This window comes from Perognathus longimembris, chromosome 9 (assembly GCF_023159225.1).
Source record: "Perognathus longimembris pacificus isolate PPM17 chromosome 9, ASM2315922v1, whole genome shotgun sequence".
NCBI classification, from domain to species: domain Eukaryota; kingdom Metazoa; phylum Chordata; class Mammalia; order Rodentia; family Heteromyidae; genus Perognathus; species Perognathus longimembris.
The window spans coordinates 61,775,424-62,270,433 of record NC_063169.1 but is presented as its reverse complement, the minus strand read 5'-3'; the positions used below and the strand labels follow the sequence as shown (position 1 = coordinate 62,270,433).

The following is a 495,010-nucleotide window of genomic DNA, read 5'->3' as shown; positions in this document are numbered from 1 at the left end:
TTCCTACTTCCAATACCAGTAAACACGGTTTCCAATATACTCAGATAAGATTACAGAGATAGTGTAGGTACAACCACAGGAAGGTGATACAAGAACATCATCAATAATAGAAACTACACATACACATAGGACGTTGAAAGTAGTTACAACTGTGATATAACAATTGTTTCCATAACATGGAGTTCATTTCACTTAGCATCATCTTATGTGTTCCTAAGGGTATAGCTATTGGGCCTTGTGATGCTCTGCTATGGCTTGCCTAAACCTGTACTAATTATTCCCAATAAGGGAGGCCATAGAGTCCATGTTTCTTTGGGTCTGGCTCACTTCACTTAGTATAACTTTTCCCAAGTCCTTTCATTTCCTTACAAATGGAACAATGTCATTCTTTCTGATAGAGGCATAAAATTCCATTGTGTATATGTACCACATTTTCCTGATCCATTCGTCTACTGAGGGGCATCTGGGTTGGTTCCAGATTCTTGCTATGACAAATTGTGCTGCGATGAACATTGTTGTGCTGGTGGCATTACTGTGATTTTGTTTGTGGGCTTTTGGATAGATACCCAAAAGTGGGGCTGCTGGGTCATAGGGGAGTTCTATATTGAGCCTTCTGAGGAATCTCCATACTGCTTGCCAGAGTGGCTGAACCAGTTTACATTCTCACCAACAATGAAGTAGGGTTCCCTTTTGGCCACATCCCCTCCAACAATTGTTATTATTAGTTTTCTTGATATATGACATTCTTGCTGGGGTGAGATGGAATCTCAATGTTGTTTTGATTTGCATTTCCTTTATGGCCAGTGATGTAGAGCATTTTTTCATATGTCTCTTGGCCATTCTCATTTCCTCATCAGAGAAGTTTCTTTGTAAGTCTTTAGCCCACTTGATGAGGGGGCTATTGGTTCTTTGCGGTTTTGTTTTGGAAGAAGGTAATTTTTTTAGTTCTGCATATATTTTAGAGATGAGGCCTTTGTCTGTTGAATGTCCGGTAAAGATCTTCTCCCAGTCTGTGGGCTTTCTGTTTATCTTGCGAGCTATGTCCTTTGCCGTGCAGAAGCTCTGCAGTTTGATGCAGTCCCATTTGTCCAACCTTTCTTTGATTTGTAGCCTTTCAGGGTCTTTGTTAAGGAAGTTCTGTCCTGTGCCAAGGAGCCCAAGTGTTTCTCCTACTCCTTCCTTTAGTGTTTTCAGGGTGCCTGTTTTGATTTCAAGGTCTTTAATCCATTTGGAATTGATTTTGGTGCAGGGTGATATATAAGGACCTAGTTTTAGTTTGTTGCATGTGTTGAGCCAGTTTTGCCAGCACCACTTGTTACCACACTAGTAGGCAGGCTAGAATAGTTTACCTTAATTTTTACCGCACCATTAGCCTTATTAACTTTCTGTTGTGAATTCTATTAGCTGGAAGGATCAGCTAATCAATAGACACTAACACAATTACTGGTCTCTTGACCAAAGTTGATATTTCAAACCAGCATTATACTCATAGATAAAAATTTTCTATTAAAATCGTATTCTTAATAAACTTTTCTCTCCCACTATAAGGTTTTCCACTTTCTTTTACATATGAAATTCATAAAACAATAGTTGTACAGACAAGGAATAAAAATAAACCCTATATCCCATTTAGCCCCATAAAGGTTTTTTAATCAAATCCCCAGTGAAAAGGAATGATTGATAGTAATAAGAGTGAGAGACTGCATAGGCAGGAGGAATGCACTTAGCCAGTAATGAAACTAATCCTTCTAGCTGAGATTATCCTCAAAATTCTTAAACAGGTTCTGTCAGGTGAGAAAATATGATAACATAGTATTTTCATGTCATATAAGAGAAATTAACATTTCTCTATGTGTTTTGTGCATCCTTGACTTCATAAAAGCTGCTCATTATTTAAATTCTTTTTTAGAATATCTTTAAGGATTAAATATAGCTCCAATTCTTAAATGAGAAAACTGAAGTTCAAAGAATATCTGTTACTAGTTGAAGGTTATACATGTAGTTAGCAAACAATTTTTATTTGAGATTATCTTTTATTATATATGGTACATATATACATAGTATACAGTATATAAATGTATATGCTTTGTATATAATATATACATCTGTACACAAATGTATATGTGTACACAAATGTAAATGTATACATAGATATATATATATAAAGAATATACATATACACAATCATATACATATAAAAAGCATGTTTACATATGCTAGGCAAGTGATCTACCACTGAGCTTCACCCTCAAGCCATGTCTTCTGATTTTAAATGTCTATGTTTTACCCTAAAGATAATTTGTAAGGTATAGTGACATATACCTTTATATATGTATATATATATTTGCAATAGCTACATTATTGAAAAACATTATGTTAACAAAAATGTAGCCCTTGTTATAGTTTGGAGGTGGTTTCTCTCCCAGGGTTTACATGTTAGGAGTTTTGGTCCTTGTGTCAGTGTTGAGGTTCCATAGCACTTTCAGAGGTGTGACCTAGCAGGAAATGCTTAGGTCATTGAGGAGATTAATACAGTTTTCGTGGAACTCAGTTGGTTCCCACAGTAGTGAGTTGTTATTAAAGATTAAAACTGGCTTCTCTATACTCTCTGGCTTATTTTCTTGTCATGTGACCCCTCTCACATGTGCTTCTGTTATGATACCATCTATCATAAGGCCCTCATTGAAGGCTAAACAAGGAGGCCATCCAACTTTGATTTTCCATCTCCTAACCTATGAGCTAATAAAAACCTCTATTTAAAATAAGTACTCAGCTTCAGCTGTTTTGTTGTGGCAATGGAAAATGGATTGGTAGGTAGTCTTCTAATATCCCCTAACATTGCTTAGTTTTTTCTTCTATTAATTTTTTTTGTAGCAATGGCTCCTGTGGGTGTTTTAAATTTTGGTCCTACATTTTAGGTGTAACAGAGTAAACTGACAATCATTATGAAATATAAAGTGGTTATTTTCACAAGTCAGTGTATTGTCACATAAAACTAATTTCTTCCTTCTGCTACTGGGCTTTGAGGTCAGGGCCTTGTGCTTATTAGGCAAATGCTCTACTATTTGAACTACAGCTCTAGCAAAACCAAATATTTTTAAAAAATAGAAAGCTAGTGGTATAGTAAGAAAAATATTAGTAGTTCTTGAACAACATAATTATCTTAAAATATAGCCCCTAAACAAAAATATATTAGTTTTAAACTTACATAATTTCGCACATGCTCACTGAAAAAGTATTTTAAAGCAATGTAGCCCAGCATAAATTAAAAAATTTAAGATTCTCGTCTCCCCAAAAACATTATTTGTGTGTGTGTGTGTGTGTGTGTGTGTGTGTGTGTGTGTGTGTTTCTTCTCAAATAATCTTTTAATTTTCCCTTTTCTAATCACTCATTTTGGAAATAGTGAGTCAGGGCTGAGGAGGTAGCTCAGTGGTCGAGTTTTACCTAGCATATTTGAAGCTCTGGAATGAATCCCCAGCACAGCAACAACAAGCAAGTAAATTTATAAATAATTCATGGCCATGAAAACTGGTAAAATATATAATTTTTAAAATCTTGATAAGAGTAAATATAGCAGTTAGGAAGTTAAAATTTGATAATGGCATTAAAACAATTTTTAGGAGATGTGATAGACTGTTAGGTTCTGCATGTAACAAGTAATTGTTAAATGGTAAGGGAAGAGAAAGAAAAATAGAGCAAAGGGAAGAGGGAGAAGGAAAAAGGGGAAAGGGAGAGAGACAGAAAATAAGAGAGAACAGAGGAGGAAAAACTGAGCAGACGCAAATGGGGAAATTACATGAATTGATGAATCTGAAGCTAAGTGAAGGAATGGAGATGTTTACTGTATTATCCTTGTAACTTCTCTGACAGTTTGTGACTTTTCAAAGTAAGAGAATCCAAGAGTGAAAACAGAAGATATAATAACATACTATAAACGACAATAGCCATTTGGTATCAGAAATATTTGTGCTCAAAGTCAGTTGACTTTGACCTGGTGATACAACCTTTTAGAGATTCAAATGTATCCTCTTCAAAAAAGACACTGTCTACCTTGAATACTTCTTGGAGGAATTATGTAAGAGAAAGGCCATCTAAATTACCATTGTCTCCTTTAATAATAATGTATGTGAGAACTTTCTACATACAGTAATGATAAATTATTCAAATCAGCCTCCCTCCACAGCTGAAAATAATTTTGAAAAGGATAGCTGTAACATTTTTTTGAATCTTGAAACACTGAAAAGACAAGAAGGCAATAAAAAAATGTCAGGCCAAATATAAATGAAAAATTAAATCCCAGAGGAAAAAGTGAGAAAGAAATCACTTTCGCTTTGAATTTATTTTGTGAACTTGGGCAATTTGAATCTTCATTTTGGTGGGTTTGAAGTTCTCAATGACAAAACCCCAAATTCAGAACTTGCTTGAGTTGTAGCATCAAACTGATGATACCTTTCACAATAAGCTGAGTTTTCACAAGGTCATAACCTAAGTGCAAACCATAAGCAGGACATCAACTCTGTTCAAATTCTCCAGCAAACCAGGTACAGTGGCACACTTCTGTGCTGCTTCAATATTATTGGATGATACATAAAATCAAGTTGTCTGAAATGATCTGACAACATTTGAAAGATCTCACAAATTTCTCTTCAACACATTATGCTTATACATAGGCAGTGGTGATTTTGAAGAATTGACACGAATGCTCATTCATTAAGTATTTGAAAGGGCATTAGAGCCATGTAGTGAGGGCTCTACTCAGGCTGAATGTACCTGGAACATCTGGTCTTTCATTCATTAAATTGAACATTCCAGTGGAAAATGCTATTGGAATGTGCAAAGATCCAAGCTACAAGCCAGGACAGCTGCATCTGAAACCAGTTTTATTTTGAAACCAGAGAGCCCATGGAAGTAAACAACAGCAACACACATAAGAAGTTGAGTTAATGACAGCTTACTGGAGATGAGTCAAAAAGAAAGAAAACACTCAACTGCAGTTTCCAGACTTCTATTTAGGATTAAAAGAGATGGATTACTAATCATCCTGACTGAGATGATAGATAGATTCATATAAAACCATTTATATTACAAAGAAGGAAAATTTCAACATTTTCAGTATAGAATGACAGGATTTCTTCTATTTTAAATGATTGAATAGGGATGAATGTGGCTTAGTGGTAGAGTGCTTGTCTAGCATGCATGAAGCCCTGGGTTCGATTCCTCAGTACTACATACACAGAAAAAGCCAGAAGTGGCGCTGTGGCTCAGGTGGCAGAGTGCTAGCTTTGAGCAAAAAGGAGCCAGCGACAGTGCTCAGGCACTTAGTTCAAGCCCCAGGACTGTAAAAAAAAAATTGAATAGAATTTTTTATATTACGAAAAGGTACACCACCTATACTTCAGATTCCAGAGTATATTATCTTTCGTCATTTTATATTTAGACCAAATTTCCTTTAAAAATTGAAAAATTTTCTCTCCAAATGAACTTCAGAAAATGGAAACAAGAGGATTCTTCTTTGTTCTTATTTTTCTTTTATTTATTTACTTTTGTATGTTCTTTTTCTGTATTTCGGGGCATAAGGGGGAGCACAGAAATGAAAGGACAAAAGGTGAACAAATACAGCAGTGGTACTCACTAGACACTACTGGAAATAAATTATACAACTTATGGGTGGAGATGGGAGGAAAAAATTAGGAGAGAGTGAAGGAAGGGATGGCATTGACCCAAAAGAAATGTACTCATTACTTGACTTAATGAAACTGTAATCCCTCTGTATATCACCTTTATAATAAAAATAAAAACACACAAAAAGCATTGAAGATTTTCCTATTTTTCGTCAACATATAAAAATTGTCCACATTTATGGAATGCAGTGCGATGCTTTGATGCATGTATTGTATACTGTGTAGCACATTTTCTTTTTTTGCTTTGTTTTGTTTTTTGCCAGTCCTGGGGCTTGAACTCAGAGCTTGAGCACTGTCCCTGGCTTCGTTTTTTGCTCAAGGCTAGCACTCTACCACTTGAGCCACAGCACCACTTCTGGCGTTTTCTATATATGTGTTGCTGAGGAATTGAACCCAGGGCTTCATGTATATGAGGCGAGCACTTCACCACTAGGCCATATTCCCAGCCCAGCACATTTTCTTTATCCAATCTTTTACTGATAGATCCTTAGGGATCTCCCTGTTTGGGTTACCTTTAACAATACGGAAATAAATGAAAATACAGATGTTTCTTCCACATTGTGATTAATTTTGCCTTTGGGCATATACCTGATAGTGGGATTGCACAGGATGCCACTCATATGTAGAATCTAAAGACGTTTATATCGAAGCTTAGAGCAGATGAGTGGTTACTTTAGTGGGGAGGGAGAAGAGAGACATTGATCGATGATTAGATAGTGGTATGAGTGCTGGTGTTATGTTGCACAATAAGGTGACTATAGGTAACAATTTACCAGGTATTTCAAAATAGCTAGAAGAGAGGATTTTGGATTTCTTTCCTATAAAGAAATGAGAATGTTTGAGGTGATAAGTATGCTAATTCCTCTGCATTGAACATGCACAAGGCATACATCTATCAGCACATTACATTGTATTTATAAATATATACAATTATTACATTTCAATGAAAAAGCTTAGAGAGGAAAGGGTATTTGTGTGCAGTCTAACAAAGTGCTAATGATAGCTCAAGTTTCTCTTACTAGAATGTTATCATAAGACATCCTCTATATTCTACTATCAATTATTGTTTAGTTCCAATGAAGTATTTTTCAAGTTCTTCCATGCACAATATAATTGCATTGTTTAAAGAATACTCAAGAATTCAAATTTTCCCTAACTTAGTTATCTTTTTTTGTAGTTTGGGTCGCTGAGATTTTGGGAGGAACACAGAAAAGGCCTTTTCCTTCTTCTCAGCACCACAACACTCTCTTTCATTTGAAACTCATGGCAATGACAAGGGACCAGGGTAATTAGCAGGAGTGGAGGAAACGTTGTTGGTATGTAGGATGGGTGATGCAGGAGACTTGCATTGATAACCAGGCCTGGCCCCAGCCTTGAGGTGTATGGTGCCTGGGCTGGGCCGGAATCTCAGTATGTTTGTAACTTTACTCTCTGCTCCTTTGCCTTGAGGTGAGTAAAAAGGAAAAGGAAACCATAAAAACATCTCTACAAAGCAATGTAAAACACAAATGACACAAGGACCACTTCAGATATTTGTGTCATGGCTTTTCATCTAGGCCTAACAGTACCACCTTATAAAGTGATTAGAAAGTTAATGAGGGGCTGGGGATATAGCCTAGTGGCAAGAGTGCCTGCCTCGGATACACGAGGCCCTAGGTTCGATTCCCCAGCACCACATATACAGAAAACGGCCAGAAGGGGCGCTGTGGCTCAAGTGGCAGAGTGCTAGCCTTGAGCGGGAAGAAGCCAGGGACAGTGCTCAGGCCCTGAGTCCAAGGCCCAGCACTGGCAAAAAAAAAAAAAAAAAAAAAAAAAAAAAAAAGAAAGTTAATGAGATATTCTATGTAAAGTAGTTTGCACACTACCAAGCATGTAGTAAATACTTAAAAGTATTTGTTATTCTATTTTTTTCTGTGTATATTTTTAAAACTTTAATCATAGCCATACTTTATAATTTGATTAATGATTATTTTATGATTGAATTTAAACCTATCACACATTTTTAAGAGAGTAAGAAAGCTGTCTTTCAAATACTATTTAGTGGAGTTACTCCATCTTGAGGTGAATGCTTGAGACCTCTTTATAAATAGCCAATGCGCAGGTACTCAGGACTTTTATTTTATAAACCCTCTTTAGAAAAGTTAGATATTAACCTGTGTTTTCCTAAGTTTCTCTCTACAGGGACTAGTATTACATGGAAGTCTAAGTGTTCACAATGTCTTTATTTTAAACACATATAAAAAATAAAGCTAGACACAGCACCACATTGAAAATGAGTCCAATAGCATGCTGATTGTGAGTGGCCTTGTATTTTGTTTGCTGGCTAGGAACTTAATATATACATCAGGAATCTGTGTTGAAAGAAATGCCTTCAAGACTTAAAAAGCACAACCCACTGACAATTTAGAAAAGTCAGAATTTCCTACAATTTTTTTCTTAGAAAGTTAGAAAACAAAGTTTGCTTGTTAGATTTTCTTGCAAGTTGCTTTGTAAGGGAAAGCTATTATTTCTGTCCATTTAATGTTTGGGGGAGTATTCTAGTTTGGGTATGCATTTACTCATTTTAGGACTTTCTTTAGTTTCAATTATTTGTTTCTAAAACAGTGCTTTTTCTGTTATAAAGGTAATGCATGGTCAGTGGGGGAAAACATAAAGAAGAAAATAAAATTTACCTACAATCTGTCGATAACTCTTGAAGGTGTGATGTGTGTTTGTTTCCAATATTTTAAGTGTATTTGTTTCCAGTATTTTAAAAGTACATACTTTTTATAATTACACAGTTTGAGTTAAGCAATATCTAAAAAAAAAGAGGTCAGTTATGATGGTGCATGCCTAAACATCAGCTACTTCAGGAGGCAGAGGCAGAGAAGTCTTGAAACAAGACTTTACTATGTGACCCAGACTAGCCACAGACACAAGATCGTCCTGTTTTAACCTAGAGAGTACCGGGATTACAAGTGTGAGTCAGCACACCTGTCCTGAAATACTTTTATACTGTTCAAATTACAATCAGACTTTGTAAGTGTCTCCTGTATGCCTGAAAAGAATGTCTATTCTGTTGTTATGGAAAGAGAATGATTTTTAAATGTCAAGCATACCATATGCTAAATATAATTGTATCTTACAAATATATACTATATTAATTTTATCTGAGTCTTCTAAATTCTTAATGATTTTCTGCTTATTCTATCAATTATTGAGGATTTTACTATATTAGGATGCTATATTTTCCTCCATCCTTTTACTTTTAATGTTTTTGTGCCTTCACATATAAAGTGCATAACCTGCAGAAAATGTATAGTTGAATCCTGCATATCTTCTTTGTCTTTATCTTTTTAAAAATTGTTATTAGTTGGTTAGTTAAGTTACAGTCCAACAGTCTTTTTTATTTTTACATCTGCTATGCCATGTATTCACAGGGATAGGTTCGTGGAGCTCAGGCTTCTTTCTATTGGTTCACACAAATTGTGCTTCTCTAGGTGGAGCAGGCTGGTCCTTGCTTCAGTGGACCCAGTTTCTTTTCTCTTTGGCTTCCTTCTTTTTGTGATCATTTTCCTTCATGAGTTTCAGGAAGCTATCTCAACGCTTAGAGTGCTTTAATATGCTCAATTGACACATTTATCCTCCTGGCAAGATCCTTGTCCTTAACTTGTGCATGCACAATAGTGCCAACAGCATGTTGGGTAACATTGTACACTCTTCCAGTGTTGCATGGTAACATTTGTGGCTGTTCCCTTTTGGACAGTAGTCATTCCCTTCATGTCTACAATATTGCCTTTGTTATAATATGCATGTATGTGGCCAAAGGAACAACTGTTTGTTTTCTAAAAGGCCTAGAGAAAATTTATTGGATACTTCTTCTCTTTCCCTTTTGGTTTGTCATTTTCCTGAATTACTGGAAGATAGTAGTTCTGGCCTAACAAATTTTTGTCTTTCAATTGGGATATTGGATCCCCCTTGTAAAATGGGGTTTAAATCAATCACTTTACAATTTGTTTTCTAGTTATCTCTTCTGTTCTTTGATCCCATTTAAAAATTTTAAGCTTTCTCTTACTTATGTATTTTTTGGATTTCACTTTATTTTTTTGGTAGTACTGGGGATTGAACCCAGAGCCTTCCACTTGATAATCAAGTTCACTTGAGCCACTCCACCAGGACTTTTTGGGTTGGTTGTTGTTGAGATAGGGTGTTGTTTTATGCCTGGGATAGCCTGGAGTGTTATCCTTTTGTTTATGCTTTCCTTTAACCCTGGAATGACAGGCATGTGCCACTGCACCCAGCAGCTGTGCTGCCTCTGTAGCTTGGGATTACAGATTTGGGCTACTGTGTCCACTGGTTTAGATGGAGTCTATTGAATTTTAATATTCACTCTGGCTTGGAATGATGGTCCCCCAGCCTCTTCCTCCCAAGTAGCTACAATTATAGGCTTGAACTGCCGAATCCTGCTATGATTTCATTTTTATGTCCTTTAATGACTTATAATTTATAAGTTATAGCTTATAAGCTTGCCCATAAGCATATAAGCTTGCTTTAGTGTATACTATATACATTAAATATGTGTGTGTGTGTATGTGTGTGTGTGTATGTTTCACTTATCACAATGTACCTTGAAGTGTATTTAACTACTTCTCATATGGTAGTAAGTCCTGTGGAAATGCAGGGATTCCTAACAAGAGGAATTTTAGGAAAGTCACCTACCATTTTCATGTGGATTGAAGATGTGAGATAATGGCAATTATATTTATTAAGCACACTCCCACTTTGTACAAGATTTATATGTACTAAATCATTTAATCTTCACAAACAACTCATTAAGTAGATACTGATAAAATCAAAGAAGAGTAACTGCAGTTTAGAGTATAGGAAGCTTGCCCAAGAAAGAAGCAAGAAATATATGCAAACCAAAGGAGACATTCCAATTCAGGTTGAATCCAGACCCATGCTCTGACTCCTACAGTGAACTGACAGATAATTAGAAGCAGATTTTAACTTAGAAAGTATGGCAGCAGATTTGGTGAGACACACAAGATGAAGAAATAGGTTTGAAAGGTCTTTAAGAGAAAGAATTGATGATAGGATGTGCAGCAATAAACAAAGGAAAAGTAGGCCGGAAGCCAATTATTATTTCTATATTTCCATCCTGGACAACTTAAATGGCTGGCTGTATTGTCAGTTGAGATAAGGGAAAATAGGTGATTATTTTTTATTGTTGATTTGTTTTGTCAGTCATGGGACTTGAACTCAGGGCCTGGGCAGTGTCTCTCAGCTTTGTCCACTCAAGGCTAGTGCTTTATCACTTTGAGCCATAGCACCACTTCTGGTTTTTTTGGTGGTTAAGTGTAGATAAGAGTTTCATGGCATTTCCTGCCCAGGCTGGCTTTGAACTGTGATACTCAGACCTCAGCCTCCAGAGTGGCTAGGATTATAGGCATGAACCACTGGCACCTGATGGAAAATAGGTTTTAATGAGAAAGACAAGTTTAGTTTTTGATAAACAGATTAAAGTATTTGGGAAGCATAAGAAATATAAGTCTAGGCTGGGAATGTGGCCTAGTGGTAGAGTGCTTGCCTAGCATACCTCAGCACCACATTTACAGAAAAAGCCGACGTGGCTTAAGTGGTAGACTACTAGCCTTGAGCAAAGAGAAGCTCAGGGACAGTGCTCAAGCCTTTAGTTCAAGCCACAGAACTGGCAAAAAAAAAGAAAGAAAGAAATGTAAGTCTAGACTTCAGAAGTTTGAAGATAGATATATTAATTTGAGACATATTAGCAAATATTAGGGAGTTTTAGCTCACTTTCTCTTGTTCTAACAAATGCCAGAGACGGGATGCTTTATGGCTCAAATACAAGATTAGATGCTAAGATGACTCCACTGTTGAGTTCTGGTGAGATTGGCTGAATTACAGTATGGCAGGGAGTTAATTAAACCATTGCAGACATTGGTTGGAGTGCTTCTTGGGAAAGCTGGACACAGAATCTGAGATGGCCTTGGGCAATGAGCCTGTGGAGAGTGACAAGGGACATTTTCAATCCTTGAAGGCCTTTGGCCCTGTGATGGGAGAGGAATCACTGAAGATTTTTGCAATGCTCTCAGGGCCTCTTTCTCACCTCCTGATGTTAAGTTAGCACATGGATATCTTTTGTCCATGTTGATCTCTTTAGCAAATAGCCACCTGGTATACTCACCTGGTCTCCTGAACACGGTTTTCTTTTATGTCAACTGTAAATGTTCCAAATATTTCTGCTCAGTTGCTCATGCTAAGCACATATTCTATCACTGAGCTAAGCCCCAGAACTTGCTTCCCTTCTTAACTGCTGTTTGCCTTTAACTCCTGCTATTGTTCTGATTCCTACTCTACGCAGTGAAAGCGACCAAGCAGCAGCCTGAATGCTTTGCTGTTCAGAAATTTCTTCTGCCAATTTTTAATAATTCTTAGATTCAGCCTTCCATAAAGCCCTAGGGCATGGGCACAGTTCAGCCAAGTTCTTTGCTACTTTGTAAGAAGCATAGCCTTTGCTCTAGTTTCCAATAGGATCCTCTTCCATAGACAGTGGTTTTCAATTTTCTTTGTCTTCTGAGTCCTCTCACGGATTGCCCAGAGTTTATTGTTTATAGCATTTCTGGTCTTTCTCTAATCTGCTTTTCCACATTTGTCCAGCCTTTTCTACTACCCAGTCAAAGCCATTTCCATGTTTTCAGGGATTGTTATGGCAACAATCTCACTACTAGTTTCTAATTTTCCAAGTTTAGTCCATTTCTATCACTGTAACAAAATCCTCAATCCTAAGAACTTTATAGAGAAGATAGATTTATTTAGCTCATGTGTTTTTGAGGTTGGAAGGCCAAGGGTGATCTCCTATGTTCATCCTCTGATTGGGGACGCCCTTGACTGTACACACTTGCTTTATAACCACCTACTCTCAAGATAATTGTCCTAGTGCTTCTAATAGCAGTACCCCCTATGACCTAACCACCTTCCACTGGGCCCCACTTCTACAAGTTTACATTCTAGGGGCCAAACTTTCAATACATGAACCATTGGGACATACATTCAAACCAAGATCAAACCATAGCACAGCATTTCCTAACTTTGGAACAATTGAAATTTTGATCCAGGTTATTTTGGGGGGTGGGGTAAGTGGTTGTTCTGGAAATTTTAAGGATGTGTGGTACCATCCAAGGGTTCTCCTCACAAGATCCACTACTACCGCCTCCATGTCTCATTGAGACAACTCAAACTATGTCTGACCTTAGCATGTGCAATTAGGAGGAGATTGTCTAGTTGGAAACTATTAGCAACATTTCATGTTATGAGAGAGGATACAAGTTGAATAACACAAAATGGTCAGGTAAGATAAAAGCATCCAGTAGATTTCACAATTAGGATGTTGGTGACTTTAAGTGAAGAGATAAGGATAGCATGCAGATTGTATTACTTGGAGGACTTAACAAAAAATGAGACATATAAAACAAGAAATAGCTCTTTATTTGTTTTGAATTTGACTTGGAATGGAATGATTGATGTTCACTGTAGGAGGAAAGAGTTTGAGAGCCCAGGAGAGATTGATTTCTTTTCTCATTTGTTCTTTCTTTCCTTTTATCATTCATCCATTACTTTCTTCTCCAATTCTTCAAAGCTTCCTTCCTCCATATTTCCCTTCCATTAATCAATTAATTAGTGCAAGAACTGAGGCTTGAACTCGGGGTCTCACACGCTTGCTTGACATTTTTACTCACATTTTAGCACTCTACTACTTGAGCCACCCCTCCAGTTTTTTACTAGTTAATTGAAAGTAAAAGTCTCAGGGGTTTTTCTGCCTAGGCTTGCTTCAAACCACTATTCTCAGATTCAGTTTCCTGAAGTACTTGGGATTATAGGCATGAGTCACTTGTGTCTAACCCTCCCTTTCTTTTCTCCTTTCCTGTTAAGACTGAGTTTCTGAAGTTAGAGGGAATGGTATGTTATTTCCTAAATACATCTTCATTTGTTTTAAGTGTTCCTTTGACCTTGATGCTCCTCTGTTTAGTGTAACAGTCCTAGCGATTCTTCAAGCAGTATTTCAGTTGTTGCCTTTATTGTCTATGTTTTCCTTGATCTCTCCCAACTGTATGAGATTTCTTCATCCTCTGAATTCTTACGATAAAATGGCCTACTTATATGTATAGTCATATTTTTGGCACGCGGGGATGGCATATTATACATATTTGTATTTTTCATCTTAAAATTCTTAGCTTATGGTAGGTGATTTGACACTTTCTTTAAAATTTTGAATTACATTTAAGCAATGTTGTTGGAGAACAATGACTGTACTCCTTTGCACTACCATAGTTTGGGAAACTGCATGGAAGAAGAATTTACTTTTTCTCTTACAAAATATGTGTGTTATTGTAATAGGTATAATAGTATGTTGAATGGGATGGTAATTATAATAACCTAGCTGTGGAAATATAAATAAAAGAACTTAGCTATAGAATTATAAACGAGATTTTATACATTAGGAAGAAAAACATAATTGTTAGACAGAAATACTCAGACTTAACACTCAAAAATTTTCTTTTTGGCATGTCTCTACAAGATACACATTAGCTTTTGCTGGTGGGAAATGACTTCCAAACTTTTAAGTTCTAATATTGTATATTATTAAGATGGTTTTGAAAAGCATTGTGACTAAGACTAAATACATAAAAAATAATGTCTTTAAAACATTAATGTTATCATTGTTGGCATCAGAATTTGATAAAACTAAAATATTCGATAATATACCTTTAATTCTGATATTTCTATTTTGACTCATTTAAAGGAAAGAGGCAATATAATAACCTGAATACTATATGTTAATATGTTCATACTCTGTTATCTGAATAAGAATTTTACCTTTGTTTTATACAAGATAGTGCACATAAACAACTGATTTCTTGAATAAATGTTGTATTGATATTGTTCTAATATCAAAAGTTATAAAAATGTGTTCAGTGAAAATCTCCTTCTGTATCTCTCATTTATTATGTTCATATGCCCCACTTATATCTGTCATCCCCAATTAATTGGTAGTCAGTTATTAATATTAGTTTATCTTTCCAAGAACATCCAAGTATATTTATAAGCTGATTCTACCTCCTTTTTATTCTATGTAATTTACTTACTACCCAGTAACTTATTTTTATTCCTTAAAAAATACTTGGAAGATTATTACATGAATATAAAAGAGCTTGTTTATTCTCAAAAATGATAGCTACAAAATAGCCCACTGTAGGAAGTCCATCTTACTTCATTTAGCCAGACTCTTTATTTATAGGCATTTCTAATCTTTTGTTATTACACAAAAACTGCAATGAATAAATCATATCCATGGTGCTTGCATTTGTGTGAGCACATCTGTAGTATATATTCCCAGGAATGGAATTGCTGGGCCAAAAATGTAATCATTTGTAATTCTGATATTTCTAGGTATCTTCTGTTGTGATTTTTACCAGTTTACATTCTCACTAGCAATATGTGAAAGTGTCTATACTTTCTGAATCTGATAAAATTGGAATTTTACTTTTAGTTTATATATTTCTTATTAGGAAGAAGGTTGGACAGCTTTTCCAGTGTTTAAATACTGAGGGTAAGTTTTATAAAAACTATTTTCAGTTAGAGTTATGAGAGAAAGGAAACATTTTTTAACTTAAGGTTATAGAACCTATGATTCGACCAGTGGGGGCAAATGCTTGGGTCATTTTGATGTAATTTAGCACTATATCAGCCCTTAACAGCTCACTAACTCCGGAGTACACTGGGTGTGTGAAGACAAGTACACAGCCAAAGCAATAGTACTACATTGCTACTTATGTTCCATGGAAGATTGTTGGTTTTGGGCCATAGGTTACAAGATTCCACCACATTTTTAAGTTTTGGATTCTCCCCTTTCAAATTTCCAAAGATATTAGCCAGTGGAAATATTATACTTTGAAGGCTGCATTTGAGAGGTGTAAGAATAGAATTTTATTTTTTGAATCACTTTCCAGCTACTGTTAACTCCTCTTGGTCTCCTAGTGAGCACCATATTTTTAAGACATTTTGTGTTGATCTTCTTACTTTCTAGTCACTTCCAACGTCTTAAAACTAAACACCTTTAATCTTACAGCTTATTCAAAATGTTTCCTCACCCCTATTACAAGCTAGACTTCTGGCTGAAGGACACTGACCACAGAAGGTGTATACTTTGCTTTTCTGCTCATTTTGTTTCATTCTGAGGAATAGAAGATAAAGAAAAAGGCTAGAGACACGATTACAATCTTGTGCTGATTGCTGCTGTTTTTCTTTGTGAAAAGTGATGGCTGAGGATGCTCTTGCAGTGGCAGGCTGATCATCTCATGGGATATGTGGATAATTTCTTAGGCCATATGAGGCCTTCCACTGCCTGATTCCCTTTTTGGAATGTTTGGCTCAGGCACAACCTCTTCCAACCTCCTCAGCACTGCCCCTGGCAGTCTGCCTTTGCCCATGGAGTTTACCACTTGGTGGGCAGATCTTCAGAGTGTGATACTGGCAGGGCAGCTTCCTCCTTGCACCCGTCCCCTAGGGCCACTCAATTCACTGGAAACACAAGTGTCTATTCCATGCCAGGAATAGAAACTCCTGCTTCTCATGTTACTTCTTAAGATATACTATTTCCTTTCATGTCTTTCCCCCTCCTCAGGTAAACAGAGAGAAAAGCATCCATTACTACCTAAAAGTACTATTGATTTTTGTAAGTGCTTCTAATACTCAAGTTTCTCAGCCTTGGCTCTATTGATGTTTTGAGCTAATTTGGTGTGTGTGTGTGTGTGTGTGTGTGTGTGTGTGTGTGTGTGTGTGTGTGTGTGTGTGTGTAAAGTACCTCTGGTGCATGATAGAATTTTTAGCAGCATCTCTGCCCTCTACCCACTAGATGAAAATTATGACTACCAAGAACACTTCAGATATTGCCAAGGACCTCCTGGTGATAGATAGGGTCACCACCTTTTTAGTGTTGGGTTTCAAGGGTTACAGTGGTATTCAGAGAAATAGCTCACTAAAGTTGTTCACATACAAATTACCCCAAACCTGTGGATACTACCTTATGTGGAAAAGAGGACTTTTTAGAGATGAGTAAGGACTTGGAGATAGGACAATCATCCTGGATGATTTGTGCAGGCCTACTGTAATTAGAAGGGTTCTTAGAAGGAAGAGGTAAGAGGGTCAGAGCCAGAGAAGGAGATGTAAAAGCAAGAGTGAGGTTGGAGTATGTAATTGCTGGCATTGAAGATGGAAGGGGAGGCAGCCTGCCCAAAAGGCAAGAAATGGATTCTTCCCTGGAGCTTCCAGAAGGAATATAATCCTATCACACCTTGATTTTAATTTAATGAAACTTTTGACCTCTAGAATGGTAGGTAACATAATAAGTTTACATTGCTTAAGAAGCAAGTTTCTGCTAATTCATGGTAGGGGCAATAGAAAATAAAAGACATCTGGGAAACTCTTCATCTCCAGCAAAACCAGACTTGTTGGTCTTACTACCTGGTGGGGGGATGATGGTATTGTTTCTTTATAGAAACACTGTTTTAATGTTTAGAGTGATTTTCTGATCTTTATTCATTAGGCTCTGGGAAAGGACATACCCTTTCTCCTTCTCCTCTTACCACCCAAAGTTATATTCCTCACAAGGGTAGTTATTTAGCTCAACTTCCTCAGTCTTTGAGAGATTAGGGGTGAGCTAGAGGTTGGGTAGCATTGGTCCTGTGAGGGTATCTGACACAATTAATGTTCAGCTATCTTTACAGTTGGATCCATGTAACACCTTTTCTCTCTGTTTTTGCCAATTTCCTTTGTCAATTCCAAGGCAAAGGAAAATCTCATTCAACTCTCTTAACCTCAGAAATAGTTATGGGGAAGCTTTTAGTGCGCAAAAAGCAACTTCTTTCTGGTTGTCTATAACTAGGAAGATCTGATTTTAGTTGTGACTGCTCCTTTTCCCATCTATCTATCGTGAACTGCTACTTGTCTACTAATGTATGCAATTATATAATATGCAATATACAGTATGAAATACACAGTAATAAGGGTTTAAGCCAAGTACATAATGGGCCAAATAAAGAGTACATTTTCAAGCCCTTCTGTTTGCTAGCTGCCTGAGGATATATGACTAACCTTTGGCCAAAAAGATATCAGTAACTTCTGGATTATATTCTAGAAGAGGAAGTGGCTTATGCTTTATTTCTTTTTCCCCTGGATAAGAATACAGATAAAGTAAGAGTGGATTAGCTTTAATCAATCAGAGGTTGTGAATGTGCCAGAGGATAATATAGCTGTAAGATAGGAAGGACCTGCATCTCTGGATAATTTAGTGGAGGAGAGAGAGTTACTTCCTCACTCGTACCCTACCCTTAAGGAAAGTTAGTAATACATATACATTGTGTTGTTTTCATGTATTTCAAAATTATTCATCATTATTTTTCTTTTTGCCTAATACCTTTCTGTGTATTTAGTGTTTTTTATTACAATGTTTCTGGGGTTGTTTCTTCCTGATCTTGCCTGTTTGAAGTTTTATATGCCTCTGTCACTTGGATGGCTTTTTTCTTGGGTCAAGACTGGGAAGGTTTTCTGCCATTATTTTACTGACTATGTTCTCAGTGACTTTTAGTTTTTATTTCTTCTTCTTCAGCTATCCTCACAATTCATATGTTTGATCTTTTCACAGAGTTTAAGAGATATAAGTCCTCTTGATATATTCTAAACGTTTCTTTCAATGTTTTTGACTGATCTAATTCTTCTACTTTGTCTTCAGCCTCTAATAATCTGCTTTTAAATTATTATGTTCTATTACCCAGGCTTTCAATTAAGCTTTTCTTTTTTTTTTTTTTTTCGGGCAATTGAGCTCTCTTTATTCCCAACATTTTAGTTTAAGATTTCTCCTCAGGGTTTCCATCTCCTTACTGAATTCATATTTCATATTCTGCATTGATTACTTGAGTTCTTTCAACTTTTTTGTTGTCGGTATTGGGGCTTGAACTCAGGGCCGAGGCACTGTCCCAGGGCTTTTTTTAACTAAAAGCTAACACTCTACCACCTTGAGCCACAGCACCACTTCTGGTTTTCTGGTGGTTAATTTGGAGATAGGAGTCTCAAGGACTTTCCTGTGCGGGCTGGTTTTGAACCACAGTCCTCACGTCTCAGCCTCCTGACTAGCTAGGATGGCAGGTGTGAGCTACCACCACCTGGCCAGCTATTTGTTTATATTTCCCTGCTGTTTATTTAGTTTCTTTTGTTTGTTCATATCATTCTGGCAGTGTGTTCCAAAACTTTTCCAGGTCTTCGGGGAACTACATCGCTTTCTGAGGTGGGAGCTCCAGAGAAGAGGCAATGCCTGCGTGCTTCCGCTCTCTGACTCAGCAGGAATTCTCAATCTTTCATCTCCTGGCATTGCCCTTCACTGGCTTCCTGGCTTCAGTGTGGCTTCCTGTAGCTTAAACTTTTTTGTTGTTTTCTGGTAGCCACTCTGCTCTCCCTTCACCTGTCTCTTACAACTGATTTATACCTAAGTTCTATGGCATAGCATCCTGAGTTGTTGAGCTGTTATTGGATCTTGACTCTGGGCTCCAGAGAATGCTTCTCAAGATGATGACTGTCACTCTCAGGGATAGGAGAGGAAACAGAATGTCTTTGTTTCCACAGTGCAGCCTCATACAGAAGATTGGTTCCTGCCTCCCCAGTCCCTATGCTGGAGATAAGTGTTGTGGTTTGTGTGTTTTCCATGCAACTTAATCTGGCAACCCTTTGGTGGGACAGTTGGATTTTGCCTGGTGTTGCTATCTTTAGTTTCTCTGCCCTTTGTCAGGACAGCCATGCATTGGCTCCAAACCCCTTGTCACTTTTCTTCTGCTGTGATTTGCTACTCTGTAATTTCCTGGGTCTCATCTAGCTCCTTGTAGTTTCTCTTTTCTCCTCCTTTTTTGTTCTTTTTACTTAGAATCTAGTCACTTTTTTTTGCATGTGATTTTTTTTTTGCCAGTATATCTCACTTTAATTGACATTTGTTTTTAAAGAAATACCGTGACATATACACTTCAATCATACATGCTATTAATACTGTTCCAAAGCAAACAAAACAGTAAAAAAAATATGAATTCTACACTTGGAACAGAACAAAAATAACAATACATATGTATAATCACCCCTGAGTTATCCACACACACTGAAAAACATTGGTTCCACTCTCAACTCAAACAGGCATATGTCTTTCAAGGTATGTTAAAAGAAGGATACCATTAGCACATTAATGCCTCCAGGGATGCCCCCAGATATGCCCACAGGCACACCCCAAGGCACGCCCACAGGCACGCCCCCAGGGATGCCCTCTGGCATGCCCCAGGGATGTCCTTGGGCACGCCCCGGGCACACCCCCAGGCATGGCCCCAGGGATGCCCTTAGGCACACCCTCAGGAACACCCCAGGGGTGCCCCTAGGCAAGACACCCAGACATGCCCCCGGGCACGCCCCATGGGATCCCCTAAGGCAAGCCCCCAGGCACGCCCGCAGTGTGCCCCTAGGGATGCCCATAGGCACACCCCAGGCACGCCCCCAGGGATGCCCTTAGGCAAAGTCCCAGACATGCCCCAGGCACGCCACCTGGGATGCCCTCTGGTACGCCCCCAGGGATGCCCTTAGGCATGCCCAAGCATGCCCCCAGGGATGCCCCTGGACATACCCCCAGGCACACCCCCAGGCATGGCCCCAGGGATGCCTTTGGGCAAGCCCCCAAGACATGCCCCCAGGCATGCCACCTGGGATGCCCTCTGGCACGCCCCCAGGGATGTCCCCAACTTAGGCACACCCCTAGGCAGTCCTCTAGTATGCCCCCAGGCAATCCTACAGGCTCACCCCCTGTCACGACCCCGGGCAGGCACGCAGGCAGGCAGGCATGAAAGGAAGCAGGCAAGCAGGCAGGAAAGCAGGCAGGAAGGGTGCCAAGGCTGGCACTCAGGCAGGCCTGCAGCCAGGCAGGTCAGCCCCCAAGCAGGCAAGCAGGCAGGCAGGTAGGCAGGCCCCAAGTCTGGCACCCAGGCAGGCTGGCAGCCAGGCAAGCAGCTAGGCAGGCAGGACAGAATCTGGTCACTTTTGCACCACCAGATTCTTCTTATTCACAGAGTTAAAATGGTAGACGCTGTCAGTCCACTTTTATCTTGTCTTCCTTCTCCATTTCTTGAACTAAAGAAAAAGAGAATAATGTAGTAATTAAGAAAATGAAAAGAAAATCCGTAGACTGGGAAACAGCATAAGTAGAGAGCATATCTGATAAAGGATGTGTATATGGAATATATAAAACTGAAAACTCAATAATAGGAAAACCAAATGACCCAATTAAACATATGCAAAAGAATGACGCTGACATTTTTCATAAAGGTAGGCAGATGGCAAATAAGCTCATAAAAGATGTTTAACATAATATCTACAGAAGTGAATATTAAAACCATAAATACCATCAAACACTTTTTAGAATATCTAAAATAAACAAAAATGACATTGCCAAATATTAAATACAATATGGAACAGTCAAAATTCTCATCTACTACTGATGTGAGTGAAAAATGGCATAATCTCTTGGAAAACAGTTTGACAGCTTCATGTAAATTTAAATACAAATACACAACCCAGTCATTCCTCTCCTAGATATTTACTCAAGAGAACTGGAAATCTATATTCTCACAGAAACCTGTGCCTGAGTGCCTATAGAGGCGCTATTCATAATCACTCCAAATTGGAAGTAATCCAAGTGTCTTTTGACTAAATAATGGGTAAACAAAATGTGATACATTTATGTATTATAATCCTACTCAGCAATAAAAGGGATGTGTTACTGATATTTGAAACAACAAAGCCAAAATCTCAAACACATTATACTGAGGGATTCAGAGTTTATGTACTGTGTGATTTCATTTTTTGAATAAATGATGTGTTATAATCTTCTGAAGACTAAACTACAGGGACAAAAACTGATTAGTAGTTGCCAGGGGCTGAAGGTAGGAAGAAAAGTAAATTGCAAAGATATACCCTTTTTTAGTGATATAACTACTTTATTTAACGTAATTTATTTACTCCATTGTGGTGATGGTTTCACAACTGTTCTTGTCAGGACTTGAAGAACTGCATAATAAAGAAGGCAAAACCTACTATATATAAACTGTACCTTAATGTAAAAATGAAAAAAGGGTAATGTGGTGGTGTTTTTTTAATAAAACTATTAAGTTAACATTTTACAAACACTATAATTTGTGGCATTATGTTGATTATAAGATAGTATAATAGTGTATCTTCTTTCTCAATCAATTCCAAGATTATGGCCTATGAAATTGAATATGCTTAAAGATTGTATGTCATTGTTTTTCAGAGTACAGATTAATGAAAATAGATTTTATTTAAGTACTATGTCTGTAACTCAAGTGGACCAGATTACTGTGTTCACCTTTGTGAATGCCCTCCATCATCCACACAAGGGAAGACGCAATCTGGGGCTTGCTGGGTTCCTTTCCTAGATTCCATGCCTTACTGTTTACTTCCTCCTCCTCCTCCTCCTCCTCCTCCTCCTCCTCCTCCTCCTCCTCCTCCTCCTCCTCCTCCTCCTCCTCCTCCTCCTCCTCCTCCTCCTCTTCCTCTTCCTCTTCTTTCTCCTTCTCCTCTTCCTCCTCCTCCTCTTCTTCTTCCTCCTCCTCCTCTTCTTCCTCCTTCTCTTCTTCCTCCTCCTCTTCCTCCTTCTCTTCTTCCTCCTCCTCTTCCTCTTTCTCCTTCTCCTCTTCCTCCTCCTCCTCTTCTTCCTCCTCCTCCTCTTCTTCCTCCTCCTCTTCCTCCCCCTCCTCTTCCTCCTCCTCTTCTTCCTCCTCCTCTTCCTCTTCCTCCTCCTCCTTTCTCCTCCTCCTCCTCCTCTTTCTTATCCTTCGTCCTCTTCTTTTATTAAGCTCTTGGGTTTGAACTCAGGGTCTTGGGCTTGCACTCTACTATGTAAGTCATGCCTCCAGCCCAAGTCTTTGGACAAAGATTTGACTGCTATGTTTTACATTCAATGAATAACAGATGCTGTTTTTCTTGTTGTTTCTTTTATTCTTTTGACTTTTGCTGAAAGCAATTATCACTTAATATGTACCACTTTTATGTGTGTGTTTCTGTTTTGAGAAGGGTCTTGCTATGTACCCTAGCCTAGCCTTGAACACACAATCCTCCAGTCTCTGCCTCCTGAGTGCTGAGATTACAGGCATGAACTACCACATTGAACTCTCCCTTTTAACTGAGGTTGTAACTTTATAACCTTATTTTTTATACTCATCGAAATGCCTGGGAACTGGAGTCAGTAGGACTTTGGAGGAAAGGGTATGGACCCGCACTATAGTGGAGTGGGACACAGAGGTGGAGAGCAGAATGAGCATGCCTTGCTCAAGGCCACCCCCCAGTTGGCTGGAGAAGTGAACTTATGTGGGGCCTGTGGTGGGTGACTGATGCAGGTCAGGGGCAGACTGTGGAAAAGTCGAATTCCAGCTAAAGAGTTTGTCCCTTATATAGACATTGGGGAACTATAGCAGACTTTCGTGTGTGGCTGGGGCGGGGAGGGGCGAGGAAATGACATTGAATCTTGGCCTTATCATCCTACATTCTGTAGAAAAAGCTCTGTAGAAAACCAGCCTCTAGTATATTCTCTTTATTCTATTATAATAAACGTTTGCTTTCAGTAAGGATGCTGGGCGGAACAGTGTTTGAAAGAGTGCCTGGTTGGGGAGTAGGTGGGGGTAGAAATGGAGGAAGCTTAAAGAAGCAGAGCAAAAACACAAACATAGACCACAGAAGAGGAAAGTGAGCTATTGGTTATTATTTCCATTCCTGTGGATACGAAATACTATCCCAATTGTGGGAAGCTGAGAAAGGCCACAGCAAAATAAAAGAGAAACAGTCACATTAACAGGGATGTTCAGATGCTGGAAAAGAACTAAGGTGTAGACTTACGTTATGGAAATATCCTTAACCTCAACCAAATTCCAAGAACATTCTAAGAGAGCGCTGGCAGAGCTGGGTTTTCTTTGTAGGGTCTTTGCCATTAGAGACCCACAAAATTGTAAACCTTGGAAACTGCTGTGCTTTAAAAAAAAGGTTTCTGAACCCTTGTCATTTAAAATGCATTTTTACAGCATAATTTCAAATGAGTCAACAGTGTTTCCCTTTTCTTTAAAGGACACCAACTCACTATATTTGTCTAAATCAGATTTAGAAGTGATATAATTCTAAAGATGAACATGTCCAAAATGTTGGGTAAACACAACAAAATGGAACCAATTGGGCTTTTGCTAACTCTCCCTACTTCTTGGCCATTACTAGAGTTGTGGTTGTACTGTCTTTCCTGGTATGGTTCACACCTTCTTTGTTAGGAACAATCTTCTCTGAAGATACCTAATCTGCTCCCCTAGACCTCTTGCTTTCTGTGACTCTCCATAGTGGTCCATAAGGACTGTGGTTCCATTGGAATGCTGTTCTTTTCACTATCTCTTCAGGGGCATGGGTGCCTCTTGGCTTCCTTGCATTGGGAAGGTGGGGTATAATAACAAGTCCTCTGATGGATGCCTTGCTCCAGCTATTAGTCACAAGTATCAGTCACTTGATCTTCATGGCTTGTTTTCAAACCATCACTCTGCACACCTCTTGTTTGGGAAAGGAAGCTGTTGCCTTCTACAGTAGAGCCTGGTTCTAAGCATGGGCAATAGGAAATTTTGTCTCACAGTGAGGCCAACGTGACTTCCTAGATGTCCAGGCCCTCACAAAGTGGCCAAAGTATGGCCTCAGTCCTTTCTTCTGAAGACCCAGACCAGGTGTCACCTGCCTGTTTTGCTGAGACCTAGGGCTCACACATTCACAATGCCTTTGCATTTCTGAATTCCTCTGAAGAGTGTGACGGTAGGCATGACTTAAATATGCCCTTAGAAAATGTTCTTCCAGAGCCCCTTAAAGCTGGCAGGCAGTAGCTACCCTAGGAAGAAGATGTGACTAGGAGGATGCCCTTCAAAGATGAGAGCAACTCTGCCAGACTCTTCAGTTTCCAAAGTCAAGAAAAGATTTGGTGCCCCAGTAGGTTTCCCTGCTAACAGCCTGCAGAAAGGGCTCCTCGTGGGAGGTGGGCCCACTGCAGAATGCTTGGGAGATCTCCTGGGTGCCAGATCTGGCACCGTAACACCATTCAGTGATTCCTTTTAGGGAAATTGAAGGAGCCTGTTAAGTTACTCTATTTACAGGGTGGAGTAGGGACTGGTTTTTTACTTTTTAACCATTTGGGGACACTTGGTCCATGCCATTTATTTAGAATATTCTGTCCATCTCATATGTTGACATCCTACAAGTTCTTTATGGTTTGCTTAACACGGCATTTCTTCTTCAAAGCCTTTGCCAGTTCTCCCCAGCTTCCGTCTTCTGCGCATCTTTTCATGTTGAAAATTCCTGCAGAGTGGTGACTGGTCAAGCTTGGCTTCCACTCAGCATCAACATAACATTTTGTGCATAGTAGGCTGCCAAATTAAATTGAGGTTTGTGTGTCTGGAGAGCAATAGGAATTTGTTAAATTTAGGTAAAAAATTGTTTTGATATGGATAACTACTGATTTATTTCTAATGAAAAATATCTGGTTTTCTGTAACAACTATAAAATGACTCATTGTTCCTAATAAGTAACATTATTTTAACAGCTCTGAAAATAAGATGTCATTAAAAAAAACCTCAATATTCATGCTTTGTCAACATCCTAGAGGAAAAAAAAATGCACTTTCAAGCTGTGATTGTCCAAATAATTTTTACAAAAGAAGAAAAGCGTGAAGAAATCAAATATTAATTTTTAAATTTTAAGCTAATTTTTTTCTCCTGGAAATAATTTTTCCATTGAGGATAAGCTTGTGATAGGCTTGTTGTTGAAGCTAATAAGCAAAAATATGGTTAGATTTTGTGATTTTTCTGTTTCAGGATCTTGAGCTTGCTCTTGCTCAGCTTTCTTGCATGGCTGGTGCTCAGCCACTTGAACCATGCTTCTGGTATAGCATTTTGCTGGTTATTTAGAGATGGAATCTTGAAAACTTGTCTATCTGGACTGGCTTTGAATTGCAACTCTACTTTCAGCTTCCTGTGTAGCTAGGATTACAGGTGTGAGCTACTTCCTGGAAGATTCACAACTTCTTGGTGTCTGCCATTTAAGAATGGCAAGGAGTTTTATTCAGCCAAGGTACACAGCCTTCTTAAGGTTCTCTCCATTAGCCTTTGAGTTTATTTTTCCAGGTTACAACTCAAATATCTAGAATTTTGTAGAAAAGCAAGTCTTGTTCTTGTTGACTTTGATGTTTGCAGTACAAGTAGGACACATTTGAAAGTCTAATAATCTTTGCTTACAATTTAGGAAACTTCTCTGCCCAAAGTTCAGATTCTGAGAAACAGCCTCATGCTTGCAATTTCCCAATAAGAATGGCACTTCTTCAAGGAACAGGAATATTGCCAAGGTTCAACCACTGCTACATTTAATAACTGTTGACAGGTAAAGGTCCACCTGCTTAGACACCAGAGTCCTGGCCTGAACTGAGGTTTCTGGAACGTGGATCCAGAGCTATTTTCAGGGTGCTAAATTTATTGTTGCAAACAGGTAAAGCAGCTTGGTTATACATGCAAGGGAGGGTTGGTCTTGGTTCATGTAGTTCACTAAAATGAAGCTACTTTCCTCAGGAAGCTGCTGTGGCTCAGCTGGATCAGTTTAGCTTAGCTGTTCTCTAGGAGACACAATCCCTCATTTCTCTTTCTTCCTTTTTCGTCAGCAGTCAGACATCCATGGGCTCTCATACTCCCAGACATTAGTTAGCTATCATTAAATATAATTTGGAACTTTAACGATGCTGTCAATGCATCCTGGTATTTTATCATCACTTTGCCATTGGTTGAAATCCCTTTCACTTTAGGAGGCTTTTCCCCCCTTTCATCTTTGTGGTTGCCAGACTTGTAATTTGTTTTTCTGTTTAATAGAAACCTTAGAATCATTGGTATAAAGTAAAGCATGCTATGAAAAACACATGCTTTTTAAAATAGCTCTTTTCGTCTTTAAAAATGAAAAAAATATTGTGCTTTCATCTGTCTCAATACCAGTAAATGCATATTTTATAGTGTATCCTCTAAACTCTCCAACAAGATGATTAAAACATTTCTGTGTGCCACAGACAACTCCTGCACTACTTTTATATGCCCCTTTGTACAGAGAACCTACACTACATGCAGTCTAGCAGCAGAGAAGAGACTGAAAAATTCTAGATGCTGGTAAAGATTTTAAATTTTGATAGATAAAGATGTGGAAGGAGCAAATGTGGTAACTTTGTCAAAGCATCTTATTCTTCTTTGCTGACCTTTCCTCAAGCTAAAAAAGGACCCCTTTTGAGGGCCTTGATATAGGGCCTTTCCATTGAGCTTTCTAATTAGAAAAAAATTGAAGTTCGGAACTGTTGAAACTAGTTAAATACATCTTTTTAAAACCTAATTGCGACCAAATAGAACTTCTGAATTTCTTTATTATTTCAAAACTCTTAAAATAGAAACATCATCATTGGCAGAGCTATTTGGGAAATTTGCATTTTGTTTGGGAAACTGTGTTTGTATGTGCGTGTGGGTACACTGCTCCTAGAACTTATACACAGGACCTAGGCACTATCCCTTAGCTTTTCCATTCAAGACTGTACTATTTGAGGTCCAGTTTCACTTATGGATTTTTGCTGGTTAGTTGGAGATAAGAGTCTCACAGACTTTCCTGCCTGGGCTGTTTTCAGACCATGATTCTAAGAGCTAGGATTACAGGTATGAGCCACAAGATCCCAGCAAAAGTATTTTAAGTGAGCAATCGGACACATACAGGAAGTTCGCAACTCTTAACTATCGATAAATAAGTGTCTTCCATCAGTATACACCTGTACAGCCACCACACAGATCTGAATAGAGCACATATCCCTCCTCAGAGCGTTCCCTGTGCTTCTTCTTAGTCAGTATTACTTTACTGCTCTTTTCAAAGGTATCCATTGTTCTGACATCGATCACCATGTACCCATTTTGTCTGTTCATGGTCTTTAATTCTTTTTTTTTTTTTTTTTTTTTTGCCAATCCTGGGCCTTGGACTCAGGGCCTGAGCACTGTCCCTGGCTTCTTGTTGCTCAAGGCTAGCACTCTGCCACTTGAGTCACAGCGCCACTTCTGGCCATTTTCTGTATATGTGGTGCTGGGGAATCGAACCCAAGGCTTCATGTATATGAGGCAAGCGCTCTTGCCACTAGGCCATATCCCCAGCCCCTGTTCATGGTCTTTATATACATGAGAATGTATTGCATGTGCTCTTTTGTGTTTGGGGTTTTCAATCAACATAGTGTTTATAGAAAAATTTGCCTATGGTGTGCGGGAATTGCTCATCTTTTTTCCCCTCTGGGTTTCAAAAAGATGGATTTGTGCCACACATCACCTCTTAACAGGTGAAGGGAACAAGTCATATAAAGAGAAATAACAAAATCAACTTTACTTTTTATGAACTGAGTATCCGGTGACACACCTTATCTCTTAGTCCTACTCAAAGCAGAGCTACTGAGAAGTCTGAGCTGGAGCACATGGCCAGTCAGACTTCTGTTTTGCCTCTTTCTCCCATTCTAAACCCTTGTCCTGGAATTCATATCACCTCTTTTGCTACATAGTACTATGACTGGAATGCTTGGGTGAAGCAGAGTGACACTTAGGCCTTTCCTGAAGAGGTAATGTCCAGTTTCCTCCCTTCGTGATATGAAAGCACCCTACAGGGGTACTTAGTTTAATGTCTGAAAATCCAATGATCCTTTCTAGGACACATGCTAAATATTTGCATTTGAACAGCATCTTAACATTTCCTCTTGGAGAAGACTGCAAAGAGGAGGGTGACTTATAATTTTGTCTGTTGTCATCCAAAATACTGCTAAGTACAGGTTTATTTAACTCATGGTTCTAGAGGCTGAGAAGTCCAAGAGCATAGTGCCCACATGTGCTGAGGACCATCTTTCTGCAGCGCTACAGAGTAGGCATGTCCAATGGTATGGTGGAACCAGCTGTCCAGAGAGAGCTCCTCTTCTAACAGGGCTACTCTGCAGCTACCTTCTCATCCATCCATAACCCATGAGTCTATGAATGGATAACTTTCTTCACCTCCCGAAGCTCCCATTTCTCCATGTGGCTACATTGAGCGAACTTTTGGGGGACACACTCAAACCACAGAAGGAAGTAAGAATCTTATTTTTTTCAAAACTTATTTTTGAAACAGTATATTCTTTGATTCTTTGTTTAGTTTTTATTTTGGCCAGTCCTGGGGCTTGGACTCAGGGCCTGAGCACTGTCCCTGGCTTCTTTTTGCTCAAGGCTAGCACTCTACCACTTGAGCCACAGTGCCACTTCTGGCTTTTTTTTTTTCTATATATGTGGCGCTGAGGAATCAAACCCCGGGCTTCCTGTATATGAGATGAGCACTTTACCACTAGGCCATATTCCCAGCCCTATTCTTTGATTCTTGACTATAGAATTGAGCCTTTTTTCTTTCACAGAATTAAAATCAGGGGCTGTATGTAGTTGGGAAAGCAGGGGCTGAGTATAGGGAATGGGCTGTAGTCTCAGTTTTGTCACCAGTGAATAGAAGGGGTTACTTGACCACTCATTTCCTCTCCTAGTCTTCATTTATAAAACGAAGACATTTGACTAATGGGCCTTCAGGCAACATGGAGAAGTTTTAAAGGCAGGAAATTACAGACTGTACAAGACAGTATATTTTATATCTCAAGGCTTTCCCTACCCTTTTATTAATAAGCATCTGTAAGATAGGCTTTCTAATTCTTCTGCAGATTGCCTAATATCCTATCTTTGCTCAGATGAGGCAGGTTGGTATTACCTTCACATTACGCATCTTGTTTTAAGTTACCCAAATGAGGTAATATACAACTGAAATGTTGAGAGAGGAGTTAAGAAAAAAATGGCAGGTTTAAGCCTCCTAACATCTTGTATATTCTTTGGAGAGTCAGAGTACTTTCTTAGGTTTAACAGAGCCCCAACCATCGTGTGTGTGTGTGTGTGTGTGTGTGTGTGTGTGTGTGTGTGTGTGTGTGTGTAGCACTGTGGACAGACTTTCCCTGTCTGTACTATGGGAAAATGGTATGATAGAGAGCTCCTCTTACAATGAAGGCATTCCTACAGCTATCTATCCACGAATCCATCTATCATGAATGGATAACTCCATTCAATTCTTGAAGACCCTACTTCTAAATGCTACTGCATTGGAGACTAAGTTTTCAACACAGGAACTTTCCAACACAGCACTTCTAGGGCCATTTATGGTTTTCTAGTTATATATTTTCTTATTTTGTTTTCCTACTTTCCTGAAAAACAGGCTGTATCAGTTTCCTGTTGCTGTTGTCAAGAATTACCACAAACTTAGTGGCTTAAACTACAGGGCCTACTGATTATCCTGGAGTTCCGGAAGTCAGAAGTGGATTTTATTGGGCTAAAATCAATGTGTCCATAGTGGTATGTTCTTTGCTGGGAGCCCTAGGGGAGGGAGAATCGGTTTTCTTGTCCTTTCCTGCTTCCCGTGGTTGCCTGCATTCTTTGGCCTTGGCTCTTCCTCTGTCCTCGCGTTGGCACGGGTCTTATAGCACATCAATCTTGCACAGCTTTTCTACCTCCCTCTTTTACATTTAAGCGCTTTGCGAGTGATCACTTTGGACCTGCCCACGTAATCCAAGATAATCTCCCTCTTATGAAGCTCGATGATAAGCAGCCTTGCTTTCATCTGAAACTTTAATCCTCCCTTTTCATATCACATAATATATTCACATGTTCTGGGGATTAGGATGTAGACATCTATCAGGTGTGGGGGGAGAGCAATTAATCTGAACACATGCTACCTAAGCATATAGTAATTTCTTTATCAGATGAAGGAGATAAGATAGCCTGATTTACATTTCCTGGTGGAAACCTATTTATTTATTTGTTAGTTCATTTTGCTGCTAGGGAGGTTTAGATGCAGGCTTCTCACTTGTTTGGCTTGCTTGCTTAGCTGGCTCTCTACCATTCCCTTCTTGCTGGTTATTTTGGAGTTGGAACCTCATAATAGACTTTTCTACCTAGGCTGGCTTTGAAGCACAGTCCTCTGAATCTCAGCCTCCTGAGTAGCTAGCATTAGAAATGTGATCAAGAAGCTGACTTTTAAATTTTATTAGGGAATGTACCTTTTGTATGAAATAGACATCTCTGAAATAATGAGTGATTAGTAAAGAGCTTAATTAGAGTACATTTTTTTTTTTTTTTTTGGCCAGTCCTGGGCCTTGGACTCAGGGCCTGAGCACTGTCCCTGGCTTCTTCCCGCTCAAGGCTAGCACTCTGCCACTTGAGCCACAGCGCCGCTTCTGGCCGTTTTCTGTATATGTGGTGCTGGGGAATCGAACCTAGGGCCTCGTGTATCCGAGGCAGGCACTCTTGCCACTAGGCTATATCCCCAGCCCTAGAGTACATGTTTAATTATAGTACAGGAGAGACAGTCTCTAGATGTGGGCATATAAGGACAAAAATAATATCATGTATATTATTGTAAGAAGTTGTGTGTGTGTGTGTGTGTGAGTGTGAGTGTGTGTGTGTTGTTTAAGTAGCTGTATGTTGGATCTGGCCCCTGAGCTTATGAGAGCCATTGTGTGCCTCTAATGGTCTATGTCTATATTCAGTAATATTATGTTTGATTAAAATAGCATAATGACAGTATTTATACCACAGATATTAGTAACCCAAAGTTTTATTTTCCCTGGAAAGCCTGTTGTTTAACGTAAAGTAACCCAGCAGCACTGTGTGACATTAATGCACGGGAGAAAGTAGCAGCTCTTATAGCTGGGGAAGTAGCAAATCTTAGGACTCTGTAGGACCAGCTGTCTACCACAAGCATGGCTATCTTGGGGCCCCCAGTGCTACCAAGACTGCCACAATTGCTGCAAGAGTATAGACCGGATGGAAAACTTGAACTCTCTCATGTGGACAAAAGAGTGCTTCTTTGTTCTCATCACTGTTGACCCTCTCTGTGTCTTTGGTTTCCTGTGACTTGTCACTGTACCTATCATGGCTTCATCTGTTGGTCCTCACCTATCTCCTCTAGCATTACCTTGGTTTTTCTTGGGCTCATTTTTTAAACAAATCTTGCTGCTTCAATATCTGTGAGATTAGTGCTACAAAAACTTCAGTCATTTGGTAGCTGTTAAAATACAGACTCCAGGCTGTATTTGGGCTGAGAAGGCCTGGCGTGAGTCCTGGAATCTGTACTATTGACAAGTGTACTATTAGTGGCTTTAGTGACAAATTTGCTGCATGGTTTATGACTGCAATGTCCTTTAAAACTCAGGTGGTAAAGGCTAGGTTTCCAAGGAAGCTGTATTCAGAGGTGGGACCTTTAGAAGGTAGTTGAATCTCAAGTTGTTATTGTTGTCGTTGTCTGTTGTAGGACCATAACTCAGCTATTTTGCTCAAGACTAGTGCTCTACTACTTGAGCCAGAGCCCCACTTCTGGTATTTTGGTGGTTAATTGGAGATAAAAGTCTCATAAAATTTCCCACCTGGGTGTTTTGGGGTTTTTTTTTGGCCAGTCTTGGGCTTGAACTCAGGGCCTGAGCACTGTCCCTGGCAACCTGGGTGGTTTTGAAATGCAGATCTCAGATCTCAGCCTCCTGAGTAGCTAGGATTACAGGCATGAAGCACTGGCACCTGGCAAAGATCACAAAGATTATTTTTATATAATGAATGGATCAATCCCTTGTTGGATTCATGGCTTTAATTGGCTGTTGGGAGGTAATGGAAACCTGAGAAGGTGGGGTGTAGTTGGAGGAAGTTGTACATCATTGGAGTTGGGCCTTAAAGGGTATTTTGTCCTTGCCTTCTTCTCTATGTCTCTTTCTGCTACATGGTTACCATGAGGTAGGCAGCTGATAATGAACTGGAACCTCTGAAATCATGAGGTACAATACTTTTTCTCCTTCAAGTTGATTTCACTAGGGAATTTTGTCACAGTAATGGAAAGCTGACCGACACAATTATTATTATTAACATTGGAGACCCAGCATTGTCAACAGATTCTGAGGAGATTCTAAGGTTCAGGGAGCACACTAATGGGCCCATTCGAGAAGCTTCTTGAAGGCCCAGCAGGCCTTCATCCTGTCTGTATTCTGTGGGTTCTCACTGGAGAAAAGAGAAAAAGCAGAGCCATGTAAAGAAATATGAATCCTAGTCTCTAGGAGGAATTGATTTCCCATCTGGTAGAGAAACTTGGTAATGTTTACACACCAGTGGGTGCTTGTTCCCAGCTTCCTAGAGAGGACACTTTCTGAAAACATCGTCAGGTGGAAATGTGAAAACTATCATGCGATCGTCAAGACAGCAGATCCACATGGCCCAAATATCCTGTGTTTGATACCATCTGAATGACTTCTTGAACTTTCTGCTCACCAGAGTCAGGCTTCCTGGCTGTTATACAGACTGAAACCTCACAGCCACAGACAATATCTGCTGAGAGGAGGATTCGGTCTTTACAAACCCAACCCAACTTGTTTTTCAGCAGCAAACCGCTTGAACTGTGGCAATTTTCTAAGCAAGAAAATGTTTAGATGGTCGTGTGGTTTCTACTTTTACTCTGTTTTCATTTTACACGTGAAATGTTTGGGATCAGATTGGTTTTCCTTAAAACTATGGTCCAAATTAATTTATATTGACTTGATTAAAAAGAGAGAAATTGCTACCTTTAAAAGAATTTGACCTCAAATCCTCTGATATTTGAGAAGATTTTTTTTTATCCCCCAGGATGCATCCCTTCAGTAGCATGTAGGCAAGTTTCAAGTAAAGGGAAGAGTAATGAAAAATCTAATATAAAGCCTATAATTTTCTAAAGATGTCTGTTCCCTATTAAGATCAAGTGCATGTCAGTCATCTTATATTTTTGGAACACCCACTGATTGTGGGAAGTATACTGAGTCCTTATGCATATGTAGAAAATTTTATCCAGTATTAAAAAATTATATTTTCTTTCTAGTTCAATGAATATATATGGGAAAGGAGATATTTTCGGTGTCTCATTAACATAATTAATATATGAGTTATTTAGTAAGAAAAGACCTGTTTCTAAGGGTCTTTTCTTTATATAAACAGTGAGGAGAGTATTGGTCTCATATTATTTGTAAGAGGACATTATGGGAATCAAACATAATTATAGATGTTAGCGTTTTATCAAACAGTAAGAACAAAATTAATAGTTTTAAAAATAGTACATATGTGGAACACAATTTATAAATGTTACATTTCCATGTAGGTAGAGAATTCCAATACATTCCTTATTCTACTTTCACTTAGTAATGTAGTACAATAATTGTTTTATCCTTTTGAGCTCTAACTAGTGTATTATATTTGGAGATAAATTACAGTATGATCATTTTGAAATGAAAACGAAATGTTACCCCTCCCTTTCCACTTCACTTAAAAGCTTTCTTCTTAGTGTGCCTGGAAGTGTCTCAGCACAGTGTGGGTTTTCACAGATGGGATGGTCGGAGAGTTAGGGGTATAGTCAGCTCCCAGCTCCCTGGGGTGGAAGGTGTTCGTCACACTCACTCTTTTTTTTTTTTTTGCCAGTCCTGGGCCTTGGACTCAGGGCCTGAGCGCTGTCCCTGGCTTCTTTTTGCTCAAGGCTAGCACTCTGCCACTTGAGCCACAGTGCCCCTTCTGATACATAAAACAACTTTGCGTAAATATAGTAAAACTTAAGGTCCATTGAAAGAAGTTATATAATTATATGATTATATGAATCTAGAATATAAACACTTCAGATTTACCAATGATATTATGTAGTTTTCTTCCTTGAGTATTTTTCCTGTTTAAAGAAGTAATAAAAATTATGTGCAAAATACAATCATTCCATCTCAACAGATGATAAAATCTAGACTCATTCCAGCATCAGTTTTAAAGTCTGAAGTCCAAAGTTCATCTAAATGCTATTATCTACATTAGATATCACAATGATGTTTTAGAGAAGGTTTCTTGTAAAGCCTCCATTCTACAGTATAGTGTCTGGTACAGAGTATGTGTTGAATAAATGTTTATGGATTAGTAAATTATGTTTATGGGTATATAATTTTCTATAATGTACTGGGCCTGGTGGTCTACGACTGTAATCAAGGGGCTAAGGCAGGAGAATTGTGATTTAGAGGCCAGCCTGGGCAAAGTTGGCAAGACCTTATCTCAAAAACAGAAGAATTATAGGCATAGTTCAGAAGTAGAGCACTTAACTCACCAGTACAAGGTTCTGGGTTCAATTCCCAGTATTGAAAAAAACAACAACCAACAACTGTAATTGAATTCAGCAGTTCCTTTTAATTCATTTTAAGGTAAGAATACATTGGGGGAAAGTGAGAAGTCATTTATGTTAACTATGGCCACGTTAAAGAAGAATGAAGACCAGATGTCATGGGCCAGAAACCATGAGGAAAGAGAAGAGAGAGAGCAAGGGAAAGGCATATGGAACTTTCAATAGTGGTTGCATTACTCACACACTCACCCATTAAACTTAAATAATGTTAAGAGAAGGTCCTAAAGTGAGTTCGCACGTGTTTTTATGTTCTGAGTCAACTTGTGAGAATGCTTTCAACTGCAAGAAACAGAGTCCAACTCAAACTGGACTTAGCAGTAAAGATATGTAGGAATCTCACAAATGAAAGTCTAGAGTTTGGTTAGTCAGGAATGTTTTGATGAAGGCTTTGACTTATTTTCCTGTGACTGTATAAGAGTTCTGCATGCTGTTCTCAGGTTAGTTTGGTCATAAGAACTACATGCCTGATGCCTTTTTGTTCACAAAGAGGCAAGAAACAGAATGAGGAAGGCCTTGGCATTCTTCAAAAACAAGAAAAGAATAATTTCTACTAAAGACTTCTATATCTATCTGCCCCTAATGGGACTAAATATCTTTATTCCTCAGCTAATTACTGACAGACAAGGTGGGATTACCATGGTTAATATGAACCAACTAGCTAGGAAGAATTCATTGTTGGTATATGTAATAAGTTTTAACAAACAAACCAAATTCCAACAATAAGCATGTATTCAGCTTGTATGCCTGGGTTTTGGCTGGGTTGCCTCTGCCCTATGCACCTCTCCTTCCCTGCTCCACATAGCTTCTCCTCCTAGCTCTTTGCCTAGTCACTGTGGCAATCAGAGGCCAACTAGAAGTCTACACTATCTCTTAAGGCTTAAGCTTAATAATATCGACAGAGTTTTACAATGCTTATAGATTTTAAATACACCAGGCCTTCTTATGTTATTGGTCCAAGCAAGTTGGTACAAGTCATATGGCTAGTCTTGTAGTCAAGAAGAAGAGAAATACATTTTGTCTATTTAGGAGGGAACCTTCAAAAACATATGTCAAAGGTGTAGCTAGTGAAAAAGCAAGGCTGAGGTGAGCAAACCTTTGGCTTCACTGAAAAGTTCCAAGAGTGGAAAGAAGTACGATAAAGAAAAATGCTATTTCTATGTAATGGTTTGTAAAACTCAAATTTAATGAAAAAACAGTTATGAAGAACAAAATATCAAAATTTTAAATCAAGACAGAATTGTTGTAAGGAGGAATAAAAAATAGAGCTTATAACTCAGTCTACCCTACAGAACCGACCGTAGGGCCCGCCTTTTTGATGTGCCCTGCTCTACCTTAAGAAATACACAAGTAACGCTGTCCTCTTCAGTTTGCTCTTTGTTTCCTCTTAGATCTGCACCTCAAGTATTTGGTTGTTCTGGAAGTCTCTATGAAATTTAATAGGAAAAATCTGAAGTAACTTCTCCTAAGAATAAAAGTTTTCTTAAGATGTTTTCGGTTAAAACAAAAATAACAGACAAAAAAACACCCCCAAACAAACAAGAGAAGAAAGAAGAAAGGAAAGTAAAACAAAACAAGAAAATTGAGTTCCATTCAATGATTTTTGTATGCTAATCCATTCCTTGTTTGCTAGTTCCAGAATTGGTATAATTTCCAGGAAAATGGTAATTTGTAATGTTGTACAATAATTCTTATAACATGGAGAGACCAGGTTTCATAATGCTTGTAGGTTTTAAATACAGTTCTTGTTTTGACAAAGTACAGTGGAAGTCTTTTTGGATCCATCACAAGTTACGGCATGGGTGCTTAACTTTTTATAAATGAGATCAGCTTAGGAATTCAAGAGCACACGTTCATGTGGGGAGACCATTCTCTGGTCTTATTTGGTGAGTGATATGCTAATCTCAGCACTGAGAATGTTGGCAGAAAGCAAGACTTCGAAGTTCACAGGGCTCAATGTGTGTACAACTCCCATGGCTGCCACAGAACTATGCAGGAAATAATTCTCAAGGAAACAAAGGAGGAAAGCATTTTGGGGTCCAAAGTTCTGTCATTGTTTTATTTTAAGAGTAGATGTCTTTTCTAGATTGAAATGCTAGAGTTACAACCTACTTTTTAAGTTTATTCTACTGGGAATCATGGTCTGGCTTGGGTGAAGTGACAATCGCCTTCTACCTCAGCTGACACTTCACCCCAACCACGGCCCCCTAAGGTTTATGTGATAGGGGGACTGGGGAGCTGACATTAAACCAAGAAAAAGAACAGAGTGACTGATATCTACCAATATGCCCACTGAACTGTTAGCCTCCTAATTGTTCCTGTGGTCCTCTGACACCGAGTCTCCAGTGTCCCCACTTACTGCTATAATATACGGTGTCTCCATTCACCTCCCTCCCCCCAGCCCCACTAAAAGGCCGGTGCACCAGCTGAAAGACTTAGCTCAAGAGGGGGCCGACTTACAGTGACTGGGCTGTGGGACTTAGAGTAGGAACTGAGAAGAGGGACCACAAGCCCCAGAAAAGCTGTTGACAGCTGGGTAGTGTGGAGACAAAAGTGTGAGACTGAGGGAACTTTGGGGAGAACATTGTTAGGAGAGGTAGAAGTGAAACCAAAGGCTTTAGAGGCCTGTATAGAGATAGACTCTACATTACCATCAGTGCCAAGTGATGGTTAAATGCATGTGGGAAGGGAGAGGGCAAATATAACAGGCTAATTAAGATTAGGTACAAGTACAGCAAAAAGATATGCTGGACCAAAATCCAACATATACAATAAAAATAGTTAATAGGATGCTCAATTTCCTTCTAAATTTCTCATTTGAAATCTATTGCATTCACTCTTGAAAGTCATTCCTTCTCTAACCCAAGTGTAATTGTAATTAGGCCATTTCCTTGATTTAAAAAAGTTTGATGAATTCTCACTGCCTGCAGACTAAAGTTTAGACTTCCCAGCAAGGCATAAAATTCTCTTTAAAACCTGACTTTAGGCCCTAGTGTGTGGTTCTGTTGTAGCACACCTGCAGAGCATGGAGGAAACCTTGGGGTCAGTCCAGATACTGAAAAAACCCAAACACACAAGCAAGCAAGCAAACGGATATGTCTAGCTGTAGGTTACTCCACTCAATGCTCTTTCCAGGTCTGAATATACTGGTGAACCAAAGCTACTTCAGCCCTGGCTCTCATACCACCACCACACAGGCCTCTTGAGGTTCCCATGCCACCCTTTCCCACTGTGCTGCAGTTGTGCGGTCTTTTCTGCCCTTCTGGTCCTTCACCAGAGAACTCTTACCCCTTCAAGACCCAGCTCATATGTTAGCTCTTCTTCATAGCCTTCTCTCCCTGGCCAAATTGAATGAATTCCTCCTTTCTGTTTTCAGATCACATTTTGCATTCCAGTGGACAGGACATAGAATTTTATTGTTGTTCTTAGTTATTCACCTGTCTGGAATTGATTTGTAAGACCAGTGAAGGAATGAGGGTCCACAAGAGTAGGCAGATACTAACTCTAAGTAAATGAAGGAAGAAATGAGTGAAACAGATGCAAATCTGCATAGGAAGCACAGGCACCAGGTAAATGTGGGGGCAAGGGGCAAATGATGATAGAGAGTGAGAGAGAGTCAGAGAGTCAGGGCCAGAGCGACAGTTTCCTTTGGTTAGATGCACAAAGGCAGCTCCCAGACTGTAGGACCCACTGGCCTGGTTTGGAGAGCCCCATGTTGAAGGCAGGCATATGGGGAATAGGGCTAATACTGAAGTGTTGAGAGCAGAGTTCTGGTTGCTACTGTAGTCAAACCCTAGGCTTCGTTTTTGGCTCTGGGAGATGTGATCTAAAATTGCTTCTAGGAGGATAAGTCTCTACATTTGTGAGAGCATGTGAGTGTGTGTGTGTGTGTGTGTGTGTGTGTGTGTGTGTGTGTGAAGAGGCACAAAGAGCAGAGAGAAGAGATGGCAGTATAGCAATGTTTGAAACGAGGTGTGCAGAGAACAATGCAGATATAGGAAGGAGTCTTCCAAATGTTAATCTGTTCACAGAATATTCCTCTGTAGCGTGTGTGTGTGTGTGTGTGTGTGTGTGTGTGTGTGTGTAAGACAGAGAAATAAGAGATGAGTGTTGCCACATGCTTTAAAAAGGGCAGAACCATGATAGCAGATGCGCAGAAACGGTAGGAGCTGAGGGTGGCAACAGTGGCGGAGGCATTGCTATTTCTGCCATAAGTCAAGAAGATGATAGGTGCCCCCAGCAACATCACAACACAGGTACAGGGCCAAGTTATTGTTCCTGCTGAACCTCTCTTGAACACCTTATTCCTTTTACAGAAGATTAAAAAAAAAATAAAAATGGACTGAGCTTGCTAACAGTTTCATCGCTCAGGGGACATAGGAAGAATGAGGAGGTAAGTGCTACCTGTGATAGTCTCTAATGACAAGCCACCATGCTCCTCGTGGGCACCTTGACAGGAAGTGTGGTGTGCACAGGAGACTTAGGCATACATTAATGAACTCCACATGGATAGCATGCCAGGTGATAAGTAAACATGGTAACACAGCCAGGATTTGGGAAGAAGCTGCCCCCAGAATGCCTGGGGCACTTATAAATTACAACAGATCTGACTGGACATGAGAGACACTTCCTTCCTCCCTCTCCCCGTCCTCTCAACAGCCGAGTGGCCCTGACGCTCTCTAATGAGCTCCACATCTGAAGGGCAGCTATAAAACGGCTAGGAAGAGTATATGACCAAGATTAAGGCAAGTGAGGCATAAGAATGGTGTCAGAGAGGCCCACCCTACAACAAGCTGAAGCTGTAAATGTAGCTAACAGCCAAGAGAAGACTTTTACAGTCACATTAAACCAGAAGATCAAGGGCCCAGATGGGTGATGAGGGCCCGGTGGTTAAAAGTATGGATTCTTGCCTCTCAGGTTCTATAAAACGAACTTTGGTAGTCTCTATTTCACACAGTTGTTCAGAGAAGTCAACAAAAACAATGTATGTGTTCTGCTTGGAACAGCACCTGGGGTTACATGTGAAAAGGTACTTCTTAGGCTCCAGGGCACTGGATAGTGATGCAGTCAATGATGTACCATGGTGAAGAGCTCACGCCTGAGAGTAAAGGGCATTGTGAGAGAGCCATCTGGTGGGTGTAGGGGAGGAGGGCTTACTTGGGCAAAAGACACTTAAGACATAGGGTGTGTGGGGACAGATGGAGTGACACCGTAGGCTGGAGGAGCTGAAAGTTGCTAGTGACTGCTGCTCCAGGAGAGCTATAACAGGCAGTGGAGAGAACACAGAACTCTCATGCTTTCTCTTTGTCATTTCCTCTGCCCATCAGAATCAGTTTGTGGCTGTCCAAAAGAGAAAGGAACTTAAAAGAGCACCTTGTTCTTCCAAATCAGAGCTGGTCCCTCACCCTGGGCCATGTCATCTGCCACCACTTACAGGCCCAGTCCAGGAGCCCTTGCTCTGAACTCGATATTTCTTTGAGTTTACATTTCATTCTAAAAAGTCATGGTCAAGGTTAGGTATAGTAGTTCATGCCTGTAGTCTCAACTACTCTGCAGGTAGAATTCCAGAGGATTGTGTTTGGAAGCTAAGACAAAAAGTTAAAATGATCCCTTTACCACCAATATCTGGGTGTAGTGGTACATGCTGGTCATCCCAGCTTAAACAGGAAGGTTTCCAACAGAGTTGGAAAATGAAAGCATAAAGGGCTGGGCAATGTGACTCAAGTGGCACAGCTCCTGCTTAACAAGTGGGGGGACAATGTCAAACAGAAGACAATGGGAGACCTTCAAATCAGTGCTTTTAGGAAACACTTTTGATCCAGTGGTAGCAAGTCCTTAGTCACTACTATGTGCCCACTGGTGCTAGTAGCCCAGTTTGAGAAGCCAACAGCCAGCTCCATCTTAACTATCCTCCACTGCCTCAAACTTGGATCTTCAGACCTTTCTGAAAGCAGTTCTCTCTGTCCCTTCTATTAGACATGTCATTTTAAAGCCAGTTCTATTAGACATGTCATTTTAAAGCCGGTTGTGATGGGATGTGCCTGTAATTCCAGCACTCAGGAGATGGAGCCCAACTGGAGGAATGAAGTCTCCATTTTTGACTTGCTGGCACCTACCCCTTAATATGTACAGGAAGATAAATGGATGCCAGAGGGAAAAAGAAGGCTGGGTGGATGGGTAAATCCTTCCCTGCTATCCTTTATTTAGACTACTTTAAAATATACTGGAGGGCTGGGAATATGGCCTAGTGGTAAAGTGCTCGCTTCGTATACATGAAGCCCTGGGTTCGATTCCTCAGCACCACATATATAGAAAAAAGCTGGAAGTGGCTCTGTGGCTCAACAGGTAGAGTGCTAGACTTGAGCAAAAAGAAGCCAGGGACAGTGCTCAGGCCCTGAGTCCACGCCCCAGGACTGGCAACAAAAACAAAACAAATAAACAAAATATAAAATATACTGGAAAGCTGCAGTATCTGTATTCCAGGATATGTGTTAGCATTGATAGCTTACTGGTATGTGGTATCTAATTTTTCCTTATATTGGTCTTATGGGCTTCATTAATGCATGGGCTGTATTTACTTTCTTTGTTGTCTTTTTCTTTTGTTCCCCCAAGAAGTCTGAGCCTGACTAGGGGGAGAATGCTCTTTCTTTTTTTTTTTTCCAGATTGGTTAAATGTGGCAGAGAAGATGTTCGGAAGTGGTGTCAAGAATTTCAAGAGATATTTGCAGATTGTACAATCAAGTCAGAGAAAAGGAAAGAAACCTTCAATAAATAACTTGTACTACTCATACCCACATCTGTGGTTTAATTTCATTTCTTGAACTCCCTTTTTAATAGTGTATTGCAGCAAAAATACTAGCAAGGTATAGTATTTACAAGGTATTGTGTATTTACAGGATATGGTGTTTACAAGCTTTCTATTCTAATGGAATAATTCTGTCAGTGAGCAAAAGTGTAAAGATAAATCAATAAGGCAAAAGTCTAGCCCATTAACATCTTACTTGAAACTAAAGCATTATATGAGGAAAGGGCTCAGATGAAGTGTTTCCTGTTTCTTAGGTTATAGAACAAAGAAAGGGCTTGGACACACTTATTTTCCATTCTTAGCACTCCAACTAGATACAATATAAATCTGACATAGCTTGTCTCCAACATTTGTCATCACTTTTGACTAGTTACTTGATCAGTGAAAATGAGATTACTTGAAGACCTGTCATAGATTTTTCCAAGCTAAATAAGATATATTGATAATACAAATATTTTGGGGTCACTATATATCTTAATAAAATAACATTTATGTCTGGAGAGTGTGTCTGTCTGGAAAGCCTGCCCAGAGCCAGATCTATTTACTTAAACCAGGAAAGGAAACTGGCTATGCCGCCAGCCCCTCAGCTCTTCCTGCTCCCAGGGCTGAAGGCAGATAATTTTGGGTGCACCCAGGCAGATTTATAGAAGAGTATTAGCTCCCACGTTGACACTAAGGGTCAGCAGAAAACTATTTCAAATGCTGAACACCATTATCAGGCACAGCCAACTTCTCCTCTCTGTTTAGATCTCAAACCTATGTAGAGATTGTAACAGAATTTCAGAGTCACGTTGCAATTTCTGGGAACTCCGGTTTATAGCAAAGTGAGGAAAGGGCTGTGTTTCCAATGCCAACATTTTGAAGTACTTTCTGGCACAATACTCTTGGTGATTCCCTGATGAGATAGGGTGCATGTCATTTTCATGCAAAGATGGCTTGTCTAGGGGTAGAGACTGGGCACTGTGTGGATTTGATGGCCTCCTTGAGTCCGAGCAATCTAGCTGCTCTAAGGACAGACGATGAGCCATACTTACCTCATACCCTTTCCTGTACTGCAAATCGTAAGGTATCTTAGTAGTTCATGGCCTCGTGGTTGTCAAGAATGAATTGTTTTGTTTGTCTCACATTGGAATTCTATTAAACCATATATTCTGGAATATCTCAATTCCCAGGGGAATGCTTCCAGTTGGGCATTGAGGACTCTTTATTCAATTGCTTCTTATTGCCTGCTTTACTCAACGACAATTTCATGTGCCTGTGATACCATACAGCAAGAAATAAATAAAATAAGTTTTAGATTTCAAAGTGCTCACAGATTTTAATTTATAATTAAAAATCACTTTTTTGTTGACATTAGCAGGTATTAATATGACCCAGGGTAATGATCTGTGTTCTCTTGAGCCTTAAGGGAAACTTGTGCTAATATATTTCTGTGAAGAAAAAAAAAAATCAAACCAAATGGTACAGATGCATTCTGGGAATGAAGTCAGTAGAGCTAGAGACCAAAGACTGCCATCCACACCATCAAAATGACGGTTTAAGCATGAACTTTACAAGGGTATGATCTAATTACAAATGTGTTGAGTGGGCAGAAAGGAAAGAGTGACAAACTGATCAACCATATCCCACTTTATAAAGACCAGTGTATCAGTTTCATAACAAAAATCTGGACCGTGATGACCAAGCAGATAAAGTTTAATGGGGAGAGTGAGAATGAGGAAAGGCCAGGAGCCCAGAGAGGCAGTGGCAAGTACAGTTACTCAAGGATGATCCTCAAGAAGCAGCTCTTTTGGATGGTAGAGAGAGGAAACACTGGCCAGAAGGCCAAGAGCAGGCCCCAGGTCAAGTCTTTATCCACTTCCAATCTTCCTGATGCTCATTTGGGAGAATGCACTCAGAGACTGCCTTGAGGTCTGATTTGGTGGCCATGGATATACACAGTTAGACTCATTCTTTGGCTTGAACTCTAAGTCAGATCACCATTTGGTCTGTAAATCACTCCAGAGAGTATAATGTGGAATTAATTTCTGGTTATTTTTGCTTGGGAGTTTCATATATATGTACTCTTGAAGATTTACAGACAACCCAGACTTCTTTGTGATTTAATCTTATTTTCAACATATTTCTTCCCGTGGTGTTGAAACATGGCAGGCAAATGGAATTAATTTGCAAGCATATTATAAAGAACTGCATATTTAAATTCAAATACCTTTCTGGATATTTAACCTTTTCAAATATTTATTGGATTGGTGTGTGACAGAAAGAAAGAAATATAACAACGCAAAACAATACTTTAAAAATATTATATAAAGCTGAGTGCCAGTAGCTCATGCCTGTAATTGTAGCTGTTCAGGAGGCTGAGATCTGAGGATCACAGTTCAGTGCTAAACTGGGTAAGAAAGACTGTGAGACTATGATCTCCAATTAACCACCAGAAAACCAGAAGTGGTGCTGAGGTTCCAAGTGGTAGAGTGCTAGGCCTGAGTGAAAAAACTCAGGGACAGAGCCCAGGCACTGAGTTCAAGCCCCATGACACTCCCCCCCCCAAAAAAAAAGACAAAAACTTATATCATTACTAACAGTATGAAAGAGAAACATTTATTGATTAGAAGAATTTAGGTAAACTGTCTTTTGTAAACCAAAAAACCCACAATTAAAAAAATGAAAATGGTTTGCTCATGTTATTATCAAGTAGAAGTATTGAATTTAGTGAAACATGTATTGCCTTAGTCTGATTAAGCTAAGTACCATAGTCTGAGTGGCTCAAGAAATTTATTTGTCAGTGCTGGAAGCTGAAAAGTTCAAGCTCATGGTGCTGGCTAGGTAGGTTTCATTGTGAAACCTTTTTTCTTGGCTTGTAGGTCGGTATTCCTTCAAATGACCTTTGTGTTCTTATGCAGACAAACACACAATGGAGTGAGGTTCCACTCTGAAGTCTCTTTTCAATAGAAGTGCACCAACTCCATCCAGTTAGGACTCCATCCTTACGACCTCATTTAACCTTAAGTATTTTAGTGAAAGCCTTATGTCAAATGTAGTCACCTGGAGTTGGGATTTCAGTGCATGAGTTTGGAGTGGGGTACAAATATTTAATCCATAACATATATGCTAATTAAATGTGTAGTTCTAAATATTTCTATCAGTGAAGATATAACTATTTGGCATAGTCAAAAAGTAATGAATAAGACTTAATGAATATCACGCTTAAGTCTGTTATATGGCTTGTAAATTATACCACAATAGAGAAATAAAAGCTAATAGAAAAGTAGAAAAAGGTGATAGTTCTTGCTTTGAAGTCAGCAAGGCTATCGTGTTGCCACTATCCTTTTATAATAATAATGATGCCTTTTAGTTTGAAATTCTTCTCCCTAATTTTATTTACGCTGTAATTCCAGAAGCTTTCCTAGAAAGTCTATTGAACGGCAATGGGTGCTAGCAAGATGGGCTAACATGGTAATATCCCTGTGAAGATACAGAAGGCCCCACTGCTGCTTTCTTTCAAGCTTTCTGCTTATCTAGCAAGCTATATAACTTCTGTGTCACAAGAAGTCATCTTGTGAGACTGAACTTTGAGATTCCTCTTTCCATCCTCCAGAACTAGACAGGAAGATCCAAGCAATACAGGCAAGGAGGAGCCTTGTCACATTTATAAAGCCTTATCAGCAGGCTTATTTTCTAGAGCGTCTTTAATAAAATGAATGAACAATCATAAAGATGATGGGAATAGCATAAGGGAGTTTGGTACATGCACAGATGGGGTCAGGAGGAACATTCTGGTCAGAATTTCTGGCTCCTTTCTGTCTCTTTGAGTCTCAGAATGTGTATAGCTGAGCTGTCCTCTTTGATCTGGCCCCCTTTCCCCCTTCAGCAATGCATCTACCTTTATGGCTGAGGGTTTGAATAGAATGGTCTTGCCTTGGGCAGCCAGGCCTGGTTGATAGGCTACTGTCTACTGGAGGTACTGTGCACTAGGCTCTGAGCACCATAAGGACAGGAGCTACCTCTGCTGTGCTCAGCATTGTATCCCCAGACAGCAGCTCAGTGACTGCCACACCACAGATCCTCAAAAAAATTCAAGTTGCTCAATGAGGACCCACATTTTATAACACTGAATCTTGGGGAAGTAACTGTCAAGTTCAGGAAACAATCTACTCCTTGTTAGGACTACTAAAAATGAACAAGGGAACAAAATAAAACCATTTGAAGAAGCAGCTTGAAAAAATTATAGTGTGATTTTTTTGTTGTTACTAGTATCTAAGTTTACTAAATTAAAGTGAAAGACCTTAACCATGTCAAAACATTTTACAGTTGTTTTCCTAACTGAGAGCCTGGAGTTGTGGCAGGGCTGTAGCTCAGAGCACCATAAATTCTAGGCTTGTCCATGTCATTGTTTTGATGGTGATGTTATGGCTAGGGCAATGGCTTGCTTATTAAAGGGTTTAGCCTCTGCTTCCTGACTGAGTTCCTGGGTCAGGTGACCTTACCCCATAATCCCAGTAAGCTCTGTCCATTGGAACTCTGGGTGAGGATGAAAGTAGTGGTGACCAAGAGACTAGGCCCAGCATTAGTGTGTGTTTGTCTTTCAAGTGATCATATGACAGTTGTGTTGGTAACAGTCAGACAAGCCAGCCTCACTGGAAACACAAATACTGAGCATGTGTGATATCTGCAATGACCCCTTTCTGAGAGCTACTTGAGTTGGACACAGAGGAGTGGTTCCTAGCTGGGTATCAGTTGGTGAGGCACCGAAATTCCACAGCTAGTTGAGCTAATCCCTTATGGAGGTCCTGGAGATATTTCCATTGCTGCTGTCTTCTCTTCTGAATATGATAAATGTGAGTTTTACTGCTAAGATTAGATATTCCCTCTGCCCTAGTTCTGTCTAGTGGGGGTAATTTTCAATATAAACATGAAAGAAGTTAAAAGAAAGTAAGTTTTGACTGGGTCATCTAAGATGCCGTGGTCTCCATGGGCAAAGGAAATATGAAACCAGGATGTGCTTGTATAACCCATAGAAGGTAGCGAAGAGAATTCTGAGTGTAAGAGGAAGTGATATTGTGATTGTTCAGGAGAGCAGGTGTTGTCTTTCAGGTCTTCTCACCGTGAGAGTTATTGTGGGTCGGAGTTGCTTGGTATTGGGGTGCATGATGTCCTTAGAGGGGATGGAAACCATCCCGTGGTGTGCCACTCTGAGAGGATAGAACCCGGTGTGTCTGGCATTTGACTGGCCTGTGGGCCAGTTTGAGTCCAGCTGAGCTGTTTTTGCTCAGCTCTGGGTCATAACTGTATGAGTTGCGATGAGTCTTAACTGCATTGTTTGAGGTTAGTTCAGGCTGACTTCTGCAGATCCCAGAGAGAAACTAAGCACGCCATGTGACTTCCCTCTGGGAAGAAGTAAAGGTGCAGAAAGACACCAGAGAGGAGGAGTCAGGTGCCTTGTAGGAAAGAGAAAAGAAACATAGACTTTTAGAGACATAAGTGATGTTGAACATTTTGAGGTTTCAATGTGGAGTTTCATGGTTACTCCATTAATCCTTGTTAGCTCAGTGGGCCATAGTGTATGCCAGGCACAAGGACTGATAAGAGTTCCCTGGGTAGGAGCACAATTGCTCATCCCTTAGGCTTCTAGGGGCCGGCACATTACAGGTGCTTTCCCAGTAGAAAGGATTGGTTTTCAGGTGAGGCCCCGGTAGGTGTGGACCACTTGAACCTCTGAGGCAGGCCTCCGGGCCTGAATGAGAAAAAAATGGAGGCATTCTGGGTTTGGTACCCATGGAAATCTGAGCTTGGATTACTGATAGATTTCAAAATTTTATATAAATTTACTCCATGTGAAGCAAAAGCACAATTCCATGGTTTTGTGTCTGACTCTTTCCATTACTTCAAGAACATTTCCCCATGCCCTTAAACAACTTATTATTCCTTGCTAAATTCTGAGGAAATTCTTTTAGGCTCAGACATCACGCTTCCTAACACCCAACAAAATCCACAAAAGAGATCTCCCCACAAATAAATTAAAACATTTAACTTAGGTCAATTTAAAAAACAAAGGGAGTTGGGAAGATAAATGATTTGGCTCTGTCGTGGCATGTCGGATCAAGTACAATATAGCAAAATATCAGTCTTATGAAAAAAGTCAAAGGAAAAGATTATGCTCAAAATTGCTCCTGGCTGACTGGCCTTGGGGTTATTAATTCAAATGTCCCTCCTATTGGTGTTGTTAATGGCTTCAAACAGCTCTTGTCTCCTCTTATGCAAGGGGAAAATTGGATGTGTTCCAAAAAAAATAGCAGTAGCAGAAGGAAGCCAACGTTTGCAGCATTGTTAGATAACTCCAACTATTAATTTTCTTCAACCAAGTCCCTTTTCATTTTCCACAGATATTTCTTACATTGCCTAAATCTACAAATTAGACATTCCTAATACATAAAAATATTTCTAAATAAAAAAGAACTTTCTTACTTAATTAACATCATGTCTCTCTCTTTTTTTTTTTTTTCTGGCCTAGTTCACCAACTTAAGACACCGAGAAAATAGTAGAAACCTCAGATGTGGTTATTTTCAGTTGGAGGTGGGAGATGAGGAATGACAAAAGGCATTAGAATCTTTGGGAACAGGGGAAGGAGGTAGATAGAAATGATTTGGAAAGAAAAACCTAACCTTGTTCACATGATCCTGACTTGTCCCCAAGTTGAAAACTACTTAGTGATAGAGAATCTTAGAACTTAAAGGACTTCCAAGTTTACTCAACTGTAGGCTGGAATCTCCTTGATTGAATCTCATGATCTATGCTTGCATATATGCTTTAAAAATCTGTTTATTCATAAATTTTATTTATTAAGTGGTTGTACAAAGGGGTTTCAATGATCAATATCATCTCTTTCATTATTTTCCTTCATTTTCCCAACCCCATCCATACCCTCAAGTTATATAGTTCAGCTTTATTATTTTTTGTATTGTCAGTAGATTTGATATATATTGATAAACATGTAAAATTATCAACTATAGTTGTTAGATGTTTATGCAAGAAAATATCATCATCATCATCACTACCACCACTATCACCAATTTACCAATTTGTCAACTGGAGTTTTTTTTTTTTTTAAATCTAAGTGAGAAATTACAAATCTGAAGTGAACTATGCAACTAAAAGCCAATGAGATTGCAAATCCTATAATGCACTCAACACTTTAATAAAATGGACACATACTTATTTGAACAGTATTTATGGTCTTAAGTAAATTTAAATCTTCCATTGCAGACTTGAAAGAAAAAAATGGAGGCATTCTGGGTTTGGTATCCATGGAAATCTGTGCTTGGATTACTGATAGATTTCAAATGTATTATTTTGAGTTCCATAGGGATGTTTGGAGGGGGAAAAAATCCCATAGAGTAGGAGGAGATGATTGCAAAACCATAAGAAATATCTCATCTAATACTATTTTTTCCAGATATCATAGCCATGAGAAAAACCAGGAGACATTCTAACGTAATTTCTAGCTTTATTCAGTAGCTGGTTACCAAGTGCCTTCTAGGTGCCACCAACTGTCCCAGAGCTGTTAACGTGAGCAAAAGAGACAATTTTTTTTTTTTTACTATGCTATGCTTGAATATCTTGAATGAGGATAGTCTTAGTAGACACTTCTTTCCTGAACCATGTTAATGTTCAAGAAACATTTCTTCATTTGAAGTTCTGAGTAGTGGTTGTTTTCCATCTTAGGAGCACCTTAAACCTTCCTGAGAGAACCAGAATTTTCCTCCAGACAATAACCTGCTTTCCATTGATCAGCCCAGGGTGGTCAACTTAATTATTGATGTGGGATGACAGAAGGATCTCCAGAAGTTCCTCTGTCAGACTCTTCTCACTTCCCTCAGACAGTCCAGGGACAGGCATGTGCCTACTTAATGTTGAATAAAACGGATGCTTCTGGGATTGAATCTTGAGCCAAGTAATAACAAGGATCAATGGTATGGTTGGAATTATTTTATTTTAGAGGTAATGACAAGTAAGAAGGTACAGAAGTTCCTGATACTAAAGCTTTCTGGAGCTAAGTCTTCCCTATGGGAGAGGGGATAAGAAGTCTGACTATCTTTTTCAAGGGCAGGCCTGCAATGACTTAACTCCCTTATAATAGGCCCCACTTCCTAAATGTTTCACCACCTCCAGATAGAGCTACAGGCTGGGAACCAAACCTACAGCTCACAGGCCTTTGGGGGAATTAAAGATGCAAACTGTAGTGTGCCTTGAGAATTTTTTTTTTCTAATAAATGAGTGTATCATCGTAGTACAAAGGAAAGCAAGGCTAAGAAACTGTAGAAAGTTCTCCTTAGTGGGAGTTTCATTTGGATGATGTCCCATATGCAAGTTGTGAACTATCATATAGTACTTGTATTAGACTGTGGTTTCATATTGCTCAGTCATTCAAGGATAAAAGCACTTTTGGTCTTTTAAGTGCATCAGTATAATGGAAGAGACAGACCTATGGCGCTAAAATGACATTTATGTGTGACAGGTTAGACATAGAGGCAAGAGCAAGTTGCTGAACCCTGGATGGTTCTAGGCCAAGGCAAGAAGCAGGGCTGGTTTGCCATGTCTTGGGAGTAGAACTTTACCTTGCTTTCTTGGAACCCAGAGGGTCTCTGTATGTAGAGGCAGAGCAGGGATTGTGAGAGGAATCAACTTAAACTGGACACGGGGACACTGATAGTCATTATAGGAATAGGTCCAATTGGAACTTAGGTGTCGAAAATCTCATCCCCCATCTCTTACCAGGCACTCCATGTAACATTCACTATCTTATTGCGTACTTTCTCTTGTCATTTATCCTTACTCACCTCCCCGCTATCTGTGCCTTCAGTTAGTGGATCACCATAAAGACTTGTGTCTCTAGGGGTAGGGTTAAGCATATCCACTGCGGCTCAGCTATGCAATGAGCAGGCACCGGAGGGAGCAGCATTTGCTGGCATGGCAGCTGTGTTTCCTTTAGGGCTTTGACTTCTGCCTGGTTTCTAGTGGGAAGAAATACAGCAGCAGCCCTCAGTGGAGGACAGGAGCTAGGACAGGCATTCCCGAGCTTGCTATGCTCTGAAGTCCTTCCTGGGGAGGCAGTTTAGTGCAAAGGTTGAAAGCAAGGGCTTTGGTCCTGCAACTCTGTTTCTCCAAGCCTCCATTTCCTCATCTGAAAAAAAAAATACAATTCTATGTCCTTGGGCTAAGGAAATAACTAGACCAGGACGGAATGGAGTGGAGTGAAGTGAAGTGGAATGGAATAAAATGGAACAGAACAAAACAAAATAGAAGAAACACATGCCATGCTTGGTATTTGGTGAGAGCTAAAGATATTATTATTAATTACAACGATCTCCTCTTAGTACTTCTTGTTTGAACAAGACGTCTCTATGACTCTTGGGAAACCATAATTCCTTCTGGCCTTACAATGTTTCCAAGTCTGTGGGGAGACTAATGGTCCTCTGAGGTCAGCCTGTGCTTCTCCTTTTATCTTGTCATTTTCCACTTATTAATGGACAGCTTGTCCACCATTCCCCGCCCCGCCCCCCCAGCACACTTGTTTGAATCCTGCAATGTCACAGAGGTACTGCATAGTTTTCTGCCTCTCCTTCCATTTCTGTAAATGGTCCTCCAAATTGGCTTAGCATCTCAATATACTCTCTCCAGCTATTGTGGTTGCTCTTTCCATCTTGTCCTGTAGCTCATTGTTCTGAGTGATGAGGCCTGGTTTGGAAAGCCCACCCTGGTCTTTATTCCCGCCTCCATTCTTCCTTTTCTTTCCCAAAGTTGTGAAGTTTAATCTGGAAGAAGAGACATGAAGACTCCTCTCTCCGACCAACTGAGCTTCTGCTAGAGGACCAAACATACCATTTTGATATCGTCTCAATTATTTGAACTTCCAAAAGAATTTCCAAATCATTTTCAAAATTCTTTGATTTGATTTTACTTGTTTTGATATAGGAGATCTAACTTAGTTAATTAACATTTTTTTCTTTCAAGATAAATTAAAAACTCATTTGTATATTATGTTTCTTGTACTTTTTTGGTCTGCCAGTCTTATATAGAAAAGATATAAACTGACTCTTGAGTATTATCACAAATCAAATTTGAAATTTAGTTTGTTTGAAAATTGGAAGAAAACTTGTTGAATGATTAGTACCTTCATATAAGCAATTTACAGAATACAGTTAAGCATGCCTATTTTCTTACTTCTTTTTCCAGCACTTTTAGTGGATTAGAAATAAAATCGTTAGCATTAAAGTGGTCACTGTTCAAGTTCACAAAGCCTGTGGTAGTTAATCATTGGCTCCATTGCCCTATTCATATGCAATAAAAGAGGACCATTGTCTATATTGCATCTCCCCTTTTTACTGTTCCACCAAATACTGATGTAAAAGTTCAGAAACACAAGAACTGAATTGTTAAGGCTTCAAGGTTAGTGAGGAAGCCTAGTATTAGAATGTAAGTATCCTGAAGGTCAAGAGACTTGCCTTCTGGCTCACACAGAAGGCTCTCCTCTGAGTCTTCAGTTGGAAGTGGGCTGACATGCCGGGTGAGTGAACTAGACTGATTTCTACCCAAAGCGCTTCAGTCTTGCAGTAAAACCGAACACAGTGAATGTCCAGAAGTTCCAGAGAGTTATGTGGCTGGTTTCCAGTTCCCCTGAGCTGCCTGACCATCAACAAAATATTTAACGTAATCTCTCAACTTTCCTTGTGAATGGCAGTATATCAGCAGCGAGGCAGGACAAAAATAGACCTTCTACTTCACTACAGCTCTTCCTTATGGCCTTATAGGTGGAAGAGGCTTCCATTAAAGTCATTCGCTTCTCACATTTCCTGGTGCTGTATGGATTGTGGTTGGTTAGAACCATCAATTAGCTTATTATCAAGGAGATGGAGCCAACCAGAACATGGGTCAGGGAGCTTTGCTCCAATTCCCATCTAGAGACTTTAATACATTTATTTTTTCAACTCCATATTCTTTGCCCCAGGCCCTTGACCTAGAAAATATCTATTAGTAATCTAAGTTCAGAGAACAGTTGATTAGTTCTTTTAAGATAGAATAATTCAAGTCCTGACAGCTGGGGGAACAGGGGAATAAGATTTCCACTGTGCTATTTAGCACAGCTCTTAGCCATGTCCAGCATGTCCAGCATCAGGGGTTCCTATAGCCAATACTCCTATAGTTGGAGCAGAAGGAAATTGAGTTCTTTATTTTTACTCTCTGGGTCGTGATGAGTACAGGAGTAGATGGATGGAGGACAGACTATGTCGATCCAGGATGGAATTGCAGAGATATCTGTTGCTTCTTATCAACAGATAATTACTGCCAATAAAGCAGATTAAATCCCTTTGCTTTGTTTAATCAGTTCCATCCAGAATGTCTTTGGCCTGGAAGGGAAGTTGGGATTTCGTTATCCAAAGTCCATTTGGCCAAGTGTGAGCCTTGGTCATTCAACTACATTCAGAGCCAAGCTTTTCAGTATTCTAACTTCTTACCCACTTCTGAGAGAGGCATTTCCAGAATGTAGAGCTAGTCAATTCCTTGAGCAACTGCAATTAGAATAAGGGAAATTAAACACTTGGATCTAGATAGTAACAAATAATCTCAATAACAAGCAAGCTTACCTAGCCATAGTCTGCTTGCTAGTTTGAAAAACTTGCAAAGTGCTATTGAAAAGTCAAGGGTCACATTTTAGGCCCCCCCAGTGTTACAGACATGAAACTTAAGGTGAGAAGTGACAGAGGTTGATACCAGAGTCTTACTGAGCAGAGAAAGTCCAGGGGAGGGTTCTTTGTGACAAGCCCAGTTGTCTACACTGTCCACCAAGCTTTTAATTCCCTGATTTTTCTGAGCTACCCTCCACCAAGCCTCCTTGTCTGGTCCTGCTGACACTGCAGCCTCCAGATTTCTCTCATGGAACCAAGCCCTCAATGTGGCTCATGGAGTCCCCAGCAACAAAACCTCTGTGCGTGTGTGATTGCCTCATTCACACAGGGTGGATCTGTGGCTATCGGGGGAACAATGATCTTCTGTGATTGATGGTAGTAGAAGGTACACATTGTTTGGTAGCAAACATTGCTTTCCCCTAAATGCAAACACACACACACACACACACACACACACACACACGTGTGCATGTACACACACATCAACTCGCAAGTCTTTCTTTAAAGGTTTGCTGGGCACTGTCTTCATGAAGCATGTATTTTCTTTGTTAGCAAAAGCACAGATCAGAGCAGAGCTTTGCACAGTGACAGTCTCATCCTTATTTTTGTGTTGGGTTTCTGACACCTGGCAGTTTTTCTTCTCTCCTGCCCCACCCTTAGTTTTGGCATCTCAGGGGTTTTCTTCTATTTATCCATCGTCCAACTTCCCGCCCATCATTTACACAGTCTACCCTTAGGACTCAGACAGCTGGCTTGCTGGTTTTCCTTGTGGATTATACTAAGAATACAAGTTCCATTCTTTGAAAGGTCCCCTATGTAAGTGTCACCCTTTACTTGATCTTTTTAAGTGTTCTTAGAAAAGAACAATTCTGTTTGGGAATCACGGTGTCCACTACCCAGCGGGCTGCTTCAGCATCTGCATTGATTCTCTGAACACAACTACCCTCCCCACATCACCACACACACACAGACACACACAGACACATGCACACACATGCTGCTATACCTCTTACTCGACTAATTGGCCATGTCTACACTGGGAGTTTTGATGGTTGTCAGAGGCCAGTGCAATTGAATTGGCACTTGGGGACTCTTAAACTGAGCATATTTAAAAGGCTGATTTAGAGAGAGCTTCAACAAAGGCTCTTTCAATTATATTTTTCCCCTGCTTTGCCAGTGCTCACTTCTGGGGCTGGTTAGAGGCTGGTCTCTGAGTCATTAGGAGGCCAAACCATTAGGTGTGCCTGCTTACTCTGCAAATATAACAGGCTTATCACGTAGAACTCTGTCTCCAGCTGGTTTAAAATGAAGGTGATGCCAGTGGGAAGCAGCTGTTCCAGGCGGGGGAGCCAGGAGACATGGGGACATTTCGCCGTGCAAAGAGGTCAGAGCAGAGCACCCTGTACAGTACTCCAAACCCTGCCATCCTTTTATGACAGTGGCTAAGGGTTCTGAAGGGCAACTTGTCTCTCCAGGGTCCTCAGATGCCACCCTCTCCTTGCCAACCGGATCTTGGGCAAGCTCAGCACTGGCTTTCAACACATGGAGCCAAAACACTTAGTCACATAGCAAATTATGAATAATTCATACATTTGTAATTCAAATAGTCACAGTGATGCATAATTCAAATGAAAAGTTGTTATTGAGAATGAGGAGGAAATGGATTCATTTCAGAGACTTTGTTTTTAAATTTTCAAATTATTCTCTTCCTTGGGTTTCAGGGCTGGGGCAGCTTCTATTTGTGTAGCTCTTTTAACTGCACTGGGGCTGGGCTTAGTGACTGTAGCATTGCTCAGATAGAGTATGGCTAAGCCTGGGACATTCTACTCCTTGATAGATACTGATTTGCTTTTTCATCTTCAGGTTACCATATAAGACCTTCTGTTTGTTTTCCTTCAGAGGTTAGGCTGGCTTCCTGGCCTAATTATGCTAGTAGGTTTAAAACTAAATATTATAGGGATATTTAAACATCTGCCTAAAACAGAGACATAAGTATTTAAAAAATTGTATGTACTCATACCCAGTCATTAACCGTTTTTGAGACATCCCTTGCCATTTCATAATTACTTTACATTCTCCATGAAAACAAATCATTTCATTTGTAAGTACTTTCAGCATGCTGGCAACTCTTCCTGACTTTTCGATAGCATGGCTATGTCTTCCTCAGTGTTCTGAAGAGGCTCCTCACTGGGGCTGTGTGGGGGTGGTAGTTACTGTTTCATGGGAAGGGAGGGCAAGTTGCAAAGTGGCCTCACCCCCAGTGACATCACATAGGAAACCAATCCCTTGAAGGAATGCCCTGAAATGCCTCCGCTCCCCTCTGGCCCTTGTCAGTGGCCTGGCATCATGGGAATGTGCCATGTCTGCGCGTTGGTGGTAAGACGATGCTCGTTCTCTCAGAGCTGGTATCAAGTCCTATCAAGTGTTTCGGTCTCAACACTTGCTTGCTCTGGGGTATCACGGAGCTAGCTTTTTACAAGCAAGCTTCTTCTCTCTTCCTGTTTTCAAAACATGGTAAACTCTAAAGGTTGCTGTTAAAGTGATCAAAGTTTGCTGAAACAACAATGGAAGAAAGAACAAAAGGGAAAAAATAATGTAATTTGAAATAGTGAATCTGGACTAAATATATACTTGACATCCATAGTCCTCTTGGACCTATAGGAAAAGGCTGAGGGATTTGTTTATATTTCTGCCTGTCCTAATTCAGATATCATGACAAGAAAAATTTCTAGTTCCAATATTAACTTTGTTTGTAAGAAGTAACCGTTACTTTCCATAATATCTATGTTTCTGACAAACTTGGTTTTTTTTGAAGTTAAGTATAAATTCTACCTAATCTGTAATCCTCCAAAGGAATTTTGAAGTAAATTTGCTTGAAAAGAACCCTTTTAAAAAAGAGAATAAATACCCCATCCATTCATTTATCAAACACTTTCAGCTTTAAACCTTTTGTTACTTAGTACATTAACTTAGGCTTGGGTGCATTTCAGTGTTGTCTCATTGGCATTTTAGTTTTCTGAACAATGGCCTCCTGGAACTAAGAAATTCAAACTACTGATATTAGGAAAATACAAGTGTCTTATATTTGTTTTTACATTTAATGTCCTATGGCTTGAACTCAGGGCCTAGGTGCTGTCCCTTAGCCTCTTTTGGCTCAAGGGTAGTGCTCTACCACTTGAACCACCATGCCACTTTTAGATTTTTCTCAGTAGTTGGTGATAAGAGTTTTGTGACATTTCTACCCAGGCTGGTTTGAAACTGTGATCCTTAGATCTCAGTAGCTAGGATTATAGGTAGGAGCCCCTGACACCCAGCTTAATGTCTTAAAAAATGTGTTAAGTGGACAGACATTACTCTCTGGTGAGCTCAGAAGGGTCCAAAGATCTGCCTGTCTTTGTTGCTTTCTGACTTGTTGAAGAGGAGGCTCAATTAGGACAAAGCAATGTTTACCTAGGAATGGCAGCAAATATGAGTGTAGATTCTTGAGAACAAATCACCAGAAGTTCGTTCATGAGGTTGTATGCACATCATTCATCAGACATCTGATGAAATGGAGGATGACCATTGAATAGAAGTTCAAGAGAATTACGGATTCATGGACAGCCTCTCACCCCAGTACACACACACACACACACACACACACACACACACACACACACACACACACAATGGAGCAGAGATTACTCTCCCCTGACCCTGCATTTTGATTGGCTCTTAGCTCACAGCCATGCCTAAGCTGAAGCTATTTCTTATGCCCTAGAAAGGGCTGGCCCAGCTCCAAGTCCAGGTCTCCATGCTATCCAAAGCAATAGAACCCATGGTGGATGGCTAGAAACAGGATCCTCTCATCCGTCTTGTTACATCTAAGCCTGATTTAATGAGAACCCCAGTACATTCCTGCTTTGCAGTTTTGTACTTTCACCAACTGCTTTTGTACAATTTGGCAGCTTGAGCCCCCATTTCAGCATTGAGGCTGTGGAGAGGAGAAGAAGGCCTCAACAGGACTCAAGTCCCTTTTCACTTAAGCAGTGCCTGGGCCTGGTGCCTGCTTATTTCCCTGTTTATCCTTCTTGAACTTTTAATACTTTGATCTTGGATTCTTAGCTGTTAATATTCTCTTCTCGAGTTTTGCTTGTTTTTTTGAATATTTGTGATATTATGGTCTATTTCCCTTAGTTCTACTTAGGAGCAGATCATATTTTTTTTTGTTCACAGGTTTCAACAGGAAGAATGCCCTGCTTTCTGCTGACTTCCTTGTAACTTTAATATGAGTTAGAATTTATTTGGAACTCATCCAGTTTAAAATAAAATAAAATGATATCCCTTCTTGCGGGCTATGGGACAAATATGGTATCTGTTAGTATTCTAGCAAGGTGATGGAGACACAAGAGGCCTCAAGAAAGACCCCAAAATATCTTGTCACCCTGTCTGAGTCTACCTGCAAACTTCAGAAAGACATTTACTTTGTCTCCTGTTCTGCCTGTTATCCCATGGGTCATGTCAAAGAATTCCAGACTACAGTTGGGATCTAACAATCACTGAATGTTTTTCTTTTAGATATTGAATACCATGCTTTCTTTTTTATTAACAGATCAATATTTTCCCCCTTCCAGTATTCTGATGTGTAAAGTGAATTTAGTTATGGTTAAGCTTTAAAAACCAGATGGATTTTGATGGCCTAGAAGCAAGTTCTTGAGTTGGTATTTCTGATTTTCCCCAAGATTTATTTCCCTATTGCCTACTTTTGGAATAATTACAAATTCTCCATTTTTATTGTTCTAAAACGCAATGACAGTGTTTTCCTCTTGCTATTGTTCTTCTACTTGGCTCCAATATACATGATGAATTACAGTTCTAAATTTATATTAGCCTCAAATGTCAGCTTTTTAAAAAATTAAAAGAAATTATAAGCACTTGACCAAAACACAAATTCCAGAAAGAGACCAATTAACCCCAAACATCCTTTCAATACACAGAATTGAAAAATAGCCAGACAGCATCATACGTTATCAATTACACTGACACATTCTTTAAAAATATGTATGTAGGAGAAAATGCCTTAATTCCTTTGTCAGTTCTCCTTCTTATTTTTCAAGAGTCTGCTTAACTCCCTCATAAAAGTATGCAGGGCAGCATTAATCTATGTATCAACCTGTCTGTGATTTAAAAGGCAAAGCCAAGGACCGTCTTCCCTTGCCACTTTAGGACTGGTTTCTTCCTGTTGCTTTTTTGTTCTTGAAGACGTTTGTGTTCTCTCTTACCCCTTGTGGCACTGTGGGCTGGCATGCTTCCCTGGATAGGCACCAGACTATGGTAGGGTGAAGATTTCCTTTGTGTAATCTGAGTGAGAATCACAGCAAGTGGTGCTCTAAGTTACTCTAAACCAGGGATTACCCAGAGCAAAAAGGAAAACAAGACCCATCATCATTCAGACTTCAGCCCAGCAAGTGCTGATACATACGTCGGGGTTGATTGTACCGATGGGAGAATTGATGGGAAAAATCCGTGCAATTTTACTTAACCCGGGAAAATGGTTTTTGAAGTTTCAGAGAGCAAAACAAATTCATTTGGGCTAAAAATAAGGTGTCTGTAAGGGAGACTTTGGCTACCTTCCAAAATAATTGGGTCACCATATTGTAATGTAATACTTAAATGCAATTAGCTCCTTGTACTATCTGAAGCGTGTGCCAGAAATGCATGATTACATCTCATTCATTATCACCTTTCCCAGTTCAGGGGCTGCCATCAGTATCTTTTCTTCCAAGGTCAGCTGTAGCTATGGCACTGAGAACTGTTTATGTATATTTAACTTTGGGGATGGGTCCAATATGCCACTTTAAAAGATGGTCGTATTGTTTTTCCTCTTTTCCATTTCTGAAAAGGCAATGCTTTGGCCAGTGGGTACTCTATGTATCTGGCTGCAAATAGGTTCCCACAAGCCAAGTAATGTGGTGCCTAATTTCAGCATTCACTTAAGTAAAATTATTTATGAGAGACTCTACAGGTTGGTTGGTTTGTTGTTTCTTCCCCCTGCCCCAACTTTTCCTAAAAGGGGAGATGTGTAGTCTGAAATAGGCTGGAGGGATAGTTACATTCTACTTCAGCTACAAATACATCAAAAGTATGGCTTTGATGGTGTAGTTAGGTGTGGTACATGGAAAATTGAATTACATGTCCAGAAAATGGAAAACAGTCTTTGAAAACATCATTAAATCAATTCTCAAATAATAGGTCAATGAATCTGTATTAGACCTTGAACCACCCATGCCACAGAAAACCTGGGTAATGGGATCTGAGGTGAGGGAGTTGCTATTTCTCTCCACCTCGGTTTGTCTTGCAAATTGAAAGTGTTTTCCAGTGGACTAGGATGGGGTAGGGAACCTTCATGAAATGGAAAGATAATAAACGGATAATGAAAATCCCACGCTCCACTTTGGAGACCTATGGGTGTTGTACATCACTGCCTGTCAGGGCCTGATGGGTCTTCAGGCTAGTTTAGATTTCTCTTTAACTGTACAGACTCTACAAACTAAAACAAGCAAAAGGAGAGAAGGAGAGAGGAGGTGCAGGAAAATGCTATCTGAGAAGATGTCCTCATTAATAGTCAGAAAGCTCCGAGGACCACATTCCCCAGCAGAAACTCAAACAGGCTCTGTTGTTTGGGAGAAAACAAGGATGATGATTTCTCATCCCCAGAGGCTTTCTGTGAGGAAATAGTATTCCTTTTGATAGTTGTAAGACAGTCTTTGGAGTTTATATTAATGTTAGATGCTTGCTCTTGCTCAACACAAAAGAATCATTTTTATTAGGCTTGATCTCAGCTGAGAACATGAGTTTGATGTAGGAAATAATGAATAGAAAGGGGCAGGGGTTCTACCAGACAGATGGATTTATAATGTCCTCTATCTTTTTATTAATTTTGTTTGTTAACTAGTAATTCCTAACAGATGTGATACTGGATGACTTGGAAAAATGATTCTAGCAGAAGTTTTTCTAACTGCACAGAAATCTGAGATTCTATAGATAAATTATATATGTGTGTGGATATGATCTCTCATAAATGAAATCCGAGGTTATATATGTCTGTGGAGGGGGGCAATATTGCACTGCTATTTGTGTCTAGGTTTTAGCAAGGAAAGATAATGGGGGACAGGAGTAAGTGACACTGTATTCTTCTGGAGAAACAGAACGAGTTAGAGACCTATGTAGAAATTTATGAGGGATTGACTTAGGTGATAGAAACGGAAGAGCTCCAGTTTTCTGTCCTTAAGTTGGAGGACCCAGAGAGCTGATGGGGGTAGTTCCAGTTCAAACCTGAAGGCTTGGTTGAGTTCAGGAGTGTGGGTGTCAAAGGACAGAAGAAGATGGATGTTCTAGTTCAAGTAGAGACAGCAAAATCATTTTTTCTCTCCCTGTTTGTTCTGTTTGGGCTCTCAATGGAATGACTGACAGTTAACCCATTGTGAAAAATGACATTTACTTTTAATCTGCTGATTCACATGTTTATCTCTTCCAGAAATGTACACACACACACACACACACACACACACACACACACACACATACACACACACGGGGGGACTTTTACTAGCTATCTGGACCTCTCTTAGCCAGTCAAGTTGACAAATAGAATTAACCACCATACATACATTCATGTAGTCAAGAGGAGGTGAGTAGCTTTTCCCTAGTTGGGTAATAAGAATGGTAACTAGGAATGGAATATTGGCATTTCCAAATGTCAGACTTGGGCTCAGGTAACTAAGAACTAACTTCTTTACTCCTTTTACTCCAAGATTGATTACTCAGAATCTGTCTATTCTACAGAGACTTTATTTTTTTTTAGTGCCCCCGACCCTTGAATAAGTGGAGACATTTTGCCTAGTAAATTAAACACTATGGTTAGAGACACTATCACTTTTTCTGCCGTGGGAGGGACAAGAAAGAAGAGCCTGGCTTTTGAGGGTTCTCCCTAGGTTGGCTGGAGTGGTAGCTTTCTGGGGGTACCCAAGGCCCTGGAAAGGGCAGTTGTGAGGTCAAGACAATTTTATAAAAGCACAGAGACGCTATTTGCCTTTTCCACAGGGTTGCCTTTGAGATCAATGATGCAGTGATCGTGGTCCTTAGGATGTCAAGAGAGTGACACAGTGCTAAGAGTTTGTGTCCTCCGCTGCCACCACTTGCACAGAAGAAATGTAGATGTCACTTAACAATGTTCTTGTAAAGCAGTCAAAACGATTTATAGTAATATTAACCTTCATTTACAGGTCTTCTGGGTATTTTGCAAAATAGGAAGCTTTACCCTGAAACAAACAACAAACAAATGAGCTTTTTCATTTGGAGGAATGACTGGTATGCACGCTGTGGTTATTCAGCCCTGGATATATGGCAGATATCTTCTTGAAGCTGAGCTAAGTGAGCTTGGAGATTCAAGGAAAACAGCTGGCATTATTGGTTGCCAATGATACAGTCATGGTTTCGAGTAAAAAAACTTAAAAACCTGATTCTTCTGTGGTGGGCTTGACTGTATGCTTCCCTAAACTCTAGAACACTTCTGATAAGTTTGTAATGATATTAGCAAACACAATTTTGGAAGGATGCTAGACAGTGAAATATGCTATCATTTGAAAGATTAGAATATTAGAATACCTCAATGGGTTTCCAAATGACCAGTGCTTGCAGTTATTGAATAGTGGGTATGACACAATGAACTATAGTTGCCATGGGCTAAATGTGTCCCCTAGCGTTCATGTATTGGCAACAGTCCCTGGTATAATAGTACTGGGATGTGGGTACTAGGTAAGAGGTGATTAGAGCATAGAAAGAGGCAGAGCCCTCATGAATGGTTAACTTGAGAGTAGGCTGTTTTAAAAGCAAGTTTGGTTCTCTCTCTCTCTCTCTCTCTCTCTCTCTCTCTTTCTCTCTCTCTTTCTCTCCCTTCTACTTTCTGTTGTAGGACGACATGGCATGAAGGCCTTTACATGATGCCAGCACTTTGATACCTGGCTTCACACCCTCTAGTACTCTGAGCTGAATAAACTATTGTTTATAAATTACCCATCTCTGGAATTCTGTTACAGTGCTACAAAATGGACTAAGACAATCGCCTCATGGAGTTTAAAGTAAGTGATAGTAAAAGTTCGTTGATAAGGACTCATGTCCATCTTGTAGTTCATCTTGTTAAGAAGAAACTTCCATTTGTTAAGTTTGGACATGGTATTACTAATATCTGAAAAAGTCATGAAAACATTCCTTTTCTTTCTAACTACATATCCATGTACAACCAGATTTTCTTTACATATTTCAACCAAACTAACATGTTGCAACAGACTGAATACAGAAGAATATATAAAAACTTAGCTGTTCTGTTAAGCCAACCATGAAAGAAATTTGTGTATGTGTGCATCCCTCACCAATGAAAAACACCCATGGCTTAGTCTTCGTGAAAATATTAGTTTTGTAAACTAATGAAGTTATTATTAAGAATGAGAGTTTTGGGCTGGGGATATGGCCTAGTGGCAAGAGTGCTCGCCTCGTATACAAGAAGCCCTGGGTTCGATTCCCCAGCACCACATATATGGAAAACAGCCGGAAGGGGCGCTGTGGCTCAGGTGGCAGAGTGCTAGCCTTGAGCAGGAAGAAGCCAGGGACAGTGCTCAGGCCCTGAGTCCAAGGCCCAGGACTGGCCAAAAAAAAAAAAGAATGAGAGTCTTGAGACCTTAAAAAAATGGAGAACTTCTAATCTATATGTTATAGTAAGGATCTCTTGGGAATCCAACAAAAGTAATGGAAGAATTTGGGGAATGTGGAGATGGGGTAGAGTTATCCTTGTTGTAAACAGTTTATAAGATGCCAGAGCAATGCATAAGCTGTAGGGGGTGAATCAGAGCCACTGGCTGAAAAGAAAGGCAACATAAAATAGTGGGTAACTTTGGAAACCAAAGAACACTTTGTACCAGCTCTTTTCCCCTTAATTAATCTCAAATACATTTTCCAGCTCTCCAGTCTTAAAAAAAGAGTAGGGATTTAAAGAATAGCTTTTAAATGAACAAACTCACTTGTCAGCAAAGGCTACTTCATTAGCTGTTTAATTTGAGTAAATAATTTATCTCTTAATGGTCACATCAGTGTCCTTCCTTGTAGAATAAGATAATAACATATAGAATTGTTAGATGTGAGCTGTGGCATTGTGTACCTATGTACTTGATTCAGTGCCTGGGGCATAGTAAGTTGTCAATGTGATTGGGCAGATTAATCAAACGTACATGCTTGTGTGTAGATGCGTCACTAACAACACCAAAATATAAAACACTTAGGAAAACAAAAGTTAATTTAGAAAACAGGCTTAACTATAGTGAATGGTAGCCCCGCCTTACTTGAATAGAGGTTTCCTATTGGCGAAGCTTCTGTATTTGGGTAATTTAGATCCTGGAAAAGGATCGGTGTGGCCCCTTTGAATTTCTGGTTATCACTGATTTCCCCTCCTCCATCCTTTCCAGAGACAATTGTAGTTAGAAACTGAGTAAGTGATAATGAAATGGGGTTCATAAAGGAAAGGTATGGGAACCAAAGAGAAAGTCCACAAATTTCCTGGACACAATCTTTCTTTTCGAAATCTGGTTTTTGCTGGCAGGATGCTAGTGGTCTCTTTCCTTTGCAGTCAGGGATTTTACTGACTTTCTAAAAAGGCCTAGGTTTCCATTCTCTACCAGGTCTCTCTACTGATGCTCAGCAAACAGACTCAAAACACACAGTCATAGAATCCTTTTTTTGCAGAAACACTGGCTATTTCCTGCCTTCTGTGCATTCTCTGTGGGTTTGTTCTGGAGAAACGAACTGTCTTCATCCAGGAGAAGAGCACGCCTTTGTGTGCTGGATCAGACAGGCCTTAGAGCTGCTCTGCTGTGTGACCTGGACCCAGTTAACTTCTCTGAGACCCAGTCTCATCCGCCCATTCCCGTACCAGCTCTCTCAGCTTTAGGTTTATGTGGAGCATAACCATTAACGTGGAGCATGGACCATGAACTCAGCTAGAATTAGTGTCAGTTCAAGGCTTGAATGATCTTTTGAGCTTAATGCCACTTTTCCTTTATGCATTCTTTCATTTCCTTTTCATCCTTAACACAAATCAATCTTTTTTTCTGACATAAGCATTTTAATAATTTTTTTCCTAAATGAATATTGGTCCTTTCTCCAGAATAAATATAAAACATGTGCAGTATTCTTTTGGCCTTCTTGAAGAATAAATGGTTCTGTGATTCCAAGAACCAATTTATCCAAGGACCAAATTCACCACAAAGAGTTTTTTTTTTTTAAGAGGTAGCATTAAACAGAAGCCACTGAGAGCTATGTAAAGATTTTTATATTTCTAAATGGATTTATCTAGAATGTCTGTTAAGACTAGTTTAATTACTGATTATAAAAAAGCCCACATAAGCATCTTAAAAAGATAAATATCAGGCTCCTTTGCAGTTCCTTAGCTCAGGAACAAAGATGCTTTGGTCTTTTAGCTCTGTGTAAATGGCCTCCATTTCCAAGGTCCAGTCATGTTCTGAGGTGTTGCTCCAGCCTCTACACTTAGCTTGTAGGCTTCAAGAAGAAGGGCAGAGAAGTCCTAAAAGGATCCCTCCCCCCCACCCCCCGCAAGATATGTAAACCCTCCAAATGATATCCCCTTGTCCAGGACTCAGTCACCTGGCTATGTCCTATGGCAAGGTAGTCTGGGAAGCTATGTGCAAGCTAACAGGTGGAGATGATTAGGTTATGATAGAAGGGAAAACCAGGTATTGGGAGGCCACTAGCAGCTTCTGCCCCCAGAAGCTTACCTTGTTGGGGAGGAGAAGTGTAATAGACTAAACCAAAGGTGGTTAAGCTTTCCCTGTAAAGACAAAGGAAATATTTTAGACACTGTGGCCATCTTTATTAGCAGCTGTGGTAAAAACAGTATAATATGTAAATCAGCGTGTACATCTGAATTTGGTACTTGGACCTTAGTTTGGCTACACAGTGATATGGACACTAAAGTGAACAGATGTTCTGTACTTCTGGTGTGTGGGCTAGGTAGGCTTTATGTTGAGCCGAACTGAACTGTTCTTTATAAAGGCTTCATCGTCTTCTGTCTTGTGTATGAGACAACTTTGACTTGGAGAGTTTAAGTGACTTTGTCAAGGTTCCAGAGCTTGTAAGCATAAATGGGTTTCGAATGAGTTTTACCCTGTTCCCCAAGAAGTTTGAAAAGGCAGAGTCCATGATAAGAGATTTGCTCTGGGGCCATGAATTCAGAAGGCACAAAAGACTTAGAGAGTTGAAAAGTTTTGTACCCAGTTGGCAAGCACACCTGGTTAAAATGGAGGAAGCCATTTAGCAGAAAACAAGTAAGAGAAGTGGTGGCAAGCCACATCAAGAACTACATGAATGCTTATCCTGATGGCCAGATAGGGGTCTCCTTCTTTCCTTGTGAAGCTCCATGCGTCACAACCTTCTGTGGAGGACAACACCCTTTTGGAGGAGAGGAGGACTGTTCTCTGGTGAAGATCGTGTGAGTAGCAGTGCTCCCCTGACAGAACCTCTAACCCAAGCTCTTACAAACTTAAAAGTGGACTGAGAAGCGCTTTTCATGTTCTGAGCATGTGAAAATTGATTACAGCTGGTGGGGTTCCTGAAGGGAGGGCACAACTATAAGCAGGTGCCAGCGGGCCAGGTCACAGTGTATGTGTGATGGGAGCCTGTTACTCCAGAGGACTTTTGTGGGACACGATCTGCACCTCCTTGTGAGATGGGCCTGTGCTGGGCAAAGGCAGGAGGTGACAGACTGTCATGAACGGGGAAAGGTCTGGCTGAGTTGGAGAGATGGAGACAGACAAAGTCAGTGGAGGCCCGAGCTCATATGAGTTTCGTTCTCAAGTAAATGGAGAGATGTTTGTGGCAAGAGATTAAGGAGAAAGTGATCCAGCTTAGCTGTCAGGGCAATTGTGAACCGGGTAGAAATCCGACTTGCTCATAGGTAACTGTCAGGTCTACATTTTAGCTTCTTAATGTCTTGTATGGCACCTAAACAGATGTCTCTGAACTGTTGCTGTCTCTAGGGAAAACTATTCAACAAAGCAAAGCAAAGTACATACTTCCATGGCTAGGGCACAGTTGTCTTAGGGCCTACCGTGTCTTTCCAGCCCTCTCTGACTCCTGGCAAGCCAGCTGCATTATAAATGAGGGTAGCTCATCATTAATGTAATAATAATCTGAACAAGGCACTGGATTTACAGAGCAGTTGCATATATACTATCTTGCTCACTCCTCATAGAGGCCTAGGAGGTAAGGGCTAAATCAGATGCTTAGTTGAGACTTGCTGAGGCTCTGCCTACATTATTATCTGCAATATTCTTCAGGCAATCCCAGGAGGCAAGTTTGTACAACATGCTATTTACAGAAGAAGAAGCAGACTCAGAGAAATTAATTTGCTCAGGACCTGACAACTCAGCAATTGGTATGATACTCTTGGAACATGAGTGCAGTCTTTGAAAGTCAATTTCAGTACCCTTCTCACCTAGACCACATGACAAAGTCGATGTTGAGGACTTTAGAGAAAAACAGATTGAACCCAAATTCCAGAATATGAGCCAAATGAAAGTTAAAAGAACAACTGGATCGAAGCAGATCTAACCTGTGAAAGAAATCCAGTGCAATAAGGGCTCAAAACAGGACCAGGACCCAGTGTAGGGGCCTAATGAACTTTTCGTTGTTCAAGACAGACCAATGAAATTAAGCAAGACACACTTGTTCTACATTCCTCTGTGCATTCTTCTGATTTGTTGAGAGCCGTGTTCTGCTGAGATGCTAGGTATAGAAATCTCCCATCCAGTGACCACTTCTAAGTAGAGCTACACAAATGAGTCCATGCCAAACTTGCTGCTAAATCATTTGAGCATCACCCCCACAGGATACAGTAATAAACAAGTTTCTGTCATAATGAATCTTATGTTTTCATGAGAGGAGAGAATCAATTTGAAAATCCAACTAACAAATCAGATAGTGACAAGCCATCACACAAATAATATACATACGGGGCATAGTTCAGGCATGATCATCTAGGGAGGCCTTTTTGAGGAGGTAATAGCTGAGCTGGGACCTAAGGTCAGGAAGGGGACAGACAGTCTATCACAAACGCCATGTCTCCACTCTGGACTTTTGTTCTTTTTGGCTTTTTGAGACAAAATATTAAGGGTTTTTTTGTTTGTTTGTTTTTTGGTCAAGCTGGCTTTGAACTACAATGCTCAGATTCAGCCTCCTGAGTGGCTGTGATCATATGGGTGAGCCCCTGATGAAGGAGCCACGTGGCATTACATGAAGAGGGACAGCCACTTCGAAGGATCTGAGGTCAGAAGAAGGATCTGCAGTTGAATCTGTGTTTGGGACATGGAAAGAAGTCCAGCGTGGTGAGGGAGAGACAAGTACACCCAGAAGACTGAAGAAGAGAGAGCACACGAACGATTCACATCGGTCTCTGCAAGCATTTGAAGTTTCCTATCAGTTTCAAGGAAGCCACTGGAATGTGAAACAGAGGCTGACATGAACTGACTTCTGTTTTTCAAAGAATGCTTGCAGTGAGGAGCATAGATTCTCCCGGGGTAGGACTCAGTTTGGGAAGCTAGGGCTTGTGTGGTTGAACAGTAAGATACAGAGAGGACAGGCAGGCGAGAGCTGGCTAATGCAAGGCCTTGTAGGTAGGAGGTGGACTACTGAAGGGTGCAAGTGGGAAATGAAGTGACTGTACTGGGCAAAAGCAAGATACAAGAGAAAGTGTTGTGGGGGGGCAAGGCTGGAAGCAGGGTGAACAACGGAGACTAGTTACCAATAATGCAGATGAGGGATAGTGAAAGCCGGAATTTAACTGGTGACAGTTGGGAAGAAGAAGAAAGAACAGACTCAGAATATCTTCCAAAAACAGATTTGACTGTATGTGGTAAACTCTGGCTGTGAGCACCAGAAAGGAATCCTTATGAACTTAGATTTCAACCTGGGTAGATGCTGGGCCCTTAGAATGACAGGCAGAGCCTAGGGCCTTGAGAACAGGAGCAATTTCATTTATTCTTATTTTTCCTGGGCCCATTTTCATTCTCATGGGGCTTTAACATTACCTCTAAGGGATTCTTCTTTTAAGAAACACTCATTCAGTGAATTAGCTCTGTGTGTGTGTGTGTGTGTGTGTGTGTGTGTGTGTGTGTGTGTGTGTGTGTAGCATTTAGTTGGCAGGAGAACAGAGATCAGGAGAAAGGAGAAACTTGCAGAGCGGAAAGCAAGGGAATGGTGGTTAGCAGGGTTACCCAAACCCAAAAGGAGATCATTGAGATGAGAGCAGACAAGGCTTTGGGTGGGGATACTGGCAGTAGCAGGGACCAGAGCCCTTTCAGTGGCTTTGGGAAGGTTGGAATCAGGCAGTGATGGGTGGAGGGACAAACAGGATAGGTGCACTCACCTGACATACTTGGGGTCATTACAGGTAGAACTGTAAGATTTCTCACTCCTTTCTGTTTTCTCCAAGAGAGAGGAATCAAATCACTGCCTGAAACTGGAGCAAACCACGGGAAAGATTTAAAACCTGTGGTGAATTTAAAGGATAGTTTTAGAAAACTTAACGTTGAGAAAATGACTGCTATCTTCATTTCTAGCGCATCCTGACTTCCAGAATTGTACTTCAAAGAAAAACATCTCTCTGTCCAAGGGGCTTTCGTTTGAGCATGGGTTCACAGAATTTCAGGAGTGAGTCTTTCTATGAGAGACCACAGCGTGACTGGACTCAGGACTCCTCCTGCATCTCCGCTCTGGCTCTTGAGCTCAGTGCCATCAGACTCTAGTTTCCTTCAGTTTCCACATCAGGCCAGTTGGGTGTTTTCAGTTTCTGGGATTGAATCACACATCCTTGAAATACTAAAGAGCTCAGATTTGGACCTCCGTCCATTGTTGACACCATTAGAGGCTTGCAGGCCTGTTTGGCATTCTAAGTGCTGCCCTTCAGAGAGAGAGAGATGTGAAACCCTTGTTTCTTCTGATAGATGTTGGTAGCTTTCCAGAGAAAAGTTAAAGTTCCCATTGCTCTTTCCAGAAAGAGTAATGGGGAGCCCTGGTGTTTCAGCCAACAATCGCTCTTCTCAATAAAACAAATAGGTTCTCATGTTGGCAGCTTTCGAAGCTGTGGCCGAGTACATAAAGACGGCTCTGTCTTTGTCCGTGGTAAATATACAGCAAGCATTTAACTCCTTGTCAGATAAATCATACTGACATGCCTCAGAAAGAGATGCATCTGGGACTGGGCTGTAATGCCTTTGTTTTTAATTCTCGTTAATACATTTCTCTGCTTAGTGAATTCAGTCACAAATGTACCCATGTAACAACAGCAATTTAAATGAAGCAAATGGAGAAACAAGTCGTCTTAAGAAAAGATGTGGCAGCGGTATCCCACTGGCCCGGTACTCCTCTGACCTCAGCCTCCATGCCTCAGAGGATGATGGCTTTATTCCAGCCAATGTGAACGGGGCAGAAATGACAAAGCCATCATAGGCCTGACCCTTAAAACCATCTCAGGGACTCCCTAGCTTTCTTTTCCTTTCCCAGTGGCCATGGTGGCTATGCGTTGGCATATATTAGTCAAATCTTTGAAATTGATGCTTTAAAAATTCAAAGAAGTAATAGAAACTTTAGACTTATAAAATCTAAATAGCACCAAGGAGATAAAGTAAATCAAAGAAGCTTATTCCTACCCATACCCAAAGTCTACGTCGCAAGAGATAACTGCTTATCCATAAAGAGTTTATTGACATTTATTTTTACTTTTTATTGTCATTGTAAAGGTGATGCACAGCGGGGTTATAGTTGCATAAGTCAGATAATGAGTCATTATCTGAGTAAGTCAGGTAACCAGTTTCTTTTTGAACAGTGTTCTCTCTTTCCTCCTTTCTCCCAGCTTATCCCTCCCCCACAAGTTGTATAGTTCATTTTCAACAGAGTGTCTAGAGAGTTGTATTTGTTCACCTTTGTCCCACCATTTCTGTGCTCCCTTTTTTTTTGGCCAGTCCTGGGGCTTGGACTCAGGGCCTGAGCACTGTCCCTGGCTTCTTTTTGCTCAAGTGGCATTCTGCCACTTGAGCCACAGCGCCACTTCTGGCCATTTTCTGTATATGTGGTGCTGGGGAATTGAACCCAGGGCTTCATGTGTATAAGGCAAGCACTCTTGCCACTAGGCCATATCCCCAGCCCCTCTGTGCTCCCTCTTACCCTCTCCAGAAAACAGAGAAACTTACATACAAGACAAAAGGTACCGGAATTAAAAAAAAAAATAGTGACAAGGGAGAAAAAGAAAACTAAGCCCCAAACCAAAACCTCTTGTTTCCATTTCTTCGCATTCATTTCTATCAACATTATTTTATTTGATCATATGCACATAGCTATTGAGCCTTTGTGATCCTCTCCTAAGAATATCCTCCTTTGGTCTTGCCATGTGAATGTGTAGAGTCCTGTATAACTTGCCATGTCCAAATGTATTTTTTTTTGTCTTTTACTGTCCAGTGTGTTTACTTGTAGACTTTTAGGTGCTTTCTAGTTACAACAAATGAGGGACACCATATGCCCTATGTTTCTTTGGGTCTGGCTTACTTCACTTAATACATACATACATATATATATATATATATATATATATATATATATATATATATACATATTTTTTCCCCCAAGTCTTTTCATTTCCTTACAAATGATATGGTATCATTCTTTTTGTTGAAAACATAGAATTCCATTGTATATATGTACCACATTTTCTTGATCCATTTGTGTGCTGAGGGGCATCTGGGTTGATTCTGTATCTTGGCTATGGTAAACAATGCTGCAATGAACATGGCTGTGCTGGTGGCTTTTGTGTGGCCTTGTTTATGGTCTATTGGATAAATGCCCAGGAGTGGAATTTCTGAGTCATCGGGAATCTCTATGCTTAGTCTTTTCAGGAGCCTCCATACTGCTTTCGAGAGTGGTTAAACAAGTTTATGTTCCCACCAACAGTGTAGTGTTCTTCCCTTTTGGCCACAACCCTGCCAGCATCTGTTACTTTTAGTTTTCTTGAATTGCCATTCTAACTGGGGTAAAGTTTTCATTTGCATTTCTTTTATGGCCAGAGATGTTGGACATTTCTTTATGTGTGTATTGGCCATTCTTCTTGAGAAGTTTCTCTTTAAGCTCTTAACCCATTTATTAATTGGGTTGTTGTTTCTTTGAGGGTTTATTTTGTGGGGTGTGTGTGTTAATTTTTGAGCTCGAAGTATATTTTAGATATGAGGACTTTGTAAAATTTTCTCATTCTTTGGGCTTTCTATTTATTTTGCTAGCTATGTCCTTTGCCATGCAGAAACTTTTCAGTTTGATGCAAACCCATTTATCTAGTTTTTCTTTGATTTGGTATGATTCTGGATCTTTACTTAGGAAGTTTTGACCCATACCTAGGAGCCCTGGTGTTTCCCCTACCCCTTACTGTAATATTTCATGGTATCTGGCCCTACATTGAGGTCTTTGATCCATTTAGAATTGATTCTGGTGCAGGGGAATGTAAAAGGGTCTAGCTTCAGTTTTCTGTATGTTAGCCAACTTAATCCTTTTGTTGGCAATTGGCATTACCCTGGAAATAGACTTTAACCATTTCTATTAATTTGCCAACGTTGGGTGACATCTCTTGGGCTTTTGCACATTTACAACTATAGTTTTTTATGTGCCCCACTTCTGCCAGTTGAGCTAAGTTTTGGGGAGGAGTGGGTATTGGTGGCTGTGCTCCTCCTGTCCATTGGTGATCCATTCAATAGCTGCCCTGATGTCTGTCCTGGCCCATTTCTGTTCTCCATTGGTTATCTCAGACGTTGGTATATCTTTAAACTTGTGTCAGTCAGGAGTCCTGTCAGGAAGTGAGAACTTGTGCCAAGTAGATCAATAGAGAGAATTTAATTAGGGGAGTTAATTATAAAGGCCTCGGAGAGTGGAGAAGCTGACAGAGCAAATAAGATGATGAAGTAACCTGAGTTTTAGAAGCAGCAGTGTTAGGAGACTGTGTTTCCAGAGTGCAGCAGTTTTGACTTCTGGAAGCTGGGTGCTGGTCTCCAGAGGAAGGCCTCTTTGCTGGAGCAAGTCCTCGGTAGTAGCTGGGCTTGGAGTCAGATAGTTAGTAATTGATTTAAGACAATCTTGTCTGATGGGGACAAAAGAATATCGAATACATGAGCTTCCCAAGTGACTAATCCCAAAGACTTAGAGAATATTAAATCCTTATTTGGAATATCACTGATATAGTAATCTAGTATATAGCTTGTAAAAATCTTAAAGAAGAAAAAGGAAGAGTTAATGAGATTCCTACTTTTAAAATGTTTTAAATTTTTTTTTCTATTTTCTCAATAGTAAATGGTTTCCAGTGGAAACTCAGCTTGCAAAGGGTCATTCTTCTTCTCCTGACTCCAGGTGGGAGAGGGAGAAAGCTGTCAGTTACTTTAAAGATCATCCATATTGTGATCCAAGATGGTATAAACACACTCATTCATTTTCTTTGCCATGCACCATGTATTTGTTTTGGTGAGATAATCCTGATTTTTTCTAAGGTTTAAGCTGGCAAAATTTGCTTGATTTTTATTTGAAGTTGTAATCTTTATAGTCTGTATGTTTCACAGGAATGGGAATCATTATCTGGCTTCTAAAGTACCTTAAAGCTTGTAATACTTTGCAAATGAGAACTCTGAGAAAGCCTGGCTCAAGAAACTCCCAAACAGAGGACTGGGTCTGTTCTGCTGAGGCTTCTAGAAAAGCAGTGGCTTTCAGGGTGTTCCCTGGGTGTGGTTACATCTGTCTTCCACTTTCACTTCCTACTTCCTGCTAGAGTGAGGACTTTTAGCTCACTAGAAAACCAGTGTTCTAGCAGGGCACAGGTGGCTCACGCCTGAAATCCTAGCTACTCAGGAGGCTGAGATCTGAGGATTGTGGTTTGAAGCCAGCCTAAGCAGGCAAGCCTATGAGACCCTTATTTCCAATTAAGCACGCACGCGCACACACACACACACACACACACACACACACACACACACACACAGAGCCAGCAGTGGAGCCGTGGTTTAAGAGGTAGAGCCTTAACCTTGAACAAGAAAGCCAAGAGACAGCACCCAGACCCTAAGTTCAAGCTCAAGAACTGGGACAAAAACAAAAGCAGTGTTCCACCTGCAGGGCTCCAGATCCACCTTAAGCCCAGTGCTGATGTCAGACTTTCCCTAGTTGAGCTTCAGATTCAGTTTGTCTGTGATACTTCTTAAGGGTCTTCCTTAACAAGTTGATCAAGTAGCCACATCTAATGCTTTCTTAATCATTCAATTCAGAATAACTTAGAGTGCAAATTTCATGTGTTCTCCTTTGCTAAAGCTAATGGAGAATTATCAAGAAACATATGTCAAGGTTTCTCTGGGAGAAGGAGAACACTTATTTGGGTAATTCAGTATCCAGTCCTATTGCTTTTCTCCTATCTCCAACATGGATATTGGAAAAGCCAAATATTTGTTTCTCTACCCTCTTTTATGGCTTGCATTGGTCACATGACCCACTTTAATAGAGACAGAATTATATTAGAGTAAGCAACACTGATTTCTTTCTGGTCAGAGAAAAACTACCTCATGAATTTAATGTTTACATGATATTTCATAGTGCACTCATACCTTTATCTAATCTAGTCATTTCCCAAGGGATTGATTTCTGGTATTTCCTCCTTTCTACAATGCTACAATAAATACTTCATTTCAATAAATATTCTCCATCCAATGATGTATAACTGGTCCAAGTATATATATATATATATAAAATATATATAATATATATTAATTTTTTTTTTTTTTGCCAATCCTGGGGCTTCGACTCAGGACCCGAGCCCCTGGCTTCTTTTCGCTCAAGGCTAATATTCTACCACTTGAGCCACAGTGCCACTTCTGGCTCTTTCTGTTTATGTGGTGCTGAGAAATCAAATTCAGGGCTTCATGCATACAAGACAAGCACTCTACCACTAAGCCACATTCCCAGTCCCAAAAGATATTTTTTGAAAAGATGCAGATACTTTTTCAGTTGGGTCCCTGCTTTACCAAACAGGGATGAATATGGGTCCAGAAGCCACGTGGCCAAACCGACAAGGTTCTCAGGAGAGTTATAGACAGGAAATTACAGATTTCAAGTGTAGTTCGTATTCATGAAATCTCACTTTTATTCTCTTCACAGAAAATTGCTTTGCCTCCTAAAATGCTTTTCTCCTTGTTTGGGGATAATATTGAGAGACAATACAAAAACAATAGCAGTATTTTATATGAGAATAGAGCCCACATCCACAGCCTGCCCAGATCAGCCCCTTACCTACAGCAAAACAACTCTGGAAGTCAATTCGTTATGTCAGACCCGCAGGAATTTGTTTTGTTATCTTGTGACACCTACTCTGGAAGATAAACCATAGTCCTATAACATCAGCTCCAGATGGCCGGGACTTGATTCCTAACTAACAACTTCTCAGAAATCATTTCTGCATCGACTTTAGGACCAATCAAATGAAGCCAAATATATTCACTCAGCCAATCACATAGGATGCCTGGATTCTATTGGTCCAACTCTAGCTTCCCCAGGTCAACTGCCTCCAATCTATCAGAGCATACGAGGGGCCTTCCTCCATTCTTCATAAAGCTTTTCTATTCTTCTGCCTGCCCTCGAGTCACTGTCAGAATTCAAATGAGAATAGTTGGCTCCATTGCCATAAGTAAGCTCTGAATAAACAGCCTTTGTATTTTTCCCGTTGCTTGGTCCTCATGCATTTCCACACTGTCTTTTAAAAAACAAACAAACCTATTCTGTAGATGATTTGTACAGAGTCTATTCAAGCCACACTTAATTATGTTCTGAAATATTTTCTTCTATGCTTATGATAGAATTTTTATCCATACTTTTTTTTTTTTTTTTTTGCCAGTCCTGGGCCTTGGACTCATGGCCTGAGCACTGTCCCTGGCTTCTTTTTGCTCAAGGCTAGCACTCTGGCACTTGAGCCTCAGCGCCACTTCTGGCCGTTTTCTGTATATGTGGTGCTAGAGAATTGAACCCAGGGCCTCATGTATACGAGGCAAGCACTCTTGCCACTAGGCCATATCCCCAGCCCCTTATCCATACTTTTAAATTATTAAAAGGTATGTAATACTATGTAAGAAAAAGGTCATTCTTGAGTATTGTCAAGATACAATTTTTAGCATGTAGGGGAGATACATTCAATCCTCAAAAAAATTATTTCTTTCTTTTGACAAATGTGTGCTTTGAATGGAGCTCATGGGATCCAGATCCTCTCAGGGATTGTTCTATGCCAAGGATGTACGTGCAGGGCCCGTGACCACCTGTTCCTCTTCTCGCCCACACTATGTCACTTTTTGAAAGTATTTATAGTGACTTAACCCAGTGTTTCTGAGTTGTTGGGTCTGACCGTTGGCTGCCCGCAGCTCCCTGTTTTCACGGCGCCATGGTGCATTTGGCTGCCCTGGTTGCCTGGCCTGGGGTGTCCCCTCAGGGACTGGGCACACAGGCTAGGTGCTTGTTTTGCTGAAACCAGTGAAAGAGGCACAAGGAACACTTCAAAGGAAGCTTTCAAACTGCTGATCTTGGCAGTTCTGCTGTTTTGAAAGACAACAGCACAGTGGGAAGCAGGAGGTTTTCATTCCCTTGAAGCTTCTTTGTGCAGCTCTGGAAACGATAGAGTAACAAAGGGCATTTGGGGGAAAGCATTTGAACCAGGCCCTTATCTGTCTTGCTAGTGAGTTAAGGTTTCATAAAACAAGAAAACATCAACTGAAAACCCCTCCATTTCATTCAGACTGACTCAAAACTCACTTTACTCTTGTCTCTTTTTCATCAATATACATAAATAATTTACTAGCTGAAATGAGATATTGCTAGCGAATAAAAACCCACTTCAATGAAGTTAGAAGGTGGGTTTTTTTTAATTTACCACCATGACATATACTTATGACATATACTTTGGCAAACTTCAAATCATTTAATGGAAGACGAAGGCCTTCACCTGCAGTTTGTTGTTTGACAGCTTGTTGTTTTTGTTTTTGTTATTGGCAGTGGTGGTAGGGAGGGAAATAGACTTCTCAGAGTTTACTGTGGTTTCACCTGTGTGGGTAACAACACCCACCCCAACAACAAGCATTGCAATTTGGTTTGTCAGCAGTTTTCTAGGAGGATGTTGCTGATGGTTAAGCAACTTTCAAGTAACAGAGTTAGGAAGAGAGGAGTCAATTCAGCTGTAAGCCTTCATTGTGTCCAGTCTATCTTTAGGGATACTACTATAATCTGAAGACTGTGTGTAGCTCTGTGTGATGCTGTCTGTGACTCAGGAATGCGGCTGAAGACTATCTTGCTATCAGTTATAAACAGACTTGTCAGGAGGAGGATCTGGAGAGAGGTCAAGCGCACTTACTGGAAGAAATAAAAGCAGTAGCCATTCAGAGTAATACCGCAGCACTATATCCAGAGGGTGAGAGTGTCTAAATGGCCCATGATCAGCCACTCAAGCATACCCAAGGTGTAGGGAAACATATATCTTCATTGTGAATTTGAATCATACATTCAACTCTCCGCCCAGCTCCAAGTATTTCTCTATCCTATTCCAGGTACCTTCTCTGTTCTCACTGAAAATCCTGGCAATGATTCTCTGAGTGTCCAGTGGCTACTCGCTTACAACCTGTCAATCTCTGACTTTTTACCTTGTATTCCCCTCATTTTCCTGTGAACCTTTGGTTTGAGATCTCTTCTACTTCTGACAAGAACTCTTTTCTTGACCAAACTTTTGTCTGGTTCTCTGGTCCTTTTGCAAACTAGGCCTGGCCCTTCGCCCTGATCTTGGCTTGCTAAGCTCAATTTTAGGGAAGAATTCTGCCACAGCAGTTTATCTAGAATCTTCCCACTCTTGATATCAGGTCAAATGCTCCTTCTCCCACACAGCCTTGACATGTAACCAAGTTCCTCTGAGTAAATTTTCATCCACTTACAGCCAATAAATTCCCACTTCTGTCTGTGGTGTCCAGAGTTGAGTTCAATCTCTCTTTCCTGTTGCAATCGTTTTGAAAAAAGTTTTCTGTGCCATTTTGTGTGGCCTCACTGTGTAGGCCCAGGTGGCCTTAATTTATGATCCTTCTTCATCAGCCTCCTTAATGGTGAGACTGTAGGCTACTATCATCATACGCTACCTTGGAATTTTAACAAGTTTTATTTTTTTCCATAGGTACTTTCTAAACTACCAAATGTTTACACACAGAATTATCTTTTCCCTTAAGCTCTCCCATGTTCTTCTTCAGATTAACACTCCTCATTATTGTGTCTGGGGTTGCCGAGTCCTGAGAGACAGAAGAGAGAAAAGGAGATTTCTTGGTAGTCTTTCTTTTCCTTGAACTTAAGGGAAGGGTATTTAAAACTTTTTGTTGTTGTTGGTTCTGAGGCTTGAACTCAGGGCCTGGATGCTGTCCTTGAGCTTTGTCACTCAAGATTAGCATTTTACCACTTTATGCCACAGTGCCACTTCTGATTTTCTGGTGGTTAATTGATGATATTGAAGAGCCAGGCTAAAGCCATTTTGAAGTCAGGCCCCACTTTACCACGTGAATCTGAGATAAGCAGGCCCCGTGAGCAAACCCAGGACAAGCTTATTAGGGCCCAGCCGGTCAAGAACTCTAACCGCTGGGAATGCTTAACTCTAACCGCCCCCAGAATGCCTCGAGCCCTGAGCCAATCAGATTTGTACCCGTGCCCTAATCTTGCTTGAACACCTGATTGCTGTAACTTTGTTTTTTGCCTTTATAAGCTCTGTGAAATCGCAGCTCGGGGCTTCCTCCTAACCTCTGCTGCGTCAGAATGTAGGATGAGGCCCGAGCCGCGGCCCGCTTGAATAAAGCCTTGCTTTTGCATTTCAGAATGTCTGGGTCTCGGTGGTCTTCTTGGTGGTCTTCTCGCAACTTAGGCATACAGTGTGTTTGGATTTCTTTCTTTCTTTTTCTGGTCCTGGAGTTTGATTCAGGGCCTTGAGCTTCTTTTGCTCAAGATTAGCACTGTAACATTTGAGCCAGAGCACCACTTAAGGGTTTTTCTGAGTGGTTTATTGGAGATAAGGATCTCACAGAAGTTCTTGCCTGGGCTGGCTTCAAAGTGTGATCCTTAGATCTCAGCCTACTGAGTAGCAAGGATTACAGACATGAGCTACTAGCACCTGGCTGTATTGGTTATTTTTTGAGAGAGAATCTCATTTTATGCCCAGGCTGACCTGGAATGCAAATCCTGTTTGTGTTTCCCCCTTCTCTTAGGATAAATAATGAGTGTCATTATGCCCAGACATTGATTAAGATCAAGTCTCAACCTGAGCTGGCCTTGAACTATGACCTCTGATCTGTGCCTCGTAGGTATTTACAGGCCTGGGCCACTATAGCTCACTGGCATTGCCATTTTTAAAGACTTCTTATCTTCTAACCCTTGTTCTGTTTAAAGACTACAGACTTTCTGGAACACATTTTAGAGAATAGAAAAATGTATGGTCCTAAAAGTGTTTCATTTAAAACATTTTCTGCTTTTATTTTGTGATTTGTCTGAGGGTCACATTGTATTTTAAGCATGCATAATGTTCTTGTATGTTTACTGATACTGGATGAGGCAACTATATTCTTTAAGTGTAAATTATAAGAATATTTGAAAGCATAGATTTATTCTAGACAAAATGAAAGTATAATTTCATAGTGAGTCAGAAGGTAATGAGGAAAGCAGGCAGTTAGGATGTTAACAATAAAGTAAATGTTTACATTGAAGCTCTATAATTTTCATAAAAATTTGAACATATGCATAAGTAGAGAGAATAGTATAATGAATGGCCATGTATCTCTACCCAGCTTTTAGAATGATCATATTTTGCCAGTTTTCTACACACCATATGCCTATTCTTGCCATTTCTCTCCATTGGAATACTTTCAAGCAAATTATAGACATCACATTTCAGTATGTGTTTCTGAAAGATAAAAGCTCTTCTTACTTGGTACATTATATTACTACTAGCATAACGTAAAATTTCTTATTTCTTCATAGTCCTTATATACACTTAGTGTTAATTCAGTGTTGAAATCATCTGATTGTCTCAAAAACCATATTTTTTGTTTTTACAGTTGACTTGCTCAGATTAGGATCCAAATAGAATATACACATTATTTTTGTATGTTTATTAAAGTTCTTTTAATTTACAGTATTCCACCATCTTTCCCCATTGCAATCATGCCATTTATTTGTTGAGGAAACCAAGACATTTGTCTTAGAGAATTTACCACAGTCTGAATTTGGCCAGTTACATCATTGTGGTGTCACTTAAAATGATCCCTGTCCCCTGTATTTCCTATAAGTGGTGGTTAGATCTAAAATGCTTGATATGACTCAAGTTCAAATCTTTTCAGAAGGAAAACAAAGTTGCTGGTACTTGCTACAGCTCACACCCAGAGTCATATAATATCTTTCTTACAGTGACTTTACAGGTGATCAGCGATGAGAAGAGATATGTTTGTTTCAATCTAGGATAATGTAACAGAAAGGACATTGGAGTTAGACTTACAATAAGATAATGATCTGTGTGTGATCATGGATGAGACATTGTAGGATTTTTACCTTGTTGGGGCCTGTATAATTTCATTTCTATAGTATTATCAAGCCCTTAAAAACAAACAACTTACACAGATCAAGATGCATTGTATTTGTTAAATAACACCTTCCTTGGACAACTACTTCAAGATAATTAAAGAAGATTCTACCTCCCCACCCCCCCACCAGAAAAAAAGCAACTTAATTCAAAACAAAATCTTCCATGGAACTGGGAGCCAGTGGTTCATGTTTGTAATCCTGGCTCCTCAAGAGCTTGAGAGCTGAGGATTGCAGTTCAAAGCCAGCCCAGGTAGGAAAGTCTATGAGACTGTTATCTCCAATTAACCACCAGACAACTGGAAATGGTGCTACGGGTCAAAGTGGTAAAGCACTAGTCTTGAGTGAAAAAGTTCAGGGACAGTGCCCAGGCCTTGAGTTCAAGCCCCCTGACCAACAATAACAACAAAATATCTTATGGGGAACACAAATACATTAAACAGATCAAGTAAAATCTTTGGGATGAGGATGTGGTGGTAGCTGGCATAGAAGGAGGTGTTTCACAGCTCTCTAACTAGTCTATAATAAGACATTTTGAACTTGTTCTGAAATCACTGGTTAAATTATCATGTGTAAATCTCTTGCTTGAGGTCTCCAGTTTTACTCTATAGTTTGTTTTTCTTTGTATTTTCAGTGGCCAATATTTGCTTAAAAATTATATACCACTTCTGCTATTTCTTCTCTAGAGGATATTTGGCTATATCCTAATTTTAATTACTTACTTTGAGTACCAAATTCATCCTTAAGGAATTCTGCATCTTCAGAATGGTTTTGGCACTTATTACTAAGGCTTTGGTATTTAGACATATCTACTGTGATACCATCCATACTCCTGGTTTGGCGATTGTCTTGCCTCTGTAACTGGACCTCTTCTTTTCCAGAAGGAGACTCTGTTGGAACCTTTCATATATTTCATTTGGGACTGGGAGAAATAGACAAGTTATGAATATTTGCTATGGTGGTCACTCTGAAAGTGTAAATAAAAACTGTCATTTGGGGCTGGGGATATAGCCTAGTGGCAAGAGTGCCTGCCTCATATACACGAGGCCCTAGGTTCGATTCCCCAGCACCACATATACAGAAAACGGCCAGAAGCGGCGCTGTGGCTCAAGTGGCAGAGTGCTAGCCTTGAGCGGGAAGAAGCCAGGGATAGTGCTCAGGCCCTGAGTCCAAGGCCCAGGACTGGCCAAAAACAACAACAACAAAAAAAAACAACAAAAAAAACTGTCATTTGGTTGATGACTGTATGTTAGCTATAATTAACCTGTCTTCATGATTTAATGTATTTGTCTTGAAGCCCACCAGCTTTCTACTTAAAATGAGCCTTTTTCAGATTGTTGCCGGCCCTTATGAATTTGTCTGACTTATTTCTATAGCTATGTCATTGAAAGCCGGTTTCATTGTCTTTTTAGTATTAGTGATGCCTGAAAACTCACCAAATAGATATTTTAACTGCCCTGATTTCTCTGTTCCTCTTCCCCTGAGCTGGCCTAGCCAGCTCAGTCATGCAAACCTGTGTTCCAAGCCTTGCCTCAGTGGGATAGACTGGCTTTGTTCCAGAGCTACACTTCAGTTGGATTAATATGGCTAAAATAGGCGCCAAGTGAGAGAGTGCCTTTTCCTTGAGGCACCAAGCTGTCAGCGACACAACTGGCCTATTGCAAGGTAGCACCCAGAATTATCTAAGCAGTCTCTCAACACATAATTGTGAGGATTTAGAATCTGTGGGTTGCTCTTGATTCAGCCTGATTACTTTCCCCAGAAATAGCTATTTCTAGGTATCTCAAACTCAAAGAGATTTCTGGGAAATGTGATGTCCTTCCCCAGACACATTGGGGATGGTTTTGTTTTTCTTCTCTAGTACAACTTAGCCATCCTTTCTCACCAAGTATTTTCTTTTTGACTTTTGGAGTTGTTATGGTGACAATAACACTTCTCATATGTTTACTTCTTAGATGACTTTAAAAAGGTACTACCCTTAAGTTTCTTTTGTGTTCTTCAATAGGCATGTTTTTAATGTTTAAAAAATGCATCTTATGAGCTAGGCACTGGTGGCTCACACCTATAATTCTAGCTACTCAGGAGACAGAGATCTGAGAATCACAGTTTGAAGCCAGCCTGGGCAAGGAAGTCCTGGAGACTCATCACCACTAAATTATCAAAAAAGCCCAAAATAGAGATGTAGCTCAAGGGGTAGAGTGCTAGCCTTGAGCAAAAGAAGCACAGAGACAGTGCCCAGGCCCAGAGTTCATGCCCCTGGACTGGTGCATGTGTGTGCATGTGCATGTGTGCACACACATGTGTATTAGATTACTACACTTCATTTATATTCTTTATGCCCTTTCATGAAGTCAAGGTTGGTGAGAAAAGCAACGAAGAAATAGCTAAGCAAACATCCACAAGTCTGCTTATTTAGAAGATCTAGGGGGCTGGGAATATGGCCTAGTGGCAAGAGTGCTTGCTTCCTATACATGAAGCCCTGGGTTCGATTCCTCAGCACCACATTTATAGAAAAGGCCAGAGTGGTGCTGTGGCCCAAGTTGGCAGAGTGCTAGCCAGGGACAGTACTCAGGCCTTGAGTTCAAACCCCAGGACTGGCAAAAAAAAATATCTATAATTTGGGTGTCCAACTCTAAAACAACAGATAGAACTTTCATTCCAGATCAGATCTGTGTCCTGTCTGGCACATCTGGGGTGGGGCATGCTGACCCTGAACTTGCAAGGGTGGGAAAGTTTACTGTCAACAGACCCAACTATAGGAGACGTTTTCTTCTGATTTTCAGGAACACTCTAAAGTTTCCTTATACTGCAATTTTTATTATCAGCTTGACATCTTCTTTAAAAATTTTAAACTGTTATTATAAAGGTGACATACACAGGGGTTACAGTTATATTGTTTGACATATCCTCTTTGGAAAACAAATCTGTCTCACATGTTTTGTACTGTTCTTATGCTGCCTTTGTAAGACCACCTGCACAGTTGACATTAAGATCTACCCAGCAAGCACTGGACGCTGTATTCTGTGACACAAATGAAATGTGTTTGGGAGGGGAAGGGTTGTGTACCTTATAAGCTCATTAGCCATCCTCTGGTAATGGGTGTGGACATAGGGAGTCAAAATGTTATATTTCCAGGGACTTTATAATAGGACTCTCCCTTGCTTGGGAAAGAGAGTTATTGTGAAAATCCCTGGGTACTTGAAGTGAACCATCTGAGTACTTTATCATCTTAGTTCTGAAATGAAACCTCTTGGGGAGCAAAGAACTGAACCTTGGCAGACTGTAGTGTGGAGCAAACTGGCTCTCTTCTCTGGCCCATGGTTAAGGGGATTTGTTGCTTGTATAGATAAGATTTGATGTAGTTAGACACTTGTCAACATGTCCGGGTGGAAATGCAATGCCCTTCACAACTTCCCCAAAATAAAAGAATATTCACGACACTGACTTTCATAAAGGGTGCTGAGACATTTTTTTTTTTTAAGGTCCCAATCGCAGGGCCGACTTAGGAAGAAGGTAAGACACGTTTGTTAAACCACTTATAGGTCGACAGGCTTACAAGTGCGTGTGTTAACTTAAACTGAAATTTACACACGAGGAAAGTGAGGCATGTCTGAAGGAAATAGTCATTCTGCAATGAACATGAGAGCGCACGTGCCTTTGTTGTAGCTTGTCTTGCAGTCTTTCAGATAGATGTCCAACAGTGGCATCATTGGATTATAGGATTGTTCTGTTTACTTTTTTGGGGGAAAACTCCATACTCCCTTCCATAGTGGTTGCACCAATTTACGTTCCTGCCAACAGTGTATTAGAGTTCCTTTCTCCTACATCCTCATCAGTGTTTGCTGTTGTTCATATTCTTATCTAGGGTAGTTAGTGTTTTTCTTCTCTTTCCTGTAGTAGTTTCAAGGTTTCATGTCTTGCATTAAGGACTTTGGTCTACCATGAGCTGATATTAGTACAAGATGTGAGGCAGGGATCCAGTTTTAGTCTTCTGCATGGACAGATTCAGTTTTCCTAACACTGTTTATTAAAGAAGCTATCCTTTTCCCAACATATATTTTTGGCTCCTTTGGAAAAAAAAATAAATGGTTGTAGATGTGTGAGTTCATTTCTGGGTCTTCTAGTTTGTTACATTGGTGTTCAAGTCTATTTTTGTGCCAGTACTGTGCTGTTTTTGTTATTATGGCTCTGGGAGGATTGGAAAGCTGAAATTGTGAAACCTCCACCATTTCTTTTTTTCCCCTTCTTTTAGGATTTCATTGACTATTTATGAGGTTTGGTTCTTCTATAGGAATTTAGGATTGATTTACCTATCTCTGTGAAAAATGACAAAGGGATTTTTATGGCTATTGCATTTAATTTGTGTATTGCTTTTGGCACTATGGCCATTTTCATGTTATTAATTGTGCTAACTTCTTTCCACTTCCCGTGTTCTTCAATTTTTTTTTCCCTTAAGAGTTTTATAGTTTTTGCTGGACACCAGTGGCTCATGCCTGTAATCCTAGGTACTTAGAAGGCTGAGATCTAGGATCACAGTTTGAAGCCAGCCAGGGTGGGAAAGTCTGTATGACTTATCTCTAATTAATCACCAGAAAACCACAAGTGGCACTATGACTCAAAGTAGTAAAGTACAAGCTTTGAACAAAACATCTCAGGGATAGCACCTCGGCCCTGAGGTCAAGCCCCCTGACTGAAAAGTTTTATAATTGGCCTTAATAGAGGCCTTTGACCTCCTTGGTTGTTTATTCATAGGTACCTTATTATTTGTTGGACTCTTATGAATAGAACTGTTCTCCTAATTTCCCTCTCCACCTGCTCATTCTTGATACACAGAAAAGATACTGTGAGCTGATTTTATATCCTGCTACATTGCTAAGGGTGTTTGTCAGTTCTAGAAGTTTTGAAATAGAGTCTGTAGGATCTTTTAGATATAGGATCTTATCATCTCAAATAGGGATAGTCTAACTTCTTTCTCTATTTGAATGCTCTTTATCCTTATTGCTCTGGGGTATTAAAGTCTCCAATTTTCATTGTGTTCAGGGTTTCTGTATGTTTTCATGTCCTCAAGTATTTGTTTAACCAAGTTGGGTACCCCCATTTGGTACATGGATTTTGAGAATCGCTCTGCCTTCTTGATGAATAGTTCCCTTTATCAAAAGGAAGACTTTTGTCTTTTCTAATTTGATTAGAAATTTACTTTGTCAAATGTATTAAATATAGCTACTTCTGCATGTTTTCAGGATTTATTTGCTTGGAAGGCTACTTTTTTTTTTTTTCCAAATTTCCATTCTATGTCTGTGCTTATTTTTGTCAGGTATATGTGTTTCTGGGAGATAACAGATTGTTAGGTCTTCCTTTTGATCCAACTTGACATTTCATGTCTTTTGATTGGAGAATTAAATCTGTTGACACTGATCATTAAAATGAAAAAGTATATAGTAGTTCCTGTCATTTTCCTCCCAAATTTCTTTCTGTTTTTCCTATATTTATTAAGTGTTCTGGTGCGATCTGTTGTCTGCACTTTCCATGCTTACATTGATCTTTTGCTATGTGCTTTGAATGTCTTTTGAGTATCTTTAGTGTGGTGGAGTAGTGATAAATTGTTTTAGTGTTTATCATGGAATGTTTTTATTTGCTCTTCTGTTGTGAATGAAATCTTCACAGAGTAGAGTATTCTAGATTGGCAGTTGTTAACTTGAAGTGTTTGAAATACATTATTCCAAGCCTTCCTAGCTTTTAAGGTTTCTGTGAGAAATATGCTATTATTCTTATATGTTTCCTCTTGTATGTGATATGTATTTTCTCTTAGAGCTTTTAGTATTCTTGTTTTCAGTGCTTGTTGTTTCAAATGTAATATTTCATTGGGGGTAGTCTTTTCTGGTCTGGTCTGTTGAGTGTTATAAAAGCCTGGATAGGCTTCTATTTGTCAAGATTTGGGAGACTTTCTATTACCCTATTGAATATATTCCCACACTTTGGCTATCTTCTTTTCTCTCTCCTCAAGGCCCAGACATGTAAATTTGGTCTTTTAATTGAATCCTGACATTCTACCAAATTCTTTTTATGCACTTTTGATCCTGTCCCCTGTATTTTTGTCTAACTCTTTTTGCTATATCTAATCTGCCTATACGCAGAAAATCTGTTTTCCATATTATCTATTTTGCTGGAGAGTGTTTCCATTTTAGTTTTCATCTCTTGGCTTTACTATTTTCTAGAATTTGTATAACTCTATTGAGATCCTTTTTTTTGCATCTTGCATTGTCTTCCTTATTTCATTATTATTACTTTTTTCAATTTGTCCTTTTAAATCTCTTTATCTAAGAGATATTTAGTTGTATTCTCTTTGAGCTCATTTAACTCTCTATTTTTATCCACTTGGGATTCATTTAACTTTTTTTTTTTCCTGTCCTGGGGCTTGAACTCAAGGCCTGGGCTCTGTCCCTGAGCTTCTTTGTACTCAAGGCTAGAGCTCTACTACTTGAGCCACAGTGCCACTTCTGGCCTTTTCTGTTTGTGTGGTACTGAGGAATCGAACCCAGGGCTTCATGCATGCTAGGCAAGCATTCTACCACTAAGCCACATTCCCAGCCTCATTTCATTTTTGGTCTGTGTTCTCCTTGAATTTTTTCTAGCTGGATGGGAGGTCTGGATCCTCCCACTGCATACATTACAGTAACATCAGGTTTATAAGTTGTGATGAAAGTTTGTTATTAAGATAAGAATTTGATTTTCATAAACAGGATTTCAAAAACACAGAACAGAAATAAATCATTGGCCTTTGTGGTTTAAAACATAACCATAAGAGTTGTAGCTCAATGGTTGCCAGTATCCTCAGACACACTACACATTGTTTCAGCATTAACATGGTAAAACCATTTTGCCTGACATTCCAACAACAAACACAAAGCTCATAGAATATAAATCAAGACAGGTTTGAGTATAATTAGAAATACAGTGGAACTCTAACCCTTTTGTATAACTACTTACTAATAGCAACAAAAACACCCAAAAATAGAAATAAAGTTACACATATATTAGAAACGGATTAAGGAAGTTTGTATTTCTGGTTGTGTTTTATCTTTTCTGCTTTTGCACACTTGGTTTACTTGCTTCAAATGACTTACCTGTGTGAATATGCTCTAGCAAAGGATCATGGTGGAGTATGTCCCAACCATGAATAATTGCCCACATACCTAAATAGAAACCATGTTGTAGCTAAAGAAATCAGGCAGAGAGACTAAATAGAGATAAATATTCAAGTAGCCCCTTCTGAGCAGGAAGTTGCTCGGATTCCTACTAATGCCTGGAATGATTTACTGAGAGAGGGGTCTTCAGATGATGTAGAGAGCCACCTTACCCTGAATTTTTAGGGCTGGAGAGATTTTATGATATGTATTCTCATTTACTCACTGCACAGTTAATGGTCTCTCGGTGCCTGGGTGGCTGCTGCTACAGCTGTTGCTTTCTAGTTGAAAGGGAAGATAATGTTCCTGGTGCCCTCAACCAAGACACATTTTCCATAAAAATCACTCACAAATGAGGATGAAGTACAGTTGCAAGCAAATTACCCTATTCTTGTCTGTGTATATTAGAGGGTAACTTAGCTTCTGGGTAGATGAGGAACTTGGTTTCTAAGGCAATATGAGTTTCCAAGTTAAGAGGTCCTTGTTATCCCCAAATTCATTAAAGAGTCCCTATGGTTATGAGGTTACAGAATGCACAGACAAGCCAACATCAGAGGCAAGCAAAACCCAACAACGTCTGAAAATATTCACTAATGATCGGACCACTTGGGAAATTAGTCCTCAGACGAAAACACTCTCAGCTTAATCCTGGAGTTTTCTCAGCTCATCCTGTCAGGACCTTTTGTGGCTGGTCTCTTGCTGGTGGTCAGATGTCGTTAACATTTAACAATAAAATACCAAACAGTCAGGAGCTCATAAAACTGAAGAAAGTTTTGTTGAAATCACATGAAGTTCTTACAACTGAGTGTAGCAGAGAGGCTGTTAGAGAACAGTCTAGTAAAGGTAAGGCCAGATATATACCTACACAGAAAATGACTAAGAATTAAGAGTTGCACTAGGAAATTTAGTGATGTATTAGAATTCTTTCTCTAATTATTTCTCTATGACCATATTGCAAAAGCTAAGTATAAATGTTAAGAGAAATCATGTCTTATTAAGCTATTATGCAGCTTATACGAAAGTAATGGTTCTCTCTCAAAACCACTCAAGCCATTTATCTTTTAAGGCATAATTGCAATGTAACCTAGATTTTATTAAAATGAAATATAATTTTATCTTTTTAAACATCAGTTTTGCTATTTAAAATAATGCTCGTATCAAACTATTTTTACCTTTAGTGTGAAATTTTGCACTCTAGTTTAAGAAGATTTCTTCTTAACTGACATCTTTTACTGACAAGTAAAATGTTTTTATACATATAGTGTAAAACATGATGTTTTTGATACTTGAGTGCCTGGTAGAATGACTATTAAGCTATTTAACATATACATTGTCTCACATTACTACTTTCTGGTGGCAGAAACACAATCTATTCTAAGCTTTTTTTTTTCAAGTGTGCATATATTGTTAGTATATTTCAAGTATATTTCCAGCGTGTGTATATTGTTAAACTACTTTGATTAGGAGCCAATTGTGTTACTTTGTCTTTTCACCAAAGAAATTCACTATTACCGTTTATTTAGTTAAAAAAAAAAAAGCCCAAGGGGTCTGTCCTGGGGTGACTTTTATTGTGATGAAGTTTAATGGTATCCTTTGTTCAGATTTTGTTTATAAAGTTATGCTCACATGCTCAACCATATGATTTCAGAATCACCTTTGTGCAGGGAGAGCTATGGCTAGAGGGAGTTTGCAGCCTTTGGCCACTGGGCTGGTACCATCCTGTTGCTTCCACCTTTGACTTTTACCCCTTGTGTGTCGGACTGGAAGTTGGATTGTCAGCCCAAACTTTAATGGTGGCTCTTCAATGGTAGTTCCACTTTGGCATTATTGGGAGGCTCCTTTCCTCCCAACAGACTTTAGCTAAGATCTTCCAGACTGTTAGATAACTTCTCCATAAAATGGAGCCTCAGAAGGAAAAGGAACCTGGGATGCTATTGCACACTTGACCTTTGTATCTCCGTCCACAGATTCGCTTCCCCAAGAATTTCAGAGAGCCTAGAATTTCACAACCATGGTCAGATTGAATACTGCTTTCCACAGATCCACTGACCCTTCTTCCTACCCTCCCCTGGCTAACATCAGGCCACTCAATGCCTGCTGCTGAACTCCCTGCCACATTGCCAACGTGTGGACTCACCCACACGGTTGGGAGACTGTTTAGCTTCTCTTATGAAAACCTGCTAAGTTGGCCTCACTGTACACCACTATATATTTTGCCTTTGGATCCAGTTCAGTGCCTGTCACATAATAGGCATTCAGTGAATATTTGTTGAATTGAAAAAAACAAAACAAAACAAAAACAACTTTCCCTGACCCGATTGGATGGAGAACTCTGCCCAGGGCAAAAGAGAAAACAGGAAGTGGAGATGGGGGTGGGGAATGGTCAAGGTTGGCATGCCATAGGTAAACATGAGTGTTGGGACTGGTAAATGTTGATTTCATAGATGAATTAAAGCATTTGATAACCCTGTAAATAGACTACTGTCCATATGTATAAATGGCACACTTAGCTTGTAGTTATAAGGAGCTGAAATAACTACATGAAAAATGAAAGAGTCCATCAGTCAAATGCTTGTTTTGCCTACGTGAAAGTCAAACAACCAATGGGACTGATTTTTTTTCCCTCCTCTGAATCAGCCCTTTGTTTTATGACCCAACACAGCAGTGCAAACTGTGGCCTTCAGGCTCTGTGGATGTTGTATACGCTGCAGTGTTCCCTGGGCTCCTGGAACAAAGTGTAGCAAAGTGTTTTTGTTAATGTTACTGGCTCAAACAAGATCTGTTGAAGTGACTGATTAGGGTTGCTTGATTAATGGAATTATCAGATTATTGTATCTTCCAGGGCATTATAAAGGCTAGTAAAGAGAAATATGGAAAGTAGATTCTATACTATGGGATCGCTGACTTAAAGGTAATTCTGTTTTCTCCAATTGAGAATAACATATTTATAGATCTGTGTAAATATGTGCTACGTCAACTTTGTGGATGGCTAAATAATGGTTCCCCAATGTTGTGCATGGCACCTGTGAATATACACATGGCAAGGGGAACTCTGCTGATTAGGTTAAAGATGTGGCAAACCCAAGAGTATCCTGGATTGTCTATGGCCCAGTCTTCTCACAGAGTCCTTATCAGAGGAGGCCAAGACGGCTAGAATCAGAGGAGAAGTGACAGCCAACAGAAGAACAGAGGATAGATGATACTGTATTTCAAGATGGACCAGAAGGTCAATGTCAAGGAATGTAGATAGATTCCAGATGCTAGAAGTGGCAAGGAAATAGGTTTTTTTCTTAAGGTTTCCACAAGGAACACAACCTTGCAATACTGATACCAATGAAATAAATTTGTGTCGTTGTTTTGAGCTAAGTTTGTATATGTTGTTTTGAGTACTAAGTTTAGTATTTTATTACAGGAGCAGTAGGAAACTGGTACAGACTTTTTTTTTTTTTTTTTTTGCCAGTCCTGGGCCTTGGACTCGGCCTGAGCACTGTCCCTGGCTTCTTTTTGCTCAAGGCTAGCATTCTGCCACTTGAGCCACAGCGCCACTTCTGGCCATTTTCTATATATGTGGTGCTGGGGAATCGAACCCAGGGCCTCATGTATATGAGTGCTTGCACTCATAAGCACTCATAAGCACTATAAGAGTGCTTGCACTCTTGCCACTAGGCCATATTCCCAGCCCCTGGTACAGACTTTTAACTGCTTGCAGAGAATTCTCTGAATTTGCTTAATCATTATGTTCAAGAAAGAATAGGGTCCATTTTACTGTTAAGATATTGTGAGGGCTGGGGATATGGCCTAGTGGCAAGAGAGCTTGCCTCATATACATGAGGCCCTGGGTTCGATTCCCCAGCACCACATATACAGAAAACGGCCAGAAGTGGCGCTGTGGCTCAAGTGTCAGAGTGCTAGCCTTGAGCAAAAGGAAGCCAGGGATAGTGCTCAGGCCCTGAGTCCAAGGCCCAGGACTGGCCAAAAAAAAAAAAAAAAAAAGATATTGTGAAAAGCCAGGCACCAGTGGCTCACACCTGTAATCCTAGCTACTCAGGAGGCTGAGATCTGAGGATTCCGGTTCAAAGCCAGGAAAGTCCATGACACTCTCGTCTCCAATTAACTACCAGAAAACAAAGTGGTGCTGTGGCTCAAGTGGTAGAGTGCTAGCCTTGAGCTGAAGAGCTCAGGGACAGGGCCCAGGTACAGGGTTCAAGCCCCATAACTGACTGACCAAAAAAATAAAAGTGAAAAACAGTCCACCCAACTTCCTTCAATTGTAGTCTTCCCAGGAAAATATAATGTTTATCCCTCCTTCCGACTGTGGATTTTAGTTGATGGGAGGGTTCAAATTATAGGTGGTAAGGATCGTCTGTCCTCCGTTTGGTGCTGACCTTGCTTTGTGTGATTTGCTGTCTTTCATCTTTTCAAGATGGTCTATTTTGAAATGATGTGTTCAGTTGAACTAAAATTCATGAATGTGCTTCACTGGATACCAGTAAAGTGCAAATTGCTGGGTATTTTGCAAACGAGAACAGAGGCCACTCTCAGGCCTTTCCTTGGGGTCTCTGCTGGTTATGGCCCTGTGTTGAACAGCAGGATGGAGATTCAGAGGCATGGAGGGATACAAATGTGTCTCTTGTGCTTGGGGAAAAGGCACTTTCACATTTAAAAAATCTCAGGTAGCCTATAGAAACCCAGAAAATAGGCCTATGGTATAGTTGAATTTGCAAATTAGGCACAATAAGAAATTAGCAATACCTAATAATTATAGTAAGGGTTATCACAATTACAGTAATAAAAGTTATATGAATGATGTCTCGCTCAATATTTTATTGTATGTAGCTATCTTCTGCCTGTCTTCTTATGATGGTATGACATGATACAATGACTCTGTGAGGAGATGCAGTGAGGTAAATGACAGATATTCTGATGTAGCTTTAGGCTACAAGCACTGTGATACTTCATTAGTTGATCTGATAAAAATGGCTACTAAGTGGGCTACTAATGGGCAGATAGAGTGTGCAGTGTAGGTATGCTAGACAAAGGGATTCTCCTGTCCTGAGCAGGAAGGAGTGGGACCATGGATTTTATCATGCTACTCAGAATACACTACAACTTCAACCTGGGATTCTCCATTGAGTATGTCCAGTCTGCCAATGACCATTGGAATATGAAGCCTTGGAAAGTAAAACAGGATGGAGGAGGGGTATAGAAAGTAGCTTTAAAGCATTTACGTAACATTTGAAGGGAGAAATGTTTTATGGCGATTCTGGGCTAATTGCCAAAGGTATCTATCATCAGTAACTTCTCTGTATTGAGAGAGAGAAGCGGTTACTTCAGGCTGGGATGGTCAGAGAAATAGGTCTTGACCAAGTGCACAGGTATGAAGTTAAAAGGGGGAAAAAAGAGGGGTCTTTCCAGATAAAGAGGAAAGAGGGTAAATGGCTATATCCAATGCAGAAAAATCAGAGGCTGTGTGGAGATTAATGTATGCATACTCTGAGTGAAACAGAGAGAAAAGATGTCTGTTCTCCATAGCTTCAGTTTTGTAACAACTGCTGACAGTCTGCGCTCACAGCAGAAGGGCTTAAATACATGTATTGTGAAACATCAAATAGAACACAGTATACAGTTATACTGAGATAAAAGCTAGAAAAACACCAGCATTTCAAAGGCCAGTTCTTACATAATTTTTCTGACAGGGCTTTTTATATCAGACTTTTTTTTCTTTCTTATAGATGGAAATGTTGGCTTATCCCAAATAACTCTCAAATGGGAATTTCTCCATCAGAAAACAGCTATGTAATTATACTTGTCTCAGCTTCACTTCTGTGCACTTTGGTTTACTGGAAGGAGAAAGCTTCTAGTTGACGGAATGTCCCCCAAGCCTCTCCAACCCTAGGACAGAACTTCAGAATGTATCTCAGGAAAGTAGACAGTTGGATGCCAGTGGTATTACATTACACGGGGTTAGTGAGTGAAATGTGGCTGCATTTTACTTGTCTTTGGATAACTGGCTCCCAGTACACAGACATCATATAGCACCCAAAGTCCAAAGTACTTGCTCTTCTGTCTTTCTCCCTACAAATTGGGTTGGTTATATCTACTCTCAATGTTTCTAGAAATTTCAGCTCATGCTAGTAGAGAACAGAGATGACTCAGTGGGGTGCTACTATACCCAGAGGCACTTCCCCCAAAGTTGAGTTGGTCAGCTTCAGAGCTCTTCTTGGCCTTGCCCTGTTAGGAGGGCACAGATCAGTATTTTCCAAAGCCCACTGGAATGCAAGCCCATACCCAGAAGTTCTGCTTAAACTACTGAATACGTCCATTGTGAGTCTGTCTGTATATGTCTTTGCTGCCTGTGGGTGTTCTGTGAAAGGCCTGCTTGTATATACTGATTGAAAGGATTTGAATGCCCTGTGGCAGAGTTGTTGGTTCTGGGGAAGCAGGGATTAGAAGCAAGGTTTTCCAGAGTCTGACCCCAGTAGCTTAGAGACTTGCACCCAGGTGTTTGTGGGAAAAGATGGGAAGAGGTGAACAGGAGTAGCAAGAGAAGGAAAGTCTTGGAGGATGGGTGGGCACAAGCATGCAGGATGCCGTGGAAATAAGGGTGAAGAGGCAGGGGAGGACTAAGGCAGCTAGACCTGAGTAGCCATCTCGGTGGAGCTGGGTTTGTCCAGATTCTTCCCCTCCTCTCCCCCAGAGGCTTTGTGCTCCAATGCTTCAGGCTAGTGACTGTATCTTTCATTTCTTGTATTCTGATACTTCTTCTCTTAGGACCTAGGAGCCTGTGAGACATGGCTAATCTTTCAATGGTAATCATGTCATCGTCCATTGGCCTCATAATAGCTAAAGAACCACAGACTATTAAATTATTCAAGTCCAGGAAAAGTAGTCTCATGGGCTGGTGTCACTACTCAAGTCAGGTTGCCATATTCCTAATCACCTCTGCCACCAAATCTCTCCTTTCACTTTTTATTAGAGACTTCTTCCAGCTAGTAAGACAATTAAATGAAATTAAACAGAAAATTCAACTCAGTGTGACCGAGTTAATGGTAGCAAAAGTACTTGCTTTTGTTTCTGAAATCACATATTTAAAACTCAGGTGAACTCCGGGAAATCTATTTTCTTAGATTTAATGTTTGGGGCTGGGAGTAGAAAGTAGGCAAAATTAGTAAGTAGATTTGAGATCCACTGGCTTAGAAAGCTACAGACTACACATGAGCTGGATTTAAATGAAGTGAAAAGAACCTCTGAAATTTTCTTGATTGTTACTACATGGTAGGTCAGTTCCAAGGACTTTATGACTCTTTAATCCTCTACCAAAATTCTGAGGAAAATGCTACTGTTTCCATCTGAAAGATAGACTTAGGCACTCAGCTGGTGAGGAACTCTCTGGCCTCACAACTAGCTGGATGTCACATGAAGGCAACGTAGCTTCAGAACCTCTGCTCAACCACTGTGCTGCCTAGAGCCCCTGTTGTGGGAACTCAGACAGACTCATTCATTAACCTTGGCTCTACCAATTATTAGTTGTGTGACTTTGGGCATAGGAATCCATCTGTTTTAACAGGAGGGTGATAACACTTAGCTACTTCATGCATCTCTGATAGAAGAGTAACATTTATCACTAGGGTTGTTTGGGAAGTAAGAAGGCTCACTTCTGAGGAGAGGTGCAGACCAGCCAGGGATGACATTCAGCTGATGTCAGTTCATTGTATGTTGCTATAACACCATTCACGAGAGTGGTTCCATTTTGAAGAAAAGAGGTTGGTTCACCTCAATATTCTAGAGGCTAACAGTCCAAGATTGGGCAGTAACAGATGGCATCAGAGAGGAGGAAGAGTGACAGTGGCAGAGTGTGGAAGAGATGAAGAAGAGATGCCAGGTTTGATAATAACCTGTGGTGCCAGCCACTCATCCAGTCCCACGACCCTAACTGACTCTCGAGGGGTGGACATTAATTCCTTCTGAAGGCAGTGCCTTTAGGACCCAATCCCCTTCCGCAGTCCCTCCCCAGGCTCTGCCTATTAAAGATCATATTGCCTCTGTATACCCTCTGCTGGGAGACCAAGCTTCCTGAGAAGACGCAAACCCCTGCAGCCAGTATGCTATGGCACACTTGAATCCATGGTTAAAATACAGAGATACGTTCATAAGGCTGGCAGTTGGATGTGCTCAGCCTCCTCCAGTGAGTGGCCCCTATTGTGACAGGTACCCACTTCTCTCCGTGGGGACACCTGACCCAGGACAGGCCTCGGGGATGCTGCTCAAGGACTGAGACTGGTGAACATATGGTCACTCTGTCTCTATTTTGTTCAGGTTGTTAAACTACCACAATGTCACCGTCACAGGCAGAAGCACAAGGGCTGCCCTGTGGCTTTCAGCCAAGGACCCCAGTTGTTGGGTGATGGCCAGCCAAAGCAGGAAGCATGTGCCGGGCGTTTTGCCATCCTTTATGTGACAAGGGATCAAAGGGAGAGAGAGAGCAGACTAGAGGTTTCCCTCATTTTGCCCCCTCTCCTCTCTCTTTAGTCTCAGCCTTTGAGAACTGACTTGCTAAGAGACAGGCTAACATTTCTAGGCCCTTAGAAAGCTGGAAAGTATCTACAGTTATGAAAATATTATTCCAAAATGGATCCATGTCATATTATCTGAGAGAGAAGATCACCTTTCTCTAGGCATAAGTCAAATTACCTTGGGTCTCTGAACTCATTGTTTGCCCCTTCTTGAAAAACACCCCACCACAAATTCCATCGACCTGGGACTACCCAGCCACATTTACACTTGCTCTCAGTCTGCAGATGACTGGCTTTGATCTGACCTTTTGGAAATCTAGCTCCAGTTTCTCATGAGCTTGGTTATGAAGCCAGGAGATCTCTTAACAATCACCTCAGAGCTGCCTCTGGGAACCACAGTTGCGGCTACACTGAGTTTCAATCAAAGCCTCTTTATGGCCATTTGGGAGAAGACTTACAGACCTGGCAATTCAGCTACTGATTATTCAGGAACCATATTTACTATACCATTTTTGGAGAGCAATACCCAAATCCTTTTTTTCCTTTTCCATGGAAACACTGTACAACAAGTCCAGTAATCCCTCGTTATCCTCCACACCATCTTCTTCTGCATTCTCAAAAGTCCTATGATATAGCCCATTTTACTAAGGGAGAAGATGAAAGTTGGAGGCATTGATTTCTTTATTTATTGATGACATGTAAATAGGCTTTCTATCAAATAGTAGGCCTGTAACTAAATTGCTTGGAACTAGGAAGTAGAGCTCACTTTGAAATAATAACTTTGTTACCAAACAGAAGGTGGGTTAACCTTATCAAATCCCCAATAAATTGGAACTCTAAAAAAAAATTAGAGATGGGCAAATTTCTATGTTAAGGTTCTACATACATTGGGAAAACCAGTTCCATGTCTCAATTGATGTTAATCATGAAAAGAATATCCTGATTAAATCAACTAAAATTCAGAATAGTGATTCAGACAGCTACGTTCTGTCTATAGTTCTCAAACGAGAAAGCATCTTCTGAGTTCTGTAAATAATCTCATGATGGCCAGCTGCCTTCATCGCATCAAGGATGATGATGAAGAGCGTCAGAGGCCTAGTGACACTCTTGTTACACAGAGCTTCCACAACAGATACGACAGAAACCGAAGGACAATCGCAGTCAGCTTGTCCGTCACTGTAACAACGTCAAGGGAATAATCAGCTTTAAAAGAGAAAAGGTTTCTTTTCTCTCAGGGTTTTGGAAGCGTCCGTCCAGGGCCACTTGTTTCTCTTCTCTTTTGGGCCTGTGGTGAGGCAATCTCATCATGGCAGGAGCTTGTGGTTGAGGAAGGAATGATGGAGAAAGAAGAGAGCAGATTTCTATGCTTCTCATAGAAGGGGCATGTCTTCAATGACCTGAAGACTCCCTTCAGGCTCCACCTCTTAAACATTCTTCCACTTGCCAAGAGCACCATGCTGAGGACAAAGCCTTTAACCACACGGGGCTTGGGGAGATATTATGTGTAGAGCTGGGAGCAGTGAATTCTACTGTAATCCCAGCTATGTAGGAGTTGAAGGGAGGAAGATTGAGGTCTCAGGCTGACCCTAGGCAAAAAGAAAGACCCTATCTGAAAAGCAACAAAGACAAAAAGGGTTCCGGTGAGGTGCAAGTAATAGGGTCCTTGTGGATCAAGGCACTGAATTCACATTCCAGTATTATCCTCCTTCCCCCAAAGAAGCAAAATATAGTAACTTAATTAGAAAGTATGGGTTTCAGAAATTATTTATCTTTAGTTTTAGTTAAAGTTATTTAATATGAGTTTATATAATTTAAAATTTTAATTATGACTATGCTTAATAATTAGCTCACAAAAATTCTTAAATTTAGCAACTCACTTTCCAAACTGGAATGAGGCCAAGCCAGAACACTACTGCTATAGTCCCTGAAGGGTTGAATAGGGTGGAGATCATATTAAGGGGTAATTTCTGAAACTGTTTAAGCTAGGGCCCTTTCTTCAGGGAGTATTTTATAGCATTTGTGCTCTATAGAGAACACCTCTAAAACTGTTGATCTGGGCCAGCTTGAGCATTTCCTTTCTCTCATATTCCTTTCTTTCTAAAGCTTCTATGGTTTCCTTGACTACTTATTGGGAAGTTAGCACATGGCACTTCCACTAACTTCAACTCAGTAAATATTCATTGGGTTCCTGTTATGTACAAAACTCTGTGCTTATAGTACAGAGAATTCTAGATGATTGAGCCTGAGGTCCTGCTAAGTCTTGGGGGAACCAGCTGTAGGAGAAATAGAGAAGTAACTCCATTGGAAGGCGGCATATGGTGAAGACCATTGGAGAGGTACAGGTAATAGCTTTTCACATTCAGTTGTCCTTATTACAATGGGACAATGGGAGACACTCAAGTCCAAAGAGAGCCAGAGACTCAGCCTCTTTCCTGGGACCAAAAGAAATCTAGACGGGGGTGGGGGGGGGTGCGGGGTGGTAGTGTGGGTCTCCCCACCTATGGCTAGGTATGGTGGCTTGAACCTGTTTCCTGGGTATGGAGAAAGCACAATGGCTGGTGCCACTCAGTGACACAGGAATGCACAAGTAGGAAGACTCTAGCCTAAGGCAGCCTGGGCCCAAAGTGAGAACCTACCTTGAAAATCACCAAGGCAAAAAGTAGCTCAGCAGAAAGAGTGCCTACTTAGCAAGTACAAGCTCCTGAATTCAAGCCCTAGTATAGCCCCAAATATATGTGTGTGTGTGTGTGTGTGTGTGTGTGTTACATACACTTGGAAGAAAATGTACAGATATCACGTAGCCAAATATAGAGCTTCTAGAAGCTGAAGTTTGGGAATCTCTGATTTTTTTTTTCAATGAGGTACAAATGGAATTTTCTTTATTCACATCATGCCATCAAAAACTGTATATAGAATTCCTAATTCATCTTCATAGATGGGTTGGTCAACTGAGGTCTCACAGTGAGTTAATGTAGCTACAAATAGAGCCTTGAGTCCCAGTTGATGTCTGTCACCCCTGGAAGGTTCATCTACTCTTTGAGACACAGCATGGAAGTAACAGTCTCATGTCTCAGTCATTATTGAGGTCTTTTACATGACTCCTGACAGGAACAATCCCTACCAACAACTATAATGGGCCCACTGTGGACTCATTCCTTTTACTTGTACTTTTATGGACTGTCTTAGTCCATTCCAGCTGCTACAACAAAATGTCCAACCCTGTGTAATTTATAACGAACAGGATCTGAGAATTGGGAATACATGCTGTGACCCTACATGAAGAAGGGACAAAAGGGCAAGAGAGGATTCCCTCTAACCTTAGTCAATAGAGTGCTAATCTCATTCATGACTTAATGATCTCTCACAGGTCATACTTCTTAATATCCATGTGGAGATTAAGTTTCAATATGAATTGTGGGGAGACAAACATTAGCACGATGGAATAGGAATTGTGACCATCGGCCAGTCATCTACATGACCTGACAACCCTTGAAATCTGACAATTCTAGTGACCTTCTATTTAGAATTGCATAATGCCTCATGAAGTTAAAATTCAGCATCACATTCTTGAAAGAGGCCTGGAAACCACAGGATGAAGGAATAGAAAGATGGGTTTGGAATCCTCAGACCCACGGAAGCTGTGCTCCTGATGTCTGGAAGCAAGGACGGGGCAATGGAATTCACAGAACTTCCGAAAAGGGAGCCTATGGCAGCACCCCCCCCCCCCCCGCCATTTCCAGGTCTGATTTATATTCTGTTCAAACAAAATAGCTTGCTTCCCAAGAGCCACTTTGGCTTAATTTTACCAGAGATGCAATTCCTGATCCAAAGCAAAGAGTTTGCTCAGTGTTCAAAAGTCTTCTGTGGCACAGTGTTTTCTAGCAGCCTAAGATATCTAGAGAACCCTGAGATGTCTTCAGGAAAGAAGAAACCCCAAAAATATTCCCAGTGGGGCCAAGGGCAGCACAATCCATCAACTTCACCAAATCATGATGAAATCCAAACTTGGCAGATAGAAGTTTGGTTAATTTTCAATTTTTTTTTAAGAATGAATTTTTGATTATCCATGCTTTTGAAGCACTTTATTCTTGTTTTCATTAATGTAATAATCCCATTCTGGAGAGTTGATCTTTTATCCATCTATCTGTGCAGAGACTTCAGTTTTCTTGAGGAGAGAGAAATTGCCTCATTTTATTTTGAAAGCCAAGTGCAATGCCTGTATAAATTAGGCACTATGTCTAAAGACTAAAGGCATAGATCAATGACTAATATTCTGGTTATGTACTTACAAGATACCTTGTAAGAATGAATATACCATTCATCAGTGTGAAGATTCAGAGGTGTGTAATGTGAAGTGCCCTGTTAGAAGGCAAAATATGTATCAGTGTATTTAGATTTGAACAAATCAAGAGCAATTTTCTGTTCTAATGATTTATTATCTATACTCCTGGTCTCTAAGGCAACTGGGATGTAGGAAAAATATGTGTTTACAATTTTATTCCGAAAGCTCTTAGGAAAATTAGCTGTCACAGAAAAAGGTCAGATTAAAATATTTTGTTGTTGTTGTTGTTGCTCACAAGACTTTTCTACAAGTCAGGAGATCACCTGAACTCTTACCCATCTTAAACCATGGAGTCCAGTAACCTTTTACTGACGTTATATTTTTTTATTTCAAAATAACTTAATGAACAAAGTTGACAGTACCAATTATATCTCCCATTTGATTATTCCCACTACTGGTTTCTGTAGTGATAACTTAAAAGGATAATTTATGCACTAATGGCATGTTTGCAGAACTGTGTGCCCAAAGAGATTTATATTTCAGTTAAGAGATAAAACAGTATTTTTAAGCCTAAGGAGAGAAATGGAATCTTTTTGCTTTTTTAGATAATTTTTTTTGTTTTATATTGGTGCTAATAAGTTATGGCTTTGTGAAAGTAAATATATATGTATATATATATGCATTATTAGAGTATAGTCATTGGATGAATAGATTTCTTAGTGCTATTTCCATACAGGTATATAATATTCTTTAATAAGATTCACCCATCTATTATTTTTTTCTTAATTCTACCACATCCTCACAGAAATGCTTGTGAATTGATGAGTTTTTTTAGGAATAGATTTTCAGAGAATTGTTATAATTTTTAGAGAGTTGGAAATAAGGGTTAGTTATTTCTAGCAGAGAAAGAATGCCTGGTGTAAATGAGCAGTTTCCCCTACTCTGAATATCTACATATGCACTGCTTACTTCTCAAGGAAATTTGGGGATAAGAATACAGGCATGCGCAGCAATAGATACTTGTCACACAGCACCAAAGCAATGCTATTAGGACTCCCAACATCAGACAAAATCAAGATCACAGTCAACAGGGGCAGATGCTTTTATTTCTTAGCTCTGTGATGACAGCACTTAGGAAAAGACTATGCAAGGTTCAGTCTCTGAGGATTTAAAAAATCAGGTTTTGAGGATTTAAAGCCGAGAAGGTTGTGGCTTAGAAAACAATAGGGAGAAGAAAGACCTTCTTCAAGGAATTCAACTAGCTGACCTTCACTCTCAAGTCTTGGGGTGCCTTGAAAAATGAGTGAACACTCTGAGTAGTAGCCCTTGAATTCCAGGAGAGGCCATAGCTCCACCTAATAGGAGATGATGACCTTGGGTATGACGGGCACATGAATGTGATGAAATTCTGTTTTGCTAAGAGTCTGGTCTTCTCCTTCACTGGAAAACCATACTTCCAGATTGCCAAAACGATAACCATTTCACAATCAGGATTATTTCCCAGAGCCCGAGACACTATTAAGTTAATAATAATAAGCTGGAGGTAGAGGGAAGAGCTTCCAGAGCTGTGTCTAGCTGAGAACTGGGAAAACATGCCTCCCTATTACAGTCACAGAAAGTCACCAACAATAGTGGGAACATGAGTGGGTTTCTTATAAGTGAAGAGGTCTAGCCAGACTACCCATTACTTGTATGGGGTATTATGCCGGTGGCCAAACTGTCAACATTGCTGGAAATGGAATTAACTGTTATTGACCTGCCTGAGCTATTTTTCCTTTTTTGGTGAATATGAAATCTACAAGAGAGTGTTAGTGGTGTTATTGATGATAGCAAAAGCACTTTGGCTAACAATATTTTAAGGATTTAGTTATTTATTTTCTAACAACTACTGGTGTAGAGATTTAGGCAAGAACTTAGGTTAGCACTTTAGTTTAGCTGAATGCAAGTGTGCTTCCCTTCTTTAAAGTCCTGCACATGGAGAAAAAAAGAAGAGAAAGCTTTCAATTTTTTTGCAGGCTCCAAGTATGGGACAAGTGGTAGAGAATCTGCACAACAAGTTTAAGGCCCTAAGTTCAATTCCCAGAACTGTAAAAACAAGTTCCCCTTTTCTAACTACTGAAGCATCCTATTACCCATATTTTTTGGTGATTGGAATAGATCAAATTAGCATAATTCTAACATAGAATTTTATTAGTATACATGAGTAGTACAAGGGGATTTCATTGTGGCAATTCTACAAATGCACACAGTGTACTTTGAATAGATTTACACCATCTATTACATTCCCTTGTCCCTTTTCCCCTTTCCCTTCTCAAACAGTATTTAGTGCATTTTATAACATTATCACCATTTATCTTTTTTTTTTTTTTTTTTTTTGCCAGTCCTGGGCCTTGGACTCAGGGCCTGAGCACTGTCCCTGGCTTCTTCCCGCTCAAGGCTAGCACTCTACCACTTGAGCCACAGAGCCACTACTGGCCGTTTTCTGTATATATGGTGCTGGGCAATTGAACCGAGGGCTTCATGTATAAGAGGCAAGCACTCTTGCCACTAGGCCATATCCCCAGCCCATCATTTATCTTTATTTCTACCATATATCTATCTCTCTGTAATGTATTAACTTTGGTATTGACCTACAGAAGTCTAAACCTAAAATATGTTTGCCACTATAGCCTCTCAAACACGGCTGGTACCTGCTCAAGCTTTGTTGAAGAAAATAATTTAGATTTTGGATTCTACAAATGCAAGTGTCTAGTTCAAAGTTGTTAGGTTGGAAAGCTATTCAGTTATTCCAGTGGTTCAACCCTTATTCAAATCCCTTTTGGAATTCTCTTATTGGAATTCTTGTCTTAGACTAAGGCATGTGGTTTAGAAGGATTTATTGGAGGCAAACTCTGGTTTTGTGAGAAGAATCTGCTATTTAGAAAATGCAAAAGGCATCTGGAGCCTAGTCTGGTAAATAAGTTGAGTAATCTAATTTTTTAATCTCATTCATATGTGATTAGAAACCAAGGAGACTAATTTTCTGATGTATTTTGTAAACTGTATGTGAGGGCAATTCCAAAATAGAAATTCCACAGATGTTTTGGAGAAGGTTAGAATCACTGGAATAAATGCATAATCTAGATGAGCAGCCACCTTAATGGAAGTCTACTTCTTTCTAAAACCAATCTTGTTCCGTTTTGTTTCTAAAAGAATCTGAAAGTCCAAGTTGTCCTAATTTCATATTTGTCAACAGGTTGCTTGGAGCCTAGCATCAATAGACTGGAGTCTCTTTCTTTGGTCACCTGGGCCACTGACCCTGGCTGCTAGGCTGAATTTGAGTTTGTGTCATCCTTGTCAGTCCCTCCGGAGAGTGGAGAGCTTACTTTACTGTTAGTACCTTAACTTCTCTCACCAATCACCTTTCTGCTGGAATTTAGTAATGAGCTTCTGCATTACCTAATAACTTCCTACATGCTGTGCTGAGAATAGGTTGAAGCTGGGCAAAAAATGCTGATATACTTAAAAATAAAGAACCCAAATAACCATATAAACAAACCTCAGGGAATTTTAACCAAGACATTGCTGCCAAATACATCTCCAGCCAGTCAAAATGCTGAATCTTTTATTTTGAAAAGCAACTCTATTTTATTCCCTGTAATGCTTGTCAATACACCACTATCATAATGAGTTTAACCCTTCATTAAAAAAGAAGATAGAAGAGACCATTTTCACAAGACCTATTAGCATGCACAGAGACAGAGATTCTCAACTGATCACAAATGTTAGGTCAGGGGCAATTGTAGTTCATGAGTAGGAATAAAAATTACCTAGATTGTGGTTCCGCAAAAACTGCTGGTTTCCATTAAGTTCTTTCCCAGAAAAGCAAAAGATGAGCTGAAAAATAAAGAAAAACTAACTCTGGTTGTTTGATTGTAGCCCAGCCAATTTTTCTTCTTTCTTCTTTCCTTTAATGATCATTTTATTGGGCATACTTTCCTTAGATGGAAGGCAGAGTCAAGGAACCCAACAATTCAGGCAAGAGGGTCATTACAATCTGTATTTTAAACATATTTTATAAAAATGGTATGTATATGCCATCTTTGACCATTCTTGAAAATCAAAACCAGAAGAAAGCAAAAAGTACCATATCTTCCTCATTCTTAAGCACTGTTAAAATGTTCATGGGGGCTGGGGTTATGGCCTAGTGGCAAGAATGCCTGCCTCATATACTTGAGGCCCTGGGTTCGATTCCCCAGCACCACATATACAGAAAATGGCCAGAAGTGGCGCTGTGGCTCAAGTGGCAGAGTGCTAGCCTTGAGCAAAAAGAAGCCAGGGACAGTGCTCAGGCCCTGAGTCCAAGCCCCAGGACTGGCAAAACAAACAAACAAACAAACCCCCCCCCCCACAAAATGTTCATGTATTTCCTTCTCAGTTTCTTGAACTACATTATCTGCATTATATATTTTAAGATGAAATTAGGAGTTACATATGTATATTTTGACTTTGTTACTTTTGCATATCATGAACAGTTTCTCATGTTAATAGTCTTTAAAAAGGATACTATTTTTGGAAAAAATTAAATTATGTTTAAGTGGTTCTACAAAGGGGTTTCAATTCAACATATCACTTTATGAGTATACTTTTTTTTTTTTTTGCCAGTCCTGGGGCTTGAACTCAAGGCCTGGGTGCTGTCACCAGAGTCTCTTTGTGCACTCTATCTCTTGAGCCACAGCTCCACTTCTGGCTTTTTCTGAATAGTTTGTTGGAGGTTAAGAATTTCATGGACTTTCTTGCTCAGGCTGGCTTTGAACTGCAATCCTCAGATCTCAGCTTCTTTTTTTTTTTTTTTGGCCAGTCCTGGGCCTCGGACTCAGGGCCTGAGCACTGTCCCTGGCTTCTTCTTGCTCAAGGCTAGCACTCTGCCACTTGAGCCACAGCGCCACTTCTGGCCGTTTTCTGTATATGTGGTGCTGGGGAATCGAACCCAGGGCCTCATGTATACAAGGCAAGCACTCTTGCCACTAGGCCATATCCCCAGCCCAAATCTCAGCTTCTTGAGAGCTAGGATTATAGGTAGTATAATCCTGGCAGTATAATGCATCTTGATTAGTGAAAAACATTATTTTTAAAGACTGCATGATAGCCAACTAGAGGCATGGGACATAACTTTGTTGCTGAAATTCCTATTGATCGCCACTCATCTCCATTGTAGATAGTCATCTACAATGAATATCTTCCTTGATAATGTTTTATGTACTGTTACAACTATTTACTTGCTGTACATTTTGAGAAGTAGAATTCCCAGGGCAAGTAGACTATTTTCATGTCCTTAATTTATATAGGTTTGATTAAAAATAAGTAATGCCTCTACTACTCTAGTGATAAATACAGTAATAGTTATCTCTCTCCCACTGACTTTAAAACAAATGATACACTTAAATTTTAGTATCATCTCTGTTGAACACCTCCTCATAAAACTCAATATGAGTACAGGTTCACAGCGATGAATTTTATCTCTGACTTCATTTTTTGCCGGAGAAGCATGTAGAATTTGTTAATAAGACAATATATAGCTTGTGTATATGTACATGTATGTACGTACATATTATTATATATATAATGTGCACATATATTATCTATCTATCTAAATATGTTTGAAGAGACTGACAAAGCTGGCTTTCGTTCTTTCAGGTATCTTCATAGGTTATTTCAATTACACATTATCAACCAGAAAAGTTGGACAATTTGTTTTTGTTTTTGCAGGTAGTCTGGGACAACAGACTCAACCTGCAATACTCAGGTAGAGGTCACAAAATTTGAACTCAAGATGCATTAACATTATGTTATTCCATGGTGGTACGTTAGCAAGAAGACTGGGCTGCAGCAGCCTTTCTGCGCCATGAGGGCTGCAATAAAGAAGAGACTTCAAAGCAAAGGCAGAGGTGGGAGTAAAGGTATGGAGGAAAGCAGAGACGACAGACCATGAGGTAGCCAGGGGAAGGTAGAGAAAATGAGACAGAGGAGCAGATTGTAGTTTTTCAGAGTTTGGATTTCCTCTGTATACATTGCACATTTTATGACCTTCTCCTTTCAGAAAGTTCTTTTCATTGCAGCTAAGATGAGCTTCTCTTAACAGCAACTCAATCATTTAAGGAAACACCTTAATTTACTTGAAAGAGAACAACGAGCCAAACCCCAAGTCAATAGACGGAAGCAAATAATTAAAATCAAATCAGAATTAAATCAATTAGAGACTAAAAAAAAAAAAAAACCCATCGAAAGAATCAACAAAACAAAGATTTGGTTCTTTGAAAAAAATCAACAAGATAGACAGACCCCTAGCAAACCTGACCAAAAAACGAAGGCAGCACACTCAAATAAACAAGATAAGAGATGAATCAGGTAAAATCACCACAGAAACAACCAAAATTCAGACTATAATAAGGGACTATTTTGCAAACCTTTATGCCAACAAATTCAAGAACTTGGAAGAAATGGATGATTTTCTAGAAAAAATTCATATCCCCAAACTCAACCATGAAGATTTAAACCTTCTAACAGTCCCATATCCAGTATTGAAATAGAAACGGCTATAAGTGCTCTCCCATCCAAGAAAAGCCCAGGTCCAGACGGATTCACTGCAGAATTCTACAAGGCCTTCAAAGCAGAACTCACACCAATATTTCTCAGACTCTTCAATGAAATTGAAAGAGAGTGTTCACTACCAGACACTTTCTATGAAGCCAGTATAACCTTCATCCCTAAACCAGGCAGGGACTCATCACGGAAAGAAGACTATAGACCGATTTCCCTAATGAACATAGACGCAAAAATTCTCAACAAAATTCTGGCCAATAGACTTCAACAGGTCATCAAAAATATCATACACCACGATCAAACTGGATTCATCCCAGGGATGCACAGTTGGTTCAATATACACAAGTCAATTAATGCAATCCACCACATCAACTGGAGCAAGGTAAAGAACCACATGGGTATATCACTCGATGCGGAGAAAGCGTTTGATAAAATCCAGCACCCATTTATGCTAAAAGCTCTGGAAAAATTGGGATTCCAGGGAACATTCCTGAATATAATCAAGGCAGTTTATGACAAACCAACAGCAAGCATAACTCTAAATGGTGAAAAACTAAAGCCATTCCCTTTAAAATCAGGAACAAGACAGGGATGTCCACTCTCTCCCCTTCTCTTCAACATAGTACTAGAATTCCTAGCCAGAGCAATTAGGCAAGAAGAAAATATAAAGGGGATCCAAATAGGAAATGATGTAGTTAAACTTTCTCTCCTTGCAGATGACATGATCCTATACCTAAAGAACCCCATAGACTCTACCCCCAAGCTACTAGAGCTCATCCAAAACTTTGGCAAAGTTGCAGGATATAAAATAAACCCTCAAAAATCAACGGCCTTTCTCTATGCTAACGACCCAAAGACCGAGGCTGAAATCAGGAAAACAACTCCTTTTGCAATAGCCTCAAAAAACATAAAGTACCTAGGAATAACCTTAACCAAAGAAGTGAAAGACCTCTACGATGAGAACTTTAAAACATGAAAAATGAAATTAAGGCAGAACTAAGGAAATGGAAAAACCTCCCAGGCTCCTGGATTGGGAGGATTAATATAATCAAAATGGCAATATTGCCAAAGGCTATCTATAAATTCAATGCAATACCCATTAATATACCAACACCATTCTTTAATGAAATAGAGGAAGCAATCCAGAAATTCATATGGAACAATAAAAGACCTAGAATAGCAAAAACAATCCTAAGCAGAAAGAACGGTGCTGGAGGAATTACAATACCCAACTTCAAGCTGTATTATAAAGCTATAGTAATAAAAACAGCTTGGTATTGGCACCGGAACAGGCCTGAAGACCAATGGAACAGAACTGAAGACCCAGAAATGAACCCACAGAACTACGCCTACTTAATCTTTGATAAAGGAGCTAAAACAATAGTCTGGAAGAAAGATAGCCTCTTTAACAAATGGTGCTGGCAAAGCTGGTTCAACACATGCAACAAACTAAAACTAGATCCTTATATATCACCCTGCACCAAAATCAACTCCAAATGGATCAAAGACCTAGAAATCAAAACAGACACCATGAAAACACTAATCGAAGGAGTAGGAGAAACACTTGGGCTCCTTGGCACAGGACGCAACTTTCTTAACAAAGACCCAGAAAGGCTACAAATCAAAGAAAGGTTAGACAAATGGGATTGCATCAAACTGCAGAGTTTCTGCACGGCAAAGGACATAGCTCGCAAGATAAACATAAAGCCCACAGACTGGGAGAAGATCTTTACTGGCCATTCAACGGACAAAGGCCTCATATCTAAAATATATGCAGAACTAAAAAAATTACCTTCCTCCAAAACAAAACCGCAGAGAACCAATAGCCCCCTCATCAAGTGGGCTAGAGACTTACAAAGAGACTTCTCTGATGAGGAAATGAGAATGGCCAAGAGACATATGAAAAAGTGCTCTACATCACTGGCCATAAAAGAAATGCAAATTGGGCTGGGGATATGGCCTAGTGGCAAGAGTGCTTGCCTCGTATACATGAGGCCCTGGGTTCAATTACCCAGCACCATATATACAGAAAATGGCCAGAAGTGGCGCTGTGGCTCAAGTGGCAGAGTGCTAGCCTTGAGCAAAAGGAAGCCAGGGACAGTGCTCAGGCCCTGAGTTCAAGCCCCAGGACTGGCAAAAAAAGAAAAAAGAAAAAAAGAAAAGAAAAGAAATGCAAATCAAAACAACATTGAGATTCCATCTCACCCCAGTAAGAATGTCCTATATCAAGAAAACTAACAATAACAACTGTTGGAGGGGATGTGGCCAAAAGGGAACCCTACTTCATTGTTGGTGGGAATGTAAACTGGTTCAGCCACTCTGGCAAGCAGTATGGAGATTCCTCAGAAGGCTAAACATAGAACTCCCCTATGACCCAGCAGCCCCACTTTTGGGTATCTATCCAAAGGACCACAAACATAATCACACTAAACCCACCAGCACAACAATGTTCATCACAGCACAATTTGTCATAACTAGAATCTGGAACCAACCCAGATGCCCCTCAGTAGATGAATGGATCAGGAAAATGTGGTACATATACACAATGGAATTTTATGCCTCTATCAGAAAGAATGACATTGCCCCATTTGTAAGGAAATGGAAGGACCTGGAAAAAGTTATACTAAGTGAAGTGAGCCAGACCCAAAGAAACATGGACTCTTTGGTCTCCCTTATAGGGAATAATTAGCACAGGTTTAGGCAAGTCACAGCAGAAGATCACAAGAGCCCAATAGCTATACCCTTATGATCACATATGATAATACTAAGTGAAATGAACTCCATGTTATGGAAACGATTGCTGTAACTACTTTCAATGTGCCATATGTAACTGTAGCCTCTATTATTGATGATCTTCTTGTATCACCTTCCTGTGGTTGTACCTACACTTTCTCTGTATCTTATCTGAGTATATTGGAAACCGGGTATACTGGTATTAGAACTAGGAAATTGAAAGGGAATACCAAAATCGAGAGACACAGGGTAAAAAAAGAAACAACTACAAAAGCAATACTTGCAAAACTGTTTGGTGTAAATGAACTGAACAACTCATGGGGGGGGGAGGGAAAGGGGGAGGGGGTAGGGGGTGGATGAGGGACGAGGTAACAAACAGTACAAGAAATGTATCCAATGCCTAATGTCTGAAACTGTAACCTCTCTGTAATTCAGTTTGATAATAATATATATAATAAAAACACACTATACATAAATGCTATTTAAAATAGCTTTGTTGAAATAATATAAAATTGGAAACAAATCAAGTGCCCAACTTACTAAAGGACTAATAACCTATAGTAAATTAATAAACTATGCAGCCAAAAAAGTTAAAAAAAATGAGCTTCTCTTTCTTATGACTAAGTTGCACAACTGAAACAGCCGGTGGATGGCAATCCATCTTCCTAGCACAGCAATTACAACAAGCACGTGCTATTTGCTTATATAGCTGAGGGCTTGGTCAATATATTTTTTAAATAAAGAAACATTAAAATAAGAATATGTAACTACTGAATTACCCGCTTTGAAAGGCCATGGTTCCTCCTCCCTCTTATGGGTAAATCATATTGGTCAAACCACATGCTGACTTGGGAACTTGTTCCCACGGAATGACTCAGTTGAGATACAAAAATGAAAAATCCCCCTCAAAAAAAAACAAAAAACCCAAATGCCTCTCCATTGTTCTGGAGAATAGAAAAAGGATCTATTTACGCTTCTCAGATTGTACAAACAAAAAGAAGTCTCTTCCCCCAGACCTGGCTTCAATATATTTAAAACAATGTAACTATTTGTATCTCCCATTCTCCCCTCCCTCCTGCCCTGGGAAGTGAGTTGTGATAAACTACACACTGGATCCAGCATGATTTTTAGCCTGATGGTGGGTGGGAATAAAATAAATGCTTATTATGTATTCCAAGGTTAGAGGGTAGGGACAGAGTTCTCCGTGGTTTCCCGAGGAAAGTCTCAGTACATGGAAGAGTATGGCTTGGGACTGGGCAGCTGAGACCCACTCTTGAAGGATGTCAGCCTCTGCTCATTACTACCTAGATGGTGATTGTACAGAGCAAAGGCAAGACAGTAGAACTTGGAATGCCTTGTTTATAGGCTAGTCCCCTCTTATCTGTATTTTTTACTGCCCCCTATTTCAGTGATATATTATCAACCAGAAATCAACAACATTTAAGTTAAGTTGTAAGTTGCGAAGCTTGAAATAGGCGTATGAAATCGAGCATATTCATGTCCAGCCCAGGACATGAATTGTCTCTTTGTTCAATATGTCGGCACTGTGTGTACTGTCCTCCTGTTAATCATTTAGTAGCTATCTTGGTTGTCAGATTAATTGCCGTGGTAGACACATACGCACATACATACATGTCCATATATACTTATAAACACACATACACATCACTGTGGATAGTAGCAATGTCTGTCTACCTACCTACCTACCAACCTCTATTCCTCCTTGGGTACTATCCACGGTTTTTAGGCACCACTCAATGTCTTAGAACATATTCTCTATGAGTATGGGTGATAACCCTGTTTAGGAATGTAGCGGAGAAGACATAAGGAACCGACCAAGGTTATACACAGAATCCGTTGTTTCTCTTTTATCTTTTTCCCAGCTGAAGTGCTGGACCACTCCCATCCTGTGATACAGTGCCAATGCCATGTAGCTCACTAACTTACGTGATCAGATAAGGCTGGGCCACTCAGACCCCTGTCTACCGGGCCTGCCATCTTGACAGCTGCTTTTAAGATGGTGTATAATTATGTGGCTGGCATGGCTGTGGCATTTTAAGGGGACTACATTGTAAGTGTCCTGTCAGATCTTTCCATAAACTCCACACAGTATCTCTTCTAACTTTCTAGACCTTCAGTACCGTAAGCTGCTAGATCAAGGCTGCCTGAACTACAGTCTGGAAATGTTATAGTATCCTTTTCTTCTTTGGGACTCCTTCAAATCTGACAACTATCCATATCTTCTAGGAAATGAGTGGAGCAGTATTGGAAAGGAGAGAACACATTACTTACGGAATCCAAAGGTAAGAGCTGTGTGTTGTGTTTCCTTCATATTGGGGGGGGGGGGGAGGTACAGCTTTGGAGTTTAATTACTATACAGCATGGAAAAAATTAGAATTTGATTGTTTGACTATATAAGAGCGACAGAGTTTTCTCTAAGTAAGTAACTAAAGTAAGAAAAAAGGTATTAAAGCCATAAATAATTTCTCAGCATGTGGATGTGAGGTTTATGGGAAGGCATACCAAAGTACTTGAAGAGAGAAATCCTTATTTTTATTTTCCTGGGAGGGATCTATCCTCCTCCTTCTCCTTTATTTACTGTCTTGGCAATGTTGAGAGTCTCTAATTTACCTTTGACTTTTTGTCTTAATCCCATTACCACCCTCTACTGTATAAGCAGCTAGAGAAGGGTGTGAAGTCTAGGTCTTATCGCCTCATTTTTTTCCTTCCCAGTTGCTGCCCTTTTAAGTTCTCATCTTGGCTGAATCTCTCAAAAGCTAAAAGAAAGAAAAAAGGCGAAAGGAATAATTTCTCTAAGCTCTATAGGTTGGGGGTGGGCAGGGTGAAGCAGGGGTAGAGTGGGGTGTGGCCGTTTCATACTTGAGCCCTTCTTGCTGAGTGTCACTCACACCATGTAGGGTCTTCTAGGAGCTATTGGACGGTCTCTTCACCATGCTCAAACCAACCATGGCCTCTGCCGCACAGGTGAATTTGTTTATGAAAGCCTGAGAGGTATTTGTGGCTCTCCTCTAACTATCAAGGTGGAACTTACTCAACTTCTTGCCTTAGGAGAGAAGAGAATATATCCAGAAAAGTTGGTATATTCAGATGATTGCTGTCATTGTAAGACCACTATGTTGTCTCTTCTTTACCTCCTCCTCCTTTAGGACTACATTATACAGAAACAAAAGTAGTGATTGTTCTTGGTTTGTTTTTACATAGTCTAAGCTAGCAATAGAGGGCCTTGAAGTACTTTTTATTTACCAACCCCTGCTTGTCTTGTCAGAAACAATTGAAACTCCTTCACTCATAGTTTCAAGATGTTTATAAAGTCTTTTTTTAATTTTAGATTTTTAAAAATATTCCAAGAATAATCTCCATCTCTCTCACATCTTCCAGCCAAGTTGTCCAATGCCTTTTCTGAATTTATGATTCCGTGCATTAATTCCCCCCCTCTGGGTTAGCCTTGTGTGCATAAATGATTTTAGATATGATAAAACAGATGACAAAGAGTACAGAACTTTATGACTGAAAAGTCATAAAAATGTTGCAATCTGGGTGGAGCAGGGAACTGGAGAGAGTGTGGGTATGCAGAAAAATGTTCTGAAAGTATTTCAGTGCGTGATTGGGTAAGCAGACAGAGCTCAAGGTTAAGCCAGGGCTCTGCTTGTTAGCCTGTGGCTCACGTAGTGGCTGCTTGGGGGGCAGTAGCCAGTGCAATGGCAAGGTCTGTAAGGTGTTCTACTAGGTTGCTGTGGACAGCCAGAAAATCCAGCATTGAAAAGCTGAAGGCAATATTGGTATTGCTATATAAGGTATGTATTGGTAAGAGTCATATGGATACATTAAGTTTTATCATTGTGTGAGTTTGAGTAAGCTTACGTTGATTTTAAGATATACATGACATTAAAAGAATCAGATTTACTCTAGTTTAAAGTTTTTAGAGCTGTATTATTTGACTCAATCCTGGGAAAGGATGTAATTCTTAAATCTGTTGAGTATACTTGTCAGTCACTGGAAGTGGGAAATCCTGATGTGTTCAAGGCATAAGGATAGTATGAAAAGCGTAAGGAAGCTTTATTCATTATTTAACAGAGAAGAATTTAGTTTTTTTATGATTTAACTTACATATTCATTAGGGAACATGGAAATGATTCTATATCTGGATGGTTGCTAAATTTCTAAATACAAAAAGTCCATTTGCAAACGAAATGGCAGCATTTATGAAAACAGAGATTCCTAGTGTACAGCTTTATAGGTTGTAACAGCCTTTGTTTTTGGATGCAGAAACTCTGAGACTTGAAAAACCTCAACTGGTGATTCCCATCATACACTGACACATGGGGCAGCTTCAATACTTGAGAGGGAAAAGGCTCAGGAAACTCGGAATTCACGTGTTAACTTTGAACATCCCGCCCAACGTCCAGTTGAGCATCCTCTTCTGTCTATGCGATCTTACTTTGCTCCTTTCCCAGGGGGACATCGCTGGGCAGCGGGTGTCAGCCTTGAGTTTTCTTTCCCACTTGGCTTCCTAGAGAGGAATTTGTTGTAAACATCTCTAGTTTCTTTCTAACTGCTTTACCTCGTTTGTTGGCATTTTAACTTCGCTTTCTCTTACAACTATTCCCAGCATAAAGTTAAGTTGTCCCGAGTTGCTTAGGGTTCATCAAAAGGTGTCCAGAAGTCAATTTACACATTAGGAAACAACACAAGAAGAGGAGTTATTTTTTTTCCATAAATGGGTCACACTGCCTTTTGTCTCTATGGCTTTTTCTTCCTTGTCTGACTCCTTGTTTTGTTTCTCAAAATCTCTTTTCTGAGACTGCTTTAAGGGATTTCTTTTTTAGGACCTCATTTCTCTCCTTTCCAACAGGATTGAGGCTTGTTCATATAACTGGTGTCCCTGTCTGCTATTCCATTCTATGATGTGACAGCTGTTACTCATTCATTTCACTGTGGATGGAACTGTTAGAATATTTTCAGTCTTTTAATTTCTTATGGACAATCGGTATTATAAATAATGTTACGCTTGTCTCCTGGGTACATGGACAACATTTTTGCAATGTTTATATCTAGGAGAAGAATTGATGGGTCAACTCTAATAAGTCATTTAAATTTGTATTTCTCTAATTACAAGTGAGTTGGATATCTCTTAATGTTATTAATATTTGGTTTTCTTTTTTGTGAAATATTCATTCATTGTCCATTTTCCATTGAGTTTTTACTTTTAGTAGATTTTTGTCTTGGCATACAGATTATTAATTCATAATTCTTTTTCTCTTTTCCTTTTTACATTTAATAGTCATTCTTTATAATTTGTCTTCCTAAGCCTTTGTCAGTTTCATTTGGAACAAGTAACTTCTCCCAGTTGATGGCATGTGCTTTTCATTCTTTAAATGAACAGAAATCACCTGAATGTAATTTATTTTGTTATTACTTTCACTTTTTATATTGTGTTTAATGGCTCTGTGTCTTAGTGTTAAATGTGCTGTTCTCTATTAATCTGAAATAGCTTTAATATTATAGATAAGATGAATGATAAAAATATTCTGGAGACCTCTAGTACACCCTACATTCACGTTCATGTACTCTTTACGTTTTGCTCTCATTTGCTTTTTGCATTCTTGTTCTTTCCTTCTTTGCCCTTCCCTTTCTCTCTTGAAGCATTTAGACGTAAGATATAAATTGTGGCCTTTTACCATCAAATATGTAAGAGTATATAATCCTAAAATCAGGGATATTCTCCTAAAAGTACAAACAATTTTCTTTCCCCATTAAACTCTTGATCCATCAGGAATTAATTCTGAGTACATTATTGGTAGATATTCAATATGCTTTTTGTAGAGATAACAAAGTCTGACTCTACTTGTGAACAACCTTTTCTCTACAGTGTTACTTTCTATCAAATAAGAAGTTTCCATAAGCTTCCATTTCTGAGGCTGAACTCTTCAGTTTACCCCACTGGTTTTTGTCTGTTCGTCCTTCCTATTAAAACAATGCTACAGTACTGTGGTAAACCTTACAGGGGAAGCTCCGAACTCTTTGTCTTCTTCAGTAATGCTTTAACTATCACATGCACTTTGCCTTTCTATATAAGTAAATTCACTTTAATTTTTTTTGTAAACTTCCAAAATTATTTGGAAATTTTGACTGGAAATTTAATAAATCTATACATCATTTGCATGGGAACTTTGTGAAATTGAACCTTCTGACTTATGAAATTAGCATGTTCTTCCATTTATGTATTTTTAAATCTTTTAAAACACATTTATAGACTTCTTTGCAGAATTTCATTGCACATCCTGTTTGGATATATTCCTAAGCATTTTCTCTGTTTCTTGTTTCTATAAGTGGTACTTTCTTAAAATTTGAAAAGCTTGTTAAGTAATATTATGGCTATATGAATTTCCTTCTCCGTGTGGCTTTTTCCCCTCTGTAAACTTCACTTCAATTTTTTTAGTGTTTGATTAGAAATTTTATCCTATATATCTAATTAAAAATATGATACTAATCAAGATTACATACTATATATTTGTATATTTAAATAACCCTACTAATCCAATATTTAATCATTAGGTATGATACTAATCAGTATTATATATTTGAATACTTTCAAGTAATCCAAATATATTTCTATGTTTTACCTTCAGTCACCTCTCAATTGACTTATGGGTTATGATCCCAGGTATTTATTTCTATATTTATTTTCTGTCTTTCAAGTCCTAAGATTGTTCATTGATTCACTTTGAATTTCATAGTCCTGAAGTCTATGGGCTTTTAGTAGTCTTGACTTGAAGGATATAAAAACCATTTTAAAAGTCAAATTTGTGAAACTACTGCTCTTTCTCAGAACTCTTTGCCTCAGATAAACTTCCCCTTGATGGGTACTGATCACACAACACCTCCTCTTTTACCCTTTCCTGTTTTCATACCCTGATGCATAGTGTTGTTTTTCTAATGAAGCAACTCTGGGGGAATTTTCTGGAACCCCCAAAAACTTGCTTTAAAAAACAAAAGTTCATGAAATATTTCCCTTCTTACTGGGATTCCACGAATTTCTCTGGTTCCCTTTTCCCGTCCCTGTGGCTGAAGCCTTGAGACGTTACTGGCAAATAAAGTACTTGGGTAAGGCATGCGTTATCTGATACGTAAAAACAAAAAAGGCTGGGTAGAGAGTGAAACGTGGGCTTTACTTGTCAGAGTGCATTCTGTGTGCTTCCTGAGTAAACATGTCAGAAAAATCCCTTAATCAGGCCAGCTCAGCACAAAAAGGGCCAAGTCAAAGCTTAAGATAAGACAGAATTATGAGTACTCTTTCAAAAAAGAAAGCTCTGTTTCTGAAACAAATTTCTGCAAGGTTAGAGGGACTGAATTCTTTGTCATGGCAGCCCTCCTGGAAGTGGAGAATTATTTGGTTTCTGACCAGGGACAAGGAGAAGGGACTTGACTTCTAGCTGAGAAAACCTCCAACCTCAAGGAGGAGTTAAGACTTTTCTCTGCCCCATTCCAAAGGATGCTTCATTAGAGAATATTGATTTGGGGGCTAACTTAAAGTTTATAGCATGCTAAATTCCTAACAGAAGTTAGTGGAGGTCACCGATGCATGTGCTCAGGTGAGGAGATAACACCCAGGCTTGAAGGCTTAGACAGCATGGTTTTCCTTTAGAAGTCCCAGGGGCCAGGTCGACATTTTAGTATGAGATCAAGTCATAATGTGGCTGATGGAGGAAGAAGACTGGCAAGATGAAGTTAATATGTGCACAAGGAATTTTGTTTGCAAAATCTGCACTCAGAATGATCTTTCAGAATCAATAAAATGGACTTTACAAAGATAAGCAACCATCTCTGTATGTTTGATGGTAGGGAATTTCTTCTCTCTCTCTCTATGCAACAGTTTTTTTTTCCCCTTTGAAAACTCATTGCGTGTTAAATACCTTCAATTCTCAACCTCTGAGCATGGGATATTCTGTTTCATCACCGAGTGTTTTGAGTGGTTTTTTTTCCCCATTTTTTCCTTTATTGTCAAAGTGTGGTACAGAGGGGTTACAGATTCATATGAGAGGCAGTGAGTACATTTCTTGTTCTACTTGTTACCTCCTCCCTCATTTCCCCCCTCCCCCATTTGTATTCCCCTGTCCTCCCAAGAGTTGTGCAGTTGGTTTACACCAAATGGTTTTGTAAGTGTTGCTTTTTGAATGGTTTGTCTTTTTGTTCTTTGTCTCTCGATTTTGGTATTCCCTCTCCCTTCCCCAGTTCTCTTACCTGTATAAACAGTATTCTCAAATATTGGCAGTAGTTGCAATATTAATGTGGAATATATCAAATGGATGTTTAGACCACATCTTTTGTGATTCTTCGTTGTCTCCACTAGCCAGCAATCTCTGATGTTCCTAAAAGTAACCCCCCACACAAAGCACCACAGCGCTACAGGTCTGTTAGGCATTTAGCAACATTTGTGGAATGAAAAAATGTGTTACATAACTTACCCAAGGTCAGAGTGCTCATAAGTGACAGGTGGAAGAACAGGATCTCAACAAAATCCTATCAAATAGCTCTTCCTTGTTCCTTATGCTTTAAAAAAATGATATATGTACACAATTGTGCACATGTGTATGTGCATATATACATTTAAAAATAGGGTGCTAGAAGAGAAAAAGAAACTCTGCATTTCCCCCAGGGAGGAAGCGCCCAGGAAAAGGGCATCTTGCTATGATGGCAGATGTTGGAGAAGGTCAATGCCAGAAGCCTGGCTTCTGGCCAAGTATCAGAGGCCTCCACGTAGCAGCTCTTCCTCCCTGGGTTGGACTATGCCAGAGTTAGGTCAAACTTCTGTCTAATGTCAGAATCCATTAAGTGACTCTGGATTCTGTGATGGACACTTTTCCATTCAAACTCTCCTGCAGGAATGTATATACCCACAAACACACACACACACACACAGCCACGCAACACACAGACCACACACATACCCCAACACACATTCGCCAGTCTGTACAGATGCCCTCATCTCCACACAGATCCACACCCCACACCCATAGAGACACACACTCATATACACTCACACCTAGGCACACATGCATCACGGGTACGCACACATACACAGTTGCACACTCTTGAACTTGTCAGTCTGGAAAGGTTCTGTCTGTACTCTCTGAGGCTCCTGCTGCCCTGAGATTGAGTGCAAACATCTTTGCTTGGCATTTGGGGCCTGCCCATGGAAGCCTGTCATGTTGTCTAAGGCTTTCCTGCTCCCCTTATCGTAGGAAGCAACTGGTTTCCAGCCTGGTTTGTTCTTCTGGACAGTGAGCCCTCCTTCCTCGTGTACCCCATTCAAGGCTTTCCATCACCACATGTCCCTGGTGCTCTCAGGAAACCAGTCTTCTGCTAACATTTCTCACAGTTGCTCCAGCTTTCTTACCCACCCAAGACCTCTCTAACATGCCTACTAAACCCTAAGACAAATACGACTGTGTCTGGCTCCATTCCTTTCCCTACGTGAAACACGTCCAGACTCCAAGCCTCTGGTTGTCACCTGCACGCCACATATCCATCCTGCATTAAAGTCATTTGACTTACTTTCTTCATTAAGTCTTAAATCTGTGGAGACAGACTGATTCAATGCAATCCTTACATAGTTTCCAGGAGTTCGGCAGGATACCCTGCTGCATCAAGTGCTCCTAAAATCATTTCTTCCTCTGTGAAAAAGACTCATAGTTTTTCTGTCTATGGACAGAATTCTTCCATAATGTTTTGGTTCCACTGATAACATTATGCATTAAAATATACCTAGGGTAATGATTTAAGAGTAAGGGTTATCTAAAAGTGATAAAATGCCAAGTCAGTGCCTAGGCTGGTTTTATGGGGACAGGGTACTAGGAGACCAGATGAGCAAAAGGTATCAGGGAAGGGCCCATTTTTGAGATTTCGTTCTTGGTTGGAGGCAGGAAGAGGCAGCTAGGTCACAAGCCAAATGTGAGAAAGTTCTAGAAAAAGAAACACAGAGCTGGGCACCAGGGGCTCATGCCTGTTTCCCTAGCTACTCAGGAGGCTGAGATCATCTCGGTTCAAAACCACCCCCAGACAGGAAGTCTGTGAGACTCTTATCTCCAGTTAACTATCAGAAAACCAGAAATGGTGCTGTGGCTCCAAGTGGTAGAGTGCTAGCCTTGAGCAAAAAGAGCTCAGGGATAATGCCCAGGCCTTAAGTTCAAGCCCCACAACCAACAGGTTCCCACCCCTCCCACCCCAAAGAAAGAAAGAAACAGAACAGAGAAGAGACAGAAATAAATATGTAAGAGTTGAAGAGATCCATTTCTCTTAGTTCCTGATTTTTTTCTTTTGGGCCAATATATTACGCAAAGGATCAAAATCAATTGAAGTTGTGCGAAAGTATTCTCATTATACCTTCTAAACCTTTGTTAAAATACACATTTTCTCTTTAGTGATTTCCTTCCTTCCTTTTGACTCTGTTATTTTTAAAATGAAGCTCCCCTATGAATAGCCTACCAGTTTTTCTATAAGCTACATGGATTATGGACTTTTAAAACAGAAATGTCTATTCAAGTGAAAAAAATAGTATTATTATTATTATTTTATTGTTTTTGAATTCCGCGGAAGCTTCCTGTTGGGGCCGTTGAGACATCTTACACGCATTGCTTTGATGTGTCCATTATTTATTTCTGTATCAGCAGGAGCTTTTCCTGGGGCTTCTCTAGTTTCTGGCTCAGGGATTCTTGGCAGTACAGGCACTGTGTCAAACTGAGTGGGTTCTGAGCTTTGCCGTTTCAGTTCAACATGTAGATTTACCTTTGAAGGCTTAGAAACATATAAAGGGGTGTGGGGAGGGAAGAAAAGAATCATTTTTTCCCCCTCCTACCTCCTAGTCCAATTACCTAGTAAAGATTCATCATGCCTTTGTCTGAGGAGCTCTGTGACCTGATTTTGCTCCTTGCTGCTGGTATCACAACCCATTTTAATGCATTCTGCTTCCCTAATGAAGTCCACATGTCTTAAATCAATAAAGCCATTGTTTAGCTTTTCTCCCCTCTCTCTCTCTCTCTTTCTCTCTCTCTCTCTGCAGTGCCTGATCTATTTTGTATGCATACTTGTTTGTAGGAAATATAGCTCTTTATCTAGAATCTTCTTCCCTTTGCCTCCTCCCCATACTTTGGCGTTTCTCCTTATCATTCTCTTTAATGGTTATGTTTGTTGGTGTATAGTTATTAATACCCTTTAATGGACTAGTCTAAAGAAGTTTTGTTTACACAAGTTTTTTCTCTTTAATTGCTTTACATATGAAATTAAAAGTGGAAAACTCAGTGTCTTTGTTCAATATCTATCTAACTATATCTATCTATTTTGGATATAAAGAGTCCCCTGTGTAAATTTTAGAAATTCAGCTTTTATTATCTATCTTGAAACTCCCCACTCTAAACCACCACTAAGCAGTACTACTACATCTTTTTACATTCCAGAGACCCTCAGATCATGGCAAGACCCCTTTAATGGCTTTGTGCATGGAATGAACCAAAACCCATGAATTGTAAGACACACAATCAGCCTATTTTTTGCAAGATGTGCTTTACTTATTTTAAAGTCCAGGGCTGTTCAAAACAGAAACCTGCCCAAAGCCCTAGGGCTAGGACCAAAGTGTGTTTTCATTTCGATTGCAACTCCATAAATATTCTCACACCGCGCACGCATGGTACTTGTGACTTGAATTCAGGGTCTTACACTCTCATTTGCCTTTTTTGCTCAGTACTGGTGCTCTACCATTTCAACTACAGCTCCACTTCCAGTTTTCTGCTTTTTGCTGGATAGTTGGAGGTAAGAATTGCATGCACTTTTCTGCACAGGCTGGCTTTGAACTACAGTCCTCAGATCTCAGTCTCCTGAGTAGCCAGGATTACAGGCATGAGCCACCAGCACCCATTTCACCATAAATTCTAAATTGTTCTTATTCTTTCACTGCCTTTCCAGAGTGCCTGGCCTAGCAACATCTTCTCTGATTCCACCACAAATCTTCCCTTTTGTTTCTGATTTAACATAGTGGAATTTGGGAGAGATCAAAAGAGCTCCATGAATATGGATGCTGATGAGCTAGCAGGTTGCATTTATTAGCCAAAATGTTAGTGCCTGACCATTTCATCCACCAAATTCTCTTGGACTCAGCCTGGCAGATTGGGAGACACAGACGAAGGAACAAAGATGGCAGGTCCCAAGGTTCAGACATCCTTCACGGTGCTAGTCTTCTTCTTCAATTGTCTCCCTCAACCTGTACAGGTCTTCTGCCTTTCTCAGCTTAATCATCTTGTCAGAGTCATAGCAACTGTTGCCTTCCACATCATCCTTTTCTGCAGTGTCATTTAAATCACATCTGCATGGTGAAAAAAAAAAAAGTCTTGTCTTCAAAAGCTCTAGAGTTACCATTCTGCTCATTGTCATTGTAAGACAAAGTCATTGTAAGACAAAGGAGGGAGCCCACATGTCCAGCTTTGGCCACCTGAGAAACTTCCTGAGCTCCCAGGGCATACCACTTTCTCCAAGGTCAGCAATGGAGAATCCTCCAGTATTTGTTATAGCCAAGAGTCCTGTCAATCTCATCTTCCTTCTTCCATGTTATTGCTCTTCCTGGACTCTCATCTGGTGAAACATTTGCCGTCTCACTGTCCAGAATTACTTCTCTCCTACTTCTGCAAATAATTTCAAGACATTTTTATATACACATTTTTCCTGGGACTGGGTTTCCTTGACCCTCACATCTTTTCTTTCCTTAAGTTGAGGAGCTAAAGAAGAGAGCAGAAGATTAAGCTGGAAAGGCAAGTGTGGTTTCATGGGGTCTAAAAAGGGGAACACCATGTTTCTTGATGTGGGGGCCCAGTTTATTTCTCTTTGGTGACAAGGTCTTCAAACCTTGTGGAACTGAGGTAAGACTGGTAAAACTCCCCCAGGGGCTGTGCCCTACCTTATCCTCAGATGGAGAACAAAATTCAATAGCAGCCAAAGGCCAAGATTTCTGCACCTGCCTCCATTCTGGAAAAACCTTCTGAACATCCATCATTAACTGATCCAGACAGAAAAATGTGGTTTTCTTAGCTCTGTCAGGAGTTGCATGGGGGATTGAAGTGGAGCAGGGTGTGGGATCAGTTGGTCACATCTTTGTTGTCATCATGATTTCTGATAGGGCAGCTCTGCTTGAATGATGTATGTTATTTATGGTTGAGTTATGAGTCTCAGGTAGCTTCAGAGAAAACAGGTTATGTGTAAGGATGGGAGTAGAAAAAAACGGTTTCATTCTGATGGCCACTTCCAATAGTGGTTACTTAGAGCACTGTGTTAACAAAGATTTTGAGACTTTGTAGTGAATCCTCAAGAGGAGGGTGGTCTGTGGTGGGTATGGAAGAGAGAGTAACCATAAAATTTGAACGCCTTTGAGCCTTATGGCTTCCAGCAGCAGAGGAAGAAATAGCTGAGAAGCAAAGGAAATAGCTTTCATCCCCTTCCTCTGCTACAACTCAATGTCCTAAACTGGGCTGGTCCAACCATGTCACTCCTGTCTGCCTATCCTGGTGCTCCATTGGTACTGTCCAATTTCATTCCAAAAACCTACTGGAAAAGAGCGATAAGGAGACCAACAAAGAAGGGGCTTAAGAAAGAGGAGAGAGAAGAGGAGAGAGAAGTTGCATTGCAACTGGCAGACTTGGAACAACTCCCCACCTCTGGATGATAGTTTCTCAACTCTACAACTGAATCAACAAAAGGCTGTTGTGAGGACTGAATGAGATAGCATCTAAAAAGCAGTTGGGATATTTTCTTGGCTCATAACTGTCAGCGGTGGTCATTAAATAATGTGCGCCCTCTTTGTTTCCCCCCTCAAAGCCCTTTCCTTTCTATGGTGGCTGAACACTGTGTGTCCACGGTGATTCTGTGTTGTCTTTATCCATGTTAGGATTCCTCTGCTTTAGGACCCTCTGAACTTTTGGGGGAAAAGTATGTAACTTCCTGGGAAATAGAGGAATTGCAGGGTCTGAGCACAATAAATCTAGAAGGAATCTTTGCCATCTTCTAATTCCCACTTCATGAATTCCTAGTCACAGAGTCAGAGATGGGTAGGTGGGGTGGGTCATCTGGGTTCTGCAGACATTGATGTCCGTTGTTGGAAACTTGATAAGACCATAGGTGATGAGTGATTTGGGAGCTCCCTGCTTCCTTTTGTTGTCCTCCGACTATTGATCCAGCTTTTGTGTCTTGACTCTGAGTGGGCTGCCAGCTCCTCTCCCATTACTCTAAGCTGAAAGCAATGCTCCCATCCTGAAAGAGTGAACTCGAGGGCCTCATCTGTCTTCCAACAAATAAGGCCGAAATCAAAAGGTGAGCTCCTACCATTTACGATCACGGGTAGACACAACGTGTGACTGCGTCTTTTCTCCTCTTGATATGTGTCCTTCTCTCTTCCTCCTTTCTGGGAGTTAGGAAGACAGGGCGCTGGAAATCAGGGCCCTTTATCGGCTCTTCTTTCATTGTCCTTCACAGAGGCCAACACACAGCTAGATAGCCTCTTGTTTGCTTTGTATTTTTTGCCAGTCCTGGGGCTTGAACTCAGGGCCTGAGCACTGTCCCTGGCTTCTTTTTTTGCTCAAGGCTAGCACTCTACCACTTGAGCCTCAGCGCCACTTCTGGCTTTTTCTATATATGTGGTGCTTAGGAATCGAACCTAGGGCTTCATGTATATGAGGTGACCACTTTACCACTAGGCCATGCTCCCAGCCCCTAGATGGCCTCTTGTGGTGGGCTTTGAAGACCACCCGGAGCCACTGTCCTTCCCTTGCTGGAGAGTCTCCTGCTAGTGAGTGTAAGTTCATTTTAGCAAAACAAAGTGTCTTTGCTGGCATTGGCGCATTTCCTTTTCTTCCACATTGGATTAGTATGGATAAAACCCTAATAAGGATTGTTCATAAAAATGCATCTGGATCACAAAGGTATGCTGAATCAGAGCCTATTTGGGGAATTCGGTCTTTGTATTATTTACATGACTTAAAAAATAACTTTTTCATTTTGGTTTGACTGTGTTCTCCAAAATACATTCAATGGAGATTTAATGCTCCCTGCAACAGTGTTGAAGGATAAGATCTCCCCAGCTCCTCTCCCCTCCACCCCATCCCACACTCCCCTCCCTTCCTCTCCCCTCCCCTCCCCTCCCCTCCCCTCCCCTCCCCTCCTCTCCCCTCCTCTCCTCTCCTCTCTTCTCCTCTCCTCTCCTTTCTCATCCCCTCCCCTCCTCTCTTTTCTTCTCCTCTCCTCTCCTCTCTCATTCTCTCCCCTCCTCTCTTTTCTTGTTTTATGGCACTGGCTAATCCAACACGAGGTGAATTAGAGTAATTGGTTTAGATATCCATCTCCTGTTCCAAATATTGAACAAAGATCATTTAGTATTTGTAAATGCTCTAAATGCACCAAGTAAAAGTCAAGGATTAGCAGAGTAGATTTAAAATATGACCACCATATATTATCTATTAGAAACACACTTTAGATATAATGATATGGATGGACTGGAAATATGAATAGAACAAGATATATCATGAAAACAAGAGTAGCTATGTAACAAAAATTAGACTTCTAAGCAAAGAAGATGACAGAACTAGAGACATGCAAGAACAGTATCACAGTGATCAAAGAGCCAAAGAAAAGGTAATAATCTACTGTTGTTTAATTTCAAGTGTGTAGAGATTTTTCTTCCTATTAATGGTTTCTAGTTTAATATTACTATAGCCAGAGAATATACTCTTCATGATTTCAATCTGTTATATTGGTTGAGTTTCATTTTGGGGGTATGTGTGTGTGGCCCAGGATATAATCTCTCTTGATATATGTTGAGTGAGAATTTGTAAATAATGTACATTCCACGGTTGTGGGGTGGCATTGCTACTACCTAGAAAGTTCTGGCTCCCTACTCAGTTTGGCCTGATGTTATCTCTGGGGAGCAGAGAGTAGTGTTGGGGTACCTCAGTGCAGTTTGTGAAGATGGAAGACTAAGCCTTTTCTGGTGTGGACGGGGCCACAGTTACTTGCTGTGGAGCAGAGGGATTGTTGCTAAGCTGTCCCTTTCCTGGCTCTCTGACCTAGAGAGCTCAGGCTTTAATTGGGAATTTCTTTTGTTCTGTACCCATTGGCATTTCCCAGTTGCTTGTTACATAGATTTCAAGTTTGGGCTACTGGAGGCAAAGGAAACCCAGGGAACTTTGGCTTGCTTAGTTCTCTGTCTTATTTGCCCTTCGGCTTCTAACTTTCACAAATTCCTTACATTGGTTTACACATGATGTCCAAGGATCCTTATACTTAAGAGAAAGAACAGAGAAAATACAAACACCCCATCTTCTGGAAGTATAAGCCAATCCCGCATGGTTTTAACCAGCATGTAATAAAAGATACTTGGTGTTCCAGACTTCATCTGCTCAGTGGCCCACTTCTTTTTTTACTCTACAGATCAGGAAGAATAATGACTCCCTTTGCCAAACTCTACCCCTCTTATTTTCTACTCTCAGGACGTGGGGTTTAGGCACCGTATGTTTATCTAACCTAGTTTTCTTCTGGAGTGTCCAGAAAGCTAAATAAATATCTTTGGAACTGACTTCTGAACACAGATCAAGGATAATGTTCAGATTTCTTAGGTGAAACCAGGAAGCAAGAGTTGGGATATGAGTGGTTTCGACCAGGAGAAAAACTTTTATCACTAGGGCTGCCAAAACACATTGCTACACACTGGGTGGCTTTTTAAGTAAATGTATTTTATTACAGTTCTGGAGGCTACAGCCCTAAATCAGGATGTTGGAAGGTTTTTCTTCTGAAGTATGATGATACCTGATTTCCTCCGGGGTCTTCACGTGGTCTTGCTACCAGTATTTGTATTTTCATTGCCTCTTACAAGGATGCTAAGGCTTCAACATAAGAACTTTAAGGAGACAATTCTGTCTCCTTAAATCTGTAAAATGGAAGGTAGGGGCAGAGACAAAAAGACTGAGTCTGTGTTGGCCCTTCGGGACCCCTCCTGAAGGGGTCAGCAGTTCACAGGTTCTGTGAGTTTCACTCCGTGGTCTTTCCAGATCATTGTGATATGATGTTTAATTTCAGCTTTTATCCTGGAGAGTTCTGGCCCAATCTTTTATTTAAGAAAAAATTTTTAACTTGCAAGATAGATCACAAGTGAGACTTTTGGAGACACTAAAAGTATGTCAATTCTATTTTCCTTTGTCTTTTTTATTGGAATATAATATACATATGGTACATAAAATAGAACAATGTAAAATGTACTGCTACCACACAGATCCAAACACTGCCTGTCCAGCCCCCCAGAAAGTTCCTGTGCCCTTTCTAATCAATCCCTGGCTCACCACTTGGAAGTAACTATGCCAGATATCTGTTCTTGACAGTCACATAAGTGTAATCACACCACAAGTTCTCTTATGTCTGGCTTCTATTGCTCTACATAGCTATGACGTTCATCTGCGGTACTGAGAGTATTGGCACTTTATTCCTTTATTGTGAGAATGGATCCCAATGTGTGAATACAGTGCGAGGTATTTATCCATTCTCTTATTGACAGGCAAATTGGAGCTATTACGAGTGGAATTGCTATGAACATCCTTGTATGTGTCTTTTGAGAGACTCAGTACAAATTGCTCTAAAGCATATTAACCTAGGAATAGGAATGCTGGGTTACACCAAAACCACCAAATAAATTAAATTTGCTAAACAGAGATAAGCAAGTTTAGGTCGCTTCTGTCTTTTCTTGGGTTATTTTTAGCATTGGTTCTGTGGTCTTGAGTCATAGCTATTGCATATCTTTGCAGTATCTAATATCCTGAAGTTAATGGAACATGCAATTAATTATGAAAAATATGCTTGCATGTGAATGTAGTTGATATTTTACATTAGATGTGAGATGTGATATGAAGGGAGATATTAAAAGTATAATGGAAGATGTGACTTGAGACATTGTGATAGTTGGAATCGTGTGATGGTAGCTTCGTTCACAGTGTGGTTTGTGGGAGGAACCTTTAGGAAGCAGGATGTGGAAGGAGATAATTAGGCCTCTGAAGAAATGGCCCTCAGAAGAGATTGGGGGTAGTTCACTAGGGACCCCACTTTGTTCTTATGAAAATGAATTGTTACAAAAGTACAAGTCTGGCCCCCTGCCTCCCTCTTGCTTCCTGTCTTACTGGGGGTCTTTTCTATACGTATGCTTGCCATTTTGCTGCCATCTACATGAGGTCCTCTTCAAAGGCCTCTAAAACTGTGAACTAAATATGACTCTTCTTTTCTTTTCTTCTTTTTTTTGTCTGTTGTGGGGCTTGAACTCAAGGCCTGGGCGCTGGGAGCTTTTTGTGCTCAAGGTTAGCATTCTACCGCTTTGAGCCAAAGTTCCACTTCTGTTTTGCTGGTAATTAATTGAAGATAGGTGTCTCACGGACTTTTTTTGCCCAGGCTGGCTTTGAACTGCAATCCTTGGATCTCAGCTTCCTCCATAGATAGGATTACAGGTGTGAGCCACTGGTGCTCAGTGACACTTTTCTTTATAAAGTACCCAGCCTCAGTAAGTAGACTGAAGGATGGTATAACAAATCAAAATAAAGCATGATTTTGCCCCAAGTACAAAATATCCAGCAATGACTTGAACACAATTCTCCTCTTCCATGTGGTTTTGCTGTAGCATACTGTTGACACCCTGGCCAGTTGAGTGAAGCAGGATTGATGGCATCATAGAATTCTTTGTGTTTTCATCAGACTCTTGTATTCCCAATGGTGTGTCCAGCTCTCCAATGCTGTGCTGAGTTAGGTCCCTAGATCTCAGGTGTTTGAGTAGGGTCTGGGATTTCTTTGCCTATTGCTTCTGTGAACAGCCATAGCTCATTTTTCTGTACCCTGCTGTGTGATATAATGGGATTGTATACTCTGTGTAACTGGACAGCAGGGGATGGATTCAGTTGGACCAGAAATCCAGCTGCTTGAAACTCTTCCAGAAGCACTGATATTTAATTGATTCCCCTTTCTCAAAGTTCATTATCTCTTTCTCTACAGCTTCCGACAAAAAAATAATTTCATAAACAGGCATGACTTATCTAGCCATCTTCCTATTTTCCTTTTGGGCCAAACACTGCCAAGAGAATGGTGACCTAGGGTAGACATGGCAAAATGGCAGCCTTGGTAGCCACAGAAAAAACTGAGCACTGGTAGCCATTGGCGGAGAGCACTGTAGACAGGCAGTCCTGCTCTATGGACCCATGACGTTGCCCTAAGCCATAGAACGAAGGCTTGGGAGCCCCTCAGATGTGCTGATGGACAAGGAGGACCAACTGATTCCGACCTCCCCCTTTCTCAGAGCAGAACAGAAAGGTACACGGTGGGAATCAGTGCTGGCGGAGGATCGGCTGTGAACTTGCTGAGACCCCTCTGCCTCAGCACCATTTGCAAAGATCATGGATTTGTCACCTTCTCTGCCCCAAATGCTCACTCATTTCTCCAGTCTGTGTTTTGAGTTCTTCTTTTTTATTGTTGTGATAAAGTTGATGTACAGAGCGGTTACAGCTACATAAGCCAGGTAATGCCTATATTTCCTTTCCTACAGCATATTCCCTTCTCTCACTCTCGCCTAGTCTCTCCCCCATCTCTACTCATGAATTATATAGTTCACTTTCATCACAGTGTCCAGTGGGCTCCATTGATGCACGTTTTCACCCTTTTTCCTTTGAGTTCTATGCCTTCCTCCAACCCTCCTAAAGATACACATATGAGTAAACCATATCTAAAGAAAAGAAAACACCTGGGTGCTAGTGGCTCATGCCTGTCATCCTAGCTACTCAGAAGGCTGAGATCTGAGGATCATGGTTTGAAATCAGCCTGGGTAGAAAAATCCCTGTGAGACCCTTACTTCCAATTAAACACTCAAAAACCAGAAGTGGAGCTGTGGCTCACGTGGTAGAGCACTGGCCTTGAGCACAAAGAGGCTCAGGGACAGTGCCCAGGCCCTGCGTTCAAGCCCCACAACTTACAAAAAAGAAAAAAAAAGAACAAAAGAAAAGGAAACAGAACCATCAACAAAAAAAAAAGAAAAGAAAAGAAAAAGAAAAAGAAGAAGAAGGGCTTAGCGGTAGAGTGTTTGCCTAATGTGCATGAAGCCCTGGGTTTGATTCCTCAGCACCACATAAACAGAAAAAGCCGGAAGTGGCTCAAATGGTAGAGGTGCTAGCCTTGGGCAAAAGGAAGCCAGTGTAAGTGCTCAGGCCCTGAGTTCAAGCCCAGGACTGGGGGGGAAAAAAAAAGAAGAGATCTCTTGTTTCTATATCTTGGAATTTGTTTCGATGTATATATTATTTTACATAAATATAAAGAGGCACATAAGCATTGTGCCTTTTGTATTTCTCCCCTAAACGTTTCCCCTTCGGGTCTCACTGTGAGTATCTAGAATCCTGTATAGTTGACCATATCCCCGTGTATTTTAGATCTAACTTCCACATGTCAGAGGAAACACGCACCCGTTTGTCTCTCTGAGCTTGGCTTACCTCACTTAATATGATTTTTCTTTTTAAAGAAAGAAATGTAAGTGCTGATTATAGTTTTTGATAAACACAAGATAACTGTAGCAGCCACCTGGAGCTGCCAGGAGCAAAATAACTCAACGTTCTTTTTTTACCTTACCTGCCTAACTTTGGTGTGGACCTGTGTGTGATTTCCACCAGGCAGTTTCAAACATCTCTCTGGCTAAGGAGCCCCTGTTACCTGCCTTGCAGACATTTGAGCTCTGGGCAGTGTTAAATGCTTCATGCACCGATGCTCCCCATCTGGGTCACTGACAGGCTTGGGGCTGGGGGGAGGGGGATTCCTTTCAGTAGCACCCATCTTCAGGTGTCCCCGCCTGATCCCAGGTGCTGTGAGATCTGGAGTCTGTTCTGTTCTGTCCTCTCCACCCTGCCCCACCGTTAGCTAGGACAATTTGGATCTTTCTGGAATCGGCAGAGGGTGACTAGGAAGACCATAGAGTTAGGACCAGTCAGCCCTGTACTTGGCCTAGACAGTCTTATCCTTGGTCCCATGGTCATCTCCAATCATCTGTGGCTTCACTTTCTTTAAATTCAGTTATATGCAGTCAATCAAAGTCTCCAAATAATGGATGGAAAAATCCCAGAAGTAAACAATATACCTGTTTTAAGTTGTGCGGTGTTATAAGTGGTGTGATGGAATTCTGAGCTGCCATGTTCCATCCTGGGAAGTGAATCCCTTTGTCCAGAGTATCCATGCTGTATTAGCTACCCTCCCATTAGTCACTGAGTATCTACTTCTGTTTTTGAATAGCACAGTGCTTGTATTCAATTACTCTTTTTAAGTTAATAATGGCCTCAGAATGCAAGTGTAGTGATACTGGTCATTTTACTGCAGTATACTTTTAAAATCTTTTTGTTTTATTATTGCTATCAATCTCTTGCTGTGTCTAACTTATAAATTAAACTTTTCAAAGAGATGTATGTATAGGAGACAATAGAGTGTATACAAGGTTCAGTACTATACCAAGGTTTCAAGAATCCATTGGAGATCTTATAATGTACAACCAAGGAATAAAGTGGGGACTGTTGCCTAACCCTGTCACTTACGTTTCCTAAACTGTTGTCCTTCTCTAACTACTCTAAAATGATAGACTCTCCTAAATTCTTCAGTAATGGCTGAATTTTCCTTAATTATCACTGAAGCTAAATCACACCTAGAGAAAGACAGTATCACTTTCATTTTAAACATGCTACAATCACACCAAGTGGAATGATATGCTTTTGATTTCTTCTGCAATATCTTGGGTAGGCTCCATTAACCTTCCTGGAATTGTACCCCAGTAGGGCAATGGAAAAACCACACCTACGGGTTTAACTCACTTCCAGAGACCTTGACTAGCCACTGAATCACTCAGGACTTTGGGTTCTTTACCCGTTAAAAGACAGAAGGAAGCCTGACTTCATTAGATTGTCACAGAACATGTGGTCAAGAGCTCAGCATAGTGTGGCACATAGTGTAAGCAAAGAGCCAGAGCAGGGCACCCAAACACATCTTTCTTCCCTTAACTGTTCAACTAATCTGACTTTGAGCTGCACTTGTTTTCCAGTATCTGACATCAAATCAAGAACTAAGCCCTTTGGAATTTGTTTTTGTGTGTGTCAATACTGGGGCTTGAACTCAGGGTTTGAGTACTGTTTCTTAGGTTTTTTTGTTCAAGGCTAATGGTCTACAACCCAACCCATAGCTCCACTGTCAACTTTTTTTGGTAATTAATTGGAGAGTAGTGTCTTGTAGACTTCCCTGCCTGGGCTGGCTTTGATCCATGACCCTCAGCTCTCAGCTTCCCGAGTAGGTAGTTAGGATTACAGGCGTGAGCCACCAGTACCCTGCTGAAATGTTTTTGTATATAGCCTTTGCCCATGCCAACAGCAGAGATTATTTTCTCCTGCATCTAGCCACTGAGGCTGGTGCCCTTTCTCTGACTTCCTGACTTCCCTGAGCCTTTGCTGGGCTAGCTCTCAGCTCACTGTTTAGTATCAGCATCCCTGTAACCCCATCGCTCAGACCCTGCTGCATTTGCCACTCTGTGTTTAGCTCTTACAACAGTTCTTGGTCTGTAATAAACTCACACAAATTGGTGGCATAAATGAATGAATGAATGAATGAATGAATGAACTTCCTGGGCATCCTATACATTTTTTTTCAAAAATAAAAAAGATTTTTGTTGACAAAGGCACAGGCAACTTTTATGGAATGAAAACAATCCAGTTCAACCTGTGTGGTAGCTCTTTCTAATTGTTATCAATTCTTATCACTTCTCTCTTCTCAGTGTTTTGTAACTAAGGCAGCCTGGAAGATCCCTAGAGCTACACAACCATGTAGGTATGTTCCATATAGCTCTGTTCTTTCAAAAACTTTCCCTTCCCACCCTACTCAAGGAAGGGAAACTGGGATCTTTATCATATTATCACTGGTTTATCTCTAGGAGGGAAGAAAAGAAAGTAATTTCCTCTGGCTCATCGAATTGAGCATAGCTAAGTCCACTGGAGAAATACAATGGAACCTTGCAGTAACAGCTTTTATTAGTGACATTAATGAGCGCCGGGACCTGCTGGGTCCTATCCAAAGCATTATATCTATCAACTCTTCTCAACAGACTGGGAAACAGGCAACAACATTATCCCTAATTACAGATGAGGAAACTGAGATGTAAAGACGTTAAGAAACTTGCATCAAGTTACAAAATAACTTGTTAGGCTGGGATTTTGGGTCAAAGCCACGTGATACAGATTAGAACTCTCAGCCACTGAGCGATACACTCAAATTCACTATTATGATTTACATCATTGAGAGAATCGGGTAGCATTGATCTAATCTAAAAGCCTCTACCTTTTTGGCTTACTGAACGAAACTCCTGAATGTGCAACAAGTACATACATGCCACTCCTTTCCCCCTACTAAGCATCCCAAAGATAACATCAAAGGCAAGCTCCACATGGCCCGCCTAACCCTACTACAGCCTAATTGACATTTTTCTGCTTTACTTAGAAGCTACAATTCGTTTCCTGTCCTTTCTTCCTGTGCATATTTCCCAGAACGCATCTCTTTTGCAGCAAAAGGAAGCCACACCAGTCTCTTGTGGCGCTCACGGGGCCGTGTGCACAGGACTGCAGTTGGCTAGGAATGAAAACAAGTACACTCGAGTAATAATCCGTCATTCTGTCCATCTGCTGCCCAAGAGAGATCTGAAAATAGTTTCAGTTCACCTTTAAAAGCCATTCCTCTATGAAGGGCTTGTAATACTTGGCAGCCCTGGATGGCTGCCTGAGAAACAGGACTGCTATTCGGACTACCGGAGTCCAGCTGTAAGCCTCCTCCCGGGGAAACAAGCCATCCATTGATGGGGGTGTTGTGAAATTTTCCTTCCCACCAGCCCTCCCAGCCAAGGAGGACATACCTGGGGAATGGCAATCTGGGGTTTTGTTCTTCTTAATGTGGAGCTTGATTCTTTATTTTAAAACATTTCTCATTCTTCCTGTCTAACTTTCACTGCTCTCTGGGAAGTCGAAGTGGGGAAAAAAAATTATGGAATGATGGTAGAATAGAGGTTGTTAGGCTGAGGCCCCAGGAATGCACCCCAATAGACCCTCAACCCCTTGAAACTCTTGTTGCTGTCACCCAAGACAACGTTGCAACACGGGTGTGACATTGCCCTTCCTCATCTACAATGATCATATTTCCACTCTAGACATCATCGTTTCACGCTTCAGCTTTATGTGTGCCCATATACTTTTCTCCTCTCCTTTTCTTCATTTTTAGTATAGTATTCGATGAATGGCATAACATATTCAACACTTTATTATACAATAAGCTTAAAAATATAAACAAACATACATTGGGTTTTGTTACATAGTTTTGTTCAATTGTAGGCTAGTATAAATGTTTTACACATTTTTCAAGGTAAGCTACGATGTTGCGTACATTACTTGTATCAAATGCATTTTCTTTTCTTTTTTTTTTCTTTTTTTTTAAGGGTTAACTTAACAAGGATTTATTCACAGGAGTACAAGTAGAGCAAAATAACAGAAAAGCTAAACAAATGAAATGAAATTGACTTGTACCCTGTGTGCATATATCTAGAGGACAGAGGGCCACCGGCATGCGCCAATACAGCGTAGGAACCCTGCATTACATCCATTACCTTAAACATATCTTTAAGATCATGCTTTGAACAAAAAAAGGGGGAAAGCTTAAAAGGCATTATGTTGAGTGGGAATAAACATTGAAATATAGCAATCATTTTTCAACTTCTACAATTGTCTTTATATGCCAACTAACATTTATGCAGCCTTTTACAGATCTTTTACCATGTAATTTCAACTTTAGAAGTTTTGATAAAATCACTAGTAGTATATAACCATGCAGAAGGCACATCACACTGACAGCACAGAGGCAAAGATTTTGCACAGGTATATCAGCTTTCCACATTGTGCAGGTTACACACAATACAATATCAATCTTATTCTTAACAGATCCTAAAGAGATACTTCAAGGCCTAGTTGTAAACTACAGTACTTTATATATCTATATTCTTAATAAAAATAAAATCCACAAATCTTAAAAAGGAATTTTAAATGCAGGGCTATATTGAATTGGTAAACTGCAACACAAACTGGCGCAACATAGGTAAATGAATACCAGTCTCACGCTATGTGATGCAGGCATGCTACTTCCCCACTAATTTAAATTACTTTCAATCACTATGAGCCAGAATGCATGCCTGAATCTTAAACTGCACTCTAAAGTAACGCGTTGGCCTAGAAATTAAATCTAATGAAGTACAACCATCAAATTATATCCACTAATGTTTTAATGTAAAATTAAGATATCATCTTTAGTTATGATATGCTCAATCCCATTCATTTATTCCTCCCTCCCTGCCCAGCCCACAAAGGTAAAAGGAGTGACTCATTTGGCATTTCACAGGGTGCTTCCTTGTCCTCTTTTTTTTTTCTTTTTCTTTGGCCAGTCCTGGGCCTTGGACTCAGGGCCTGATCACTGTCCCTGGCTTCTTTCTGCTCAAGGCTAGCACTCTGCCACTTGAGCCACAGCGCCACTTCTGGCCGCTTTCTATATACGTGGTGCTGAGGAATCGAACCTAGGGCTTCATGAATACGAGGCAAGTGCTCTTACCACTAGGCCCTATCCCCAGCCCTCAAATGTTTTTTCAACTTATGATATTTTAAAATTATGACAGGTTTATTGGGATGTAACTACATCATAAGGCAAGGAGAATCTGTGTGTGTGTGTGTGTGTGTGTGTACACGCATGTGTGTGCTGTGTGGACACTCACACACTTGCTTTCTTCTAGGTAGGTGGTGTCGATCAAATCATATTCTCAGATTATGTAGCAGACAGGCCTGACCGGTAAGGAAGTAGCTACCTGATGCACTTGCTCTCTGCTCCAGCGATCTCGTTCATTCAGGGACGGCTGGTCCTAAATTCCACCAGTAGAGCTTTGTTCCGTATAGATGGATAGATAATATGGCTTTCCAGTAATTCTCAGGCAGTGTCTCCTGAGCATTGCCTACATATGAGGCCCTGAACTAAGGCCTAGGGGTCCAGGAGGAAGAACAAAACTTCCTATCAGGGTGTATATGGATAGGGAGAGATAGAAGAGAACTGGGTGTCCGGGATCATTCAGCATCACAGAGGGGTATTCCGACCTGCTCCAGGACAGAGGAGGTGACGAGCCATCTTGGATGGCACTGATGGGGTTCTCCTGGGGGAAGAGAGTCCTGGTGAATGAAGACATGGCCTCGGGCCTGCCCTAGGTAAGGTGGGCTGCCACCATGCTGTGTTGGAAAGCCTCGAACAGCATCAGGTGTCAGCTGCCTCTCCTTTTGCTGGGTCAGCCCCTGGGTGAACAGGCAAGGGTTGCAAGAAGGCCCTGCTAGCATGACTTGCAATTTGGTGCATACTAAAAATTCCAGTTTATGGATGAGCTACCACTATTTGTTGCAAGACTGCATTTGGAAAGCAGATTGTGGACTCTTCTGGGATGGAGAAAGAGATGGGGGTGGGGAGGGTGGTTTATAATTGGGAAACTATGTGCTGAGTATAACCATGTTGAAAAGCACTGTGGTTTCTATGGGCTTCGTTCTGGAACTAGCACATTTCAGTTTCCCCCTGGAACACCGCCTTTGCAGAAGAAAGAAAACATGCCTTGGCCATGAAAATGCAAAATTCTCCTCTCTCTATAGCTTTAAGCATCTACACTTACTGAGAGCTAGCTTGTCCTGAGGCCATCTTGTCTTTGGAAACCCCAAAGATCCTTTTCTGCCTCCCCCTCCTTGACACAGATGTTTATGGAAAAGAAGCAGGAGTAATTGCCAATTCAGTAGGCTTCTTGCTCTTTTGTGCATTTTAAAAGCATTTGCTGTTTGGGATTTGGAAGAAAATCATGAGAAATGAGAATCTCTTGCTGTCTTGGCTGGAGGCTGGCTCATTGTTTGCAGAGAGAGTTGGTTTCCATGGTTTTGGACTGCAGACAGCTGCGTTTTCTTTCTTAGAGGAGTTTCTACTTGCAGTTGGATCTAAAAAATAGCCAAGGTAGCCAGTTCCCAACAGCAAAAAGGTTATTTGAAGTTATTTGAAAACACCCCAGAATATTATCATTCATGACCAAGTGTATGTGCTTTTTTTTTTATGTTTCCAAATTCTCTCACGATAGGCTCAGTTTGGTTCTAATTCTGCTTTCGATATGGCAGCAATTCAGGTTTCAGGCTCACAGTCTGAGTCTTAAAAGTGAACTTAGCCCTTTCCTTTAAAATGCAGAAGATACGGGGGTGATCTGGGAAAGGAGAGCAGGATGAAACATTAGAACCCAACGGGTTCTACACCAATGGGTGTTAGAGAGGCCCATATACTAAAATTAGATTGGTATTGACACAGTGGAGTTTGGGAAGTTAAGAAAAGAACTAACCAACAGTATAACAGGGTTGGGGGGGTGGGAATTGAGGAGGAGGGAAGGTGGGAGAAAAATGAGGGAGGAGGTAATAAGTTTGATAAGAAATGCACTCACTGCCTTACGTATGAAACTGTAAGCCCTCTGTACATCACTTTGACAAAAAAATAATTTTTTAAAAAAAGAAAAGAACTATGCTGCGATGTAAGCATTGTGACATCTTGTTTTATGAAGCAGTGGCCTGAACCGTTGACACCCACAAGATCTCTCTCCTATGTAGCTTAAATATTCTGATACTCAGTAGGAGTGTCACTATTTGCTGTTCTTGGGGACCAATTTGAAAATGTTATTACCAATAACCAAAAAATTTTTTTCTTTTCATGTAATAAAACACCCAGCCTTTCGGAGCCAGATAGATATATTCAGAAAACATTGATGGTCACTCCAAAGAAATTCCTAGGTGAAGGAAAAACTCAAAGTCGTGGCGGCAGACTCCAGACCCACGCCTATCCTCATCTCCCCCCAGTTTCCACTGGACTTGGCTAGCAAGTGTGGACCAACCTCAGGAACAGTATTCTTAATGGATTTCATCCTATAAAATTATATAAGAGTTGCTTTCTCAAGTGAACCAGTAAAGAATTGACTTTTTAAAAAGTGACTGCAAATCCAGGATAATGTTTTTAAGAGTGTGTTTGCATGTTGCTTTTGTAATGGATATCGTGATATGTGGCTGCAGTTTCAGTTGCTCAGGAGGCTGAGATTGGATAATTATAAGTTCAAGGTTGGCCTGGTAACATGACAAGACCTCATTTCAAAAGGTTTTTTTTTTTTTTAAATTAATTTCTTTATTGTCAAAGGGATGTACAGTGGGGTTACAGTTTCATATGTAATGCAGTGAGTACATTTCTTATCAAATGTATTACGTCTTCCCTCATTTTTCTCCCAGCTTCCCCCCTCAATTCCCTCCCCTCCAGTTGTACAGTTGGTTTACAACATACAGTTTTGTAAGTATTGCTGTTGCATTGGTTTGCCTTTTACCCTTTGTCTCGCCATTTTCAAAAGTTTTTTTAAAGTCATTTTTACAAGGAAACTTCCACCTACCCAGAATCTGAATAATTGCTATGATGAGATTAAAATTTCTCCTGCTATAGTCTATTGATATACGTAAGAGAAGACACACATGGGAAGGAAGAAGACAGAGAGGAGAGAGGATGACAGAAGAGAAAACGGAACAGCAAAGGAAAGTGAGAGTATTAGCCCATCAACAGAGACTGTTGGCAGAAGGTAATTTCCACTGTGTATAGATATGAGAACTGGTTTTAGTCAACTTCCTTATTCTAAGATGCAATGCCTTCTGTACTTAAGGATAGCTAGTTAGAATGAGTTATGGTTAATGGGACTTAAAGTCAGACGACCTGGATTTGAATGTTAATGCTGTTTCTTTCTAAGCAAAGCTGAGTTGAAGTAACCCCATGCTACAACCAGAGAAATGCTACTTCTCAACCCAACTAGTCACAAAGCTTTCCAAAGAATCCTGCTTTGCTTTGTAAGAAAACACACACACACACACACAAACACACACACACAGGCAATATGTGTGTGAGAAACCAAGATAATGAGAAACCCCCATCTCTTGAAATAGCTGGAATTAAGCAAGTAAAGATGAAATACTTGGAGAACTTTTACTATGAACTTTATTTCAATAGCTTTTTGCCTAGACATTTTTTTTGGGGGGGGGGGGGGGCCAGTCCTGGGCCTTGGACTCAGGGCCTGAGCACTGTCCCTGGCTTCTTTCCGCTCAAGGCTAGCACTCTGCCACTTGAGCCACAGCGCCGCTTCTGGCCGTTTTCTGTATATGTGGTGCTGGGGAATCGAACCTAGGGCCTCATGTATCCGAGGCAGGCACTCTTGCCACTAGGCTATATCCCCAGCCCTGCCTAGACATTTTTTAATGTGGTCATTTAACCAAAATTTTGAACGTCCTGTCACTGAATAAGCATCAGGGAACTCAAGGAGGAAAAGAGGCCTGTGGGAAATATTAGAGTAGGTGGGAGAGCCAGAGACGAAGACAAACTCTTCATCCATAACCCCTAATCCTGTCACACGAAAGGCATCAAAGACGTCGGGTAACAGATGAGAGTCAAACAGCACGCGGTTGAGTACACAGATCAGACCTCGTAAGATCTCACTCAGACATCTACTGTAATGTGCTTAGCCCTTACCATCTCAATGGGTGGTGTTTCTTGGGCAACAGTGAGGCTAGTGTAGAGACCTTTTTATTTTCCATGTCTTCCTCTACCCATTGTAGTAGAGGGAAGGATAAGAGAAGCGATGTCCTCCAAGAATCCTTGGCCTGGTCCTATCCATATACTGAAATGATTGCTGAATGTGCCCTGGGTACTTCTCTTTTCTCAAGGGGCAAGATGCCTGTTTTGAGCATGGATGGACATCCACACACACCTCCACCAGCTGGTGTTGATTCCCCCCAGCCCTGGAAACCCTATTTCTATTCAGGCACCAGCCAGTCTGATTTGGAGTTTTATAGTTACACATCCACGGACAGCTGGCATTTACCACCAACCACACCAGGCCTCTCTCTGGAGCAATATGAATCCTTTATTGGTCCTTGCTGCATTTCCAATCATGCGGGCATTGACCCTTGCTCCAAGCTGGCATAGAGCATTTTCACAACAAATTCTTTTTTTGCTATCTTGGATCAAACCCCAAATAATTTCTGCTGGAGTGTGATTTAAACCTAAAGCATAGTGGCTTTCCTGTGTGACCTCCTGGTCTTTATCTGTTGACTGTGCAACATTTGGGTTTATTGGACTTCTTTGATGCCAATTCATTCCACTAATGGGGAGGTACTCAACCTGGTATTTGTAGAGTTTATGCTTAACTTCCTTTAAAAATCTCCTAGCAACCAGCTTTGATAGATGAAGTCCAACCAAACATGTAAGTTCTTGCTTGAAAAGAATGATCTACTATAGTACTTAAAAATAAAAATACAAAGGGTGTCTTTTATACTTATATACACAGTTCTTGGTCATGGAGTACCTGGGTTAGCTGTTATTCAAATGGGAGACTTAGCTTCTGGTCAGTTTTTACAGCTGAGAATTAGGCATCCTAGGTTCCAGGTAGTGCTAGGGTTTGTTTCAGATTGTTTGAATGGGGGCGGGGCATCACAATTATATCCTGGGATGTTGATCTCTTCCCCAGAATCACTGACAAAGTACCTGAAAAGGCTGAGCAAGCTGGCCTTAACAGAATTAGATCATAGAAATAGTGTTGCAACTACAGTATGTTGCTGCCCACTTAGCAAGCATATCTAGGTCGCCAGTCATTGGCTGCTCAGTGACCTTCAGTAGTGTTTCCCCTCCCCACCAAGGGGCTGGGCTAGTAACACTACTTGCTGAGTGCACAGACAGTCACTGGCCACTGGACCAGTGTAATTGCTTGGGCTTGTTCATTGCATAACATGGAGATTTTGTGTGTGTTCATTAGCTCTGCTATTTAGTTCCTGATTGTGTTTCATTCACTGCTCCTACCTTCTACCTATCACTTTCTTTTGGAGGTAAATCCTTCTCCCTCTCCCTCTACCTTGGTTGTATTAAGAGTTGAACTCAGGTTCTTGAGCATGTTGGGGAAATGCTCTGACACTTGAGCCATACTCGTACCTCTTTAGCTTGAGTTGTTTTTCAGATAAGGCCTTGCTGGTCTGTATGAGGAACATCCTATTTCTGCTTCCCATTTCATCCAGTTTCTTGTTGATTAAGATGGAATCTCACTAACTTTTTGCCTAAGCTGGCCTTGAACCATGATCCTCTTGGTCTAAGCCTCCTGAGTAGCTAAGAACCCAGCTAACTCTGTGATAATTTTAATAAAGAAGGCTCAAAAATTTGAGATGATTTACAGTCCTTCCAACTTTACTTAACCTTTTCTTTTGCAGTCTGGTACAAGTTATCACCTCAGTCACGGAAAATTCTGTATTTACCTTTAGTTTAACAAAACCTCTAGTAAGAACACTCTGGGGGCCCCAGCGCTTACCAAACTCTAATGCTATTGAAAGAGAACTTTGAACTCATGCAAGCATGGATCTGTCACACTTCCGAATCTTAAACACAACAACAACTCTATAGCTCCTTTCTTTCCCTATCTTCCTTCCATATTTAATTAAAGCAAATAGTGTATAAGCTTTGCTGCTGAAGGTCTTATGGTAAATGTCACTTGTAAACTCTAGTCTACTTGCTTTGAAGGGAAATTGCCACGGTTTCACTTGGTTTTTCTACACCTCCCCCTCTCCTTCGTTCACACTTGAGTCCAAGGCCATGGCCTTGTAAAGGTCCTTTACCTGACAGTGATGTAGAATTGTGGGGGGAGGCATCTCATATAAGCAGACAGATCCCAGGCCACTACTGCTAACTGACTGAGTACGGAGGTGTGGCCAAGAGAAGAGAAGCAGACATACCCAAGTTGAGAGTGACCAAACAAACAAGCAAGCCAGGAGCAGCAGCAAAGGGAAATGTGAACTTGAGGAGCAGGCCGGGGGCAGAGAAGACCAGGCGCCATTCCCGGCTGCCTACACCGCGGGAATGAGATCTTAGATGCAATTTTCCATGAAGTCTGGATTGCCACTATATACCTTGTCTGGGTTGCTTGGCTCTGGCAAGCTTCTTTGAGCAAATCCATCCTGTGGCCACTAAGTGAAAACGTGCTGTGTGTTTCTCTCTCCCAGCTTTGCAATTTTACCAAAACTGGTAAAGAAAAAAATATAACCTCCACTCATCTAGATTTTCCTTGTTCTGAAAAGGATCCCAGCATGAGCTCTCCAACTCCTTCAACCCGCACCCAGTTTTCCCTGTTGTCCCCACAGAGTCAAGGCCCAAACTATGACTTAGCTATTCATGCTTCCCACCTGGGAGGGGGCTTGGGCTTGGAAATCCCACAGAACCTGGAGGCCTGAAAACAGGGCCAGCCCTGCTCCCTGGCACCTTGGTTGGGTGGTGTAGTCTCAGTTTCCTTATTATCATCTTATAAATGCAGGCTGAAAAATCCAGGTAAGTTTTCCTGCGACTTCAAGTTCCCTATGTGTTGTTTTCTCCTTTGTCATGTGTTTCATGTCACGTGAGCAGAAATTGTGTCATAACATAACTTGCTCCCCATCTTCACAAGGCACCAGTAGTTTGTCCATCCTTCATTTATCAGGCGTTTATTGAACCTTTGCTATTCACTAATAGCTACACTGGGTGCTATGTAACAGGTAGCCCGGTGCCCATGTTGTTGCTCCTTAGATAATCCAGGGATTCTGAGATTTCAGAATCTCCAGGAGGCTTTGTCTGAAACACAGATCACTGGGCTGTGTCTCCACAGTGTCCGGTTTAGGGGGTCTGTATTTCTAACAAGTTGCCACTGCTGTGGGGGTGGGCACATATTTTGAGAGCCACTGGTTTACTCACATGACAGTTGGTGACAGCACTCTTCTATGCAGGTGCTGTTCTCATCACATCTGCCATTCAAGCCCTCCTGGGGGAAGTATCTGCTTTTGTTTGGAAAAAAAAAAAAAAAAGAAAAACAACCTGGAAGAGCCTGATAGGATAGGGTGAGGGCTTGGATATCAGGCATCAGCAAAAGACCAGGAAGGAAAAGAGGCTTCTCAGGAGATAGGGAAGGAAGAGACTGGGTTGAAGAGGAGGAGGGAGGTGAATGAAGATGGTAAGAGGGCAGGAGCAGAGAAAGGACCAGGAAAGATGAGGTGCCAACCATCCATCTGAAGACTGTTTGCTGTTGTGCTATAGAGCCAGTCTTTGCTCCCTCTCTACTTGTCCCCTACCTTCCCAGAAAGATCAATATGGAGCAAGAGGAATGCAGGGAAGGAACGGCAATGAGAAGGATAAGGCTCTCTAGAAAACATCAGGATCCTAAGAAGGGCCTGGAGGGTCCACCAGCTATAGAACTAGGTCTATTGTGGTACTGGATCTTGGTTTCCCTAGTAATGGAGACCCTCTGGGGCTCCCAGGGGCACCAAGGCTGAGAGCTAAGTCCTCAGTGAGGTATTGAAGACCTGGATAAGCACTTGCTTTGTTTAGTGTGCCTCTAATGCAAGCAGAAAGCTGTAATTCCAACTAAAATTATTATAATCAGAATTATACAATGTTGTATTAGTACTACGAACTATAAAGATTTCTTTGCTCTTTCCCCGAATCTTGTCAAAGTGAAAGGATGAGAATTATTCCTCTAGCCCTATTGGGAAACAGAGGCAAAGGTATGAAAAATAAAGCCACAGTTCAGAGACTAGGTCTTGAGAAGTGGGAGTCCATCCAGACAGCTTTTTCAAAAAGATCTTGGAAAAGACTATGCGTTTTGAGGGCGTTTCATTTTTTTCCCTTCAAATGAGGTTCCAGTCTAATTGTGAGCAAATTGACATTTGGAATCCTATTTCAGCATATCCGGGAGAGGAGGTTAAATTGTTTTGCTCCTTACTGTATTTCTGATTCTCAAGTACAGAGCAGTTTTCCTTTAAGACCTGTGAGTCATTGCCTGCAGGTGAAAAGCAGGCAGGAGTGTGATCAAACCTGGCTCTCTTCGCATTTTACAGCCACATGTTACACTCTGATATAAATCTTGTAGCTAAAAAACATCGATATAAAATAAGAGCCAGTCATAGCCAAGTCTTCTATTTTTTTGGCAACGCACACTCCATCTGCCTTCTTGGTCGACAAACAAATCAATTTCATCCTAAATCAAAATGATGGTTTTTCTCACAGCTTCAAGGGGCTTTGTAGCACTGGTGCAGAAGAAATGAGAGGTGAGGAGTGGGAACCCAGACAGACCCTGTCTCTCTTCTAGTATCTTCCGTAGGGGGAGGAGGCCAAGATCCCACACCAGGATGAGGGAAGCTTGGGTTCAGAAGAGGGAGACGGGAGTGGCAGCGACCTCTCTACCACCCTACACAAACAGATATGGACACGTGGACCTGGACCTAAAGGAGAGCCAAAGTACACTTCCGTGTACAGAGCAGCTCCCATTCATCAAGCCCCAATGGACCTGGCTCCTTTTCTTTTCACACCTCGTTCCCCAGGTGTGAGAGCTCAGCCTCAGGGACTTGAAGGAACCTGCCCTGGTTACTTAGTAGAGGTTGGTGTTGGTATTAGAACCTGAGTTTCCACAAAGCCCATATTTCTTCTTTTACTGAGCCATCCACTGGCTCCTTGAAGCCTGCATAGGAAACAGTAAAAATGAGTGGACTTTGTCCATAAATATAAATATGTCTTTTTAATTTGAGGATTATGTTCCTGTGTTGTTTGAATGGTTAAACGATCCATTCTTTTCTCTAAATCATAATGATGAGAGTTAGTAGTCTTCCTCTCTTCTCCCATCTCCTTCCTCTTCCTCTTCCTCCTTCATACTTTTGACTTAAAGGCAGAAAAGTAGACAGTTCATTCGACTTTGGTTTTCTATTTCCCTTAAGATTGTTTTTCTTGGTCCATACATCCCAGAGTTTGGGATCTTTGCATTCCACAAAGTAATTCATTGTGATTGAAGGACAGGTCTGGAATCTATATCCATATCCATATCCATGGGTAGCATGCTGATAATATGATTTCAAATTCGATATCCACAGCCCGGTGCCAGTGGCTCTTACCTGTAATCCTAGCTACTCAGGAGGCCAAGATTTGAGGACTGAGGGTCAAAGCCAACCAGGGCAAGAGTGTCTGTGAGACTCTCCTCTCCAATTAAGAAAGCCAGAAATCCAGAAGTGGAAGTGTAACTCTGTGGCAGAATATTAGTCTTGAGCAAAAAAGCTCAGAGACAGTGCCCAGGTCCTGAGTTCAAGCTCCAGGACCGGCATCAAACAAACAACAACAAAAAGAATTCTCTATCCAACTTCTCAGTCAAGGTGTCTCTTCTCTAGGCTGAAGACTCTTAGTCTTTCAAATTCCCTTCCCCTTCCTGGTTGTGCTGTGTGTGGGGGTTCTGGCTTCTTGAATCCACCAGTTGGTACTCTTCAGAAAGCACTTTTGTCCAGTTCCACCTATAGCGATTGTCTTTGCAAAGCCCACACATGCGCTCTAGCTTAAGTGTTCTCGGGACTTTTAACAATGAGCGCAGCACCGTTATGGAAGTACTGCAGCCCCCTTATCCCATGTGAAGAACGTGGACAAAAGAGGCTGCTGGGTCAATGACCTCCCTTGCTGACCACAAGTCATGGTGATGGCCAACTACGTAGCCCCTCAGTTCCTGGGGTCACTGTCACCCATTATCTGGGGCTCAAGGCAATCATGAGCCCTGCACTGCTCTGAGCCATATCCCCAACCCCAGCTTTGTGTCTGCGCCATCCCCGCTTCAGGGCCTCTACTGTGTCCCTCAGTGTGAGTCCTCTAATTTCCTTTATGGATACAGTAAATCATTCCGCACACCACGGAGCAGGGGAAAGTGTGATTTATGAAACCTACTGGCTAGGTTCTTCCCAAGGAAGATCCCCACAGAGAATGATTTCCCCTCCTCATAATTTTTTTGTTTGTTTTTGGATTTTTTTTTTAAGATGTTGAAATAAAATGCCCGTGGTGTTACTTACAAGCTGACCAGTGGAATTCCAGTTCTCACAGCGATGATTGCCCGAGGGGGGCCAGTGACCCTCACTGTTTTCATCTCTCAGGTTTCCTTTGACTTCCTTGTCCTCTGTGCATTCTCCCCACCTCCCTTTGCTCAGTGAAAAAAGGGATTGTTTAGTAATTCTCTTGGCAGCCATTGGCTTCCTTTTTCACTCAGAGTGCTGCTGAGTGGCAGACACAGCAGCGAACAAGACAGACGTGGGAGCTGTCCTTGTAGGGGGTTAAGACAAGGGTCAAATGGGTCTTTCTAGTCCATTGTAGCAAGGGAGGCACTAGCCAGGAACATCTAGATGGCCCTTGCATAGCTGAAGGCCGAGTCCTGGACACCAGGTTTTGAGAGCCATGCAATTAGTCCAATGCTAGTAGCATAAGTGCCCTTTGGAATGGCACGGCTTGGTGTGGGGCTTGTCACTTTTACATTTGTCATCTTTAAATTGGTTATCTGACTCTAGTAGAAAGCCTGGTAGAGATGTACAGGAAGGAAAATAATTGTCAGAGTGCATTGAACTCATTCACATGGGAACATGTTTTATTTTTTCTTATTTACTGTCAAAGTGATGTACAGAGAGGTTACACTCACATGGGAACATGTTGAATCGAACCCCCTTTGTACAACTTTTTAGGAATAATAAAAAGAATTTTAAAAAGAGAATTGCAAGAGCAGAACTAGGAGTTCTGCATGGCTTCTTGCCAGGTTTTAATATAGTCCAACAAGACAAATTACAAATGGCTCAATGAAGGTATGTTTCATATTGTGCGTTCTCACAGTCGTGTGTGTGTGTGTGTGTCTGTGTGTGTGTGTGCACGTGTTGATCATTTCTTATAAGGTCAGTTTTTATCCAAACAAACAAACACATTGGGAAATTATAAACATCATCTGACTAGATTTCCTCCAAAGCCAAAAGAAAGTGTTGACTTTGGAATTTAAGAATTCAGGATTCTTTGGTTTCCAAATCACGACTGCTAACACCTCTTGTCATCTTAATATTTTTCTGGGAGAGGGCAAAGGAAGGAACGTTCTTTTTATTTATTTTTGCCACTCAAGTGTTGAAAACTATGTAGAAGTCACCACTTTCCTTAAAGCATCAATTCTGATCGGTTTTGCTTTGTTTCCCCTCCTTCTTTGATGCCTCGTGTCCATTTTCACACTCAAGAAATGTATAGACTCGTACATTCAGAGTCTCTGAACTCAGACACTTCAGAGTGAGCTGACTGAGTTGAGTGAGTTGCATCATCTTGGAGCTCTCTCTTTATATGATACCAATTATTTTATTTATTTATTTATTTATTTATTTATTTATTTATTTATTTATTTATTTATTTATTTATTTATTTGGTCAGTCCTGGGCCTTGGACTCAGGGCCTGAGCACTGTCCCTGGCCTCTTCTTGCTCAAGTCTAGCACTCTGCCACTTGAGCCACAGCGCCCCCTCTGGCCGTTTTCCATATATGTGGTGCTGGGGAATCACTGAGACCTTCATGTGTAGGAGGCAAGCACTCTTGCCACTAGGCCATACTCCCAGCCCCGATACCAATTATTTTTAATAATTGAAAGATACTTTCATGCAGTATGGTACTTAGAACGTTGTCCTCCTGACTTCTGAGTCAAAAGGGATCCACATATCATTCAGTAGCTACTCTGTTAATACAGAAGTCCTAAAAATTCTGTCAAGGGTCTTTGGTTTTCTCAGTCTCCAAACGAGAGGAGACAATAAGAGTCGTTTCCTCCAGTTAAATCATGAAGAGCCATATAAACAGCTGTTATCGTGTTATATTTTTCAATTAATACTTTCTGAAAAGAACTGATTGCTAAAAATCTACATAAAAACTTAAAAAACTTATTAAAACATTCTTTTCTTCTGGAATTGTTTGACTAAAAGTTATCCTGAAATTATAAGAATTATTTAAATAAATGAATTGGTTGACCTCCTAAAGCTCATTCTAACCCACTAATTATTTACCATATCATTCTGTTTTATTTCCTCATGGACTTATCACTATCATCCATCTCGCTTATTTATTTGGTTACTCATTTAGTGCCATTTACTCCTAGAACCTTAGCTTCTTGAGATTAGAGATGTTAGTCAGGTTATAAATCTCTAGTCAGGTTAGTTAGATCACGGGAACCTTCCTCTTGGCTTTCTGATTGGTTCAGAGAAAGGGGCTTGAACCCAGCTAAACCAATCAGTGTCTTCCCAAGATTTCTGTGAACTATAACTACCAAAGAGCCCGTTTTTCTTTGGAACAGAAGTTGTGGAAATGAGCATCTGGAACATTTGGTGGGAGGCACATTTTCTGGTTGTCTATAAGAGAGAAGGGGTGGGGAGAAGGAAAGAGGGAAGGAGAGGAGGGGGGAGGAGGGGAGAGAAAGGAGAGACACAGAGATAGCTTTTGAATCCCTGGCTCCAAAGTTATGCCCTCATCCCTTTCTGTATTTTGCTTCTGCAGCTTCTTCTTCTGATTTTATAGATACCCTCTGCGTTTCCAAACAAATTTCCTTTTCATCTGAACTAGTTAGAGTTGGATTTCTGCCACCTGGACCCAGGAAGTACACAATTAACAAAAAGTTTATTGGTAAGAACATAATAAGTCATGAAATACATGAAATCTTGTGTTTCTTGACATACAAGAAATGGCTGACTTTGGGTATCTTGTCTTGTTCAGGACAAAGAAAGAATATAAAATCCTTCTGCTCATTAAGGAGGTAGAACTATTCTTGGTTCCAAAAGACAATAATAGGATTGTTTAAACTTAGGTTATGACCATAAGCATTACAAATCTCATTCCTCATTTATGGATGTGATGTTTAGGATAACAAATTTACAAGGATATGAAAGATACATATATTTTCTAATGAAATGAACTATAAAACCATCCCTGTATTTATTGGGCAACTTGAAAATACATGAGCTCTGTTAAAAGCTCATCAAGTTGATGAGATATTCTACAGGAATAATGTATGTGTGAATTTGTACTCTTCAGAGTCAAATCCATTTCAACAAGTTCTTTACTTGTGAAAAAATTAGTGAGAAGCATTGTAACACATCTTAATTTTTGTAGGAATATTTGACATCTAAAAATTGCAGAATGACCTCCTTAATTACAATATAACTCACTTAAGACAAGTGGAAAGCTCCAACTGAAGTTAGAAATTTGAAAATCCATCCTATCAGACTCACACTGGAAGTGGGGAGATTAATCTACATTTGGAAAATGTGGCTTTATTGAGATGAAAATGGCTGGCCAAGAAACCATGGTAAGCAAAGCCACTTCCATTCTGGGGGGAGCTGGTTAGGGTAGCACAAAGGGTGGGTAAGAGTGTTGAGGTTTATATATTTTTTTAAAGCAACATACTCTAGACTACATAATTCTAAATCAACTTATTCCTATGATCACATTTCTTGGATGCTGCAAGCTGTTGTTAATTAATTAGTGCTGGAGCTTGAACTCAGGGATTTGACATTGTGAGCTTTTTGTTGTTGTTCAAGACTGGTGCTTTACTACTTGAACCTCAGCACCACTTCTGGGTTTTTGGTGATTAATTGGAGGTTAACCCTGCCTGGGCTGGTTTCAAACCATTATCCTCAGATCTTAGCCTTCTGAGAAGGGAGGATTATAGACATGAGCAACCGGTGTCTGGCTGTCACTTGGAGGGTCAATGTAGTCAAATGTACCTGTTATCTTTAATCTAGATGTCTAGATTTGACAATATGGGTCTGTAATCAACATTTTTCAGAAGCACTTTCAAGCTTGTTATAATCTCAGTGTTTCGATATAAATCCCCAAATTCCTTTCCAGAACTGCATGAATGTTTCTCATCAACAGGGTGAGACTATCTCACTAGACAGTCTTTTTTCCAGGCATTAGTCCTTAAATGCCTTTGCCCAAAGTATCAACAGGCTGGCCTTATTCCTTCAATCTGAATTTCTTGCATTGTTAATGAGGAGAAACTTTTTTTCTTGTTTCCTAGGTGGTTTTTTTTTTTTTAACTTAGTGAGGTTACACTATCTAGTATCATTGCACATATTACTTTTTATTGATTTATGTAAATACTTTACAGACTAGTAATATTAATCTTTACTCTGCCATGTAGGACACAAATATTCTTTCTTAGTTGTTGTTTGGTGTCTGTTGTTTTTTGAGCCTCAGAATCTCTGCTGTCTTTTGTGTGTGTGTGTGTGTGTGTGTGTGTGTGTGTGTGTGTGTGTGATCATTCTCTTTGTGCTTTTGTTTAAAGCCCTTCTTTACTCTCAAATCAAGTTCACCTAAGTTGTGTTCAATTGTGTGATATAAATAAATTCTATACGTTTATTGGAGCACAGGGATGGACTTTGAGGTGATAAAAATAATTTGAGTTTTGGATTGTATTTTAGTATATGCTATTTTTTTAAAGCAAGAGAAGAAGGAATAATAAGAAGAAATAGCTACTCTCCCTGAAAGCCAAGAGTGTTCACTGGATGTGAGATTCTGTGTGAAGCAAGAGGCCCACATGACTTACCTCTGCCCTTGTGGTTCTTCTGGGTTTCAGGGTAGTATTTGGACCAGGCAAGAAAATAGCTGGAGGCCTTGGTTTGCCAACAGCCCCAGTACAAATTACAAAGAAACCTCAACTCTTTCACATCTCACCTGACCATCTCCAGGGTGAAGTTTCTGGGAAGGCATGTAATGCAAGTCTCTGAGGGAAGGAGGTAATGGGGTAGAGGTAAGTGGGGTAGAGGCTGACTTCGGATCTGCTTTTCCTTCTTCCCACTCAACACCTGCCTCCAGGTCTTGGTCACTGATTTGCAAGAAGTGGAAGAAGGGAAAACCCTTATGTATGCTCAACCAAGCCAATGTCTTAATCTAGCTATAATTTTCTCTTAACTTCCTCTGAAACTGAGACTTGTGTTACAGTGACAGAATGGAGTAAAGATCACACCAGGGAAAATGGGGGCTTTAGTACAGGAGGATCTTTTCATATTAGATTGGTACTTGGAATTATAGCCTCCAGAAAATGCTCCAGGAGACTCTTCCTTTCCTCCCTTCCCTTCCCTCCCTCCCTCCCTCCCTCCCTCCCTCCCTCCCTCCCTCCATCCCTCCCTTTCTATTCCTTCCTTCAATGCTGGGGATTGAACACAGGGCCCGTTCATGCTCGCTTATTATGTTTAACTGAACTCTGTGGCTAAGAGTTCAAATGACATATTGCTATCTCTCTGCTCATTGACTGGGAAACTTGAAAGTTATGTGTAGAAATAAAAATTCAATAAATGAAGAAACATGAAAACAACTCCTGTACATTAGCTATGGAAAACTAATTCAGACAAAAGAATGCTAGAAAGTCTAGAATTAACTCTGCTACCAACTGTGTAACCTCATGTAAATCGGTTTGACTTTTTTTTTTTTTTTGGCCAGTCCTGGGGCTTGGACTCAGGGCCTGAGCACTGTCCCTGGCTTCTTTTTGCTCAAGGCTAGCACTCTGCCACTTGAGCCACAGTGCCACTTCTGGCCATTTTCTGTATATGTGGTGCTGGGGAATTGAACCCAGGGCCTCATGTATACGAGGCAAGCGCTCTTGCCACTAGGCCATATCCCCAGCCCCGGTTTGACTTTTTGAACTTTAGTTTCCTAACCAATTGTCTGCAAGTTTAATAAAACTTATATGACAGCAAAAATGCTGTCACACTTTAAAAAAAGTGTGATATGGAATTACATAGATGTGTGGCATAGTCACATTCAGCTGAAATAAAACTTTACCTCTAATTTCCTAAGCTCTCTAATTAAATAAACTACCCCTTGTGTTTCTTCTTTTTTTGCCAGTCCTGGAGCTTGAACTCAAGGCCTGCGTGCTGTCTCTGAACTTCTTTGATATCAAGGCTAGCGTTCTACCACTTTGAGCCACTGCACCACTTCCCCTTGTATTTTTTAACTTATAAATTCCCATCCATTAATTTAACAAAATTTTAAGTGTAGTAGAGGTGTAAGTGTCCCGTATTACATAGAAAACCCTTAAACACCAAGACCAGAAGATTGACTTTAAATAAAGAACACTAATTTAAAAATAATAGTAACATGTTTTTGTCTCATGAGGAATTAAACTGTGTAAGTGTCTATATCTTTAATATGTAAATATGGGACTGTTTTGGATAGAACTGAGAAGGGAGTGGAGGCCATTAAGTTTTAAAGGTATGTATGAAACAGCATATTAGAAGCCGCTATAAACTGTAGAGTGGAAGGGGAGATGGGAGATAAGAAAGAGTAGTATAAGGGGTGAACTTCCATATACACATGCAGGGAAATACTTCCACGAACACTTTTATATAATTGATATATGTAGAAAATAGCATAAAAGAGCAACAAAATAAAATCAGGTCATTCTGCATGGGAAAGATGAAAATCGATCAGTTGATGGTGTGTACACGGTGCTTTACGTTTCTTAACCATGAGTTCCTCTGGATGACAGTGCTCTAAAGCAATGAAGGATGGTTAGCTTTGGAAAGACAGTGGAATTCCGGAGTAAATTGTTGTGAATACGGCTCCCCCTAGTGTACTGAACAACACAAGCCCCTGAGCACGGTGGCTGAACCTTCCCATCCCCTGGTCAACTTACTGGAACCCTTGAGATCTCTGTTCTGCAGACACCTTCCTCCCAGTGGCGTGACCAACCCCAGGTCAGGGAGGAAAGGAGACAGATTGCCTAATTCCCCTGGATCTGCACACTGGTGGCCACGGGAGAAACAACAGCCTTGAAGTGCTCAAACAATATTAAAACGTACTAAAAAAATCTTAGTTATAAAATGCCTTTTTCTTAAGACAGAAGAATGTAGTGAGGGAGTTAGGGAGTTCCTAGATAGAACCACAGCAGAAGGAAAGAGCTCTTTTGGCGGAAGCATCTGACAATGAACCGTGGTTTCCCGCCTCATCTCTAGAACATTAATTAGTTCTACGTGCTATCAGTGGGCCTTCCTCCTATCAGGGTTCTGGGTTAAGTAATTTTGAAGTCTTTGGGATTTGGCAAAGATAAAGTGTCTTTTAAACTACTGTATGCCTGAAAGTCCTTGGGATACTCAAAAGATACCACCATGCAGTTGCATATCTACCACACAAACAATGGCATTTCCCGAATTATTTAACATGCATGATTTCTTTTTGATGCATAGTTCACACATTTGGTTCATTAATTATCCTTTGGGAATATGCATTAGAGTCCAATTTAGGCATTTTCCACTCAATCTCAGAGAACAAAAAGAAGATGTGTGGAGAGATAAAAAGAAATAGGTGATTTGATATAAATAAGAGGGACTTGAAAGAAGCTTGGGCTCGTTATCATAACTGCGGGAAATCGGTATATGAAAAATTAACACAGCAGCCCATGGCAGTCTTGAGGTGAGACCAGAGTGGTCAATCATGCCCAAAATACCGCCAGCTGACAAAATCACTACTGCATTATTCCTCCATTTTTGTCACAGAAGAAGAGATAAGATTTTAAAAGGACAGCATGCATCCTGTCAGATTTTCCATTTTTATCCAAACCTTTCTTGTGACAGCCAGGACTAATCACATGGATGTTTGGTTTCACTGTTATTAACAATAACAATAACAATAACTGTTGTTATATTATTATTATCATTATCATCATAATTACACAAAGTTCATTGTATGTCAGTCCTGGGCTTTGAACTCAGGGCTTGGGCACTTGGGCTCAAGGTTATTGCTTTACCATTTGAACTACTGCACCATTTCTGTCTTCTTTTAGGTAGTTAAGTGGAGAGAAGAAACCAAGAAAGAACAAAGGAAGGGATACATGTACTCATTATCAGATTTATGAAACTGCATGTCACCTTTATAATAAAATTTTTTTAAACTACAAAAATAAAAAAAAAACCAAGAGTTTCACAGACTTTTCTGTCCTGGCTGGCTTCCTACTGTGATCCTCAGATCTCAGCCTCCTGAGTAGCTAGGAGTACAGGTGTGAGCCAGGGGCACCCAGCTTGCAAAAGATCCTTTAAAGAGGTTAGAGAAGTCTGTACCTGGGCAAAGTTGCAAACTAGTGATGAATCCTGTAACTTACAGTGGAACAAACTTCTTCCTAAAAAACGTTGGCAAAAAATGGACAAGGCATGGTTAAACAGAAGAGCAGATGCCAACCCAGGAAGTGGGAACTCTGCCGTTCTTCAGGGCAGGACTTTGCTGTATCTCATGTGTAGTGGGATGCGCCTGTCTCTTTGAGCTCAGTTCACATTTCACAAGTGTTGATTTCTGCTGGACTTGTGGGGCAACTTGAAGATATGATGGAGGGGGCATCCGTAGACCTAGAACTCCGTGTAATCTATGCTCCCCAGCTACGGGCAGATGCAGATTCTGTGGTTGGAACAGATCCCTCATTGGCATGCATGGTGAAAGGTGAGACAGACCCACCCCAGAGCAATCATAGGGCCTCAGCGAACTTCCTGTTTTACTCCAGTGTGTCCCAGCTGCATTGACTCCAGGCATGGGAAGTCAAGAGATTTAGCCCAACACTGGATGCAATAGACCAGCTGGTATTGGAACTCACGACTCTTCCCTGATCTACAGCCCTTATTAGTCAATTGTTGTGACTCTTGGTTTGAGCCTCCTCTTCAGGCTCTGCTGTACAGCCAGCCGACATGCTGGCTTTGGCAGGACCCATCCCCTCGGCTGTCTCTTCTCATGACTGGAATAAAAGGCGTGTTACAGGTCAAGTCTGAATGTTCTGGTAGCACAGCCAAGGGCAGATGGCTCCAGGCCTGCTCGAAGTATACAGTGTCTGGTGAAAGCCAGATTGAAGATAGCTAACCTCACCCGCCAAGATTCCAAGAGGAAAAACTTAGGTCACATTTTTCCTTTGCATGGTGATTTTTCTTTTCTCCACCCTGCCCCCAACTTAAAAACAAAAGGGAATCCCCATGTTTATACATTGAAATCCAAAGTGCACAGTGGTCAGTTCACAGTTCTGTGACCCATGAACATCTGTGGGGCTGGGTGTTCCTTGGGAACTGGCGGAGATGGAGGGGTGAGCCAAGCCTGCCCTAGGCAGAAAGGAATTCTCCAGTGAGGGAAATAGTGATCAGGGCCTGGGAAGGCTCGCGGCCGGTTCATCTCCAGTTCCAGAGGCATGTCTGCACTGGACTTTGACTAGTTTTATGAGCTGCATTTTCACTGTTAATTTTTGAGATGAGTTCATCTGTAACTCCATACAGAAAGCAGGGCTGGAATCTTCATTTTGCCTTTAGGAGAAGTAGGTTTACAACCTGAGATGAGCAAATAGAAGTGAAATATATTTCCTAGGACTCAGGAACCTCTCTGTGTCCTATAAGTACTGAGAAAATTCCAGAAGAAAAATGTTCATTGTTGCCTGTCTTGGAGGATTTAAATGATTGAGAACCAATAGGGCTTCCGTTCAGGAAAGGAGGTGGCCAGCTGGGTACTGGTGGCTCAAGCCTGTAATCTTAACTCAGGAGGCTGATATCTAAGGATCAAGGTTTGAAGCCAGTCTAAGCAGACAAATCCCAGAGATTCTTATCGCCAATTAACCAGCAAGTAGATGTATGGCTCAGTTGGTAGAGCTTGAAGGGAAAAAGCTAAGGAAGAAAAAAGAAACAGGAAAAAAGAGAAGGGAAAAAAGAAAGAAAAGAGAAAGAAAGAGAAAACTAGGTAACTAAGCTTGTCTCCCAGAAGAGCCCACAAAACCTCAGTTTGGACCTGGGTGTGGCTGGCTGTGCTATGTCATTTCTAATTCATGTTCTAGATCAGTCAGTAGATAAACTGTGGCTGTGTCATTGTTTTAAAAATCTAGTTCATTAGATGCTCAAAAGTTCCATGAAAAACATTGGCTTATGATGTATTTGTCTTTCCTCTTAACCTTGGCTTTCTGTCTGTAGAATGAAGCAATGGCCCCAACCACTACACTCAACTTCCTTGCAGCTCTGGAGTCAGATTCTAGGTTCATTCTGCCCCAACTGGAGCTCAGTTCCTTTGCTAGGACTTTTCTGCTGCAATCTAGGTATCATGAGATGAACTGTATCCCTTCAAAACTCACTTGTTGAAATCATAACCAGCAATGTAGGATGTGATCATTGGAAAAAGGGTCTTTAAAAAGATTAAAATGTGATATCTAGGGTAGGTCCTAATACTATATTATTGAGAAGAGGAAACTTGGTCACAGGCATGTAATTTCACAGAGAAGACCACATGAAGACACAGGTAGAAGACAGATATCAGCCAGCTGAGGAGGGACACCTCAGAAGAAACCAAAGTGTAGGAGCACATTTTTTTTTTTTTTAACCTCAAACTTCAGCTTCCATCCCGAGCTGTGAGAAAATAAATTCCTGTTGTGGGAAACTGTGCTACTATGAAGGAAGTTCATTGTGACATTTTTTTTGGCCCATTGGGGGGCTGAAACTCAGGGCCTGGGTGCTGTCCTGAGCTTTTTTGCTCGAGGCTAGCATTCTACCACTTGCAGTTTTCCGGTGGTTAATCGGAGATGAGAGTCTCACTGTATGTTCCTGCCAGGGCTAGCTTTACATAGCAATCTCAGATCTCAGCCTTCTGAGTAGCTAGGATTACAGACGGGAGCCACTAGGGCCGGGCTTCTATGTGAATTTTTTTCTCTTTTAACAGAACTTTAATACTGATCCTAACTTAGAATATTTTACAGATTTCTTTACTATCAGATGCAAAGTAAATGGTTATAGTAAAGAAAATCCTCTATTTTCTTGAAAGGAATTTCACATTTGACCCACAGAATGATTTTGTTAATGGCTATGGATTATTATTATTCCAGAATCACCTCTTGAAGAGGAAAATCTTTGAAGACATATTGCCATTATCTACAACATTGACTTAAAGGCAAATAGCTCACTGCATAAAACTGTGGTTACTGACACATTTATTAAACAACAACAACAACTTTAGGCCAATCAAGCAACATCAGATGGGGGCTTAACCCAGCCCTTTTTTTTTTTTTTAACTCCTTTTGCTTTAAATTTCATTCAGTCACTTGACTGGGATATAGAAGAATATATTGAATGATAAAAAGCAGTCACCAGTGACTACCTACAGCAGTTAGATTATTCCTCAAATTAAATCATGCTACTACCCAAAGGGGGTTTTCTTTCACTTAATACCAAGATCTAAATTCTTCTATTTTACAAAAAGTCACAAGTCGCAGGAACATGGTCGGTAACATTCAGAAAGTATGGGGATCGACTTTCTCTCCTTCCTCTAAGTGCTTGCCAGGGATCAACACTTGAAAATTAGAAGTACCAGCTTTTGAAGCTCTGTGTGTTTGTGAACTAGAATTGTTTCTATTATATGCTTAGAGATATGAAGTACTATTTCTTGCTTACACTACTGTGGATTCTCAGTGAAGCATCTGACACCAACCCAACCAGTGGAAATACCAATAAAGCCAGTTTAGTATTTTATATTTTTAATGTTTTATATTTTATAAACTAGATGAACAATTAACTAGCTCTTTTTTCCAGTAAGTTTTTTTTTAGTGTCATGTAATTTATAAGGATGAAAGTTGATAAATTTTCAAAAAAAAAAATCATCTTTCCAGAATCACTTCTTGAAGAGAAAAGCTTTTCCAATTAAGGAAACGGTGAGGAACTCTAGGTACTATTATTTTCAGCTATTAACAGAGTGGAAAAAAGTATTGCCTTGTTTATATTCATTTATTTGTGTGGGTAATGAATAAATTAGGGAGCATTTCATCTGAAACACAGATTGCTTTTATTTTAGCTAAGCTAATGCTTCAGTTCCATATATATATATTTGGATTTCCATCAATGTCGAACATCATTTTTTTCATTCTTTAAAAAAAAGATTTACAAGCACTTTTATAGCACTCAAGAAAAGTCAGCTGAGGGTTCATAATAATTTTCCTTTTAAAAAACATCCATCAGACCAAAATAAAATCATTTTAATTAACTCCTTCCTGAGTAACTAAAACCTTGGAATGTGCTGAAAGGTTATAATAAATAAGGCAGTCAAAGATCAACTAGCTTAAAATGCATTTTTAAATTAAACTATGTAAAATGTACAATATATTTCATGAAGTACCAATGGTGTCAGGCTCATGTCCCAAGAATGACACGTGTGCCAAAATGAGCTGATGAAAAGTGCCTTGACTTTCAGGACTTCCTTGGGACAGAAGAACAGGAATGCTCCGTAGGTGAACTGGTTGGCATCTGCCTCTGGGAACTGCCACTGGGCAATGGGAATGCCAACTGGGAAATGCTCACTGCTGAAATAAATGTCGCTGAGCCCACAGGAAGAAGTGCCCCTGTGACCTTGCAGAAAGACAATGAATTTTCCGAGGAACCAGTTATTCCAATGTTCTGACAGCAGAAGAAAACTTGGCCAATGCAACTTTATTTTCTGGTCCTGAGATTGAACAGTGTGTAAACCAACCAGTTGTTTATATGCAGTGTCAGAAATGACTCCCAGCGAAGCAGGCAGCTGTGCTTGGACTGGTTTGGAATATGATAGATGTTTCCTGGGTTGCCTTTTAAAGTACACCTAATGGAGTGGCCCTCATGTCTCTGCATGGGACAAAGGATTTTTTTTTCCTCTATGCGTATTTTTCCTATTCACTCCTCTGCCCCAAGATAGGCTTACAAGTAGCCCAGTGCTGGTCTATTTTGTGGTGGTCTTTTACCGCAGAGGCTTATGGGTGGAAGCCTCAATACATCTCATGATAAAGGAACTTCAGCTCCCACTTGGCAGGTTCCAAAGAACTTGCTCTGTATCTTGGCTACTGTCCAGTTTTAGTGAAAGAAGCAAAAAAAAAAAAATCTAGAGACTTATTAGTTTCTGAGAAGTAGGAAATGTGTACCTTGTGTAAAGTCAATCTTAATGACCAAATACTCCGAAGTCTGTTAGAGCAGACACATTTGTTGTATCCTTTTTGCGGCCCCCACTATTCCCTGCCTTCTCAGATGGCTGGACATTATCTTATCCACCCAGGAGAATGTGTATTTTTAAGATTTTTTTTTTTAAAAAGTGAAGACATATCAGAATTTAAGGGAACATATTTCTGATGACTGAACGAAGGCATCCTTGCTAGGGAGAAACTGGTAGGGAGTGGCAGAGATGTCTTCAGGTAATGGAACTGCCCAACATCTCTTCAGACCACACGGGAGCTACCATCTGCTCACAGAGCTGGGCAAGCAGCGTTTTACCCACAATCCTGATGTCCTGGGTAAGAGTTCTCAGGAGCAATGGGTTCCAGAAGAAAGAGACTGAACTCTGCTGCCTCTGCCCAGGACTCAGGACCCTTTTTAAAGTAAAACTTGTACTTTTAGGGGGCATAGAAGATGAAAGACACCAGTATCTGTTCAGACCAACTTGACCGTGGGTGGACATGAGAGGTTATGCGCTATCCGTGTGGTCACGGTTGACTGACTGCTATAGCAATCACTATAAGAGCTAGATTAGTTCCTGGGGCTTCCACTTGAAGCAGTACTGTGGCGGGAGATGCTTCTGATGCAAAGAATATAGACTAGGCCCTTTCTCTGCTGGCATGGGTCCCCTAGATTTGATCAGTTCTGCCCATAGTCCCCCTTACAACTAATGAATCCTTTGCTTCACTATGCTATTTTGGAGGCCATCAGAACCTTGTTTGAAAGTGGGACCTCTCACTGGGATTTCCCTAGCACTCTGACCTTGAAAGATACTCCAGGCTCTGATTGGTTGGAAATGTGAGTGCCATAGACAACTTGTCCTTTCACCGGTAAGTATTCTACTTGGAGTGTCAGGGTCCCCTGAGAGGGACCAGAACAGGAATTCTGCCCAGGTGGGTAGCCAAGGCCATCCTCCCTTTAATGTTCTGTTTCCCCCTTCTCTTAGATCCTCCTACAGCAGATTCCCTGGGCACTAAAACATACAAATGTGGATGTCTTCTACCATGGAGGCAATAGTTTTACAAGTCATTTTACAAATGGTGTACTATTGGGCTGTGAGATGGATTTCTTTCTCTTGTATTATCAGAGAGGGTGGATGGGGGCCAGGAAAGACTATTTTATGAACAGGTGCTTTGTGATGGGCCCATCTATTGTATCTGGAAAAGCCTCAAGGAATCAAGAAGAAGAAAACACACACAGAATACAGTTAAACCAACGAAACCCGCAAAACCGGGCATCTCCCAATGACCCCCAACATGTGGGAATGTCTTCTCTTCTCTAATGCACCGAGCATTAATTTAAGTCCCTTCAGGATTTTCTTTTTTCTTCCCCAAAGAATTTTCTGGAAAAGGGAGATAAAGCCATGGAGGCAACACGGGGCTGGTATCACCTCTTATAAATATCTTCTAGCCACTTTTCGTCATCTTGCTCCTCATCTTCGATTGGCTCTTCGGTCTCCAGGGGCGAGGGGATGAAGAACTGTGGTCTCGGAGGGGCCCTGTTCGCTTGAGACTTCAGTCCAAACTTGCGCTTCAGTAGGTGGAACTGCTCTTTGACATAGTGGTAGAACTCGTACTCGTACCTCATTCTCTGGTAGAGAACCTGCACAGCCTCGGGAGAGGGGACAGTCTTCTTCACGGTCACAGTCATGTTTCCAAGTTTCCTATGCTCTGCAAAAGAACCAGGGTGCACATAAGCAATGCGGCAGCCTAGAAGGAATGAAGGCGACCGCTTGCAGGTAGAAAGAAAGGACATCCAAGCCCAAGAAACGGGGGTGGGGTGGGGGCTGGGGGGTGCTGTTAGGGTCAACATCAAACACAAATATCGAATTTCCTCTCATGGCTTGCGAACAACGTGATTGGACCACAATTCAGTCGCAGTAGTTATTAACAACTTAGGTTTAACGCTAAGGTGTTAACTCATAATTGAGCTACACATCCTTTGGAACAGCAAAATCTCCCTGTTTCTTCTCTTTCCTGAAACATGGATACAGGCCTTGGTCTTCTGAAAGAGGTACCTGTCACCCCTGTATAACAACAATCTTAGCACACACACACACAAAATCAAAATGTGGATATATAAAGTCTAATCTAATACAGGATCTAGAAGGACAATTAGAATTTTAACGTGTCATTTTAACTGATGGTTTGATTTCTTTTAAAAGCCTGTTTCATTTTGTACTAATGCTTAAGAACAAAATGTTATACTATGTTGGAAATGTGGGGGAAGTGGTATTGGGAGGAGAAAACTGGGAGAAAATGAGGGAGGGGGTGACACTGTTTCAAAAGGAATGTATTCATTATCTGACTTATGCAATTGCAATCCCTCTTTACATCACATTTACAGTAAAATTCAAAGAAGAATAACAAAGAACCAAATGTTTTTATACTTAAGTCTGTAATACAAAAATCTTACATACAACATGATCTTAACTAGTTTAAAAAAATATATATATATGATTTTTTTTTTTTTGGTCCTAGGGCTTGAACTGTCTCTGAGCTCTTTTGCCCAAAGCCAGTGCTCTACTGTTTTAAGCCACAGTGCCACTTCTGGTTTTCTGGCAATTGGCTGGAGACAAGAGTCTCATGGGCTTTCCTGCCCAGGCTGGCTTTGAACCTCAATCTCAGATCTCTCAGCCTCCTGAGTAGCTAGAATGACAGGCGTGAGCCACCAGCCCCTGGCCTAAAATGTATAATTGAGTGTCATTAATTACACTCACAGCATTGTACAACCATCAACCAATATTCCCCAAATCTTTTCATTAGTCTAAACAAAAACTTTACTCATTACACCATGCCTCCCAACCAGCTCCTCTCTTTATTCCATCCTAGGTCATCTCTAATCTACTTTCTATCTCTATGAATTTGCCTCTTCTAGGTACTTTAGCATCACACAATATTTGTCCTTTAGTGTCTGGCTTATTTCACTTGGCACGATCTTTTTATAGGTGGTGCAGTATTTCATTCCTTTTTTTCTTTTTTATCATTGTATGGATGTACTGCTGTTTGATCCACTCACCCACTGAAAAACACCATTTATTTTCATTCTTTGGCTATTATAATGGACATCTGCCTATACACATCTCTTTGAGGCCTTGTTTCCAAGGCCATGGGTAAGCACAACTAGGAACAGAATTTTCAGCTTTCAGTTCCCGAATTGCTGCTCAATTCTACATTCCTTCAAGCACAGTGTGAAGCTTCCCTGAGTCTTCAAAATCTCTCATAGTTGCTATTTTCCTTTTCCTTCCTTCTTTTTTTTCTTTTTAAATTTATACTCATCTTAGTAAGTGTGAAATGGTGCCTTGTGGTTTTGGTTTGCATTCCTCTAATGAATAATGATATGGTGCTAATGTTTTCTTTAGTGATTAATGATTTTTTTTCCATGGGTTTCATTGGTCTTTGTGTTTTCTGTGGAAGAAGATGTATTTAAATCCTTGGTTCCTTTTTGAATTGGGTTGCTCTCGCTGAACTGCAAGAATTCCTTATATAGTTTGGATATTACACACACACACACACACACACACACACACACACACACACACACACGTATGCATCGGGCATATGATTTGCAAATACCTTCCCCTATTTGGGAGGGTGTCTTTTCACTCTATTATTGGTGTTCTTTGGTATGCTAAAGTTCTTCATTTTAATGAGGACCAATTTATCTTTCTGTTGTTGCTGTTGTTGTTGTTGCCTGTGCTTTTGGTGTTGCAGTTAAGAGACCAGTGTCTGGTCAAAGATCATGAAGATTTTCCCCCTATATTGCCTTTTGCCATTCTCATTCTAAAACTTTGCCACCAAATTCAGTAGGTACGTGATTTACTACATACAGTTCCAAATAACTGCTCCCCAAATTCACCTGAACAGACATTTTTCAGGGCACCTGGATGCTTCCTAAAATCTCCAATAGCTATTCTAAAAAGGAATTAAGGAAACTCATTGAGTGATGATGCTCCCATTAAAACAAAAGTATTGTCCTTTCAAATTGACTCTCTTGAAGAGCATAATGAACATCTGGATATACCCGTTTTAGGACTTGGCACAGACTCTTCTAAAATGGGTTCATGATGGATGATTTAAAAAAAAAATACTTATCTTGTCTGCAGAGGTAAGCTCTAGCTAATCACCAGTAGGTTCTGTTCAGAGTCATAGCAGAGGTCTTCCTTTTTAGTTTTAAAACAATAACAACATCTCTTGGATGGTAGACCCAGCAAAAAAAGTTTTAAGCAAGCCATTGAGAGGCAGGAGAAAAATATTCCATGCATCTCCAATTTCCCACAGTCCCTTTCTCTCAGAACTCTAAACTGGCTGCTGAGGTGAGAGAATCGCTTAAACCTAGGAATTGGAAGCAGGCCTGGACAGCATACCGAGACTTTGTCTCAAAGGAGAATAATTGGGTTGGGATTTGTTATCTCACAAATGATTTAAAAATTATAAAATTTCTTGGGTCAAACTGTTCCAACTTTTCTTTCTCTCTTTTTTTTTAAACAAAACCCACATATTGCCATTGAATAGTTGGGGGAACTAGGTAAAGAGAAAATTAGGGTACAAAAGAAAAAAGGAGCTGGACAGTGGAGGCTCAGGCCTGTGATCCTAGCTACTTAGAGGCTCAGATCAGAGGATCCAAGTTTGAAGCCAGTCTGGGCAGAAAAATTAGTAAGACTCATCTCCAATTAACCTGCAAAAAGAGGTAGAGGTATGGCTCAGGTGGTAGAGTACCACTCTTGAGTGAAAAACCAAGCAAAAGCATGAGGTCCTGAGTTTAAATCCCAGTATGGACACACATACACACACACACACACACACACACACACACACACACACACACACACACACACCAGCAAATACAATAAAGAAATAAAGATAGTGTTGGGGGTGATTGTTTCCTTCTCTCCACCGAAAGATCCTCTATTCCGGGTCTCTTGCCCCTTCTCCTCTTTCAGAGAGGAAGGCCAAGTGTATTGTGCGCAGGGTGGTGTGTTTGTGCATATGAAAGAAGGGGCTAGGAAGTCCCTCCCCCTCTCCAGGGCACGTGCACCTGTCTGCAGATCTCACGTCTTCACACTACCCTGGGCCATGCCAAGCTCCATTCTCCCACCGAGCTTCAGTTACAAAAGCTCACGCTTATCCTTCTGTCTGCCTGTGTCCGGTGTCTTTCTTAGTTTAGAACTTGGGCAGGGACAAATGGGCATTATTTGTTAGCCCCTCAAACCCTAAAGACAAGTAATGCTAAATACAACATGCTGTAATGTCCTCATTACTTGTGTAGGAAGAAGGTCCGTAGTTTGGCTCTAAACTTTCTGAGCAGCCAACAAAGAATGAAACATATTTCCTTGCCTTTTAAAAAAAGCGATTCACAACTATTCCTAGAAGTGAAATTATTGAGAAATGTTTCCTATCAATTTTCATAACAAAAAAGCACTATGGGAATTAGCATTTCATCATTTAAATAACATCCCCAAATCCAGTATATTTAGTTCGTTCTTAGTAGCACAGCCTCTGGGGGTTCTACTTAGATTTCATTCATTCTGCTTATTTTACCCATATTTTCAGGCAATGAGAGATACTTGTATCTATCACCTCACCATCCTGACCACAGTGCTATGGCTAGTTGATGGCACAGAGGGGAACAAACAATGAGAAGTCGAATTCTGTGTTTGCTGATAACAAGTCTACAGACCAGATAAAGAAGACTTTTAAAATAAAGGGGAAAGTTATGAGAGTTTTTAAAGAATCCTGCAAGTGTTTTTAAAGAATAACCAGTGAAAAGCTGAAGCAGAGACTCAGATTCAACTAAGAGTGACAGCAGCTATTAGAGGTTTGGGTTATGCCATTATTATTATTACGATTATTATTATTTTGGTGCCTGTCCAGGGGCTTGAACTCAGGGCCTGGGTGCTATCCCTGAGCTTCTTCTGCTCAAGTGGTAGAGATGAGTCTCATGAATTTTCCTGCCTAGGCTGGCTTTGAACCATGATCCTCAAGATCTCAGCATTCATAATAGCTAGGTTTATAGGTATGAGCCACCAGCACTCAGCCATATATATATATATGTATATATATACATATATATATATATACACACACACACATATATATCATGACCCTTATTTTGCAGATGGAGAGATAGAAGCTCTGTGAGAGGAAATGACCTACTCAGGGGTCACACAGCTGGTATGTAAGTGACAAGGCGAATTTGAATTGATGTCCTCCTTTGTGTGGAGGTTTTCCCGTACTGTAAGCATTGGTCCATCATCAGTGAAGCTCCCATGAGCTTGTGGAGATGATCACCATCACATGGAAAGACCAGGAGACATTTCCCTTGTGTAGAAAGGAAAGAATCAAAAAACAAAAACAACTCACAATCTGAAGACGTATGGCTTTGTGTCTGCTGTACAGCCATCAGAGCTATGGAAAAATCATTCCAAGCTCAGTGTTCCACAATTTTGGAAAACGCCAGACTTCTTTTCCTCCAAACAAAACAAAGCGACGAGCACTGGGGCCCAGCCTCTCTCCAGATTGCTGCCATGGCCGTTCTAGAGGAAGTGATTGGGTGTTTTTGTAGTATCCTCATTTCAGCCTCGAAGCAATTAGGCTGTTAAGAATGACCACTTACTATCAACTTGTTTTGGAAAATGAAGGAGCCCCGCGAGGTAGGCACACGTGGCAGAAAGGGGAGCATGAAGAAGGAAACACCTCACCCCGGCCATCCTTTGAACCTGGCAGAAAGAGAGACGGGGGGTGGGGGGGCATGTCTCTCGTGTTCACTGAGGAATGTTTCTCGAGGAGAGACAAATACGGAACACTCTCCAATCGGGCAGGGGTGGCAAGCGGGCAGCTTCCGGTCACACTGGCAATGTGTTATTTGGCTCATGGAGTATTTTTTTTTTTAAAGAAACCAACTTAGTTATTATAAGATGGTCTATTTCACATGCAAATCTGGATTTCTGACTGCAGAGCTTTGGATGATTTGCTCCCTTGAAAGAGGCTGGTGCTTTCTAAGCAGCCTCAAACTCCAAATGCCAGTCTATGGCTGGCACGGTGTGCACACCTGTAATCGCAGCTGTGTGGGAGGTGGTGGGGCTCAGTCTGAAGCCAACCGCCTGCAAAAGTATGAGAACTTGTCTGAGACCCCAACAGCTCCAGCGTTAGAGCACTTGCTTAGCAAGTGCGATGCCCCGAGTTCAATCCTCATTACTGCCAAAAGGAAAGAAAAAAAAAAGGGAAGAGAAGAAAGAAAAGGAACATACAAAGAAAGAGATCTGAGTTTTATGCTTCTGTTTTAAAGGCGCTGAAAAATCTGTGTGGCAGAAACCTAGGAAACAAAATGCTTCCTGTCCAATTGAAGGCTCAACGAGGCCTTCTTGCTTTATTCGCTCTCATCTTCCTCCCTTCTTTCTGCAAATGATTATTGAGTAAGCAGTGTCTCTGGCTTATCGGGAGTTCGAGTAGTGAATGGGACCCCACTGCCCCCGCCGCCATCGTCTGGCTGGCCGGCCGGGTCCTCTGGGACACACGCATCCTGAGAGGTGCACGCATGCGTTTCACCCCTGAGGACCTTGCAGCGTGGCAGAGTCTCTCACCAACACTTCCCACGGACACCACGCGGGCCTCTCGGAAGCTTGCTCACAGACACAGCCGGGAAGTGTGCCACCCGGTGCTGGCACTGGGGGAATCTGAACAAGTCAGGTTCTTCACGCTCCCACGCACTAAGGTGGAAGGACACTTGGTCTACGTGGAGATTCCGCCACGCAGGAAGGGTTGTCATGGCAACGAAGCGAGCATCCGTACCAGTTGCTGTACCAGTTACCGTGTCACTTCTCTTCACTGGTCAAGAGGCACTGGGCCTGATGGACTTGGCTTAAATAAATACTCTGCATGCTAATGGGCCTTTCATACATTGAGCATAAAGATTTTTCTGTGTGTGTACAGTGTGAGGACACTGTGTAGGGCTGGGTGTGTGTGTGTGTGTGTGTGTGTGTGTGTGTATGTGTGTTTCAGCACTTCTGAAACAATCAACCTTGTCCCTGGATTTTGCTCTTAACCTCCCCACAGGGTTTCATTTAGTGACTCCCCCTGAGGGAGTTCTGAATCCTCAGGATGAATAGGAAGGGGTGACACCTCATTTATCTTTGGGTTTCCACCCTCCCCCCCCAGGGGGGTGCCTCCTCCTGGGAGGTTAGGGTGTTCTAGGCCTTGAGGCGGTGACAAAGCCAGGTGGGGAAGAAGGCCGTGTGTGATTGTGCTTCATAGTCATTCCTGGCTGTGGGAATGTGGGGTGCAGAGCCAAGCAGGAGCCACGTCCCCTCACATCTCTGTGCTCCAGCTCCCACCGGCGTCTGCAAAGTCTAGAATTGAGTTTTGTGGTTCAGTTGCCTTTGGGGAGCACTAGCGCGCGCTGCCCAGTGATACCACTGTGTTCCTGTCCATTCGTTAAGAAGTGCTCACTGGCCAAGAGAAGGGGTGTTTAGGGATGCTTCGGATGCTTTGTCCTTTCCTATTTCTCTTCTCTTTTTCTGTTTGGTAACAGTAGGGCTAGGACTCAAGGCCTTGTGCTTGCTATGTAAGTGCTGGAGCATTTGAGCCGAGACAGTCTCACAGTTTTACTAGGCAATCTTGGACCTAATCTTTCTACCTCTTTCTGGTAGCTGGGAGTTGAGGCATAAAACCTCACCTGGCTTATTTCACTTTTCTTATTGGCCTTTAGGGACCAGTTAAACAACACCCTTGGCTATGTTCATGATGATTGCAGGACATTTCTTCGAAACAAGCACTGATTTTGAACTGTGAAATGCCCAGAAAGCAGGCGTAAGGGAGAAACTGACCTTGAAATTTTTTATTTGAATAGCAAAGTAAAGGTTCTGGTTTTTTCTCTGTAGACATGTCCACGTAGCCGCAGTCAGGTATGTGTGGGGGTAGATCCTCCCAGGTTCTGTGTCCTTCCAGAGGAAGGGGTGGCAGAGACCTAGAGAGTTGTGATCGTCATAAACATTCATCCCTTTTCACCTATCTGCTCCAAGTGACATGTTACCTAGTGTTGGCAGTGGAAAAAAAAGGTTAAACAAGAATCTGGGTGCTGATGGTTCATGCTTGTAATCCTAGCTACTCAGGAGGCTGAGATCTAGAGCCAACTGTAGTAAGGAAAGTCTGTGAGACATTTATCTCCAATTAACCATCACCAAGCCAGAAGCGGAGACGTGGCGAAAGCGGTAGGGCATTTGCCTTGAGCAAAAAATGTTCCAGGACAGTGCCCAGGCCCTGAGTTCAAACCCCAGGACTGATACACACCGCACACACACACACACACACACACACACACACACACACACACACACGAGCTTGTCTGTATTGTTAAAAGTTTTACAAATAGTGGCTTAAATAGCTTACCCATCCCCATCACAACCTGGCCCCCAATGAGACAGCAACCCTCCCCGCCCCGCCTCCCCAGCCCCCCATGCTCTCTTGGATGGCTATACTTTTGCCAAGCCCCGCCTACTTCACAAGGTCCTCGCAGCACCCCATTTCAACTATGGGGACCAAGGGAGGGTACTCGTCTGGCTCCAGGTGGTAAGGCCAGTAAGTACAAGACTAGAAAGCAGGCTTTCTGACTCTAGGCCTGCTAGCCCCATGTTGCTATATCACAGGCTGTTAATTTCCCAATTGAGTGGAAATGTGTAACCACCTACTTCTCCTGGGCCAGATGTGTATTCTGGCATCAAGGAGATTGGTCAGAAAGAAGGGCTTGAGTGTTCTAACTTGAGGGGAATGCTGTGGTGACCTGCTGAAAAACTGGCCAGACAGCAAAAACGTTTTCGGAATGAAAGAAACGGTGTCTGTTTCAGTTTTAGTTCCCCGGTTGGTGTTCAGCTCCATGCCTGGTATGTAATGACCCTCCATAAGCTTTTGTTGATTTGAAGCCTGTATTTTAAATCCATCTGTGTAAGACTGAATTAACTCAAAGGGCAACTTGGGGTGTTGACTCTATATGTCTTTTTTTTTTTCCCCCTCCTAAATTCTTTCCTTGGTTGAGGGTCTTCCTTGAGCAAACTTTCCATTTCTGGAAATGTCCTCAGGCTAGGAAGATAGGGAATGTTTGGCTCTCAAGCTGTTCTGGACAGGTAGTAGTGTTTGCTTTAGCTGAAGAACACTGTTATAGTGACAGATCGCATTCACACACATGGCGAAGCTTAAGAAATACCACGATAAGAAATGGCTGGCTATAAATAAGCACCTAGACAGACACACAGGTCGCTGCCACCTTGTAGCTAATGAATCTGCACCGAGGTGTGTTATTTACTGCGGTCCATAGCTTGAGAAACCCATGCACTTTGGGTTGAAAAGGGGTCAGTGTGATCTAATTTGGTGACGTTGCTGCAGTCCAGTGGACTGGGCTTGCCAGTGTTGTTGGTATTTTCAAATGTTTCTCCATCAGTGAAAGAAACATGCTCTGTTCAGAAGTAAGCCCTTCATCGGGGTGCCCCACCTGCCTCACGGCCCAAGGGCTTTGCCAGGGTTAGAATGTGGACAGTTTTGCTGACTTTTGGGGCAACCCTGACAACTTCCTGGCAGATGATCTTGGAGCAAACCGCAGGAAGCATGGTGAGTAAGCTGCTGTCTTAGGGATGAGGGCTACGCATGGCAAATTCTCCCACGACCCTGGAGAACACAACCCTGCTCAGGCCCACACCACCCTGCTCGGAATGCACACACACAGGCTTGGCTTTGCCAATGCCCGGGCTCTTCCTCCCAAGCACGGTGAGGCTAAGTGTCAGTCTAGTTGGTATTCGAGACTATGCGGTGACACGTATGTATGCCTGATTAATGCAAGGCAAGGCCACGACTGGATTCTTTCTGCTCTACTGTCCAATCGCGGGGGCATTTTGCACAAGCTCCTGCCTCTGTGGCCTGGACATTAGGCTTGGGCTGGTTCATAACCTTCAGTCTTCATAAGAAAGTCTCTTTAATATAAACAAAAAGGAAATCACTGACCTGCCTCTTCCAGCCTCCCCTCCCACCTCTCTTCATCTGTCAAACATACATAATGGAAAAACGATGTTGCCCTGGGTCTGGGCCAGAACAAACAATCTGGAAACACTGTGTAAACCCAGCTGCTGCCACGGAGACACAGGCCTTGCTTTACGACCTTCGAGACGGTTACCCACATGCAAAAGAACGGCCCTCAGCCCTGCCTCGCTCCGCGTTTGCAGGCATGCCTTTCCTCCGTCGATGTGAATGCACACGCCGCACTGACCAAGGTCCTTCTTCCTGTCTACCCTGATTTGTGTTAACCTGGTCCAGCACAGATCATGCATGTGCTAGAAGAAATAGATGTGAGGGGCTGGGGATATGGCCTAGTGGCAAGAGTGCTTGCCTCGTATACATGAGGCCCTGGGTTCAATTCCTCAGCACCACATAAACAGAAAATGGCCAGAAGTGGCGCTGTGGCTCAAGTGGCCTTGAGCAAAAAGAAGCCAGGGACAGTTCTCAGGCCCTGAGTGCAAGCCCCAGGACTGGCCAAAAAAAATTTAAAAAATGAAATAGATGTGAGTTTCATAACGAGCTGCGGCGTGGCCACCAATGAATGAATGAACAAACAAGCATCATGTTTTAGCTTCATGTTACCAATGGAGAAGCTTGAATGTTTTTATGAAGTTCTCTGGGTAAGAATCCGTGACTTACTAGCGCCAGGTTAGACCCCATCAGGACACAGGGAGAGGCCCACCTTCGCAGGTGACAGCGTGATGCAAGCCATGGTCAGGGGTGGCGGGACCAGAGCATGGGGCCAGCAGGAGAGAAAGCAGCAGGGTCAGCAAGTGCTTGCAGCTCTTGCAGCGCCCGGTACCTCACTGGCTGTGCCTGCAACCGTGTGAACACGATGCTTGTCACAGATAGAGTAAACTCATTTCCTGAATTATGCAGGGAGGCCACACAGTTCAAACGCATGAAATACAGCGGCGGGCAGGCCGGCCCGCTTGCAGCTGCCTGCGGCGGAAATGAATGTGTGTCACTTGGGCTCGAAATGATGTGCGGGGCTGACAGGGGCAGCTTTGATGTGCACATGGTGATCGATGGCATGTTAAGATCAGCTTCTTGGAGGTATGGCAATTAAGGGAGAAAGAAAAAAGAACAAAAAGCACTTCATGGCTGCCTCCCAACTTAGGGTTGGTAAAGTAAACACAGGGAAGCTTTTCTGTGTTTTTTTTTTCAGGCTTCTTTGCAGATCTGGGAAAGAGAAATAGCTAAAAAAAAATAATAATAATTTGAGATCACTTTGAATTTCAAGGGAACCTTTGCTGTCTGTAGCCAAGTGCAAGTACTAGACTTTTCTTTTTTGAAATGCCTGACACTGCTAGGTTCCTTTGATGAGGAGAAAGGAGGTTTTCTAACACTCCCACGTTGCTTTGATTTTCCCCAAGCAGGAACACAGTAATGAGGAGCAGGACCAGAAGCCCTGGGCAGCGTGAGGTAGGTCCGGGGCCCTCTGGGAGGGAAGCCACCAGCCTTCGAGGGCCACAGTGCACTTCAGAAACATCGCATGGCACCCGGGCTGAGGCGTCCTGAGTGATGGCCTGGGTGAGTCACCCGCACACACGATCACGTTGGCATCTGCCAGCGTTACCAAGGGGTAGCCGGGGAAGTCATTAGTTCATGAATCATTTTCTTGCCTGGACGCCTTTTGCTCATTTACCCACGCACGCTGAGGTACTGAGCATTTACGAAGCCTAAAGAGCGCCACCAGTAAATATGAACGGGAACCTCTGAAAGCTGCACACATCTTGAGAAGGGGACGTGAATAATGAGAGGCGTGTGGGTCATCCAGGAATCCCTGCCTCACTGGGGACAAGACCCCCTCTCTCCCCTCTAGCAGAACAGCAGAGGAGGGGTAGGAAGGGGCTGGTGGGTGCACATGCCTTTCTTCTGTTGGGCTGTCTGGACACCTTGCTGGACAAGCTTCCTGCACTAGGAATCACCGTGGAGCCTGACATGGAGAGAGACTGTGCAAGGGGACTGTGGTTTGCTGGTGACGGTGATAGCATTCAGGAGAGGGGCTGCATGAGCCCTCTACCCACTCTGAGGTCCTATTGCTTCCACCCACGTTCCCTGTCATCTAGAACATTTATAAGCTTTACGCCTTAACCATGAGAGAGTAACTGAAAACTTGAAAAAATGATCTACATGTATCAAAAATATATAGGTAAATGTTTGTATATATTTCTATATGTGTATATACATCCATAGGTAGCCAGTTTTTTTGGAAAGCTCAGGAAAAAGACTAAGAAAATGACTTTCAATCAAACCATGGTTATTAGTGTATAGTATATTTCTTTGAAATCTTTTCTTAATATATATGTGAGTTACAAAGATACCTATTAGATTGTTATTTAGTTTTATAGTCATTTAACCTGATGGTAAGCAGTTTTGGATGCCACTAATTATTCTAAGTCATATTTCACAGTAAAATTTTTTTTTTTTGGCTAAGTTTGAATTCAGGGCTTTAGGCTCGCCTGGTTTCCTTGCTTTGCTGGTACTCTACCACTTGAGCCATGGCTCCAGCTTGAGTTTCATGCTCATTAATTGGAGATGGAGTCTCGCAGACTCTCCTGCCCCTGCTGGCTTCAAACCTCAATCCTTCAAGATCAGCCTCTTGAGTAGCTAGGATTATAAGCATGAGCTACCAGCACTTGGCTACCGTGTGCTCCACTTTATTGATGTCTAATATTGTATACCCGAACTGCTACTGTTAATCACTGGGCTCAGTTTCTATCACTCTGAACAGGATGAAGCCGCATTCTTTAGTATAAGGGATCACGTATGTCTTTTTGCTTATTTCTCTAAGATAAATGCAAACTTAGATGCTGAGTGGTGAGTTTTGTTTTTTTATTCTTTTTGTTGTTAAGGTCTTTGATTCTGACCTCTCCCTGTTCACTTTCTTCTGCCAGAGATCTAGATATTCATCTAATGCAATTTTCCTCAATTTTAAGATACTCACTTAATGCCTTAATGTCGCATGAAGCTATCACTTAGCTCCTTAATGTTTCAAAATGCACAGAGACTTTTGAAAATCTTTATGTCTAATCAGCTATGAAAATAGAAAGAACAATAGCAACAAAGTACAGTAGAGTGGATTATAGCTGTTCATAAACATTTTATGCACCAGAAATTCTTAACAAACAACACCACAAATCAACTACAAGCATAGGGATGAGATATTTGCTCTTTTGTGCAAACTATGACCTGCCTAATAATAATCATATAGTGCTAACACAAAATGTAATTTTTCTTCTTTCTTTTTCTAGGTAACACTAACTGTATTTTCTTTAACCAAATATAGTCTGCCGCACTTTTTCTTTGTTTTAGTATTATCTGATCACAATCACCAGTCTGGACAAGGGGCCCAATATTAAGTTCCAAATGCCAGCAACCTAGATGTTCTCTTTGGAACACTAACCATGGTGACATTTTGATAAGCCCTTCAAGGGCTGTGACTGTAAGTCGCTGTTCATGGAAGGCAAACATATAGATAAGTAGGATATTTAACCTCCTGCCCAGGCCTTAAGAAGTTAGGTTAATGAGAGGTGCTACTTAAAACTAACCATTCCCCAAGTCAGCAAGGCTTAAAGTGAAATTGCAACAATGCTGTCAATTCACCCAGGAGAGCTTGCAACCTTGCTTTCAAGTTAAACTTACTTCATCTGGGCTAAATGTATCCCTGTAGGTAGCAGATCTCCGAGTATGTAAAGAGTATGTAAAGGGACAGCCCTATCTCCTCTTTCTCCTGCTGTTAGCTAACAGATTTACAACTGCTTGCTCTATATGGCAGTGTATATATTTGCAGCCCATCCACGTTGTGCTTCAAGAGAATCATTCAGGAAGGAAGTACAATCTTTCTGTTTGGGAGGCCCATTTGATTACTAAGCTAAGTCTGAATGCCAATTGAATGTCAGAAATGCCAGGTTTTTCTGAGCAGAAAGGCCTTTGTGCTGTAGCTATGTCTTTAAATACAATGGCCAATGTTTGACATTAACATTTATCTACTGTGAAAATGTTACAGAGACAGTATGCTTGCAAATGTTATCTAGAAAGAAAATAATTTAAAAAATTTTACCAAATATATGTATGTATATGTACATATATTCATATATATACACATACATACGTATACACACATATGCTTTTCTTGGGTTGGGGATCTGTGTAGTCCAGGGCCTTGTACATGCTAGGTAAATGCTCTACTATTGAGGTATAGGCTCAGCTCTCTCACCATATATTTTGGAATGGTTTTGTTGTAGTAGAAAGTTGTTTTGGTGGTACTAGGGTTCGGATTCACAGTCAGGTGATTGCTAGGCAGTCACTACCACTGGACCACGCCTCCAGCTCTGCTGAGGTAGGAACTTGTGTCTGTATTGGATTGGGACCTATAACTTTGTTCTAATGAGAAAACAATAAGCTTTTTCATTCTCCTGAGATGCAAAAAAGAAGGAGAAAAGCAGTAGGTGGACAGCCAGCTATCTACGAAAGCAGTTGGGAGGATTTCTGTACTTTGAGTTTTTATGGCCAACGGGAAGAGACGTTGCAAAAGTCTATGATGTTCATGGAAGGGAGAGAACCAGTTGCCAGGTTCGATTCTGATGCAACACAGCCTGAGGTTGTAGTAACACATGTCAGTCTTCCCTCCCCTCCCACCTGCCCAGGGCTGGAGGTGAAACCTGGGGCCATGTACGTCAGGCAAGCATCTACCACTGAGCTGCACCTGATCCTAGCCTTCTTAGATAAAACAGAGGCCAAAGGTGGGTTGAAAGGAACAACCTACTTCTGCTGGGGGAGACTATGCTGCAGACTGCAAGAAGCCAAGAAAAAAGATGTTCATGTTCTTTAAATAATGCTCACAGACATCATTAGGTTCCGGGATGAGTTTATCTTTTGTGTAAGCATGTGTGCTAAGACTGGGACTTAAACTCAGGGCATGGGTGCTGCCCCTTAGTGTTTTGGCTCAAAGGCTGGTACTCTGTCACTTGAGCCACAAAACTACTTCTGGTGTTTGGGTGGTTATTTGGAGCTAAGAGTCATGGACTTTCCTGCCTGGGCTGGTTTTGAACCAGGATCCTCAGTTCTCATCCTCCTGAGTAGGTAGGTGCCCGGCTTGGGTTCACTTTTGAAATGACTTTAAACACAGTGGAGAAAGCAGGAATAAGAAGGACAAATTGAATGACATTCAAGGAATTCTTTAAAAAATCCACCCAAAGGATGAAAAAGCAAAGATATTTGAGGGAGAAAATTCAACAAAAAGATAAGCTGTAACCCATTACAGTTTGGCTTTATTGAGGCATGAAATGGAATTTCATGATGTTCTAAAGACAACTCAACTGCACAAAACAGAGTAAATCAACTGGCTTTAAGTCTGTACTGTCCTTTTATCTCATTTTGGTACAATACTGGAACATGATTCATAACATTGCAGCCTACTTTTACAAATCACACATGGTTAAAGAAACAATTTTTTTAAAAAATAAAATTGCTCCTACATTCCATCAAGAACAGAGACATGTCGGTTGATTTATGACTTTCTAGTAACCTTTCCTGTCAAATGGCTTTTCCTTAGTGATTTATTTACTTGGTCTCTTTGAGGTGACTTCCTGGTTGGGCTGTCTGAAATCCTTGTAGCCTAAAAAGACAAGAGGTTGAAGTCTTTTACTAACAGGAGAGATTTTGTGAGAGCTGTGAATTTTCTTGCCGATACATTGGGAGCACTCGATTCAATAATAAAGCATTTTTCTTGCTGATCATTTTTCTTTGGAGTAGAGGAAAAAGAAGGTTGACAATTTCTGATTCACCGAGACATGTAACGGTGCAGAGCCTTTGCCAGCCTCACAGTGCGACCTCACCTGTCTGTCAGTTCTCTCTAGTTAAAAATCGAATCTACTACATGTTACCTTTGAAAACAGCAGAGTTCTTTATCAGACTTGTGTGACGCCATTAGCTTTTCCATTAGCTATTAGTGTTCACTGTGGTCCTGCATGTAAGATGCATGGTACTTTGATTTCAGGACAAGGACAAGTGTGTGTGCAACCTCCTTTAGCAAGGACCTCAGAGTATCGATTGGACCATGCTATCAGGAGTGGGTGTGGCCTCACCACCTGACACACCCCCCCCCCCCCGCCCCATGCCTAACTAAATCCCATGTAATGTCATTTCAACAACCACCTCTTGGGTTTTCTGTGTGATGATGAGAATGAAGCTGGACTTCTTGGATAGAATTAAGGCAGAATGAGAGTTCTCTCTGGATTTTCTCTGGATAGGTTTAATCTCACTCTCCCTTTAGCCCAAGACATTTTGACTTTCTTCTTTCCTTTCTGTGCCTACAAAGTCCAAAGGATCAGAGAAGGAATTGATTGCTGGGCCTAGTGGGGACAGAGCGAGAACAGGAATCACTCTTGCTCTCAAATTTTGCTGATGGCCATTTCTGCAACTGCCATGTAAAAAGCAGCTGATGTAAGAGGTTGGGCTACAAACACAAAGATGAGCATGGGGGAAAATAAGAATTCTAGAATTTTCTGGGTGTCAGTGGGAATAGCAGAGGGCTTTGTAAAAATATCTGAAAGCCAATAATTCCTTTTAATGAGCTTAACAAGACCAAATCACTACTCATTTGATTTTACTAGTTGGCCAGTGTGTTTATTCCTGGCAGTCTATATATTTCAAAGCATAATTTAAAAAATAGTAATTACTGACTATAAATATTCACTATACATTGAACAGTGGGTATCCATAAGGGTTTTTCTATCTCAGCAGTTAGAATGATACTAATAAGACACTTCAAAGTGTTCATTAAGCACGAACTATGTAAGTTGCATGGTCTAAGAATTTTGAGGACTCCAACAGACATTTGAAGTGATGAAGCTGGAAAAGGGTTTTCCATTTTTGCTTGCTATTTTAGAAAAAATAAGCAGGTTCCCTTGGATTGCTTATTTTCTTGAATTCCATTCCTCAATTCATTGCAAACCCTCATGAAAGCCAACGTTGTTGACACAACAGATACAAATGTCTTTACTGTTGACCAGACTGAGTCTCTGCAAATACTTACGAAAGCAGTCAATTTTAGTAATCCCAACTATGAAAGTCTCCCCTCCACAAGGAAATGAACAAAACAACAAATTGAGAGTATCGGTGAATCGTGTCAAAAACAGAACCACTATGCTTTCTAGAACCATGGGGCTCTGAAGAAGGAGGTGGAATAGAATTTCCTAGAATCCAACTTTTCAGTTAATCACCCCATCTCCCTCTGGTTTTCATGCTTTCCACTCTTTCTCCTTCCGTGGAGGAGGAGCAGAGTGGTGAAGAGCAGAGCTGTCAGTTCTTGGTTCAAGGACTGCCACTGCTAGTTAACTACCAGCCATCATCCAGAGGGGTTATGAATCCTGTCTTGACACTTAATAGATTTCCTTGAATAGAAATTCCTGATGAGGGTGAAAGTTGTCATAATCAAAATGGATTTGCTGTGTCAACTGTGATGATGATGATGGAGGAGGTGGAGGAAGAGGAGGAGGAGGAGGAGGAGGAGGAGGAGGAGGAGGAGGAGGAGGAGGAGGAGGAGGAGGAGGAGGAGGAGAATGGTGATTAGGAGCTTAAGAAAGATGTGTTCTCATGCATAATTTCCTGGCAGTTACTATCACAAAGGATTCTAGCAAACTACAGCTGTACACAAGGTCACCGAAACCTTATATAACATATACAGCTGCCAGGTTATCTGCCCAGCACTGTGTGTTCAGCCCTTATTCTGTAGCTAAGGATTATTGTTTCAAAAATCCATCACGGGGCCTTGACAACCTTTCTTTTGCCTTCATCCCTTTGAATCTGCTCATAGGTAACTACAGGGCACATTATCCCCAAATAAATGTCATTATTCTTGGAAGAATCTTTCCGAATATGATTTTTAAATTGATGCTTTAATAAGTATTATCCTTTTAAAAAAGGTTCCCTTTAAATATCAGTATTCTGCTGCTAATCTTCCTAACTGAAAGAGAAGAATTTCAGCCTCTACTCCCTGGAAACTTAGTGGATGTTGTTATTGTCATGAGAGAACCACAACATCAAAATTTCTAGATGTTTTGCTTCTTCAAACATTTAAGAACTGGAAGTCCAGTGAAAATAAAGATTCATGGTCTGTACTATGTTCGTGAACACTTATAAAGAAACTTACATATTCATTAGTTTTGTAAAAGTATCAACCTATAATTGATTGTAACACTATCAAACATGTTAATAACAGGGCTGGACGCATGGATCAGGTGGTAGACCACCTGTATAGCAAGTGTGAAACTATGAATTCAAATCCCAGTACTACCAAAAGAATGTCAATAATATAGTTAGGATGTTTCATCTAATTTCCTCCCCACTAGTGTCCCATTTGGGAAGGCCTCTCTCTCTCTCTCTCTCTCTCTCTCTCTCTCTCTCTCTCTCTCTCTCTCTCTGTCTTGTCTGTGCTAGGCAAGTTTTCAAGAAACAATTCATGACTCCAATCATCTGAAACATTTACGTACAAAGGAAAAAGAAAGTTAAGTATTGCAAGTCACATCCCCTGTCTTTCTGTCATCCTTACAACAGCTGGTGTATCAGGACTTAGAGAAATAAATGGCAGACACATGGATGGGGGTATTATTAATGGCCCTGTGCCATTACATCCTCTGCCCTGCACGTGATTTGGTCCAAACCCACTCATTCCTGCTTTTATTTTGGACTGGCATTTTATAAGTAAGGAGAACCACAGAGGATCAACTTAAGATTGACTGTGAGTCAAAAAACAAACAAGCCAAAAAAAAAAAAAAAAAGGCAAGTCTATTCATAGGGCCTTCACATTCCATGTTGGCTTTACTTTCTTTTCTAGAATGTTTACTATTGGTTATGGAAGAGCTCCACAAAAGGTATCAGCCATTAGGTCGTTTGGCTTTCTAGGTCTTTCCTGTTGGGTTGCATGTCTTGTAGACTGCTTTGTGGTTCTCTACTCTTTGTTTTGTTTTGTTTGCCAGTCCTGGGGCTTGAACTCAGGGCCTGGCCTGAGCACTGTCCCTGGGCTTCTTTCTGCTCAAGGCTAGCACTCTACCACTTGAGCCACAGCAACATTTCTTGCTTTTTCTATATATGTGGTGCTGAGGAATCGAACCCAGGGCTGACTGTATATGAGGCGAGCACTTTACCACTAGGCCATATTCCCAGCAGTTCTCTCCTCTTGAATGTGAGCAAGCTGCTCTCTAGGCTGTGCAAGGCCCTGGGAAACAAGGACTTCGCTGACAATCACATGAGGAGTTTGCTGGCTGCCGAGTCCTAGAGCATGGGGTCCGTATTCCACCGCGGAAGTTTCTAGTTTACGCTGGCCCGGGGCCTTCACTCTTCCCATCAACTCTAAAGCTCCTCACCTTCCCCAGGGCTGTCTGAACCTTCTGATCCAGTTCACATCCCAACCTGGCGAAAGCCGCTGCCCAGCTGTTACCCTGGCTTTAGATCCTTAACTTGTGTTAGCCAGTAGGCCTTGACAGACATTTTAGACCGAGTGGAAAGGCACTAGGAAGAGCTGTGGAAATCTCCGGTCACATCCCGGCACCCAGCTCCCCACAGCACCCCCCACTGACTTCTATTTCTCCACTTTTAACCTCTTTATAAAGTAAATCATTTATCTGGTAAAAAAAAAAACTCAGAACTGACATTTATATTTACTGGGGGTGTCTAATGGTTAGGGCTATGATATATCCAAAGAAGAGTCTGTAGTGTCTAGTGTAGTGTAGTGTAGTGTCTAGTGTAGTGTCTGTAGTGTCTAGTTCTTTGTCACTTAATGTTGGAGGCATTTTTGAAAATGTATTTTACTGAAAAATGTCAACAAAGCCTAGACTTCACTCCCGATCCCAGGATTCTCATTGACCACCAGGAAAGGTAAACAGGCAAACGCCATTCCAACATTCCTGTGGGGTTGTGCTACGGAATGCCAGGGAGGTAGAGCGTAAGCTGGACTGTCCACACCTTCCGACCTAATAAATCACTGACCTCTAGATAGCACAGCGTGAAGACTTTATTAGGTGCCATCTGTAATCACCCAATTAAACACAAATACAGGATGCATATTAAAGCCACAGTCCCTGACATGAAAATAGCTGCAGTGTTCACATCTGGTTTGGCTGAGCCACGACTGTGGTCTTTAATCTCACCACTACAGTGACTTGTGGGAAGGTGAGCATGTCAGCTGCTGCAGAGGTAACGCAATGTGTTCTCAGGCTAAGGACAGCTACATGCCAGTGGAAAAGACCAGAGAGCTCCCCTTGTGAAATGAAACCATGGGGTCTATCTGTCTAGTCACTCAAGATGGCCAAACATTCAGACTCGGGAAAGCAAATCCCACCTTCACGCTAGACTTGGGGGGCGGGGGGGAGGTAATGAAGTGAAGTAAGCCAGACCCAGAGAAACATGGGTTGCATGGTTTCCCTCTTTTGTGGTAGCTAGAATGTGCCTATAACTCAATCTACAAGGAAATACACTGGGTGGTAACAAGGGGTTACGAACGAATTAATGAAGTGCAATAGATTTTATGGAAAGCATACATAGTATACTTCTTTAAAAAGACTAAGTAAAAGCCCAACAAAATAAGTACCAGGAAATGGGTACGTGGAAGAGAGGAGGGTGGGGTAAGGGGCAGGATACAAGAATGAAGGGGAAATGAGTAGAATGCAGGCGAGAAGTCATTGCATATACCACAGAACTGAGAAATATAAGGGAAAGGATGGGTCAAAGGGAGAATGAGGATGTAGAAGTGATGACCCAGATCAAGATGCATTGGACAGAAAAGCTGCTTTGTTTGGTGGCAAGAAATTAATATGTAACCTAAAATTAAGGTAAGTAAGGGAAGGAGTGGGTTGGGAGGGGGGTGAGAATTCAGAAAGGGGTAACATGGATCACTGTATCCATAAACTGCTTTGACGAATGGCAACTCTTTTGTACAACTATTTAGAGATAATACAAATAGATTGAGAAAATGTCAAGACTATTAAAAAAGTGAAACACAGTCATAGCATTTTAGCATTTCAGTTCCAGAAATCTACATTTTGGAGCTCCTTTAGGGACCTAGAAAGGGCTGTGTGTATCACAGTAGGTATTTTAAGAGCCATGGTCTTAAAACTTGGCAGCCATGTTGACGACATCCAAAGGAAAGTTGGTGAATAGAGATTAGAATCTTTCACCGGGAAATGGCAAAGGGACCAAGAGGTTGAACCAGGGATTGCACACATAGGCTCTGTACTGCCCCCTAGAGAATGGTGATGTGTATTGACTCTTCTTGCTCCACATTGTTGCCCACCCAGGGACTTAAAGGGAAGAGAGGGGCCAGAAGTGCCGTGTGGAGACTGGAGGTGTGGTTTAAGTGGTGCAACAAAACCAAGCTGTGAGCAGAACACCAAGCCAAACCATAGTGCAAGGCCCCGAGTTCAAGCCCTGCTGCCATCACAGAAAAAAGGAGGCCATCTAGAAATAGCTATACACGCATCCATACAACTGTGGAACATTACGTAGCTGTTAAAATTATGAATGCAATCAAACATGATCATGAATTTAAAAATAGTGTCTAGCGATGCCCAAGTATTCCAAAAAGCTCTCCTCCTTCGGTTTAATTCTAATCTGACTGCTCATTTACTTTTGTAAACTTAGTGCTTTCAAAAACTAAAAATCCTACCTGCTTAATATATAATCACTAGGAAAATTTAAAAAATCGCTGGTAATCTCATCATCCAACTAGTACTATGAATGTGTTGAGGTACTAAACTTAATCATTTCCCCGTGCATACACAGTTTTCAAATAAAATTGATACCACATTGCAAACAGTTCATGTCACATACTATTTTATGTGGTCACCACCATCATTAAATGTTTGAAAGCAAAGGCTACTAGTTTATCTGCGTGATGTTCATCGCGGTTGATATGTCAAAATCTATTGGATACACTCCCATTTTTAAACAGTTCAATTTGCTACGTGTAGTGGTGTCCGCCTGCATTTGTGAGGCTGAAGAAAAGGAAGATGAAAAGTTGGCAATCGGCGTGGGCTACCTGGCAAGTCTCAGCCTTTGCCTCTCTCCCTCTTCTTTTCCTCCTCCATCTGTGTGTGTGTGTGTGTGTGTGTGTGTGTCTCACACACACACACACACACACACACACACAATCCAAAACAAAGCAAAACAAAAAATAGTTTGGGGTGTTTTTTTTCTTTTCTTTTTTTTTTTTTTTGGCCAGTCCTGGGCCTTGGACTCAGGGCCTGAGCACTGTCCCTGGCTTCTTCCCGCTCAAGGCTAGCACTCCGCCACTTGAGCCACAGCGCCGCTTCTGGCCGTTTTCTGTATATGTGGTGCTGGGGAATCGAACCTAGGGCCTCGTGTATCCGAGGCAGGCACTCTTGCCACTAGGCTATATCCCCAGCCCCTGTTTTTTTTTCTTGCTTTGCAATTGTAAGCTACCATAGAGAGAGCGCATCATTTACAGTAGTTTTATGCACTTGTAGGAATTTTTATTTTAGCATTGGAATGGGTTAAGGCCTATAGATAACTTCCTCTTCAAGAAATCGGGCTAGAGTTTACACTGAATAAGCACATCCATTCCAATGTAGTTTGATGAGATTTGACAGCTACCCGTACATGGCAACCACTGTCACAAACAAGACAGTGGATAATGTTTTCCTATTACTCTCCCGGCTGCTGGCATGTTGCAGGCTCTGACGATGTGGTAGTGAATTACTCTTTCTAGACGTCACTGAGGTGCTCTGTAACCATGTCCTTCCACCAGCATCCTCCCCTTCAGGGCCTGTCACACTGCTAGTGGCTGCTATACAGTGGACAATGATAGCTCAGTAGAAAATGTGGTCTCATTTTAATGTACTTTTCTGCTATGGCTTGGGTTTTGAGTGCCTCTCCAAAGTCCCATGTGTCTGTCAGAAGTTTGGTCCCCAGCGTGGTACAAACTTTAAGAGGTAAATCCTAATAGGAGGTTTCTGAGCTTCCAGGGCGGTCCCTTCAAAGAGGGTTGTGGGACCCTGGACTCTTCCATCCTCTTACTTTCTGGCTATGAGGTAGGCTGGTTTTGAACTGCTTGAGCTCTCATCAAAATGCGCTGTTCCCCCGCCCTTGTGCCCCGCTCCAGGCCTAAAAGCAGTGGATCTGCTTCAACCTCTAAACTGTGAGCGCAGATAAACCTTTTCTCTTTATAAACCGATTATCTCAAGTATTTGTTATAGTAATATAAACCCAACTAACACAATCTCCTAGATTATTACCGAGGTTCAGCTTATTTTAAAATACATTTATTGGCTACTTGTAGTTATGTCTCTCATTTACTTTTCATTAGTGCTTTTCTAATAAGCTTAGGAAAAACTCTTCATATGGTAATAATTCAATATGGACTATATGCTATCTGTTCATATTGCCGAGTTAGGCATGATTAATGTTTTCAGTCAAGTAGCTCTATATTTTATACTTCATATAGAGACGTGTTTTATTGCTTTCATGCCTAGCAATGTCTCATCCTCACAAAAGTAGTCACTTATACTGTTGTGCATTTCTTTTATACTTCCATTAAAAGCAGCTCTCTAGACAATATTGACTTTATTAAGGCCATGGCATAAGAGAAGATTATTTTGCTCTCACATTTAGCCAACTATTTTTCTCTTTTAAAAAATACATTTCTTCTTAACAGTCTTCAACATGTGACATATCACTTGGCACAGCAATGCTTCTGTTCTATTTACTACTTGGCCTTGTGCCGTTTTACCATCGTTTATTTATTCACTCATTCCATCCCTCCATTTGTTTGTGCTTGAACTCAGGACTTTGTGTTCTTGCTTGACTTTTTTCACTCGCAGTTCATGCTCTACCACTTTTGGACAACCTTTACTTCTGTGGGTTTTTTCTTCTAGTTTATTGAAGATAAAGAGTTTTAGGGGGGGCTGAGGATATGGCCTAGTGGCAAGAGTGCCTGCTTCATATACATGAGGCCCTGGGTTCGATTCCCCAGCACCACATACACAGAAAATGGCCAGAAGTGGCGCTGTGGCTCAAGTGGCGGAGTGCTGGCCTTGAGCAAAAAGGAAGCCAGGGGCAGTGCTCAGGCCCTGAGTTCAAGCCCCAGAACTGGCAAAAAAAAAAAAAAAGAGTTTTAGGGATTTGCCTACAAAGCGTGGCTCTGAAATGTGAGGAGAGCTCAGCCTCCTAAGCAGTTAGGATGACAACCATGAACCACTGATGCCCAGCTCTTATTTACTTATTTTAGATTATAATAGGAATTAAACTCAGAGCCTGGTGTCTGCCAGGCCTGGTGTCTGCTCCAGCCTTTACACCATTATTTGAAAACAGGAACTTTCTAACATTTAGAATTTTCTAGGGTAAAATTCTTCTCATTAAAAAAAAAAAAAGAGATCACTGGCCCTATCACATGTTTATTTTTCTAGATAAGCTTGAGAATCACTCTAAGTTTTTTTTGTTTTTGTTTTTTGCCAGTCCTGGGGCTTAGACTCAGGGCTTGAGCACTGTGCCTGGCTTCTTTCTGCTCAAGGCTAGCACTCGGCCACTTGAGCCACTTCTGGCCTATTCTGTGGTGCTGAGGAATTGAACCCAGGGCTTCATGTATACGAGGCAAGGACTCTTGCCACTAGGCCATATTCCCAGCCCCTCACTCTAAGTTTTAAAAACTTGGAATTATCTGTTAATTTGAGAAAGTGGCAATATTTTCCCCACATATTCCTGCACGAGTATATATGGCTCTTTTGGTTTGTATTTCTGTAGTGGTTAGTGTTTTCCAAGCAAAGTTTGGTGCCTATATTTCAAGCAGAAATCTTAGACTGGAATTTCTTTTAAGGACTAGTAATGTTAATGTGAAAAATTTTGAACTCATTTAAACTATGCTCCCCCCAAATGACTTTGGGATGGGAGGGCACAAAATATTACATTTCTGAAAACCAAGACGATTTACACATTTTGAAATGCTTCATCAGTGATAATGAAAACATGTTTCCCTCACTCTATTGAGATTCAGTCTGCAAAATCCCAGCACTAGAACATTAAACAAATAAAGACTATAATTACAGCCCCATTCTGTATATATCCTATGAGTCAATATTAAGTTGGCATTAGCATCAACTAGTAAACTATGCCTGTCCACTAGGCATTGATTTTCCCTCCATTGGCTTACTTGCACCATTTCTCCAATGTGTGGGAAGAAAACCTGACTTCAATTTGCATCTAAGATGAGGTGTGTATTTATTTTTGCTCTTGGTTTGAATTAGAAATAAACTAGAGCAAGTGGGAATGTACCACAGGATGTGGTCCCTCGAGTTCCTGTGACCTCAACATTTGCAACAGAAAACAACTCCAAATACTGGTTTCAAAGGTTGATTTTTCACAATAATATAGAAGGAAAATATATTCCTTTTACATGCAAACGGACACACATCTAAGCAGTCAAGCTGCTTATCTATCAGTGGGGACCACGTGGGAAAATCCATCGCCACCAGACAAGCTGAAGGCAGCCGAGAACTCATGACACAGCACAGTAAATCCTGCCAGGGATCCTGCAGCTCACACTATGACAAGTAGAACTGGGAGCAGTTATGATGTTCATCTATTCCTTGAACTCAAATACTGGACTAACTTGAGCACGCCTGAAGCCTTGTCTTATCAGAGACAGAAAAATGAAAAACCAGAAAGGATGCCTCGAAAGTGTTTGAGCAAGTGTATGCTTATGCACAAAACCATCATGTCCCTTGGTCCTTAGGACAGCTCTGTGAGGTTTCCATCCTTTGCTTTCAGACAAGGCAACAGGCACTCAGAAAGGTTCAGAAATTAGTCTGAGGTGAAGCAGCTGGTGAGACTGAGAGCTGAGACCAAATGCATCTACTTTCTCTGAAACCCAAGACTGACCTTGGTGTCGCAGAATTTTCTTGTCTGAGGACAGAAGAGGAAAATAACAGTAGTAGAAGATACACTTAATGAAAAAGAAGCTTCTAGCATCCTACTAGACTGCTGAAGACAAAATTAACCAAAGTCCCAAGGGATTGGCTAATATCCTTGGCCTTGACCTCTAATCAGTGGACTTGAGGGTTAACTGTTGATTGTCAAGTGGATCAGAGTGAAGCACACCTAGGACATTGGTATAGCCAACTTCCGGGTGTGTCTTCAAGGGCAATTCCAGAGAGGATGAACTAAGCGGGAAGAGGACTCACCTCCTGAATGGGGGGAACACCATTCAACAGACAGGAGGAGTCGATGGAATAAAAGGGGAAGGAGAAGGAAGCGCACACGCCCTCCTCTCCTCTTCCTGGCCACCATGAAATGAGAGTATTCTCCTCCGCTTCTAGCTCTTGCCTCCATGTCCAGTTTATGATCAACAGAGCCTTCCCCACACAGACTTCAACCTCTGAAACCACAGGCTAAAAGAAGCCCTTCTTCTCCTAAGTTGTGTGCATGGGGATTTTGTCACAGTGAGAATAAACTATCAGAAACAGCCCCTGGAACAACCTATGCTACTAACCCCATGTGACCTGCACATTCGCTACTAAAGGAGGCCGCTGAGCCTATTTTTGTTAAACTTCCAGCCTAGAGCTAGAGCTATTCTTGTTCATGGTAGATTTTTATCCCCTAAATAAGACTCCAGGCTCTATAAACAGGGTTGCAATAATGTACTCCAGAGTGTATATATTATAAATGCGTGAAGAGAAGAACATATTTTCCGATTCTTGGTGGTATATTTCTATAGCATAGCCTGCAGGAAACAAGTTATTGACACACACATGTCTGGCACCCAACAATCTGGTATCTGTACTATGCGGAGCTGGGAATCTTTCCAGAAATGTTTCCAAGAAGATTTTTCTGGGAGGTGGTTTCTTTTAGGTGTAATTGAAAGGACTTTAAGCTTCCTAATGTGAGTAACTGGTAGAAAGGTAGGGCTGTAAAGGAATCTGCATCCCTCCAAATAATTCCCCATGAGGGAAATTAAAGAAAAGAGAACTAAGCAGGATTAGATAGGGTTCCTCGTTCCTGTGACCCCAACACTTTCTCTTAGAGGTCAGAGTTGGGACGCAGAGGAGACTTTCTCAGTCTGTGAGATGGGGGGTACTCCCTTAGACCCAGATGGGGCTTCCTGGAACCCATGGTCACCAAGGGGGTACTGCACAGATCCTCCCAACCCCACCAGCACTTCTGGGTGAGTGTTTTCTTGTCACTTTGTCCTTCCTGTGCCCAGCAGGGTGGACTACATCAACAGTGCTCTAAAACAAATTATTACACTGAATTGAGTTTGTAGGCCAAATAGTCCTTTCCCCTATCTCTGTAACATCACATCATGAGTAAGAAAAGGAAAACAAACAAAGGAACATACTCAAAGGTTTATGGGAAAACAAGAGGCACAGGGGGTACCTCTTAAAACAAATCACGTAGGACATGATAGACTTCCATACGTAGATTTCTGAACCTCAAGTGGTTAGTGATCGTCAATGTGGACATATTCACACTTGGTCTAAAGACCCAGTCCTGGGACACCACCTCAGAATTCCTAAACCTCTCACAATCTGAAAACAGTACTCGAGCGTGAGTCAGTGCCAGGACAGTTACACTCCCAATAAAAGCCAATACTTATCGGCTTAGAGATTTTGGCATAGAGTTGACACACTGATCATTTCAGCAATGTGTACTCATTACAGAGGAAGATGCTTTTCCATCTGGAAAACAAAACAAAACAAAACATGAAGCCTTTGAAACTGGCACATTGGCCTCTTTCATTCTAGGTAGCTTCCTTCTTTTGCAAGTGTTTTCTGCCCCATATTAACCTGATATCCAAAGTGTGTGTTATTATGAGAGGTTTTGGCTGTTTGTGTCTAAAACATTAGCCTACTGAGTACATTATTAAGCAAACTTGAAGACGACTTGGATCTTTGTAAGGAACTCTCTGGATGCATTATTCCTTTTCAGTGGGGCCCAGCATTCTTGTCTCTAGTGGTATTAAGCTGGAGCCACAGGCATGGAGCAGACACCATTTCGCCAATAAATCCCATGGTTGAAAGAGACGTGGACGGTACTGGTCATATTTAATATTAAGCAAGGCCTATGGATATGGATGTCTGAGAAACAGGCCTACTGACCTTCATCACTTTTGACAAGCAAAATGGAAAGTTGTAGGAAACCGAAGATGTGACATCCATCTATACAATCCAGTGGTTCTGAGCATTTAGCTGCTGTTCCTGCATGATGCTAGAGGGAGGAAGGAAGGGAAGGAGGGAAGGATGAAAGGAGAGACTGACTGACCATCAGTCAGGACACAAACAAGCTACTGTATGTCAACAGAAGTCAGATACTGAAGAGTATTTTTTTTTGAGATGGAAAACATCCACATATTAAAAGAATATGCTAATAGTTCTTGAGGATTAGGAACTGGTGGAAGTCTCAGGCTGAACAGAGGGAACTGCTTAGCAGAACCTTCATGAAAATGACTTAAGTTTTATGAGGAATTAAGTTACAAGTTTTTGACTCTAGACCATAAAAAAACCAACCATTCCACCAAAAATGTATTTGGGATTTAAGATTTTCTTTTGGAAAAACATCTTATAAGTGACGTACTCTAGTCCTGTAAAGGCTGTGAAACTCTATTTTAACAATATGATGGGGCTTGCTTTCAACCCAAGCGAAGTTAATAATAATATGGTTTATGATCAAGAGTAACAACACATGTGGTTCAGTATCTACTTATAGACAATCTGGGAGTTGTGTGGTCTTTTGTGATAGCTATTGGGGCTGGTTTTAAGTTGGTGAAAGTAAGCTAATCTTCCGTGGTACGTGCCAGGAACCAGCTCATATGCCCTATTATACTTAGGCAAACAATGTCCTATGCTATAATGTGGAAATCTCCCAGTGTAGCACAGCCAAAAGTTGCCCTGCACAAACACAAGACTTCATCGCCACTTGGAGCGTCAGCACTATGTTTTGGCTCGAAGAAGGTGGTTGGCCTCAAATCCATTGAGGCAGTTCTCTTGATTGAGAGGCAGCCTTAGATTCTCCCTGGTCATTCTGTCTGATCAGGCCTGGCCATGTGAAGGTTCACAGCCAAGGAGCCTCCATTTCCTAGGTGAGGGTTCCCGACATAGCTTGATGAACACGTTGTCAGTGCTCAGCCTCCTCCTCTCACGAGGCCAGTGGGAAACGCTAAGCCACAGCACGAGGCCCTGAATTCATACCCCTCTACTGGCACAAAACAAAGAAGCAAACAAAGAGCTACGGCATAAAATAAGATCCCAGAGAAGTGGTTCACACACCTGCCACACACCTAAGAGGAGACACAATTGAAAGCTTTTCACTGACTGAACCACTGACTAGGATTCTTTTCACAAAGCTTCTCTACTGGTACTGGAGACAGTATGTGAGGAAAATGTAAATGATACCCACAAAAAGCACATGACAATAATGGAAACTGTGTTCCACAGGCTATTTCTCTAGAATAAGACTAGTCCCAATGCCTGATTTGAAAAGGTACCAAGGCCTGCGTGATTTGAGGTAGGGGGTTAAATATGACATGCGGGTGGGATCTGGGGCTTGCTCCACTCATCCCAGTGAGGAACTGTGCTTCACACGGTGTGTTCAAAACCTCACCAGGCAGAGAAGTGGGAAAGGAGAGGCAGAAGAAGAGCCAGCCCTGGCCTTCTACATATAGTGGTCTACAATGGGTGCCGTGGGGTAGCAGAAAGGTCCCGCATCTTCCAGAAGCTTCTGTGGAGTTGCTAGAAAAGATGTCTTCCTCGAGATACACTGTGTTCATAAACGGATATGTTGAATTGAAACCCCTGTGTATCATTACTTAACTTTCTCTCACATGCCCACACAGAGGAGAGACGACTTTCCTATTTCACGCAAACAAGTCCGAGGGGCGAGGGCCAGCTCCTTCTTAGTTCCTCCCTATGTAAGGGTTACCCTTCCCAACTGTCCTTTCTGATCACAAAAATAGCAAATCCCACAGAGCATGGGAGGAAACACAGTGGGCTTGGAGCCAGAGAGGCTCTGCCTCACAGCTGTGAGACTCGGGTGTCGTCCTCAGACTGCTCGGTGGTGGGTTCCCTCCTTTGCTCATGCCTCGTTGGCGGTGCTATCAGGAATAGCCACGTATTTGTATTTCACAGAGCACAGGGCCTGGGCATGGCCGGCTGTCTGGAACCCATGCTATTCACAGTAAAGGCAGACAATATTGAAAAGGCTATGCGAGGACCAAAAGAAACCTATCACAATTCATAATCACAATGAACAACCGCTGCTCATTGGGTGTCTTTCCTTCCAGTTTGTTCTCCTACACAGGTTCTGTGTGCACATCTAGAACAAACAGGTATACAAGTTTTACACCATAAATGCGATCAATATTTTATCTGATGTAGATGATGTGTCTTAGTGCTTTCTAGCATGAGAGACAGTTTCACAATAAGACACTGGTGGCTTCACTAAATGGCACGATAGTAGTATAAAATCATGTACTGCGCTTTCTCAAATGTGAGACCACTTCTTCCAGTGGCCGCCTCCAACCAAGAGGGGCAATCTGATAGAGAGGATAACGTTTATCTCTGAAGCCTAAGGTTCTTGGTTCAAATCCAGCTGTGCTGAGTCAGCTGCTAAGAACATGGGTTGTTGATCTTATTTCCTCTGTATGTCTGGGTCACAACCTGGAAGTAGGGTGAAGAGGATTGGTCCTGCACTTTGTGTTCTAGGGGTCTAAGATGCCATCTTGCCAGGTGGCTGGAACAAAACATCAGTACATGGGCAGGGCCACCTCCCCTCTAGGGAGGAGCCCTTCCTTCCTGTTTCTTTTAGCTTCTAGCAGTTTCTAACCTTCCTTGGTATTCCTGGGCTTAGGGCAGGCAACACCTGCCCTAGTACCTGCTTCCATTTTCATGAGGCCTTTTCTCTCTCTATATCCTTCAAGTTCTGTGTCCCTTTAGAATGACCAACTATTAGGCCCTCCAAAGTGACTTCATCTTCATTTTATGACCCTTGTAAGGGTCTCATTTCCAAAATGAGATCAGGTTCATCACTACAGGAGATGGAGATCATGATACTACCTTTGCGGGGGGGGGGGGGTTGAGGGGACACAATGGAAGCTCCAAAGCTACCTGATAGTTGTGCAGTGGGCCAGGGTTAGTCAGCGATATCTTGCGTAGTGCCCAGGGGCAGTCCCCACTTCTGAGGGTCTGGGATCCCCACAGGAAGCAAGGTGAAGCAGTCTTCTCTTCCTGTGTTTCTGGGCCCGGTCCTTGCTGTGTATGTGGGGGGGGGGGCGGGGCAGCACGTGTGTGAGCCCCAAAGTTTTGAAGGAGGCTAACCTAGGGAAGAGTCGTGGGGCCTCCTGGGCCCCGCAGGCCTGGGGAGTGGTCTTGCCTGCTGGATGGGCTCCGCACCTCGCCCAGCCAGGCAACCGAGGCTGGTGGGAAAAGCGACAGCCAACGAGCTCTGTGTTCTCCCACAAGCCTATCTCAGTTTGCTAGGTTTGCAAACTACAGTAAGACCAGATTGTTAGGAAAATGATCGTGGCCACGTCCGATGACTCTAAATGGTTCCAAATGCTTATTCTAGATTTCTGCGGCCCCCCCTCCACTTTTTTTCCCATGGATTGGTAACAAGCAACTTTCAGACTGACGCTGATCGGAAGACCCCACTTTGAGTGGGGGTGCTCAGTGGTAGCCAGGGCCACCAAAGACACCACCAGAAGTCCTCTGGCACTGCTCCTACACAAGAAGGCCATTCCTCTGTGCCGCCTATGAGGGGTGACAGAATGTGGGCCTCCAGCTTCATCCCAGGGGTACCCCTAGCTAGGGAAAAGGCCCCTTCCCCTCCCCCAACCCGCGCCTGGGGGTTTTCTTTCAGCTCTTTTTCTTTTTAGTCTGGGCTCTTTAAAAACAGCTCTGTTAGCAAACGCAGGAGTTCCCAGCCGCCCAACACCATGGCTCATATGGAATGTATTTAGACAGGGGAAAAAACCCTCCAATGGAGTGGTTATACGATTTTGCACTGGCTTGGACACAGCGTGGCTGGAATTTCAGCGCTAGCTTTTGTTTGCATTCGTCATGACACATTTGTTATATGAGCTGCTGCTACTGCTACTCGAGCAGCTGCGGCCCAGACCCTTCCACGGTTTCTTTTCTCCAGTGTGTCAGCTGACAGGCGGCGTTCCCAGGCAAGGGACTTGCTGCTCCTCACCAACCCACAGGAACCCTGGACAGCACAGGAAACGGAGACCCACGTCCTGCCACATTCCACGGGACCGGTGGTGTCTCTAATGGTCCCGCCCTGGGTCTCCAGGCTTTGGTGTCACTGAACTTGCTGATCAGTTCTTGTCGCTGAAATCCTCTCCCAGGAGAGAATGCTAACTCGGCACCGATAAGGCTTCCGTGAGATTCGAAAAAACAAAACAAAACAAAAATAACAACCAGGAGTTGGAGCCTGGCATCAGAGGCTCATGCCTATAATTCTAGCTACTCAGGGACTGAGATACAGGATCAAGGTTCAAAGCCAGCCCAGGAAGAATAAAACCAGGAATAAACCAAGAATAAAACCTTATCTCCAATTAACCAGCAAAAACGCTGGAAGTAGAGGTGTGGCTCAAGCGGTAGCATGCCAGCCTTAGAGCAGAAAGCCCAGCAAAAGCATAAGGCCTTGAGTTTAAACCCCAGTCTTGGAGTGTGTGCACATGCACGCACACACGCAGACACACACACACACACAGTAGTTTGGAGACCCAACACAGAAGAGCATTCCATAAACACCCAAAGGAATTTATTTAATGGATTACTATGAGAGGCTTTTGTTTTTGTTTTGCTTTTGAAATGTTGCTAGTGTCTCAAGACACGGATGTGGAAGGCAACTCTGGGTGGCTTGAGTCATAGCATGGCCAGGCAGATATGCATGAAAGAAATGCGCATCCTGATTGTCTTAGGGGCTGCGGGCACAAAACCGGCTGCAGGTAGTTAGGAACTTCATCAATGTGTATACATATACATATATATATATATACACACACATTTATGTGTGTGTATACAATGATTGTCCTTTGGAAAAGTCACTGAAATGAAAGACATTCTGGTTCTATAAAAGATGGCATAATCACAAGGCCAGAGACCCGGAGAGGCGTTCATGGAAGACCCACCTCCACCAACTTCCGGATGCTGTAAAGCAGTGGCTGTTGTTATGCACCCAACTCGGAAGAGCAGAGGCAGAGCTTTCCAAGCATTGGCAGAAGGGACATTGATCGGGGTGTAGGGCCCACCCTGACATGACCTTCTTTTTTCTCCTCCCCTCCTCTTCAAGTAGTGTTGGGTGGATTTCTTCATGCTGCTGGATATATAATAAGGTCTTCTGGCCCTTGCTCGGGGCAGGCAATTGTGGGATGCCTCCAGAGAATTGCAGTAGTGGCTCTGGAGAGATGTGCTACCTCACAGGAGAGAAAAGTAAAGATGAGGAGAGGCCCAAGCTAAAACGAGAGCAAGCCAGGGATGGGTGCGTGCGTGTTGCTCTGTGTCCAGAACAACAGCCAGATGTGGGGTTCCCTGCCCCTCCTCTCCCATCCCCAGTGCCCATGACTAGAGGAGTTTTCTGTGGGAAAGCTGACAACACGCCAGAGGAAAAAGCCCAAGGACTACCAGGCAATGTTTTCCCAGCATGCATCCCTACTGCTGCTGCATCTGCCTTCGGCGAAGTCCGCTAGTGAGAAAGATCTCTGAGCGCACAGCACAGCCCCGTCCTCCACACCGGAGGCTCGCCACGGTCTCCAGGGAAAGAGCCCAACGGAACCCGCAACCAAGAGCATGCAGGACTCCATGCGTGCGTGCAAAGCCATCGTCCCACTTTCCAGAGCTTTAAGGGACGGTCACACCCAATGCGCAAGAACAACACGCCACGGAAAAGGAAGCAAAGATGTCATTTTTAGAAAAAGAGAAAAGCTCAGTACAATGATTGGAATAGGAAAAGAAGGGATGAAAGTAGAGGTTCAAATAGCTCACCACTAACAGGATGCCAGAAATGACACAGAGAAGACGGTGGTGATTTTTTTTTTTATCACAAGCGTAGGCTCTGAGTTCAAGTCCCAGGACCGGCACAATAAATAACCATTGAACACATAAAACAAGACAAATGCCCAGTCATGACAGGTGGGCGTGGAGGGAGAGGAGAAAGGGAAGCCAAAAGTGCCGTGCGCCCGTGGAGAAATCCTCAGCCCAAACTGGCCAGCCAGTGAGGTGGCTTCTAGAATGGAAAGGTGTGCACACATGGCTCATTCCACATGACCACCTCCGGCGTGAGTGTGAATATCTCCTCCAGAGGTTGAGATCCGAGGATCACAGTTCCAGGCCACCCAGGCAGAGACATCCATGAGACCCTTATCCCTAATTAACACCCCAAAGTGGAGGTGTAGTTTAAGTGGTAGAATGCCAGCCTTGAACCAAAAAAAGCCAAGTGACAGAGGGAGGCCTGAGTTCAAGCCCCAGGACCGACATGAAATGGAGCAAAATAAAACTCGTGTTGAAATGTAATTACCATTGTAACAGTATTGTGTGGGGGGGGGGCGGTGAGGCTTAGGAGATGAAGAGCTAATAGCGAAATGGCTAATAGCTAAAGAGGTGTCTGCTAATAGTAGACTGAGGTCATTAAGCTGGGACTGAGTATGTTATCTTGACAGAAGGTTGCTAGGGCTAAACAGGGAGACATCAGTCTGCAGTCTCCTTTTCTCAGATCCCAGCCTCCTGAGTAGCTAGGATGACAGGCATGACCCACCACGAGTTTGTACTTGACCTTTTCCTGTGGTATTCTGTTATAGCAGCAACCAACTGAGTAAAACACCTCTTGTGTCTCTTAGGAAGAACCTGGGAACATCTTGAAGTAAAGTGAGCCACTCAACCGGAAACTCCACCCATGGGACTTGGGAAGTCAGAGCCAGCAGGCACTAATATGGAGAAGGGAAGTTTCAGTAGAACTGTGTGCAAGCTTGGTGAGACCAGACCCAAGGGGGTTAGAAAGCTCAGGGCGGGGAGGAAAGGAGGAGCCTGGAGGGCAGGCGTGTAATTCACTTCTGGTGATAATGAAATCCTATTGGCACTGATACAGTACAACAGAGCTTAAGGGTGCTGGTAAATAATTTGCTGGATGCAGGCAAATTGGAGCAGATATTTTAGAAGGCACTAATTAATTCCAAGGAAAAGTGTTTTCCGTTTTGCTGCTTGGAAGGCAAAGAGGGCTGTGCACCTCCAGAGGGGGCAGGCAGCCATCTTAGGAGGACTGGGAGGAAGAAGAGGGAGGGGGATGGGTAAGGAGACTTACCTAACCTTGCAAACAGATCACGGGAGTATTACCGAGTATCCTAGTAATGAACTGTGCGGGGCAGGAGGCCCGCTGTGAGAGTAGCAGACTGTGGAGGGAGGAGAGTAAGAAACACGGACTTGTGTCACACATCTTTCGGTACCCTTCGATTTTCACTGTATACATGCATGCATTCCTTGAACAAATACAGTCCAAAACAGGAGATGAAGTCCTAGGGAAACACGGCTCGAAACACAATTTCAGAATTCTCTGGCTGTGAATATCAAAGAAGTTTCTAGAAGCAGGTAGCGAATCCTGGAAAGGTGAGACCCGTGCCTGCAGACTTCTTAACTCCCATCACACAAGCAAACCTCTGCTGTCATTGTCAGCAGGGAGCCCTGCAGGATTTCTGTGTGAGTGTGCGGGCAGTGGATGATGTGTGCAGTCCGTGCCATAGGAAAATGGCTCACGGGAAGCACCAGTATGCTAGCCACAGCAGTTTCCAGCTTGCTTGCCCTTCCTTCCTTCCTTCCTTCCTTCCTTCCTTCCTTCCTTCCTTCCTTCCTTCCTTCCTTCCTCCTCCCTTCCTCCCTTCCTCCCTCCCTCCCTCCCTCCCTCCCTCCCTCCCTCCCTCCCTCCCTCCTTCCCTCCCTTCCTTCCTTTTTTTTTTGCCAGTCCTGGGGCTTGAACTCAGGGCCTGAGCACGGTCCCTAAGCTTCTTTTACTCAAGGCTAGTACTCTACCACTTGAGCCACAGTGCCACTTCTGATTTTGTCTATATATGTGGTACTGAGGAATCGAACCCAGGGCTTCATGCATGCTAGGCGAGCACTCTTGCCACTAGGCCACATTCCCAGCCCTGTTTCCAGTTTTTCATGGTCCAGCACTGTCTGCAGTATTGCAAAAGCCTGTGTATTGTAGGTTGATAACAATGAGACATTGACTAGGAACACACACACACACACACACACACACACACGCACGCACGCACGACAATGAAATGATATTCCTACTTGAAAAAGCCTGAGTTGGATAAAAATAGAAGCTCCCATTACAAAGTGTTGAGTCATACAAATGGTGAGACTGCTTCCTTGATTTCATCACGGAACATGGCAGGGGGTGGGGCCCCAGCCAAGGCGCAGAGAGCTCCCCCATCCCTTGTCTCCAGCGCTCCCCACATGGCCGTCCGTACCTGGGTGGACAGGGCACCCACTGTTGTAGCATTGCTACAGATCAACTACCGGCTTCCGAGGGCAAGTCTTAGAAGTAGTCTAAAAACCGAAATCTGTGATGACTAATTCCACCCCCCTAGTCATACTCTTCCCAGACCAAAGCACGCTGCTGTCGGTGCAAATAAAAACTGCGCCAAGTAGGAGTTCTGGAGTAGGGGAGACCACCTCCCAGCCCGCGCTGCCCCCCCCCCCACCCGCCCGCCCGCCATGCCACTGGGGGAAATGAACCAGGAGAGGGAAAGCCACATGGCTCCCCAACGGTGGTCTGCAGATCTAGAGACAGAACTGGGCTGGGGGTGCAGAGGGAGGATGAGCCCCAGGGGAGATCCAGGGGTGCGGCTGTGTGATCCCCAGGACTTCTGAGGACTGGGGGGCAGAGGCGGCTCAGGCAATATCAGGGAACGAGGGTGGACTCCACCATGGCGGCAGGCGAGGCAGCGGTGGGCATTTGGGAAAGGGAGCGGGGACTCTGGGTGTCAGTGCCAAGCACCCCGGGCTAGCACAAGGAGGGGAAAGCCGGGAAGAGGAAGTGCTGTGGGCCAGGCGAGCGCCTGTTGGCGGTGGACAGGGTGGGGAGCAGGCAGGGAGCTGACACCCGGGGCTCTGGCAGCTTTGGCTCAGCCAGTGGCTCTGGGGTTGGGATGAGTGACTCAGTTACAAAACACAGAGCTGCTGCTGCTGCTGCTGCTGAACAGCATTTTGACCGAGCCCACAATTCAGAGGCCAGCAGAGACAGGCAGGGGGAAGGCATGGACCCGAGCTGTCCTCACGCCGCCACTTCTGGTAGCCATGTCCTCATGTGAGTCTTTCCACCCCCACCTGACAAACTCCTAGGCACGCCCGAAGGCACCACACAAACGTCTCCACTCAGTAGAACGCACCGGGCCGGCCCTGTGGACGACCACCCTCTGCTTAGATCCTGTCCCAACTCTGCCCCGAGTGGGCAGACTGTACACACTCAAACACATAGTTACTCTTGCTAAGTGTATTAAATATCAAGTCTCATGGAAGAAAAATAGGTTTTCCAGTTACTACTAGAAAAATCCATGTCTATACATTCACTCCTTTCTTCCTATTCATCTCACGTAATACATTTGGGATGGTTTCCTACAGGAGGAACCATTTCAAGGTGAGTGAAAAAGTAAAAATAATACACTGAAGGTATGACGTCTAGTAATCACAAGCAATAACAGAGGGAACATATCTGAATATCTGTCTGTCTTGTCTATTTTCATTCTCTCTCTCTCTCTACACACACACACACACACGCACACACACACTTTTTTTTTGTTTGGTGGTAGTGGGGTTTTAATTTAGAAACTTCAGCACTCTACCACTGAAACTACCACTAGAAACCACTAGAAACAGGCACTCTACCACTGGAGCCATGTTTCCAGCCCTTTTTGCTTTAGTCATTTTTCAGATCAGATCTTGCGTTTTTGCTTGAGGTTGTCCTCCGATTGTGATCCTCCGACCTGGGCTGGGATTATAGGCATGAGCCACTACAACTGGACCCTCTCAGGCATGCTTCTTATGGTGTGATTTAACCTTTCACAAAGTTAAACACATCTAGGGGCTATATCCTTCCAGAAGGTTCTGTAAGCTGAATAAATCTGTCAGCCTGTGGTTATAGTTTCCTTCAGGAACTCTTGAGCGTTAATATAAAGAGGTGATTACGTTATGTGCTATGCTTAACTACTGTCCAACAGCTTTAGTTGAAGTTATATGCCATCAGCTTAAATGGTTAGATGTTATTTTAAGGTTCTAGCTCTGCTGTTTTCTCCCTCCCTACCCCTGCCAGACAAAGAGACAAAATTCTCTAAATTAGGTTCTTCTGTGGGGATTCTCACACACTGGCTTAGTATAATATGCTAGAAAACTATGCTGACTTCCTTTCTTTTTTCCCAGTGCTGGAGATTGTACCCACCCATGCCAGGCAAGTTTGCTACCACTGAGGTACTCTTCCAGTCTCAGACTGTGTCTGAATGGCATTTCTTACCGCACAGGTCTTATGTCAAACAGAGACCATTTATGGATTTTTCTCTTTAAGATTTCATCTTCAACTGCAATACACAGTATGCGTGCTTCATCCTACACACCTCTGACTTAGTGCTTAAGCCTGACGAGTAGCTTAGAGTCCCAGGTTTACAGTGTTTTGTGTGATGCTGGGAGTAAGGCTTGGAATAGCTTTTGTCACTTAGGACAATGGCAGTGTCACATGGGGCTTGTTAAGTTCTGGCAAGTTGTTCTGCCTCTTTGAAGCCTGGTTTCCTTGTTTACAAAATGAGAAGACTATTTGCTTCCTCAACCTCAGAGGTTTCAGTTAAGAATCAAACAAGGCCATCTCTACCATGCCCCATAAATGACCAATTACTATGTAATTATTACTTTCTGGCGTAATTAATCCAGGACTGTTGACTCAGATGTGATTGTTGTAAAGATCCTGTCTGTTTGATCATGGAGTGCTATCCATGTACCCCTCCCCCCACCCCCCCCCACAGTCTGTATTTAACTCATATAAACTTATTTGATTGCTAAACCCTGCTCTGACCTTTCCAATGGCCAAAGGCTCTTAAAATTCAATAGACTCATGTAATCGATTGAACTTGAGCTCCTCTTGAAACTCAAGTTATTATTTTGCAGTCTCTTAATTGAGTACATCTGTGTTCAAATGTTAATTTCTGCTTCCCTCTGCTGAGTTGGTATCAGGAAACCATAGGTATTTCCTTGGGAAAATGGAGAGCTGCTGCCACCTGCTGGACAAAGGTTAATACTTCATTAGCTAAATATTCTGTAATTTCATGTAATGGAAAGCAAACTGGTTTTCAAAAATGGAACCTTATGGGTCTCACTTAAGTTTAAATCTTAATTCTGCCTGTCCCCTAGGGAGAGATATTCTTCATCACTGGACGTAGGCACGGGTGAGTTTCCAGGTTTATTTTGGGAGGAGGGAGGCAAATATGCCACAATTGTGCCCATTAACAAACAGCGGAACAGGCAATATCATAACAAAACATTAACATCATAATGACACAGACCCTGAAGATAATCTGCTGGAAACTACAGTTGCCTCAACCACATGGGCAGAGCCATGGGAAAAAAAAAACAATTTAGAAGATCCTCTTGACTCACCTTACTGCTGTTTTTGTAAAGAATTTCTATCTTTAGTATAAGAAAGGCCAAGTATCCACTACTGTTTAACAGTCTGATTTTTTTTATTGGAATACCAATGAACTTTTTTCCCTGCAGCATACTGTTTAAACTTTTCTTCTACGTATTTGCTATTATTTCCTAGCAAATGTCCTCAGATATGAATGCTGCAAGACAAATGAACTCACAATGTCATGATAGTAAATAAACTAGCTGACCACAACCATTCCCAATATTTGATTGGCACTCTATCATGGTGGCCTATAAAATATTTAGGTAAAAACAATTAAAAAATACAGTTACTTAATAAATAATTTAAGTATGTGAACTAAGTCTCTTATTTGCAATTTGTTACACAATTTTCCTTTGTCATAATTGGCAGTAATATTCTCAAGGTAGCCTATAAATGTCTAGTGAACACGCTTTTATGGTGTCAGTGTTCAAAATGGAATGAAACACTGATAGCGAACACTAGTGCAATAATAATAACTGCATATATTCAAAATACAAGGAGAAAAGGTTGGACACAAGGAACTTAGTTCCATTTCTGGGTGCTAGGTGTCACTATTGAACAAAACAGCTTGGTTATTGGCCAGGTCTTAAGCATTTCTAAGAGGGCTGTTCGTATCTCCGCTCCAATCACAAATACTCACACATTCCTGCCCTTAGTTAATTTGCTTGTTTATTTTGGCATATACCACCACTGAAATTTTATCTTCTAAAGGTTATGACTTAGGGCTTAGCACTCAAATAAGCAAATGCAATGGAGTACAATGGAGTACAAATTACACCAATGAGGTGGTTCTTCCCCATTCAAGTCTGCTTGGGCCTTGGGTCTCTCTAATTCCAACAGTATTCTCTAGTCACTGGCTGAGAAACAGCCAGTGGGCAGTCTGCATATTAATTCAGGTTTTCAGATGGTCACTGATTAAGGGGCACTGGCTCCCTCAGTTTCTAATAGTTCAGTTTTTCTTCTTTGTCTTATCTACATCTACTTGGTTACCATATTTTTTCCCCCAGTGCTGGGTGTGAAACCCAGGGCCTTCTACAAACTAGACAAGCACTCTACCACTGAGCTCCATCCCTACTTGGAACATCCTTTAGTCTTGGCAAGGGCCAGGGTTTTGGTGTGCTGTACTGTGTGAAGTTAGCCTGGACAGATAAGGTGGCTCTGGTGTGAAATGGTGTCAGCTCCCATCCTGCCCTCTGCCTTAGGGGACATAGAAACTTCAGGAAAGAGGAACTGGGGCCTTAGTCTTATCACAGGGGAAAAAAAAAATCACAAGACACGGCTAAGAGGTCACAGAGCAGGGTAGAAGTTGCTGAGGGAGGGCTGTGGTCCAAGGGTCACACAGGTGATCTGTGAGAGTAACATTGGGGAAGAGTCCAGGTGTACAGACTCAGCCTCCATCCGGGGACTGAATTCTGGACAGTGGGCGGGGCCCAGTGCTAGGCTTCTTCACTGTTGGCAAGTGGAGGGCACTGGGGCAGCTGGGCTGTGTGGGCCTGGCCACAGGTAGGCCCGGGGCTTCCTCTAGAAGCCGCTTCCCCCCAAACCCTAGAACACTGGGTGTCCCCGATTCCCTCAGAGGTGTTACGTATACTGCCATGCCAAACCCAAAGGGAAACCACGCTTTCACTTACAAGCAGGAAGATGGTGGCTCAATGTCAAAGAGCGAATAGCAATCCAATTTTCAAAGATGTTTTCTACTTTAATTCAAGCGCTCGCAGATCACAGAATGAAGACCCACAGCTTCTAGGAGGTCACTTTTTTGTTGTTTGTTGGTTGGTTGGTACCAGTACTGGGGCTTGAACTCAGGGCCCTGAGCTCTCACTTAGCTTTTCTGCTCAAGTCTGCTGTTCTACCACAGAAGCCACAGCCCTACTTCTATCTTCTTGCTGGTTCATTGGAGGTAAGAGTCTCATGGACTTTGCTGCCCTGGTTAGCTTTGAACCTAGATTCTCAGATCTCAGCCTCCTGGGTAGCTAGGATTACAGACATGAGCCACCTGCACTTGGCATGCATTATCATGTATTGAGATGGAGAAAACAATCTATAGGAAATACCCAGGCAAAGTTTGCTTGAGCCTCGGCACCTGCCCAGGAAGCAGGTGTGGGCCAGGTCCTTGTCTGTCTGCTGCTTTGGGGACCTTTCCTCCACTCTTTTCCTACAAGGCAAAATACCATCTCTCCTCTCAGGACAGCAAACAAAAGCACAAACCAGTCAACAAGTTAGCAGTATGCGAGGCTGTGTGATCAAGGAGAGCAGGAAAGATAACATGAGGTAATACCAGGCAAATCTCTTCCGAGCTAAAATACTAATGAGAAAAAAACGATCAATTTCTGAAGGTAATTAGATTTACACCCACACTGTGGGCTGCCCGTGTCATTGTCTTGCCATTTTCTACTTCTTCTTGCTGCTGCTGTTTGGAAACCCCTTAGAATAAAATCTTAGGTGTATTTTCAATTTGTGACTCTATCTCATTTTCCATGCTAGCGTGCTTGGGTTAAATGACAGCGGTACCAGAGTGACTTCATCACACACACACACACACACATGCACACACTCACAGGGGCGTGGACTCCATGCAGGTGTGCACCTGCTTAGGAGACATTAATGGAGAATGTGGCGGGTTTTCCCTGGGGATGGGGGCAAATGGAACCATCAAGACTCCAAACATGGCAAGCTCGAGGCTTCGGAATCCACCTTTCATGGCCCTTGCCTTCCTTCGCCAGGCAGGAAAGCTACATTTAGTGAGCACGAGGGGCCGCATCCCTCCTTCCTTTCCGGAGTCCTTGTGGAGGGGAGTAAGCGGGGGGGGGGGGGTGAGGGGGAGGGTTACCTGGGTCTTTGTAGATGCCGAGCACACCCTTGAAGTAGTGAGGTAAAAATCTCTCCAGTAACAGCAGCACCTCCTCCAGCTCCTCCAGAATCCCCACGAGCAGGAAGTTTTCATTCGCGTTCAGCTTGGCGCGCTCAAGGGCCCACTCTCCAGGCTCCCTTTGTGGGTAGAAAAAAAAAATCATTTCACACCGTGGGACGCGCAGCAATCACCACAAGGCCCACTCGTGTCTCGTGGGCGTCATGCTCTTCCTGAAGAGTCGTGGAGACATGGCGCAGGGAGGCGGCTAGCTCCTTTTTGGAGCTAGCTTTGTGTAAACGAGAACAGCGCAGGTGTGGGGCTCTGGGGCTGGGCTGACAGAATTGGGGGGAACTTAGACAAGCTTGGGTTCCCTTTGAAAAGTGGTTCTAATCACCTTCACCTACCCCAGAGGTGAGGGAAAAGCACTGGGCTCAGACCACAAGCAACCTCTTGTGTCACAGGGAGCTAGGGATCCCTGCACCCCCAACAACCTAATATTTAAATAGAAATGACAGCATGGCAAAACAAAAAGGGCCAGGAATGCACCAGCCTTTCCCCTCGGCCTCCTCAGGAACACGAAGCCTCCCTCATCTCCATGTTGTATGGGGGGGGGGCGGGATGCCACTTCTGATTAGCCACCTTTGCGTTCCACCAAGCCAAGATGGCCATTCGTTGTCACTACCACTTACTCCCTAAGCTACAGACAGGATTTTCAATGTAGCTGTGCCTGATCATGTCCAGCTCTGGGGGTGGTGATTAGCTGGGGGTTTCTACCCCACCCCCATGCTGCGGATCCCCCCCCCCCCCAAGGGTGAGCTAAGTCACTGTGGACAGAACACTCTGGTATTTACTCTAGGTGTTCTCAGCATCTGAACCACTAAGGAATCACACCAGGGCCTTCCTGCCTTGCAGACCCAATGAATGGAGAGTGCAGGGTGGGGATGGGTGCATTGTGGGAAATCTCCAGTTGGGGGTGGGGGAGGGTAGGGGGGCGCTGGCTGCCAGCTGCTCCCCCTCCACTGTTGCTACCACCCCCAGGGGTTGCCAGAAGCTGAGTGGTGAATAGGAAGGAGGGCCCTGCCAGATGCTGGCTTTTTAACTGCATTCCTTATGGCACCCGGGAACAGGACATGGTAGCTTGTTAAGGGACGGGACGTATACATGGAATTGCACAGGGTCAGGAAGGTTGCCGTGGGGCAGGTTCACCGGCACGCCGGGAGGCTGGGGAAGGCTTTACCTGCATCGGGGGTGCTGTCCACAGAAGTAGGGGATGATGTAGAACAACCTGGGGTTGGAACACTCAGGGTAGTTTTCAAGAATGCACTCGTTGATGTCCTAGAAGAGATCACACAGCCGTGAGGCCCCTGCTGGTCTCCCCAACACCGCACCAGGGAAACGCACACTTCAACGGATGTGTTCCGTCTGTACTCTTCCCGACAGAACCTTCTCTCTGCCTCCCGGTACCTGGCTTCCCTGGCTAGGTGCATGGATGGCGGCACAAGTTCTGCGTTCCGAGGGAACCTGCCGGCTCCCTCACCCTCCTCTCCTGCGGGCTCGAAGGTTCTCGCAGGCTCACAGGCATGGGGAGAACAGCCCTGCTCCTGTGGTTACCAGTCAGCCCCCAGGAATAGAGTTGGGCATGCATTCTGCAGGGCTCGACTCTTCATCGACTGTGACCTGTACGGGCAGTCCTGTAGAAGTGAATTTCCCCAGGAATCCACACATCCAACAATGTTTGACGTATGGACGAGCGTGTTATAAAGGGTTTGCACAGCCCAGAGGGGCTGAGCAGTGGCTTCTAGTGACAGGACCTGCGTCACTTCTCACTTGTGAAGGCAGCCGTGTGCTCTCTAGAGATCGCCACATTGTAGGTGGTGAGCTACTGACACCTTTTCTGTTCAAGTTGGAAATTAGAAAAAGGCATCATTGTTTAGGCGGTACTGGGACTTGAATTCAGGGCATGCTTGCTAGACAGGCGCTCTACTGTTTGAGCCATTGCATCTATCTCCTTTTGGCTGTATATGGGTGCCCGTGTTGGGGTATGAACTCAAGGTCTGGGCACTGTCCCTGAGCTTCTTTGGCTCAAGGCTGGTGCTGTATATCCTTTTGCTCAGATTATTTTGAGATGGGGGTCTCACTATTTTCTCTGGCTGTCCTGAACCATGACCCTCCTTCCTTCCCAAACAGACATAACAGGTGTGGGCCACCGAACCCAGCCTTTTCTGTGAGATGGTGGAGTTTCAGGAACTTTATTGCTTGGGCTGGTCTAGAACACAGATCCTTCTGATTTTAGTCTCTGATATAGCTAGGATGACAGAAGTGAGACACTGTGCCTGGTTAAACTATTATTATTATTATTCCATTAGAAAAACATTTTCTATTCTCTCTCATTCCTCTTCCATTCATACACCAGTTAAACTCACACAATGACCATAATGAAGTCAGTGAGAATAGCAATAAACACCCATGAGTACACTTCAACATTTCAGTTCACCACAGGAAGTGGGGTCCCAATAAGAAATGAATGAAAAAATGAATGAATAAGCAAATGAAAGGCAGAGAAGGAAAGAGCCAGGAGCTCCAAGAGAGGAAGCGGCCACACTTGTGCTTGCTAAGCCTATCTTGCCCTGGTCCTGACTCTTGCAATGGCGGGCAGGGGAGGAGGCCATGTCCTTATAGGAACCCATAAATAATTCCACAAGGTTGATTTATGGGAAGACAAACATTCTTCATCCCCCCCCAAAAGGATTTCAGAGCCTGGTTCGGGTCATGAGCCAGATGAATGGGGTTGACCATGAGCATACTTTGGGAACACTGCAGGAAGGTGGAGACAGTGATACCTTAGGTGGAGGGGCAGGCGGAGGCAGGCGTGAGCTTCAGTCCCACCGCTTAGCCATCGACACAGGCCACAGGATGGATGGATCGACAGGGTCATTTCATTTTCCTCACAAGTCTCAGTGCAGCTGTCTTTCCAGTGTCTTGTTCTGCGGGTGCCTCTCAGTATCTCGGGACCATTCAGGACCATAAGGTTCCCCCCTAGTGCTAATGATTTTTGTGTTTGCAAGAAGGCTTTATTACCATCACCCTTCTGACTTGCAGCACTGGGAACTGACTCCTTTGTTTGTTTGTTTGTTTGTTTTTTTGCCAGTCCTGGGCCTTGAACTCAGGGCCTGAGCACTGTCCCTGTCTTCTTTTTGCTCAAGGCTAGCACTCTACCTCTTGAGCCACAGCGCCACTTCTGGCTGTTTTCTGTGTATGTGGTGCTGGGGAATTGAACCCAGGGCCTCATGTATAGGAGACAAGCACTCTTTGCCACTAGGCCATATTCAGGACTGGGAACTGGAGCCAGGACTTCCGTGATTGCCAGGCAAACACTCCGCCCCTTGAGCCACGCCCCAGTCATACCGCAGGCCTTGTGCTGTTATTTTGCTATTGAGAAAGGGCCTTGCTGCTGCCTTTGCCGGGACTGCCTGCAAACTCACGGTCCTCTCGCCTGCACCTCTTCATACCAAACTTCAGAGACACCGTGAAATGATTATGCAATTTCATTTTTTTTCTTTAAGCTTCTAGGGTAAGACTGCTTTAAGAAAACAAAACGCGTAATACTTACTTTAAACCTTTCTCTAACATTGCTGTTATTGTGGTGACTTAAACCAGCCAGTCTGCCTTGCTCCTCTGGCCCCGGAACCTTGCCATATACCATGTTCACCCCCTCCCTGACCTCCTCCGCCCTGGGTAAGACCTGCTCCACGCAGAGCCCCACATCACGTGGGAAAGGAGAAGCGAGTCCCTCTAAGGGAAACCCGGACGATCCTTTTAATTACCCCAAACTATGAAACGTCACATTACCTTTGTTGGAATTCATTGTAAGTTTTACAAGTGTAAAAACCATATAGTTTAGGATAAATTCCAATAAAAAAAATAGTCCTTTTAACGTTGAGTGCCGGTGGCTCACGCCTGTAATCCTAGCTCCTCAGAAGGCTGGGATCTCAGGATCATAGTTCAAAGCCAGCCAGGCAGAAAAGTCCCTGAGACTCTTATCTCCAATGAACTATCAAAAAGCCGGGAAGTGGAGTTGTGGCTCCAGTGGGTAGAGTGCTCAGGCCTTGAGTTCAAGCCTCAAAACAGGTGCGCGCGCACACACACACACACACACACACACACACACACACACACACACACAAATAAGTCCCTTTAAAATATGTTTTGTCAATTAAAAGGAAATTTTGATTCTGGTCCAGGTCTAGAACTAATTAACGGAGTGCCTTTACGTAAACCATGCATGTCCAATCCTCAGTTTCCCTATCTGTACGAATGGGTCTGAACCACACAACGTCAGTCTATAAACCTGTGGATAGAAGGGCCGTCCTCTAACAGAACTAATTTGTAAGAACAGTTTTGTAGACTAGATATCTAGAAGAGGTGGTCATTTCTTTGGCTCCCTAACTTACGAACTAACAAAAGGTTTGCACTCAGCATTTGCCATTTAAACCCTTTCTCTTTTCAAGGGAGAAGCATGTGGGAAAGTATCACGATTATTATCAGACAGACCTCACTTCCAATCTTGGCTGTACTGCCTATTGGTTTTAGGTAACTATCTACTTTCCAGGGGCTCCATTTCCTCATTTATTAAGTGGAGATGACAGTAGATGTCAAGTTGACCCTTCACTAAGACTAGACGTTGCCAGGGACTGGTAGATCACACCTGTGGTCCTAGCTACTCAGGACGCTGAGATCTGAGGATCGTGGTTCAAAGCCAGGCTGGGCAGAAGAGTCTTGAAACCCTTATCTTCCATCAACCAGACAAAACTGCCAGTTGAGCTGTGGCTCAGGTGGTTGAGTGTCAGCCTTGAGTGAGAAATCCAAGCAAGAGTAGGAGGTCTTAAGTTCAAGCCCCATTGGCACACACACAGACATAAAAGATTATAAGCCAAGTATGGCAATTATTTTACCTGTTACTCGACTCTTGAGCTTATGTTCTCTTTATTACACCACTGACATTTAAATTCTTTTTTCCTTTAGCTTGTATTTAAAAGTACCACTCGTGGAAATTGCTATTGTTTTTTAAGACTGCGATTTTTGTTATTGCACATAGAAAAGAGAGGAGGAAAAATATGAGGAGATGAAATGTGCTCTTTGTTATTAAGAAAAACCCAATCTGTTGGAAAAAATAACGACTAACATTTTAAAGCAAAATTCACTCCAGTGGAACTTCTGATAGTATATTCCATCCTAGCCTCAATCAACCTCAAACCAGAAAACACTATGCTGTGTCAGAAGCTCTTTTCCAGCGCGGATTGAACGTGAGCTTGGGAGCTGATCTTCACAGTACGAGGAGCACAAACATGTGAGCAAAGTTAAACGATGGAAGGACACAATGAAGGGCAATTTCCTGCGCTGGCTGACAGCTATATTAGAAATAAAAGAGTGAAAGATTACGGAGGGTCGTTTACCGCCGGGGCAACATGGAATTTTTGACCTGTAGGTAGGTTACGAGAAGAGACTACTATAAATTTGATGGGTAAGTCAATTTAGATAAAAGGAATGGATGCGGTCTAAGCTAACTTTTAGGGCATCACACTCTGCCTTGTAAGCCTTTTTTCAACCTAGTTAAAAAAACAAAAACACAACACATCAGAGCCAGAACCGGAAGAGTCAGACAAGACGTTTTCATGAGGCTTAATGGACATTAAGTGGCAGCTGCTGAGATACCCCCTCCTTGCATCCCCCTCTGTCAGTCCACATCTTTCTGGTAGCCATGGGAAGCACCTTCCAGAACCCTTCTCCATATAGCAGCCAGGGTGAGATGGTATACGGCGGACACCTGTGACATCTATTTTGTGATTATGTGGTCCTTCACTTCTGATTCTAAGTTTCTGGCTGTGTGTCTGACTGTAGGAACACAAACAAAGAATCACTGGCTAACAAGAAAGGCCCAGTTCTGTATCCACTGGACCCAATAGCCTTTATACCCCAGAAGCTCAACTCCAGGGAAGCTCTGCTTCTGACATGGAAATACAAACTCAGGAGGCCAAATATTTTCTGAAGCCCTCCATTCATGCTCCAAGATTTGGAATTTAAAGTTTCCAGTGCATTACACTTAAAGAAAAAGAGAGAGAGAGAGAAAAATAGCTACTGTTTTGACCTGAAATGTTACATGAGAAGGTTCAATGTGGTGCTCAGCTATTATCATTGGAGTACAGTAGCTCCTCTTCCACTAATGACAGTCAACTTTATTGAGCATGTAATATGACGAAGGGCAGGATTCTGTGCAAGATGGAAATGCAGTTTTTCTTTATTTTAGTTGTTGTTTCTTTGGTCAATCATGGGGCCTGAACTCAGGGCCTGGGAGCCGTCTCCGAGCTCTTTTTGCTCAAGGCTAGTGCTCTATCGCTTTGAGCCACAGCTCCACTTCTTGTTTTTGAGTGGTTAATTGGAAATAAGAGTCTCATGGGGACTTTTCTGCACGAGGTTGGCCTTGAACCCCGATCCTCAGATCTCAGCCTCCTGAGTGGCTAGGATTACAAGCATGAGCCACTGGCACCTGACACTCCTTCTTCTTAAATAGCATTTAGACAAGGTCCTTCTGTGAAGGGGTTGATGCATTTCAAAGATTGTGGTGATGTCAGCTACAATGATTTCATAGACAGCAAAATGAATGTAACAGAATGCAGACTGAGTCAGGCTGACTCGTAGATAGATTTACTTCCGTTCTGGTAGAAAAACAGCTAAATACCAAATACTAAATATCAGTTAAAATACCAAAAAAATTGTAAGTAACTCAATTATTGGGATTAGGTATACTGCTATGTATCTGAGTTAAATCACTCATACAAACTATAACTCACACAAAATATAAAGAATAAGTAATTATAAGCAAAAGGCATACATGAGAAATTAAGACTACATATACAACACAACCAATTTAATAGCTTTTGTTAAAACATTTCAGTCCTTTAAAAATGGAGCCTTAAGTCTTTCAGGCTTGAAATACTATTTTATCGATGTGTGTTTAACTCTTTTTTTTTGTTATCTATGTTTTTTAATTCTAATTTTTCTTGTAGCTAGATTTTAGAGCTTGATTGGTCTTTTATGATATTTACTCTCTTGTTATTTCACTCACATGATCTTCCATGTTGATTTGAATTTTTTTCTCATGACAATTAGAATGTGAGACATTACATGAGAATGTAAGAATCTCTCTCTCTCTCTCTCTCTCTCTCTCGCTCGCTCACTCTCCTATCTCTGAGACTATTCTGTTTCTTTGGGAAAGAAATAATTTATCACCAGAAACAACTACCAATGACTGATGGTTGGAATTTGCCAGAGAGCATTGTGGTAATCACTTTAGTCCATGACAGTAAGCCTAGTGTAGGGAACACAGTGAGGTCTTGCCTCACAAACGGGAGGAGGGAAGAGAGAGGAAGGGAAGAGGGAGAGGGGAAGAAGCGGAGGAGAGGGCGAGAGAGAGGGAGGGAGGGGAAAGGAGAAAGAGAGGAAAACAGAATTCAACAGGAAATACCAAAGACCTCAGAAACACTGGTTTAAAATTCCTTTTACTTCTAGATCGCATCTTACGTTTTGAGTCAAATCTGAATGCAACAGTTTGGAATGTTAACGCGTCTATAAATATTCAACACGGCTTTTCTTTTCAAAACACGAGTCCTTGCCTTTGACTAGATGTCAGCTCACGGGGCACCCCGCGAGGCACCTCGCCAGCGGGAACCGGCGACATCCACAGCCCATCTCTCAGCGCATTTCCACGGGAGTTCAGAGTGACGGCAACACACAAGGCACAGACAGATGGTTTGGGGCTCTCTTGTCTTGCGGCAAGACAACGCAAAAATGCAGGGGGAAAGAGAGGGAGCGCCTGGCCCTGGGGGCTGTCCACTCTTCTCTCTTGAGGGCTGGGGACAGATGACAGCTCTTTCTCACAGGCAAGATAAACCTTCCTGCCTCCCATGTAAATGGAACCTAGAATCCCATGGGGATGACGTTCTGAAATGTCTAGGACAGCCATGCCACACACGTAGGTGGACATCATTCTGGAGTAGGCATCCAGGTAGGCAAAATCCTTCTCTCTACTGAGCTCTTCACAATCACTCAGAAAATGCTGTAGGTCAGTGTGATGGAGATGAATCCTTCTTCTAATAAGCCCTCTCACTGGGTTAGTATGAAACTCGTCCTTATCCCCCCCCCCCCCCCTTGAATGTCTTTTACTTGCCCTGTGGCATTCAAAGCCCCCTGCTCTGGCTGGCTTCCTTCCATGGTTCCACCAACCTGGATGGAAGTGGCAGGTAGAAATGTCTCATAAATTAATGCACACAGAGGCTCTCCAAACCAACAGCTACCCTTGGGCCTAGCAAGCAGCGCCCTGAGGAATTCTAGCACAGAGGAAGTCAAGGTAGGCACGGGGCCCTTGGCACAAGGGACGACACCGAGGTAGAGGGCCCGCACCCCCTGCCTTCACAAAGCAAAAGAGCCCTATCTTGACTAATGAGTGGCTCCATGGAAAGGTTCTAGATTGGAAAAATCCTGGCTCTTGGCTAACAAGCTGTGTTCTAGCTTACTCAGGCAGCTCAGATCGACCAATTCCTGGCCCCGCCTTTGCCCTGTTTCTGAGGAGCAGGTCCACGTGGCTCCCCATTTCTGGCAACTGAGACCATGTTTTATTGCCTGTGCCTAAGCATCTAAGAAGCTTCCTTAGTTCCTCTAGCTCCTCCAGATTCTAGAAGGTCCTTCGATTTGCCTGTTAGCTTCCCTCCACAGAAACAGAATCCGTTCCCTGCATGTCACATCGGCTCACGGCAGCGGCATAACCAAGCTGTGTTACGAGCATGGCATCGCTGCTGCCATTTCCGGGGCCGCTCCTGGCTCTTCCTCCTGTGTGCTTCCATCTGCGCATTGACATGTGTCTGTCTGCTACGCCCTGGCCGGCTGGCTCTAGTGCTGAAGCCTAACACAGCTGCCCCCCTCCCCCACAGCAGCAGGTGGTTCTGGTGGAAGGCCATCTAGGTGGTGTCTTCTTGCTCCTGGGTGAAAAAGCACCTTTCAATGCATACGCTATGAACTGAAGAAAAGTGAGGGAAGGGGAGGGTGGGGCGGGGCGGGGGGGGGAAGGGTGAGAATGTTGAAAGGGTTGACATTGATCAACTCATTGTATTCATAAACAGAATGGCAACTGCTTTGCACAACTACTTAAAGATAACACCATCATCATCGCCATCATCTTTTGAGGAGGCAGTGGTGGCTCACACCTGTCACCTTAGCTATGCAGGAGAGCTGAGGTCTGAGGATCACAGTTAGAAGCTAGCCCAGGCAGAAAAATCCAAAAGCCCTTCAATTCACCAGCAAGAAGTCAGAAGTGGAGGGGTGGCTCAAGTAGTAGAGTACCAGCCTTGGGCAGGAATACAGCAGCATGAAACACTGCCTAGGATCTATATCCTTAGTACCTTTTAAACACATGGCATTGTTTACGGAGAAGACACGTGTTAACTTTGGTCTATAGAGTCACTCACCAGTGATATTCCCAGTGAAATGCCAATTCATGGCTAATTTTGGCAGTTATTATTTATCATGAACCAACAGAGGCTCGTTGATGGATTAAAAACAGGGGGCCACTAGCCTGGCCTTTAGGAAAGCTCATTGCACACTGTCTCCCTTTATTCAATTCTCCAAACTTCCTAGAAGTTACACCTACTGCTGCAGTTCTCTTTCAGGGGCTCTGAAAAGAGATGCCAGGTATGAAGAATCCTGCCAGAATATGTGTGTGTGTGTGTGTGTGTGTGTGTGTGTGTGTGTGTGTGTGTGTTTAAATGAGGCAAATTCTACAGATCCTACTCTAAAACTACCAAGTCCAACCCAGTTTGGGATAAGCATTTTCAAAGGTAAAAGTGGAAATACATTAGCCATCACTAGTTCTCATAATGATAGTGCTGTCGTTTTCTTTGAATGAAGTATCTGGAACATTAGCACAGGGAATGCCTGTGAGCAGAGATCAGCACCAGTGGGAGTCCAGGATGGGCTCTTCAGGCTGCTGTGCTACAGGGAGTCTGTCTGAGGAAATCCTAGAGCCCAGAGCCCTGCATGGCCCGACACCCCGTTAGAGGAAGGAAGCTTGGTCCAATGTGATCCATGGAGAAGCTGCAGAGTGTGTTAGTGCTTCGTGTCACAGAGCCCAGGGAGCTGTACAGATGAAGCCTGATAGCAAGTGTGATTCTGGAATGCTTCTGTGAGGCCTTACGAGACCCTGTCACATCCTATCTGTGACTTTGTCATACGGTATTGTTTCCTCTTTAAATTCCACTCATTTGAAGTATGTCACAAGGACAACAATGCCATAATTTCTGTTCGACCTAGCTTTTCTTAATAGCATGCCCTACATTTCTGGAAGATTTTTCTCTGTAATACGGTACTTACTCACCCAGTGCCAAACAGATGCCCTGTAAAAGTAGCCTTGGAAGATGATGAAATTTTTATTTGACGTGTGCTATGCTTAGCAAGTCACTCTGGGAATCTTGGGTGTGTGGTAAAAGCTTTCAGATGATGATACTGATTTTCAGTAGACAACTTCATAAAAAATTCACCAGCAGAGGAAAGTCCAAAATACATTTTAAACAAAAGAGTGCTTGCAGGATAGTGAAAGGCAAGATATGTGGCCTTGTGGATGCTTGTTTCAGGCGTCGTTTTGCGAGACATTGAAAAGCCATTAGCTGACCTATCACCCGTCCCTCACTGGAGAAGGCAAATTCCAGATGTGGGCTCCATTTGAAGGAATAAATGACTGGGGCTTTGCATCCTGGTTGTCTCTGACCTCTGCCACCAGCAGTCTGCTGTGATTTTCTCTACGTGTTACCTTGGTTACCAGGCATGCACCTGGTCCCTGGGCATTTGCAGCTCAGGGCATTGCCTGCAGGGGGCAGCACTGATCACACTTGGGAGCATAGAGTCCGGGGTTGGGGGGGGGCTTATTTATCTTTTATCACTGATAAATATTGAGATGCTGGTGAAAGCCTTAAAACAATCAGTGGATGACAGAAAAAATAGATCCTGTAGAATCTACGCTTTTAACTCTTTTGTGAGGGAGGTTGGGTCGTGGGGTTTGAACTCCTTTAGCTTTTCCGCTCCAAGTTAGAGCTCTACCACTTTGAGCCACAGCTCTGTTTCTGGTTTTCTGAGGGTTTATGGAGATAAGAGTCTCACAGACTTTCCTGCCCAGGCTGGCTTTGAACCATGATCCTCAGATGTCAGCCTCCTGAGTAGCTATGGTTACAAGGGTGAGGCCTGGCTTTGATTGTTCTCTGTGTAATTCCAGAAGGGAAAGGTATGTGGAAAATTTAAGTCAGAGACCGGAGGACCACTGCAGGCTTTAACTGCAAGAGAAGCAAATCATTCACCTCAAATCTGTTCGTTTCACCTGTTCAAGCAGCCCTGGCCAATTCTCATCAAGTTTTCTTAGAAGCTGTGCTGACAGGAAAATGAAGCTCACCCAGAGCTTCCAGCCCACAGGAACTTGTGAGCGGAAGCACGGCAGGAATTCTTGGGAAACCATACATGTTCTTTAAGCGTTTCATACAGTAAAAGTTATTTATGACTCCTTTGGGCCACACAAGTTTCTAAAAGCAACTGTCTTAGCCTTGTAGAACTTTGATGATTTTTGCTTTCCCAGCAGAAGAGGTTCTGAATTCCCTTTTCTTTCTTTCATATCCAATGGTCTGATAGTTTTGGCCTATGAATTCAAAACAAACCACAAAAATCACACTTTCAGCTTCTGGTTATCCAGGGTATAAACAACATGTTTGTGGATTGGTTTTTAGGCCATAGTCTCTCTCTCTCTCTCTCTCTCTCTCTGAAAACACTTACTAGGACTATAAAGACCACAATGAGACTATTGACTAGTGAAATAGTGAATATCCACTGGTTGATTATTTGTGGCAAATTTAAAATCACAGGTTGACTTCCTGCTCTTGGAATAGTTTCAAACCACTAACTTATCCCTCCACCCTTGAGTCAAGAATAAGAATTCATTTCAATATAGTCCAAGAAAAACACAGTCACAGATCATAATGCAAGAATAACTTTTGCTAATTCAAGACTTAATATGATTTTTTTCACTATTGATCTTTTTCCATGATGAAAGCAATACTCTCTTTTGTGAAAGTGGATAAGCTGGTTTGGAATAATTTCTAAACCTTTCATTGGGAGGGTAGAAAAGTTTACTTAGGATGGAGTCGTTATTAGTTTTTTACTTTAGGAAGCCATACAGCTCTATAAATTCATAACTTCTTAGTTTAGCACAAAGGATTTGATCATTTTTCAATGCATAATGCTGGTTTGATTTAAGAAACAGAAAAATAAAGGAGGTGTTGGTATAAATCTTTTTTTCTAAAGAGCAACCAAAGTTTTATAGCATTCCAGTGGAGAATTCGCAACAGTTGTAGACCACTAGGCAGATGGCGTCCAAGATCTTCCTAACATTTGGTTCAGAGCCATTTCCTTTAGCATGAGTCTATATTTAGCAGTACACCTAAGCCACTTGGTCTTAGAGAAGACAGAAGAAAAACTTATTCTACTTTCTTGGTCAGAGCCTTGTTGGATCTAGAAATCTGTCTTATGAACACTCAGAATTTGGAGATTTAATATAGTGATTGGCCTAGAAGCAAATAGATCAAAAGAGAACCTCTCAACTCCCTCAGCGTTTCCCTGGGCCAGTGGGGAGTCTCCCCAGGATAGAACTGTACTTCAATATAATGCGTTCCTTTGTAATTCTAAATATCTTCAAGTGCATTTACAAGGATTCTGGAAAGAAGTTTGTAGGCAGTGCTAAATGTTGAGGTTAAGGTGTTCATGACATAAAAGAGATGAAAATCCCTTGGGAAACTGGGCACCCGTAGCTCATGCCTGTAATCCTAGCTACATAGGAGGCCACGATCTGAGAATCTGGGCTCACAGCCAGCCCAGACAGACAAACACATAAGATTCTTATCTCCAATTAATTACAAAAAAAAACCAAACAAAAAACAAACCAAAAACAACAGAAAAAGCTGAAGGAGAGTGAGAGGCCCTGTTTAAGTCCCAGGACAATTTTAAAAAGAAAAGAGACCTCCTGGGTGTTTGGAACTTCTGTTCTTGAGCAAGAGGTCAAGATTGTTCTCCATTGTACTATATATATATATATATATATATGTATGTATGTATATGTATATGTATATATATGCGCTAGTGCTGGGCATTATTTAGACCATCCAAAAATGTCACCTGAAATGTCAATGTCTGACTGAGATTTGAAAAGTTCTCCTTAAAAAGCACAGGTAGCCAGATGCCAGTGGCTTACACCTATAACCCTAGCTACTCAGGAGGCTGAGATCTGAGGATCATAGTTTGAAGCCAACCCTGACAGAAAAGTCTGTGAGACTCTCATCTCCAATAAACTACTTAGAAAAGGCCAGAGGTGGTCCTGTGGCTCAAGTGGTAGAGTGCTAGCCTTGAGCACAAAGAGGCTCAGTGCCTAGGCCCTGAGTTCAAGCACCAGGACCAGCAAACAACAACAACAACAAAGGCATGGGTAAAAATCCCCTTTTAAAGAGCTAGACAGTAGTCTACAATAATGACCACTATTTTTTTTAATGTAAAGAGAATCCATTAGGTGGTTTAAGTGTCCAAAGGAATTTCTATATTTTCCCCTTATACCAACACAGTGGTCCTTAGAAAGTAGGGTCTACCAATCCCTAGCAGGTCCTGAGAACCTTTCAGGGGTTCACAACATCAGGACCATTTTTATAAGAATACTGAGTGGGATTTGCCTTATGATGGTGGTGACTGAACAAGGCTTATAGCAACAGCAATACAACAACCAGCTCATCAGTGCAACTCAAGGAAGGCAGCCATCTTGTACTAGAGATGAAGATGTTCACCTTATGCTTGCGACAGGACAAGAAAGGCTCCTTTGTCTTAAGGAAGCTGTAGATGAGATGGTAAAGATGATTGATTGTATAAAATCTCAATCCTTGAGCACATGTCTTCTTACTCTAAGGTGAAAGGGTGTGGGAAGTTTATAAAGAGCATTGCCTTTTCTTTCTGGTGCTCAGGTGAGGTCTAAGGCCTTACTTCCCAGAGCAACAAGTCTAACCATTAAGAAATAAAATACATAGAGTGACCAAGGAAACCAAACTTGATGAATTACTTGTTAAAATTTAAAAAATAGGGGGCTGGGGATATGGCCTAGTGGCAAGAGCGCCTGCCTTATATGCATGAGGCCCTGGGTTCAATTCCCTAGCACCACATATACAGAAAATGGCCAGAAGGGGCGCTGTGGCTCAAGTGGCAGAGTGCTAGCCCTGAGCAAAAAAAAAAAAAAAAAAATTTAAAAAATAGTTTTCATAGTAATACATGTACTAGCTTAATATATTGAAGAATTAAGATTTCTCAGTGGTTCTAATATCTACTATAAAATCAACTGGAATGTTACCAGTATGAGTAACTCAAGGATAATGCTCATAACACTAGCAGGTAGAAAATATCTATGCTCTGTGTGTGTGTGTATGCATGTGTGCGTATTTGTGCACATGTACTGGTACTGGGGCTTGAACAAAGGACCTTGTGCTTGTGTTTGGCTTTTCTGTAAGGCCGGCACATCACTACTTGAGCCCTGTCTCCACTACATCTGCTTAATTAGAGTCTCTTGGATTTGTCTGTCTGGGCTGGCTTCAAGCTGGGCCCTTTAGATCTCAGCCTCTTGAGCAGCTAGGATTACAAGCATGAGCCACTGGCACCTGGCATAAAAGATCTATATTCTATTGGTGATATTAACAGCATAGTGAATGGTGCTGTAGTCTGTTGTTTGCATTCAAAATGACAAAAAAAAACTAAGTTAGTGGGACTATTTGGATGCATACTTCTTTTGGAATTTGTAGCTGGCTGGAGTTGACCCATTAGCTTTTCAGAGTGATCTGAGGACCCATTTGAAGAACACTTGACTGAGAATGGTCTTGATTTAAATAGCATCCAGTTACTCCTTGTCCCCTTACCTTGATTACACAGTACATCTTGTCTATTTACTGTTTCTGTCCACTGGATGCCAGCTCCATGAAAGGCAGGACTTAGTCTCTCTTGCTCACTACTGTGTCAGAGCTGGGAGTCCATAACAGAAGCTCAACAACTATTTCTTAAGTGAACTACTATAGAGTTGACATGGAGACTTCTCTTGTCTTACTCCTTCTAGTTCATGTTTGGAATATTCTGTTGCCCTCTTTTTCAATATTTACATCTCCTAGATGTACTTTGAAGTTAGGCTCATAATTGAACCTGAGGAGTTGCTGCTCGAAAAGAATGTCTCAATCAGTTAACATGGAGCTTCTAAGCCCTGTTCTGAGCAGGTCTGGTGGTTGCTGGTAGGTACTATTGTCTCTTACTGCCTTCCACAGGGGAAAAGGCAAATCACTGAAGCACAAGCCAAAATTTTCTGTAAAATCCCTAAAGTAAAGCTTTTGTGGGATGAGATGGAAAATATGAATCTGAAAGTCTGAAAATCTGGGATTGTAATTTATCCATGAAAACACCCTGGTATCACATGGAAGAGATTAAACAGCCAAATGGAAGCTTTACCATCCAGTTAGCCTATCACTATATGTTTTCTTTGGCAGCTCAATCTTAATAACATTAGTTTGCCTAATGATTTTAATTGAAAAGCAAGAAAAACTTCACTGGCATCAAATCTTAGTCCTCTTTCTCCTTAAGTCACTGCATTACAAGGTCAGTTTGTTTGTTACAGAAAATACAGTTAAACAAGAGGAAAATAAAAAGCAACTGCCAAACTGACATCACACAAAATACTTTACAATATAAGATATAGAGGATATAAAAATATAACCGGTAGATAATAATATAGTATACTGGGATATAGCCCCTTTCTGTGTTTTTTGGTAAAAAGGCTTATATTTCTCACTGTGGGTTGTCTTTACTGTAATGTCAAACTTTCACAATGTCACCTTTCACAAAGGTGAAAAAGTCTTGGAACTTTCTTTCTTTATATACTTAATTTTTTTTGTATCTAAATGTGAGGTATCATCACAAACAGTTCAGTGTTCTTTTTTTCAAGTTGGATTTTCCTTGACTTAGACCTTCTTCTGTCTAAATTAGAAATAAGAAGGATGAAATTTAAAAATCCAAACTACTGACTTTCCAGAGAACTCAGAGGAGCTTGTTCTTTATCCTAGGACCTGCAATCCTCTCATTTGTTTGAAGAAGAGGGGTGAAGATTAGGAAGGACCAGATGAGACAAGTGCTCAGTCTCTGAGATTAGAATGAGCTATTATTGTGGCTTGGCTTTGGTTGTTGAGTTCTATAGGACGCCATCTTGGGAGAATGGTTGTGGTTGCCTTAAACGAACAAGGCCTTTGCTGGCCTGGAAAGGCACCTGGAAGAGTTGGGGATAATGTCTTCCCTCGCTCACCTGCTGTCATACTCTGGCATGCACATCTGCCATCTATATAGTATAGAGGCCTCTGTTTTGCATCCCAGGTTGTTCCTCCTTTTTGTGAACATGGGTCAAGGCCTATCAATGGTTTCTCCTGAATTTTAGTAACAGGCTCATGCACCATATTTTTTCTTCAACTCTCTAGCCTTCACTTTTGTTCTTCTTCTTCAATGTAATACTCTAGCTTTCTATAAAGTCAGCCGCTAAGTGTTGGCCACTTGCATTAGCAGTGTGTACAAAGCAATAGAGATGCAGGACATGTATTTCTATGGTTCGGACATAGCCTTCAACAAGAAGGCTCTAATGTTTCCAACTGGTTCACAATTCATGATCAGTTTTTTATTTCTAGTTCCTTTTGAACCATTTCAACTTTTCCACCAGAGTTTGTTTTTTTTTTTTTTTAAATTGGGGATACATGTTGAAGTTGGCGAAGTCCTCCTCCACAGAATACCCACAGGGGTTAGAAATTGCTTCTTCAGAGGTTCAGAGCCCTCAGCTTCATGTCCATGAAAGCCTTTGAAAGCTAGCATCCCATTTTTACTGGGGCGGGGGGGGGGTGCTGATGAGGTTCCCACATGTAGGAAAGGCCATTCCAGGAGGAGCAGATGCAACTGTGAAGCTTGTCGCTGGGAGGTGGGCGGAACCACTGGCTCTGAGCGGCTGCCCTCAGGCATCTGGCTAACTGCTCGAGGCAGAGGAGAGGACGAGGGGTGGGGTGGGGGGTTAGAGGGACCACATCTTTAACAGCAAGAGGAGGTAAGCTGGAGGCCATGTGGAAATGGCGAAGTAGAATGGGGTGAAGTTGGTTCAAGGAAAGGAAGGAGTATAGAAGAGTAAGACATGCAGTGGGGCTTGCAGTGTGTAGGTTTCTACAGCTCCGGGTTAGAGGTCAGGGAAACTTCTGCTTCCTGTCCACCCTTCAGAGAACACCAGAAGCAAGATGGCGGTGGGTGTTGTGATTGGTTTTTAAATAAATGGAATAGAGCAGTGAATTGCCACGTGATTCAGGCTCTGCCTGTCTGTTCCATCTCAGTTTTTGGTTTGTCCTATTTCCCACCTCACGCTTACCACCCCAGCAACCCTCTCTGCCTTTCATTCCCCTTGCTGTGCCAAGCTAAGGGGCCTTCCTTCGAGTGATTTCCTCGCACTCATCCCCCAGGGCACAGCTCAGCTCCTACCAGGCCGTCTCAGGGATGCAGTGTCCCCACGCCTCCAAAGAAACACCTTCCAATGAAAATTCTGGCTCGGTCAGACTCTCCCTTTAAACTGAGCTCCTCGAGAGCAGGCCGATGTCCTCTTTCTGCAGTCCTAAACCACACAGGCCACACGTGGCATGGAGTCAATGGCCAACGCATGCTGCTGGATGGAGACAAGGCTGATGAGTGGACACACAAGGAAGACCATCAAGATGTTTGAAACAAGAGACCAAACTAGAGTGCAAGCTCCCCAGCAACAGTCCCTTTTGTGTTCATGACTGACATTTTCCAACTCCTGGGAGAAGTGCCTATGACGGACTTAGCACTCCACAAATTTAAAATAAGTCAACCCAGGAGATATTTTGGGAAGGAATAGTGCACAGATTCCTTGCTCTTCTGGAGGTAAGGGCTCTTCTCATGAGCCTTGTATTTCCTTCAGAGGGTCTCATTGATTTGCTCAGGCTAGTATCAAGGTTGCGATCCTCTTACTTCCAACTTTCTGAGTGCTGAGATTATAGGAGTACACTACCACACCTGGTTCAGAAGCTTACTTTTTTGCCTGGAAGCAGCATGCTTCCTTCCACAGCTTCTTGGGTACATTCAAAATAATGATGACATAAATTATTATAATGTTTGATGAGAACCCTAAGAACCCAGCGCCTTTTGATGTCTCAAGGCTGTTTGGGACACGGCCCTTTGTACAGTAGCCATAGGCTTCTTGGGTAGTGTTTGTTCATTCTCCTCCCTGCATGGCTTTGCAGAACCCAGCTCTCAGGCACTGGAGTGCATGAGAACAATCTGGGCTCTGGAAGCTTCCAGGCAGTGTGAGTGATTCACTAGCAGGCTGGTGAGTGTTGGGAAGATGAACAACTTCCCAGCAAACAGTGAATGGCCACAAGAGCAAGTAATAGATGTCTCTGTCTCCTAGTTTGTGGGTGGAAGTCAGCAGGAAGCAGAGGCACATGGCGGGCTGTAATGGATGGTGCAATGACCTCTTCCAAGGTCATTGTGTGCTAGAAACACATTTCCCAATGGTGACTGGCAGGAACAGATACAACTGTTCCAAGCCCCGCCTTTTCTTGTATCTCAGATTCCACAGCTGTTCCCATCTGTTTGTCATCATTAGGGGAAGGATGTCTGTCTGTCAATATTGCCTACTACAGCACATATTTATGAGCCATGCAGGAACACAGGAAGTGTAATACGACCACTCTCTCCATCTCTGAGCAACCCTGTGACATGATGAAGATGGCAAGAGAGAGGTTGACTGCCTTGTGTCACCTGAGTCTCTGCAAGCAAAGCGGAAAGAAGGGTTTGGGTTTGCTGACCGCGCAGAGCTAGGGGTGAGCATGGCAGAGGTGGAGTATTGTGTGAAGCTTTGCCATGGGCTTCTCCCAAGAGAAATCTCATGCAAACAGGGTTAACAGGGGTCTTGAAGATCTTGACTCCTCTGCTTTCATCTACGCAGTCATATGGGTGGACTGAAAACGGCTCCCAGTCCAGGGTCCTAGCCAGAGGTTCCTCATTTTCTTAATGTCAGGTAGTTCAGGGTAACTTCTCAGACCTTCCCTCAGAATGTCACAGAAGGGTTGGGTGTAGTGGTGCAAGCTTGCAATCCTGCAGATGGGAGACTGAGGCAGGAGGATCATGGGTTTGAGGACAGCATTGAGACTCTATCTCAAAAACCTACCCTTCCATCTACCCACCAATCCACCGATCCATCCATCCATCCATCCATCCATCCATCCATCCATCCATCCACCCACCCACCCATCCAACCAACCATTAAACAATCCAGTTAACTAACCAACCAACCAAATAAACAAAGCTTCCCAAAACCAAAAACCTAACAACAACAAGAAACCAAAAAGCAAAGAAAGCCAAAGATGTTTTCAAAGTAGAGAGGGTGAATGAGGACTCCATGTCAGAAATGGGCCAGCCCAGCCCCAAACCACCTTATCACCGACCAATACATGTTTGCCTTTGTTCTCCTACTTGAAACAGTGAAATTGTATCTCACTTGAGCTGTGGCTGGCAGCTTGTTGTTCATCTTTCTTTGGTATTGCAAAATTGTGAATGATGAGTTGTTCTGCATTTATTATAATTTATCAACTTGTAGCACAAGGAAGAACTGACTGCTAGGAAAAACCACACCCATGGAAAAAGAACCAAGATTACAGGGAAACCCAGAGATCTCAGGAAAGGACAGCAACCCTGAATTCACTCTGGCAGCAGAATGATGAGAGCATAGCCATTCTGGAGTCTGTGGGTCACCAAACAAGACAGCCACGTCATAGGCGTGTGTGTGTGTGTGTGTGTGTGTGTGTGTGTGTGTGTGTGTGTGTGTAGGGGGTATGGGAGGAAGTAATGGAATATTCTTTATCTTTTTCCTTTGAATTTTCTGTCATTAGGCCTTGGGATTTGTGCTGTTTATCTTATTATTACATTATGTAATATTATGTTATTATACTATCCTTGAAATGACATTCCAAAACATCTGGATCTTAAATATTATACTCTAATAGAAAAACATGTGGGGATGAGCACTAATTGATAGCTAGCGATATAATTTTTACTCTGACACCTAGAAGAATTCAATTCCTATCGATTTTTATTCTTATGGTTTACATTTCTACAGATACTAACAAAAACAACTGGAAAAATAATAAAATCATTCTTAGCTAGAGATAGACTTTTACCTAGTAATAAGGAATCTACTAAAATATCTACTGACAAATACTAAGATAATTCAGTAAGTTGGCTGAGTTAAAAATAATACACAGAGATGTGTGCTGGCAGCTCACACCTGTAATGCTAGCTAGTGAGGAGGCTGAGATATGAGTTCAAAGCCAGCCTAGGCTGGAAAGACTGTGAAACTCTTTATCCAATTAATCACCCAAAAAGAGCTAGAAGTAGAACCATGGCTCAAGTGGTAAAGTGCTAGCTTTGAGCAAAAAAGCTCAGGGACAGCACCCAGACCTCGAGTTCAAGCCCCAGGATCAGAACAAAAAAAGTACATGTAAATTAGTAATGCTAAAAAATAATACACAGCCATTAAATTAAGAATGAAATACTTTGGAATCAAGAGAAGAACTGTGCAAAATCGAATGTGTGAACATACAACAGAAGAGCTATAGAAATTGCTGGAAGGAAGAGAAGTGGGGTAAGGAGAGGCACTGGGAGGCGTGGATGAGCTGTGAGCAGGTGATGGGTTACCTTAGCAGCCAAGGCACATGAACTGAGGTGGGCCACGACAGCAGGCCTGGCGGGCTTCTGCGTTTCTTGTTTGGATTTGTGAACCCATGGGGATAGCCTCCCTCCTTGACAAGGGAGCGCAGAAAGAGATGGTATCTGGACATGGTAGAGGTAGGACATAGGAACGCGTGCCTATCGTGTTATAGATTTTCACATGGCAGAGCCTGGTACTTAGGACACATTGCAGTTGCATGTGGAAGAGAATAAAGAAAAGATGTCCCCCAATACTGAATGGCAGTTACCCAGAGAAAAAAGAGAATAATCATACTAAAGATGGTGGAAGCTACCCTTTAAGCTTGTTTCTGGCCTCATTTCTTCTTTCTAACAGGCTTATCATTAATTAATAGTGACCGGTTATGGAGTGTTATTGATTCTATATGAGATTTCTTGACCTCAAAGTTGCCCACTTTCAGTTGAACTTGATAACTCTCTTTTATCCACTTGATCTCTCTCTTTCTCTCTTTCTTTCTCTTTCTCTTTCTGTGTGTGTGTGTGTGTGTGTGTGTGTGTGTGTGTGTGTGCACGATGGTCCTGGGACTTGAACTCAGGGCCTGGGTGCTGTCCCTGAGCAGGCTAGCATTCTACCACTTGAGCCACAGCTCTACTTTTGGCTTTTAGTCTTGAATCAGAGCTAAAGTCTCATAGACTTCCTTGCTTGGTCTGGCTTCTAACTGTGATCATCACATCTCAGCCCTTTTGAGTAGCAAGGATTATAGGCCTCTTCCACTGGCATACAGTCTGATGACTTTTTTTTTTTTTTAACAAGCTCAACCAGAGGTATATTAATTTAAAAACATTGGAGTGAGTGATTTACACCATGAGGGTAGTGACAGGACCCTACAAGCCATGCCAGAGTTACTTTATTTTTTTTCCAGCAAGAGGAGGGAAGTCTAGCTACAAGTGGTTGGATCTTGAGAGACAATTCCATTGTGTTTCAACTTTGTAAGGTGAAATGCAGACCAGAGTTTATCCACTAGGCTTCTAGAGCTTCTTGCACACTGTTTCCTTTCTTTTATAGCTATGCTGGTGTGAAAGCGAGTAGGCTCTGATTGAGTTCTTGTATTCAGCAGTGAGTGCCTGGGCGGAGGGTCAGAGCAGCAGCATGTGTTGAGATGCGCTCCACGAGCCCTCCCCTGCTCTACACGGGCTCAGCTGCTTCTCTCAAAGATGAAGGGAAATGAAACACAGGATAAAAATCAAATTTCCTACGGAGTTCCCACCAAACCACATTTACAGGTGCCAGCCCCACTCTATCGGTGCCCAATCATGAAAGAGAACAGACACAGTTTGCTAAATTATGCTCTGGGAGTCGCGCTGAGTTTGAATGGGGACCGTCACAATTTCCAACTGTGATTGCTTACTCTCTAACTTCTCCAAACATTTACTTTTCTTCTTTTTCTTCTTTCTATTTTTTTTGTTCTGGTTGTTGTTGCCAGTATAGGAGTTGGAACCCGGAGTTTCACACTTGCTCAGCTGGTGTTGTACCAATTGACCCATACCTCCAGTTTAGCTTTTTGCTGGACTTTTCTGTCCATGCTGGCCTTGAACCACAATCCTCTGGACCCTAGCCTCCTGAGTGGCAAGGATTTACAGGCGTACACCACGAGTGCCTGGCACATTTACTATTCTCTACGCTGAAAGCAAGCTTGATTTTCAATTGCATTTCAGGAGATCAGGCATGAAGACCACACCCAAACTCAAGGACACCTGGGTGTTGTGGGCTTTCTATCCTTCCACCCGCACCTGACCACCTGCTTTCACAACACATTCATGTTAACATCAACATTGTGCCCTCTGCTATGACGCACACATAGCGACAGTGCCCATCTCCTCTTCTTAGTTTCTATGTTCCTTGGTCTTGTCCTACACGTTCCAGCCATTACATCAAAGCTGCTTCAGCTAACCGGCTCACAGACCTGCTTTGGCAGACCTTGAGCAAAGCAAGTATTTTTCCAATTATGCACTATCTAATTCAATTTACATTTATTAGAGAAACTGCCAGCTATTTCATGTTAATATTGACATTTTCATAAGTACTCACAATTAGAATTCAAGCTGAGAATCCAATAAATCTCTTAGATGTCTTATACTTACTTTGCCTGCCTTTCAGACTTTGAAAAATTATTTTTAAGACCATGTTTGGAGATCATTTACCCTTTGGGGGAATTTATACTATGTACATAATCAGTTGGGCAGAGAAAAATATAATAGATGGCAAAGAAAATTGGGGACAACTGTAGTGGGGTACCTCTATAAAATAAGGTGAGGAGATGAAATATAAAATTTTAAGACTGATCAATAGAGGCATTCATTCTCCACTATAGGTAGAATTATATTCCACTGCTCCTTCCAATAGTTTAATTCTGCTAGCCATGCCTTTTTATTTAGCATTTCTGTCTTGCTATGAATTGGCCATGGTGACTGTCACGTGTCCCCTGGAAGAGCCCGCAATGGATTCCAAGGGCCTGTCACCCCAAACAAAAGGACATCCACATGCTAAAATACTTGCTTCGCCAAAGAGCTGGCTCTCTGTTTTATTGCTGAGGCTTTCTGAAGTGAGATCATCAGTGGACCACGTGACATGCTCTTTGGCTTCTGAGTAAAAGATATTATCCACTTCAATGTCAGAAATATGCCTGACTGAAAATACATAAGATATTCGGAAATACCACAGATATGGATACTATACTACATGCTCTCATTTTTCCCTCCCTCCCTCCCTCCCTCCCTCCCTCCCTCCCTCCCTCCCTCCCTCCCTCCCTCCCTCCCTCCACCTCCCTCCCTTCCTTTCTTTCTTCCTCTCTCTCCCCCCTCCCCCTCCCTCCCTTCCTTTCTTCCTTCCCCTCCCTCCCTCCCTCCCCCCCCTCCCTCCCTCCCTCCCTCCCTCCCTCTCTCCCCTCTTTCCCTCCTTCCTTTTGTACCAGTACTGGGGCTTGAACACAGAGCTTGAGCCTGTTTGCTCAAGGCTAGCACTCTACCACTTGAGCCACAGCTCCACCTTCCAGCTTTATATAGTAGTTAACTGGAAATAAGAGTCTCATAGACTTTCCTCCCCAGGCTGGCTTCAAACTGTGATCATCAGATGATACTCATAAGACACCGGTGCCTGACTTTGTTTTTTTCATTCAACATTTGAGATAGAGTCTCTCTAAATTTTCCTGGGCTGGCCTTGAACTTGAAAGCCTCCTCAAACTTCTTGAATGACATTTGCATGGGCCAATGAGAAGCCTGGCACATGGAAAATATTCTAAGGGGAAGGGAATGGCAGCTTTTTCCAAATGGGAAGAGGATAAGAAGGTAAGTTTCCATAAAATATGAGTGTATGTGTGTGTGTGTGTGTGTGTGTTTCTCTCATTGGAACCAGCTCCTATAGTAATTCAACAACAAATGGACATGTGATTTATTTCCCAGTAGTTCACAGCCTTTGCTGCAAGTCACCATAGCTTCAAGGGCTTTTGGGGGGGGGAAAAAATCCCAAAGCCCAGGCTGTGCCCTAGACCAATTACAAAAGAATCTTCTGGAGTGACATTTGGGGCTTCAGTGGTTTTCCAAGTAGCCATACAGATCCCGTGTCCTGGTCAACTGCCAGCCACCTGCCTCGGCCAGCCGGGGTGCAGGGGCCGAGCGGAGCCGGCGGCAGGAGGCCGCTGACTCACAGAGCGGGTGGAGGGCGGGGAGCCCGGCACACGAGCTGACAGGTGGCCAGCAGGATGCACCTGGCCCGGCCCTAGCCGCAATCACGGCTGGCTGATGGCCCCAAAGGGACCTTACGCACAGAAAGGTCAGACAAACATGCCTGGGCGGCCAGCAGAGGGAGCGGCGTCTGTCCCCTAAGGGGACATCTAGAGAATGAGTCCCCCTCACCTCCCCCTACAGCCAAATGAGCAGCTCATGCTAGCGTAAGCCTGCGGGCGTGCCGTGTCAAAGGCAATGCCTCCGCGGGTCCCGAAGCCTCACCCCTGCTTGGACAGCTGCAGCAGCCACTGGCTCTCCTTACTCCTTAAGCTTCGGAGCTCTGCATCGCCCATCGCTAACCAGGCAACAGCAACAGTGAGTGGACAACACTCGATTGGCCATCGCTTGCCCTCCCCTTGTGCACGGCTGATGCTCTCACACGTGGACGGCAGTGGTCACTCATGAGCTGCTTTTCCCACATCTGCTTGGAGCTCTTCTTTATGTTGAAGCAAAAGAGATTTTTCCCCCCACCCTCCAAACAAAAAAGTTTCAGGATCCCATGGAAATACATTTTTCTTGCTTTAAATTCTTTACTAATTCCATCTTTAAAAAAAACAAAAAACAACTGAGTCTGAAAACCTCTTAGCTTGCCAACATTACTCAGTAGCAGGTTCTTTCCCCATGTCCATCCTACCTCAGGACCTTTGCATATGCTTTCCCTTAGGTCTAGATGTACTTTGTTCTCTTGTTTCTCTACAGTTTCATCTTCACTTCTCTCAATTCTAGACTTGCCGACTCTCCCATTCCATGCTTGGAAAGTGCCATGTGTCTGCAATGTAGGACATGCTTCAGTTGCTACTTGATGTACATTTGCGTGGTTTGAGGTCTCTGAGAGGCCTGTGAGTTTCATGAACACAGAAGCATCCTGCCTGTATTTGCTCAACATCTCGTCTCCATTTCCTAGTCCAGTGACTATCACACACAAAGTACTAAGTTAAAAGCTGAGTACTGGTGGCTCATGTCTATAATACTAGCTACTCAGAGGCTGAGATCTGAGGATTCTGATTCGAAGCCAGTCTAAGCAGACAAATTCACAAGACTCGCTTCTCCAATTAACTAGCAAAAAGCCAACATTGGAGGCATCGCTCAATTGGTAGAATGCTAGCCATGAGAAAAAATGCTAAGTGAGAGCACAGGGCCTTGAGTTCAAGTCCCCAGTACCAACACACACACACACACACACACACACACACACACACACACACACACAGAGTGCCAAGGTAATATTGATTGAATGAATGAAATCTAGATAAATGGAAGAATGGATGGACAGATGGATGGATGAAGGAGCAGCAGCAGGGAATTGCATGATAAATGCTATGGTTTGCTGCTTGGTTTTGCAGACAGGCAGCAGAGCCCTGGTTTGGTGGCGCTGCATGGCAGCCGGCACAGTGGAAAGCAGACAATGGACTCCCACCTGGGGGTCAGTAGGCTGACACACTCAGAATCTCAGTTTCCCAGGGATGCCCACACTAGAACCCCCAGGACTTGGTGACTGTTGCCCTAGATGGCAAAGGAGACTTCAAAGGTATGAACTGGACCGTGGGCTTGAGATTAGAACTGACCCTGGGTTTGTGGGTGGGCCTCCTTTAAGCACATCTTTAAACCCTTCCCATATGGGCTAGAGAATGAGATGGGAGAAGCCTGAGAGATCTGAAGCCTGAAGACTGAGGAAGGGGGCCTCTTGGGAACAGACCCCAGGCAGGGGCCAGTAGAAAGGGGTCCTCAGTCCTGCAACTGCAGAGCATAGGTTCTGTCAGCCCCTGAGTGAGCAAAGAGACGGAGCTTCCTATGAGGGGTCACAGACCTGCCAAGGCCTCGATTTTAACTCAAGAAGACAGAGCCAGAGGTGTGACACCGGGCTATATAAGAGAAGCCTCTGGGAATAAGAGGCATCTGTGTGGAATAATCATGGCCACAGCCAGAATGGAACCAACACTGGCGCTTTACACATTGCTGGCAGCACACAGCTGCCAACAGCTGGGAAGAGGCTCCTCCCGCAGCAGCCAAATGGGCCCTGGGAGGAGCTTGGCAGAGAGACGAGGCGGACTTGAATGTGAGCTACAGAGAGACACACGGGGCAGTTGTCAGCGAGTGGCTGCAAGTAGGTGGACACTGGGCAGCCCAAAGCATAACTGGGTCATCAGGTTAGCTCCGCATCTAGGCAACTTCTAGTTCTCCAGTGCCAGTCCTGGCTAAGTTGTGACCAAGGCTTGTCCCCTATGGCCTGGCTCTGCCTGGTACTTCCTATGTCTCCGTTGGCCGCTGTGCTTCTTTTGTCTGTGCCGCCATCTACATCCTCCTACTGACACCCCGATTTCTCCCTCTTCTGATCTCTGTTTCCTAAGGCAGCCTGAGTGACTACATCATCTGATGAAATGTCCCTTACTTACAGTTTGGGCCTCGTTCCCATTCAGCTCCTTTGAGCCTGCCTGGGTGGCTCATGCATAAGGAGAAATGGAGGGCAGTGCCCACAACCTGCACAGGGATGTGGGTGGATGTCAGGACGGCACGCTAACGTGCAAGCCCCGCACACAGCCATGGCGCTCACGGGCGGCTGGTGGGGGTCTACCCTTCTCGCTTGGAGCCTGCCTCTCTCCCACCACCCCTCCTTTCCTCCACACTCCCTCAGTGCTTCTCTGCCTTTGCTCATCTCTCCCCTGGGCCTGGTATTTTCCTTCCTTCCTTCCTTCCTTCCTTCCTTCCTTCCTTCCTTCCTTCCTTCCTTCCTTCCTTCCTTCCTCCCTCCCTCCCCCCCTCCCTGCCTCCCTCCCTCCCTCCCTCCCTCCCTCCCTCCCTCCCTCCCTCATGCCACACCTCTTGCCCAGTATTTTGCTGGTTAGTTGAAAATGGAATCTCCAGGGTTTTTTTGCCCTGGCTTCGAACCCCATTTCTCCAAGTCACAGCCTCCTGAATAGCCAGGATTACAGGCATGAGCCACCTGTGCCCAGCTTTTCCTTTCTGTTTGACTACAGCCGCGCCACCCCCCCCCCCCCCCACGCCATGGGGACACTGGCCAGCTGCTAGCCTCCAGAAATGGACTTTAGTCTTCAAAACACCTGCGGTGAGCAGACGTGAAAGAACTAGGGTTCCTTTGTCCTCTGTACTGGTGGTCACGCCCATCCCCATGGCCGGGCCTCTAGGCCTCTGCAGGGGGAGGGCTTGTATGACTTTACAACCCAGTGCCTACGAGCAATCAAACAGATAAACAAGCCACAGATGTCAGCCAACAGCTGGAGTGAAAAGGGAGGGGAACGATGGAAGGGTTGACATGGACCAAGAGGCTTTGTACCTACCTATAACCTGACTTCTGAAACGGAAACATCTTAGCACAACTACTTACTACTAATAAAGAATGTTTGAACAGCCATCTCCACCTAATGGGAAACTAAAGCGAAACATGCTCCCCTGGGCTGGGGTCTTCTGAGGTCACCTGAGACCTCAGTGGGGGCAGGGCGCAGCCCCTTGGGTCTTGAACTGCAGCTAGACTGCAGCGACCTCCACCCCACGAGCTCCTGGAACAGGGAAGCGTCATCTCCCCCGCAGCCATTCATGAGCATGGGACTATTTTCAGGCCACGGCAGACCAATCACAGAGCCCAGGGGCGGAAACCAATATTTAAATGGATTTGGGGGCGCATAGTTGCTAAAGCATGTCTGCATGGCCTATTCATTGGGCCCCCCTTCCCCCCCTAACTACAGTGGCCCAGGCAAGGTGGGCAGATGAGAAAGGGAGGCTCGCAGGAACTAAGTCACCCACTGAATCGCCAGCTGGGCCATCAGTGAAGTGAGGGGGCGTGTACCCCGAGTCCGGCCCTGCACAGCCCCTCACCCCGCCTGCAGTCAGAAGCCACAGCTGAGCTAGAGCCCAAGCCCTTCCTCGATTTCTGCAAACATATATTTGCTGAAACACTTTAAAAGCAGACAGTCAAAATCCCATGTTTGTTTCCTTTGCTTAGGAAAAGGGACGCGTTAGTGATGAAGACGGTGGAAATTTCCACACAGCGGTATTTCACAGGGCTACTTCCAGAACGAAGGGACATCCAGGGTCCAAAGTGTTCAGGCAGATTCAAAGATTCTCTGGAAACGTCTGCGGCCTCTGGCTCATTGTCAGGCTTCTCTAGGATCGAGCGGAGCCAACATGATTCACTGGATTCTTTATGAATTGAGAAGCTGTAAATTACATACCTTTCCTTTGGAACATGCATGACTTTCCATGCTTCTTGTTTTCTAGCCCCACTTTGGCAGCTTGGAGGTTGAACATGCAAAGTGGTGTCTGCGTAGGATATTTCCTGGGAACGTTCTGGAGCCCAGGCTTTTTGGCCTTGCACAAGTCACGCGTGTGCAAGGGGAGGAGTGAGAGAAACAATGTGAGAAATTGTTTTCATGGGAGCTCACAGGTTGTGGGGGAGTGGTGGGGAGGAGGCTTGGACAGGAATGGGGGGCTCGTCCTCTCCTGGAAATTCTAGCAGATGCTTCTCCTTCTGGACCGTTGACTGTCATGACGGACGTCCTGTGTTGCCAGACAGCCTCTGCTCTGGACGTGAAGCAGTCTGCATCCAGCTGGACAAGGGGCCCACGTATGGAGAGGGGCTTGGGTGTGCCTGGCTCTCAGGAAGACTCTCAGACCCAAAGAGGAGGCAGCCCCCCCACCCCGCCTTTGCCCCACAGAGCAGATACACTTGCACGGGACACACAGGAGCCTGCGACCCGAGCCTTTCCCGGGGTGGCTGCTGCCAGCCCTCTGTGTTCCTGGGTTCCCACTGACTGAGTTAAAAATCTAGGCTCTGGTTAAATAACCCATGAAGAATGGCTTGGAAGGAAATGGCAAGCGTGAGAGAACCCAGCTGTTTGCAGGAAAAAATGGAAGACAGCACTAAGATGCTTCACTATCTGGAAACAAATGGCTTTCCTAGAGCCGCGGAGGCGACGGAACCACCCTGGGGAAAAGCCCAGAACTCAGCCCGGCCCCAGCCGGCACCGAGTGTCCTGGGTTCTACTTCTGCTGGGACTTGGGCCGTCCCCACCCAGACTCGGCTTGTCCCTGGTGGGGATCGGGGTGTCCTCCTCACCCCCACCCCCCACCCCTGTGGAAGCCTGGCCTCCTCTTCCCCTGCCCATCCTTCCCAAACCGCCAGGCAGTGCGGTACAGGATGGCGGCCCTGCCCGCCCACCCTGGGCGCCGGGCACCGGGCGCTGGCTCAGCTGTATGCTAAGCAGCTCCGCAGGGACCCCAGCCAAGCTCTGACTTGGATTTCTGGCAACTGGATAAAGCCACAGGCTGGGGTGGGGGGGCTGAGATGATGGCCTTGCACCCCAACTTCTGGCCAGCGCTGTGTCTGGGTGCAGGAGACGTGCAGAGGAGAGCCTGGTACACCGGCCGAGGGGGGTGGGTGGGTGCACAGTCCAGCGAGGTCAGCGCCCTGTCAGCCCTGGCCCCAGGACGCTGGCTCCCCACAGCTGTCTGTAGCCCAGGGAGACGCTAACAACACCCTCTTTTGAGAGTCACACGACCAGTCCTCCAGGCTTGCCAAAATGAGGGCGGGCTGTGACAGGGGCAATTTTATGTCATGGGACTGAGGAGATGGAAGCCAATGTCTCAGCTATAGACACAAAGAAGACAGTAGGCTGTCTTCGAAATCAACAAACTCTCCTGTGAACAAGAATATAGTCTTCTATCCATGCAGCGGGACCATGAAGGGCTTGAGTCACACTCGCTCGGGTCCCCCACTTTCCCCTCTGCCGTGCTGCGGAGTTCTGCGCTTCGCCGTTGGAACCTGACCAAGAAGCCATCTGGTGGGTTCCTCTGGCAGCCCAGGGCTTCCAGCAGGAACATCTCCCAGCAATCTCGCTGGTCTCATAATCTCTGCAGTGGCCAGCGCTTCAAAAATCTAAGACTGGTCCCCATTACCAACTTTCAACGCTTTGTTTCATTTGTGTGTTTTGAGATACCATCTTGCTTTGTATCCTAAGCTGTCCTCAAAGTCAAGATCCTCCCAGTTCAGCCTCCCCAGTGCTGGGATTAAAGGCATGTGCGTCATGCCTAGCTCTGGAATGACTTAAGAAAAAAATAAGCTGGATACAATTGCTCAAGTCTCTCATCCTAGCTGCTTGGGAGGTGAAGATGAGCAGGTGGTGATACGAAGCCAGTCCGGGCATAAAAGATAGAGATTGTATCTCATCCAGTGAGTGGGCACAGTGACACACACTCACTCTCTCAGATATAGGAAAGCACAATAGCCAGGTGCAGTCATATATACCTCTCATCCCAACAGCAGGAGGGGAAGACAAGTAGGAGGCCTAAAGCTCAAGCCAGCCTGTGTATAAACTTAAGAGCCTACCTCAAAAATAATGTTGGCCAGGCTAGTGGCTCACACCTGTAATCCTGCCTACTCCAGAGACTGTGATGTGAGGGTTGCAATTTGAAGCCAGCCCAGGGAAGGAAGGTCTGTGAGGCTCTTATCTCCAATTAACTAGAAGAAACTGGAAGTAAAGCTGTGGCTCAAAGAAGCAGAGCGCTAGCCTTCAGCAAAAGAGCCCAGAGACAGCGCCCAGGCCCTGAATTCAAGCCCCACAAATGACTGGGGGGAAAAAAAGTAAACCAAGGAAGTTGGAAACAGGGCTGAAGTGGTAGAGCACTTGCCTTGCAATGATGAGGCTCTGAATTTAACCCCTACTGCTATCAAAATGATGATGACGAGGACGTAGTTGAGTGGCACAACACTTGCCTAGCATGCCTGAGGTCCTGGTTTTGAGCAAAGCACAAGCAAAGCAAAAAGAACAAGAAGGAAAGAAAAAAAAATCAAAGCCACTTTCTTTTTTCTTTCGTAGTTGGTAATTCCTCTGTCCGATGACTACGGGTTATTGTTTGTAGGAAGACTGTGACATAGGATGATGTATAGAATGGCCAAAAGAAGCTTAACAAAACTTATAACCCCCCCCCCCCCCCCACCACCACCACTGCAGTACTTTTTAAAGAGAATTCCTAAAATTCATTTCCCTATCTGGTTTCTCAGTATTTTCTGATCTCAGTTAGTTTCTTTATATCAGGATGGAATTAGGACCTTGAAATACAATTCTGACAAGACAGATTGTACTCTATGCTTTTGAAAGCACACACACATATATTAACCGAAACACAACACAACAAAGAAGGTCATTTTAGACAAAACTGTTCCTCTAGTAAATGAGTCTCTAATCTGGAGACCCACTAGTCACCAAATGAAAAACATAACCGCATTCATAACCCGCAAGTTAAAGACAAAGATGAGGCCTTTTCACATCAAATCTTTAAAAACCCAAAATGGTAAAAAGAAAAAAAAAAGCCACTTATAAGCTACCGTCAACATGGGTCACTGAAGGTAGCTGAACACATACAGTTTGCATTTCCTTTCTCTAAAAAAAACCATGCCTGAAATGAGACTCATTCTGGAATTTAGATGCTTTCAGCTCCAGGAATATTTGCATGCAGAGAAATGAGATATCAGGAGAGATGTAGCTCCAGTCTGAGAATGGCACTCCCTTCGGTTTCATCTGCGCATGGCTCATATCACAGAGCGTTTTCAGTAGGCCTGCGCTGTGACTGAGGCTTGGCCCAGGAGATCAGGCGCGGTACCGCATCAGCGCCACTTTCCGGCTTGGGGCGGCGTAGCAGGGTTTCACGTGAGGGATGCTCACTGTGTTGATCAGGGAAGCCGGAGTTGGCCATCTGATCTTAACCCCTTGCTACCCAGGTGCCCAGAGCTGAAGGGAATGTTCAGCTTTCTCAACTCGAAATCACAGATCTTAAGACAGGAAAGGGACACTGCGGTGACAGGAAAGTGTTCCCAGCCAGGACCTAACACGTACTTCCAGTACATTTTTTAAGGAATGACGAGCACATAGTGCTTTGGGCATGGTGACTGAAACAACTTCTCTCCAGAGACGAGGCTGGTGGATGGGGCCGGCAGCAGTGATGCAGGCCTTGGTGGAGAAATCCCTCCGCTCTTTCTTCCTGTCCAGCTGTGTCCCACAGCTCAGGAAGGTTCAGAGAACCCTCCAGGTGCTCTCAGATCTTCTCTTCCTAAACACAGAGCTCCTGGCTACTGGGAAAGGTTTTGTCCACGTAGTACCCAAAGACACGAGAAACGGAAATGACTAGGGTGGAGATGGAAAGATCTTATGGCTCTGAGGGTCCCCAAACAAGATTCAGAGGAGCAATCAATCACTGCCAAGATGGAAAGAAGCCCGAATTTGAGGTCAGAGGACCAAAAACAATGGGCTTATGGAAGTAGAGATGCTTATGGTAGGATCTCAGGCACCAGGACTGTCGCGTGATATCCCAGAGTAAGTCCTGAATCCTTCTCAAATCTAAAGGTCCTCATCTCAAAGCCAATTCTCTTATGAGTTAGTTGTCAGATGCTTGGATTGATTACAAGCGTGTGCTACCACCTCCCACCTTAATCCTGAAGTTCTTAAACCATGAGCACGCCGATCACAACTCCCAGGGAATGATCATTTCTTCTCTGGAGCCTGAGAACCTAGCACTAAAGACAAACCGAGCAAAGCAAATCAGGAAATCACTTGAGAAAGTGTTCTGGGTGATCTAACACAAGCTTTTCTGTAGGTGGGAGAGGGCTCCTTGGACTCGATTTCCTCGTGAGCTATGCGATAGGACTTACCAGGTAGCGTTCTTCCTGCCTCATGCTCGGGGTCCGGATCATGTGATTCTGTTCCCCTCTCCAGTCTCCAAAGCGACGGAAAAAGTAGTTAGAGAGGAAGCGGCTGACAGGGTCTCTGATGATATTGATGTAGACCGGCTGGTCTCCTCCAAACCTAATGCACAGGCACACACAGAGACAAGGAATTTCATTATGGTGTACTGCTTCTAGAGGAAAAGGTCTACTGGACAAGACTTCCCTCTAGATTCGAGCCTTACACTGCCTGCAGCAGTGCCCACGAGCACTTCAATGAGTGAAAAACCAGGTTTCCCAATGGGAATTTTGTTATCATGGCCATGCAGGAAGAGGAAATGGTGACCCTTGACCCAGGCACCCACTGAGAGGCCGTGAGGACAGTCTCACGGTCTGGCACTATTTGTCAGCATTAAGGTACAGAGGTTGTCTGGTTTTCTTAGGCTTAGGCTTGTTAAGAGCAGGGCTGCACTGCTGGACCTTGTGGGTGACCCTCGGTGAATGTGTCACCTGGTCCTCTGGTGACATGGTCCTCCGTGCTGAGTCACACAGTCCCAGCTGAGGTACTGCGAGTGGTTTGGCAACAGCCAGCCCTGCTGAACACTCACCTCACCGTACTCTTAGTATTTCACACGGTCAAGGCAGGTGTAGAAACCCTAAGTGTCCCCATGTATACCTAGGAACATGAAGGCAGGGGGAGGCTGCATCTCTGCAGCTTTACCGGAACATAAACTCATGTGAGTTGTCTCCAGAGTCAGGGCTCTGAACCATAGAAAGAGAATTCCAGAACTGAGGAAAGTAATGACGTGAGGGATACCAAGAATGAAAAGTCATTATGCTGGTCCCCAGGGATGGAAAGTAGGGGTGGAAGGAAGCATGGTTAGGTGTTCCATTTTCATCCCTTAGGAAGGCCAGATGTTTCCAAAACACACCCAGCAGGCTGCCCGAGCTCCTCCGTGGGCTCCACTCCTTCCTGAAAGCAACAAGGAGTCTCGGGAGGGAGGGCAGCGGTCATGAGGATCTCCTCCACCCCCCCTCATCCCAGTGCACTCTAGGATCCTCTGCCTATCTGATGTGGGTACTCTGACTTTTGTCCTGGGGTCAGAATATGTTCAGAATAAAAAAGACGGGTGAGACCCAACACCCATCTCTCTACGTGGCAGACTGTTCACCTCTCTAAATCCAGCCCCGAGTTGCAGTCACCTCTTCAACAATCAACTCTGGCATTCTGCCTGTCCTTCCTCCTCCGTGCCCTGAGCCCTTCTCCCTCCCAGAGTGTGTGGACAAGTCTCACTGCATCCTTCTCAGGGGCCAGGAAGTGTGTTCTCCAGTACAGTGTGTGCGGCCCATGGTAGGTGCGTGATCAGTGGGTGCAGAAATGAAGGCCCAGGGGAACGCACCCAGTTGTCACGGTTTTGCCTGGATCGGGGGCTGTGCTATCAGAGCAAAGTCAACATGCCAAGCCACCGATGCTTTTTCGCATGCTCATTTGCATAATGTGGTACCCTGTTTGTCGCATTTATAAAAGAGGGTCTTGAGAACAGATTCTGCAGGGATGGGTTCGATATGGATTTCAGGCACCGGGCCACGTGCATGGTTTTCTGCACCGGGAAGACACTTCGTTTGTGAGTCGTGGAAGCCTTACCACTGGGAATCTTGTCAGTCCCCAGATGTGTGCAAAGTGACACTCAGGCTAGGAGATGAATAACTGCCGCCTTCCAAGTTGGCAGTACCAACTACCCTCTAACCACCACGTGCATCCTAGAGTCAGCATCCTCTTTTAATTAAATTGTGTTTCACAGCTACAATAAACATCAACCCAAGTAACGCTGGGCCTAGGAAAACAAAGCACACATGCCAAATATGAGTTCCAGTTCTATCCTCAAAAGTCGCATTGTACTTTGACAGACCTCAACTGTACTTCTATGTGTAAAGAAGCATCACCAACAATGATCGGCAGGACTTCCCAGTCCTGGGAACCCCACCTGACCCCCCACTAGGAGACGGGTCTTGGCTTATGTTTTGCCATGACACTCTAGACATGAAGGATGGCAGGCTTCTTGAAGACATGACTTGTGCCAGAGGTCCCAGAAAAATTTTCCAAAACAATAAGTTTTAGATGACTTGTAAACTCATTGTGAAGATCAGACAAGGTTTAACTGCCTCTCTCCAGAAACTTCTAACCACAAAGTGCCTTATCCTTCCCCTTTCCGGAAGGCTAATCCTTCTGTAAGTGGCTAGCCTCATTCCCTTTTCAGACTGCATTCAGGCATTGTTCTTTTAGGTATACAGAGCGTCCTTGTGAACTGGCAATGTCCAGGTGTCACCTAAGATGCCAGGATACCACTGGACACCACAGAGCACATTGTGCAAGCATCCTCATCCCTACCCCCCTCCACATTTCCCTTACTCTGCCCTCATCAGACAATGAATCCTTCTCTCTTCTCCCTCCAGGAAGCAGAGATTTCCCTTGTGCAGCTAGCCTAAGTTACAGGATAAAAAGTGCAACCAGCTGGAGGCCTAAAGCTTTGCTCATTGTCAGCTAGGGAGGAAGATACTCTGAAGTGAGAGAGGGGCCATCTTAGAGGAGGGTGTGGTAGTTAGGGGACAGGCGAGGAGCTAGCTGAAGGAGAAGGCTTGGGGCAGTTCATGAATGGTCTTTTGCTAGAAGCCAATTATAGTAACTGGAACTTTGCAAGTATTGGGCTCCAGCGGGAGCCAGACACTTGGTGGAAGCCATCCTCCATCCTCCGATCCTGAGCAGTGAGACAGGACCAGAATGGTTCACAAGGCAGGAGCACAGGAGACAGAACCAAATTCAGGTCTCTGGTAAGTCCCAAGGAGAGGTAGCAGCATTTGAGGGGAGAAAATGAAGCAAATGAGGCAAAAGGAATGGTGGGCTGGCCCAATGCAGTTATGGTACCTGCTCAGAGAGGAAGGTGGAGGTACAGCAAGAAGCAAGTGGCTGGCAATGAGCAGCAGGAAAGAAACAATACAGTATCTGTTTAAAGAGAGCTCGCTTCTTCTCCTTTCCAATGGGATGGGCCAACCACATGGCTGGGCTCTTGTGGTTACAGAGACCCCAGGAAGGGAACACTGCTATGGGAAGTGTAGTGCAGTAGCAATCAAAGGGTAAACTGAGAAAAAAAAGCTCTCATCTTGAAAACAAACTTCTCAGCTCTGTTGAAGAAGGTGAAAGTGTTACATAGGAATTCGATTGCAAGATGCAGAGAAGCCACATTTTGAGAGGTGGAATCAAGTTTCTTGATTAGAGAACTGGTGACTTTGAGCAGATCCACATTTCCCTCCAACCTTGGAGCACGCAGTGCACTTAATACTGTTAAGAAACTGAGCCACAAGGGTAGTAAAGAAAGCAGAAAAATGATCTCAATAAGCCAGGCCAACCCTAATGGACCTGAGGAGAGTCAGGAGACACGAGGTGTAGGTGCAAGGGTGGTGGAGGTGGAAGGGCCTAACTAGGGTTATGTCTAAAGAGTTTTCAGAAAGTCTCCATTATCCACCAACATGCCAAGATGGCGTCAGTGAGACCCAGTATCCATCTTTCAAAAGCTGCATTAAGTAACCACTAGTCTCAGTTGTTATTGTGGCATCCGCTTCCCAGTGGGAGACATCTGTCTCCGTTCTGAAGAATTCAAGGGCATAGAATCAAAAGGCACCATGTTGCTAATGAGACTCCCAAAGCAAGCCCACACCGTCTGAAATAAGATGTGGACACCAAATTGAATTATGCAAATGACGAGATCTGATTTGTTTGCTTAACTAACCCCAGCAGAGGGCAACTTTGTTCAGGTCGGGAACGAGGGCGTCACTTGAAAGGAGAGAAGGTATCAAAACACCTCTCCGTAGACATGGCGCCCCAGAGGCTTCCCGGAGAGTGACTTCTCATGTTTTTGTTTCAACAAGTTAGTCTTGGCATTGGGGTTTCTCATCTGAGGTGAGCAAACAGAAGGAGAAGCAGGGAAGGGAGAGGGAGCCTGAGTGAACAGGAAGGGAGACAGGAGAAAAGGCAAGAGGAGTTTGAAGCTGTTCAGTGTAGGGAGAACGGCACACCTGTGGTTCACTTGGACTGCTTTCGCAGCATCAGGCTCCAGTGCAAGGCTTCATAAGACTTTCCCAGCAAGGGCCCAGTTAAGCAGTGAAAAGAATCATCTTAATCCCTCCCCGCCAAAGAAGCAAAGCAAATAACCCATGGTGGCAGAGGACAGAGGTGCACGGCACCTGCCAGATACTCTTGCAGAGATGCTGTTGATGTTGGAAAGTTAAGTTTTTCAAAAATGATATCATAGTCTGGGCACGGTTGGTTCACGTCTAGAATCTTAACTCCATAGGAGGCGGAGAACTGAGGATGGTAGTTCAAAGCTAGCCTGGGCAGGAAAGTCTACGGAGATCTTATCTTCAGTTAGCCACCACAAAAGCTGGAAGTGGAGCTGTGGCTCAAGTGGTCGAGCACTAGCCTTGAGTACAAAAGCTCAAAGACAACACCCAGACCCTAAATCCAAGCCTCAGGACTTGCACGAATGCACACACACACACACACACACACACACACACACACACACACACGCTTATATCCTAAATTTTCAACAGCCAGAAAACAACACATGAAACCACAGCACACAAAAATAGAAGACTAATCTTGAACGTCCCATCACAGAGCAGTGGTTCTAGGCCCAGGTAGCTTAGACACAATTCTCTAGCTGTCTAAGGAAGAAGTGTACAACATTCTGGCCCCAATTATGACAGCGTTCAGGAATGGCATGGAGGACCAGCTGGGTAGACTCTCTGGGAACCTAGACTGAAGCCTGGGGTGGGCGGGGGTGGAAGAATGATTCTCTGACCTGTGGTGGACTCAGCCTCAACGCTAACTTTCTGAAGCCTTATTAGCAAACACATAGGCCAATGGGGGCACACCTCCAGTAAGGAATTTCCTGTGTTTGATGGCCGAAAGAAACCATTTGATCATGAGACATTCCTCCCCTGATAAGAGAGTTCCTTGGAAGATTTATTTACACAGTTACATGGGGAGGGGGTTTTACTGTGTGGGGGGAGTTTTATGGCTAAGATAGTTAACTTAGTGCAAACAAGTAGTTAGGGGATAAATGTAGCCTTGCCTTGACCAGTCTAATCTTATAATGTATTGACAGATGTAGCCATGCTTAGATAAGTCTTATGATGTATATCTTTCTGTTTGAACTTTACTCTTGAAGTTGTAAACTGATGTCTTATGACCCTATTCCTAAAACAGTATATAAGCCTAGGCCCTCCTAAAACAAAGCGTGCATTGGTTCATTCGCCTTTGCATCCCCCGTGTCCTGATTTTCGTCATTCCAGTTCTGGGGTCCAGCCCCCTCTAGAGGGGCACCCCGACATTTGGCGCCCGAACAGGGAACCGATATTTGATCCACAGGAGATTGCAGAATTGTGTTGTGAGCTCTCAAGTAGAGATAAGATATAACGGGGTTATGGGACAAGCTAAATCTACTCCTTTTTCTAATCTTATTCATCATGTGCTAAAATGTAACAGAGCTAAGGTCTCTTATTCACAAACAGAAGAATGTATACAGGTGGTAGTGGAATGTGGTTCCTGGAGGAAGGTACTCTAGACTTAGAAGTCTGGGAACGAGTAAAGAATAATGTGGAAAACGCATATCGGTGTGGTGACAAGGTTCCAGTTCCGTTTTGGTCTATTTGGGCATGAACACGTGCAGCTCTGAGTATGATGTCTCCCAATGCTATTATAACATCAGCTGCCGAGCTAGAGGCTGATGTGGAGAAAGCCATGAAGGCCTATAACCTGCCCCAGGAGGCAAAAACTCGAATTGGGCAGGAGCTAAAAGTTAAGGCTACACCTGAGCAATCTCCTGTCTGTTCTGTTAAAGAAAAACTAATGTCAAATAAGCCTTCGGCCTCTACATATGCTCCTTCAGAGAATGACACTAATTTAGGCAGTTCAGCAGCGCAGTCGGAGTGTTACAGATGCTCTTGCGATCTGCCAGGGGCCATCAGGAAGGTGAAAGTAAAAAAACAAAAGATTACCACTGGGGCTGAGGATATGGCCTAGTAGCAAGAGTGCTTGCCTCATATACATGAAGCCCTGGGTTCGATTCCCCAGCACCACACATACAGAAAAGGGCCAGAAGTGGCGCTGTGGCTCAAGTGGCAGAGTGCTAGCCTTGAGCAAAAAGAAGCCAGGGACTGTGCTTAGGCCCTGAGTTCAAGCCTCAGGACTGGCCAAAATAAATAAATAAATAAATAGATAAATAGATAAATAGATAAATAAATAAATAAATAAATAAATAAATAAATACATAAAATTGCTGCTGCAGGGCCCGCCTGTACTTTTCTTATTCTGATTCCTAAGGTTCTGATTCTCTCAGAGCTTTTCCTTTCATTCAACCCCCTCCAGTCAGAGGTGTAGCTCAGCCCCCTCGTTATAAAAGTATTGACCTGATTCACTTAACTTTGGAAAGTTAGTGTTGAGGCTGAGTCCACCACAGGTCAGAGAATCATTCTCCCACAGGCGGGGCAGGAGGTGTTTCTGCTAAGCTAGAAGCTTCCTCCAAGGCAGCCAGAAAAATACCCGATGGACCCAATAGGATGGCGTCCTACGCTGGCATTAGTGGAACTGCTTGTGACCAAATGGCTCCTTGGAACTCAGGAGAAAAGGAGAGGAGCTGATTTTGGTGCAGGGTGATATATAAGGATCTAGTTTTAGTTTGTTGTATGTCTTGAACCAGTTTTGCCAGCACCATTTGTTAAAGAGGCTATCTTTCTTCCAGACTACTTTTTTTAGCTCCTTTATCAAAGATTAAGTAGGCATAGTTCTGTGGGTTCATTTCTGGGTCTTCAATTCTGTTCCATTGGTCTTCAGGCCTGTTCCGGTGCTAATACCAAGCTGTTTTTATTACTATAGCTTTATAATACAGCTTGAAGTTGGGTATTGTAATTCCTCCAGCACTGTTTTTTCTGCTTAGGATTGTTTTTGCTATTCTGGGTCTTTTATAGATCAAAGACCTCAAAATCAAAACAGACACCCTGAAAACACTAAAGGAAGGAGTAGGAGAAACACTTGGGCTCCTTTGCACAGGATGGAACTTCCTGAACAAAGACCCAGAAAGGCTACAAAGAAAGGTTGGACAAATGGGACTGCATCAAACTGCAGAGCTTCTTCTGGGCAAAGAACATAGCTCGCAAGATAAACAGAAACATCTTTACCAGCCACACAACGGACAAAGGCCTCATATCTAAAATATATGCAGAACTAAAAAAATTACCTTCCTCCAAAACAAAACCGCAGAGAACCAATAGCCTCCTCATCAAGTGGGTTAAAGACTTAAAAAGAGACTTCTCTGATGAGGATATGAGAATGGCCAAGAGACATATGAAAAAGTGCTCTACATCACTGGCCATAAAAGAAATGCAAATCAAAACAACATTGAGATTCCATCTCACCCCAGTAAGAATGTCCTATATCAAGAAAACTAACAACAACAACTGTTGGAGGGGATGTGGCCAAAAGGGAACCCTACTTCATTGTTGGTGGGAATGTAAACTGGTTCAGCCACTCTGGCAAGTGGTATGGAGATTCCTCAGAAGGCTAAACATAGAGCTCCCCTATGACCCAGCAGCCCCACTTTTGGGTATCTATCCAAAGGACCACAAACAAAATCACACTAAAGCCACCAGCACAACAATGTTCATCACAGCACAATTTGTCATAGCTAGAATCTGGAACCAACCCAGATGCCCCTCAGTAGACGAATGGATCAGGAAAATGTGGTACATATACACAATGGAATTTTATGCCTCTATCAGAAAGAATGACATTGCCCCATTTGTAAGGAAATGGAAGGACTTGGAAAAAGTTATACTAAGTGAAGAGAGCCAGACCCAAAGAAACATGGACTCTATGGTCTCCCTTATAGGGAATAATTATCACAGGTTTAGGCAAGTCACAGCAGAGAATCATAAGAGCCCAATAGCTATGCCCTTATGAATGCATAAGATGATGCTAAGTGAAATGAACTCCATGTTATGGAAACGATTGTTATATCACAGTTGTAACTACTTTCAACGTGCCATGTGTAACTGTAGCTTCTATTATTGATGATCTTCTTGTATCACCTTCCTGTGGTTGTACCTACACTATCTCTGTATCTTATCTGAGTACACTGGAAACTGTGTATACTGGTATTAGAACTAGGAAATTGAAAGGGAATTCCAAAATCAAGAGACACAGGGTAAAAAAAGACAAACAACTACAAAAGCAATACTTGCAAAACTGTTTGGTGTAAATGAACTGAACAATTCATGGGGGGGGGGGAAAGAGAAAGGGGACGGGAGGAGGGGGGAATGAGGGACGAGGTAACAAACAGTACAAGAAATGTATCCAGTGCCTAACGTATGAAACTGTAACCTCTCTGACTGATAATAAAAATTAAAAAAAAAAAAAGAGAGGAGAGGAGCACCAGGCACCAAGATGATGAGGAAATGGACTAAGTGAGCAAGTGACAGGCGAGCGCTTCGCATCACTAGGAAGCTCTGCATTTCAAGCAAGAATGCCATAGTTAATGGAGGAAAAGCGACAGCAGGTTGTCTTCCTTATTATAACACTATATCCTTCCGAAGTTTAGAACATGTACAGGGCAAGGAAAGTATGGGGAGAGAGATTACACTGATCCTTCCAGTCTGCTCAGTAGTAAGATCTTGCTGCATGGGAAGATTGGAAATATCCAGAAAGAACAGTTACAGGGCTACAGTGTCATTCTTGTCACTGTACCCTATATACAGCTATTAGCAGAGCAAATCCATCCATCCCTCCACCCGTCCCTCCCTCCCTCCCTCTGTTCCTTCCTCCCTCTCTCCTTCCTTCTTTTCCTTTCTTCCTAGCAAGCACCCTGCCACATTAGTCATGCCCTCCAGCCTCCTCTGGTTTAGTAATTTTTCAGACAGGGTCTCCAGCTTTGCTAAAGATCAACCTTAGATCAAGCGCCTCCTACCTCCGTCTCCCACATAGCTGGGATTACAGACATGCGCTATACTCTTGCCCAAAGGCAGGTTTCTTAAGAGCCGCTTAATTCTCTCTGTGCCTTAGAATTCAAAATACAGAACTCTCTTTTCAAAAGCATGTTTAGAGCCCTCTTAACAAGCTCCAATCTAGTTATCTTTTTTTCCCTGCCAGTTTGCTTGGAGACTTCCTGTGTATGGTTACAGCTTTCCATGGAGGCCTAAGGAAGATTTTTTTTTTTAAGTACGAATATGCCCTTGAAAAAGGGGGAAAGGCTGGTTTTTGGTTCCCCAGCTCCTTAACAGTGGTCTGCATGTGGATTCAGGTTTGGCTCATCATGCACTCTTTTTTTTTTTTGCCAGTTCTGCCCTGTCCCTGAGTTTCGTTTTCTCAAGGCTAGCACTCTACCACTTGAGCCACAGCGCCACTTCCGGCTTTTCCTGTGCATGTGGTGCTGAGGAATCGAACCCAGGGCTTCATGCATGCTAGGCGAGCACTCTACCACTGAGCCACACTCCCAGACCCATCATGCACTTATTTTTATGCAGTCTTAGAGCCAGGCCCCAGCCCCGGGCTGTGGAATGGAAAGAGGAGAAGGAGAGAGAGTTCTCACACAGACCACATTGAGCCAGGCTGGCTGGGTCCTGCAACAGGACAGTGAGGCCCTCTGCCCCTGCGGAGTCCACACTTAAAGCTGTGGAAGGCATTCCTGCCGCTCCTCTTGGTCAGGTGTTGCTCTTGTTTGTTCATGGGTCTAGAGCTGAGCCAGCCCTGTACTCAGCGCATGGCCTTCCACGTGTCGGGGGAAGCCCTATGACCCTGCTCCTCGCGTGCCTCTCATTTGACTGTACATCCGCCAGAGGGGATGAACTCAAGGACTCTAAAGGCAAAGGGAGCTTGCCAGTTCCCTGCCAGAACCCCAAGTGCTCCTGTGACATACAGAACTAGCCGAGGGCATTCCACCACGGGGCCTTGAGCTGCACTATGGAGAGGACGGAGGGGACACAGGGCCTGCCCGGCTCCCAGGGAACTGCTGGGAGCTAACCCGTGGCGGCCTGAGATCTCTGCAGAAATGCAAGTTCCACTTGGAATGAAGCGGCTGATTGACCTGCCCCAGTCCTGAGCAGCGGGAAGGCAAGGGCTGCTCCTAGAGCCCCCCCACCCCCCGGACCCCCTCTCCACTGCTTTCTGCATGTGGGCTAACTTTGATGAGGCTTTCAAAGTTCAGGCCATCAAGATTACTTTCTTGTGTGTCTATTTGATGGCAGAGGCCATGATAAAAGATGGCCGCCGGGCTGTGGGATGCTGATTCCATTAAGATAGTGAGTGTGGCTTCTCATTAGATGTTTGTACTATCCTGAAATAACCATAACCATTTGTGATATTGTAGTTGGTGTGCAAAGCAAGTGGGGGGGTAAAGCAAAGGAAAGCTCACAGGAATTGCAGGGAGTGTGTGTGTGTGTGTGTGTGTGTGTGTATGTGTGTGTGTGTGTTTGTCCTGTCCCAAGTCATACAACACAGGGCCTAAAGGACCTAGCAGGTCCCTAGCATATCATCTGTGCAAGACACACTGGCCTGGGTTTCTGTAGGAAAGGCGGGGTGTGGGGTACACACCCACGGGCCAACCCAGTCCTGAGTCGTTTTATACAAATGGCTGCAACTCAGTCCAAGCTGCACAGGGCCTGGCATGGGGCCACTGCGGACAATGGGCAAGGGTCCTGTTCACCCTCCCAGGGAAGCCACATTATAGGGAACATGGAAAACTTCAGGCCTAGGAGACTCCCTTGTAAAGCTGAAGAGCCACTCCTCTTCTCTGCTTCATAATGTGCTTCGCTTAATCTCTTTCCCTTGGCTTTTAATTGGCCCACGGCCTTGTGGCCCAGTGGGAAGCTCCTTTGAAAGCTAAAACCTGCCCTCACCACCCTGACCTTGGCTGGACAGCCCTCTGAGCCTCTGGCTCCTTACAGCAAGCCTCCTGGGGTGGCCAGCCCACAGGGGCAACAAGTCAGCATCAACTTACAGGTCGTACCCACTAGGTCAGGGCAGCGTGCCCCGGCCCTCTGCATCTGTGAGACACTGTTGTTCCCCAAGTTAAAATGAGGGAAGTGCTGACAGACTGAGGGCCAGGAAGACCAAGAGGTCCAAAGCGGCTCAACAGACCTGCTGTGGTCTCTTAGCTGCCAGTACCCATGAACACAGGCCAGGGCTGGGGCAGAGCAGGACTTGAAGGGCTACCTGTGCAGGCATGGGTCACTGTGACAGTAACCAAGGTTAATAATGGGCTGCTGGAATGTGAAGTTAGCATTTTAATCAACAGAGGGTCAAGACAGCTGAGTCCATAGAGCTATGTTAGTATTAGAAAGCTTCAGATGCTGAAGAGAATACTGAATTCTGAATGCCTGTCCAATGGTAAATGTTCAAGGCTCCAAAAAAATCAAATGGAATATGGAAAAGCTAGACAGAGGGCTGTGGGTATGGCTCAAGGGTAGGACACTTGCCTAGCAGGCACAAAGCTCAGGGTTCAATCCCCAGCACCGAGACAAAGGGAAATGGGAGGGGAGGGGAGGGAAAAGGCGGGGAGATGGGAAGGGAGGAGAGGAGAGGGAGAAAGGTTGGCATAACCCCCCCCCATCTATACCCAGGTTTAAATTGTTCAGAATGGTGCAATACAATATTTATATTAAAACACTACTATCTTGCCTTCTTGTTGGTTTCCATACAAAATCCTGACTCTCTTTGGTTAAGGAACGGTCATCAAGCTATCTTCTCATTAAAAATAATTCCACATTTTTATACTGTTTGAGATGGCATTCTAAGAAGAAATGATACTGTTATCCAAACACTTCAAATTTTGATTCTGCAGCAAAGGCAACTAGATTAAAAATGTCTTTTACAAGGGCAATTGCGCTTCCTTGCAAATAACGGTAGATTTGTAGGGTAATTATTCATTAGAAATGAAGCATTAAACCAGAAAGTGGCTTACCTTGAGAAGTTGAGGAAATGAACGTGCCGAGTGAATAAATAGGGCTGTTCGGCAGTGCTTATATTTTTAATCAGTTCCATCTATTAAAAAAAGTACAAAATTAGCATATATAGGGTCTAATTTACCAAGCCATATTAAGCTAAAGGTTATCTATCTAACTCCTTTCATACCTCCTTATTTCTTGTAGATCAGAGCCCAAGAGTTGGGTTTCGGGTAACATTTATGAACTTTTATATAAGGTTTCTCAGTGAATAAAATAGAACTTCCCAAATTCATAGTCCTGTATCTCATTTAGTTAATCGAGACCATGCAAACGACATGATAGATTAAATAATTTCACCTAGGGAAATGGGAGTGTGCTTATACTGGAAATGTAAGTAAAAGAATGATGTTAATCTCATTTAAAGTCAAACCAGGAAAAGGGTAAATCATTTTCTGTTTTTATAAAGACATTATCAGGATTTACAGAAACACTTGCAATTAGTACTTTAGACTTGAAAAGTGGGAATAAAATGAGACACTGCCTCATTATTTTTCTCTTTGATTATAACAATTTATAGGGGAAACATTTCATGGGAAATACACGGAGCCCTCGCCAGACATCTTGGGTTTTTGGTGGGTGGTCATCTGAATTATTTATGTACCATTATCAGTAAGGCAAGAAGTAGTTTATATTCACATAAACTAACCTTTATGTTCTTCTGGAACTTGTCATGATACAGAAAATGTTTAATAAAATCTGTTAGAAATTCCAAGCATTCTTAGGACTCCCTTGCTTCCGGAATTCTACTTTCCCTAGAATTTCTTATTGACTCCACCAAAATGGATGTGGGAAACCGGTAAAAAGCACATGGAAGATTGCAAGCTTGGGTGAACATCAGGCGTGTGCTGTTTTCATATTCAACTACTTCAAGTCGAAAACTGGAAACAAAACTTGTCGTCTAGCACCGCAGCAAATGGAAACTCTAATGGGAGAGACTTGCTCTCCCTGTTTGTCTTCCCCTTTTGCCTAATGCCTAATGCCAGGGCTGACACTCGCAGACATGGTCAGTGAATATTTGCTCAGTGAGTTAACCCCAATTAGTGCATGCGTTATAGTCACTGACCCTACCCCCATGTCTAAACCCTCAAATTACTTATTCATACTTATTAATGATTGAAGAAGTGAAATTCAATTTTGAAAGTAAATGACTCTGAGCTCCTGAGTCTAGGCTTTCTGTTAATTAAGGGCAGCACCGAGTGAATAATGGTTTGCCCTTCTTCAGATGTAAGCTCAAAGGAAATTGGAGGCTGCCTGGTCAGTTCCTGCTCACCCTCAGGTCTGTGGAGCTCCTTTCTGGTCATAAAACTTCCTATTTGGACCCATTCTGAGTGTTGAGGGGTTGACCAATAGAACTGTTGATTGAGAAGCATAACCATAGGCAATTTATCTTCTAGGATGCTTGCTTAGGAAAAGAATGCTTGTCTATGCATGTGTTTGGCATAAAGACTATTCATGCATCTATCTTCAGATTATTTGCATTCAAATAGTTCTCTGTACACATTAAAATCATAAAGAAAGCCCCTATAATTGCACAAGAATACTGGAAAAACAGGTCAGAAAAAATACTTTCGTTCACACATTCAACATAATATTACATTCTCTAAATGCAAGTCAATGTGTTAAATTTAATAAAAGAACAGTAACAGTCTTTTGAGAAGTGTCATAACAGTCATAAAGCTGTCTGTATCTCAAGGAAAAATGGATTAGCAGTGACAAGGGAGGACTCTTTCTAGATGTATCTTTAAACATAGAAGGAAGGTGCTAGTGCTCATGTTTATGCATGATGAGTGCACAGAGATCCCTCCCCCCCACCCCAAAGATTTAATTATTTATGGTGCACCACAGGCACTGGTTTAAGGCTTCATGTGGAAGGCATTCAAAGAAATGTATAGCTAACTGGCCTATCACTCATGCAATTCATTCAAGGCATGAATTCAGCCCTTTCTGGTCTTGGAATATTCTTTATTGTGGTGTCGTGTGGCGCACACAGCATTCTCATTACAATAGCTAAGACAGCACAATGCTAGACTGGAGGCATGGCCCAGGTGGTAGTGCACCAGACACGAGCAAGGAAGTCAAGTGAGAGCATGAGGCTGTCTATGTTCAAGCCTTGGTATCGGCATCAAAAAGAAAAGACAATCACAATGCCAAGCAAACTCTCACTTTCTGAAGGCTTCACTATATACCAAGACACTTTCTATACCTGCTGTCACTTAATCCTTCTAAAGATTAAAGGATTAATTAACCCCTTAGCTTAAATATTATTATCCATGCTTTGCAGATTAAGGCACTGAGGCACAGAACAGCTTGAAGCTTTACTGACACATGAAGGTAGGGCTAGATTTCAAAACCAAGTCTGTTAAATCCCCAAACCTTGGTGCAATGGCTTTCAAATATGAATTTCACCCTGGTTTGTATCCCTGAGTTGGTGTGTAAACCATGAATAATTTCCACAATGATTGGATCTGTCTGCCTTTTAAGACAGGAGCACAGCTCTGGAGAATGAAGTCGGTTCTTGGGATAGGAACAAAGGTTCTATCTTGCATGAGATGTGTTGAAAAAGTCAAAGAATAAAACCATTGGGAAATCTAAGTTTGAAGGGTTCCCCAGTAGTAGAGTGCTTGCCTAGCATAAATGAGGCCCTGGGTTCTGGCCAAAGCACCGTACACATACATAAAGAAATACACGTATTAAATACCAGAGCGACTACCTTCTACAAGTTCTAGTGAGGGAAAAATCAAGTGCATTCTAACAAGCTGATGTAAACTTTAAATGCTTTTTAAAAGGTTAGTTATGTGACACTATGTATCTATAGGAATAAGTTAGATCACAGTATACATAATGTTGAAAAAAGAAAGGGGGAAAATGCAAGAATCCAACAGGCTTATGCTCTCGGGAGGTAGCGGGAAGTAGATTCCAACTGCCTGCTTTTTAATTGATGAGGGTGGAAGACTGGCAAACTTTTCACTTGAAAAGACAGAGAAAGACTTTGCTCTTGATTTCTTTAGGAAATGCTTGTCAGCAGCAAGGTATCCAGCCTCACTTTGCTGTGAATTCTTGTGTCACTCACGAGCAACTAGATACCCTATAATTTGGCAAAGCATCTGAAGAGAAAGAAAGAATGTGTGCTTATTAACACACCAAGGAGAGCATAACTCAGAGGAGAACTGCGGCACCTTCAACTTCAAAGGCTGGAAGGATGGCTGGAGGCTTACGTTACCTGCCCTCTTCCTGGGGGCGGGGGGGGGGGGTGGGGGGTGGGGGGGCAGGTAAGGCCTTCTAGCAGAAGGGTGGAGGAATTCTCCCTACCTTTTTAGCTCAGGACCTTGCACAAAGCAGAATGCACGCCTGCAATGCAGAAGAAGCCCACCAGGGGGAGCAATGGCATGACCAAGGCAAAGAGTCTGTCTGAATTATAGAGAAAATCAATCTGACATATATAATTGGAAGAAGAACAAAACTATTTTTCTCAGGCCTGGTTGCTTCTACCTCTGTCCTACCACCTTTTTTCTTTCTAAATTTCCACGAAGAGGACTCTGTCCCTGTGTACAGAAACCCAAGACAAGAAGACCCTGTTTGCAGAACAGGATGAGCACAAGGCTCAGAGATCACGTAGGCTCCTCGTTTGGGTTGACCTCCAGGTCTGATGGCAGAACCTCCCTCTTTCCTTTGGGAACTCTGAGTTTGAACTCAGAGTGCTTACTTACACATGCTCCACAAAGCACAGCCAGTTAAGCCACAACTCCGGCCCTTTTTGTTCTAGTTTGTTTTTCAGATGAGGTCTTGTGCTTTGGGCCTGGCCAGTCTCAGACCTTGACCTCCGACCTCTACTGCTCTTGTAGCTGGGATGGCAGCTGCGTACCACTCTGCCTGGGTTGTTTTAAAATAGGTAAAATGTGGTAACACTGGGGCTGTCCTCAACCCATGATTCTCCTATGTCCATCTCTAAAGCAGCTTGGCTTACAGGTGTGTGCCACCACACTCAATCCTAAGTGAACCTTCTTGATTCAACCACCTAGAAAGCCTTGGAGGAATCTCTGTAGCCTTTGGACTTTTCCAAACGCGACAAGATTTATTGTGATAACATTTTTTTTTCTGTTTTGTTTCTTTATAGCCATAGTTCAAATTTGGACCTTGCAGTAGGCAAGGGTGTGTGTGGAGGGAGTTTCACACTTTGCACAGGAATACCGTGCTGTACTGTTCGTGAGCTGGAGGCGGACACGCTCTGGAGCCCCTGGGCACAGTGTGGCTGTCTCTCCCACCTTCGTGAACACTGTGCGAGGCTTAGATCATCTGAAGGGCTGCTGTGTGGACTTAGCGCGGATGGGAGATGTATAGTCAAACAGTTGCTTTTTGTGGCATGGCCGTGGAAGGAAGGAAACTAGTACAGATTTCCCAAGAATGAATTACAAAGTCTGTGGGGTTCAGAGGAGACTTCCAAACACTCAGGAAGAGTCCTGTGACTAAGGCCAGGCTGGTAAGACTAGGTGAGTGTGTGTGTGTGTGTGTGTGTGTGTGTGTGTGTGTGTGTGTGTGTGTGTGTGTCTCAAAATCTTTCCAAAAGATCCTTAGGAATCTCCTAAGGAAAGAGAAGTGATACATTTCCTGAATCTATTGAACCATGGCCTTTCCCAATTTTCATTGTCTAAGGGGACTAAGGTTTGCAGGAACATCTGTAGAGAAACACTGACATGAGGATTTTGAGCAGGTTCCTTAATCCTGGATGCCCATAGAGTGCCCTGTGGCCTTTCAATAAGAAAAAAAAATAATAAAAAGCTTTCTGGACAGCCCCGGACCTTCAGTAGAAGAGTCATTAGAAGTCTAGTTTTTAAAAAGCTTTGCTGGAACTAGGGGACAGTGACTCACACCTCCTCTTAGCTACCCAGGAGATGAGATCTGGAAGAGGACAGCCGGAAGACAATCCAAGCAGAAAAGACCATGAGAATCCTTCTCCAAGAGAGCAAGCAAAACGCCAGATGGGAGACGTGGCTGAAGCCATAGAGGGCCAATGGAGCAAGTAAGCTGAACAAACAGGAGGCCCTCAGTTCAAACCTCAGTACTAGGGGAAAAAAACCAAACCATTCAAACAACAACAAAAAAATCCATAAGACTGTGCTGGAGATTTACTGTACAGTCATCACACTATGAGGATGGCCTTGGGACTCCAGAGCCCTGGTTCTAGTTCTCCTATCATACATAGTCACTCTGCCTCACATTATTTCTCCATAGTGAGTTAGTTAGGCGGCCTTAGGTTTGGTCTGTTTCTTTTTGTACTGGGGATTGAACCCAGGGTGTCGCCCTTGCTAGGCGAGTGCTCTGCCACTGAGTTACAACCCAGCCTCTCAGTCCACTCACTGATAAACTGCAGAATCAGACCTACTTACTGGCAAATTTTCTTTTCTGGTCCAAAAGAGTTAAATGATACGATACAGTAAGACAATGAGCGTGCTGTAGGTACTGTTTCCAATTTGTAATGCTCAGAAACCTCGGTAGAAGCACAAATGCTAATTTTCTTTACCAAATCCGTCATATTCCTCTGCTGACCATCTTTGCATCTCTACCATGAATCAAAGAATCAAGGGTCCTTAGGTCTGTGGTGTGTGGTGATGGTTTGATCTCTACTGTGCTCAGTCGGGAAGGATAGGGGCCCACCACCACAGATGGGTAGGTAGGTCCTTGATGATCACATTCTATGTCTTTTAGAAACAAGGTTCCTTTCTTTCAAATGGCACACAATCTCCACTTTCTAAGGGATCACAGCAAGCTGGGTTAGGGTGTCTGTGAAGTGGCGTCATTGTGAACGTGTACCAAATACGCTGCAGAGGTCTAGCCTTGGCCAGCACCAGCTTCACGCCCCTCCGTGGAGGAGGTGGTCCAAATGCAAACACCAAAGGTATTTCTATTCCTAGGAGAGCAGATGTACAGGATTTTTTATAGCCATGCTAACATTTGGTGTCTCCATGTTCCCTTTCCCCTTAATAATCCCTTCTGTATCTTATTTCACTAAATAGAATTTTAACATTTAATTGTGTGCATGTGTGTGTGTGTACAAAAAGGAATGTATATATGAATTTAACCCTGGCCTTTGTGTATGATTGGAATGGAGTAGCTTTTATTTGTGAGTAGTTTCAATGGTGAAGAGAGTCCGGCTTTACCAGAGGCAGAAACGCTATATATATATATATATATTTTTTATAAACAATATTTTCAGGGGAACCAATTCTCCCAGTTTTAAAGTTTAAGGGTGAGACCTATTAGAAAATTTTAACTAGCGGCCTAAGTCATTCCCCCTTCATTCTTTCATAAATTAGCAAGAAGAGGGGCTATTCATACTATAAACTATTTCCTGAATAGATTAAGCTAAAATAATATTTCTTTCTCTGCTTCTTTTATTCACTTTGAAACTTCAGTGAAAGGAATGTGTGGGATGTAGGACCAGTCTTCTCAACGTTATTGAACGATGTCAGACTTGGTTGCTTCTCCGTCCATTTCCTGGCTGCTCTCCTCACAAGCCAGAGTCAGATTAGGTAGCTCCAGAAAGGTCACTTTCACTCTCCGTACGTTTTCTTCTTTAATTGCAAAATTGTGTATTTGTTTTTGCTACCTGATCGCTACCTTCACTTTAGGTTGTGAAAACTCGCTTTCTGATTTAATAGGGATTTACATTAAGGAATGAAACATATTCTAGGTCGCACTGACCACAGGAATCAGAAATGTCTCCACTACATAATGCACAGATTATGCTAGAAGTAGTAAAAATATATCACAGAATCACAGGGTTGGAAAGAACCTAAAAAGATTGTCTAGTCCATTCCCTGGCTTCCAGACAAGCCAACCATTCCAAGCAGATGAGAGCTAACCTATATTTTAGAGCAGAAAGATGACTTTGTCTTTAACCCGTTCTGGCCCTAGCAATCTCTATACACTGTTAGGAAATTATTAACTTTTCATAGAAATGATTCCATTCGAGTTACAATTGTATTCTGTTTTCTCATGTTTAACATAGAGAACAAGGTAGTTTTACCTGTATAAAATCCCACCGCATAATTAGCTTTGCTGGTACTATGACTTGAACTCCCAGCTTCCTGCTTGCTCAGCTTGCTTGGTCAGGAATGGTACTCTACCACTTGAACCACATCTACTGCCTGAATTTTTGCTGATTAATTAGAGATGGCATCTCACAGATTTTGCTGTGTGGGCTGGCCTCAAACCTTCCTCCAGGCCTCAGCCTCATGAATAGTCCAGGCCTGAGCCACTGGTACCTAGAATATGTATATACTGTATTTTGTGTTCTAGGTGGTAGTACATTCCCAAACATCCTCATGTCTAAGCCTTTTGTGACCTTTGTCTTGTACATTCTGGGTTATCTGTATCCTCCTCAGCAGTGACAACTAAAATCTAGCAAGTGTGCTTTATGTCACCTGAGAACTGAGCAGCTTTCCACACACAGAAATATTTAAATGCAGTGGGAAGTCCTTAAGACTTAGAACCAAAGGAAAAGCAAATTGAAGCATTGTAATAAAGTTACAAGAACATAGGCTATTAATTTCTAATTTCAGGGAGTTAAAGGACCTAACCATATTTACTCACTAATCAAGCAAGGGAATCAAAGAGAATCTATCCCTATTCGATGAAGTTGCGTAACTAAAAATGTGATATGTTTAAATGCCATAAAATATAATTTTTAATGGAATCTATTTTGAGGGAGTCACCTCAAAATCTCTTTAGTTCATTGGCAACACTTACCTATTTCTTGTGTTAATAATGACTATTTAAACGTAATACTTAGACCCTATTTTATGGTGCCAGTCCTGGGGCTTCGACTTAGGGCCTGGGTGCTGTTCCTGAACTTTTGCGCTTAAAGCTAATGCTCTACTACTTGAGCCACAGCTCGACTTCCAGCTTTTTTTTTCTTTCTTTCTTTCTTTTTTGTGTATGTGCTTAATTGGAGATACGAGTCTATTTTCCTGCCCAGGATGGCCTCGAACCATGATCCTCAGATCTCAGCCTCCTGAATACCTAGGATTTCAGGAATGAGCCATCAGCGCCCTGCTTAGACCCTGTCTTATGAGAACTTTCAAAAGAGTGAGCATTTTGATCTTTATTTTGTGCATGACACTAAACGTACCAGTGTTAGAGAAAATACAGCTGGCTGTGATCGCCTTACAGCAGTCCCGCTTTTACCACGGATAAAAAGGTAAAAATAGGATCAGGTAAGTCCTAAGTGAGATCTAAGGTGAGGACTATCGTTATGAAATAGAATCAGGTAGAAATTCCACACTTGTGAACCCAACCTAGCAGTAAAACATGTGGCATTTATTCCACATTGGAGGTGGGGGTGGGGGACGAGGGGGTGGAGTGGGGGGGTTGGGCATCCTAAGTTTCTAAGAGGACAGAAACAACTTCTGGAAACCAGGCTGACTAACTTGACCCTGAAAAATGATCATTGAGTATACTGTGCCCAGTGTTTCTTCCTTTCGCCGGCATCTCCGCGGAGTCTGCAGTTTACAGACGAGGCTTTGCAGGGTCCTGGCATAAGATGGCACTACTCCCCTAATACTAGCAAGTGCCCGGTCTGGGTCAGTTCTACTTGGGCGAGATGAATCCCGCCCAGTTGGGGAATTGTTTCGTCACTTTTGAACAACCCAAAGCATGCTCTAAAGTCCAGATTTCCCATCAACCAAGCAGACCACTGGCCATAATGCAGACAGAAAACGCCGAGGAAGAAATGCTAGAAGAAAATGTTCTCAGTTGGCCTCTGAGGGTGTCAGATGATGTATATACTTCGGGGGCTTTCACTGTTCTGAGATTACGTGTTACTTACTTTAGTTGAATAGACTGACTAATGTGTACTGTCCATCAGCCCTAATGAAAGTATCCATTTAGGTAGATTTCCCAGATTTTGGAGTTCCTGCACAAACCTTAAACTCCCTTCTACTATCCGGCAAAAATACAACAAGCATTTGAAACCCTGGTGCTTGCTCGGAGGAGTTAGATGAATGGGGTCCCGTAAGGCATCCAATAATTACACGAATGAGTGGAAACAAAATACAACCGAACAACAGGAAAAGTCCGCTTACTTGTTCGTTTTTTGTGAGTCTGGTTTTGTTGTGAATGTCGGATGTGACCAGATTAAATCCGTGCTTCTCTGACAGGATTCTCAGAAGCAAGACCACCGTGCGACTGCCACACTTGCCGACCCGGTTGTACACCACCTGGCTGGGGAAAGGGAGGACCTATGAGAAGAGAAGACAGCAAGCGTGAGACGTCTGGGATGCGCCCCTCAATCCTGGGCAGGGAGCGCTGGGTGAATGGCAGTGAGCTGCAGAGAGAGCCAGAGCCAGGAAGTCGCGTGTGCAGTGCGCATCCTCACAGGTCACGGTGAGAGCGCTGCTTATTCACACCAGCACACACCTGGTCTGGCCACAGTGCATGTGGTCTACGGGCTGACTGTGAGCGCCACACTCTAGATAAATGTGTGCTTTCCTGGAAATAATTTTTTTTTTTTTGCAAGTTGTATTTTATCAGGACAACTGAGAGCTATCAAGGAAAAGTACTGTAAGGTTAAAAGTGGAAATACAGCCTGGTGCGGGTGGCTCAACCCTATACTCCTAGCTACTCAGACAGCTGAGATTCACAGGATCGAGGTTTGAAGCCAGCCTAGGCAGAAAAATCCACAAAACCGCCATCTCCAATTAACCAGCAACATGCCAGGACTCGGGGAGTGGATAGAGAGAGAGCTAGCCCTGATAAAAAATACTGAGAGAGAAGTGAGTTCAAGGCATGGGAGCAGCATTCAAACATACACAAGGCTGACATATAATTCATATGCCATGAAATTCATCTTTGTAAAGTGTACCATTTAGGAGGGTGGGGGTTAGTATATTCAATAGGCAATATAAATGTCACCACCATTAAATTCCAGAACATTCTCATCATCACCAAAAGAACTTCAGTACCTGTTAGTAATAATTTTCCTTCCTCTTTCTACGCCAGACCCCTGGAAACCATTTATCCACTTCCTGCCTCGGGGTTTTCTTACAGCATTCTCTACCACCATAGAGATGAAACCAGCACGCATGGGGCCTTTTGTGTTTGGCTTTCACACAGTAGAATATTTTCTAGGTTCCCTGTGTTGGGAGATGACTCAATGCTTCATGCTTTCAGCTGGTCGAGTAACATTGCATTGTATGAACGCACCACGTTTTGTTTATGCATCCTTCAGATAATGGATGTGGCAATGAGTTCCGCTTTGTGACCACTGTGACTAATGCCACTATGTGTGCTTGTGTACAAGTGTTTGCACAGACATATGTTTTTGATTCTCTTGTGTATATACCTAGGGAACTGCTGGGTCTATGGTAACCCAATGTTTAATTTTTTTTGAGGAGCTGCCAAACTTTTCAATACAGCTGCATCATTTTATATTCTCATCAGGAGTATGTGAGCGTTCCAATTTCTCCACATCCTTGCCAACACTTGTTACTGCCTTAAAAAAAAATCTTTATTCCACCCATCCTAGTGGATGTGTGATGGCACGTCACTGTGGTTTTCGTGTGGATTTCCCCAATCACTAATAATGTTAAACATCTCTTCATGTGGTTTGGGGTCATTGTACAGTTTCTTTGATGAAATGTGTATATAAAATTGAATTGTCTTCTTGTTGCTATGTTTTAAAATATACATACACATATGAGATGGTAGTCTAACTTCATTCTTTTGCATGTGGAAATCTAATTATCCCAGTACCATTTGTTTGTCAGAAGCATTCTTTTTTCCTCAGTTAATGGCTTGGCACCCTTGTCCACAATCCACTCACCATACTGGCAAACACTTATCTCTTGATTCTTAATTCTATCCCATTGATCTATGTTTATCCTTAGGCTGGGCCCACACATTTTTTAAAAAAAAATTAGAATAACCTTGGTTAGATTTTGAATTTAAGAAGGATGAGCCCCTCCAACTTTGTTCTTCTTTATTGTTCAAGATAGTATTGACCATCCTGAGTCTCTTGCAGTCCCCAAAGAATTTTAGGATCAACTTGTCATCACATCTGCCTCCAAGTGGCAGCTGAAGTTTTGACAGGAATTGTATTTGAGGCGTAGCTCAAGTCAGGGAGTCCCGCCACTTCAATAATGGGGAGTCTTCCAATCCATGGACATGAAGATGCTTTCTACTCATTTAGTGTTTATGCCTTTGCATACTTTATATTCCTTTTGCTGAAGTCATTATTTTTGGTGTTGTAAATGAAATTGCTCCTTTATATTTGGGTTGGTTGTTCATTAATAGGAATACAACTGACTTTTGTATATTGGTCTTATATTCTGCTACCTTGTTAAACTCATTTGTGAGCCCTAACAGCATTTGTGTGTATGTAAGGGGGGGGGGGAGATTCTTTAGAATCTTCATGTCTTTAGGTTCATCATGTCATCTGTAAATAGAGATAGTTCTACATTCATCCTTCCTATATGCATTCCTTTATTTATTTTTCTTTCCCAGTTGCTCCGGACAGTGGTTTTGATCAGGTACAGGAGCCATTATAAAAAAACTACCTATGATTAAATATTTACATTCTTAATAAAGATACTATTTCCATCTTGAATGCTTGGAGTAATACGTGGTAAATGATAACCAAAGGATTTTCTCATGCAGCAAATCCTAACAAGAGGTTATAAGAGGTAAACAACATAATAAAGACTAAAAATTCATACGTAAATGTACACAACACTTGCCTGTGGTATGCCATTAAATCTGTGCCTTCGTAACTCTGGTTTAACTCACTTTGCTGAAATATGCAGTGCAGCATTTCTTGGAAATGGTCATTGGAGTAAAATGTAATGCCTATATCACTTGCTTAGGAACCAGTCTTTGCTATTTTGGTACTATTCTTCTACTTCATGCTTTTTCTTAAAAAAAAACTATTTGTATTAATTAATATATATTAACTATACTAAATGGGGGGGTTATTGTGACATTTCTGTGCATATACATACTGTACCTCGATCATATTCTATTGTTCTTCCTTCTCCTTCAGGTTTCCCCCTATAATAAATACTTCCTTTCTTCAGAGTCAGCATCTCCATGCAAAAAGTCTCAACACACCCTGATCAGACTGTGACTGCTCTGGGGAATTTAATGGGACACTGAATACTAACAATGATTCTGCTGAAATTTAAAACTAAGAGAATCTTCAAGCACAGCTGAGGTTTCTAAGCAAACACTGGCAGAAATCATCTGCGTAAAAGAATGCCATTGTAACAGGGCACTTTCACTCATCATGTTATCAGTTTGAATTATTGGCAACTAGCCCAACTCAGACATTGAGAAAAACCAGTCACGTTTTCACAGTTAGGAACAAGACTCAGGGAGGGCGAACCAGGCCTCATGCTTAGCCATGTGTGGCCAGGCTCGGGACCTGTAATCCTAGCTACTTGAGCAGTAGAGATCGGGAACATTGCAATTCGGGGTCAGCCCAGGCCAAAAGGTAAGTGAGACCTCCATCTCAACAAATGCACTGGGAAGGGTGGAGGAGCCCTCTAATACTAGTTATGCTAGCGCCATAGGTAGGGGGATTGTGGAGAGAAATCACCTCAGTAAAAATAGGAAAATCTATTTGAAAGCTAGAGCACAAAAGAGCTTGGGGCATGGCTTAAGTGACGGAGAACTTGCTCAGCAAGGAAAGGCCTCTAGCTTCAAATCGTGATCCTCAGATCTCAGCCTCACGAGTAGCTAGGATTACAGGCGTGAACTACTGGGGCCTGGCCATTTGATACTTTTAAGGTCACCCAAGTAAAACATGGCACTTGACAACTGAAGGCCAACTTTCTGCTCTCCTGACCCCTAAGATGATGTTCTCTTTAACATACAATAAAAGCAAAAGATGCAAAAGGTTTTGAGTAGACTTCTGGGATAGAGATACTATTTGCTTTCTGTGGCTTACATGGTAGCCAACCTCATGAACTGTTCTACTTTTCAATAGTCAGTGATTACTACCAGTATGGGTCAGCTATTACCCAAGTCCCCGGAAGCCAAAGTGGAGCTGACAAGAGCTGATTAGCCGCTCCCTCCATCCCAAGGACTTGTCCTAGCAAGCTAATGGAAGCTCAGCATATTGATTGCACTAATGAGAGACGAAGGTGGTAGAAAGGGTGGCCCCCTCTGCTCCTCCGCCTCAGATATTCTGGGCAGTGGCAGGGCACAGCTGCTTTGGGGACAGTGAACCACTGTGACCACGAAAGGGGAAAATAGGAAGCAGCCAGTTACAGGGAAATGCGTACGAAACCCTAAATCTATTTGGCGCAAACGAATGCCCTCAATGAGAAACTCAGTGACTGTGGAATGGCCTAAAAGCTGCACTTGCTTTTAAAAATTTTCCTTTTCTGTTTTTTTTTTCTTCATGCATTTTAATTGTTATTATAAAGGGGTTGCAGTTAATATAAGTCAGGTAAAAGGTACATTTCTCTTTGGACAATGCCACCCCTCCCTTATTCTCTCCCAGTTTTTCCCTGCCGTCCCCACCCACAAGTTGTGGAGTTCATTTTCAACACAATGTCTAGAGAATAACGGCTATATTTGTTCACCCTCCACCCCTCATTTCTGTGTTTCCTTTACTGTCCCAGACAAATGAACCAACAAGACAGAAGGAAAAGAAAACAAAAACAGCAACCAAGAAGACACCTCTCCTTTCCATCTCCTGGAGTTCATTTCAGTAGATATCATTTTATGTGATCAGATGCACACAGGCGTTGTGCCTTTGTATTCTTCTCCTAAGACTATCCTCCTTTGGTCTCATAGACACAGTTAAACACAAACAGAAACCCTACAGGATAGGAGATTTTTTTTTTTAATCAGCTATGCATCAGGCAAGAGCCTCAAGTCTAAAATATACTTGGTGAGCTTTCTTTGAGAGGTATTTGCCGATTGGTAATAGGGAACTTTGTTCCCTTCCCCCATCGCAAGATCCTTACTGTCTGTGGGTGCCCTACAGAAAATCAAACACCCAGAGTCTTCATGCACCCCACCTCTTATGCTTCTTCATTCTTGCCAACGAGGGTTATATGAATGTTATGTCTGTGGTTTCTATTTTATGGCCAATTTGTAAAAATGAAGGGGGGGCTCCAAAATATTTCACTCTATGAATTATAGAATTTTATGTTGTCTGCCTGGTAAGTTCTGCAAATGCCACAAATCCCCAGAGCCTGACAGGCCTGTAAAGAGCGTGCCAAATAAACAAAAGTCTCTCCAAAACACAGCAGAAACCACCACCAGATGACAGACCCAAGTTCAATGGCTTACCCCTGTTTGAGAAGGAGAGGGGCAAAAGAAGACTTCTTAGGTTAAAAAAAAAAAATGAAACCAAAACAAATCAAGAAAAAAAAATGAGAGTGTTCTGGACACGACTCTCACGGGCATGTCTATACAACACTCTGCTGGGGTAGCAGAATCCTCGCTGCTGCTTTGTTAAGTCTTGAGGCACGAGCTGTGGTTTTCTTCATTTCTTTTTCGGTTTTCGTTTTTGTTTGTGCTGGTGCTAGGGCTTGAACTCAGGGCCTCTGTACTGTTGCTAAGCTCTTTTGTTCAAGTCTGGTGCTTCCTGTCCAGCTTTTTTAGAAGTTAATTAGACATAAGATTCTCATGGAGTTTTGATGCCCGGGCTGCCTTAGAATTTGGATCCTCAGATCTCGGGAGTAACTAGGATCCTCAGACCTCGCCAGTAACCAGGATTACAACAGGTGTGAGCCACTGGTGCCTGGTTAGGTTGAGATTTTCAAATGGTTATGTATTTCAATTCCTTGGAGAAATTTTAAACATGCAGCGTTTTGGGGTCTCATTCTGACACTAATTGCATCAGATAGTGAGTCAAGAATCCACCTCTAAAGCTCCCGGGGGCCTTGCCTAACAGGAAATACTTGTGCAGGGACCCCGGGCTTTCTGTATCCACTGTGACTTTCTGAGGGATGCTGGGGTGATCTGGAGAGCCTGGAGATCCGAGTCTCTGATGTCGACTCCGACAACCCCCATGACTACAGACACCACAGTGAGTGCCTACTCACCTAGACTGGCTAGAGGACAGGTGTGCTGCTTCATCAAATGTGTAGGTTAATAGACATTCACACCAAATACAGCCAAAGCATTAGCCGAATATTATACTGACTAGGAACTGATTTTCTTTCAGGAATAGGATTCTACTTGGTGATTTCCCAGCCTTTCCTAGATAATCACAGAAAGAACGGTCCCAGCTAAGGCTCCGCACGGCCTGTTTTCAGTGCTGTGACTCACTGTCTACACAACTCTCTGAGAAGTTTAAATCCCCCCAGCTCATTGTCACGCTAATGTTTCCCAGGGAACTCTGGTACAAGGAGCCAGGGACTTCACACCTTCAAGGCTCAGTTCCATCTGGAACAGGCGAAAGAAGAGTTATAACTGAATAAATGATGTTCGCTTTTAAGTGCCATTTTTATCTGCATCTCCACCAAGGAATGTTTCTAGTCTGCACTAGAAACTCCTTGATAATTAAAGCTCAATATTTGCCATATTTTCTTGTGGAATATAGACATAAAAGAAATAGAAGAAAACTAAATGTTGCAGTAATTTGTGCTGAGAGTTTGAGGCCCTGCCTCACAGATGTGCACTATTATAGTTAGGAGACTTTGGAATTCCTTTTCTTTTTTGGGGGGGGGAGGGGCAGTCTTGGGCTTGAACTCAAGACCTGGGTACTGTTCCCAACCCTCTTTGGGCTCAAGGCTAGCACTCAACCACTGGAGCCACAGTACCACTCCAGCTTTCTTGAGTAGTTTATTGGAGATAAGCGTCTCACCACAGGGACTTTTCTGCCTGGGCTGGCTTTGAACCACAATGCTCAGATCTTCGCCTCCTGAGTAGTTAGGATTACAGGCATGAGCCATTGGCACCCGTACTTAGGGATTTCTGTAGCGGTGATATTCTTGTTTGGGCATGTAGTAAAATAAATCTACCTCTTCTCTCTCTTTCTTTTCATAATTTTAACCATTTTCGGCTCCCTGGGTTTGTGTGTATGCGTGTGTGTGTGTGTGTGTGTGTGTGTATGCGTGTGTGTGTGTGTGTGTATGTACATATCACATGCTGGTACTGTGGCTTGATCTCAGAGCTTTGCACTGACTCAGTTTGCTTGCTCAAGTTTGGCAGTTTGACATTTAAACCATGCCTCCAGCCCTGCCTTTTGCTGATTATTTTTGAATGAAATCTCACAGACTTTTCTGCCCAGGCTGGCTTTATGCCTGGGTCCTCCAGCTCTCAGCCTCCTGAGTAGCTAAAATTATAGGTCTGAACTACCACAGCCTGGCAAGTTCCTTGTTTTCTTTTCCCTTTTCTTTCCTTCCTTCCTTCCTTCCTTCTTTCCTTCCTTCCTTCCTTTCTTTCTTTCTCCAGTCCTAGGGCTTGAATTCAGGGCCTGAGCACTGTCCCTGGCTTCTTCTTCTTCTTCTTCTTTTTTTTTTTTAGCCAGTCCTGGGCCTTGGACTCAGGGCCTGAGCAGTGTCCCTGGCTTCTTTTTGCTCAAGGCTAGCACTCTGCCACTTGAGCCACAGCACCACTTCTGGCCGTTTTCTGTATATGTGGTGCTGGGGAACCGAACCCAGGGCCTCATGTATACAAGGCATATCCCCAGCCCCTGGCTTCTTTTAAGCCAAGGCTAGCACTTTGTCACTTGGGCCACAGCGCCACTTCTGGCTTTTTCTGTGTATGTGGTGCTGAGCAGTCGAACCCAAGGCTTCATGAATGTTAGGCAAGCACTCTACCACTAAGCTACATTCCCAGCCCAGCTCCTTGTTTTAAGTTCATTTCTGATGCCTCCCAGAATTCAAGACTGAGACTCACCTACTGGGTTTTTGCCTATCAAACCATCTGTGTCTTCTGCCTTATATACATCTATTTTCTGATCACCCACATTACTCCTGCTCCTTAGGTTCCTTTCTTCTACTCTAAGGGAGAAACAAACAGGACTCTTCCAAGAATCCTATTCTCCCTCATTGCTATGCCTCTGAAGAGAACACTCTTCGAATCCTCAACTCTCAAATGATGTCCTTGTATTCTCCTAATTATTCAGAGCCCATTCTCCCATGGCAATTCTCCCATGCCAAATATGAGCCTTATGCTTCTTCTTTTTCCCTGACTCTGATTGAAGCACTTCCATGTCCAATGCTATTTATAGAAGGATAATATAGCTATAAATCCTTCACAAGTTCATCTTAGATCTGTTATGTATAGCAGATAATAGGTAGACTATCTGATTATCAATAAACTATTGGGATGGAAATACTAGTATAAAGTACGCTTTTCTAGTTGTCTCAAAACTCAATATATATTGAATTATACACACACATATATTAAACAACGCTGTGGAAAATGTATGGTGCTTTAGAAAGTTCTGCAGATGACTAAAAGTCATGACATTCTGGTATCCCCTTGGCTCTAGCCCACTGAGGAATTGTGTGACTTAGGACAACTTCTTTGGACCAAAGTTTCCTCAAGTATAAAATGATGGTAATGAACTTGATTCTAAAGGTCCCATCCTGTCCACCTTCTTTGATGTTAATAGCAGACTACACAATACTTGGATAATTTAGGGGGTTGACTGAATGCCATCTTACTCTTCTAAATATTCCTTGAATTCTGATCTGAGGCCCTTATCTCATTACACTATTTTTAGGACCATAATAGCCTGTTATATAGCCTGTTATGGAATATTCAAACAAAGAGGCAATTTTAACAAGGAGTCAGAAGTAATTTTTTGGATATGATGATTAAACTGCCATCATTAAAGTTCTGAAGCATTTTTCAAGGGGGGAAAAAGCATTAATTTGATGGAAAACATATGTCTCAGGAGACACTGGGTAAATGCTGACAATTCCCCAAGACAAGAAGATGGATATTTCCAAACTACAAATGAACAAACATGAATAATACATATTACTAGATCCACTTTTAATTGTACATCACTCTTCAGGCATCCTTCCTTGGTCAGCACACATCATAAACAAAATGTCTGTAACCTGTATTATCTCATTGCCGAAGAATATTGTAGGTTCTAAAGTTCAAATCCCAGTGCAGTCATAGGAAACTGTGTCCACGGTGTAGTCAGAGGAATGAAGACCACACCTGTGGAACTCAGGGACCTGAGGGGTAGCGCAAACTTCAGAGGTTAAACAAACCATTCTTTTTCTTTTCATTTTTTTTTTTTGCCAGTCCTGGGGCTTGAACTCAGGACCTTAGCACTGTCCCTGGCTTCTTTTTGCTCAAGGCTAGCACTCTGCCACTTGAGCCACAGTGCCACTTCTGGCCTTTTTTGTATATATGTGGTGCTGAGGAATCGAACCCAGGGCTTCATGTATACGAGGCAAGCACTCTTGTCACTAGGACATATTCCCAGCCCACTAAATAAGCCATTCTAAGGGAGGATTTCCAAGGATTTCCATGGGACTCAGTCTTGCATTTGCATTCCTATGGTAGCCTTATTGCACTTGTGCTTGGTAGTCTCTGTTCACTCTTCTCAGAGCCCACAAACTCTTCACAAGACTCTTAGGATTAACATTAAATGTAGAAAGCCATCTGGCTTGGGTAATCATGTTGAAGCTTACCTTCCTGCATATATGTCTGTGTACTTGCCTTATGTGTGTTCAGATGTGCTCAAAGTCATCTCAAGCAGTACTCTTACAATAAGTACAGACTCTAGCCATTTCTTGCACTTTCTTCTATGTTGTGTATTCAGTCATCTAGAAGTCCTTGTTAAATACAATTCGGGAGATAGAGCTATAGATTTCCTGGTGGCAGTAGAGAAACAGGGTCCTCATATTAGTTTTAGATTTGGGATTGTTCCACTTATAGTATTCAACTGTCTTTGTACACTGACTTTTGGACCAGGATAAGGAATTATGAAAATGAGTGTAGACAGCAAATCTTTCCATTAGAGCCACATGTTGAGTTTGACTCTTCATTCAGATCTCTACCATCTTCTCTTAATCACGCACATCTGCAAATAAAAACTCTTCTAAAAAGCATGCTGTATATAGACTTTGTGATTGAAGGGTCTGCTCTTAACATTAAGATTTATTTCTTTCAACATCTTTTAATTACAAATTTATACTCTGAGCCCCATCTAGAAGCTCATTTACTGTAATGGAACAGAGAAGTGTTGATTATTGATCGGAGGTTTCATTAATTTATAGCAGGTAGTGTTGGCATGAGCTAATCATTTAGTCTAGAACAGCCTCTGGATGTTAGTGGAGTCCATTATTCGCATTACAAACTTCACAAGAGAAGACTGCTCTCACTACAAGTGACCCAGAGTTAGGGGAACAGCCCCGGTGGCTGCCAATTCTCCACTCCTGTCAAAGCTGTGTAAAGATTTTAAAAGATGACCAGGTTCTTTATGAACCATGGGATTATATTCTACTTGAAAAGCCTGAATCAAATTTTAGCTTCTTGAATGTGAATTTGCACCAGAAACATGCTCTTGGATTCAACTCATCATTATTTAAATTCCTTAAGTTTTTTAAAAAAAATTTATAGCTTAACCCACAATTTAAAACAGTGTGGCAGACTGGTTCTCACCAACCGCACCTCTCTACATTCATGTACAATATAACCTCCACCTACAGGGCCTGCCAATCAGGTCGCATGACTTGTTTTGACTAATGAAGCAATTAGTAAGTCAAGGCTGAGTCTTGACTTGTCATGCCTCTAAAAGCCTTTCTATACCATATGGATGTAGGCTAACCTGCAACAAGATTGAGACCAAATTCAAGGGAAAAGGACTGAGCTCTTACTGAATGCCAGTCTTTGGTTAGTGGCAACTAACCAGCTCCCCTCTAAGTTCCATGACTCCAAATTCCATGACTCCAAATTCCACGATGTGTGGTCAAATTGTGGTCTAGTTGATCACAATCTGGGCTTGCTATATCCCCAACTACATTCTGAATTCCATGTCTGTAGGGGCTAGATATGCTTTTCTTTCCTATTATAGCTCCAGTGCCTAGCTTAATACCTAGCATGTAAAAGACACTCAGTAGACAGTGAATGCATGAACACAGTCAAGATGACAAGGAGCCTCTTACCCTGTATGAAGTCACAATGCAACCACAGATCCAGAGCACTGACACCCCAGGCTCTGAGCCCCTGTGCTGAGCACCCCACTCCAGTTATGAATACAGAATGCCAAGTCGGGAGTGTTGAACTTGGCCTTGGGAACCCAGAGAGGATGAGCATTCACAGAGAAAATGGCATTGAACTACGCCTTGGTATCCTGACAGGGCCTTGGAGGTTGCTGTACTAAATGCACAGATTCTTCACTTGGGCCTGCAGATGTCAGATGGATAACTAAGACCAGGACAAGATTCGACACTTGTGCCTGCATGTTGAATCTGTCTCCTTTTGCTACTTTTGGATCAGATTCTTGCTCAACTCTGCATGCACACATGCTGCTAATCACTGAAGGAGTATTCATCTCAAAACTGGAAAGGCAACCCCATCTCCCCCCTATTTCTCTTTCAAGGCTAAAGATACCAAAATAAGGGCAAAGAAGATATTTTCAAGGTTTTCAGGGACATTTTTCTGGATTGCCAACTGTCAGCTTTTGCAACATCCTGTCCCAGACTACCAGGGTGGCACCTAAAGGTTATCAGTCATTGTCCTAAACCTTCAGGGGAAGCCAATCATTGCCCCAGTGAACCCCGTGCTACTCCTCTGGCCTGTTCTTTCTCTGAGTGAGTCACTTCTCCTCTTCAGCTTATCTCATCCCTGAAACAACAGGCCTAGCAGGCAACCATCTCCTCTGGTGTAGCAGGGCCCCACCGAACTGGATCTGAGCAACCAGACACAGGCTTCTTGCCTCCACTTTTATTCTTTCCATGTTTAATCCTGTGGCTCCTGTGAACCTTGAAGACAGCACTTCGGTATCTTCCTAGCACGACCACACTAAATAAACTTGCTTGTTTCTCTGCCGCTTTCTTTTTTCCTTCCCTCCATTTGTTTTGTAGGGGGGAAAGTAGCTGGATTTGGTCTTTTGGAATCCCTAGAGCCAGGACTCTGGTAGCAGTAACTCTAAAACGTGTACAGCCTCAAAAGGGAAATGGAGTTTCCTTTGCCAAAATACAATTACTACCTGATTCTCATTGACTTGAATGCAGGTAATTCCTAGGCCTCCATATTTGGTCTAGCTATGTAGAACTGGCTTCTCAAAAAATGTGTGCGGTGTGTGTGTGTGTGTGTGTGTGTGTGTGTGTGTGTGTGTGTGTGTGTTACAGATGTGAGATATAAGGAAAATGCAGAATTCAAAATTAATAAACTTTCTGAGCTAGGGTCACCCCCTCATACCCACTGGGCATAGAAAGACAGAGAAGGAAAATGGGGAATCTGCAGCTATAAGCTTTCAGGATTGCTTTATACTTGATCTTCATAGATCAACTAGACGATGCTTTGGTCTGTAGACACAGAAAACGCAACCCAATTCAAAGAATAAACTGTTCTCCTACACGTAAGTAAATAAAAGGAAAACACTGTCTTACAAATCAGCATTTAGGAGTTAGCAATCATTCCCTATTTTTTTGTTGTTTTTGTTTTACATCTTGCTCTGCCATCCTAGAATGTCAAGATTCTCAAATCCGCCTTTTTTTGTGTTTCGTGATGGCTGCTGGAACTCCAGCCATCGTGAGTAGAACAAGAAAAGTCAGGGAAAGAAAATATGGTCTTTTCTGCGTGCTGCCTTTAAGACCTGAAAATCTTACCTAGAAGGCTCTGTGGGAAGTCCTCCCCTTCGGTTCCCTTGGCCTATTCTACTCCCTCGCCTCTCCATCTCCGCTAACCTTGGACAAAGGAAACAAGACAACCAGGACAGGCTTAGCTTAATCAGAACTCACCCTGGAGCTGTAGATGGAGTTGCCTTTTCCTTGGGACAAAACTCCAGCAAAGATTTCCCTACAAAGGAGGAGGCTGTGGCAAGAATGGATACAGGTTAAGAGCGCAATGGGGTCTGCTCTAGCCCAGCCCTTAAAGGCCTATTGTCATTAATTGTTGATTCTGTTGTGGAAACCATCTTCCCCGGTGAAGGGGGAATGCAGGGTACTGAGACCTGTAAACCCAGGACAAGAGTTTAATCCCCACAACTTCCCCTGCCTTACCATGAGGATAGCTATATGATAATAGAGCTACATGATAGCTATTTGATAAATAAGATAGCTCGAGACAGGCAGAGGTGAAATATAAAACACCTGTACATGAAGAGATGAAATGTGGGGCTGGGAATGTGGCTTAGTGGTAGAGTGCTTGCTTACCATGCATGAAGCCGTGGGTTCGATTCCTCAGCACCACGTACACAGAAAAAAACCAGAAGTGGTGCTGTGGCTCAAGAGGTAGAGTGCTAGCCTTGAGCAAAAAGAAGCCAGGGACAGTGCTCAGGCCCTAAGTCCAAGAGCCAGGACTGGCAAAAAAAAAAAAAAAAGAGAGAGAGAGAGAGAGAGATGAAATGCATTCCCCTTTTGTAGAAAATGACATCCCCTCATGCACTGAAATGAGATGGAGAGTCAGTAACAAGGTGAACTTGAGCTGGAAAATTAACTTCACATCAGAATCCAGAATTCATAAGATATTTTTAGGTAGACATGGTAATAAGATATTTAAATTGCTCTCTGATGGAAAAATGTCATACTGCCTACTGCTGCCTACATGCTGTGGGCTTTTAAGAAGTACACCTTTTCCACAAGTGAATTAATTTTGAACAAATGTGGAGTGGAATCTAGACTCAATCCACAAGCAGGGATCTGACCATGGACAGTCTTTTTCACAATACCCAGAGGTGCTGGGTTTGTATTAGTCTTCCTTGTCATTTGGTGCCAAGTAAACATTTTTTTTTTCTTCAGAAACCTCCAGTAAGATAAACAAAGGATTCCAGTTCTTATAGAGAACGGTCATCACATTTGGGCTACCAAACCATGCTTAATACATCATTAAAAATATACATATAAAACCACATCTTGAAGATTTGCCATCCCCGGAGATTTTGCCACCTAACAGAAGGAGGAAAAAACGATGACAATTTCAAGAGTAGGATTTTTACAGCCAAAGAGCTCTTCCTCAACCGTGCTCATTAGATGAAGGAAATGCTTCTTTTGCCCTGTAACTCTTGAGGATTTGGACCTGACTAGGCAATAAGAAACACAGTGCTTGTTAGGAAAGTTTACAATAAAACAAATCAAAGTAAAACACAGGAAACTGAAGTTGAAAAATGAGGAGAAGAGCCAGAGGTTTGAAGAGGTGATGGCAGATCTCACATTGAACTCACCCCGCACACTCAGATTTTTCTGTTGCTTTTAACCCAAAGCATTTCTGATGCAAAGCTTTCCAGGTAGAGAGATAGATACTTCTCAATACATGTGTACACTCACATATGTGGGGTGTGTGTGTGTGTGTGTGTGTGTGTAGTGTAGTGTAAGTATTGGGGCTTGAACTCAAGATCTGGGCCATGTCCCTTAGCTTTTTTTTGCTCATGGCTGGTGCTTACCATTTGAGGAACATACTTCCAACTTTTTAGTAGTTAACTGCAGATAAGAGTTTCACAAAATTTCCTGTACTGGCTGGCTTTGAACCACAATCCTCAGATCTCAGCCACTTGAGTAGCTAGGACTACAGGCATGAGGCACCAACACGTAGCTCCTCTTATAATTTTTTTTTTGATGATTGTATCTTTAGAAATGCTCACGGATGTCATGAGCTTCAGAGAAAAACAAAGGACCCAGAGTGGAAAGAATTCAAGGTCTCAAGTCATTTTTTTGGGGGGGACTTTTAGCTTACAATCTTCTATCAGTGATCAAAGCCTGTCACTGGCTAAGTTCTCAGAACCCATGCCTACTCTGTTTGTTCAAGTACTTTCAAAGTCTATCACTGGACAATTCAGAGGTGGTTTATATCATTAACATTTAGTACTAGAGGTTAAAGATTGTTGCTATACATAAACATCAGCCTCGGGCAACCTGTCAAAACTCACTGCCATGTTTGTAATAAGGTAAAGACTCCCTCTCCTTTCTGAGGATGTATATGATTCTAATTTTGTGTGTATGTGCCCATCTTGGGGCTTGGACTCGGACTGGGCACTGTCCCTGAGCTTCTTTGCTCAGATCTACTTGCTCTGCCACTTGAACCACAGCTCCGTTAGTGGCTTTTGGGTGCTTCATTGGCAAGAAGAGTTTCATGGACTTTCCTGCCCAGGCTGGTTTTGAATTGTGATTCTCAGCTCTCATCTACCTGAGTAGCTAGGGTTAGAGGCATGAGTCCCTGGAGCCTGGCTATGATTCTAATTTAAAAAAATAAAACAACAATACTACTTGCTCAAACTACAATGGAATAATCCTTCATCCAGCCATCTGTTTCTCCCTGTCAATTTCAGTACAAGAACTTCACATATGAACTCTATGTACATCATTCATGGGAATTACGTAGTCAAGAAACAATTTTTATCCTACTTTTGTGTGTTGTTCTCCAAGCTAAATTATGTTGTTCATCCATCATGGATGGACAGTGACTTTATCCAGAGGGTCACTTATGTCCAAAAGAGAGAGTCTATCTTTATTTTCAGAAATGGATCCACTCCTAAAAGCCCAAGAGTGGCATAAGGCCAGTGAAATCACTTGGTGCCTGAGAAGAGAGACACGGGTATTTCTTGTATATTACTCATTGGTTACTCAGTATAGATGCTTACAGTGATCATTTTGTATGGCCCACAAATGATGTTATAAATATCCAAATGGCCCTTGGCAGAAAAAAAAAAAGGCTCCCAACCCCTGCTAAGCTTTCGAGGAATAACATCCAGTGAGCTCTGATATCAACTGTTGACACTCTTAACACCTTCTGCTCACTGCCAGTATTTGCCAATGGCCTACATGTTGTAAATCTTTAGAGAAAAATCTCCTATGGGATGTAATAATATTTTTCTGTTATGTCTTTTTTTGTACAAAGTTTAGAAATCATTATTAATTGAAAATCTTTCATTTGCTTTCCTTCCTCCTTCCTTCCTTCCTTTTTTGTTTTGCCGGTTCTAGGACTTGAACTCAGGGCCTACGCATGTTTTTTTTTTTTTTTATCCTTTAGCTGTTTTACTCAAGGCTGGTGCTCAACCACTTGAGCCACAGCTCTACTCCTGGCTTTTTGCTGGTTACTTAGTGATAAGTCTCATAGACATTTGTGCCCAGGCTGGCTTCAAACCAGAATTCTCAGACTTCAACTTCCTGAGTAGCTTGTATGACCAGTGTGACCCACAGGAGCATACAATTTGTCATTTTCATATTAAAATAATGTCCTTGTATGTTGGAAAACATCTGCTTCTTTTTTTTTTTTTTTTTTTTGCCCACGAATCATAAACTGTTTGACTGAACTTGTGGGATGTACGTGAAACATGGCTGCCCCTGGCCTCCCGGCCTCTGTGGGCTGTCCTGGCTTTGTTCAGGCGCCAGGTAGTCAGGATGCAAATCAATCTATTTTTCTTTCTCATCCCACACTGCTCAAGGTCATAGAAACAGAATTGAAATACATGGTTTGTAGGTGGGGGAAAGAAAATATGAGAGAGACAGAGTGTCAACATAGTTCCCCTAGCTAATTCCCGCCTCCACCGAAAGCGCGGGGCTAGGGCACAGCACCTGTTGTTGCATGTGAAATTATAAATAAACATGAATGTTTGGGGGGAAAAACCCAACAGGAAGACTCGCGGAATTCTTCGATAATGCCCCAAAGTAATAACACTGCACAGGTATGGTCATGCCGGCTTCTCTCATGGAGATGCTCAAAAGCAGCCCTGGTGCCTTTCTGTCAGCGCGCAGACCCAGAGCCAGGCAGCGAGGCTGAGCGGCCGTCCTGCTGGGCCAGGCGTGGGCTCCGGGTGATCCCGAAGGTGACGATCGCTGAGAATGTGCTCTGTCCCTTTCCCTGGGGGCAAGTGCAGGATGTCCCGCCCATCACCACGTGTAGACTTCCTGGGAAGTCGGAGCACAGATGCTGCTGAGCTCCAGGGGATGCACGAGGCCCGTGGTCAAATCTAAGTGGGGGTCTCGGGGCCTGTCAGTCCTCGTTCCCCCCTGAGCTGCCATCTGTAACGCGCTCCTGAGTGCCGGGGGCTCTGTGGGACGCAGGACGTTGAAGGTGCTGACCTATCCTGTGGAATTCTCTGTAGAAAGAGCCATGACAGAGATGGGAGGACATGTGGCCTTGAAGTTCATAAGCGAGCTTTACGAGGGTGATTTCATTGAATCATCACATCACGGTTACAGGGCGCTTTGATGTTGAATGACATTAAGTTCTGATGAAGAAACTGAAGCACAGGGTCGTGTCTGAAGTCAGAGATTTGGGCTCAGCTGAGTCTGGAGCCGGGTGTCCCGGCCTCAAGGGGCCGAGGGCATGCTAGGTGCAGGTCCACAGGGCGTGCCTCGGGCGAAGGTGTCTACAGAGGAGATGGACGGGCAGAAGGACCGAGCAGTCCACAGTGGCCACCGCCAGACTGCAGGGGAGGGACCACAGTAGGCTGCGTATCCTCTCTAGCTCTTGGAAATTTCCCTATGTATTGGACTTAGAGTCATTAGTGCAGAGCTGGACGTTATGTTATTTTCAATTTGTTCTTTATGCATTTAATTTCCTCAAATCTCCTGGGGCAATAGCTCTGTGTTTCTAGATCTTTCTCTGTCAGGGCAAAGGGCAATGTTCCAGTCTGCAAGGGGGAGGGAGGGCTCTCATTCCATTTGCCTGGCTGCCACTAGCAATTGGCCATTAACTGATGCTATTTAATCATTCCTTGTTAGAAATAATTAATGGACTTGTCTTATGTACTATCAAGAAATGCCTCTGAGAACACTGCAAGCCACTGCACCTAATCAGCTCTCTGGCTATCTGTGTGAGGTGCCTGAAATGCCTAATGAGGAAAGTGTACAGAATGAGGAAAGCCACGGGCTAGTGTGGCCTCACTCAGCCCCTGCTCGTCCATTTGGCATATCTGATAGGAACCGAGTCAAGGTGGTAATAGAGACGAATGGAAATCACCTAGACGCAGTTCCCATCACCATCTCTTAAGAAAGAAAAAGAAAAAAACCTTGCTTTCAAAGGAGCAGGCAAGAAATTACCACACAAGCATGCCTGTCGTCCATGCCTAGTCCGTGCCTGTAACCATGGCTACAACCCCAGCTACTCAGGAGGTAGAGATACAATGATCATGGTCTCAAGTGTAAGAATAAAAGTATAAGACTTTACCTTTATCTGAAAAATAAACTAAAAGCAAAAGGAAGGGGAGTGTGGTTCAGGAAGTAGACTGCTTGGCTTCTAAACACAGGGCCCTGAGTTCTGTCCTCTCTCTCTCTGTCTCTGTCTCTCTGTCTCTGTCTCTCTGTCTGTCTGTCTGTCTGTCTGTCTGTCTCTCTCTCTCTCTCTCTCTCACACACACACACACACAATCACAAGTTATTAAAAGCAGAGAATGCTCACCAGGTTCGGGAGGTGGCAGTGTGTGCCGCAGGGGATTCTATAGCTCCTCTCTCTTCATTTTGGGGCCAAAGACAGGGGTGCCAAGGACACAATGGTGCCCAGAGAAAAACCAGACTCGTGAGAGTATGGAGGAAAGATCAGGGGAGAGAAACTGGGACCCAGGAAGAAGCCCTCGCTCTCTCAAACTGTCACAACACTTAAGATGAAGAGGCTCAGGATACAAAGGAAACAGAATCTCCTTCCTTTTGAGTATGTGATTATCTCCCTACAAATGGAATTTTCCTAAGGCATTCCAGAGGGACAAGGAAAAAGTGGGGTGGGAGGGGCCTTGCTTGGCTCTTAAGGGGCCAGCTTGAGAGGTTGGCCTCTCCTGAGCACCTGCACAGGATGGGATCCACTCCTCACACCAGCCCTATGATTTGTGGGTAGGGAAACTTTCGAGAGGTTTCTTAATCTTGAAGACTCCAAGTTCATGTTCTAAAGCCAGATGGCCTTTGGCTAGAGGCTCTCTCAATCCTCTGAGACCCTTCATAAAGAACAGCAACCTACCTTGGTAAGTAAAGGAGCTAAAACCTAACCTAGGGTCTATTCCAACAGGGAACTGGGCCTCAGCCAATCACAAGTCACTCTGAACTTCGGCTAATCACGGTCTGCCAACTGATCAGACTACATACACACAAGGCAGCGTCCTAGCTATTTCTGCACTTCACTTCTGCATTCTGCCTATAAATACATTGCCCGTGTTCCATAGTGGAACTCTGGGAACCTCTTGTACTTCTGAATACAGTCCAATTCATGAATCATTTTTTTTCTCAAATAAATTCTGTTAAAATTTAATTTGTCAAAACTTCTTAAACAACATTATGCTCATAACATAGGTCTTTAAATCTCTATCTACTTGACTCTATTCCTTCAACTAAGATATTGTAATTCATGAGAATAGCTTGAAATGGCCCCCAATTACCTACAAACACCTTGGAAAACCTAAAAGGCTTAATTGACACCAAAGCCATAAAAATTAAAACGTATTAAAAATTCTAATGATCACCAGGCACAGGTGGCTCACGACCTGTAATCCTAGCTACTCAGGAGGCTGAGAGCTAAGGATGGCCATTGGATGCCAGCCGGGGGAAGGAAAGTCCATAAGACTCTTATCTCCAATTAACTACAAAAACGTTGTGGGTAGAGCTTTGGCTAAAGTAGTAGAAAACTAACCTTGAGCACAAAAGGCTCAGGGACAGCACCTAGGCCCTGAGTTCAAGACCCAGAACTAGCTAACAAAAAGCAAGCAGGCAAACATCAAAAATGTCTTAATGATCATCATCATTTGTTTCATCAAAGAAATTAAAATTCATCAAAACAGCTAGGTGCCCTTGGCTCACGCCTGTAACCCTAGCTACTCAGGAGGCTGAGATCTGAGGATGGCAGTTTGAAACCAGCTTAGGCAGGAAACTCCGTGAGACTCTTATCTCCAATAAGTTACTCAAAAAAGCCCAATGCAGAGCTGTGGCTCAAGTGGTAGAGAGCTTGTTTTGAGCAAACGAAGCTCAGGGACAGCGTGTAGGCCCAGAGTTCAAGCCCCAGGACCAGACCAAAAAAAAAAAAAAAAAAAAAAGCATGAAAATAAACACTTAGAAAGATATTGTACCGAGTGACTGTCTTTAGAAGACAAATCAGTTTAGAACTCTATGGGCCCTTGCAATGGCCATTAGAGGGACTGTATAATAGTCCTATAATCCAAAGGGATGGTTCCACAACCCCAGTGGAGGCTGGAAACTGCGTACAGTACCGCAGTCTCTATGGATAGTGCCTTTCCCGTTATACATACCCATGACAAAATGAACTTGTAAATGAGGCACAGTACGAGCACAGCAACCAATAACAGTGAAATGGAGCAACCTTAACAACATTTTGTAATAAAAGCAATCTCCCCAATCACCATACTAAGCAACCCTTGCTGGTAGGATAACTGATGTGAGAAGGTATGATGTCCATATGATGACAGGACGTGAGGTGACAGTAGGTGTAGCTGTAGCATTACCTACTAGGTAACACAATAGGACCTGTGTGAAACGCAAGCATTGGGATAGAACTACGGCCAATCTGATATCCAAGACAGCTATGAAGTGATTAAAGAGCAGGTAGCCTGGACCGAGGGATGCACTGGACAAAGGGGCACTTCATAGCTCACAAAATCGCACAAAATCACATCTCAGTCTGGGTGCTAGTGACTCACGCCTGTCATCCTAGCTACTCAGGAGGCTGAGATCGGAAGATTGAGGTTCAAAGCCAGCCTGGGCAGAAAAGTCCATAAGATTCTTATCTTCAATTAGCCAGCAGAAGGCCAAAAGTGGAGCTGCGGCTCAAGTGGTAGAGTGTGAGCCAGTGAAAAAACTGAGAAGAGTACAAGGCCCTGAGTTCAAGCCCCAATCTCAGTCCCTACTCCAGCTTACGAAAAACAAAAAAAAGCAGCAACTCATTACTCAGAATTGGTGTAAGATTTAAAACTTATGAACTATTTATTTCTGGATTTTTCCATTTAATATTCTTGGATCATGGTCGACTATGAGTAACTGAAACCAAAGAAAGCAAAACATCGGATGGGGTAGAGGGAGAATACTGTAATAGTCTGATTCTTTTTGAGGTATAGAAAATCTTACGTATACCTTCTTTGATGTTGGCCTATGAACTCAGTATGGCATAAAAGCAGATACTCATTTTTGTTTACTGAAAGCCCTAGGCAGCAGAAATACCCTTACACACACACACACACACACACACACACACACACACACACACACACACACTGAACAAGCAATTTGTGAAGAGGAGAAAGGGTTCTTGCTGTTCCAAGCTGACTCTAGTATTTTCTTTGGCTAAGCAGGAGCAGGCTTTGGGGAGTAGGAGCTGTTGCACTGGTGAGCCATCAAGGCCTTGGTAGGCAGAAGCCATGCTGGAGGATGACCAACGGCCATGAGGAGGCAGAGGGCCACAGTGTGGCATTTCTGGGGAAGAGCGCAGATGGTACGCACGCCTCCGAATGGGGATGTCTACAGGGGGAAAGACCCTATGGGGATGAGGGGAGGCGCTGCTATGTGGGAGTGTTTGTGAGTTGGACACTAGGAAGGAAAGGGGCTTGGTTTCATTATTCTAGGAGAAAATGAAGTCCCACAGTGGGAAGATGACACGCCTATAACAATATCGATGCAAGAAATAATGATGTAGACAAATGGAGAGAGACAGTGGCTGAACACAGTCATAACCCGCAAGGTACCTATGTAAAAAAGGAGCCAGGAAACTGAGGATGGGGTGGGGATGGGACAGACAGGGAGCAAATGGTGGATGGAGTGACACTGCTCAAGATGCACTGGACATACAAACAGGCACACTGAACTGAAGCCCCTTTGTACAACTATTTAAAGATAACAAGAAAGTAAAAAGCAAACACCGGTATAACTCACGAACCAACTGCTGGATGAATATACATGAATATCTTGGTTTTCTTATCATGTGCATTCATTATATTGATGTATACAAACTCTAGTTTTTTTCCAGAAAGGATACAAGTTCACTTACAAAAAATATGAAAAGCACAAAGTATACAGGACTAAATACTTTAAGTTAATTTTTAAAAGACAAGGAAAAGAAAGTAAGGGAAAAAAATGACTTGGCTTGAGCCCTAAAGTGACACTAAGCATTAAAGCTAAAATTCATACCATAAAAGGTCATTGATTTATTTCTGGTATTATGTTAGGGATGGCAGGAACCATCCGTCTACTAATCATAAAATATTGTTAGGAAATATGGACTCAATCAAACACATTTCCTGTGATACTTTAATCATCATATGAAAGCTAGTAAGAATAATAAAAAGGAGAGTATTTTGCTTGACAAAGGAAAATTTAAAAATGATGGCCTCATAAATTTCTATCAAAGGCTCCAAGCAGGCAATTTTTTTTTTAAAGCACCTTGACTGCAGACAAATGCAGGTGGTGGCTGATTAAGAATCGCTGAAGAATGAGGGAGTCATTAGGTGCTATATTAAACCAAATGGCTATTTAATAGCTGAGAATCCCAGAGAAAGGTTTGGGTGTGGGGAAAGCTATTCATTTTGATACCATATGTAAAACAGGATAGCTGTGTTTCTTTTGCAGGTGCACCCTCAAAGCAAACAAACCTTTATTAGCTTTTTTTTTTAAACATGGAAATGGTATCTTAAGACTCATTTAAGGACATTAAAAGAAGAATCTGAGTTGGAGAGGAAAGCCTAATTGATTTTATCTGGAATGATTTCCCGTTTCTAGTCCATGCACCACCTTAACAGATTCTTTTGTGGCTAAGGCGGAGACTCGTCAGGGACACACAGCTATCCATCCGTGAGTCCTGGGTGCCAAGCTTAGCAGCCATTCTTTTTTTGCAACCTAACTAAACACTTACTCTCCAGAGAGATTTTTGTTCTTAAGTGCTCTCTCCCATGTTTATCAGAGAGTGATTCATCACAGGATTAAAAAAAAATAAAGAAAACACAAACTTTCGAGAGTAATCCACCACACCTGATAACTCAGGGACCGGCTCTGACCAGCCAGGAGGGCTTCTGGCTGCTCTTCCTCCTAGTGTGTAAGTGATGGAAGCCATTGCTGGCAAGGCAATGCAGATAATGGTTGCTTCTCCTTGATCCTGCGCTCTCTTTCATTATACACGACAGGGATAGTTATTGATCAACACCACCAATGCCTGAAACTCTCCCCAAAGTGGGCTGTAACGGACTCGACGCTAACAGCTTGCTCTTTGTCTTTCCTTCTGTCATGGGTAAGTGTTTATCATCTGATAAGCAGCCCTGACATAAAAAGAAGCAATCCATAAGTTGCAACTTTCACTGAGATATTTTTCAGTGAATAACACGAATCCAGGCCCTGCACACAAAGTGACACCTGGGAGCATTCGAATCAATATTAAGTTAGAATTGCTGTCCTGTTTTCTTCACCCTCTCTCCTCAAAAGCACAGAATCCGTAAAATCGACCTCAAAGACAATAGGAAGGAGGCTGCATTGGAAGAGACAATAACTTGAGTTTTGTGCCTGATTTTTTTTTCAAAAAATTTCTTTTTATTTTGTTTCACTTTTAAGCTTCTCTTTTTGATTGTGCCTTTCAGAAAAAAAAAAAAAAACCAAACCATTCATCTTGAAAGCCCAAATTTTCCCAAGGCCAAGTGATTGAGAAAAGAGTGATTTGAAGTCCTAGGAAACAAAGCCTGAAGGAGAAAGGAAACAAGTATGTCAATGAAACCAAACATTGGTACAAGGATAAATGCGCCTCCCAAAAGGAGACGTGGTTCTGATGGGCAGCGGACAAAGCTGAAGAGAGCCAGAGAACAGGATCTTAGAAGCTGTCTAGGTCATTAGGAAAAGGTCTAGTGTTCTACTACCCTGAGCCAAAGGTCTGGAGTATGAAGGGGACGCCAGTAGACAGAGTCACAAGACACTCTGAGACTCCAAGCCTTAAAAAGGGGTCTGGCTTCTGATATATGGTCCAGTGGTTCACTATGCGGACACTTACGGAATTTTCCTGAAGGTGTTATCCAGGGTCAGGGAGTCTGGAATCAGGCCAAGGAGGAGTCAGGCACGGTGGGCTTACTGACCAGGGGCTCTGCAGGGGGCAGATTAACCAACTCAGACATAGAAGCAACGGGCTTGAAATTCTAACCAGGCTTAGTGAACTGGAGTGAACTAGAACAGACATCAGTGCTCACTTTGGGTGCCCCATGACAAGCCACTAAGGAACATGAATCTGCCCTCAAAGAGGGGGGAAGAAAAACAAAGGGATATCATAAGCCCTAGGAGGGGGTTCAGAAAAACTGGAAGAAACAAAGGTACTTTTCTATCATGTACAGAAATGGTTGATTCTTGTATTAAGCTTATTTATAGTAGAGAAAAAGCTATAATGCTACATTTTTGCAGTCCCAACCTCACACCATTATTTATAAGCATACATATATAAATAGAAACAAATTATCTATGATTAATGGTGTGATCAAGATAAAGGAGCCCATTTACTGATTCTGGGTTGATGTTTTCCAACTTTCTTTGTAAGTATGAGCTTGTGTGTGTGACCTAAGGAACAGGTGGACTACAGTATGCAAATAAAAGAGAGACAGCTTAAATTGTCCTGTGCACATGGAAAAGAGCTGTGGAGTAAAGAAATAAAGATCAAGTAACGCGGGTATCTGTGAGGCATTCAGGGTTACCTTAGGAAGGAGATTGATAGTATTCAATTGTCAAAGTTACCTGAATTTCCCTAATGTAACCGTTTAACTCTAGGTTCTGCAAACAGGGAACAAAGTAATCACTCATTAAGTCAATCAACAAATACCTTCCCCACCCAGAGTAGACCCTGTCTTCACTTTTCTCAATAAGCTATTACTAGCTTTTTCTATATTTGCCTAATTAAAACAATCATCCTCAAAATGATATATCCTATTTATCCTGTGAAAACTGGTACTTGCCTATTTAGTTATTTGAACACATCAATTTTGCTGGGATAAGAGTTCTTGAATAGTTACTAACCAAGAAAAGATCTTATCTGCTTCTTGAGTACTTTGATCACAGCAAAGTAATCACTTAGAAGGCTGGCAATTTTCTAAGTGAAAATGGATGTGCCCAGCCAGCACAGGTCTCTCAGAGTTCCAAAAAAGACACTGTTCTATGACCCTGTGTGAATAATGTAGGTTCTGAGAAGGGCGGGTCCCTGGGGGCCGCGTGAGCTCCAATGCACAAAGAAAGCAAGCATCACCTGTACTAAGCACCTGTAGACACCTGAATTGGGGTAGTAGTAGAGCCCTTTTTGACTGATAGGGACGTTTTCAGTCTTATACATATGTATTAGAATGGTAAATCATACGTTAAGAAAATCAAGCATGTATTTTTTTTTTTTTAGCAGCCATTACCACCATCACTGGTGACTAATGGCATGTCTGCAAAACAAGAAACTCTGTCCTGGCCTGCTAATGAGACATTTGGGACAATGGTGACACTATTCAGGATCAGAAGCAAATGTTACTGCCCAGTGACCTACGTTAGTATTCATTACTATTATTGCTGTTAAAAAAAAAAAAAAGGGCAACAGGGCTGGGGATATGGCCTAGTGGCAAGAGTGCTTGCCTCGTATACATGAGGCCCTGGGTTCAATTCCCCAGCACCACATATACAGAAAATGGCCAGAAGTGGCGCTTTGGCTTAAGTGGCAGAATGCTAGCCTTGAGCAAAAAGAAGCCAGGGACAGTGCTCAGGCCCTGAGTCCAAGCCCCAGGACTGACCAAAAAAATAAAAGGGCAACAAAATACTGCTTTTGGAATATGAAAAACATGAATTACTTTCCATTACATTTGAACTCCTGACAAAATAAAATTGAGAAAAAAATTAACTGCAGTGAACTTATTTTCAAGGAGAAAGAACATTATAAGATGAATATAATTTCCAGTAAAAAATATTAGAAACATATTAATACAGCATTTACAGTAAGTTTTATAAAACCTATTTTTTAAAAACTTCATAAAAACATTTTAAGGTTTTAAATGGTAAAATACAGTGTGCACACATGATGAGTCTGAAACTATACTTACAGTCCTTAATTTTAACTGAACTATAACTTCCAGTGTTCAATGGCCATATGACCAAGACATCAACAGAAAACAATTAGAAGAATAAGGGTAAACTATTTCAAATATTTCATCCTAACGTATAACAAAGAAAATGGAACCTTAAATAGAAGCATGTAAGGTTTAGATCTCTAAAAAGCAAGGGATAATTCCCCCATGACTTTAAAAAACAAAGAAACAAACCATAGCCTCTTATTATACAGTAAACATATCTTCTTCCTTTTAAGCTAATTTTTTTTTATTCTTTATTTTTTTTCCTCAAATTTTTATTATCAAACTGATGTACAGAGAGGTTACAATATCATACGTTGGGCATTGGATACATTTCCTTTTAAGCTAATTTTAATTACAAAAAACTGATGATTAAAATGAGAGAAATTTCATCTCTCCTTGGCACTTTTGAAATAATATATATATGGCCATATACTCACTTAGAAATCTGAATTATGCCTATGCAAGTAACACCAAAATGTTACTTGCATAACTATAATTCAGATTACTCATGTCCAAATAGTTAAGAAGGAAATTTGATATTTATAATTGAAATATAAAATTAAGAATCTGAATTTATTTTAGATCTGCTCAAAATCCTTATAGGTAATCAAATGGCATGAGAAAATTAAACACTGTAAGTAAAATGGCTGCTATTTGAGATAACAATGTCTGACTTCTCATGCACCAAAATAAAATGTGTAACACTAGATACCCAGACTGTAAAGTGCAGGTGTGACTCAAGTGGTAGAGAGGCTGGCCTTTGGTGAAAAAGCTAAGGGACAGTGCCCAGGACCCCAGTTCAAGCCTCAGGACCAGCACACACAACAGCAACAACAGTAATAAACCAAATGTCTAGACTGTGAAATGCAAATTCTTGGAAATGTTACGAATATTCTTACCAAGTCATTCTTTAGGCTTCTGAGTAGATGAAACATTAATCTAAAAAGGTACCTAGCAAAATTTGGTATGTGCCTGTCCTGAGGCTTGAACTCGGGGCCTGGGCTCTGTCCCTGAGCTTATTTTTGCTCAAGGCTTAAGGTTAGTGCTCTACCAACTGAGCCACAGCTTCACTTCTGGCTCTTCCCAGAGTTTAATAGAGATAACAGTCTCATGGGTTTTCCTGACCAGGCTGGCTTTGAACCACGATCCTCAGATTTCAGCCTCACTGGTGTCCAGTGCCTAGCCCGCTTACTTGACATTTTTCTTAAACTCTTACTTAGCTTTTATGCTCATGGCAGAAGATGCTCTACCGCTGAGTCCCATCTCCATTTCAGGCTTTTGCAAGCTAACTTGAGATAAGAGTTTCTCAGACGTGTGTGCTGGTTTCAATCCACGATGCTCATATTTCAGATCTGTCCCCTGAGTATCTAGGATTACAGGGTAAGCCACTAGTGCCCAGTATGAAGTTCTTAGCATATTTCCATTCTAGGGGCTCTGTGCTTGCTGGAAAATTGCAGCGTATTCTAATTCAGAATTTCTATACCTTGCAAGAGACACTAAAGGAAAGACAAGGGCTAATTTAAAGACAAGGCTCAGGTTGTAAAGAATTGCTCACTTTAAAAAAAAATAAAAACTTTACCTTTAAAAAGTCCTTGAGATGAAATGGTTTTCTTTTATCATTTAATTGCTCCTAGAACTTTACACAGTATTGATCATGTTAGAGAAAAAGGCCTACATCAGTCAGTCTCCTCTCTGATGGTCCCCAAAGAAGAATTTATTTAAAGGTCATTTTCCTCCTTGAACTGTGGTATCTTCACAACTATTTTTCCTGAGACTTTGATTATATTTTGTATACACATACCTAAATAAACTCTCTAGAATGATAGGACCTCCTGGATGAAAATCATAGAGTATTCTTCAAACTGTGATTTTTGACATATATTATTTCCCACCTTACTGTCAGGATTTTTCAATGAACAATTGTTTCCAATGAACAATTACTTGAATAACTGGGATTCAAAAACATTTTTTAAATGGTATCAAGTACAGACTGAATACAAATGAAATATGAAGCCTACCAGGTACTGGGAATTTTTTTTTAATCGCATTCTTACAATTCCCACATTAAAGAAGTTCTTTGCTGTGTGACATTTCCTGTATTTATCTATGCTATAAATCACAAACCATGTTTAGCCGTGATGGAGGGTCTACTCAAATATAACCGAGTATCCCATTTCTTTCAAAGCCTGCAGTGGCATGAGTATGTCTCTCAGACAAGCGGTTTGTGATTTGGTGTTCTGAAGATTTCAAAATAGAATGGATTATATGACCAAAACCCGAAGTCAACTTCACCGTGTAAGGCAGAAGTTTCTTTTGTTTCACTACAATAAGATATCCTCAGGACTCTTATTCTAATGCCAATCATTTCCAATGACACCGCTGAAGGCCTGTGCTATGGACTGAGCGTGCCTCTAACAGTAAGATGTTGAAACTTAATGGCCAAGAAAACCTATTAAGAGATGGGGCCTCCGGAGGAGGCTAGGCTGAGAGGCCCCTCCCCTTATGCGTGGGAGAACTCAAGGCCCTTACAAAACAGCCTTCAGAGTTTGGCCTCTTGCCCATCCACCTTCCACGGTGTGAGCTCACCGTTCTCCTCTTCAGAAAAATCAGCTAGCTCTCACCCAGTGATTGAACCTGCAACATCTCGATCCTAAACTTCCCAGCCCCTAGAATTATGAGAAATAAACCTCTATTCTTTAGCTATGTCCTGGCCTGTAGTGTTTTCTTATGAGTAGCACAAAACAGATGAAGCCAGCCCATGAAACTGAAAACCCTGCTTATTATTCCAACTCAAAAGCTCTCTTTCTATTTGCAAACACATCGCATACATGCCAGGCCCACTTGCCCATCCCACAACAACAGCCCACCCAATATTCATTAACTCTGAATAGACGACAGCAAACATTGCAGATAGTTTCTTTCAATGAATCCTCTCAACAACCCTATCATGTAGAATCTTTTGTCTCTATTATACCCAGAAGGAAACTGAGAATAATGGGGATTCAGAAATTGGTGCCAACTCACCCAGCAAGAGGCAGAAGCTTAAACCAAAGGTCCCTTAACCACAGAAGCTGAGCTGTCACTATTATACGACCATTGAAATCTTGCAAAAAAAAAAAAAATCTGTCCTGGGATACTATTGTGTCATTCTAAGAAAATCTGTCCTAGGTGACCGTTGTGTTTCTCAGTGCACACTGAAATCAAATGAACATCTACTAGCTAGCCCATATGCCCTGTCTAGAAAGTAGATAAATGGCAAGTCTAGATCAGTTTTATTTCTGTCTAGTCTGATAGCTTTATTCAAGATGTAGTTAAACTGTTCTGCAGAATCATATTCTAAATCAAAGAACCTGGAATTCTCATAAATTCAAGCCTGTACATTGCATTCAATGCTTTGAGCCATCAGTTCAGTGGCAAGTTATTTGGAGCCAAGAGATAATAGGCACTGGGTTTTGAAGAGAAAGGAAGAGAAGAGGCATGAGGATAAAGGTCAGGGAGAGAGGCCGGGCACTAGTTAGTGGCTCACGTCTGTAATCCTAGCTACTCAGGAAGCTGAGATCTGAGAATCTTGGTTCAAAGCCAGCTCAGGAAAGTCTGTGAGGTTCATATCTCCAACTGACCACCAGAAAACCAGAAGTAGCGTTGTGGCTCCAAGTGGTAGAGCACTATCTTTGAGCAAAAGAACTTAAGAACAGCACCCAGGCACTGAGTTCAAGACCCACAACTGACCAAAAAAAAGAAAAAATCAACAAAAGAATAAATGCAAGTACAAGGTTACAAGAGGTTGGAAAAGACTTGTCAGGGAAGCCACTCAATGTGCCTTTCACTAGGTTTTAGACTTTGGGGGCTATTCTGTAGCTCTGAGCACCAGAGTCAGAGCAGTGGCCTCATTGAGGTTTGTTTTCAGGGACTTAAAAGCAAAAGAGGATTCAGAGGTCTGGAAAAGAGGTATTTCCACCTTCACCCATCTAGTGACAGAGCCAGCACCTTATAGCTCCCCAAACATATCCACAAACATTGCTTGTTTTCTTCCTTTTCATAAAAAAAAAAGTGTATGGGGGGGATGAATACAGGGAAATAATTACTTCCCATTTTATAAATAAGGAGAACTCAGAAAGTGTAGTTGGCTTTGCTAGGTAACTAGTAAGGAGCTGGGGATGTAGCACGATGGTAAGACATTGGATTAGCACGCTGGTGTCCTTGGGCTCAATTCCCAGCAGCACAAAATTCACCAGTTAATTAACTGGACTTGTTGATTAAGTAACAACAATTATTGGTGGGAGACAGGCTGCACCAGAATCTCCACACTCCTGGATCACAGGATTCAGCTTCCAGCTCTGAAGTGCAGGATTTAAGCAAAGCCCTGCAGAACAGGCAGTTAGAAGCAGTAATGATTACTAAACTGTAAGCAAGAGTCAATAATGATATAATTACGAAATTATATTGACAACTACTAAATGTACTGAGAAAACAGAACTGTCATATTTTCCATTATGGGTATATTTAAAATGATCCTATGTTTGTTGGTTTTGGTTGGTTTTTGTTGTTTTGTTTTTTTTTTGATGGTCAGTAGTGGGGCTTGAACTCAGGGCCTGGGCACTGTCTCTGAGCTCTTTTGCTCAAGGCTAGCACTCTAGCAATTGAGCCACAGCACTATTCGTAGTTTTCTGGTGGTTAGTTGTAGAGAAGAGTCTCACGGGGCTGGGAATGTGGCCTAGTGGTAAAGTGCTCGCCTCGTATACATGAAGCCCTGGGTTCGATTCCCCAGCACCACATATACAGAAAAAGCCGGAAGTGGCGCTGTGGCTCAAGTGGCAGAGTGCTAACCTTGAGCAAAAAGAAGCCAGGGACAGTGCTTAGGCCCTGAGTTTAAGCCCCAGGACTGGAAGAAAAAAAAAAAGAAAGAAAGAAAAACAACGAGTCCCACAGACTACCCTTCCTGTGATGGCTTTGAACTGCTATCCTCAGATCTCAGCCTCTTGAGTAGCGAGGATGACAGCACCCAGCCCTGATCCTACTGTATTTAAGAGCAGTAACTCTTAGACATTAGACTGTCCCTCCAAATACCCGTGTTCTCTACCTAATCCATCGTGGATTTGTCATCCATGACTCTACAGTCACTTTTATGGGCACTGATTTATAGATTCTGGCCTGCACTGTCATTTGCACAAATGAAGTCCAGCTATTTATTATCCCATAAGAAGTAGAACAGCTTTGTCATTGGCATCCTTAAGATTTGAGGGGCATTGAGTCTATTTAATTTCAGAACTGCGATGTGTTCAAGGACTTGTTGAAGAGTGCTGTGTTTACCTCAAACATACTCATTCTCATTTTATTTTCTCTCATCATTTTCCCCCAGGCCAATCCATGTCTTTACAGATAAAAATGGTAATCAATTTAGTCTTCTCTCCTGGTTCATTTCTGTGTATTCTCCACCTCAATGATGCCTCTGTTGGTCTTTGTTGACTAAAACTGTGTATGGTATGTCAGATGGAGAAAAATCACAGTTTGCAAAGGACACAGTTATGTGAGTGAGAAAGAAACTGGCCCAGAAGGGAGGAGATGAGAAAGTCCCCTGAGAGACTAGGCCCCTAATGCACACAAAGCACTGAGGAGATGCTACAATTGTAGCAGGTAAACTGGAGACCATAGAAAAGTACGTAAATGCATGTACAAGCAAGACAATTGCTTGTTATAAAGAAAAGAAAGAGCTGAGCAGAAAAGGAAATATATTCACAGTGTTCCAGTCACAGATGCCTCTGTGACTGACATACACTGTGATTGTGACTTAGACGCAACAATAAAAGCACTGGATTCCAGTTTATCCCAATAATGTGCACACAGCGTAGCGGGGCTGGGACCTGAGCAGGGTGCCTGAGTTCAATGGAGGTGGATGGGCTGCCGAGAAAGAGCTGCATCTTTCTATTCTATTCTATTTCTATTTCTATTCTGCAGAAGGACATCAACAAACCTCGCCTAAAGCTGTGTAAAATCAGGAACTGGCAACACTGGCAAGGATATCCAGGGCTGTGAGGGTGTATTCTAAGGAAATGGTTTAAAAGAGTGGAAGTGATAACTTGACAAGAGTGGGAAGTGACGAGCAGGGTGTGGGAAGGCCACTGTTTTCCAGAAAAGTCCACGTGTCATTTCATTCCTTAACATCTGGGCATTACGTTCATGCATAATTTTCATCAAGCGTAAAGAGATGGGAAAAGTATTCGAAACAAATGATACCCCAAACTCCAATATTCTTAATATGCTAGAAATAGGCTAAAATTTGTTCTGCTTGGTTGCTCCTGCCAGGTGAATATTGGTTATTATTTTTTTGTTTTGCTCTAACTCTATAATATTCCACACATCCCAAATTAAAAAGAATTGATCTTAAAGTCAAGGAAGAAAGAAATAAAGCCAACAAGAAAAAAAAATTAAGTAGTCGTAGTGGGAGCTACAAAGATGATTAAATGGCTACAACTTTGAAAATTCTCAGGCAACTGTCACTCTGCCCCGGAATGGTGGCGTGGCTTTCTCTTAATTTACTGAACAATTTCTTAATTAAATATACTTTTCAACAACAGTGTGCAGTCTTAACCTGTCACGCTTCATTTACAGCTCCATGTTTTTGTGCCTTCTGTGTTTTTGTTCAAGTCAGCCCAACTCTGACAACCAGTTTAAGCCCCTGATCACGACTGGGGCTGGTTTGGGAAGATTTGGAGAACATTTCAATGGCAAGAGTCCCTTTGGGAACGGGGCAGGGAAGATAATAAAAGAATGATTACATAAACCACATATTTGAAAACTTGTGGCTTCACAGAATTTTTTAAATGCAAAAAAAAAGTGCTAATGTAGGAGATGTGTTTAATAGCACTTAACATTTGTTGAGGAAGAAATGGATTTATTATGTCTTCCCCTGGAAAGAGTGGACACATTACGTGCTCATAAATTTGCTAAATTTAGAAAAAGTACTGTGCCTGCCCTTGGATGCGGATCTCCATTGAAAGCTGAAATCTCAGGGGGCAGCTTAGTGGGGCAAAGCACTTCCATGTTCACGCTGGAAGAGCCAGGAGGAGTGGGAAGGAAGGGACGGGAACACCATGACCTTGGAAAAGACAGGAACTCTGGCTTGTAGGCAATCTGTTCCCCTTTGTACAGATCACTCTCCTTTCTCAGCTATCATATACACTATACCCCAAACACCAAGGTTCTAACAGCATGCTCTAATCATTAGCTCTAATCATTGTTGTTGTTTTTTTTAATGAGATACATTGAATACTCACAAACTGACGCGTGGAATGGAAACCGCTTTGTACAATTGCTTTGAAATTTTTAGTTTTCAACTTGAGGCCTGGGCAGCGTCTCTGAGCTCGTTTACTCGTTTGCTCAAAGCTAGCACTCTACCACTTGGAGCTACCCCAGCTCCACCTCCAGTTTTCTGGTGGTTAATTGGAGATGAGAGCCTGTCCTTAGATCTCAGCCTCTTGAGTAGCTAGGATTATAGGTGTTTGCCACCAGCAGCGCCTGGCGACTTTGAATTTTTTTTTAAAGAAAAGAAGAATAAAATATTCGAGTCATTCATTTTCCTACTATTTACAATGATCAAAAGGGTGAATGAGCAGAAGGGACTCAGCGGAGGTCATTTCAGCTCGTCAGGACTCCTTCAAGGTCATGCTCATCAGACCAAAACGGATTCCTAACTCCAGCCTCATCCTGTCTTGCTAGTTCACTTTTCCTCCAAGCCTCATATATTTATCATGAATCATGAAGTACAAACCTGTTACCGGGTACAATCGATTCTTTCATAAAACGAAAAGCGGCTACACTTTGATAGGGTTGTTTTGTTTTGTGTTTTGGCAAGACTTTAGATAAAATCAAGTTTAGACCCAGGGGATAATGTATGACTAAGGGAAAACAAAATGACAAGGGACTGTAGGCTATATTTGTGTGCTGCACTAGCTGGAGTGAAGGGGGAAAAAAGGTACAAATAGCCATGGGACTCAAAGTTAGAAGACTGGCAGCTATATGCCAACTAGTATGCCACTTGCTTAAAAGCCAAAGAAAATGGGGTGGCGCAAAGAAAAACAAAGAAAATGGAGGGCTAGAAGGGAGATTCACTCAGAATCTGGAAAGGGATTTACAAAGGGGCCCCCAACAATACTAAGGATAATGGCTGCTGCTATATGGTATCTCATTTAAAGGGGGTTATTACTAGCCTCACTTAGGAACAGAAAATGGAAGCTCAAAGAGATAATATTTATTGTACAGCAACTAGCAAGTAGAGTCACATAACCATGATTTGAGCTGAAACCCACCTCCAATCTTCAAGCCCTTCACCTCCCTAGGCACCAAGAACAAATCTCCAAGTCCGGGTGGCACATCTAGAGCGTTAACATAGTAACCGCTTGCAACTATGTGGTTGGTGCATTAAGCACATCTGGTGGGCATTTTGTTAGTCATGCAAATAACTCGTTTGTCAGGTTTTGTAATTTAAAAAATAATTATAAGGAATTTTCATTGTTTGGCCTTAGGTAAAGATAAGAAGGTATCATAATTTCTTGAGAATGCCAGTTGTTGTTTTGTTTTTTGCTTTTTGTTTTTTTTTTTTTTACCAGTCCTGGGTCTTGGACTCAGCGCCTGAGCACTGTCCCTGGCTTCTTTTTGATCAAGGCTAGCACTCTGCCACTTGAGCCACAGCACCACTTCTGGCCGTTTTCTATATATGTGGTGCTTGGGAATCAAACCCAGGGCTTCATGTATACGAGGCAAGCACTCTTGCCACTAGGCCATATTCCCAGCCCCCAGTTGTTTGATTTTAAAGACACTTACACCACAAGAGGCTCTTCCCCTGCCAGTAGATGTTCTTTATGGAAGACTGAAAAGCTGTAAGACCTAAGGCCATGGCCTACTAGTCAGGGAGGGTCCTAGGCATCCCAATTCTGGGTCAGCGGTTTATTTTGTTTATCGATTTATTTTTTCAGGTACTCACAGACAAGATGGATGGCTACATCAATATCTCGGCAAAAATAATACATTTGAAGATTTGGAGGACGAGAAATAAGAAAATCATTCTTCTCTTGGGTCTGAGCCCTACTCTTCCAAGGAGCAAATGGTTCTGATCAAAGCAACTGTGTGAGTATAAACTCCAGTAATGCTGCCCTCGTGGAAAGGGGATGGCTGCCGGAGAATCCTCCAGCTGACTGATATTTGGCCCAGCAGCCTGAAAGTTACTGTCTCTCGGTGCCTTTCATAAGCAATTGACCTAGTCTGATAAAGAGATACCTGGGTTTTCCTCTTTGGCTGCAAACAAGAATTGGAAACCCTTGTTTCTTTCCTAAGGAATATTTAAAAAAAAATCTTTTAATGAGGTCATCAAACCTAAAAGCAGTCATTGAGAGGGAAATTAACAAAACTGGAGCAAAATGCAGTAGTAGTTCTTGGTGATCTGGGGTTACGTTTGTTAAATGTTAGTCCGACAACTCTTCTTTTAGAAATCGAGCATTAGTTGGCAAAAGGCAATGGACTTAGTTACTATGTTAATTGTGTTTCTGTTCCCTGTATAGGCCCTCATTCGGTGGCAGTAACTTTCTCTTAAACGAATTGTCACTGAGGTCCTTTCCAGACAGAAATATGATGCAATGATTTCTCTGTATATAAAATAACTATTTGAAAAGTAGAAATGAATTTCAAATAGAAGAAATTGGAGAGAATGCTATTGACCTAAAAAGAATGAGGAAAAGTAAAAAAAAAAAAAAAAAAAAAACAAAAAACAAAAAACGGTGGGGGGGAGAAGCTGGAAAAGATCTTAGCATTGAATGTTGAAAAAAAACAAACAAAAGAAAAAGCACTAACATTATCCCAGTGAAAGGCTTCTAAGGATGGGCTCATTGTTTTTATTAAATCAAACCAAATATGCCTAGTGGACTTGACAATAAATGCTGTCATGACAACTGAAGACAATAAACAACATCACTTGTACTACTTCCCAGGGATGCTGTAACAAACTACCACAAACTGATGGCTTCAACCAATAGAAACGTATGCTCTTCCATTGTACAAAACACCAGAAGTCTGAGTCAAGATCTGGATGGGCTTAGCTATTCTTGGAGACGCACAGAGAACACCTACTCTATCCTTCAATCTAGGCTCCAATGGTGGCTAGCAAGCCTGAAGAATCTTGGCTTATGGCAGCATAAGAGCATTCTCTTTCTGTGTTTAAGTCCTTGTGCCCAATGTCGTAATTTGTTTCCTTTGGTGATATTGCATTTAGGGTCCACCCCACTGTAATATGGCCCCCTCTTAACTTTACTATATTAGCAAACAGCCTCTTTCCAAAGCAGATTGTGTTCATGGGTGCTGAGGGTAGAACTCAACACAATTTTGTGGAAGGAGGACATAATTTTAGTGTGCAAAAATATTCAAATCTGCACTTGTGAATAACCATTTCTCTCTATTCTCTGGACTCTTACTTGCTCAGCAATCATCACGTGGACATGGTCCTCATCTCCTAATATCTCCTTTTCTCTTTTCTGGTGAATTTAAGCTTCTTAAAAATAGTTCTGATCTCTATTTCCCATTTACATCACTAACTCCAGTAGTAAGGATTCTCCATCCCTGGCTCCTCCCTTCTAGACTCTGGCCTTGTTAGTTCCTCCTGCTTGGCCTTCAGGGCCCTCCAAGTAGACATCGGGTGGATTTCTGGGGTTTGCCTGCGTTCATCCTTACGTCAGCACCTGGCAGCTTACCGAGGCATTGGAGGGGCCTGTTTCCCAGCCTGTTCCCTGCCCTTGACTTTAGATTCCCTCACGGAAAGATCGTGTCTTCTACAGCCTTACTGCCTCAGCACCTAGTAAAGTCCAACACAGCCTAGTGCAAAGCAAATGTTTTTAACAGAATGAACAGTTATCTGCATGGAGCCATTTAGACTAAGGAAGGAACCCAGGAAACAAACCATGTACTCCAAGTCTAGCTTCCAGCCAACCTTATGAAGCAAGTAGGCAATCAATTCTATCATATAAAGGAGGTTATCTTCAATTTTCTGTGCCTTCCTGACCCCTTGGACAAAGTAGGCACCCAACCATCAATTGCTAAAGGGAAATTAACTCCTAGGGGATTGGTAGGAAGGACCGAGAATCACCAAGTAACCGTGCACTGCCACACATGGTTAGGTGCCATAGAAATATTACCTTAATTAATGTTATCACTTTTCATTCATTTACAGAATGATTGCTCAGCAATGAATTATAAGCCTTCTAATGAGCCCTATTTTCTTATTGTTTGTTTTTTCCCTTCCTTTCTTTTCTTTTTCTTTTTTTTTCATTTATTTATTTATCTGTTTGTTTATTTATTGCCAGTATCGATGTTTTAACTCAGGGCCTCATGTTTGCTAGGCAGCTGCTCTACTAATAGAGCCACTTACTGAGTCCTGTTCAGTTTACTTATTTTTCAAACGAGGTGTTATATTCTTTCCCTGGGACAACTTCGGACCCCAATCCTTCTCCATATGGTGTCCTGAATAGCTGGAACTCTATAGGTACGCACCACCACCACTCAATTTATTGATTGAGATGAGGGTCTCACTAAAGTTTTTACCTGGGGTTGGCCTTGAATCTTGATCCGCCTTGATCCTCCTGCATAGTTGGGATGACAGACGACAGCCTTCTAACAAACTCATTTCAAGATAAACTTTAAATATAATACTACCTAGCACATTACTTTATATTCAGAGATAGTAGGTATCACTTTATATCTTATAAAAATGTTTTTGTATGTAAAGGTAAACATCAGTAATACATCTTAGCCTTCAATGTACAGTCAGGAGCTACCAGGCCTCATTTTATCATTTTAGATGTTTTTGAGCAGCTCTAACTAGTTTATGGACTCATATTTCATAACTCTACTTTCCCTGAGAGCTATTCTAAACAGCAAGGGAAAATACACTTTTTTTGAAATGAGCAGAATAAAATTCCTACTTCCTAATACCACATTAGCCCCTATGGAAAAAAAAATCTAAGAGCCATTATAAGAGCTTAATGGTTTTATTTTTCCTATTTTTACCACAGTACTATTTCATTACCCAGGGAATAATTACACATCCACCATGTGCCAGTTATTCTCAAATGTTTTTAAAAGACTGAAATAGTAGGAAAATGGAAGAATGATAGGACATTAGGACATAGCCATCCCGTAGGCTGGTCACTGATGATCAAAATCTTCTGTCGCCTGATACAGTAGAACCTAGCCAAATAGGACATCAAACAACTTGATGGATTATTAGTGCAGCTAAGAATTAGATTTTATTTTTAATTTCAACTAATTTAGGTCTAAATAACTGCATGAGCCTTTTATGGTGCCAAATAACAAGCCTATGAAAATGATTCACTACTGAAATAAACTGACACCCTTGAAACAATCTCTGTAACTACTCAAATGACTACACCAGTTATCTTTTTAGAAGATAAAAATCGAGGCTGGAAATGCTCTCTTTGGTTTATGGGTCTCCTTTCTGCTGCCTTCCCTGCCCTCATCACCACCCCTGTGCTGGGAATCAAACCCAGGGCCTCATGCACACCAGGCAAGCGCTCTTCCAATGAACTACGACCACAGCCCTTTTGTAGTTTGTTCTGCCTTACATCGAATAGAGAATCTACTTTCTTGTCATTCTTACTTCAAATGACAAAGAGAAGAAAACTTACTCGATGGGCAAGAACAGAGAGAGGAGGAGAGGGAAGAGGGGAGGGAGAGAGAGGAGAGGGAGAGGATGAACTTGATCATGGATATGAAACCTTGACGTGTGAATCTTCACATGAAGACGATCTAGACCATTTGTCACGTGAAGGCTTCACCTTAGGAACTGACATTTTGTGGAGAGAACTTGTCTACCCTGCTTTGCTAAAAGAACACATCTTTTGAGATGTGTGGACACCAGATTTTCTTTCCATGTGGTTTTTGAACAGAAAAACGGCTAAAATTAGATGTCTACAAAGGTGACTGGAAAACAACAACAACAACAGAACATGGAGGTAACTCATTGGACCCAAATGGTAAAGGGTGGGGGCTGGGGATATGGCCTAGTGGCGAGAGAGCTTGCCTCATATACATGAGGCCCTGGGTTCGATTCCCCAGCACCACATATATAGAAAACGGCCAGAAGTGGCGCTGTGGCTCAAGTGGCAGAGTGCTAGCCTTGAGCAAAAAGGAAGCTAGGGACAGTGCTCAGGCCCTGAGTCCAAGGCCCAGGACTGGCCAAAAAACAAAAAACAAATGGTAAAGGGTTGATGAGTGTGTTTTTCTGGATAACTGAGGCCAAATATGTGTGTGTGTGTGTGTGTGTGTGTGTGTGTGTGTTCACCAATCTATCAGGTTCTTATTTAAAAGAATGAAACTTCATAAGTAAGGTAATTATTATTTTTTATATTTCTGCCTAAGTGTGTTATCTTGAAATGGTTCAAAGCACGGTCCCAGAAGCCAAAACATCATCGGGCTAGAATCCCCAGTTCAACACTCAGTGTGTGACCTTTAGCAAATGACTCAGCCTCCCCAAGATCCAGTTCCCACTGCTGGAAAAGAAGGATTTAAAAATCACTTGCTCTTTCACAGGGATGGATAGAGAGTAAAATTTCCATGCACAGTGCTTGGTACAGTTGCTTGGCACATGGGAAAAGCTATCTATCAGCCATGGGTAGTGATTTCATTATCCTTGAGTGGCTTAGAACAGCTCTCCTTATTTATCAGATTTAGGAATCCAACACAGGGGAAATGATAGCTGTATCCATTTATTATCCCCAGAACGGCTGCTCCTACCAGGTACCTGCATTCCAAGTGCAGCAAAACGTAGGCAGGAAAGCAAGCAGGCTGCTCAGAAGACTGTAGATATTACTGCCTTTAAAAACTCACTTTTATCTTCTCTTATACCAGGAAATTGCTTATTTTTAGTTCTAATATTCCGATTAAGCAGGCATTACTTTCACGAATTCAAATTATACTGAGAAGGATAAAAATCTTCTGATATCCCGCAACTCCAAAAAAATACTTACTTTCCCTTCCAGAATTTCTCTTTAGACATGTACACGTATGCATATCCTTTTACAAAAAGCGCTGTTACATTGGATTTGTTATCTCACATCTTATTTTGCATTAAAAATATCTTTCCATGGCATTCACCAGAGGCCTACATGTTAATTCCCAGTAGGGCTCCAACCTTTAAGCACATAGTGGGAGTAAAAACAATGTTTTAAGAAAGGATCCACGGAAGAAAGCAGCCCCGGCTTTCACTAATGGCTTCACTCAAAAACCTAGGCAGCCTATGAGGTTGAAATCAACTGCAAAAGCACGTGAGAAATCAGAGGAGAAGGAGGACTCGGGCCTAGGGCGTGCGGGGTGACACACCCCATTCCCCACGAGGCTATTACTGGAGGAATGTGAAACTTGTAGAACTTAACTTTTAATGAAACGAGAACTCGCTGTAACTTCGGTATATTTCCAGGGTTTAGAACGCTTACTTTATCTAGATCACAACTCCTTGGCATCAGAAAGTTATTTCTGAGTACTAAACAAATATGAATCCTATGGGTCTGGCCTTGAGCTTGCTTTCCCCTGCCAGACTGGGTTATCTCCAGGGGCTCGCCTTGTGAGTCTTTAGCCTCTGAATGCCACCATGGCTGGGATAAGCCAGTGATCTGTAGACTTCAATGCCCAGGGCACACTCCAGGGACCTTTATCTGGAAGTCTGAGTGTATCACTTCTGGGATTCAATTCTCCCCTGCCAGGAGTCAGAGGCAAGGATGAAATTAGATTTCATCCACCCATGTTTGCTTTTACCCCCATTTTATATTCTTCTTACTATGGTTTTGGCTTCAAAACTTGAGTTGTTTTTCCACTCCTAGATAATGAACAGACGGCTATAGGGAAAGAATCTGTATTTGACAAAACTTCTGCTGGTTTAAAGAGATGATATGCACTACTGAAACTTGAACAAGGGTTTATAAAGGCTCGATTTGCCCTGAAAGTGACCCAAGATAATGGGCCTGAGACCCACAGGGATTATCAGCCCGGGACGGGACTAGAAGAACTGCAGAGTAGACCACACAGGGGCCGTAGAAGATGCACAGCTAGGGAGGAAGACCTTTGGGAGCACAGGCCATCACACCTCAGGTCCAGACACCAAGCCCCTTGGCAGAAAGTAAGGCAAGATGGCTTTGGCAGGCTGGTAGCCCAGGACAGCTTCAAAAGGGAAATTTCATATCCAGCTGGCCTTTGCTTTCTTACCAGGTAAAACCCTTGCGAGTAAACCTGGAACCTAAAGTAATATCCCGGCATGCCAAGCTGATGGGACACCCAGACAGAGTGGACCTTCCTCCATATCACGGTGGGACAGAGTGTGGGGAAGACTTCCCTGACTCCTATGTGGCAGAAGAGGACAGCTAGTGGTGAGAAAACCTAGGGGGGCATCCACAACCACTCCACATCCACACCGTTATTTCTCTTTCTCCCACCCCTTATTTTCCATGGTAGGCAAGTTATTGACCAAAGGAAATAGTTTTGCACTGCAAGAAAACTTAATGAGGGTGAGTCAACCTTATATTAATAAGTAACCTTTAAGTACTGAGCCATGTCACTCTCGCTAGGGAAAATGACACAGAAAGAGTTTGGGGAAATGGTTTTCTTTCCCTTTCAGGGCAGCTGTTCTCCAATGTGCCCTGCAGACCTACAATGCCAGCATCACCCTAGAGCTTGTCAGAAATTCAGATTCTTAGGTCCCATCCAGATGCTCTGAAGTGGGTGTTCAATATGATTCCAAGAAACAGAGATTGGGAGGATCGTGGTTCAAGGTTAGTCCAGGCCAAACAAACAAACAAATAAATACGAAATTCCATGAAGGCTGGGTATGGCAGTATATACCTGTCATCTTAGCTGCTATAAACTATAGGTACTATAAATAAGAAAACCAAAGTCTAGGCCAGCCCAGCTGTAAACCTAAGATCCTATTTAAAAAATAAGAAGCACTAAGGGTTGGGGGATGACTCGAGTGGTCGAGTGCCTGACTAGAAGGCAGACTTTGATCAACACTACAATACAATTCACCACTAACTCTAATGCCACCCAGCCAAGTACACACACAGGTCACTGTTAATTTATAACTCAACTCTGTCAGTGTGGAGTGTCCTTCATACACCAACACATCTCATCCTTCCACACACCCTGAGCCACAGGTGGTATTTTTAGTTCTGCTCTGTGCAGGAAAAAGTGAGGCCCAAAACATGAAAGTGAATTCATAGAAGGTCATATAGCTAAAAAGTAGCAGCAGTGCCAGTGTCTGACTCAGAAATATCTCCTTCCAAAGTGTAATGCGGGGACATAATTGGCCCCAAAGCTTCTCATGTTGGTAGTTGATTATCTACTTGCCATTCTCACCAGGCTTATCTTACAGGTGCAGTTAATAGACCTCATTTCCAATGGTCACACACCAAGATAACCAACTACTAGAGGATCTAGGCTTTCATGAGCCAGAAAGAAAATTCTTAAAGTAGATCTGAAACTTAGAGGGTTGCCAGCTTGCGATTTTGCCAAGTGCGTACCCCTCTCCCAAGGATTAGGTATCAACATCATTTCCAACAAGGAAAAAAATACTATGCCCAAACAAAGTACAAAGGACCTAGTTTTATAATAAGAGGGAGTCAATCCACTGCATTATGTATTTCTCATACACAATGATCATTGGGTCCCGTCTTTCTTATTTTTCATAGATTGGCATTTTGATTTTCAGGGAGCTCAAGAAAGTAGAGTGGTAGGGAAAGAACACTAATGGACTATTCTTCTCTTACTGTCAGATGAAAGTGCCCATAGGAAGGTGAAAGTGAGCACACAGGCCAAGCCAGCGAAGCTTTGTAGGGCAGTGATGGACACACATGGAAACATGCACCATTATATCCAATACCTGGGGAACTGACCATAGACCACTGGATCTTAAACTTCAGTGTGCATCAGAGTGGGCTGCAGGGTTGTTATCTGGGTGGAGCATCCAATCCAGGCAGGCCAGGAAGATGGCCTCCCCACCCAATGGCATGGCTGCAGGGCTGCAAACCCCACATTCTGCACCAGCATTGAAGCCAAGGTGGAAGAGGCAGCAATGCAGGTGGGCTGACGTAGGTCTGAAGTGAGTGTGGTATGTGGCAGCTGCCGCCACCAATTAAGTCATGGCTCTCCCTCCGTGGTCACTTTGGCTATGTCATGGTCTTTGCCTTCCTCCCCATTAGAAGCCTAAGAGTCCTTGACATCTGTCATCCATTATTATCTTGTGAACACTTCAGGGCCAGGAAAGTTGATGGTTGTGTGCATGGGCAGGGGGTGGGGGGAGTGTTATTGGAGGCTCAAGAGCTGCTAGAGTCAGAGACTGCGAGTACTGAGAAAGGAAAGGGAGATTTATGCCATAAGCAAGGACCTTACCTTTCTAGGAGGTGGCCCATGATCGTCCAAGTAAGTGGAATTCCCTAGGGGGAGAAAACAAAGGAGAAAAGTTGACGGGTGAATTGCTCAAGCCCCAAGTGAACTTAGTACAAAATAAGAAATTCACGTACATTTGCATTTAGACAAGTGTACCAAAGAAAACTAGGTCCTTTATCACCAGTTTGACCAGCTTTTGCTGACATTCCATGCTTACTTAATGGTTTCAGTAGTTATAAATGTTCTGTACGTATGCATGCATGCGTGCGTGTGCATGTACACACACACACACACACACACACACACACATACAGAGAACCAGGCACTATTATTCCACATCCAATACCTGCAGAGTTGACCTTGGAGCACAGGGTCTTAAACTTTAGTGTTCATTAAAATTAGCTATAGGGCTTGTTAAAACACCCATTCCTTGGCTCTGCTCCCGGAGTCCTGATTTAGTAGCTCTGAAAATGTGCATTTCTAACCAGCTCCAGCACAGTTTGAGAAGTCTGTGCTCTTTCTCCAGTCTGCCTCGATGTTGGCAATTTCTCTTCCTTCCTCCAGTCTAACTTGATTAGCTTCATCAATAGCTCCCTGCTGCTGTAGTGGTCAGATGACAAAGCTATTGTTTCCTGACTCTGGAGAGTTTGTATTATTTGTTCTTTTAAAAGCACTAAGGTACCTTGCTAAGTGTTTTAAAGCTGTTCCTTTATCTGATTCAGATACCAGCGGTGGGTTATAACAGTCTCCATTTTCCAGAGGAGGAAACAGAGGTCCAGAGAAATCCAGTAGCTTCCCCAGGGTCCTGTGCTGCTCAACTCCATAAAGGAGAGAAGACTGGTTTTGCCGGGGTGTGTCTGGATATCTGCCTATCTGAAAAGCCTACCCTGCATCTCGCCATCTCATCTTTCACAGGGCCCAGGCATGCCGGTGTACCATCTGGAGACACGGCCACTTGGGGAAGCCATTAACGCAGTCGGGGGACTCTACCCAAGACAAGGGAAGTCTTCTGAGTCTGAAGAAGTCATTTGTACCAGAAAAGTAAAGAAGACAAGAATTGCTAATGGACCAAAATGTAGACAATATTGGAAACCCAGAGGTACTTTTATAGAGATGAACAGATTAGGGAATATAACAAATGTCTCGGTTTGAATAGATAAAACGTGCTTTTAAAGTCAAAGTAACTTAGGAAACTAGAATTTAAAAAAAAGGATCAGAGTTTAAGACAGGGACAGTTCAACTAGGGAAGTGTATCCAAGTGTAATAAATACGTAGGGTTTCGCTCATAGGTTTTTCCACAGAGTTGTCCATCCTTTTCTTGTTGCAGCCTTCTGATTTATAATGTACCTGTTGTCCATGGGGACTGTGCTCTAATTGGTCATTTACCCATGATAAATGGATAGCAAGGGTCCAATTTTAATGTAGGAGACACACCATTAATACCTGTCATGCCTGTGATTGGGCTGGATGACGGAATCTTTTAAATGTGGATGTGATAATGTGTCAGATCCGAATGACTGTGATGAACTCTGCTGGGAACACGCATAAACAGGACTGTAGGTCAAACTTCATAAAAAGGATACACATGAACATAACTATGGTTACCTATACCTGGAGAACTACTTAGGAATATTCTACAGTAATGCACCCAGTGAGTTGTCATCTGCCCACCAAAGGCTAGGCCTTCCCCAAGGACAACGTGAAAGACTCCAACGCATTCCAGCATGGTGTCCAGATGGCAGCTCAAGGACCAACGAGAGCTCCAACAACACATTTCTAAAATACTAAAAGTCTCCACAAGAACCCCAATTCCTTTTTAAAGACTGAACCTCCTAATAGGAAAAGCCCTTCCCCACCTACTCCATTCAGGCTTAACTCAACTGTCACTTCCTTTTAGAGGCCCTCTCTGAATATCCCATCTAGAGTGGCACATTTGTTTATCTACTGGCTTCCTTTCTAAGCTCTCCGAGAATAGGACTATTCTGCGTTGGTCATTCTAGAGTTCCTAGGACAGAATAAGATACTTTGTATAATGATTGAACTATTTAGTTCACATCACAAGTCTTTAAAATGATTTTTTAAAGCAATCAAATATTACTTGCATATTAGCCTTACTTACTCTTTAATTTGCAACGTTTTTTACAAATGAACAGAAATCACGGAATACCAGCTTAGAAAAGAAAAATTGTGTAGTAGTCTGCTTCATCATTCCCCACCCCCATAATTCAATAACACCTTAGCAACCAGCATGACATGGAGTAATTTTATTATCTTCTCAGCATCTCTTTTTTTGTGTAAATGAAGGTAATGGTAGTATGTGCTCACAGATGTGTGTGGGAGTAAATAATGCAATACACAGATAGCACTTAGATCAGAGACTACTTTTATTAATGAAGGAAACTAACACAGCTTATATAGATCTGAGTCTTTTTAGTATCCCTTTGGCTCAATCTATAAATACATTTAGAGTTTTACATGTGAGAAATATTGAAACTAAGAAAAGAGAACAATGATCACAGCAAAACGGATATAATTTTTTCATACATTTCATGTATATTCACAATGTATACATAAATACAAATACACACACATATGCTGGAGATTGAACTCAGGATATCATGCATAACCCCAGCCCTTTTTTCTTTAGTTTAATTTTCAGATACAGGTTTGTACTTTTGCCTGATGCTGGCTCCACACTGTGATCTTCCTATCTTTCCTTCCTAACAACTAGAATAACAGGCATACATCACAATGAATGGCTCTCAATACCCAAGACATTTGTTCGAGGCACCTATTCATGGTTGTGCTTGCATTATTTCTTTCCATTCCTGAACAATGCAAATCAGGAGGAGAGTAACTCACAGATGACATTGTATCTGACAGAGGTAAAGACACCTTAAAATCAGAAAGTGCTGTGCTGTCATGTACTAGTTATTTAAACTTTCTACGTATTTAATCTATATATTTAATCACCACTCACAGAGTACTTACTATTCTATAGAAAGATCTAGAAATGGGATTCCTATTTTCACCACCGAACAACATATTAACCTTTATTGAGTGTGTACCATTTCTTTGCCAGGCACTTAGAAAGTTTGCTTTACCTACTCCTCACCAGGAACACTCAAGGTAACATAAGTTAAGCATGTCTCTCTCAGGCCACACAACCAGAAAATAACCCCAGAACTCAAACCCTTGAAGTCTAATTACTGTTGATACCTCCTTGATCCATAAAGTGCGAACATTATTTTATGATAATGAACTATTTCCTTATCTTTCCCTTTCTTCCCTCCTTCCTTTCATTATGAAAGGCTTGCATAAATCAGATGTCATCTATAAAGCTAGGAAAATTGAAGGGGGAGTTGGGAGAGAATGATGAAAGGGGTGATATCAATCAAGACGCATTGTACTTATAAACGGACATGTTAAATGGTAACGCCTTTGTACAACTACTAAAGATAATAAAAATATTACTTAAAAAAAAAACAACAAAGAGCGTTCCCAAGCTTTCCTACCAAAAAAGGAAACAAATGTCCTGACCAAGAAGTGAGTCAGCCATGCTTACCTATCTTTCTGCACACAGGGCTCCGAGTGTCAGCACTTGAACCCGGGGCCCACGTTAGGCCTCTGTGGTTCATCAGAACCCAGAAGCTGCAAACACCTCACACTGGGAACAGGGACTCAGAAGAGGAAAGAAAGGCTATAAAGAGGAGACAATTGTTCCTGAGAAAGAAGACAGCAATCTAGCCTTCTCCGGAGGTGTAATTATATGATTCCTTGGTGCTTAGGTACAGCTTTTCATCCTAAGATCTTACGCTTTCAGGGAGTAAAGCCAACTGAACTGCTGGAAGTTTTGAGAGTGTAGTGGGTAACTTGCTCGCTGGGGAGATCAAAGGAGGTACTGTTATCAACAAGCAGCTGCCCTGAATAGGTTCTCAGGCATCAAAGCGGCCCTAGCAGGTCTGACCTGCCAGGCAGAGGATTCAGTGTAGGGTATTAACTTGAGGGACAAAGCACACATAAGCCCTTAGGGCCTTTGAATGTGAACTGGGGGGGGGGGCGCTAAGGAGGGCTGACAAGGGGCAGGGACAGGACAAGCCCTCCTCTGACACGCCCTGTACCCCCACACACCTGCATGCCTCCACCCTCAACAGCCCGTTCTCAGAGCTAGAACCTAGGCCTGTTCTTACTTTCAGAGCTCGCAGCAGCACCTTGTTTCATTTCTTTCTGGGTTCTGATGCCACTCTCCTCCTGTTCATGTCAAGGCCTTGCTTTGATAATATATATCTCAGTATGTTGTCAAGTTGCAGAAAAAAAGGGCATAGACTCCATATTTCTACTACTATGGGTTGAATCTGAGCGTTCAACCTGTCTCCTATCTACCAAGAAACTGAGAGAGAGAGAGAGAGAGAGAGAGAGAGAGAGAGAGAGAGAGAGAAAGAAAAAGAGAGAGAGAGAGAGTTGGCATGGAGCTCTACCTCTTCCAGGAACTTGAGGTGATGCTGCTGCTCAAGTCGGGGGCGGGGAGGTTTCTGATCGGAAGCCACACGCTGGTCCTGGGGCTGCTGCTACTGCTCTGTCCTTGACGATCATGCCCTATATATAATTCCGTCAGTGTGTTAACACTTACAGAACTACACATCCACACCAGCAGTACCTTTATGTCGTTCTGCGATTACATTTTGCAACAGCTGAATTACAACACAATACGAATCCAGCCTTATCCATATAGCTCTTCATGACAGAGATGTCTGCGGAAGTGAGGGAGAGATGTGGGACCTCAGTTAGGGGTAGAAGATGAAGGGGACAAAGGCCCGTATGGAGGGAAGCAAAGAAAGCATATAAATCACCTTTCTTGTTCCTGCCTGGGATGGCTGATTCTGGGCCTGGCACACATGTTCAAACCGGATACAAAGGCAGAAGGCAAGCCCTCCTACCTTCACCTAGGACTGGAGAAGTCCTTCAGAGAGAAACTTACATCCAATCAAAAGGGCCTTCAGCAGTGAGTGACAATCACTTAACAAATCAAACCAAAAAATACATCCTCTAAGAGGAAGGGGATGAGGGATGCCCTTCTCACAGGCTGATAGGGAGATCCCCTCCCCACTTGGGGAACCTGCTAATCCTTTCTACTTTCTTTACGGTTGTCCTTTTACCTTCAAATAAACTGACTCTGTTTATCAGAAATACTTTCCTGGCTTTTATTCTTTAAAGGGCAGAGAAAAAGAACTCGCAAAGATCCTAGACCATTTTGGAAGGTTGTACATGGAACGTGAGAAGCCATGCGCACATGTGGAAGACGTGAAGACCAAGCTCACGGGGGTTACAATTTGTGCACAGTAGAACATATATACACCACCAATCTTTCCACACCCTTGTGGTACCCAAGTCTCCCTACTTCGGTCATCTTGCAAACTACTGTTAGTTAGGATGTACTTAAAAAACAACAACAACAACAAAAAAAAAAAACCCTCCTGTGAGGTCTGATGCTAGAGAAGACTAGGATTAGTGCCTTCAAATCTTAAGATTGTCTGTTTACTACATTAAACCTATGTCTCTGTTGGCAGAACCAAGACAGGATATTCATCTAAAACTTAGGTAACAGAAGAGTGAATAGGAAAACCCAGACACATACCCAAAGCATGTTTGTGTAGCAGAGATTGCTCCAAGAAATGTCATACCACTCTGGTTACCTCATTCAACATCCTCGGAATTTTCTGTAAACACATCTTTACAAGCTAAAGAAGCTCACAGCTTCTTCTAAGGATCACCTGAGGTTCCCATTTCTATGAAAAAGTCCTCAGAATGGTATGTGCACACAATAGGCATCTACCTAACACATGCTCACAGGTAGCACTGACTACATTCCTAGTAATGGCAACAGTGGGTTGAGCGTGGCCCTTTTGGCCTCTCCATCTTCTTGCTTAGGTCAACATCCCTGGCTGCACATCCTACTTTGCTGAAATGCTTTTAAGAAATGTCAACGCCAGGTTCCATCCTTAGCTGTTCTGATGTAATTGTTCTGGGACATGTCCCTGGCATTGTGTATTTCCTTAAGTTCCTTGGGTGATTCTCACGTCTATGCAAGGTGACAAACCACCAGCTACAACACAAAGGTATGTACTTTGAAACACAGGTCAAATAAAATTTTTCAGATGTTTTAAAAAAAAGTCTTGTTCAGATTCATCTTAATCAGGGGTCACCTCTATCATCTGTGACAGGAGATTTCTGCACAAGTGTCACATCAAAGGACAATTCTGATGGAGTGCACTTGACCACAGAGATGCCTGAGACTGTGAAGGCTGATTCAGTTGTTCTGGTTAGTTCCTGGGGAAAAGGAAAGTGGAGAAGGTTGGGCTGGCTACAGGATCCCTGGAAGGCCCTGGAAATGGGCCATTCAGAGTTTGGAGCAAACCTCTAAAACCACATAGGCCACCGATACTTTTCTGGGACTCTAAAGATCCATTCAAAAATCGTTTTCAGAGCTTCTAGCTTCACAGCATAGATATTTTAAATGGTATTTTGTTCTTCTAAACCTCTTACATGTGGGCGAACTGAAAAGGTAAGTACGAACTATCAATCTGTCTGAGTTTTCACAGATCCCATGCCACTTAATCAGCTTGGTTAGTCCATGGGTCCTGAAGACCCTCATATATGGTACACACACACACACACACACACACACACACACACACACACACACACACACTTACTTTATGGGCCCCCAGTATCTGAAAGGAAGAGACTCTTGGAAACTCTACAGCAAAGACACCCTCTTGTCCCTTTCCCAAGAGACATCCCCTCTTTCCATATAGTGCACCTGGCATGCAGAGAAGGCAAAGGAACCTGGCCAACATAGGTAAGCTCCCTGCCATACCTATGTGAATCCTGAAGAGACCAGGGCACTCATATATAGAAGTAGCTGCTAGAATGGCTGACACACATAGAGAAAAAACTGCTAGAATGGCTGACCCAAAGAAGGTACTGTGGAGATCAAATACTGTCTTCATTTTGTGAGAGAGAAAGTAGAAGGAGCCCCAGGAATCTTACTTACTGGCTTTGGTAAGAATGCACTAACAGAGCTTATTGGGGCCAAACAACAGTATCCTGGAGTCAGAGGGAACAAAGCTGTGTCATCCAGAATCAAAGGACCTGGTTTAAATCCCAGATCTGTCCTTGACTTGAGTGAACTTGTAACTATCAGTTAATTTCCCTAAGGCTTAATGCTTCTATTTGTAACATGGGAATTTTAAGTCATAGAGGGGCTATAAAAATGAAATACAATTAATGTAAATGCACATTTCAAATTAAATCTATTAGGTATATAAAGTACTTGGCACAGTGCCTGCCTGGCACCTGGAAATGCTCAACAGATGCTATTTCTTCCTCTTTCCACAGGGAGAAATTGGTACTTATCATTTATTTAGGAAACCAAAGGGAATCTTAAAGTCAGGGAGTTAGTTTATTACCTAAGAATATTAATATAAAATAATTATTTGATGTTTTCTGTGACTTTCCAATTCCCAGTATCCAATATAGATATCTCCTCTGGAATGCACCATTTTTTTTTCTAGTTACTTCAACTAGCTTTCACAATGTGCAAATGGACTTGCCAACATTGGTGGATAGAATTTATTCTTGACCCTTCAGTCTTGCATGAGCAGAACTATTTTTGTCTATATTACTCCCGAAAGAGTGAAACTATTTTAATTCTTACTCTCCTTAGAGAAACCATAATATGCATTGGTACTGATTTCAAAAACAAAACAAAGCAAGCTGGCTTTAGATTGTGTTGATTTTGATGAAACACAAGCTATTCCTTCCAAGGTCTTCTACTGGTCATTTTTTAAAGTTGTAATCATGAGGGAACAAAATCTTCTCTCTTTCTTCATTCATGGCAAGTCATTCACACAGCATTCTGCTTGCCTGTCTGCAGTATCATGTAGCCTTATCTCCCCCAAGGTATCTGGCCTTCTGATAAGATAGCCCTCATGAAGAGCTGCTGTAGAAGGCAACATTGCAGCCCAACTGTGTCCTTGCCAAAAAAATATGCTAACTTCACACTTTTCACCACTCGCCACGGGATGCATTTCTCTAAGTGGTTTCTGTAAGCACACACCAGCCCTTATTCACAATGAAGGGCTTGTGTTCTGAATCTCTCCTGTAGCTCCATTTCTTATAACTAACACAGCCCCAAAGCATGGTAATAGAGGGAAGTGACTTGCACTAGCTTTTTTGTAAGGCTTATATAAAACCATTTTCCACTGATTTAAAACAAATGGCTTTATTAACTACAAACATTTAAAAATATCTACAAAAACATCTTTAAAAACAAATCTCACATGCTCATTCTAAGCAAACAAATGATATCCAGAAAACACATTCTTGATCTAAAATGTAAAAAATGTTCATTCTATACACTGAATGATAATATCCAAATCAAACAGCTATGAATTAATGGCTTAGAAAATGATTTTCATTCCTTGTTACATGTAAAAGCAAACTGATGCTCTCCCCTTCCACTCCCAACTCAAAAATCATGGTGTTGTCTTTTAATGTAGCTCTTCATGAAATCTAATTATACATTTTGAGGTCTCAAGAGTAACTTTATATAAGAAAGTTATTTTTTAAATCAAATAATCAATGCCCTGTTATTATGACAACCTAAGCAAAAATGTGTATTTCCAAATAGCTCAGGAATTCATAGTAATATTATATGAGTGAATATTATAGGAGTGGTGGATCAAAGAGAGCTGAAATCACTTGGGTTACTGTTTCCTTATATTAGATGCTTTTATTTTTCTTTTTTGGTCAGTCATGGGGATTGAACTTGGGGCCTAGGCTCTGTCTCTGAGCTTTTTCACTCAAGGCTAGCACTCTATCACTCTGAGCCACAGTGCCACTTCCAGTTTTCTAGTGGTTAATTGGAGATAAGAGTTTCATGGACTTTCCTGCCCAGCCGGGCTTCAAACTGCAGTCCTCAGATGTTAGCATCCTGAGTAACTACGATTGCAGGTGTGAGCCACTGGTACTTGGCTGAGATTCTTTTATATAATTATTTGTTTATTAATTGTGTGCTGTTACTGGCACTTGAATTTAGGGCTGGACACGAATCTTGAATTTCTTTTGCTCAAGGCTATAGTGCTCTACCACTTGAGCTACAGCTCCTCTTTTGGCTTTTTGGTGGATATATGCAGGTAAGTCTCATGGTCTTTCCTGCCTGTGCTGACTTAGAACTGTCATCCTCAGATCTCAGCCTTCTTTATCACTAAAATTATAGCCACGAGCTTGGCTCCTTCCATGGGGTTCTTACCCTAAAGGCATTCCTACTGTCAACCAGTATAGCTGGTGGAACTCTAACACACCTGTTACCCTGGCAGCCCCAGGCCTGCACACCAGCCAGGTGAGTCCTCTTCTTTTAACAGACCCTAGACTCCATGTGTCCATCATGAAGATCAACACTTTTTAGCATGTTACTGCAATCACATATCCCTAATTGGCATAAGGAAATACAGACAGGACAAACACCGTTCAACATTCAGGATCTCCCATAACAGAAATGAAGAAAGATGGGTGAAGCCAATCATCTAGCTCAATGTCATCACCTATGAAAAGCCAGATGCTGTTCTAAGCAGAGCACTGTACAGGCCTCACACCATTCGGTTCCTATGAAACACTAGGAGGCAGAAACTCCATTGTACAATAGAGAATTGAGGCCCAGAAAGGGAACAGACCTGCATATGTTGTACAGGTGCACCTGGATTTGACCCCATACCGATTTGCTCACACCCCAGCGCCCTGCCTTGCTCAGATATTCTAGTCTGGGGGCCATGGTGTGCTAACAGAAATTGTTTCCTCTGAGGCAGGGCCAGTCTAATAAGAGTGACACTGAGCTCTGTGTAAGACCCTGAGAACTCAACAGCTAGACACATTCCTAGGGCAGTGTCAACACCCATTGTCTGTCCATTGAGAACAAAGGTCTGTTTATCCATATCATATGATTTCACAAAAGGAAAAAGAGAAGCAGAGAGGTTAAGTAATTAGACTAACACATGTGGTTAGTTAGTACTAAGGTGAATAATAGGCTATTTCTCACAGCAGAAAAATGCACGCCAATTTTGACCGTAAGTGATCAAAATCATCAAGCTCGATCACCTAGTTACTCTGTAAACATGAATTAGAATGGCTGTGATTCTCTTACATAGTCAAGCTCTTTCTCTAGGAGAAAAAAAACACCTCATTGAGAGATTTTATTTTTAAATAAAAGGAGTTTTCAGCATTTGCTTAGACGTTCACGTTTTACCATGTTTGCTGAAAAGAAGGAACACCTGTGAATGTCAACTTCTGTAGATGAATCAAACACATATGTGACGGACCTTTTACAGAAATGTACACATGCTGAGTATCTGGAAAAGTGCAGGAGAGATTAGAGGTAGGACAGTGGCAATCTCACCCATGATGTACTTATCAAGTTCCAGTCTGCTGGAAAACACACAGACTTCTCGTAGTTCTGCAGGCTGCAAGTTCACCAGCATGTGCCATCATGGTCTAGTTCCAGTAAACACTGTCCTCCTGCCTTGCAGATGGCCACCTTTTTGTGTGTCTCGTCATGTCAGATAGATAGATGGATGGATAGATAGATAGATAGATAGATAGATAGATAGATAGATAGATAGATGGACAGACAGATAGCACTCTAATCACTCCCATCATGGCCCCTCTGAGGATTTCATCAAAACCTAACCATTTCCCAAACACTCCACTTCCAAATACCATCACAGTGAAAAGTGGGGCTTTACCATATGGATCTAGGATGGCACACATACAGGACAGTCCATAACACGGTCCCTTTGAAATCCGAAGCGGAAAGTGGCAACAGACGCCAAAATAATTGACCACAAAATAAGACATTATGACTGTGCACAGTCTGAGAAGGATGAGTCCAGGGAGCTATTGAAAGGAACAGCAGAGGCCACAGGCTGAAGAGAAGAAGATAAGATGGGAGGGGAAGAAAACCTCGAGTCTGTTGACATTGCAGGCCAGGAAAAAAACCAAGCAAGGTGAAGAACCCTAAGGAGGCTGGACAAAAGGCTCTCTTGAAATGGAGTTGGGCAAAGCTCCATGGTGGTGAGCTCCTGAGCTGTGAGAAGAAAGGGCTGAAGAAAGGAGGTGCAATGAATGCAAGAAAAGGGCAGGGGCACCTGACTAGAGTATGGGCACCTGCAGAAGATGTGGCTAAGGGATGTCTAAGAATATTTATATCATCATGACCTTGAACTCAACATCAGAAGACTAGTTTCATTTAAGAGGCACACAAAAATCTCAAGAGGTTCCAGGCATATCTAATGTGAGCTTAATCTAATGTGTGCCTGGTGCGTCATCTTTGTAGCAGATCCTCGGGGTGAACAGGGCAGAGCAACTGTGCTCCTTCACAAGCAAGGAAGCCGGGCTCAAAGTCATTGGTAGGTTGGGTTCTATGAGGGCTCTTTATGTGTAAACCACTACTTCTGTAAAGCAAGAGGAAAGTGAACCCCAGGATTGGGGTAGGGTGTAAGGACTACGCAGGGAAGAATCGGTGGGCTCTGATGGCTTTCTATGAGTCACAACTTAAAGGCTGGTGTGAAAGCATACCAAATTTGAAATGGATGCAAAAAGCTTTTATGTTTCCAGTTTTGTTTTCTGCTTAGTGGGTGTTTGGGTAATGGCCTGGGGCCACTAGTAATGAGATCTGTGTCTTTATATCCTAAATGAATCTGTTATCTGTTTGACAGAGAAATGGCTTTATCATTCGCCAGTTAGATGTTTTAGAAAAATGGAATAGGCAGGACTATTTCTACTTGGTGTTTCAAATAAACTGCACTAACAAGATACACACATACATAATCCACTTGAAGAGTTGCTCATGAGAGCTGATGTCATTTAGAAAGCGTGTGGCTGAAAGGGGGTTGATGGCCAAGCGACTCTTACACAGATGTCGTGGTGCAGACAGAACTAGCCCATCTGGGATTAGCTTTCGCATAAACTTTCAAGTAACATCAGAAAGAGATCATGGTTCCTCTTTATGAGGTCTTCAAATGTAAGAGAGGACTCTTAACAGAGCAGCAGAAATTAAGAAACCATTCGAAGCAGTAATCCTCACAAAATTAACTAGGGGATGTAACATCTGAGCTTGATGCTCTGTATTAAAAGAGAGTGAGTTTCAATAACTTCATTATCTCTCTTTTCCTCTCATTGCTCTCATTCTGTTTGGTGACAGATTTAATAGGATTTAGATGAGGTTTATGATTCCTAGAACTATAATACGGTTAGATTAAGGCAGAATCAGTTAAGTTCACGAGACTCTACATATGTGCATGTGCACAGCAGGAAAGAAATAAAAAGCAAAGACCAAAAGAAAAGACAAAGGGCAAACAAATAAGTGCTTAAAATTCAGAAAGTGAACTTGTCAAAAGTGAACTGAAAGTACAAGAGAAAGGATATAGGAGAAAGAATGTGGGTCTTGATATCCAATGGTCGAAGGTAGCAATCTGCTTAATGGATTTGATCTTGAGAAAAGTGGTTGAGACTTAGTTTCTCCATACATAAAAAAGAAAGAATAAAAATTACTTCTCGGGGCTAATGGACTAAAATCGTCATTGATAAATTGCCTAGTCTATTCACAAAGTGTAGATCTTACCATTATATTTAAAATAGAGCCAGTTATAAAACACAGTGCAGTAAAGAAAACCTCTGTGAAATAATCATATACAAACAAACATTAACTCCCTGACCCCAGATATATCTAGATTATACCCAAGAATGGTCTTCCTCCATTTTTTTAAGGTTTTATGATGGGGAAGTTATACCTGGACATACAGATAGTGTAGTTCTTTAAATCCTGACAGAACTCATGAGTATTCCACCATTTGTATTATTATTCTATAAGATAAAGTGAACCGTGGGTCATAAATACTCTTTAGCACTTAATGGATTAGTTTCTTTTCTAGCAAAGTCTTAATCCTGCCTTTCAACAAAATGAACTGGGAAAGCATACTTTCTTCTACCCAGCAAGAGGAGCCCTTTCTAAAAGCCCAGCTACCTCAAATTCATCATTGTTCTGGAAATATTAATGGATTTCAAAGTCTTGGTGAGTTATTCACTTTTGAAACAATAAAGACCTGAGGTCTGAGGGTGGAAGCAGATCTAGGATTTGAAGGAAAGGCCAGTACAAACTTGGCTGGAAAAAAATCAGAGTTCATGTATCAAAACACAGAGCATTTCCTGGTTAGCAGGGGAGGGATGGTAAAACCATACCTGTAAATCCTCAGTGTGTTCAGGCTGCCATCATATCAACTGCTTGTTAGAAAATGCATATATTTCCTCCAATAGCAAACGAATAAAACTAATCCTACCAAAAATCACAACCGCTCACCAGGAGACAAAGTGAAGAGTGGCCTTACTGAGCCGAGTCTCTGCGCACAGTGCCATCTCAGTAGAACGGAGGAGCCAGGACCAAGTGGCCTTCCGCCCAGACATCAGGGAGAAGACTTGCAGCTGAGTGGACCCAGGTTGGGGATGACGTCCCAGTCTTCCATCCAAAGCTCTGATCAGATCCAGGACTTCCTGAAGACCCTTTATGGCAACAAGCGAACATAATGTCCCCTTTCCAAAACTGCCCTTCTTGCCACAAAGATGACAGTCACACAAGTAAGTGTGGATAATATAAAGAACGGGAGCGGTGCTGACATCAAGATGATATTTTAGTTGGGTGGGACACTTTTTAGCATAGAATCTGACACATGAAGTAGCTTTCGACAGACAAATGACAGACAGACAGAGATAGATACACAGAAATAGATAGATAGACAGACAGACAGACAGACAGATAGATAGATAGATAGATAGATAGATAGATAGATAGATAGATAGATAGATAGACAGACAGATATTGTTTTAGCAATGCCCTAGAAGAGGTAAGAATGGAAAGGAAAGTCTGATTAAAGCAAAAACAAGATTTTTCTTTTAACTTTCTGCCAGGCAAATGATGTAAGTATCACGAACTTTTTTTTTCTTTTGTGAAGAGCAGGCAAATGTGAAAATAAGCTGGCTGCAGTGGGAGGATTTGGGGCTGTATGGAGATGGTATTGCAACCAGTTGGAGATCATAAGGATTGGCGTTAGAGTTGCCATAGGAGACTTGAAAGATTCTTGCTAAGGATGTCATAGCCAAGATCTTATCATTGAAACCGCAGACCAAGCAGCTGAACTGGAAGCCTTGAACATTTTGAAATCAAGCAAAGCCATTACATCTCTAACAACAAAATAGAACAAAAAGAAAGATCCTATTTTGAGAAGGTCATAAAAAAGATAAGTTATAGGAGGGCATACAAGTGCTTTTATATGTAACAGAGAATAATTGAAGAAACTACTCAACAATGGAAATATATTTCATGAAAGTGCAAAGAAGCACTGGAGCAAAAATAACTGGTACGGATTATAAAAATAATAATGCAGGGCCATAAATAATATGAGAAATTGAATATGCTAATGAAACCACGATGATGAAAGCTGGAAATAAGAGAATTAAATTATTCTAGCTAATAGAAATTGGGAGCAGTGGAAAATGGATTTGTAGGTAAGGAGCCCTGGATCTTGTTCTGAGCTACAGGAAAATTGAGGAAGGAACTTGTCTTGATGAGGTGCCTGCCATGAATCATGCATTGGGCAACTCATGAATTCGCGCTCTCTCACTCAGTCTTAGGTGGAGAAGGGTTCCTCGTCTTAGAGATGAGGAAACCAATCCACAGGGAGCTCGTAATACTTTCCCAGGATGAGCAAAGTGGAGGATGTCAGGGGCAGGGCAGATCCCAAACGGTTCCCCCGGCCACACCTACCCTCTCTCTCCATCTCTCACGCAGTTGAAGGAAGGCACAGATTCCGAAGAAGACTTTCAAGTCAATGGCAGAAGTAAGGCTTGGGCTATCATAGCTTCTATAAAGTATCTTTAGGCAATGATTTTTAAAACTAACACATATACACTCTCTCTCCTACGTAGGTATATACACCCAGTTATACATATATCCATATGTACATTGTAAAGTTATATAAATAACAAATACTGTCACATGTGGATATGCAAGAGAAATTTGTCTGCAAGAAAGTGAATTCTCAATTTGAAAGACTCGTTCTATTTTTAAGTAAATGCAGTGCTTATTCCCTAAAGCATTTCAATCAAATTGTAAGAAATTTGATTCCTTATCTAAAGAAATTTTCATCCCCTGATTTTACCCACCCTAATTTTAGCTATACCTGCCTCTCTTCTTTCATTAAATCTATTTTCCAAAGGTCTAAACCACACTAACTTGCTTCTCCTTTGAATTCCCACTCCTAAAGAGAGACTGTGTCTGTACACAAAAATATCTCATGCACGCACACATATACCTACATATTGAAATATATATAATCAACATATTTCAGGATGGACAAAATGGGTCTATGCAAACCCTAGATAAAAATTCAAAGGGATGCTGCATGCTGCATTCACTTTGGCATGGACAAAGCTACTTAGCCACCAAGCATGTTTTCTTCTTTGCATTCATTATGCTAAAATTAAAAAGTAGATAGAGGACTTTAAAGAACAAAGAGCTGGAGAAAACACTGGGCTTTTCCCTGCAGAATGCAACACTGTAGTGAACATTTCATTTTTCCTGCAGAGTCCGTTCCCAGGAGAAGCCTCCCTTACACTGGAATCAAGGGACATTGGAAGGACTATTTCAAAAGTGAGTCCTTTATCGAAATGAATTCCAGGAAATGGAAGGGGGGTAAAAAAAAAAAAAGTAAGTCCTTCTGTGATTCTTCCCCAAGATCGTTTTGAGCATCAATTCAGATCCCTAATGTTACAACAATGCCCTCCATGCCAGGAGAGAGCTGTACATTCAGCTTAAATTCCTCCCCCAGCATCAGCCTCGAAGGCGGCACACCTAACAGCGTCACAGAAGCACTGTGTGCCATTCCCCTTTGTCAAGAGGTCCACAGGATGCACTAAGTCAACATCATGTGCACAGGGCTGGCAGTTCCTAGTCTAAACATTACAGAATCGAAACCAGGACTTTTCATTTGGGAAACCTCAATTTTACCTCTTTTAGGAAAAAACCAACTAACTGTGTTCATAATAGAAACCAAATGTATGCACATTATAGAGGGTACATACACCAGCCTTTCTGGCCTCTGCTGGCTTGGCATGGAGAACACAACACAAGAAGAAGCAGAGCAAGGACACTGGACACACGTCGCTGTCCCACACTAGACCCGCGGACATGCTCCTTTCTCAAGGGACAGTTCTGTCCTTTGCTGTGACTACGGCCATAACATTTCCAGAAGCGAGCCAAGGATAACTAGTAATTATTCCATCACCGCATAGTTTTCCTATCCATTCTGACAGAGTGCTCTCCTGGTCTAAGAAAAGGGTTGCTTGTTTTATATATTATCATTCCATCATATTGTAGTCAATCTACCCTCAGACTTTTCCATTTTGACCCAGGTTCGGAACGTTGGTCTGGTGATTATCTCCATCAACTGACAGAAGACTCCATGATCTGTAATTTCCCTGCTAATGGCCACACAGGCCTGGACCAGACCGGGCCGGGGGAGGGAGGGGGGAGACCACAAGCAGAGAAGCATCTGTGATGCTTCTTCCCTTTAAAACACCTGGAAGCTTCTGTAAGGGAAAGAGTACTTCAAGAGTAGCTGGAATCCGAGCCCTAGCATCCTCATCACCATTCCTTCTAATGAAAATAACATATGTACATGTAATACACATGCAATATATGTGTCTCTCTGCATAAATACATCACGAGGTTCTCAATATGCATCTCTGGTGACTCAGTGATAAGAAACTGCGATTAAAAAAGAAGGAAAGCTGCTGGTTCCATGGAGATGCAGTTTAGGTCCCAATCCTCAAGGATCTTTGTGTAAAGACTAATCTGAAAGGTAGCTAGGGCAAGTTTATACTTGCAATTTTTCTCTTCTATTCAGCGGAAAGGCATGTGGTTCCTCAGCACATTGAACAGCTCATGGATAAAGACATTTTTACTTAGATGACCTTGATATTAGAGAAGAGATTACAGGAGGAACCCTGAGAACCCGGTCTCATCTCCCGAGGAGGAAGCCGTTGGCATTCACGGAGCTAACGGATAAACAGTTTTAAGGACATTTTGGGTAAACGGCGCCTTTGCAAGCCCATTCTTGTCAGTAGCTGCTTTCTGTGAACAGGGCTTCAGTACCTCAAGATACCATCTGACACGGCACAAGGCCATGCTGATGTGCTCGGTGCTACTTGCTTAGCTTGTAGGATGCTGGAATCGTTTGCGGAAGTACCGAGGATGAAATGCTTTCTATCAGGTCGCAGGTACTGGCAGGTCAGGCGGGCACTACTGACACACAGGCACAGCCTCGCATCTATGGCCATACCTGCAGCCACACCCCCAGGTGTGCATGCACGTGTGTGAGCGCACACATGGCACACACATACTCTCTTTCTCTCTCTATTCAGCTCATCTCGTCCCTAAGATACTGCCCTTTTTCCTGGAGTATGAATATCGTCCTTGGTTCCTGAGGCTTCAAACAAGCCTCCCTCCGGGTGTGCAGACACCTTCATTCTTCCCACCTGTCTGTCCCTTCCCCTCCCCCCCACCCGGCCTCGCCTTCTTCCTTTGGTCTGCCTTCATCAGTGATGCGCTTCTCTTGACCTCTCTTGATACTCACTGTGGCTTTATGAGACTAAGGAGAATTGCACTGAGAATAAAGGAAAATTTGAGGGGGGGGCCACCATGAAAGGAGATTATAAACCAATCACTGGCAAGATGGACAAGCTGCAAAGGAATGACTCTACTACCCCCAAACACACTATGGAACGTCTCCAAAGACCACCCATGGGGAATGGCATGCCAATTATAATAGCTAATGATGGGGACTTGTGAAATCCTTAATTCTGCCTTCCAGGCTTGTGCTGCCTGTTGCCCTACCCTCTAATCCCCTGCCACCTACATACATATTCATCTCAAGTAACCAGGAAACAAGAGTCCCCGGTCTTCTCCTATACTCAATCCTCCACTCTCTATCCATTACTTGATTCGAGTTGGCTTTGAGAAGGCAAGTGATGTGAAACAGTGTGGCAGACACTGACTCAGTATTGGGGATTACACCACAGACAAGAGAGTGTGGTTCTCACCTTCACGGGGCAGATATGACCTGCACATTTGGAGACAGCTAGGCAGGCGAGCAAAACCTTGTGTTAAAAGTGGGAAGCTGAGGAAGCCGGAGGAAGAACCATGACCAACTGAGTCTTGGAGAGGCAGCAAAGACTACTCAGAGAAGCTGCTGTCTGCACACCAATGAAAAAGAGAAACAGAAAGGACACGGTCAAGACAAGAGAAGCACAATATAAGAAAGGGGACAGGCATGGAGCTTCTACCTTACAAACCCTCACAGTATGTTTATTTGTTTTGGTTTTTGCTGGTACTGGGGCTTGAACTCAGGGACTCTTGGCTCTCACTTAGCCTTTTGCCTTCAAGGCTGGAGCTTTAGCCCTTAAGCCATATTTCCATTTCTGGCTTTTTGCTGGTTATTTGGAGATGAGAATCTCTTTGCTTTATCTGCCGTGGGCTGGCTTCAAACCTTGATTGTCAGATCTCAGCCCCCTGAATCGCCACAATTATAGGCCTCAGCCACCAGCACTCGGCTTCTCACAGCTGTTTTTAGGCTCCAAAACTCAGAGCCCTGTATTTTCTCATATAAAGGATGAACAACCACCGCAAGAACAAAACCCAAAACAAAACGGATTTGCTTTCTAGCTTGATGCACACAAATACAGTATCCATTTTTGTAAAATATTTTCCGGTGGAAAATGAATGGGTTTGAGAAGAGGAGCCTCCATGTAACCTAAACAAGGCTAAGCTTGCTTCCTGTGTGGCGAGAGTTTAAACCCAGCCACAGCTAGGACGCACACACGGGCCTCGGCAGCAGGACAGCAAATACGAAATTAGCGTTTCACCCAAGTCCACATGTGTTTTCGATAGATTCAGGGTAATTTATCTATTTACGTGGGCTGCCACTTCTTTCCAAAGGAAAGACCCGTGCCCTCTGTCCCTGTTTGTTTCTAAAACGTCTTAAACGTCGCTGTCTTTAATGACCACGTGGGCATTTTCTTCACAGATTCATAACCATCCTCTGTGCAAAGAGAATCTGCTTACTGGTTTGCCAGATTTCCTGGGCTACTAATGAAATCAGCACCGTCCATTCTAGGAGATTCTTCACTTGTTCCATGCACCAAGGTTTAACACGTCATCTTTCCAAACCAGACACAATGTGTGTGGGCCTTACTGGTCCTTATCAGAGGCAGCCTCTGGGGCAGCGCACACAACAAACATTCAGGCTGACCAGACACTCCAACTTTATCATGGCTGGCCTTAAGCAGCCAGCCCGTGCCTGAGAAATGCCCTCCATGTCCCTGGCTTTACCCTGCACAACTCTTCTCCTCTCCATGAACACAGAGTCTTCACAGACTCAGGGAAAAAGAAATGGCACAAACACTTTCTATTCCAAGCCTTCTCTGGAGGAAAAAGCCCAGGAAAAAGCCCTTCACCTGGCAAAAGCCCAGGCCCAGAGACTGTTCCACCAAGTTAACTGATGACATGGGTTAACATAGATGAACCATGAGTGTGAGTTCCATATTCACACTATTATATAGGTGCCCCATATGTATATATGCACAGAGATTTGCATGAGGGAGTATTAAAAGGTTGATTGTTTCCTTTTTAGTCAATTAAGGCGTATCTGTAAATGACTGGATTAGGGAGGATTTTTGTATCAGTATTAGGACTTGAACTCAGGGCTCCGTGCTCCTGCTTGGATTTTTCCACTCAAGACTGGTGCTGTGCCATTGGAACCGCACCTCTACTTTCAGCTTTTTACTAGTTAATTGCCAATAAGGGTCTCACAAAAGACTTCGAATAGCAATCTTCAGATTGCAGCCTCCTGAGCAAGCTACTGGTACCCATCTTTAAGAGAACTTTTATGGTTTTACTTGATAATTTTTTGGTAATGTGTAATTGTTTTTTACAGTGGGAATAATGTGTTTTGAGTTAAAAGCTTCCACTAATATATGTATGTATATTTGTGTATGTAACTGTATTCTAAGTACAAACATACACAATTTTGTTTGGCTAGTCTTGAGCCTTGAACTCAGGGCCTAGGCACTGTCCCTAAGCTTCTTTTGCTCAAGGCTAGTATTCTACCACTTGAGCCACAGTGCCCCTTCCAGCGTTTTCTGAGTTGTTTATTGGAGATAAGAGTCTCACAGCCTTTTCTGCCTGGGCTGGCTTCAAACAGTAATCCTCAAATCTTAGCTTCCTGAGCAGCTAGGATTCCAGGCGTGAGCCACCAAGCCTGCTTTTATAAACTAAAGCAAACTGGGGTAGTGCAAAGAAGCAGCTGGCTAGACTGCCCCAGGCTAAGTATCTGTGACAGTTTCTTTTGTTCAAGACGTCCAGGAGAAGAGTGAGCCTGGCCAACAGGGTAAACACAAAGGCTGATTCTTCAGTCTTCCCCCTACCAAGTCATCTAAATGATGCCAAGGAGTCCTGGGCCCCTCACTTCACAAGAACAAGTTGTGAAAGAGCACCCTCACTGTTCAAGGGTCATCCTCAAATGGTGAGTTTTAAAGGAAGAAGCCTGAAGTTCTCAGACTGCTCAAATCCAACCCAGTACCCCAGTACACAGACTGCCAAGAAAGAGGCTGAGAATGGATCCGGTGGGAGGGTCTTACTAGCTTGTTGCAGCAATACTGATGATGACTTCTTCCTCATGGGCCAATGGGAAGGAAGGTGGGGACAGGTGTTCGTGCCAAGTCACCATCTAGACCACAATTACCCTTCAGAAACTATGCATCTCTGCTTGTTCTCTCTTTCTTGGCTCCTCTAATCCCATTTGTCAATCTAGATACTACACTTTAAGATCTCCCTGAGACATTTCCCAGAGTTCCATCTGTCCTGCAACTTTCATGGCTGGTTTCTATCCATGAGGAAGCATTGGTGTTAGAATTCTAACGAGGCCATTTCGGCTGGGTGTTTCTTTTCTTTGGCACAGTGAAGTGTGGGCTGTCCTACCCTAGAAGCTTGGCTTGGCCAGGCTGGAAAGAAGGTTACTTTTGTGGTTCGTTTGTTTCCCTTAAGCTAGAATGCACTGGTTTGTCTTGGGCTCTGGTTGGTCATGTTTCTTAGTGTCTGAAGAGTGGCTATGGCCTAAGTAAAGAAAACAAATTCCTCTGGATCAGACATAGCATGACAGCTAAGAGCATGACAGCTGGCTTCACCATGGATAAGCTACGAAGTCCAAGGCCAGCAGCCATTCCACTTCCCATGCATTATCTGCCACCTCTATTCAAATGGAGTGATGATAATACCTACATCAACAGGATTTATGAAAGCATCATTTTCAAACCCTGATAGCACTGCTCTCCTATAAAGACAAAGAGAACATGAATCAAATATTCATTTTGCTCACTACCAGGGGAGGAGAACATATCAAGCACTGGTTCAAAGGAAAATGCATGGGGTTGGTGTATACATATTTCCAAATCTGGGGATATTTTTCCTCAGCAGATGGCTATATAGACTAAATTAGCATATATGTATAGAGCACAACCAGATACATAACAAACGTGACATAGCCAGCACCCATAGTATATTGCAATGAAGATAAGATTGCTTTCAATCTGTACCTATCAAAAGAGGTGAGTCAGAGTCACAATTGTTTCCAGCAAATGGTCTAGAATGAATTGAAATACCACAAGGGAAGTTTCACAGTATCTGTTACTTAATATTGGTTTGTATTTCTTATTAACTAGTGGTGGTAAATGTGCTGTTTTCCATTTATTTGAGTTGATCATTTAAAAAAAAAATGGTGCCGAGAAACAGATCCAGAACCTTGGGGCTGTGAAGGATGCACTATACTGCTAAGTTGCTTTCCTAGCCCAGGAGATGAATTTTTAAAGAAATAGGTATCTTAAAAAAATAAATCCAGCTATGTAAACTTTAGATTCTGAAATTTTTCTTAACTATTAAAGGATTATAATAAGTTTCCCCCAGTCTGTAAATGAATGTTTATGTTTGGTTCAAATTTAAGAACACATAAGGTGCTCAAAAATCCTTAGTGACCAAGGATAGGCAGAATAAACATAGCATGGTTGTAGGGAGAAGGCTCAGTTACCCTGAATGGTTTCCAGGTCTCCTAACAAGTAAAATATTTAGCTTGCTCTTTTTTTTTCTATGCCTGTGACTTGCTTTTTTTCTTAATTAAAAAGACCACCCAAAGGGTATGGACAATTTGATTTCATAAGGCCCTTAGGGATGTGTGTGTGTGTGTGTGTGTGTGTGTGTGTGTGTGTGTGTGTGTGTGTGTGTTTGGTCTGGACTAATCATGCCATTTCAGATAAAGAAATTTATTGCCAGCAACAGTATTTCCCACACTTGGGTTATAGGGGTCACTCTGCCAATGTCTACTTCTTCGGTCCATGGCAAATTTCAGAGCAATGACTCTGTCCAGCAGCAGATTATAGAAAAGACTCAATTCATCGACACTGAAAGAGCCCACTGAGAAGTGTTTATCCGCAATCGCTTCACGCTTTCCTATCAATCTTCCTTAGCAGGGACATTAACTGCAGATAATTTACCCAGAACAGCGTCCCTGTGTTGGGGGAACTTCTAAACACCATTCATTAGAACAGTAAAAACCTTAATATGCAATTTGGGTCAAAACAACTACGTTCTTCATAATATCTGTATTTTGCACTTTTTAAAAAAGAATTTTCATAAACCATCTATGGCACCCAGGGGACAAGATAACCTCCTAGTTCTTATCACCCATTGGTATTCATGTCCTTGGATAAAGAACAAATGGGCTAGAATTGAAATATCGATACATTTCAACAAGGCCAAAGAAGACTGTTCAACTCGATTTCACACAATGCATGTCAGGCTTAAAAATGGACGCCAGGGCAGCCAGTGTATCACACTCATTTACGACAACAAGGAACTGTAGGTGGCCAATGGCCAACAACCAGCAAGAAACTGAGGCCTTCAGTCCAACAACCCATCTGGACTTCAATTCTGCCAACAACCACTTGAGCTTGGAAGAGGCCCTGTCTCGGGGTAAGCCTCAGCGCTGTAGCAAACCAAGGCAGCCACGTGAAAGAGATCCACGGGGACTGCAAACCAATATATAGGTGTGGCTTTAAGCTGTTAAGTGTGTGGTCAGACTGTTAGGTGATAGAAGATAAAGTGAACATCTTAAGAGAGTAGGTCAGGGTGGACCAGATGACACTTTCATGTCCACGGGTGTCCGTGCTGTCTGGTCAGACTGCTCAAGCACAGCTTCCCAACTAACAGTGAGACTGGACAGCCCTGTTCACATAGAAGAGCCAATGCCTGGCTGGGCCCTTGCTTCCCCTTGGGAAGCACCAATCCACCACCCCACTTTTGAAAGGCTGTGACCAACTCCGTGAATTGAAAACTACCCGCATGCCACCATGGTACCCAGGTAGAGTTCTAGATTGTCATTGCTAGAAAAAAATCCATGTATTTGACCAAAAGGAGGAGAATAAATGAACATATTTTTATGAAATAGAATATTAAGCAATTAAAAGGAATCTGTGTGTGAACCAGCCACCTGGTAGAAATCATGGCATATCAAAAGGAATACACTGAGTGAAAGAAATGAGGGATGTACATACTGAAGGAAGGGTTTGATCTATGAAGTTCACGAGCTGCCAGCTCTAATCCTGAGTAGCTGGATTGATAGAGGGAGGAGTAAGAGGAAACTTGCTTGAAAATATTCTACATCTTGACTGAGTCTGAGGATAACTGGACATGCTTCTTTATAAAAACTCATCAACCTAGACATGTGTGCACTTCACCAAATCTAAGTCTTGTCTTATTTCTAATAATCAGCTTTAGGAATCTGTTAAACATGGATTCCTCGTATACCTCTGAAAGCCCCTGTATGACCTGCAGTAAGTGACTGCTGGCCACTGACTCTCACTATCCTCTCTTAAAAGTACCATTCCTTAAGATGCTGCTAGAGTTGAAAAAAGAGCAGTATGTATATCATCTTTTGCTTAGTGACAGGCACAATATACAACAAATGAAAGTTAATATTCTTGTTAATTAAAGGAAGTCCAACCTGAAAGCATCTATAATATCCTAAGTCATACATAGATGCAGAAGTAATTCTACTTCACTGACTGACAAAGTGAGTTTGACAAAGCTCCAAAAGGAGAGGAGGGTCCAAACCAGCCCTTAAAACGGGGTATTTACCAGATGGATGGAAGGGTGAAGATTATTAATCCCATATCTTTTAAAAGCAAATTTAAAAAAAAAAGCAAATTTACTCTCTGAGCCCTGCAAGTTAGACAGATTTCATGGGGCTTGAGGTATCTGAAACAGATTAAGTTTGCAAACATGCACTGATTATGTGTGGTACACAGAATTTTATGCTGGGTACTATAAATGGGAGAAACAACAAATCACAAAAATCAACCATAAATAGCTAAGTGATCGTGAATTAACTTCAGCAAACTTGGAAAACCTAACCTATTTACAAATGTATTTGCACTTGCTGGGTAGTGAGACACGTTTGGGAGATGATAGCTGTTTACATAGACACAGCTGGGTTTGGAACATGTAATTTGCCACTTACTTGCCACATGGCCTGAAAATGATCTTACCTCAAAATGCCTAGGAAAGTTATCTTCAGGATTAACCTATGTAAGCATACCTAGGATGGAACAAAAAACAGTAAAGTCAATAGCAGAGGTTTGGACACTTCTTATCTAAGTGGCTATGGAAAAATCCAGAGATGTGAGTTAGATTATCACCCAGGAAAGAAGGGAGCCCTTACCCTCAAGTCAGAATGGTATAACTGGATGGCTGACATTAAAATGAATTGGTCCTTTAAAAAAGAACAAAATTAGTCTCAGGGATTAAAGAATCAACATATATATATATATATGTATATACATATATATATATATATATATTTTTTTTTCCTTTTGGTCGGTTGTGGGGCTTGAACTCTGAGCCTGGGTGCTGTCCCTAAGCAACTCAGCTCAAGGCTAGAGCTCTGCCACTTGAGCCACAGCACAGCTTTCCAGTTTTCTGGTGGTTAATTGGAGATAAATGTCTCACTGACTTTCCTGCCCGGGCTGGTTTTGAACCTCAATCCTCAGATCTTAGCCTCCAGAGCAGCTAGGATTACAGGTGTGTGTGAGCCATCAGCACCTGGTGGATCAATATTTTTAAATCACCAAATAATTCCACAGGGAAGACCATTATGTTCTGTAAGTGTCAAAAGTCCCTGAGGGGAAAATGGTTGCTGTTGGAATGGGCCCTGCTGGCTTTTCAGCCGGCCCAGATGACACATGGTATCACTCAGGTAGGGGAGGAGGCTTCTCCAATGCTCAGTCAAGACGCTTTCCAAGTATTTACCATAAGTCTAAATAAAACACTAGATAGACGATGCTTTCCTGACATTGTAATCTGGGAGGTCATGCTTGTTTGTCTGCAGGAATCTTGAGGTGCCTTAGCCACACTGCAATTTAGGGTTTTCAGAAATGTATCATTCCTGGCAATAATTACATAGGTGTGCTCTTCATTTTATTTAATATCTCTTTCCTGCGTTTTATTTAGCTTCCAAACCCACCATGAGGATGTCATTGCCTTGGCAGAGTGGTTTGCAAACCCGCTAAGTGCTATTCACTGGGAGCGCCACGGACCAGTCCTGTTACGAGAAGCCTCTTAAAATACACAGACGAGCACTGAGCTGCATCTGTTGCCTGTGAGGGTATGAATTAAGGCTAAGTGGAAGCGGTGCCTAACGAGGAAATGACCTTACACTCTTTAAACGTATCAGATACTCCAACGACATAAAGAACTTCACGGTTGAAAGAATATTCTCCCATTGCCAGGGTAACCACGGATGAAGAGATGCGTGGTTGGAATCCCCCTTCGCCACCCTGCCCACTAGCATGGTCCTTTCACCTCGTCTTCCTTCAACTCTCCCAGAATACTGCACCCCATTGTCACCAGCACAGACAGGGCGCACCCCGCCCCTAGCTGATAATCCTAGTGTGTGTCTCCGTCACGTCTTCCAGACTGGAAACACAGGAAGCCAGAAGTACAGTCTGTGCAATGATATTCTCTCAAAGACCTAGATCTTGTTCATAAAAATCACAGCTGTCCCAAGACAGTTTGTGTGTGTGTGTGTGTGTGTGTGTGTGTGAGAGAGAGAGAGAGAGAGAGAGAGAGAGAGAGAGAGTCTGACAGATTGTTTTTCTGCAAACACAGACAAGAAAAGAACAACAAATGAACTGAGGTTTACTTTTTATTTCCTTGAAAGCAATGCAAACAAAGCTGCCCTGTTTCGCTGACATTTTCTCCACCCTGATGTCCACACTGTGTTCTTGACAACTCCTGTACATGTGTGTGGTAGTGGGGGGGGGGCACTTGAAGCTTATCTACTCCTCTCACAAAGGGAGCAAGCTGTTATCCTCTCAGAATGTTATTTGCCTTGGATGAGCCAAATAAATAATTCACAAATGGCTCAGATTCATAAACAACATGGCAGAGGTCTGCAAGAAATGCTACCTACAATCTTCTTTCTATCCAAACACAGGATGGAGCAAAACTGGGCGTTCTGGGGAAAATGAAATCACAGCTAGGAAATGCCATAATGAAACTCATTATTTTGTATAATGAATGTACACTAGTTAAAAAAAAAACAACCAACCCGAATAGTTAAAAGATAGAGATCAGGAAGAAAGCTATTCAAGGTTAGCCTGGGAAAAAAATTACCAAGACCTCCCCCATCTCAATAAACAAGCTTGATGGTGCATGTTTGTAATCCCAGCTATACAAGAGGTATAAGTACCTGCAGCGATGTTCCAGGAGAGCCCGGGTAAAAAGTGACACCGTATTTGAAAAAGAACTAAGTTAAGGGCATGGTTCAAGTGTCAGAACATCTGCCTAGAAAGTACAAGGCCCTGGGTTCAAATCGAAAAAAGAAAGACAAAAGGAATAACAAAGCACAGATAGGAAGAAATCAAAAAGTATTTTAAAGCATTTATGAGATCGTAGTTAAGTGGAAATAGAACCCAGGAGCACCGGAATCAATCAGCCTAGCAGGATTTTCTCTCACCTTAGTTCCAAGAAATAGAATTTCTCCAGGCAGGAAATAAGACATGGCAAGTGCTGGCAGAAAAAAAAAATTCAGAAACTTCTCTTCATATGTCTTGATGACAAGAAACAGATTTTATGTAAATATATGAAGATACGGGGATTTGTTTTGTGAATCTGGATTCCTGATGCCATAACTTCTAGCATCATTTTTTTAATTTACCTACCCAATACAGGCACTCTTCTCTACCTTTTATTTTACTTATTTTTTTGTTTGTAGGTACTGAGGCTTGAATTCGGGGCCTCTTACTCTTGCTTAGATTCTCACTCAAGGCTGGTACTCTACTACTTAAGCCACATTTCAGCTTCTGGGCTTTTGCTAGTTAATTACAGATATGAGTTTGATTTTCCTGTCCAAGCTAGATTCCAAGTGCAATCCTCAGATCTCAGGCTCCTGAGTAGCTCTGATTACAGGTATGAGCCATTGGTGCCTAGATCTGCTCTGCTTTTTTTTCCTTTACAACTTATGAGAAACATTTTATTCTGTCTTAAGTTTTACTAGTCTTTTCTTCAATGTTTATTAAAAGATCACGAAGTGTCATTATAATTTTAGTTGGTTTTTTTTAATGTTCTTTGTCACTGAAAACATGGACTGAAGTTTGCTAAGGCAGGGAGGCCAGGCACAGAGTGAAGTGTCCATGAATAAACTTTGGAGGCCACAGACCCCACTGTGGGGGACACACGCTGCTGACCTGTAGGGTCGGTCCATCCCCTAGAAGGACGACCACCCAGGAGGGTTGATCAGTGGTAGAGGATGGAGGCCAAGGAACCAGGGGTTCAGCAGACGGGACTCCACGGAAGACAGTGGAATAGTGAGGTCACACATGGGTGCTGAGAAACAAAACTGGCTCCCTCCCTCCCTCCCTCCCTCCGTCCCTCCCTCCCTCCCTTCTTCTTTGGTTTTGCTTTTTATTTAGGGAGAAGGGGTTGGTGCTTGCACAGGCTCCACTACCTAACCATGGCATCATCAACCCCAGAGCTAAACCTACGTCCTTCTGATGTAACCACTAGAACAAACCTAGCAGCTTAAGCACAAATCAGGGTTCACAGCATCTTCCAGACTTGCAAAGGAATGAAGATGGTGACATAATGATGGGGATTATTCTGAGCTCCCTCTGACCAAACAAAAGAAAAGGACCTCTAGCATGGAACTGCACTTCAAGAGAGCATAACAAACTAAACATCAGAGTTTAAAGATTCAAGACTTAAACGTCTACAAGAGAGGCGAAAAAAAAAAAACACAAGAGGAGCTCAAGCAGGCACTTCTTGCATCGTGGGTGCACTGTAGGCACAGGCTTGCGTCTGAGAGCTTTCCAATTACTTTCTCCCATTTTTTTCCCTCATCCTTCACAACCCTCCAGCAGCTCAGCCTCACCAGCAGACAGCAACAACATCCCTGTGAGCCAGAACATTCCCCAGCATTCTTGCTCACCCTAGTAAGAATAGTCTTCAAAGTGAGTATCTAAGTTCGGCCCCCATCTTTCCTGAGAACAAGTGAAGCTCCAGTGCTCCCAGAGTGCACTGGGAGCAGGATCCCTAGCAGAGTGGTCCCAGATGTGAGCTCCTAATCCCCAGCCCAGGGTACTGCGGTGTTCCGACTGGAGTACATCTTCAGCTTGATTCCCTCTGAATTATCCCTTCCTTCTGTCCCTCTAGCTCTCTGGCCACTGCTGTAGGCAGCCTCCCTACTACACATCCTCTGTGGATGTACCTCTCCTGATGGGATTCAGACTCAAAGTTCCCCTCAGTGCCCAGGACACACACTGACAAACACACTAAATTGGAAGTTAGAATTCAGTGGAAATCTTCATTCTACCACTTCCTGACCAAAGGACTTCTGGAACATTTTTTTTGCCTTCTCTGTGCAATGGGAACAACAGAACTAGCCACTAGCCAGTGACATTGGGTAAAGCAAAAGGTTCCAGTGGTACAGTGTTCACTAACAAGTGTGAAGCCCTTTGTTCTATCCCTAGTAATACCAAGAAAACAAAACAGCACCCAAAACACCATGTCTAAAGACAAAATCACAGTGAATGTAGTAGATAATCACCATTGTTCAATTGGGCAACTCCTCATTCTGTAAAATACAAGTGTTCTAATAGCTTAGCAGAGGAGGTTGGCTTTGTAGGCAGAAAAGGGAAAACAAAGTAGAAATAAATTGGGTGAATTACTTCCCTTTGAAACAGGATGAAAGGAGAGGGAACTTCTTTCTTAGGCTGATTCAAGTTCACTGAAATCTCCTAAATTGTGTTCTAACCTGGCTCAATGGAAGTTCAGTCTGATTTCATGGCATTTAGCACAAGTGACTCCATTCTGGTTTGGGCTAGTTGGCCCAGACTCAATGCAGAAGTCTATTCCAAAACAATGCCCGCTCATGAAATTTAACAATTACACATATTGTGATTTCTCTATAGATAAAGTGTGAGGAACCAGCTGAATACTAGGAACAATTCAAGATGACCCATCTTCACTATGAATTTCATAAAGAAATTGTGTAATGGCCAGGTGCTGCTGGCTCTTGTAATCCCAGCTACTCGGGAGGCTGGGACCTGGAGAATCATGGTTTAATGCCAGCCCGGGTAGAGAAGTTCATGAGACTCTCTCCAAAGCAACCAACAAAAATCAGGGCTAGAGGCATGTCTCAAATGGCAGGACACCAGCCAAGCAAGCCAAGCCTGAGTTCTAATCCTTGTATTGTCAAAAAAAAAGGAAAGGAAGGAAGGAGGGAGGGAGGGAGGGAGGGAGGGAGGGAGGGAGGGAGGGAGGGAGGGAGGGAGGGAGTTACACCAGACATATACATAGCTATGACCTACTACAGGATGACAAGTGGATCTTACGAAACTTCTGTTTGGGTTTTTGTGAGATGGAGTATACACAGGCTAACATGAGCCAGACAAAGGGGGGAAATAATGAATGGCTGCCAAGTCATCACAGTACCAATAACAACGATAGCTAAGAAAAGTAACTCATGACTCAGAATACATAATTCGCATACCCATGACATTGTTGGCAAGCCCTTGAGCTCTGAATCTGCAGAGATAGAGTACTGTCTGGCCCCTGTTAGCCCGCCCACCCCATGTACCTGGAACAACTCCTTGCATGCCACCTCAGGAGCTCTGACAGTCGAAATGAAAGGTGGGAAAAAAGAAAAAAAAAGAAAACTCCCCAAAGTTCTGCTTTCATTCAGTACCTCAGCGTGGCTCATTTTAGTTCAGGTATTGGCCAGGCAACACAAAAGTTGGTTTCTTTTCATTTTTAACCATCATGATGGGAAAACACTGACCTATCTTTAAACCAACCAAAGTTCCTAATATCCCTGTATAAAAATAGCCACCAAATTGAAAAGGAAAAATATTTTTCAAGGACAGTTGATTGCTCTGAACTTCCTACCCCAACACACTCCCAAATGTTCAGACAAATGTCAGTGCTTCCGTCTCAAATGAGTTAACCAGAGGTCATCCTGGAAAACACTAAAGCCGCCTCCCCCGCCCCCCCCCCCCCCGCCCAGCCCCCAGCAGGTTGCCTGTGAAAGGCCTGGCTCAGAGCATACAGGGTGCCCATTTTACAGAGCAGAAAATGACAGGTTGGAGACTTCGAAAATAGTGTACTTGAGCCCCATTCATGACAAGATCACTGGTCTAAATCAGTGAAACCTGAATAACTCATGACAAAGCTGAATGACCAGAGACTGGCTTCCAATTCCAGGAGCCCAAAGCTCGAGAAACCACTGCCTTTTTCTGAACTAGTAAACAGATTTCCTTCTGTGCATTTCATAGGGGATCCAAACATATGCTGTATGAATATAAAGTCTTTGAACTTTCATGGGATGAAATTTAAAATTGGTAGCCACACACTGCCACCTTGAAGATTTATTTGCATATGTGGGGTTACGGCATCTTAATAAGTCATATTAAATGTTATTTTCTCCCAGCAAATTCGGCGTGAAATTTTTCTTCAAGGGAGTGTGGAATACAGGATTGCAAGACTTGCAACTCCCTCATTTGAGAATCCTTGCTCATGGCAAGGTGCCTGGCTCACAGTGCACCTTCAATAAGTGCTTAATAGACCAATGGCTAAGTGAATGCACACGCTTCTCCTTGGAAATAGTGCTCCTTGAAAATGGTTGACATTCATCTAGGAAATCCAAGGATTATCCATTGGTATTTTCCTACAAGAAATGACTAAATGGTTTTTATTTTGTGAGATGGTCAAGAAATGAAGATTATCTCAACATTGGATATTTTCTTTTTAATCAAATGTAGTCTAGGTTAAAAGGAAAGAAATCTTACAACTGTATGTGATTTTTTTTCCCTCCAGAACTGGGTGTATTAGAGCTATTCTTTGGGTTCTGTTTTAAGCTGAGAAATAATATAAAACCACAAAGGCCATACATAGGTAGAAAAAAATACATGTTTAAGACCGATATTTACCTTTACCGTTTCAATTTATAGACCACAAACAAGATGCGGGAGGGGGAAGGGGTGGCAACATAGAAACTGCCTCTCTGAAAATCAGCCATTTCCCAAAATGCTCATATTGATAAGCAGAAGACATAGCTCTCAAACCACGAGGACTTAACGCAAACCAGAAGACTATGCTGAGATATTTTTCCCTTTTGCTTTTTTGAAATGGCAAGGCCGGTTGTAAAAGATAGAGGCGAAAGCAAATCATATTGAGATTTGTGGAGACTGAATTTCAACCACTGCGCTTCTCTGACTGGCCATACACCGTTATGAAGTGGGTAGCAGGGAGGCTGGAGAGGTGACAACATTTCCAGTGAGACTAGATCATCTACAGCCTGTTTGTGCTCCACCTAAATTTCCATGACCACAGGCATCCTTTTCATCTTGGATATATGCTATTTTTCCTCTCTGGAACTTTCTAACTTTTCTCTTTTAAGTTCATGAGTAAGTTTTCTTTGTCTTCTCCACATTTTTTTTTTTTTTTTGCCGATCTTGGGACTTGAACTCAGGGCCTAGATGCTGTCCCCTGAGCCTCTTCTGCTCAAGGCCAGCTCTCTACCACTTGAGCCATGGCACCACTTCCAGCTTTGTCCAGACTTTCCTGCCCAGTCTGGCTTCGAACCACAATCATCAGATCTCTGAGCCCCTGTCACCCAGCTTGGGTTCCATATTTAAACAACAACAACAACAACAAAATGTATTTGTCATGTTTTCCAACCACTGCAAGTACCTAGGGGTGCTATGTCATGGTCTTAAATGGAAAGGTGCGAAGGAGGTTGCCAATGAGCTGACGGTGGCTCCCAGAGGCCAAGGGTTCAAGGTGGCTGGGCACTAGAGGCTCATGCCTGTAACTCTAGCTAAGACACAGGAGGTTGAGGACCTAGTCCCAAGCCAACCTGGGCATAAAAGTCCAGCAGGCTATCACCTCCAATTAACCAGAAAAAAGTAAGATGTGGAGATGTGGCACAAATGGTAGAGTGCCAGCCTTGAGAAAAAAAAAAAAAAAAAAGAAGTCAGGTGAGAGCATGAGGACCTGAGTTCAAGCACCAGTACCTCAAAAACGGGGGTAGGGGAGGAGAGGAAAAAGAATGGATCCATCAAGTGCTATTGGCTAAGGCAACTCCCATACCCACTTGTTTTCAAAGGCACAGGGGAACCAGGTTCTTTCCTCCCTGTGATTTAATCTGTGGTGGGATACAGAAAGACAGAGAAATACAATGCTGATTTGTCCTGCTGGCTAGTTTTAAGGCATAAGTTGAAAAAGATCAAAGAATTTAATCATTCAGAAGATTGAATTTTTTGTCCGAATATGAATATCAAATGAAACTCATCTGACTTCCTAACCTATATGGACTCCGTTTCCCCATGCATATCCCAACCCTCAGGACATATTGTACAATGTGGCTGATTCCATGGGGTCTGGGTTTTCTAATTCACTTTCCAGAACTTTCCTCCGGAAAAGGTTCTCAGTACCCACTAAATCATCAGGAAACTTCCTGTCAATTCACAGAGAGGCCGTCCTGGCTCATCTCCCTGTGTCGCCTACCTGCCGGTGTGAACCCAGGGAGCTTCTGCGCATGCTCATTTCACCTGTGGAGGTGATTAGCATCCAGGTCTCTCTCCGCTATACTTTTGTGTGATACTAGATTTTGAACTCAGTGCTAGATAACATCCCTGGATCACAAATCCTCCTATTCAGGGTCTCCCATGTAGCTAGAGTGACAGACATGAACCAACACACCCAGCTTCCTGGTTGAGATGCTGTCCTGCTAAACTACCTGGACTAGCCTCTTATTACAATCCTCTTGATCCCTGCACCCTGTGATTGGTTGGGGGGATGAGCTACTTCACACAGCCTCTCAGCTACAACCTTAACTCTTCAGGTACTGAGATCCTAAGGGCGTGGTACTTTGTGCTTAAACTGAACATGTTGCTTATTATGCATAAGAAATATTTTCAGGGTGAAGAAAATGAATATGCACACCCAAATTTGGCATGTTAGTTGATTTCAGTCATAATCTCACACTATCCTTGGATACAACTCAGAATACAAGGGCAGAAAAAAAATTATGTTATAGTGTCTAGTCTAAAGTTAATTAAAAGGCTATCCAGTATATCTATAAGAATTAGATCTATTACTGGTAATTAGGACTGGTAACTGAATTTAATGACAATGTTTCAAAAGTGAATGTGTGTCCATTACCAGCTACTGATCTTGAGGAAGTTACTTAAGCAATCTGGACCTCAGTTTTCCTTAGTTTCAAAATGTGATAATTTTACTTATCTTTTAGGGTTCATGAAAGAATTATATGAGATTATTTATAGGGCACTGGAACAATGCCTTTCTCCTAATAAATGCCTTATAATTTTCTGCCAAGTAAAAACAGAAGACATTCACAATGTCTGGCACATAGAAGGAATTCAATAAATGATAGTAAAATACGGAACCGAAAGTGAGAGCGACTTCATAAAGCAAAGAAAGCTATAAAGCAAGTTCCTTATAATAATGGCACCAATTCACCGAAAGATACTTTCTATGAAGCATCAATTCATGTCCTAGACACAAATACACACTGTGACTCCTGTCTCACCACCAGAATTTTCCATCTGCAAATGAAAGAGCTGTACCACAGTAGGGCCTACCTACTGTGGGTACTGAGAACAATCTACAAGAGGAGAAAACAAAGGAAGATGAATCATTGACAAGAGCTTAAGGCTGCTTTTAACAATGTTAAAGGACTATTCTTTGATCTTCAGTGGTCCCCCCCCCTCCTTTTTCCCTCTATCTTTCTCTTTTCCTTTCTTCCTTTACTTTCAATATGAAAAGGTTTCTTACTTTTAAGCAAGAGTAATGAAAGGAGATAGTGGAATCTTTTATTATGATAAAGCATATAAAATTTACAACCTTTTTAGGTAGCCCTGGAGTTCAAGCTTAGGGCCATCTACTTACTAAGCTAAGGCGCTATCACCTGAGCCACATCCCAAAATGTTTTTGCTTTCATTTATTTTTCGGATAAAATCTCAAATCTTTTTTCCAGCCTTAGAACTTCAATTCTCCTTTCTACATCCTACAGAGTTGGGATTACATGAATGTGCAACCAGACCTAGCCCTAAAATTGAGCACTTTTAAGTGTTTTGCTCAGTGGGTTTTATACACTCTCATGTGAATTTTCAGCCATAAATACTGCCCAGTTCCCAAACTTCTCATCAGGACAACCTGAAACAACGTGTCCATTGAACAATCACTTCCCATTGTCCCCTCTCCATTTTCTCTGGCAACAACTTTTCTATGAATCTGATTCCTCTAGACCCTTCATATAGGCAGAAACAAGTGGTATTTGCCCTTTAGTGTTTAGCTTGTTTTGCTTGATAGAATATCATCAAGGCAGGATTTTCCTTTAATATTCTTACGTGATAGACTCAAGTAAAGCTCTCGAGTAATTTCCCATTCAAAAGCCCCGGACCACTGGACTAGAAAATTTCTAATATCTTAGCTAAGACTGATATTCCATGGCCCTATGATCAAGGTCAAGGGCAACAGTCATGTTTAGACCCACGGGAGCTCCCAGCATGCTGTGCGTGGGAGCTCTATGAACTTGAGTGACCACAGCAAGCCCTCAGTGCTGAGTCGTCTTCCTAATGACTCATGGGCCCCTTGCTTCTTATATCTCTCTAATGCTCTAAACATATTGCAACTGTCAGAATGAAAGGATGAGGGGAATATAACTTTTTAAACACATCCTTCAGGTTGCCAGACAAAACCTGGCCCATTTGCCACTAGTTGGCAAGAAATTGCTGGGTGCGGTCCTGTTTCCAGCAAATTCTACAAAGCACCTCCTCATGTCTGCCCTTTGAACAACAGTTCAGTAAGTCACTTTATTTTGGGAGTCAGAGATATCAAGTCTTGATATTTTTTACTTACATGTCGGGAAGGACTATATAATTTAAAGGACAGGATGTTTCAGACCTTATAGTCCACATGTGGCAGTTAATTATATATCTGCTAAGTGCATAGCTAGTAGCTTTTCAATGTTTGGGAAGACGATAGGCAAATCTTCAACCTTACATTACTAAACTAGACAGACCCTGCACATTAGGCATCAAATCATGAGATTAATTAAAAAAATAAGCAACAGACCCTTTTAAAACAGTCTCCAGGTCATACCAAAGCCAAGTCAAGAAATATACAGTGATGAATAATGATGTATAGGATACAATTGGTGTTTACTTTTGGAACTTAAGCTATGAGTTATTATCGAAAAGAAGAATACAAAGAAGACAACTGTTTTTGTGCTGGTACTGGGACTTGAACTCAGAGCCTGGTGTGCTTTCGTTAGCTTTTTCACTCAAGGCTGATGGTCTGCCACTTGAGCAAGAGCTCCACTTCCAGCTTTTAATAGTTAATTGGAAGTAAGGGTCTCACAGACTTACCTGGCTTAATCTGACTTCAAACTGTGGTGATCAGATTTCCGCCTCCTGAGTAGCTAGGATTACAGGCATGAGCCATCAGTGCCTAGCTGAGGCTGTTTTATGACATTAAAATATTTAAGAATTGGTCGTCTTCTAGCTTAGTGCCAGTGACTCATTCCTGTAATCCTAGCTACTCAGGAGGCTGAGATCTGAGGATTGTGGTTCAAATCCAGCTAGAACAGGAAAGTCTGTGAGACTCTTACCCCCAATAAACTACTCAAAAAAGCCAAAAGCGGCACTGTGGCTCAAGTGGTAGAACACTAGCCTTGAGCAAAAGAAGCTCAGTCCACAGTTGAACTGGGTCCACAGTTCAAGCCCCAGGCCTGGGCGGGGTGGGGGAGGGGGGTGATCAAAAAAGAAAACTTAGCCTCAAACAATTCAAAAGAAATGTGAAGTCAAAATAACTAGTAAGGGTGGACCCAAAGGACCATGCAGAAGAGAGTAATGCAGGGTGTAGCAGAGTGCTGCTGAAGTAAAAAAGGCAAGTGGCAGTGGACTAGGAGTAAGGGTATGTAGAAAAGCAGGACAGATTCAAGCTGGATCTGGCAGTAGCTGAAAACCCCAGAAAACACCTAACAATCCTCCTATCTGGAATTGTGTGTTATTCTATCATGCAATGATGTCAGGGCATGGCTGACACGGTCTGCATGTTCCAGTTGGGAAAATGTTCCTGAGTGCAAAGATGGCCAGGCCCAGGCAGCATGAACGGCTGGGAAAGGAGTCTCAGGGGCAGAGACTGCATGCCCAAATGAAGTCTGGGTTGGAATCTCTTTCCTTTCTTTTCCTTACCATTCTTTCTTTTTTGGGGGGCTGGGCACTGAACCCAGAGTTACATTTGTGCTAACCATGCACATTACCATTGACCTACCACTGAGCCACACCCACAGCCCGATCTCAAGATCAACGAGCAAGATTCATCCATCCATCATCCATCATCAATCCATCCATCCATCATCCATCATCCATCATCTATCCATCCATCATCCATCCATCATCCATCATCCATCCATCATCCATCAATCCATCATCCATCCATCCATCATCCATCTGCCCACCCATTCATCATCCATCATCCATCCATCATTCATCCACCCATCCATCCATCATTCATCCACCCATCCATACATCATTCATCCACCCATCCATCCATCATTCATCCACCCATTCATCCATCATCCATCCAAGAGATGAACCGCAACTTTCCATTTTGTTTGTGGGGACCCTAAATTTGATCAGGGTACACCTTATCTTCAACAGGTTTTCCACTTCTCTTGCCAGGTTCCAGTGGCTCACGCCTGCAATCCTAGCTACTTAGGATGCTGAGATCTAAAGATTGTGGTTCAAACTCAGCCCAGGCAGGAAAGTCCATGAAGCGCTTATTTCCAATTAACTACCAAAATAGCAGAAAAGGAGCTGTGGAAGTAGACTTGAATGAAAAAGCTAAAGAAGAGTGCTGAAGCTCTCAGTTCAAGGCCCGTAATAGCATGCATGCATACACACACACACACACACACACACACACACACACACACACACACACAAACACTTGGCTTCTTCGAGGAATTGAAGCCCTTGTGTTTCTGGTAAACGATGTATATTCTGAGTAATTACTACTTATTCCCTCCCAAATAAGTAGCATCTGCTTTTAAAGTTTTAAGGAACAGGCAAGTCTGTTTTCAGTTGACTGATTCAAATAGAGGGCTAATAAAAAGTTAACCACAATGTACTACTGCTCACGAAATGTTATTGTAACACTAAATTGTTTTTAACTGTTTTTCTGATGAGTTCAATGAGCCATTAAGCCCTGACAGGTGGCCAGTGCTGCTAGGTGTTCAATCGTGCTTATGTAATAATTAATACTTTTGCTCTGAATCAATAATAATAATAAACAGTCCTCATCATAGCAAATACTTTTATCTACTTACTGTGGATTAGCAATTGCTCCAAGTGTCTTACTTATATAAGTTCATCATATCATTGCCATTTTAAAGATAATAAAAATAAAACCAAGTATGGTAAAGGAACCTGCCCAAGGATATTGCTCTAACAAATGGTAAAGCTAAGAATTTCAGAATCCACATTCCTAACAGCATGCTATTATTCTTGACTTAAGCAAATCAAGTTTGTGTGTGTGCATGTGGAGCCAGGATTTGAACTCATAGCCTTACATTTGGCCAGGCAATACTCTACCTCTTTTGCCATGCTTCTAGCCCTTTGTATTTTGTTCATATTTGGCAAAGGTTCTCCAGTTTTTGTCTGGGTGGCCTAGATGGCCACATTTTTATTTATACTTTCTGTATAACCTTCTGTATAATATACCTTCTGTATCTGTATACCTTCTGGATGACAGGTATATTTATACCTTCTAGATGACTTACTGTAGAGGTCTCACTAACATTTGCTTAGGCTGGCTTCAAAACCAAGATCCTATTGACCTCTCTCCTGAGTAAGGGGGGGTGTTTTTTACAGGTATGTGCCATCACACCTGGCAAAACATTATTAAACTTAATTTTAATTTTCTCCCCAATATGGTATTTCTATAACTAGCTCTGCAAGCTTAACTTTTCAAATGAAATAATGGTACTATTAATTTATGATAATGTTCTTTCTGAGTTCTTACAATGTGTAAATTTTTATAAGCGAAAGAACTCACAAAATTCACTACGTCTTTAAAGTATAGAGTATTGGAATTCCTTAAATATAATTCTCACCCTTAAACTGGTACAAAGAGAAAGCAGTTCTGAAAGCACAACTACAGTGCTCTTAGCAAAAAAAAATTATATGGACTAACAGTATTAAGAGACTTAATACAGTTAGACATAAATTGAACAAACATGGAACTTAATAGATTATACACCTATTGTATTCACAAGGGAACCAAAGTTCAAAAAGTGAATAATTCAAGTTCATTCTCAAAGACATGTCTAACTTGGGAACCTCTATGAAGAAGCCTTCTTCACACACACAAAAACGAATGAGTAGGCATTTGTGGCTCACGCCTATAACCCTAGCTATTCAGGAGGCCTAGATCTGAGGTTTAAGGTTCAAAATCAGCCCAGGCAAATAAATCTTCAAGATTCTCATCTCCAATTAACCAGCATAAAACCAGTCGAAACACGGCTCAAGTGGTAAAGTGCTAGTTTTCAGCAGAAAAAGCTAAGGGATGGCACCCAGCCTTTGAGTCCAAGCCCCAGTATCACCACACACATGCAAAAATAAGCGTGCTGAGATGAGCAGCACAGGCAAAAGGGAAAGTCCTCAGGAAAGACCCTGGTGAGGCAGGACATGGGCGGGCCAGGGACCAAGAGTGCAGCATGGCTGCCACCCTGGGGGAGAGCAAAGGGGAAGCTAAGGCAGGTCAGGCTCTGAGCAGAGGGTCCTGAGTGGCCCGACCAGAAGCAGTTGCATGCGCCCACACTAAGTCATCCTACCATGACCCACACTTGTTAGCTTCTCAAAGGGTTGAGACAGGTAGTTTTTGTTTTGTTGTGTTGTACTGAGGTTTGAACACAAGGACTAGGCTCTGTTCCTAGCTTTTATTTGCTCAAGCCTGAGATTCTACCATTTGAAACTGTACCTTGACTTCCAGGTTTTGCTGGTTCATTGGGGAGATAAAAGTCTCATAGACTTTTCAGCCTGGGCTGGCTTAGAAGAGGGACCCTCAGATCTCAGTCTCCAGAGTAGCTAGGAATACAGGCATGAGCCACCAGTGCCTGGCTCATTTGCTTCTCAAAGCCTGACAATAGATAAGGTTAACCAACACATTGCTATCACTCAGCCCTCAAAACCCAACTTCTCTGAACAATCTGAGCACATTTCACCAATCCAATGTTACCCTAGATAACGCTGATGAAGCTAAATGTGCTCAGAAGCAACTACCAAGCCTAAGGTTTGGAGAGGAATTCTCAGAATGTTGCACGCATCTTCATATTTCTCTTGTGTTATTGGTCCTCCATTATTATTTCCTCTCTACTAAAACTGCTCTCTGTTAGCAGTCAAGACCATCCTCAAATTTCTACTCTCTACTCTCCAGTCTCTATCAAGAGTATGGGAAAATCAGGGCTTCTAGGCCCAGGTAGAAACTTTCTGAGTAAAGATCCAGAAGCACAGCAAATCAAAGAAAGACTGGATAAGTGGGACTGCATCAAACTATAAAGTTTCTGCATGGCAAATGATATAGCCAACAGGCTAAAAAACCTACAGAATGGGAGAAGATTAGTGCCATCAGATAATGGCCTAATGTCCAGGATATACACAGAACTTAAAAAATTAAACCCTCAAAAAACCAAATAACCCAATTTATAAGTGGGCTAATGAGCTAAAGAGAGTCTTTTCAGAAGAAGTAAAAATGGCAGATAGACACACGATGAAACAACTCAATATCTCTGGCCATAAAGCAAATACAAATCAAAACAACAGTGAGATTCCACCTCACTCCAGATAGAATGGCCATCCATTATCAAGGAAACGAATGACAGCAGTTGCTGATGAGGATGTCGCCAAAATGGATTCCCTTCTTCATCACTTACTAGTGACAGAAAAGGTGTTTGCAATCACTAGTGAAAAACAGAGCTCCACTGTTGAGAGTAAAATCTTCAAGCACGTATAGCGTCTACACTCGAAGGTGTACTGAACAGATTGTCTTCCTTTCACCCATTCTGACCAGATTCCCCAGAGAGCAGCGTTCACCGAGCCTCAGAACCCAGGGGTTCATCCTCTAATAAGGGAGGAGACGTTTAGGACCGCTTTTATTTTCCATCCTTCCCAATTAAGATGCATCCCTTCCAATGCTAACTGAATTTCTTTTTCTGAGCTATCAATGCAAGATGGGAAGGAAATGTGGATTAAAAAGATAAGGTGGCCCAAGAGCTAAGACGTGAAGGAAGAAGATACAACTTTCCTCTAAATTATGTTTAGCCCCACAATGTGCAGTTCCTCAGTACCTTCAGGGGAGCAACAAATCTATCTGGATAATCAGATTACAAGACGGATTTCCACAAGGTCTGATGGAACTGAAGATGCAGGAAGCATTCTTGGAGCAAAGGGCTCCCGAGTGGTTAAGAGGTGGCTTTTTTTGTCCTTCCCAAGGGATGTGTTTTACATTGTCAGTTATAAACAACAACAACAATACACAAAAAAAGCCTTCCACTCACCCGCACCCCAGTTTTGGCTTGACTGAAGATAAAAGTCTTCATAAATCTTTCCTTTAGATTCAATCATCAGAGATCTTTACAAAGTCTGAAAACACATGCAATGATACAAGAAAAGCACCCGCAAAGGCCAACAATATTCTGTGTGATGTTTCACACTCTTCAGCTGAAGGCACGCTCTCTTCCCATCTCCTCTTGTTCCCAAGCTAAAGGGATTGTCTCTCCCTCGCTGGTCACATGGAGACAGCCGGCTTTCAGTATGCACCTTCCTGACCACAGTCTCACCACACACAGGTCATTTAAGAGCCAGGAAGGAGCCATAAATACATTGCATCAGCTCTATTCACACTCTTTAATGGCCAAGGCTATTTAATTTGTTTATGAATTTTTTTTAAAAAAGGTCCTATTCATTCTTTACCAAAAAATGTTCCACAGACACGATCATGTTCCTATCTACCTACTATACATAGTTTGCCTCCTTAACCTCTTCCCAAGAAATTCTGACTGCCCATAAAAAAAGGTAACCTTTTAGGCTGATACATGTAGGTTTTACCATTGAGATTCCAAACCCCCTCCAAAGGGAAGGGACATCTGGCTTGTTTGTACCATTTGCTAAATTGAAGATGACTCAAATTTTCCCTCATACACAGAAGTTTCATGTTCCACCTTTACTTAGGCTCTGAAAGTCAAGGCCTGCTTTGAGACCTCACATCAGGCTCCTCATTTATACATACATACATACATACATATATATTTATATACATATTTATATATACATATATTTATACATATATACTCTTTCTTCTATCCATCTACCTTATTTATTTATTTTTTAGATCTAACATTGTGTCAGATGCTTGTGGCTCATGCTTGTAATCTTAGTTACTCAGGAGGCTGAGATCTGAGGATCCCAATTGAAAGCCAGCCCAGGGAGACAAATCCAAGACTCTCCAGTAAACAAGTAAAACGCTAGAAGTAGAGGTGTGACTCAAATGGTAGAACGCTAACCTGGAACAACAACAACAGCAAAAAAAAACCAGGAAGAACATAATTCCTAGACTTCAAGCCCCTGTACCAGCACACACACACACACACACACACACACACACACACACACACACACACACACAAACAACTAAGAATTAATTCTAAGCACTATGCAGACTGGGCCGCTAGGCCAGAAGGATGGAGGAGACTGTGGGGATGAGGATGAGAAGGCCACGGATTTATTGAAGGCAATAGGGTGCAGTTTCTTCAACAGCAGAGAGGTCTCAGGATGGAAAGAGAGGAAATTGAGCAAAGCTAGAATATGGGATTGGAACTAGAGTTTCACCATAGGCAGAGGGTGTTTAGCAGACGAATAGATAAATCAATACAGAGAGGTGTGTGTGTGTGTGTGTGTGTGTGTGCACACATGCATTCATACTCGCATACATTTTCACACATTTTCTGTTCAGTCTTGGGAGCAGCAACCCTCAGCAACAAGGTGAATCCCTAGAATCCAGTTTGGGGTTTACAAATCCTATTCTTTACTACAAGGAAACAGATATCCTTGGAGAAATAGCAGGATGGGGAACATACCACATGAATCTGGAACATCATGTTGAACCACAAAGTAAGGGAAAGGCTCAAAGAATGATGGGGACATGTCACAAAGACACCGAAGCCAGCTCGATGGAATTCCCACTAACCAAGTCTGAGAAGCCAATAATTGATAGATTGTTGCCCATGGAATCAAATAAGAGTTGATGAATATATGTTGATCAAACAAGAAAGAAAAGAGAATCACTCTATGATTTTATATTGACAAAAGAAAAAGAGAGAGAGAGAGACGGGAAGAGGAAGGAAGGAAAGGAAGGATGGAGGGAGGGAGGGAGAAAGGAAGGGAGGGAAAAAAGGGAAAGGAAAAGGGAGAAAAGGGGAAGGAGGAAGGAAAGAAGGAAAGAAGAAAGGAAAAGGAAAGGAAAAAGAAAAGAAAAGAAAGAACAAGACATTTTTATAGTATAATGCCAGGTAAATACGGCAAGAGGGAGAAGACAAAGAAGTGCCACTTGGCACTAATCTGAAAAGTATCATATCCATTAGAAGCTAAACAATTCTGCACAGAATCTTCCATCGATATTAAAATGTGGGTGAAAGTTTGATGCAGAATAGGACATTTACATAGTTAGAAAAAACAATATACAAAACCTATGACTCCGATATTTGATTTCTTTAGGAGCATAGAATACAGCTTCCTCTTCCTGGATAGCTTTCCATTAGAAAACTCACAAAGCCTTTTTAAGTTGTCAGTAGGTAAATAAGAGAGAGTAATGTAAAAAGATTCCGAGTAGCTTTCTCTTCTCTAAGTCAATAGGTTTTTCTAAGCAAATTCAAATCATAGTCTTGATTACTTTTGCAAATGTAAGAAGCACGAGGCCACAGGACTTAATTTTCTGACCCCAAGGTCAATGATCATGATGTCAAATCATATTTTGTTCTCCTGGGTAATGAGATTGAGGAAATCAAGAACCCTCCTTGGTATTTTTACAGTTTCTTTTAACATTTAAACTATACTGGCTTTAAATTTCATTATCTCTTCTAACAGGAATCTGATAGAATTCAGACTGTTTTCAGGCTGAAAAGCAACCTACACTGAAATTTGTTACTTTCTTCGGAAAACGTACCCTACCTTCGCAATGTAAAGTTCACCCACAGAAGAAATCTACTTCTATGCAACTTTCTGTGAGGGCAGAAATTCAATAAGAATGAATCCTCATTTCTTGAATCCCTACTTATATTTCCCTCTAAATAGAGGTGGTATAGTATGTAAGAACCCAGATTTCCATTGTGTCCAACATAGAACCGCAGAGGATGGACATGAAGTATTATGTGGGTAAGCTGGGTGCTGGTGGCTCATGCCTGTAATCCTAACTACTCAGAAGGCTGAGGATTTGGGTTCAAAGCCAGCCTGGGCAGGAAAGTCGGTGAGGCTCTTATCTCCAGAAAACCAGAAGTTGCACTGTGGCTCAAAGTGGTAAAGTGCTAATTTTGAGTAAAAGGAGCTTCGGTACAGGGCCCAGGCCCTGAGTTCAAGCCCCACAAGCCAAAAACAGACAAATAAATAAACAGCATGGCAGGAAGCAAAAGGTAGAAAAAGAGGAACAACTCTACTTGTTCCCCTTTTTCATTTCTCACTCTTTCAAGAAAATTACATGTATGAACTTGAAGCACAAATGGACAAGTACAAAAGATCAAAATACCTAATTTGAGTCAACTAAAATGATGCTAATGTATGCCAATCTCACTCAGTGAACAATGTAATCCTGTCCTCAAATAATACAATATTGCTTCAAATAGCTCACATTTTTCTTAATATTTGACAATTACTCTTTGAACTTGGATACCAGCCTATAACTTCCTGAGAATCACAGAATTTTCCCTGGGGTTAAAAGCCAGCCACCCACATTTGAAACATTTATGTCTGAACCTGCAATTTGTTGGCCACCCACACTAGCTCATTAAAAATGTTGGAACTGAATTTGCTTTGCCAGCTTAATTATCAAAGCCAAGAAATCCATTTCCCACCAACCGAATTAGGGATAGAGTTCTCTTCAATGGAAAGAGAACTTTTCTATACCACTTCATGCACCTGTCCACTTCCACAGAAAAGGGACGGTGGAACGAGTCTTGTGAACACAGAGTCTACCTCAGCCGGGAACCAGGATCACTTTCGACCTAAGCCACGTTTTGGTAAATGAAATGAATCTTTTGCTTCAGTGGCCTATGACAGATCTTCTGCTCCTGAGTTCCATACTTCTTAAATCTTCAAATCTGAGTTTATTTCATTCTAGATCTTTTCAGTATCAAGTCCTCTTCTGAACATTGTCTTTCTTCTCAGGGCAGTAAATGTAGTATATCAGATGAGTATTCATCCTTTAACAAGTACCTGGTGTGCTTCCCTCAAAGGGCTAACCAGTAAATATTTTAGGTTTTTCTAGGCCATGCTACCTCTGTCTCAGTGAACCATCACTACCTTTGGGTTCTGACAGGAATCACAGACTATAGTAAATCAAGGTCATGGCTCTGTGCCAATAAAACTTTATTTACCAAAACAGAAGCAGACCGAGATTTAGCCTGCAGGCTGTAGTTAGCTGACCCCAACTTTAGTATTTCTTGGCTTTGCTAGCTAATGAGAGTTAGCCATTATTGAGCAAAACAAAAACCAAGACAAACAAAAAAAAATCACATTAAGATAGGGTTTGTAAAAGAACAGTCACATGCGATCTGCATCAAAATCTCCTAGCATGCTTGAAGACTATTCATATTTCTGGGCTTCGATCCCACTTTTCTGAATCAGGATTCCCAGGAGTAGGAAGCTATTTACAAGCTTCCCAGTTAACTCTTTAGTAAATGTAAGGTTTGAATGATCATGACTTCAGAGTAAGATAGGAAATAAAATCATAATCTGGTAGAACCTTGATCCCAAAGGACAGGAACTCTCTTATCCCAAGAACTGTTTCTATACCCTAGAGATGAAGATAACATTTAGCTTACTAAAACAACAACAACAAGGAGAAAGCCCTGTTCTATTTCTTCCATAGAAAAGTATTCAAACGAGTATTAAGCTCTCTTACATGTGAATAACTAATGGAACCTTAAAGGCTTAATCCTTTACAGTTCATTCCTCATACATACATGCGTGACTTGACCACAGCACATCCATCTCTTATTCTTTTCTGTTCAGTGCTGGGTGCTCAGAAAACTTTCTACTAAAATCATCATTAGAATGCACACGGGCAGCTTCAGGGCTCTGTTACCACCCATAAAGCATTTGGCGTTGTAAAAATGCCCTTTCAGGAGTCACCGAAGTCCTTTTCTATTGCTTTTATGTCTTTTTTTTTTTTTTTTCAGGTCATGGGAGTTGAACTCTGAGCCTGGGCATCATCCCCAGCTTTTCTGCTCAAGGGTAGTACTCTACGACTTGGGCCACAACTCTACTTCACTGGTGGTTTTCTGGTGGTTAATTGGAGATAGGATAAGTGTCGCAAGGACTTACCCACCCTGGGTGTCTTTGAACAGTGATTCTCAGATTTCAGCCCTCTGAATAGTTAAGATTACAGGCGTGAGCCGATAGCTCTGGACTTTTGTCTTCTTTTGATAACGCACGCTCAACTTGGAGTTTAGTTATTCTTATTCACCCAGCCTGAGCTACAGCCCTCCGGTGGGTGTATGAGTCTCTCTGTCCACCACCCACTTGTCTCTTTGGATATCTTGCACATTTTCCCTGAAAGATCACGTTGCTATGTGCTGTCATTCACTCTTCCCCATCTCCATGGTAACTATTTGGCTGGAATGAAGGGTTGGGATGCTATAGGGAACCATGGGTGTTGCAATGCACTAGTTTCCTTTTCTTGCTATCTCCTGGGAATTTTACCCAGGAGTGTGGAAAATGACACAGGAAGCCATTCCCAGCCAGAGTGAGGGCCCTCTGCAGGACACAGCCCCTCCCCTCCCCTGGCCCACAGAAGAGATGGCTTCAACAGAAGACCTAGCTGTCAGCAGCCAATACATGGGGAATGGCCGCAGAGAGGAAGACAAAGAGAAAGGTGGGCAGCTGCAAACAGCAGAAAGCCAAGCCAACTCAGGACCCAGCCCGCCATTTCTATATTGTCAGTGAGCATCTAATCGACAATAGAATCCCCTCATCCTGTAACTTCAGTTCATCCAGACCGCTACTGAAGTCTGAAGACAAAGCTTTGACCCAGAATAGCAATGTCAAAAAAGATACATCCGATCCAAATTCATTTCCTACCAATCCACACAACCTTGTACCCTCAATCCCTTCCCCTCTTCCTCTGGCTTTCATGTATAGATTAGATGGCATTGATTTTTAAAGTATGTAACCTATATGTGAAAAGTTAAACGAAGGGGCACTCGCCATGTGATAATATGTTCTCCAGTTAATCAATATTGGGGATCTGCCATGCGCCAATCACATTTGTACTGGGGACATAGAAGGAAAGGAGTGCATGGCAGGAATTTGGGTCACGGCCCTCTTGGGGTCACTAGACACCTTTATCCCTTGTCTTTGTTCCTCTAAGCCTTGTCCAAGATTCCTATATGTCTGTATACATAGGTTTTGAGCATGTATATATGTCTATGTGTGTGTGTGTGTGTGTGTGTGTGTATAATATATATATAATTTATTTAAGATTTTAAAGGCACAGAAGGTTCCAGAATAAGCAGTATGCTTTCCACCCCAGGTCTCCATTTCCCTGAAGTAACCACTATTAGTTGAGTACACAGCCTTTCAGACAAATGCTATATTTTTTCTGAGAAAGGAATATGTGCTCTTTCTTTCTGTTCTAGAAATAAAGTAAACACGCTATTTCTACACTCTGGTTTGCGCCTTGCTTTTCACACATCACTTTATATGAATGGCAAGTCTTGGAGCTCATTTTGTATGTGCATATTCTGTTTATAGCTGCATGGTACTCCGTTGTATAGTGCAATTTATTGAACAAACATCTTTGAGGGACCATCATGCAACTTTCGATTTTTTTTTATTAAAAACTATGAACATATACTTACCATTCATACATGCCCATTTTAAATAAATATATATTTTAATTTTGTTTAAATGGGTATATATATGCATATATACACATATACATATATATGCACACACTTTATTATTCACTGGTGGAGTAGCTTAGTTTATAGCTCATACTTGCAAGGCGTTTCCTAGCCCTAAACAGAAGCAACGGGAGCTGACCTGTGGCACCCACCCCTGAAGAGACGTCAAGGAGAACAGCCAGCCATTCGCCTGGTGTGATTTGTATCTGGGCAAATTTCCTTGGAGAAAAGGGAAAGTGAAGAACTCAGGGGAGATTCTGGAAATCTGCAAATACTCATCCCGTTTTGTTCTGCGAGTTCTCCAAACAAGGGTGGCCGACATCACTTTCGCGGAGCCCAGAGCCGATGGGATCTGCCGCAGAGTTAATGCACTCCCAGGACTCAGATCTGCCCTCACACCTTGAGTTAGCGCAGGCATTGGGCAGCGGGAATCAGCAAGGATTATTTTTTTGGTGGGGGGGAAGGATTTTTTTGCTCAAAGGCCCTGTTAGTGTGATTCCCCCCACCCCCTCCAAAAAAAAACACTGTTAGGTGTTCAGAGTTTTCCTTTATCCCTTTTCAGCTCCAAGCTGCTTGCTTACATGCCCTAGGACAAGGTGGAACTGGAGAATTGCCTTTTAAATCAAACACCTTCTATGAGGGATTTGGCAGCTCCTTTAATCCCACCCAAAGTCGAAGGGGCTGAGAGAGGACCACCCATGCACAATGAGGTTTATTTGTGCGGCATAACCCTTCCGGCTTGGCGTAAAGGGCAACCTTTCCCCACAGGCTCTTGATACAGGTGGCTCTGCCCACCCTTGGTGGCCAGGCCTTCATTATAAATGCAAAGCCTGTTACTATAAGGACCAAGGTCCTGTTCGTATTACCCCCATCATTTAACTTGAGGATGACCATGTATCCAGGGCCCACAGCCTGGAAGGTGCCAGAAAGCTTATTAAATTTTGCAACGATGGAAAGTGCGTCGTGTGAATGAACCCAGGTGGATTTCTCAAAAAGCTAAACAAGATTTTTACAGACATGAGAATGAATCGGTTATATTTTATCTCATATAAATGGCAATGGGAGGGTGTGAACTCACAAAACATATGAGTACTCATTTATAAACTATTAAATTAGTTCACAGATCGTAATACAGGCTTTACAAAACTGCCGGACACAGAAAGGTCTCTCAGTGTCTGGCTGTGAGCACATTTCCCTTACGTGGATGGCACAGGACTCCCCAGGCCGCAACGGATGAGGGTTTCTGTTTGCAATGGTCAGAACACTTGACAATTAAAATCTCATCCATTAAAATGGAAATATGTGTGTATACATAATATGTATACTGTATGTATGTATGTATGTATGTATATAATTCTGGTTATGTTAGGATTCAGAAAATTTCACTCTCTTCTTTCTCCTCAAAAATCATGGTCAAGAGAGGTTACTTTTTGGAAACTCAGCAGCAGCTACATGAATTATAAACTGTCCTTCAAGACAGTTTTATGAACATATTTTATGAACATATTTAAAATGTAAGGATCATTATATAGAATATATAATACCGATACATAAACATGCACATTATATGAGAAAACCTTAAGATGAAAAAAAAAGAGCTATTAAATCGTTCACTTCTAAGATGTGGTAATTCTACTTTAGCTGGGTAGGCCAAAAGGAAGTGTTGCCTTCCCATTTACCAAGCAAGGGCCATTTGTGGAAAGATGTTTATAGCAATGGGCAGCCTCCAGGCTCCAAAATGACCCTGTCAATGATCCCTCCCACCGCCTAGCTCTCCCCTCCCACCCTCCCACTGGCCAGCTCAGTCTGTATGGCCAACAGAGTAAGGCAGCGGTGAAGCTAAGTCACTTCCAAAATTGGCTTAAGAGAAAATATGGCTTCAATGCAAGTAGTCTCTCTTTTGCTCTCTCTCATTCTCTTTCTCTCTCCTCCTCTTCCCTCCTTCCCTTCCTACATACTCTGAGAGAAGTCAATGGCATGTCAAAGTAGCCCTATGGAGAGACTCAGGTGACCATAACAGAACCTCCTTGCTGTCTTCTGTGAGCAAAGATGGAAGATATTCTCCAGCCACAGCGATGCTCTCAGACAAGACTATGTAGCTCAAGTTCACAGCTTGTCTGCATCCTCATGAGAGACCTGCTAAGAAGCCAAGCCAGTCCTAGATGCCAGACTCACAGAAGCTGCCTAGAAATGCCGATGTTCATTACTGCAAGGTATTCAATGGGGGTAATTTGTTACAAGGCAATAGATAACCAACATGACACTACCAAGTATACATAACTATAAGTAACAGAGTTTCCCAATTGAGAACCTGCCAAGCTAATTATGGTACCTCATTTGGAGGAATGCCAAAGCAATTATATCTAAAAGTTACAAGCATTTCTGTGTTTTTTTTCTAGAGCTACACACACACACACACACACACACACACACACACACACACACACACAGCATAGCACAAGACAAGCCAATGGTAGTGATGCATACTGGTAATCCCAGGACTCAGAAGGCTGAGACACAAGGATTACAAGTTCAAGGTCAGCCTGTGTGACATGCCAGATACTGTCTCAGGCATACAAACAAGCACTCCTGAAGCACAAATATGTACAGTGTATGCAGTAAAACTCTCTAGAAATATGCATGTATGCATTTTTCTGAAAGATAATTTCTTGGATATCAGAACTTTACAAAAAAGCTAAAATTGTATATAAAACTCTCTCTCTTTATATATATACACATACCATATATAAATACATATGTTAATGTCATGGGCTAAGGCTACAAAGCTAATAGCACTTGACCTAATACCCTGTGTTAAGAGGGAACTGCACAGAAGAGTTACGGAGTGAACTGATTTATTTCTTCCTGAGAAGGAACTCATTTCTTCCAGTGAATAGCTGTGGGGAGATTCTAAAGCACATGTCGGAAGCACCCCTTGCACCAAGACAGAGCGTAAATTTCACTTCCCCTCGTGTGGTGGCTGAAGTAATGACAACAGAAAACCCTGGAAATGAAGATTGTGACTACTGCAGCTGTGTCAGATAAGTCACTCATTCTGGGGAAGCCATCCCTCCTGTAGGAGCTCTGAATAATTAAGATGGGGGACGAGGCACATGTAGGCATCAACTACTAGCCACACATGTGAGCTACCTGGGGGTCTCACTACACCGTCCAATGACTACAGGCCCAATCCAAGCATGTGGCGCACCAGAATTGCCCGGATGAGCCCTCCCCAAATGCCGGAACCACAAAGGCTGGAGTGAAGTAAGATGGTTTTCCATGACTACATTTTAAGAGAATGTGTTAAGCCACAAAGGTAAATAGAATTATGATTGGTTGCAAAATTAACATCAGTTCTCCCCAACTCTAATGACACTGAGAAACAGTTTCTTCCGTCACCTTGTGAGTCTTGTTGGTCTGGACTTGTGGCTGTTTGGGGGCCAATAGAACACAGTGGAAGTAAGGGTGTGTTGCTTTTAAGGTTAGGCCTCAAACAGCCTCCTGCCCTCCTGCTGTCTTCACCCTTGCCACTGCTATGAGAACAAGCTGAGGTCAGGCTAATGAGAATGAAAGGCCATGCTAGAGGTGGGCTAAGTCTTCACCAGCCAGTTAGGGAGGTCCCCATACAGAAGTGAGTCTCCAGCTCAGAAAAACTGCCCAGCTAAACCCACACATCATGAGCAAACAATAGATCTATCTTTTGTGTAGGCCAGGAAGGTTTTGTGGATGGTTTTATTACATGGTATTAATATAACAATAGATAGCTAATATAAGAATCATATAAAAATATCTTTGATAAATGGATACACCTTTTATATCACTTGAAAATGACAGCCTGTAAGTTGCTCGATAACGTTATATTACATGCTTCTGATTTTCTGTTGTGACTCCAGGCAGAGGAATTAGAATACAATGCTCCCAGCTGTAAGAATTATTATTATGTAATTTAACTCAATCTGAAACTCCGACTGACCTAGAGGAGAGGATTCTCATTGAAAAGAAGCAGTTGAACCCCAGAGTTAGGTTCAGGCAATGTATGATGGGAGTAGCAACTTGGTTTTCAAGTTGCTTTCTCTCTCTGGTGGCACGTCCAGTCATGGTGCCTTTTGATTCTATAGAGAGAAGACAGGGTTGAGCCTATTTCTCAAAAGGCCAAGGTCAGAACCTCCCGGGTACTTATTTTGACCCACACATTGCTTACTAGAAGAGCGCCAAGATTCAGGCACAGCCAAATAGCAGGGTTGGTTTTGCCCACACAATTTTCCTAATAATAGCTGTGTGATAATTATGTTTACGGCAACTGTGTACCAAACTACTGGGTGATCTATTTAAGTCATAGAAGCAGAAAGTCTCTATATACAATACTTATTACTCAGAGGAAATGATCAGCTTAAATGCTATTTACATCATTTCAGACAATGTCCACAACTGAAGCCAGGAACACACCATATAATGAAATATCACAAGGACATTTTTCAGGAACCACATTTATGGCCTGTATTCTAATTCTGATCTATGGCAGCTTACCAAAAATTTCCAAAGGCAACTTTAATTCTAAGCAGGCCAAAAATACATTGCAACTCAGTCTGCCCTCTTTCTAACCTTTAAATCCAAAGATGTTCAATCATAACTGTCAATGTTATGGTCAGAGGTCAAGAGTTTTAATGGTCTGGTACTGCAGTTGCTGGGTTTTCTCTTCTAGCTAGTAACTTAAGTGCATCCTAAAATTTGATTCTGGCAACACAGTAAAACAGCTGGGAGCCAGAGATCTGAGGATAGAGGTTCAAAGCCAGCCACGGCAGAAAATCCATGAGACTCTTATCTCCAAATAAGCACCAAAAAGTGAGAAGTGGAGCAGTGGAATGCTGGCTTTGAGCACAAAAGCTCAGGAACAGTACCCAGGCCCTGAGTTCAAGTCCCCAAACCAGTATACACACACACACACACACACACACACACACACACACACACACACACACACACAGAGTGAGAGAAGCAGATGAGATGTGTGCACTTCCTCCTTGTGTTCTAGTAGAGAATACAATCCAAATGATATCAATTTTTCTGACATAGCTACAACCATCCATTGATATACAGTAGCAAAGGTCAGGTGAGGCTGGGTATAGTACATACTAACCTGAATAAAAGATGGTGAAAGAACAATACCACGGGCAGTATGTGTGAGTCTGACACTGAAATACTGGGAAAGATGAAGGGGTGGCTATAGTGCCAGTCTCCATGCAGATACCACTGAGCCCACAACAGATGTCCCTAACTGTTCTCACACATTCCTGATGCTGCAGCGGGCCACAGCCTCTCCTGGCCCGTGGTAACCCTTTGTCTAGGGGCTCTGATCCCAATCAGCCCCAGCCGTCCTTCACCCTGCCCCCGCCCCCTCTCCTGCTGTCCATTGCCTGGGTAAGATTTCAGCCACCAGGACCCCACTCACAGAGCTGACTCCCCGGAAGTGCCTTACTGCTACCTGCAAGTGCTTTACTGCTACCTGAAGTGTCTTACTCCTACCTGGAAGTGTCTTACAACAACCTGGAAGTGCCTTACTGATATCCAGAAGTGTCTTACTGCGCCCTGGAACTGCCTTGCTCCTGCCTGGAAGTGTCTAACTGCCCCCTGGCTGCTTGGTTCATTCCCAGGTAGAACTTTAGTTTCAATGGCCTACCCATAGTCCCACCGCATTGCCATCCGGCCTGACATCTTCCTGGCACCTGGCAGCCATCCAGGGTAACTGCACTACCAAGTCACTCCCACCATAGCAGCCCCATTGCAGCGTAGAAACACCTCCTTTCCTTCTGACTTCTTACCCAATCCAGCCAGTCCAGCCCAGGAAACCATGGCCACAATTCTCAGTGTACCGTGTACTGTCCTGCCCTAGCTTCCCTGGCTTTGTTCATTTTGCTGCTCCAGTGTCTGGCTCCTTAGGCTCAACTAGCTTCCTGACCTTCCAGAGAGAAAAGAGAAAGGAACTGGTACTCATTGTACAACTAGAGCCCATTCCCCTATCTGAGTTACTAAGTCCTTCCTAACCCCCACCAAAGAAACAAAGGCTCAGCTAACTCATGAATGACCACGTGATTGGGTAAACCGAGAACTGAGATTAAATCCACCAATCGCAGGCCTCCTGTGATTCCCTCCCATCCCTTATGGCTCACATGAAGGTCTGGATAGGTAAGGCTAGCAAGGGCACTGTCCTTATACCACACAGGCCAGCAGTGTGGCAGGGACTTAATCAGAAGTGTCCTTCTGCTCATCACCAGAATATGGTTCATGAGTGCACTTAAATGCAGCCACTCCAGGCAGATGCCAAGGCACTGGCCAGATGCAGAGAAGCAGAATTCTCCAGGCTTCCACAGAGAAACTCTCTCTCATTTAGGAGCTCTTTTCATTGCTTCTCTCCTTTCCACCTTAGAAAAGTTAACCCTGAGTTACTTTCAACACATAGTAATTAACAGGAAACAAAAAGGATAGGGTAAGTTTTACTTTTCAGTTCAAGACTAAGCCTGGATAGCAGTAACTTTTACTATAGCCATGGGGAAAATACCCAAGAGTAGTCTGATTCAGTACAAGTGTACAGCAACAAAATAGTTAACCAATTTCAGGATTTCTTTGCAAAATGAACTTGGAAGGAATTTGGTTCCAATTATAAACAGTAAGGCAGCATTGTTTCCAAGCTGGGCAACAATTATATTGTAAACACAGACAAGAGGGAGAACTTGTCCCTTTGATTTCTCAATGTGTCTACTTAGATCAGCAAGGAAACCGTTCCTCTTGATTCTGGTAAGCCTGAAGTGTCATCTCTACTCCCACCCTCCCCCTCCCCCTGCCTCCTGAATAAGAAAATCAGGTACAGGCAGAAGATGAACTTAAGCACCCAGTAAAGACTTGCGTAAAGTCTCCCTTCACTAGGTCCACACAGCTTCCATACAGAGATGAAAGTAAAAATCATTCATTCTCAAGTCCAATCGTATTCCGGCCTCCCATATAATGTGGCATTCACCTCAGTGGCAACAGAGTAGAGTAAATCTAAAATGTATGATTTGGAGGAAAATAGAGTTTAAGAAGCTGGGCGCTAGTGGCTCACACCTGTAACCCTAGCTACTCAAGAGGCTGAGATCCATGGATTGTGGACTGAAGCCAGCCCAGGCAGGAAAGTCCATGAGACACTTATCCCTAGAAAATTGGAAGCGGCACTTCAGCTCAATGTGATAGAGAGCTAGCTTTGAGTAAAAAAGCTCAGGGACAGCACCCTGAGTTCAAGCCCCATGACAAAAAAAAAAAAAAAATTTTTAAGAAAATGAAGTTGTAAAGCTGGTGTTCTGCAGCGTGTTGGAGAAGTCTAAGACTTTTAAAATGTGATGAGTTTTTAGAAATCCAAACAGGTCCTTTCCTCTTCAAGGAAACTTATTCTAGAAATTCTCACCAGTCTGAAGCATTTTCACTTATAATGGAATGACTTTCAGGACACTGGGTTTTTAATAGAGATTCTTTTCTCTGCTTGTCATGCCTTCTCTACATGTCTTTTTGGAAGAGAAACAAACCAAATGAAGAGCAAAAGTTTCCCACTAATTTTTCTAGTATCTCAGACTTTTCCAGTTGACTTTGCAGAGCTGATATGAAATCAAATCTGTAGGAAGATCATTCACATCCCATCCTTTTTCTAATTAACATGATTCATGGTGATCTACCCAACATAACAAACAAGGCAACATTTCTTCTTCAGAATCTCTTAAAGACATTTGTAGAAGCAACCAAACTAGATAGTCACTCTGGGATAATGAACAATAGCCCTCAAAAATAAAATGGAAAATCAACAAGATTTTCTGGGGAGAACAATCTGAAGTCCTGAACTAGCCAAAATAGTCTGTTATGCACATGGCCAGGCTAACTCCATAACTGTGGCCATGTGGAATTCAATTACACAAACCACACATAGAAAGGGACAGCACTCTGGAAAAATGCTACATACAAACATTAGAATTTCATCTACTTGCAAGCATATTTTCATTTTATGAATCCGATAGATATGATTAGGCAGGGAAGTAGATGATAGATGGATAATTCAGCATGCTGAATTAAGGACAAATGAATAAAAATTTCATATATTTCCTATTAAATATTATTTTACACATTGTTTCATAACTGTCTTATAAAAGACAATGTGTTCAACAGTCACCAGAAAAAAAAAGAAGTGAAAAAGTTCTGTGATTTTCAGCAGGAGAGCACATGTTTCTCTAGTTGCTCACCTAATGAGATATCTCCCCTGAGATCTAGACAAGTGGGAATCAAATAATAAATAGGACTTTCTCGTTACAGATACTGTATGTGCAAAGGCCCTATGGCAAGACAGAGCAGGGAAAATTCAAGGTCAGCGTGACTACAGACAGGACACACAAGGTGGGAGTAATGTAGAAACAAGAGGGTCAGGTAGGACCTCATCCACCATGTTGGAATTCCAGGGGTCAGAGGAAGCTACTGAGGGTTGAGAGGAGGATGGGGAGGTAGGAAATCTGAGAGCCTGGATCAGATTTATATTTTGCATACATGTACTCTGACTCCACAGTGGAGACTTTCTGGCCTGAAAGCTGAGTGGATACCCTACTTAGGAAGCTACTTTGGTGGCCTAAGGGAGAGAATATCAATATCATGGCTTTTCTTATGCTGTCAGCAGCCAAGCTGGACACAGGTAATAGCACTGGAGAGAGATTTAAGAAGTAAAGCCAATGGGACTGCTGACCGGCTGCATAGACACGTTGTGTTAGATGTGATGCCCACACAGGAGTCTGGACTCTGGCTAGTCTAGCAAGGGAGAGCCAGTTTTAAGGGCATCACAGGAATGGATCAGTAGCACAAACCTAGAGCCTGCACTCAGCTGCAGACTCAGTTTCTCCCCTCTCCAAGGCCAGTGGAAAAGGATAGCAGAAAAATAAGGATAGGATGGAGGGTATTTTTTTTTTCTGATGGACAAATCTTCAAAGTCTGGAGCACAAAATCATGTCATCCACAAAGCCAGCACTTTCAGTGATTGTGGATGGTGCTACCCCCTACCCCCAGACTTCTAAACCCATAACTGCAGCCCCCCACAGCTGAACTTACAGTCTTGGACAATCATGGCAATGCCACTATAATGACAAAATTTGCACACCATCCTCTTTATGGATCACACAAATAATGAGCAGGCACGGAGAGTCTCATAGTAGGCAGCAGAGCTAGCATGATTAATTTCTATGCAGCAATTACCTTTGAATGCATGAAGGAAATGAAACCAGGAGGTGCTGAAGAAAGCCATCTGGCAAGGGTCAGAAACCATGTCAGTGTGAGCTACTGTTCTGCTGGAATCTCTAAGATCCCTTTCATGGCTTCAGCTCTACAATTATTCTTGCTTCTTCGGATCAAAGGATGTGTTCACTCTTGACAATACCTTGGTTTCTAAATTGTGTGTGTGTGTGTGTGTGTGTGTGTGTGTTTCTCAAGCATAAAACCTGGGAGAGCAGTAGTATACACCTATAATCCCAGTTTTGGGGAGGCTGAAGCAGGAAGTTCCCATGTTCCAAGCCAACTACATAACAAGACCTTGTCTCAAAAAAAATTTTTTTTAAAGCCTGGGAAAACATATCAGCATTTCTTCCCAGCCTAGGCCTCAGTACTTAGCACTAAGTACTGAGTGTGGCTAAGTTTATAGCCAAGAGAATGCCTATAGAACTCTCTATAATTCAGATGAGACACACAGTGAGATGTCAAGGTGTATCTTAAAGTTCTGAGTTCTAAAGTTCCATAATCTTTGCTACCCATACTTTTATGTCTACCAAAGACAATTTCCATTGAACTTCAAATAAACTTGCATGTTGCTAAAGGTAAAAAGAAGAGATATGGAAGAGTTAAGATAACTTCAAAAATGTGACAGGTGATTATTCTCGCTTTGCTGGCTTGTGAAATTCTATCTACCTGCTTAAAGTCGTTTATGCTTGGAAGCACGGGGACGGTGAGGGACAAAGGCGCAATGTCGATGCCTGTGGTTGGGTTCCTGAGCAAGGCTGAGCTGGTAAATGTGTGCCTGTCCAGTGGAGGGCGGCCATTTCCTCACCAGCCCTCGGTCCCTGGAACTGGAGACCTGGGCCAGACATCACCAGTATGACCACCAGGCTAGTTTTTGCAAGGCAAATTTAATTTCTTGTAAAACCTTCCAGTATACAAAGCACCCTGTGAGAAGCCGAGAAAGCAGAAACTAAAGAGAAGTAAAACCACTGTACAAAGCCACAAAAGCAATTAGCAGAAGGGCTACTTTAACCCAAATCTTCAAACTTCAACTTCCATTTCTTCAATTTAACCATCTGGAAACTTTCCCAAAATGCAAAATATTCTGAATTGCTGGATAAAATATAGTTGGATTGCACAATCATGGTTAAGCTCAGATAGAGGACAGGATATGCCTAGAAACCAAAAAGAACGATGATACTGACTGGTAATTAGGTGATGATGCCCAGAAAGTCCAGAAGGACGAGTGTAGGAAACCCAGGAATTTGGATTTGCTGGCCAAATATGGATGGAGGTTTACTATTAGACCTCAAAGAAGAGTGGAAGGAGAACTGACTACCCCATCCATCATGTGCTGCTGTAACAGAATACCACAGGCTGAGTGACATGTAGACAAGGGAAGTTTATTTGAAGGACAGCTCATGAAGCTGGAAAGCCTGAAATTGAGGGACCACAGCTAGTGAAGCTGCATTATCCCATGCTGGGAGGCGGAAGGGCAAGGATGCAGGAGAAAGAGCAAGAGATAGAGCTTGCAGCCTCAGGCCCTACTGGAAATGGCATTCACAGGACTATGGAAAACTCATGGCCCCCACTCCTCCCATTAGACGTTCCCCGCCCCCCAACCCCATCACTGCTGTACAGTGGATTATATTTCTAACACTGCTGCTTTTTTTTCTTTGAAGAACACATGGGAAGTATGGTATGTCACAAGGCTACTACAAACCTTGAACCAGAATCCTTATCTCTGCATGTGCTCTGGGAGAGAACGGCGAGAGAGAGAGAGAGAGAGAGAGAGAGAGAGAGAGAGAGAGAGAGAACACCTCTCAGAGAATTTCATCATTGGAATCTCACTTCCATCTGGGTTTCCAAGTAAAATCTCCACTACCACTGAGTCTCAGCACTCCTGCGATAAGGGATTCACATATGGCGTCTCTGATCAAAGACATCTGGAGTGGAACTCGGAGGCAACTACAAACCTCTCTGCAGAGAAGTCCCCTTTACCAGACCCTAAGGAATCCCGTGGACACAGTCTACTGAAGAGAAGCCCACAAATCAAAACTACAAAATCCCCAAGTGGGAGAAGAGCCTACCATGACTGCACCACAGACACAACACACAGCAAAGCCAGAACCTCACGCTGTCAGTGTCAAGTGTGCCTTCTACTGTTTACCTTCAGGAGACTTAGCAGCTAAGGCAGCTTGATACTGGCGGGCTCCTGCCTTCATGGACATACACATGGACCCTACTGTATTACATTAAACAGTCAAAAATTAAATTTCTCTTAGAGAAAACTTCTAATCCCTAAAAACACAAGGGTTACCAATCTCTCTCTTACATAATTTAAACGTGGACCTAGTCAGAGGCCAGTAAGCGCAGTAGTTTTCTTCTCAAATTCCCTTAAGGTTTTAGGCATCCATGAGGATTCCTTTAGAGCCACGTGTCTCCCTCAGTGTTCCAAAAGAAAAAAAAAATCTGATCTAAAAATGTTATGCAATCATTGGCTGTAATCAGAAAGAGGGTGGGTGAGGAGGCTGCATTCTTTGCCAACCAAAACAGTCACTAGACTAGAAAAGCCCAACTCCTTCGTACTTGGCAGTCTCTCTCTAAGTGTGGATCACAAATAACATAGATATCCCTTGCAGAAATCCAAAATGGCCTGGTGTAAACAAACATAGGTATCCTGCAGAACATTAATGCAAGCCACGCACGACAACTCAAAGCCCACCACCCTGAGGAAAGACAACTTCCAATTCAGAGTCAAAGCCAGACCCATAAAGGAGAGGAAAGATCATTGATCATTGACTGATCTCCATGCTTTTAACTCAGGACGAAGGTGGGGAGGAAGAAATTGGAGGTTGGAGTTAGAGGGCCTGGCTCAGGCAAGGTATTCCAGGTAGCTATCTCACAGACTTCTCACAGAGTCCACATGAGGCTGACTTCTAAACCTCATCCAGATGAGAAAACCCAGGAAGAGCCTCAGTGGTTCAGAGCTGCCCGGTGGCAGAGCTCGTGAATAACTTCCCGTCACCAAAGGTCAGGGGTTTCATGAGACTCGCCGGTTCATGAAATCTGCACTGCGTCCAAGGGTCATGGAAGCTAGCAAAGAAAAGGATCTTCCTCTTTGGATCTTCAGGAAAAAGAAAACTCATATTTTCTGAGGTTCTGACTCTTCTGTTTGTTTTGCTTTATTTTGTGCCAGTCCTGGGGCTTGAACTCAGGGCCTGGCCACTGTCTTTGAGCTTCTTTGCTCAAAGCTGAAGCTCTGCCACTTGAGCCACAGCTCCACTTCCAGCTCTTTTGATGCTTAATTGAAGAGCCTCATGGAATTTCCTGCCAGGGCTGGCTTTGCACTGTGATCCTCAGATCCCAGACCCCTGAGTAGTTAGGACTATGGGTGTGAACCACTGGTGCTAAGGGCTCATTTCTCATGTCAATGATGTTTTATGTTGGCAACTCGCAGAAAGTCAGAAAGAGAGAGAGAAAGGCTCTGCTGCCTACTACCAATTCTACTTCACATCCAGGCCAAAGTGAGATCCAAAGTATTTTGCAACAACTATTCCCATCCACCAAAAGAAGGCCATCGCTGTGCCACATAGACAAAATAAAGGACTGAGTATGGGCTTTCTGAGTTTTGAGGTGCTTTCTGATAGGAGGAAGAAAGAGAGGGGTGGGGACTAGAAAGATCAATGGAAGGAAGAGGGGAGGCATGGCCAAAGGATGAAGGAAGGGAGGATGGAGGGAGGAAAGAAAAAGAGAAAAGTTATGGAGAAAGGCTAAGTAGACAGAGAGGGAGGAAAGGAGCAAGAAAAGGTGAATGGAGAAAGAAGAGCAAGCAGGGAGAAATGAGGGAGAAGGTAACAAACAGTACAAGAAATGTACCCAATGCCTAACGTATGAAACTGTAACCTCTCTGTACATCACTTTGACAATAAATAAGAAACAGAAAGAAAGAAGAACAAGAGGAATGAGGGCGACTTGGAGAGAAGATGAAAGAAGAGACAAATCTTTGCTGGAATGGTCTTGCTTTCCCTGAAAAAGAACCACCAATGGGAGTGGGCTTTTGTCACCAACTTCCCCCACCTCACCAGTTCTTCAGGTTGGCATCTGTGCCCTGACCACGTTGGGTCAACTGTTGTGCCACATGGGTAGCACAGATCAAAGGAGACGATGCTCCAACTGTCGTGGAGCTGAAAGTCCGTGGGAGAAAGGAGCCTGCATGCAAACAACTCCACGCAAGGCGAGAGGGGACCGTGTACCAGGGGCAGTGTGGATTAAGAATTGCAGCCGGAGCTGAGCACCGGTGGCTCTCACCTGTAATCCTAGAGACTCAGGAGGCTGAGATCTGAGGATCATGGTTCAAAGCCAGCCTGGGCAGGAAAGTCTGTGAGACTCTTATCTCTAATTAAGCGCCAAAATACCAAACGTGGCTCAAATGATAAAGCACCAGCCTGGTGCAAAAAAAAAAAAAAAAAAAAAAAAAAGCTCAGGGACAGCAGCTGGGCTGGGCTGCAAGAGGGAGCTCCCAACTGGAGGTGAAAGAAGGCAGGATGACGATGAAACAAACTTCACACAAGGGATCCGAATGCAGTGGCCCAAATAGCACCGGTCCCCATTTCCCAGGGGGTGCCAAAGGGCTCCCCTCCATTCCCACCAGAGAACTCCTAGCCCATGGCTTTGCTGAGTTCTATGACCTAATCATGACCTAAACAAGAGGTCAAGGATGAGGGAGATCTGCCTCCTCCCTGTACCAGTTTGAACTTAGGGACTCAGGCTTGCTAGGCAGGTACCCTACCACTTAAGCCATACATCGTCTTGGACTGAGATCCTCCTGTCTCCACCTCCTGCACAGCTGGGATTACAGCAAGCACCACTGTGCCTGACCTATAGATGCACTTGCTGTCATACATCCTGTTGCCCTGTGTGCTGAGTACCCATTCACATCAGGGTCCTGAGTTCAGAGCAAGAGAGAAGAGCCCAGCCACAGGGGTTTCCAAGGAATACGTGTGTGTGGTTAAAAGCAGAGCTTGGGTTTCCTTGCAGAATTTCCCTGAGAGGGTGCCATCTTCCCTCCCCAGCCCTTCAGCTAGGATTCAATCAACAGAGAATCACTGAGAAGTGATCCTTCTTTGCTCTTTCCAAACCTGCCTCCCCTCTCGGGTTGCGAATAGGCACAATGAAGAGCAGGGCAAGGCCCCACATGCATTCCCATCTTAATCCTCCTCCTGCCGAGGGTGATTCTAAACCACCTCCCAGTGACTCGGGTCAGCAAGGCTGCACAGAGCACTTATTTCCCTCTCCCGAGAACTATCCTTGCCATTAACCACTGCGACAGCCTATCTTGTTGCTAAGCAATTAAGTCACAGCTACCTAAGGTCCACAGCAGATTCATGGAACCATAGATATTTTCCCAATGATAGCACATGCCAGTATAGTTTTTTAAAAAACAACAACAACATTCTGTTTTGGTTCTAAGCAAACTACCTCAGCAAGGAAAGCAAACCTCATGGCTGTAGACCAGTGTAGCTGGCCCACAGTGACTCGGCAGAATGAGTGAATCAATATGATTACATTCACATTTATCGCAGCTGACACAAGCCATCCAAATCAAGCCCAGGGCACGGTTTTATAGCTCTGTTGGAATGCAAAATTCAGAATCTCAGCGAAGATGGAATATTTTCGAGCAGCACAAACCACAAGCTTCCGAACTGCACCCTGTTCCTCAATCTCAACCTGAAGGAGTTATTATTCTGCCTAAGGGTATGTTTGGTTTTGTTTTTATGTTTGTCAGAAGTAGCTGGGTAAAATATTGCAGGCCTTGAGAAGATTTTTTCCCCCCATGTATGGCAGAGTAAAAGAAAACAAAAATCATTTTTTGAAGACCTAGTACAAAGTTTTTGAGCCCCGCCCAAAACCGACTCTTAAGAAAACATGTTCACACTAAATCCAAGAACACAACAAGGAGAAGCTTTGTGTCGTAAATCAGAAGTGCATCGGAGCATGCGCGGTTCGTGGACCGGTGCAAAGCTGCAAGGCCACCTTCGCCCGCGGGAAGGGTCTCTGGCTGTCTGTGACAGGCCAGGGGAGCCTGAGAATGGAGCCTGTATTCAACTGGACATGGACACCAGGGTGTAGGCGGCCTCCGGTCCTTTCCCTCCTCCCAGAACCACCCCTCCCCTGCCCACCCTCCCCACCCTTCCCTACCCCTTATTCCACCTTGTCAAGTTTGCAAATTGTGTTTTTATTTCAAAGAAAGGCTACAAATCATATCCTAGAAAGTGAACATTTGACCAGACACACAAGTCCAGAAACGTTTTGGTAAAATTGGTAAGGCTTTTTGCATCAACAACCAGTAGCCTTTAGTAACTGAACACAGCGTGAGTCACGTCTGGTGGAGGGTGACTGCCGGCCTTTCCTTAGGGGGTGGAAAAGACAACACAGACTTCCAAGGAATCTCAGCCCTGGGTTCCTCAACAGTGAACGCTCAGACAGAAATGCATTTTAAGAAGACAGGAGACATGCACAGGAAAGGGGAGAACTTACCAGAAACAACTTCCACACTTCGTTTATTGCTCATGTATTTACAGGCCTCAAATGAAAGATCTTCTCCATAAAGCCTCTGTGTGTTCATCTGATGCCCGAGAGCTCCACACAGGCAGCGGAGGGCCGATATCTGAGCTCTAGGTCTAAGCAAGCAATCTCTGAATGGAAGCTCCTGCTAGTAGGCTTGCTGCCTTCCGGCATGGCACAATTATTTCTACTTCTAAACGCTAGAGACACAGACACCCACACCCCTCCCCCAAAAAACACCTCATCTTGGCCTGACACGGGGGTAGACGTCTGTCATTACAACTACTACAGAGGCTGAGATCAGGAGGATTGTGGTCCCAGGCCAACCCACAAGTAAAAAGTTCACAAGACTCCATCTGACGGGGCATGGTGGTTTACAGCTGTGATCCTAGCTACAGCAGAAAGCATAAATAGGAGTATTACTGTTCGGGCCAGACCAGGGCAAAAAGAAGTTTAACCCTATCTCAGAAAAGAACCAGAGCAAAAAAAGGGGTAGAAATATATAGCTCCAGTAGCAAGAGTGTTTGCAGTTCAAACCACACTACTGCCGAAATAAATAGTACAGAGGTTCGAGGCATGGATGGGTAGAAGCACTCTGGAAACCTGAACCAGGTCCCGAACCAGCATCCCTTTCCTTCCCTAGGCTGTGCTCAACGTGGGGTCATTAGCCAAAACGGTGCTCCAGCACACGATGCAGAGCAATGCTGGACAGCAAAGCAGCTCTGAGGCAGGAATGGAGAGGGCCTGGCTCTCGGAGGCTCGAGACTGAATGAACCAAAGCCGACATGCCAGAGGGATGACTCACAAACAATGGTGCGCAGACTCAGTTGTGAACCCCAAGGAGCATAACTGTGTGAGTCCAATGACAGAATTCCCATGCAGTCAGCAACCTCTGCAGCTCCAGAGGGTGGCTGAGGGATGAGAAGGCTCCAGAAAGAGCTCCTGGGGCTCTGGTATATCCTGCTTGAGTTGGCGACTGGCTGTGTAGGCATGTTCACATGATAACCTGGCCCATGATTTGAGGATGCCATCGTATGAACAAACCACATGTGTTATCTTTACTTTTTGTAACCTTTGCTGTTCTCTTGGTCACTAAGTACCTCCTAGTTAGTTGACACAGAATATATAGAAAATACAAATAAAAATTGAGGCCCCCCCCGCCCCCCGCAAATAGCCAGTTCTGCAAGGAGCTGTCCTCATAGTCTCATTTCCACTTAATGTCAGAAATAATTCAATGTCATTGAATAGTCTGCCAGATCTTTTGTCCATTTCTGTATTACACAACATGCATACACAGGGAATTATTTAACTTAAACTTGCTTTGCCAGACAGTTATTGGCAATTAATCACTATTATAATCAACATGGTTAAGAAACACAGCCATCTTTAGATCTTTTACCACACTGAATGAATATTTCCTTAAGATACATTCCTTACAGAATGTACAGGCAAAGGGTATATAAGAAAATACCTCTAGGAAAGAGTGTTGCTAATGTACATTCCTAAAGAATGTGCTTATGACTTCCCATTGATAGGAGGTTAGTTTTTGAAGAGTCCATACAGCGAAACATAGTTTGGGTAAAGTTATATCCATCACTGGGCTTTTTCCCTTCATGTGTTTTTAAAATGGATCTCAGAAAATGGTCCACAAAGTTCAACTATGAAATTTCCAATAAAATTGAAAGGCTCTGCTCTGGGGCACACAAGTCTTAGCCTGAAGCAGGAGCTCAGGCAGCTCTGGACAGTGTCCTTTGAGTCACACAAGGTGACAGCAAAAAGGGACATGAAGGAAGCAGAGTGCAGACATCGGGTCCTCACACGTCCTTTCTGATGGCCTTGGCAAAGTCACCCCGATCCTTCACTCAGATGCGGTGGAGTCTGCAAATGTCATCAGGCCCAGGGGACTTGTGGGTTTCATTGAGCTCCGAGCTGGGGCTTAGCATTCCTTCACGCGATACCCTGTCAGGCTGGGATCGTCTGTCATAGACAAAGTGACAGTGAACTTGCTTTTTTCAGGTTATGAAACTCCTACAACCCAAATATATTTTGGGTTGCCTAGTTCCAAGGAATAATGTTTGAAAAAGCATGCCAGTGGAAAACTGACCATCCCTTAGTTCCTCATCAACATCAGTCCCAATATCCTGAAACTCTGTACGGCTTGCAAGAAAGTAGAGCGACAGCCACCTTCCCTCCTGCTACCTGCTGACTTGGCAGGCTCTTGTCACTTTTCTCGGGCACCTTGACTTCCGCCTTTGAGGAGTCTGTGAGCTATTTCCTCTGTGCTGATGTTTAACAGCATCAAAGGGGTTTCGATTTTCCGTTTGAGAATGAGGTTTCCTTCAAATGTCCTAGAGTAAGTCTAGCTCAGCTACAGCAGCCTAGGACACATGATTAAACGGTCAGTGCCTGCTTTTTTTTTTTTTAATACCCATACCGAGTCTTGAACTCAGGGTCTGGGTGCTATCCTTGAGCTTTTTTGCTCAAAGCTGGCACCCTATTACTTAAGTCACAGCTCCATTTCTGGATTTGGGGGAGCTAACTGAAGATAAAGAGTCTCGTGGACTTCTCTACCTGGGCTGGCTTCAAACTGTGATCCTCCTATCTCAGCCTCTGGAGTAGCTAGGGTTCCAGCCATATGCCTCCACACCCAGCATCAATTCATTTTTTTAAACTGAGCTTTTTGCAACAAGCTCCAGGCTCCCATTTGACCCTTAAAACTATGCAAAAAGAACACAAGGAAACAAACCGCAGAATCCTGTATGGAATTCCTGGGCAAGCATCCTGCCCTTACTGAATACCAGGATAGAAGCAAAGGGAAAGGTTTACTATTTCTATCCCAAGGAAAACAGAAACTCTAGACAAGTCACCATAAGACTGGGGACCATGGAGTGCCGAATTCAAATCTGTTTCTCGCTACGATGCTTGGGCTCAGCATTTCTGCCAAGCTTAGGATGATCAAAGAAAGTCACCTTCCCACAGAAACGGAGTGAGTGGCAACACCGACTTCCAGTTGATCCCGCACACTTCCTATGAGTGAGATTTGGGCAAACACAAACAATGGAAAATATAGGTAATACATGCAACCACATACTAGTTTTAAGATGAAAACAAAAATATTTACAATGTGAAATCCACACCGTGAAAAATAGGATGATGGCACAATAACGAATCCTTACTTCCTCTCACTCATGCACTGAGTGCATTTCTTAACCTTGCCACTACGGACATTTGGCATGCTATAATTCTGTGGTGGGGCCCTGCCTTGGGCACTTTATGACACGGAGGGGAATGGCCAACATCTGTCCATGAGATGCCAGTGATAATCTCAGAATATGTTATCCAACATCATCTGGAGAATGAAAGGTCCCCATCTGGTGCCGATGCACAGAGACCGAGGGAGTGCAGGGCACAGGGGTGGACCAAGGGGGTGGGGGGGGGAGGAGAGAGAGAGAGAGAGAGAGAGAGAGAGAGAGAGAGAGAGAGAGAGAGAGAGAGAGAGAGAGAGAGAGAGAGAGATGGGGGGCTCCCACAGTGGTTCTGGAGCCGGGGTAGCCCTTCAGAGTTGTCCCCCTAACTGGGACTAAAGGATGAGGCCTCTGTGCCCCCATGTCCTCCCCAAGCACTGGATGTGGGCTGGCCTGGGGAGAAGCTGCATGACTATGGGGAAGGCATGGGACACTACACTGCCCCCTAGGCTGATGGAGGACCACGCAGAAGCCACCACCAGAGGCTGACTACTGAGTGCCTCTGGAGATGGTAACACACCCAGTACCCAGTATAGATAGGGACGTGATAGTCGGCTTGAGGCAATCCACAGGACTGAGTAGCAAATAGCACCTGGCAATTCGATTAGCCATCTCCCGGCCTGCTCTCATCTGGGTCTCCCCTCCTTCTGTAGGGCCCGTGTAGTTTACACACAGTGAGAGGTTACTCTATAATCACTGGTGGACACTGGAGTCAGAGCCAAGAAGGTACCGCACTCCACTTGCCAAAAGCTTTTGCTCTAAGAGAAAGGCCTAGAAGAGCAAGGAGTGAGATGACTACAGGCACTGTTGACCTAAGGTAACTTCTCTGTCCAAGCAGAAGGGCGGTGGCCCTAGGAAGAGACTTTGAGTGAACACAGCCAGGGGACGAGTTCCAGTGAGCTAAAGCTTGTAACTGCTTTACTCATAACAACAAGACAGTATTGTGAATTTAAGAAAAGAGAAGCACTAAAAGAATCAGCTTTCCTGGAGAAAGCCCAACAGCAGTTTAAAAATAATATGCCCTCAAACATAGTAACTAATTAACATGTGTAATGTTTATTTGTGAGCCTCCATTACCAAGATATTCTCAGTGTGGTATTATGTTCTTCTGATTTGATCATCAAAAACATTTATCAAACAAGTAAAATACTTTTGAGGCCAGGCATGGTGGTGCATACCTGTAATCAGGAGGCAGAGGTAGGAAAATGGCACATTGAGGCTGACCCAGGCAAAAGTGAGGGACTTTTATCTGATATGCAAAAGCATCCGTGCACGGCTCAAGTGGTAGGATATATGCGATCTAGCAAGCATGAGGCCTGGAGTTCAATCCCCAATAGCATCAATAGTGACGACAATAATAATCTTTGAAAACTCTGTCTGTGTGTGTGTCTAATGTGGGAAAGGACTCTCGATTCTCGCTATTCATATGAAAGGCCTGGACAGTGCAGTTTTCATATAGGTGATACCATCAGCTGCGCATCCTAATTCAGTAAGTTGAGGGGATGGACTTGAGCGTCTAGGCATGTATGTTCACAAGTGATGCCAACAATGCTAATTCACAGACCACATGTCCGGCAGAGAGTTTCTAGGCCATTCAGATCCAAGGGTTGGTAAGACTTGCATGGAGAAATTAACTGAATATCTGGGAAAGAAGAAGACATACAGAAGCAATATTCCACCAAGAATCTAGTGGTTTGAGCTCAGATGTCTCAACAGCAAACTGAAACTTTCCTTAAACCAAAGCTTGTCCCTCCAGCACTTAAACTTGAACCTTAGACAATGCAAAGTAGGTGTCATTACCTGGCAAACTTAGGTAGCTCTTTGCACTCAGGACATATTACTTACAAAATAAATACTACCCAACGCTACACCATGTGAAAATGGTCCAGTCCATAGCCACAGGGTTTTCCTGAGCTGAACTAGTATTCACAACCATTTAATTTGAATGTTAGGCCTCCTGAACCTTTAAGCAAAACTAACTTGTTACAGAACACACCCAGTTATAAGAAAGATAGTTACTCATCATTTTAAAGAAAAGAGTAAGACTGAGCCCAAAGTAGTTGAACATCTCTTGACAATTTTACTCTAGATACTAGGCATCACTTAAATAGTTTTTGTCCTTTTGTTAGAGCTCTTAAGACATATAATAAATCAGCATGTTGGATCATGTTTTTTTAATCAGAGTTTTCCAGGCTGGATGTGGGAGAAAGTTACTACATGAGGATAAGTCATCTATGTGAACAGTTCACTTTTATGGACATGAGCAGACCTTAAAGAAATGAGTAATAGTATAATAACTGAGTTTTTGAAAGATATCTTAGTATACTTTAATAGTGTTTTCCATACAATAACCCTTCTTCAGTGATGTGTGTCTATAATGTGAAACACTCAATGAAGTTTAACATGACTGATAAAGTAAAATGAAAATATGTGCTTTCAGTTAAGTAATCCATATTTTCTAACCAGCGTAAAATTCAGGAAAGTAAATTATTTATAAATATGTCATAAGAAGAAAAAATGCACAATAATTTAGAATGTAGTATTAGTGACTTTGGTTACAACTTTTAATAGCATGGTTGTTACTTGAATTGTCAAGTTTGTGACAGAAGAATTTCCATGAAGCAAAAGAGACCGAGTTCTGATCACAGTATATTAATTTTTGAAAGCTGACAATTTTTTGTCTGAACATAAAATGTTAGATTCTATCTACAATCAAAAACAAATTCTGATTCTACTTTCTCAATTCATATACCTTTTGAAGTTAAACGATTAGTAATGAGAAATAATACATATGTTAAAGAACTAGATTTTAAAAGTTCCATTATCTGTAAACAGTTGTACAAAGGGGTTTCAATTCAACATGGCAGTTCATGAGTACAATGCATTGTGATCTTTGTGATCTTCCCATCGTTCTCCCTCCTCATCGACACAACCTCCCCCATCCTCCCAAGCTTTTTCAGTGTCTCAGAGCATCCAACTAAACGTTAATACTTTTCCTATCTCTTTCCATTATTCAAGTACTGGTTATACAATATATTGAAGTATCCTAAATTCTCTCCCAAGTGATTGTGTGGGCATAATTTTAATGTTGACTGTAATTTTTTACTAGACATATATTTACTCTACTTTCACTTTCCAGAACATTCAAATAACCAGAATACTATATTATCCACCATTCTGCATAAATGATAATCTATTGGTCATTTTAATAGTATGTAGAGTCAATAAAGACAGATGAACATAGTCCTTTAGTTCTTACAACTTGTACATGGTCTCATTTGACCCAGAACAGAACAGCTTTTGGAGTGAGCATTATTACCGTCTTCATTTTCAGATCTAAAGAGTCCCAAAGAACATATGTATTCTCCTCAAGTCATCGGGCTATTATAAGTAAGGCAAACTAGGATTCAGTTGAACAATCTATTTTGAACAATCCTAAGTTCCACTGGGATCTTGGTCTTTCCTGTTTTTCTCCTCTTGATGCACATGAGGGGTGCTACGACTTGTTAAAGATAGTACCCTAAGGCTCCCTAATGCAAAAATGCTCCTGTTAGTCTTCCAAATGAGTTAAACATTCCATGGTTGCTGTTGCTGCTGGGTGTCCTACACTTCATGGCTAAGACATTTCATGAAACAAAATACAACAACCTGATATTACTACTGTTGATTCTGCCTGACTCCAGAAAATACTACCATTTACTACTCATTCACTCACTCCCCAAATACTCAATGGGTGTCTACTATGCGGCAAGCACAGTACTGTGCTTTCAGTCTTTCCCACGGCATTGGTGGACACACACAATATAATCAGCCAAAATACACCCAGCATCCCACTTATTCTTCTTTCCAAGGGTCTACTCAGATGACAACCAAGTCTATGGTTTTTATAACTTGCCTGGATATGGAGCAAGGGCTAGTTACCCTGGCCTGGCCTACCATTTAGGAGTATAGCTCCTAATGTATGGGGTATGGATCACTCCTTGGGAGAATTGATGAAGTCTTACAGGGTGTGTGGATGAGCAAACGTTGCTTGGACTTATTTCAGAAGAATATTGTTTCCTCTACAGTGCTCCCTCGGTCTTTCTGATTACATAAGAAAGAATGTCATTGTTGGGGACTAGTATACCTTGACCATCTCTAATAACTTGATACTCTCTATTTTTAGCCAAGAGAAATCTTCCAACTCAAAACTTTGAACAGCATTTCTATTTAGTTAAAACTTAATGTATCTTTGCATTGCATTTATTTTTAGTACAATTGCCTTTTTTGCATAGCAAGTAAAACTTTCCATATGGAATAGGGATAGAAAGTCTCTTTCTGTCCCTAAATTATAATTATAAATTATTTCTATATAAAATCAGCCTATATTTAAAATTATGAAGTGCACGATGGCAGATGAGAGTAGGTGATAAGGCATACATTATGATAATACAGAAATCGCTGGCATTAGGAGACGAAAGCAGGGACTGAGTCATAGGCAGCCCGACTCCAGGCCAGCCTGTGTGACTTTGAAGATGTCATCCAACTCTGCAGTCTTATCATCTTCATTGGTAAATTATGGGGTTGGGAGTCAGTCCCTAGTGTGACATGTTTGTCCTCATTCCCTTAAATGTACTACACACAACCTGGGCACAGAGGGACCCACAGACAACAACAATGGCAGACTAGACATTAGGAAGTTAGAAGGGCATATGTAGCTCTCAAGTTCTCCGAGCTTTCCCACCCAGAGTACAAGAAAGTATATGCTCTTAAGCATGCCACGAGACTGCTTCGGAGTTGAATCATCCAATGAAATCATCTCTAATGCCTCTTCCCGCCTAAAATTCTAAGCTCTGATTGTACAAAATATGGTTGCAAAGTGTTGAGCATATTTAAGGCAAGAAGAAAATATACCTGCGAATCTTCTTAAGGATGAAGAATGTCGAAGGTATCTATGGGAAAGACTCCAGAAAAATGCTTTCTGCAAAGTTGACTGAAACTTGAGTTCTACTAGACAGCAAGAACAACACTCCTATGTATCTGGCAAAAACACCACTACCTGGTAATAGAACTCTATTATATAATGTGTGAGGGTGTGTAGGTGCAAATGTATGTCTATGCATACATGTATTTGGAGGTATTTTTGCTTCAATTTGCATGTTCCTTTACGAATTATTTTTATTATCTTTAGGTAATTATATAAAGGGGTTATCCTTCAACAAGTCCATTTATAAGTACAATGTATCTTGATTCACATCACTGCTTTTGTCATTTTCCTGATCCCTCCCAACCCAACTCCTCCCTTCAATTTTCCTAGTTTCCTAGGCTATGTATTAGGTATTATGACTGTTTTCTCCCTTCTTCCTCTCTTCTCTTGCATACCCCACAACCCCTGGAACTTTCCACACACACCACCTTTCAAGTACCAGTTTCTTGCTATCTACTTTGTTAGACTGTGAGTTCATTTTTCTGAAACAGTACACCATTTGAATTCTCCTCTGCAAATACCATACTTTAATATGTTAGGATGTACATGTAATTGTATATATATATATATTTATATATATATATATTCATACATTATGTAAAATACAATAGCATCAGACCGATGCATCATACGGATATAACTCGGTGTCTGAAGAAAAGCTCTTCTACCTGAAATAACCTTGAGAAACAAAAAATATATATATAATCATTCCATGACTGTCCTTGTCCCCTCTAAACATTCCACATACAGCAGTTCACAGACCAGCCTAACAAGAAAAGGAAAAACATCGAGAACATTAAGTCGTATGGGGTTAAAGAACTCTTTCCTGCAGTCCTTAGCAGAGCCTTGAAGAGAATAAAAGTGCATCATTCCCAAGGAAAGAAAAGATGCTATTTCTTAACTTAGCCAATAAAGGTCTTCTATTATCTCACAGCAATATTAGCATTTCCAGTGATAAAGACACTTTTCTAGGGCCCTGTCTGCTTTGGCATTTTTGAAGTGCTTTCACATATATTGCATCTCCTTCTGCCCTGGCCACACGGTGCAGGGTGGGCTGAGGGGGAATCCAATTTCCCTGCAATGGAAAGCGGTGGGACCAGGGTCAGGGTGGGACTCTGTCGCCCTTGCTTGCTCCTCCAGTCTGAGTCTTTTCTTGATTAGCTCACTCACTCTCCGGGGCCTTCAACCCCATCCCCTCAGAGGTGAGACTTCCTTGCTGGTTAGTCAGTAAGGAGCCAAGAAAGGGGAGTTGGGGCGGGGGGGAGCTCAAGTCAAACAGATTTCCTTGAAAATACCCTGCAACTCTGACGGTATTCTTGAAGAGAGAATTGTGGTGGAGTTTAACATTGCCTAATGTTTCTCCTCAAGTCTGTATATCATTTTTCCCCTCAATGAAATGGCATAGGTCTGAAATCCATACTTGAAAATGCTTCAAAAGTGCCGAGCTGATGAAAGTACAAAGATATCTCTTAAATCCTTGGGGAATTTTCCAGAAAGTTTTAGGTAGCACTTGCTGGGTTTTTTTTTTTTTAAGTGTATCAAAGAACACTCTTTTTGTAAAGTAAAAGCTTAGTAATTCTAAAGACAAAGTTCCCCGTGGGGACCCAGCCTGGTAAGGAGGGGCTTTAACCCAGCCTGGGGCTGGTGTGGGTCAGGGTCCCGCCCACCCTCCCCAGGGATGGGGCACAGGGCTGAAAGAATGGGCGCTGGCTGTGCTGAGGCCCATGCCATCTGCGCAGGACAGGAAGGGCCTAGGCAGTGCCTGAGTAGCCCAGAGCTCTGGGTCAAGACTCCACCACACCACACAACACCAAAGGTCCCAGACTTGACTTCACCTCTGACGTCAGCACACGGTCACCTAAGCCACCTTACCTGTCCATAGCCCATGGATGCCCAGGTGAACTCTGAGGGCCTCAGGACTCAGAGGGGTGGCCTGCCAGGCCCCACCCTGACAGAGGAATCCTCCAAGACCACAGTGGCAACCGAGGGAACAGGGGGAGGGGGTGGGGGACACAGGCCTGGTGCTTGTACCACTTTTTCAGTAGTCCCAGGGGTGACCTGGTCTGTCACACGAGGAGCTGCAGGTCTGGGCCCTGGGTCCTCAGGACTTTACATTCATCAGATAACTTGATATAAAACAAAATAAGGTCTGACACCAGTGGCTCATGTCTCATCTTAACTCCTCAGAAGGCTGAGATCTGAAAGAGCTTGGCTCAAAGCCTCGTCTGGTCAGGAAAGTCCATGAGATTCTTATCTCCAATTAGCCAGCAAAAAGTTCAAAGTGGAGCTGTGGTTCAAGTAGTAGAGTGTCAGCCTTGAACAAAAAAGTGAGGGGCAGTACACAGGCTCTGAGTTCAAACTCCAGTACTAGGGTACATGCATACACACACACACACACACACACACACACACACACACACGCACGCACGCACGCATGCGCACACACACACACACACACACACACACACACACACACACAGTCCCCAAATGACAAAAACTCTAGTAGCAAAACCTTGCTTTACTTCATGGTGTTATATATTTTTTTAATTTTTCATATTATAATTTTGGTGCAATGTAAATCTAAAGGACATCAACGGTGGTGCTTTATGTTATGTTGTTGTTTTCTGTTTGGATTCCTGTTTGATTTGCTATTATCTGAGAAAATTCCAAGTTGCATAATTCAATGAATCCTTAGTTGCTTCCTCAGAGTTATACATCAGGCTTACCTCGGGATATTCAGCCAAAAATAGTTAATGAAGCAGAAAGAAAAATTAAAAGGCTTCTGCTGCGCTGCTTAATTCACAAGGACAGCAAACCAGGTGTAGCTCCTGTGTGCAGGGTGGAAACACCGTGAATTGAGAACTCGAAGGAGAGCCCTTCCCCCCTTTTGCATAGGTCACTCTAGTAAGTTGTTCCTTTTGCCAGCTGTATTCACTGCCCATCAGAAGCAGCAAGTGGCCAGGTACCGGAAGCTCATGCCTGTAACCCTAGCTGCTTAGGCGGCTGAGATCTGAGGATTGCGGTTCAAAGCCAGCCTGGGCATAAAAGTCTGTGAGCCTCTTATCTCCAATTAACCATCAGAAAACTGGAAGCAGAGCCGTGGCTCATCAAAGTGCTCGCTTTGAGTAGACGAGTTCAGGGGCAATGCCCAGATCCTGAGTTCAATCCTCACAACTGACAAAAAAAAAAAGAAAAAGAAAAAAGCAGCAGGTGATCAGGAGGACAAAGAGCTGCTAGAGCCCACCTGAGATCAGAGAAAAGACCCCAACTGAAAGAGTTGAGAGAACAAACTTATAGCCCAGGGGAGGGGGGAGGGGGGGCCGTAAGTCCCACCCAACCTAGACTCAACCAGAGGGTCTGTGGGAATGCAGCCCTGGTCCATAAATGATTCTTCAGTAGTGACTATGAGACATAAGAAAAAGTTAACTAATAGTCATTCTCACCCATCTCTCCCAGCCCCACAAACCCCCTCAATTTACCTTGTTCCATTTTCACATACACACACTGAATACTATGAATGATGAGAAGAATAACATTGATTCTGATGCATGATACTCACAAACTGGCATGTTGAATCAAAACTCCTCTGTACAACTACTTCAAGATAACAAATAAATATAATAGTCCTATTTGAGAGAGTGCACAAAATGTTTCAAAGACATGCCCGATCAAATGGTTAAAGTAAGAAGGGATATGATGGCTAAAGGCTTCTATCATCCCTTTCTAGAAAACTCAATTATCTCCAGCCCTTCATTCCTTAGTGCTCTAGATAATTAAATCTTGACATCACTTTTCACGATTGTCTCTTGACCTCTGTAAGCTACCCTACTCCAAGTGCTGTGTTTCATTAAATTACACGTTGCTGCTTCAAAATTAACCACATCAATAAAAGAATTTGATAATGCAGCACAAAATGGTAGTCACAAAAAGGGGGCGGGGAAAACTTATATTTCCGAATCCCTGGAATTCTGTTACATCACCAACCACATTCTCACCCTCAAAATTCCACCACAAATCCTTCTGCCGAGAGGGTTGAACATACTGGAAAATGTAAGCTAACTTTCATTTAAAAAAAAAAAAAAAACACTTGGAAAAAAGGTTCCTAAAGCGCCGGAATGAGGACTAGAATCACACCTCTGCAGGAAACCAGAAGTCCCGGCTTAAAGCCAGTGTCACACTGTCCGGACCTGGAACAGCAGCGTGCTGGTGTGTGAGCATTTAATGTGTTCAGAGGCGGTGCATGTGCTCTACTGTTCCCGCCAACGTCAACAGGAACAGCTCGCTGAAATTCCCACACTCTTTGAAAAATGCTGAGCGAGGCTGGGCACCAGTGGCTCAAGCCTGTAATCCTAGTAACTCAGGAAGCTGGCACCTAGAGGATGACAGTTTGAAGCCAGGTGAGACAGAAAAAACAAAACAAAACTATGAGACACCATCTCCAATTCACCAGGAAAATGCTAGAATGTAGAGTGCCAAGGTATGAGCAAGAAAGCCAAGTGTGAACAAATCCTTGATTCTAACCCTAATACGAGACAAAAGAAAAATGGGGAACATAAAACATCAGGACCAAACTTTTCAGCTCAGACTTCCTCATTAATAACAATAAAAGGTGTGTCTGTTTTATTTTCCTCAATTTCCAAGTATAGAATTCACTTTTTATCAAGTATGTACACTGTTACATCATCAAGTGGTTCCCATATTTATAGTTCTTTCCTAATTAGATCAAAGTCTTGCTCAAAAACTCTCTCCTCTCAAGGTCCAACAATGGAGCAGTTAAGAATATGTGGTCTGGAGTTACCTAGAAAATTCCATAACAGAATGAATGGAAAATCGGGGGTGGAGAAATACAGTAGAAAGGGCCCAATGGGCACTAATGAGAACAAACCAAGCAGCTCAAGGGCAGCAGGGAGGAGGGGAAAATAGAGGGAAAAAAAAGGGCTGGGGATATAGCCTAGTGGCAAGAGTGCCTGCCTCGGATACACGAGGCCCTAGGTTCGATTCCCCAGCACCACATATACAGAAAATGGCCAGAAGCGGCGCTGTGGCTCAAGTGGCAGAGTGCTAGCCTTGAGCGGGAAGAAGCCAGGGACAGTGCTCAGGCCCTGAGTCCAAGGCCCAGGACTGGCAAAAAAAAAAAAAAAAAAAAGAAGATTACACTAAGCAAAAGAAAAGAGATGCATATGTATATATCACCCGATCTGGAAGGAATTGTTTTTACAATTAATAACCACAGAAGATATAAGCATTGTAGACTAGAGCGACAATGTAAATTAAGGATAAGATTTTTGTTTGTTTTTGAAAAAATAATGAAAAAAGCAAGGGGGTGGGATGAGGGGCTGGGGGGGAGGGAAGGAGGGAGAAAAATGAGGAAGGGGATAACAGGTATGACAAGAAATGTATGTGTATGCACTACCTTAAGCTTGTAACCGTAACCCTTTGACAATGAAAAAAGAGGAAAAAAAAATCCGTAACAGTTCTAAACTCAGCTTGTCCATCAGTAAAATGAGAGGATCAATTATTCACAGGTTTGGGCTAAGATCCATAAAATAAATGACAAAATAAATGGCTAAGCTCAGAGTAGGCAAATAACAGACATCTATGTACCATGCTGGGGCTTTGAACCTCCAGCTCTTGCTTTGGGTTTTTTTGCTCAAGGCTAGCATTCTCCCATCTGAGCCACGCCTCTACTTCCAGCTTTTTGCTGGCTAGTTAGAGATAAGAGTCTCTTGGATTTTTCTGCCCAGGTTGGCTTTGAACCTCGAACCTCAGATCTCAGTCTCCTGACTGATAGGTAGGGTAACGGCTATGAAGACATTTCTTGTGGAAGATGAAAACTGGCCCTGTTGAACTTCTTGTTCCTAATCAAGGGTGTGACTCAGAGAAGCGCCAGACTGGATGAGGTGCAGAGGGACAGAGCTGAAAGGGCGGGAGAGGGCAGGGCATGGAGGAAGCTGACCCTCCCAGGCTCCGGGGCAGGCAGAGGCTGTTTCCATGGGCAGCCAGGCTCTCTGGCAGCACCACCTGTTGGAGCCTCTGATAAGCAGGTGGGGCCATCATTCAGAAACCTCTGAGCACATTGGAGGAGCCATGTCCTCCTCAGGCGGTCAGCTCTGCGCTCTTTCCACTGAGTGCCAGAGTTTAAGACATCTGAAGTCCACTCTACATCAGATGGCCTCCCAGCTTCCATGTGCCCATAACCCTCTAAAGAACCCTCTAGGCCCTACCACCTTGCAAGTAACATCCCGAATTCCTTATTCTGTGTTTAAAAAGCTGAAGAGACATGTTTCCTGTACAATATGTCCTCTCTCTCTCTTTCTCTCTCTCTTTTTCACACACACACACACACACACACACACACACACACACACACAGAGAGAGATTATAACATGTTAAAATATTCCTGACAGATGCACACAAACTGTGATAGGATACCTATTGTTATCAAGATAAAAATGCAGTTCACATAAAGTTAAAAATCAATCAAGGACTGGAAATGTGGCTTAATGGAGGAGTGCTTGCCTAGCATGAATGAAGCCCTGGATTGGATTCCTCAGTACCACATAAACAGAAAGGGCTGGAAGTGGCACTGTGGCTCAAGTAGTAGAATGCTAGCCCTGAGCAAAAGACGCTCAGGGCTTCTAAAAATGACCTCCCTGAAAACTTGGCATATCGCCTTCCTCTGCCACACCAGGCCCTCCCTGAGTTCAAGCCCCAGGACTGACTGGCAAAAAAAAAAAAAAATCAGTCAATCAAAACTATCATACTTTTCAGGGATGTGTACATGTATATATTTGTATGATGGTGTATGCACACACAGAGTCTCTTTTTCTCTCACACACACATTTACACATAAACACATACCACACACACACACACACACCTATAATCTTAGCTACTCAGAGAAAGCTGAGACCTGAAAAATCTGAAAGATCTCAGTTCAAAGCTACCCCAGGCAGAAAAGCCTTAGAGACTCTGTCTCCAATTAAAATATTGGACTGGAGCTATGGCTTCTGTAAGTGGCAGAGCAAAAGCAATGCAAGAGTTTGAGGTCTTGAATTCAAACCTCAGTCCTGGTACAAAAATAAATGCATATTCTGAACTGAGTTATTATTAAGATTTCCATTGGTTCACAACTAACAACAAATACTTAAAAGTCAAACGTGAAAGTTGATAGAACTGTGTTGTTCACCTATAAGTTGGCTTTTACTTATTCCAACTTCACTCCTGTGGGGGTGTGTGTGTGTGTGTGTGTGTGTGTGTGTGTGTGTGTGTGTGTGTTATATTGGTATTTGAACTCAGGGCCTTAGGCTTGCTAGGCGGGTACTCTGTCATTTTAGTCACTCCCGTAGCTCTTTTTGCTCTCACTATTTCTTGAACAGGGTCTTGCTTTCATTTCCAGAGTTTGCAGCTAGGGTGGCGGCAGGAACCCCCATGCCTGGTTGTTTCTATGAATTGAGATGGCCGTCTCACGCAGGTTCTCAATCCCTGCCTCCTGAGTACTTGGGTTACAAGCATGAGCCGCTGCTCCCAGACCTCCGATTTTTCATTTTACTGTCTTTAAGCACTGCGAAATTGTGTACAAAAACATAGCCGATGGGAAGAAAAGAAGAACGGCAATGTCATTTGCTGCTCAATGTCAGTCTGGATTCCACAAGGATCCATTGGTGATCTACCCCAACAGTGATCTGATTAGATCCTCTTGTACACTCAACCCATCCCCACACCTGGACCTGGCGCACACCCATCCACGTACCCACGGTAGCCTTTACACTGACCATTTCTTAAGGGAAAAGCAAACCTGACAAGTACGGATGCTCTACAAAAATTTCTTGACAAACGATCACCTGATACAGAGACCACAAAACTTGGTCTTTTATTGAATGCTAGAAAAATGTGGTATGTGAGGCTTGTGTCTGTGGGTGAGGTGTGATGTTGTCTGTGTGGGAAGACACGACTGGGCATATAGGTGGTGTGTGTCTTTGGGTGTGATGTAGGATGTATAACTCTGTGTGGATGTGGGTGTGATTTAGGGTGTGTGTGACTGTATGTGTAGATGTGGTGTATGTCTATGGGTACGACGTGTCTCTGTAGGTATGACGTGTGTGCAGAAGTGTATAAAACTCACATCTCTACTTCCTGGTGCTCCCATTTAGCTCATTAAACTTGAAAAATAAATTAGACTCTCTAGATACTTATTATGGTATTCCAAATATGAAAATGCACCATTTTCAAATTCATATAAAGCCCAGTGAAATGAAAAGATATGGAAAGAAAATCAAGTTCTAAATTATATCTTACTTTATAATTGATTTCACCAGAGACCTTATTTTCCATAATTCTCTTTACAAAGTTTCTCCCACATTTTCATGAGATCATAAACCCAAGAGAGCCTAAAATACGGCAAGACACAGAAAGTTGCTGGATTGGAAAACGAGGCTCTGGAAACACATTTAACAAAGCTGTAGAAGGAAAACCAGGTAAATCAATTTGATTCTCTCACTGACAACTGATATAAAACTGAAAGTGTCCAATTAAAAAACAAACCCTTCTTAGAGGTCTAGTGTTGGCACATTCACAGAACATTTCTCCAGAACTTCTCTTTCTGAGGACTAGGCTGGCCTGGGTTCCTGTTCCAGGGGCTCCGCTCAAGCCACCCCGGCCTGGAGCAGCCTGCCCGGCACTGGGTGTGACTGAGCAGAACCTAGCTGCCAAATCATCACCCCCACCCATGTGCCGGGCACTGCAGTGCCTGTCCCTCGGGGACTTTAGCAGCATGCAACTCATTGTTCTCCCAAGATTAAAAGTGGAGAAACCACCACCACCACATCGCCTGTTCTACATACTCCGATCACAGAAAACAAGATGCTGCAACCGTCATGGCTCAGCAACCCCGGGAAACATCATTGCTAAGCTATGCTTCCATTTTTTTTCTCTCTGGATGTATGTATGTGTATGCGTGTGTGTGTATGTGCGCGCGCACATGTGTATGTGTCAGTATTGGGGTTTGAACTCATGGTCTCATACTCTGACTTGGCTTTTTGCTACCATTTGAGCCCCCCTCCCCTTCTGTCTTTCTGCTGGTGAAGTAGAGCTAAGAGTCTGATATGCTTTTATGTCCAGACTGGCTTCAATCTGTGATCCTCAGATCTCAGCCTCCTGAAGAGCTAGGATTACAGGCATGAGGTACTACAGTTGCCTCCAGGCTATGATTTCGGATGATAAAGGCCAATGTCTGACACAGCCTTGTGAGGAACACTGACCATAATACCCTAAGATCTAACAGGCATCTTCCTTTGGGAGAGGTAAGGAGAAGCCACAATTCCTAAGAAGCTGGACATCGTTTTGTCTTTCTTTGCCTTGGATTCCAAAACTTGAACATAAACATAACATTCAGCTGCAAAATACTCTCCCCCTTGAGATTCATGTTATAATTGCTTTAATACACATGTTTCATCCAATAAATACTAGACCCCGTGTAAGTTCCCATAGGCCCAGGTCAGGCATGGAGAAGCCATTCAAGTTTGGGCCTGCACCATCTCTTTCCTACATAAGATAGAGATACCTCTGACTTCAAATTACCACAGACTCATTTCTAGGATGATCCACCCACCTCCTACATCACAGCCCAGTTCAGTTTTCTGTGATCTCTCCCTTCCAACTGTGTTCCAACTGTGTTTGAACAAAAAAAGTTTAGAGAGCCATTCCTGGTTTGGACAAAAGTGAATGCTGACGTCAGAGCAGAATGAGCGCACAGGGAAGGCTATCAGCTCGGAGTCCGCTCCGGATGGCAGGCCTACAGTGGCCCCAGCCCTTGGAACGAGGGTGACTGAAGCCACTTGTAAGGAACCTTCAAGAACACCACGGAGAAACAAACCAGTCATAGGCAGTGCACAGTCATTTCCAAACAGCGAGAAATTACAGTTTCCATGCTAACGTAAATCTCTGACAAAATGTCATCAAAGTGACAGGGTTAACCAAAATATAAACTCAAGATATATTACATCCTAACCTAATAAAAACGCACTGGGGAATTTTCTTTCCATTTTCCAGCAGAAAAAAAATAAACCCTTACATCCCAACTGCTACCCTACAAGGAAACTGTCAGCATTGAGGCAAACTGACAAGACTCTATTGATACTAAATAAATATCTGCAGGAGAAGGATTGATGGCCCAGCTAAACTTTATCAAGATGAAAGCCACTTCAAAAGTTACTTCTCAAGCCCTTTGGTGGCCCATGCCTATAATTCTAGCTACTCAAGAGGCTGACCTCCAGAGGAAATGGTTCAAGGTCACCTGGGGTGGAAAAGTCTGAGAGACTCCATTTCCAATTAACTAGCAAAAAGCAGGGCTGGAGGCATGACTGAAATGTAAGAGACCCTTGGTGGCCCATGCCTATAATTCTAGCGACTCAAGAGGCTGACCTCCAGAGGAAATGGTTCAAGGTCACCTGGGGTAGAAAAGTCTAGCAAATGTGAGGCCCAGAGTTGAGCCCTATTCCCATAGCAAGAGAACGTTTGGGATTGGCTTCCTTCCGGCGTGGAGTGGGAATGAGAGGGGTTGGGCCTGTCCCGGGCACAGCCTCCCAGGCCTGCCTACAGGTGGAGCCTGCTCTGCAGAGGAAGCTTAGCAACCCCTGCTCAGGAAGGAAAGATGCTTCCTGGGACCGTGTTTACGGTCTGTAAATCACTGTGAGATTCTGAAGGCCACCCCGGACCCGAGGTCTTGGCTCTTCCTTGGCTCCCAAGGCTTCTTTCCAGAACTTGTTTCCAGAACTCTTTCTAAATAACAAAGCTACCCACCGTGTCTAGACACATAGCCCAATGGCCACAAATTCAATACCTCTGTGCATTTGTCTCCCAGGTGCTGAGATTACAAGCATGCGCCACCATTCCCAACCTCAGAATGTAACCTGTTTGGAAGCCTCCCTTGCAGCAACTTCCCTCCCTCCCTTGTCGACAGTCCTCCACCAGCCATCCCAGTGTGGATAGCTCCAAAGACGCCACCTCTTTGGCCCATGGCTCCCCTTCGCAGATGCTGTTCCTCCCACTTAGAATGCCCTTTCCCACATCATCTGGAAAACTCCTATGTATGTTTGAGCATCCCTCCCAGGAAGCCCTCTTCTCCGTAGTACATGCCCCAGGACACGTGAGACAATCTGTTACCGAGGATATCTTTGTGAAATGATGTATTTACATAGCCAGGTCTGAGACTAAGCCAACCGCTATTTTGACAATCATTTCTTTGCAGTTTTGGAAAGCATTAAAATGACCATTAGACTACCCTTTGCAACTTAACACAGTCAGGGGCCTCGGGAGATACAGCAAGTCCTTTTTCAGTCTTTGGGACAGGAAGAGCAGAGGGGAGGAGACATGAGCCGCACACACTGGCTGCTACATTCCTACACTCTCATCTGCCACCCGCTCCAGTCAGACTCCTGATTAAATTGAAGATGTGTACTAGCACATATTATAGATGCATCTTTTCACAGCATTCCAGGCAAGGGAATGCAAGATAGCCTTCTCTTCGGAATCAGATGGTGGTTGTTCTAGAACAGAAAGACTCCCTCTAAAGTTCCAACAGAGACCCAGAGAGGTGAAGTGAATTACCCAAGGTCACACAGCTGCATGGTGGTAATGCCAGGAACCAGACAGAGGACTTCTGATTTGAGGCCCAACGCTCTGTTAACATTACACTGCCTCTGATCATCTTAAACAGCTTGTTGGGGCAAATTCATGGAAGAAAACTTCATTTCTAGAAAAGAAAATGCCATTTTACTAGTCCATCATGTGGGCCTTTAAATGTCCCTTTTTCCAAATTGTGGTTCCTAGAGTCCTGGCAATATTCAAAAGAATTACCATCCATAGGGACTATATATCTGGACATCTAGCTGCTTATAAAAACTGTGGCATTCTATGCTTCCATCAGAATGAATGACATTGCCCCGTTCATAAGGAGATGGAAAGACTTGGAAAAACTTACACTAAGCAAAGTAAGCTAGACCCCAAGAAACGCAGGCTGCGTGGTTTCCCTCATTTGTAATAACCAGAATGTGCCTATAAATCTTCACGTAAACCCAATGGATAGTAAAAGACAAACAGTTACACCTGGACATGATTAATTAAACAGCAGTCTAAATGCTTGCACAGTGAGAACAAAAGATGATATTTTTAGGAGAGGATTGCAAGAGCTCCATAGCTATGTGCAAAAGATCAATAAAGTGACGCTTATCAAAATGAACTCCAAAAAACGGAAGAGGTTTGTTATACTGTTTGTGGGTCTTTTTCTTTTCTTCTTTCTTTTTTTTCCTTTGGTTTATTCACTTCTGCCCTGTTTTGTTTTGTTTTTTAATTTCTTCACTGTCTTATATACAAGTTTATCTGATTGAAGGAGGGGAAGGAGAAGCACAGAAATGGTAGGACAAAGGGTGAACCAATTCAGCAATGAAATCCATGAGACACTATGTTGGAAATGGTACAACTTTGGGGGAAGGGAAGTCAGGAGGGGGGAAACTGGGAGACAATGAGGAAGGTGGGTGACACAGTTCAAAAGAAAATATACTCACTACCTGACTCATGCAACTGTAAGCCCTCTGTACATCACCTTGACAATAAAATGTTTTTAAAAACAGTGTTAAAGTGAGAGCTTTCCCTATCTCCAAAGGGCCCTACAGGACCAAGGACACAGCCAATCACGAGTCAAGTTCACCCAAGCAAGGACACAGAGCCACGTGCCTGAGGCTAACCAGAGCGCTCAATTCTTGCTTATAACAGGGTAGGCATCTAGGAGGCTGAAGCCAGTTAAGTCTGCCCAGTTCTGCACTGGGGCAGCTCAGCAATGTGGACAGAGTACCAGCAATATAGAATCTACTGATGGGAGCACCAAAGTTCTTTTCAGAAATAATGGCAGGTGGACGGGGGGAGCTGGGAAACCTGTACCAGGGCAGGGACTGTGGGGGGAAGGGCAGCAAGGGAGTCATAGATGGGGTGAGGAGAGAGATGAGATTAAGGCTCAATGGGGGTTGGGGTTAGAGAGAATCACCAACACCCAGCACCTCACTAGAGGGAGATGACAGAGAAAAGGGTGGAGGGCTGCCAGGCCTAATGCAAAGGACTGTGAGCACGTGAAAGCAATAGGAAAACACATGTGCCTGATCCTTTGAATCTCACTGATGTGGGACTTCCATAAAACACAAGCTTTATGAACAAGATACAGTCTGAACTTAACCCAAACACCACCCACTAAATCCATAAGATACTTGCGGGGGGGCGGGAGGAGCACACAGTAAGGAAGGTGAAGATTTTGGCCTACCAATGCATTATGCTTGAAAACAAATGAAACACCAAGATGGAAGCTTTCCCTGCAATGAAAGCATGTCAGTTCTCGGTACATAGCCAAGAAGTTCTGACACCCACATGCCTAGGTACATGCTCTAGGCCAGAGCTCACATCAGGAAAAGAACATCTCCAACTGTATTCATCTCAAGGTACACACACACACACACACACACACACACACACACACACACACACTGCCCAGCCCTCCCCAGACAAAGAGCATATAGGTCTTTGCCTCAAGAACTTACCAAATGCAATATTGAGAAAAGGGAAATGGCTAGCACTGGTGGCTCACACTTGTAACCACGGCTACTCGGAAGGCTAAGATCATAAGACTGAGGTTCAAGACCAGACTGAGGTTCAAGACCAGTCTGGGGCAGGCAAATCTGGCAGACTCTTATCTTCAGTTAACCAGCAAAAAGCCAGAACTTGAAGCAAGTCTCAACTGGTAGAGCACCAGCCATGAAGGAAAAAACAACAACACAAAAACTAAGCAAGACCTTGAGTTCAAGCCCAAGTACTGGTGCGTGCATGCACACGCGCGGACACACACACACACACACTCACTCACACAAGTTGTTTATCATGCTACAAATGTAGAAGACTCAACATATCAATATACAAGACTCCAAAGGCCCTCCCTCCATGTAGCTCTAGATAACCTCTACCCAGGCGAGAATGGGCAACCTAAGGGTAGACATCAAGATACCACCAGCAGCTCCTCCCCCTCCTGCTCTCTGCTGACCTCTTCATCTCATGCCACCACTTCAGACGACCACAAACACTTCCGAGGCCTTGGATCTCTGCTCAGTAGGCAAACAAGAGTAGACTTTTGGCCAGAGAGGAGCACAAAAAAAAAAGAAATACGTTCGATCCTGTCATCTGCTGAAGGGAAGGCCCGGGAGGTTTAGCGTTTGCCTTTCTGCAGCATCCTGGCACCCATTCCTCCATCTTGTCCTGTGTCTTCCATAGCCGGGTGTCACTGAACAGCTTCTATGGAGGGCGGGCAGAGCCCACCGCACGTTCCACGAAAAAAAAAAAAAAACCAACGGTACCCCACACTGCTTAAACTAACTTCCCACTTGGAGGTCATGTCCACGTTGCTCTCCCTTAGGTGACCCCGTCCCCAGGGGCATCTCCCTCCACCCACCCAGAGGTGGGCACGCCACCAGCTGGGCCAGCCCTGGCAAGGCTACGGGGGCCAGACAGCTCCTCCCTCGCTGCCCATCCACATCCCTCCAGCCCGCCATTGTCACGCTGTGGTCCCTCCTCACGTCCCCTCCCCTCTTCCGTCGTTAAAACAACGACAACAACTAACTTCCTCTTGAAGTTTCTGAATCCATACATGATTGTACACACTTTTTTTTGTTTGTTTTTGGCACAGCCGGGGATGAATTCTGACACGAAAGCAAAATGAAATCACAAGAGATCGGCAATCACACTTCCATGAAACCAAGCAGCTGAGTCAGTCCCAGTGTGTTCTGAGGGACTGAGTAATCGCTTCCAGTCAGGATGCTGGGCTCCAGGCGTGTCCCTCACTCGGTCAAGTCCACGGCGATGGATGCAGACACGGATCCAAGAGCTGACGCTGGATGTCACTTGCGGTCTGGCTGGCTGTGGCCCTGAGAGGGTCGGGCCTCTGGGTGGGCAGCTCATCCGGCCCCCAGGTGGCTGGAGGAGCTAGAGCACATCTGAATGGAAGAGCTGACAGCCTCTGGCCAGCCAAACAGCAAAGATGTGGCACAGCCGTCCTCAAAGGAGAGCCGCTCACAGTGCAAGGGGGCTGGAACCTTCCTCGGTTCTTCAAGCCAGCCAGGGAACGGCCCCAGAAAGAGAAGAAAGTAAGGAAGCCATTTCACTCCCTCATCTGGGAAGCGTCAGCTCTCCTGCTTTGTTTGACCCTTTATCTCATGAGCTGTGTTTTCTTGTGAACGCTTCATTTTTAAACATCTCCCTATCGCCCCCATTTCCTTTGGAAACATCTGGCCCAAAGCTGGGTTTTTTGCTTTGTTTATGGAGTGTATAGCATTCAGAAGAAGGTTTGGGACTACCCTGAACACAAGTCTCTTCTGACTTCAGAAGAGAAACTACTGGAAGACAGACCTAATTTTCTAGGCAGCATGTATGTGTGTATGAAGAAGCAGGTGACAGGCAACTTTGCAGCAACTATTTAAAAGACTTAGCAAGTCCAAGGGAATACTCTAAGTAGTAGAAGTCAATGGAAGCTAAGGGAAGGAGCTGAGACTGGAAGAGCCCTTTTGGCCACTGGATTTGTCCACCATGGAATGAGATGCACAGAGGCTGGGCAGAGAATCCTGTGGACTTTCCTGCCCAGATTGGCTTTGAGTTGTAATCCTCAGATCTCCGCTTCCTGTCTATGATGATAGGTATGATGAGCTACCTGGTACAGTCTTTTAAATAAGCATTAAAATGAAAAAAAAAAAAAAACCACCTCCCTGGGGCTGTATATGAACATTCCCTAAAGGATATTGTTTTCTTTGCCTGGCCATTGGGATATTCTCCCAGACTGAAAGTCATGTCCATTAGGAAATCCTCCTTCCATCAAGAGTTCTAGGATTCTTCCTAGATCTAATCAAACTCTCTGGATTTAGAGATGAAGAAACTGAAGTCTTGGGGCCCCCACGACCTCATGACACCAACCACTTAACTACCATTGGTGACGTTCCAGAAGCAGAGCAATGCCTCTCCCAGCACCCACCCAGCTTTGCCTAGCCAGTTTAGCTTAGCCAGTGGGAAGGCAACCCCATCTAACAGCCTGTGGATCAAAGCAGGACATTCGGAGCTAGAATGGCAAGGCCATGATTTTGAGGCTCCCAAACATTTAACTGTCTATCAAATAAGATAAAATCAGCATGTGCTTCCCAATGCTCAAGTTACAGTAGATATGTGGCTCTCACGTGTGCCCACACTCGGGTCCAAGGCAGCTCTAGGCCTCACAGAGAAGCTGAAAGCAAAAGCAAGTTCGTGGGAACTTGAGAAAGACGTCATCTGCTTGCCTGGCTTACAGCCTTTGCCCAGACTTCCAACAGGAGGAACTAGGGAAATAAAATGTGGGTGCTGCTCAATGTGATGGCCACGCCACCATAAGAAAGTTCTAGGCCCAGGCCCACTGTAGGCCTGGTAGCAGAGTTGCTGTAAGCTTAAGTGTCTAACTTAGGTCACTAGTCCAGTCCTGGAATGTCCAGCCTCCCAGAAAGTCAGCATCTTCCCTCCACACTGCTGAGGGACAAATAATGTACATAAAGTCCAAACAGAGGAAGGCAGCCAGCATAAAGAATGTGTTATTTGAAGACTGTAGGAAAAAGAAGGGAGGTTCGTGTGCACAGATAATTACCAGGGCAAATGTCTGAGACTCGCCAGCTGCTAATGGCCTTTGTCAATGTCAGGGTGATAAGATATGCCACAGAAGTACTAGTCGGTAATTTCTGGGTATGATTGGAGGACTAGTCACCAGTGAATTTGTACACACAAACTGGTGATTTTGTGTGTGTGTGTGTGTGTGTGTGTGTGTGTATTTAATGAAGAGGCAGTCAGAGAGTAGAAAAGAAAAGGGTTAAAAACAATTGACACTGTGGAATTTAAATGTCAAGACTTGGGACAGATAACTACCCCTATAAGACAACAATTATTAATCCTGTTATATAGATCAAACTACTCAAGTATCAGAGAAAGTGAGAAACTGGGTTCTTCTAGCTAGTAAGCAGTACGAGATTCCCACCCAGACCTCTTTCTACCACTAAACCTTTATGCTTTCTGATACTTCAGACACTCAAGAGGCCTTCAAGGAAGATTTGTCGAAGGGTCAAACACAAGAATTTCTCAAAATACTTGCCCTTTTCTTTTCTTTGAGATCATGAAAGTTGAACTTACTGACATATGAGAAAAAGAAATCAGTGGCACTCCAGACATGCAGTGCGGTTAAATGTAATCACATATTTTAATCACCTGTCAAGGATGAGGATATAACTCAGAGGTAGAGCATGAGCAAGGCCTTGGGTTAAATCTCCAGTAATGCCAAGATAAGATGAAATAAAAACAAACAAGTAAATCATCTATTAATCAATGAAGAGCCAATCAAAGCTATAACTTAAGATAATCTGGCGGCTATCTTCTACCAAACAAGAGTAAGTGGATTGTTACATTGGGACCTAATTTCTGGATCTGGTCCTTTTACGGCTCTTAGCTAATATCTACTGAATCACCATTTCATAAATCAGAGGCTGAGATCTAAGGACTATATCATAGTTCAAACCCAGCACCATCTAATTTCTATTTCTAATTAATCACCAAACAGCTGGAAGTGGCACCAGCCTTGAGCAGCAAGGCTAAGGGACAGTGTCCAGGCCTTGAGTTCAAGCTCCAGTTACTGGCACAAAAAGAAAGGAAGGAAGGAATTAAAGAAGGAAGGAAGGGAGGGAGGGAGGGAGGGAGGGAGGGAGGGAGGGAGGGAGGGAAGGAGGGAGGGAGGGAGGGAGGAAGGAAGGGAGGGAGGGAGGGAGGGAGGGAGGAAGGAAGGAAGGAGGGAGGGAGGGAAGGAAGGAAGGAAGGAAGGAAGGAAGGAAGGAAGGAAGGAAGGAAGGAAGGAAGGAAGGAAGGAAGGAAGGAAGGAAGGAAAGAAGGATCTGATCTTACACAAATTGCTATACTGACCTAAAGAGAGAAAATCCCAAAACAACTGGACTGAGGTTCAGAAAAAAGACAGGAAAGAAGTTGGTATTCTAGTCATATACAGCCGAATTACTAAACTGATCTTAAGTCTTCTTAATTCCAAAGGACTCTAAGACACAATTCCAAATTCCCCAGGTGAGAGGCAGACACTTATCCCAGAGTGCAGATAGACATGTTTATGGAGGTCTATGTCATATGTGGTTTTATTATATGTGCTGTCACACTGACTTCAAACAGCAAGGAAGAGCTAGGCTGAAGATATCAATTGAGCCAATGTTTCTTGGGAGATTCTCTACTTAATATAGATCCAATAAGCAGGGATTGGAAGCTTAGCAAGGGATGGTCTATATGGCAAACATATCAGGTCTACAATTCCTTTCCTGGGGCCTAGGCAGAGCACCCAGGAGAAGTGGAAGAGGAGAGGTGGGAGGTGCTGAATGCACCCTTCGCTTCAAGGAGCTAGCCCAGAAACGATCACAAGACCAGGTACAAAACTTCAGAAGAGATGTTGGAATGACTCCTGCAGGAACTTGGCACTCATAATAGAGTCTTCAACTTCAATTAGCAAATAGATTTCAATTTAACAAAGAGCACAGCAGAATCTAAGACAGGCAACGAGACAAAAGCACTGAGCCTCTGGCTATCTTTGGGAAATTATAGACAACCAATATAAAACCTGAGTAAGACCAGGAAGTATTTCATAGCTTCAACACCACAACTAAGTTCATTTAGAATATGAGAGAGGTACACATTTTTCATCAAGATTCTACTTGTTCAGCATCTAACTCTATACTTTTAATCTTCTTCTTCTGATCATTTATATTTTTGAAACTTAATATTCTTTTTCTAACACTTTTAGAAAACTAATTAGTAAGAACTATGGCAACTATAAACTTGTCCTACAGAATATAGCATGATGTGAACACAATGTGAGCTAATTGCCTATGAATTCCAGTTTTCCAAGAATGCCCCATAGTGCCTTGGGAGCTTCACACAGTACATTGTATAAGGAAAGTAATGTACCAGTTTTTTTTACTCTGCTGAGTTCATCAACTTCACTCTATTGACAAATACAAAGGCAAAATACACCCCTTGTTCATAATCAAAAATGGCTACACTCACAGTCCAGGTGCAAGCTACTGCTCTCTTTGTGGAATCTCTAAACTCCTAAGTGCTAACTATCCAGGTATACATTAGAACTGAAAGCATACAACCATTGTTTATTATTCAAAGTAACCCAATACTGTAAAACAAGCCTCCCAAAATTCTTTGGGAAAGGTTCTTGATTTCAGTGATCAATCATTAGGATTTTATTTAGGCTTCACTATGCATGTAGATGCTGCATCTCACAGTCAAAAAAACTAAAGTATAAAACTAATTTCCTGCTCCTTACAAAGGTATGTATCTATTACATGGAGCATAATACATAATGGTATTGTGTTAGGTCAGTACCATCCTCAACCTTTCCATCAAGTACCATCCTTTCCAGCCTCAAAATTAACAGGAAAATAAGGTGTCTAGTAAGGATCTAATATCCAGAATATACAAAGAATGCTTACAACTCAATGACTAAAACAAACAGCTCAAAAGTGGGCGAAAGATACGATACACAAATGGCCAAGAATGATACTCAGCCTCACCAATCATTAAGGAAATTCACAACACAGCCACAAGAATACACACACGCGCATTAAGATGGCAACAACCAGTTTCTCATACATTGCTGTCAGGGCTGGAAAATGATGCAGACATTGTGGACATGGATTGGCAGCTCCTTGGTAAGTTCTACACAGATCCTGGGGGATCCAGCACCTCCATTCACTGCTTTATGGTGAAAAGAACAAAAAATGAGCCAGGCAAAGGTGGATCACACATGGAATCCTAGTTACTCAGAGGCTGAGATCTGAGGACCACAGTTTAAAACCAGCCTGAAGAAGAGAAGCCCATGAGACTCTTATTTCTAATTAACCAGCAAAAAAGCTGGAGGTAGAACCATGGCTCAAGTGACAGAGCACCAACCTTGAGCAAGAAAGCGAAGGGACAGTGTCCAAGCCCTGAGTTCAAGTCCCAGTACTAGCATGTGAGCATACACACACACACACACACACACACACACACACACACAAATAGAAACAAGACAAAAAACTGTGTCAATTAAAACCTGTCCACAAATGTTCAGAGCAGCCAAAAGGTAGGCACCTGAATGTCCATTCATAGACAAATGGATAAAGAAAATGTGATATACTTTCTAAGAAAAATTACTATAATACTGGACTATTATCCAGCTATAAACATAAATTAAGTACATTCCATAATACTGATGATCCTTGAAAACACCATGCCAAGTGAAAGAGGCCAACAGCAAAGGACGACATGCTGCATGATTTCATTTCTAAGACAAGTCAGAAGAGTCAAAGCTAGAGAGGCCGGAAGTAGATTAGTGTTGGCTTAGGGCTGGGGGTGATGGTGCACTAGTAGAGCAAAAGATTCAGGGAACCTGGTTTCTCCGTGTGATGAAACCATCTGTGTGGTGTTCTGGAGATGAAAGTGACTGGGGGAATGGCTACACATATGTAGAACACTAAAACCTACTAACAACTATTTAAAACCCCTAAGTGGATAAATTATACAGTTCTAAATACTGAAGTGAACTTCATTTGTAATATGCTTGCAGGATAGATGATGCATGGTTCTGACGTTTTTAAATAATACGTTTTTGTGCAAGGTTATTGGTCTGGTCCTGTCTCTAATAAACAAAAGGTCAAGGTAGATTAGTGGCTAGAAGTGAGTTTTTGTAACACAAATAAATAGACATGACAAAATGTGTTTGTGCTTGCTTCTCCCCACACCATCAACATGAAACAAAAAGGCAAGCAATAACTTCTCATAATCCGATGGCTGCAATCCATCCAATAAGGTGTTTTTCCATCATTCATCTCGGAAACCCATCAGTTACAGCTGGGAGGAAAACTACCATTTCTGCCCTTTCGGCTTCCCCCGGAGAAGCAAAAGATATTTTTTCTCTTGAGACTGAAAAGACCTGACCACCTGATTTCTAGTGTTTCCAAAACAAAACCCACTAGTATCTTAAACCTGGATCAATGCCAAGGAATTTGCACAAAGACAGTATCCAAATGATTTGTATGTATATGGGGTTTTAAACGATTCCTACAAAGACCAGTCTACATGAACAACAGTTTACAAGACAAAGCGCTTTTTGCCATTCACGCTGCGTTAGTTCACAGGACAGACAGCCACAGTGAAATGTTTCGTCTCTTCTCTAACAAAGTGCTTCTGTGTCCCCAACCAACCTTTGGAGATAAATTTGCAGCTATGAGCAAGAATGTCATTTTTTTTTCTATGTCAACAATATCTATTGATAACATCATATTCTGTGCATTCATTTCCTCTGTGTGAAGCTTAAAGTACTGGAGTTAAACTGTGTGTGTGATGTGTGAGGGTGTGGAGAAGAAAAATAAAATTGGGCTTTTAAGGTTCTGAGAAACTTTTGGAGCAGATCTGAATCCTTATTTTTCCTTACATGTCTATGTAAACTTGGAGAATTATAAATTCAATCCAATGACATTTCTTCATCTTCCAACTCTAAATTTCTAAAATCATACAGGAAGATGGGCAATTCTGAGAACAAAGGCACTATATCTCCATTAAAATGGCATAAATTAAGAATGGGAAGGAAAGCCCATCCACTGAAGATGAATCGGACAAACTGAGCTCTCGTAAAGGCTAAATCACATCACCAGTGCTAAGTTACCGGAGCTGCGTCTTCCCTAAGACAGTACGGAGACATCTGGCTCGTTCTGTTCATGTCGATTTAAAGAGTGCCAGTCCAAGTTTTTAATATTTTCAGGGCCCAGAAGTAATAAGACTACTGACAGATAGGCTGTATCACCACTTAATTTCTCTTTATTTATTTCTAAAATTATCTTTTGGTAGTTGTACAAAGGAGGTGCCACATAGCAAAGCAGCTTGTGAATACAACGCATCTTGATCAGTGTCACCTCTTCAACATGCTCACCCCCTTTTACCACACCCCTTCTCTTGCTTTTCTTTTTTCTTTTTTTGCCAGTCCTGGGCCTTGGACTCAGGGCCTGAGCACTGTCCCTGGCTTCTTCCCGCTCAAGGCTAGCACTCTACCACTTGAGCCACAGCGCCCCTTCTGGCCGTTTTCTGTATATGTGGTGCTGGGGAATCGAACCTAGGGCCTCGTGTATCCGAGGCAGGCACTCTTGCCACTAGGCTATATCCCCAGCCCCTATACGATGAATTCTTGACGCCATTTTCCTCCCCTTCCTTCCCCCTCACCTACTTTCTGAGGGCTAGGTAAGAAGGGTTTTGTTTTTGTCTGTCTTTCTGTGTGCCCACACTGGGGCTTGAACTCAGGGTCTTGTACTCTAGCTTAGTTTTTTTTTCCACTCAATTCTGTGCTCTGCCACTCAAGCGACACTTCCACTGTCAGCTTTTTGTTGGTTAACTGGAAATAAGAGTCTCCCAATTTTATCTGCCTGGGCTGGCTCTGAGCCTTGATCCTCAGCTCTCGGCCTTCTGAGTGGATAGAATCACAGGTGTGAACAGCAGCCCCCTGCTGGAGGACAGGGAGTTTTTACTTCATTTTTGTTCATTTCCCATTGCAAATCAATATTGGAATGCCACTTAAAAAAAAAAGTAGTTCACTGAACTGGAAAGCCTAAGGTCTCCAGCATTCATACACAGCATTTATACACAGCATTTGCTGTGTTTATTCTTTACCCTATGGAATGCTTCGTTCATCTCTCTTGGCTTGTTTGGGGGGAGGGGGCAGCTGAATCAAGACAACAATTATCTCTGTCCAATTTCCCACCCACCCCCACTCTCTTCCTCTTTTCAGATTTGTCACCTCAGGAAATGTACTTTAGGAGAACATACTCTGCTCTTCCCCAAACTGCCTAGAAGAAGGAACTGGCTGCCCTGGTTGCTGTGAGGAAGAAAAAGCATGATTACTGTCTCCTGTCTCTTCCTTCCACACACTTGGCTTTCACCTCCTGACTCCCCAAACCTTGGGAAGACTAAAGCCAGCTGAAGGCTGCGGCTGCTGGCTGGTCCTTCCCTCCAAACAGAGGGGCGTTCGCAGTGAGCCAGATGCATTTGTAAAAGTGAAAATTAACACTGAAACCATGACATGGCCTTGAAACTTCTTTAAGTTTCAGCCCTCAAGTACAGTGGTGGCTCACGCCTGTAATCCTACCTACTCAGAAGGATGAAATCTGAGGACTGAGGTTCGAAGCCAGCGCAAGGAGGAAAGTCCATGAGATTCTTAACTCCAAATAATCACCTGAACCTCAGAAGTGGAACTGGGGATCAAGTGTGGAGAATTCGTCTTGAGAGTAAAAGCTAAGAGACAGTACCCAGGCCTTGAGTTCAAGCACCAGTACATACACACACACACACACACACACACACACACACACACACACATACACACAGAGCAAGTCATCCATCTTACCCCTTCTTCCTCTCAAAGACCTAGGAAGCCTCTTGAAAGCAATACTTTGCTCTAGAACAAAGACTCCCCAACTTTAGCTCCAACAGGATGAGTTGAAGGACTTGCTAAGGCAGCCAGGCAAGGCCCCAGGCCCAGATTCATTTGCAGGTCCTGGAAGATATCTTAGAAGCTGCATTCGTCACAAATTGCTAGGTAATGTTAATTCTGCAGGTCTGGAGACTCACTGTGAGAACTCCTAGCCCAGAAACAAAGCAATTGCTTAGAGAAGCAGAGCCTGTCCCAGGAGTTGCAATTCCACTGAGCCTTACCTCCAGCTGCCATGGACCAGACAACGGAAGAGTGCAGGTTCTAGTCGAGGGAGGCAGCCGGATAGAGTAAACCAACTGCTTGGATCAATTCCCTTCTTTGCTGCCCCCTCAAGATGCTTAGAATAAAAGTATCAAGAAAGTGAAGGTGACATTATAGAACAAATACTCCTATCTTTTAGCCAATGGGTGCTTTAGATTCCCTTTTGCATCCTGGCCTTGTTTCCATTTTCTCTCTTAAAATTATCCACCGTGCTCTGCAGTGGGTGCTGGAACCAGACACATGTGGGCAGAAGCCCTGCCTTACTTGCTGTGTGACCGTCCTCCGGTGCTAGTCAGCTTTCCCACCACAAATACCTGGGGTGAATCTAGTTATAAAGAGAGAAGACTCATTTGACTCCTGGTTTTGGAGATTTCAGTTCATGACGGATTGGCCCTGGATTGTTTTGGGCTTGTGTTGACATAGTATGTCTGTGGCGGAAGCCCATTTCACCTCATAACTTGCCCAGAAAGAAAGAAAAAGACCAGCATCCCACAATCCCCCTTCAGAAGGGGCACAGGCCCAATGAGGTAAAATCTCCCCATAGCCCTGGCCCCCCTTAAGATTTCCACCACCTCCCACAAGCATCGCGCTGAGGGTCAACCTTTTACACCTGGGCCTTAGGTCATTCTAGATCCAAATTACAGCCCCACCAGACCTCTTTATCCTTCTTTCCCATTATCAAAAATGGTGATTGTGAAAACTAACTTCCATTCTACCTGTGTGTGACATGGTAGGTGTCTGCTATTACCATGATGCCCTTATCTTTTGGCCTTCCCCTGAGAACACACTATACTACCTGCTGGATACCAAAGGGTCACCCATTCATTCAGCCAGTCATGATCAAGAAGCTACTATGTATTAAATGTATAAGCCTGCCAAGATATATAGGAGCTATGATTAGTGAGAAAAGTATTTGGCATGAATATTATTGCTATGTGGAAAATTTTGACTTTATACACACACTTATCAGAAGAACTTGCCTTCAAAACTGGCTAAGGCATCTGAGAGGATGTGTTTACTTAACCACAAATTGTGTTTGGATAGACACGAAAATAACAGATGGGAGGAAAAGGGCAATAAAGTTCTGTAGATACCTTGGCCTGGCCGTATGCAGGGTTTATTTTAGATTATGCTAAAGACCACAAATTCACTTTTCCCCAATAAACTATTATTTTCTCTCTGTGACAGAATAACAAACACTTTTGGCCAAGGCCACCCTATTTTCAGTGCACAAAGATGTTACTTTGACCCCCTCCTGTCAGTCACAAACTTAAGTTAGCTGTAAGTAATAGACAGCAAGCTGCTCTCTTCCTGGTAAAGTTTCCCTTTTCTTTTTGTGAACTCAAGGCCTCACACTCTCCAGGCATGTGCTCCACCACAGATCATGTCCTGGGTCATTTGTGTTTCAGTTATTTTTCAGATAGGCTCTTATATTTTCCCCTCTGTGTGAGTCTAGACAAAGAGCCACTTCCTGTGGAGCTAGGATTATACAACATACACCGCGCCCTGCTTATTTGTTGAGACTGGGTCTCCCCAAGGATGGCGGGAATCACTATCTTCCCAATTTCCACCTCCCAAGTAGTTGGGATGGCAGGTATCAAACACAATGCCAGACTTGGAAATTTCTCGATTTAATCCCTGAAAGTGCCTTTGCTTCCTCCAAGAAGGGTATTGGAATCACAAAACTTTAGGAGCTGGGGGGAGGGGAGGGGATAGGGAGAGACATTTTAAAGCAATGGCTAATTTTATCTTGAAGATCCAAGGCTGCGAAGTTGGCATCCTGCCAAGAGCCAAGGGCTCTCAAGACCAGTGGACAGGGCTGTCTCTGAGCCGCACCCCCCCCCCCCAACTCTTCCTTGTACTACCACCCTCCAGGGTGTGCTTAAAAGGAACCCATGCCAAAAGGGGAGGGGGTCGGAAATCTTGTATCCGATTCAAGGAGACAGACTTCTGAATTTCGTCGTTTACCTCCCCGGGTTAGTTAACAGTGATTGCTGTTCATGGAAGAAAATGTTACCTTTGGGCCAGAAGCAGGTAGCAGGTTGCTGGGGAAGCAACAAGAGACTCCGCTGAACTTGGGAAGAGACGTCCCTCCCTCCGGAATCAAGGGGACTATCACCTCTTTCCCACCCTTTATGAAAATCGAAGGCCAAACACTGCCCTTTGGAAATCAAACCTGGCCAACGTTTCTCTCAAAAAGAAAAAAAATCATAGTGCTCCCAAGTTCTTACAGAGAGGATCATGTAACGCTTTGTAAAATGTAAAATGTGGGAAAAGGACTATTTCTATTTCATCTGACGCTTCTCCAGTGCAGGCTCCGTTGGGTCCGGGAAGGCAGCCTCCAGCCCACGAGGTCCCTCAGCCATTCGGTCCCCAACACTCCGGGGCCATCGTTCTGGCTCCCGTTCTGCGGGTGACAGGTGTCCGTGCGTTCCTTCCCTGGGGCTCATCTCCTCGGATATTCTCCATAAGCCGGGGCTCTCCCCCCCCCGCCCCCCGCCTCTCCCCGGGAACCCCTGGCACGACCTCTCCTGGCGGCAGACATGCAAGGATTGCATCCTCTCCCGGGGCCGCGCCGGCGTCGTCCCCGGGACCTGGGCATGCGCTGGCCCAGCCCTGGCACCCGGACTCCCAAGCCTAGGTGATCTCCAGCCCGCCCATCAACCACAAATAAGAACAAAAGTGGGCTTGAGACGTGCATGCACTGAAGTCCGGCTGTCACGCACCTTCGGACGGCCCCAGGTCCCGGGCGCTGCCCCGGGGGTCCGTTCGCAAAGGTGTGCACCGGGGCTGCCCGGGGACCAGCCACCCCGCAGGGGCGCCGTGCGTGCGTGCGTGGGGCCACCGGGACTGGCCGGCAGGACGGGGATCGGCGGGACAGAATCGGAGAACTGACCGGTGCACCCGCGAGAGCGTGGGACAGGACGATCTGATGGAGGGGACTGCGCCTGCCCTGCGTGGACAGGCCGGAGGACGCGCGCGTGTACACACACACACACACACACGTGCAGCACCGGTGTGGAGTCCGGGGATACCTGCTTGGGGGGGGGGGCCTCAACCCCACCGCACCCCCCTGGCGCGCTCATCCCCACGCGCGCACTCCGCAGGGGTGGCCGGCTCCGCGGGCGGCCGCCTCGACGGCTGCTCGCGGACATCCGAGCCGGGAAGCCTCGGGTCGGATCGGGGCGAGGGCACCGGGAATCCCCCGCGCGCGTCCCCCCCCCCCCCGTCTTTCCCCCGGGGCGCAACTTGGCCCCGGGCGCCGCCCTCGCGCGCCGGCCGCCTCTCCTTACCCAAATACTGGCGTAGGTCGAGCAGGAAGTGCGGGGCTCCTCCGCCGAGCTGGTAGAGGAGCGAGCCCAGGCAGAAGAGCAGCAGCGTGGCCATGCAGAAGGCGTAGTCCCGGAGGGAGACGCGCAGGAAAGGCAGCGGCGGGACCCGGCGCTTCCAGCCGCCCAGGCCCGGAGGGGCGCCCCCCGCGGGGGCCGCATGGGGTCGGGGGGCCGCGCCGCCCCCGCCGCCGCCGCCGCCGCCACCGGGGGGCTGCAGCTTCTTCTTCATCGCCTGCTCCGCCGCCTCGCGCAGCCGGCCCGGGCCAGGAAGAGGGCGCCCATCCGCGGCCGGGACAGCGCGGCCGGCCGGCTGCACATGGGCCGGGGGGCCGCCGGGTGGGGGCGGGGAGGGGCCCAAGGGGCCCGGCTCAGGAGACTTTCCCCGGCATGGTCCCCGCCGCCGGCCGCCGCCGCCGCCGCCGCCGCCGCCGCCCGGGCGGCCGGAGCTGCTCGGCCCCGGACTCGCGGGGGCGCTGCCTGCGTCCGTCCCGCGCGGCCCCTTAGTGGCCCCGCGCCCCGCGCGCCGCCACGGCGCCCCGGGTTCGATCGCGGCCTCCGGGGTTCGCCTCCAGCGCCAGCGTGGACCCCCGGGCTCGGGGTGCAGTTGCTCTCTGGGTGTCTGTGTGTGTGTGTGTGAGTGTTGTCCCAGTCCAGGCTCCTCCAGCCAGCGGCGGCTGGGAGGATCGGGAGGCGGACACCGGCCCCTCGCTCCACCTCCTACCGGGGGTTTCCTCCCTCTCCCCGCCCGGCTCCCCCCGGGCGCCCCGCAGCCTCCCCGCCCCGCCCCACCCGCCCTCCTCCGTCCCCTCCCGGTGTCGGTGTCACGTTACGGCCCCTGCTGGGGCGGGGGCCGGGGGCGGCGGATGGGCCACGGGGAAGAAAGTTTCTGGGTGTGTGTCGTTCTTTTCTTTTCTCCTTCGCCCCTCTCTCCGCAGCGTGGACTCCGTTCCTGCGCCACCAGCGACCTCTTGGGGCCCGCGGGTTCTCCTCTCGTCTACAGTCACCCGCGCACTCGCCGGCTTGGAACCCATTTGTGTTTTCCTTTTAAAAACTCCGTTCTCCTTGCACATCCCTTGTGAGCTCGGAGAAAGTCCGATCGGGGTACTTGGGTGATGGGGGGGGGCGGGGGCAGGGGGAAAGGATGGCCGGGGTGAGCGATGATTCAATATGCCCCTCCCCACCTCCCCTTGGGCATGGGGCGCAGCCCCCCCCCCACCTCCGGGAGAGAAGAGGACAAGACCGGTCCTCCCCCTCCCCGCCTGCCCTCCAACCACAGCACCGCGCCCGGGGGCTTGGCGGGCATTCCTCCAGCAGACACTGGGCGGAGTGAGGGGGGGAGCCCTGCCCCGGGGAATATCTATCTTATGACTGTGCCTCTCTTCCCTCCCTGGGGAAGCTTCTGGAACCCCCTGTCTGGAGAGCACCGGGCAGCTAGCTCCTCGGCCCTGCAGGCAGGTGGTTCACAAAGAGCAGCGCTCAGCAACCATACTTGAAGAATGACCCCTCATCACAACCTGCAGCTTCTGCGCCCCAGCTGACCAGGCTAGCCGAGAGGGTTGGGATCCCCATTGAGATCTGTTTGACCCTGGAGCCCCAGCCTGGGCCCTCCTCACCCACCGCTGGTTGGAGGATGCGTGCTCACCCATTCAGCCCACGCCGTGCTAGGAGACAGAAACCTCGACGTCCGCTGCCTTTCATGGCTGACTCCCAATTTATTCCGTATTTTTCAGTAAATGAGCCCCCCTCAGATTAGAGGAAGAATCAAGAGCCACGAACGACTGACTCTGAGTCCAAGACCATGCTCCTGAAAACCTTGATAAAAATCTGAAGAATTTTCTAAGGACTATTAGGGAGCAGGATTCTGAGATCAAGAAGTTACTATCAAACAACAAGCCAGGCACTGGTGGCTCACGCCTGTAATCCCAGCTACTCAAAAGGCTGAGATCTGAGGATCTCGATTCGAAGCCAGTCCAGGTAAGAACCAGCAACAAGCCAGGATTGGAGCTGTGCACAAGTGGCAGAGTGCTAGCCCTGAGCAAAAAGCTAAGGGACCTGCTCCCAGGCCACTGACTACAAGCCCTAGGACTGGTACAAAAAAAAAGAAAAAGAAAGAATACAAAACAATATGGCTTAACCACCAGGTGACAATAACACAATTGTAGAATTGGCCATAAGTGACGCACGTACCTCCTCACACACATCTACCCTCACGCAAGCCAATGCACCAGGACACGGGTACAGTTCTCCCCATTCTGCACCATCTTTGCCCTTTTCTAAGGAATTGGGAAGATGCTTTGGGATCCCTGCTGAAAGAAGACTCCCTTTGTTCTGTCACAGGAAACCCTGAACAGAGCGTTCATGGCTTGCTTCACATGCAACCCATGAGCTGGAGGTTTGTCTGGATTAATGTGCACATTTCAGAAATGTCCCTGCTCCTTAGAGAATGAAGCCAATCAGTCATTACCCAGTAATGTGAGTTACTTTCATTGGTCTGGTGAGTGGCTCAGAATAGATTCCTCAATTAATAATTTGAGTTTATCGAGTGGGAGTAGGAGGCTGGAGGAGCCAAGCCATCTTTGTAAACTTCCAGAGACCATGATTCACAGATTGGACCTAGCGCTGAGGCCTGACCCTGTGCTCTGAGCTCTGACCCCGTGTAAAATGGTGTCCATACTGTCTGTGTCACAGGCTGCCCAGAGGTGGGCTACATGGCTGGCTGTGCTTTGGAAAGCCACTCAAGTCTTTCTCCCAGGGAAAGAAATCAGAGGAGCAGGGAGGCAGAGCTGCAAGAAAAGGAATAAACAAATGCTGAGGAAAGAAGTTTAAAAAAAAACAACACAGAAAACACCAACAGTGGAATATCATGAAGAAAGCACAAAGGGGCAAAGTCCAGCTTAGAAGAAGCAATGATTTTAGAAGGAAAAATAGGTCAGATTTTTTAAAAAGTTTTATTAGTGAACTAACCATCTTAAACAACAACAAAAAACAAAACCCTCACAAAATGTCCTTAACTTGTAAGGAAATAGACCATCAATGACAGTTTATTGAGAATCCCTATGATTGACTGAGGTGAGAAAGGCTATACTAGACCGGAGAAAGCTATACTAGACTGATGCATGGGTAGGACTTCTAGCTTGGCAGTAGTCTCAAGGACAAGTGCTGATTAAGAAAGAGTGCAAAACCCAGGGCAAGACACACTGCAAGACCTGTGGAGAGCCTGCGGGCATAAGGAAGACAGAGATTTCTGAGGCTTCCTCACTGCTGATGGTGAAGGACTGGAGTTCTGTTCAAGGGGCCTTTAACAAGTCTCTTCCTTGGGCTAGGCCCACAGACTTCTAAGCTTTTAGCTGAGTGCTATTGGTAGAATATGGTTTGTCCCCCCAGAGGCTCGTTAGCTACTCTCTAGGTTCCCAATGTGGGGGTATTACAAGGTGGAGGACCTTTAAAAGGTGGGGCTTAGTATTATGTCATTAACTCATCTGAAGCTTAGCCCTCTTGTAAAGATTAATGCTGGCTTTGTGGAGTGGGTTAGTGCCTGTCAAGGTGGGTTGTTTTAAGTGAATTTCTTTCTGCCTTCCTGTCTCATCACATCATCTCTCTCACTGACATAGACCACCGCCACGAAGCTCTCTTTCATTATAGGTCCTCCCAAGAGGCTGAACCAATGAACCTGCTTGATGATGGGCTTCCGGCCTCTAAAACAGCAAGAGAAATAAACCTCTTTTCTTTGTAAAGCATCTACCCTTGAGTACCTTGTTAGAGCAGCAGAAAGTGTGCTGATATAGCAAGTATCTGGAAAAAACATTGATTATATTTTAACTAAATGAGTGTCGCAGAGAAGAGAGAATTCATTTAAGGGCTGCACAAAAGGCAGACATTTCTTTCTGCCAAGAAAGAAATCAGTTACTCAAAGAAGGTACCATTAAATGCAGGTGCTGATTATTTTTCCTAACAGAGAGCTTAAGTCTAATGCTTACACTTTAGTGCCATCTTCCCAATCTGAGAAAACGAAGGGCCCACAATGGGTACTTTTATTCTAGAGTGGATTTTCTTTAAAACTCTTGATTTAGTCTATCTAAAAACCCTAAATTAATATGTAAACTAAAGCAATATGTTTTAAAATAATGCCTCCTTAATATGCCAGAGGGTTGAACATCTTAATAGGTAAGAGTATATCACTTTTACAAAGTGATGTAATTGTTGGGACAACGTCTTTCTATATGTTAGCATTAGAGAGGAACAACAGCTAGCTTACTAATTTTAATCATGTTCAAAAGAGGATTTGAACTGAATATAACTTTTTGCTTACCTTTTTCTTATAAAAATTATTTAATAGACTCAACCTCTCTTAATGTAGTCACATTTTTCTTGAAATAATCTGTTCAGTAGCTTCCACTCAGCTAAATAGAAAAATTCACTCAAGAATTCACATTGTTTTCAGCAAGACTGGTCGTAAATAAAGAAATGTGACAAAAGTGAATTAAATGCTACAGTTTTGTTTTACACATTGCAAATACTGAAATACCAAACACTCAATTTATTTACAAAAGGAATAATTTCTCTCCCATCTCTCCACTTGCCTTACAGACTTTTGTCTTTTGAAAGTAAAAATAAAGCCAGGCACCAGCGGCTCATGCCTGGAATCCTACCTACTCAGGAGGCTGAGATCTAAGGATCACAGTTCAAAGCTAGCTCAAGCAATAAAGTCTGGGAGACTTTTATCTACAGTAAACTACAAAAAAAAGACACAAGTGGAGCTAAGGTTCAAGTGCTAGTGTGCTAGCTTTCATCAAAAGAAGCTACAGGGCAGCACCCAAGCCCTGAATTCAAGAGAGAGAGAGAGAGAGAGAGAGAGAGAGAGAGAGAGAGAGAGAGAGAGAGAGAGAGAGAGAGAGAGAGAGATTGATTTACAGAGTAATCCAAACTTCTAGCTTGATATTTGAAATTAAAGCATTGTGAAAGAACTCAGCTTCTCTTTACTTCCACAGTTTACTGGAGGTAAAGCAGTCAAGATACTATGTATGTAGCTCACTTACTGTGGTAGAAGTTCATCTAAAGTCATGAGGATTCCTCAGTGTCAGTGAGTCTTCTGTGTGTACTGCTTGACTTTTTTCAATATTGTATACATATTTAAGTGCTACGACTTTGTGTGTGTGTGTGTGTGTGTGTGTGTGTGTGTGTGTGTGTGTGTTTTGCTGGGATGGGGCTCAGCCTTGTGGCCTGCTAGGCAAGTACTCTACCATTTACAGTACCCAACTCTAAGTGCTAAAAATTTCATTACAAGTAATTTTGACAAGAAACAAACAAAAAAAAGAGTACAGTGTATGCACATATGGAAATGTGACAACGAAACAGCCTCTCTCTTTGTACAACTAATGGATGCTGATTTTTGAAAAAAAATATTTTAAGAGGGTCTCACTCTGTTCAGCCCATGTTCAAGGCTGTCTTGAACTCCTGGGCTGAAATGCCATCCATTCCTCATCTTTCTGAGTGCTTGGCACTACAGATTTACCACCAAGCCCAGCTATAGGACATGCTGATATGTTGAATTAAGTAAATAAAGAGAATTAATGACTTGGGAGTGGGGTGACTCTAAGGTCCTGGTAAGGATCTCCTGGTGTGGTGGTTGCTGATTGTATCCGTGCTTAGTATTGGTGGGAGAAGTAAAGGTGTCAGACAGCTGGAGTCACAAACAGTCTAAGAAAGAAAGAAACTCACACAGGGGCTCTAAAGCCAATTCCCAGCAACTTATTGAACAGCTGTCTTTCCAGATGAACTTCCTGTACTGCAATGTAACATTATTGGTCTATAAGGAAATATGCCTAGTGACATTTATGCAGTCCAGTGCAAGTAGGAATTGGAATTTGTTCATTAAGCACATGATTTTTCCATTGCCATTACTTATTGGATCAGTAATTTGATTGACTCAATATTTGCTTAAAGGCATGGGATTAAAAATAAATAATTGAAATGAATGCTATTCCCTTCGAATTGTAAGGTTCATTTCAATCCTAAGGTCCTGGCTCAGTCTATAAATGTTCCCCAATTCCTGTAACTGATCACACTATTCCAGAGGTTATTTCCTCTTGACAAGGGGTGGGGAGATCAGAGGCCAGGAATTCACCTAGTTCAGTACTCTCTGTTAGAAACAATCTCTTGCAGACTGCACTTAGTCTTCTTGGGGATTATATTCAGTCCAATCCCTGCACAGGTAGCCCTCTATCCCTGTCCAAAACGGTTCATTGCAGGAGAGTGTAAGTACACCTCAGAGACAGATGAGGGCGCTGTAGCTCACCAGAGCATTCTGGATGCCATCCTTCATTCCGCCCCTGCCGTGTGCAGCTAGAGAAATCACATTTATGTGCTGTCTCTCGAGGCGTGGTCCTAGTTTAGAGCCATGTATTCCATAGCCTCTGATGCAAAAATCACCTCAACTAATATGAAGCAACCACTGGCCCCAACTAAGCCACGTTTGGGCACCCTAACTCACCTGGAGTGCCCCAGGAAACGTCTGCATCTTGGTGAGCCTACTTGGCCAAGGCAGACTGGCCATCTTAGCGCTTTCCTCCTTAGAATTTTTCGCCCACCATTACTTCTGAGGCTCTAAGTCAGCCCAGTGGTCCTTCAGGAGCTTCTTGTCCATTCCAAGGCAGGGCAAATAAAACCCACAATTCCTAAAAGAGCCCTGCTTTCACCATAATGAAAACACCACGTACTGAGTGGCTGAACAATAACCATTCATTTCTCACTGTTCTGGATGCCGGGAAGTCCGAGATCCAAGGATCTGGAAGCAGGGGATGAGGTCTTTCCTGGCTAGTGTCCTCATGTAGCAGAGAGAAAGAGCCAGCCCTGGTCTTCTCTTCTTACAAGCACACAAACTCTATTAGTGAGGGTTCCCCCTTTACACCCTAAAGACTGCTCAGAGGTCTCCATATACCAACACACAGGGATGACAATTTCAGCATATGAACTTGGAAAAACACAACTAATCAGTACACAGAAACCCACGATTATCTGGTTGTTTCCAGATGCCCCTGCCCAGGATTTAGACACACGGCTTCTCTCTTTCTCTGTCCTCCACCTTAGACACGCCCATAGGAAACTGAGGTTCATTTGTCTTTATGGAGTTTTTTTTTTTTTTTAATACTGACAACAGCTACAGAGAAAGAAACTAGAACATCAGGGAAATAATGAAGGAAATAATTTAAAATATATCTTCTTTCTGCTCCTTCAAGCCTTTCGGTTCTTAATTTCCTTTGGTATTATAAGTTTTGTGAAAGAAATGGATTTTCGTCCGCTGAAGATTGACTTGATTTCTTAGAGATGGTCATATTATTCTCTGGTCATTCTATTGTATAAAGTAGAAGGACGATTTGATCAATACACCAGGAAAAGGAAGACCCACTCTCCTGGGGAGTTAATTCACATTCTAGACAGTGAAAACTCCCTGGGGAGAAAGGCATTAACCACCTCTCAAAGGTCTACCTCTCGACACTGCCACAATGACAACCACATTTCAGCAGGAGTTTGGAGGACACACACCATAATGGAGAAACAATTGGATAGTTGTTTTGTCTTGAGGAACAGAAATATACCCCAAATAGTCCCAGGCCTATGCTTTCTGCTTTTGCCTAAACGGTCTCTTCTAAATGAATGTGGCCTGTGTATGCAAGCTAGAGGTACATCTGGATGAGGATGGGAGGCATGAGCCCCTGGCAGTGTGGGGCTCAACAACACAACTCTTTAAAATGCAGCTTCGAACTTACACCCAAGGAGAAATGTATTCTCATTCAAAAGCTGAGCTTCCCAGACTGAGCAGGGCGCTAGTACTGACCACCAAAGAAAACTCTGTTGGAAATCATCTCAGGTGTGTCTCTGTTTCTACAGAGTGTAAGAAACCATTGGTAATATCAGCTTTAAAAAATGGTTTTATGCTGAATACTTGCAACTGCCTTCATGTTATTTTCAGTTGCTTCTTAGTAAGCCGCATACCTATAGAGCTAAATGTCTAACCAACCTTAATTCCTTATTTCCAAGGACCTTGCCAAGTTACAGTGTTAAGCTTGTGCTGCTCTTATTTTAGAGGCCACCATCTGGTGTTAATCTGTGCTGAAATCAATGTAGAGGTGATATCTTTTTTTCCTGCCTTCCAAACAATGTCATTAGTCCTTGTTCAATGGGCATGTCATGCATGGGTCTTCTTGTTCTCTTAGGGAAGAATATTGCTCAAGCTTTGCAAAGTACTTTAAAATAACTTTTTGAAGACTAGCCAAATGCTAAACTATGAAGATAAGAGTCAGCTTTCTAGTTCAAAAGTCTTAGTAGGATGAAAGATTCTCAAGGTCATCCTAATGGAGAAGTTAAGACAATATTAGGGTTCCAGTTTTTGCCTCGTTTCTCATTCCCCTACATGGTAGATCATCTCAAAGAGGTCTGTTTGGCCTAGCCCCCCCCCCCCCCACACACACATCAGAGTACTTCTCATTACCTTCACCTTGTCTTTCAAGCACAAGCCACCATTGTTTCTAGCCTGGGCTTCTTCAATCAGGATTTCCCATTACCCTTACATTCATCTCTCAAACAGCAGCAGCATCAATGCTTTAAAGCAAAAAAAAAAAAAATCTGTTTCATACTCTATGATTACTGTGATGGTTTTCTGTCATATCAACCAAAAAATTAACACCCCTTTCTTGTCTACAAGGACTTGAATGATCTGTCCCTTCTCTTCTTTTTCTCTCTCTTTCCCCTTCCCCCACCCAATCCTTGGCTTCTTCCTGCCTCATTCACTGTGTGCTAGCCACAGTTTCGATCCTGAACATCTCCCAAAAGCTCATATGATAAAGGTATGTCTCCAGGGAGGGGCTATTAGAGATTAGCAAAAACTCTAAGAACCTTTAAGTCATTAGCGGTGTGCCCGTGAAGGAGACTTGATCTTGGGACTGAGACCTTGAGCTCTCTCTCTATTTCACTTCCAATCATGAGGTCAATACTTTTTGTGCTACCACAAGAGGCTACCACAATGGGCGGCCTTGCCACTGACCCAAAGCAACCGGGCCAGGAAAATCACACTATGTTTTTTACTGAGTCATCCAGACATTGGCTGGAAAGCTGGTAAGATGTCTAGGGATTTGTTGGGATGGAGCGAGGTGATCTGTATGGTAAACAGTGGGAGTGGATATCTAGGCAAAATGGAAAGCTGGAGACGATGGTGATGGCTGAAGGAGTGTATACTGAAGTGCCAGACTTTGAAGTCAGGCCCCACTTTACCACGCGAACCCCACTTTACCACGTGAACCTGAGATAAGCAGGCCCTGTGAGCAGACCCAGGGCAAGCGTATTAGGGCCCAGCCGGTCAAGAACTCTAACCATTGGGAAGCTTAACTCTGACTGCCCTCAGAATGCCTCGAGCCCTGAGCCAATCAGATTTGTACCTGTGTCCTAATCTTGCTTGCTTGAACACCTGATTGCTGTAACTTTGTTTTTGCCTTCATAAGCCCTGTGTAACCACAGCTCGAGGCTTCCTCCTAACCTCCGCTGTGTTGGTCGGGAGGACGAGGTCCGAGTTGCAGCTTGCTTGAATAAAGCCTTGCCTTGCTTTTGCATTTCGGAGCGTCTGAGTCTTGGTGGCCTTCTTGGTGGTCGTCTCGCGACTTGGCACAACATTTGGGGTTTCGTCCGGGATCGCCCCAGAGGACCCCTGAGACCCCAGACTCCGAAGGTAAGGAAACAGTGCTGTTCATTTGTCTTGTCCTGTAATTTGTCTGTCTGTTTGTCTGTTTCACTTTTGCTTAAATGGGTTCTTTAAGGGGTTGTCGAAGCGGACACGCTTACTCGGCAATCCTGGGGAGACTGGGGGACGCCCCAGACTCTGAGTCCACTTGGGTCCACTCCTCCTGCACCCTTGCGGGAGGTTGTGGGCCAACTTAGGTCTGCTCCTGCTGCTTAGCTTGCAGGAGGAGGCTTGTGGGCCAACCTAGGAGATCTCCGGCTCATAGCTTTTCTTATTCTCAGGCCTGTGTGTTGTGTTGTTTGTTTTTTGTAGCCTTTTGAACTAAACATCTGATCAGAGCTATGGGTAACGTTCTATCCTGGGGACCTCCATCTAGCCCCCTAGATTTGACCCTAGCTCACTGGAGGGAGGTCAAGGAGATAGCTCAGACACCTGGAGGGAACTAGTTGACAGGGACACTCCAGCTTGGGTTCGGCCTTTCTTAAAATGTTTCAGCTGTGCCCTCCGCTCTGGAGGGTCCCGACCAGTCCTGGCGCCGGCAGCCCAGGGCACGGAGGCGTCGGCCCCAGTCCTGACCCGCAGCCGCCGCCAACAGGGCAGACACGGGGCCAGCCCAAGCCACCCACAGGCGGTGGGGAGTGACCCCACCGCGCAGCGCTGTCGTCTGTTTGTAAGTCTGACAGTCTCTTTTGTGTCAAACCTGCATGAGACGTACAGGCGACAGCTCACAATCAGTGTGAGTGTCCGCAAAAAGAACTCTAGGGGGACCCCCACCCAGCCTTCTTGAGCAGAAAATTATTCGGTGTGCTAAAAATGTTTTACTAAGGCTATCAAGCCCTGGAAAATGAGGCTGGAGAATGCTAAAATCATATATTAAAGGTTTTGTCTTAAAATGTGCGTGTTGCAGGAGTAAGATTGACAAAATACCTCTTGCTACTGGAAAATGTACGGCCGATGCTTATTCTGCGCGCTTTAAGATCTTTTGAATATGTATGTGTGTGTGCATGTGTGAGTGTGAACATGTTCAAGACTGATAGTATGATGTAAAATTGAGTTTAAGTTTAAATTCAAATGGTCATCAAGTTTGGGCATTACCAAATGCTTTAAAGGATTATTGCATTGCATTAAAGAGGAATTATAGTTAAAAAATGTTTAATTAAAAAAATCAGAGCTAAGTGTCAGAAATTTGGATTTAAAAGGATATATATTAAACTAATGGGGATAGAAGTAAACTCTCATTAACTCTATGTATGTAGGAAGAAATGGCAAAATGGGCCAGTGTTTCTCACTAATATATTGGAAAGCTGAATGGATAAGTATTTCTAATTGTAATTCTTGCATTAAGGAAAAATTGTCATTTGAGTTCAAAGGTCTTCATGCCATGCAGTAATGGACTGAAAAAAAAAAAAAAAAGAGTCTCTTTTGAAACAAGCAGTCCATAGGCAAAGGGCGGCACCTGGTTTCAGAATGCCTGTGAGCTTCAGTTTTTCCAATGCAGATAAAAGCTAAAGTGTTGGGTTAGTAAAAAGGCTTTGGAAATCAAGAATACATTTCTAGATAAGAAATTTGGAAGTAAAATTGTCCTAAATAATTATTGCAAAGTAAGAAAAGGAGAATTATGGCTACCAAAATGTTTAATTGCCATTCCAGCTTCTTTGTAGGTTTTTTTGTAACAGTTTCCAGCAGGCCCACAGAGAAGCACAGGTGATTCCTACAAGTTTGTCAAGATCTAATACTGGCCCTTAATAAGTTCCAGGTAAGAGCATGCTTAAAAACTACTTCTGTGTGGACCACCTTGTTGCTTTAATTGGAGTAAAGTGGCCTCTTGTAAGACTCACTGATCTGAAATCTGCAGTTCGAAGCCAGCCCGGGCAGAGAAAGGTCCCTGTGAGAGACTTGTCTCTAATCAGCCAGCAGAGTGCTGGGAACGGAGTTGTGTGGAGCTCAAAGTGGTAGGGTGCTAGTCTTGAGCTGGAGAGCTGGGGGACAGTGCTCAGGCCCTGAGTCTAAGTCCAGTGGAAAGTTACTCCTCCTGGGACAAAAGTGATAGAGCATCCAGAGACAGTAAGCCACTGCTTGGATGGCAGAGATGGTGTCAGATCCTAGAGTCATTCCTGTTTGGCCTTTCAAAAGTTAAAGCCGGGAAGTCCTAGAAGAATAGTTCGTAAGCATGCCTTTCCAATGCCCATGTCTGTCTACTGGGCAGGAACTTGCCAGTCATCTGTGATAGTGGTTAGTAAGGGGAAGTTTGTCAAATTAGAGGATAGTTTAAAATCCCAACCCCCATATCTAGTCTAAGCTCTGACTGGCAGTGAGAATTTTAAGCTGATACATCTGTTCAGGAAAGAAAGCTTGTAGACCTGAGATTGTGTCCTTATTGAGATCCGTTAAAGGCCTGCAAAGGTAATTTTTTTAGGTCATCAGAGATCAGTTCCCCAGCCAGTCAGGAAAAAGCTTTTACAAACTAGAATGTTAAAAGGCACAAATTTGTAAACCTGAAGTCACCTATCTGGGCTTCATATTAAGAGAGGGCAAGCGTTGGCTGTCAGATGCACATAAAGAGACTGTCCTGAAAATCCCTGTGCCTAAATCAGCCAGACAAGTCAGAGTTCCTGGGAACAGCAACAGCAGGCTTTTGCCGGCTGTGGATACCTGGGTTTGCTGAGAATGTCAAGCTTCTATATGAACAGAGGTATTGACTCTAGTAGACCCAGGGCCACGAGCTTTGCCTCCGGTGCCCCAGTATTCCCAAGAAGACTTGGAGTGGATAAAGAAAATTCCCATGGCCCACAAAACCCCGGACAGAGAAGGAAACAACGACTGGTGGAAAACTTGTGAAGGGAAACTTATCTTGCCACAAGGGCTGGGTAAAGGGATTCTTAAGAGAATCCACCAAGCTTCTCACATGGGAACCCGAAGAATGCAGGACTTGCTCCGACACTCCAAAGTGAAAATTAGACAAGGAGACCAACTTATTGAAGATATTGTTAAAAATTGGAAGGCCTGTCAGCTTACCAACGCCCCCAATCAACAAGTTCTAAAGGAGCTCGCCTCCGTGGGGATAGGCCAGATGTGTATTGGAAAGTAGATCTCACAGAAATTAAACCTGGAAAATTTGGATACAAATATTTGCTAGTTTTTGTAGACACCTTTTCAGGATGGGTTGAAGCCTATCCAACAAAGCATGAGACCGCGAATGTAGTGGCTAAGAAGATCCTGGAAGAAATCCTACCCAGGTATGGCTTCCCATCCACCACTGGGTTGGACAAAGGACTGGCTTTCGTCTCAGAAGTAAGTCAGGGAATATCTGCTGCACTGGGGACGGATTGGAAATTGCATTGTGCTTATAGACCCCAGAGTTCAGGACAGGTAGAGAGAATGAATCGAACTCTAAAAGAGACCTTAAATAAATTGGCCTTAGAGACTGGCGCAGACTGGGTGTCACTCCTTCCTTTTGCTCTGCTTAGAGTAAGAAATTCTCCCTATCAGCTTGACTTTACTCCTTTTGAAATAATGTACGGGTAACCCCCGCCCATTATCCCTAGCCTTCAGACTGAATTGCTTGCTGATTTGGATGATGCTGAATTTTTGTGTAAACTTGATTATTTGCAGCTCGTGCACAAGAATATGTGGCCCTAACTTAAGGCATTATATGATTCTGCTTCTGTCCCTACCCCCCATTTATTCAGACCAGGGGACTGGGTGTTCGTCCGAAGGCCATAAAATGTCAGTTCACAAGAAGCCAAACGGGACAATGGACTAAATGGGCATGTACTATTCAGCCTCCTTCCTCTTAATCATTTCTCTTTGTAGTGCCTTTAAGGGGTGTTCTTCTTTTCAGGAATTTGGAAACAACTCTTATGTGGTGTTTATTTATCTTTGGTGCTAGTTCTAGGACTTGAATTCATGGCCCAAGCTCTGGCCCATAGCAGCAAACAAATGAATGCCTATCAGCTGATAAATGAATAAAGAAAATATGAGAGAGATGCATAGAAAAGACTGGAATTCTGTCACGTGTGACAACATGAGTGGAATTGAGGATCATGACACCATGGCGATTAAATGAAATGAGCCAGGCACCAGTGGACTTGTGCCACAGAAATCCAGCAATATGTAGGGGGGAAAGCCATGCATGTTATGGAAGTTGAGAATAGAATGTTGGTTTTCAGAGGTGAGGGAAGAAGGAAGAAGAAGGAAGGTGGTCAGAATGAGAAGTTGAGCACTGGCACTGTCGTGGGTCAGTAGGAATAAAAAATTCTATATGGTACAGCCAGAGTAGTGTGACTACACATAGCAGTTATAAACTGTCCATCCTAAAAAACTAGAAGAAAGGATTTTTAACATTGTTGTCATAAAGAAATGATGAAATTCTCAAGATACATGTTCACTCTTATTACACAATGAATGTGCGCATTGAAAAAAAAATCTCCTGATACCCATCTCTGTTAATTGGTGCAATGTTTGCATGTTTAGGTATCAATTAAACCATAAATGAAATTTTATTTGAAAAGAAAAGTAAACCTCTTGTAAAGTTTAAAAAAAAATCAGAGTCCCTAGTCAAATATGTTCCAAACTGCCTTTATTGATGGTAAGAAAAGGCTACATTGAAGCTGGAAGCCGCAGGTATCACAAATCCTTTCCATGGAGGAAATGAGGCTCTGTAAGGCTGTTTTCACCTGTTTTTCAAGGGCTGCCATACTACAAACTTACCTTGGACTCTAGCCTTGGTCCAAAAAGGACTAACCACCAGTGATATCAGAATATACTCAATTATCTGTGCATCAAGTCCCTACGTATTCTCCCTGCACTCTTGAGAGTGCACCTACCATGCAGAAGATAAATGTTGTCTTTGGTTTGCCAGGGATGGGCAAGACTTGGGAATGTTGCTCTTTGAATGATCAGACTTAAGGCACAGGGCCCTTTTTCCTTCCTACTTTGTGTCAGTGCCTTTCTGGAAGTCCCAGACTAAGAGCCTTTTGCGCATGCCTGTCAAGTGGGGACCTCTGAATCTATACCTTGTAAACCACAATTTAGATACAACTCATGTTCAAGACCCAAGAAAACTCATTATGTAGCTGGTTTGAACATTATGGCCTTTGGCTTTAAAATAGATGTTTAGAAAATTACTGACATCTTTTATAAATTACCAGTCATTTCCCTAATTTTTAAACACACTTTCATTTTGTGGTTTAAAATTTGAAATTTGACACTCCCCCCCCAAATATCCTTCCAGGATTAGACTCCTTAAAAATGTGGATTTAACTCCCTTTGACTCAATGCTGCTTATCAACTGGACTTTCCCCCCTCGAATGTGAGCTAAATCTCACAAAGTTTTGTTTTGATGCATAGTAGTTACACAGTTTAAAAGCAGACAGATTTAATTTCCACTAAAATACATGAGTGTTCAAAAATTAAAACTGCTTGCTAGGATGTGTTTAAAGTCTGAGTAAATGAGTGCAGGAAATAATACAAAACATCTTCAAGTTTCTTCTCATGTTTTCCTTCCTAACAAATCAAAGTTTTAAAGGATTTATTGTTTGTGCTTTGATGAGTACATCTGATTTTCTAAATGTTTGGGTTTCTCTTCAAAAACTGTTTTGAGTGAGGAAAATGGGGCTGGGATGAGGAAGAGGAGTGATAAGGGGAGAAACAGAGTAATTTGAAGTTGCAGACACTTTTTGTAAAAACTAATTATAAGCAAGTAGTCATCATTAAAAAAAAAATCCTTCAAGGACTTTCCTTGAACTTGGCATTCTCCTTTAGCTTTCTGTGAGCCCCAAGAAAGCTGAGCTGCAATTAAGAAATTCTGGATTTTCCTCAGTCAGGTGCCTACATCAGCACAAAAGCAAGATAAAGTTATGAAAAGACCCTGATCTTATTTATCTTAGCTTTTCGTTCCTCCTTATGCAAAAGCAAGTCTTATTCTTTCTTAATTAACAGGGACTGGACAAGGGTGAAAAATACCAGAGAAGAAAGCATAAAACGTAAGGCACAGCATTTTGGCAAAAAGAAGGTGATGATTCATTTCATAACGAGCTGACTTCATTCACCCTTTCCTTTCAGTTAAGGCTTGTTTTTATGCCACTAGAGCAATATGTATACTTTACACTTCTTTGTGAAATATAATCCTAGCCAGTGGCCATCTATTTAGGAGATTGAGATCTTAGGATTGGGGTTCAAAGCCAGCAGAGGCAGAAGGTCCACAAGACTCTACTTTTAATTAATCAGCAAATGGCTGGATGGAAGCATGTACCAATTATAAGCAAAAAAAAGCTGACTAAGAGTATCAGGCCCTGAGTTCAAGCCCTAGTACCAGCACACACGCACATGCACTTGCCCAAGCACACTCATGCACACACAACACATTCCTAGTAATATGTAACAATGTTGAATCAGCACTAAGTTATTTGTACTAACAAATGCCACTTAGATTCCTAGAACTATGTACATGTTATGACCATAATTTGTGTGTCTAATATGTATATTGCCTTGCTGTTCTCTGTTGCTATAACAACAGACTTGCGAGTAGATAACTTTAAAAGAATAAAAGTTTGATAAGCCCTGGGTGCCAGAGGCATGTGGAGATGTCTTGCTGTGTCCGTGGCACAGGGCCTCATATAGTGAGACCGAGCACAGTGGTAGCTGAGGTCTGCTTCCTCTTCTTAAAAACCAACCAGTGCTGTCATGCAAGTTCCACTCCTGTGATTTCATTTCAGTCTGATGAATTTGCAAATTAAGTTTCCAGCACATAAATTGGGGTGGGGGGAGGATGCAATCAAACTAAACTAATTTCCAAGCATGAGAATTCCCATACTGCTTCTGACTCATTCATCCGCTCAGTTACTCCATGCAAGTTAAACTTGGTGAATGCTCTGGGGTTCCCTCTCATGCCAGTGTGGGGGAATATATCATCGAAAGACCTGGCTTCATTGCTCAGATCCCGTACACTCTTTACATATTAATTTGAAATTATACAATGTCTATCATTTAAAAATGGTAAAGGAGGGGCTGGGAATATGGCCTAGTGGCAAGAGTGTTTGTGTGTACACATGAAGCCCTGGGTTCAATTCCCCAGAACCACATATATAGAAAAAGCCAGCAGTGGCGCTGTGGCTCAAGTGGTAGAGTGCTAGCCTTGAGCAAAAAGAAGCCAGAGACAGTGCTCAGGTCCTGAGTTCAAGCCCCAGGACTGGCAAAAAAAAAAAAAAAAAACACAAAAGAATGGAAAAGGAGTTACTCAATGACTTTTTCTTAGGATTTTTATTATCCACATTTTCAAAAAGAAGATAAATTAGGAAAATGACACCACATATAAAAGAGCAGAATAAATCCAAAGAAAAGCTGGAGGAATAAGGAGAAAGTACTCAAGAAAGAATTACAAATAAAATAGTTAAAATGTAAACATATCTAGTAGTGCAATGTTACATGTGCTGGTAAAACTAGCATTTGGGAGGCTGAGGCAGGAGAATAGCAAGGTCAACCCGGTCTTCTTAACAAGAAACTTTCTGAGGGCTGGGAATATGGCCTAGTGGCAAGAGTGCTTGCCTCCTACACATGAAGCTCTGGGTTCGATTTCCCAGCACCACATATATAGAAAATGGCCAGAAGGGGCGCTGTGGCTCAGGTGGCAGAGTGCTAGCCTTGAGCGGGAAGAAGCCAGGGACGGTGCTCAGTCCCTGAGTCCAAGGCCCAGGACTGGCCAAAAAAAGAGAAACTTTCTGAAACAAACAGAAAGAACAAAAGAGAAGGAAGGAAGGAAGCAAAGGAGGAAGGAAGGAAGGAAGGAGGAAGGGAGGAAAGAAGGAGGGAAGCAAAGAGGGAGGGAAGGAGGGAAGGAGAGAGGGAAGAAGGGAGAAAGGAAGGAAGGAAGGAAGGAAGGAAGGAAGGAAGGAAGGAAGGGAAGGAATAAGCCACAAGAAACATAACAATGAATACAACAGATAAAATCTTTAAGACAGTTGCAGATGTGAAAGAGTAATTATTTAATATGGCATATCAAAAAAAAGAGGTAACAATGATCAGAAAGAAAGTGCTAATACAGAAAGTAGACAAAAATAATAGGAGGCTCTGAACAAGAACACCTGAATGAAGGAAACAGAATCAATGGGAACCACAAAACTCTGGAAAATGATGCATGTGTTGACTTGCTCCATGACAGAAACCCCTCTACTTGATTTGAAACTTATAATACATTATTCCTTGTGGCTTGTATCCACACACAAAGATTTTTTAATGTACTTTAGAGAAACCTACCCTACAACAAAAAAGAACAATGTAAAAGAGAAATGAAAAGAACACTTTTTTTTGTTCAAAGTGAAAATAATGAAATGAATGGTGCACATTGAAAAGGCATAGTGAGATCCTGAGGAAGAAACAATCTACAATGACCACTATTGCAATAAAACTTCAAAAGATACTTGGGCTTTTAAGCCAGATGCTGACTCACATTGTAATCTTAGCTACTCAGATGCTGAGATACAAAGAATTATGGTTCAAAGCCAGCTCAGACAGAAACATCAGAGAGACTCCATCTCCAAAATTACCAGCAAAATCTAAGATGGAGCCATGGCTCAAAAGGTAAAGTATCAGCTATGAGCAAACAAGCTAAGCAAGAGCTCGACTCTAAATTCAAATCAGTGACTCCAAGTTCAAATCAGTGAAATACTAGTAACAACAATAATAATGCTTTACAAAAAAGAGCAGATCATAGCAAGAGAGAAATAAAAGCAGATTGTCTTCAAATGTTTTGACAGGAATACTCTATGCTAGAAGAAAACTAGAACATATTCAAGATGATCAAGAAGCTCAAATAAAGGAAATATGTGTGCCGAGGACTTATGTTTATCCATAATGGCAATCAGATGGTAAGACACACTGTGATCAAATTTCTAGACCTCCGAAAGGACAGTTCCTTTGGGGGCCTTCAATGGAAGCTGTAGGAAATGATAGGAAAAATGTAAGCATACATGTAAGCAAATTTACATGGAGAATTAACACTGACTGAGAAATAGAAGATAAAATAAGTAACCCATCCTGAAGGTAGAGAGATTGTCTAACTCACCATCAAAATGGGGGAGCTCTCAAGAAATCATTTTTTCATAGTCATATTGCATTATATTATGTATGATTTAGAAAAAAAATACCCAACAGTAATTATGGGAGATTTGCGTTTATCCTCTCAATTGTTTCTGATGGCTAGGATTGGTGGTGTGGAAAGAAAAATAAATAGATTGATATTGCTGCGACTAAGTAGACGCACCCCCACTCCACCGGGCTGTCTTGCTGGCTGTGACTGTATTTTGTTGCTATCATGGAGACGGATAGGAAGGACAGGGGTTTGTTTAGATGGCTCCTGTGGCAGGAGCCAGCCCGCTGCTGAGGATTTGGAGTCCCCAGCTGGCCTAGTCAGGGCAGACTTGCTAACTTGGGTCCTTTCCAGTGCTTATAAAGTCACCAATGCAATCACAGGCCTCACCTTCTGGGGTGTCATTATTTTTACTTTGAACAACAAAAAACAAGTGTTCTTCTTTTCTTTTTTGACATTGTTCTTTTTTTTTGCTGTATGGTAGGTTTGTCTAAACTACATTTAAAGATGCATCTTTGTGTGTGGATGCAAGCCACACAGCATACTGTTATTAAAAGATGCAAATGAAGGAGAGGGTTCTGTCATGGAACAAGTCAACACATGCATCATCTCCTTCGAGTTTTGTGGGTTCCTCTGTCAGTTTCATTTCCTTCATTCAGGCTTTCTTGTTCAGCGCCTCCTATTACCTTTGCTTCCTCCACTCCCATCCCCAAGTACCCCTGAATATGATACTGAACATTCTTTTTCAGTATGACTTTTGGAAGGAATGAGCACCCAGATGATAGCGCTGGAGCTTGATGCTCTGGGAGCTCCTAGTAAAAACACTATTTGTGAATCAAAATTGTTAACAGGCTGGTCATTCTTCCAGGTGTTTTCAGCTTTGAGAGCTGACCCTTCCACATTACAACCTGCAACGCTCCTAGACCCTTCAAAGCATGCTAGGAAATATAGGTGTAAATGCAGAAGAAACTGAGCTTGAAAGTGCTGAAAAAAAAATCTGAAGTTACTGACGAAACCTGGAATTCAATGCTCTGTACTCACTGGAGGAGAACTAGAAGGAAAATTCTGGTGTAGAAAAACGAATGTGCTTTTCACATCAACATTTCTGATTGGGAGAGTTGTTTCTACTCTTCCTTGCTTGGTTGAGTTTGGGGGTCCTGGGGTTTGAACTTGAGGCCTATGTTTGCTAGGCAGGTGATCTACCACTTTGAACCACTCCACCAGTCCTGTTTGGTTTATTTTTTCAGATAGAGATTCACTTTTCACCAATGTTAGCCTTGAACCACGATCTTCCCATGTAACCCTTTCATGTAGCTAGTTCATTTTTTACACGTGTAAACAACCACACAGGTGCCTGAGATAGGGTCTTGCTAACTTTTTGTTCAGGCTGGCCACAGCTCTGATCTTCTCATCTCCAAATCCCAAGTAGCTGGGATTACAGGCACGAACCATAGTGCCTGATTTCTTTTGGATTTCTGAATAAGGCAGAGTCATCAGCACAGAGCAGGGAGGGAAGGGGTGTGTAGGCCGTTGAAGCAGAAGGGAGAAGGTTTAAAATAGTTATCACAGAGGAGAAGAATAAAGTTACCAGGGTAACATGGGGGTTACTGAGAGACACAAAGTGCTCATGGAGGTTTGTGGCTGTGCATGAAATGTCAATAGTCATGCATTAGTCAACCATTTTCAAGGGTGAGGTTGAGCTGGGTTAGGTTTCAGCCAGTGAACCACTGTAATACAATAGCAATGGGAAGGTGACAAGCAAAGCTGGTGTGGGTAGACATGGATGCTGTGCCATGTTTTAGTATGTTATCATTGAAAAAAGTCATGTTTCACAACAAATACAAGATGTGCATGTAGCTGTGCCTTGTGTCTGAGAGTCTTTACAAGTACTTCACCACAGGCGAAGTATCTTGAACAAAAACAGGACCAAGTTTAAACTGCATGGAGGAATGCCCAGTGGGAGTTAAGGAACCTGACTTGAAGGTAATTATTTTTTACCAGGCTGGAATATTCAGCATTTGATCTTAACGCATTTGGTTTATTACTAGAGTACCTTAAAGACTAAAATGAGTTTATTTCTCATGTAGCAAAAAAGAAAGACCACATAACCAATAATAATTTCTATGGATTCAATATTAGTGTCTTGCCCAAATCCATTTGCTGTAGCCCATCTCCCAACAGGATGGGATTGAGATGGGGTCCTGGGAGGAAAACATGAGGACATAGATATCTTCCATGATGGTGGTCTTTGGGGAATTGAGAGACCAGTGTCCTCTTCTCCCTCCCCATCTCCCTCTCTCTGCTTCTCTCTTACTTTGCCCTTTTCCTCTCCAGGCCTCTCTTTCTCCCTTTCTCTCTGACCTTCTCTCTCTTTCTTTCTCTCTCATTTCCTATCTCCCTCTCTTTCTCTCCTCTGCTTTTCTCTCTCTCTCTCTCCTGCCTCTGCCCCTCCCTCTCTCAATGTAAAGCTATATGGAGAGGGCACTACCTAGCCACAAGCCGGAAAGGTCCTCAGCAAGAACCTGACCATGTTGGCCCTGCCCTTGGTCCTGTGGCCTCCAGAGCTATGGGAAAGAAATACTTGCTGGTTAAGCTCTCAATGTGTGCTATTTTTTAAATAGCATCCCAAACTGACCAAGACAAGCACATAAAGTATCTTAGACTTTTGGAATCAGGATTACAATTTATACTGTAAATATACGGGAAAGTTCTCAAGTTGAGAATCTGCTGTGTTTATAACCTGTGTCAATGAAAACAGCATGTTTATAGGACTGTAAAACCTGTCATGATCCCCCCCTTTTGTTTTACAAAGATGTATAAAATACATTTATAGGATTATAACTTTAATTTTATATCTTTCCAGAAGCATATTAAGAAAGCAGAACACCACTCAGTAGGCTAATTCTTATTTGCAGTACAAGTCTTCTCTAAATGCCATTCCCTGTGGAATCCTTCCCTGCTCCCCTGAGTCGGGGTTAGGTTGCCTTCTAATACACTCTCATAACATGGAGAGTTTGCTCCTCACTGGTTGGGGAGGGAAAACCTCCTGTTTCTTGGTTTCTCCTCTTACTTAATTTTTAAGTTCTTAGAGGATGGGGCTAGCCATGACTTAGTCATCATGGACCCTGGCAGATGGTCTAGCAGCACACTAACTAAGGGTTCCTGTTTGTGTGTACGTGTGCTGGTATTAGGTCTTGAACTTAGAGCCTGGGTGCTGTCCTTTCACTTTTTTTTTGCTTAAGGCTAGCTCTATTATTACTTGAGAGTCATATCTATTTCTGGCTTTTATGGTTGTTAATTGGAGTGGAGTCTCATAGACATTTTTGCCCAGGCTAGCTTTGAATTACAATTTTCAGATCCCAGCCTCTTGATTAGCTAGGCTTATAGGCATGACCCAGATGCTTGACTGGGTTCTATTTTTTTTTTTTCAGTCTTGGGGATTGAACTCTGGGCTTGGGCACTGTTCTTGAGCTTCTTTTGCTCAAGGCTATCATTCTACCACGTGAGCCACATCACCACTCTCAGCTTTCTCTGAGTAGTTTATTGAAGATAAAAATCTTCCTGACTTTCCTATCTGGGCTGGCTTCAAATCCCCAACCTCAGATCTCAGCCTCATAAGGAGCTAGGATAACAGGTGCAACCCGCTGTGCCTGACTGGGTTCCATGTTTTTGAACAAGTAAATGAATTATCTCTAGACAAACCATTCACCAACTTGATAAGAAAAAACAAAAACATATAATAGGCTTCCGAAAAATACAAAAGGTTTTACTTCTCCCTAGTATTGATGAACTGAAGGGAACAGAAAACTCAAAAGTAAAAGGACAGTTTAAAAAATTGCCCATGTGTTAGAAATGTTGGAAACACTAAGAAACAAAAAACACTTTCAGAACACTAAAGCAAAACAATAAATTTGCCAAGAAGGACACAAGAATATGACATTGAAATGAGCGTGGCCATTCCCGAATTTGCCAAGGCAGAGGATTTTTTGAGAAGGACAATGGAAGGTCTTGTTAGCATGGAAATGCGTTATTCCATATAAAGATTTCCTTCAGATCAGCCTGTACTCTGAAGCAAAGCGAGGGAGCACGGAGAAGGAGGCCCATTTTGGCATTTGATTTGTTGTTGACTTTGTCCAAAATCATGTGCTTGGAGGAAAAGTATGAATTGCTTTAAACATTAACAGATGCTGGGTTTAAGGAGTGATCAACTTGTAAACTGCTGATTACCACGGAAAAATCAAATACATATTCACTGCTCTGTACCAAGTTGGAAGCTATTAGACTATGAAGGGGTTTCTTACATCTGAGAAAATGTAAAATATGTGCCATAAAAAGCAATGGCTTAGTGGCTGTTTGTTTCTCCTTTGTATCTGGAACTGGTTGACGTCAACCATATTTCACTCAAATGTTCCAGGCATGATGATAATAGCTACCAGTTACTAAAGGCGTGTGTGTACCAGGCACAATGCTAAAGGCTTGGTAGGCATTCATTCACTTAAGCTTCATAGTAACTCCGTGCAGAGTATTCTCCCTCTTTTAATGAGGAACCCGGGTGATGGAGAAGAATTTACCTAAGGATAAGCCAGTGTCTGGGGCCTCTAGGATTTGAATTCAGGCTGTCTAGCCCGAGAATCTGGGCTGTAAGCAAAACTCAACTTTGTTCAACTTAGCAGAAAATGTGTTTCCCAAAGAAAATTGGGCAACCTACTGAACTTTTAGGGATGCTAGAGAAGAAGGCATGAAATCGGACAGTCTAGAAGAATCCTTGAAACCACAGTGCACAGATTGCCTAGTGAGAAGCGTCCTGTCCCTCTCTGATGTGTCAACATGTAAGAAACCTGTGGGTCATGTTTAACCCCAGCAGGCAATGGGAAGTCTCATTTTTGGGTTTTTTTTTTTTCTGAAACATAAACCAAATTGAATATACCACTATTTCACCAGTGCTGTTTCCTTTTCCACTGAGGCAGAAAATTAAACATTGTAGTGTTTACCAAACATCCTGGGTCATAGAGATGTGGTAGACGGGGTTATCTAGAGTGAGGCATTGTTCTGGAGCTTCACGGGGAAGAGGTGTGGCCGAGGGGAGAGAAGGAGGAACATGGAGACTTTCAAATGCTGCTGCATTTCTCAGGCCTTGTTAGATGTTTGTCATCATGTCGGGGAGCTCGTGCATGTATCAGGGATGAACAGGCAGGACACAAAGGCTGATTTGGAGAAACAAGGAACCCCTGAGAATGGGGCTCATGTCCCAGATCAGGTTCAGAGATGAATTCCCCCCTTTCTATACAGTGTCTACACTTGGTATCCACATTATGCAGAAGCAGAGAATGAATGACATCTACCTCTTTCCAATTCTGCTTTCTGTGGTGCCATCTTTGTAGTTGTGGGAGTATATATACTGTGGGAATTGGCCAACAGTACAGGGGCACCATCTGTTAAAGGTTTACCAGTGCGTCGCTATCAGGCAGGTGTGTACTATAACTGAACTACTTCCCACGAGACCTAAGGATATATTGCAAAACAGAATTTTTATTGCTCTTGTTCACTTACCCATTGACAAGTCATGAAGGATGAACTTCAAAACACCTTGAGGAGTTCGTTTTAGAATAAATATGTAGAACAGCACCATCATTGACAGTTTAATAATACAAGTAGTTAAATTTTTACATATTATATGGCCTAAACAATATCTTAATAAGCACAGAACATATTCAGGGCCAAAAATCTTTCAGAGAATGTTCCATGGAAAAGGATGGAAACACCAAAGACATAAAGAAGGAAGAAAAGACTCTCCGCAGTAAGAAGGAACAATGAGTGCAGAAAAATGAGAGTGACGTCATTGTGTCATAGATAACTATCAGAAATGAACACATCCCAACCAACCCAATGCATGCAAATTCCTCTTCCCTCGTGCTATTTGCAAATATTCTCATTGAGCTGCAGCTTGGGACAGCAGCTTAGGACAGTTTGCAGATGGAGAAATGAGAACGATGTCAGGGATAACCAAGGACCTTGCTTTGGGTAAAGAGGCCAAAAGAATTTCTCTATTTTGTTGCCAAAGGTTGCACAGGAGAAACACAGAGATAAACGTTGAGTCGCTGTGGTTTCTTCCTGACCATAATCAGGTTGTCTAACCTTGGCAGAAGCCACTGTCATCTGTGCTCCAGCTGTACGATGTTATAACAGTGTTTGATCTGTCCAACAATCCTGTCCTGAAGTTTGAGTGGCCTCAGTCACATGAGCGAACAAACACACAGGCAGTTAGTTCCCAGAAGTGACTCTAAAAATGCTGTGACTTTAGGCTTTCCTGATACATGCGTATGCACGGGGAAACACTGTCTCTTCAACACGTTAGATTGATGCTCACGGGCTCTATGACTGACAGGGTTGAGACTGTGTGTGTCTAAAAGGCAGGGTCTTGGGTGATAGTTGTTCCCATCCTTTAGTGAAGGTGAGGCAAATATATTAGTCAGCTTGGCCCACCATTATGAAATAAAGTGGACTGGATGGTTTAATGGGGAGATACCAGTTTTCTTACAGTTCTGGAGGCGGGAAGGCCATAGTCAAGGTTCTGAGTGGACTCCGTGTTTGGCAAGGTCTGTCCTAGCTTGTGGATGGCCACTTCCCCCTGTGTCCCCACGTGGCCCCTTCTTCACGCCCCACGAAGAGGATGTGGGAGAGCTCTCTGTTTTCCACACTCCTATGGACTCTAATCCTATCCGATCAAGACCAACCTTAGAGATGCCAGTACAGCCACATTGAGATTTACGACTACAAATTACGAATCTGGGAAGGACCTCCACATTCGGTCCATTTCCACTGTTGATCCCATGGCTCTAGGACAGAGTGTCACCTACCATGTGGACTCAAGCACAGTGTCCCTTATTATTGAGTACTAATGCTTGGAAAAAAAGAAAGAGGTCAATGACAGAGACATGTCTTTCGTTGCACAGAGAGTCAGGACTTAGTACAAATAAGGTCTAATAAAAGGGCCAGAGGAAATCCTATGTGAAGGTTTGTATCAGGTCCATCACAGCTGGGAGCACCTACTTCTCTCTTCTAATAAAGTGTCGTTTCACTCAGGTCCAGAGTTATGTGCAGGGTCTTGCGGCCAATGAGCAGAAACTAAGCCAGCTCTGCTATGAAGTCAGGGACTCTGGGCTGGCCAGGCAAAATGTCTTATTACAGAATAGAAAGGGGAACTTGCCATGTGTGAAATTGTATTGCAGGCAATGAGGCTGAGGAAGAACTTGAGGCCTATGGAAATTACCTCTAAGCTGGATCATACATACAATCCTAGCTACTCGGGAAGCAGATATCTGGACTATGTGGATTAAGGACAGGCTAGCAAAAGAGTGCTCATGATACCATCTCAACAGACAAAGTCAAATGTGGTGCTGTGCACCTGTCACCCCGGCTCTAGTGGGATGAATATAGGAGTAGATCCCCATCTAGGCTGGCCCAAGAGAAGAACAAGAGCCTATCTCAAAGATGGCCAGGGCAAGGAGGGTTGGAAATGTGGCTTAGGTGGTAGAGTACCTGCCTGAGTTCAAACCTCAGTACTGCCAGTAAATACATAAATAATGATCCCTAAATTTAGAAAATTAGGGACCTGGTACCGAGAGTGTATCTCAAGTAGTATACCACTTGCTTCACATGTGCAAGATCCTAAGTTAATCCATAACATAGCGAATAGTAATACCAAAAATAATAACACCAAATTTAAAATATTAACCAGTCATTAATATTAAAATTTAATATTAATGTTAAAATTAACAATATAAAATATTAGCTTAAATAATCTTGAGATTGTAGATTCTAAAGTATTCCTCTTGAGATAAAATTTTACCTATATTTTTCAATAATCGAAACTCATTAAAAGGAGGGGATTTGATATTTTAAGACATTACACAAGTTATTAACATAAACTTTACAAAATAAAAAGTACTAATTTAAGTTCAGGATTATGAATTTTTTTTAATACCTTTAACATTTTTTAAGTCTACTTCCCCTTTCGAGAAACCCTAACTCTCTCATGCCAGTGCTAGCTGAGTGCCGAGCACGCATGCCCTTCCGGCTCTGTGCGGAGCTGCACCCGTGACCACCTTAGCCATGCTCCACCGGCTGTTTAATTTCCTTTGCGCAGTCTGCTTGTTGTTTGCAAACCTGTGGGCTCTGCCCGCTATCTAATTATTACATTCCATCATTACGGAAGGCGAGTCTGAACCGGCTATTTGAATGAAAGGCAGTGTTTTATGCTGACATTTTAATTAGTGGAACTCACTGTCATAAAACCTCAGTGAGACGGCACTGACTTGCAAACCTGAACATCACATCTTTTTGTAGAGCCTGGCATCTATATATAATTGACCGATTTACGAGACGCTGTGGTACATTGATTTTTCTAGGCAGAAGAAAAATTGGATTGCAGTCTGTGACTGCTATTTCCATCCAATTGATTGCAATATCACTCATAGCTCATAAATGCTGCCCTTGCTAAGGCTCTCATTTTTTTCACAAAAGGATCTTTATCACATACAGTGTGGTGACACTGGCTATAGAATTAGAGATTTTCTTTTGTTTTGTTTTTGCAGAAGCTCTTTTTAGGTTGTTGCAAAATGTTTTGAAAGCAGTTTTATTGAGAGAAATTTTCCTTATAAAAGGCTGCTTATTTTCAGGGAGATCTCTCTTCAGTCCAGCATTATTCTCTTAAGGGAAATTCTCTGAAAGCTACAACGCTTGCTTTACAATCATGTCAAACAAATAGACAGGCAGTTATTGACAGTGTATGGTCATTCCCAAAGCAAAGATGACTTTCAGGAAATGTTTCTTTACATGATTGCTGGTAGTGAGACATCTGTGGCTGGAATAGAAGCTTTACAAAAAGAAGCCATAGTATCAAAGTGTAAGGCTACAAAATGATTAAAAGTTAGTAGTGGCCTTTGTGCCCTATAGAAAACACAATGCAACATCCAGGGTCTTTACCGCCTATGAGTTTAGCATTACTGGCCTTTTTGAGACTCATGGGAAAGTAAGTATAAAGAGATAAGGAAAGATGCAAATAGAAGGAATATTTCCTAAGCCAGCCTAACTCAATGCCAGTATAATGTTAATACCCAAACCAGACAGAGAGGCTACAAGAAAGGGAAACAATCCACAAGGGTCATTCAGATGCAGAATTTCTCAACAAAAATGTTAGTAAATTGACTCCAACAGTGTATCAAATTAATTATGTAGCATGACCAGAAGAAATGTGTCCAGATACACAAGTCTGGTTCAATAGTGGAAAAAGTAACTGATGTCATCAATCATAACAACTGGCTGAAGAAGCAAAAAAAAGTCATTCTGTCTATAGATAAAGAAAAGTTTATTTGGCAAAATCCAATAACAACTTCCAGTAAAAACTTCCAACATATTAAGAACAGAGAGGAACTCCTCAAATTACCAGAGGACATGGACAAAACCCTATAGTCAGCATCAACCTCAGAGGGAAAAAAAAAAAAGCGTGGACACTGTCCCAATAGCAGAAAGGAGTCAAGGACCTCTGCTCTCACTCTTCTTATTTGCCACCACACTGGAAATACTCCAAGGCAATAAGACAAGAAAAGAAACATAGATTGGGAATAAAGAATCAAACTGTCTTTGTATGCAGATGATATGATTTGTCTTTGTGAAAAAAAACCCAAAGGAGTAATAACTAAAAGCATTTCCTAGGATTAATGCCAAGGTTTCAGGTCCTAATATTTTAGATATTTAAAATTACATTCATATATGTGACAGTGGTGCAAAATTGATATTTAAAAGTGTGAACATGGGCTGGGGATATGGCCTAGTGGCAAGAGTGCTTGCCTCCTATATATGAGGCCCTGGGTTCAATTCCCCAGCACCACATATACAGAAAATGGCCAGAAGTGGCGCTGTGGCTCAAGTGGCAGAATGCTAGCCTTGAGCAAAAAGAAGCCAGGGACAGTGCTCAGGCCCTGAGTCCAAGCCCCAGGACTGGCCAAAAAAAAAAAAAAAAAAAAGTGTGAACATAATGCTACTAACACCAGCAGCCTCCAAATTTATACTTAAGTATACATCTAAGGAAACCTGAATTAGTTTTATGTACAGCAAAGTTATGAATCTGGTACAGAACATCGAAGAACACTAAAATATATGGAGAGATAGTCCATGTGAATAGAGGGGAAAGACCTAACTTTGTGAAATATTGCTTTTTTTCAAACTTGACATCTGCAATGTCAACCAAAATACCAGTTTGATTTGTTTGTCCTCATTGACAAAGTGGAGTCTAACATTTCTATGGATTAGCTTAAGATCCCGGACAGAACACTCAATGAGAGCTGAGAAGAGCAGTTAGAACTTCAAGACTTCCTGTACAGACACAGTAATTACAATGTTTTAATTACTGGCATTGCGATCATTACTGGCATTGTTAAAATGATAGGCAAATAGACCGAACAGAAAAGTCCACAAATAAACCCACAGAAGCAGAATCAACTCATTTTGGACCAGGGAGCAAAGAACCTCAATAGAGAAAGGCATCTTTTCAACAAACGGGATGTATTGAAGGGCAGATTCGGGAGCTCCACTTCCCGTGTAGTTTTTATGTACACCTAAAACTTCTAAAAAGAAAATTACCAAATAAAAGGTCAGGCGAACTAATGCAACAGCAATATTTACAAAACTATAAGCTGTAAACCAACTGTACAACTTTGGGCGGGGAGAGAACTGGGGAGGGGGGAAAAGAGGGAGGAAAATGAGGGAAGACGTAACCAGTTTGATAAGAAATGTACTCACTACCTTACGTATGAAACTGTAACCCTTCTGTCCATCACTTTGTCAGTAAATAAATAAATCACAAAAAAATAAAATAAAAAGGTCAAAAATAATAAAAGGAAAAAATCTATTACAAAAACCAATGGGAGAAATATAGCCATATAAATATAAGCTTCAGACAAAAGTCAAGCTTTGGCATTAAACACCTAAAAACTCCAAAGGAGAGCTAAGTGAATGGATATGAATGCTAGGACCATTGTATCTTGTAGCAAATTAAACCCAAGTATAAATGAGAGGGAAATAAGCAGCTAGAGAGAAAAGAGAACAGATGTACTCAAAGTAAAAAAACAAAAACCAAACACAACCATAACCCAATAAGATGAGAATTCTAAGCAATCTTGACATAAGCAAAAGCACTAATAACTCTTTTCTTTAAGGAAAAAAAAAAAGCACTCTACAGAAACAAGCTGGGCCACGGAGTCACTGTACAAAGCTCTGTGGACTTGATGGTTTAGGGAAAGTGCCTAGGCCTTTGACTCAACCTCAGCAGTCTTTGCAAACGGGGGAGTGTAGAACAGAGAGGCCTGCCTGGGCCATCCTGGTGGCTGGGCCTCCGGACGCCTCTGAGTCGGGGCAGTCATATATGGTCCAGGACTGTTTGGTGCACGGGCTCCCTGGACAGCTTCCATCACCCAGCAAATGCATTTCTGTTCATTTTAAATTTCCCAGCCTAAGATATTCTGTTAGGGCAGCACAAAGAGGACTCATGCATCTTCCTTGGGTTATCAATGTCAAGATGTGTAAATTTCACCCTTCCTTCCTTCCTTCCTTCCTTCCTTCCTTCCTTCCTTCCTTCCTTCCTTCCTTCCTTCCTTCCTTCCTTCTTTCCTTCCTTCTTTCCCTTCTTCCTTCCTTCCTTCCTTCCTTCATTCCTTCTTTCCCTTCCTTCCCTCCTTCCTTCCTTCCCTCCTTCCTTCCCTTCTTCCTTCCTTCCCTCCTTCCTCCCTCCCTCCCAACCTTCCTTCCTCTCTTTATCTTTTTTTTTTCCTTTCTGTGTGGTATTAGGTCAGAATTCTGGGCCTTGTGCCAGCTTTTCGTTATTTTCAGAGAGGTTCTCATGCCTTTTCCTTAGGCCAGCTTTGGATGGTGATTCTCCTATCTATAGCTCCCGAATAGCTGGAGTTACAAGCATGAGGTGCCAACTTACAATAGGAACCCTAACTTGGATTCCCCTTGCTGCCTGTGAGCAGCCATCCTCCTGAACTCTCTGGAATGACAGCGCTGAGCCACCTTGCCCATCCACTGTTTCAGTTTCTCACACAAGCTGCTGCCTCTTCTGCCTCTCTCCCAACGCAACGCTCCTACAGCTCCCTGCTCAGGCACCAGAGCTCCACATTCTAGCCAAGTCCCAGTGGGCTGATGTTGCTTGTTTGGAAAGAAAAGAAGTTTCTAGGTACTCATCACACAGATACCTGTGTGAGATTGGTATGCCAATTAACACCATGGCAATTAAATTAAGACATGTTGTGAATTAAGAAATTAATTCTAATGAATTGTTGAGTTATAGCTAATAAGATGATTTCATTTTTCATATTTGTTAATAAAATTTACTCATTTTAAATAAGAAACTAAAAGCACTTTAAAGAAAACGTTCTCCATGCCCACTGTAGGAGCAATGTCTAAGTTCCAACAAAGCAAAGCGAACTGCATTTTAATAAGGGAGGGGCTCTCTGTGGTTATGGGTTCGCATTGCGCAGGGATTTCTGGAGCTCCCTGCCCCTGGGCAGGCAGGGGCTAACGCCCAAGGTGACTGGCAGCCGTGCCCCATGGACACAGCAGCAAGTTCACACCCACTTTTCACAGCCAAGTTACTGGGCACAATTTTATGGTCAATGGTAGTAAAAAAAAAAAAAAAAGCTGGCAACTATATATTGGGAACCCAGAAACAGAGTCACCAAAACAATCCAGGAAAGAGAGGAAAAAATGGTAGAAATAAAACTCACCTGAGGGGCTGGGAATGTGGCCCTGGGTTCGATTCCTCAACACCACATATATATATATATATATATATATATATATATATATATATATATATATATATATATATATATATATAAAAAACCCAGAAGTGGTGCTGTGGCTCAAGTGGTGGAGTGCTAACCTTGAGCAAAAAGAAGCCAGGGACAGTGTTCAGGCCTTGAGTTCAAGCCCCAGGACTGGCAAATACATACGTATGTACATACATACATACATCTCACCCGAACATTGGGAAATAAGGCCAAGAATGGTGATTTCTTTTTGTTTTAAAATATAGAGGTTTGGGAGACAGGCAGACTTGGAGTCAGAAACAGAGAGAAGTTAAAGAAGGAGAAGGGTTTGGTAGGGGAACGTTGAGAAATGGGCTTCTGAGGTAGTAGGAATTAAAGACGATAAGTTTTCCCAAAGAGCCGCATGTCCTGTGATTTCTCTTCAGAATTAATACCAGGCTACATTACATGTAAAGAGAAGGGAACACTGAGAACAGAGTAAGTGATTTCTCTGCATCTGAAATAAACACTTGCCTCATTAAGGAAGGCACAATAAAAGAGAGAGAAAAGGAAAAGCAAATATTTAAAGAGAAGACTTGATTTTTTTTTTAAAGTACATACTTAAGCCTTGCACAGTAGCTCATGCCTGTAATCCCAGCTGCTTTTTTTTTTTTTTTTTTTTGCCAGTCCTGGGCCCCCCAGCTGCTTTTAAGAGGCTGAAATCGGGAGAATCACAGTCCAAAGCCAGCTTGGGAAAAATGTATGTGAGATCCCATCTCTATCCCTAAAACCTGAACATGAGACTCCACTCACCAAGGAAAGCAAAGGTGCTGGACTTGTGGATCAAGAGAGCAAGCCTAGGGCTGGGGATATGGCCTAGTGGCAAGAGTGCCTGCCTCATATACATGAGGCCCTGGGTTCGATTCCCCAGCACCACATATATGGAAAACAGCCAGAGGTGGTGCTGTGGCTCAGGTGGCAGAGTTCTAGCCTTGAGCGGGAAGAAGCCAGGGACAGTGCTCAGGCCCTGAGTCCAAGGCCCAGGACTGGCCAAAAAAAAAAAAAAAAAAAAAAAAGAGAGAGCAAGCCTCTGCTTAGCAAGCACAACATCTCCGAGTTCAAACTCCAGTAAGCACACCCTCTATATGTGTGTGTATACATGGAAACATATTTATGTTTGTGTACATTACATAGACATATTGTATATATGCATATTACGTACATATTTATACTTAATGTACAAAAACCTATCCCCATACTTACTGACCTGCAATTAGTTCAACTAATAAAAGTTAAAAACATCAGAGTCCAGGGGCTGGAGATATGGCCTAGTGGCTAGAGTGCCTGCCTCGTATTCATGAGGCCCTGGGTTCAATTCCCCAGCACCACATATACAGAAAATGGCCAGAAGTGGCGCTGTGGCTCAAGTGGCAGAGTGCTGGCCTTGAGCAAAGAGAAGCCAGGGACAGTGCTCAGGCCCTGAGTCCAAGCCCCAGGACTGGCAAAAAAAAACCCCAAAAAACCCAAAAACATCAGAGTCCAGCAGTTTAATTCTGAATAAAGTATATATTCATCAGATGACCATATCAGTGGGATTTAAAAGCAATAGCTGAATGGAGATGTTGACATTATTTTTATTTTGTTGGCCAGTCCTGGGACTTGGACTCAGGGCCTGAGCACTGTCCCTGGCTTCTTTTTGCTCAAGGCTAGCACTCTGCCACTTGAGCCACAGCGCCACTTCTGGCCATTTTCTATATATGTGGTGCTGGGGAATTGAACCCAGGGCCTCATGTATACAGGGCAAGCACTCTTGCCACTAGGCCATAACCCCAGCCCCCATTATTTTTTTAAGTTCATCAACATGAGGCTCACAGAGAATAGAGGCCGACCTGCTTTCTACATTCATTTATTTCTCTAAATTATTCAGTGTCAAGAATACCTGTTCATATCAGAATCTTAACACCAAAAGGCTTTATTTGGAAAAGAAATTTTATTTTGTTTTGGATAATTATGCTATCGGCCTAATCCTAAGACTTTCCCCCTTCCTCGGCTTTCTCAGGACAGACCGTGGGCCACATTCTGGCTCGATTCCTCAGTTGCTGAGGGACCTCACACAATTATGCTTTGTGTCTATATCTTCACCTAAAGGCAGGGAGGTGCCTGCTGTCAAAGATGAGTGTGAAGATTTGATTTCAGTAAGGCAAATCCCACAGAATAGTAGACGATGGAGCTAAAGGGATCTGAAGAAGAGAAGCACACGGTGGATTTGCCGGTATGAGAGGCAACTCTCCCAACCCGCCCTTTCCCTTTGTAGCCTGCGCGTGGTACCTACCCCAGGCCAGACCTCCCTGTGTGTCATACAGGGTCTTGCAGGATTGAACTGGGCAGTAGATCTACCAGGAGGTGCTCTGGAAACAGGCCCCAAAGCAAGGAGGACAGATGCACCCCCTTGAGATGGCCTGATTCTAGATAGAGGTGGACCTCAGAGGAACTACAGCACTATGGGAGCCATGGCTAGGGCAAAGTAACAGGGAAGGTGACCACAGGACCTTGACACTGCTGCAAGCAAACTAGTGGATACCCTCCCTCCACCCCCCTCCACAGCCATGTAGGTAAGATGGACGCCCCTTGCCTAATGACAGGGTATTGAGCTGTCCATCAACCAAAAGACAATAGGGTCATCAAGGATTGCCAAATAGCCCCCTGAGACCAAAGGATCTCCATTAGTGTGCAATCTGCAGGGCATTGGATGTGACTGGGAGAAGAGAGGCATGGAGAATACAAGCATTAAACTGTAGAGACCACAGGTTAAGTTGCACATCTGAATCTTAATGGGATTGTTACGGGTTTTTTTTTCTTCTTCTTTCAGCTCTCAGCAGAAGTAGAGGCTGAAAGGGGAAGCTGAGGTCAGACAGAGAAAACTAATGTGTGGGCGCTGTCGTACTTCTCAGAGTGTCAGTCACCACATAATCGCAGGCTGCCCCGGGGTGGTTCTGCCCCGCTCGTTCCCTGCTATGATCAATGGCATCTCCTTCACGCTCAACAGGGCTCCCCTGTGGGCCATTTATCAGGTCACCCTGGTTATGACCTATACAATTTTAAATGCTTCGCCCAGGGCTTCCCATCAAATGCTTTTATTCCATTAAATAACAAACCATCCTAAATGCCAAGACAAAGCCGGGGCCATTGAGAATTGAGACACAGCCTAGAAGTGAGCCCTGAGCAGTGGGAGACAGAAAAACAGCTGCAGTGTCTCCCAGAGGAAGACGGGAGACACCACAGCTCACGCTACAGGTTGAAAGGCTTCCCGAAAGCTTATGTGGTCGAAATTTAACGCCCCCCCCCCACCCCGCAGCATTGTTGGGAGATGGGGCTTAGGGAATGTGACTGTCTGCTGAGGACTCTGCTTTCACCAATGAATCAAGACACCGGGTGAGTTATCAGGGGAGGGGGTGTTATAAAGTATGTTTGGACTCCTCACATGCTGTCACATCGCCTTGCCCTTCTGCCTTCCAGCATGTGATGAGGCTACATGAAGACCCCCCCCCCACCATATAGGATCCCCTCAAACCTTGGGCTCCCCCACCTCTAGAACTAAAAGGAGAACATTTATATTTCTTTATAGTTAAACAGTCTGTGTCACCTGGGGTCCTCTTTAGCAACCCAGAGTCGATTGGGGCACCTAGTATGTTGCTCCAGGTAAATTAATATTTATAGATATTTATAAAATATTGAAAAAGATGAATTCCATGGGTGATTTCCTTTGTTGTTGTTCAGGACTTAGACTTTCCCGTGGGACAAGTGGTGTCATCGCTTACAGCAATGATGCAATTCTTGCAGCAATAAATAGAGGTATTGAGAGACCATCTGGGGCAAGCCAGGAGCCAATGAGACATACAACTCCCCATCTCTACCTGGGATACATGCACGCATGCCCCTTGAATTGAGCCGAATAGGGAAGAAGGGGGTATAATAGAGCTCAAGGAGAGAGGGGAAGGGCTGACATGCGAAGATTTATCTGGCCACCGACTAAAAGAATAGTTGTAGCTGGACACTGGTGGCTCACACCTGTAATCTAGCTACTCAACCGGCTGAGATCTGAGGACCAACGGTCAAAGGCAGCCCCCTGAGCAGAAACGTCTGTGACATTCTAATTTCCAATTAACCTCTCAAAATCCAGAGGTGGAGCTGTAGTTCAAACAGTAGAGCACCAACCTTGAGTGGAAAAGCTAAGCAAGAGCACAAGGCCCTGTGTTCAAACCTCAGTACCAACACACACACATTTATTTGTACACATATGTATAGGCACACACATATTCATTTGTACACACACAGACACACATGCACCCAAAGTTACCTTTGACAAGGCCCTGTGCTACTCCTAAATATGTGGACTACAAAACAAGGGGAAGATACCTGTCTCATCACTGGTAGAAGCTTAGCTTTGGTTGATAATGGGGATTCGGATGCACATAAATAATTTATGTTTTCTTGGAAATTAAACAGCATTTAAAGACCAATATATTGTTTTAGGCAAGTAAGTGTACTATTTATGTACTTTATTCTGATTCTATGGAAAACTAAAATTATAGATGAGGAATCTGAATCCATTACAGGATGTAAAAAAAATTCCTGTTCTTTATAGTTTGAATCTAATATTTGTACTACTTTATAAATTGTATATAATGTTCCTACCACCTAAATTATAATGTTGAGTTTTGAAAATTGAATGTAGGTATTTTAAGATCCTATATACGTCATACATTTCTTATATTTATCCTTATGTATTATATATAATTCTAATAAAATATTGTTTGCTTAAAAAAACAAGGGGAAGCTTCTGCACTGGCATATTTTGACAGAACATTTTTTCATTTCTATATTCCCACACTTGAAGCAACACGGAATGCTGCTGGAATTGAATCATTTGTGTTTTGATTGGCTTTTAAGGCAAGGTCTCACTATGTAGTCCAGACTAGCCTTGAACTCTCAGTCCTCCTGTCTCAGCTCCACAGTGCTCCAATGCATATTGGTGCAGGTTTGGAATTGATTTTTGAGGCCCAAATTCAAGTATTGAAGCTGAATACTTTCCCCCTTATTGAAGAAAGAGTAGGGTAGAAACTGAGCAATCAAGTTAACACAAACCATCTTTATCAGGTTAAACCAAAACAACTCAATTGTTTTTTTTTTTTTTTTTTTTTTTTTTTTGGCCAGTCCCGGGGCTTGGACTCAGGGCCTTAGCACTGTCCCTGGCTTCTTTTTGCTCAAGGCTAGCACTCCGCCACTTGAGCCACAGCGCCACGTCTGGCCGTTTTCTGTATATGTGGTGCTGGGGAATTGAACCCAGGGCCTCATGTATACGAGGCAAGCACTCTTGCCACTAGGCCATATCCCCAGCCCAAAACAACTCAATTTTTGATGCTTACCAGTAACTTTCCCAATGTCCATTTTACATCCTTGAACTCACTGCAGTGGTTAGCATTTTTACCTTTCTTGCTGTTTGTCTGATAGCCCGGAGACACACTGCATTGGAGAGATGAGTGTTGGGATCTTCCTTCTCAAAGTAAGGGTGGAAGTTGCTCAGGCTCATCTTTCTTTCTGGCTCCCGTTTTGGAAAACATAATAATCTGAAGTAAAGAGAGACAGGTGCCCAGTTCCGTAAGTGAAGAAGAAAAGGGACCCGAGCAAATGATTCACCTGGATAACAAAGGTACTGTGGACTTTTCCTTTTAGCAACAGATGGAGAGGGTACAGAACTTCAGCAGGGCAGGGGTGAGGGCCCACCACCTCTGGCTACCTGAGAAGGGAGCACAAGGGCCAAGATGCAATATTTTACCTGACAGGGAACCAAAGCTGGAACCCTGGGTACCAAATCCCTTACACGGGAAAGTGCCCAAACTATGGAGCTGCTTCCCCAAATTCTGAAGTATAAGAATCCCAAGTCTGGGCCACAGAAGCATGGAGCTTTCTGATTGCTCACCCTCTGAGACCATAGAAGACTGCAAAGGACTCTGACTGGCAACTAAGGATAGAGAAGATCAAATCCTCATTCGGACTACTATTAAGTTTTCTGTCAGAATTTGATCCAGAATTTTGTTTCTGAAAAAAGAAAAAGGTAACAGTATATTTTAGTTGTTACTCCTAGATACAAGAGTCCATTCAAAAAGGAAATCAATCATGGAATGATCCAAGGAAGTGAAGCGCATGAAAACAATCACAAACAACAATTGAAATGGATGGATTCAGGGTTCAAGTTGTGCTTCCTATAGTTCTCTCCTCCTAGTGCATGAGCCATGTGTTTAGGAAGGAGAAACTCCGAAGGTCAAACAGATTGGCAATAAAACAAGGAAACTGACCCACTGACACGTGAATTGGGAGAGCTTACACTGCAATGTTTTAGGGCTAGTATTGTAATATCCATCCCAGTATGGAGGAATAACAATTTTGTCATGTTCTACCTCTGATTGGACTTGTTTTTGTCTTTTTTTTTTTTTTGGTCTGAATTAAAGATCCTGTTTTAAAGAAAGCTCGCTGAGATTGGTTTGGGAAAGGGTGAGAGGAGAATGAGGGAGGGAGACCACTTTGGGCTGATCAAGATACATTGTAGACATAGTGGAACCTGTCCGAATAAAAGTTTAAAAAAGTGCAATACAAAAAGGGTGGATCTGGTTTTGGATGATGTTATTTCAAGTTCTGGTAGTATAAGGTCTTCCAGTGTAACTTTTCTTCAATGTGGAATAACATTATGACACTGCAGAATGAACTTTGGCCCGGGAACGAGATCTCAGGACGGATGACACCACTGATGGTCAGCAGAAACAAAGACTGCGTGTTAGGTTATAGCTTGAGAAATGGCATGCTGGCACTAGTCACGTTTCACCTTGGCAACCAAGGGGGGAAAAAGCTGCCCAGTCCCACATGGAAAACTTCCATGGTGAGTATATAAATATAATTTTTACTCCCTTTTTTTTTTAAAAAAAAAAAAGAAATGTTTGCTTAGTTTCAATGGGATTTCTTCAAGCATGAAACTATCCAAATTAAAGACTCATTTTTTAACATTTTCTTTATACACTCCCGCATCAAGATTATTAGACAATTTTTACAAGATAAAATATAAAATCTACCAGAAGGGCTTGTGTTTGAGGAGACAGAGTGCTTGGTAGCTGATTGTGTTTTTAATAAATCATTTTTGAGACACATTAAAAAATAATGACTTGTTATTAAGTCATTTGTGAGAAAATAACACCATGATGCAACTATTAGTAAATAAAATATCTGATTTGTGTCAGGGGACCACATCACCAACATCTTCAGTAAGATTCATAAGAACTTTATAGGAGTATTTCTGGGACAAAGAAAGGGAGTTTATCCAAGTGTTGCTTACTTAGTACTTTTCTGTGTATGGAAATTTGAGCTATTTCATTTAAAAATTCGAAGGAAAGATGTTTCTAGCTGAGGACTTGACCTCAGCTATGGTTACTCTGAAGAGCTGCGTCTTTTCTGAGTTTCTCCTAAGTTTAAGTCGATCAGCCTCTGCCTATTTTTTGCAATGCTGCAAGGCCTAGTCTAGGAAAGCAGCTCATGAGAAGATAAATCATGGATGTGAATCAGCAAGGCAAAAAGTGATTCAACTGAGGTGCTGCCTGTAATCCCAGCTACCAGGAGACAAAGGTAGCAGGTGGTCTGAGGTCAGCTGGGCAAATGGATAAGACCCTATCTGAAAATTAAACTAAAGCAAAAGAAACTGAAGAGCCTGGTTCAAGTGGTAAAGCAGTTGCCTAGTAAGCAAAAGGCCTCGAGTTCAATCCAGCTCCATTAAGAAGTAGTGCAGAAAATTCTCATTATCTAAGACTAAATGGCTCCAGGAAAGGGCCAATTAAGAGTGAATCTGCACAGGGAAGCAATATTTAATAGTAAATAGTAAATGAAAAGTAAAATTTGATTAGAATTTTATGCAGGCTATAATTGCATCTGCAATGATTCTTTCTTAGGATAGAAGAGGAATTAAATATTAATTGCTTTTGGAGAGATATAATTTTTCCACCAAAGTTAGTTGAGAGCCCGGCCTGGCATTCTTCACATTCAAGTTCTACTGCAGACTAGAAAGTGACTCATTTTTCTATTCAAAAATAGTCAAGTATTTCCTTGTATTTCACAAGGTCTTTTCTTAATCATTTTATATTAAAATCATTCTATTCCAAGAATCATCACCCTTGTCAAATTTCTCTCTAGCTCAGCCAGGCCCTTCTCTACCACAGCCTTCCTGGGTGAATAGAACAGTTCTTTAAGTGTTCTTGTCACTGACCTTATGAAATGTTTTCTATCTGGCAAGATTTGTGAAGCATCTTTTGAATTGTTTCTTGTTGTCCTGTAGACTGCTTATAACACAAAACCATCTCACCAATCTCCAGATAACGAAAGATTCTAAAGCATGACTGAAGTGGGAAGTCTTTTATAAATGGGGTCCATTTATTAAAAAATTTCCAGCTGTGATATCTTTGCAGCACAGAAACATCAGGGATTTGATAATGAGAGAATCTCCGTATAACCCAAAAGTTGAGAGAGGAGAAGAGGCAGATGGTGAGCTGAAAAAACAAGCTACCCCTTTCCCCTCTATTAGTAAGCAACTGAAAAAAAATTCTGATCTTGACTTTCTTGCCATTTTTTACATTATCAGAGAACTGTCACAATGTAACTCAGGTAACTGCAGGAAGGGACAACTTGTTCAGAAAGAATGTATTTGGCCATTTTTTGAGAGCCATTGCCACTCATATTTTATTTTAGAGATCTCTACTTGTAGTCACAATGGTGAACTATTTTACTTGAAATAGCATTCATTACTTAGTAAATTTTAAGCCTGTGGAAAGAAACAGCCTCTAATTTAAAATGTATGCATAAGCCAAGGGCTGGGCTCATGGCTATAATCCTAGCTACTCAGGGGGCTCAGATCTGAGGATGGTGGTTCAAAGCCAGCCTGGGCAGGAAAGTTTGTGAGGCTTTTCTCTCTCTCCATTTTACCACCAGAAAACTGCAAGTGGGGCTGTGGCTGAAAGTGGTAGAAGAGCTCAAGGATAGTGCCCACACCCCGAGTTTAAGCCCCATGACTGACAAAAAAAACAAACATACATATAAAACTATAAGAATTGGAAGATGTCAGGTTTCTTTCTGTAAGTAAGTATGGAGAGAAAACATAGCACCTGGTTTGACAAGGAGTTTGCAGTACTGCAGAATAAACTCATGGCGGGTGCATGATAAGCTAGTGCTCTACCACTGGGAGCCATCACCCCAGCTTGGCGAGCGCTGTGTTCATCATGGGAGGACACAGCTTACTGTAGTGGTGAAAGGCACATACTGTAAAACCTGGATGCCAACTCTGCCTCTTAGAGCTGTGTAATCTTGAACAAGTAACTCAATTCCTCAGTGCCATAGTTTTCCTTTAACTAACACACGAGAATAGTAATAGCATCTAACACACAGGATGGCTCCAAAAATTAAATATGTGTAAAACCACGAAAACAATGACAACATATATTTCAATGTATCGAAAAGAAATCCACAAACCCTCACATCACTCAAGCCCGCTAAAGAAATTGTAGCATCCAGGGCAGCAATACAGGGGCTATCTCAGAGAGCTTCCGGAAGTTTCTTAACCTACATGGAATCTCTGGTACTGTTGACAAACTAAAGTAGGCAAAATGCATTCAAATTTTGTTTGAGAAGATGCACAGATCATTGCATGTGTTTGTAGAAATTGCAGTCTCATAATCAACTTTGAGGTGAGCGCTCTTAGGCACAGGACAAGTTCAGGGCTCTGGGCTTGTGAAAGCCACTTCACATCTACCACCGGCCCTTGCAGCTGAATGTGCATGCAGGCACCCGCCTTCATTGTTCTCAAGGGGTTTCCAACCACAGTCCCTCTGCTTCATAGCATGTAAGGGCAGCTGGCTGTGGCAGGATCCCCTTTCCTTCATTTATCCCCTGCTGTTATTGTCCAACTTGATCCCTTCACAAAGCTCAGGAACAGCCTTTGAGAGACTCTCTGGGAGCCAGTGCTCATGGGCAGGAGATGAATGAACTTGCAAAGTCAGGAGTAGCCAGCAATAACTAGATGGCATTAGGGACCCGCAAACCCAGTGAGCTCTGTGGTGTTTTGGCTCAAAGACCTCTGGCATTATGAGTAATGATAATAATAATAATAGTAAGCAGTGCTCCTTTTTCTACTGAGGGAAGAAGACAGGAAACCAGCCTGGGATAGAATTTTTGTCAATAAAGGTATTTCTGCATCTGTATAAGAAGAGATGTCCTGGACATCAAGAATCTGATTAGGAAATAAACAAATAGGCAAATACTTCCTCTACGCATTAGTCTGAATCATCATAGAAAAATCACTAGAATTTACATGGGTCCATGAGCTATGTAATACATGTATTTAATACACTTGCTTGCATACAAAGAGGTCCCACAAAAATGATGAGGCTGGGGCTCACACACGCTGAGGATTGCCCTGGTTAGGAGTGCCAGCCTTGCAGCTGGACTTCCCTTGTGCAAATCTCTGCTGGGTTCTCTTGGGAAAGTTGCTTCATTTCACTGTTCCTCAATTGCCTCATGGTGACACACCACAGACTGCTGCAGACACGAAATAAATTGACCCATGCAGAGCCAAGCACTGGCCCATGATATGAACTCAATAAATATTATTTGTTATCACTTACCATCATTTCCCTCAGGACAAATTTCTAGAGGCAGAACTGCCAGTTCAGAGAATGAATATTCATCAGGCTTTTGATGGTGTTATGAAACAGCTTTCCTGAAAGTTTGGTCACACATTTTTAAAAACATGGGATTTCATCATTTCTTCAAATGGCCTATTTTAGACCAGCCAAAATAAGATAGAAGAATGGAAAAGAAAAAAAATTGTAAAGAAAAGAGAAGGGGGAAAAAAATCAGAGTCAGAAAGGTGGGAGAGGGAAATAAAACATGGGCAAATACAAGAAATTATCCCTGGCATTTTAAATAGTTTGTGACTATATATTTATGGGTACTAGCCTCTATTTATCTGAACCCAAGACTTAAGTACAGCTTCATCTATATTAATAGCGTATACAGTAAGTGTATACACCGCACTTGTATTCTCAGTGTGTACACATACATACACACATACTGAAAATAAAATAAGGTTCACAGGAACCTTTGGGAAGGGATGGTATGATATTACCCAAGTTTTAGCTATGATATTACAGGTGTGGACATGTCCAAAATTATCAAATTTCACATAGTAAGGTTGTGCTTTTGGTGGTGGTGATTGTTTTCTTTGGGGATTGTTTACTTCAACGAGGCAAATTTTAAAAGATGGATTTGTCCTAGGTTTGTCCTTTACCTCTCAACTCCCCCAGCCTCTTCAAGCATTAGAGACATGTTGGCACATACCATATCTACCTAGTATACAATACTTAGAAGGAAAAAAAATATTTCAAATAACTTCAAGATAAAAACACTACCCTGATAATATTGGATAACTTTCTTATTGCAATTTCTAAGTAAAGTTTCAGGAAAAGAATTTAGCCATAAAATTCACTTTTCAGCTGGGTGCTGCTGGCTCACACCTATAATCTTAACTACTCAGGAGGCTGAGATCTGAGGATCACAGTTTGAAGCCAGCCAAGGCAGGAAAGTCCATGAGACTCTTATCTCCAATAAACTACCAAAATGCCAGAAGTGGAGCTGTGGCTCAAGTGGTGGAGCACTGAGCAAAAAGAATGTCAGGGACAACACCCAAGCCCTGAGTTCAAGCTCAAAAAAAAATTTTTTTCATAACATATCCTACCTAGGTAAAGAATTTCTTGAGGCCATGAAGTTTCTCTCTGTATTTGCAAAGGAGCTCCAGATTCCCCTGAAGTAATGGAGCAGCAGCAGGAGGCTTAACTGCATTAGTAATCATAGCTAAATTTAGCTAAATATATGGGGCTTTAAACTACTTTCCATAAAAGTAATGTGACATCTTTATTTATGTATCACCGTGTAATGCTTAAGCTTCATGCAATTAGTGCTAAAGGGCAGCTGGAGTTTTATATATTATATTTCATTTCTGGTAGATAAAACAAAACTAGGGAAACCACAGTTTCTTCTAATGCAGGAAGACCCATTCTTATTCTATTCCAACACTTACCTCGGATCCAGCTAAGATGTTCCATTGGGATATTTCAGGCCTTCTGTGAAAATAGGGTGTCTTCAGATGGGATAAACAGAAATTCACCCCACTATTTGAAAAGATTTGGGGGCAATAATACTATCAGTCTCTCACTCAAGTCTGCAAGGTCATAGCTCCATAAAGCACCCTGAATTATGTAAATGGGCATATGTATGCTTGCCAGGCTCTTCTGGAAAATTGACACTGCAGACATTCATAGACAATGGTTGTCAACCCTCCCCCCGCCCCTCCACCCGGTCTCTCAAGTCTAATTTTCCTAGGTTAGTACAGAGATAATTTCTGTTTACAAGTTGTAAGGTCCTAATGTTGTTTTTTTCATTTCCCTTTTGTGTTTTTTTTTTTTTTCAAGACTTGCACTTTACCACCTGAGCCACAGATCTACTTCCAGCTTTTTGGTAATGAACTGGAGGCAAGCATGTCTCGGACTTGGCGGCCGAAGTTGGCTTTGAACTGGGCTCCTCAGATCTCAGGCTTCTGAGTAGCTAGGATTAGAACTTGAGCCACTGGAAACCGGCTGTAGTTCATCCCCTCCACCCACCCGCCCCCAGCAACTGCAAAGCCTCTTACTGCAGGTTCTTCATTGAAGTCAAGTGGTTAGAGATTTCTCTGGCTAGTTTTCAGCTCCTTCCCTCTCTATCCACACTGATGACCAGTGAAAGCAAAGGCCTAATGGTAGCCCCCATTTCCTTCAACGGTGACTCTTTCTTGTTTCCTTCCATCCCAGGTAGCCCTCTGCCAGTTTCAATGCAGAGGTGCATGTGGAAGGCCTGATTAGCAAACCTCCTCTCCCCCAGCCCCAGACACTGGTCCTGATCTGCAAGCCTCCACCCCATGCTGCTTAGGGAGAGCACCAAACAGATTCTGCGCAGCTCACCACACCCAGCAGACCCAGCTGTGTCCTAGGGCAGAGCAGCTGCAAGCATCAGTGTGTGTCTTGTACCATGAGAGGCTTGTACCATGGTGCTGCCTAGCTGCTCCTTGTGATACATGCACGGGCAACTCCCAGGTTCCCGGATGCTGCTCTCTGTCTCTCTCATGTCACACCCTTTGCGGAAGCAGCAGACAAATCTAGTGTATTCTGATGTTAGTCAAAAGGCCCCAGGTATCCCGCCAGCCCCTTCCGCTGTATCTACGCATGTGACTGCTGGGGCACTGCACACAAGTGCCTTCCAAATGACTTCTCTGGTGAAGGTTTGTGGCAGTATGAAGATGACCATGCCTGGCTTCTTCCTCCCTTGGGATGAACTACCTTCTAGAAAGCTCTTTAATACCAACAGACATTCATGTTCCCTCTTCCCCAGACATTCCCCAGTGTGGGAACTCCAGTGGAATCTACAACTCTGTCTTCAGAGAGGTTCTTTCTCCTTTGAAAAGGACACACCCCAATTGGGATGTAGAATGGACAGCTGAGTGAATCAAGGTGGTGAGAGACCTGAGGTCTGAAGGTAGAGAGAACAGAGGAGCCAAGCCAGCGTTCCACCACGCAACTATAGATACTCCTAAAAAAAAAGCAAACCAAAAACCCAGCATTGAACCCTGTGGCTCTCATCTGGGCACAAGTGAGTAGCCTCAAAGTCCATCGAAACGACTCTACCCAATTTACCGTTTTATACCAGTTATAGATTAGCTTTGATATAATAGTGAACTTGTTCTCTGAGCTATTTCAGAAAGACTAATTAGGGAGTCATGAAAGAAGATGAACATTTCTTTGTAACTTGGGGGGAAAAAAACCTACTTAGAACTCAAATTCTGAACAGCAGTGTATACTTTCACACCACGATATGTACACACACACTATGCATGAGCATATCATAACATAGGGAGCTGGGACCATTTGTGGAATTTCAAGTGCTGACCAATCATATTCTTTCTTCTCCCTGGGTTCTAAGCTACTTGATGTGTAGAAAGAAATAAAAGCAATCCAAGTATCATAAATCTTATCTTAAAAATTCACTTTCCATTTAGACTGAACCATTTTACTTTAACTTGGGGTATTTCTGAATTTGAAATTCTGTGCATTTTATTATATATGTAGATACATATATAATATATCTATATATATACCTATATATGTAGATATGCACACACACAAAGGTAAAATAAGGGAAATATAAACATCTGTGAGTAATGAAATTAAGGGGGAGGTGTGTGTGTGTGTGTGTGTGTATGTGTGTGTGTGTGTGTGTGTGCATGTGTATAATCTAGCCTAATCTAGCGGAAATAAAAGCAGCCAAACCATCCCAGTTCTGGAGAAATCCTGGAGGCAGATGAAGGACTAGGAGGGTAGGAAAGTTAATGCCAGCAAGATTAAGCAAGTAATGGCCTTAATATCTAGAATATGAGGGCCCAGCTCTGGTCGTATGTCCCCATAAGGCACATGAAACGACATTCAAAGGCCCTGAGAAAATTAAATCAAGTAAGTGCTGAAGCCAGAGTCATTCAAGCCTTGACTTTGGGGGATGTTTACAAGCTGGGCTTTCCTAGCCAGTGGATTGTCCCAAAATACTCTTACATGAAACATGTTTGTTTTGTTTTTCCTTGTTAAAGGCACATTTTTAATGTAAAAAGAGGAAGTACTGTGGAGATGTTGGTTGAAGGAGATAAAATTTCAGTTAGGAAGAATTGGTGAGAGATCTTTGTGATACAACCATGGGGACTAGAGTTAATAACAATGTGTCATAACCTTGAAAATTGATGAGAGTAGATTTTAAATGCTATCTCGACCAAAAATGTTAAGTGTGTATATATATATATTACATCACACACATATATACATACTTCAAAACATCGTGTTATGCAAATAAATATATGTATGTGTATCCTATTATTTAATTAAATATTAGAAATGTACATTTATGATTTATGCCTTCCTCCCTTCCTTCTTTCCTTCCTTCCTTCTTTTGATAGTACTGGGGTTTGAACTCAGGAACCCTAGGCTTGCTGGGCAAAATCTTTACCATCCTGGTCATGACCTTTTTGCTATAAGGTGTTTTATTTATTGTCTTTTATTTATTAGCATTGTGTGTGTGTGTGTGTGTGTGTGTGTGTGTGTGTGTGTGTGTGTGTTTTACCAGGGCTTGAACTGGGGGCTAGATACTGTCATTCTTATTTAATATAGTGCTTGAAATTTTAGCCAGAGCAATAAGGCAAGGGAAAGAAATTTTTAAAATAATACAAATAGAAAAGCTAAGCTATCCCTCTTTGCAGATGGTTTGATTGTACATTAAAAGACCATAAAGACTCCACTGGGAAACCCTTGGATCTGATGAATGATTCTAGCAAAGTAGCAGGTTACAGAATCAGTCTACAACAGCATCAGCCTTTCTGTCCACCAACAATGAACTCACTTACAAAGAACTTGGGAAAAAAGTCATTCAAGAACAAAAAATTAGATAAATTAAAGAATGAGACTGAGGGCTGAGGGTTGAAGTTCAAAGCCAACCCAGGCAGAAAAATCTGAGAAACTCTATTTCCAATTAACCAGCAGGAAAGCTGGACGAGAAGTGTGTCTCAAGTGGTAGAGTGTCAGCTGAGAGCAAAAATAGCTTAGTGAAGGTGCAAGCCCCTGAGTAGATCTTAATTAAATTCCTCTCTCACCCTATACAAAAACCAACTCAAAACATATCAAAGGCCTCAATGTACAACCGGAAACTCTGAGACTACTAGAGGAACACAAAGAAGAAAAACTTCAAACTCTAAGAACAGACATTAACATTCTGAATAGGACGATAGCTCAGGAAATAAGAGCAAGAATTGAAAAGTAGCATTGCATCTAATTAAAAAACAACCCAAAACTCTGCATCAAATAAAATAAAAAAGAAAAAACAAAATTCTGTCTAGTAAAAGAGACAATCAACAGAGTGAGAGACTGAAAAAATGAGGGAAAAAAATCTTTGCCAGCTAGCCAACTGACAGATCAATATCTGGGATATTTAAAGATATTTTTAATTGGGGGGAGGGAAGGTGGGAGAAAAATGAGGGAAGGGTAACAAGTATGACAAGAAATGTAGTCACTACCTTACATATGTAACTATAACCCCCCTCTGTACATCACCTTGACAATAAAATTAAATTTAAAAAATAAACACCAACAGCAAAAAATTCCAGTCAATGACTGACTGGGACAATGGAAGGGACCAGATATGTTTTAAATGAAGATGTACAAATGGCCAATACATGCATGGAAGAATATTCAACATTTTTAGCCATCAGAGAAATGTACATTGCAACTACACTGAGATTCTACCTTGCCCCACCAAGAGAACAAACAATGAGTACTGGCAGGGCAAGGGGGCTCCTTTGTGAGGTGCTTGAGTTCTTTCAGGCTTTTCTGCAGGCCGTTTCCTCTAAAGCACCGTATCTTATCACATACGTTAAATTCTTGAAATAAATGGTAGGAACCCATGCAGTTTCCCAAGGCAAAGGGTGTGATTACGTTTAGGATGTAGAACAAAGAGAGCAAGCAGTAGAAAGGTCGGGTCCACAGCCCATTCCAAGCGGAGGAAACTCTGTATCACAGAATTGTGAGGGAGGTGTGGAAGAGGAGGAAGGGAACTCTCTGGAATTCAGCATGCCCCATTTCTTAGCACATGTCTGCCCTCCAGATTCTTGCTCTTGCTTTCAAGGACCATTTACCCTGAACAACCTATCTTTTTATCTTTGCAATAAAGGAGCTAAATTTCTTTAAGGCAGTAATAGCCTTCTGGTAGCTGTTCCTTTGCTTCTAGAATGAGATTGATCCTGGTGAAGATGGATTTGGGCCGGGATTTTCCAATGTGGCTGTCACAGTCCTCTTTTCCTCTGTCACTGAGCATGCACGGTGGCTTCGGGGCCGTTTTTGCCTTCCAAGAATTCATGGTCTGGTCATCTATAATGCCCAGGGCAACTATGAATGAAATGAGCTTGAAGCACATTAGTGGTCAAGGCTATTAAAGCCGTTGGTGTATCAGCAGGCCCAGGGCGGCATTTGCCCCCACATGTCCTCCCTAGTGCTCCTGTGAGCTCTAGTCCTGAGAAGCAGCCACTGAGATGTGGACAGGAAGTGGAGTTCACACCTCTCCCCTCCCTTCCCCTTTCCTTCTCCTCTTATTCCTATCCACTTTGTTTTCCTCTGACATGCTAAATGAAGAAAAGAGAGGGCAGAAGAGGCCTAACTACCATTGGTAAATATGTAAGCACTGCGAAGAGTTTGTGGGTAGCAGTTATTTTTTGCTGTCTGTACCCCAGTGCTCCATATTGAGCACGCACCGGCAGTCCTCGGTCCTGCCTCTGGGAGCACCGCCCCTTGGTGCAGCCTTTCTGATGCCGGAAAACATTATCCAATGTTCTGCTTTCATCCTATTTAGTCATCCTCCAGCTTTCTTATATTATTCTCCACACTTGTACTTTCAATCTATTTGTCTATTGATTATAAGCTGTGCCCTGTAGATACCAGAACTGCATTTTTGTTTGTTTGGTTTTGCTCTTTATCCCTTGATTAGATTATTTAATCTGTGTGCATTAATTGTGATTACAGACTAATAAAGCAGAAGTCACACATGCCATTTTACCTTTTGTTTCCTATGTTTCATTATGCATTTCATTTCTCTCTTTTTTTACTGCCTTCTTTTATATGACATAGGTTTATTCCTGTGTAATATCTTAATTCCTTCAATAATTTAAAAGTTTGAGCTGGGAGCCAGTGGCTCATGGCTATAATCCTAGCTACTTGGAAGTCTCACATCTGAAGATTGCTGTTTGAAGCCAGACCAGTCAGGAAAGTCTGTGAGACTCTTCTCTCTAATTAAGCAACAAAAAAAGCTTGAAATGGAGCTGTAGCTCAAATGGTAGAGCTTTAGCCTTGAGCAAAAAAACCTCAGGGGCAGTGCCCAGGTCCTACACTCAAGCCCCAGGACCAGCACACACACACATGCATGTGCGCACACACACACACAATTATGTTTAAATTATTTTCTTACAATCTTTTGCTCTAGGACTTATAATAAATACATTTTTGCTAGTACTGGAATTTGAACTCAGGCCTTCGTGATTGGTAAGCAGGTGCTGTACCATTTGAGCATAGCCTGGTCCCTTTGCTGCTTTCAGTTCCTTTTCACATTACAGCCTGTCACGTTTTTGCCCAAGGCTGACCTCAGATCATGATCCTCCTACATAGGCCTCCGTCATAGCTGGAATTACAGGTATGAACTACAGTGCCAAGGTCAACCATTGAGGTGGAGGTGTTTCATGGATTCCTTTGTCCACGTTGGCCTTGCACCACAATTTCCACCTCCTGAATAGATGGTATTGTAGGCATGACCTGCCATACGTCACCTACAATTGATATATTACTTTGTCAAAATGTACATTAGTTCTGACTTAGCTCCAGTGAAGTACAGAAATGTTCTCCTTTCTCACCCTTTAAAAAATTCTACTATTATTTCATATATACACACATATATGGCAGATGATATAAATCCAACATTCCATTTTCATAGTGATTACTTAATATAATCATATGCCTCAAGAAGTATTTATAGAGGTTGTTGTATTAAGCTTCGTATTTACCATTTCTAATGATCTTCCTCTCCTCTTGTGAATGCAATGTACCAGCTGGCCCTACCTCCTCATGCAGTCGAACCGCCTTCCTACGTGCCTGGTTTGCTCTGTAGGTGCCAAGTATATTGTATTTCTTTATGACATTAGGTCTACAATTTTATACATATTGTTTGGTACACTTGCTTTAAAATCACTGACTGGAAGAAAGGAAAAGAATACAGAATCACGTCCTACACAATTAAAATACCTACTGGCATTCTAGTTACTTATGTGGATTCAAATTACTGATTGGTATTACTTTCTCTCAGCTTAAAGATCTATCTTTGGGATTTCTCATAAGCATACTTGCAAGAATTTGTTTATCTGGGATGTCATCATTTCACTTTTAGTTTTTAAAAAAAGTTCTGGATGTAAGATACTTGATAGTTTTCACTTTTGAGTTTGAATATATTACCCCAAAGGCTCCTGGCCCCTAGTGTTTCTGGTGGGAAGTCAGTTGTTAAAGTTGTTAGGTTTCTTCCTGCATGGTAAGTCTTTTTTTTTCCCTCTTACTCTTGAGAGTCTTTATTTCCGACTTTCTAACTTTGATTGTGATATATTTATGTGTGAGTATTCTTGCATTTTTCCTGAGCTCATTGAGTATGTAGACTACTGCTTTTAGGGGACATCAAATTTGAAAAATTTATAACCATTCAAGTTGGAAGATTTATTTTTACTGACACATAGAAATTGAATACATTTATCATGTACAGCATACTGCTTTCAAACATGTACACATTGTGAAATGGCTCAATTAAGTTAATTAATATATTCATTAGTTCATATATTTATCATCTTTTGTGCTGAAAACATTTAATATCTATCATAGAGCCAGGTAACAGTGACTCATGCCTATAATCCTAGCTACACAGAAGGCTGAGATCTGGAGGAGGCAGGTTTGAAGACTGGGCAGAAAACTCTGTGAGACTCTATTTACAAAATAACCAACAAAAAGCCAAGCTGGAGGCCTAGGTCAAGTGATAGTCAAGTATGAGCAAGCACACTGAGCAAGGTTGAGGCATGGAATTTAAATCATACAAAAATCAATTTTATTAATTCTTAATAACACATTCTTATTATTAACTATAGTGTCTATATTATACAATAAATAACTAACTCCTCCTATCTAACCGATGTTTGTATCATTTGATGGGCATCACCACTGAGGAAACACCCACTAGTAATCAGCATTCTTTCTTCTATGAGTATATAATGTGTCCAATTCCATATATAAATTAGATCATATGGCACGTGCCTTTCTGTTCCTGGCTATTTTCACTTAATATAATGTCCTTTAGGTTCATCCATCCATGTTGTCACAAATGACAGGATGTCGTACTTTTTAGATGCAAGTAGAATGCTGTGTGCAGTGTGTGTGTGTGTGTGTGTGTGTGTGTGTGTGTGTGTGTGTGAGCATGTGCACGATGTTTTTTCTCTATCCATCTGTTGATGTATACTTTGTGGGTCATGCTGTGATGAAAATGGGAATTTATATCTCTTCACATTACTGATTGCATTTCTTATGGTTATATCCCTCGTACTGCTAGGTTATATGTGTGTGTGTTTTATAATTAATTTTTTGAGAAATCCCCCACTTTTTCCATAATGGATGCATAAATCTATATCTCACCAGCAGTGAACAATGATTTTTTTGATTTTTTTTCTAGCACTTGTTATCTTCTCTCCTTATACTACCTCCCTCCCTTTCTTTCTTATACCTTCCTTTTCTTTCTTTTTGTAATACACTTTACATTTTACAGAATTTTTAGATTTATAGAAAAATTGGGCAGATAATTAGCATAAGCCAGTATTAATAGCATCTATTATAAACATCTTGTGTTACTGTGCTCCATTAATTATAATTAATGAACCAATTGATGAATTACTTCATCAATTAATGAATACCAACACATTATTATTAACCAAAATCCATAATTAATTTATGTTTAGGTTTACTTTCTATGCTGTATTATGTTACAAGCTTTGAGAAACAAATTATGTCATGTGTCCATCATTAAAGTATCTTACAGAACAGTTGCATTGCACCAAAACCCTGTGTTTTACCTTTTTGTCCCTTCCACATTTTCCCTGAACCCATGAAAACTACAGATATTTTTCTGCCTGACTTTGTAGTTTTGTAGTTTCTGGAATGTCATACAGTTAAAACCAAATAATAGCATGTAGGCCCAGAGTTCAAGCCCCATGACCAACAAACAAACAAAAAAAAAGAAAATAATATAGATCTTCTTAGAGACCAATTTCTTTGACTTAGCAATGTGGATTTCAGATTTTCTGTGTTGTTTCATGGCCTGGTAGCTCATTCATTTTTTTTTTTATTACTGATCTACTATTTGGGTGTTCTCATTTATCAATTTTTTCTGTTCCAGGACATATTGGTTGCTTTTAGATTTAGGTGATGCTGAATAAAACCACTATAAACACACATGTGCAGCATGTAAATATCTAGGAACATGACTGCTCACTCTTATAAACCACATGCAGCTTCCTGTAATTTGTCAAAACTACCATCTAAGTGTTCTTTTTACTTAGAGACTCCAGCAGCTTCGGTTCTGGCAAGCTGATCTTGTCTGTGCTTTTCTTTGTGTTCTTGTCTTTCCAGTTTTGTGGAGGTGGCTTGCCCTGTGACTGAAATTCCCTGGTCTAATCTAAGAAATCTAAGAAAAGATGTAAGAATCTAAGAAAAGTCACCAAGTTTCAACTTGTTCACTTCTTTTTCTTGTGACAATGGGAGCAAGGACTTCCTAGCACTTCTTGGAACGATGAAATAATCTCTTTTCTCACTCTCTCGGTTTCTCCCCTCTTTTGCTCTGTCTTGTTCTTTCCTTTTCTCTTTCTTTGTGAGGCAAATACAGTAAAATATTAAAATTGGTTTTACTTCAATGATTCTCATGCTCCTAAATTCAGGTTAGAGTTGAGGGCTGACATTTGTTGATTAGAGTTAAAGGCTGAACGGATCTGATTAGCGTTATTCTAGCCCCAGTTTACAATTATTAAAATAAGTGGGCTGAATGTCAAAGAAGCACACAGACCTTGCAAACTCATGTGCAGTCCTGTGGAACACAGGGAAGATATCTGAAGACATTTAACTATGTAACCTCAGAGTCTTTAATAAGTAGACATTTTGTTGAAAGCCATCATCCCCTGTGCTTCCAGGAAGTGAATGGGCAGTGATAATGGGTCCAACTGTTGGAAGAAGGTCTCTAATTGGCCTATCAAGTCCATACAATTTAAATGGAAGCATTTTATCAAATCAACATACACAACTAGATTTTTAAGTGACTTAAGATTTCTCTCGTCAGTTATCGTTATGCTAATTGAAACAACTAAGGACTTTGGACTCTTCAGTATGCATGTATTTATGATAATGTCTACTTTTATTTGACCACTATTTAACTTCATTTGATCTTATTCATAAATACAACATCAAAATGTCAGCAGAGTTGTTTGTTGCCAGACTTCCAACTGCCTATATTCCTTCTTAATATGGTCATCCTCCTCCATCTTCTTCTTTTTTCTCCTCTTCCTCCTCCTCCTCCACTTCCTTCTCTTCCTCCCCCTCTCTCTCCCCTCCTCCCTTCTCCTTCTCCTGCTCCTCTTCCTCCTTTATTTTGCTAGTACTGGAGTTTGAACTGAGGGCTCCAAGCTTTCTAGGTATGTAGTCTATCACTTGAACTCTGCCAATAACCCTTCCTTGCCTTTATTTTTCCACTGGGGCCTCATTTTTGGCTGAGGGATGGTCTCTAGCCACAATGCTCTCAATTTCTGCCTCCCAAGTAGTTGGATAATAGTCATGAGCCACCACACTGAACTCTAGTGACACAAGGCACACCCTAAGGACCTCACTTGAATTTATAGTCCCCCCTCTTCCAGTAGTCACTTCCTGGAGTAAGGTAGGTTAGAACTTGAACATATGAACAGTAGTGGTGGTGGGGTTTCAAGTAGGAGGGGCATGATCTGTCCTGTAGCTATGCTGGAGGAGGTTTTGGAAGGGACAAAGCAGTATTGAGTGCTCGTTGCATTTGAGAAACTCCACACACTTTATTTTGACCTCACATAGTCTTAGAAGGTAAAAGCCATAGTTTTTGACTTGAAGATAAGGAAACTGAAGCACAGGCTGTTAGGACACAGAAGCCCAAGAGGAAAACCTTCCAAGTCTATGCTTTACTCGCTGGAGCATGTCATTGATATGAGCTTGTTGTCTGAGCCCCTCTCATTCCTGTACCTTGGTCCTTGCAGGTCTTTTCTGCACGACTTGTTCTCTTGGCACCTCTGCCTGCTCCAATCCACATCATCAATTGGCAGATGGCCTGTCACTGGAACAGGTGATGGGCCTTTGCGCTAGAGTAGTACCAGGTCTCAGCCCTTCCTCACAATCTCTAGGTCGGCACATCGTCAAGAACTTGACCAGCACAGTTTCTGAGGCATTCCCTCCAAGAAGCTGCCCAGTTTGGGATGCTCCAGGACCACCTGCAGCCCTCAGCCATCTTGAGCCGAGTTCGGGGACAGTGGCTGTGGACATGCCCGTCTGCTGCCTTTAAGCACTGGACGATGCTAGGAATGCCTCTTCTTAATTAGTATATTTCAGCCAGGACACAAGGCGGCATATTCCTTTCAGCAAGGGCTTATGCATTGCTGAGAAACCTTGGTGTGTAGCATTTGCTAGAATTCTTATGAAAATAGGACTAGACTTGAACAGTGGACAGAAGAGACTGCTGTGTGGGGGCTGACTCCATGACACCCAGGAACATGTCCTTCGTTAATTAACTTTGTTGCCGGCTGGGCCTCACTTGCGAGCTTTTGTGGTGCTCAGTTTTCTTTCTATGCCTTGATTTTTCTAAGGCATTTTTGTTAGAGCTATTATTTTTGTATTATTGAGCAATGAGCTCATTCTATTTAGAGCTCTCAGACGAAATGCCAAGCAATTTGTCTTGCAGAATTTCCTCATTTGTAAACGAGTGAGGTTGATTTGCAAAGGGTTCAGAGCTGACTTAACCATTTGATGAATACAGTACTGACACAGAAGCAAAGTGCCACTGGACGTTAAGCTTCAGCTCACCCAGCCACGTATCCACAATCGTTCTCTTGGGCTTACCTGCTTCCACTTAAGCAGACTTTCTTAGTACTTGCACAAAGGGCAAACAAATAATAATCCATAAACACTGAGGATTTGACAATACACAAAATAAATTACAAATGTAGAGGGCAATTAGCCAGAATGGAAAGGGAATTTAGAAGCTCACTTATTTCACCCTCTGTCCTGATTTCATGAAAATCATAGAATGGAGAAAACTCAGTTTAATAAAGAATGTACTCAAGCCTTAACCACTAGTCAATGGAAGATCTAGACATTGATTTCCAAGTCCTGGCCTCTCATCACAGCCGCTATTTAATAATTGGTGCATGTATGTGTATGTTTCTACCTGATTTCTAAAATTCAGTTTTAGCACTTTTTAAAAATGAATCAGGAGAAAGCTATGACTTGGTCTTTGTAGACATTCAGATAAATTAGGACGTATGCCAGTTGAGAAAAGGGGGTATGTGGTATTTAAAATGACATTCTAAAATATCTCCTATTCCCTAAGTTCCATTCCAATTAGCAATAAACATTACAGAACTTTCCTGTGCTGCTGTGATGTAGCTCTGAGTGTAAACTACAGCCAGAAAAGTAAACAGTAGGGAGCAGATGCAGTGCCAAGGCCAGGGTCATTTCCAGACACCGCCCTGAGGCCTTTGGAGGAACACTGTCAAGGATTATGGACCCAACATTCCATTGGTTTTGGGTCCATGGACACACACCCTCACCAATTACGTTGTTATTTCCTGCCAAGCTGAGTCAACCTTTGTATGGTCCCCATCATTCTTGGAGCAGGTGCATCTTGAGATGCAAAGGATTTCCTTCCAGGGTTCTGTCATCCCATTTGGAAATGATTACTCCCTTGCTATTATTTGACTCCCCTCACCTATTGATCATTCATATTGACTAATACCATTCTTGCTCGAGTTGTTTACTTGTCTCTCTTATTCAATCAAAAGACATCATTTCCCTGTATTTTTGCCCATCACAACAGCCGCAGCAGTGCTTGGCACAGGCTACTTGATGCAGAAAAGTTTGCTGAATTAAAGAAAAAATGACTCAGTGCATTCTGCCTAAGGCAAAAATTTTCATTGGTTGCAAACTAGAATATGCATTTATTAGGTTTAAAATTTCAAAGTTTAAAATGAAAAGAAATATGCATTTCTTATTCATATATATGCATGACCATTCTTTTTACTAATCAACCTATTCAGTGCAGTGGATTTATGTGTTTCTTTTGGACACTGGTTTGTGCTGGAGACCATGACTGAGACGAATGCCTAAGGCAGTCATGGTTCAAGTGTAGAAAAAGAAACAGGGTGGTATGAGTTTCTTAATATACCATTAAGGCAATCAAGTCCTGGGAAACTCAACTTGTTCCAGGTTCAAAAGTAAGGTCATTGGAGATGCCTGTATTTGCTACTGTTGTAAAATAGATTTTTTAAAAATGTGTTTATGATCTATAAAAATGCATGCACCTGCATGCACCTCTGATTTTTTCCAACTTCTATAGTTGAAATAAACACTTAGAAAAGTATTAAAATTATAACTGGAGTTAGGATCTTATGGAAAATACCATTAGCTCAGCATCAGTTTATAAAGAATGTTCTAGAACTGAAGGGAGTAATACATGGAAGTGGATTATTAGGGTAGTAAAAGAAGGAGAGTGAGGGACAGACTTGACATTCAGATTCTGATGCTGTGGATTGTTGGTTTTCTTTATTAAAAAGGTGAATATAAGCAGCATGGAGGTTCCTCAAAAAACTAAGCATAGAGCTTCCCTATGACCCAGCGTTTTCACTCCCAGGCATTTATCCAATAGAACACAAACAATGCCACACTAGAGCTACCAACACAACCATGGTTATTGCAGGGTTATTTACCATAGCCAATCAACCCAGATGCCATTCAGTGAATGAATGGATCAAGAAGATGTAGTCTATGTACACAATGGAATTCTATTCATCCATCAGAAAGCATGATGTCGTAACACTCATAAGGAAATGGAAAGACTTGGAATAAACTATAGTAAGCAAAGTGAGCCAGACCCAGAGAAAAACAGGTTGCATGGTTTCCCTCATTTGTGACAACTAGAATGTGCCTATGAATCTACAAGTCAACACACTGGATGTTAAAAAAAAAGTAATATACTGGGACATGATAAATTGTATAGGTCTCTAGGTCACACTACCAAAGAAGGATATTCTTAGGAGAGGATCACAAAGGCTCAATAGCTAGGTCATATAAGATCATATAAGATGATACTTCTTACTGAAACAAACTCCAAGACATGGAAACAAGAGAATTTTTTGTTATTTTACTCTCTCTCTCTCTCTCTCTCTCTCTCTCTCTCTCTCTCTCTCTGTGTGTGTCCCTTTGTCACTGTTTTTGACTTCTGTACTTTTTGTCTTATATGTAAGTTTATCTGTTTAGGGGAGGATAAGGGGGAGCACAGAAACGATGGGACAAAGGGTGAATTAATTCAGCAGTGTACTCACTAGACAATATGTTGAAAATAAACTATACAACTTGTGGGGGAGGGGACCAGGAGGGGAAAAAAGACTGGAAGAAACTGAAGGAAGAGGTGACACTGTTCAAAAAGAAAAGCACTCATTGCCTAACTTATGTAACTGTAAACCCTCTGTATATCACCTTTACAAAAAATTTTTAAGTATTTGAAAATGGAGACAAAACCATGACAAAGTAAAAGGAGCCAAACAGAAAATACTACAAACTGTAAGATTGCATTTACAGAAATATCTAGAAAGCAAATCCATGAAACCATGGAAACCCTGGGCTGAGGGTGGAAACAGAGATGAACGATGGACACAGGAAATTTGGGGGAGTTGTTAGAACTTTTAGGGGTTAGAACTGTTCTAATAATGGGTTGTGCAGATGGTTTTACACCCAGACTTATTAAATCCATGGAACTACATATTTACAAAGAATGAATGATATAATGACTAAATTACTCATCATAAAGCTACTTTTCAAGTTAAAAACAGTGCAGGTCAAAATCCATTAAATTAATTTCTTGACTTTCTAGTGGGTCATGATCCATTTGAAAAACTGCCTAATTGTATTGTCAGCGAAACTCTCACAAATCCTTGAACTCTCGTGAACGTCTTCTCTATTTCTTGCCTTACTGGAACCAAGCATCAATTCTATTTCCACGTACTCTGTCTCCTGCAAACATGGGCTCACAGCCCTGCTTCTCCGAGGACCATTCACCAGGGAATCTTTCTCCTCTAACCCTTGCTCCTAATCTCCCCAATAGCATTTTCTGAAACCTAGTAACTTCTCTCTCATTTTACTTCTTTATCATAGCACAGACCCATCTACTCTTCCCTTGATTATTGAAACAACAATCTTTTGTTGCTTTGATTATATCTAATCTTGCCACTTTTCAACAGATAGGTCCCTCTAAAGCACAATCTTGAACTGCTGATTCTTGTTTCATTATTTTACTAACTTTCATTGCCCATAGATGAAGCCTTAACTCTTTAGCAAGAAAGGCCAAGTGTCAGTCTGATATTGGAGGACAGATAAAATTGGTTAGAAGACAGAAGGAATGTCACACATCATTGATGTTTTCTGAACACTCATTACACCTATGTTTATGTATGCCTGTCTCTCCTACAAATTAACCTCTTTGTGAAAACACTATTTGTGAATTGATACCATTTGTCTTCTCCCAGTCTTCAACAAGATGAACTCCACACAATACAAATGCAATACACATTTGTGACTGAATGGAAGAGGAGTTGTGCTCTATGTGAAGTTTTTGGCTTTGGTTTAACCAATAAAGTTGATAAGAAGTTCCTGGGTAACAATATGCAAACTCACCAAATGTTCCACAGTCTGGAAATCTGCCTGGCGGCTCATCCTTCCGGCACTGTTTTGGTTTAGGAGAACTGATTCTCTTGGGTCTGGACTCCATTCAGCAACCTCTTCTTGCCAGCCAGTCCCAAAATCTTACAAAGCAAAGGAAGCTTTTAGCATTTATATTGATCACAGAGTTGTGAAGGATGCTATCCCCACACGTGGTAATAGCTTATTTCCCAAATGTCACTAGAGAGGCACAGTCCCTCTCGTGTTATAACGCCCGGCAAAGTGACAAATTTGCTCTACAGGAAGTCAAGAAGGAAAGTGTCTCTTTATCCTTTCTTCCTATCAACTTGAAAATAAAGCTTGTCAAAGTATATATTCTTGGTTCACTGCTAAAACAGACTGGGCACCTTCAAGAATTACTTGGCTGCCTGTGTGTAAAAAAAGGTCATTTTCATTTGATTCTAAAAGTTTGGCTGAGGCATATTTCAAAAGAAGAGTTGTATAACTTTTTTTTTCCTCCACACTTGCTGAAAAGGAAAAAAATTACCATTACATTCGACCAAATTAAGACTGCCTTCTGTGAAGAAAGAATAGATTTTTATAAAAGACTTTCTATGTGGCCATTTAGACTCTGATGTTGGCCTTCAGAATTGATTTAATTAAAGTATGTTCTTCAGAGAGATAAAGAGTGAAATAAAATGGCAAGGATTTATGAAGAACAAAAGTCTCCCATAAAGGTGATTCCTCCCGAGGAGTCATTTCACATGCTGCATTATCTCTGGGGCCATATTTTAAAACAGTCCTGTGATCGTTTTCAGAGCTAAGTTGCCCTGCACACGCCTTTCTTGCTCTCTCATCGTTCTGCTTATGGCGCTGTGACATTCTAGAAGACCATTCTTGCTCTTCTTCCCAAGCAAAGCCTCTTCTTTTTATTGATTGTTTGATTGTCAAATTGATGGACAGAGGGGTTACAGTTTCATATGTTAGGCCTTGGGTACATTTCTTGTACTGTTTGTTACCTCTTCTTTCAGGGCCCAGTTTACATACCACTTCCTCAGGAGACTGTCTCTAAAACATCAGCTGTTACCCTCCCCTTTGTTTCTGATGAGGGGAGAGTGCGGGAGGAACATACCCACATCTGAGGTACAAATTGCAATGATAAGCTAGGTTCTGAAGAAATATTTCAAAAATGAAACAGCTCTTATTATTTGTTATTGTGTATAACAGAAGGAACAATCTTCTGTAAGGTGTCACAACCATGTCTGGATGTCTACATGTAAGATGTTTCTTAAGTGGAGAAAACCAAAATGGTGCCCATACCACATAGCACATTTAACACCAATGGTCACTATATGTCAAGGTTCGAGCTTCACACAGGGCTCGTGTGCATTTGTCAATTTCTCTTGTGTGTATGAGATCAGTGCTTTTCTTTCTTTCCACCTGAGATAAGTTTGCCTCTGGAATGACACCAGACTTGTAAGGAAACCCAGGCTGGATCTATGCTTAGTTTGCTTTCTTTTGCCTGTGCTATGATCTCTGCTAGTCAGATGTGAAAGACTTTCCATCAACATTCTCATTGTGTTTAGTGAAATTATAGGCAAGTGGGTGGATGGATAGATGGGTGTATGGATGAATGGATGAATTAATGAATGAGTGGATGGATGAATGGATAGATGATAAAAGAATGGATGAATGGATGATGAATGGATGGATATACTAGAAAGACATTTAACATTTAAGCTGTTGTATTAGAATCAGAGGGATAAAAATTCCTGCCTTTCCACCCTTCATTAATAGTTTTTAATTTAAAAAAATCTATAGAACCCCTCTAAATAATGATTCTGATTATCCATCTGATGCAGCTGGAAAGACCTGGGAGCTACGGATTTAATCAAGGTCATAAATCCATGACAGAGACAAGAAGGACATTCTTCTGCTTGTTAGGAGTTATTTTTCTTCTTCATACACATTTGTGTATACTTATTTGTACTTTAAACAGACTTGTCAAATGGTAACCATCCTGATCTTGGAAAAAGGCCTAGAAAAGCAGGCAGTGAAGTAATCACTGGTTACTATTCCATTTAAATATGATTCTGATTCCTTTCCTTAGGCTTCAGTGATGGCACAGAATAGCCAGGATAAGAGTGTTGGTGCTTAACAGAATTATCTGACACTTTTGCTTGCAATCTAGTTATGTGCAATTTAGTTATATGAATTTAGAAACATCAATGATTTGTGTGGTATCTGTATCTTCAGATCACTACTTGACTGGAATTGGAATGAATATTGCAAGCTAATCAAAGATATCTCCTCCTGAGACTAAGACAACAGTGTCTCTTATCAGCTCTCATTAATGAAAACAAAATAAACAGTGTTTGCAGTTAATCGTTGGACCTGAGCTACATGCTGGGGGGAAAATAGCATGTCATATCAAGGTCTCTTCAAACGAATTAATTACAACATCACATATGCTGTCAGAAGTTTAATTTTTAAAGTAAAAATTCCAAATATCAATAGTTTGCTATGTGCTTCCATCTCCCTGTAGAATTCCATATGGGATTATTAAGGTTCGACTACGTGCCAGGAGGGTTCAAGGGCATTGATCTATTTTCATTCATTCAATTATTATAGTGATTTGGGGCTGTTCTCATATTATTATACTGTTTTCAATAACCAATAATTAACAGGAAAAATGCACATGTATTCGTGTGTGTGTGTGTGTGTGTGTGTATGCTTGTGCTGTACTGGGGTATTATCTTGGGGCATTGCACTCTTGCCTAGCTTTTTTGCTCAAGGCTGGTGTCCTACCACTTAGGCCACTCCTCCATTCTGGCTTTTTACAGGTTAACAGGAAATAAGAGTCTCTTAGATGTGTCTGCCCATGAAACGGCAATGCTCAGATCTCAGTCTCCTGAGTGGTAGGATCACAGACATGAGCCACTGGTACATGGTCACACCTTTTAAAAAAAAATGAAGTATTTTGTAAGTCTCAGTACATTTTTCTTATTGTCATGTTTCACAAGTATATTGAGCAAAAGAGAAAATTTAGAAAACACCAAAACTTTTAAAAAATTACCTTTATTATATATAGCTATTGTTTCAATTAAAACTACTTTCAAAATAAATCCTTTTGCCCCAAGGGGGGGGTGTATTTATCAAATTTGTGGCATCTATTTTGTACTAATTACGTTATTATTTTCAAACTTATAAATGATGCTTAAAAAAGGGCTTTCACGGGCTGGGGATATAGCCTAGTGGCAAGAGTGCCTGCCTCGGATACACGAGGCCCTAGGTTCGATTCCCCAGCACCACATATACAGAAAACAGCCAGAAGCGGCGCTGTGGCTCAAGTGGCAGAGTGCTAGCCTTGAGCGGGAAGAAGCCAGGGACAGTGCTCAGGCCCTGAGTCCAAGGCCCAGGACTGGCCAAAAAAAAAAAAAAAAAAAAAAAAGGGCTTTCATATGTCATACGTACATACTTTCTCCCCAGGGACCACACATCCTTTACTAATTAACCAACTGGATGGCTTCTGACCAAAAGAAACCCTTTAGCAAAATTACATTCATGTGTTTACCATGGTGAAGTTATTTTAAACACTTCATTTCCAGGAAATGAAATTTCAAAACATGTTTAGGTAAATACTTTTTTTTTTTAACATTATCCAAGTGGCTCAAATTAACTTAATTCACAAACTTATTAGCAATTTCTGTTGGGAAGCTAACTTTCAAGTTATTTTTGCCAATCCCTTGAGAATAACTTGTTATGGATCATTCTAAGGTTTGTTTTCAATGTGTGTGTGTGTGTGTGTGTGTGTGTGTGTGTGTGCGCGCGCGCATGCACTCTAATGTTAGGGTTTGAACTGAGGACCTGGGTGATGTCCCTTAGCTATTTCACTCAAGGTTGGTGCTCTACCACTTTATCCACGTTTCCACTTCAGGCTTTATGCTGGCCAACTGAAGATAAGAGGCAAGGAATCCGATCTGAAGGGGGTCATGGGAAGAGGGGAAGTTCCTCAGTGCTATCTCATATGATGGGACACTGGAAAGCAGGAAACTTTGTAAGAAATGTCTCAGTCAGAATGGTTTATATGTACCTGAGTCATGCGAATTAACAGGTTGATTTCATGCTGTATCACCAATCCCATAGCTCCTTTACATATTGTAGGAACACAATCATTTAAGGTGACATTAGATTAATCCATAAAGTTATCGTTCATCTCTTGGCTGCTTTGGCTAACTTCTCTTAACACCACTGGATCTATGAGGCTCTTTCAGCTTGAGTACCAATTCCAGATAAATAACCATAGGCAGGTCTTTGAGTTCTCTTCTTTCATATCTCTTGGGAAAACTATTTTTTTCTTTCCTTCTTTTTTTTTTTTTTTAGCCATAATGGACCCAATAATAACCACTCAGCATCCCCTCCTAGTGCTTGGCTGGTGTCAGAAGTAATATAGTGGGTAATGGTTTCAAGACCTGGACACACTCACTGCAGAAGGCAACGGTCAAGGCTGATGAAAGAACACAAGGAAGTGGAGCTTCAGGCAGCATCCCTAGGGGGCTGAGATGCTATTTGCCTCCGGTCTCAAAATTCTAGGGCACTAGTTTACTCCATCATTTGGAAGTCCTGAATGGAGCTTCATATTGGGAAAATTGCTTGTCGGGAGAAGAAATGAGCTGAGGCAGAAAAGACACCACCTGAGCACAGACACACAGGGAGAAACTTCTACAAAGAGCTCAGACATTGTCTATTTTGTTTGCCTTTTCTCTATACAAAAGTGCACATGTAAAGTCTCATTTGGGTAACATTGATGTTTTGGGAAAAATCTGTTAATTTGCTAAGGGTCTTATGTCTCTTTGGGAGCTGATATTCGCTGATATTCACAGCCTATTCGCTTATGTTTCTGATCTGTTGTTGCTCCTTCCACCCCACTATCCCCTACCTGGTTGCCTTCCCATTTGGGACAGGGATCCACTTCTCCACCATTGTGCTATAACCACCGGTATCGCTGGCATTGTTTCAGGGATGACCTGACCCTACTGTCAGGATATTCACAGGGAAAAGTCATTGTATTCAGCACAAGAAAATGTATGAAAAGTAGACTAAAACATGGAGCAAGAAGAATCAAGATGACAGATTAGTAAAGATTCTGAACACATTCTTACCATAGAAATCTGAAACAGGTAAATGTGTATCTTCTGATGCTTTGTAGCCTTCACTCATGAAAATCAGGGGGCATGATTCTGTTTCTCAAATTCTTGACACCCATAGCACAGCTCAACACCCAAAGCCATCAGAAGACTCAGCCTAACGCTTGGGTTCTTCACGTTCCCATTCTCCGTGGCAATGTGAGGTTTATCTTAAGTCCTAAGACACTCTAGTAGGCCAAGTCAAGCCATCACTGGCCTCTCCTTTCTCCAGATCTTTGCCAATTGCCACGTAGACACATAGGAAAGTGGTCCTAGGCAGCTGGATCATGACTCTCAGCATCTGCAGAGGGTCCTCAGAAGCAGGAAAGTGAAGGAAGCTACTCTTGGAGAGTCCCTGAAAACCCACTGACCAAGAGCCCCAGAACTGTGGGTCCCCAAGGAACTTCAGTGTGGTGACAAAGCAGGTGCGGAACTGGGGGCTTTCTTTCCAATCCCTGAGGCCTCAGGCTTGGCCCAGACAAGCAGAAGACAGTGTGGTAGAATCTGCTCCAAAGTAAAGAGAGTCATTCATGTTAGGGTTGGAGACCAATTCGGAGAGCAGGGCATCAGATACCTTGTATTTGGAGATATGGGAGCAACAAAGCACAAGTTTTAGAGTCAGAGTGACTAATTATGACTCTGTACTTACTAGTTGTCTGATAGGATCTTGGGTAGTTAATTTTTTTGATACTGGGATTTGAAATCAGGGTGTTCTGTGCCAGCCATACCTCTTGCTCTCTTTTGCTTTTAAAGGACATTATTATTTTTTTTTTAGATAAGGTCTTGATGTCTGCTCAGGGCCAGCCTTAGACCACAGTCCCCCTACCTAAGCCTCCAGCATAGCTGGGATTGTAGGCGTGTGCCACCATGCACAACATGAGCAAGTCAAATACTGATATCAATTTTTATCACTTATGAAGTGGAATTATATATACCTTCTTCATAGGCTTATGTAATTGAAAGAAGACAATGCATGTGGTAAGCATTTTGGGTGCATCCTCTTATTGCTATTAACAGCGTTATGACTTCAGACCAGTCATTGAACTCTGGTTTCTCATCACCTTCTCTGAACATGACAATAATTGTGGAACATGTCCTTCTGAGGGATGTGGTAGGCATTCAATAAGATAAAATTATTCCTAGTACATAGTGTTAACTATTTTTATTAGTAGCCGTAAGTGTTAGCTACATTTTTCTCCCTGGTACTGGGATTTGAACTCCTGCTCTTGGGCAAGTACTCTACCATGTAAGCCACACCCATAGTCCTTTGCTTTCAGCTCATTTTTGGAAATAAGATTTCAATAACTTTTCCCAGGCTGGCATTGGACTACAACCCTCCCATCTTTCTTTACCCAGTAGCTAGTACGGGTGTGTGCCTCCATGTCTAGGCTAGATGTTAGCTTTTAAGGAGAGTAAGTGCTCAATAAATTGGAATGATAAGCATCGTCATTGTCATTATTGTTTTTTTCCTAAGTGTAGCAGGATCGATCCAGGCCCTCTCATACATGCTAGGCAAGCTCTCTATTGCATGAGCCATGCAAATAGCCCTTTTGTTTGTAAGTTGCTTTTGAGACAGTATTTGCTATCTTTGCTTAAGTTTACCTCAATCTTATGATCTTGCTATCTGTGTCTCCTGAGTAGCTGGGAATTTCTAACCATATCTGCTCAGGTAGAAGTTCTTCATCAGCAAAAAAAATCCCATTCAGTTGTACTCTTTGGAGACAATGCCTGGACTGTTGTTGAACAACCTAAGTCATTATAAAGTTTATCCACATATGGAACTAAAATACACTTTCAAAATTCTTCTCCAATTGTTCTTATTTCCATCCTCTTTATATAAAAAATATCAAAGGAGTACACCCTTTTCCATTAAGACTTGCCACAAGCTTTATCCCTCCTTTTCATTTTCCCATGTCTGGCTCTTCCTACCATTTCTCATCCAGTCCTCTCAATCATCATCATGAAGAATAAGATAGGGCTGTAATCTTCAGAGTAGATACTTGCTGGGTGCCTGCTTCATCTGCTTCATTTCATAGGGTTTCTCTTTCATATGGGAACCTGTTTCATGACACTAAACAGAACCCAAACCAGGAATGGGTACATGGCCTATATCTCCACACTGGCCACAGTGATTGATTCAGGGCCATGACTCAAGCTAGAGGTTACACTAAGACTCCATTGAAACTAGTGAGAAAAGGTTTTCGTCATAATAAGACTTGAATTTTGCTAGGTTAATAGAAAGTCAGCCACAAATGTTGAAGATTGTGTTGGCTGCCATTTGATGAGAACTTGCCTAAGGATAAATATATAACACTCAGAAATAAAAATCAAGATTTTGAGGAAGGTACATCCCCATATAGTTTGAGTACTGGGCCTCGAGCTATGCCACAAATAGGTTTAATCTGTGGAGTTTATAAGTAGAACATCTGATTTGTACGTTTCTGGCTTTGAGTTTTATTATTGTCATTTCAAATCTAAATCAAAATTAACCAGAAGAACCCTCCTGCCCCCTTGCCTACACGATAGCGGGAAAGCCGACCCAGGACTGAGTCCAAATCAGCTCCCCTCACCCCATTGGCCTCCATGCAAGAACTGTGGTCCTCAGGATCAGCCCCACCCCTCCTCCCAAATTGTTATCAGTTGTCTTATTTTAGGTTCTCTCAGCTGTGGTAAGAGAAATTCACATAATGAGTTAATGAGTACATTCTTTTTTTCTTTTGGGGGGTGGTTAGTTGTAGGGCTTGTGCTCAGGGCCTGGGCATTGTCCCTTCGCATTTTTATTTATTTATTTATTTATTTTTTTGCTCAAGGCTAGCACTCTTACACAGCTCCACTTCTGCTTTCTGGTGGTTAATTGGAGATAAAAGTCTCATGGACTTTTCTGCTTAGGCTGGGTTTGAACCGTGTTCCTCAGATCTCAGCCTCCTGAGTAGCTAGGATTACAGGAGTGAGCAACCAGCACACAGCCATAATGAGTACCTTCTAATAAATATAGTCATTAATTGGCTACAGCAGTGCAATCAGAAATGAAGCCTTCTCTCCTTTCTTCTAAGTTGGATATGATTTATATTGATGTAGTGTCTCGATATATGGAGATCACTATAAATCCGGAGTCCTTCATCTTTTGAACTAGTTGTTTCCTCTGTGTGTGTGTGTGGTCTCTATGTGTACCGATATGGTTTCTGTGGCTTCATTTTAAACCATTACTATAAAAGCTGAGTATGAGAGGCCTCAAAGCCCTGTTGTCAACCCTTAGAAATCTGTTCAGTTAAACCTGACTATTCATTCACAACCTTGGGGCCTCATTAACCAGCCAGCTACAAAACTATCTAATATTTCTCTAATCAAGTTCGCATTTCACATCTGGTTTGTAATTCATAAACCTATCTCAAAGGAAAATTTTAAAAAGACAAAAATAATAACAGCACACCTGGTATCTGTTAGCCCTTTGCTACTTCTCAGTGCTACTTTGTCATTCTGAATTGTCCCTAACGGTTGTTCCAACAAGACTCTTGAGTTCCCTAAGATGACCAAGTCTGAGGTCAGTGATAGTACATTGATACTTCCAGGGTTCACTAGCTGTTGTTACCACATTTTAAAAAATTGAATCAAAGAATAAAAGCTAAAGAATAAACCACATAGGATAAGTCAATCCATTCTTTAATAAATTATATTTTTAAGGGGCTGGGAATATGGCTTAGTGGTAGAGTACTTGCCTTACATGCATGAAGCCCTGGGTTCAATTCCTCAGCACCACATAAACAGAAAAGGCAAGAAGTAGAGCTGTGGTTCAAGTGGTAGAGTGCTAGCCTTGAGTGCAAAGAAGCCAGGGGCAGTGCTCAGGCCCTGAGTTCAAACTCCAGGGATGGCAAAATAAATTATATTTTAAGTGTTTGATTTTGCACTTTGGTGTTTTAAAATAGATTACTGATTACAGCAAAAAAGAGAAAACTTGAGTGGAGGGGAAAGAAATAGAGGAGACTGTCTCCCTGACCAAAGGGCCCTTTTACAGAACATGTAGGATGACGGTATTGAATATTGTTATACACATATATAGTTTCCAGGAAAATAGAGGTATCCTTAGTATTATTAGTATTATTCCTTTGTAAAATATTTTTACCTTTGAGTAGTTGTACAAAGGAGCTGCCATTTTGCAAGGCAGCTTATGAAGAGAATGTGCCTTGATCACTCCCCTTCAACACTCTCACCTATCCTTCCCAACCCACCCCTTAATTCTTAATTTTGTAGGCTATGCATTGAAATTTCCCCGCTCATTTGTCTACTCCCCTTAGGTTTACACCTCTCCACCACTTTCAAGTACTCATTTCCTGGTGTTTATTTTGAGGAAAGCACCAACAGTGTTGGTCTCAAGAAAAGGATCAGTATCCAAGGCAATGGTCCAGGCCAAGGCAGACTGCAATTAGGATGCTGGGGCCCCCCTGGCCTCAGAGAAAGGTAAGAAGCAAGCCATGCATAGAGGTGGTGGGATGTGCTATTTGCATTTCATACCACAGGAAGTTGGATGTGGTTCAGATGAACTAGAGTTCAAGGGCATGTCCGCGGTGCTGCACCTTCCAGTATGCTTTTGAGTTTCCCATTGTCACTCATTGCAGTGGCCTGCTTTAACCAAAACACTTAATTTTCATAATATCATTGAGAAATAATAGTCTGTCTCTCTGTCTCTGTCTTTCTCTCTCTCTCTCTCTCTCTCTTATATAAAAGGAAGTGAGGTCTCGAGATGTTAAATAATAGCCTTAAATCAATATTTAATTGTGACACAATCAGAATGTGATTCTAGACCATTTTACCAAAGTTCATATGGGAAAGGAACTCTAGGCTCTCAGATTCCAAGACTTGGATTTACAGCTCAACAGGGACTAATAGGTTAAATTAGTTAAAGATGCATCTCTATGTATCTATGTATCTATCATCCATCTATGTATCTATCATCTATCTATGTAGCTATGTATTCTCATCCATCTATCTACCTATCATCTATCTATCTATCTATCTATCTATCTATCTATCTATCTATCTATCATGTCTCTATTTTTTTAACCATGATGTGTACTGCATTTTATCCCTTGCTGCTTTTGCAATAAGTTTTTAAAAATAAACTTAAAAGTCTGCATTTTCATTTTGAAGCAGAGATCAAAGCCCTGTGTCCACGGGGGCGGTGATATTCACTCCCTACAACTCTGAAAGATGTGTGCTTGTTCACAGGTAGAGGGCAATGCGAGGACCCCCTCAGCCTAGACACAGAGAAAGATGGTAGAAGGAGTCTGGTAGAAACACATGGAGAATCTGGCCAAAGAATTTGGATTTCCTATTTTGGTTTTCCCCTTTCCCACATGCCAATCAGATGATCAGATAGGTTTCTTGCAAGTACAGCCAAGCTATTGGTCACACTGTCAATATTTCTTTTGTACTATCATTTTTATTGAAGCCATAATGAAGCCAAAAGAAAAACAAAGAGGAAGAAAAATAAAAATAAAAGTAAAGAAGTTTGCAACTTGCAATGTTAATAAAAAGCTCTCCATGGACTCTGTAACAGGAAATGACTTCATTTCTTTAATAATTAGTCAAACATGAAATGAATTTATTATTGTGCTTGGTGAATCCATGAACATAAAGTTGCAAGAAGCAGAATGCATTTAAACTAGCTCAAAGGATGTGATTTTTTTTCTCTCTCTCACAGAAACCACTTGAGAAAGAAGGCAGGGACTGAAAAGTAACACCTCTCACAGAGATGACGAAGCTTTTTCTCCTCTTCCTCTTTCAGGTTCCTGCTTTCCCCACTCTGCCTCAACACTTTCTCAAACCACCACCTCTGAAACTGGATGCTAAATTTAGAGTGGAGTTTCTTCTGATGAGTTCGGATTCTGAGCATCTCCAGCTGCTAGAACTACCCTGAAAACCTTCCCATCCTCAGAACTGGAAACAGGTTGGTTGGTTCCAAACTTTGGAGGAATTAAATGGCTTCCACCGCCCTGGGAGAGGGTTTAGGGTTTCTCTTTAATTGTCCCCCGAGGCAAATGGGTCAAATTCACCTGTGTCACATGGCTGGGGTGGGGTGTGGGAGGGAGGCTGGGTCCTTTGGAATCACTGTCAACCAAGAGCCCTTGGGAGGGACAGGCTCTCAGTTAGAGCTGGAAGGAACTACCATAGTTTTAAGGCTGGCTTATTCTTCATTGGTTCCTGATCTTATTTACTCCCTGGATACTTTGGGAGTATGAGAATGCGCGTATTGTGTGGCCATCTAGAGAGAAAAGGAACAATGAGCTATGAGAAGGAGAAAACTAGAAAATGGTTGTCACTTGGTAGCAAAGTGTCAGGGTCTCTAGCCTCCCGTGCTCTCCTGACCTTTGGGAGAGATGGGGAAACACGCCCCGACCGGGTGAGCCAAGAAAAGGAAAGGGTCGATGGACCACCGCCTGCACCCAGCCCTCCCTCACTGGAAGACAAACAAACACGTCCGGGAGCTTAAGTCAGTGCAAAAGTCTCGTTTATTGAGGTAGATCCTTCTATTAAATAAGGCACAGGAGCCAATCAGGTCAAAGATTGGCAGGAAGGGGAGGGGTGTACGCGCACCTATCTAGGGACTGTGAAGGGAGGCCTGAGCTGTCCATCAAGGGTGGAGGGCCGAGGGGCCAATCCTAAGGGGCAGCCTTATTTTATGTCACAGCCCACAGGACCGCCTCCAGGTTCACCATCAGGCGCCATCTTAGCCACACGTGACCCTGGGGCTGGGAAACAGGCGGGGCCAGCTAATTGCCTCTTTCTGATGTAACATGCTTCAGCATGTCCCACAGCAAAGGAGAAGAGGTCCATGCCCACAAGGATGCTGTGATCAAAGCTGAGGACATCATGTGACTAAGAAGGAAGCTATGGGTATAAGAAATAAGTTAAGACATAAGCCACCACGGATACACGGAAGGTACCTGAACTGCAGACCTGGCCACCACTGGCCAGGCTTACATCAGGTACTGTCAGAAACCCTACCAGAACTAGGAAAGAGGAATAGGAATGATTCTTCCCATTGAAGTTTACTGGATTTTCCAGAAACACAAAGCTTCAGAAACTAGATCCATTGAAAAGAAACTCCATGGAGCATGAAGAGTTGCCCAAGATTTTAAGGCTGGTAAATACATAAATATATAAACACATTATATACAATATAGAAACACTATCATGCAGCTATCATCTATCTATCTGTCAATCTATCTAGCAATGCTCTAATCTATGTCCCTGACGAACAGATTTTTTTTTCTGTTTATCAGTGGTGGTGGGATGTCTTATCGCTGCCTGTTGTTGTGGGACTTTTCCACTCTCTTCTTCCTCATCTGCCTCCACATCATTTCATCCTCTCAAAATAGCCATTCTAAGTACCAGATTTCCAACACTTCTCTTATTCCAAACCTAACTCTCTCTACAAGTGTTCAAATTGTGAGAGACAATGCTGACTGGAGTAAGTCATCTCTCTGTCCTTACTGGACTTCATATGGCTGGCTGGCTGTTCAGTCTGCCCATGGCACTTGAGGCTGCTTCTAGAAATGAATGCAATTGGATTTGTGACATGAGATATCAAGACACACACCACCAAGGTGGTGGAGAGATAAATAGAAACATATGTATATAGGATGGAAAGAGGAAGATAAAAGGGAAGCATACATGCACTGGGTCACTGAAATATTTGTTGAGATCTTCAGCCTCATGCTTGGTGCTAGGAACACCAATGACGAGCACATCATCTAACTAAAGTAATATATATACACACAATCTTCTGTAATACGAGGGATGCATACTTTAAAATTGCAATGTGCAATATTAACGAAAGCTCTCAATGTGCTCTGTAACAGGATATTACTATTTCTTTGGCAGGCCATGTGAAAACAAAGGAAGAATTCATTTGTCCTGGAAGACTTGGGAGATCTTCAAAGGAGTTAATATTTCTTGTAGGCCTGGGGAAAGCACTACTAGGTTTTATAATAGATAAATACGAAGCAGTCTCCCTTCAGAGCACTGTGGTCCTTTCCATCTCTTAGCAGTACAATGACATATATAGAGTACATTACTTCCGTTGTGGAATGGAAGTCCTATGAAAGTTCAATTAATTGACTAAGACTATAGTAATAGGGGGCACATTTCAGATGAGAGAATAAGACTCCTGGCTTCCAGTTCACTGATTTTTTTTCCTTTGGGTTTATGGATCAAGACAGAAGGATGGTCTTGTTCCATTGCTGTGAATAAACCCCAGGACTGAATATTATACTTTCAATCTGTCTTTCTCAAGTTCAATCTCCATCACCTCCTTTGAAAATCCCTTGCGTTTAGAGTTCATCTATCCAACTTGTGGTGGAAATCCAATGGCTCGCTTGCACATTTGGCTTGGGGAGAGTGTAATAAAAGGCTTATTTACACAGCTGTGGGCAGAGTCTAGAGGAACTAACAACCAAGAGTGCAGAATCCCAAGAGTGGCAACAGCACCCTTCATCCGGAGGGCAAAATGGGAGGCAAATTATTAGAATGCCAAGAGGGGAGCAAGCACTTGGCAGGAACCATGGTTTTCAGAGAAGGCTATCTCCAACTCCTACAAACTGCAACCTCACTCTCGGCCGCTTTCGTACTGCTTCAAGTGCCCCCCACTGGGAACCCCAGTTAGAGAGAACTCTTTGGTGAGATCTACCAAGGTCACTTTCCTAGGGAAAGGTCACCTTAGAGAAGGAAAGGAAGTGAGTCTGGAAAGGCAAGGAGACGTATCGAGCACAGGGCATCAGAGGACATTTGGTGTCAATGGCCAGGCACGGCTTCTCTTCCCTTTCCTCTTTTTTTTTCTCCTCACATGCCTTATCATTCTCTTTCTCCTTTCCCCTGTTTCTTTTTTTGGTATTTTGGAAATCTAACTACTCAAGTCAGTGCCCTGGGTTTGGGGCCAAGAATAGTAGACTCCAGGTCACTGGAGCCAAATCTACTTTGTCTCAGTCTCTCTTAGCCATTCGAAGTCCTGAATTGAACTTGAGGATGTACGCCTGTCAAAGACACGGATGAGCAACGACAGGAAGCACTTCCATGCGTCTACAGCATTCCAGACCTTGTCATTCCCAAGACCTCCTCGGTGTCGTCAGAGTGGTAGCTGCAGGGGATGATTTTGAGCAAAAGGTCTTCTAGAGTCAGACTGAGGCTTTTCATGAGTTCTGAACAGATTCGCCACTGGCTCTGTTCTAGTCCAGCTGTAGTCTACCTCCTTCAGTCCATGTCATGTAGAGGTCAAGGTGGGATAGTCGAGTATGGAAAGTAATATGTGGGGGTCTTGTGGGCCCAAGAGAATGCTCTTAGAGATGATAAGCTGGAAAAAATATTGTAATTCTTCCTCTTTCCTCTTCCCTTCTCCTCATCTTCTCTCTCTTCCTGTTCTTGGCTATTACTACAATCTGGGCATCCAGAAGTTTATGGGCAGCCAGATGTTTATATTTTGTGGAGAAATAGGTGTGTGTGTGTGTGTGTGTGTGTGTGTGTGTGTGTGTGTGTGTATTTTGCTAATGAATAAAGCCTGCCTTTATTTCTGCTGTTGAAAATTTCATACATATTGAATGATATGATTAATCTTAGTCCTTTCAGGACCTTGATGGAAAAGGCAGTTTTGTAGCTATGTGCCTATGGTCATATAGCATAATATTCTATGAAATGAACTCCAAGAAAAGGAAACAAGAGACATTTTTAGTTTCCATTATTGCTGTTTCTGCTTTCTTTTCCTTTTGTCTTGTTTGTATTTGGAAGGGTAAGGGAAAGCACAGAAAAGGTAGAACAAGGGTGAACAAATACAACAGCAGTACTCACTAGACACTACGTGGGAAATGAGCTGTACATCTTGTGAGTGAAAATGGGAAGGAAAAATCAGGAGAGAGCGGTGGAAGGGGAGACATGGTTCAAAAAGCGTTGTGCTCATTACCTGACTCATATAACAGTAACCCCTCTATCAACCCCACAATAACAATAAAAAGTAAGTAAATAATTTTTAAAAAGAAAGAAAAGTGGCTGCTTAAAAGTCAAGAGATGGAGGTGTTTTTAGTCTATTTCCTGAAGATGAATTTACATCATTTAGTTTTTTATTAATAACTGCGTTGCCTACAGTAAATTGAAGCATTATAGTCAGATGACCCTGAAATATGTTCCTTAAGTCAGAGATCCTAACTCAATAGTGAGCATGGAGCATGTTTGAGAGACTTACTTACTGTGGTTACCTGTGTATTCTTTTCTGCCACCTCCAGTTCATCCACCAGAGCCCCAGGTCCTGTTTCTGACCCGCCACCTCCCCAGTGGTCTGCTCTCCAGCCAAAGAAGTGTCATCTTGAGCTTTCCTCAATCACTTTGAGACACTTTCTAAACTCTCCCAGCATCCACCACAAGAAGTTTGGTTGCCTGAGATTATTTTATTCTGAGAATAGCACAAAGGAGGATAGGAAGACTCCAAGGGGGTGTGAAACAGAACTAAAAACCCTTCCACAACAGGGCAACATTTTTTTTAGACAAGGAAACTTTAGCAGAAAGAAATAAGGTGATTTTTCTTTGAAACAGACTTTTTTTTTTATCTTCTCTGTTTGCAACTTCTTTTTTTTTTCTTGGCTGAACTTTTAGAATTGGGAGGAAGTATTGAGTAAGTTTCTAATGTGTCAGCTGGCAAAGCTAAAAGGCCTCACGGAATAATGAGTGGGTTCTAGTCTAGGGGCTATCTGGCACTTCATACCTTCCATATGAAGCCACGGGATGTCAGGTTGGCGAGGGGGAAGACCATGAAGTAGGAGGTTTTCTCTTCTTCCATCTCCTCTTCTTTGTCATATGATGGCTACTTTATCAGGACCCATCTTCCAGAACCTATTATTGCTGGCCCGAAGGAGCCTATCAAACCACACTTCACTCCATTTCCCTCATCATCTAATCTGAAGAAGATAGCTAGAATAGAGAAAATGGAGGACTAAGGGGTTAACAGGTAACTGATATACACGGATAATCTGTACATATTTAAATTAGAATTTCAAAGATAGATTGCTGAAATACTATGGACATTTCTCTAATGGCAATTTGAGGATGTTTAGCACAATTTGACAGGTTGATTGCGTTCTGTCTGGCCAAAGCTTTCTAGACGCTTCCATGGCTTGTCACTGTGCCCTCGATGTATGTCTCTTTTGCATGGAAGTGACCCGTACAGTTTTACGGCAGGACTAGTGGGAAGCTGAGGTTGGAATCTCCAGCCCTTAGAGTCATATGCAGGAGAAGTTTGTAGTTGTTGGGTTTTGTTTGGTCTTTCAACTCCCAAATCCAGACACCCCTCAGTAAGGTCCAAGATTAGTGGCAGTGCTTCCTGATGACTAAGGCAGTTAAATAAGTCTTGGTGCTGGCACAGTACCACAATAACAAATCCCATAATGTCAGGCACTTATGCCAGATGGATTGCTCAACCTTTGGAAGCATTCTGAAGCACACATACTTAATCACTGCCGGCCGGGTTCATGGAAAAATGACATGGTGCTTGTGTGGGCGGAAGGTTCCTGTCACTTTCTTTAGGCAGTCAATCCCATTGTCAGAATTTACAGCCAATTATTTCCTGATTTCCTGTCTTGGGAAATAGAGGTATTTAAGTATTAGAAAAGCAATGAATTTAGGAGATCTGAAATTTTTCCCCCCAAGATCTCAGATTTTTCTAGAATGAGCCAATTTTACATATCCTGTGCCATTACCCTCTAAAGTACATGTTGTATTTGTCATATTGTGCCTGAGTTTTTACTTTAAATATCAGTCATGTTATTTCCTTCAGTAAGGCTTATTAAAAAATATGTTTCCTGCCCAAGAAGGATGTATGTAAGGAGAACAAATGATGCTTTGGCAAAGCGTAATTGAACCAAATCTTCCATTCAGTTCACGTATTTCAATAAATCAACGAGGCATTAAATCTTTCCTTCAACACTATTTAGCAAACACAAGGAACTTGCTGAGGTAGAGAGCCAGAGTGGTGTGGTATCGTTCCTTGGGAAGCTCAGTGGAAGTAAAAAGGCCCACATGGCAGTCATTAGGGATCGTCAACAAAGGGGATAGATAAGAAAGAGTAATGACTGCATGGCACAGAGAGTGACCATCATACTTTAGGGAGAAAGAATTAGGAAAGGAAGCCAGTAAGTCGTAGAGAGGGTGGCAAGTGCCTAGAACCTCTGAAGTCTGGTTAGAGGTGGATAGCCAAACAGGAAGAAACATCTGTACTCAGATTAAACTAGAGGAGTAGAGGTTTTGACTGGTGAGATATGAGATACAAATGCAAAGTTAGAAAATGAAAAGCCTTAATACAAGCAGAGTGATTCAGACTCAATGGGGGTAGTCCACCAGAAACCATGGACCGATTTGGACAAAGAGCGAAATTTCAGGACCCGTGGGCTAGAAACAAAGCAGGATATTTACTGTGGTCTTCCATAGTAAAGAAAGAGAGATGGAACTGACCTTGAGAAGGAACTGCCAATTCTGGGTACAAGGAATAAAGGAGATGACTAGGGCACAGGTTATTCCAACCCAGTGCTTGATGTCATGATATCATAGAATGAATGCTCCTGATATATAGAACCGGGCACATTGCTGACTGAGAGGAGATGATAGAAATGAGTGTATTAAGAGAAATGAAACAAGTTGGGCTTTGAAGTGATCAAGGAACATCCAAATGGGCTCTTAGGCAATCTGTTAGGTACAAAGATGTCATAAGAAGAGTTGGCTTCAAGACTGTGGCCCTAAAGCCAGTACTGTGCTAGAACACCCCAAGGAAGAGAAGCTGCAATGAGCAAATGAGAGAGGCCCCCTGTCAAGATCCCCCACTGTTTTCTCTTAGGTCCAAGGATTGTTTGGATTTGGTATAAAAGGTCTGGCAGGGCTGAGAGCTATAACAGAATCGGAGCCCTATACAAAATCCAACTATACTTGATCAAACAACATTTTAGTCATGAAACTCCACAAGAGAACTATTTCTTCAATGTATCAATTCTGCTAAATACAAAAATATTAGTTTTCAAAATTAGTGGAATGAATTCCAAACCCGGGGCCCAAAACACTAGGTAAATCAACATGATATAAGGCTAACTTAGGTCTTCCACTCTCTCTGGTAAATAATATGCTAGGACCAAGGACAGCAGGTTTTATGTAGGGCTCTGGTCTACTTTATGTCACAACTACTTTGCCAAGATTCCACCTAATTCTTAGATTCTTAGATGAGAAAAACAAAGACCATAGCTATTTGGTAACTCACTTCAGATTAAATAGCAAGAAATAAGGCTGTCAAATGACACTTTCCAAAAGGCCAGATGAATACATTTCTGCAATGCCAAGTCTCCAAAAAGAGTTTTCAAGGGAAGCAGGCTACTTATTTCTCTCCCCATACCCCAGTGTACATGTATATACACGTACATACATGTACACACAAATCTCAATCATATTCACTCCCTATGTCCCTCTCCTTTCCTTCTTCCTACACCCAATCTTCCTTTTATAATTGCATCTTATTATTTTTATTGTTTTTACGAAAGTTACAATTCTGTATGAGAGAAAGCACACAATATTTGTCTTTCTGAGCTTGGCTTAACTTGAGCATCACGTTTCATCTATTTTCCTGTAAATGACATAACTTATAGCTGAATAATGTTCCAGGTGTATGTGTATGTGTGAATGTATGATGTGTACCACACTTTATCTGTTTACATGGTTAATTTATTCATTTAAAAAGCTTTGGAGGGAAATACCTACTCTGGCCATGATCAAACAACCAACTGTGATTGGATTTACCATCTTATCACAAACAACCAGAAAATAAAAGCAGAGTTTTGTGTTATTAGACAACAAGCCACACAACACAGGACTGTGAACCCTAGGAGAATGGGGACAAAGGAGTTGGCCCAGACTCTGCTTGGAGGCACTTTCTAGATCAGGATTTGAGGAGACAGACATTAAAGATTGGGGTTAGTGGCTTTGCTAAAACTTGTAGGACTGAATACTGAGAACAGGGGCAGTGGATGAAGAAAAAGCTCCAGAAAAAAACTGTTTGGTGTAAGTGAACTGAACAACTCAGGAGGGGAAAGGGGAAGGGGAAGGGGGGAGGGGGGTATGAGGGACAAGGTTACAAACAGTACAAGAAATGTATCCAGGGGCTGGGGATATGGCCTAGTGGCGAGAGAGCTTGCCTCCCATACATGAGGCCCTGGGTTCGATTCCCCAGCACCACATATACAGAAAATGGCCAGAAGTGGCGCTGTGGCTCAAGTGTCAGAGTGCTAGCCTTGAGCAAAAAGGAAGCCAGGGACAGTGCTCAGGCCCTGAGTCCAAGGCCCAGGACTGGCCAAAAAAAAAAAAAGAAATGTATCCAATGCCTAACATATGAAATTGTAACCTCTCTGTACATCAGTTTGATAATAAAAATTTGAAAAAAAAATTCAAACTTAGTTTAGTAAAGAATGCCAGTGATTTTTCAAAAGTTTAGGATTATTATTGGATTAAATAATTGATTTTATTTATATATACAAATATACACATATATGTATGTATATATATTTACATAAGCATAAGCTATATGAATATAGTTATATATTTGTGTATATATTTATATATTTATTCACATAAACATATTTATATAAATGTATATGTACATATATATTTGAAGCAAAACAAAACTTTCTACACTAAGAAGAGGAGGCTATTCTGGAAAACAATGAGAAACTTCCAATATACCTGAAACACTTTATTATTAAAAATTATTTCAGTAAAATATGGTGAAGAGTTGGTATTTGTCAAATCTGGGTAGTGGTCATGTAGGTGTTATTAAACTTTAAAATTAAGAAAGTAAAACCTATTCATTAAATTTTTGATAAGAAATTTGACATGTTAACATTTGAGAAATTAAAAAGATTTGTAGGCTTGAAAAAAATCAGGACATGTACAGATTCCCTACATCCTTTAAGTTCATATTACTGAGTAATTGAATTTAAGCTAATAAAGAATGAAAATAAAAAAAGAAAAAGCTCCAGAAAGCTTCCTTAGGATCAACAATAACATTAAATGTAAATGGCATAAATACTTGAATTTAAAGGTAGAGATTATTGTGCTGGGATTGTGGCAGAGAACTCGCCTAACATGACTGAGACCATGGGTTTTATCTGTAGCATTGCAAACCCCAGAAAACAAAAGGAAGGAACTGTTGAACTGAATAAAAAGAAAGACTAAATGCATTTTAGTCCCCTTAACAAAAATCAAAGTACAAGTAAGTATATAACACATAATTTTAATGCCTCTATTATAGTGTGGAACTGCTGCTTACAGCTCAGTCATATAGTAGATCATCATTCCTCTTTTTAATCCCATGAATTTCTGTTGTTATTTGACTAGGTTTATGAAAATAAATGAAAGCCAACCAAGAAAAACAAGCACAGACAAAGATTATGTGGGTGGATAGTAAACACTCGAAATTATTTGTATTCTGGGAAAATAAAGCCTGACTCTTTTTGGCTCAAAAGCAAATGCATATTTCTCTGGCTCTGCTATTATATAGAGCTTGAAAGGGATTGGGTCCTGCTACCTACACTTTGGCAGAAACCCAAAGATATGTAGAAAAATGGGAAGGATGTGTAGCAGTAAAAAGAAGGGTTTCAGCTGGTCACAGACTATAAACTATTGGGATCAGGAAGCTGTCGGTGAATGAACTAGAACTGGGGCATCCTATGCAATTACATACTTGGCTTTCTCAGACAGGGGCCTATGTTGGAAGCAGGAACAAAAGTTTGAGTGGTTGTCAGCTAGCAATCAAGTCCTGGCTGATACGGGTTGTGGCTGCCCAGGTTACTGTTTGCTTTTCTGCACCATTCTGACTTCTGCTGTGCCTGACTTGTTGACAGCTGCCTGGCCTCCTGGGCTTTACTGAAGACAATGTATTGTTTTCCTCAGATACTTGCTGCAGTTTGTGGTCAAAGTTGCTTTTTTTTTTTTAATGTAGGAACTTGGCATTGTCCAATTGCCTATTCATTCCTTTAGGGTTCTATGGTATTACCCTAAATGTAAGTCCTAAATTATCATCAGGTATCTATCTTCTTGGGAATTCCATCACTTTAACCCCTGTAAGATCCACCCCCAGGAGGGCTCCATGCCGATACCCCCCACCTGTTTAAATCTTCACCCAGGACCTGTGTTACCTAGGTAACTGGCACACCTGGAGGCAGTTACCTCCCCTTCTCTGAGGTCACAGCCAATCCACTTGGCCATATCCTCCTGCCTTTCCCTCTATAATCCGGCTCAACACGCGTCCCTGCTGTCTTTCCTTTTCTTTCTTTCTTTCTTTTTTTTTTTTTTTTTTTTGCCAGTCCTGGGCCTTGGACTCAGGGCCTGAGCACTCTCCCTGGCTTCTTTTTGCTCAAGGCTAGCACTCTGCTGCTTGAGCCACAGCGCCACTTCTGGCCATTTTCTATATATGTGGTGCTGGGGAATCAAACCCAGGGCTTCATGTATGGGAGGCAAGCACTCTTGCCAGTAGGCCACATTCCCAGCCCCTCTCTTTCCTTTTGTCTTTCTCTCTTCTTCCTTCCCTTTTGTCTCTCCATGGCTCCATGTTGTGTGGGCTGGCAGTTTGCTCTCCCCTCAGTAAACTCTTCTCTGCCTGAACCATGTGGCAGGTTTCCTCCTTTCCTGCGTACCTTACAACCTCCATTAGGAGAAGTTCTGGCAGTCCTTTGTTCTGTCTAGACTGGCCCTCTGGCTGGGGACCCTGTGATCTTAGAACCCACCACGCTGCCTACCAAGGGATCTCGTTGCCCCCTTTCTTGTATTGGAGCTTCTCATTTCTGCCTCCCATCCCTTCTTCTTGTGGTTCATTTATGTAGCACGCATGAGATTCTGCAGAAAAATTTGTATAGCTGGTGAATATGGGGATCAGATTTCCCCCCTGCATTCTCTTTTTAGCCATATCCTTACCCCTTCAGGCCAAGATTCCCAATGCTATTAATTCCTAACACCTGGTTGTGAGGACTGCGGTGGGTCTAAGGGTGTTACATTACCTTGTGGCTTCTTGGGTTTTGTTTGCTTGTTTATTTGCCTAATCACATTAAGAGTAAAATGTCTCCACCAAGAGTTAGTTTGTGCTCTCCCTTCTGCTTTCTAGTTTCCAAAATATTATTTGTTTCCACTCCTATTCTCTTTATCCCTTAATAAATCCTTAATAAAAAATACCATGTTTTTGTTAGCAATTCATTGGGATTTTAGGACAGAGTCAAAGTAATTATGTGTGTTTAATTATTTCTCTTTATCGTGAGGTACTAGCCAATGGTTTTATTATTCCTCTCAGGTGGACCAAACTGCTTAAATTTTTTTCCTGATTTGTATACCTGGCTTTCCTTTCTGCACAGCATTTACTCTAGAAAGCCTGCAATCATAAAATCTGTCTCGGCCCATTTGTGATGTGAATCTTCTACCAATATCAGGCCAGTTTTATGACCCAAGGATGTCTTTCTCAAGGACCTAGGATGCTTTCCTTCAAAATGCAATAATCAGGGAAGGAGAAGGATGACTTCTCTATAAGCACACATTAATGAAAATAGCTCTGCCTTCCAATTATTTCCCAGGAGCTCATACTAAGGAATTCAATCTCTCTCCCCTATTTTGCAGTCACATTGAATAAGGACTGCCCTGACTGTAATTTTAGTTTTTCTTTTTATATTAAAAAAGTACCATTAACTAATAACAGCAAATATTTTATCCGAAAGTATGCTGTATTGCTCCTTTTTGAGGATACTAGGGTTTAAACTCAGTCTTTGCACTTGCTAGGCAGCAGCTTTACCACTTAGACACACGTCTGGCCTTTTTTGTGTTAGTTGTTTTAGAGATAGGGACCCGCTTCTTTCCCAGAGGCATGCCTAGCTTGTGACCTGCCTGTTTTAGGCTTCTCGTCATAGTTAGGATGACAGGTACATACCACCATGCCAAACTACATCTCAATGAAATGTTGTCTCATGATTTCTTCTGCCTGGCTGGTCTGCAACTTCAGTCCGCCCAAACCTCAGCTTCCCATATAGCTAGGATGATGAAACTTTTCTGCCTGGGCTGGCCTCAAACCAAGATCCTCCCATCGCAGCTTCCCACGTAGCTGAGATTATAGGTGTGAGGCAGTGGCACCTGGCTGGAAAGCATATCGCATTTTTGCTGCACTTCCAGTAAACATTTTTGGAGCACTTGTATTTGTATTTTTCTAGGCAGTAAACTTACAACATGAGTCACTAAATTCAGATAAAGAGCAGCAGTATCCTAAAGCATTTATTATAGTCATTACATTTGATTTGTTTGGTCATAACAGAGATGAGGCTAGCTTTAGATTGTCATGTAAGTTCAGATCTCTCCGAACCTCCGTACTACTCTGAAAATAACTGTATTGGAATGTGTGGTTTCTAAGTTCCTTGTTTCACTCTTGGATTCTGAAAAAAGAAGTTTGAAATAATTTAACAACTTACTTTGCACACTGGACTTCATTGCTAAAATAATTCCTAAAAAATGTTTTCTTCGCAGAATGTATTTGACTTTGTTAGCAGTTCATTTTAAGCAGTGGTAGAACTGAATAACACAGGATGCACTATGCATGGCTGGGCACTCTTGAGAGGTACTTGCAAATCAATGCTTTAGTCCTATCCAACCTCCTAGCATTTTTTTTTCAGGACATAGTTTGTTTTTTTTTTTCAGGACATAGTTTGAAGATCTAAAAATCACCCTTGGAGAATATTCTGATTTGGAGTTTGCTAAGAGTTCTCCTATAAATAGTGCAGCCAAGGAAAGAAAACACAGCCATTAGCAATGCCTCTGACAAGGGATTTATCTAGCAGCCTGCATGCTGGACTCCAGTTCTCCTGGCTGTCAGCTTAGAAAGCAGCAGAAGTCATCATTCAAGTGGATTTAGTGCCCACTGTGACTAAAGACTTCTCAGGACTAGCAAGTTAAGATGGATAATGCACGAGTCTTTCAGCCCTTGGGGCTGCTTGGCACAGCAAAATACGAATACAGGAAAGATAACTTCACTCTAGCTCCTCCTGGCTGAGCTGAGCCCAGCAGTAGTGGCAAGGCTGTGGGGGAACTAGAATCCATCTGCACTGGTACAGAGAGGAAGGAGCTCCTTCCTCAGCTCATCCCTACTCGCTGGGCGTGGGACCATAGGAAGGTCAACCTAACCTCTTCAAGTCTCATGGAGTTGTTGGAAGAATGAGAGAGAATACACCATATGATGCTAGCATGGCATAGAAAATGTTTCCTGAAGGATTAGATGAGACCATCGACATGAATAGTAAGGACCAGTATTAGCTACCTGGTATGTATTGCAGGAAATTAGGATACACCGTCCTCACGTAGGTTACTTGGGCACAGGATAACTTTGAACAGAAGACTAGGAGGAGCACAGGAGAACATCTGAGATTTGGGCGAATCCTCATTTGAAGACAGAGTTGGGTCTGAGATCTAGTCTTGAGGGGAGCTTCTCATCGGATCCAGGAAACACAGGAAATGACTTACATCATCATATTTGCAATTCTTTCAAAGAGGTTACATATCAGTAGCACCATAGACTTAGAAAAGAAGCTCATTCATGGCCTGTAATGGAGACATTGGAGCTTGATGAAAGTCTTGGCCTTGATGTAGACACATGAAAGTGGCTCAGGAACCTTTAGAAGCCATTTTCAAAGCTGGCCGCCAGTGTTTTATGCCTGTAATCCTAGCTACTCAGGAGGCTGAGTTCTGAGGATCACAGTTTGAAGCCCAGGCAGAAGTCTGTGAGCCTCTTATCTCTAATCACAAGAAAAGCCTGGAAGTGGCGCTGTGGCTCAAGTAGTAGAGCGCTAGCCTTGAGCAAAAAAATCAGGGACAATGCCTAGGCCCCGAGTTTAAGGCCCAGGACTGGCAGAAGAAGAAAACAGAAAAAGAAAGAGAGAAAGAGGGCTGGGGATATAGCGGCAAGAGTGCCTGCCTCGGATACACCAGGCCCTAGGTTCGATTCCCCAGCACCACATATACAGAAAACGGCCAGAAGCGGCGCTGTGGCTCAAGTGGCAGAGTGCTAGCCTTGAGCAAAAGGAAGCCAGGGACAGTGCTCAGGCCCTGAGTCCAAGGCCCAGGACTGGCAAAAAAAAAAAAGAAAAAACAAGAAAGAGAGAAAGAAAGAGGAAAACAGGAAAAGAAGCCAGTTTTGAAAGGAGCATACTTTAAAATTCTATACATATCTTAAATAGATGAATAAGTACCTATATCTATCTATCATCTATCTGCTTAGCTATCTGGGCTTGTATATCTAGCTAGCTAGCTTGTATATAATGTGTCAGAACACCTAAGATTCATTGAGGAATGCAGAAAGGAATGTCTTGAATAGTAAGAATAGATCATCCATTTTATTGATTTTTTAAAAAATCACCTGCACCTGCACTTTAAATGGAAAAAAATATCATGGAAGATTCTACATCAACTGGAGAAAGAGGTCTCCCTCAGAAAAGGAGATTTGAGTGAAAGCAATCTGTGGGCAAGGGTAGCCTTTTCTACTTTGTTTTATTGTTTACATGTCTCCAGTGAGCAACCATGCATTGGTAATTATGAACCTTGCTCTCTTTTGATCATTACTTCAAATACAGTTTTAGAAAGTCAAGAAAAAGGATATTAAAGGAGATGATCACTGACAGTGTAAGTAGTGGCAATTGGGCCACCAGACAGTGAGAGAGAAGTTTTAGTCGTGGCAAGAAATAAATGTTTGAAGTAATTGCAGGTGTTTGGGGATGGGCTGGGACACCTGGGAGTTATGCCAGATGAATAGAAGAAATTTGAAAGAGCCAGAGAAAAGATGGGGCTGGAGGGCCCCCTGGGAAGAGGTGCCCAACGCGAGATACAGAATATCCATTTGCTTCTGTCAGCTGGAGGAGGTGATACAAGCGAGATCTCCTGGTGGTTGAGCCAGAGCCCTTCTTATTACATTGTAATTCACAGTGAATTATACCCAGTATATTGTTCCGCCTAGTCAAACTCTTGCCTGGCTCCTGGTCTGCTCATCTTTAACACAAAGTGTTCATGGGTAGCAATCCTCGGTGACCAAACCAGTTGCAACAGCCTGGAGCCAAGATGGCTGCCTAAATGATCTCTAATGGACCCCAAGTCCCATTACAATGTATCTGTGTGCTAAATGACACATCATGTAGCTCCATGATAGCTGACAATTGCTATGGTGACAGAAAGAATTACAACAGAAGTGAAAGGAAATTGTGCCCAAATTCCTGGAAAAAAATCTCTGCCTATTCTAAGACAAGTTACAAATGTTCCTCTCCTTTTGTTTGTCCCCTACCCCTTTCTCTCATTACCTTGACTCTGTATCCATGACTTTCTATCTCCGGCTGAGCTGATGCTGATCTGTGAGCTAGACTCCTGCTGGTAAGTTCTTCTGTCACTGAATAAATCTGTCCTGTTGGTGTTCAGATTCCATCTTGGCTTTGGTTTTGTAACACTAAAGGAAAAGAATAGTACCTCTGTAGGGGGAGCAACAGATTGTGAGGAAACACAACACTGACCGAATGCCAATCATTCTCACAGCATGGTCCTCTCATCCCTCCAATTTGCTGCTTTTTCTTCTTCTTCTTCTTCTTCTTCTTCTTCTTCTTCTTCTTCTTCTTCTTCTTCTTCTTCTTCTTCTTCTTCTTCTTCTTCTTCTTCTTCCTCCTCCTCCTCCTCCTCCTCCTCCTCCTCCTCCTCCTCCTCCTCTTCTTCTTCTTCTTCTTCTTCTTCTTCTTCTTCTTCTTCTTCTTCTTCTTCTTCTTCTTCTTCTCTTCTTCTTCTTCTTCTTCTTCTTCTTCTTCTTCTTCTTCTTCTTCTTCTTCTTCTTCTTCTTCTTCTTCTTCTTCTTCTTCTTCTTCTTCTTCTTTCCATTTTGGACACTTGATTTCAACATGTTAACAATACCAGTCAAATAATTCGTTTCTGTGTCAGTTATATTTTTTACTATGCAGTGCTTATTTAAATGACTTCATAAAGCAAGTGTGTCTGGGATCCTAGCTACTGAGGAGGCTGAGGTCCAAAGATCTGGATTCAAAGACAGCCTGAGCAGGAAAGTCTGTGACACTCTTTATCTTTGATTAAGGACCAAAAACCTGGACGCAGAACTGTGACTCAAGTGGTAGAGCACCAGCCTTGAGGGGAAAAGCTAAGGGACAGTGCCCAGGCCCTGAGTTCAAGCCCTAGTATCGCCATATGTGTGTGTGTGTGCTATATTTTGCGAAATAAGAACTTGCATTGTATATTCAATATATCAGAGGGTTATTGTGACTTATTAACTGCTATACAATAAAGTAGAATTGCTGAGTATTTAGAAAATCTGTAATAATGTTGGAGAAATAATCCTTAACTGGCGGACTTGGTGAGCATATCTTTTCACAGTGGGAGAAAGCCCCATCAGGAAAGAGGATGGTGCTGGGTATTGTGGGATAGGACCATGTTGTAGGAAGTAGAGCTCACACAGTGATGGGGGTGATGGTGAGCCTGGAGCTCCCGGGGAACCCAAAGCCAGGCATTCCAGATGTTGGTGAGGAGCCACAGTGGAGCGCCAGTGGGCACAGCCAGCTGTGCTTGGCTCCTCCTCTGGTGGTGGTCCGGGCTTTCTATTGGTTAGCGCAGCTGGCTAGAGGCCCTGCCCAAGGCAGGAAAGCAGGAAGACAAACTGGAAGTAACCGGCATCTCTGTGTCAATTTTTCACAGAGGGGAAGTGGACAGCTTGCTCTCTGCCATCTCTAACTCAGAACCCTGCTGTAATGGGATTTGGAAAGCAGTTCTGGTTGAGACAAGTGGACACAGCATGAAGCCACTAAATGACGAGAAGGCTAAGCCCCAGCATACAGGCTAGAGAAGAGAGACCGAAGGGCATCAGCTCCAGACAAGAATGGGGTACAGAGCTGTTAGGATGACTTTGGGTGGAACAATAAGCACAGAACTTGGGGTGCCCTCAGCTGCCTGATAAGGTGAGTCAAGTTCAGCTGAACCTCTTTGTTGGGACCGCATGGGTTTTAAAATGCTCTGCTAAAGCAGAACACAATGCAAACAGCTAAGAAGCAATACGTTCCACCCCTCCTCCCAATACATCTGTACTCACTGCCTGGCCGCGCTGACTTCTGTCATTTGGGACCTTAACTATGGAGTTCACCTCACCATTTGATCAACATGCAACCATAAGCACCCGTGAGCTGAGTCCTATACAGCATGAATGTAGTAGACGACATTTCTGCCCTCTGTGAAGATCAAAGAGACAGGAAAGAGCCAACACACACATAGTCTGTGCAGGAGGCCAGTACAAGCTCAAAATGGAAGGCAAGGCACAATTTAGAAGTTTATACTGGGGCTCTTCTTTTGTTTTTCTTTCTTTCTTTCTTTTTTTTTTTGCCAGTCCTGGGCCTTGGACTCGGGGCCTGAGCACTGTCCCTGACTTCCTTTTGCTCAAGGCTATAGCACTCTACCTCTTGAGCCACAGCGCCACTTCTGGCTTTTTCTGTTTAAGTGGTGCTGAGGAATTGAACCTAGGGCTTCATGGAGGCAAGGCGAGCACTCTACCACCTAGCCCCATTCCCAGCTGGGGAAAGCCGCTTTGAGGAGAGCTGGTGAAGGGAGGGGCCTTGGGCATGTGCAAAGGCCCAGAGGGCAGAGAATTCTCCACCAGCTGGTCTAACCACAGCAGGCAAATGAGACTTTTTTAGAAAAGAAAGAGGCGAAGGTAGAGACCGCGGAAAAGCCTCTTGAGTTTGTTCTCTGTAGAGTGGAAATGTCCTTAGGGCAGCAGGGTAGCTTGGTCTGAATGCGAGAGAACTGGGATGGCTTCTGTCTGGTCCGCGCTGGGTGGCACTCCGTGTGCAGGTCACATTTGTGCAGATAAGTAAGGCCAGGGAAGGGGAATTCGAGCATGTTTTCCATGTCCCACGGGAGGAAAACAAACATCAGAGTACTGAAACAGCCCAGTTTGGGCTACATAACTTTGTACCATGGTCTGCTGTTGATGAAGAGGCTTATCTGGGAGAATCTCAGCCTTTAGTCCGGAAGATAAAATCTAGCATGGAGCCTGGGGCTTGGCTTGGAGCCACGGCCAGCAAGACCTGCCCACTTCCAGCCCACTTCCTGCCTGAGCCCTGAAGCTGGTGGGAAGGGAGACACTGTTCCTCCCCTGGGGGTGTAACTGGGCCCCTTGCAGAGGCCACTATCGGAGCCACGGTGAGACCTGAACCTGGGAACCGGCTGCGTGGGGGTAACTGCAATGTCAGCGTCGCTTGCATGGCCCCATGCCAGTTCTTCGTTGCTATAAGATGTTAGAGCTGGAACCAAATCATTGCGAGAACTTCAAGTCCTGTTGCCGATCCACTGTGCCGAGGAGCCCTGGAATTCCACAGGGGTGACGCAGGGACACTCGGGAAAGGGGGCGTCAGGGCAAGCCCGTGGGTGGAGAGGGGCCCTCCTTCCCAGATTCTCTCCACTGCTTCCATCCGGGATCCAGTGGACATGTATCTAAGGCTTTGCTTAAAGGAAGAGTTTTCACAGAAAAGGAAATATTCAGAGATGAATTGCAAATGTTCTGGACTCTTCACAAACATGGCCTCTTAGCATTTCTTGCCAAGAAAGGATGTTACTTAATGAACACTTATTCTTTGCTAAACAGTTCTCTGAAGGGTCTCTCTCTCTCTCTCTCTCTCTCTCTCTCCCTTTCTTTTCTTTTCTCCCTTCCTCCCTCCTTCCTTCCCTTCCTCCCTTCTTCCTTTCTTCTTTCTTGTTCTGGCACTGGGGCTTGAACTCAGGGCTTCATGATTGACAGGCAAGCATTCTATTTTTTGTTTTGTTTTGTTTTTTGCCAGTCCTGGAGCTTGAACTCAGAGCCTGAGCACTGTCCCTGGCTTCTTTTTGCTCAAGGCTAGCACTCTACCACTTGAGCCACAGCGCCACTTCCGGCTTTTTCTATGTATGTGGTGCTGAGGAATCGAACCCAGGGCTTCATGTATACGAGGCGAGCACTTTACCACTAGGCCATATTCCTAGCCCGACAGGCAAGCATTCTATCACTTGAGCTCCACCCTCAGCCCTTTGGCTTTAGTTGTTCGTCAGATAGGGTCTGCGCCTTCTCCTGGACTAGTCTGAGACAGACATCCTCCCATCTCCACCTGCTGAATAGCTTGGACTTCTGGCTTGTTTCCTGAGATCGGATCTTGCCAACATTTCCTCCAAATCTCCACCTTTCAAGTTTTTAGAGACATTATCTTTTTAATCCTCTAATAACTGCAAGTGACTGGCAACACCAGTGTTGGGACCTACTTGACACCGCAACTCGGCCTTAACTTCTGGACTGTCTGAAAAACAGTCAGGGTTATTCCCATTGCCATCTGGACAAATGTCTTGAGACATCTGGAATAGACAATGGATTTGTCTGTGGTTACCATATCAGGCTATTACAGACTGGATGACTGAAATAACAGAAATGTATTTTCTCCGGTGTGTGGATGATAGAGGGTCCAAGATGAAGGCACCGCCTAATTGGGCTCCTGGTGAGGGCCTCTTCCTCGGCTGCAGACAGCGGTTTTCTTTCCACAGTCCTGGGCGCCCTTGCCTTGGTGCGCACGTGCCCACAGAAGGCGAACCCCGGGGCTTCTTCCTGTCCTTGGAGAACGTCAGCCCCACTAGATTAGGCCCAGCGTGGTGCCCATTTTAACTTTCACCATCTCCTTCTTTGTATCGCAAATTAGTGTTACACTGGGGGTTAGGGCTACAGCCTGTGACTATTAGAGGAAGACAACTATTCAGCCCATAATTACCTCAAAGACTAATATAAGAAGAACATTTACAGCGCGTTCACCAATTCATCCAACGCCCCCTACACATCGTGCTTGCTCTCAGCACACCACTCTTCTAAGTGTTCTCATAAATATGAACTCATTTTATACTCCTCTTTGTCCCCGAGGGACATTTGTTTTCCGTATCCTGAGTTTTCAGATGAGGAAATGGAGGCGCAGAAAACCTAACTGATTTGACACTAGGGATAAGCCCGGAATGTGAGCATGTAAAACTCCACCAGGAAAGAAGTCATTTAGATGGGCTTTCGGGATGTATCCATTTCAGGGGGCACCGCTATACAGGTTTCACAGACTTCATGCTAAAGGAGCAGGGGGGAAAGAATTGGAGTTATAATGGGAAACGAGGTAGGGAGATCTGAGAGGAAAGATTAGACACTGCTGACAGGTGGAAAATTCTACTTTTCCAAAGCACTGAGACGGCCGAGTCCGGGGGCTGTCTCTCTCTCAGCTAAGCCATTAAGCCCCTCTCCATAACCTCATCTATAAAAATGGAATCGTCCCACCAACCCTGTCCATCTACCTTAAGTGCTGTCAAAAGACTTAATAGGATTTTTCTGAAGGCATTGGTAAACGGTAAGGTACTGTAAGACAGCAAAGTATTTCTGATAGTATAACTTTAATAACCCCAAATTTAAAAGTATAAAAGAGGATATCAGCAGATTGGGGAAGGATACGAAGAAGGGTGGCATGGTCTCTCAGTTCTGCCTGCCAAGTGTGACCATCAGGACAGATTTTTCTCCAGTTCTCTCTCCCTTTTGAGATCTAAGCTGTCTTTGTAAATTTTTAAGCACCTGTTCTGGGTCTTGAACTCATGACCTGGGCACTGTCCCTGAGCATTGGTGCCCAAAGCTGGTACTGTACCATTTGAGCCATAGCTCTGCTTCTAGCATGTTTGGTGGTTAATTAGAGATAAGAGTCTCACCGACTTTCCAGCCCAGGCTGGCTTCAAACCATGATCCTCAGATCTCAGCCTCTTGAACAGCTAGGATTACAGGTGTGATCACCAGCACCCGGCCATCTTTGTAATATTTAATAGCCCAGACTATCCTTATTTCCAACCTCAGCATTGACATTTTAAATAAATGCTTGTTCTGGTTTGAGCTTTTGAAAGTGTTAAATGGATGAAAAAATTATGGATAAACTTTGGACTTATCTTCAGTCTTTGTGACACAGAAAGTCTTTATCCCTGTTTCTTCCTTTTGCCACTATTGGGATTCAAGCCCAGCACATACAGCTGGTATTCTACCACTTGAGCTATGTATGCAGCCCAGCTTTTTGCTGGTTATTTTGCTTCATAATTACAAGTCATTGTCTTCATAGCTCAAGTGCATGTATAGTGGATTCCAGGAAGATAACATACAGCTAAAAGCAGCCCACAAACCCTTGCTTTTGGGATGGAGGGTGCCTTTGACCCTCCGTTACTGAGCTACAATGGCTCTCAAATACAAATTTCATCTTGTGCTTACTACAGTTCTTCAGTGACTTAATAAGAGCCTTCTCACAGGAACTTCTTGATTGCTTTACTCCAATCCACCTTTCCTTCTAGTTCTCCCAGTTTGCCGAGGAAAACCAGATGGCACTGAAGCTGACATAGAAAGCTGACAGTCAAGATGATCTGTGCCCAGTGGGTGCTCATGAGTGTCCAGAAAACAATAGATAATAACAACATTAAAGGCCACCTTCTATGCTTCTGGCACTTAAAAATTTGATTCATACATAAATAATCTGATGGAAGAAAATTGTCTCAATACATAGCAAAACAATGATAACTCCAGGTAAATAAATAAAATATTTTGTAAGAAAGAAAATTGAAGAAAAGTTGGGGTTTGCAATGAATATTATTTATAAGAACACACTAATATCAGTAGCCTTATTGATTTAGCTAAGAGGGGAACAGCACAGTGGTAGGATGACAAGAGTGGTTGTGAGCTAGGGAATATAGAGGTATTAAATTTTCATCTAGCCTAACAGAAAATCGATAGCTAATGCCTGGACTCAAAAATAATAGTTCCATAAGCATACTATTGAGAAATCTAGAGCTAAATACCATGCCCTTAGCATCCCAGTTGACAGAGGTCTGTTTTCATGTCCTGGGATGGAAAAATGCAATAAAAGGGATGAGTTTGATCAGGGTCTATTATATGCATGTTTAGATACGCCACAACACACCCCTCTGTGCAGCTTAATTTACACTAATTTTAAAATGTCTTAACTCTTCTAGGAAGCTTTATACAGTCAATAGCAAACATCCCAAGGTATAATATCTATTCCTGTTCAGGCTCGTTGCTTTTGAGGCTACATATGAATCCCTCCTTCAAAGTCTTTTCTTGATAGCTTTGTTTGGCTACCTTCTTTTAAGACATAGTAAAATGATTATGAGGTGATACTGTATTGGGGTGTTGACAAGGAAGCACCCTGGGGCCACGCTGCCTCTTTCTAGTTGGTTGTCCATGGAGGCTGTGTTATCAGAGTTCCCTTATCTCATCTGTGAGGACCACTTCTGTGATACTCAGTAATAATCTGGCAAAACTCTTCCACAGTCACGTGGAAACCCAAACCCCTCGAGAGTCTCCAGAGAACTGACAAAGGGGGAGCTGTGTCCCCCCACGTGGTGACACAAAGCCTAACTGTGCCAATGGCGACCTACGTGTGCGAGACAGGTGCCCTGATTCATTACCCTGAACAGACAGCTGTGCTTGCGTCTTCACCCCCTCATTCTAGTGAATGGTCCTCCACAGCCCTCAGAGGGCCCCCTGGTGTGTTCTCGAAGGCCTGGCCCGCCAGGACTCGCTTTCCGCCATGAGGCATTAGGGTCTCTAAAGGAGAGGAGGGCATAGGCCAATGCGGAGCTACAAAGATCGTTTGCTCTATCTTAAAATAGTACACAATTGTGTCTCCCAGTGGAGGTGGGAGGGACAGCTGGTGAGATGAGGACCACGGCTGTCCCGTGCGGGACGTGGGAGCCAGAAGCTGAAGCCAGCCATGTGGACACCAGCATGGGTCACCTTCATGGCACCTGAGTCACGAACACGCATCTGGAGGTGGCCACACCGCGTGTCCTGGCAAGACAGCTCTACTTTCCTTGCCCAAACTAAGAGTGGAAATTAATTGTCCAATTTGTCCAGCATTAGAGGGCACCATGAGCACAACCGGCAATTCTGAATGAGACAGATATTTGCCTACACCCAGCTGAGAGAAACTTGATTTATAAAAAATAAAATTAAATTGAAACCCTCCACATTTTCTGCATCTTTTGAATAGATTTCCCCAAACGGGCACCGTGCATTCTCTCTCTTCGGAGTGGAACACGATTTGCCAGGAAACTCTGAGTATTGGTTAACACTTCCAGCCAGCATGAACCCCTCATCAAGTGTCCTTCTGTGGGCAATTCCCTTAAACCTCAAAGCCAGCAGGGATGGAATCCTGGGGAGCAAGCAGGGGAGGTCCCCGAAGGCTTGGGCAGCCACAGTCCCCTGTGGCACAGAGAACATGTGCAGCGTGCCACCCTGGGGAGCCCTCCTGTGCATCAGAGCCTGGGGGGGGCACTGGAGGCACCCAGGGGCCAATGTGAGCCAGGCTGTGCCCCGCGGACGCACCAAGGCCCTGGTCCAGGCTATGTCTGAAAGGACCCTCAGAAGGGCCCTTGGCAATGCTGTCTTGGAAAGATGGAAGAAATGCACACACGGCCTCAGCACCCAGCAAGGAGGCCGGGACTCCACTCTGCAGATAGCCAAGGGCTTTGCGGGGTGCTGCGTGCAGCGGGGGGCAGCTGATTGTCTCCGCAAGGCCCCCAGTGATAGGCGCAGGAAGAACATTGAGGCAGGGAGTTTTCTTTGCTCAAAGCCTCTCAGGTCCTAGAACCAGGGTGGTTTTTCCCGTCTCTCTGTCCTTCCCTGCCGTTCTACTCCATTCCTGAACGATTGCTTGAAGCACACTTGCAACTTGGCACATGACACAAGGCCAGGAGGAAGCGCATAGGAGCCCGGCACTGGCTTTAGCTATAGCAGAAGGGGCTGGGACACACACACCCCCTCGCCCTGAAGTGCCGTAGGAGAGGACAGGGCCAGTGTGGCCCTGCCTACTGGTGGGCCACGGGGGCTTGGGCCTGGAAGCCACAAGACAAAGGGGCGACCTTGGTCTCCTGTCCCTCAGCTTCCCCTCGCCTCAGCCTCTGGACAGGTATTGAAGGCGACTTCCCTGGGTCTGCTCTCCTGGATGGTTGGAGGGGACAGGAGCACCTAGAGGACAAGAGAGGAAGGACAGCCAGGGGCAGGGACGGGCCACGAGGACCCCCAGGTGGCTTCATTTGATCCTAACCCCAGCTTTGGGAAGCCTGGGCCCCTTGGGAAAGCCACGTGTGCACAGTCCACAGCCTGGCCATGCAGGGCTTTAAGTCACGGCCAGAGTCGTGTGCAGGGTGTAGCACTTGGGAGGCCAAGGCAGGAGGACCCAAGTTCAAGGCCAGGGTGAGATCCTAGGCTACCTGCCTCAGAAGAAGGAGAGAAAAGGTTAAGAGGAGGCGGGTGGAAAGAAAAAAGAGGAGGGGGAAGAAGGAGAGGAAGAAAAGGAGGAGAAAGGGGAAGGGTGAAAAGGCACCAAATAGGCCAAATGAACAAAAGGGGAGGAGTTTCTGATTGTCCTGGGGGGCATGCGCGGAGCAAGCACAGTCTCGGTTTTGTAGAGTGGTCACGGTGAAGGAATGGAGGTGAATGTGAACCGGGACCCAGAGACCACCTGGGTAAGGAAGGATGCTGTCTTCCACAAAACTATTGGGGCTCAGCTGGTTGTTCCCACCCCCTTCTGCTAAGATGGGGGGGGGTGGTGGATCTAGATCCCCCTCCCCCATCCCCACGCTGTGTGTGGGGGGTGCTGGTTTGGGCATATCATCTGCACATCTAACTTGCTCTAATGACTCCCTGGGTTCCATGGGGCAGAGTGCAAATCCCCATTGGGAGGGAGGGGGGAGGGGGGAGGTTTCGAACACAGGCAAGTCATAGCTGGCAAGATGTTGATTGTCCTTTTGTCCTCCACCAAAATAAAACATCCAAGTTAAACATCCCTTGAAGTGCAGAAAGCAAGGGCTCTGAACCACAGGCACCATTCTTCAACAGTGATACTGGGGAAAAAATTAATTATGATGGCAGAAAATTGGAGCCTGTCGATAGCGGCTGCGTCTCGGTGGCTTTCACCCTCGCCTGCTGGTCGGGGCTGAGATGGATTG

At 42.5% G+C, this 495,010-nt stretch overlaps 1 protein-coding gene and 5 long non-coding RNA genes across 6 annotated transcripts in view; 4 read left to right on the top strand and 2 right to left on the bottom strand.

The window, feature by feature from the left end:
- Positions 1–106,250, top strand: part of LOC125357395 — a 117,234-nt gene extending 10,984 nt beyond the window's left edge. The window contains exon 3 of the long non-coding RNA XR_007212146.1: positions 106,066–106,250. This is a non-coding gene — a long non-coding RNA (uncharacterized LOC125357395). The remainder of the gene's footprint in view (positions 1–106,065) is intronic.
- Positions 106,251–158,061: 51,811 nt separating this feature from the next.
- Positions 158,062–399,766, bottom strand: Ust (uronyl 2-sulfotransferase). Its single transcript, XM_048354264.1, has 8 exons — positions 399,348–399,766; positions 300,175–300,218; positions 256,685–256,840; positions 247,562–247,641; positions 235,539–235,692; positions 203,457–203,554; positions 202,199–202,356; positions 158,062–160,317 (listed from the first exon to the last, which is right to left on the bottom strand). Exons 1-8 carry the CDS (start codon positions 399,613–399,615, stop codon positions 160,034–160,036), a joined length of 1,242 nt encoding a protein of 413 aa, XP_048210221.1. The 5' UTR covers positions 399,616–399,766; the 3' UTR covers positions 158,062–160,033.
- On the bottom strand, positions 168,025–183,552 carry LOC125357389. Its single transcript, XR_007212141.1, has 3 exons — positions 183,540–183,552; positions 181,061–181,064; positions 168,025–168,942 (listed from the first exon to the last, which is right to left on the bottom strand). It is a non-coding gene; the product is annotated as an uncharacterized LOC125357389 (long non-coding RNA).
- On the top strand, positions 179,041–180,048 carry LOC125357388. The gene is made up of 2 exons (XR_007212140.1): positions 179,041–179,407; positions 179,457–180,048. It is a non-coding gene; the product is annotated as an uncharacterized LOC125357388 (long non-coding RNA).
- Positions 184,084–187,013, top strand: LOC125357391. The gene is made up of 2 exons (XR_007212143.1): positions 184,084–184,134; positions 184,344–187,013. It is a non-coding gene; the product is annotated as an uncharacterized LOC125357391 (long non-coding RNA).
- On the top strand, positions 345,903–364,490 carry LOC125357390. Its single transcript, XR_007212142.1, has 3 exons — positions 345,903–345,913; positions 350,425–350,431; positions 363,765–364,490. It is a non-coding gene; the product is annotated as an uncharacterized LOC125357390 (long non-coding RNA).
- Positions 399,767–495,010: the final 95,244 nt, after the last annotated feature.

What these genes read in the sequence shown, in the direction of transcription:
- Ust (XM_048354264.1), bottom strand. Translation starts at nt 399,615, where the DNA reads ATGAAGAAGAAGCTGCAGCCCCCCGGTGGCGGCGGCGGCGGCGGCGGG. An exon ending in ATGGGCCACCTCCTAGAAAG is followed by an intron (nt 256,841 to 300,174) that starts GTAAGGTCCTTG and finishes CTCTTCTCATAG; the next exon opens with GTCCTCCCTTTCCCCAGCCA. An exon ending in GGACAGCACCCCCGATGCAG is followed by an intron (nt 202,357 to 203,456) that starts GTAAAGCCTTCC and finishes CTACCCACAAAG; the next exon opens with GGAGCCTGGAGAGTGGGCCC.